Source organism: Felis catus, chromosome B2, assembly GCF_018350175.1.
Source record: "Felis catus isolate Fca126 chromosome B2, F.catus_Fca126_mat1.0, whole genome shotgun sequence".
NCBI classification, from domain to species: Eukaryota; Metazoa; Chordata; class Mammalia; order Carnivora; family Felidae; genus Felis; species Felis catus.
This window is the reverse complement of record NC_058372.1, coordinates 70,933,933-71,510,648: the sequence shown is the minus strand read 5'-3', so window position 1 is coordinate 71,510,648 and position 576,716 is coordinate 70,933,933. Positions and strand designations below refer to the sequence as shown.

At 37.8% G+C, this 576,716-nt stretch overlaps 4 protein-coding genes and 5 long non-coding RNA genes across 24 annotated transcripts in view; 4 read left to right on the top strand and 5 right to left on the bottom strand.

Moving 5' to 3' along the window:
* Positions 1-9,854: 9,854 nt before the first annotated feature.
* Positions 9,855-82,897, bottom strand: SH3BGRL2 (SH3 domain binding glutamate rich protein like 2). Its single transcript, XM_019831599.3, has 5 exons — positions 82,838-82,897; positions 70,374-71,096; positions 35,341-35,526; positions 17,933-18,013; positions 9,855-14,979 (listed from the first exon to the last, which is right to left on the bottom strand). The coding sequence occupies exons 1-5, from the start codon at positions 82,895-82,897 to the stop codon at positions 14,968-14,970; spliced, it is 1,062 nt and encodes a 353-aa protein (XP_019687158.2). The 3' UTR covers positions 9,855-14,967.
* LOC105260582 lies at positions 42,650-61,055 on the top strand. Of its 5 annotated transcripts, none has more exons than XR_006597947.1 (6): positions 42,650-42,994; positions 48,627-48,696; positions 51,682-51,960; positions 53,725-53,838; positions 58,524-58,812; positions 60,490-61,055. It is a non-coding gene; the product is annotated as an uncharacterized LOC105260582 (long non-coding RNA). The 5 variants fall into 5 exon arrangements; XR_006597948.1 differs by lacking the exon at positions 51,682-51,960 and adding an exon at positions 48,435-48,533 and having other exon boundaries at positions 53,714-53,838; XR_890325.4 differs by lacking the exon at positions 51,682-51,960.
* A 16,707-nt stretch (positions 82,898-99,604) lies between the features above and the next one.
* On the top strand, positions 99,605-248,711 carry LCA5 (lebercilin LCA5). 3 transcript variants are annotated; one of them, XM_045057764.1, is made up of 10 exons: positions 99,605-99,747; positions 102,703-102,873; positions 190,162-190,504; positions 195,447-195,976; positions 232,027-232,164; positions 241,242-241,338; positions 242,045-242,187; positions 244,303-244,435; positions 246,163-247,062; positions 248,041-248,711. In XM_045057764.1, the coding sequence occupies exons 3-9, from the start codon at positions 190,306-190,308 to the stop codon at positions 247,032-247,034; spliced, it is 2,112 nt and encodes a 703-aa protein (XP_044913699.1). In that variant the 5' UTR covers positions 99,605-99,747; positions 102,703-102,873; positions 190,162-190,305; the 3' UTR covers positions 247,035-247,062; positions 248,041-248,711. The 3 variants fall into 3 exon arrangements, with proteins under 3 accessions (XP_044913699.1, XP_044913697.1, XP_003986374.3); XM_045057762.1 differs by having other exon boundaries at positions 246,163-248,711; XM_003986325.5 differs by lacking the exons at positions 99,605-99,747; positions 102,703-102,873 and adding an exon at positions 179,043-179,173 and having other exon boundaries at positions 246,163-248,711.
* On the bottom strand, positions 247,355-471,556 carry LOC109499753. 3 transcript variants are annotated; one of them, XR_006597946.1, is made up of 5 exons: positions 469,322-471,556; positions 418,791-418,985; positions 254,149-254,248; positions 249,303-249,353; positions 247,355-248,134 (listed from the first exon to the last, which is right to left on the bottom strand). It is a non-coding gene; the product is annotated as an uncharacterized LOC109499753 (long non-coding RNA). The 3 variants fall into 3 exon arrangements; XR_006597945.1 differs by lacking the exons at positions 247,355-248,134; positions 249,303-249,353; positions 254,149-254,248 and adding exons at positions 370,839-373,584; positions 385,996-386,077 and having other exon boundaries at positions 469,322-471,555; XR_006597944.1 differs by lacking the exons at positions 247,355-248,134; positions 249,303-249,353; positions 254,149-254,248 and adding an exon at positions 370,839-373,584 and having other exon boundaries at positions 469,322-471,551.
* On the bottom strand, positions 357,018-358,102 carry LOC123385444 (non-histone chromosomal protein HMG-14-like). Its single transcript, XM_045057765.1, is given in 2 exon segments — positions 357,018-357,431; positions 357,434-358,102. Coding segments are annotated over 2 exon segments (354 nt in total). The 5' UTR covers positions 357,656-358,102; the 3' UTR covers positions 357,018-357,299.
* A 36,870-nt stretch (positions 471,557-508,426) lies between the features above and the next one.
* On the top strand, positions 508,427-539,646 carry HMGN3 (high mobility group nucleosomal binding domain 3). Of its 6 annotated transcripts, none has more exons than XM_006931859.4 (7): positions 508,427-508,595; positions 527,541-527,591; positions 534,311-534,340; positions 537,081-537,131; positions 538,513-538,626; positions 538,747-538,789; positions 539,163-539,646. In XM_006931859.4, the coding sequence occupies exons 1-7, from the start codon at positions 508,581-508,583 to the stop codon at positions 539,174-539,176; spliced, it is 318 nt and encodes a 105-aa protein (XP_006931921.1). In that variant the 5' UTR covers positions 508,427-508,580; the 3' UTR covers positions 539,177-539,646. The 6 variants fall into 6 exon arrangements, 5 of the variants coding, with proteins under 5 accessions (XP_006931921.1, XP_006931920.1, XP_003986371.1 ...); XM_006931858.4 differs by having other exon boundaries at positions 538,747-538,846; XM_003986322.5 differs by lacking the exon at positions 538,747-538,789.
* On the bottom strand, positions 536,248-554,194 carry LOC123385441. The gene is made up of 3 exons (XR_006597942.1): positions 554,087-554,194; positions 536,866-536,930; positions 536,248-536,762 (listed from the first exon to the last, which is right to left on the bottom strand). It is a non-coding gene; the product is annotated as an uncharacterized LOC123385441 (long non-coding RNA).
* LOC123385442 lies at positions 553,762-557,016 on the top strand. The gene is made up of 2 exons (XR_006597943.1): positions 553,762-554,708; positions 556,796-557,016. It is a non-coding gene; the product is annotated as an uncharacterized LOC123385442 (long non-coding RNA).
* Positions 557,017-571,695: 14,679 nt separating this feature from the next.
* Positions 571,696-576,716, bottom strand: part of LOC109499752 — a 20,681-nt gene continuing 15,660 nt past the window's right edge. For 2 of the 3 annotated variants that reach the window (XR_006597940.1, XR_002742334.2), the window contains exons 3-4: positions 575,094-575,311; positions 571,696-571,855 (exon numbers count right to left, since the gene is read on the bottom strand). This is a non-coding gene — a long non-coding RNA (uncharacterized LOC109499752). Of the gene's footprint in view, positions 572,899-575,093; positions 575,312-576,716 lie in introns of all 3 variants that reach the window. The other variant, XR_006597939.1, reaches the window with a different exon arrangement.

The window sequence follows — 576,716 nt, the reverse complement described above, 5'->3', positions numbered from 1 at the left end:
CGGTGCTTCTCCAACCGCAGTGTAGCTCGGAATCATGCAGGAGTTTGTTCAAATGGGATTTGGACTGGGGTTGGGGTGCGGCAGGCTCCGTGTGTTGCTGCTGCTCCTTGGATCACGCTTTGAGTAGCAAGAGTTCTACGTTCGTGTCCAAATCCCATAGCCCCTGATAGTCTGGTCCCTGTTTACCATCACACCTATAATTCCTGACATTGCCAGGAAACACCCATGATGCTGCAATCACTCCAAACCTTCATTCCACCTTGATCCACTGACCCTCACGGTTTCTAGCCACATTTCTCATTTCTTTTGTAGTCCAATGAAATAAGCACCAGCTGGGGATTAGTCAATATTCAAAAGATAAAAATCAAATAAAATTTCCATAATAGCAGGGAAATACATGTTTTACAAGCTCTTTAGTGTGAAATGGTTCAATAATATCACATTTGTTTCACATTTCTTAACAATTCACCTTTGGGTCTTTACCATGGTAATCTTTTTTTCTTAATGAAAATCTCACTAAAATTTTCATGAAGCCAGCTGTGAGAGAACAGAACTATATTAAGAGTCTTATGAAAAATATATTATACATCTTACTCTAGATATTGTCTTTTAATATTTTCATCAGATTATCAATTGCTTATCTTCATTCTAGCTTTATAGCTTTTTCTTTTATCATTAGTAGTGGCTAATAAAAAGGTAGATTAAAATACATTTGGCTATTTGATCAGGGTTGAACATAATTTCCTACACCACAGACACGGGGAAGTAATGTTTGTGTGAGAGAAGATCAACCTCCTCTTTCTTAGAGCCCAGAAAAGGTATTATCGTAGGAAGAAGAATCTCTCATAATGTGGTTGAGCCATTAGGTTCAGCCTCATCTCCTGCCGCTTCCAGCAGCACAGACCGACATCTTATTAATCATGGAAACTGCTGAGCTATTTCGTTTCTGTACTTTTGCATATGCTATTTGCTTTGCTTAAAACTCCCTTTCTCACTCCCATAGCTAAATCTCCCTTTCAGAACTAGGTCAAACGGCACCTGGATTAGGAAGCCTGAACTGATTACCTCAGCTGAGCTAGCTTCTCATTGAGTTACTTACAATAACCACTTGTTTGTCCTGCTGAAAACTCTGATTTATTTGTGCAACCCCCATCCCCACCCCATTAGAGAAGGGGTCCTTATATCTCCTGTACCTGGCTGGCACGCGTTCACCTAGAAGATGCTTGTGGTAGGCAGAATAATGCCCTTCTCCTCTCAAAGATGTCCATGTCCCAATCCCCTGACCTGTGAATGCGTTGCTTTATATTGGCAAAGGGGAATTTGCAAATGAAATTAATGATCATTAAATGGAGAATTTGTTTTAGATTATTATGAGTGGGCCCAATGTAATCACATGGATCCTTTTAAGAAGGAAGAAGGGTCAGAATCAAAGGAGATGTCAAGTGAAAGCAGAGGCCAAGTGATGTAGCCCTGAGCTAAGGCATGCAGGCAGCTTCTAGAAGCTGGAAAATGCAAGGAAATGGATTTTCACCTAGAGCCAACAACAGAAAGGAATGCACTCCTACCAACAGCTTGATTTTAGCCTATGATAACCCATTTTGGACTTCCGACCTCCTAAACCCCAAGGTACATTTGTCCTCTTTTAAGACACTAAGTTTGGGTAATTTGCAGTAACAGCAGCAGTAGGAAACTAATACGGTGCTCTATTAATGCTCTTTTACAGAATGCATGAATTAAAAAGTGCCTCAGGGTCTTCTTCTCTGTCCTTGCATTCTTTCCATCTGCTCTTTCTCCCTGAGAAGGCTGCAGGTAATGGCCCCTAGGAACTAACCAAGGGTCCTTTTTACACCCAGGACTTGTGCTGGCCCAGCTGGGTCAGGGGCTCCCTGCTATATCACTCCACCAAAATGCAAAGTCATGTTTAATTACTTTCTACCACCTATTGGTGCAAGATCCTGTGGTTGGTGCTATGCAAAATCTTACTTGGTCTATAGCTTACTTACTTTTAAATTCCCTAGAACCCTTGGACAATGAATACTGCTATAAGGTAAATTCAAACACAACACCTCTGGTTATCCGCTTCTGCCCTTCCCCAGGTCTCCCCATGCTCCCTGCCTGCCCTGAAGGTGCAGGAATGCCTACCTCCTTTGAGATAGCATGTTTCCTGACCCACTTAGGTAACTTTCCGAAATATTGCAGTTTCCCCTTCCCCAAGCCTTCATTTCCAATTTAACATATGTAAATATATGCTGAAAAAGGCTTTTTAAAAGGTAAATTTCCTTTTCACCATTATCCTCACAGGTCTTTTTTTTTTTTTACAGCCAAGTTAGTTAGCATATAGTACAACAATGATTTCAGGAGCAGATTCCAGTGATTCATCCCTTATGTATAACACCCAGCTCACAGGTCTTTGTAAACCACTATGGTGACTACTCTCACTATGGTAAAATTCAAGTCTACTCTGTAACTTGTACTCAGCTGTCAGGCCTCTAGGTGTCGCCACCACCCAAGTCCTGCTGAAAGGTGCCTGGCCCTGTATATACACATACTAAGCATGCAGTAGTTTTTCAAGATGATCTAGGGAAAAAAAACCCACAAAACGTGTGTGTGTGTGTGTGTGTGTGTGTGTGTGTGTGTGTGTGTGTCTGTGTGTATGTATGTATATTTCATTCTAGCTCTAGTTTTCTGTGCAGAATTCAAACTAAGAGAATAAATGATACATGTGGCTACTTTTTAATTTTATTCTTTTGCTCTATTTGCCACAGCAGCACTGGAACATGCTGGATTTTGTCTGAATCTCAGGATATTTATTAAAGGTGCACCCAGTTCCATAAACACACAAAGAAATTGTTTTCCTTGTACAACATTGTTTTAATGTTTTCCCTTCCTTTAGATTTGCATACAGTTTTGGAGACTCCTGTGACTTGATTTGACTTTCAAAGTGAGTGGAAGGCAGAAAGCACATGGAAGAGCGGATGCATTTAGAGTTCTGGAAATACTCTGAAAGTTCACTAGTCACTAATACTCGGTTCTTCCCCATTCTGAAATTTTGCAACTTATAAATGTAAATGTATGGTATTTTAAATTTGAAATAAGAATTCTGGGAAGGAGAATTTAGAAGGGTTCAGAAAGATTGAAACCCTGCCCTCCAGTACTGTTTCTTTCTGATTTTATAGTTTTTTTTCCCCATATTGCCAGAATCCAGATTTATCTGTCTTGACAGACTTTTACAGAAATTGTCCGTTCAGTTCTGTTTTCTTTTTTTTAAATTTTATTTATTTTTGAGAGAGACAGAATGTGAGCAGGGGAGAGGCAGAGAGAGGGGGAGACACAGAATCTGAAGCAGGCTCCAGGCTCTCAGCTGTCAGCACAGAGCCCAATGTGGGGCTCAAACCCATGGACCGCGACACCATTTCATGAGCTGAAGTCAGACCATTAACCGACTGAGCCACCCAGGGGCCCCCCACATTTCCTCCTTATGCCAGAATCACCTCCTCTGTTCATGTGCCCTTATTTGTGCCATGGGACTGCCACCACTTCTGCTATTCTGTTTGTGGCTCTCTCCCTACAATTCTTGTTCCTGACTTTGTAATGATTGCAGCTTACTTTTGATGCCTGCTAGAGGTCACAGTTCATAGGCTAGGTCAAGACTTAAATCGAATCACTGGAAAGAACATTCTGTCTAAAGATACTTCTTGCCTCTTGTTTCTTTAGGCTAAGATTTAGTAGGACTAAAAATTGAGAAAAATCTGCACTGAGATATATATGGATGGATGTGTATACATATAAAAAAACCACACACACACACACACACACACACACACAAAGAAAAGGAGAGGTTTCCAAATCTTGCATTTAATATTTATATAGGCATTTTCTGAAAGCTTTGAATCTAACCGAAGCTACCGGTTAGGCAAAGAACTTTGACTATAATGAACGTTATTGTAAGACAAGAGAACATGCTGTTTTTATCATCCACCCACTTGCTCTCCCCAAGAAAAATACGGAACAGCAGTTAGCTCATTTCAAGGGCTATATCTAGTTACTGCTAAACTGGCAGACTTCTGCCAGGCTTCTAAAAGCAATTCGTATTGATTTCTGACTTTAGGGCTAAAATTAATAAGGAGCCCAGGAAGGCCAGGGTTTTTTCTTGAACAGAGAAACAACCCAAAGGTTATGTTAGTGACTGAATTTGCTGTGCTAGTTAGGGATTAAAAAAAAAAAAAAAAGTATGTATATAAAAGAACATCAATCACATTGGAAAAATGGGTAGTTATAATAAAAGTGTGGTTTTGGTATGTTTTTATTGCAAGCCAGCAGTGACCCTTCCATTTGCCTATTAGAGAGATTAGAATGTTTTGTTAACTAATGCTTTTGTAAAATAATAGTTCCAAACCTCTCTGGCATATTTATTCATGAATGACAACATCGGGTTTGTGGGGTGAGTGTAATTACTTCCTAGAACTAAGACCAATGTTACTAATGATTTACAGACATTTGTAAATTCTGTACCATACAACCCAATAATTAAAAGGGTTTAGAGTCTCTCTAGTGTGGCTCCTGATCGCTGCAGAAATTAATTCTACAGGTGGGCTTGGTGGCAATACAATGACATCAACACTGTAAGCTCCTAATATGACAGAGCCACACTGGAAGCTGCTTTTATATTCCCAGCCAAGTCCAGAACGGTGTTGGTACTCTGAACGCCTATTCATTATTCTTGATTTAGTATATATGTCTCGACACACAAATCCCTCAAATACTGATGAGAAAATCAACACAGAAAACAGGCGCCAGCCAACATTCCAGCAGCAAGACTGGAGATGCAGGTAAGGAACAGTGTCCTGGACCAGCTGTCTTTTGAAGCCAATTACTTTCTCAGAAAAATTAATTTTTCTTTCACTTCCAGCTCACGTAAAAGTTAATAAAGGAAGGATATCTGGCAGGATCATCTCTCTCTCCATCTACCCACCCGCTTAATCACTAGCCACCATGAAATGAGTCTGGGAATGTACATAACCATTGGATTTAATTGGACCTGGCATGTACTATTTCCTAATAACCTTCTGCCTTGTCTCCCATTAGAAGTGAGATCTTTTAGGGTGAGTGAATAGGTCAGACCTTACAGAAAAGTTTTTCAATTTTCTGTTTGCCACGGGAGTAAATTAAAAGCAAAAAGAGAAAGAGCCAATAGCTAGCTATGTGCTTTAGGGGAGTACTGGGTTCTGGGTATTTATTGTTGAGGAATTAAAGAGAAATTCTACTTCGAGGCTAAGACCAATGTTCTAAACACAGATTGGTGCATATCCTCTGATAACTGGTTACATGAAGAGTCCTTTCTAGAACGTTTAAGCACATATTTCAGCTTATGCTTTTTTCTTTAAATAATATTTCATTTTCAGCAGCTTTATAAAACTGAGAGCCACAAAGTAAGGATGACTAGAAGTCATGGTTACATCCTGAGGTCTGCATCTTCCTGTAACATTTATATTTGTGACATGACAGCACCTTACTTAACAACTGAGTAGCCAACTTCCCACAATGAAGTTTTGGATACTTGACAGCAAGCCATCAGTATTGCTTGTAATGCAAATTTTCACTTAAACTGCCTATAAACTTCACAAAACACTGATAATCCTTTTGCTCTTACTGAACATGGCTAATTCCAGATGGGAAGGCACTAAGAGAATTCTTCTGATACGTGCCAGGTATCAGCTTATCATGCCTTACCTCCAAATTCACCCTCCACCACATGCTAGTAGTGGACAGAATTCCTTTAAGCAGGTGTCACTCACGAGTAGGACGTGAAGCTTTCTCAGTTGGAGGGTGAGGGAGGGACACCACAGGAGGAAGGCGGCTCTCCTGTGCGGTTGCTGCATAGTGGGTCACTGGTGTGGGTCTGATAGTGCTGCCTTAACTCAAGGCACGTGGCCCCAGAGTGCATGGCCCCACATTGACCCTGAGCTCTGGCCTGGCAATAACCTCCCTGCAGCCCCCTGACATGGACACGCTCCAGGTCTTGTCTGCAGTGGCATCTCCACTCCCTCTGCAAGCACACATGCCTCGCCATAACTCGAGGCAGCTTCCTGTTGCGTGGTGACTGTAGACTTGCGGAAACCAGTGAACCTCTGTGCCCTCTAGTGAGCTGCAAATATAACTTCTCCAAGGAGCTCTGAGGCCCAGCTTCTCTTCCGAGTTTGTCCTTCCTTGGGTATTCTCCCTAAGCCACAGGGTACGATATGCTTTCCTTGTATCTGATAGTCACTCCTTTATCACTGTTTGGTGATTCTTTATATTTAACTTACTGTTTAAATAACCATGTGGTGTTTATCTCCTGGTTGGTAACGGACTGATAAAACACATTTTACTTAGCAACTGGTAACTGTCAGCAGAAAGGACACAAGGAATAGAAGTTACTAGTGATACAATAAGAAAACTAGACTTTTCAGTTCATGGCCATGTTTTTAATTACCAAGTAGACTAAACACATACTAAAATAGACTAAAACACATACTAATAAGCCATGTATTTTATTTGACTGAAAGGACAGGTTTTATATAACAAATTTATTTATACAAGTTAAAAAGGACATACGCTAATTCCTCTCTCTCTTTTTATAATTCCTCTCTCTTAATAAACCTGACCCAAATCAAATGGTATACAGTAAAAAAACACTGGGGCGTCTGGATGGCTCAGTGGGTTAAGCATCCGACTTCAGCTCAGGTCACGATCTCACAGTTTATGAGTTCCAGCCCAGCATCAGACTCTGCTTGTCAGTGCAGAGCCTGCTTTGGATCCTCTGTCTCCTCTCTCTGCCCCTCCCCCACTCATGCTTTCTCTCTCTCTCAAAAATAAACATCAAAAAAATATAAAAATAAAAATAAATAAAAACACCAAGAAAAGCAACTTCCGAGATACTAAACAGTGAACATTTACAAAGAGTTACAAAGAGTACCACACTTTCATCATCACGCAAATGTAAACACTGAGTCTCATCAAACTCACACACTGGTCTTAATACAGGATTAGAGACAACGGATCTGGTTTTTATAACATCGTATTTGGGCTTAACTGGTGACTGGTGGTTATATCAGTGAGATACCCTCACTGAAACAGGAAAGTGCTATTCTCTCCTTTCTCAGATGTTTACCAGGTGAAAGATACAAGCTGACATACCAATTAAAACAACAACAAAAAAATGACTTCCTAGCACACAGAATTCTTGGGCTTTGGCTGGACAGCTTATTTGGTGACTCTTAGTTCAACACAAATCATGCAAAGGATACTCTTCCAATCAGCAAAAAATTAGAATGTAAATTAGAACTATACTGAAAATATTACCCAATGAAAGGTTATTTGCAATGAGAATGCAATAAACAGTTTTCAGCAATGGTGAAAACATTGGGGAAAAACAGACCTTCACCAACATTTGAAATCTATTTTCTGCTAAAATTACCCATTTTCAGGAAGACAGCCAATTCTTTAGGTAGATACCACTTCCACCCAAATTCCACTATCACAACTTGTCATTTTGCCTGCATATCCATCTAATTCCAGTAGTACCTCTGTCCACCCTCCCTGTAGATGTTTACGTTTTGGGGTTCTAGAGGACTGAGTCCTTATGGAATCGTCTCAGAGGTACCCTGGTCCCCAAATGAGTTAATGATAGGGAACAAGTTTCCAGTTGTCATTCAGCAACCACCCACAAGTCTGGATGCTGTAGTCATTTCACCTGCCAAATATGTAACTGTTAAAATTCTGTTTGCCCAGTCACCTCATGACGAGGCTGGGAAATCTGTCAATATTCAGTTTATCATTTATGATTGCCATAGTGTAATAATAAACGCTTACTAGGCGTGTAGCATAGTACAGTGAGGGAAGCTGCAGCTGGAGTCCCTCCTGGGGAGTAAAAATATTGCTGTCGTCATCACTTCTGCTACCCATACCAGTTGGCCACATCTGTGGCCAGGAGCAGATTGTTTAAGAGTGGTTTACTACTAAAGATAGGCAGGGAGAGAAAAAACGGTAAGTCTGGTCTAGGATAACAGAATCAATGCCAAATTACTGGTCTTTTTGCCCCAGCTATTGATCTCAGAGTCATCTTTGAATCTAGTTATAGGCTGTCCCAGAGCCCAGAATCTGTATTTCAACCTGGTGATGTGATCAGTACATGGAATGAAATGGACTGATAATGGAGAAAAATACTATCCCAATTTAACAGACTTGGGATAATAACATCAATAAGCTAAATCAAATTAACATGAAAAATGTTCATCTATAATGCATCTCAGACAAATTATGGAGTTATTCCATCCATCCTCAAAGGATAAATCCTACATAGGTATGGTAGTTCAGGAGAATGACAAATAATGAGCCCCAAGGCAACACACAAAGCAGCTACATGAAACACAGTTGGCATCTCTTGACTTGCAAATTCTCCTACTTAACAACTGTCACCATCAATTATTTCAATAACAAATAATACAGGTTTTCTCCAAAAATTATCTTGCTAAGAGTAGAAACAAGAAAATGGTTTCAAACCCTGGGCAAAGAAAGGCAGATCTTTTTCCTTAATACTCCCATTCTGTTTTAACATTTGGCAATGAGCCCAGAAAGAAACTTTCAAAAAGCAGATTATCCATATATTCTTATGAGCTCAGGTGAGTTTTACAGATACAGTTAACATTTTAGGTAAACTAGGATAAAATCCTACTGATATTCATCACTGTTTTGCAGATTATAGATGCATCTGTATGGTTCATTAAATTCCCTCTTAAGAAAAAGAAAACACACACACACAAACCACCATGCCTTTGTTCACAGATGTGAACCAATTCAATATGAGACACCAACTTTGTAAGAAAACGAACAAGAGGTTGGATACACAGAGAGATGCCCCCATATTACAACACACACAGATTACTCCTCTTCACTACGAAAGTGCTTTAAGCTAGAAGGGCAAAAAAGCAAAATGAGAAAAACATTTCTCTTGGCAGAAGGATTAGAAAATTCTATTCCAAAAGATGTTCACATTTTCTTTCGTTTTACAAATGAAGGAAGGAGATATTTTGCAGATTTTGTAAATTCTATTGTAAATTCAGGTAAAGAGGCTGGTACAGAACAGTACTGTCCAATAGAACTATGACGCAAGCCATACATGTAATTGAACATTTTATAGTGGCCACCTTAAGAAAAAGTGAAATTAATTTTAATATTTAATTTAACCCAAAATATCCAAAATATTATCATTTAAAAATGTAATAAATCTAAAAATATGATAGTTTACGTTCTTTTTTCATACTAAGTCTTCTAGTATGCCCAGGTCCTTAGTCTATTAAAAATGCTATCTACTGGTCAGCAGAAGCCTCAGAAGACAAGACTACATTGTAATTTCTTGTTCTTAATACCCACCAGTTTATACACACAAAAACAAGATATACAGACAACACATTGGGTTATATTCACAGGATACAGATCTATCTCATTCAGCTTAAGGATTATTTAATTATGAGTACAGGTTCGAAAACAATCTCCTGTGACTTAAATAAACCTTTCTAATGTCCTTTTAAGTATAACATCATTTTGGCCTAGTGTTAAGTCTCTATATGTTGGTATACCAAGGAACTGTGCATGTATAAATATGCAGTCTATATAAAGATTTCCCTTTGATAAAATCTTGTAGCAGAAAACCAAATATGACATTAATTTCCTATCAAATAACTAGAATTGATGAGCCTTAAAATAGCTTCAGAGAAAGAACCCTGCTAGAGCATAATAGTGGTTTCCAAGGTATGTCTTCTCTTGGCTAATATGTTGACAAGCTGAAAATTAGCACACAATCAGAACACACAATATATACATTTAGCTTTATTTTTTCCAAATAGAATAAAATTTCACATGCTTTTCATACTTCTGTAAATAGCTTCAGAAGATTTTTCTACTCTAAATATAGTTTCTCTTTACTTTAATAGTTAAGTAAGTGTTAACTGATAAAAGGTAAGTATAAAGAACTTTTAAAAACAACTAAAAACAGAACACAATAGGAAAAAGGGTAAGAGACATGAAGAAGAATTTCCAGATTCCTACTTAGGAATTACCATAATAAAACATGTTCAGCTTATTAGTAATCAAATATGTGCAAAATGAAACCACAATGAGATACCCTTTTACACTTTTCGGCTTGTCAAAAATTTGATTCTGATGATCCCAAACACTGGCAATAATCTCGAATACTGAAAATTCTAGGATACCAGTGAAAGTGTAAGTTGGTACCATGACCTTGGCAAACAATTTGGCTTTATCTATTAGAGTTGATAATGTGCTTTATTGTACGACACAGCAATTCTACTCAAGGTAATACATTCACTCTTGGGTATGTGCACCAGAAGTCATAAAAAAGAATGCTCCACTGCCTTTTTCTTTTTCAAAGAAAGATGTAGTTCAATATCCAGCAACAGGAGAAGGGAAAAATTTTGATATAGTCATACAATGAAGTAATACACAGCAGTGAAAATAAACAGGATACTTGTTACAAAATGATAATGCCCAATTGCAATGAACATACAAATGACAGAAGAATACAGTTTAATGCCATTTATTATTATTTAAAGGTATATACATGTAGGTAAAATGATAAAGGACAGAAAGGCTATGATCAACAGAGCTCAGGACAGGGGACCCACTCTCAAAACAGGGATGGGATAGGGCCAGAGAAGAGCACACAGTGCCTCAAAGGAGAGGCAATGAGCTGGTGGCAGGCACACATGGGTTTTTTTATTACTCTTTATGTGTGTGTGTGTGTGTGTGTGTGTGTGTGTGTGTGTGTATTCCATTGCAGGAAACAATTTTTAAACCGGAAAGCATTCTAACAAAAAAATTGCACGTAATGTTTCAGAAGACAAACTGTCATCTGGAGCGCCATAAACTGACCTTGACTCTATCATTCACCACTTGTAGTAACTGCTGCTCTTGCTTCTCTGTTTCTCTCCTCCTTCAGGATGGAGACAGATAGTGCCACCCAGATAGTGCCCATTACATTCCAGGGGCTCAGCAAATGCTGATTGAAAGAATGGCCAAACCAACCTGACCTGCATTTCTAGAAAGACCAGGGAAACTGAAATGTGGGCTACAAGTGGGCAGTGATTACTTGGCTTATTTGTTTTCACAATTTAGCACATTTCCTGCAAACTGACAGCCTGTTCTCTTTTATCTTCTCCTTCACCCTCCTTCTGTCTTGGTGTTTAAGGTTTGAAATAGCTCAGATATGAGATCAGCCTCAGACTTTGCCTTCAGAATGCTTTCTTCTGCTTTCAGAGAGGGCTGTATCAGAGGGGGCCGTGCTATTTAAGGGTTGCAGCAACACTGTACTTGGTTTTTTGCACCCAATTAAGGGAACAAATCCACCAATCCAGCTTCAGTGTATGCAGGAAACCACAGTCATCTGTTGGAACCAACCAACCAAGGGAGCAAGAGATTTAATGCCGTCCTGGGTCACTGTCGGAGATGATTCTGTGATCACCTCCCAACACAAACACACAGAGGACCACAAACATGAATGTCTCCTCGAATGGTCAGATGATCCATCTGCATTTTCCCAAGTAACCCACAGCATTCAGGTATGAGATTCACAAATGGGGGTAGAAATATAGCATCCCAACAAAACAGGAAGTCTTCAACCAAATACAGAACTAAAATTAGAAAAGGTATAAGAAATGGTAGGGAAGGGGTGCCTGGGTGGCTCAGTCGGTGGAGCGTCCAACTTTGGCTCAGGTCATGAACTCGTGGTTCATGAGTTCAAGCTCTGCATCATGTCAGGCTCTGTGCTGACAGCTCAGAGCCTGGAGCCTGCTTCTGTGTCTCCCTCTCTCTCTGCCCTTCCCCCACTCGCACTCTCTCTCTTTCTCTCTCAAAAAATGAATAAACATTAAAAAAATGGTAGGGAATAAACACTCCATTTTCAGAATACATGTTTCCTGGAATTTATTCCTTTTTAATGCTGAATAGAAAATCTGAGATTTCATCAATGCCTTTAGAGACAAACACATACACATTGAAATCTAAAAACAATAATTATGCAGATCAAAGTAGGCCCTGACACTTAAGAAAAGCTGTTAAATGAAAAGCATTTCTAGAAAAAGCAAAATGCTATGTAGCAAAATCAAATTAAAATAAAAAAACAGAAAGAGGCTTTGGTACCTTTAAATAACAGAGGACAAAAATAAGTTTAGTTCATTATTAAATTCATGTAATATAAAAACATCTAGGTGTTTGAAGGAATCTATAAAACAGAAACAAATCTAAAGTGTATCAGAGCCTGAGAGACAAAAAAAAAAAAAATCTTCCTTTTATCCTCTTTGATTTTAATAGAACACCAGAATTTGGAAGAATTTATTTTCCCAACTAAATTTTCTTTTGGTCTGCATATACCTAGCAGGATGGCACTCTGTATTTGATCTAATTTTAAAATGGCATTTTATTTTTAGCAGCACATTTCCTTTGTCCCAATAAGCCTACTACAGGAAATAAAAATTGTCTTGAAATGCCTTTGATACTACATCTATGTCTCCAATATTCCCACCTAGTTCTTTCCTAGGTTTTCAAGACTGTGAATATTCAAATCTAAAGGCAGTTAGTTAAAGAAGGGAACAAGAATCATTACATGTTTGGAATTTAGCTGGTAAAACAGTACAAGTAAAGAAACAATATTCTCTGAATACAATGTGGTCCCAGAAGGCAATATGTCATTACTCTGCAGAGCCCAAGTATTGCGGTAAATGCCATACCGTGTGCTTTTACCTCACTCATAACAAGTACAATACCAGCCAGGACTGGTCTCTCCTAGTTCTGTGCTGATTTAAAAAAAAAAAAAAAAAAAAAAAAAAAAGGTGGGGTGAGCGTTAGACGATGTGTAACTGGTAGCAATTTAGCACTACTATCCATCTAGTCCGTTCAGGAGAGCCATTCTGGTCCTACTGTGACCACAGTAATTCAAAAGTTTCAAGATGAACAAACGTGAGTAGCTGTCTTAGTCTAGCAAATATCATGTTGATCCCACAACCCCAGAATTTCCCTCAATCTTACCAAGTTGGTTCTTAGCACTCACTGAGAAGAGAAGACTAATGTAAGTTAGCTCACTGTAGCATTAAACTTTGACAATTGTTGATATCTGAAAATGAAAGTCTAGGTCTTATCAGAAGACTCATTTACTCAAACACAGTATCCAGTTGAAAAATAAGTTTCCTGGATAGTCCCTGGGATTTAGCAAACGGAATATGACCTGGAACTTATTTAATAATGCCAACTAAACAGTAATACCCATAATTTCACAACAGCTTTCCTTGGAGAGAAAATCGTGGATCGTGTATTTGTTCTCGTCAAGTAGAAATCTGTGGCATGCTTTTCTTCTGGTTGTAGTCCTGGGCTGCAAATCTCAGGCTGTGATTTCAGCTTTAGCATTCAACAAGTCCTTTAGAGTAGTCCACATTTAGTTAGTTGGAGGATGAAACAACACATGTGACAGGGCTTTCTTCTATTCTTTCAATTTCTTACATCCTGCTCAGAATCTGACCAAGTCCTGCATTGGGATGCTTAGAACAGCAGGATATTTTAGGCAGCCCTCTTAGAATTTATCCTATTTAAGACTGCTCATGTTTGGCAATTAAAAACTCTAAAGACTGTAAGCAGGGATAAGGATGGAGAAAAGCAGCCTCTGCCCTAACGGAGTAGACATGTTCAGCATCCACTCCAAAGGGAGTAGAGATTTTACATGCCAAGTACAATTCAGAGCTACTCTCTGACAGCCTCTTTCTCATATACACTGTTCTGAAAGCCCACTGGAAGCCATATATGGAATGAGAACATGTATCTACATTACTCTGAAAAATCTGGGACCGTACATTGGTCAGATATGTGAGCAAAGCTAGAGGTTCAATGAAAAGCAACACAGGAAAAAAATTAAATTGTACCACAATATTAGTATCTTTTAGTAAACCTCATCAAGGGTTCACAAAATATATCCAACCAAGATCTTCCTTTTCTCAAAAAAATATAATCCATTCACAAAATAGAATAAGCAGCTATTAGTTAGGGAAGCTGCATTTAAAAATATGCTATTTATGCATAAATAAGTTGCTAGAGCTGAAAATCCCTTCAGATAGGAGTCAGGTAATTTCCCTATAAATTTACTATCTAATTAATTTGTACACCTTCTAAAATATACCTTTTAAGCTGTCTTATATATTTAAATGAAATTTTTCTCTTGCAAGAGATAAAGAAGCCTATCTTTTACAAAATAGCAACTATTTTTATCCCTGTAACTTGGTCCCGATCACACATAGTTGCAGCAGTGATTTTTGGAAACATCTGTAGGAATTTGGAGGATTTATGGAAATAAGTGTCCATCACCAAAGGCGGCCAGAACATCTAACTTTTTCTATAGGTGCTATTACAAAGCACCAGAATCGTGACATTTGTGATTTTGCAGCAAATTTTTCAGCTCTTTGTCAACCAGCAAATCTTTCTTTCTGATCAAAAGATTTCTAATAGCCTGGCAAACTAATTTTGAGGATACAATCCAGGCAGCTTAAAGAGAGGCCAGTCTGAACAATACTGGCATCAAATACAGCCCGGGGCAGATCCAACATTTTCTCTCCAGTGGTCCCACCCACTTATTTTTCAGTCATTAAGGAAGCACACCTGTAACAGGTAAAATCTAGTACCTCCAGGTGAATGAGGCAGCTGCAGGCAATTCTGAAAATAACAAAAAACCCACCACAGTCCTGATTTGGTTTTAAGCAATCATGCAATCCCCCATTATACCCATGTCTTCCTAAAACACCTCTCCATGGCAAGCAAAGTTACTGATGATGCATGTGGCTTTAGTCACAGTGATGCATTAGGTAAGCAGGTGTGTGCTGAGTACCAGGGGGTGCTCCAAAATGCATCTCCGTCATCTTCCACTTGTCTTCTCTAAGATTCTGTCTATTTATTAAAAAAAAGAAAGAAAAAAGTCAGTTATTGCATTGGGTTGACAAGAAAATTAACCCTGGCAATGGCATTTTAAATGTCAGGAATGGCGATGTTGGAAATCATAATAATCACCCCCATGTGATTGAGGAATGCAAATCCTAGGATTCAGGATCAGCACAGATTTATGATATCCCACCGACCTCCCACATATAAAAGTGGAAAGAAGCCACATGTTTCCAGAGACTGCCGAGACTGCTCTCAGAGGCACTGTTCCACTCGTACCCAGGTGAGTGGGGCGTGCATGGGTCCTCCACTCACGGGGCCTGCAGACGGCGACCATAGCTGAAGAACAGCACCAGCATGGCCAAAATATGCTGCCGCCCCAACTCCCCAAGTGCCACCTCTGGCCCTCCCCCCCGTGACAGCTCCATGTTTCAACCACCACACAGACACCTGGCATAAGGCGGCTTCCGAGACCTGCTCTAGGGAGCTGGGGCTGCTCAGTGCCCAGGATTTAGTAGTTATGACATATTTTGAGGATCACCCCTGAATAGCAGGGATCCCAAAGCAGAAACTTCTCCAGGCCCTGCCTTGAGTCTATTTAAATAAGAAACCTGATGGTGTTCCACCTGAAAATTATTGGTGAAATGGCCTCCTTTTCTCCTAGGTACCATCTTAAGAAGTTGTGACGTTCTTTTCCTATCATCTCTCTTCTCTGTCACTGTGTAAGAGCAATCACAGATGCTAACGGTGTTTTTATACATTCCTTGGCAGGCTTTCTAGCCCTATTGTTTATGTACATATACTGCAGAGAGGGTAGGGAAGGAAAGGAGAAAAGAGGGCTTCCACCTTTTAGTACATTCTACCTGTGAATGCTCTGTCTAGGCCTTTGAGTGTGGATTGTGGACTGAGTGTGTACTACTATCAAGGAAAAAAAAAAGGGGGCACCTGGGTGGCTTAAGTGTCAGACTTAGGCTCACATCATGATTTTGCAGCTCGTGAGTTCGAGCCCCACGTCGGGCTCTGTGCTGACAGCTCAGAGCCTGGAGCCTGCTTCGGATTCTGTGTCTCCCTCTCTCTCTGCCCCTCCCCTGCTCACACTCTGTCTCTGTCTCTGTCTCTCTCTGTCAAAAATAAATAAACATTAAAAAAAATTTTTTTAAATAAGTAGGAAGGGGGAAAAGGTTGAATTACTCTTAAAGATATTTTTCTTTCTCCCCTCTGCAGATAAAGTGTGAGTTGCTATTAACCATTAAGGCCCTGAACGATTCACAAGACAGGGTGGTACAAACAATGCACCATGGACTTATACTCTACTTCCATGTGCTCCTGCTCATAGGACTGATTCGGGGGCCTGAATAGGTGGGCTGAATGGGTGGAGTTGCCCAGGGCCTTTGGAATGATCTACTGAAATCAAGTAAATGTCAATGGCATCAAGACCAAGTTTAATACTATGACCACAAGTCATGTGAAAACGCATGTTTTATAGATCATGGGCTTTCTGAGAAATTCATGAGAGAATAAATATTTTTAAAGAGTAAAAAAGTCAGCCCTCAAGTCTCCAAGGAATTTACATCTTCAGGAAAAATGAGAACAAAGATGGCAAACACACAGTATTTTTTTTAAAGGTTTTTGCATAGATAATAATGTCCACTAGATTTATGTGTCCATTAGATTACTCCCACCCCAGTTTTTTCCAGTTCTTTGAAGATAAATCTGGATTGTTTAATATCTTTGGATGAGATATGTTATAAAAATACTACAATTTTCCTAACAAGTATTCCAATGTTCCATCTTTATAAAAATAGTTTTAAGAACCTTTAAATATTACATGTGTGGGTTTTGCCACTGTTTAAAACATATGCATGGAAACCACCCACAACCATCTGTGGACTTACTAATGTAAAAACAAAGCAAGATTTCACATTGGCTCTGAACTGCAGGTGCTGGTGTATAATTTATATTATTCATGGTCTCTGCTTTCCTTCCATAGGTGTTCTAGAAAGGGTACAAATCCTGGGTAGCCTCAAAAGACCTATTACTTACAGACATCAAAGTACCCAGTAATGCACTCTCATTTCAATTCAGTGTTAAAAATAGACATTTTAGAATTCAGTCTCACTTGAAATACAGTCAAAACCTCAACTGCTTTGTATATAAAGATTGCAAGGAAAAACACACACAAAAAGTTAACATGCTGATCTCTGGGTGACGGAATAATGGGTGATTTTTATTTTCTGCTCTAGACTTGTATATTTTCCTAATCTTTCTAAATGAACCTAGGCTACTTTCATGATCAGAAAAAAACCCAGTATTTTTTAAAGGGGGTAATAATCAAAATATTATCTTATTTCATAAAGAAATGCTATTTCTTATTTTGAAAGTGAATCTCTGTGCTTCACAAAGTTGTAATAATACATATAAATAACTTCTGGTCTAAACATTAGAAAAGCTTGAGCCTTTTATGTTCCATAAAAGACACATGACATAATAAAGTATCTTTAAAAAACATGTTGATTAGGAACTGTAGCGTTTTTTTTTTCAAGTTGACCATTTGTTATTACAGACCATCTCCTTTCCAGTGTAAATGAGTTAAATGTGCAGAAAACCTTAAAAATATGGGTTTGATTCTGTTGTTTCAAAAAATGTAAATCTGCACTTTGAAACAGAAAGCACTTACTCCCTTAAATTCTTCTTGGAAAAAAGGGGTATAGATTATAAATAAAATAAATTATAAACAAAAATAAACTCTAATGTACAACAACAGTTGAAAATTGGAGGAAAAAAACAAAAAACCTGGGCTTCTTCGTGCGTGTTTACACTGGGCAGTCCCTAATGTGCATTTGAGAAAGTGAAACCTACAACTTTAGGAGAATACACGTGCATTCCCCTAACACCTTCAGTCTCAACCCCTAAGGACAATTCAAGAGAGATGAATTTTAAAACAAGAGAAGATTTTACCTACCTTTGATGCCAATCGTGATTTCAGGCCTAAGAACGAATAGACTGTGTTGCTTTCCTTTGATTCAAAAAAACTGTCATAATCCTAGAAAAAAGAGGAAGAGACAACAAACAAAAGCAAATAATTATTGGTATGTGGTGCTTTTGAAAAATTCTTTATGGAAACAAAAAAAATGTACCATTGCTTCATCCAGGCCAGGGAAGAGCTACATAAATCTACTGGATTTGCTCTGCTTGAGCATAAAACTTTCTCTGAGTATGATGATGAGGTAAGCATGTTGTTAATGCAAGGCCTGTGATAGGACTGAAATGTAAAACACTGACAACACAAGGGAAACCGGAACATGTTCCCTTTCTCTCATGTGCCAAACTAACATTTGTGTAAAATCACTCTAAGATTTTACTCTAGTGCATCAATAGGAAAGGCTGACTCCCAATTCCTTTCTTGATATTTTGTTATCTAGGGCTTTAAAAAAAATCACTGGGTAAACACAAAGCCATAAAGGTCTCCATGTGTCAATGCAAGTGCTTCTATTCTGCTTTTGAAGTCTGCCACATGCTTTCAGACTATGTCTTCAGAGAGAATAAAAAGATCAAATAAAAACTAAAGGAAAGCAGATTCTCTATAACATTTATCTTTGCCTCAGACCTGGAATCATTTTTCTCTTTCCACTTTCACAAGAGAAGCCATCAAGAAATTCTGACCAATATGTTCATCAATTGTTTCTTTTCAAAAGTTTGCATATGTGTTATTGTATGGTTTCTGAGTTAGTGTAAAGCAGTCTTAAAATCTGTAAAAGTCCCTTTGATAACTTGACCCTAAGGATAAATATTGCAAGCAGAGAATGATCAGAATCATTTTTAGCCATCTGCTATATAACAGGTGCCTTACAATCAATACTTCATTTAATCCCACCACAGACCACCAGGTTGGAGGCTGGCTCAAAGCAAAGAAATACTGTACCCAAGTTTGATAGGCAATCTGTGAAAAAGCTGAGATTTGGGCCCAATTCTCCCTGACACTGAAATCGATGCTTTTTGTCTTCTGTGATGCTTCTTGGCCAAGAGGAAGCCAGCTATGGGGCACCCTGTATACCAGAGTCATTAAGCCCTAATGAATCCACTGCTGAGCCAAGCCAATGGCATCACAAGTACTCCTGAAATCTGTCTAGCAATCTAAATGAGAGACCATGACTTACAGAATAAAGATCTGCTTCTTGCAAAGGATGCCTCAGTGGTGAACAATCTTTTAATTATTTCACTCCGTATAGAGGCTCTCTTGTTCAAATGCTTTAGCAGGTTGAGTCTCATGTGGTTTTGAAGGTAGCTTCATTTTCATTCATGATCATCTCAACCTCGGGCCTTACACTCGATGTTCCTTCTGAAGATCTTCAGGTGGTAGCTCCCTCTGCCATTTAGGATCTGGCCCAATACAGTTCACCTCTAAAGACAGGCCTTCCTTATGACATGCTAAGAAGGAGCAATCCATCTGAAGAGGGAGGCTCAGCAAAAACCTACTTCAAAAATGGCATTTTAAGTTGAAATCTGAAGGATATGTAGAGGTGACCAAGTAAAGCACTGGAACAGGGGATTCAGGACAGGGAACAGTACTGATGAAGAGCAAAGCTGGCAGGTCTGACAGGAATAAGCACAGGTCAGACTATGTAAAACCAAGAAAAAGATTTTGAATTTTATCTTAAGTATAAAAGGAAATCACGTGTGGGTTCCAAGCAAGGGAGCAGAATGATCTAGTTTCCTTTAAGAAAATAGAGAATTTAGGGGCGCCTGGGTGGCTCAGTCGGTTGAGCGTCTGACTTCAGCTCAGGTCATGATCTCACGGTTTGTGAGTTCAAGCCCCGCGTTGGGGTCTGTGCTGACAGCTCAGAGCCTGAAGCCTGCTTCGGATTCTGTGTCTCCCTCTGTCTTTGCCCCTCCCATGCTCATGCTCTGTCTCTCTCTGTCTCTCAATAATAAATAAACATAGAAAGAAAGAAAGAAAGAAAGAAAGAAAGAAAGAAAGAAAGAAAGAAAGAAAGAAAGAAAGAAAATAGAGAATTTGGGGTGCCTGGGTGGCTCAGTCGGTTAAGCATCCAACTTTGGCTCAGGTCATGATCTCACAGTTCATGAGTTTGAGCCCCACATTGGGCTCTGTGCTGACAGCTCAGAGCCTGGAACCTGCTTTGGATTCTGTGTCTCCCTCTCTCTTTGCCCCTCCCCTGCTCTCACCCTGTCTGTCTCTCTCAAAAGTAAATAAATATTAAAAAAAAATTAAGAAAACGGCGATTTTAACTGTGTGGAGAATGGCTCAGACAGGCCAGCAAGAAGGAAAACGGGGCAAAGTCAGAAGAGTACTGTGGTAATCCAGGTAAGATGGTGGCAGCCTGAACCAGACCAATGATGGTGAAGAGAGAGAGAGAGAAATGCAGACAGACTGGAGACATGTTCTATATTCTGGAGGAAGAATTTTTCGTCTGTGTGCTGCTGAAGGGAGTAGAAGGAGGAAGAATTGATCATACTCGACTCTGGAATTGGGGGACAGAGCTAGGGAGAATTAAGACTTGGAGCAGCTCTGAGTTTTGTAACTTGATGGGAAAGACCGGAGAGAAACCAGATGTAAGAGTAAGGTTGAAGTGGGGGCGCCTGGGTGGCGCAGTCGGTTAAGCGTCCGACTTCAGCCAGGTCACGATCTTGCGGTCCGTGAGTTCGAGCCCCGCGTCGGGCTCTGGGCTGATGGCTCAGAGCCTGGAGCCTGTTTCCGATTCTGTGTCTCTCTCTCTCTCGGCCCCTCCCCCGTTCATGCTCTGTCTCTCTCTGTCCCAAAAATAAATAAAAACCGTTGAAAAAAAAAAAATTAAAAAAAAAAAAAAGAGTAAGGTTGAAGTGGAGTTTCAAAATGTTAAGTTTGAGAAACTATATGAGACAGACAATCAAGTAAAGGAGACACCAACGGGGCAGTTGGAGGTTATAAGAGTTTCTAGTGGCTCTAGGATATTACAGATTTCATAGACTTTTACAGAAAATGTTACAATTTTTTGTAAGAAAAACCACGTCACAATTAATACAGGTCTAGCAGAACTTCTGCAAAATCCTATGAACCAAAAATGTTACAAACATTCTTTGCAACAATGGTATTTTCGAACAGTTGAGTACCATTTCACTGATCGGGGTTCAAGAAATTATCCTGTTTGGTGCATCCTTTCTCTGCCTTTAACATCACTATGGCAAGCAGGTTTCTTACCTGAATATTGAATTGGATCCTTCCAACAGTTTACAAATTGTCATTAAGGTAATTAACTCCTTCCAAAGACACAAATATAAGATTTGGTAATTAACTTTAAAAGCAGAAAAACTGAGGGGTGCCTGGGTAGCTCAGTCAGTTAAGCATCTATTTGTCTCAGCTCAGGTCATGATCTCTTGGTTTGTGAGTTCAAGCCCCACATTGGGCTCCATGCTGACAGTGTGGAGCCTGCCTGGGATTCCCTCTCTCTCCCTGCCCCTCTCTCTGCCCCTCCCCTGCTCACTCTGTCTCTCTCTCAAAAATAAATAAACTTAAAATTAAAAAAAAAAAAAATAAAAGCAGAATTGAAAGAAGTAATTTTTCTTTATTTAAAAAAAAATTTTTTTAACATTTATTTATTATTAAGAGACAGAGCCAGAGCATGAGCAGGGGAGGGGCAGAGAGAGGAGGAGACACAGACTCTGAAGCATAGAGCCTGACCCGGGGCTTGAACTCACAAACTGCGAGATCATGACCTGAGCTGAAGACGGATGCTTAACCGACTGAGCCACCCAGGCTCCCCGAAAGGAAGTAATTTTTAGAGTGAATGTTGGGACAGTGCCTGACACACACCAGGTTAAGCAGATGAATGAGTTGTGTTTGCTAATTAATGACTGATGTTACATGTTTTAGGTAATCTCAAATGAATAACATAATTTGAGTAAACCCTATTTCTACTCTATTATGGGTTTTTAAAAATTATGTAAATTTGTTTTCTGATATTTAAAAGTCTGATGAATCTCAAAGTATAAAAGGTTTAATAAATTATTTTTTTGTCATATTTAGGCAGAGTAGGTGATGGATAATTTAAAATCTAGTATTTTTTAATTGTTAATACCTCCTTTCAGAGACAATACATTAAACAGTATGACTGAAATAATTTAAGAGTAAAATAGTATTAGAAATTTTAAAATCATGTCCTATTAAAGCTGTAAGTTCTTATGCCCTTAGGCATTCCCCAATATAAGAGAAAGATCCACTTTCTTATCAAATCCATTTCACTTCTCAGGCTTCTATTTTTAAAGATATATTAAGACTCTGTACTGCAAAGTTAAAAGCATTGTATTTTAAAAACCCAATATAAAGTTTCTAAATAGGCTTGCTGAATTCCTTATAGTTAAAGATGCTTTCTCTGAAGTGTTTGTAAATACACATCTGCAAATTACACAATCAACCTTCTATAACTATAAAATATAAAGATCAGTTAAAATCATCTTTGGAAAAGGGTACAAACATACAAATCATATTCAAGATAAAATCGCCCAGTTTTAGAAGCTGGAACATTTTTATCACACATAAGACAAAAGAAAAACTCACGTTGTTTTTAGTGCTAACTGCCTATGAAAAGAGAAATTTCTGGACTATATAGGTATGTTATCAACATAACTGAGCACTGGTACAAACAGACCATCTATCTAAATGCTGCAATTTTAAGAAAAATACGGCAAGCTAAACAGCTGTTAAGAAGTGGGAGGCGGGGGGAGTTTCTGTTACCTATACTTCTGTTTGCATTCCAGGAAAAACCAATGTTAAGAGAATTTATGAGCTCATGATAAAATTTACAACAGGTAAAATGCACAATGGTCTCATTCTTCCACAGAGCTTACTTAAATACATTACCCGTACACCATGATTAGACTATTATGGACTAGACAAGCATTTGAGACAAAGACCTTAAAGTTCTTTGCCCTTTTAGTGTTCCCTAAGAGAACAGTGAGGAAACCCACAGCGGCCACGCTGTAAAGCTGTACTGCTTCCCACGCTTAGTCAATGACAAGTGACAGACTCATATTATTTCCACATGCCAAGGGCATATCCAAACAGGAGGCTGTGGGGAATAAAAACAATACAAGGCCTACAAGAAAACGGCAGCAATCAGTTCTAAATGAGCGAAAGCAAATCTGGTTTACCCAAAAGAAGAAAAAAAAAAATTTAATTTTTTTTTAAGACTACAAGAATTACTGCTGCTGCTGCTAAAAATGGGCAGAGGCTCATTCTTCCTAAAATTTGTTTCAAGCCTGAGGGTAGCCTCTGAGCAGAATGTCTTGATTTAGTGGGTAAGGACTATTAATGCTATGTTCTATTTTATAAAATCTTGACATAGAAGGAAAAAATAGTTGACAGTTGCAATCCTGGTACAGTATGTAAGATGTATTGTCTGAAACAGCTTCATTCAGCAATTTCTGTGCCAAACACCAAATATGGGTAAGCCCAAAGCAGAGGAATTTAAATTTCTTTTTTTTTTTTAATGTTTATTTATTTTTGAGAGAGACAGAGACAGAATGTGAGTGGGTTAGGGGCAGAGAGACAGGGAGACGCAGAAGCAGGCTCCAGGCTCTGAGCTGTCAGCACAGAGCCCAACACGGGGCTTGAACTCACGAGCTGTGAGATCATGACCTGAGCCGAAGTCCGACGCTCAACTGACTGAGCCACCCAGGCGCCCCAAGGATTTTAAATTTCTAATTCATGTTTAACATTTCTTTTATTTCCTTTTTAATTTTTTTTAACGTTTATTTATTTTTGAGAGAGACAGAGTGCAAGCAGGGAAGGTACAGAAAAAGAGGGAGACACAGAATCCAAAGCAGGCTCCAGGCTCTGAGCTGTCAGCACAGAGCCTGACAAGGGGCTCAAACCCACGAACTGAGAGATCACAGCCTGAGCAGAAGTCAGACGCCCAACCGACTGAGCCACCAGGTGCCCCCGATGTTTAACATTTCTGACCATACTAGTACAAGATAGCAGGGCAAGAGGATACATCTACCCAGGCACCAACTGAAACTGGATGGGGAAAAAACTTTGTACTAAACATAGGAAAAGGAACCAGCAATAACATTTAAAAAAATACCCAGAGGAGTTAAGTGAAAAGGCTAAAATTAATTAAGAGAATCTCTTGGCTATTGACATTTATGTCATTCTCCTTTAAGCCACAGGGATTTGGTAAAGTAGATACATACCCTCCTCTATGCTCACACAACTAAACAGCTCAAAAGAGATACTAATATCTTTAAAACAAAATAAATATTAAGTATGTTTATATATTTTATAATAGTTATTACGGTCACAGAGGACAATGTGGCTGCTATAATCTTTGCATGGGGGAGAAATGAAGAAGCTGTAAGAATGCAAATCTCTCTTCATCTTTCAAGGAAACAAATGCAGTCTAATTTTTACATCAAGGAATATAGGTACAATGTGTATTCACACAGAGTGGTGGTAACTCAGAGAACTACAAAGAAGAACCTCACAAGAGAGGCTATATCTCATGGGAATCACGGGAGGGCGCATATAAAGAAAGGACAGAGGAAAAAGTGTCTTTGCACTTTTGACCCTCTTTACTGTTGTAACACTGAGAGTATTAACATGCCCTTGGTGTCTTAATAGTTTTGTTTTCTTTTCATTAAGTCTAACTGCATACACTCAGAAAGAGAAACATTTTAACAGAGAGAAAACCGCCCATGTGGACACTATTTAAGATCTCCTATTAAACATGCAACTGGGGCAGCCTCAACCTGTCTGGATGAAGGTCTTCAATATTCACAGCACAAGCCATCGTTTTCATGAAAGACGTGTCCCAGGGATTCATCACTGTAGAATACTGCGGCAAACATCTCAGTGAGGTGAAAATGGGAGATTAAACATTTATAGACAGAAGAATAAAAACTACAGCTATATAAAAGAGATAAAACCGCAAAGAATATCTAATTAAATTGTTATGCTTCTGGGCATACAGCTGATCAGCAAGTGATAAAGAGGAATTTATATCACCCCTTTCCCCACCACCCAACCTTCTTCCTTTCCTAGTATCTGTGAGGATGTCATATAAGATTATTTACAGTAAAACATTTGAAGATTCTCCTTGATTAGATAAGTTATCTTTTAGAAAGAAGGCTTTGAATAGAGATCTTCAAATTCAGATTAAATTTCTTTTTTTTTTTTTTTACTGTTTATTTTTGAGAGAGAGAGACAGAGAGAGAGAGAGAGAGAGAAATAGCAGGGGAGGGGCAGAGAAAGAGGGGAACAGAGGATCAGAAGCAGGCTCTGCACTGACAGCACAGAGCCCCACATGAGGCTCAAACTCACGAACTGTGAGATCATGACCTTACACTTAACTGACTGAGCCACCCAGGCACCCCTCAGATTAAGTTCCTAAGAAAATTCTACCTGTGAGATAGGTGAGTTTCTAATTGAGGTGATTTTCCAAATAGATTTCATTGTAAAATTTATTTATTTATTTTTAAATTTTTTTTTAATGTTTATTTATTTTTGAGACAGAGAGAGACAGAGCATGAACGGGGGAGGGTCAGAGAGAGAGGGAGACACAGAATCTGAAACGGGCTCCAGGCTCTGAGCTGTCAGCACAGAGCCCAACGCGGGGCTCGAACTCACGGACCGCGAGATCATGACCTGAGCCGAAGTTGGACGCTTAACCGACTGAGCCACCCAGGCGCCCCTCATTGTAAAATTTAGAAGAAGGTTCAATAAGCTTCCCTTTGAGACATTTGCCTTTGACTTTTATTAATAAAATGGGAATGCAAATGCTCAGAACTGACAAGGCGGGGCTGAACAGAACAGGTTAGCTACCTGCTCTGCTGAAAACATCTGTGCAGCCATTCACCCATTCACATGACTAATTCTGGTAAGTATGTTCTGGGTTCCTAACACTATGCAGATACTAAGATAGACATGTGCTGAGGTGAGCACAAAGAAGCTTGGAGACTGGCTGAGGGGAAAGACATGAAAAAAAAATTTATGACATAAAGGTCATAATAGGAATGAGGCACAGGTTTGCTGGACCTGGGGGAGGAGCAGTGATAACCAGAGCCCTAGTTAATTAGAGAAAGCTCAATAAGAAGGCCCATTTGAATTGAGTTCTGAGAGAGAAATAGGGCAGAATTAGATAGGAAATAAAAGTCACGGGATTTAGTAACCAAGTGGGTATTGAGGCAAAGAAAAGTGAGTTTGGGGTAACTTTCAGGGCCTTCCCTTAAATATCATGTAGATGATGTAGTCATTAAGCCTACATAGATAACATTCACATTTTAAATGTTTATTTTCGAGAGAGAAAGAGAGACAGAGAGAGTGCGGGGAAGAGACAGAGAGAAGGAGACAGAGGATCTGAAGCGGGCTCTGTGCTAACAGCAGACAGCCCAATGGGGGCTTGAACTCACAAACTGCAAGATCATGACCTGAGCCAAAGTTGGACATTTAACTGACTGAGCCACCCAGGCACCCCAAAACATCCATATTTTAGAAACAGAGCACAATCTCCTGTGAATAACAATGAAAATTTTAAACTTTAGCTTCTTTTTTTTTTTTTTTTTCTTTTCCTTATTAACTCCAAGCAGAGTTCTAGTAACACAAGTCACTGCCAGTCAGGCTTCCACATAGGCCAAAATTCTCACTATGTTCCACTCCATATATCCATCCTGCCAGATAATATACTTGATTTTCACAGAGGAGACTTGGAAAACAGCTAATCCTGTGTTTCTCCAATGTGACCACTAAAGAACCCCAGGAGGTGGAGGAAGTATGAAGGGACCATCTAGAACAGGGGTAAACTATGGAGGGGCTTCTGTGCTGAGTGTGGTTTGACATTTTTAAATGGTTAGAAAGTAAAACAAAGACAACCAAACCAAGAAAGAAGATGCGGCATAGAACTGGTGGCCTGAAAAGCCTAACGTATTTACCAGGGGGCCAATCCCTGATCTAGAATATTGGAGAATATATTTTGAGGCAGCTTCTATGAAAGCGAAATTTTTTTTTAATTTTTTTTTTTAACGTTTATTTATTTTTGAGACAGAGAGAGACAGAGCATGAACGGGGGAGGGTCAGAGAGAGGGAGACACAGAATCGGAAACAGGCTCCAGGCTCTGAGCCATCAGCCCAGAGCCTGACGCGGGGCTCGAACTCAGGGACCGCGAGATCGTGACCTGGCTGAAGTCGGACGCTTAACCGACTGAGCCACCCAGGCGCCCCTGAAAGCGAAATTCTTTGAAGTCTTGTTCCATCTTAAAATTCATGGAAACCCAGCATCCTGCCCCATAATATATCAGTGTTTCTTCTCCTATTAAAAAATATGCTTTTGGGAAGTGCCCAGGTGGCTCAGTAGGTTAAACATCTGACTCTTGATTTCCGCTCAGGTCAATCTCATAGTTTGTGAGTTCGAGCCACTGACAGTGTAGAGCCTGCTTGGGATTCTCTCTCTCCCTCTCTCTCTCTCTCTGCACCTCCCCTGCTCATGCTCGCTCACACACACTCTCTCTCTCTCTCAAAATAAATAAACACTCTTTAAAAAATATGCTTTGGCAAAGTACTCAAAATCTCCAAGCGAAATGCTGCTCTGGGCAGATAGGCAATCTTTATTCTAGAACCTTGGGCACCCCTAAGAAACTTAACTTTGCTTTTACTATCAATACATGTAATAATCATCTCATTTTGACTTTTACTAGTTTTCATTTCACCAAGTGACTTTTTCTTTACTTTGAACCCAGCTTCTGGGTTCAACAATAACCCTTCATATCTTGATAATAGTATACCCCCAAATATTTTTGCTGTTTGACTGATGACTTTAAGGGAAGAGAGAAAAATGACTATAAGGAAAGGAAAAAGAGTAGAATAGCTTAAATGAGAATGTACTTTATAAAATAACATTCTTCAGAACAGCTTGCCAGTTGCAAACAATTATTTCAAGTGACTGGAAACAACTAAATAGTCCACAGTGAGGGAATGATTAAGTTAATTATAATTATCCAACCCAGAGAATAATATGTAACCTCTAAATATATGCTTACAAAGACAGGGAAACTATTTTTTTTAGAGAACAAAGCAGGGCACAAAATGGTATATATAGTATGATCAAAAATAGGATTTTAAAAATTTTAATCAATTTGTAAGAAAAGAGAAGTTGCATTGACCAAATGTTTGCAGTTGTATTCAAAAGGCAGTATTCATTGTCCCCCCTTCCTTATTCTCATTTTCCCAATTTTCTCTATTTCTATACTCATTTTAGTGCTAAGAAAAAAAAAACAACAATAACGTTGGATAACCAACTCAATATGAAAATCTCTTTAAATATCTCTTTCCAACAAACTTCTTAGGAGACTTTTGCTGAAAGTCATTTCTTATATTTATGTGTGGAGATGTGTGTGTGTGTGTGTGTGTGTGTGTGTGCATGTGTTCAAATTCAATATATTCAGATATAGACATATATGTGTGTGTTCAAATTCAATATATTCAAATTCAAATATATTATTTAAAAATATATAATCATATGTATGAATCAGGGATTTGAAAACTGACAATTAAGGGACTTGGTTCTGCATACTTCAAAAAGATGTCCAAACACACTTAAAATATGTTATCCCAAGACAATCTTCTCAGAAGTCTTACATAACATTGCATTTGGAAACAATACAACTACATACATTTAGGTGCTCTGTGGTTCTTTTAAGCTTCCACCTATGGTAAGAAGCCACTAACACATCTCCTTGTCTCCTTTCACGGGAAAGAAAAAGATGCCACAAGGAACCACTGCTGGTCATTTAGCCTTTCTGAAACTCCTTAAGAGTAATCTAACCCATCTCTAGTCTAGTTTCAGGCTCCAATTAATCAAGGTAATATGAGGAAAGGCAGTCAGAGTTGGCCCACAAATCATTACTTAACCAAACTAGTCAACAGCTTTAATGTAAACGTTATTTGATTAGCAGTAGACCCAATGCTTAGGTACAAATTTAACATCTTACAAGTATCATCTAAAAGTACCCAAAGAGTAATTCAATAGTTTTAAAATATAAACAATCTTATAAGTTGCCCCATGGAAAATGATCAAAATGGTTATTTTTCTATAAAAATATTCTTCCATTGGGGTGCCTGGGTGGCTCAATCAGTTAAGCATCCGACTCTGGATTTCGGCACAGGTCAGGATGTCACATTTCGTGCTGTAACATGGACACTGCTTGGTATTCTGTCTCCTCTCTCTGCCCCTCCACTGTGAGTGCATATGCATTTTCACATGCTCTCTCAAAATAAATAAACATTTAAAAAAAAAACCCTCAACAACAAAAAATCAAATAGCCTGATTAAAAAATGGGCAAAGAACTTGAATAGATATTTCTTCAAAAATGATATACAAGTGGGCAATAAGTGTATGAAATGCTCAACATCACTAATCATCAGAGAAATGCAAACCAAAATCACAATGAGGTATCACCTCACACCTAAAACATGACGAAACAAACAAAAGAAAATAACAAGTATTGGTGGGGATATAGAGAAGTCAGAATCCTTGTGCACTGCTGACGGGACTGTAAAATGGCACAACCACTATGGAAAACAGTATGATGGTTCTTCAAAAAATTCAAAGTAGAACTACCATATGATGCATATATATACACATATATATTGTGTATGTGTACACACATATATATTGGGACATAGATTGTGTATATCTACACACATATACATTGGGATTGTTGCATTTTATACACACACACACACACACACACACACCTGAAAGCAGAATGTCAAGGAGTTATTTCCAAACCTATGTTCAAAGCAGTACTACTCACAATAGCCAGGAGACAGAAGCAACCCAATTCATCAACAAATGAATGGACAAAAAAATATGGAATATACACACAATGGAAGACTTAAAAAGAATTGAAATCTTCTCACATGCTTCAATGCTATAGAAGAAATGTTTGTATCTTCCCCCAAAATTCACATGTTGAAATCTTCATGCCCAAAGGCCTTTAGGAGGTGATCAGGTCATGAGGGTGGAGCCTTCAAGGATAGGAGTAATGCCCTATAAAAGAGCTCCCTTGTCCCCTTTCACCATGGAAGGAAGTTGGCAGGAAGTTGGCAGTCTACAATCCAGAAGAGTGTCTTTGCCAGAACCCAACCCTTCTGTCACCCTGATCTTAGACTTGCAGCTTCCAGAACCATGAGAAATACATTTCTTATTTGCAAGATACCCAATCTGTATATATAACCCAATTTTTGTTAGAGCAGCCTTAATGGACTAAGACATACAACATGGATGAACCTTGAAGACATTATGCTAAGTGAAGTGACTAGTCACAAAAGGACAAACATTGCATGATTTCACTTCTTTTTTATTATAAAAAAATTTTTTTTAATGTTTATTTTTGAGAAAGAGACATAGCATGAGTGGAGGATGGTCAGAGAGAGCGGGAGACACAGAATCCAAAGCAGGCTCCAGTCTCTGAGCTGTCAGCACAGAGCCCAACGCAGGGCTTGAGGTCATGAATCTTGAGATCATGACCTGAGCCAAAGTCGGATGCTTAACCTACTGAGCCATCCTGGCACCCCTGTATGATTTCACTTCTGTGAGGTGTCTAATGTAGTCAAATTCACAGATAGAAAGCAGAATGATTGTTATCAAGGTCTGGGGGGGAGGGGACAAACAGGAGTTATTTAATGGGTATAGAGTTTCAGTTCTGCAAGATGAAAAAGTTCTGGATATCTGTTTTACAACAATGAATATATTTAACACTATTAACTGGACACTTAAAAGTAAGACACTAAGTATTACAATATATGTTTTTCCACAATAAACGTTATTAATAAAAAATAAAATAAAAATATATTTTAAAAATCCAAAACTTTTTTTTTTTTCCTGAATAGGAAGGAAGAAAAGAAATGAACGAGTAGTAAACATTTTCCTTCCGTGCAGATGTGTGTATTTCATTTCTGGTTCACTCCACACAGGCAAGTTCCACAGAGAGAGAACAAAATTTAAACCCTAGACATGAGGACCTGAGCTTTCCAAAATCCAAATTAGACACTAAAGCCCATCAGAAAAGTCTAGGTGCTAGGATGTTTACCTTTAGGTTACCCATTTCCAGAGAAGACTCTTGCTCATGGTACTCCCAGAAAATAGCAAGAACAACCAGTCTGTGCAATTTGGATTCCTGACCACAAACAACCGAAATGGACATTAGCAACTTAACAGGAAAAGAATTTATGGCAGTACAGTGGGAAGTTCTAAACCCACATTAAAGCTGGAGAACCAGTTTATAAGAAGAATTTCTATGTCTGGGTAGCCAAGAACACACCCAGGCCACACCCCAGGGTCGGCCCCATTAGCACACCAGCCATGGCTCTCCCTGACCCCAAGACCCCTGTCCAACTGATCCTGTGTTTCTACATTATACCCTCAATGTTCAAATTCTGGGGTAGGAAGAACTGACTGGGCATGCCCACGAGCTTCCATTCAGTGGGGAATTCTTACAACAGACGGATATTCAAATACTAAAGGGCAGAGAAAAGGAAATTACCTACACTGATTACCAAGTAGCTTAGCAAATGTTTATGTCTCATATGCCTAGCTCACCCAGTTTAATATACTACTACAAAGTAGTAAGTTTCCAGCCAATTCCAGGAAATAGGAGACTCTTCATGCTCACTGGATCCTGTCACTTGCAATGCGGCAGGTTTCCACGAGTTATCCAACCAGATCAGACCACTCATAAACTATCACTGGGTAAAGCAAGGTGCACAGGGGCGGGTAGGATGAATGTGACCATGGTTAGTTGCTCTCTAATGCTTTTGCTTTTGTCAAAGTCGAATTTACTTGACCGTGATAAGAGCAGACACTGTCTTCAAAACTCCTGCTAGAACAGACTATAAAGACAGAGCGTGGACTGGCGTTGCTGTCACTGTCACCATAGGACTAACATTGCTCAAGCAGAGAAGATGCCATTTATCCAGCACAGTTTAATCAATGTGTAAGCCTCTAGTCGGCTCCCAGACAGTCTATCTGAAAAAATTTCCATAGACTCTGTAGAGCAAAGATACACAGAGATTTAGAAAGTCGTAGAGAAGTGAAAGCAAGGTTAAGCAATTAACTTTACTTCACACTACAGTCTTTTATTCATTCATACATTCCTCTATCCAAAGGGCTCTCAAGACTTCTACTTTCACAATGATAGAGCAAAGATGTCTCTTCCTTTATCTTGAAAAATCAACAAGAGTTTTTTTAAAAACCTGAAACACAATTTTTAAAAAATAAAACAGGAGACATCTTATAGCTCTGAACCACAACATACACAGGAAGTGGGGAGAGAGACGGGGGCATCAGAGAGCAGAAGATGGGTCGAACCTCAGTGTTTGCAAAGCAGCATCAACAAGACACAAGCTTCAGGGCCCCAAAGACATCAGGAGCTGGAGGCATCAGCTAATGTGAGGGTGGGGTGAGTGGGCAAAGACAAGAAAACAGGGAGATAGTATGAAAGTCTACATAAGCAGCAGTTAGATCCCAGGGTGCCTCACTCTCCCCCAAAGGAGCTAGAAGGTACACCCTTAATAAACATGGCTTCTGGAAGCAACAAACTTAGAAACGCCAGAATGGAAGACAGTGGGGTTTCAACAGGGATATGAAGAGAAACTGTGCATGGCAGAGAGGGAGAGCCTCCAGTGTCTCACCTACAGGTCCAGAACTCCAGTAGCCAGGCTGATATCCCCAAAGCAAGAGACTGAAGGGCCATTCTCTGGAAAAGCTAATCTATCATCTGAGAAAAGACCCACAGATTTTATTATCAGTATCTGCAATGAGAATGCTAACAGGCTACCCAGTCATCCCTACAGGGAAGTGGGGGAATGGAGAAACAAGCCCACATGGGTATATAAGGACACCTGCAGCTTCTAACTAGCTTTCTAGTGCCTCACCTCTTAAATAAACAAAAGGCCAAGATCACCAGAGATCTGAGGAAAGCCTACCACACTTGAGAGAAAAGACCAAAATAAAGTGAAAACAAGGGAATTAGTAGGACAGGGACAGTACTGGTAAGAGAAGACCGCAAAGAAATCATATTTAATATCTCACTGAGCTAAGATCTGGTATTCATCTCATAAAGGTGCATTATTAAAAAGAGAAAACCAGAATGTAAGGAAGGGAAAAAAAAAAGATGACATAAAAATTCAATGAAAACATTCAGAGGTAAGCTAAAGAAATCTCCCAGAAGTAGAAACAAAGAGGACAATAAAAAAATATATATATTAGAAATTCACTGTAAGAATCCACTATTTAAATTAATGTGTATTCCAGATAAAGAGAACAAGGAGAAAAAGCAGGGGAAATTTTTTCAAAAAAAATGCTACAAAAACATTTAATAATCATGTAGTTCTTGGAGAAGGACCTACTGAGCACTCAGCGCTGTGAAAGAAAAATAGATAATAAAATTTTAGGATACACATATGATAAGAGATTAAAAATCTGCATAGAAGAAACTGGCAAAAACATACAAATGATCAAGAAAAATGTCACCAGACTTCTCAACTGCAGCACTAGAAACCAAATGATAATGATGCAAAACCACCAAAATTCTTTCCAACCTAAAATTCTGTAATGAGCCAAATTACCACTCACCTACAAGACCACAATAAAGGAATTCTCACACCTGCGAAGGCTGAGGAAAATAAAGCTGTGAGATTTTTGTTTTAAGCCTTCTAGCCCTATTTGACTCACAGTTCTGCGTTGTTCTGAACTGTACAGTTCACACACATTCTCAACTATGCCTCATTTTGGTTTGCAGGTACAAGAGTACATTTTCTAGGCCTTGTAATCATGAATGGGATACACCCTCAGTTACCACATACTTCCCCTAATAAAATATGAGATCACAATACTAAAAAATTCCATAAAAATAGTAATCTTTATTCTTATATAATGTACTTAAAAAGTATTTTATAGCCACAAATATCATGTGAAGTAAAATAGATATTATCATCCTTTGCTTCAAGATGAGAAAACTGAGGGACTCCTGGGTGGCTCAGTCAGTTGAGCATCCAACTCTTAATTTTGGCTCAGGTCATGATCTTACGGTTCGTGGGATCGAGCCCCACGTCAGCCTCTGCGCTGACAGCATGGATTCTCTCTCTCCCTCTTTCTCTGCCCCCTCACCTACTCAATCTCTCTCAAATTAAAATTTCAAAAAAAAAAAAAGATGAGAAAATTGATTCTTTAAGAGAAAAATGACTTTTCAAAGGTGTCGAAGCCAACATAAAGCACTAGAACTCAAATCTAAGTCTAGTGCCATGTTTGGGATTCTCCTCTGACATGAATGTAGGAACTCTGTGCACAATCTTTATCTCCTTCTCTCTTATGTACATGGGAATGGTTTCATCTCAAGGTATGATAAGCACTATTGTCTCTTTTCTCCACTCTTATACAACCCAGCTATTTATTTCACCGTAAGCACCTCAGCACTGTTGGCCCTTCCCCTTCTCCAGGCCATCCTTAAAGAACTGGAGTACAAGTCCCAAAGTAAATACTTACATATATACTGAGAGTATAACAAAAGGCAAACCTTAACTACTCATTAGAAAGAAATTTCTCAACTTTTTTTCTTAACCCAGTGAGAAGGAAAAGAGATAATCAGACAAAAGTGACTTCATCTTCTCATATGCTACATACAGGAAAAAAGCACCTAATAATGTATTTTTGATGTTCATAATGATCCATCTGGCTCATTATCATAAAAAAAAAAAAAGAAACTGGTTTATAATCAGTCATTAACAGTTTTTTATACCATAGAGGGATAAAGATTCAAGGATAATTATCCTGTCCACTCTGCTCCCAAAATGTATTAATCAAGAAATATGCTTCAAGGGGCACCTGGGTGGCTCAGTCAGTTAAGCGTGCGACTCTTGATTTTGGCTCAAGTCATGATCTCACGGTTCATGAGTCCGAGCCCTGCATATGGCTCTGCATTGACAGTGCAAAGCCTGCTTGGAATCCTCTCTCTCCCTCTCTCTTTGCCCCTTCCCTGCCACTCTGTCTCTCTCTTTCAAAAATAAACCTAAAAAATCTACATGCTTTAAAATTTAGAGCACAATAAACACACACACAGACACACACACACACACACACACACCCCTTCCCTTCTCACCACTTTACCACTTTCCCCAAACAGACAGGAACACTAAGACATGTATGTATTCACATTCACACACAGTCTGCAACCTTGGACTCATATACCCTTCTATTAGACTATGGGCCTGAATGGCCCAGGGTGAAGAAGGCACAGTCCTCACTGAGAAAACCCAACTTCACTCTGGTTAACTGTGTTTTCAATCAAGCAAAGAAATAGTGTGGTAACAATCCAGCTACTTACTCCACAGTATCGGTCACCATTAAATATCTGAGGTGGCAGAGGATTGCCCTGAGCAGGCTTCTTTTCTGGGGGGATGTTTTTGTACATCCATTGTCTTTGTTCTTCTGACATTGTGATATCCACCTCCTCAAATTCTATCTTGTTGGCTTCCAGAAATCTAACCACATCCTGCTGTTTCTTCTTTATCTAAAGAGAGAAGACAAACAAATGAGAAATGCTTATCTGAAACAATATGCAGATATTTCCAAATTGAACTAGACTTGATTTCTCATGGTCAGAGGTCACCAATGCAAAACCAAGAGGCAATTTTCACAGGCACCAGGCACCGTCCACTCACTGGGTATCCAGCAGAAGTCTAGACAAGTCCTGACACGATGATTTCTTCACCTAGACTTCCCAGAACACTGGGGCACAGCCCTAATCACCTGGAAGGATCAGATTATGCATGAGGTGAGGGACTTCGTTCTCAGAGGGACACAACCACTGCCCCTCCCAGTTACAGAAGCTGACATTTACAGTCATGAAAACTCCCTCTGCAGAAACCATTTGAAAACCAGGGAGAGCCCATATGAGATGTCGACATTTCACTGATTCCCGGGAGCAGCAACATTTCTATTCCCCTCAGCAGTCTCTTTCAGGTATTCCACAGCGGTAGCCACTGTCATGAAAGCATCCTTTCATCAATTCAAAAGAGAAAAATGTTCTCCACTTCTAAGGTGAGAGTAAACAACAAGCATCAGCTGACTTTGAACTCTGTATTCCTTCACTCTCTTTGTTCCTCTCACCTTCATGTTTCCTTCTTCAGTCACTAGGGGTCAGGTGTGCTCCTGAAGAGCTGCAAACACATCTGTAGGTTTTCAAAATCTTATCGGTTTTATTTCAGGGTACATATTAAATAATTCAGATGGGGCAATAATATTCAATATCTTAAACACAGCATGTAAAACAGGAGACCACACGCCTGCTTTTTCTAAATGATTCTAGGAAATGTACACAGAGACTTAACACAACCTAAGTGGTGAAGTAAATTTTATAAGGGCCAAAGAAAAGAATCATTTTGAGAGGACAAGCCGCCAGAAAGACCTCTCATCTAGAAAATAAAATGCGTGAAGAACAAACTTTCACATACTGATTGCCTCCACCAATTTCCTCCAACTTCCTCTCAAAAGCCTCAATGACATGTGCTTCTGAGATGGAAATTTGTTGTAGGTCATGAGCAAAGAGATTCTGATCACTGGGTTGAAGTCTATGAATGAGTAACAAGGTTGTACAGTTAGCATGGACAGAAATACAAAGCTAGCAAAATAGAGTATCTTTACCCTCGATGATATGAGAAAACAAGAGACCTAGTGTATGGTTATAAATCAAAATGGATACATTATCTTGTTTCTTGAACCAAGCTATTTCTCATTTCTGAAAAAGTTAACTTTTTTCCCCTGATACACAATTTTCAGAAATGTAGTTATGTTATTTCGAAACTTTGGCTTGCAGGGGCGCCTGGGTGGCGCAGTCGGTTAAGCGTCCGACTTCAGCCAGGTCACGATCTCGCGGTCCATGAGTTCGAGCCCTGCGTCGGGCTCTGGGCTGATGGCTCAGAGCCTGGAGCCTGTTTCCGATTCTGTGTCTCCCTCTCTCTCTGCCCCTCCCCCATTCATGCTCTGTCTCTCTGTCCCAAAAATAAATAAACGTTGAAAAAAAAAAAAAAAGAAACTTTGGCTTGCAAAAAAAGTATTATCCATTCTACTTAGTTTCCCCTTACAACCCTACAAGGCAGATAAACAAGGTTGATGCTGAGGTCAAAACTGGTCACCTATTTTGATGGAGGTCTTAGTACGTATTCTTGTCAAGATAATCATGTCATTCTCCTATTTAAAATCCTTCTTTAATGAGTCCCCATTACCTTGGAAGAATACATACATTTCTTAGCATAGCACAATGTCCTTCATGATCCACCTCCTTTGATTATAAGAGCAAATGTATTTGCATTTTTAAAAGTCTAGAAATTGTAAAACAAGCAAACTGTCAACGTTTAATTAGAGGAAAGGGTCAAAAATTAATTAGAGGAAAGGGTTTGGATTTAATGTCTGTAGGTATAGCTTTACATATCCAACATATTTCAAATATTCATGGGTGATCAAAAGTGAACCCGACACAGTCAAACCTTAGTTTTCCATATGATGTATGTACACATAATATCCACCCCACCTCCACGTCTACCTCGAAAGGTGAATACCCTAAAACTCACATACTCTTAATACTAGGCTATATCAAAGACACACAGTTTCTCTACATCCCAGCCCCCTGGCCCTACACACACACACACACACACACACACACACACACACACACACACAGCGTTTATTGCTTAACTATAATCCCCTACTGCTCACTGGTCATTCCTTTCATAGGATCACACTCGATAAAAAGAGCTGGGTCTTGCCCCTTTCGTTCAAGAATGTACCCTGTGTACTGTCCTGTCATTACAAATTTTTCAAGGGCACTTAGGTGGCTCAGTCAGTTAAGCCTCCAACTCTTGATTTCAGCTCATGTCATGATCTCACGGTTCCTGGGATTGAGCCCCTGAGCACACTTTCTCTCCCTCTTTCTACCCCTCCCCAGCTCACATACACACACACTCTCTGTCAAAATGAACATTGTTTTTTTTCAAAAGCATGAATTTTTATATCTGCCTAGCAACCTATCATGTAGATGTTTTCAGTCAACTACTATTCAATTATTGGTATTTAGCATATTTGTAACTTTCAGCACCAGAAATATCATGTAGTGAACATCTTTACTTAAAAATCTTTGACAGTATCTCTCAATACTATTTTAGGACAAAACCCTATGAATGAAACTCAGATCAAAGGGCAGAGACATTTTTCAGGCTCCTGGTGGACCCATGCTAACCTGCTTTTCAACAAGTCCTTGTCAATATGTTCCCATTAGCAATGTATGAAAGTGTCCATGTCTCAACACCCCTCCCTCCTTACAGCCAATATTTGAAAGATGTATCACAGAATATTAAAATCCAAACAATGGGAGGTGACAGATGTGTTAATTAAACTAACTGTGGTAATCATTTCACAATATATACAAATATCGAATCATTATGTTATATACCTTATACTTATAGAGTATTATATGTCAATTATATCTCCAAAAAATTGAGGTGGTGGAAAACAAACTGGTTGCTGTTTAAAAAAAAATTCAAGGGGCTCCTGTGCAGCTCAGTCAGTGGAGCGTCGTCGTGCTCTTGATTTCAGCTCAGGGCAGGATCGCAGGGTCACGGGATTGAGCCCCATGTCGGGCTCTGCACTGCACATGGAGCCTCCTTAGGATTCTCTCTCTCTCTCTGTCTGTCTGTCTCTCTCTTTCTGCCCCTCCCTGACTCATACATGGGCTCCTGCACTTTCTCTCTCTCTAAAGTAAAAAAAAAAAAACAAAAAAACAAAAAAAAATGCATCATTACACACTAACACTGCTCAAGAAGCAAAGGACAGTTACTAACAAAGGTCAGAATTGACAGCAGCATATGGAGTAAAATGTAAATAATTATATCTCTGTTTTAAAAGAGGAAAGCAGGGGAGGCACCACCAGGTTTGGGCTTCAAAGAGATCACTTTAATACTATGCAACTTAAAAAGAAAAAAGGAGGAGTTCTGTACATACTCTTAACACTGCTATGAAAAGATCTCCAAGACAGATTAGTAAGTGAAAACACAAGGAACAGAACTGTGCATAGACTAGGAACATTTTTTAAAAATAGAGAAAATAAAAGAACACATTTGTACTTACGTTAAAATAAGCTCTGGAAGGTTATATAAAAAACCAACAGAAATAGTTGTCTGGGAGCTAGGAAAGTAGGGACTGGGGGGGACGGAGAAAAAATGGGAGCAAAAGTCTTAGCTCTCTACGTGTGTAAACTAAACTTTTTTGCACAGTGTGAATATGTTAGTGTTCAAAAGATTAAATACAAGAAAATTATGTAGAGAAAGAGAGCTTCACATAGAAGGGAACAGGAGTATGTAGCCATAGAGATGTAGTATTTTATATAAATTGGGTTTTCCAACAGGACATGGAAGCCCCACAACTCAGAGCACATTGTTACTCGTGGGCCTTCATGTTTACTCACACTTCTTCTAAGAAAGGCCAGATGATGAAAAATCTTTTTTTTTTTTTTTTTAAAAAGAGCTAAGGCCACAGAAAACTAACCAATACTACAGCAAATCACTGAAATAAACAAAGGACAAAATTTAACCCAGGGAAGGAAGTTTTCAAGTGGATATCTGTGGCATTAGCATGAGGAAGGAAGAAGAGTCATGAGCAGATACCACGAGCTATTTTGAGATCTGCGGAGGCAAACGTGGCCTGGAACTGTGGGAGCCCAGGCGTCCGTGGCAGGGGGACAGGCCACCTCAGGTGGCAGGGACTTGGGTGAAGAGATGGGACTGCTGGGTGGGACCCCAGGTAAATAGGCTTCCCATGTGGCAACAGGAAGCTGCCAGGGATGCTGCATGTGCTGGCATAAACCCAGAGTTCAAGTAGCAATAACATATACCATCATTTCCTTGACTCCAAGGGCTTTTCCTCCCCACATTTCAAGTATCCTGAAACAAAATGTACCTTAAATCAATATCAAAAGCCATCTGAGGAGCAAATGGGAAAGAAGTTAATTGTGGGGCAACAGTAGCTGCCTTCACCCATGTCAATCTAGCTATGAGTGCAAGGTACCTATAACTCAGCGGGTGTTTGTTGCTGTTTCTTTCTTTTTTTTTTTTTTTTTTAACACACTTAGAAGCCATGGAAGATAATGCTAGGTTTTTACCCAGTAGCCAATTTCCCTTTCTTTTTTCTTTTTTAACGTTTTTATTTATTTTTTGAGAGACAGAGACAGAGCACGAGTGTGGGAGGGGCAAGGAAAGAGGGAGACACAGAATCTGAAGCAGGCTCCAGGCTCTGAGCTGTCAGCACAGAGCCCAACGCGGGGCTCGAACCCACAAACTGTGAGATTGTGACCTGAGCAGAAGTAGGTGCTTAACCAACTGAGCCACCCAGGCGCCCCAATATCCCTTTCGTTCTTAATAATAGAAGGCTGGTATTGTTTAGGAAAGCAATGTGCTCTGCTACAAAAACTTATTTTACCCAGACTCCTCTGCAGCCAGGGGTCATGACACAGAATGAGACAGAAGGCAGATGTTCTCGGGAAGGCTCTACTTGATGAATAAAACCACAAAGCCCAATTTGTCCTCTCTCCTCTTTGCAGAAATGCAGAAGTAGTGCCTGGAGGTGCAGAAACCATTGTACAAATGTGAAAACAAACGCCATATGCAAAGGATGGTCAAGCAGAAAGACAGGAGCTTGGGTCCTTGATATTTTATAGCTGCCACACCAGTCTTGCGCAGCCCACTCTAAACCTTTCTGTATTAGACAAATAAACATTTAATTGCTTAAGCCACTCGATCAAAGTTTTTCTATAGCCTGCACTCAAACACAATGCTACCTGAAGAAATTCTTAACTGCTACTTAAAATGTCTTCAGAAATACTATAGTATGATGGATTGAAAATAAAAGCTATTACTGCCTAGCAGAGCCTAGAAATAAATGCTGTAAGACATAAATTTAAGTGAAATGAATATTTGTCACTGAATAAACATGAATTTTCATTATTTTCTTCATAAAACAACCACAGGAAAAAAAAAGAAAAAAGAAAAGAAGTCGTTGGACCCAAAACAGGAAGATATCTACAAAAGCATTAGAGTTAGATTTTATTATGTTATTCACACACACACACCATTACACATCATCCAAAGCAACTAAAGGGAACAAGTGCTTCAAAATCTCTTAGGCTAGATCATGGGAAGGCAAACTATGGCCCACGGGCTAAATCTAGCTCACAAAGGTTTTGTATGGACCATGGCCCCAAATGGTATACATTTAAATGTGGCTGAAAAGAAAATAAAAATAATAGTATCACATGACATGTAAAAAATACATTAAATGCAAATTTCAGTGTCCATAGATAAAGCTGTATCGGAAGATAGCCACACCCACTCATTTCCATACTTACTGTGGCTGCTTTGGCCCTGACAATGGCAGGGTTGAGTGCTGCAACAGAGGCCTCATGGTTCCCAAAGCCTAAAGAAAAAGTCTGTCCTTTACAAAGTGTGCCAACCCTGGGCTAGACCACAGATCTCCATTTCCGGCTCAAAGTTCAATTCCTTAGTGAGGCCTTCCCTGACAACCAGATTTTACATTTTTACCAGTGGCACTCCATACACACACCCCCCCTCTCCAACTCCCTACTTCCCTTCAAGGCTTCATTTTTCACCATAGCACTTAGTATCTAATATACTAGTGGTGTTTTCAGTGTTTTCTTTCTTTTCAGTATTTCCTTCTCTACCTGCCCTAATAGAATATAAATTCCATAGGGTGAGGGATGTTGTCTGCTGTTTTGTTCATTGCTGTACCTCCAGGGCCTAGGATGGTGTCTAGCATATAGCAAACACTCACCAAACAGTTGTTAATACACAGGAACTTCACACATGGAAGGGCTGGTGTGACAGGAAGGCTTCATCCTGACTCAGCAATGTCGGTTCTCTCATCGTTTACCTTACATATCACCTCCTTGGAGAGTCCTCTCCAACCACCTTACCTGAAGTTTTATTGTCTAAATCTATTACAATTTTATTTACTTATCTGTGTACTTGATTTTATGCTCATCTCTCTCCCCACAATGTCACTTCTGTAAGCAAGAGACTGGCAACGCAAGAGGCGTTCAGTAAATATTAACTGAATGGATGATTAAAGAATTATCACCCCAGCCCTGACATCAAAGATTTCCAGGTGATGTTCAAGAGATCAAACTGAGTTGGTAATTTAATTTAGGAACAAATGTAACTGAAGTTTAGCCAAAAAGGAACGTAGATCAAATGCCAGTATTTCTCAATTAATGCTAAAGCTGTATGATTTTAAAAAGCAGTGTCTCTAGGACGCTACATGTAACTGTAAATTGCCTAAATAATTCAGAACAATCTGTAGACCCTGAATGTGAAAAAAGCTTTCCTTTAACATTGACAATGATACTGAAGAAGAAAGTTGTGTGTGACTATACGTTTAAATAAATGCTGTTGTCAGTTCATTTCAAAAATTGCAAGTGCATAATGTAGTGTTTTGTTTGGCCCAAATGTTTTAATTAAACTGCTGATATATTTGCAAATTGACGGCAATTGCGAACTAAGCAAATAGGTCAGTATTTCCCTGACTCTGCTTCCAACTGCCACGATAGGATTCTATCACCCCCACCCACTTCCCCCAGGATCTCCAGCAGCTCTGAAGCAAGCTTCGAGGCAGCCATCTTGGTCCAGCTGCTTCAATAAATGGTCTGAATGTGTTCCCCTCAAAATTTGTATGTTGAAACCTAACCTCCAAGGTGACAGTATTACAAGGTGGGGGCTATGGAAGGTGATTAGTTTACTAGGACAGGACCCTCATGAATGGGGTTAGTGTCCTTATAAAAGAGACCCGAGAACATCCCTGCCACTTTCTGCCATTGAGGACACAGCAAGGAATCCGCAGTCTGCAACTAGAAAAGGGCTTTCACCAGAACCCAACTGTGCTGGCAACCTGATCTTGGACTTCCAGCCTTCAGAACTGTAAGAAATAAATTTATGTTGCTTGTAAGCTACCCAATCAATTTTGTTACAGCAGCCCAAACAAAGACAATGAACCTTTACCCTTTCAACTCCAAATCCTGGGCCTGCTGAGGACCCCAAAGCCTGCACCCACGCCTTGGTAACCTACCCCCACAGGCGCCTGGGTGATAAACTGTCTGGGCTGGTGCTGCTGAATTGGCTGACCTGGCATGAACACTCAGTGACCCGTGAAAATCTTAGTGAAGATGTTTGTAGCTCTTTCACTGGCAACCTCCTGGCTCCAGGAATCCCTAGGGACTGGATCTGCGGCCAGGCTAAGTAAATTACATTGTACTTCAGTTAGATTTACCCCTACTCTGTGGCACTTTTAAGTAAACTTGCACTCCTTCACTCTCTCTTCTTGTCGGATTAGTTCTTTCCCAGACGGCTGACAATTTATGTAATTAAGTAGCCCTTCCAGAAGAATCCTTCCATATGCTTCTAGGCATGCCTGGTCATGTTTGAATTCTGGGGTATACACAGCTGTTGCTGCCCCTTGGGACCTTGAGAGTCACTAGCAAATAAGGAGAAATAATCAATTTGAATAAGATAGTTGTTTTTTTAATTGAGATTTAATGTGCACAATTGTGGGAAATCAAGTTTAAAGACAACTAATTGTGGGAAATCAAGTTTAAAGACAACTGAAGTACAGGCGGATGACAGCAAGGAAAACTGGGGGCAAGAGGGGAGTGTGTATTTTTGAGTTAGACTGTCTGGGTTTTAATCCTGGCCCTATCTGTTGGGTAGCCTTGGAGAAATTACAAAGCTCCTCTCAGCATTAGTTGCCAAATCTGTGAAATGGACCCAGTATCTTTTTGCATAGGTTCATTGGGAGGATCAGATACATAAAGAGCTAAGCAATCGCAGGCACTTGCTCAATTGTTCCATTCATTCAAACACACGAGCTTTTCTTTCGTGGCCCTAGATGGGGCCCTCTGCCAAAAACATGAAATGACTTCTGGGTACTTTCAAAGGTTTTAGGTATTCAATGTAACAGTTCTTTATTTCACTTACTTTCACACTTCAAATACACATTTTTCTTTTTTCTGACTTACAGCAGATGTAGGACTCATTAGGACCTTTTATGTATCTCACATGGAAAAAGTCGAAGGCAAAGGAAGAAAACCAAAAAGTAAAAATTTTCTTAGAACAACACAACTTACAATGGAGAGACTGGACTAAGGGGAAGTAGAGGGAGGGCTCTAAGACAACCCCTTTCCACTATGGAGGGAGAAAAGGACTGATGACCTTTCCCTTGTAAGAAGACCCTTGCTACTTCTAGCAATTAAGCAGAGTATCTCAAAGATACATAATTTCATGGCAAATTCTTTAACAGTTCACTGTTGGACTCACTAGGCATTCTACTGTCATAAAGAGGATGCAAATGGCAGAAAGTATTATGGCAGACACTGGACCAGTTACCCCTTTTCTGTGAAGGCCAAATTCCAGAGGGAGACACAGAATCTGAAACAGACTCCAAGCTCTGAGCTGTCAGCCCAGAGCCCGACGTGGGGCTCGAACTCATGGACCGCGAGATCATGACCTGAGCCGAAGTTGGACGCTCAACCGACTGAGCCACCCAGGCGCCCCCCAGCCACTCTTGTAGCTGGGCAGCTCTGTGACCCAGATCTAGCCCCTGAGGTGTGAGCCAAAGTCTGCTGGGTAAAGCTTCTGGTCAAGGCTTTGCTCTCCTGCTCAAGCATATGGATTCAGGTGTTAGGCCCTTTGTCCCTACCCTTCCACCTCCTTTCTGCTTGGAACCTCAGTGTGAGGGCTAGAGACAGTGCTGGCAGCTTTTCCGCCATGAGCCAGTAAGCATCAGGAAAAGGCCAAGAGAATGCTAGAAACACAAGCCCTGAACAAATCAGCCTCCAGAATTACAGAGAGAGAAAACTTCCGTTCTTTTGAGATCTCATTGGCCATGTTCTCCCTTACCTGCAGGTGAACACATTCCTAATGAGAACGCTCACCGCTAAGGTTTCATTGTTGGGGAGTAGGGCAGGGTGTAGAATAAACCCCAATAAGCCATCTGCTAACCGTCAACATTCTAACACTGTTTAACTAAACAGGAAGTTACACATAAAGTACTGTGTGTCTGGTGTCTATTGCAGTTTATCTTACTAGAAAGCAAATACCAGGTTACCAAGCCAAAGATAGCAGTGCGAGAGGCTGTCTAGCAAGAGATTGAAACCGGAGTTTTAAGGAATCACAGTGTCAGAAAGAGACGGATTATGCAACACAGGACAATTTTTGAAACAACCAGTATTATATGTTGTATTTTAAAGCAATAAAATTTTAATGATGGAAAAACTTGTGCTTTTTCACCTATGTACCATTAGCACAATCCATGCTACTCAACAGGCACTCAGTATGTTTATATTAAACACAGAAACATTACTGAGTTTGAATAAATACCTTTAACATATTTGCTTTTGAATCAGTCAACATTTTCCGTGCTGTTTTCTTAACCAATTTGCATTAGTTTCTTTTTCCTGTTTTTGTAAGTCATCTTTGCAATATAAGTATTTTTTTATTTAAAAAAAAAAACCATAATCTCATCATCCTGAAGTAATTATTTCTTATAGTACCTTCCAAGGACACAACATTTAGAAATATACTTCATAGGGGCGCCTGGGTGGCTCAGTAGCTTGAGTGTCCAACTTCGGTTCAGGTCATGATCTCACAGCTCTTGAGTTGGAGCCCCACCTGGGGCCCTGTGCTGACTGACAGCTCAGAGCCTGGAGCCTGCTTCAGATTCTGTGTCTCCCTCTCTCTCTGCCTATCCTCCACTCATGCTCTCTTTCTCTCTCAAAACTAAACATTAAAAAAAAAAGAGAAATATACTTTATATAGTTGCCATAATAACATACACATTTGGGGTAGGATGTTTCAGTTTTATTACAAATATTTTGTTTTTATAATCTCCATAGTTATTGCGTGCATACATTCTGTTAAGTACTTTAATGTCTAGAACATTATCCTACCATTGGAAATTTAAGTGTGTTCCAAGGATTTTTTTTTTTAATTAAAGAAGAAAACTTGGGGCACCTGGGTGGCTCTGTCCGTTACACATCTGACTCTTAGTTTCAGATCAGGTCACAATCTCATGGTTCATGGGTTCAAGCCCTGCATCAGCACAGAGCCTGCTGGGGATCCTCTCTCCCTCTCTCTTTCTGCCCCTCCCCTGTTTGTGCTCTCTCTCTCTCTCAAAATAAATAAATAAACTTAAAAAAATTAACAACTTTTGCATGACCGATGAATGGAATCAGAAAAATGATTACCACTGTTCTTTAATTATAATGGTGCTCGTCCTCCATCTGCATCTATGTATTTTTGGGTAGTTACCTTTTCAACAATGACAACTGTTACAGCAGACCTGCAAATTGTAGTATTGATTGTTAGCTCACATTGTTCTAAGAAAAACTGTTTCTGATGGGAGAAAAATAATTTTTATCATTAAAAATTAAAATTAATAATATTGTTTGAACTGTGCCCATGACATTTATTGCTATTTTGTGGACATTTTATGATTTACATCTTTTATTGGCATAGGAGCATATACACAGCATTTAAAATACACATATATGGGGATATGTACTCAAAGAATTTTTAAATTTTTTTTAATGTTTACTTTTGAGAGGGAGAGAGCGAGAGTGAGCGAGAACAAGTGGGGGAGGGACAGAGAAACACACAGATTCCGAAGCAGGCTCCAGGCTCTGAGCTGTCAGCACACAGCCCAACGTGGGTCTTGAACTCACGAACCCTAAGATCGTGAGCTGAGCCAAAGTCACTCAACTGACTGAGCCGCGTAGGTGCCCCTCAAAGAATTTTTAAATTATTATTGGGGTATGTGATCAAAAACCTTTACGGACTACTTCACTTAAAAAAAACTGTTGGCGGGGGAGGCGCCTGGGTGGCTCAGTCGGTTAAGCGTCTGACTCTTGAAAGTTACCAGACTGATAAAGAAATTGTAAAAATCCAACCTGAGCTTCACTGTAAATATGGCAGCACACTATACTGCTAATATATTTTCTATGGGTTAACATAAATAAGACATGGTGCTAAATCTAGACTCAGAAAAGACAGGAATATAAGCATATACAATTGAATCAGGCGAGGGAGAGAAATCTTAACATCTGGGCAATATCCTTTATAATCTGTTTTTTCTTCATACTAGTCCTTTTGCCCTTGAAGACATCACATACTTCCTTGACTTCAAATCTCACCTGTAAGACTTAGAAATATATATCTAAACTATATCTAAAACTTGCATTTCAAAATTGGCATCTTTCACAAGGGTCAATCCCCCAGTTCCAGAGCCTTTCTGGAAATGTATGCTTAAATGTCCCACCATCACCTCAAACTTGATGGCTAAAACAGAACAAAAACAATGTTGTCACAAAGTCAACCCACCAATCCACCCTTTTCCCTGAACTTTCCTGTTTCTATCAACAAAACAACACTTTGTTGATGACTCATCCTGACAGGAGAACTGCCTATACAAGTCCACAACTTAACATCCCATTACAAAAATAACCTACCTAAATGAAAACCACACACTCTGTTATTAAACGAGATGAAGGGAGCCTCTCTTGTGCTCAGTTGGGTAGCACTAAAAATGGGACAGTGTAAAGAATAAAGAAGGTGGGTGGTAAGTACGGCCAAAGCAAGCTTGGCTCTGAGGTCTGTGTGGGGCCCTGGTCCATCTGGGACTTTGCTCATGATGCTTAGAACACTGTGATAAAGATGCCAAGGGCAGTGGCCTGATCCTCATTTGGGCCACTTAGCTCTGAGTCATGAGCTAGTCCTGGACAGACAGAAATGGATGGATCGGTATCACCTTGGACAAGTTCCTTATTCTATCAAAGCCTTAGTTTCCTCATATGTGAAATGCAGATCATAATTCAGCTCAGAGGATAGCGATGAAAATTAAATGGCATAATGCTCACAGAGTTGTACACGGCCCACCGAAAGAACTCAGTACATGTTTTAGTTATTATTATAACTTTTATTCTAGGGCCACAAACCTCATTCTCTATTCTGTTCTTTAGCAAGTATATTCTGCTAGTCAACTGGGGATACCTGGACCCAGTACAACTCCACAGCCACCTGGCTTCTCTTTCTCCATTCGTTCCTTGATTCACTTGTGTTCATTCCGCAGGGATATTTTGAAGGTCTAGGAGGTGTCAGGCCTGTACCAGGCCTGCCTCTGCCTTACTTCAGCTCATTTGCAAGTGAGCTGTGAGTTACAGGAAGTCAATATCCAAACTATAAAACTTGATTCAAATGGACAATCCACTCTTTAGGATTGTACATTTTAGTAAGAATGGGTTTCCCTTTAAATATGAACATGCTTTCTCACCAGTAGAACATGCTCTTTGAGGGTTTATTTTCCACACAGGTTCATGTTCATGCACATGCTCCCATCCTTGCCTGGGCAGCAGGCTACAGCGGACTGAGAGGGATGAGCACAGAGGAGACCCTTGCACAGGGGCTTGTGGTGAGCAGAACAGAGTTCCACAAATAGATGCTATTCATTGTTGTGTGCTCACAAGAGTAACCTTTTTGATTTTCCCATCTCTGCTGCATACAGGAACTGAGAGGAGGAATGGGAAAGTTAAAATGACAAAGTGGAACAGGGAGAACAGGAGATTTCAGCCAAGGTAAGAATTGACAGATGTCCCCACACTATACTCTCAGACTTAAAGTCAGTACCAGTGTATTTGTTTTTAAACTGGTGGTCAATGTCAATTTAAACACCTTTTTATTGTGAGTCATAGTTGTCTCTCTTTTGGAATCACAGATTAAGATCAAGAAGTTTATGTGTAATTAAATCCAATCACTTCATTTAGTTCCCTAACTGAAACTTAGGAAGGGTGTCAGAGTGTATGGTCTACTGTCCTTGAGTTGAAATAATTCAGAACAGATGAGAGAGAGGTTGCCACTGCCCTGCCACTGGCAGAACAATTGTTTCCACGAACTTGGCTCTAACCACCATTAACGAAAACGTCACCCGTACGTATTTCCTGATTGGGAACAAATATTTTCAGAATAGCTTAGTCAACTCCTTTCACATTCCGGATCATGGGCTGGTGAGACATTATTTGCTTCTAATTCTTGGCATAATTTTAAAAGATAGCTGAGTAGGACAATACTAGGACTGAATGAAAATTTAAAAGATAAGTCTGTAAAATCTGCCACCTTAAGCTTAGTCGTTTCATTTTTCAAAACCATGCTTACATGTTTAATCCCACACGACTACTTGTTCATGTTAAGAAACTAAACCAGTATCTTTCCCAGCCCCCCTCCCTCTCTATGACTGCTCCATCAGGAGCACCAACAGCCAGACCTTCCTCCAGTTTCCTACGAACCACGAAGTCATCACCTCCCTTCTTTCCTTCAGCTGCTAAGTCCTTCAAATTCTCCTCCTCCTCCTATCTTTCCTATTTCTCCCCATTTCTAAAGGCCTATTCTGCTGCTGGCCAGCCAGTAAAATTCTGGGAGTCTCCCAGAAATTTACTGTCCTACCCACTCCTACCCTTCTAAAGGCAGACAAGAGTGTTCTTCTCAAGCACATATCACTGTCTTTTCAGAACTTTAGAATTCCTCATTGGCTCTTGATAAACACTGTAGAAAGACAGCTACACAGCGTCACACTCTTAGATTTCCAGGCCTCTCACCTTCAGAATCCTGGAATCTTGAAGTATACTGGATCACACATGATGCCTTCCAGCCAGAGAACCTCAGCTCACACCCTAGACCCTTTGAGAACTGAATACAGCCTGTAATCTCTTCTCTTACCATCTCTTTTCCCTAAATTAGGCAAGTTTACCTTGTTTGGCAAGACTTTTACACACATCTGAGTCCAAACACCTTGCTTACATCTTTATTTTCTACCTTCTCAGACATTTTATACTTTTTGTAGAGCTACACACATATTAACACATATTGATGTCACTTACGGTATTAGCTGTGTGTAGCACATCTCCCAAGAGAATTATCCACATAGCATATACTCAAATATCATCTGATATGTTGTCTCTGGGGCTTGTGGGAAAGAACAGATTCTAAGGGGAGGACTGGGTGCTTAAGATTTACTCACATTTCAGAAAACCAGAAAATTCAGAAGATCTTAGTGATGGTACCACTACCCACTTACCTACCCAACACAGAAACCTGGACTTCATCTTTGATTCTCCCTGATGATGCAATTAATCAAGTCATGGCCTTTCTTCTTTCAAATTTTTTCTTGAACCCATCCACGCTTCTCCATTTTCACTCCTACTAGCTCATACCAAGTCATCGTCTCTCATCTACAGCTTCCTGTGTCTTCTCGTAGCCAGATTTCCTTAGCCAAACCGCTTTTCACAAAGAAGCTAGTATTTTTATTAAAGTATAAACCTAATGGTTTCATATCTCTGTTTAAAAACCTCTCAGTAACTTCCCATTAACCTTGAGATGAAAGGAAACTTCCATGCCCAGGCCCACAAGGCCCACCTCTCTGGCCTCATGCCCCTCCTCCCTCCCCCTGCAGCAATGGCTCTCGACCCATAGGTACATCTAGATCACCTGGAGCGCTTGTCAAAACAGATTGTGGGGGTTCCTGGGTGGATCAGTTGGTTAAGCGTCCAACTTCAGCTCAGGTCATGATCTCACGGTTTGTGGGTTTGAGCCCTACACTGGGCTCTCTGTCTGTGTGACAGTTCAAAGCCTGGAGCCTGCTTCGGATTCTGCATCTCCCTCTCTTTCTCTACCCCTCCCTGTTTCATGCTGTCTTTGTCTGTCTATCAAAAATAAATACACATTAAAAAATTAGAAAAAAAAAACTTGTATTACTTAGCAAGGTGAGGCCATAATAAAACATTATCAAATGGAATGAAAGATGTGGTTGGTTTCATTTTATTGTTTTTACATTCTCTATCAAGATTACATGTTTAGTTCCTTAAAGAAAAAAGTCAGTCAAGTATAAAATATGAATTCAGAATGCCACTATTTTATAAGACTATGAAAATTACACACAATTGCTCATACACGTGCCTCCTATTAATTAAAGGATACAACATAGAAGAGCTAGTCTAGCAAAACTTGCTATAATAGTCAAAATCCTCTGTAGTAAGGAGGAAATCCTGCTGAGGACAGTATTTTCCACAGGCAAGAATCACCGGCCTTCAGCCAAAAGCCATGCTGTTATCGATGGCCGGAGATACTACTCCATACACACTGTGTTGTTGTTTTTTTTAATGTTTTTATTTATTTTTGAGAGAGAGAGAGAGAGAGAGAGAGAGAGCGTGCACGCACAAGTAGGGGAGGGGCAGAGAAAGAGGGAGACACAGAATCAGAAGCAGGCTCCGGGCTCTGAGCTGTCAGCACAGAGCCTAATGTGGGGCTCGAACTCATGAACCACGAGATCATGACCTAAAGTCAGACGCTTAACCGACTGAGCCACCCAGGTGCCCCCACACTGTGTTTTTGGATATGTTACTCTTGTTTCCACATCAGTTAATCCTCAATTGTGTAGAAAGTGATCCTAAGAGATGACCGAGAAACTACTGCCACTTAGGTTTGAAAAGCAATTTGGGGGACACCAGATCGTTTTCACAATTACATTTTATACGGCATCATATAATTAGTCCACATTTCCTTTGTAGGCACAAACTCATACCTCTATGAGAAAGTCTGGATGCTCTTACCTACATTCTGTGCACCTGTCCTATGTTGGGTTGACCATGTCATCAGCTCAATCCTCCCTCTTTGGGCTACCGAGGAAAGCTATGTGCCATTTCTGCTAAAAACTCCAACCATCTAGCTTCAGCCACACATTTGATTCAGTTTCAGTCCCACACAACTGCCACCGGGAGCTCTTACAGCTTTCTCAGATCTCCACAGGCATGCACCTTTCCCACAGATGACCCTAAGTCCTGCATCAGGTAAGATGAAGTCTTAAAGAGTACTTCCAAATTGTGGTGTTTCCACCTCAAATTTCTCTGTATCTTCAGCCATATAATTCTCCATTCCATCTTGACTCAAGAGAGTAAGGGGTGAAATTAACAAAGGAGAATAAGAGAGAAAGATAATCTTGGGGGGTGGGGGAGAAACAGAGAGGGAGCGCGCCATCCACAGAGAGCCAGAAAAAAGAAAAACCAAAGTCTCCTTAAAAGGTAAGAGAGTCTTTGTTTACTCACAGATGTTTATGAGACCTTGTGGAGACCTTGCAATGTGCTAGGCTGCCCTAGGAACTAAAGGAATATAGGTGACAAAACCAGGTCTCTAATTTGCTGCAGTGCATAGTCTAATGGGGGAGGGGGGGGTGGAGGAAGATAGGGCTTGTTAATAACTAACTTTCATACGAAACTGGCAGTCATGGAGGGGTGCCTAAAGAGCCAGGGCAGTACTATGTGGGAAATGTAGGGGGCAAGGCCATGAAGCTCAGGGATACGTATGCACAGAACAAAAGCCCAGTATCAGAAATCTAAAAAGGAGGGATATACGGGGCGCCTGGGTGGCTCAGTCGGTTCAGCGTCCAACTTCAGCTCAGGTCACGATCTCACAGTTCGTGAGTTGGAGCCCTGCGTCCGTCTCTGTGCTGACAGCTCAGAGCCTGGAGCCTGTGTTGGACTCTCTGTCTCCCTCTCTCTCTGCCCCTCCCCCACTTGTTCACGCAGGTGTGTTCTCTCTCAGATAAACATTAAAAAACAAATTTAAAAAGACTTAAAAAATAAAATAAATAATAAACAATAAAAAGAAGGACTATAAATTAAATGGCTCCTAGGATGATAGGGGGAAGGAGCCTCCAGGTGGGTATTCTATGGGAAGGTAGAGAGAAAGGAAATGGAAGGCAAAAGATGGGGGCAACAAGGAGACAGAGGTAGGAGCAAATAAGCTACTTTCTCCTGGAATTAGAGACTGTGGTTTTCTGGATAATTGAAAGCTCATCCCTTCAAACACAAATTTATTTTGACTTTATTTTAAACTATTTTTAGTTTAGAAATCTTTCTAAAAGGCACCACATGGGTTCCTGCATTGTTTAGCAGAATACATCAAAGCAAAACATGCCAAACCTGATTTAATCTGTTCTGGATGAAGAATCATCATTATAATCCATTTTTCGTACTTTGATGTGGTGCACTGACATTCTCAGGGCCCACTTATGTGTAAAAGTCTGTTATTTTACTCTATACCAACTAGAGCCTGCAACTGTGCTTCTGGGATTCTCCAGTTCTGCCTCCAGGAGGCAGCTGTCACTTCTCAGAGCTTCCCTTGGTGACTCCTCAATGGAGCTGAGAACACTGCTGTGGCCTCTGTCACTCAGTTGTCTGAGGTGAGGCTCTGAAGGGCAGACCCCTGGGCCCACAGCCCAGCCCCAGCCCCAGAGTATGTGGAAGAGGCCCCTCTGCTTCCTGCCAGGGCTCCAGCTTCATTCCACATGGGGGTTCTAGAATTCTGATACGTGCATAAGGGAAGTAATACTATAATAAAACTATCTCTAATAACATCGATTCTTCATGCCACATATTTAAGAAGCAGTGAAATACAGGTATCCCCAGTTTTTGAAAGGTCACACTATGCCACTTCACTTCTATGAAAGACCTACATTGGTACCTCTTTTCACTAACTGAAAGGAATCCAAAGACGATTTTCACCTTTATGAAAAAGGCAAATGGCGAAAACAGCATTCAGCAGTTGTTTTGCAGGAAGCCTTTACAGAAGCAGAAGGCACCCCAGCAGCGAGACCAGCACCCCCAAGCTCCTTCCCCGGAACTACATACACTCAGCAGCTCAGCATCAGGCCGCCACAGCTTTGAACCGTGAGCATCTGTGCTTTAATCTCTATTTATTTTGTGCATCTGTTAGCAAGATGTGTCGTAAGGTATCAAAAAAGCCTAAGAGAGGTTACTTTTTAGGGTTTGGGAACACTCAAAGTTTTTTCACATAACTTAATGGTAATTAATTAATTGCTTCTTCGCCGTATGCCACTTCAGCTTGTGAAAAGTTTCATAGGGATGCTCTACTTTGGGAGAGCGGGAGAAACCTATCAATCCTGTCCCTCACGGCCTTTTGTTTTCCAAAGCAGACTTCCAAGTACATGTTCCATACCAATCCCACTCCCACATGGTCCTGAACTCTTGATAAGCTTGATATTTGATGCAGAAGCTACAGAAACAATATTTCTTTTTCATTCATTCAATAAATGCTACATGCCAAGTTTTCTAATAGGAAACCATTGAGGTATAAAAAGATGAATAGAACAGCCCTGACCTCCAAGAACTTAGAACTTGTAGTTCAAAGAACCTGGGTACAAGATAATTCTAACCAAGGGTGGGAACATGTTGAGGCCCCAGGACAGCAGTTCCACAGGCTGCACCGTGGAGGGCTGCTTCTACAGCCAAACTGGAGGGAGGAGAAAGGGAGGCCAGGGGAAGACTTCACCGGGAAATGGGAGGGCTTCAAAGAAAGGAGGGGGATCTGGTCACAATGCAGGGTGAGCACAGGCAGAGCAAATGTTATGAAAAAAGGCACAGAAGGCAGAAGGTAAAAAAGCCTAGTGTATTTATATAGTAGTCAAAGGAACAGAGAGAGAAAATGCTGCAAAGGTAGGTGAGAATCACATCACAGAGGGCCCAAAACGCCAGGCCAAAAGCTAAGCCTTGAAGCTGTAAGCTGAAAGGAGCCAAGATTTTTAGAAGCTCTCTGCACCTAACACACAGACTTAATCTTGTTAAAAGATGAAGCCTATTTCTCCCCTTTAATGGAAAAGAAATTCAAAAAGTGAATTATTAATCATCTCACCCCTGTTAATTATTTCTTAAAACCAAGCTTGCTAATAAAACAGTTCTGGGAATTAAGTACAGTGCTTCCGTTTGTCTTGATCTCACACTATAGGAAATACATACAGGTGGAAAAGGAGTCGTCTAGTCTAAAACAAAGGGCAGCACAGATATACAAATCAAATTCACTCTTTTGACAAAAAAGAACAGAGAGGGTAACATCTATTCCAGTTCACAAGCTTATACAAAATATTTTAGGGGAAAAAAAACTTAATTTTCCACTTTATTTATTTAAGTGAAATTTTATTTTAGTGAATAAAAATAAATGAATTTTATTTCTTTTTATTTAAGTGAAATTTTCTAGAATCTTAAAAACAGCCACCTTCCCAACTCAAAAGAGGATGCTATTTTTCTGCCTAGCACTGATATGACTGTCTTTGTCCTCATCCAAATAAATATACCTGCCCTTGAGACTTACCTACAAGATAGATAATTTCAGCATTATATTCCATATGACTCTGTGTTGCCTCTGTTTTCCATGTTCATCTTATCTCCCCAGTCAGATTAGTTGTTATCTGGGGTGGGAAAGGACCATGCCATATACTCATTCTGCATCCTGAATATGATCAAACACTGTGCAATATAAGGTACTCATAAATATATGGGAACTGATTAACCAAATTAATTTCTAAAATATATATCCTTAAAGGCTCAATTCCGTATTATTCATATCGGTTCGTATGTGGAATACAAGAAAAAAATTAAAAATTCAAAGCTAGAAGAGCTCTTCAACAGAAGGATCTAAACCAGTTCTTAATAAGTATCAACATTAGTTATTAGAGAGATGCAAATCAAAACCACACTGAGATAACACCACACACCCACTAAAATGGTTATAATAAAAAATGCAGACAATAACAAGTGTCGGTGAGGATGCAGAGAAACTGGAACCCTCATACATTGCTAGTAGGAATACAAGATGAATAGCCACTTGGGAAAACAGCTTTGCAATTCCTCACAAGGTTAAACATAGAGTTACCATATGAACCACCAATTCTTCTCCTAGGTATATGTCCAACAGAATTAAAAACATAATTACACAAATGTTCACAGCAGCATTATTCATAATAGGCCAAAAGTGGAAACAACCCAAATGTCCATCAACGGATGAATGAATGAACAAAATGTGGCATATTCAGACAATGGAATATTATTCAGCCATAAAAGGAAATGAAGTATTGATACATAGTATGACATACATGGACTTTGAAAACATTAAGTGAAAGAAGCTAGGCATAAAAGGCAACATATTGTGAGATTCCATTTATATGAAATGTCCATAATAAGAAAATCCACAGAGACAGAAAGGAGATTAGCAGCTGCCAGGGGCTGGGGGAAGGAAGGAATGGAGTGACTGCTAATGGTCATGGGTTTCTTTCTGGGGTGAGGAAAGGTTCTGGAATTAGACAGTGGTGATAACATAGGAAATATACTAAAACCCACTGAAACGTAGACTTGAAAAGGGTGAATTTTATGGTATGTGAATTATATCTCAATTAAAAACAACAATAACAGCCTGATGAGAAACCTGAAGCCCAGAGAAGCTAAGTTTCTTGTCTAAAAACACAAAGCTGATTAAATGGCATCACTGGGGGGGGGGGGGGGGGGGGGGGGGTGGAGGTAAAAAAAGAAAAAAGAAAAAAAAAAAGAAGCCTGGCTGGCTCAGTCGGTAGAGCATGTGATTCTTGACCTCGGGGTTGTGAGTTCAAGCTCCATGTTGGACACAGAGCTTACAAAAACAAAAAAACAAAAAACAAAAACACACACAACTATATCAAACAAACAAACAAACATGCCATCACCAGAACCAGATTCAGTCTCCTAACTCCCAGTGCAGTATTCTAGGTCCATGTTGCACTGTTCTAGAAATATTAGGACAAGCAGTGGAGACTTGAACAAGTAATTTAATGGCTCATACCACATCAGAAGAGAAAGATGAATGAAATGACCTCTTCAGTTCCTCCTAGTTTTAAAGCAATGTGAGTCTTCTCTTTGTAACCATTTCCTCTCTGCTACTATAGATTAGAGCAGAGGTTCTCAACCAGGTATGATTTTGCCCCCAGGAGATATTTGGGAATACATGGAGACATTTTTCATTGTCACAACTGCAGATAGAGGATACTCCTAGCACCCAGCGGGTAGAGACCAGGCATGCTGTTCTGAGTCTGCAAGGCACAGGATGACCCCACAATAAAGAATTACCTAGACCTAAATGTCAACAGGGACACTGGTGATAAAACCTGGCATAGGGTGTGATCAACTTCATTTTTAAGCTTTTCCAGGAAGTTCTGTCCTAGAGTTTAATGACTTCAAGCAGCAGTTCTGAGATTAGAGTGACTGAGAGGTCATCACCAAGTACAGACAGGAAATAGACACTTTTTACTTCCCGGAATAATTAGGTTCCATAGAGTCAAACATTCAAATGCCACAGTAGTCAGGTAGTCAACATAAAGGAATAAAGTCAACAAGCACCAAATAACCATTTAGGACTATTATTTCCTTTTTTCCACAAAAGAAAAAAAAAAAAAAGCAAAAACAAAAACCTTTCACTGACTTCCATTCTTCATGAAACAAATAACCCTCTCAATATAATCTTGTGGTTTCCCACTTTTGATAAACATACATGCCAAAAAATACTTCCTACTACAGGCAAAAGAACAGCACAAGCTCAATAACAAATGGCTCAGAGTTGGGAGGAGAGGGAGAATGGTAGGGGGTGTGGAGAACCCCAAGGGCACGTCATGATGAAGGGGCAACTTTGATGGATCCATGCCATGATGGAGTGAGGCAATGGGTGAAGAAATCTTCAGATGTCTCAAGAAGAGTAGGAATTCTAGATTGTGTATGTGGAAGAAAGACATCACCCAGTATTTAAAATCTTTGGCTCAAAACCACTTTAAAATACTGTGTTAACTCAAAAAAGAAGGGGTTCTAGCCACTGCAACTAGACTGTGACCTCTAGCCTACACTAACCCTAATAAACAATGTCAGTTTCAGGTCTTCCTACAGATGTGTTCCATCTAACTCAGAACCTATTGTCTAACTATAACAATAATCTTTTTCCTTAATTAAATCTTAATAGCTTATTCAGAGTTGAAGACTCACAAAAGACCAGAGAATTACTATAGACTTAAATGTAAATGAAATCCATAATATTATTAACGGCTGCCTCGTCATTAAGCTCTAACAACTTTACAAGTGGGGATACTGAGATCCAGAGAAGTTAAAAGACCTGCTAAGCCACCTTGCCACTTAGGAGCCATTATCTGAACCCAGGTCTTTCTACTTCTAAAATTCACATTCTTACCACTTACCATCTTGCTTGTATCACACAAATTTCTTCTACCAACTAGGCTTATGAGGTTCCCTCAGTAAACTGCATGTACAGAATCTGATCTTAGAAAGAGGGATGGCTGACAATAAGCAAAGCACAAAGATTAGAATTATTAAACTGGGCAGATGAGGTGTATGAATGTACTCCCACTCCCGTGGGCCCCTCCTGCCTTCCCATGCATGGTGACTGCATCCCCACAGGCCCTCCTTCCCTCCCCTATAACCACCAACAGCCCTGCTTTTGGCCTCCTGCTTTCTACCCACTCTTTGCCTTGAACTCCGACCATAGGCTGCAATATACTAATAAACTCTTTCCACCTAATTATTTACAGGGAAGAAAACAAGGAATGATCAGCCCGTGGAGAAAATGTCTCCCAAGAACCGAGAATCCCAAGCAGGAAGAATGAGAGCACACACTTGCACCACCACCATTTGTCCCAGTAGATCTCGTGTTGCCCAAAAGGTCCTAAGAAATTAAATATCTCTGCCCTCGACCCCATCCCGGCCAACCTTTCCTTCTCCCACATCAGCCCATTACCTTCCCACCCATCCTGCTCCCTCCAGCTCAACACATCAAGTCAGCTCAACTCAATCACACAAAGCAAGAGAACTGCATTTGAGGTAAGTCATGCAGTTGGTTTCAGGACATTCAGTGAAATATTCAACTGTGTCTTCGGAGCACTGTCTGTTCCAATTTCTCTTTAACCTCTGACTCCTTCCTCTGGGACATGACCACTAGGAAAATGGATGGCACAAATCTAGTGTCTGGACTTTCTGGATTCTATGACAAGGCAAGTTATTTGAAATTTCTGAGCTTCAGTTTCCTATTCTACTAGAGAGAGTGAAGGGGGCGAGGGGATGAATATGAATGGCTACCATGCCAAGTTACTTTGAGGAATACAAATTAACAAACATAAAGCCTTGAGTACTTCCTGCACATGGTGTGAATGGTAGTTGTTGTTCTTGTTACTATTAAAATTATTATGGGGGTGCCTGGGTGGCTCAGTTGATTGAGAGTCTGACATCAGCTCAGGTCATGATCTCACGGCTTGTGAGTTCGGGCTCCGTGTCAAGCTCTGTGCTGAACAGCTCAGACCCTGGAGCCTGCTTCGGATTCTGGTGTTTCCCTCTCTCTCTACCCCTCCCCCGCTCATGCTCTGTCTCTCTCTCTCTCTCTCAAAAATAAACATTCAAAAAAAATTTTTAATTATGAAATATTAGCTTTCCATTCCAACCATATTCCTTATATCTTTTTTTTTAATATTTATTTATTTTTGAGAGAGACAGAGACAGCTTGAGTGGGGGAGGGGCAGAGAGAGAGGGAGACACAGAATCCGAAGCAGGTTCCAGGCTCCAAGCTGTCTGCACAGAGCCCAATGTGGGGCTTGAACCCATGGACGGTGAGATCATGACCTGAGCCGAAGTCAGACGCCCAACTGACTGAGCCACCCAGGTGCCCCTATATTCCTTATAGCTTTTATCAGTCTCTGCAGAAGCAAAGCCATTGCTTTCACGTGCCAAGGACACTATGGCTACATTTACCTGCTCAACAGCTGAGTGGGTACCCCTGGAACTGCTCCTTAGCAGTCCTGCCCTTTCCCCTTTCTTTAGCTTGAGCTTACGCACCGTTATCCTAGCCTGTTTCTGGGTGTCCAAGGCACAGGTTCTCAGTGGCCTCCAAGCAAGCGCTTTTCTTGTGGGTAATGTGGGATAAAAGTACTGGACAAAAACTCTTATGACAGGGAGGGGTTCAAATCTGGATTCACTGAACCAAAGGATCCTAGGCATGTTAATCGCCCTCAATATTCTCAGCTGAAAAATGGGTATAGTAAACACAGTTTGTAGGGCCATTATAAGGATTAAATAACCTGTAGGAAAAATCCTACCACATTCTGGGCACAGGTAAACACTAACTTGTTCACCTGACCTTCCAGTGCTCCGAGGCTCAGCAAGGTGGACAGGCATATCTGAGGGTCCACCTATCCAGTGTCTTTCTCCCTTTCTGTCTCCACCAACTGTTCCCACAAACCCCCCCCCCCCGCCACCTCTTTTACCGCCACCTACCTGCCCATCTGCCACAGAGGGAAGCTCCCCACAAACATTTCACTAGCATCAAGATTCAGTGTTCAGTTTCACAGTCATGATAATCACTGTCTTCACTTACTTTTATTAAACAGAGAGATCCTGGCCCTTCTCTACCACCCTCCCCCTAGATTTGGGGTGAGATGTTTGCAGAGAATATTATCTATCCATCAATTCAACTTGGTGTCTCATATTTCTTTTCCCTTTTACTCACAGACTCAAAACACTCTCCATTCAGTTATGCATGGAAGAGCCGAAGATAGCACTGGCAAATACGTGGCATAAGCCCTGGTCCTCCCTCCTCTGGTGCCAGATCAGACATCAACAATCAATCACACTGTTTTCCAGCTGATCCCAGACAAAGCTCCAAAACCCCTCTCCCAGCTCTCCAGGCAGCCACCATCCATCAGTCAAAGCTGTCAGTTGAGATAAGATCTACTTGCTAAGTACAGGAAGACTTAAGTCAAACCAGGACTCTATATTCATGTATTAGGTACAGCAAAGAATAGTGACCAACTGCACAGTAGTAAGCACTCTGTAGGCAATGAATAAATATGTTCTAGTGACTTATGCACAACCTGCCATGCACCTATAAAATGTTCAAAAATTACAGAAGAACTCTAATAGGGTGATTTGTTTGGGGAATGACCTCAAATTATAACTCTTTTATATTTAAATTTACTAAAAACTCTAAAATTATGGAAATGCAAACTGGTGGAGCCACTCTGGAAAACAGTATGGAGGTTCCTCAAAAAATTAAAAATAGAACTGCCCTACGACCCAGCAATTGCACTACTGGGATACAGGAGTGCTATTTCAAAGGGGCAGGCACATGCACCCCAATGTTTATAGCAGTGCTATTGACAATAGCCAAAGTACGTAAAGAGCCCAAATGTCTACTGACTAATGAATGGATAAAGAAGATGTGATATATATCAATGGAATATTACCAGCGATTAAAAAGAATGAAATCTTGCCATTTGCAACAACGTGGATGGAATTGCAATGTATTATGCTACGTGAAATTAAGCCAGTCAGAGAAAGACAAATATGATTTCACTCAAATGTGGAATTTAAGATACAAAACACATGAACATAAAGGAAGGGAAGAAAAATAATATAAAAACAGGGAGGAAGACAAACCATAAGAAACTCTTACTAAAGACAGAGAACAAATTGAGGGTTGTTGGTGGGATGTTGGGTAGGGGGATGGGCTAAATGGGCAAGGGGCATTAAGGAGGACACTTGTTGGGATGAGCACTGGGTGTTATATGTAAGTGATGAATCATTAAATTCTATTCCTGAAATCATTATTATACTATATGTTAACTAACTTGGATGTAAATTAAAAATAATAAAAAAATAAGAATCAAAAATAAGTAAATACTCTAAAATTATAGCAGCATGCATCCTTGGCTTAGTAGGTACTATGTACTATATATAATTATTTGATAATTAAAGATCCAAGGTTATAATTTAAAATTTTTTTATTTTATTATATTAATTAAAAATTTTTTTTATTAAGCCCCTGCCTTACCCATGAAACTATACTGACTCCTAATGATAGCTAATCCTTGGATGGGGCAGAAGGAGGTGCTTGGCTTGAATATTAGCTAACTAACTCCAGAATTAAGTAAATCAGCAAATATTCAATCCAAATAGTTACTTTGACTAGTAAGTAGTTTATTTACCATAAAAGGTCAGCACAACCCAAAACTTCTGTTAGCTGGGGACCCAGGCTGATGGAGTGGCCAATTCCCATTCAAGGAACTATCATAACGAATATAATTAGGAAAGAAGAGAACTAGTAAGCTTCAAATCACATAGGAATGCCATGAATGAAGACCATACTCCCACTCCTTGTGTAACTCCAAAAAGAAAACAAACTCAAAAAAAGCTCAAAAGTTACATTGGTTATGTTGCTTTAGGGGTTTTTTTTTGGTTTGTTTTGTTTTGCTTTGTTTTGTTTTTTATATAGGATTGGTCTGCTGACTTTAACTGTATTTGCATTTACCAAACACCATTGAACTGACCTGTCAAACAAGTCACTTAATTGGGTCTCTCTTCTTCTCAGCCCTCCACTCCCAAAGCCACTAGGTCCAAGATGACAAAAAGCCAATTCCAGATCTGAGTCATCGCTGGTAGGATATGGAAGCACGTCCTGAAGTACCTAAAACCCTCTGCCCTCAGTCCCAGCCAACATTCCATTTCCGGCTTCAGGAGTGCTGAAGCAATGCTGGCAGAGAGCCACAAGGGTCCCACAACAAGAGACACACACACCCTGATGTACACCGCGCCCTGCCCTTCTAGTTTCAGGGGTCAGTTCCAGGAAACCCCCTTTGGGGTTGTTCCAGGCACTGATCCAGCCCAAAAGAGTTCAGTACCTTTTAGGAATGAATAAGCTGTCAACGGTAACAAAGGGAACCAGACCCAGTTCTGGTTTCCAGGGGCTGCACCAGCCTAAAAGGAGCTGGGTTTGTTGGTAGGGGGACCCCTATCTGGCAGCAAGCATCTAGCAGAGCTTCGAGTCCTACAGCAAAGCAGTCAGGAGCCCAGAAGGTGCTTTTCCTAGGTCGGCTGATTGTTTAGAGTCTGGAAAAATTAATCAAACATGAAAGAAAGAACAACACTAACTTTTAGTTGCCATAGTTCCTGAGCAATTAGTCCGTGCTGGCAGATAAAACTCAGATAAGCCTATTTTTGAAAGAGGACAGAAGGGAAGCTGCACTGGCTCAGACCACACAGCTGGGTTACAGCCGCTCCAAGGCTCCCAGTCCCCAAGCGCCACCTCTCGCAGCCGCCCTAGCCACCTCCATGCCAGGCAACGGTCTGTACTGGTCATTGCTGGTCTAAACAATCACTCAACAGAAAGGTTCCATGACATGTTTTTAAACTACCACTAAAAAGAGGACCCAAAGAAGACAACTGTGTATGATTAGAAGTGGAAAATCTCCCTCAAATATTCATAAGCGTTTGCCAGTTCACAGGGAAAAAAGTTGTTTTCACTAAATTTCTCATTTAGAAAGCTAGGTCCTTTTTCTTTGTAGCAGTGTAACAAAGCTAATCACAGAAAAATAATGTACCTAGGAATGTAATTTAAATGAGAATAACACGTTTCTAACTCACTCTGCAGCAAGGTAGCAGCCACTAAAGCAACTCCTACTAAAAATTTGGGTCTCCTTTTAAGTTTAGAGTTTGGAGGGTGACTTTTTAAAAAAATGGACATTCAGCAATTAAAGCAATAATTTATCGGTCCCATTTCTTAAATCTGCATTTCAAAACAAAGTATTTTAAACTTTCATATATAATGATCCATAAGTCATGCTAATTTCTATTTTGGGAAAAATGAAACATTCACTAAGAATCTAGACCTTTTCTATTCTGTCACCCATTTCTAACTGTACTGGGGGGGAACATAATTCATTTCAACATTTTTATAAATTAAACATGAAAAACATCTAAAGAAGAAATATTTCTTAATTTGGTATCTCACACTGCTTCTTATGGAACTGGCTTTTCCCCCCACTACAGTTGTTTTCCTTTCCTGTTTTTTTATTTTTTATTTTTTAATTATTTATTTATTTTTGAGAGAAAGAGAGCACGAGCAGGGGAGGGGTAGAGAAAGAGGGAGACACAGAGTCTGAAGCTGGATCCAGGCTCTGGGCTGTTGGCACAGAGCCAGACATGGGGCTCGAACCCACAGACCAAGAGATCATGACCTGAGCCGAAGTCAGATGCTTAACTGACTGAGGCACACAGGTGTCCCTTTCCTTTTCTGTTTTTGACCAAAAAACTGAAAAACACACAAAAGACAAGACTCAAATGTTCTTAAATTCCCATAATATGGAAACCACCTTAAATTTCATATTATAAATATTTGTCAAAATTTCATTTCCTCAAATAAATAGAAATGTTTTCTGAAAGTATTCCAATACAAATGGATAAAAAGCCCCTAATTACATAAGAGTCCATGCCCTTGATTATACTTCTATTTCCAAGTTTAAAATATTATTGTAGAATGGGAAAATATCAAATTTGAGAAAGAGTAAAATGTACTAGAAAACCTGAGGTCAGGTCTTCATCTGGGATATTGATAAACCTCCCTTTTTAGCAAGAGACCTTACACATGACTACAATTCCATACAATTCCACATCCAGCTGCTAACATGAAGATTCAAGAAATTTGCCTTCAGTCTTTGCAATTAAAGGGAGAAAATTCCATTAATTAGTCGATTTCAACACTCATATTCCATGCTGTTATGGGTTGAATTGTGTTCCCTGAAAAATGTTGAAATCCTAACACGGGTGCCTGTGAATGTAACTTTATTTGGAAACAGGACCTTTGCAGATGATCAATAAAGATGAAGTCATTAGGGCAGGCTCTATTCAATATGAATGTGTCCTTATAAAAAGGAGAAAGTTGTACATCATGACAGACACACACACACACACACACAGAGAGAGAGAGACCATGTGAAGGCAGATACCAAAAAGATACATCTACAAGCCAAAGAATGTCAGAGATTGTCAGCAAACCATGAGAAGTTAGGAGAGAGGCATGGGGCAGTTTCCCTCACAGCCCTAACAAGGAGGCATCCCTGCCCATACCCTGATCTAGCTTCCAGAACTGGGAGACAAATTTCTGTTGTTTAAATCCTTGATTTTGATACTTTGTTAATGGCAGCCCTTAGGAAATTAACACACTTGCCTTCCCAGCCTGACCTTCCCTTAAATCACATCCTCCTCCTTGCTCCCCCAACTCGTTCCTGCTTCTCCTGGTCATTTCTCATATGCTCCCATCTCCCTAACCTCACTCCACACCCTCACTCACCAATGCTCTTTGGCACTGTTTTCTCATCAAGGATACCCCTGGCATTTTGCATGGGCAGTTCTTATGGGGGACTATCCAGCCCACTGTAGGATGTCAGGCATCCCTGGTACTCTCATTGCCCCAGGGTGCCACCGTGCCCACACGGGAGAACTGCTCTAGAAACTTCAGAACTACCTGCCAGGTGGAGTTCAACTCAGGATCCCACCATCTACTGTGTATGATCTCATCAGGGCATTTAACTTCAGCTTCTTCATCTGTAAAATGAGAATAAATAACTACCTTGCCCTGTGACTCTGAGGATTCAATGAGTTAAAGAGGCTAATGAGCCCAGGCTTACCCTCACTAGCTTCTTCTGGCTTAGAATCACTTAGGAATTACTGCCCAGTCTTAGGCTGTTCTACATGGTCATATCCTGACTTTAACTGCTTGGAACTCCTTTGCGGGGCCTCCTCACAGTAAAGCTTCACTGAATACAATCAGTGCTTCACTGCTTACTGCATGCTTAAAAGTTGTTAAGTCATACAAACCAAAGGGTATGCCTTCTACAGCTGCAAAGATCAAAACAACTCTGAGCATAGTTTCTATGTGTTCCCCACCGCCACTCTCAATCCTACTTGAAAATATAATGGCAGCCCTGGGCAAAGCGCTGTATTTTCCAACTTTGTTTCCAATTTCTTTATATCTTTTGCTCCCAGTGATGGTCCCTCTCCAACATCCATGCATATACTGTTCATTTCACCCAGCTTCTCAGAAACACTGCCCAAGCCCGCATTAATCTCCTTGTTTAAATGGTTTGCATCCCAAGGCTCTGAGACTGAAAAGTGAGCATTGACTTGTGCCCTAAGGCCAGAGTTTAAGTCTGTTCTTCTGACTTCACATACACCTAGCACCTAATAGCACCTTACACAGAGCCTGGTACTTGGTAGGTTTTCAATGATTATTTGATGAATTCAAGGGTCAATGGATGCATCAATGAATGCATTGCTGAATGAACACAAGAATGAATACATTCAGGAGTCAGGAGACCTAGTTTCCGTTTAACCCTTGGATCTGCGTTGAGTGACACAAATGACCTCAGGATAAGCCACTGAATTTCCAAGCCCAAATTTCCTTCTGTGTGATTTTAGGTGGTTGGACTTCACTAGAAAATTCCTTTAGGTTTTCTTCCAGCTCTAACAACTGAGCCCAGAAACTTTAACGAAGAGTGAAAGATTTTATTTCTTTTTTAGAGACATTTTACTCAAGACAAGCAGAGGGGTAAAGATTTTTTTTAAATCACATACCAGGGGCGCCTGGGTGGCTCAGTCGGTTAAACGGCCGACTTCAGCTCAGGTCATGATCTCGCAGCCCGTGAGTTCCAGTCCCGCATCGGGCTCTGTGCTGACAGCTCAGAGCCTGGAGCCTGTTTCAGATTTTGTGTTTCCCTCTCTCTGACCCTCCCCCATTCATGCTCTGTCTCTCTCTGTCTCAAAAATGAATACATGTTAAAAAAAAAAATTAAAAATCACATACCAGAGGTCCCTCCTTGCCAGAGAGCCCCTTGTTACCTGGGGACAAAAGACGTGGGACAACACACAGGCTGCAGATACTGAAGACGTCTCTGAGATGCCAAGCACTACAGAGTTTGTTATCAAGGGCTTCCTGCAGGAACTTAAAGTCTACCCTGTCCTCAAAAGAAGTCCACAGGGACATCTGCTGTCTGCCTTCTTCTACCAAAAGCTCCTCCCTTTCCAGCCTGAACAAGGTGGACCCCACACTCTCTCCCTGGCTCCAAATCTAACTCAATTCCTCTCCCTGCCATCTGCCTAAGGCTCCCACATGCATATTTTATGATTTCTGGCACATTTCCTCCTTATCTGACATCCTGCAATGTATCCCTCAGCCCCTATATTATTTCTATCTCTGATAATGTGTTCTGAAAGAGGCAAGTGTCCTTGGGCTGTACTTTATTACTGGTGGTTTTAGCTATCCTATCTTATCTCCCCACCCAGTCCCCACCTAAATTCCTTGAGGACAAAGACTACATCCTCTATTCTCTTCCAATTGCCCACAAGACCAAGGACAGAGAGAGGCAAGTAGCAGACCCTTAGAAAATACTTGTTGAATGAATAAAATAATGAATGAATGAATGAATGAATGAATGAATGAAATAATTGACTGATGCCAGTATTTTTAAATTAAAAAGCCATATCAATGTATTTCCTGAATAAAGTTACCAGGACCCCACCCCCACCCCCACCTTTTGGGTACACAACCAGAATAAATTAAATTTTAAAATGGCACTTTTAGAATATACTGTTTTCTTAGGACTAATTAAATGCCCTTCACAACAATATGAATGACAGCAACGTTATCACCTGCATACGAAATCTGATTTTTAGGTATTCATGGCATAATAATGTGGCATCTCTTTTATTCCCTAGAAAAAGCATGTTTTACCTGGAGCTGGGGAGGATAAAAGGGCAACCACCCCTTGGTGTTAATTATTACAAATACCACTGTTACGCGTTGACGCTGGAGAATTCAGAGAAGTCAGAACAAGATGAGGATATTTTCTAAATAGATTGTTTAAATCTATTGCTGATTGGGGCAGAGAACCTTTTTGGAAATAACAGGAACCCACTTAGCAAAGTCAACTTCTAGTTACATTCCTTCCTTGTGGTTTAATAAACTTCAGCTAGAACTAAACTGACTTGGAAGTCAAATTATTTGTTCTCCCATGCACTTGCTAGTCACAGTTGGTCACCAAATAAACAGGGCCAATGGTCAACATAACACCGCTGGAAGGAAAACATTACGGCTATGCCATCAAAGCTTAATATAGCTTAATGCCATAAGCCCTATTAGCCTCCCCAGGCCAATAGTTAACCTGAACAATTTCATTATCTCTTAGAAATCATTATTCTTGCATAGAAGCATAAACTTATCATCACCAAAAGTATAAATATTACATAATTACAAAAAAGCTGTATTAATATAGGAGATGATATTACAATTGGGAATCACTCAATGACTAAGGATCGTCTGAGACCTAAAAAAGTTAGGTCCATTGAGATAGAGAATTACTGTTTATGGGCTGTATATATAACAGATTATGTCTTCTAGCTCAAATCAAATCATGTCAGAACACATACTACTAGGCAGGGCAGTGAGGGGACCTGAGACATCCCAGTAGAGCACCAAAGGAAAAGAATAGACTCACTTTGGGGTGGGGGGAGGGGAAAATGGGTGACGGGCATTGAGGAGGGCACTTGTTGAGATGAGCACTGGGTGTTGTACATCAGCGATGAACCACGGGAATCTACCCCAAAAACTAAGAGCACGCTTTACACACTGTTAGCCAATTTGACAATACATTACATTAAAATTTTAAAAAAGGAAAACAAAAAGAATAAACTCACTTTGAGGCATTTAAAGTGCATTTAAAATAAAAGACACTGTTACAAGGGTTTATCCACATTTACCCAACTGATGAAGTCGAAGCATTTAAAGCTAGAATGTAATTCTGAGCAATTCATCACCATCCTTCATTCTAACTCAGGAAGAGATGAAGCACCTTATCCAAGCTTACACCACCAGCCAGATTCTGCATTAAAACTTAGGTCTCTTAAATCTAGCTTCATGGACAAAACACATAACAGTAAATATAAAATTAAAAAAGGGCATAGCAGGCAGGCAATAAATGTTAATGGATCTGAGGAAACAGAGATGCAAAATTCCAGAGCTATCTTGTATATTACCTGCTGGTAGGCTAAGCCAAGTAACTGCCTGAAGTTTTGACTTTGACTTGTCCAAACTAACGTAGGCTTCTTAATACTATAGATCAGCATTTCCATAATCAAAAAATGCTACTGGGACAATTACTGAGCATGCTAGTTGGTGGTGAAACCAAACAGTCTATAGCATTCTTATGAAGAAGTGCATTTGAAAAACAAAATCTATGCACAAAACAATATGGGTTTCCAAACACACGAAGTGTAGTTCAGTAGAGAAATCTGTAAAAGACAGGAATGACTAAGCAACCACAAATAACTAGAAATACCAAAACTATCAGGAGTATGGGGACCACCACATGCCTGCATGTAAAGATAAGTTGGAGTTTCCCATCTATTCCTAATGAAAAGGGGTCTTTTTTGGTACTACAGTGTTGCTTTCTTTTTAAATAAAAAGTCTCCGTCGTTTATAAGGATTTACAAACAATATTTTATTCCATCCTCCATCCCACCTGCTTCAGAAACAAATTTTGGGACAATCTGGTTGTTGCTGGGCAGACAACTGACCAAATTTTAAGCAACCAATATTGCAGTTTTGATGTTTTTGATTATATATCTCACCAAGGAACCTCGTAACAGCTTAACTCTTACTAAGGAAACCAAGTTTTAATAATCATGTAAAACATCCTGCTACATGTGTTATTACCCAGTGAGCTCTATCAAGTATATTACTGCATTTTTTCTTTGCAGTCTGACATCTAGCTATTTGTCTCTTCTTCCCAAAAACTTCTTCCTAAAAAAATTAAAAAGCCAAAATATCGACCAAACACAACTTAAAATAATTAGAGAAACCACACTTTATACATCCTGAAGATGAAATTGACCACTGCACTACAAGGGGAAAGAAACCAAGCACACACATTTACATAAAGAAAATATTCATAGCATCCTAAGGAAAAAAAAAAAAGACAAAACAAGTAAGAAAACCCTGGCACGACTGGACAAACCTAGTTTATAGTTCTCTTTGCTCAGGTTTAAACTAATGAACTGGGTGGAAAGGAAGGGAGGGTGAAGAGCAATTACTACTTAAACTTGTTTCATTCAGGAGCTAGGTTAGCAAACCAAGCAGCCTACATAAAAGCTGGTTATATAAAATATAACCAGGCCGAAGGTCCCACATCGGGAAGAACTAACACGAAGGGAAGCGGGACCCCCGAAGCTCTCAGAGTACCCGTTCCCCAAATTCCCAAATCACACAACTGGAGCTGGGGGTTTCCCGCAGACTCCATTTTCCCCGCTGCGCTGTCTCCCTCTCAGGCCGAGTTGAGTGGGCCTGTGGGCGAGCTGGGGTCCCCCACCCACCTTTGCTCCCCGCCCTTTTCATTGTTGTGCAAGTGTGATGGATCACCTGCCCGGCGCGGGCTCCCGCGTCCGGACGCGCAGCGCACCGAGACGCGCAGGGGCGTGCGCCGCGCACCTCCCGCAGGACCCGCGCTCTGCGCCCAAAAGCCCCCCAGACCCGACCCCCGCCCTCTGCCAGTCCCCACGGTGCTCACCGCCACGAAACCCGAGGAGGAGGCAATGAACACGCGGATCACCATCCTCTCGCACGCGCGGACGGACCGTCTGCCCCCGCGGGTTTGGGGCTGGCGGGGGCACGGAGGCAAAACCCGGCTAAGAGCCGCCGCCGCCGCCGCTGGGCAGATCGCTCGGGTCGGGGAAGATCGCGGGGACCTGACTCCCTCCCGCCGGTCCGCAGATAAAAGCCCAGAGCCTCCCGGCCGCTGGCCGAGGGAGGAGGGGGGAGGGAAGGAGGAGGAGGGAACAGGCTGTGGGGCGTGATGGGAGTTGTAGTTTCGGTCTCTCCCTGGAGTGCCTGGTGGGCTGAGCGCCTCGCAGCCCCTCCTTACTGCGTGACAATAGCGTACACGCGCAGGTGGCTGCAGAGGACCCCGAGGCTGGGGCGAGGCTATGACGAGGCTGTGACGAGGGGTGGTGAGGATTCTGGCGAAACGGGGAAAGAGAAAACTAGGCAAAAGGGCTTGGTTCAGAGTCCAAGCTTGGGTTCTGTGTTGTGGTTTAGTGATTTGGAGCATCCCCACGCAGAACCGCCCGACAGACTGGTTCGAGCCGCGGAGACCCACGGTCTTAGGGCGGCTAGCGCGCTGGGCAAGCCCCGACGATCTGCGGCGGCGGGTGGAGCGGGCTGGGCTTTCAGGAGGTGGCCGCGGTGGGGGCGGTGGGGTGGGGCTGGGCGCTCCTCCGTTTTCCCCGAGGCTCTGGAGATTGCGGAAAGGTGATTCTTTTAGCTAAATGAGACGTTTTCTTTTTCTGTAGGCACTGCAAATTAGAAGCCTGATGAGAGCACAACTGATATTTTATTTTTCTTAGCAAAACTGTAATTGTAGTAGAAAAATGAATACCAAGCGAAATTGGAGTCCTTCTATCAACATTGGGAATCAGGACCCCACCCTCCCCACCCCCTACTCTGCACAATGGCTTCGCCTCTTTGCACCTAATATTTACAATTGAGCCAAATCTGTGCCGTTTTCTGACCCGCTGCGCATTCCAACGCAGTCTCCCAGGAGGATGGTGTTAAATAAAAAGCTTTTATATAGTTTGCTAATAGTTTAGGAATAGTTATTTAACAAGTGTTTTCCGTTTCAGAAAAGCTCAAGCCTTGCAACCGTTTCGTGGATGTGAACCAGTTTTCCCTGCAGTTACTGTATTTACTTTATTCCTTTCAGCAGGGGATTTTAGCAGTTCTGGGAACAATGTTAATTAATAGTTCTAGAAAGAAAGAAATTAGATGATGAGATCTCTGGCTCTTTGGTAAATTTCTTGCACGAGTACTAATCATTTTGGAGCATTTGCGTTTTAGAGCAGTTTTTAATATTTCAAGTTTATAACCTTTCCTATTCTCTTAAGTTATTTCTGTAGTATTGTTTTTAATAATTTATTTATTTTTGAGAGAGAGTGCAAGCGAAGGAGGTTCGGAGAGAGAGACACAATCTGAAGCAGGCTCCAGGCTCTGAGCTGTCAGCACAGAGCCCAACACGGGGCTGGAACTCACGGACCACAAGATCATGACCTGAGCTGAAATCTGAGCTTAAAGCTCTGAGCCACCCAGGTGCCCCTACAGTATTCCTTTTTAATTTAATATATTAACAGATGATACAATCCTAATGGGACTTTATTTCTTCTTAGTATAAATAACATTCAATGTAAGTTTTGCTGTAATTAATATCTCTCTGCATATGTACTTTAATTTAGCTACCAAAAATTTGGAAATGGATACTTTTAGGTTTTTAAATAATTTCCTTAAAAGTAGATACTATGTTTCCTGTATAACTGCCACTCTTGAAAGTCAACATTTTCTTTAGTTTGGAATTATTCAGCTTTGAAGGTATAGTTAAACTCAACCAATAGGAACTCAGAGGCTATTGTCTGAAAGGTACCAAAGTGGATAAAAAATTAAATAAGTCATTTCCCCAGCAGAGCACCTATTGTCTGCAAAACAAAAAGGTACAGAAATAGCAGCAGAACAAGACCAATAGATTGTTGTGTGGATTTAAAGGAAAGGGTGGCTTTTTAGAAGAGACTTTGAAGACGAGTAGAAGAATATCTGGCAGATAGGCGGAATGCAGGGTGAGAATATGCAGAATTTATGAGATCGACAAGGAGTTGGTTGTACTTCAGAAAGGGATAGGAGAGGTCTAGTAGGGATAATGTTGAAAATGTAGGTTTGAATGAATGCAACAGACGGCTTTCACTGGGTTGTCTTCCCAGCTCCTTGCTCTTTTCTGAAACCTGTCCCTCAGCTCTGACCTAAGACATTGTAGGGGTGGCTCCCAAAGCCCTGTTCATACAGCAAGACCCAGACCGCTGGCCACAGCTAATTGGTCTAGGCCCCAAACTAGGCCAGACAATATCCCTACCCTAAGGACTTGGAATTAGCACCGGCAAAGAAAGAGAGAGCTTAAACTTTAACTTGTGACACGGAAGCTCAGAGCTTTCAGAAGCCACGTTCTAACATGGGAACCAGAGAAGCTGAAGAAGCTAGTCAGTAGGAAGAGAACAAAGCAGACTTGTGGATAGTGATGGAAATGAGTTTCAGCGAGTGCTGATAATGTTTTAGTCCAGGGGTCCTAAAATTATGAGCTGTGTGGCAAATTGTGTGTTTTATAAATAAAGTTTTATTGGAACTCATTTCTTTTCATATTGCCTATGCCACAGTGACAGAAACCATATGGCCTGCAAAGCCTAATACATTTACTATTTGGCCCTTTACAGAAGAAGTTTGCCAGTCCTTGTTTATGGCTCAACTTGTTCCTACACCCCTACTCATAATGTCTGCATAATATCCCTGTATCCATATCATATATTTCTCATCTTACTTAAGCCACCTCAAATAGGTTTCAGTTTTGGGCAATCAAAATTACCCTCACTGAGAAGTTTATACTGAACTTGTAAGCATTCAGAGGAAGGAAAGGATATGATCAGAGCTATACTTCAAGATTACTCTGGTAATAGTTCTGGTTTATTCCACACTGGTGAAAAAGTTTATATGCAGGACAAAGTGTTAGTAGTCCAGGGATCCACAACAGCTAGTGTGGAGTTGAGACCCGGAGTTAGTAAACAAAATGTAAGAATGAGTGAGAGTAGAAAGCAATCTGGGATATAAACTAGAGGCCCAAGATCAACACAAGGGTATCATACCACCGGGAGGATTAGGTGCCCATCTGACAAGTAAAGTCTGCAGATAAAGCAGGCAGCCAAAGCTTAAAGACAGAACTCAGAAAACTGAGTAGGTCATTAGGCTTTAAGGAAGCTGCCTCTGCATTGCCCAAGACTTGAACCTGTTTATAAGTCATGATAGGACATCTGGCTAGCGTGGGTTTTTTCTTCGCTTTATTGACATATAATGTTGTGTAAATTCAAGGTGTACAATGTGATGATTTGACATACATTTACATTGTGAAATTATCACCGTAATAAGGTTTGTTAACAGCCTAGAGTGTTTTAAAACAGGACTTTTTAACCTTTAGTAGTCTGGCAAAGTCTATGAACCCTTTCTCAAAAAAAATAAGTTTCTAAATACAGAAAATAAAGGGGACAGGATTAGTGTATCGCAAAAACAGTTATCAAAATAAAGGAGTGCAGTATTTTTGTTATTTTTTGAATTTATTTCAGTTTAACTAATTTGTTTTAACATACGGTGCTATATTAGTTTCAGGTGTACAATATAGTGATTCAACACTTCCATACATCACCCAGTGCTCCTCATAACAAGTGCACTCCTTAATCCCCATCACCTGTTTCACCCATCTCCCCCACCCACCTCCCCTCTGGTAAGCATCAGTTTGTTGTCAATAGTTAAGGGTCTGTTTCTTGGATTGTCTCTCTCTCTCTTTTTCTCTTTCTCTCTTTCCTCTTTTTCCCCTGGCTCATTTGTTTCATAAATTTCATATATGAGTGAAGTCATATGGTATTTGTCTTTCTCTGACATTTCACTTAGCATTATACTCTCTAGCTCCATCCATGTCATTGCAAATGGCAAGATTTCTTTCTTTTTATGGTTAAATAATATTCCATCATGTGTATATACCACATCTTCTTTATCAATTCATCTGTCGATGGACACTTGGGCCGCTTCCATACCTGGCTATTGTAAATAACACTGCTATAAACATAGGGTTGCACATGCCTTTGAATTAGTGTTTATGTATTTTTGGGGTAAATACCAAGGAGCGTGATTACTGGATCATAGAGTAGTTCTACTTTTAACTTTTTGAGGAACCTTCATAGTGTTTTCCACAGCTTGGAAACACCAGTGGCATTCCCACCAACAGTGCAAAAAGGTTCCTTTTTCTCCACATCCTTACCAACACTTGTTGTTTCTTGTGTTTTTTATTTTAACCATTCTGATAGGTGTGAGGTGAGCCACTGTGATTTTGAAGTATAATGAGAAGAAATAAAATTTTAAGATATTTGCAACAGTTGGAAAATATTAAAATACCTATGATTTTTGTTGGTAACAAAGTCACAGATGTTTGCTGCTATTACAGTGGTTTGTTGATACACTCATAATTGAAGGGATTAGTAAATTTCTGTTGGAGTCTGGTGAAAATATAAAGATGTTATTTTTTTTCTCATTCAAGTTCATGAACTCCCTAAATTCTATCCACAAGTCTCTTGGGTGGGGTGGGGGTCGTGTGTGTCTAAGAACCCCAGTTGAGGAAACCATAGTGTCTAAGTGTATTCAAATCTGTAAAAACCTATGAATTTGCCTAAAAAGCACATACAGGAAGAAACAAGAAGGAGCCATGAAGAGTCCTTTGGAGAACTCCTACATGTAAGAACTGGAAGGAGAACAAGGAATTAAAGGGAGTGGAGGAGCCATCAGAAAAACACAAAACTAACAGCAGAGTTCTAGTTTAAGGAAGTAGAGAATAGCAAGAATGTTACTCAGCCTGAAAGTCAAGAAAGAAAATAAAAATAGAGGCTTTGAGTTTGTTAGCTAGGCAGCCTGTGTTCACATTTCAGCTTTGCCACTTAATTTCTTGGACAAATTATTTTGTACCTCTCTAAGCTTCAATTTTCATGTCTCTAAAATAAGCATAAGTAATGGCTTTTATTCAATATTTTTATGAAGGTTAATTATGCTCAGGATATTCTCCAAATGATGGCCTCTGGTATCTGTTTGAAGGGTATTCCCACTCTACCTGGTTACTGATGTTTGGACCATATCTGTACTTCCCTCAGTGTGACCTATATTGCAGCTTGAAAGTAATTTATGACATATGTGACCAGGCTTGGAAATACATAATGGGGATTTTCCAGGAATTTACAGTTGGAAAATCAAAAGACTAAGGCAATTGGTAGTAGGAACATAAAGGAGAATGCTGCAAGGGGGTGGAGTGGGGATAAGGAGCTTTGAGCAAGTTAAGGAATGAGGGAACAGAATGAAGAATAAGAGGAAGTTGGTCTGTAACAGGAGAATGGAGCCCCTGTGGAATGAAAAGTAGAAACACTAATGAAGAGCTGGCCGCTGTCTTCTAGTCTCAGCTTCCATGAATCCAGGTGTACCACAGTTCCTGCCCTTGGATTGCTGTTTTATAACCTCCATCTTTTATCTTGAGCTAGTTTAAGTGGAGGGGTCTTTTCCTGACTACTGTAAATCCTAACCAGAATATCCATGTAAAGTATGGACAGTAAATCACTTGCCTGAGGGGCGCTTGGGGGAATCAATCGGTGAAGCATCTGACTTTGGCTCAGGTCATGATGTCACAGTTCAAGAGTTCAAGCCCCGCCTCAGGCTCTGTGCTGACAGCTCGGAGCCTGGAGCCTGCTTCAGGTTCTGTGTCTCCCTCTCTCTCTGCCTCTCCCCCAACTCTCTCTCTCTCTCTCTCTCAAAAATAAAAACATCAAGATAATAATAATAATAATTTGCCTGAGGAGGGTCCAAGTGCAAAAGATTCATCATACGGATTGTAGCAAACAGCACAGCACATCTCAAAACTGGATTTTTGTCTGAAGTATTCTGATATTTCCATGTCAAGTTAATTTTTAAAAAACTGAGTTAACTAAGCCAAAATCTCCCCAAGACCTGTGCAATCCTCCTGTTCTCCAGGTTTCTCCCTCCAATGTAAATAAAACCTTGAGCCCAGTGTTTGGTGCCCAATAAATCCACAAGAAGCACTAGGTGTTATTATAATAATCATTTGTTATTATTGCTGACCTTTGCGAGAGCACTGCCAGTGGAAAAATGGAAGCATTAGCCAGACTGCAGCAGCTTGAGGACCGATGAGCCAATAGAAACCAGGGTATCGTCTTTTCTAATTGGAAGTTGGGGACTGATGAGAGGGGACAAGCAAGGACAGAAACTTGAAGGGGAATCAGGGACATTCTTCAGTAAGGTTTATCTACAGATTAAAGAGCTCTTCTAAACAGTCTGGAGTCTCAACTGTCCAGATTGTATTTTTAGAATGGAATTGAATCTGATTGATAATTCTGTTCTGTCAAAGCTGTCCTGTTTTTAACAGCATTTAATCCAATACTATCCAGCTCCCCAAGGATTTAACTTGAGGCACTCCAGTCACTACACCATGCCTGTCACAAATCCCTGCCCGGCTCCAGGCAGTTGTTCCTCTGAGAACTGAGTTGGCACATTTGGCTGCTGATGGGTGAAGGATTTGTGGGAGAGGAGGTTATAAGCTAGAGGGCAGGGGTAGGTCAGAGTGGTTAAGGGACAGGTCTCTGAGCCAGACCTGAATTAATGTCACAGATGTATGACCTTCCTTAGGCAATTCACTTAGCCTGGGACACCCCACCTTCCTCGTTGTTGTTGGGGGCTTTATGGAGAAGATGCGTGTAAGGTGCTTTTATACACAGTGCCGTAAACTTAGTTAGGACTCAATGAGTATTAGCTACTACTAATCACATAAAGTAAATCAGAGAATGGCCTTCATTTGCATAAAGCACATAAACTTCATAAATATTTCTGTTTCATGTCTGTGAGTTTAACTTTCTAAATAACAAGGATCTGGTTTGTATAAGCGTCTTTGTACAGTGCCATGTTCAGTTAAAGTACTTAACAAAAACTTTTTGATGTTAATGAAGTTTAGAGAAGGCCATACTTAAGATAAAAGGAATATCAGTGAAATGAAGCAGTAATGAAGTCAAATAATGGCAGCTTGAATTCCATAAGAGAATTCATCTGATGCTTTTATGTTGCTTCATCAGGCTCATTCTATTTTTAATAAAATAAAGGCTTAGTTAACAGGAACACGCTAATAGTCCCTGAACTGGATGGAACTTTCAGCGCTCATGTTTAAGAAATGAAGGGAAATCATAAAGTAGGGAATAAGCCTTGAAACCAATATTCAGGACATATTTTTGAATCTGTACATATTCAACCTAACCCAGAGGGCTCCTTATCCTCTCTGACAAGAGAAAACACTTTCATTTCTTCCATGCCTTATTTCCCCCCAGAAACTGAAAAAAGGTATACGGGAAGAAAACTGGATGGCATAAGCCACCATCTTGGAACTATAACAAGGAGGTTTTGAGATCTGCTGGTCCGCTTGGAGGACTAAAAACCTTGTGTGCGGTTGATGTCTTTCAGCTATATTCATTCAGTATGTGCCAGATGCTATGCTAAGTGCTGGGAATTCAGCAGTAAATCAAACACAGCCCCTATCCTCACAGAGATTATGGCTAAACTGGAGGATGAAACGTGAACAATATGCTTGAAGGAAATGACTAGATTGTGGTGCTTTTTAAATTTTCTTAATCTGGAAGGACTCTCCTAATCAACTATTTTTGGAGACAGTGATATATAAAATTCTCCCCCCCCCTCCCAACTCCCAAGATTACATTCCAGGTCAGAAGATGATATCACCATAACAAAATAAAGATTAAAAGTTGATATTACTTACATAGTTGTAGGCAACACAAGTTAGGAGAACTTCCAGTACTCTACAATGTTTTGGTTATTAGTTCACTGCCTTTATAAGTGATTACCATATTGTAATAAACAAAAATTTACATTTAGGTTATTGTTGAATCTGAAATTATTTTGATTCCTCATGAATACATTGCTAATGAGTTTTCAGTTCGGTATAATTTCCTATTATGCTAGGCATAAAGGCCATTTAGAATAATTGCAACAGAGGAAGTATAAGAAAATGTTTATATATAGCTACAATTAAAGAAAGTGGAAAACTAAGGTTAAACAAACAAAGTGTTATTATTGTTGTAACAATTATTTTTATTATTTTTTCCTGTGATTTTCAAGGGCTTACTGAATGGAAATTGTGAACATTTGCTTTTAGTATATTTTAGTACCTTGAACCATAATGATTTCAACAAGAACAATGAGGTCTTTATGTTTATTTCTTGACTCTTTCCTTAAAAAAAAAAAAAAAAGGATGAGAAAAAAATATAGAACACTTTCACATTAGGTTATCACTTCTTTTCCTCAGTTCTTTGCATCCATCCCTTTCCAATTCATTCGGGGCAACTTTCATTGTGGAAATCACTCTACTTCAGTCTCCACTGCAGTAAGTGCCTTTAGGTTTAAATACAGTCTTTCCAGAGGGAAGTCATTTTTGCATTAAGTGGAATTCCATTTAACAGTGATGTCAGAGGGGCGCCTGGGTGGCTCAGTAGGTTGAGCGACCGACTTTGGCTCAGGCCATGATCTCACAGTTTGTGAGTTCAAGCCCCACATTGGGCTCTCTGCTGTAGGCACTTAGCCCACTTCAGAACCTCCATCTCCCTCTCACTCTACCCCTCCCCTGCTTGTTCTCTTTCCCTCCTTCTCTCTCTCTCTCCCTTTCAAATTTAAACATTTAAAAAAATCTAAAAAAAAAAACCAACACTGATGTCAGGGAGCGAGACTTCCCTATTAATTCAACTCACCAGACCCAGAAGCCATGCATGATCTGGCCAGATAATCACTAAGTTTATAACAAAATGAAGCACTTAATAATGGAATTCTAGTCCTTCTTTGCCCCCTAGTTGTAAACCAGACATATTTGAAAAATTCATTAAATTTTTCTTGCCCCAAGAACAGTGTAGTGGAAAAGTCTTATTTTACTTTAGCCGCAGTTTACATTTCCCCAAAACATACAGCTTTTTAAGAGAGTTTTATTTATTTATTTTAATTTGAGAAAGAGAGAGAGACAGAACAAGCAGAGGAGAGGCAGAGGGAAAGAGAGAATCCCAAGCAGGTTGCAGGACTCAATCTCATAACCGTGAGATAACTGTGAGATCATGACCTGAGCTGAAATCAGGTGTCAGACACCTAACTTGCTGAACCACCCAGGTGCTCCCTTTTTTTAAAGACAATTTTAGGGGTGCCTGGGTGGCTCAGTCGGGTAAGCATCCGACTCTTGATTTGGGCTCAGGTCATGGCCTCATGGTTCATGGGCTCGAGCCCTGCATCAGGCTCTGTGTTGACAGTGTGGAATCTGCTTGGGATTCTCTCGCGCTCTCTCTCTGCTCATCTCCCCATCTTGTGTTCTCTCTCTCAAAATAAATAAACATCAAAAAAAAAGAATTTTACTTATTTATTTATTTATTTAAATTGGGGGGGAGGGGCAGAGGGAGAGAGAGAGAATAACATACAGCTTTTTTAAAGCCCAATCCATTCAATTCAATGTATTTGTTGAACACCTGCTCTCTATGAGTAACTTATTAAACTTCCTCTCTTCAGCAATTTGCATATCTTTAAAATTTAATAGTGATTAAGAAATCATCTGTCAAGATCAGAAAAATATTAATATGTCCTCATAATTTTTGAAAGCTTATGATTTTGATAGTTGTTCAATAGGAGGGATATTAAGCAATTTTAATTCCATACTATGACCGTTTATCAAGTTCCTACTAGGCAGTAGGCACTCTTTTGGATGTGGAGAATATCAAGATTCAGAAAACTGTGTGTTGGGGGTGGGGTGAAATGTTTTTGCCCAAAGTAAAGTCCTGGGTAGAAGCACAAAGGTCAGTGAGTGAGTGAGTGGTTGTGTGAGAACAATGCAGAGAATCCCCATGGGATATGGGTCCTTTGAAAGGAATCTTTGTAGTGGATCTGAAGTTTACTTGCAGTATGTGTCTTTATTGTTTCTGTTTTAGCTAGTAGATTAATATTTTAGGTAGTTAAAAATCTCATCAGCTTCTATTTCCCTGTGGCTTGTTACAGTTTGCCTTTGTTCCTGGGTTAAGAGTAACAACTGTATACTCAGGGTCAAGGTTGAAGGTGGAAGATGCTGGAAGAAACAACTCTGCAGTACTGAGTAGCAACCTATGAGCCTGAAACAAAGACAAGCGTCCTGTGTCTGAAATGTACTTCTGTTCCCGTATCAGTGGCTATATATGCAGCTGCATGTTTGGCCAAACCTGACAAATTTTCAGGAGCCATAGTGACCTTTGATTATTTCACATAATGAGAAGAGTGCAGGGAGCTGAATCCAGGCTTATTGTAGCAGTCCTACAATGTCCTCAAAGTCCCCAACACTTCCCACTTTTCCTTTTGCCATCCTTAGCATGACGACATTCTTCCTTGGGTTTGTTGCTTCGTGGGTGCCAGGTGGCTGCTACAGCCACAAGTATAGAATCTTCATTTCATACCCTCCTCAAGTCGTTAGAAGAAGGCAAGCAGAAAATATGCTTTCCTCTTATCACAGAGGAAAAGCTTTCCCAGAAGTCCCCTAGTGGACTTCTTAAACCTCATTGGTCACAACTTGGTCGCATAGCCACCTGCAAAGGAAGCTGGGAAAATGTATAACAGTAAGGAGAATGTGAGAGCCAAGATGGGTTTAGGTCTGTTGTCGTTCAACCAGTGGGGCTAGGATGCAGGGTAGGCATATCACAACCCAGACTACTGAGATTCTGCTAGCGAGGAAGGCACTGGGTGGGGGAGGGAGGTGAATGAAGCAGTGACTACGTGACTACTACAGTCATCTGCTTAATGTGACCTTGAGTAAATTATTTAGCATCCGTGCCTCAGTTTCCACATCAGTAAAATGGAGATAAAACCTAAGTCCTTGCCTTGCAGTGGGGATTAAATGACATAATCCATGCCAAGTGCTTTTATTATTTTTTTAAGATTTTTTTCTTTTTTAACTTAAATTGTAGTTAACAAATTTGCTTCAGAAGTAGAATTCAGTGATTCACTTACATACAACACCCACTATTCATCACAGCAAGTGCCCTCCTTAGCACCCATCACCCATCTAGCCCATATCTCACCCACCTCCCTCCATCAACCCTCAGTTTGTTCTCTGTCATTAAGAGTCTCCCTTTCTTCTCTTCCCCACCTTCCCATATGCTAAATTCCACATATGAGTGAAATCGTATGACATTTGTCTTTCTCAGATGGACTCATTTCGCTTAGTATAATACATTCTAGTGCTTTTAAATAAGTGCCCAGAACATGGTAAGCACTCGTAAGTATTGGTTACTAACAAAAAGAGGCACTGTATTTTCCAAGGTGCTTGATTTTCAACCAAATTCCTCAAATTCTCTGGCACTGTGTGCAGAAGATATAGAACTAGAAAACATGACTTTCAACCCTCAGAGGAGAGTTCTTTCCACAAGCCTATGTTTGTTAAGATCTTATTGTTTTTTTAAGTAATCTCTATACCCAACGTGGAGCTCGAACTCACAACGCTGAGATCAAGAGTCACATAGTCCTCTGACTCAGCCAGCCAGGTGCCCCACAAGATATAGTTTGGGCCCTTTCTATTCTTCCCCTGCAATATCCCCTCATTCTTCTCCCTTTCTTCCATTCTCTTCCTTCCCTTTCCTCCCTTTTTCTCATGTTTACTCTTCCATCTCTTCTTCCCATACATGTTCCTTTTCTCTCTCATGATCCCCTCCCCTTCCTTTCAGACCAGGAAATAATCACTGCTTCACCCTGCTTGTGACTTCAAGGCTAAAAAGAATGCTGGCCGTCACACAGGACTCTTGTGAGTCCTATGAGACAGTTATCCTCCAAAGACTAATAGGTGATATATTCAGAGCTAAGTTAATTTATTCTGCATGTGCTGAAGCATAAGTAACTCACAGGCCGGCGGATAGTCATGCACTTAGCATGGGTGTATTCAAAGATAAACACACCTCATTGCATTGGTTTCCTTTTGTCATATCATACTCATACAGGCCAGAAGGAAATCATTTTAGGAAAAGGCAAAACCTTTTTAATTTAACCAAATTGGTTTACCCACCTTTTTTTCTAAAAGAGTAGGGCAGAAATAGGACAAATAACTTACGAGGTGAACTTGCAAGGAATATATTTGCAAAAGAATTACCCAGCAAGGAAAAGTGTTTGTTTCTCATTCCAAAAAAAAAAAAAAAAAAAAAGAAAGAAGGAAAAGAAAAAGAAAAAAAAAAAGGCAGACCCTGATTCCTGTGAGATTGATGAGTATAATACAGAGTAGAAAAGGAAAACTAGCAAATGTATGTGGTATGAGCTTTGGAGATGAGCAGGGGAAAAAGTCAGCATAAAGCTGTCTACTTGAGGCTGTTCTGAGATTTCAGAAACATTCATTTTTGAAAATGGGAGCTCCAGCTTCATTGTGCAATACAATGTTTCTTCGACTGAATGATATGACTTCTGAATGTTAGTAAAATCCTGTGTTTCTTTGCTTTTTAATTGCCTTTAAATTAGCACAAGAGGGAGATGATCCTAGAGGCGTTTGTGCCTTCTAGAGAAGAGAAAGTTAAAACCAAACTGTGCTAAAGACACTCCTTTTCCTCATTCATCACTCCCCAGCTCTCCATCTAAACAGGATGAAGCCCAGGGTGCCTGCGGCAGGATCTGTGGGAAAATAGCTGCTGTTCAGTTCCTATTTACCCTCATCTCCAGCAAAGCAAGTGGATCGAGGTGATGAATCTTCTGGGAATCTGCTGTACCTGGCCTTCCCTGCCTCCACCCAGCTGGAAAGCCTTCGCAGAGGTCAAAACTTCAAATGCCTATGAGGACTGGAAGGGTATAAACAAAGGCAAAAAGGGCCACAAGTAAGATAATACACACTAAGCTGCTTGTTTTTGGACTAAATAGCAACAACAACAGCATAGGACTGCTGAACAAAGCATGCAGTAACATAAAAAGAATGAGGAAGACATTACATCTATGGATTCTCCGGGATACATGTTAATATTGTGAGGGAGGAAAAAACAAAGCACAGATCAGTGAATATAATTTACTTTCTTTTATATGAGAAGGGAGAGGAAATTACACACCCAGACATAAAATATCAGACTAACAGAAATAAAATAATTGGTTACCGAAAGAGGCCAGGCAGTGGGGAGGAAAGGGGCAAGGTAAAAGGGATATGGATGAATATAGGTGATTTCTCTATGTTTTATATAATTTTAATTTGAGCCATATAAGTGCTCAAACATGTTTTACCTGTTTAAATATATATATATAATTTATATAATATATAATATTTTTAATATAATTTATTATCAAATTGGCTTACATACAACATATATATATATATATATATATATACATATACATATATATATATATTTTTTTTTTTTTTAAGTAGGCTTAATAGCCAGTGGGGAGCCCAGCATGGGGCTTGAATTCACAACCCTGAAATCAAGACCTGAGCTGAGATCAAGAGTCAGATGCTTAACAGACTGAACCACTCAGGAACCCCCAAAATAAAATTTAATTATAAAGAAAAAAAAAAAGCAAACCAAATTTGAAATCAAACTGAAACAAATTAATTATATATCATATGAGGAAATTCTTTCAGGTGACTTTGGAACACCTCTTGCTGTTTGTCTGTAATTGAATATACTCTAAGGACAAAAAAGAAATTCCCCTCCAAAAAATGTCTAAAATTCACCAAGTAATTTTCTGGTGTTTCTACTTTAAATCTACTTTATATATAGATTATAGACTATGGCAAATAAGTAAATATGTTAGGTTATTAATTAGTAACTGAAATTTTCTATATAAGAGAAAAGAGGTACAAATATAAAATCAAAAAAATTAAGAAAAACCGTGTAATATTAAATTTGAATTGGAGTAGCAATGTAAATTAAATAGATATATTTAAATAAATACATTTCTTAGCTTTAGCCATTCAAACAGTTTAGAAGCAAAGACACTCCAATGGCAATGAGCCCACCAAGTAGAGAAATCTTGGTTTTTAAACGCTCTTCTCCAATGAAAGATTCCAGGGCTCCTTAGAGAAATGGCTGATTCTTGGTCTGGAGCGTGGAAAGTACAAGATGAGCCCAGAACACTTTCTTGTGCCATAGTGCAGGGCAGTGCTCAAAGAATGATGGGGACATCTCAAAGGACACAGGAGCCAGCTAGCTTGAAAGAGCTCCCTCTGTCCAAGTTTGACGCAATTTGAGCACCCAAAATGACGGCAACTGATTATAAAGTTGAATAAATAAAAAGTCGCAAGTCCTCAGAACTGCTCAAAGAAGAGGGAAAAACTAATCTGCCACCATTGACAGCAACTTGCAGCAATTCCTTACTCTGAAAGGCAGCAATAAAAAAAAAGAGGCACTTACCTGACCTTTTTAGAGGAATGATAATTCATTCTAATAGGTAAAGAAAAGCTCTTGTTTACAAAGGTATGCCTATAAATAAATGAAAAAGAAATGATAATTTAGAAAATCACCATGTGGCAACCATCAATTAAATAATATATACAATTAAATAACTATCAATGATGCTTATGCCTTAAGTACAAGGATGTTGTGGAACATAATATCCATGGCTTGTCAAACAGATTTTCAAGGCATTCCCATACCTTTGCAATGGAAGGACCTGTGGACTGTCACTTTAGCCAAGTGACAGTTTTTGGTATCACTATTGTTGGACGACCTGGCATTCTGTGTCTCCTGATTGAAGTGATATGAAATACAAATCACCTATGAAGTATTTGGGTTAAAAATGTTTAGCCTAATTCCAATCCAGGCTTTAGACCCAACTTCTAGTTTACAGGAAAAATGGGGGAGGAGGGTTACATAACACCACAAGGAAAACAATCAGACAAGTCCAGAATATGGGTTATTCCACCAAACTTTGGTCTGGACTCATCTTAAAATCAATGTTATGAAATAAAACAAACATACCAAAGCTGAAGGGATTGTTTTTGTTTGCTTTGCTTAACCAAATACAATGAGTGAAACTTGATTGGATCTTGGTTCCAAAAAAAAAAAAACCCCAAAAACTATAAAAGCTTTCAGAGGTAAGGAAATTTTAATCTGGACTGGCTGTTAATCTAAGGTATAAATAGGGAACTATTGTTAATTTTCTTAAGTATGATCGTGGTTTGTGGTTATGCAAGAAAATGTCCTTATTCTTAGGAGATGCAAGGCTAAATATTTAGGGGTGAAATCTCAAGATGACCACTACTTAATTTCAAAAATTCAGATAGATGGTATAAAGATAGATACAGAGAAAGACATGGAAGAATCAAATATGGTAACATTTTGGTAACTGTTGAATCAAGGTTTTTGGTATTTTTCGTAATCAAAAGTTGGCTGAGGGTTGCCTGGCTGGCTCAGTCAGTAGAGCATACCACTCTTGATCTCAGGGTTATAAGTTTGAGCCCCACGTTGGGTATAGAGATTACTTAAAAATAAAATTGTAAAAAGAAAGTTGGCTGAAAATTAAAAAGTGAACTAAATAGAGTAAGAGAAAATATCTGGCACTTAGCAAATAGGTACTCCATGCATTTGTACTAAGCAGAGCTTCTCAAAGTGACAGGAACAGCATGAGAGAGGTGGAAAGGACCATGGAGGTCATCAGTCCACCCCCCTCATGTAACCATAGAAAGATGACGTCTGGCCTCTGAACATGGTGGTTGGAGCAGATTCAGGACTAGCCTCCTTGAGGCTATGTGGTTTTTCCCAGGAAGAGAATGTGCTCTGAAATCAGGAAGACAGGCATACAAAGCACCTGTGTTACCTCAGATACATCACTTAGCATGGCTGAGATGTATCTTCTCTCTCTATCCTCTTAACAGGATAATAAGCCATCTCATACATAGTCATTATGAGAATGAAATGGGAAAAATGTGTATGAAGAGCCTAGCACAGAACTACCACACAGCCAAGAATCCCTGTAAATGTTAGTTCTTGTTACTCCTGCCTGTAGCTCTTCACCATGCTGGAGTTTTCTGCTTCCCCCAGGTTTTCCCATGGTTGCCCCCTTCAGCAGCCAGCTCACTTGGGCTTTCAGGAGAAAGGCTGGGTGCAGGATCCTAATGCAAATGAGCTCCTGCTTCTCCTTGTGGGTATTCCACCGGCCACCTGATGGCCATCTGATGTGAGACATGCTGTGTCATTATGCTAAGGAACATCCTTCACAGCTGCTCCAGGACCTTCTGCCTCCCCAGCAGGACAAAAGAAGGTGATTTCAGCCGACATTCTTGCAAGCTAAAACCCCAAAGAAATCAGGGGTGGTTTAAAGCAGATTTTTTAAGGAGAAATACAAAATATTAATAAAAATATAAACACAGAAATCATGTGACATTTAGATTGGTACAGTTAAATGTGTGCTACAACTCATATACACAGGAGGAGCTAACAGCTCCTGAAAGACAAATAACCATAACCGTGGAGGGTTAAATAAATATCAGGTTCGGCATTAGGCACTCTACAGGCACGATCATACTCCATCGTCACAGCAACTCTTTGAAGGAGCTACTCCTCCCCTTTCACAGACAAGGATGCCAAGCCTCAGAGAGGTGAAGGGATTTGTCTAGTAAGTGACAGAGCCACATTTGCATATGGGTCTCACTCTAAAGCCTGCACTTTTATGAACCCATAAAGTGCACCAGGCTGTGAAGTTACCTGCAAAGAAGTGGTCTCACAGAGGTCACTTGGTAATAAGGGTCTATTCATTCTGACTCTAACTGCTATTTTTCCATCCATATCAGCCAGGGAGTACAGTCAAGGTGTAGCCTGCTGACTGGCTGAAACCCAAGCTCCTTTTGAGCCCCTGGCTTTCACTCCTGCAGCATGTGATCCCTGCAGTGGGGCTTCCAAACTTAAAGCAACCATGGGGCCTCATGGGCTCTGGAGCAGAGAAATGACCGTAACCAATGCAAGAGCGTCAGAGTGCTGGTGCTGAGGCCCTGTCCACTGCAGATGTTAATAAGGACTCCTCAGAGCTGCCTCTGGAAATGCCTATATCAGTCCTTCATGGAAACAGCCTATGGGCTGAGCCCTGAGAGGGGACCCAGGAGTGGCTTACTTGGAGCAGAATCCCCTCCCAAGAAATAACCTCTCAGGCCATTTTGGGCCACTTCTGTGTGTGGGGAATAAGCTTAGGAATTCCCTGAGCTTGCACCAGTGGGTTAACAAGGCGTAAAGAATTACAAAGCCATAGGATGCTCACGCCCAAGTTCGGGTAAACAAGATTAGGCAAATAAGGATACAGAAGGGAGGTAAAGGCCCCTAGGATAGAGGTGCTGGCAAAGGCCCCCAGAATAGAGGGGGGGGGCAAAGTCCCCAATACAAAGGTATATGAGGTAAGCAAGATTAGGTATTCAGGGTGAAAATGCCCCCCAATTTAGTACTATAGCAGAAAGCTCCTTTCACAGGAAGGAAGGACCAAATTAGGTAAATAGGTAAATAGGGCTATAGACTGCTGGCTTGAAGTTGTCCAGAGCTGAGCTGATTAACAAATGAAAGGTGCCTTTGTTGACCCTGAGGTTACTTGCTCTGTCTTTCTGGTCCCCAAGATCAGTTTAGGTAAACAGAGGTGGTGCCTCATGTCTGCTGTAAACAACCTTCTACCTGGCCTCCTGGTGCCAGAGTTTTGTTTTGTATTAACCCAAACCCCTAACCCCAGATATCTTCAAGACCTCCTTTCCCTCATGTCCATGAGTTAATGTTCGTATCATTGTCCCTTTGTACACGTTCATCACCATGCTTGTAAGCCTTCTGATCCTAATGAAAATGGAGCAAGGACCCTTAATCGGGACTCTTGTCCTCTCCCGGACATTAGCCATCTCTTGCATTTTAATCCTGTGTCGTGCTTTCTTGCTAGACAAGAAAGAACTCTAGACACAGAGTCTACGACATCTATGGTTCTTTTTGTTTCTACTCCCAGAGTCCCACCAAATCAGAAAGTGGCTTTCAGCCCTCCCTGTGTACTGGCTGCTGTCTCTCCTGGGTTATAGTCCCAGTGCTTCCTAAAACTACCCTTTTCCTCTCCTGGGGCCACTTGACCTCCATGACCCACAAAATGCATACTTTGTTTCCACCAAAAGACCTGATTCAGGGTTAGTCTGTTTAAATCAGAGCCTTTTCTACACAATGTGCCAAATACGTACTCATAAGCACTCCTGAATCCTTCCTGGAACTAGTCGGGTAAGTGAATAAATGTGTATCAGCTATGTACAAAGCTTTGTTCTTGAGGGAGGGATGCCTAAGCTGCAGCAGAGGGTAAGACAAGGGTGGTTGCAGTATGAGGCCCAATGCAAATGCTGTCAGAATAATAGCAAACAAAATGCTATTTGGGTTTAAAAAAAGGAGAATCTCTGGCTGTAAGGGATAAAGAAGGGTTTCAAGGAGGCCATGGCATTTTACAACATTTTTGAGCCTTGAATATTGTGTCCAGGGAAAAAGATGAACAAATTCCTATCTTCCCCACCTTATCTCTTGCCATCCTTAAATATGCATTCTAGATTCCAACCAGGCTCAATCATTTTATCATACCCATGATGTTCTTTACCATTTTTGTTTATAATCATACCCATAATGTTCTTTACCATTTTTTGCCTCCAACTCAGCTCTTTTCTACCTGAATCAACCCACCATCTCCAATTGGCTAAATCTGAATTACCTCCCAAGACTCATGCCGGGAGTAACCTTCTCCCGAATACTCTCTATTAGGCACCCCCTAACGGACTTTCATAGCAGCATGTGTCTGTCTTTATCCTTGATGGTATGGGGTGGTTATTGGCAAGGCTTCTGGAGCCAGAATGTCTGGCTGTGAATCCTGGATCCAACATCTATCAGCTAAATTATCTTTACTTGTCAAGAGGGCTGAGTTCATCCCTGCAAAGTAGTTAGAATGGTGTCTGGTTATAGAAAGCACCAAAAAGATACTACTGTTACTACTGCTATTAATGCCACCACCAACACGTAGCACAAATCAGTCTGGATTGAATTCTTATTTGTCTATTTGACACCTTGGCAAGATCTTCTTGAGCACAAGGACTATGTTGTAAACAACTGGGTATCTTTCACTCTTCATACATTCTCTAGCACATAGTAGCATTTAACATATACTTGCTGGAATTGGGAGTTGGTGGGTAGAGAGGGGAATGACTATGGGCAGGTCCACAGAATAAGACCAGAAAATAGTCTCCAGCACTTGCCATCCTTAAGTATGCATGGTCTAAGGCGTAGCCTTGTTTCAAGTGATGAAGGTAGGATGGAGGTCATCAGAGACAAGGAAGCATAGACCTGTGAATCCTGATGTTAGAGGCATCATTCAGATAGGCTTTTAGATCAGCAAGGTTGGAATTAGGGATATCCTGGGAAGACAGGAAATCCAAGGATGAGATGCTTGCATCAGATGGGATGTGTGCAAGAGTTGGAAGATGTTGCTGCAAAGGAGGAGAGTAAATATGGCATTGAGAAAAGGAGAGATTGCTTCTCCCCTGTTCTCCACTCCCATTATATCCTTTATGAAGAAAACACACTTTGTTGGTTAGCTGCCTATTTGGAATCGTTCTCTGGCTTCCATAGCTTGTAGTTTGTACATGTGAGCATGCGTATGTGTATTAGCACACAGAGAGCTTCGTGTTTTGGAGTTACTGACCTCACTACCTTCACTCCCCCATCTCTGCCTACCTCAACTATATCCTATTTCAGTCCTCCTTGCCTTGGAATTTGCTGTTCTATATAAGTATTTGCTACATGACCTTGGAAAAGTCACTTCATCTTTCTGGTTTTTTGCATTTTCTGATGTAACATGGAAAAGTAGAACTATAATTTCTATGTCAGTATTTTTTTTAGTTTATTTTGTTGAGAGAGAGAGAGAGAGAGAGAGATAGCATGAGCAGGGGAGGGGCAGAGAGAGGAAGAGAGAGAATCTCAAGCAGGCTCCACACTGTCAGTGCAGAGCCTGACGCAGGGCTCGACCCCACAAACTGCGAGATGATGAGCTGAGCCGAAATCGAGAGCTGGATGCCCAACCAACTGAGCCACCCAGGCTCCCCTCTATGGAAATGTTTTTAAAACATCAATTCAAAACTTACTAATGGCTCAAGAAACTAATTTAGTGAGTCAAACATCAAACTATCAAATAGAACAAATAACAAACAATAATATGAAATAGAATATATATTAGATAGAATGTGTGTGTGTGTGTGTGTGTGTGTGTGTGTGTGTGTGTGTGTACTGGGTCATATGTAAATATATTTCTTACTATGGATCATGGTCAGAAAAGATTGAAAACTCTTCTCTTTATATCCCTTCATTCTGGCTCTAAAATTCAAGATGTGTAAAATAGTTCCAACTTTTCTTTGAAACTTTAAGGGTGGAAATGAGCAGGAAAAAATGTATTTTTTAGGAAGAATTACTCATGCCAACAGCCAGCAACTTCAGGTTGTGCTGACAAGGCAGTTATCCCGTTTCTTCAATTCAAGAAATTATTCATGATAGTGCAATGACAGGTGCCAGGTTTCTGGAGTAACACAGTATCTAGCTCAAAATTTCACAGTGAGGGGTGGGGGGAGCTCTCTGGAGCCTTCAGAGTCAGCCTCTCCTTTGGCTGAACGTGGTTGGCACCGTGTATCTGACAAAGGATGCGAGGGAGAAGGAAGAGCCAAAAAGAAAAGGAAGAGGAAGAGAAGTTAATACAGCACTTCCTTCTCCCAAATCATAGGACAATTATGTAGTGTTTCCCTCCTGATGCATAAAATTCCACCATGACCAATCTAGTGCTGCGTGTGTGTTAATCATGATTCCTTCTAAAGATTGCGAGAGGTTTGCACACTAATAATGTGACATATGAGAGTGAGCTCTATAGTGAAGTGTGAGAGCCTGGAATTTTGTTGAAGTCCTGAGTTTGATTCATAGGGAACACAAGTTCAAGTCCCAGCTCTAAAGTTTAAGGTCTGGGTCAGCTTTCAATGAGTGTTTTTTGAGCACCTATTAATTTAGCCTCATAAGTCTGTTTTTCATTTTTCAAAGCAAAGAGGATTGATTAGAACTTTGCCAAGTGGCCTTTCATATATACCACTCAACTGAGTAGATCCCACTGTGATACATTTATAAACTTTTTATTTTTTTCTTTCAATAACCCCATGACAGATTTCTATTCCTAGTTTTTGGATGTGGTGTGGAGAGTTAAGTGACAGGTCCCAAGTCATGTGACTAGAAACTAACTATGGTCTCTGCCTCTAGAGCCTTTTATACTAGTGGTTTTTAAACACTGGTCCTCTTAGGCCTGTTTGGGGACAGTGGCCCTGGCCTTACCCAGGCTTACTGATGCATAAGAAGATGGACAGCTTCTCAGGTGATTCTGGTTAGTCCCAAAGTTTGAGGACCACAGCATTGAACAAAGAGGTAAAAGAGCTTAGGACCCCCCTCCACAGTCCCCAAAAAAGCACACCACACTTTACTCAGGAAGAGTTGATGAGATGGCTTTCCTGAGTGACCACAGTAGCACCTAAGACTTACAGGGCACTTTCTAACAGCCACGCACTGTGCTAGGTTCCTTATGGGAACTCTTACTTAATTGCAGTCACATTATGAAGTGAGTGCTATCCACACTTGAAAGTGAGAAGTCTCAGTTGAGGAACTTGCCGTGGTCACATAGCGAGTAAGTGTCAGTGCCATCACCCAGGCCATGTGGCTCTACTGTCCCCACTTGGAACAACCGCAGCAACATGTCTCTGAGGGCAATAAAGGACGCTGAAGCAGCACAAGAGAACAGGGAAGTGTGAAGACTGGGCAAAAAGCAATAAGTGAACTGAGAAGGAAGTCTAGAGATCCTGAATACAAATATTCTTCATTTTAGTGTTTTCTATCATTAACCTTAGTGAGAGAGTTAGAGGAACCAGACACATTACGTGGCTTCTGTTAGAAGGCAAAATGAGGAAAATGATACACTTCCAATTTTTAAAAAAACATTTTTTTAATGTTTATTTTTGAGAAAGAGAGAGAGAGAGAGAGAGAGAGAGAGAGAGAGAGAGAGAGAGAGAGAGAATGCGAGCAGGGGAGGAACAGAGAGTGAGTTAGACAGAGAATCTGAAGCAGGCTCCGGGCTCTGAGTTGTCAGCACAGAGCCCAACATGGGGCTCAAATTCGCAAATAGTGAGATCATGACCTGAGCCAAAGTCAGGCACTTAATCAACTGAGCCACCAAGGAGCCCTGATATATTTTCACTTTCTTATTTAAAAATGTTGCTTTGTCATCAAGGAAAGAGTCAGGACTTAGAGTGTGAAGACAGGGGCTAAAATCTGCTCTGCGTCAACCTGGAAACAACCCAGACTCGGATGGAGCTTCTGCCATTTGACAGGTAATGAGCTGGACACCTTCACCTTGACCTCCTCTTTTAGTTCTCTGGATTTCCTTATCTACAAGAGGGGCATAACAATACCTACTTCATAGAGTTGCTGAAAGTATCTAATCATATTAAATATTTGGGCTGCCTTGTGAACCATAAGACACTTCACATGTGTCCAGGGACATTATTATCAATGTGCAGTTTCTTCATCATCATTTGTTTGCCCAGTACCCACTGTTCACCCAGCATTGCCTAGACATGGGTAAAAATGCAAATGCATGGGCAACACAACCACGAAGACCAAAGATGGAACCGTCAGAGATGGAGTATCAATACCTTGTCTTGTGAATAGCTCTCGTGGATTTGGTAAGCGCCTTCTCAATATTGCGGCTGAAAACTGCAGGTTAGGGTGGTTAAATAAACTGCCCGCCCTCATATCTGTGTCTTTCTAAAGGCAGAACAAAAAGCAGAAAAGCAGTCTTTTTGGTGCCTATTTCACTGGCTCCAGATGAATGTGACTTTTTTTTTTTTTTTTGCAAAACACAAAAGATGGAGAAGTGTCCTATCTATTATTACCTCTGAACAGTGAATTATCTGACAGGTAGGAGATCCAAATTTCATCTACTGTTTCCAACATTTACAGAGAGCCTTATCTCTAAGTACAAATGTTATCAGGTGTTGAGAAAGAATAGAACCCTTTCTCTACACTATTTTCCCAATATGTCTCCAGAAACCATAGATTATAATATGGTATACTATAAACTGGAAAAAAATGTTCAAAAATTAGTTTATTCCACTCACTTAAGTGAATATCACCCTTTCATTCCCTAGGTTGCAGATTATTTTCATTTCTGATTCTGAAAAAGACAGGCTGGTTGATTTTTTATTAGCTGTGGTCTAAACAGAGTGCTATTTGTCTTTGGGGTTCACAGAGTCCCCCAGAGGGATCTCCACACCTGCCCCTCAGGTCATGAAAGTCCCAATAAGACTCAGGTAATAGGGGTGCCTGGGTGTCTCAGTTGGTTAGGCATCCGACTTTGGCTCATGTCATGATCTCACAGTTGGTGAGTTCGAGCCCTGCATCAGGCTCTGTACTGACAGCTATGAGCCTGAAGACTGCTTCAGATTCTGTGCCTCCCTCTCTCTCTCTGCACCTCCCCTACTCACACTCTTTCTCTCTCTCTCTCTCAAATAAATAAATAAACCTTAAAAAAAAATAAAAATAAAAAAAAGACTCAGGCAATAAAAGTTTCAGTAAGACTGTCTTTCCTCAGCCTGAGGTCCCCTGGACAAAGCCACTGACAGTAGGGTCAGCAGTCGGATGTCCTCGTGGGCAGCCCCCAGGCCCTTAGATGGCTGGGAAGGACACAGATGCATGAGAGTGGAACTGGCTCATGTCTACTGAATTCATGGAATCCACTCACATTCCCAGCTTGATGAGTAGGCAATTTTTGGTTCTATGGGTTTTGTGGATTGCTAGAGGAGTTCTGCAGCAAATATTGAACATTGAGCAAGTTGGGCTTCTCTGGAACCAAGCGGGTTTCTGAGCACCTCTTCCTGCTTTCAGCTGATGTGAGCTCAGGAAATGGGAATTGATTTTATCCTAGGTAGAACTTAATTAGAGAGGACGTTTGTTGCCGCAACATCCCAAGCTTCATTTCAAAGTCAAATCAAAATTATTTTTGTATTATTCAGTGGTTTGGATTACTTAGATATTCCCAGCTTGTGCTTGAGCAGCACTGAAACAGAGAGTAGGTTGCAGAACTATCCTTATTGTTGAAACCAGTTACATTTTTTTCACTCACTTATTATCAGATCCTTGATAATCTGGAAGTTCCTAGATAAAGTGGGGTTAGGGGAACAAAACAATCGTGGGGAATGCCGGCAGGAACCATAGGCTGCACCTGGGAGAATGGAACTTGTAATCGACTGCACATACCTGTTCTCTTTCATGGATGGTGAAGTTATAAGAAATCCAGAGCCCAGCCTTGCTTAACATCATGGACTTGCTGATAGCCGGTATTTTGGGGGCCATGCTCATGCCAGATTCTTTACAAACAATCCTCCCAGAAAATCAGCAAAAGCGGCAAAATGATTCATATTTTACAGATGAAGAGACCAAGGTTCTGAGTGGTTGAGTGACTAATCTGAGGTTACACAGCTAGTAACTGGCTCAGCTATTATTAAAGACTGAATTTGCCCAACACTCGAATCCATGACTGAATATTTTAAAACTAGAGACTTGAATTATATACTGTAGTTAATTTAAGGCCAATTGATTTAGCAAAGCTCTATTAGCTAAAAGAGTAGGAAAAAAAGCTGTCATTTGTTAACAAAACAGCAACAACTACCATTTGTTGGGCACCTTCTATGTGTCAGGAATATTTCCAGGCATCTCATATCTCTTATTTTATTTAAGCCACAAAATAGTCCTAGGATTGTTGCTCACCTTTATAAATACTTTACAGAGGACAGTGATACTTAGAGGGGTTACCTAGCATGCTTTCAAGGATCAGTTCAGAGGCTCTCAGGCTACATACAAGAGGATTAGGCTATGGATCCAAGCTGTGGGCAAAGCAAGGATATAAAATTATAAAATCGTAGATTCTTAGAGCTGAAAAGGATAGTAAAGGTGACTTAGTCTAACTCCTTTATCTTTTTTAAAATTTTTTGAATGTTTATTTGCTTTTCAGAGAGAGAGAGAGAGAGTGTGCACAAGTGGGAAAGGGACAGAGAAAGAGAGGGAGACACAGTATCTGAAGCAGGCTCCAGGCTCCGAGCTGTCAGCACAGAGCTTGACACAGGGCTTGAACCCATGAACCATGAGATCATGAATTGAGCCAAAGTCTGACACACAACTGACTGAGTCACCCAGACTCCCCTAGCTCCTTTATTTTCATATGGGAAAACCTAGGTTTAAAACTTTAGCAAAAAAAAAAAAATATCACACATCACGTAGTTATAAATCAAAGACTAGTAAACAGACTCAATTCAGTTACTTAATTTTTATCTGAGTGCTTACTATGTGCCTCTCATGACCAGGTCTCCTATCTCTCGGATCAAGGACTTTTTCTGTCAGACTTTGTGTAGAAGGCAAGACGGGGCCTGAAATCATGCAGCTTACCCCTAGTCCTGCAGAGGATAAGCCTAGGGCCTGAAGAGTGAAGAAAACAGGTGTGACAGGGCTTGAAGAGGGTGTTGTATCCATCCATTCACTCGTCGCCCATTCATACAATACACCTCTATTGAGTGTCTGCTCGTGTGCCAGGCACCACTCTTTTCTTGAACTGGGAAATATGACAGGTGTCTATGAAATTCCTGAACACTGTCAGGCCTCTTGTTAGAAGGCAGGACATGTCAGACCTTGTAGAGAAGGTCATGTGCCCAAGACATAAGATCTAAGTTATGGGACTGACAACAATTAATGAGAAAAATTTTCAACCTGCCCTGAAGCCAGAGGGGAGGGATCAGAGCTGAAGCATTAGTCACAGCTTGATCTTAAATGAGAAGATCAAAAAATAGCATTCTGGGAACACCTGGGTGGCTCAGTTGGTTGAGCCTCCCACTTTGGCTCAGGTCATGATCTCATGGTTCATGAGTTCAAGCCCCACATCAAGCTTGCTGCTGTCAGTTCAGAGACTGCTTCGGATCCTCTGTCCCCCCTCTATGCCCCTCCCCCACTGTCTCACACACGCTCTCTCTCTCTCTCTCTCTCTCAAAAATAAATACACATTAAAAAAATATCATTCTGAGTTACTTTCAGAATGATTTGTCTTGCATAAAATTAAGTCCAAGCCTTTTGATTAGATCCTCACTGGATGATTTCTTTTAACACAGTTAATAAGAATTATGAAAAACATCTGTTTCTGTAACAAAGGGCCATATTCATAAAGTTCACAGCTTGTGAACTGTGGGGGCATTTATGAAGATAAGAGTGCCTCTACTATGCATAAGGCAATACAGAGCTCAGCTTCTTCATTAGCTTCCAGGTCATGAGATCTTCTCTGTCTCTCTAAGCTGAAAGCATAAACTCCTGAAGCACTTTATTTGTGAGTCTCTTTCATATTTACATATAAATATTTACATATGAATGCATATTTACATATAATTTACATATGATATTTACATATAATTTAAGAAATGTATGTTGAATGAAAAAATGCATGACTGAAAAAAGTGAACTCAATGAATTAAGTGACAATCCAAGGTTATATAACTAATTAACAGCGATCTTGGACTTGAAGCCTCCATCTAATTTGTATTTCACTCTCCCAATTTGCTTCTTTGGAATCTTTCAACACTATTAAAAAAAAAAAAAAAAAGAATGGTAATATTGTGCCTTCCTTTGCTCCAGAATAAGAATGTCAGCAAAATGTCTTGTAATCTTTGAACAAGCAAATGTAAAGTCAATGTATGGGAAGGCAGACATTATCTCAGGCAGCATCTCTCAACCTGCAACAGGTGGCATAATGACATTTCTAAAATTCTCCAACCTGACACTGAAGATGTGCCTTCCACGTGCATAAATGTGATAATAATTCCATCTACTGGGATACATGAGAAATGAGATTCGAATAGCTTGCCTTCTTTGTTTGAATAAATGGATGAGAATAGTCTAGCCAATCTCTTCTAACTTTGTGTCCACAGGCATATTTGCTGCCTTAGTGGAAAATAAGACTGACTTTATTATAAAGGCAGACAGGCTGAAACATCACTGATTCAATGTTTTGGAATCCTGAAAACTAATGGAAATATAGTTAGGTGACTGCTTGGGTCAATATGGCTATTGGATCAACCGTGTGTGAACAAATTTTTAATAATCACCATAGAAAAAAGGATTGTGCCAATTCAGATGGCTCTGTTGACTTAACCATGCTGGAGGGCTGGGAAGCAATGAGGAATGAAAAGGACTCCTCTATTGGAAAAGCTGTCTGTCAGTGATGGGAGGCAGGAGTGTTGCAGGTGGAACCCTGAACCTGGAAAGGCAGGGCACATTCTTGAAGCAAAGCCAGTATCAGGTATGGCCATTCCTTCCCAACTAGTCAAACTTGTCTGGGTATGTATAAGCAATGTCCTTGGTAGGCAAATAGAGATTCTTCAAATAATGCAAACTTTCTGCCCTTTACATACATTTTCCTCCTATAGAACTTACATTTGGCAGCCAGTGCTACCTCATTACTATCAGCACACCAGACTCAAACATATATCCCAATTTACAAAGTCCTGAATTGCAAAGGAACTTATCACACAAGGGAAAATCCTATTGGTTGCCAATAAGAAGCCATCTCTCACACCAACACTGAATGTATGTTTAGTGTAAATGATCAACTTGAATCTCCACCCCTCCCTGTTCCAGCCCCGATAGGAAGCAGAGTGTTAGGACCATGGAATGCTGCACCCTCAATCTCCCCAGCAATTGTGCAGGGTGTAGAAGATTAGTGTCTTAGCACAGGGCTCTGCATTTCAGCATTCTCTGGGAGTAGTGTAACAAAACCTTGCCAGGCATCAGACAATCACCTAGGCAACTTAAAATAAATGCATATTTTCCAATTGTATCCATATCTGATGAATCAAAATTAATGCTGAGGAGAGTGGGGGTGTGGGTAGGATATCTGTAATTTCAGCAAGCACTCCAGGTGGCTCTGATATAGGTGATCTCGGCTCCTATAGCTGAGATAGGAAGCCAGATTCCTAGGTTGAATTTGGGGCTGGATGAGAGATTTTGTAGGTTGTAGACAGAATTTTCCCACTGAATACGCTCGATTATGCAAGACACTGTCAGAATCTTTATAAAACCATTGTCGTAGTGCCCCCATGTTACTATGTTAGTGCCCTTGGTTTGAATTATAATTTTTTGGAGGAGGCTCTGGATCCTATTAGGTCAGAACTTCTTAAACAGTTACCATGTGCCAAGACCTTTGGGCAACAAAACGCGTTAAACGTGTTTCCGGCCTATAGGAAGCTAACACTGAATCTAGACTGGGGAGAATAAGTCTCTCATACAGGAATAATCAGATGATAGTCTAGAGACTAGAAGAGCAAGACATATTGAAGGTATGAGTCTGGTACACCTTGATTCAGGTGATGTTGGAAACTAGCCTCTTAGGAGGCCATAGGGAGCCTTTCCAGTCTCTCCTTACTTTTCTTGTGATTGATGAATGTTTGCTGTGCCTCTGTGCTGGCACAGCTGTAGTAGGTTTAGGATCAGGCAGTAGAGGAGCACCTCCAGGCTCTGAGGGAAGAATTGAAGAAAGGCTGGAATAGCCAGGTCTGGGGGGTAAGTACTCAACAGGACTGTGGGTTTAAAGAAGGGAGGGAGAGAGGGAGGGAGGGGCGCTTGGGTGGCTCCCTCGATTGTCAGCTCAGGTCATGATCTCATGGTTCATGAGTTCGAGCCCCACGTTGGGCTCTGTGCTGACTGCTTGAAGCCTAGAGTTTTCTTCGGATTCTGTGTCTCCCTCGCTCTCTGCCCCTCCCCCGCTGGTGCTCTGTCTCTCTTTCTCTTTCAAAAATAAGTAAACATTAAAAAAAGTTTCCAAAAAAACAAGGGAGGGAAATGATGAGGAATAAGAGAAAAAGAGATAAGTAGAGCCAGGAACTCTGCCTTCTGCCATGTGCATTGGGATCCCAGCATGTGCTATTTGTCCAGCTGTGCATTCTGACCCTAATACTCCAGTACTCCGTGCTCCATCTCTGGATCGGTCCACCAGACTGCAGGCTTTCTCAGTTACGCATGCTCTCTTGCAAGGTTACGGTTCCCCTGCTGTGATTCAGAAGCTACAGGGAATCAGCCTGAGTTGGGGCGGGGCAGAGGAAGCTCCAGGCTGCAGAAAGCTTTAAGACCAGCTGAACCGAACATCATCAACAGAGATCACAATGAGGCTGGGAGCAATCAAGACCTATGTGCAAAAAGGTGTGTTGTGAAACAAGGTTATTTACATTCTTATAAAAAGAGTCCTGGGGGGAAACGGTGGATGGAGTTTTGGTAGTAAAGTCAGCAGTGAAGTCCTTTTTAAAGGTCTGAAAAATTCAAGGGGCGCCTGGGTGGCGCAGTCGGTTAAGCGTCCGACTTCAGCCAGGTCACGATCTCGCGGCATGGGAGTTCGAGCCCCGCGTCAGGCTCTGGGCTGATGGCTCAGAGCCTGGAGCCTGTTTCCGATTCTGTGTCTTCCTCTCTCTCTGCCCCTTCCCCGTTCATGCTGTGTGTCTCTCTCTGTCCCAAAAATAAATAAATGTTGAAAAAAAAATTTAAAGGTCTGAAAAATTCTAAATATACACTGTAGAGGGGGTGTTTATCTCTCTCTAGTCCAATAAAGAAGCAAAGTGTGTTTTCCTTTTAAACAACTAGGAAAAAAATATTTAGGTCTATCTCAGTACTGGAGCCCAAAGTTTAATTTTGAAAATAATGAACATCCAAAACCAAAATAGTTTTCTTAAAAAAAAATAGTGTGGTGGTAGGTGACAGCAGCATTACTCATACAATGTGTACTACTGGCAGAACTTTCCATCCAGATTTTATTGTGTGAATAAATGATAAAACTTGTAGGGGGCGCCTGGGTGGCTAAGCTGGTTAAGTGTCCGACTTCAGCTCAGATCATGATCTCACAGTCTGTGAGTTCGAGCCCCACATCGGGCTCTGTGCTGACAGCTCAGAGCCTGGAGCCTGCTTTGGATTCTGTGTCTCCCTTGCTCTCTGCCCCCCCCCCCACCCCACGCTCTCTCTCTGATAAAAATTGTTAATTTATATAAAATCAACTGAATAAGGAAATTGTCCTGAGTTTAAATGACAAAAAATACAGTATTTAGTAAAAAGAAGGAGGAATATAGATTTCTGATATCTAAAAAGCCAAAAATGTGATTTCCTTGCCATAATAAACTGTGACAATTTAACCAGAAAGCAAATGGTTTCTAAAATTCTGCAAGAGAAAGAAAGAAAGAAAGAAAGAAAGAAAGAAAGAAAGAAAGAAAGAAAGAAAGAAAGAAAGAAGGAAAAAAGAATTAAAAGAAAAATGGAGCACCTGGGTGGCTTAGTAGGTTAAAGTCCAACCCTTGATTTCGGCTCAGGTCATGATCCCAGGGTCGTGGGATCAAGCCCCATGTCACACTCCATGCTGAGAGTGGAGCCTGCTTAAGATTCTCTCTCTCTCACTCTGCCTCCTCTCCCCTGATCGCACTCTGTCTCTCTCTCTCTAAAAAAGAAAAAAAGGGGGGACAAAGAATTTTAAAGGGTCTGCCAACCAGCCAGGCACTAAGGGTCAGACTGTTTTTGTGATGCACCGGTGACAGTTCCAGTCATCGCCATTCAGCAGTGCTCAGCATGGTAGGGAAAATGCAATGTAACCAGAATTGTGAGAGCAAAAACGTCTGAACTCTTCCAGCAAGGGTATCTAATGCCCAACATGGAAAAAAGTTTTCGGGGCCCTGTGAATACAAAGGTAGCTCTAGATGTGTATATGACTAGGAAGAGTTAGGAAAAACAAAATACACACCCCACCACCTAAAACCTAAACATTTTGTGTAAGGATTGTCCCAAGGCTTCAAGCACATCCAGAAATGTAAGCAGGGCAGACTCCTCCGAAGGATGCCTTACAATCCCCAACTGGGATCAGAAGGACACCAGGTGGTGTGTGAGTTTCCTGCAGCCGCCCCTCTCCCTGACCATTTCTGACCCCTGGAAAGGCCCTTTCTAGCCTTTGGCATCAGTTTTCCAATTCGGATGATGAATCCAACAACACTTTAAAGTTTCATTACATTATTGGTTATTTTAAATTAGTAGCCTCTGGATTCTTCCACTGGGGATTCATATGATTAAGACTGTAATCTTATGTCCAGGAGAACTAACTGAGGTAAAAATTGTCCGCCACGATTCTATTTCCAGATGAAATTTGCCTCCTAGTGACCAACTCTGCCATCATGCTTGCAGACACTGTTTTCATTTTCTGATTTATTCTGCTGGAATGATTTCTCTTTTGAATGTGTTTAAACAAACTGACTATCATAACCACACATGTTCCAAGTTCTCTTCACAAAACTTGCGTTTTGACTCTCACGTGTTGAATGCTGCAACAGCCATCAATGGGTAATAACGCTTGTCCAGCTGCCTGAATTTCTGTGCCACACATTTCATATTGGCACTTAACACTTGAACTGGGGTACTCATTGAACTAATTTCCCACATTTTAAAATTGTGAATATTATAGCTTTACCACAACATCAAGAATTCAAGGTGGTTTGTGAAGTTGTGATCTCAATATTTGTCTGAAGAATTCTTCACGCAACTTCAAGGGCAGAGAGTAGGAAATTAAACTGTAATGGAAGACTGGAATAAGATTACGAAGTTATTCATTCATATGATTAATAGTTCAACAATTTATTTATTTCTCACAATTCTGTGGGTTGCCTGATTGACTGTTCTGCTGATCTGTCCTGGCATCATTCATGTGGAAATGCACCCATGCGGCAGATTGGCTGGGGGTGGGCTCAGCTGGGGGCTGTGGGCCACAGCACCTTGATCTTACCACATGTAGGCTCTCTGTAGAGCCACCTTGAGCTTTCTTACGGTGTGCTGGTCTCAAAGCAGACTTCTCAGGGGGAACATTCGAAGAGTGTGAAGAGAGGACTAGAAAACCTTTTAAACAAAAGCTGTAAGACCTGTGTTACTTTTGCCACATTTTACCGATCAAAACAAGCCACAAAGCCAGCCCAGATCCAAGAGCAGAGAAAATAGGCTCCACCTCTTCAGGAGAGAAGTGGAAGAGCCACATTGCGAAAAGCTTGTGGGATGGGAGATACTGACGCAACCCATTTTTACAAACCATTACTACACCCCATGTAACTAAAACAATGCACATTCCTTCTGCATGCAAAGGATACTGATCACCACCACCCCCTGGCTCCTCCCATTATGGCACCTGCTTCAAGTTTGGGATTCAGTCATCTCAAATGTCTCAGATTCAAATGCAGAAGGATGACTTCCCTATGCCCTTGTGTGCAGCTGCTCAGATGTGCTTTTCTCCATCTGGAAACTTGTGAACGAAAGGTAAGTTTGTGCTCTCCACACACCCAACATGCAATGATGACACATGGACAGGAAAACTGCAACAGACAAATGATTATATGTGGTGCACTGTGGGGGTCCTGAAGAGAGCAGAAAGTAAACACGGAAAAAGTGGGAAGTTCCCATCCTCAGGTAGATGGATTAGGAGTCCTCAAGTCATCCGGTGAGGGATAATTATGGAACCACCACCATTTCCTGAGCATTTACTATGCCAGGCACTGTTCTGAGCATTCTCCACATACTTTCTCATTTAACCTTCATCGCTAACTTGAGAAGAGAGGAACCTATTTGGCAACTGAGGAAAACCCAGGCTCAGACACAATAAGTGAACTAATTCATCTAAGCCCCATGGCTAACGTAGTTGGAGGTGGGAAAGTTGAAAATAGCTTTGAACTTTCTAGCTTGGATATTCACTGGGAAAGGGAAATAGAACAAATGATAGGAAGTGGGAAAGTTGAGTTAACCTTTGGACGTGTGAATTTTGAGGTACCTGCAAGATATCTATGGGGAAGAACTAAGGGCTAGAAATACACATTGGCCTTCTTTAGAGATTTTTCAGTCTTTGAATTATTCAAACCTTAAATATGAGTCTGAATTACAATGTTTCCATCATAAAACTGAATTTTTTACTTGTCTCTCTTTTACTTAAATAAAGAAGTTGGAAAGGAAAGCAATTTGGGGATGAAATTGGCAAAATCCAAGACCTGCTCAATTTCAGCTTGTCTTGGTTAAAAGTGGCTTATTTGTGGCTGGCATTTCTCATAAATCATTCTGTGGGCCATGGGTAGGTGGGGTGGCTCAGGGCTGGTTTTTCTGCAGTACAATTCTCGCCACAGTTCCCTTGAACTTGCACAAGAAAGCTCTAATTCTAGTGAGGGACGGATTTAGAATATTCATTTCTTTGCTGGGGAGAGTATACTCTTTGCATTGCGCCACATTGGAGGAATATTGGCTCTTTGGTCAATGGAGAGTCTCATTTCCTTGTAGAGGATAGTTCTTGTGTTTGAGTCTACCTTTGGTTTCTTTGTAAATCAATTGCAATTGAAAACATAGAAATGTCTCAACTGCTGAGCCATTACCTAATTGTAAGCTTAATAGAAACAATGGCCTCTCAAGGATTGAAAATCAGGGCCATTGCAGTACTTCTGATATTTCTTGATACCCGCAAGGGGGATTGTACTGGCATCCTAGAGGGCTTCATGTGGAAGGAGACGGAAGAACAGTTGCGTGGTGCTGCAGTTTGATTTGGAATCACTCTCTTAAAAAATGACAAAAATAACTGGTGTCCCTGTTGGGTCCTTTTTAATATTTAGCTGGCTGCCAGGTTCTATCACCCTTTGGTGTCTGGTAGGCAAGAACACAGACGGTCCAGTAACCACAGCAGCAACACTTTGACTTGTTTTCTGCCTGTCAGCTTTTTTCAACATCATATTCCTTTCAAAGCAGAGGTTTTCTCTTGCACTCATGCTCACTTCGTCTCTCTCGCCCTGTTTCTTCCTCCTTCTCCCCTCTCTCCTTGCATTCTCAGCAGACTAAAAAAGAACAAAGAAGTTTCATATAACTTCCTCCTGTTTTTTTCAGTTTCTAAATCATTCAACCTTAAATACGATAACGTTTCTATCATAAGCAACATTTCTTACTTGTCTTTCTTTTACTTAAATAGGAGATACGGAAGAGAAAGCAATTACATGGCTACAGATTACTAAAATAAAGCCATTCTTTAAAAAAAAGTTTATTTATTTATTTTGAGAGAGCAAGCACGAGTGGGGGAGGGGCAGAGAGGGGGCGGGGAGACAGAATCCCAAGCAGGCTCCGTGCTGACTAACATGGGGCTCTATCTCACAAACTGTGAGATCAGGACCTGAGTGGAAATCAAGAGTCAGATGATTACTGAATGAGCCACCCAGATGCCCCAAGATAAGGCCATTCTTAAACCTTTGCATTTAGGCAGGATCCCATAAGCCCAAGTAGTAAGCATGCATCCTTAAGGACTCTTGAAGTCAGATTCTGCTACTTCTTCCACCCTCACATTAAAAGTCTTGCTTGATGGGGCACCTGGGCGGCTCAGTCAGTTAAGTTCTGACTTTGGCTCAGGTCATGATCTCACAGTCTATAGGTTCGAGCCCCACACTGGGCTCTCTTCTGTCAGCACGGAGCCTGCTTCGGATCCTTTGTCCTGTCTGCATGGCCCCTGCTCACATTCTCTCTCTCAAAAATAAATAATTAAACAAAAGAAAATTTAAAAAAAAGTCTTGCTTGACACTTTCCCCAGGGCCTCACTCTTAGGTACATTTATTAAAAATCTGCTGCCTGTATTCCAATTTCCCCTCTGTAACATTGCTAAGCAGGATATCTGACAAATATTTTTGAGTTTCTGCACCTCAAAAATCAACTTTTTTGTAGGATTACTTCAGGACTCTAAACTTCCCTGAAACATCTGTAGGCAGACATGACATTTTATCTCTTTTTGTTTTTTATTTTTATTTATTTTTTTTTTAATTTTTTTTTTAACATTTATTTATTTTTGAGACAGAGAGAGACAGAGCATGAACGGGGGAGGGGCAGAGAGAGAGGGAGACACAGAATCGGAAGCAGGCTCCAGGCTCTGAGCCATCAGCCCAGAGCCCGATGCGGGGCTCGAACTCACGGACCACGAGATCGTGACCTGAGCCGAAGTCGGACGCTCAACCGACTGAGCCACCCAGGCGCCCCTCTTTTTGTTTTTTAAATGTCACCCCCTCAGGGAGTCCTTCCTGAAATTTGGTTATTTTCCTAGTCTCTGTACGTGCCTTTAATTGTGATTTATATATTTATTTGTTTGATTTGTTGTTTATTGTCTGTATCTCACAACAGACTCTAAACTCTGAGGGCAGAGACCATTTTTGAAATGTTTAATGTTGTATTCCCAGTATGTTATACAGGATTTGTTTCTTTGTAAGTATTAAACAAATAATTTTCAAATGAATGAATGAACATTTCCTATTTGATAAACTCCTTTTAGATTTGATTGCAGAACAAAACCAAACCCAGTTTTTGAATTTAAATTGTTGGTATGGTTTCTGTTTCCCCTTTTACTTTGGCTGCTAAGGAAGCTCAGGTTAATGCTCAATCAGTATAGCTTTATTTGCTAATGAGCATAGTTGATTCCTTTCTTTTGCATGGCTTTTATTTTCTACTATTATAGTTATATTATTTTTGTTTTTTATTATAAGCCACCTCAAATATTTCTGAAGGCAAGAACCATATAATAATAATAGTTAAAGTAAATATAAGATACTTTATAGTAAAATGATTTTTCAAGAACCTCCTGGAGACAATAGTGTGTACTATGAATGGTTAAGGCTATTAAATAATGATGTGCACAGTAACCAAAGAAACTTTAAATTGAAAAGGCCTTTTCACTCTTCAGTTATACGGTATTAGGTGAAAATAAGTAAGCATTACATATAAAACTGATCATATTCATCAGGAAAATAGTTAAACTTTCAAAAGGTAAAATCCACTTGAATTGCTGGAACATTACTACATTATTTATATATCATATTTATATATTTTTATATATCTATACACACAAGAATGTATATATACATGTATATGTTCTTGCAGACGCACTTAAAACTCCTTCCCTCTGTGACCTATAAGATGCCCTGCTGCCTTTTTCTAGAGAGAAAAATCCTGTCTAAAAAACATAATTCACAGATTTTACCACCTTAGGTAAATGGTGTTGGCAGTTGATCCCGGTTTGCAGTTCAGGACATGAAATCCTTCAGCTGACACTGAGATTTGTTTACAGCTGGCGGAGGTAGGGGGGAGGGAGCCTTCGGAGGGACTCTTGTGATGCTTTTAATAATCTGTGGCCAGAAGAAGAAGCAGTGGTGAGGGAGCAAATCAATGACATCAGTGTCACCTGGGAAGATGGTATGACAACTGATGATTTATTAATAGAAAGGACAAGTATGGGAAAATGTCACACTTAGAAAATAAATGATTAGTGGCAAGAGAAGCTGGGAACCCATTTCAGATGAAAGAAGGAAGTACTTTTCCCAGCAACAAGACAGTATCTACTTCTGTGCCTGAGGGGGCAGGAATGAAAACAAGGATAGGTTTGGTTTTCTCCCTGGGTAGACAGTGAAGGAATGGGTAATGTGGATAATGCAGGTTTTTTTTAATGTTTTACTTATTTTGGGGAGAGAGCACATGAGCTGGGGAGGGGCAGAGAGAGAAGACAAAGGACCCCAAGTGTGAGCCCCATGTGGGGTTCAAACTCACAAACCGTGAGATCATGATCGGAGCCAAAGTCGGACTTTCAACCGACTGAGCCACCCAGGTGCTTTGGATAATGCAGGTTTTGAACCCAGTAAGGAATGGAGGGTCCACTGGCTTCCTCAGTCCCTGTTCCTGGTTCTCTGGGGTGGGGGGATATAGCCAGGGGACAAATGGAGAGTGATTTGCCTTCTGCTTACTGTTACTTTTCCTCTATGCATAGCTAGGAATAGTATCCATCACCCAGAGTTCCATCTTGCACCTGGGAAAACATTTAGTTGCCAAGCGCCTGTTTTCTCAACCCTCATATCATTTCCTTCTAGGATTCCACATTCATGCTGGGCTAATAATAAGGTGCGTTGCTCTCCAGTTGTGTGAGGGAGGTATATAATCACACCCACATTCCTTGGGGGTTCTGAACCAACTGGAAAAAACCAAACAACCCTGGCATGTAGATAGTATTTGTTTTGTGATGTTGGTTGTGGTTTTTGGCCATTTCCCCTTCCTAGTAGCACCCAATTTCCTTGTATAGAATGTCCTCTCCTCCACTGTGGCCGGTTCCCATGGGACAATTGATAAACTGCCTGCCCTGTCCTGGTCAGTTGAATCCACCCTACAGTCGCACATTTGGGCGGCACCAGTCTTTTGTTCTCACAACAGAAGCTGCTATGAACATACTTGCACATGTCTCCTGGTGTTTGTGTGAAAAGAGCGGCTTTGCTAGGTCATAGGGTACGTATATGTTATTGCCAAAGTGTTTTCCGAAGTGGTGCTTCTGATTTGCACTCCCATAAGTAGCAGATGACAATTCTCACTGTTCTGTGACCATGATAACACTTGACACTTTCCAAAACTTACATTTTCCCCACTTGTTTTGAATAAAATATCAGTGGGGTTTAATTTGCATCTATCTGATGTTGAAGAGGTTGAACATTTTTTATTTTTTTTGTAACTCTACTGAAATGTAATTCATATACCTTACAATTCACTTATTTAAAGTGTACAATTCAAAACCTTTTTGTTTATTTACGGAGTTCTACGGCCATCACCACAAGCAACTTCAGAACATTTTCATCATCTCCCAGAGCAGTCCTATAGCCACTAGCAGTCATTTCTCACCCTTCCCCCGCCCCAACCCCAAATCCATCAGTCCTGGTAACTTTCTGTCTCTATAGATTTATCTACTCTGGACATTTCCCATAAATGAAATCATGTAACATGTGGTTCTTTGTGAGCAGATTCTTCTACTGAGAACAATGCTTTTAAGCTTCATCCATGTTTTTTTTTATTTTTTTTTTAACGTTTATTTATTTTTGAGACAGAGAGAGACAGAGCACGAATGGGGGAGGGTCAGAGAGAGGGAGATACAGAATCTGAAACAGGCTCCAGGCTCTGAGCTGTCAGCACAGAGCCCGATGCGGGGCTTGAACTCACGGACCGCGAGATCATGACCTGAGCCGAAGTCGGCCACTTAACCGACTGAGCCACCCAGGCGCCCCGAAGCTTCATCCATGTCGAGAGTGTGCCATGATCAGTACTTCATTACTTTTTATTGCCAAATAATAGTCCATTCTGTGGATATGCAACACATTATCCATTCATCAGTTGAATGTTATATAGAAATCCAACATGCATTGTTTCCACTTTTTTTTAAACTTGTTTTCTTTTTTATTTTTTTTAATTTACATCCAAATTCGTTATCATATAGTGAAACAATGATTTCAGGGGTAGATTCCTTAGTGCCGCTTACCCATTTAGCCCATCCCCCCTCCCACCACCCCTCCAGCAACCCTCAGTTTGTTCTCCATAATTATGAGTCTCTGCTGTTTTGTCCCCCTCCCTGTTTTTATATTATTTTTGTTTCCCTTCCCTTATGTTCATCTGTTTTGTATCTTAAAGTCCTCATATGAGTGAAGTTATATGATATTTGTTTTTCTCTAATTTTGCTTAGCATAATACCCTCCAGTTCTATCCACGTAGTTGCAAATGGCAAGATTTCATTCTTTTTGATTACTGAGTAATATTCCTTTATACACACACACACACACACACACACACACACACACACACACACACCACATCTTCTTTATCCATTCATCCATCGATGAACATTTGGGCTCTTTCTGCTCTTTGGCTATTGTTGATGGTGCTGCTATAAACATGGGGGTGCATGTATCCCTTCAAAACAGCACACCTGTATCCCATGGGTAAATGCCTAGTAGTGCAACTGCTGGGTTGCAGGGTAGTTCTATTTTTAGTTTTTTGAGGAACCTCCGTACTGTTTTCTAGAGTGGCTGCACTAGCTTGCATTCCCAGAGTTGTTTCCACTTATAAACATTGTGTACAAATTTTCATGTGGATATATATTTTCCTTTCTCTTGCATATATACTAGGAGTGGAATTGCTAGCTCATATGGTTAATTTTATTGTTAACCTTTTGAGGAACTGCCAGTGGCTACAGTTCCTTGGTGGCTGTGCCATTTTACATTCCCATCAGTAGTGTCGGAGGTTTCTAGTTTCTCCATATATTCACTCATATAGTATCTGTCTTTTGATTGTAGTCATCCTAGTGTATGCCAAGTGGTATCTCAGTTTGGTTTTGATTTATATTTCCCTGATAGCTGGTGATGTTGAGCATCTCTTCATATGCTTACAAACCATTTGTATATGTGTCTTCTTGGAGAAATGTCTATTCAGATCATTTGCCTATTTTAAAATTGTTTTCTCTTTTTATTATTGAATAGTAAGAATTTGTTACATATTCTATTTAAAATGTCCCTTACTATATAATAGAATTACCAAAACTCTTCTACCATTTGTTAGGGTGTCTTTTCATTTTCATTTTCTTATTTATTTTTAGTTTTAGTTTTTAGTTTTAAATTTATACCCAAGTTAGCATATACTGCAACAATGATGTCAGGAGTAGAGTCCTTAATGCCCCTTACCTTTTTAGCCTATCCCCCTCCCACAACCCCTCCAGCAACCCTCTGTTTGTTCTCTATATTTAAGTCTCTTATGTTTTGTCTCCCTCCTTGTTTTTATATTCGTTTTGCTTCCCTTCCCTTATGTTCATCTGTTTTGTATCTTAAATTCCTCTTGTGAGTGAAGTCATATGATATTTGTCTTTCTCTGAATGACTAATTTCACTTAGCATAATACCTTCCAGTTCAATCCACCTAGTTGCAAATGGCAAGATTTCATTCTTTTTGATAGCCAAGTAATACTCCATTGTGTGTGTGTGTGTGTGTGTGTGTGTGTGTGTGTGTGTGTGTGTGTATACACACCACATCTTCTTTATCCATTAATCCATCGATGGACGTTTAGGCTCTTTCCATACTTTGGCTATTGTCAATAGCACTGCTATAGAAATTGGGATCCATGTGCCCCTTCAAAACAGCACACCTGTATCCCTTGGATAAATACCTAGTAGTGCAATTGCTGGGTTGTAGGGTAGTTCTATTTTTAATTTTTTCAGGAGCCTCAATACTGTTTTCCAGAGTGGCTGTACCAGTTTGCATTCCTACCAGCAGTGAAAAAGAGATCCTCCTTCTCCACATCCTTGCCAACATCTGTTGTTGCCTGAGTTGTTAATGTTAGCCATTCTGACAGGTGTGGTTTTGATTTGTATTTCCCTAATGATGAATGATGTTGAGCATTTTTCCATGTGTAGGTTGGCCATCTGGATGTCTTCTTTGGAGAAGTGTCTATTCATGTCTCTTGCCCATTTCTTCACTGGACTGTTTGTTTTTTGGGTGTTGAGTTTGATAAGTTCTTTATAGATTTTGGATACTAACCCTTTATCTGATATATCATTTGCAAATATCTTCTCCCATTCCATCAGTTGCCTTTTAGTTTTGCTGATTGTTTCCTCTGCTGTGCAGAAGCTTTTTATTTTGATGAGGTCCCAATAGTTTATTTTTGCTTTTGTTTCCCTTGCTTCCGGAGACATGTTGAGTAAGAAGTTGCTGTGGCTGAGGTCAAAGAGGTTATTGCCTGCTTTCTCCTCTAGGATTTTGATGGCTTCACCTGTCTTATGTTTAGGTCTTTCATCCATTTTGAGTTTATTTTTGTGTCTGGTGTAAGAAAGTGGTCCACGTTCATTCTTCTGCATGTCGCTGTCCAGTTTCCCCAGCACCATTTGCTGAAGAGACTGTCTTTATTCCATTGGATATTCTTTCCTGTTTTGTCAAAGATTAGTTGGCCATACGTTTGTGGGTCCACTTCTGGGTTCTCTATTCTGTTCCACTGATCTGAGTGTCTGTTTTTGTGCCAGTACCTTACTTTCTCATGATTACAGCTTTATAATATACCTTGAAGTCCAGGATTGTGATGCCTCCAGCTTCGGTTTTCTTTTTCAGGATTGCTTTGGCTATTTGGGGTCTTCTCTGGTTCCATACAAATTTTAGAATTGTTTGTTCTAGCTCTGTGAAAAATGCTGGTGTTATTTTGATAAGGATTGCATTAAATATGTAGATTGCTTTGGGTAGTGTCGACATTTTAACAATATTTGTTCTTCCAGCCCATGAGCATGGGCCCTTTTTTTTTTTTTTTTGTGCCTTCTTCAATTTCCTCATTAGCTTTCTATAGTTTTCGGTGTATAGCTTTTTCACCTCTTTGGTTGGGTTTATTCCTAGATATTTTATGGGTTTTTGTGCAATTATAAATGAGATCAATTCCTTGATTTCTCTTTCTGTTGCTTCATTATTGGTATATAGGAATACAACCAATTTCTGTGCATTGATTTTATATCCTGCAACTTTGCTGAATTCATGGATCAGTTCTAGCAGTTTTTGGTAGAATCTTTCAGGTTTTCCATACAGAGTATTGTGTCGTCTGTGAAGAGTGAAAGTTTGACTTCCTCCTTGCTGATTTGGATGCCTTTCATTCATTTGTATTGTGTGATTGCAGAGGCTAAGACTTCCAATACTATGTTGAATAACAGTGGTGAGAGTGGACATCCCTGTCGTGTTCCTGACCTTAGGGGGAAATCTCTCAGTTTTTCCACATTGACGATGATACTAGTGGTGGGTCTTTCATATATGGCTTTTATGGTTTTGAGGTATGCTCCTTCTATCCCTACTTTCTTGAGGGTTTTTATCAAGAAAGGGTGCTATAATTTGTTAAATGCTTTGTTTGCATCTATTGAGAGGATCATGTGGTTGTTATTCTTTCTTTTATTAATGTGATAGATCACAGTGATTGATTTGCAGATATTAAACCAGCCCTGCATTCCAGGAATAAATCCCACTTGGTCATGGTGAATAATTCTTTTAATGTATTGTTGGATCCAGTTGGTTAGTGTCTTGTTGAGAATTTTTGTACCCATGCTCATTAGGAGATTGGTCTGTACTTCTTTTTAGTGGGGTCTTTATCTGGCTTTGGAATCAAGGTAGTGCTGGTCTCCTAGAATGAGTTTGGAAGTTTTTCTTCCATTTCTATTTTTTTGGGAACAGTTTCAAAAGAATAGGTGTTAACTTTTCATCAAATGTTTGGTAGAATTCCCCCTGGAAAGCCATCTGGCCCTGGACTCTTGTTTTTTGGTAGATTTTTGATTACTGATTCAATTTCTTTGCTGGTTATGGGTCTGTTCAAATTTTATATTTCTTCCTGTTTCAGTTTTGGTAGTTTATATGTTTCTATGAATTTGTCCATTTCTTCCAGATTGCCCAATTTGTTGGCATAAAATTGCTTATAATGTTCTCTTATTATTGTTTGTACTTCTGCTGTGTTGGTTGCAATCTCTCCTCTTTCATTTGTGATTTTATTTATTTGGATCCTTTCCTTTTTCTTGTGATCAAACTGACTAGAAGTTTATAGATTTTGTTAATTCTTTTAAAGAACAAGCTCCTGGGTTCATTGATCTGTTCTACTGTTTTTTTGTTTTGTTTTGTTTTGTTTTTTGTTTTTTGGTTTTTTGGTTTCGATAGCATTGATTTCTGCTCTAATCTTTATTATTTCCTGTATTCTGCTGGTTTGGGGTTTTATTTGCTGTTCTTTTTCCAGCTCTTTTAGGTGTAAGGTTAGGTTGTGTATCTGAGACCTTTTTCCTTCTTTAGGAAGGCCTGGATTGCTATATTCTTCCCTCTTATGACTGCCTTAGCTGTGTCCCAGAGGTTTTGGGCTGTGGTGTTATCATTTTCATTGGCTTTCATGTACTTTTAAATTTCCTCTTTGACTTCTTGGTCAGCCCATTCATTCATTAGTAGGGTGTTCTTTAGTCTCCAAGTATTTGTTAGCTTTCCAAATTTTTTCTTGTGGTCAATTATGAGTTTCATAGAGCTGTGGTCTGAATATATGCAAGGTATGATCTTGATCTTTTTGTACTTTTTGAGGGTTGACTTGTGTCTCTGGAGAATGTTCCATGTGCACTGGAGAAGAATGTGCATTTTGCTGCTTTAGTACAAAATGTTCTGAATATATCTGTTAAGTCCATCCAGTCTAGTGTGTCATTCAAAGCCATTGTTCCCTCATTGATTTTCTGTTTACATGATTTGTCCATTGTTGTAAGTGGGGTGTTAAAGTTCCCTACTATTATGGTATTACTATCAATGAGTTTCTTTATGTTTGTGATTAATTGATTTATATATTTGGGTGTGCCATATTTGGAGCATAAATGTTTACAATTTTTAGATCTTCTTGGTGGATAGACCACTTAGTTATGATATAGTATCCTTCTTCATCTCTTGTTACAGTCCTTATTTTAAAATCTTGATTTTCTGGGGTGTCTGCATGGCTTAGTCACTTAAATGTCTGACTTCGGCTCAGGTCATGATCTCATGGTTCACGAGTTCGAGCCCCGTGTTGGACTCTATGCTGAAATTTCAGAGCCTATAGTCTGCTTCAGATTCTGTGTCTCCCCCTCTCTGTGCCCTTCTGGTACTCATTCTCTGTCTGTCTATCTCTGTCTCAAAAATAAATAAAACATTTATTTTATTTTATTAAAAAAATTTTTTTTCAACGTTTATTTATTTTTTGGGACAGAGAGAGACAGAGCATGAACGGGGGAGGGGCAGAGAGAGAGGGAGACACAGAATCAGAAACAGGCTCCAGGCTCTGAGCCATCAGCCCAGAGCCCGATGCGGGGCTCGAACTCTCAGACCGCGAGATCGTGACCTGGCTGAAGTCGGACGCTTAACCGACTGCGCCACCCAGGCGACCCTCAAAAATAAATAAAACATTAAAAAAAAATCTAGATTGTCTGATAAGTATGGCTACTCCGGCTTTCTTTTGGTGCCCATGAGCATGTTTGATAGTTCTCCATCCACTTAATTTCAATATGAAGGTGTCTTTAGGTCTAAAATGGGTCTCTTGTAAACAGCATAGAGATGGATCTTGTTTTCTTATCCATTCTCATACACTATGTCTTTTGATTGGAGCGTTTAGTCCATTGATGTTTAGAATGAGTACTGAAAGATATGAATTTATTGCCATTGTGTTGCCTGTAGAGTTGGGAGTTTCTGGTGGTGTTCTCTGGTCCTTTCTAGTCTTTGTTGCTTTTGGTCTTTTTTGTTTTCATCTTTTTATCCTCTGAGAGAGTCCCCCTTAAATTTCTTGCAGGGCTGGTTTAGTGGTCACAAACTCCTTTAATTTTTGTTTATCTGGGAAACTTTTTATCTCTCCTATTTTGAATGACAGGCTTGTGGATAAGGAATTCTTAGCTGCATATTTTTCTGATTCAGCACATTGAATATATCCTGCCACTCCTTTCTGGCCTGCAGAGTTTCTGTGGAAAACTCTGCTGTGAACCTGATCTGTCTTCTCTTGTAGGATAAGGACTTTTTGTCCTTGCTGCTTTCATCATTCTTTCCTTGCCTGAGTATTTTGTGAATTTGACTATGATATGCCTTGTTGATGGTTGGTTTTTGTTTAATCTAATGAGAGTTCTCTATGCTCCTGGATTTTGATGTCTGTTCCCAGGTTGGGAAGTTTTTTGCTAGGATTTGCTCATATAACCCTTATACCCCTTTTTCTCTCTCTTCATCTTCTGGGACCTCTATGATTCTGATGTTATACCTTTGTAATGAGTCACTAAGTTCTCTAATTCTTATATCATACTCTTTTGCCTTAGTTTCCCTCTTTTTTTCCTGCTTCATTATTCTCCTAGTTTGTCCTCTATATCACTGATTCACTGCTCTGCTTCATCCATCTTTGCCACCGTAGCATCTATTTGAGATTGCATCTCAGTTATAGCATTTTTTATTCCATCCTGACTAGATTTCACTTCTTATATCTCTGCAGAAATGGATTCTAATCTATTTTCAACCCCAGCTAGTATTCTTATTATCATGATTCTAAATTCTGGTTCAGACATCTGTTTTGATTAAGTCCCTGGCTGTTATTTCTTCCTGTTCTTTCTTTTGGGGTGAATTCTTTTGTCATTTGAATGAGGAAAAGGAATTAATAAAGTAAAACCAATAAAAATTTAAAAATTTAAAACCACACCGAAAAATCAAATAAATGAAGCTAGATCCTAGGTGTGTTTTGGTCTGGTTGTTGAAAGAAGATTGATAGATTAGAGAAAAAAGAGAAAGATAAGAAAAGAGAAAAAAGGAAAATGTTTGAAAATTTGAAAAAAATGAATACAATAAAATAGAATAAAATGAAATAATGAAAGTGAAAGTGAATTTTAAAAAATTACAAAAAGTAAAAAATACAGTAGAAAAAATTAAAGAAAAATCTTTTTAATAAAAATGGAACATAAAAATATTTTTTTTCTTTTTGTATTCAAGAATAAGAAAAGAAAAATTAAAAAAATTGAACAGATAGACCAGCGAACAGAATGAAGTACGATTGAAATTACATCTAGGGGCGCCTGGGTGGCGCAGTCGGTTAAGCGTCCGACTTCAGCCAGGTCACGATCTTGCGGTCCGTGAGTTTGAGCCCCGCGTCAGGCTCTGGGCTGATGGCTCAGAGCCTGGAGCCTGTTTCCGATTCTGTGTCTCCCTCTCTCTCTGCCTCTCCCCTGTTCATGCTCTGTCTCTCTCTGTCCCAAAAATAAACGAAAAAAAATAAAAAAAAAAAAAGAAATTACATCTGGTTTCTCCTAGAAGTAAAACTATGAAGCACTTTATAGTCTGTAAATTAAGCAGTAGGCCGACTTGTGTTGTTCCTGAAGAGCGAGTTTGGCCCAGTTCGGCGGGACTTAGTGTAACAGCTCCATTCTCCACTAGATGGCACTGCTTAGCTTACTGGGGTGGATTGCTGTGGTGCATGTAGGCATCTATGCACATGCGTGGTAGGGGTGAAAATGGTGTCACCCAGCTACCCAGTCTCTATTATCAGAGCTCTGTGCTCTCCCAGACAGGCAATCAGGCACACCTCTCCTTTGTTCCTGGCTTCCATCCACTCCCTGCTTCTACACTATCCATGACCAAGCCATCAGGCTGCCACCTCCCTCCTGAGTTTTATCTCAGATGCAGCTGTATTACCCAATCCTTCACTTCTCAGGGACTACGGCTTTGACCTACTCAGATTTTCTGGGGGAGAATCTCGCTGAGCAATGGCTGGGTGCTGGCCTGCCCCCAGGAACGTTTAGGAGACCACACTGCTGCCGATACCCAGAGACTGCAGCTGGGTGCCAGCCCATCCCAGAAAAAGTTCACACGATCCTGTAGCAGCAGTGTTTCAGGGATTATGGTAAATCACAACACACATCTGGCACCGGGCTTCACCCTTAATGTCTTTGTTCCAATACTAGCAAATGTGGTTGTTTTCCAGGTCCTCTAGGACCTTTGCCTGTGGTAGGGCTGCCCAGCCTCTACCAAATGTCCTCCCAGCAGGGAAACCGCCACTGCCCATGTGACTCCAAGGGGTCCTCGGACCTTGCTCTCTCCTCCCGGGGATTTGCCCTTCCCACCAGAACTCCTCCAGTTATCAAGCTGCAGAGTTCCAGAATCTGTGCTCCCACTGTTTATAGAGTCTTAATGGAATTAAAAACCTCTCCTTTCTCCCTTTTTTTTCCAGTCCCTTGCAGCTGTTTCCACTCTCCCTTTTCTCTCTAGCTGCTTTCCGGGGGGGGGGGTGTTTTTCCTGTACTTGCTCCCCCCTCTCCCCCAGCTCTGTTCTCTCTCCATAAGCAAAAACAGCTCCCTGCCCTCCACGGCTTCTCTCTCCCCAGTTCACCTCTCCATGCTGTGTACCTGCCGAGTTCTGTGGTTCAGGTTGTGCAGATTGTTGTGTTAATCTTCAAATCAGTTTTCTAGGTGTGCAAGATGTTCTACTGTTGATCTGGCTGCATTTCAGGGATGAAAGATGCAAAAAAAACTTCTGTTCTGCCATCTTGGCCCCTCCCCCATCTTTTTATTTTCTTGATAGTGTCCTCTGAAGCAGAAAATTTTCAATTTCAATTATGTCCATTTTATCATTTTTTATTGTTGCTTTTGCTTTTGGTATCATATCTAAGAATCCATTGACTAGTTCAAAGTCATAAAGATTTTTGTCTGTACTTTCTTCTAGAGTTTTATGGCTTTAGCTCTCACATTTAGATTGATAAATTTTGGGTTATATTTTGTATATCGTGTAAGTTATGGGTCTAACTTCATTGTTTTGCATGTGGATATCCAGTTGTCCCAGCACCATTTCTTGAAAAGACTATTCTTTCTCCCCATTTAATTGTCTTGGCATACTTGTTGAAAATCAATTGACCCTAAATGTGAGGGTTAAAACTAATTCTATTTTAATGATCTTTATGTCTTTTGTTACACTAGTACCACATTTTCTTGATTACTGTAGCATTGTTGTAAATTTTGTAATTGGGAAGTATGAGCCAGCCAAATCTGTTATTTTTCAAAATTGTTTTGTCTATTCTGGGTTCCTTAGATTTCCATGTAAATTTTAAATTCATTGTGTTGATTTCTGCCAAGAAGCCAAGTATGATTTTAATAGGGATTGCGTTGTTTGTGTAGATCAGTTTGGAGAGTATTGCCATCTTTACAGTATTAAGTCTTCCAAACTGTGAACACTGAATGTCTTTCCATTTATTTCAGGTCTTCTTTAATTTCTTTCAACAATATGTTATAATTTTCAGAGTATAAGTTTTGTACTTCTGTTAAGTTCATTCTTTTTTTATATTTTTTATAGTTTATTTATTTTGAGAGATAGAGGGATAGAGAGAGAATCTCAAGCAAGCTCCATGCTGTCAGCATGGAGCCCAACGTGGCTCTTGAATTCATGAACCGTAAGATCCTGACCTGAGCCAAAGTCAGACACTTAACTGACTAAGCCACCCAAGCGCCCCTGTTAAATTTATTTTTAAGTGTGTGGTGCTTTTTGGTGCTATTGTAAATTGATTTTTTTTTAATTTCACTTTTGATTTGTTCATTGCTACTGTGTAGAAATACAATTGATTTATAGGTATTTATAGTTATTGTATAGGTATTGTGTCCTGCAACCTAGCTGAACTTATTTTTTGGTTTAGTGGTTTTTAACAGACACTTTAGGATTTTCTACAGAAGAAAGATGATGTCATCTGCAAGTAGAGATAATTTGACTTCTTTTCTAATCTGGATGCCTTTTGTTTATTTTTCTTTCTTAATTGCCCTGGCTAAAACAGCCAGTGCAATGTTGAATAGAAATGGCAAAAGCAACATCTTTTTCATTTTTCTGATCTTAAGGGGAAAGCATCCAGTCTTTCATCATTAAGTATGATGGCAGCTGTGGGAATGCACGCTGGTGCAGCCACTGTGAGAAACAGTATGGAGGTTCCTCAAAAAAACTAAAAATAGAACTACCCTACAACCCAGCAATTGCACTACTGGGCATTTACCCAAGGGATACAGGTGTGCTGTTTCGAAGGGACAAGTGCACCCCCATGTTTATAGCAGCACTATCAACAATAGCCAAAGTATGGAAAGAGCCCAAATGTCCATTGATGGATGAATGAATAAAGAAGATGTGGTATATATATATACAATGGAGTATTACTCAACAATCAAAAAGAATGAAATCTTGCCATTTGAAACTACGTGGATAGAACTGGAGGGTATTATGCTAAGTGAAATTAGTCAGTCAGAGAAAGACAAAAATCATATGACTTTACTCATATGAGGACTTGAAGAGACAAAACAGATGAACATAAGGGAAGGGAAACAAGATAAAAACAGGGAGGGGGACAAAACAGACTCATAATTATGGAGAGCAAACAGGGTTGCTGGAGGGGTTGGAGTGGGGGATGGGCTAAATGGGTAAGGGGCAGTAAGGAATCTACTCTTGAAATCATTGTTGCACTATATGCTAACTAATTGGATGTAAATTTAAAAAAAATAAAAAGTAAAACAAGTTAAAATTAAAAAAAAACGTATGATGGCAGCTGTGAGTTTTTCATAGATACCCTTAATCAGACTGAGGAATCTCCCTTCTATTTCTAGTTCATTGATTGCTTTTATATCATGAAGAGTGTTGAATTTTGTTAATTGCCTTTTCTGTGTCTATTGAGATGGTCATATGGTTTTTGTCCCTTATCATACTGTATGATGCATTACATTAATTGATTTTAGATGTTAAGTTTGATCATTTTAAAATATATTCACAGACCATTTGTGTTCTTCTGTTAAACACTGTTCATGTTGTTTGGCCTTTTCTACTGGATTGCTTGTCTTTTTCTTATTGATGTATAATAATTTTTATATAGCCTAAATATATTTATCAGTTATGTGAGTAATGAAATATTTTCTCCAGATTTGTGGTTTGTCTCATAAAACCCTCTTGTTGTGAGGTCTTTTGATGAACACTAGATCCTTAACCTCAATGTTATAAAATTTTTAAATCTTTATGGTTTGTACTTTTCAAGACCTAAGAAAGCTTTCTTGGGGCACCTAGATGGCTCAGTTGGTTAGGTGTCCAACTCTTGATTTTGGCTCAGGTCATGATCTCATGGTCCTGGGATTGAGCCCCACATTGGGCTCTGCACTGAGCATGGAGACTGCATGGGATTCTCTCTCTACCTCTCTCTGCTCCTCTCCCCTGCTTGTGTGTTTTCTCTGTCTCAAAATAAATAAATAAACTTAAAAAAAAAGAGGGGTGCCTGGGTGGCCCAGTTGGTTAAGCATCTGACTTTGGCTCAGGTCATGATCTCACGTTCATGATTTTGAGCCCTGCATGGGTCTCTGTGCTGACAGCTCAGAGCCTGGAGCCTGCTTTGGATTCTGTGGCTCCCTCTCTCTCTGCCCCTCTCCCACTTGTGCTCCTGCTTCTCTTGCTCTCAAAAATAAATAAACATTAAAAAAATTCTTTAATAATAAAATTTAAAAAAATCTTTCTCTTCTGGTAATTATATTCTCCTTAGTTGTCTTGCCATTCAGTTAAATCTCTATTCCACATGGAATTGACTTTTTTAAAGGAGTGAGGTAGGAACAGATATCTCATTTTTCTATGTGAATATCCAATTTTTTTTTAATAGCCAGTTGTTTTGGACACAATTAATGCAAGTCCTCCAATTCACTCAGATTCACCTTGCCCAGAGTCCTCAGCTGATTACTCTTGGTGAGCTCCTGGTGACTCTACGGCTGCTGTAGCTGTTGCCTCGTCTACCGGTGCTGCCATTTGTCTCAACTTTTCCCCCGGCGTGCCAGCTGCAGCATTGCCCCATCGTGTCTGTTGTCATGGGAGTACCAGTGGATCTGGCACCCAGGCCCAACCCAGATGGACTCATAGAGTGTCTGGCTCCTCCTGCCACTGCCTCCTCTGGATAAAATCCAACACTACAAGGCATGGGATCTTGGCATGAGTGTCCCATAGGTGAACCAAAGGGGCCGAGTGATAACAGCCTGGAATTGTGGTGGGGTTAGTGCTTTCTGAGACAAACTTTGAGCAGTGAGGAATAGAAGACAAGTGAAAACAGCAGATTAATTCTCCTCTCATCCTCCCTCTGGTAGACTATTGTGAAGCATGATGCTTCTGAACAGCCTGTCTTCAAATGTTCAGCATGACTGAGCAGTGAGCACCCAGCTGTGTCTCTTTGTGAGACTCAGAAATGTATTTGTTTCACCCTCCTTTCCAGCCTCACTGTTCTTCACTTTTTGTTGCCCTGGGATTAGATGTCCCAGTAAAGAAGTAGCCCTTAAGCTTTACCCCAGACTCTAGTTTCTTAAAAAAAAAAAAAAAAAAAAAAAAAGGGACTAAGAATATTTTCTTGGTTTTTTATTTACTCACCTACCTGCAATGCCTATTATAGCATAAATCAAGTTTCCCTAAATGTGTCTGTTTCAAAAGTGTATATTTTGTTCCATTGATCTATCTGTGTAGCTTTGCCACTACCACCCATTTTCAAAAACTATTATTATAGGGGCACCTGGGTGGCTCAGTCAGTTAAATGTCCGACTTTGGCTCAGATCATGATCTCACGGTTCATGGGTTCAAGCCCTGTGTTGGGCTCTGTGCTAACAGCTTGGAGCCTGGAGCCTGCTTCAGATTCTGTGTCTCTCTGCTCCTCATCCACTCACACTATCTCTGTCTCAAAAAAAAAATAAACATTAAAAAATATTTTTAACTATTATTATAGTTTGATCATATGTCCCCAAAGCTCATTCATCTTCAGGTGATTCGGGGTCATAATATGTTAAAAATTTAGTACTTACCTGGATTCACGTTATCATGAGCAGAAGAGTTTATATGAAGTTGAAATAATATGTTCCTTAGCTGTTTGATAGAAGTCACCTGACAACTTTATGGGGCTTGACATTTTTTTCTGGGAAAAATTTTGAATTACCACTTCAATTTCTTTCATGGTTAGAGATTATTTCTTTTTTTTCTTTTTTTAATTTTTTTTTTCAACGTTTATTTATTTTTGGGACAGAGAGAGACAGAGCATGAACGGGCGAGGGGCAGAGAGAGAGGGAGACACAGAAACGGAAACAGGCTCCAGGCTCTGAGCCATCAGCCCAGAGCCCGACGCGGGGCTCGAACTCACGGACCGCGAGATCGTGACCTGGCTGAAGTCGGACGCTTAACCGACTGCGCCACCCAGGCGCCCCAGAGATTATTTCTTAATATACTTACACTTGAATCAGTTTTGGTAAGTTATATTTTTTCAGTTTCGATAAGCTATATTTTCAAGTTATTGATATAAAGTTCACAATTTCCTTTTATTTTCTGTTCAACATCTGCAAAATTTGGTATTATTTCCTTTTTCATTTTTAATTGTGCTTACTTTGAATCCTCTCATTTTTCTTGATTAAACTTGCTAGAAGTTTGTCAATTTCATCAGCATTTTCAAAGAAACAACTTTTGATGTTCTCACTCCCATTTATTGTATATTTTCTCTTTTATTAATATCTTATAATTATTTTCTTGTTTATGTCTTTAGTTTACTTTTTGAGTGTATTCTATTTGCACTTTAAACTTATTTTTTATTTTTAATTTTTTTCACTTACTCATTTATTACCACCATTTACATGCTTCCAATCAAACCCAGGAATCTATGTATAAGAGCTGAAAAGATATAAAAACATCAAGATTCAGTTTTATGCACTTTCCTCACACATTTGCTCACACTCTTACTTCATTTATTCTCATTCTGCTCTTCTTCCAGCTAATGTATAACTTAGTGTTAAATTTTTTCAAGATCAAAAACTCTCATGATATGAATCATTTGCTTCTCTGTACTACCCTATATTCCTGTAACATACTTTTTGACCTATTGCCTTTTTTCCCCTATTTTATTTATTTATTTATTTATTTATTTATTTATTTATTTATTTATTGTTTAATTTACATCCAAGTTAGTTAGCATATAGTGCAACAATGATTTCAGGAGTAGATGCCTTAATTCCTCTTACCCTTTTAGCCTATCCACCCCCCACAACCCCACCAGCAATCCTCTGTTCTCTATATTTAAGAGTCTGTTATGTTTTGTCCCCCTCCCTGTTTTTATATTCATTTTGCTTTCCTTCCCTTATGTTCATCTGTTTTGTATCTTAAATTCCTCTTGTGAGTGAAGTCATATGATATTTGTCTTTCTCTGACTAATTTCGCTTAGCATAATACCCTCCAGTTCCATCCACGTAGTTGCAAATGGCAAGATTTCATTCTTCTTGATTGCCAACTAATTCTCCATTGTATATATATATATATATATAACACATCTTCTTTATCTATTCATCCATTGATGGACATTTGGGCTCTTTCCATACTTTGTTATTGTCGGTAGCACTGCTATAAACATTGGGGTCCATGTGCCCCTTTGATACAGCACACCTGTATCCTATCCCTCAGGCAAATACCTAGTAGTGCAATTGCTGGGTCATAGGGTAGTTCTATTTTTAGTTTTTTGAGGAACCTCCATACTGTTTTCCAGAGTGGCTGTAGCAGCTTGCATTCCCAACAATGCAAAAGAGATCCTCTTTCTCCGCATCCTCACCAACATCTGTTGTTGCCTAAGTTGTTAATGTTTGCCATTCTGACAGGTGTCAGGGGTATCTCATTGTGGTTTTGATTTGTATTTCCCTGATGATGAGTGATGTTGAGTATTTTTTCATGTGTTAGTTAGCCATCTGGATGTCTTCTTTGGAGAAATGTCTCTTCATGTCTTTTGCCCATTTCTTCACTGGATTATTTGTTTTTTGAGTGTTGAGTTTGATAAGTTCCTTATAAATTTTGGACACTAACCCTTTATCTGATATGTCATTTGCAAATATCTTCTCCCATTCCATCAGTTGCTTTTAGTTTTGCTGATTGTTTCCTCTGCCATGCAGAAGCTTTTTTATTTTGATGAGGTCCCAATAGTTTATTTTTGCTTTTGTTTCCTTGCTTCTGGAGACATATTGAGTAAGAAGTTACTGTGGCCGAGGTCAAAGAGGTTGTTGCCTGCTTTCTCATCTAGGATTTTGATGGCCTCACCTGTCTTATGTTTAGGTGTTTCATCTATCTTGAATTTATTTTTGTGTATGCTGTAAGAAAGTGGTCCAGGTTCATTTTTCTTCATGTCGCTGTCCGGTTTCCCCAGCACCATTTGCTGAAGAGACTGTCTTTATTCCATTTGATATTCTTTCCTGTTTTGTCAAAGATTAGTTGGCCATACGTTTGTGGCTCTATTTATGGGTTTTCTATTCTGTTCCATTGATCTGAGTGTCTGTTTTTGTGCCCTGTTTTTAATTTTTTTATGTACTTGTTTTTTTGTTTTTTCTTTTTTTTTTGAGAGAGAGAGAGAGAGAGAGACAGCTGTTTCAGATTCTGTGTCTCCCTCTCTCTCTGCCCCTCCCCCACTTACACTCTGTCCCTCTCAAAAATAAATAAACATTAAAAAAATCGAAAATAAGAAAATTTAAACCAAAAAATTGATGATTTAAAAAAATATCCAGCCTGACAAGCTTTGTTTTCTAAGTAGAAACGTGAGTACTTTAAAAATACTTTTGTTTGACTAGTCATATATTTGGGGTTTTTTTACTATCTTATTTCATGTTTACTATTTTTCTTTTTTTATCTTTTGTTTCCTCCTTTTCTTCTTTTTTCTTCCTTTTTCTTATTCTATTTCCCTCCCTCTATTTTTTTGGAAATGTTATAATACTCAATATCTTTTTTTTTTTTTTAATTATTACTCTTGCTGGAGCACCTAGGTAGCTGAGTTGTTTGAGTGTCTGACTTTGGCTCATGTCATGATCTCATGGTTCATGAGTTCAAGCCCTGTGTCGGGCTCTATACTGATAGCTCAGAGCCTGGACCCTGCTTCATATTCTGTGTCTCCCTCTCTCTGCCCTCCCCTGCTTGCTCTTTCTCAAAAATAAATATTAAAAATTTTTTTAAAATATAATTATTACTGTTACCATTTAACATGCCTACTTCAAGTCTAAAATAATCAATATATTTATTATTCTTCCTGATAATATAAAGATATTAGAATGATTTAGCTGCTATCACCCACTTATCAACTCATATACTATATGTTTAGTATTTTGACTTTATTCTGGTTACCTTTCACAAATTAGACATTATTGTTATTATTTACCTGTATTTATGCTAATACCTTTGCTCACCATTCCTTCTTGCCTCTCACACAATCCATTTAGGATCACTTTCTGTCTGGATTGTATCTTTTAGTATTTCTTAGATTGAGAAACTGTTGGTGCTAATTCTCTACAATTGCAGAAGTAATGCCTTTATTTCACTCATTCTTGAAAGAAAATTATAAATCTAACCTGATATGCCATGTGTGTGAACATAAAGACTTAGAACATAAAGATATCAATTTTACTCCAAATTCACCACAGTTGAATTATACCAAGTTTTTTATTGTTTTGTTTTGGTTTATGGACCTTAACAAGCTGATCCTAAAATAAAGAATTAATTAGAATCCTTCCAATGATATGGAAGATCAAAGGGCAAAGAATAGCCAAGTCATTCTTGAAGAGAAAGTACAAAATGAAGGCTCTTCCAGATATTAAGACTTACAAAGATATGATAATTAAGATACTATGGCGTTAGCAAAACAACATAGAGAGAGCAATGGAAAGAAGAGAGTCCAGAAACAGAGCCAAACACATATAGTAACTTGATATTTAATATTGGTGGCATTGCAGATCAGTGGGGAAAGATAAACCATTGAATAAATGCTGCTGCGATAATGGATAGCTCTCTGTAAAAAGTGGAACCGGGTTCCTACCTCACACCATACACCAAAATCTACATCAAGTCGAGTAAAGACCAAAATACACAAAGCAAACCTTTCAAACTTTTAGAAGAAAATACAGGAGAGGCGACTGGGTGGCTCAGTCAGTTGAACGCCAACTTCAGCTCAGGTCATGATCTCACGGTTCATGGGTTTGAGCCCTGCCTGAGGTTCTGTGCTGACAGCTGAGATTCTGAAGCCTGCTTCAGATTCTGTGTCTCCCTTTCTGTCTGCCTTCTCCCTGCTCATTCCCTGTCTCTCTCTCATTCAAAAATAGAAATAAAAAAATAAAATATAGAAGAATATTTTTGTGCTTTCAGGATCGGGAAAGATTGTGTTATCAAGAAAAAGAAATTCAAATCTTCAGGGAAAAGACTATGAATCGATTAGACCACATTAACATTTAATGTGCACCTGAAGACCCTGTTTTAATTTAAAAGTGAGTAAAGACAGGCCACTATCTAGAGAAGTTATTTGAAATGCATATTGTCAACCAAGATTTAGTATAGGGTGTGTGTCTCTCTTTCTATATATATAAAAGTCTACAAATCAATACAAAAAAATTCAAAAGCAATGGATATTAACAAGCACTTTGCAAAATAGAAAACACATGAAAAATGCTCAATCTCATTAATAACTAAGGAAATGTAAATTAAAATAAAAATGGATGCTATTTTATATCCATAAAATTGGTAAAAAATGTCATCTGACAATACCAAAAGCTGGAAAGAATTTGGAACAGTGGGGACTTCCACTTATTTGTGAAATTGTATGTAGGTATAACATACATGTTACATGTGTGCGCACAAGAACATCATATGTGTACACAAAAATATCAGATATATTAATGAGAACTGGAAACAACCTAAATGTCTGTCAATACAATGATGGAGAAATTTTAGTATAATCACATGGTAGGAAAAAAATGAATGGATACTAAATGCATTCCCAGATTAGATTTTGGAACAGAAAAAGGGTATTAATGGAAAAACTGATGATATCCAAATAAAGTCTGAATTTAGTTATTTGTAATGTACCAATGTTAATTTCTCAATTTGGACAAAAGTACCACTGCTGTGTGGGATGTTAACACTGAACAAAATTGGGAGAATGATGTATGGGTGCTATCTGTACTCTGCAATTTTTCTACAAGACTATCTTAAAAGAAAAAGTATATTTAAAAAAAAATAGAGCTACTTGTATCATTATGGATAAATCTCACAAGCACAATGTTGAGAAAATAGCAAGTTGCAGAAGACACATGTGGTATATAACCAACTATATAAATTTAGAAGCATTCAATATAATATTATGTCTTATTTAATGATACAAATATATGTAGTATTATTTTAAGCATGCATATGTGAACGATAAACACCAATTCTGAATATTAATTACTTCTTGAAGGTGAAGGACTAACATATGATAAGGAAGGTTAATGACAGAATTAAACTTTATTTGCAGGGTTTAATTTCTTAAGTTGGGTGATGTGTACATAAGCAAATTTTGTCACGAAATTCTCCCTTTAAATTACCTGGAATATCTGATAATTAAAAAAAAAACAGTTTCTTTAAAATGAAGAGAGGAGGAGAGAGAAGGTAGAAAGGAGGGAAGGCAGGAGGAAAGGAAAAAGAAGAAAGAAGAAAACAGTACTAAATATAAGGAGATTTTAAAAATACTGCTTTCTGAATGATTTGAAAGTCTCACTGAGAAGAGGTTTTAACAACCTGTTGTAGTAATCTTTAAGGATTGGAGTTTGAAGCACATTTAGGACAACAGCCATCTGAATCAGAATCTCAAGGAAGCTGGCATAAAAGTTTAATTCCTAGGCCCAAGATCCCAAGAGATTTGAGTTCAAGTAAACTTGAACTTTTATCAAACTGTTACGTGCTCTCATACCATTTAAAGTATGTCTCTATAGGTAAACTGATTTGGTTTATTTCAGGCATGCATTGATTCCAAAAATTTCTTATTTGCACATATATATATATATATATATATGAGCCTGAATGTGTGTATATGAGTTATAGGTTGCCTAAATTAATGAATGGTCTCAATTCAGAGATATCGATCAAGAGATTAGTTAGCTAGATAGTTATCCCATACAAAGTTTTTAACCATTTTTGTACTATGGACCCTTTGAGAGTCTGGTAAAGTTGTGGATCCTCTTTCAGGATAGTGTATTTAAATGAATAAAACAAATTGCATACGATTATAAAAGAAACACATTTTATTGAGATATAGTTGCAGATTATTAAAGTAAGTGAATTTGTGGCATATTAACGTCTACTTCTTTATTAAGGCATCGAATAACAAGATATACATACCATAGATGTAATAATTCATAATTTGAAAGTGGTGGCATCAAAGTCACAGATAATGTACACTATTATGGTTTTTTGCCCAAGTTCACAGTTAAAGAAAATGCTAAGTTTCAATTAGAAGTTTGTGAAAACAATAATGATCTGTAGATCAGGGTCAGGACTCGAATGAGGTGAGCAAAACATTCACACTTCTGAGCACCAAAAACATCAGCTATCAAGATATTTTAAAGCAATATTTAAAAATTCAAAATTAAGGGACGCTTGAGTGTCTCAGTCAGTTAAGCACCGGACTCGATTTTGGCTCAGGTCATGATCTCATGGTTCGCGAGATCGAGCTCAGTGTCAGGTTCTGTGCTACCATGTGGAACCTGCTTGGGATTCTCTCTCTTTCTTTTTCTCTCTCTCTCTCTGTCTCTCCTCTTCTCTCTCTCTCTCTCAAAATAAATGAATAAACATTTTAAAAAATTCAAAATTCAGACAAAAAAATCATGATAAACAAAGTACCAAGATTCCTAAATAAAGAGAGGTCAGTATAGATCCTCTGAATACTATCCACAGACCCAAAGAATTCCACACAAGAACTCCTACCCCAGGTTAAGAATTCCTGCACTGTAGGCAGGAATTCTTGCTTTTCCCACTTTTCTACTACTTATTTGACATTGTTTGGGGAGATCCATCAAAATCTTGCAAATCTCACTTTTGCATTAATAACCTTTGCATGTGACAATGAATACAAATAGGTTTTTCTGTTTATGTGCTACATAAATTCCTTAAACTAGAATTAAGTTTTAAAAGCTAAAAAGTCTATCTTAACTCTTTGGCAATGGTGACAAAGATTAAAAAAACAGAAAAAAGTAATTTTTTGTTTTTAATCTAATAAAGGCAAATCATTTAAAGTAATTCTGATTATTTCTCTTATGAGATTTCCTACTGTGAAAATAAATAAGTTAGTGATGGTGATTCTATAAGGAGCAAAAAGAAATGTTCAGGAGAATGTGCTAGCGGGTGAGGGACACTTCTCCCCAGATTATTGCCTTGTAGAAACCCCAACAGAGAGAGAACACTGGCGTTAATGTGCTTTTATTCTTTATTAAGGAACATGCACTTTTGAGAGTTATTCTTAAGCAGAACACATATTTCTATATTCAGCTGTTTCCTCTGCTAGAAGAACAACAACAGCAACATACACTATAAAATGCTATAATTCCTTATGGTATTTTTGGAGGACTTTGATTTATTTTATTTTCAATTTGTTCTTCCATTTGTTGCTTCCAGTACTGAGGCTCCACCTAGGGCCCTTTTCTATAATTACATTCATATTCATTAACTCTAATCTCTTTTATGACGGCAATATGGAAAACAGTTATGCAAATAAGAAAGAGTGGTTGAGCCTTTGTTTTATTCTAAGCATGTGTCTAACACATACAAATTGTATTTGGTCACTCCCAAGAACAGAACACTAAGGCAGTGAACCAGCACAGGCTGCTGGCCAGGCGAGGCCGTGGCTCACATCTCATCTCTGGCCTTGGAACATTGCCCTCCAGGAATGCAGCCGGCTAACCTTTGTAACAGGTGACCCCAGCCCAAGCAGAGCGGTAAAGTGGAGAAACAATAACCTCCTTGTGCATCACAGGGCTGGCCACCCAGGAAAGGTGGGAAAGGCTTAAGTCAGATAAAGGCAGAGAAAGATCAACCGATTTGGTATTGAAGTTACAAAACAACACCTAAAACTGTCTCCCCCACCTTTTATGTTTCTGTCTATTAATCAGTTTTCAGCATTTTACTCCTACTCCAATGGGCGATTTGTTTTTTGATTCCCTCTCTCCAGCAGTGAGTAATATAGAATGATTTGAGCTAGCACCCCAGAGTGTTTTGACTCACACCTGCCATCTGTCTGCTTAGTCACTGTGCAACCATCCTTCCCCTAAGTGATGATTTCTATTTGATATAAGAACTGGCAGGCAACAATGGTTGTGTTAGGAGATTGCTGGATTCCCAGTTTTCTTTATCCTTGTGATGATAGCGGCACAGTGCATTAATGTTTCAGATATTCATTTGGCTTTTTCTGGGAACTACCATATGTTCCTAAAGATACTTAGTGTGGGGAGAGTTGTAAAAAAAGGAGGGAGGAAGGGAATTATTTTTGAAAATGTTATTTTAAAATTGTAGACATGTAGACCATTACCACTCAGCAGAGGGCAAAGTAGAAATCTCCCAATTTATTCATATGCAGAACTAATACAAATAATTGCAGCCCTCAATTTCAGCAAAATTACCCTAACTTTCTGCATGTTCCCGTTGATAGTCTTACTCTGTAGAGTTTGGGTATAAATTCTCTATGGGAAGATAGAGCTATAAAGAGTGAATTCTGTTCACATAGTTACTGGAACCATACATGCAAAGCAGAAATTATGCATAAAGTGACCATTGTATGTACACATCAGACTAGGCAAACAAATCCACTTTAGAATCAGAATACAACCAGAAGCACAGTTATTTAGCTGAACACCTATTACATGGTAACCAAAAATTCCTTTTGAATTATTTCCATATATGCAAAGAATATATACTACACATATGTATAGTATAAGAAAAATAAACATGCCCACCACTCAGCTTAAGAATGAAAACTAACCCTGCCTTGCATCACCATCCCTCTCACCTTATTCCACTCCTTGCTTCCACGGTAACCATTATCTTGAATTATGGGTTATTGTCTTTGTTTTTCTTTGTTGTTAAAAAAAAATGATGTCTCCCTAAATAACATGTTTGTTCGGTTTTGCATGCGTTTGGATTTTATACAAATGGAACTGCAATCTAAGTATTCTGTCACTTTCGTTTTCATTAGCATTATGTTTCATTCATGTAGGTGCAAGAAACTATAGCCCATTTGTCTTCACTGCTATATACTAAGTATCCCATCATATGTATCTATCACAATTTACTTATACAGTCTCCTGTCAATCGTCCTTTGGGTTGGCTCCAGTTTTTTACTGGTAAAAACAGTGCTGTGTTGAATATTTTAGTACCTGTACCCTCTTGCATGTACATGAGAGTTTCTTTAGATTAGGGTAGATATTTAGGGTTGAATTGCTGGGTAAGAGGCAGATGTAGCTTCAACGTTACTAGATAATGTCAAATTCTTCTCAAAGGGGGTTTAACAAATTGACTCTCTCGTTAGCCATAAAGAAGAGTTCCTGTTGTCCCTCATCTTCTCAAACACGTTGATTGCTCAGGGTTTAAAATTTTTGCCAATATTTTGGGTGTAAAAGTATTTCAGCCTTTTCTTGATTACGAGTTAAATTGGACATCTTTATATATTTATTAATAATTGGTTTTCCCTCTTCTATAAAATGGGCATCTTTTTTTGCCCATTTTTCTATTAGTTTGAGTGTGTGTGTGTGTGTGTGTGTGTGTGTGTGTGTGTTGGAGTGTGTGTGTGTGTGTATATGTATATATACATATATATATGTATGTATAAATATGAATAATTTGTTCTAACTAATATGTGTTGGAAATACATTCCCCTGACTTATGTATTGTCTTTTCACATCTTTAAAATGGTGTCTTTCAATAAATAGTAGTTCTCATTTTAACAGACTTAAAGTTAAAAATTTTATATGTACTTAATTCACCAGGAATTTATTTTTTTGTTGTGATGTGGGTCCATATAGAAAAAGATTGTCCAGGGGTGCATGGGTGGCTCAGTTGGTTAAATATCTGACTCTTGATTTTGGCTCAGGTGATGATCTCACGGTTTGTGAGATCAAGCCCTGCATTAGGCTCTGCACTGACAGAGTGGAGCCTGCTTGAGATTCTCTCTCTCCTTCTCTCTCTGTCCCTCCCCTACTCATGCACATACACTCACACTTTCTCTCTCTCAAAAATAAATAGACAAACAAATAAATAAACTTAAAAAAAACTAAAAGATTGTCCAGGCATTATTAAGGTGTCCATTCCTTCCACACTTCTCTAAAATTGCAGCTCTGACTTCTTTCATATATGTGAGGGTCTACCTCTGAGATTCCAATTTTTGTTTTATTGATATGTTTGTCTATCTCTGCCCCAGTAACACACTACTGAAACTTTAAATAATCCTGGAAACCTGGTGGACAAATTCTCTCCATCCCCAGATGCACATTTTTTTCTTTGACAGTATATTGGCTATCCTTTTTCCCCCTTGGTTATTCTTGGTCTTTTGCTCTTTTGTATAAATTTTGCTATCAGTTTATCAGATTTCACAAAAACAGTTCAATAAACTTTTTTCAGGTTTACTCTCTTTCCTTATAATTTTTCTATAACATAGCCTGAGTTTGCACAAATTAGTGTTAAATCACTTCAAAGGAATGCAGAAAGATTAAGGAATGAGCATCATTCCTTAACTCAGTAGCATCAGTCCTAAAATACTTAATTAGCAAGATTTTATTTTGTTTAAAAAACATGGAACGTCACAGCCTATAGGAAACCAGCTGAGATCAATGAATGGAGATATGTATTCTATCTAAGCTAGCTCACTTTTGAATTAGGCCTATCTTGGGAAAATTTAAGCTTTCAATAAAATCAGTGAACAAGTGTTTATTCATAAGCAATTATAATGTCCACAGCCCTGTTCTAGATACTATAGAAAATATGTAAATGGAGTAAAATATGATTTAGATCTTCTAAGGATTTATAATTTATTGTGGAAAGAATTGATAAAAAATAAAATGCCGAACTTTAGTTCTGACCATGAGCTATTACGGAGTAAGTTCAGAGAAAGGAAGGAACAGTACAGAGTGAAGTAATCAGGATAAATGTCATACTAAGGAAGTAGGATGTTGTTAAAATAAGAAGGAAGAGAAGAGCAAGCACTATAACTGGCCAAATCATTTTCTGCATAAAACTGACCATCACTAATAAACTTTACTTAGTCATTGGCTCCCCTTCCACCTAGTTCTAGCTGTATAATCCATCATAGCCAACAGTCTATTTTTTTCAAGGAATTTCCCTGGTTTGCTTCTTGTTTTCACACACTGCCCATCACCATTCCCAATTTTGACTTGTCTTTGGATGGAAGAAATATTAATTACTCATTATTTGTTGTTAGTGAGCGAACCTGAAATTTTATTATATTTTAGAAAATGGTGACAATTTGAAGTTTGGTAGGCAAGTCGGTTCGGCTCTACGTATTGCATTTTTTTATTGTTTTCTTTGTGAGTTTTAAGATTTCTTGGTTGGAATTAAAATTTAACATTAAATAAATAATCTAGGGTCTTTTGTTGAAGCTTGAAATATGCAAGGTTGAATGGTGGCCAAATGAAGAAAGCATAGAAACTCATATTTTCAGAAAAGATTATGATGTTTTTTCCTCCATGGCTTTCAATATAATTTTCCCTCTTCTTGCAATGAATTTCCTTCCCACCTGTCTATCTGTAAAACCTTAAGTGTCCTTTAAAACTGAACTCACGTATCACTACCTGTTACAGATTTGTTTTTGCTTTTTAAATGTTCATTTATTTTTGAAAGAGAGAGACAGACAGAGCATGAGCGGGGGAGAGGCAGAGACAGACGGAGACACAGAATCCAAAGCAGACTCCAGGCTCTGAGCTGTCAGCACAGAGCCTGACTTGGGGCTCGAACTCACGATCCGCAAGATCATGACCTGAGCCAAAGTCAGATGCTCAACTGAATGAGCCACCCAGGCGCCCCTGTTATAGATTATTTTTAAAATTTCTTCCCTTATCCCCATGACCTTGGATAAGAAGTCCCACACTGACCACTGACTTTTGACTTCGCCAAGTGACTTGTTTGTCCAAAGAAAATGGCAAACGTGACACAGAGGCTTAAAAAGTGATTACACATTAAAACTTACTTTCTCTTGCTGCTTTTGGAACTCAGAAACCATGTTAAAACATGGGCTAGCTTGCTCCATGTTGAAGACATGTGGCTCAATTGCCCATTGCTTCAGCCATCGACCATATATGTGAGTGAGGCCATTCATAAACAACTAGATCCCAATGACACACCAGGTGAGTGTAGACACATGAATGAATCCAGGAGAGCCTGTTCAGAAATGAGCATCCAGATACATCCATCCAATATTACCAATCTACAGATCTGTGAGCTAATAAAGAATTATGTTTTCAAAGGACTATTTTTTGGAGTGGCTTGTTATAAGCAAAAATGAACTGATATAAAAATTTGTGTCTATAAGTGGGGTGTTGCCAAAACAAATATCTAAAATATATGACAGTAGCAGTAAGTGGAAGCTGAGGAAGCTGTGGACCAAGGCTGGTAGCAAAGACAGGAATAGTAACAAGAAAAGCATTAGCAAAGGCTGGAAAAATGTTGAGCAGACTATGAGTAAAGGCTGGAATGACAATAAGTAAACTGCTATGGCAGGCTGAAAAAATGCTGACCCATGTTATATATTAGAGAAAAAGTTTTTGAAACTGCCACCTGGAGTACCTTGGAAGATAGAAAATACATATTATAAGCCTGTGTATCTGACTAGAGATTTCCCGACAGTGCCAACTAGTTTCCGGTCGCTATATATCAGAAAGTATAATAAAAGAGCTCAAGCAGAAACCATTCCGTTTGTAAATAAGATTTAGAAGATAATTACCTTAAGGAGAAACCTTAAGAGTAGAAAAATTTACTATACTTTATTCAATTTTTAGGGTTTTTTTAAAATAAAGATTTTATTTTTAAATAATCTCTACACCCGACGTGGGGCTTGAATTCACGACTCTGAGATCAGAGTCGCACATCCCTCTGACAGAGCCAGTCAGGCACCCCTTAACTTTTAGACTTTTAAATCCAATGTTAATTTGTACTTTTCTTGAGTTTGAAAATTTTTTGTTTTTGCTAATTCTGCCATGATGGTTTATCAGAAAATGTGAATTTCTGAGGCTACAAATGAAGTAATCAAAGCAAAGCAATTTGCCCAACTGCACAGCGAGTAGTAAGGCTGGGATTTGATCTCGAGCTATCTGGATTCTAAATTAGCATTCTTTTCAGGACATCTTTTCTTCTTCCCTGTTTTCCAAATTCTTTCGAAAAGAAAAACCTTCCATTGTTCAAGTTATTTAACTTAAGATAAAATGTATACTATATTATCATTTATAAGGGTTCTCAAAAAATACACAAGTTTCACAGAAGTGAATCCTTTTAATATTCAAGATGGGTGATAGAATGATACATTATGTATGAAGGGCTAGAATATGCTTTCCACTTTTGTAATTATAATAGAAGAAATTATGGTGTGCCCGCAGTTTATGCTGTTGAAGGTGGACTCTCTTTGATATGTGACCCGTAATGCTCTCTTCGTCTGTCTCCTGCTGCTTCTGGCTTAGCGTCTTCCTCTTTTTCTGGATAAGCTTTTTCTCCCTTTTTATTTGGAAAATTCCCATTTAGATTAATGAAATGGAATTTTTCTTGGCAGGAGAACAAGGAAGAAATGGATTTTCAACAACAGGAGGATATAATATTAAACCTACTTAGGAAGGGAGGAATACATTCAGTTAGGATAATTGCTCTTTCTTTTTCCCATCCACAAAGGAAAGAGAACTCTATTCTTGGAACAACTTATATGTTATTTTCCCTAGAATCAGAGAACACAGGTAATAAATTTAAGTCCTTCATTCTCTGAATTTCCTCATAATCTTCATTCTCTTGGAATTTGGAAAAGAGAAAATTCTCTATTTAAAACATGAATGCAATAATAATTAAGCCTCCTACAATGGCCATTATGTGTGACAGAAGAAACTTTAAGAATATAAAACTGCACTGGGATGTCTGGGTGGCTCAGTTAAGTGTCCAATTTTGGCTCCGATCATGATCTCACAGCTCATGAGTTCAAGCTCCTCATCAGGCTGTGTGCTGACAGCTCAGAGCCTGGAGCCTGACTTGGATTCTGTGTCTCCCTCATTCTCTGCCCCTCCCCTGTTCACACTCTGTCTCTCTCTCTCCAAAATAAATTAACATTAAAGTTATATATATATATATAATGCACTGTATATTATAAAATATTAAATTTTTTAGTTCAACATTAGTTTGTATTTTCCTTGACTTCGCAAATTATGCCTTTTACTACTTGTTTCATGTTGTTTTATTTAAAAAAAATTCACGCTCATTAAATGTAGTCGATGTTTTGTCATTTATCAAGTATCTGAAATATTGTAGAAGAAAGAGAATTAGAATACAACCTCACAGTTTATCATATTATTTGGTATCATTACAAGGCATGTTTTCTCAATAGAGGCACTATTTATTGGCACTTGGGGCAGAAAAATAATTCCTTGTACGAGATTCTTCTGAGCATTGCATTAGCTTACCACCCCTGGTCCCGACATACTGAATGCCTGTAGGGCCCCAGAGTCATTATGATAAACAAAAATGCCTACACACATTTACAAATACTCTGGAGAGGGGGGGGAATGGTATTGTCCCTAACTGAGTGGGATTCATTGGTATAGACAAATTTGAGAAATCTAAAACTCTCTCTTTTCCCCCCTCTAAATTTCTTCCAACTAATTATGGAATCTCTAGGGGAAATCTTACTTGTACTCATGAAATAGTCCTCTCCACTCCCACGTGATAGCAGCTAATTTTCTTCTTCCTACTTCAACTTTCTGCAACGATGTCCATTCACCCTACTGTGTGCTTAAGTGACATTCTCCATATTCTAACACTCTGAATTGAAAGAAATATCTGCATTGAGGTACATTTCCCATTTAACCACAGGAGCCAGAATATTTTGTTACCAAATCTCTTTTATGCCACTGCCAAAGCATCTGTCTGCTTTTTAGCATTTTACCTCTGTGATCTAGATGTTGAAAATTGTTGCTCAGAACAGTTGTAACCCAAGTTTATGTCTTGACTCCCTCATGACCTATGTTATATAGTGAGTTTTCAGATGAATGCCATACATTTGGAAATCAGTGAGTTACTAAGCTTTTGCATCTAGAGTCTTGCAAAATTATTAATTCTTTTGATAAAAGGGTGGGAAGATTAATCTTAGAGTATTAGAACTGAATTAGAGAGGGGTGCCTGGGTAGCTCCGTCGGTTTAGCACCTGACTCTTGATTTCCACTCAGGTCATTATCTTATGGTTGTGAGATTGAGCCCTGAGTGGGGCTCTGTGCGGGGAGTGGAGTTTGTTTAAGGTTCTCTCTCTTCCTCCTCTGCCTCTCTTCTGCTTGGTCTATCTCTCTCAAAGAAAGAAAGAAAAAAAAAAGAATTGAACTGGAGATTGGGAATATGGTTTAACCTTTCATTTTAGCACTGCCCAGAGAACTGAAAGAAGTTATCCAAAGCTACACAGCCAATTAACTGCAGAATGGAGAACCTTACCCAGACTGCTTGTCTTGGTCTAGTGTTCTTTCTCCCACACCATGATATTTCTGATCAAAATCAAATTTGTGGGCACCTGGGTGGCTCAGTTGGTTAAGCATCTGACTCTTTGATTTCTGCTCAGGTCATGATCGTTGTGGATGGAGTCCCACATCGAGAATCCCCTGCTTGGGATTCTCTCTCTCCCACTCTCTCTGCCCCTCCCCTGCTTGTGCTCTCTCTCTCTCTCTCAAAATAAATAAACTTAAAAAAATTAAATTTGTGGTTCAAATAAATCATAGTTCATAAATATTTCAAAAAATTACTTAACTATTGATATAAGACCAAGTTCTAGGTACTTAAGATAGAATGGTGAGCAAAACATAACACCACCATTATCTAGCTTACAGCCTGGTTAAAATAATCACATAGCTGATGATTATGACATTTTGTAACTGTTTGTTCCTGCATTAATTCATTCAACAAATATTTCATAAGCACTTAATATTAGGTCATCACTTTTCTAGGCACCGGGAAAGTGTCAGTGGATCAGAAAAAAAATTCCTGTTCCCATGGAACTTAAAGGATTCATTTAAAACTGTATTTCTTCTTAAATAAATAAATAAATAAATAAATAAATAAAATATGAATATAAATTATTCTAAATATAAAACATTAAAGTAGATTTTGATTTTTGCCTCTAAACTCTGTGACTTTAGCAAAGTTACATAACTTTCCTGTGTCCCAGGAAACAAGGGAAATAGACTAATCCCACGCTACATAGTGTGGTAGCCACATGCCAGCCCTGAAATCCATGAATCCTTTTGGAAGCCCTGGTTCCTTTCAACAGGAAGGACATTAGAGACCAAGACGTGGGCACTGGGTTTACTTGCGGTTACTAGAACATTTTGTTTCCAGGCTTTTTCACTGGGCAGAGCTCTTCCTTTTTCCTTTCCTCCAGAGTGCCTGTCTTCTATTTATCTCAGTCATCTCTAGCTGCTTCTGTGTCTTTCAGCCTGTTTGCCTCCTTTTTGCATCTGCAATATACTCATTCTACCCATCAACCCTCATTCTTGATTTGCCCTTCTTTCACAGATCCAAATAGATACATGTTGACTTATTTCTTTTCTTCTTTCATTCTGTGCCCTGGAAGTTCAGTTTACCTTTTTGTAGGTGTGTGAGTGTATTGTTGGATTGCTACTTTTATTTTATGCTTTCCTTTTAATAGTTCTTGCATCAGATTGGTCTACCAGTTAGAATATAATATTCTCCCAGCAGTTCCCTTAGTCCTTTTTTCCTGTTACAACGTTCTGGACTAATCTTTTTATTTTCTTTAATTTGAGCTTTCTTCATTAAATCATTCATTTATATGTGTGTTTGTGGCTGTGGTTGGTATTCCAGATAATAGAGTGAAAGAGACAGATACCCCCGGCACTTGTAATTCTAATCAAAGTCTATGCCACCAAAATTGTTTTTACTTGGTGATAGCTACATTGAGAGTCATTGTATGTCTATTTTTGCATATGGTTGAACATTCTTTTCATTTTAAATGTTTTTATTTATTATTTTTGAGAGAGAAAAAAAGAGCGCTCCCAAGCGCCAGCACACAGGCACAAGCAGGGGAGGGGCAGAGAAAGAGGAGGACAGATGATCTGAAGCAGGCTCTATGCTGACAGCAGAGAGCCAGCCAGATGTGGCTCCAACACACAAACCGGCGGGAGATCATGACCTGAGCTGAAGTCAGTCACTTAAACAACTGAGCCATCCAGGTGCCCCTTGAACATTTTTTATAATACAAAGTTAAACTAAAAGACACCCAAAGTGCTGAGAGTGTACCTTATAAGTTCACCTCCGTTTGTTATCAAAATCTTTTGCTGAACAACAGCTGTCTTACCATTAGTCAGTCAGAAGGTCAATTAAGGATATTTATTTTATGGAAAACTTATGTAGAGTTTTCACTTTTTTTAAGTAAACGTACCACTATATTCAGTTAATAGATTCTGTGGTTTAAATACCTTCACATCAATTGTTTCCTCCCTTCAAAAAGGATTCTAGGCATCACATTTATATGATGTATTTATGCAACCACGGGACTGTGGTCCAGACACCAGGATGTAGTGCTATCCTTACGTGTGCAAAGCCCTATGCCATCACCTGTTTACAGTGGTTGATCCTCCTGTGTATGGATAGACTGTGCCCAAACTGCTGATTCTACAGTCTCTCCATCTCTGGAGCCGAGCTGTCTTCAGGAGCTACTGCAGCAGGCTCCACACACATCCTTCCACCTGTTGTTCTTTCCCCACGACTATGTCACCTACTTCCTTGCATGTATCACTCATTTACGCCAGACTAGTTTGGCACTCATAGCGAAAACAATGTGCTGATGTGTCTAAATTAGTTTTCTCTCTTAGGAGATTCTCACTTATGATACTAATTTGCATCATAAATATTTTCTTTCTTGATTCCAAGAAAAACAAGAGCCCAGTCAGATGAATGATCACAAGTCCTCAATCACTGAGGTTCAAAATAATAAACTGTAATATACATAGTAGTCTTTCCATTCCAGCCTGATTAATTCCAAACTCCCTACAATCAGGGTAACTTTTCTCCTTGGAAGCATTCTGGAAAAAGTTTGCATGCCAAATGAGACATAGAACTGAATAATTGTCTCATAAAATATTAAAATTTTCTTAGAAAAAAGATTCTCTGGACATCTAATGTTTGCTGGCTGAAGCAAGGTTGTGTCCCAGCAAGCTTATCTGCTACTAATTACAATGCTTCTTCCTCCAGAACACATTTACTCGAAATATAAGTATTCCAAACATAATTACTCTTGGAAGGCTATTGCATGATAATGGTTGTGACAATCTGGGAATATTCCCAATGGAATAGCTCCAGTTTGTTCATTGATCTATTAATAGTTCTGCATGGTTTTTTTTTTCATGTACAGATGTTCTTTGAAAACCTATGCTAGATGATTTTTCCTGCTCAGTAAGAATTTATATCTTCAGTATTTTAATAATTTGGGTATTTCAATATCTTCTCCTTAGTCACAAATTTTAATTTTTCTTGTCATGAACCACTAAATTAATCATAACTTTAACAGGCAAAAAAATTACAGATAGGTATTACTTTTAATAAAAATTAAAACATGACCCACAGTTACAATTCTATATTTCTTCTTATTTGTCATCAATAGCAAGTGTTCTTTCTTTTTTTTATAGATAAGTAATATTCCATTATGTGAAACACAAAATCTTTATCCATTCATCTATGGATGGACACAGGTTGCTTCCATATCTTGGCTATTGTAAATAATGCTGCAATAAACATAGGGTGCATTTATCATTTTTAATTACTATTTTCATTTCTTTGGGTAAATATCCAGTAGTGGAATTACTGGATCATATCGTAATTCTATTTTTAATTTTTTGAGGAACCTCCACACTGTTTTCCACAGTGGCTGCAAGGGCTCCTTTTTCTCCATATCCTTGACAACACTTCTTATCTCTTGTGTTTTTGATTGTAGCGATTCTGAAGGGTATAAAGCAATATCTCATTGTGGTATGTGTGTATGTTTTTTTAAGTTTATGTATTTATTTTGAGAGAGAGAGCACCAGCAGGGAGTAACAGAGAGAGAGAGAGACAGAGGGAGAGAATCCCAAGCAGTTTCCACGCTATCAGTGCAGAGCCTACTCAGGGCTCGAACTCACAAACCGTGATATCATGACCTGAGCCAAAGTCAGGAGTCAGATCCTTAACTGACTGAGCCATCCAGGCACCCTCATTGTGTTTTAAATTTGCATTTCTCTGATGGTTAGTAATATTGAACATCTGTTTATGTATGTGTTGGCCATGTATATGCCTATGTGTTGGCTATTCCTCTGCCTATTTTTTAATTGGATTATTTGAGGGTTTTTTTTGGTGCCGAGTTGTATAAGTTCTTTATATATCTTGGATATTAACCCCTTATCGGATATATGATTTGCCAATTTATTCTCTCATTCAGTAAGTTGCCTTGCTGGTTTATTGATAGTTTCTTTCACTGTGCAAAAGCTTTTTATTTTGGTATAGTCACAATAGTTTAATTTTGCTTTTGTTTCCCTTGCCAGAGGAAACATATCTAGAAAAATGTTTCTATGGCCAATGTCAAAAAAATTACTGCCTGTGTTTGTTTTTCTTTTTTTTTTTTCTTTCTTTCTTTCTTTTTTTTTTTTTTTTTTAGGAATTTCATGGTTTCAGGTATAACATTTAGGTCTTTAATCCATTTTGAGTTGTTTTTGTGGATGGTGTAAGAAAGTGGTTTAAGTTTCATACACATGCAGCTGTCGAATTTTCCCAACACCATTTGTGGAAGAGGCTGTCTTTTTCCCATTGCATTTTCTTGCCTCCTTTGTCATAGATTGACATAATTATTCATAATTATTCATAAAAGCATGGGTTTATTTCTGGACTCTCTGTTCCATTGATCTATATTGATCTATACGGTGCCAGAACTGTACTGTTTTGATTACTACAGATGTGTAGTGTACCTTGAAATCTGGGATTGTGATATCTCCAGCTTTGTTCTGAGCATGGCTTTTTTATTGTCTCCTTACAGGCATTTAATATTTTTATTCTTAAAATATGAAATAAGTGGAGAAATGAAAATGGAATCTACTTGGACATAATTATTTCATTTTGAAAAATTTTAAAGGCTTCTAATGTTAGACTTTTCCACATTTGTTAATATGCATTAATTTCTCTTTAGGCAATTGTCCATATCCTTTTATTTTTGTGCTTTGTGGAGTTTTCTTTCCCTATTTTTAATCTTAGGAAGTTTCCTCTTTGCAGAAATTTGATAAAAATTTACTTTTATGCTGCTTTTTATATTTTGAATTTTAAATTTAATTCTTAAATTCATTTGGTATATATTTAATGAAATGGTACAGTCCAAGTTATAAATAAAGATCTCTAAGCCCATGACTTTTCCCAGAATCATTTAATGAATAATTCTTTCCTTTTTTCTTTGGCTTGGGACATTAACTTTATCATATATTTTAATTTTGCGTTAGTACTACTTAAAAATTTTTGTAACATATGATATTTTAATGTCTGGACAGGCTATATCTCTCTTCATGATTATTATTTTTAATTTTTAAAAACTCACTTTATGTGTTTATTCATCTAAAAAATTTAAGATCAGGGGCAACTAGGTGGCTCAGTCGGTTAAGCATCCCACTTTGGCTGAGGTCATGATCTCACAGTTCGTGAGTTCAGGCCCTGCATCGTGCTCTGTGCTGACAGCTCAGAGCCTGGAGCCTGCTTCAGATTCTGTGTCTCCCTCTCTCTCTGTCCCTCCCCTGCTCATACTCTGTGTCTCACTCTGTCTCTCAAAAAATGAATAAATGTTAAAAAAATTTTTTTAAATAAGTAAAAAATTTAAGATCATTTTGAATACCTTAAAGAAATGGTTTTGAAATGTCAGTGAGCCTATAATTCAATTGGAGATGATTTGACACCTTTAAATTACTCAGTTTTCTTTTCCAGGGACATGGTATATTTTTAGTTTTTTCTTTACATAGGTCGCAGAAGGTGACTATTGTGACTGAAATATCTTGTCTTTTACATTATCTAGCCAGATATTGGCAGATATATAATGACAACATCTGTAATAGCCATATTTGTCTATATAATAATATCTATCTCTTTCATTGTCTACCTTGATATTGGCATGTATACAATAATAATATAATAATATAATAATTCATCAGCCTTGGGGTTTACTAAGCAATTATCTTATTTAACTTTCAAAACAATCTGAGGAAGTGGCATTATGGTGTCCATTTTTGGACAAGTAAAATAGAGTTGAGTAACTTGCCTCAAATTGCAACTTCTGGGTGACAGAGCCAAGTGTGTGTGACCTCTGACTTCATAGTCTGCACTGTTAACCATACCACTTTACAATATAAAAACCATTAAATTTTCTATTTTTCACTTATATTCCGATTGACTGAACTTCAGGATTTAGAGAAAAGTACATTTGAATTACAAATTTCAAGTCAGCATTCTTTATTCCCTGTTGCAGACTCCTCAATAAATCCTCTATTGAATTTCAAAGAATACTCCGGAAACAACAACTCTCAAATGACTGTCAGTAGAATGTCAAAAGAAGATTAGAAAGGCTCTATTAATATTTTTGCATATATTATGTCCTAAGTACAAACTTTGCAATTTAAAAATTACGTCTCCCTCCTACCCTGGAATTTCTTGCTTCTGGACATGTCTAGAAACTCCTACTTAATTTTTTTACACACTAGACAACCATTATAATGACATGATGTTAATATACCTACCATGCTCACAACAGGAAAAATAAGAGGAAGAGACAGATCATTTCCTCTCCAAAGGCCATTGAGAATTGTGTTCATGAGCTGGAGTTTCTCAACACCACTCAACTGGCCACCTAACTAAAATGACCTAACTAAAATGAAAAAATGACTGATAACATATCAAATAACATTTGTTGCTTGTGAACAACAACTATAACATTTCTTCAGGATGAAAAAAGGCTAAAAATCTGAACAGATCATATAATTTTCTCAGAAAAATGTACATTATCAAAGATAGTGTGCTGACAGTGTGGATCCTGCTTGGGATTCTCTACCTCCCTCTTTCTCTGCCTTTCTCTCTGTCTCTCTCAAAAATGAATAAATAAACTTTTTTTTCAAAGATATTTCATGGAAGAGGAAGGAAAATGGCCAAGTCTTACAAGATTAAGTCACCCAGGATCTTGGCTATTCTGATGGTATCTGTCCATCATGGCTACAAGCATCACCCATCTTGTTTGGATACATCATGTTTGCATGACCATCCAAGTGGTAAAAAACAAAGAAACACATCAAAACCAAAACACATTAAATTTTTGGTCCCTTCTCTTCACTGGGGCCACAGGCATGAATTATTTTCATTTAGATGATGAATTTCTTCTGCACAAAGTTCATTTGGACATGTGAGTATCTTGTCTAAAACTGAGGTTTTGTTGTGATTTTGAAGGGGTTCATCAGAGTTCAGACTTGCAAAATATCTCCATGTGTAAGCAAACATACAAACACCATCTTTTTTTCTTTGTATTTTTGATCAGAGTAATATCAGGACTAGCAGGTATAAATTCAGAGGCCATAGCAAAGATGGTGAAACTAGAACTTTGTCCTTGATTTGCATTAGCTATGAACCCTGTCTCTTCTTTCTTCATTTGGCTGTGTAGACCGTGTAAGTGCTTCTGAAAGGAAAATTCCAGCAATAACTGAAAAGCAGCTTCATATGAAAAACTCTCTGGGAGACAGAATCCTCTCCAGTCTACTGCAAACACAATGAAAAGGGCCTAAATCATCAAGACAATGAGGGGGTTGATTCCACACCATAGGGCACAGTATCCTATGCTTAGAGTAACTGCTGTCCAAAATACTGCTATCAGTATGAGAAGCCTCTAACTTATCTTGAATATCAAACAATCAGTATAGTATGCTTAGAAGTGAATTGTGAAATTTGTAAGATGTAAAGCCTCTGTTTTGATAGCTGGGAATATTCCCGAAGCAACTATGGATTCTCCTAAACCAGTACTTTTCAAACTGTACTGTGCATACAAATCACCTGTGATGAAGATTCTGGGGTCTGGAGTGGGACCTGAGATTCTGATTCTCAGCAATGCTGGTACTGTTTGTTCATGGACCCCACTTTGAGAAGCAAAACCTTGGCCCAAAAAAACAGAAAAAACAAAAAAACACATCTCAGCTGACTTTTAGATAGCTCACTGGGAAGTCCGCCATGGCTCCTTTAATATTTCAATAACCTCTACTTCTCCATTATACAGTAAAGAATTGGGGATGAGGTTTTGTAATTCCAAAGAACTTGTACATAGTTTAAGTCATTACAGCTTGCAACAAAACAAGCCCAGCAGAGAGGTCGTAAAAAAGGTGCTTCAAAAAGTAAAAAACCACCACATTTTGGAAACATCCAAAAATTCTCAAATGTCCTTCATCAGTGCTTCTTGAAATGTGGACATTTTTGAAGTGGCTCTTTCCCTGTAGTAGGCTGGCATGCCACCCTTTTGACATTTTAATTAACACTGAGTCCTTGACCACTGACTTTTGTAGAAAATCTTTGCTGGATGTTGCACGAAAGAATGTGCTCTTTTGAGACACTGGCAGAAAATGTATTAAAGTAAAAGGCACAGCAACAGATGCTATGGTCATGACATTGAAGTACAAGTAAAACAGGTTTGCTGAAGGCACTGATAGTTGTGCCAGCATGTAGGCTACTATGCAGATGCACCTTCTATGGTAACCATTTACTTTCTGACCATATTCCGCATTAACCACGCCATATGTGACAAGTTCTTCCTGTGGAGCTACTCAACAGCCCGCATGGCCTGGGCTCCTTGATCAAATAGGAACAACATAAGATCATGTCTGGTTTCTGGGGACATGACCAGCAAGTGCACAATCAGGAAGTAGCAGCTTCAGGCAGAGTATGTCCTACTGGGAAAGGTCTCATTTGTGATCTCTGCAGTGGTCAGATTTTTATCTGGTTGCAATAAATACAAGAGGAAAAATGAATATGCATGCTCCTCATCCTATAGAAAAATCTAGATAAACAGGATCATAGTGGGGGACAAAATCCAGGAGCAGCTCAGTAAACTCTGTGGCTTGTCAAACTTTCCACTCTAGTGTACATTCAGATTTATTCCTTTCTGAAAGTGGTGCCAGCTTCCTCTCTTTGGTTCCAACTTTTGCTTCTTCCAATTACCAGTGACGGTAAAGTCCAGCTTTCCTTCTTGGCCTCTTTGATTCTCCTTTATGCAGCTAAATATTGTTTTAAATTCTTTATTTGCATGTGTAATACTTTACAGCAAACCCATGGTCATGACATTTTTTTAATGTTTTTTTTCTACTGTAAAAATAATGGAGATAGGAAACTTAGAAAATGTAGAATTATAGATTCCCCCCCCAAAAAAACTGTTCATAATTCTTATCATTCAAAAAGAACCACTAATAACACTTTAATGTAACATTTTACATTTTCCAAATACTTAGCATTTAAAATTAGTTTGTTTTTATGAAAGCAATATCAACACTTGGAAGCCCTTTAAAATTATACAGATGTGTCTGTGTAAGACTCCTAGCCCCCTCTCTCACTTCCTATACCAAGTCTCACTCCCCAGGCATAATAATTTTCATCAGATTATCATGACCATTGGATATATTATTTTTGACCATTGAATATTTTTAAGGGAACTTTGTTTGTTCATTTGCTTGTGGTGGTTATTCTTTAACCTCAAAGAATACATTTTACTTCTATTTCTTGACTTACTGATTTTAGGCAGTATTCATCAACTTATAATAAAAGATGAGGAAATTAGGACATTCCACCTCTGTTCTTCCTGATTTTTGTTATACTTTTAAATTATTGATGCTTGTAATGTTTATATTGTTTCATTGTTTTCATTTTAAAATGTAGCTCTTCTATGCTGTGTTTATAAATTGAGTTTGGAAATGTAAACCCAGGGGAATGAGAGAGAAAGAGAGGGACAGGGGCAGTACTTCTTTAATTAGTTATGCTGATGATATCCCCATCCTGAACTGACTTTTGCAAATGTTGCCTCTGAACTTGGAATTTCTCTGGGCCTCCTGTGGAAACAAGTCCTTTTATCTGTGAAGTTTAGGGTTATAGTGTTTCACTTCTCTATGTATTCCTTTAGTCTGATCCTATTTAGTTTCTATCTTCCAGAATTTTTTCAAACTTTTGGTCAATTGCTATCTCCATTTTATGACCCCTCCCTTAATCATATGTTCTTAATCGTTAAAAAAAACTTTTTTTTAAAATTTACTTAATGGCTCTCCTATTATTTTACTGAGACTTCGAGAGGCCAGTGTCTAGACAGGTATGTGCAATTCACCACCTAGCAACAATTTCTCCTGTATATCCATTGCTTGGTTTCAGCCATCTTATTATGAGCCTTGATGTCTTGCTGATTGGATTAATTAATTTAGACCTTAATAAAAACAAAGCCATAGGATCACATCAATACTTATTCAGATGCCAGGGACCTGGAGTTCCCTTTTCATCTTTGTGTCTATCTTCTGCTATACTCCCTACATCCTCTCATTGTTTCTTCTGTTAGATCCATTCTTTTTTTTTTTTTTTTTTTTTCCTTAGCGTGAAAGAGAGAGCGAGCTCCAGTGAGGGAGAGGGATGGGGGGGGGGGGGTGGAGGGAAGAATCTTAAGCAGGCTACACACTCAGCATGGAGCCTGATGTGGAGCTCCAAGTCCACAATGCTGGGATCATGACCTGAGCCGAAATCAAGAGTCAGATGCTCAACCGGCTGAGCCACCCAGGTGCCCTTTGTTAGATCCATTCTTGCCCTAACCACCTACTTATGTGGTTCCCATAAACCCACTCTGCAAAAACCAAAGAGAAATTGAGCAGTAATTATGGCCCCCCTCCTACTCAAAATTTCATTCATTAATATTTTTTTAAGTATATTTTTAGTGCCTACTCTGTGCTGGGCCTATTCTAGGTACTAGGCATACAGCAGAGAATGAAACAGATGAACTCCCATCCTTGCAGTGCTTATATTCTGGGAGGCAGGGACATGTTATATCCTGTAGAATTACAGTCATCCACACAAACTGGCAAACACTAGAAGCATAAAACATGTAATGCTGCCAACTTAATAAACACATCATCAAAACTCCTGGCTGTCTTCTAACAAATTACTAGGTAGTTAGAATCACTCTGGTCTACAGATCAGTGGACATTTAAGAATGATAATAATAACCACATTTAAAGGAACAAATGTTATAATTCAATTCTGAAAATTTTAAAACAATACTGACATCCTATACTAGAGTAATGGTTAAATAAATTATGACATATCTGTAAAGTGGAAAGATGAGACTATCATAAATGATATTAAAGAAGACTTTAAGATAGATGACCAAATTGTTACTATTAAGCAAATAATCATGATATAAAATTATATATATAGTTTGTATGTTAATTGGGCTGTCTCAGCTTAGTGGATTAATAAAAATAGTGTCATTCCCCGCCCCTCCCCCCCCCCCCATCATTGCCTTCAACTGTGCTGTATTGAATTCCAGATTAACATCTTGGACAAATTCCATAAAATTCTGGTTACTTTCAGGTTTTGAAGTGTAGTCCAGTTTCAAAACTTCAGTCTTAGGGGCATGTGGGTGGCTCAGTCCATTAAGCGCCCAACTCTTGATTTCGGTTCAGGTCATGATTTCACAGTCATGAGATTGAGCTCCATGTCAGGCTCTTCACTGACAGGGCAGAGCCTGCTTAGGATTTTCTCTGTCTCCTCACTCTCTCCTCTCCTCTCCTGTCTCCTCCCCTGCCCCTCCTGCTTGTGCTCTTTCTCTCTCTCTCCCAAAATAAACTTAAAAAAAAAGAAACCTTCGGTCTCATTTCTGATTCAATCTCTTTTCTTTCCCTCCTGTAATAGAAGCTAGAACTCTGGACGTGACAGAAGTAGGGGAGATGATACTACTGGCTCTGGTGGGGGGATGGGGCAGTCATCCACCTTTATATGTGAATGGTCCACAGGTCAAGCTGGGGAGGCATCACTGGCCTCACTCTGGTTCAGCATGTTCCTATCTGAGACCAGTGTCTCAGAAGACAAGATGCTCTCTAAGCACATGAAGTGTACCTCCCTTGGCATAATGCTCAGCTTTACCCAATTCTTTTCTGCTGTTGTGAGGAAGAGAGGGACAAACTGGACTTCCAGGTTGAGCAGGAGTTCACTCTCTCAGCTTCCTCTCTGGGTTGTATGTTTACCACCCCGTAGCCTCCTAGGGCAACCCTGTGCTCATCTGCCTTCCTCTAAATCTTCACTCCTTTTATGGAATCATGAAACCTAGACATCCGTGCTATGGCCTTTAAGATCATGAAGAGCCAGACTGGGAACAGGAGCCCTCATCTTCTCAGATAAACTGTCTTTAAACCCTATTTGTAGTGGTTTTTCAATTCCCACCTTTAGAAATTTCTAGAGTAGAAATGGACATTACTTTTTTATGGATGCCCCCATGAACAATGGAAAAATCTCCTAAAAATCTCACATGCTTTACTCCAATGGCAGCACAAAGCTACAAAACAGCTACAACAAAGGAGCAGACACAAGTCAGGAATCTAGATGCCAGTCTCTCCTTCTTCAAGGCACCTTATGGGTGTCTATGAATTCTTTTCTGGGAGTTCGTCCCCTAACCCCTACCCACCAGGCCATTTCTTTGGTGAGGTGAAGGTGAAGAGAAGAGTTTTCTAGGGTTGTGGTTGATGGTAGAAAGGCTGGTTATATACTTTTTTAATAAGCCCCAGTAGAATGTTTTGAGTCCTAATTATTTATGGCTTTTAAGAGCATGACCTCAGCTTTAGACAGTAGCCACAACTCTAGGGTAACAGGAAAAATCCCATGCAAGATTCCATTTCGGAGAAAGTGGAGAGGGACATTTTCAAACTTAGTAATTTTTTACTTGAATATTTGTATTGTTTAATCTGTGTTAGGTAAAACAAAAATCTTAATTCATTCAACTACTATGATTTTCCTAAATATTGTGGGTTATGTCATACTGTTCGAGTCTACCTGGCTTCTGTTCCCATTTATTAACTTAGTCTTATAGACTAGACCAAGGCACATGAAATTGCTGCGCTGTTCTCCCCACCTTGCTGCCTGATCCAGATACCATGACCTTGACCCCACTTTTGTCCTGTCACTAAGAGCAGGCAATTGATCACTATCCCTTGATGAGAAGAAATGGAGTTCAGTGATGCCAAACAAGACAAATGGGACCATGCTTCCTGCTATCTCATTTCTCACCAGAGCCTGCATATCCAGGTGCCTTGGTCTTGTCTCAGGATCCAATATGGTGAATCACAAGGTTATTAATACTCAGTCACAGTCTAGACTTGCCACAGATCCCACTTTCCCTCTTGAGTGTTCAGGAAGGGCAGCTGGTGCATCAGCTTCACTAAACTCTAATGGCAGAGTGTGATCAATCACTACTTTCTGCCTATGTCAATTCACTAAAATTTCTTTTATCAGCAATAACAACAATTTTAAATTGCAATATTTTTAAAATTGTGGTAAAACACACATATATATGCAAAAATTTAATGTTTTAACTATTTTTTAAATTTAATTTTGAGAGAGAGAGTGTGTGTGTGTGTGTGCACTAGTGCACAAGTGGGGGAGAAGGGGCAGAAGGAGAGAGAGAAAGAGAGAGAGAATCTTAGGAATCTGACTTGGGGCTCAATTGCATGACCATGAGATCATGCTGAGCCAAAATCGAGTTGGATGCCCCTGTTTCAACCATCTTTAAGCATACAATTTAGTGGTATTAAGTATATTCAAAGTGTTGTATAACCATCACCATTATCCATTTCCAGAAATGTTTTCATCATCCCAAACAGAATTTCTGTATCCATTAGACAATAACTTCCATTCTGTCTTCTCTCCAGTTCCTAGATGCCTCCACTTTCTGTCTCTGGGAGTCTGTATTACCTTGATATTTTTTATAATATTAATGTTTTTCCCAAGGTTTACTCACCTCTGGGTACACTGATCATTGAATGTCCAGACTTTTTTTGGAAATATTTATTTATTTATTTTGAGAGAGAAAGCATGCATGAGGAGGTAGAGAGAAAGAGAGAGAGAGAGAGAAAGAGAGAGAGAGACAGAGAGAGAAAGAATTCCAAGCAAGCTCCACGCTGTCAGCATGGTGCCTGATGTGGGACTCCATCTCATGCACGAACCATGAGATCATGACCTGAGCTGAAATCAAGAGCTGGATGCTTAACCTCCTGAGCCACTCAAGGACCCCAGAGTGTCCAGATTTTTGAATCAGGAAAGTAAGAGAGGGTACAGCTAACTTAAGAAAAGTTTACAAGTGCATGCCTCCCCCAGAAAGTGAGGCAGGATCCTGGCTGTAACTACCGCACAACTGTAGAGAACTGAGGTTCCTAGGACTGCTAACTTCCTGATTTTTGCTCTTTGTTTGTATTGACTACATCATATTTTTAATATAAAGAAACTACGTCACTGGAAAGTCAGTGTTATTTATAAACAGAAGAAATGATGAGCACTGATAGAACTTAAACATGGTTATTACATTATAGCTAGAAACTATTGCATGCGGTTTGTGTGCAAAAAGCTAGCTCTTGTTTTTTGTAAAAAATACAATTAAGAAGTATTAGCAAGGTACTAAAGACTACCAGCAGACTGAGATTTTTTCCCCTAAGTTAAAAAGATTCAAAGCCATTTATATCAATAGATTATATCAATAGACTACTAAAGTGATTTCAGGGATCACTAGTGTCAAATGGTCAATATTATGGGCAGCACTACTTTGTGAACATTTTACCCTTTTTGTCATGTTTCCCTAGTGTTATGTAGGTCCTCCACCCTTACTTAGCCTAATAAAAATTACCTGTATGCATGTAGTGAGAAGGAACATCAAATAATATGTTTTATAATTTCTTTTCCTCTGGAATCATATTTCTAAAATTATTTTCCTATTGACTTCATTATCAAGAAAAAAAATTTCAGGTACTGAGATCAAAGATTATTTGAACTTACCAAGGCATAAAAGGTTAAAAAAAAAAAAAAAGGAAAGAAAGAAAAAGCATGTTAATTCCTCTTTAATAATTCAAGATTTCAGTGATCTGAAAGTATGGGGGGGAAAATCACCTGAGTAATAAAGCATGCATCATTTGAATGGATTAAAGTTCAAATCACTGCAAAGCGGCTTATTTTTCATCCATCACCATGGATACAAAAGGACAGCTGAAGTGCAGGCATCTGACATCACAAGCATGCCCAAACATGCCCAGGAGGAGAGCTGAGCCAGTGCCACAAAGGACAAGAAAAGCAGTGAAGGGAGGGGAGAAAGAGGCAGAAGGAAAGGGTCATTGTTAAGACGATGAAACAGAAGTTCAGTTGGGAGGATTAAATACGGGGAGGCTCAAGGCCATCTGAGAAGCTTGGAGACCAGCAGTTGTTTATACCGACCTTTTAATACCTTCTTAGCCAGAAATAGAAACAGAGGGGACTGAAAGAGAAGGTATATCAGATAATTCCCTTCTCAAACAGCAGTTTCGATAATTTCTTTTATGTTCTTCTTATGTTTAGCCTTTAATTTAACTAATGTTCTAAAGCTTTGACCTGCCTGGCTCACTTATTATTAAAAATCAATCCCCCAAGTTATTGAAGACTCCAAATAACAGCTTGAAAGACAGTGGAATCAAGTACCTACAGGACAATAGAAAGTGGTAAATATTGAGAAAAATTACTATTTTGGGGTATTAAGTTCTTTTTTGTAAGAAAGAAATAAGTTTTACTTTATTTTAATTTTTTATTAACTTAAAATTGTGTTTCCTATCAAAAGGCAGTCCATCTATTCTCTGCTGAATAGCAGGTAAGGACCTGAGCTCAGGAATACTGGATTCTGAGGTGTGCTGGTAAAAGGTTTGTTTAAACAACCAGTTCTCTGGGGAAATCCTGGATTTGTAGCACTTGCTGACTTCTGTGGTGTAAATATTTTCACCATGGCTGATTTCCAGCTACCAACATGGTGGCAACTGGCTTGCAAAATTTCTAAAGATGTAACAATTGGGTCTTATGACTGAGTGCCAGCTTGCTCTAGCATACCAGGGACTGGGTTGTGTACCAGCTCTGACGCCAGCTTGTGGTGAGATTTTGAGCACCTCACTGGGCCTTGGCTTCCTCACCAGATGAAGGGGTTGGAACTGGGTTAAAACTCTAATTGTTAACATTCTGCACCAGTTTGCCCTGTGGTTTGAGAGAGGATTCCAGGGGCTGCTTTTGGAAGGGGGTGTTTGAGAGATGCTGAACTGTTAGGGTTCTATCTCCTCACATCCACTTCAACTTTGCAGGCCCATTCTGACTCTTTCACAGAGTATTTTAGATTTCTATGTAAGGTACGTACTATTTGAAGAGAAGCTTTTATTACTAAGGGAAAAAAAAATCAGAAAGCCATTTGAATAATTGATCTCAAAGACCCCCTTCCATTTATGAAAATCGATGATACTATGAAACTTAAAATGTGAGTCAAACACCAAGATAATGATGTCTGTGGATAGTACTGGACTTTTCTCTTTCTTGGTTAAATCTTAAACTAATACTGGTTGAAAGAGTCAACAATGCCTGAGTGGAATTATATCCGTGGAATCATAAGTTTTTTTTTGTTTTTTTTTTTGTTTTTTTTTTTAATAAGGAGGATCTTAGAGATGACTTCCTCCAAGTGTTTTCAAATATGCCCGAAGGGTTCATCAGAACCCCCTCAGAAAACGCCTCTGTGTATCTGCATGAGTGTGCATGAACACATTAAACATACTGTAACCTACTTGTGGCCCCTCCCCTTCCCACTGCCATGCCCCCTTCAACAGAGAAGCGGCCCATATGCTTCCTGTTTTTGAAATGTTGGGCTTCCATACAAGATGTCTTTTGAGGACATCCTCCTGGGGGGAGGGGGAAGAAGTAAAGACAATGGATTAATGCCAGTTGCTTTGTTTAACAGACCAGAAACCAAGCTTTAAAGAAAAGGAATACCTTGTCACTATCCCACAACCAGTAACAGGCAGAGTCATGTCTAGAATTCAGGTCTCTAGGTTTCCAGGCCAATATTTCCCTTTTCAGAAGCTGGCTCCCTGGCAACGGTACTTCCCATTATATGTCTCTGTGTAAATAATCTAATCCTATGTTGTCCCAATAGGGTAGTCACAACCCACATGTGACTATTGAGTACATGAAGTGTGGCTAGTCTGAATTGAGGTGTGTTCTAATGGTAAAATACATACTGTCAAATTCTTAGTAATAAACAATAGTGTGAAATAGTTCATTGATAATTTAAAAAATAGATTACATGTTGAAATGATAATACTTTAGATATGTTAAATAAAATATATGATAAATTTCATTTTTTAAAACTTATCATAACGTGACTACTAGACAATTTAAAAATAAATATGTTGGGGCGCCTGGGTGGCGCAGTCGGTTAAGCGACCGACTTCAGCCAGGTCACGATCTCGCGGTCCGTGAGTTTGAGCCCCGCGTCAGGCTCTGGGCTGATGGCTCAGAGCCTGGAGCCTGGAGCCTGTTTCCGATTCTGTGTCTCCCTCTCTCTCTGCCCCTCCCCCGTTCATGCTCTGTCTTTCTCTGTCCCAAAAATAAATAAACGTTGAAAAAAAAATTAAAAAAAATAATAAAATAAATAAATGGATAAAAATAAATATGTGGCTTGTGTTATGTTTCTATCAGACAAATCTGATTTAACCTAGGGTCAAATTTCCACACCTATTAAAAGTAGAAAATATCTGCCCTTCTAATTTCTCAGGGTTGTTTTAAAATCCAATGTAGTAATCTTTGTGAAAGTGCTCTGCAAAATGCTACTCAAATATAAGATCATACTTTGAGGCATTTTAATCTTTCTTGGCCACCTATTGTGTTAATGTTTCCCTGGAAGGCAGTAAAAATTTTGTGGACTTTTTTCTTTGCTGTTGTTTATATGTTTTGGGGGGGGTGGAGGTGGGGGAGGAGGTAGATAATAGTGTAGGTTACAAATGTTATAATGAACACATTAATTCTGTCTTATTTATATTCTGCGTGTGTGCTGAGCCCATCTACTCATTAGCCTCAGCGTAGAGCCATATAGATTGTAGATGCTTCTTACATGCAGTGAGAATCTCAGTTTGAGTGACAGACCTCAGAATCCTCCTGAGAAAGAACTTTTCCAAAGGGAAGAGTCAAGCATGGCTAACCTGATCAAGAGCTGTCAAAGAAGGTAGTGTCTGACTATAGCACAGTGACCTGTTCAAATCTATACCAGGCCAGCTCCCTACTGTGCTTGTGCCATAATGCAGGAGATATGAAAACACTTCCACTAACTTTTATAAAACATCTGGACATAACAAATGTCACAGTTCAGAATGCTATAACAAAAGTACCATAGCATAGCCTGGGTGGGTTAAACAACAGAAATTTATTTCTCACAGTTTGGGAGACTAGAAAGTCCAAGATCAAGATGTCAGCAGATCTGGTGTCTGGTGAGGACCCAATTCCTGGTTTGCAGACGGCTGACTCATTGTATCCTCACATGTCATTTATAAGAATAAAGGATACTAATCCCATTCATAAGGGCCTCATCCTCGTGATGTAATTATCACCCAAAGACTCCCATCTCCTAATATCTCACATTGGGGGTTTGATTTCAACAAACACACTTTGGGGGGGGAGGGGGCACAAACATTTAGTCTATAACAGCAAGTAACACCTCACTAGGATCCATCTAGCAGAAAGTAACACACAGGGAAGGGGGCATTTCACTTTCACCTCTAAAGCTTGGTTCTAGAACACTAGATCAGTCACGATACTGTCAGGAAACCACACTAGATTTGTTTATTTGTATTTATTTATTTTAAATATTTATTTTTTTTGAGAGAGAGAACAGGTGTGTGTGTTCGTGGGAAGGTGCAGACAGAGAGAGGTGGACAGAGGATCCGAAACCACACTAGATTTCTTTGTTTATTTTATTTTATTTTATTTTATTTTATTTTATTTTATTTTATTTTATTTTATTTTATTTTTTATTTTGTTTATTTTATTTTATTTATTTTATTTTATTTTTTAAATTTTAATTTAATTTTTTATTTTTTTAATTTACATCCAAATTAGTTAGCATATAGTGTAACAATGAGTTCAGGAGTAGATTCCTTAGTGTCCTTACCCATTTAGCCCATCCCCCCTCCCACAACCCTTCTAGTAACCCTCAGTTTGTTCTCCATATTTATGAATCTTTTCTGTTTTGTCCCTCTCCCTGTTTTTATATTATTTTTGTTTCCCTTCCCTTATGTTCCTCTGTTTTGTCTCTTAAAGTCCTCATATGACTGAAGTCATATGATATTTGTCTTTCTCTGACTAATTTCACTTAGCATAATACCTTCCAGTTCCATCCATGTAGTTGTAAATGGCAAGATTTCATTCTTCTTGATTGCCAACTAATACTCCATTGTATATATATATATATATATATATATATATATATATATATATACCAAATCTTCTTTATCCATTCATCCATCAATGGACATTTGGGCTCTTTCCATACTTGGCTATTGTCGATAGCACTGCTATAAACATTGGGGTCCATGTGTCCCTTCAAAACAGCACACCTGTATCCTATCCCTTGGGCAAATACCTAGTAGTGCAATTGCTGGGTCATAGGGTAGTTCTAATTTTAGTTTTTTGGGGAAATTCCATACTGTTTTCCAGAGTGGCTGTAGCAGCTTGCATTCCCACCAACAATGTAAAAGAGATCCTCTTTCTCTGCATCCTCGCCAACATCTGTTGTTGCCTGAGTTGTTAATGTTAGCCATTGTGACAGGTGTCAGGGGGTATCTCATTGTGGTTTTGATTTATATTTCCCTGATGATGAGTGATGTTGAGCATTGTTTCATGTGTCAGTTGGCCATCTGGATGTCTTCTTTGGAGAAGTGTCTATTCATGTCTTTTGCCCATTTCTTTCCTGGATTATTTGTTTTTTGGGTGTTGAGTTGGACAAGTTCTTTATAGATTTTAGATACTAACACTTTATCTGATATGTCATTTGCAAATATCTTCTCCCATTCCATCAGTTGCCGTTTAGTTTTGGTGATTGTTTCCTTCACAGTGCAGAAGCCTTTTATTTTGATGAGGTCCCTATAGTTCATTTTCACTTTGTTTCCCTTGTTTCTGGAGACGTGTTGAGTAAGAAATTGCTGCAGACAAGATCAAAGAGGTTTTTGCCTGCTTTCTCCTCAAGGGTTTTGATGGCTTTCTGTCTCACATTGAGGCCTTTCATCCATTTTGAGTTTATTTTTGTGTATGGTGTAAGAAAGTGGTCCAGGTTCATTCTTCTGCATGTTGCTGTCCAGTTTTCCCAGTACCACTTGCTGAAGAGACTGTCTTTATCCCATTGGATATTCTTTCCTGTTTTGTCAAAGATTAGTTGGCCATATGTTTCTGGGTTCTCTATTCTGTTCCATTGATCTGAGTGTCTGTTCTTGTGCAAGTACCATGTCGTCTTGATGATTACAGCTTTGTAGTTCAGCTTGAAGTCTGGGATTGTGATACCTCCTGCTTTGGTTTTCTTTTTCAAGATTGGTTTGGCTATTCGGGGTCTTTTCTAGTTCCATACAAATTTTAGGAGTATTTGTTATAGCTCTGTGAAGAATGCTGGTGTTATTTTGATAGGGATTGCATTAAATATGTAGATTGCTTTGGGTAGTATCGACATTTTAACAATATTTGTTCCTCCTATCTAGGAACATGGAATCTTTTTCGATTTTTTTGTGTCTTCAATTTCTTTCATAAGCTTTCTATAGTTTTCAGTGTATAGATTTTTCACCTCTTTGGTTAGATTTATTCCTAGGTATTTTATGGTTTTTGCTGCAACTGTAAATGAGACCGATTCCTTGATTTCTCTTTCTGTTGCTTCATTGTTGGTGTATAGAAATGCAACTGATTTCTGTGTGTTGATTTTATATCCTGCAACTTTGCTGAATTCATGAATCAATTCTAGCAGTTTTTTTGTGGAATCTTTTGGGTTTCCCGTATAGAGTATCATGTCATCTGCAAAGAGTAAAAGTTTGACCTCCTCCTGGCCTATTTGGATGCCTTTTATTTCTTTGTGTTGTCTGATTGCAGAGGCTAAGACTTCCAATACTATGTTGAATAACAGTGGCAAGAATGGACATCCCTGTCTTGTTCCTGACCTTAGGGGGAAAATTGTCAGTTTTTCCCCATTGAGGATGATATTAGTGTTGGGTCGTTCATATATTGCTTTTATGATCTCAAGGTATGTTCCTTCTATCCCTACTTTCTTGAGGGTTTTTATCAAGAAAGGATGCTGTATTCTGTCAAATGCTTTATCTGCATCTATTGAGAGGATCATGTGGTTCTTGTCCTTTCTTTTATTGATGTGATGAATCACATTAATTGTGTTGTGGATATTGAACCAGCCCTGCATCCCAGGTATAAATCCCACTTGGTCGTGGCGAATAATTTTTTTAATGTATTGTTGGATCCAGTTGGCTAATATTTTTTTTTAATTTTTTTTTAACGTTTATTTATTTTTGAGACAGAGAGAGACAGAGCATGAACAGGGGAGGGTCAGAGAGAGGGAGACACAGAATCTGAAACAGGCTCCAGGCTCTGAGCTGTCAGCACAGAGCCCGACGCGGGGCTCGAACTCACGGACCGCGAGATCATGACCTGAGCCTGTCGGACGCTTAACCGACTGAGCCACCCAGGCGCCCCTCAGTTGGCTAATATTTTGTTGAGGACTTTTGCATCCATGTTCATCAGGGAAATTGGTCTACAGTTCTCCTTTTTATGGGGTCTCTGTCTGGTTTTGGAATCAAGGTAATGCTGGCTTCATAGAAAGAGTTTAGATGTTTTCCTTCCATTTTTATTTTTTGGAACAGCCTCAAAAGAATAGCTGTTAACTCTTCCCTAAATGTTTGGTAGAATTCCCTTGGAAAACCATCTGGCCCTGGACTCTTGTTTTTTGGCAGAGTTTTGATTACTAATTTGATTTTCTTACTGGTTATGGGTCTGTTCAAATTTTCTATTTCTTCCTGTTTCAGTTTTGGTAGTGTATATATTTCTAGGAATTTGTCCATTTCTTCCAGATTGCCCATTTTATTGGCAGATAATTGCTTATAATATTCTCTTATTATTGTTTTGATTTCTGCTGTGCTGGTTGTTGTCTCTCCTCTTTCATTCTTGATTTTATTTATTTGAGTCCTTCCTTTTTCTTCTTGATCAACCTGGCTGGTGGTTTATCAATTTTGTTAATTCTTTCAAAGAACCAGCTTCTGGTTTCATTGATCTGTTCTACTGTTTTTGTTTGTTTGTTTGTTTGTTTGTTTTGATAGCATTAATTTCTGCTCTAATCTTTATTATTTCCTGCCTTCTGCTGTTTTTGGGTTTTATTTGCTGTTCTTTTTCCAATTCCTTAAGGCATAAGGTTAGGTTGTATATCTGAGATCTTTCTTCCCTCTTTAGGACAGCCTGGATTCCTATATAATTTCCTCTTATGACTGCCTTTGCTGTGTCCCATAGGTGTTGGGTTGCGGTGTTATCATTTTCATTGGCTTCCATATACTTTTTAGTTTCCTCTTTGACTTCTTGGTTGGCCCATTCATTCTTTAGTAGGATGTTCTTCAGTCTCCAAGTATTTGTTACCTTTCCAAATTTTTTCTTGTGGTTGATTTCGAGTTTCATAGCGTTGTGTTCTGAAAATATGCACAGTACGATTTTGATCTTTTTGTACTTGCTTAGGGCTGATTTGTGTCCCAGTATATGGTCTATTCTGGAGAATGTTCCATGTGCACTGGAGAAGAATATGTATTGGTCTGCTTTAGGATGAAATGTTCTGAATATATCTGTTAAGTCCGTCTGGTCCAGTGTGTCATTCAAAGCCATTGTTTCCTTGTTGATTTTTTGATTAGATGATCTGTCCATTGCTGTGAGTGGGGTGTTCAAGTCTCGTATTATTATAGTGTTACTGTGAATGAGTTTCTTTATGTTTGCAATTAATTCATTTATATATTTGGGTGCTCTCACATTTGGTGCATAAATGTTTATAATTGTTAGGTCTTCTTGGTGGATAGACCCCTTGATTATGGTATAATGCCCTTCTGCATCTCTTGATACAGTCTTTATTTTAAAGTCTAGATTGTCTGATATAAGTATGGCTACTTTGGCTTTCTTTTGTCATGATAGTTGGTTCTCCATCCCCTTATTTTCAATCTGAAGGTGTTTTTAGGTCTAAAGTGGGTCTCTTGTAAACAGCCTATCAATGGATCTTGTTTTCTTATCCATTGTTACCCTATGTATTTTGATTGGAGCATTGAGTCCATTGACGATTAAAGTGAGTACTGAAAGATATGAATTTATTGCCAAAGATATGAATTTATTGCCATTATGATGCTTGTAGAGTTGGAGTTTCTGGTGGTGTTCTCCGGTGCTTTCTAATCTTTGTTGGTTTTGGTATGTATGTATGTATGTATGTATGTATTTATATTTTCATCTTTTCTCCCCTCAATAAGTCCCCCTTAAAATTTATTGCAGGGCTGGTTTAGTGGTCACAAACTCCTTTAATGGTTGTTTGTCTGGGAAAGTTTTTATCTCTCCTTCTATTTTGAATGACAGACTGGCTAGATAAAGAATTCTTGCCTGCGTATTTTTCTGATTCAGCACACTGAATATATCCTGCCAGTCCTTTCTGGCCTGCCAAGTTTCTGTGGATAGGTCTGCTGCAAACCTGATCTGTCTTCCCTTGTAGGTTAGGGACTTTTTTCCCTTGCTGCTTTGATGATTCTCTCCTTGCCTGAGTATTTTGTGAATTTGACTATGATATGCCTTGTTGATGGTTGGTTTTTGTTGAATCTAATGGGGGTCCTCTGTGCTTCCTGGATTTTGATATCTGTGTCTTTCCCCAGGTTAGGAAAGTTTTCTGCTATGATTTGCTCATATAACCCTTCTACCCCTATTTCTCTCTTCCTCTTCTGAGACCCCTATGATTCTGATGTTGTTCCTTTTCAATGAGTCACTGATTTCTCTAATTCTTAAATCGTGCTCTTTTGCCATAATCTCCCTTTTTTTCTGCTTCATGATTCTCCATAAGTTTGTCCTCTATATCCCTGATTCTCTGTTCTGTCTCATCCATTTTTGCTGCTGCTGTATCCATCTGTGATGGCAGCCCAGTTAGAGCAATTTTTATTTCATCCTGACTAGTTTTTACTTCTTTTATCTCTGCAGAAATGGATTCTAATCTATTTTTGACTCCAGCTAGTATTCTTATCGTGATTCTAAATTCTGGTTTAGACATCTTGCTTGTATCTGTGTTGGTTAAATCCCTGGCTGTCTTTTCTTTGTGCCCTTTATTTTGGGGTTAATTCCTTTGTTTTGTCATTTTGAAGGGAGAAAAGGAATTAATGAGGTGGAAAAATTAAAATTAAAAAAATTTTAAAAATATTAAAATTAAAAATTAACACACACACACACACACACATCTAATAAATGATGCCAGATCCTAGGTGTGTTTTGGTCTGGGTATTGAAAGTGGTTTATAGATTGGAGAAAAAAAGGGGGGGAAAATGAAATTGTTTGAGAATTTGAAAAAATGAATACACTGAAGTATACTAAAATGAAATGATAGAAGTAAAACAGAATTTGAAAAAAAATTTACACAAAACTAAAGAATATAGTAGAAAAAAATTAAAGAAAAATAATTTTAATAAAAATTAAAAATAAAAATGAATTTTTTCTCTTTCTGTCTTCAAGAAAAAGAAATGAAAAAGAGAAAAAAGAAAGAAAATTAAATTGTTTGAAAATTTGAAAACGTGAATACACTGAAGTTGACCAAAATAAAATGATGGAAGTAAAATAGAATTTGAAAAAATTTACACAAAAATAAAAAATGTAGTAAAAAAAATTAAATAAAAATACTTTTAATAAAAATTGAAAATAAAAATGAATTTTTTTCTCTTTCTGTATTCAAGGAAAAGAAGTGAAAAAGAGAAAAAAAAAAAAGAAAGAAAATTGAATAGATGGACCTGCTAACAGATTGAAATAGAACTGAAAGTACTTCGTTTTCTCCTAGAAGTCAGTCTATGTAGTTCTTTATAGTCCATAAATTAAGCAGGTGGTGAGACCTGTGTTCTTGAAGAGTGAGGTCAGCCCAGTTGGGTGGGGCTTAGTGTAACAGCTCCATTCTCCACTAGATGGCACTGCTAGCCTACTGGGGTGGATTGTTGTGGCACTTGTAGGTGCGTATGCGCATGTGAGGGAGTGGTGTCACCCACTTACCCAGTGTCTAGTATCAGAACTGTGTTCTCCTTGATCAGCAATCACAGACTGGTCCTCTGTCTTCAGCTTTTGTCCTCTGCCCACTTTTTCACTGTCTGTGACCAAGCCCCAGGCAGTACCTCTCTCCCGAGTTTTGTCTCAGATGCAGGTGTTTTCCCCAGCCCCTCTGAAGGACTGCAGCTTTGACCCGTTCTTCCCCTCTGTGGGAGGGTCTCACCTGGGCTGCACCCAGGAACGCTTGCTGGACCCTGCTGCTGCCAGTGCCCTGAGACTGCAGCCAGGTGCCAGCCCGCCCCAGAAAAAGTTTGCCAGATAGTGTAGCAGCAGCTTTTCAGGGATTATGGAAAATTACAACACACATCTGGCACCAGGCTTCACCCTTAACGACCTTGTTCCAGTACCAGCAAATGTGGCAGTTCTCTGGGGTCTGCTGGGACCAGGTGACCTCAACAGTCTCTACCAAATGCCCTTCCAGCAGTGGAACTGCTTTTCCCTGTGTGGCCCAAGAACCTCCCGGACCCCACACTGCTCCTGGGAATTCTCCCTTCCCACCAGAGCACCACCAGGTATCGAGCTGCAGAGTTGTAGACTCTGTGCTCTCCTTGTTTACAGTCTTAATAGAATTTAAACCCTTTCTCCTTTCTTTCTCCCTTTTTAGTTTAGTCCCTGTGTCTGTTTCCAATTTTCCACTTTCTCTCCAGCTGCTTTTCAGGAGGGGGGCTTTTCCCATATTCTCCCCCCAGTCTCCGTCCTCTCTCCACAAAAGCACCTCCCTTCCCGCCGTGGCTTCTTGCTCCCCACGTTCACCTTTCTGTGCCGCGTACCTGCTGAATTCTGTGGTTCAGGTTGTGCAGATTGTTGTGTTAATCCTGCAATCAGTTTTCTAGGTGTGCAGGATGGTTGTGTCGGTCTGGCTGTATTTCATGGACGTGAGACACACAAAAAACTTCCATGCTGTTCTGCCATCTTGGCTTCCCCCTCTTGTTTATTTTAAATGTTTATTTAGTTTTGGGAGAAAGAGAGAGAGAGAGAGAGAGCAGGAACGCGTGCACTAGCAGAGAAGGTGCAGAGAGAGGGGGACAGAGCATCCAAAGCAGGCTCTGCGCTTACAGCAGTGAGCCTGATGCAGGGCTCACAGAAAATTGGTATAAAGGTGTTGAAAGGATAAAAGACCACAAAGAGAACACTGAGGTAAACCAGATATTTGTAACTGAAGAAAGGAGTTAACCTGTGTAGTTAAGGGAAGAAAATAATTGGGGTTGGGGGTCACTGGAGTGTAGGAACTCAGAGAAAAGGCCCCACAGGGCTGGTATCTACACTCCTAGGGGAAGTTCTAAACATGTAGATCCAGAAGCAGCAAAAGACATGTTACAGTAGAGCCAACTGTTGGTGCTGCAATAACACTGATAGAAGCATGGACATCAAGAAGGACATTCTTTCTCACCAACTCCCACCTTCCAACCTTTCCCTAATGCTTCCTATTGTCAGAACTTAGCAATGAGCTAACTAGCAAGGGTTCTGGGTAATGTAGCCTGTTGAGTCCTAGCCCCAGCACTATATAATAGAATATAGAAAGAAAGGCAGGGTAGGATCTGAGAAACGGTAGGCATACTTCTGGCATTATTCCAGTTCACCTTTGTAGTGACATAGTCGTGGTGAATCAGTGACAGCCACCAGTGGGTTCTGGAAAGAAATGGGATAGACTGTTGCATGATATAGCAGTGGCCCTGCTGTTTTTCCTATCAAGGACCACCAGTGAAGGTAGATGTGTTTTTAAGTATGAGACCCTCTCCAGGAAGTCCCAGAAATTATCATGGGAAAGTCTTTTGACAGTGGAAATACTATAAATCAGAAGGGGTCAAAAGACAACAATATTTGGTTGATAGTATCTATATTTACATCCTGGAGAGCTTAAAATTGCATATATGTTTCTTAGATGAATTTTAAATTAAGTATGCGCCAGACTGGTCCACGAACCTATACTAATTTTCCTTTGGAGAAACAGCTCTCTCAGCTCTTCTGGGAGAACACGAAAATTCAGGAGACTTGATGACACCTTTTCTACCTTCTCCACTCCAAGCAACCACTTGGCCACAGTAATTAGTACATGTTCAGGTATAAGCAATCAGAATAAATATTACCAGGATTTCAATTGGACCAATTAGAAAAGAGGTGTTCTTTTCCCCATGGGGTTGCTAGGTGACTAGAGTAGAGTGTAAGTTTGGAGCTTTGGTGTTAATACCTGGCTTTCTCTAAAGCCTGTCTGATATAAAAATTTTCCTATGTAAGTACATGAAAAACATAAAGAGAAAACATAAAAAAGGTTTTAAATAAAATTTTAATGATATTCAGCATATGGATCTAACTATATCTAGAGATAGGTCTACTTCTAAATTTTTCTATTATATAAGTCAATGTATTTTTTTTTAAGTCATTTAAAAAGTTGAGGTAATGCTCACATACAATGAAAAACATCTATCTTAAATTTACATTTTGATGAGTTTTGATAGAGGAAGCATTCTTTTACCTCCACCTCTGTCAAGATATAGCATATTTACAACACTAAATTTCATTCCCTTCCAGTCAATCCCTACCCTATCCCCATAGTTGATTGTTCTGATTTTCACCAGTATAAATTAACTGTCTGTTTTTGAATTCACTATTAGTGGAAATATACAGAATATATTCTTTTGTGGTTGACTTCTTTTGCTCAACATACCTTTGAAATTCATCATGTTCATCGGTAGTTAATTCTATTGATGACCAGCATTACATTATAAGGATATGCATTTTAAAAATTCATGCTCATGTTGATGGATATTTGGGTTGTTTCCTGTTTTATTTAATATGAATAAAGCTGCTATAAACACTGTTGATTAAATATTTTTTGGATATATGCTTTTGTTTTTCCCAGGTAAATACCTTGGAGTAAAATTAGGACATGTTAGAGATACATGTTTAACTACATAAGAAATACCATCTGCATTTTTACCTGGATGTCCCATGGATACCTCAAACATAGCTCCCAAAATACTTATTACTGTCCTTTACCTCAGACTTGAATTCTGTACTCACTGTCATGGTGAAGGGTGCCAGGTGTCTTAGCCAGGAATCAGCATATTTGTCAATTAAAATTAAAAATTACCTAGCACACTAATTAAGTTATAATAACTTAATAATTATTTAATATTAATTAATAATTATCTAGCATATTTATTGTAAATTTAAAATATAGTCACCAATTTTAACAGAATTTCCTATGTATTATTTTTAGTAAAGGACAGGCAATTGTCCACTAAGAAAATTGTATTGAAATTCTCCCTTTCAAATCTAACAATGTGAATAAGAATAGAATTATGGTTTCCTTCAATGCTATTTCTACTGCTTTGGAGGTAGCATTTAATCTATAGGTCAATTTACTTAAAGATATAATTGTGGAGTAATGAAATCTGAAAACATGTATTAAAAACTAGCTTAAACCAACTTTTGATTTAGATCTTTTCATGCAAAACAACAACAAAAAACCCCACATTCAAATAAATTCCATGAAATTGAGAAACTAATAATGATTTACTTGCCAATTATGAAAGAAGAAAAATACTAGTAAATATCTCAGGGTTTTTTTTTCTCCACTAACAAAATTAACTTGTAAATTTCATCTAGCAATCAAAAAAGATTTATCATTTAAACAATAATCAAATGGTACCAGCTTTCTGTACTGCAAAGGCAAATAATAGCAATCAATTAGACTCAATTTGTTTTTATAAGATCAAATCACTGTCCCCAACTTGTTTTCCTAAGCCATTCAATTTCTTTTAAACACCTAGCATGTTTAAAAGTTAGTATTATATACTGACAACCTACTATTTACCTGTAATTTTTTTCTTTTTTATTGAAAAAAATTTTTAATCATTATTTATTTTTGAAAGAGAGAGAGAGGGAGACAGAGTGTGAGGCGGGTAGGGGCAGAGGAAGAGGGAGACAATTTGAAGCAGGCTCCAGGCTCTGAGCTGTCAGCACAGAGCCTGATGCAGGGCTTGAACTCACAAGCTGTGAGATCATAACCTGAGCCGAAGTTGGACTCTTAACTGACTGAGCCACCCAGGCACCCCTTACCTGTAATTAATGTTTAAATTTTTCTAGCAATATGCACACCAGAAGTTAAATTTAAAAGTTTTAAATTTTGTATTATCATCTATCTAGGTAAAATGTATAAAAATTGTGCCAATACTTTTTTTTTTTCTAAAGAAGTATTAAATGAACAACTGAACTTTAGCTAAGGATAATTATACTGGTGTGCTTTCCAAGATATGATTATTTATAGTATGCCCCTTTTAAAATGTAGTCATTGTAATTTCTGGATTGTCTAGAATTGGAAAGTCTACCTATTAATTTTATGAAACTTCTGACATAGAGTTCAAATTTCTTAGTTTCTCCATACAGAAAATGGATTAATTTTATTGGTAAGCACATCTAGGAAGATTTTAATTAATATTATCTGTATTGTTACATAGCATTAAGAAAGGCAACTGAGGTCTTGTAGAAAATGAGCAGTTAGCAATATAATTAATCTGGAGATACTGTAATATCAGTGTAAGCCCAAAATATTAAAAATAAAACTTCAAAGTCCCTAATGATCATTAGTATAATTCCTTTCATAAACATAATCTTTAAAAACAATAAGAAGTCTGATTCCTGTTAAATATAATTTCAAGTGGCGTAATATAAAAATGTACTTTTGTTGGCTTTTGTTTTTTCTGAAAAGCAGAATTCTATGTAGTATATAATGGAATGAGATATCAAATAGTATTATCTTAGAAAATCTAATCCTATCAAAATGATTATGTCAAAACCAGGTAACATCATATAAAAATTTCAGAAATTATCTCAAACTTTTGGATAACTTTTTAAAAAATTAGTTTAATAAGCTGGTTTTACTTATGGAGATTTAGAAATCCTTTGGGTCTTTATTCAAGGTCAAATAAATTGATAGTCACTGTTAACTCCAAACATGATAGAGTGAATAAAACTGCACATTGTAAATACTTTGAAAATGTGTGATATACAATTAGACAATTTTTTGGAGACTTCCAACCTTTCAAATGCTTCCTTGCTTTCTAGCAATTCTATTAACCTGTGGGTGAAACACATTAAAGGCATTAAATTTGAAGCCTGGAATTTAGCTGACCTAGGCTTGATTCTCGCCCCTACCGCTTACTACTTTAGTTATCTCCTGGAAGATTCTTTCATCTGTCTGAATCTGTTTCCTCAGGTATAAGAATGAATAACAATACCTGTCTCAAATCAGGAATGAAGATAGAATGAGATTATATTGCCTGGGTATTGCCCGTGCAAAATAAATGTCAGTTTCATTCTCAGCTGTCCTTGAGTGCTAACAACCTTCATTTGACTCTTTGGGGAGAGACGTTTTGTTTTTTTCACCTAAATACACGAGGCATGTTTCTTGACCCTCAGCTATTTCCTTTAAAAGTACTCCACCAAAGCGTTGCACTGCATAATATTAACTCTAACGGAGTCAGTAATAACTAGTGAGCTATTGTAACGAAGAGTATTAGCAAATTTAAACTGATGAGAAGTTATTTAAGTGCACTTTAGGTATTACTCATCTTTATTTTTTCACTGACAGACAATTGCTATCTTCTCTCCATACAGAAAATTGCACCTAATTACAGTAATGTTTAGGTGGGTTAGTCTGTAACTTGAAGTAAAATATATTGACGGGATAAAATGAAAGCTTTGAAATAGTGCAAAATTGGGAAAACGAGGTCAAGCAAGAAACAGAATTACTGTAATTCATGGTGAGAAGATTGATTAGAACGCATTTGCCTTCAGCCTTCAAGATTTAGATTCTCTACAGAATGGAGGTAAAGCCCAGTTTTCAAGAAATTACCAATGGCGAATAAAATAGCGTTCGGTGTTAGGCCATCTTGGTAATCACAAGGTTCAGAAAGGCTTTATTAAAATAACCTTCACTGAAGAGAGGATTTTTTTTTTTTTTTACTTTCCCTACCTCCTGCAATTAATGCAGTTTAATGCACTGTCAATTGTTTAAAGGGGGAAAATATGCTATACTGCAGTTCTCAACAGGTTACTGACAAGCGCCACAGACATTTATTAAAACAAACAAACAAAAAACCTGTGCAAACGTCTCAACATCATTCCACCTCTAACCCGTTCCAAAACCTAAAAAAATAACTTTCAAGCCAAACTCATGGCGTGTTAATGATTTACCTCGAGGCAGGAGCATTAGTACACTAACTACACCTACTCCTAAAAATACGCAATCTCAGGGCTAAGACCGAGAAGGAACTGACTGCTTATAATTTAAAATCAAATGCGTTCCCAAAGGAATTCGAAAAAATTTTCAATGTTTTCAATCACGCATTTGCTGATTTCTACAATTCATTACACCACCGCCCTTTCTCCTCCACCCACACCCTGCCCTCAAGACCCCAAATCCCTGCAATCTCGCTTCGCCCAGCTGCCTTAAAGGCCCGGCGCTTGGCCGGGTTTGGGCGCAAACCACTTCCGTACACTCGGCCCGCGCTACAGCTAAAGCGGTCAACCAATGGCTGCCTTCTCCTGTATTCATCGTCCCGCCTTCCGATTCCACTGAAGCCAATAGAAAAGGCCACCTGGTGTCGGAGGCCAATGGGAAATTGGGGGGCGGGCGTCATTGGCTGCAGCCGCGTCGCAGTGCAGTATGGGCCTCCGTCTCCGTTACCCTGGTGCCCAAGTCACCGGGCCCGGCGCTGCCAGGAAGCTGCTGTCCCCGCCCATATTTTGGTCCTGCGTTCAAACTTCCCGCACCCCGGCAATCCCGGCGCCCGCCCCCCAATCTTTGCAGCAGCAAGGCACCCACTCTTCGACAGCTAGACTCTGAATCTCCGGCGGGGAGTTTGCTCCGCGGAGAGAAGGCAAGGAGGCGGGACGCCGCGTCGGATCTGAGGAGGGGCGGGTTGGGGGTGGGCTTTGGCGTGGGCGTGGAGATTGGGGAGTTGGGGGTGCGAAGTGAGGCTGTGACTGGAGCGTGGAGGGCTGGCTTTTCGTGGATGGAGGCCTGCGAGTTAAAGCGGGGAGGATGAAAGGATTAGGGATGGGGAGGGTTTAGGGACGCGGGGAGAGCAGAGTCCTAGGAAAAGATGTGAAGAGCCCGTCAGCTGGGAAAGGACCAAGAGGATGGGAGGTTTACCTACACGTGGGGGGGATTGGGAAGTTAGGAGGAGACGGAGTCGGGGAAGGGTTGGTTATTTGTTGGAATCAGGAAGGGAGCTTATTGCAGGAGGATCTAGAGAAGGGGTTAGGAGTTATTAGAAAACCTTAGAGGCCTGTGGCGACTGAAGGTGGGAAAGGAGGGACAGAGCCGAGAAGGGAAAGGAGGCTTTGAGGCTTTCGGTATCTCTGGGATAAAAAATGGAGATTAAGACTATGGTTGGAGTAGAAAGGCCCATTCATTTGTCCAGGGTTTAAAATTGTTAACATGTCTTTCCGGATGAGAGGAGGAAAGATGCTTGGCAAAAAATGCGCCTACTTGGCACAGATGAGTCACTACTCAAGCAGTTTTTAACAGTGGTGAAGATCATGGGTCCTGAGTTTAAACACCTCTCATACACTTGTGACCTTGGACAAATTACTGACATCAATTAGTAACGAATTATTGGCTAGTAACAAATTACTAGGGGCATATATATTTTTTCTATTTGGGAATGGGAGTAGTAGATATTATGAGGATTATTGAGATGTTCATACCTATACTTAGGTAAATGAAAACAGTGGATGGTTCTGTTAAAGTGGGTTTCTTATTGGAATTTGGTTTGTGTGAGCAATTCGATGGGCTGAATTTATTGGAGATTTTCTTAATCTTTTCCTTCGTTGACCCTGCTCTGAAAGTCTGATGAAAGTTTTGGCCCCTCTCCCTAGGAAAATATACTTGGGCACATACATGTTATGCCCGTCCTTTACCTGCAGGTTAAGAACTTCGGTTGATATATCTTTGGGATCAAAAGTCATCCTTCAAATTGTTGTTGTTGTTATTATTATTATTATTATTTTGGCGGGAGGGGACTACATGCAGTTTGGGGAAAAGGGTACAGTTCTGGAGAGTGTTTACTTTCTTTAGTATGTTGTTATTTTAATCCATATTTTTTTCCAGTTACAGTTCCATACTTGTATATTACTATTCTGTTTCACCTTGGGCTTTTGTTGCATGTTGACTTACATGTTTATCCAAACTCACAATAGGAAATAAGTTTGTTTTGAGATTCTGAATTGACAAAGAATCATTTCAAATATCAAAAAGTAATTGGTGACTTTGGAAAAGAGATTTTTCTTCTTTTGTCAGAGTCACATCTTTTCTTTCTTTCTTTCTTTCTTTCTTTCTTTCTTTCTTTCTTTCTTTCTTTCTTTCTTTCATTCATTCAAGTTTATTTGTTTTGAGAGAGGCAGAGACAGTACAAGTGGGGGAGGGGCAGAGAGAGGAGAGAGAGAGAGAGAGAGAGAGAGAGAGAGAGAGAGAGAGAATCCCAAGCAGACTCCTCACTGCCAGTGCAGAGCCCAGCCTGATGCAGGGCTGAATCTCACCGACTGAGAGATCATGACCTGAACTGAAATCAAGAGTTGAACAGTTAACGAACTGAGCCATGCAGGCGGTCCAGAGTCACATCTTTTCTGTTAAGCAGTCATGGAACAGTGTAAGACACAGAAGTCCATTAGAAGATGCTATTCTCTTGGGGTACCTGGGTGGCTCAGTTGATTAAGCATCCCACTAATCCCAGGGTCGTGAGATCTGGCCTCTGTCTGTCTCTTCGCTGAGCGTGGAGTCTGCTTGGGTTTCTCTCTCTCCCTCTGCTCCTCCCTGGCGCGCGCGCGCGCGCGCACACACACACTTTCTCTCTCTCTCAAATTAAAAAAAAAAAAAAAAAAGGATGAAAAAAAGAAGTTGCTCTTCTGGCACCTGGTTATTCTCCTGCGTGTTATTAACCATTTTCTTTGTGGGATGCTCCTCCTCTGCTCATCATTTAATTATCGTGTTTCCTCATAAGTTAGTCTGCTTTCTCTTTACTCTGTGTTCTTTTCTTGGCTGAGTTCATCCTCAGGATTCTGGTAGTCTTGGCTTCCACCATCTATATTTTATTAATATACTCTCAATTTTTATCTCTATCCTGGAACTCTTGAATTAGCTCTAAATTTGTATAGTTAATTTTTGATATTTCCAAATAGATTTCCCACAGGCATTCTAAAGTCAGTCTGCCTGATATGAAACCATCACCTTTCCCCACCAAACTTGTCCTATTGAATGCTACCATATTTACCCAATTTTTTAAGCCCAAAACTTTGGAATTCATTTAGGTTCTTCTCTGTTCTTATAGTCCACATACAATCTGTCTCCTAGTGCAGTTTGTTTTACTTGATAAAACATTTCTTAATTCTGTACTCTACATCTCTACTTATCCACATTAGTTCAAACCACTATCATTTGTCTCCTGATTTCAAGAACAGCTGGTCTTCTGCCTTCAGTCTTATTGGCCTCCAATTCGTGGGTTGGAGATGGATCTTTGCAAATGTCAGATCTGGTTATTTTATTTTATTTTATTTTATTTTATTTTATTTTATTTATTTTATTTTATTTTTTGACTAAAAGAGATTCATTTTATTTATATTTTTTTGCCAGTGAGATTTTTACTTATTTATTTATTTTATTTTGTATTTTTTAAAATTTACATACAAATTAGCATGTAGTGCAACAATGATTTCAGGAGTAGATTCTTTAGTGCCCCTTACCCATTTAGCCCATCCCCCCTCCCACAACCCCTCCAGTAACCCTCAGTTTGTTCTCCATATTTATGAGTCTTTTCTGTTTTGTCCCCCTCCCTGTTTTTATATTATTTTTGTTTCCCTTCCCTTGTGTTCATCTGTCTCTTAAAGTCCTTATAAGTGAAGTCATATGATATTTGTCTTTCTCTGACTAATTTCACTTAGCATAATACCCTCCAGTTCCATCCATGTAGTTGCAAATGGCAAGATTTCATTCTTTTTGATTGCCGAGTAATACTCCATTGTATATATATATACACCACATCTTTATCCATTCATCTATTGATGGACATTTGGGCTCTTTCCATACTTTGGCTATTGTTGATAGTGCTGCTATAAACATGGGGGTGCATGTGTCCCTTCGAAACAGCATACTTATATCCCTTGGATAAATGCCTAGTAGTGCAGTTGCTGGGTTGTAGGGTAGTTCTAGTTTTAGTTTTTTGAAGAACCTTCATACTGTTTTCCAGAGTGGCTGCACCAGCTTACATTCCCAAGATCTGGTCATTTTAATGCTAGAAGATATTTTGTTTCCAACCAACTTCTTTGTATGATATAAAGGTCCTTGTAATGGTCTCTTTGACTTGATCTCGTCTCATTTATTACTTTGTCACTACCCTCCCTAGCCAATGCAGTCATTCTAAATCAACATTGTCTAAAAGAAATATAATGTGAACCATATACAGAATTTAACATTTTTTCAGAGCCACAGGAAAATACAAACTGTGAAATTTTAATAGTATATCTTATTTAACCCAATAAATCCAAAATACTATTTTAACATATGATTAATATTTAACAATATTCTTAAAAATTTTTTTTTAATGTTTATTCACTTTTTGATAAAGACAGAGCGTGAGTGGGGGAGGGACAGAGAGAGAGGGAGACACAGAATCCGAAGCAAGCTCCAGGCTCTGAACTGACAGCACAGAGCCCAACGCGGGGCTTGAACTCACAGACCTTGAGATCATGACCTGAGCTGAAGTCGGACACTTAACCGCCTGAGCCACCCAGGCACCCCTTAACAGTATTATTAAGGAGATATTTTATGACCTTTTTTATGGACTAAGTTTTCAAAGTTCCATGTGTATTTTATACTTATAGCATATCTTGATTCTGACTAGCTAGCTCAGTAGCCACTGTATTAGCACAATTGTGTACTATTTGCAATTTGATGATATTCCACACTTATAAATGCCTTTTACTTTTGCAAATGCTGCTTCCTCTTACTGAAATTGGGTCTTCTCTCACCTCATCTACCTGCCCAACTCCCTCCCCACGCCCCCTCTAAAAAAAACAATCCACAAATACATATACTTGTGCATAACCTCTGCTAATACCTAAAGATTCAATTTAGGCCTTACCTGGAATTGTCCCCAAACTCTCTCTGTCCTCTAATCTTAGTTGTTTGTTTGTTTCTTTACATATATGTATATACATACACATATATATATACATGTATATACATACACATATATATATATATGTGTATGTATATACATATGCACATACATATATGAGCTCGAAGCAGGGTTCCATCTCATTAACCAAGAGATTATGACCCGAGGTGAAATCCAGAGCTGGATGCTTAACTGACTGAGTCACCCAGACACCCCTTTCCTCTAATCTTAGTTATAAGTTTACTTAGCCTGCTTTACTTTTTTGGTCATTAGTACTCATACTCTTGCATTATCTTTTTCTTCTTGTATTGGAGTTTCTTAATAGTAGGCTTTCAGTTGTATCTTATTTAATTTTGTATCTCCATTCATAGGTTGGTGCCTGGCATAGTAGGTGTTCAGTAAATGCCTTATGCATGAATGAATAAATATTCTGTGATGTTTTCATTTGACTGACTAGACTTTGGGAATGCATGCTGTAGTTAAGATGCTTTAATTTGACCCACTGTTTCAAAATGCTGTTTAAAATGAAGCTGCTTATGCCTTAAATTTTAAGTGTAATATATATTGTGATCTGACCTAGAGTCTGGGAAACCATACTTAAAATCTAAACATAGTTTGATTTTAAAGCAAGAGTAGGTATTGTGTAGGGGTGTCTGGGTAGCTTCGTCGGTTAAGCGTCTGACTTCGGCTCAGGTTAGGATCTCACAGCCTGTGAGTTCCAGCCCTGTGTTGGGCTCTGCTGACAGCTCAGAGCCTGGAGCCTGCTTCAGATTCTGTGTCTCCCTCCCTCTCTGTCCCTCCCCCACTCACACGGTGTCTGTCTCTCTCAAAAGTAAATTAACATTAAAAAAAAATAGTAGGTGTTCTGTAAATAAAGGTAGGATAAAGAAATGCTTAGGGGATATCCTGGAAAATATAGGTAGAAGAGTGAAAAACTACTTGGTTTTATTATCTGTTTATACTTTATCTCTTTTATAGGAGAGAAGCAGTTGCAGTTTTAAATGCAACAATATTGTTTTTACCTTTGTCTCATCTTCAGTTATTTCCATTCCTTTTTGAGAGATCTCCTTATTTATATCTTTCTCTCTTAGTTTGTTTTCATTTTACTCATCTAGTTGTCTGTTGTATGAGCTCTTCTGCTGGCAGGAGAGATAGCCAGGCACCAATGTTTTACACAAAGAAGCCTGAATACAGGGAAATGACAGGAAATTAACAGTTCTTTGATTTTGTATAGTTTTTTTTTTTTCTTAAAACTAAGAACTTTTCTTTTTTGTTTATTTTTTAAAAATTTAATGTTTATTTATTTTGAGAGAGAGAAAGGGAGACAGAGCACAAGAGGGGGAGGGGCAGAGAGAGAGGGAGACATAGAATCCAAAGCAGGCTCTGGGCTCTGAGCTGTCAGAACAGAGCCCGATCCAGGGCTCAAACTCACAAGCTGTGAGATCATGACATGAGCAGAAGTTGGACGCTCAACCGACTGAACCACCCAGGCACCCCTAAAACTAAGAACTTTTCTTAGTCACATGAATCAGCTAATCATGATATTCCATATATAGTAGACTTTTGGCTTAGGTCTGCTTTCTGATTCGTTTGAAACTTTATATAAGGAGGCTTCTGGTACTGAATGGGCTTCTGGTCATCTTTTTCTGACCTGTTATGTGTGACCTATACTATTTGGGACTTTTTTTTTTAGAAATAAGTTAATTTTTCGATGAAAAGTGATGTGTTCGATTTGATGGTTTTCTAGCATCGCCATAGTAGCACTCCAGGCCATTTGTGCTATCCAATACAGTGGCTACTGAGCTAGCTAGTCAGAATTGAGATATGCTGTAAGTGCAAAATACACATGGAATTTTGAAAACTTAGTCCATAAAAAGGACATAAAATATCTCCTTAATAATACTATTAAATATTAATCATATGTTAAAATAGTATTTTGGATTTATTGAGTTAAATAAGATATACTATTAAAATTTCACAGTTTGTATTTTCCTGCAGCTCCTGAAAAAATGTTAAATTCTTTATATGGTTCACATTATTTCTTTTAGACAATGCTGGTTTAGAATGATTGCATTGGCTGGGGGGTAGTGACAAAGTGATAATTGTTAGGAAATAAACAATTCTTAGGAATTGAAATTGGGCAAGACTTGTAGTTTTTCTTTTTTGCTTTTATCTAGTTACCCTTGTATAGATAGGGAAAGCAGATGAATAACTGTTAGTTAATTCATTCTCCATCACAAAAATTAATTTAAATTAGCTGGAGAACTGTACGTGGAACATAAATCTTCAGTGTTCTGTTAATTTAGGTAACTTTTCTCTCTTAAGAGAAAAGTTTGGATGTGGGATGTGAGGTTAAGAAGGAATCCATGATCCTTAGATTTGCAACATAAAATCTAGTAGATGGATGTGCCATTTAATGAAATTAGAAAAATAGGAAAGAGTGGGTGTAGAAAGAGGACAAATCATGATTTTGGTTTTGGATATGTAAGTTTGAAATGATTTTCAGATACCCAGGTGGAGTTGTCAAATACATAGGTGGATATGTGAATCTGAAAGAGTAAATGAAGTCTAGATGAGATCACCTAAGGAGAGAGTGTAGATAAAGAAAAGAAGGCCAATATGTGGGGACTTGGGTTTTCCAACATTTAGAGATAAGGAAGAGGGGGCAGACTCAACAAAAGAGACTGAGAAGAGACAGCCAGAGAGTTAGTAAGAAAACCAGGAAAGCAGCTGGCTATGGGAGCCTAGAAAGAAAAGAGACTTGTGGAAGGAGGGAGATGGTTAGTTGTTTCAAATGTTGCTGTAAGGTCAAGGATGAATAGGGTGGAAAATTGGCTACTGGATTTAGCCAAGATGAATGGTGGGGATGAAAACCGGACTAGTGTGGATTCAGATTCTGGTTGGGAAAGTAGAGATAACGTTCTAGATTCTAGATTACTCTTCCAAAGAGATTCACTGGAAAATTAGAGTAGAGCAATTGCATCATAGATGCATTTGAATGTAGAGGTACACAACAGCTTTATTAGAGCCTCTGTTGATAGGAATGGTCCTATACAGAGGGTAGCAGGGGCAGAATCCTTGAGATAGAGAAGTGTGGGAAGGGAGATAGGTCAAAGGTTTAGCTCTGAAAAAGAGCAGAAATGTTTCTTTAGTTTTAGTGGTGGGAGGGCTACAGTATGAGATAGATGCTGATGGAGATGACTTCAAAGATGAGGCAGTTCTCATCTGATTGTTGATACTGAAATACCAAATGGATTACTCAACTGAGAGAAAACTGTACAGTCATACCTCATTGCACATTGATATGCTTTGCATATACTGACTTTTTTTTTTTTTTTTTTTTTTTTTACAATTTAAAGATTTGTGGCAACCCTGCATTGAGCAAGTCTATTGGCACCATTGTTTCAATAGCATTTGCTCACTTTCTGTCCGTGTCACATTTTCTTAATTCTCACAGTATTTCAGACTTTTTTGTTTTTACCATATTTGTTATGGTGATCTCTGATTAGTTATCTTTGATGTTACTACTGTAATTGTTTTGGGGTGCCATGAACGGCACCTGTGTAAGACAGTGAACTTAACTGATTACTGTGTGTATTCTGATTGCTCCACCAACCAGCCGTTACCCCATCTCTCTCTTCCTGTCCTTGGGCATTTCTATTCCCTGAGACACAGCAAGATAGAAATTAGGCCAGTTAATAACTCTATGATGGCCTGTAAGTGTTCAAGAGAAAGGAAGATTCAGACATCTCTCACTTTAAATCAAAAGCTAGAAATGATTTAAGCTTGATGAGAAGGCATGTCAAAAGCCAAGATAAGCCAAAAGGTAGGTCTCATGTATCAAACAACCAAGTTGCAAGTGCAAAGGAAAAGTTCTTTAAGGAAATCAAAAGTGCTGCTGCAGTGAACACATGAATAAGAAAGTGAAACAGCCTTATTGCTGATACGAAGAAAGTTTTGGTGGTCTGGATAAAAGATCAAACCAGTTATAACAGTCTGTAAGCCAAAACCTATTCCAGAGTAAAGCCCTAACCCTCTTCAGTTCTGTGAAGGCTGAGAGAGAGCTGAAAAAAAAAAAAAAAAAAAAAAGTTGAAGCTACAGTAAGTTGACTCATGAGGTTTAAGGAAAGAAATCATCTTAATATCAAAGCGCAAGGTTAAGGAAGTGCTTATGTAGAAGCTACAGCAAGTTATCCAGTAGATCTAAGATAATAAAGATGGTGGCTTTACTAAACAACAGATTTTCGGTGTAGACAACAGCTTTCTGTAGAAACAAGATGCCATCTAGCACTTTCATAGCTAGAAAGGAGAAGTCAGTGTCTTCAAAGCGTTAGAGGACAGGCTGACTCTTGGTATGAGCTAATGCAACTAATGACACTAAGTTGAACTAGTGATCATTTACCATTATAAAAATTCTAGAGCCCTTAAGCATTATGCTAAATCTGTGCCTCTGCTTTATAAATGGAAGAACAAAGCCTTGATGATAGTGCATCTGTTTACAGCATGGTCTACTAAATATTTTAAGCCTACCGCTGAGGCCTACTGCCCAAGAAAAAAGACTCCTTTCAAACTATTACTGCTCATTGACAACACAGCTGGTCACCCAGGAGCTCTGAGAGGGACAGACAGATTCACGTTGTTTTTATGCCTGCTAACACAGCGTCCATTCTGTCTCCCTGGATCAAGGAGTAATTCTGACACTCAAATCTTATTTTGAAAATACATATTATAAGATTGTAGCTGCTATATGTTGTGATTGCTCTGATGGATCTGGGCAAAGTACATTGAAAACCTGGAAAGGATTCACCATTCTAGATGCCATGAAGAACAGTTATTTGTGGTCTATATATTAACATTAATGGAAGTTTGAAACAAGTTGATTCCAGCTCTCATGAATGACTTTGAGGGATTCAAGACTTCATTGGAGGAAGTCAATGCAGATGTGTTGGAAATAGCAAGAGAACCAGAATTAGAAGTGGAGCCTGAAGATGTGACTGCCTTACTGCAGTGTCATGATCAAACTTGAACAGGAGTTGCTTCCTATGGATGAACAAAGAGTGATTTCTTGATATGGAATCTTCTCCTGGTAAAGATGCTGTGAAGATTGTTGAAATGACAACAAAGGATTTAAAATATTATATAAACTTAGTTGACAAAGTTGCGGCAGGGTTTGAGAGGATTAATTCCAATTTTGAATGTTCCAAGAGTAAAATGCTGTCAAACAGCATTGCATGCTACAGAAGAATTGTTCATGAAAGGAAGAGTCAATCAATCAGTGACACAAACTTTATTGTCTTATTTTAAGAAATCACTGTAACTACCCAATCCTTCAGCAACCACCACCCTGATCAGTCAGCATGCATCATTATCAAGACTTTCCACTGCAAAAAGATTACAATTCCCTGAGAGTCCCAATGATAATTAGCATTTTTTAGCAATGAAGTATTTTTAAATTAAGGTATATACCTTTTTTTAAAGACATAATGCTCTTGCAGTATGGTTTAAACGTTTATATGCATCAGGAAACCAAAAAATTCATTTGACTATTTTTCTTTCAGTCTTCACTTCATTGGAATATTCGTTTTATTGTGGTGGTCTGGAATTAAACCTGCAGTATATCTGAGGTATGCTTGTGGTCCATTTCAAGGCTTACTGTATTAACTCTGTAACCTTAGGTAAATTGTAATCTTGGATAACCCAGTTTGTTTTTATGGGTGCTAGTTTTCTTAATCTGTTCAAAGAAAAGAGTGATCCCCCAGGTTTCATTCCAGTGCTAAGTTGGTATGTAATCTTATTAAGCTAGAGTACTTATTTTTATTTGCTTATCCTTTTTTTAAAATTACTGTAGTACAGTTGACACAGCGTTACATTAGTTTTAAGCATACAGCATAGTGATTTGACAACCTATAGGTTATGCTATGCTTACTACATGTGAAGTTATTGTCACCATACAATGCCATGACGATACCTTTGACTAGATATTGTATGCTGTACCTTTCAACCCCATGACTTATTCATTCCATAACTGGAATCCTGTACCTCCCATTCCCCTTTACCCATTTTGCCCATCCCAGGCACCCCACCTCCAACCCGAGTAACCACCAGTTTTCTGTATTTATGGGTCTGTTTCTGATTTTTAAAAATTTGTTCATTTGTTTTGTTTTTCAGATTCCACATATAAGTGAAATCATATAGTATTTGTCTTTCTCTAATTGATTTATTTCATTTAGCATAATACCCTCAGGGTCCACCCGTGTTGTCAGAAATTTCAAGATCTCATTCTTTCTTATGGCTGGGTAATACTTCATTGTGTATATACTATATCCTCTTCATCCATTCGTCAGTGGATGGACACTTGGGTTGTTTCCATATCTTGGCTATTGTAAATAATGCTGCAGTTAATGTAAGGGTGCATATATCTTTTTAAATGAGTGTTTTTGTTTTCTTTTGGTAAATACCCAGTAGTGGAATATCTATTTTCAATAGATAGTGGTATTTCTATTTTTAATTTTTTCAAGACTCTCCATACTGTTTTCCTCAGTGGCTGCACCAGTTTACATTCCTGCCAACAGTGCATGAGAGTTCTCTTTCTCCACATCCTCTCCAGCACTTATAATTTTTCTTTTTGTATATAAACCATTCTGACTGGTTTGAGGTGATATCTTATTGTGGTTTTGATTTGCATTTCCCTGATGATTAGTGATATTGAGCATCTTTACTTGTGTCCATTGGCCATTTGTATGTCTTTGGAAAAAGTCTATTCAGGTTCTCTGCCTATTTTTTAATTGGATTGTTTGGTTTTGGGTGTTGAGTTGTATAAGTTCTTTATATATTTTGGATATTTACCCCTTAACAGGTGTACTAGGTTGCCTTTTTGTTTATGGTTTCCTCTTCTGTGCAAAAGTTTTTATTTTGATGTAGTCCCAGTAGTTTACTTTTGCTTTTTGTTTCCCTTTCCTGAGGAGAAATATCTAAAAAGTGTTGCTACGGTCTATATCAAAGAGATAACTGCCTATGTTTTCTTCTAGGAGTTTTATGGTTTCAGGTCTCACATTTAGGTCTTTATTGTGTTATTTATTTTTGTGTATAGTTTAAGAAAATGGTCTAGTTTCATTCTTTTGCATGTACCTGGTCAGTTTTCCCAACACCATTTATTGAAGAGGCTGTCTTTCCCATTGTATATACCCTCCTTTGTCAAATGAATTTACCACACAAGTGCGGGTTTATTTCTGGGCTCTCTATATTGTTCCATTGATTTATGTGTCTGTTTTTGTGCCAGTACTGTCTGGGATTGTGGTTCCTCCAGCTTTTTCCTTCTCAAAATTGCTTTGGCTGTTCGAGGTCTTTGTAGTTCCATTCAAATTTTAGGGTTATTCTAGTTTTGTAAAAAAAATACTGTTGGTATTTTGATAGGGATTGCATTGAATCTGTACGTTACTCTGAGTAGTATAGACATTTTAACAACATTAATTCTTCTAACCTATGAGCATGGTGTATTTTTCCATTTGCTTCTGTCATTGTCAACTTCTTTCATCAGTGTTTTACAGGGTTTTTTTTTTTTTGTTTTTTTTTTTTTAGGTTATTTATTTTGAGAGAGAGAGCAAGAGAGAGACAGAGCTAATCCCAAGCAGTCTCTGCCCTGACAGCACATAGCCTGACATGGGGCTCAAACTCATGAATTGTGAGATCCTGACCTGAGCTGAGATCAATAGTCAGATGATTAACTGACTGAGCTACCCACGCGCCCAGTGTTTTATAGTTTTGAGAGTATAGGTCTTTCACTTTCTTGGTTAAATTTATTTTTAGGTATTTTATTCTTTGTGGAACAATTGTAAATGGAATTTGTAAATAAAATTCTGCTACTTTGGTATTAGTGTATAGAAACACAACAGATTTCTGTATATTATTTTTGTATCCTGCAAATTTATTGAATTAATTTACTTTAATAGTGTTTTGGTAGAGTCTTTAGGGTTTTCTATGTATAGTTTTGTATTATCTACAAATAGTGACAGTTTTTTTCCTTTACCAATTTGGACGCCTTTTTAAAATTTTCTTGTCTGATTGACGTGGCTAGGATATCCAGTATTATTTGAGTAGAAGTGTCATGAGTAGACATCCTTGTCATGTTCCTGATCTTGGTGTAAAAGCTCTCAGTTTTTCAGCAAGTATGGTGTTTAGTTGTGGGTTTGACATATATTGCCTTTATTATACTGCAGTATGTTTTCTTTTAACCCACTTCGTTGAAAGCTTTTGTTCAATAGATGGCTTGAACAATTTTGAATTTTGTCAAATGCTTTTTCTGCATCTAATGAGATGATATGATTTTTACCCCTCATTTTGTTATGTGGTGTATCATGTTAATTGATTTGCAGATATTGAGCTATCCTTGCATTCCTGGAATAAATCCCACTTGATCATGCTGAATGATTGTTTTAATGTATTGTTGAATGTGGTTTGCTAATATTTTGTTGAAATTTTGCATGTATGTTCATCAGGTATATTGACTCGTAGTTTTCTTTTTCAGTAGTATCTTTGGTTTTGGTATCATGGTAGTGCTGACCTTATAGAATGTATCTGGAAGCTTTCCTTCCTCCTCTGTTTTTGGAATAGTTTGAGGAGAATAGGTATTCTTTCTTTTCTTTTCTTTTTTTTTAAGTCTTTATTTAAGTTCCAGTTAGTTAACTACAGTGTAATGTTAGTTTCAGGTGTGCGGTTTAGTGATTCAGCACTTTCATATAACATCCAGTGCTTATCACAAGTGCACTCCTTAGTCCCCATCACCTATTTAACCCATCCCACCACCCATCTCTCCTCTAGTAACCATCAGTCCATTCCTGGTTTGCTTCTCAGTTTTTCCCCTAAGTTTTTTTGTTTTGTTTCTTAAATTCCACATATGAATGAAATCATAAGGTTTATTTGTCTCTCTGACTGACTTATTTCACCTAGCATAATACTCTTTTGCTCCATCTATGCTATTGTAAATGGCAAGATTTCATGCCTTTTTATGGCTGGGTAATGTTCCATTGTGTATATATACCGTATCTTCTTTATCCACTTATCAGTCAGTGGATACTTGGATTGTTTCCATGGTTTGGCTATTGTAGATAATGCTGCTATAAACATCAGGATTCATGTATCACTTTAAATTAGTGTTTTTGTATTCTGTGGGTAAATACCTAGTAGTGCAATTGTTGGATCATAGGGTAGTTCTATGTTTAACTTTTTGAGGAACCTCCATACTGTTTTGCAGAGTGGCCGCACCAGTTTGCATTCCACCAACAGTGCAAGAGGGTTCCCCTTTCTCCACATCCTTGCCCACACTCGTTGTTTCTTGCGTTGTTGATTTTAGCCATTCTATCAGGTGTGAGGTGATATCTCACTGTAGTGTTGATTCGTATTTCCCTGATGATCAGTGATAATCAGCATCTTTTCTTGTGTCCGTTGGCCAACCATATGTCTTCTTTGGAAAAATGTTGAGAGTAGGTATTCTTTAAATTTTTGGTAGAATTTACGTGTGAATACATCTGATCCTAGATTTATTTTTGTTGGGAGTTTTTTGATTATCAATTCAATTTTTTTTTTTTTACTAGTAATCAGTCTGTTTAGATTTTCTATTTCTTCATGATTCAATTTTGAAAGATAGTATATTTATTTAGGAAATTAACCATTTCTTCTAAATTGCCCAATTTGTTGTCATAAATTTTTTTCATAGCATTCTATTCTAATTCTTTGTATTTCATTTGTTACATCGCTTTAATTTCTGATCTTATTTATTTGTGAGTTCTTTTTTTCTTGGTGAGTGTGGCTAAAGGTTTGTCAATTTTGTTTTTCTTGTCAAAGAACCAGCTCTTGGTTTCATTAATCTTTTCTTTTTTTTTTAGTCTTTATTTCACTCTGATCTTTATTATTTCTTTCCTTTTACAAGCTTTGGGCCTTTTCCTCTTGAAGCTTCTTTAGGTGCTGGGTTAGATTGCTTATTTGAGATTTTGCTTGTTTCTTGAGGTAAGTACAAATCATTATGAATTTCCCTCTTAGAACTGTTTTCACTGTGTCCCAAAGGATTTTGGACTGCTGTGTTTTCATTTTCATTTGTTCCTATGTATTTTATTTTCTTTTTGATTTCTTTGTTGAGTCATTGGTTGTTTAATAGTTATACTTTGTAAGAAAAATTAGTAGTTGTTTTATTAGTTGCCTTACTTCATCTTCCTTTTTCTTTTAGCCTAGTGTTTAGGGTCTTTTTGTTTTTAATTTGTTACTTTTTGTTTGCTTATGTGGACTTTTTCTGGCAGTACTATTAGCCAGGCAACATCGTTTCCACAAGGTCTAAGTACTAATTATTTATTTATTTTTTTATTTAAAAAAAAAAAATTAACGTTTATTTATTATTGAGAGAGAAAGAGCATGAGCATGGGGGGGGACAGAGAGAGGGGGAGACACAGAATCTGAAGTAGGTTCCAGGCTCTGAGCTGTCAGCACAGAGCCCGGCGTGGGGCTCGAACTCACAAGCTGCAAGATCATGACCTGAGCTGAAGTTGGACTCTCAATGGCCGAGCCACCCAGGTGCCCCACTAATTTTTAAAAGTAAATTTTCATAGGTGTCTAAGAGTCTATTCCTTGGGAAGGCTTAAGTCATTGAGTGCTATATTTTCTAAGGAATGTTTGTTTTCATGAAGGATTATAACATATTATAGGATGTCACAAGTATATGTAGGTTAGAAATACCCACCTTATGGGGCACCTCCGTGGCTCAGTTGGTTGAGCATCCGACTTCAGCTCAGGTCATGATCTCATGGTTTGTGAATTCAAGCCCCATGTCAGGCTCTGTGCTGACAGCTCAGAGCCTGGAGCCTGCTTCAGGTTCTGCCTCTCTCTGCCCGTCCCCTGCTCACACTCTGTCAATCTCTCTCTCAAAAGTAAATAAACATTAAAAAAAATTTTAAAAATAAAAAAAGAAATACCCACCTTAGTTCAGAATAGATCCTAAATCAGAAACTGGGTAAAGATAAGATATTCTCTAGTATTTTTGGGGGTTACTCTTGAATTTTGTCACTTTTAAAGTTTCTCGTATAATTAACATGCAATATTTTTAAGGAATATATGAAGGATATATATTCATATATATTATATGTACATATCTTTTATATATTCCCTAAAGGAATAAAGGACATTATGACTTTTTCTTAGTTGTCTCTCTTTGATGGAAGAGCCAGACCCTGCTCTAAAAGAACTCACAGTGTATTCTTGCTCAAATTGCTTTCCTCATTGTCTATAATGGCATCTGTACCATCACTAATTTTTGTTGACTGACTTGGTGTATGAATTGCAGTTGTATGGATTTTGGAAAAGTGATTGCTTATATCAAGTTGCCTTAAAAGGGTGGGAATAACTTAGAAATAATTGGCTTAAAATATATTTGTTACATTAACAAATTAAAGATGTAGATTTGTATTTTTCTCCTCTCTTCTTGAAGACCACATTAAAACTATATTAAAGAAGAACAACAGAATGAACCCATAACTTTGAAGGGATGGTCGGGTACTCTCTGATAAAACATCACAGCACATTTTCTGAAAGAGGAAAAGAATAATGATGGATGAAACATTAAAACAGAGAAAACTATGTCAAAATATTCAAGGGGGAACTATAGCAAAGAAAGTTCAGATATATTTAACAGGATCTTAGAGAATCTTAGCATTTAAAGTCAGAGACCAAGGGTAACTGAAAATGGGAAAAATAGTTGAAATATATAACTATATATATAGTTAAAACTATACAACTACATAACTATATATATATACATAGTTATATATATATAGTTATAACTATATATATGTAGTTATATATATAGTTATAACTATATATATATAGTTATATATATATAACATATAACTATATATATATAACATATAACTATAGTTATAACATATAACTATATAACTATATAAATATATAACCATATAATAGTTATGCTTCCTTTTCCACTGAATCCCATACAGAGTGACTCAGTATAATATTCCCTGCTCTTCGCCACTCCTTTTCTTTCCAGTCAAAAAATACAGAAGTCATTTTTTCTGGAAATAAAAATAAAGACAACTCTAAAGGAGAGTACAGTTGTCATGGTGGACATTTGTATCTGGACATTATCCCTCCTCATCTAGGGGAGCCCCATGGAAAATGACTGATTCTCTGCTGTTCATCCTAAAGCATAGTGTGCCTATCAGGAACCCCTACTCATATGTACTTGTTTTCCATTCATTCTTCTTTTTCTTCTTATTTATCAGTGGACAACCAATAATTACCTTCAAAAAAATAAAACCAGCAGTATTATGAATGAAAATTCTATGGTAAAGAGAAAAACTTTCACCATGTGAAACAGATAGTTCCTGAATCAGAAGAGATCTTAATTTAAAATAAACAAAATGGAGGCACCTGGTGACTAGGTTGGCTAAGTGCCCGACTTCAGCTCAGGTCATCATCTCACAGTTCGTGAGTTTGAGCCCCACTGGAGCCCCGTGTTGGTCTCTGAGCTAATAGCTCAGAGCCTGGAGCCTCCTTCAGCTTCTGTGCCCCTCCCCAACTCACACACTGTCTCTCTCAAAAACAAACATTAAAAAAAAATAAATAAATAAATGTCTAGTGTTCTCAGAGAAATAAAAATGTATTGCCTCAGTAAAGCAAGAACAGAATAATTATTAAAAAATCATAGTAAGAAAGATTTATTGGAAATTAAAGTGTTTATACAAATTAAAACAAAAAACAGAACAACCCTGGATAGTTAAAAGATAAGTTGAGTAAGTTTCTATTTGAAAATAGAAAAACAGAGAGCAGGTTTGTTATTTAGTCAGTTATTTAGTCAGGTTTAAAAAGAGTAAACAGGAAAGTGGGTTATCAGAAAAGTAACATAACATTTCTAGTGCTTAAAGATACTTGTTTCAATATTAAAAGGAGGGAGATAAAGGGGCAACACAATCAATGAAAAAAATGACCCACACCTAGGCACGTTGTGGAATTGCAGTATAAGAGGAGGGAAAATTCTAAAAGCTCCTAAGGAGGGGGGAAAAAAAGATAACCTATAAAGGAATGAGAATCAGATGAGCATAACTAGAGTGTAAACTCCATAATGGCAAGGATTATTGTTGTTGTTGTTTTCTTTATGGTTACATGGTAAAAGTTCAAAAGAAATACATGTTGAATAAAAGAATTGACTGTAACATCTAGCAAGAACCTCTTCAGGGTTTAGAAGACAGTGGAGCAGTGTCTTTAAAGTTCTGAGAGAAAATGACTTAACTTAGAATGCAGAACCTATGAAAAGTATCAAATTGGAGGGCAAAATAAAGACGTTCTCAGGTATATAAGGACTCAGAACATTTACCTCTTAACCTATCTATATACCCTTTCTGTTGAAGTTATTTGAGGATATGGATCAGTAAAATGAGCAAAACTAAAGACGGTGACATGAGCTACTAGAAATGGTGGGTCAACTCAGAGGTACTATAAAAGTGATGCCAGAATGACAGTGGTATAACAGATATACAAAGTAATTGTTTAAAGTAGAATAGGAAATAATTGGTCCCAAGGAAAATGTCTTTAAGAGGAAGAATGGAATGGATTCAGCCTGTAGATAGAATGACTAGGAAGCTGGGCAAATATTAGTGATATAGAAAGGTGATTTTTTCCTTTCAATAGGATAAAAGGACAATTAGGAATTCTAAGGAAAAAACCTTGCATAACCCAACAAGCCGTTGCATGTTGCAAACATTTAAAATGAGTCACAAGTTAAATCCTCATCTTTTATAGTCTCAAGTTGCTAATTCAAGAAATAGCATAAGCATGAAAGTATAAGCCATTAAAATAGTTATTCCAGGGAGAGGGACTTGAATAATGGGTCAGTGGATGTTTCCTTTTTTTAAAACTTTATGCATATATTTGAGGTGGGGTGGGGGAGAGTGGGTGTTGGTGCATAGGAGGTAAATGACAGGTAATGTTTTGTGGGTTCTACCTTTTGCAATGAAAAGTTAGGCACCTCTGATTAAGATGTGATAGGTCATAGGGAGTTGCTTCTGCTATATGCATATAAACAAATAATCCCCATCTATACCATTTAATCAGCTTTTAGTTATATTATTGGAATTAAAACAGTTTTGACAAGGAATATCAATTTACTGAATATCTTGTATGTTTGAATTGTAAATAGTTGATTTTTACCAAGTGCTTATTGTGTCATAGTTATTGAATTATCCCCATTTAACTGTTATAGCAGTTCTCTAAGGAAGTTACTATTATTATTGTCTTTAAAGATGAGATCATTGAGATTCAATGAGCCAAGCACCAGTATATGCAGCTTTAAAAACTTAAGTTAATTAAAATTCAACAAAATTAAGAAATTAGTTATTCAGTCACATTTACCACATTTCAGGGTGCCCAGTAGCCATATGTGGCCAGCTACCATACTGGACAGCACAGATTATAGAACATTTCCATTCTTGACGAAAGTTTTATTGGACAGCCTTGCCTTACAGAACCCTTCTTTTCCCCCCATTAAGTGTTTCTTTATCTTTTTCCTTTTTAAAAATATAAAGCATTATGTATGCAAATTTGTAATCTCTCTTTGATGAAGAAAGACTATACATGATTTCTCCATATTCTTGTGCTTAATACATTGTGGAGGTCACTCCAGACTGCAGAAAATACACAGAGGTAGTCCTCATTCCCTTAGTAGCTTGATAGTATTGTACTTCACTGTGTGGTTATATGTAGCTAGTTCCTCATTGATGGTCCTTTGATTGTTTTAGTTCTCTACCACTGTAATACTGCTGCAATGAACAGTAGTAGTGCCACCTTGTGCATATGTTTCTTTCATATAGTGCTAGAAGCACTATACTTGTAATAGTAATTTCATCAGTGGGATTTTTTTTAATATTAGAAACGATTATTCCAATTAAAAAAGTAATCTAATTTTATTTTAATAGAAAATAAAAATATATAAAGAGAGAAAAAAATCATCTAAAATCCATGCTGCTCAGACACTATTTGGGTGTATATATATCCCTTACTTTGCAAATATTTTTCACTTCATCAGGGAAGAGTACTCCTTGCTTTTGGGTTTTTGGTTTTGTTTTTTTTTTTTATGAATATGTGTAGTTGAGATCATATTGTGTTCACTAGTTTGAATTTCTTCTTTACCATAGTAGTATAAACATTTCCTCTGGTAACACAAATGTTTTATAAGTTTTTCTAACGACAGCATGATATTATGCTGTATTGATTTTTACAATATTCTTAATTATTCTGCTATTGTTAGAGATTTTGTTTGCTTCCTTTTTTTTTAAATTGTACTGCATATTTGATGGGGGGTGGGAGGGAGGGAAGGGTGGGTGATGCATATTGAGGAGGGCACCTTTTGGGATGAGCACTGGGTGTTGTATGGAAACCAATTTGACAATAAACTTCATATATTGAAAAAAAATAAAAAAAAATTATACTGCATAAACATTTGTGCATAACTTTTCCTCTAATTTTAGGATTATTTTCTTATTACATAGGAATGGGATTATTGGGCCAAAGGTTAAAAGCATAATTAAAGTTTTAATATATCTTGCCAACTTTTTTTCCCAAATATCCTGTGGGTCTTTTTTTTTTTTAATTATTTATTTTGAGAGAGAGTGCGAACGAGCATGAGTAGGGGAGAGGCAGAGAGGGGGAGAGAGAATCCAAAGCGGGCTCCATGCTATCAGTGCAGAGCCCAATGTGGGGCTCAGTCTCATGAACCATGAGATCATGACCTGAACTGAATTCAAGAATCGGGTGCTCAACTGAGTGAGCCACCCAGGTGCCCCACTGTGGATCTTCTCTTGATAGGCATTCCAGCAGCATTAAAAAAATATTTAAGTAATCTCTACACCCCAGCGTGGGGCTCAAACTCATGACCACTGAGGGCCCCCTGGGCACACCCTGCCCTTTTTTCTTTGAGTGCACTGCTGGCTATGGGTCTTAACATGTATTTGCCCATTTAACTTTTGACCTCATATTTTTCTCGTGGGGTCATAGGAGTTATTTATTTATATGTTAAGGATGATAACTATTTTTCTGTCATATTGCAACTTTTTCACCAGGTGTTTAAATTTGGTTAATTTTTTACATACTTTAATTTTACATTTTTATGTAGTTATTTTTGTTTGTTTGTTTCTAGTAGTAGGCTTGCCTTTACCACTCCCTGCCTCCCCAGAAAAGAAAAAAATGGTGAATAATGGTCATTATTCATCTGTCAAAAATCAGCATTTGTGTTTATTATAAATCTTAACATTCAGGGGAGTCAAATTCAGTTAGCATTTATTCAGAAACAATTATATATTTGGTACTTTGTATGTTCTCTGTCCAAGCTACAACATTCTGTCTTTTCTATAGACTGTAAATAACAATGTGAAAATAGGGATGAATTGAATTATAGCCTCTTTTAAAAATTATAAGCAGTATTTATTTGCTTTAAGTATCTTTTATTATAATAAACTATAAAACCTATTTCACAAAATATAATGAGTTTCCTTCCCTCTTTCCTTAATTGTAAGAACAAATATGTATCTTCTGGTTGCTAATGGGCTAATCTCTACTACAGATATCTGGAGAAAACAAATTGCAGACATGAATATTATCACCAGGATCTGAAGACTCTAAAGGTTGCTCTTCAGGCTTGTCATGGATTTTTTTGGAGAAAGGAAATCTGTGAAATTATGTGAATAGAGAACATTTTTCAAAAACCATGGGGGAAAGAGAAAGAAGTCCAGATAATGATCAAGAAAGTAAGACAGACAAACATTATTACTCTTATTCTTCATCTGATTTGGAAACTACTCAACAATCTTCTGGCCGGTCATCGCTAGTCAAGTCCTCTTCACCTAAGAGTAAAAAGGGAAAAAATCCTAAAAGACAGATTTCAGATAGCCAAGTACATCACCAAGGTAAGCATTCTAAAAGAGAGTCTAGAAGACTCATTTTAAGTGTTTAAGGAAAGTTGTATGAATGAAACTCTTCTATTACTATGTATATTGATATGTGCATGGAAATGGGCTGATTTATATATATATATGTGTGTGTGTGTGTGTGTGTTATATACACATAGTTTTGTATATATAGTTGTTGCTTATGGTGCTGTGTATTATCCTTTGTTATAATAAAAATCATACTATATACAGAAGAAAGAACTGTACATAAGCCTTCTCATTTTGTTTTATTCTTTCTAAATAAATTCATGTCTTGGTGTTTTTGAGGTACTATAGAGGCAAAAAAAATCACAAAGTAGTACCTTTTTAAGTCTCCACTTTTAAAAAGCAGCAGAAGACATTGCTATAAAATACTTAAGGGGCATTTTTATAGATTGAGTAAAATTACTTCATCTAGGTTACACAGCACTTACTACAAAAGTTCAAATTAATTCTAGAAATGGAATTTGGGACTTGGGACCACCACTCTGTTTTCTATTAAACTGTGTTATAATGCAAACAAGATTAATCATTAGAAATAATTTGTCTTATTAAAATGTTACTAGTCTGGAACTACATATTAATACATATTTGACAAGGCAATATTCTAGAAATCTCTTCTTTGTCTTAATGAATTTCTGGTCAAAAAACCTCTGATGTACTTAGTGACAAAATATGTAAGGACTACCGTAGAAAAATACACTACAGAATTATAAACTAAGGCAAATGAGTTAATTATAGTGTTCATTAATAAATGCAGCACAGCTATAACAGCCCCATTTAGAAAGATTATATAGTTTAGATTGCAAGGCAGGGAGGGGTAAAATTGGGAACTGAAACAGAGGCCAGGTCATGAAACACCTTGAATCCTATAATAATATATTGACTGTCTGTTTCTGTGGAGAAATAGTTAGCTATAGAATAGATTTAAGCAGGGGTGTAATTAAATTTGCCTTTATAAATTTTTACTTTGAAAAGTAACATTTGCTTTGAAAAAATCAGCAAAGAATATATGTTAATTTTGAAAGCAACCCTTTCATGGAGCCCTGATCTAACTTCCCAGGGATGTTCATACTTAGAACAGTTGAGTGCTTTTTCTTTCTCTTCCTTTCTTTCCTTTTCATTCCTCTTCTTTTATTTCCTTTCTTTTCTTTCTTTCTCCAGTACAGTGCTACAAGTTTTTTGGTCTTTTCCTCAGTGTGAGCCTCTTGTTTTGATTTTGTGGTTGAAAGCATGATCTGATATTAAACTTTTGCTATCTAATTAAGAATAAACAGACTTTAGGGTTGAATCTTAGACAATGCCCATTTACTCCTGAGAAATAATTTACATACTTCGTGAATTACTTGCAGGAATACTTTAATTTTTTACTACTTCCCCAAAGCAATTTAGGAGACTACCTAATTAAAGAGAAATTCTTAAACCTTACCTTATTTAAGAAGATAATTGAGAAAAATCTATGAAAAACAGTTCCAACATCACCCAGAAAAATCTGTTATTGTCTTTAGTCTGACTTTTACTATTTTCTGCTTTGTATTGCCTTCTGAATTAAAATCTGTGGTAATTTGTCTACCTTAGATCAATCAACAGGACCATACCAGTTACACTTAAGCACTTTAGTGTTTCCTTAAACACTGAGTTAGTGTTAAATAGAATATGCTATTTAAGTTGCAACTGCCAGTGTATACTAAACTAAGGAAAGAACATATGTAATTAAAACAGCATCTTGAACACTTGAATTTGTGGATTTGAATGTTTGATAGCATATTCTTCCTTTCTCTTTTTTAAAAAAAATTTTTTTTTCAACGTTTTTTATTTATTTTTGGGACAGAGAGAGACAGAGCATGAATGGGCGAGGGGCAGAGAGAGAGGGAGCCACAGAATCGGAAACAGGCTCCAGGCTCCGAGCCATCAGCCCAGAGCCTGATGCGGGGCTCAAACTCACGGACCGCGAGATCGTGACCTGGCTGAAGTCGGATGCTTAACCGACTGCGCCACCCAGGCGCCCCTTCCTTTCTCTTTTTAATTATCAGCATATCTAATTATTTTTAAAAATGAAATTGTTCTATCAAAAGTTATATGCATAATGATAAAATTTGATGATAGTTTAGGTTATACATGTTTGTATATTACATGTTATATATGTTTTCTGTCTCGTGTGTTACCAATAATATAAATATCGAGTTTTTTTGTAGATATGTAATTCATCTTTACTACATTTTTTTTTACTGCATGTTTTTTAAAGGAGTCATGTTTTATTTTTACCACCTGAAGGAAGAAAAAAAGCAATACTTTCTCACCCTCTTTTTCATACTGACTTAACAAGGGGCAAATGAAGAGTGATATACATGACAGTCAATCATCTTTTCTCTTCTCACTTGAATTAGCACTGTGTTTCATCTTGATAGTTTTAAAAATGAAAATAAGTAAATGGCATTTAGGAAATATTTTTGAATTAGGTTAAGTGTCCTTTTTATGATCAGTTTGTAGTCATATGAATAGAATATGCTGTAAATCAATGTTCCAATTATTAGGATGTGAAAAAGTTGGTTTTGGAAGGCCTTTCTGTTTGACTGAATAGCTGAAGTATATTAGAGGAAAATTCTGTCGATTCTTATATAGGCTTTAACTTTTCAAATAAGTTTCTATTTGTATGAAATCTTGTTTGCTGAGCAATATGATTTCATACATAAAACAGAAATTTGGAAGAATTAATACTCATCTTTATAATCATTTTTATGTATAAAGTTTCTGTCATTCTAAGAGTTGAGTACATATTCCATAATAGTATATGGATACCAAAACTGTTACTAACTCAGTATGTTGGGAAAGAAAGAAAATTGAAATGATGGATGCCCCAATTTAAAATTAGAGCAGTGCTATCCACAGGAAATGTAATGCAAGTCACAAATGTAGGCCACACATGCAATTTTATATTGTCTGATAACTATATTAAAAAAGAACAGGTAAAATTAATTTTAATAATATACTTCATTTAAACCAACATATCCAAAATTTTATTTATTTATTTATTTATTTATTTATTTATTTATTTGGAGAAAGAGTGAACGTGCATAGGAGAGGGGCACAGGGAGAGGGAGAGAGAGAATCCTAAGCAGGCTGCACGCTGTCAGCCCAGAGCCTGATGCCTAGCTGGATCTCATGAATGTTGAGATCGTGACCTGAGTCAAATCAAGTCGGACGCTTAACTGACTGAGCCACCCAGGCACCCCCAAAATATTATTGTTTCTAAATGTAGTTAATATAAAACATTATGTTTGGAACATTGTGCTTGCTTTTTTTTTTTTTTTTTTTTTTTTGAACTAAGTGTTTGAAATTCAGTATGTACTTCACAGTATACCAGATCTCAGTTTGGACTGCCCACGTTTCAAATCTCTCAGTAGCTACATGTGGCTAGTGACTACTACTATATTGGATAGTGTAGTTTCAGAGTTACAAGTAGGCTTTCCCTCATTTATTATCATTACCACTTCCTTTTGTATATTCACACATTTTTAGAACTGGAATCCCAAATCAGTACACATTCAAAACACAGTCATTAGAATCTTCTGCTTTTTGAATGAAATTTTGTAATGTAAATTGTAAATATTACTTGTTTAAATAATGGAATTAAGGTATCCATGACTAGAGAGATGGGTAGGGAAAGGTTAAATTTTCTAGTTTTTCTTTTTTTTTTTTTTCATCTGGAATGCATTTCCTTCTTAAAAACTGCAGTCACCTTGGAGATTAAAGTTCATTATTCTCAACTGTGGCAGGCTTCCAGATGCCTCTTTTAAAGGACAGGAGCTCTGTACACTGGGGCCTAAGTTTAATGAACTTTTAGTATAAATAATGACATTCCAAATTTTTGCGAAACGTTATTTAATATGTATAGTTTAAGGATTTCATATGCATATATTTTTTAGGGTGTAGTTTTTTTGTTTTTGTCTTGTTCTCAAATTGCATCAAATGTTTTTGATTGAACCTTACACAAAAGAAAGCCCCTGAGCAAGCATTTAAAATCATGTCTGTACTGCTAAAAGTGTTTTTCATTTTTAATCGCTGATAAATGGGATTAGGTTCTTATTGTGCCAGAGAATATTTGTGGAGAACTTCATATTTTATATGAATTCTTTGTTTAGTCCTCACAACAACCTAGTTATATAGGTGCTGTTATCCTAATTCTATGGGTGGGGAAAATAGACCTGGAAAGATTTAGCTGAATTGCCTAGGAAGTTCTTAAGTGGTAAATCAGAGTCCCAAACCCAAGTCTTCTTGTTGTATAATATGTTGTAATCTTCTTTCCCCAAATAAAGAAAAAGTTCTGGTTAATTTAGAGAAAACGTACATTTCATCATTCTGAATTATAATCCCAAATATCTTGGCATAAATTACTTGAATATCACAATGTTTTGTCCAGTGTTTATTAAACATCATGCTAATGGTGATGATGACCATGTTTGAATTCTGGCTTGCCATCTTATCTATAAAGTTGAAAATGGTAAAGCCTGATACTGGCATTAAAAAAAAATTTTTTTTTCAATGTTTATTTTTGAGAGAGACAGAGTGCGAATGGGGGAGGGGCAGAGAGAGGGAGATACCGCTGATACTGCCATATTTTAAAGCAGTGTAAAATAATTCCCTGTAAACTATTGAGATATCATTTTGTTAAGTCAGAATATTCTTGACCTTTCTTAAAAGATTCTGAATGTTTCTTAATAAAAACATTAGTATATAAATATATGTATATTTATATACATTAACATTATATTAAGACCTCTAAAACCTGATTCTTAAATTTTGTAAGGTCATTTTTTAAGGAACAATATAATTAAAGAATGTTATGGATCCACTTGTGTTAGAATGAATAATATTACATTGGTAGGGCTCTCACTTTACATTGTTACTGTTTCTTTTTTAGCCACTAGGAAGCCAAGCCCTAAGGATCCACCAAACAGAAAGGGAGTCCGAGTGGGATTTCGCTCCCAGAGCCTCAATAGGGAGCCACTTCGGAAAGATACTGATCTTGTTACAAAACGGGTTCTTTCTGCAAGACTGCTAAAAATCAATGAATTGCAGAATGAAGTAACTGAACTCCAGGTCAAGTTAGCTGAGCTGCTAAAAGAAAATAAGGCTTTGAAAAGGCTTCAATACAGACAGGAGAAAGCCCTGAATAAGTTTGAAGATACAGAAAATGAAATCTCACAACTTATTGCTCATCATAACAATGAGATTACAGCACTCAAAGAACGCTTAAGAAAATCTCAAGAGAAAGAACGGGCAACTGAGAAAAGGGTGAAAGATACTGAAGGAGAACTATATAGGACAAAATTTTCCTTGCAGAAACTGAAAAAGATCTCTGAAGCTAGACACCTACCTGAACGAGATGATTTGGCAAAGAAACTGGTTTCCGCAGAGTTAAAATTAGATGACACCGAGAGAAGAATTAAGGTAAAACTTATACAGCTTTAATTGTGCTGTTTTAATATCGTTTTTCATTGGGTATTTAAGAGCATACTCTGTTAAGACTGCTTATTGAAGTTCAGATTTGCTTAGAAATGAAAACTATTTCTTTAATATTTTAAAAATTATCTTTCTGAGGAAGATTAGGAAAAAATTAAGAGTGTATATTTAAGAGCAAGATACAAAAAATTTATACATTAATGGGAAGGTTAATGAATGAATGAGTGTTTAATTCCACGAATCTTAGTCATTTTGGGTAAGTACATCATTTGATTACCGGAGTGTTTCTCTAAAATTGAAAACAGTACAGTAATAGCTGTAGTGTATAAAACTGACATTTGGGGCCATTGTGTAAGAAATGCCACAAGAAAAATACTTTGTTTTTATTTCTTTGAACATTTGTAAAAGACATTTTTGGCAGCAGAGCATATCCTTATTCCCCCAAATAGAAACTAACATGAGAGGTGGGTAGAAGAATGTTGAGTTACTAGCCTGAGAATACAGTAGAACGTTTATTTTTTTATTTTCATTTTTATATTTTTAGAGGGAGAGGGAGAGGGCGTGTGAGTGGGCAAGGGGCGGAGGGAGAGGGAGCATGAGTGGGAGAAGGGAAGAAGGGGAGAGGGAGAGAGAGAACCTGAAGCAGGCTCCATGCCCAGTTCTTAGTACATGCAGGGCTGGCTCGATCTTAAGACATGCAGTCATAACTTGAGCTGAAATCAAGAGTTGGATGCTTAACTGACCGAGCCACCCGGGCACCCAGAAAGGTATTTTTCTTGGGGCACCTGGGTAGCTCAATCGTGCCAAACTCTTGATTTTGGTTCAGGTCATGATCTCACAGTTTGTGGGATTGAGACCACATTGAGCTCTGCACTGACAGAGTGGAGCCTGCTTGGGATTCTCTCTCTCCCTCTCTTTGCCCCTCCCCTGTGTGTATGCATGCATGCCTGCTTGCTCTCTATTTAAATAAATAAACTTTAAAAAAAAAGGTATTTTTCTTATAACAAGTTGGAAAAAGAGTACTATCCCATGATTGTTATACAGAGAATTTATATTAGATGCTAACTCATATGTATGTATATCATGGGCACATGATAAAATTACATAGAAGTAAATGCATATACAATATACACATGAATGTGAGTGTGTGTGTGTGTGTGTGTGTGTGTGTGTATGTATGTGTATGTGTGTATGTGTGTATGTGTGTGTCAAACAGAAGCCCTGAGTCAGGACTTATTAAAACTGATGAGTAGTTTGGAAAGCCAAGGTAGGGGAAAAGTATGGGAATAATGCCTGCTGTGACAGCTCTCTGAGGAAGGGCAAGTCAGAACTACAAGTAAATTAGCTTCTGCCATGTATTAATTGGGTGTTTTTAATACGGGGTATGTTATTGTACTTCTTTGTATAGTATACCGTGTTCAATATACCAATGCTAAGCCCAGGAGCAGTGGCTTACTAATAGAGTGTACATAAGTGGTTAGAAAAAGTATCTAACTTACTCTATAAAATCAGCAATTATTATCTTCTGCTTGAGTGCACAGAAGATACCATATTGTGTAGGCTTCACCAGTGATCAACCCAAACTGCAGAGCAAACATATGGAAACATTTTTTTTTTTTTTTTTAAGGGGCCGCTTACCTTGAGGTGGCTTGGAGGTAGGGGCTGAAAGCAATTACTGTCACAAAAAACAACAAACATTTTAATTATTTTTAAAGGGGAGTATAAAATGTGCCAAATAATAGGGTTTGAAATTGGGAACCAAGAGCACAGAATGCTAATAATGATAAAAAAAACAAAAACCACCTCTGTGTATGTTTGTATAAAACTAGAGAGAACATGGTATTGCATTGTACACACATATACATACACACACATATGCTGTGGTTCTCTCTTACAACCAGTTATGAAGGAGGCTTATAGGGTGTTGGGGGAAAGAGGAGAAAGAAGGAAGAGAGGAAAAATAAATCTGTGGATTCTGAGTAGTAGATGGAGGTTAATTATGTGGCTGCCCACTTGGGAGCATGAAAATCAGTCATCTGTAATGATATCTTTGAAATACTTGTTAACTGTATAGGGTCCTCAATTTTTTTTTCTTACTGGATTTAAAAAAGTGCTTTTAACTTTTTATTTTGAGATAATTATAGATTGATATGCAGTTGTATGAAAATTATATGTAGAGATCCTATATGCCCTTCATCCAATTTCCCCAGCAGTAACATACTGCATAACTACAATATTGCAGCCAGGAAATTGGTTTTGATAGTGATACAATTCGTCAACCTTACTCAGGTTTCATTAGTTTTGCATGAATTCATTTGTGTTTGTGTGTGTGTATATGTTTAGTTCTCTGCAGTTTTATCACTGTGTAGATTTATGTGACCACCACCAGAATCAAGATGCAGAACAGTTCTATCACAAGTATCCTGCGCTACCAACTTTTATAGGCACAGCTACCTTCTTGCCTTCCTTCCACTCTAACCTGTGACATCCACTAATCTGTTCACTATTTCTTTAAATTTGTCATTTTAAGAATGATATATAAGTGGAATCATGTAGTATTTAAGCTTTTGAGATGAATAGATTTTTTTTTTCCTAGAGCTCCATCCAAATTGTTGTGTATATCAATAGCGTGTTCCTTTTTTATTCTTGAGTAGTATTCCATAGTATGGATGTACCACTGAGTGTTATGGTGTATCCCATTGGAGGACATTGGGGTTGTTTCCAGTTTTTAACTATTAACTAATAATGCCACTATGAGCATTCCTGTACAGTTTTTTGTGTAAACATAAATTTTCATTTCTCCGGGATCTGTGCCTGAAAGTGTACTTGATGGGTTGTATGATAAATACATTTTTGGTTTTGTAAGAAACACCATTCTCTTTTTAGAGTGGCAGTGTTATTTTACATTTGTACTAGCAATGTATATGTGATCCAGTTTCTCCACATCCTTGCCACCATTTGATGTTCTCGCTCTTTTATACTGTAGCCATTCCAATAGGTATATAGTGCTGTGTCGTGGTTTTAACTTGTATTATTCCTAATGGCTGAGGGTGTATAGCTTTTCATGTGCTTATTTGCCATCTATAGATTCTATTCATGTTCATATTTTTTGCCTCTTTTTAAATTGGATTGTTGGTGCATTTACCATTGATTTTTGAATCTTTATATATTCTAGGTAATCTAGGTCCTTTGTCAGATGTGGGGCTTGCAAATATTTTCTCCCAGTCTGTAGGTTGTCTTTTCATCTTATTCACAAGGTCTTTCAGAGGGAAGGTTTTAAATCTTGATGTAATCTAGTTTATTAGATTTTTCTTTTATGGATTGTACTTTGGTGTCAAGTGTAAGAATTCCTTGCCTATTTCTATCACCCTTTGCCTGTAGCTCCAGAGATTTTTTACTGTGTTTCTATCCAAAAGTTTTATGGTTTTATGGTTTTATGTTTTCTTTTCTTTTTTTTTTAATTTTTAACTTTTTTTTAGAGTTTATTTTGAGACAGAGAGAATGAGTGGGGTAAGGGCAGAGAGAGAGGGAGAGAATCCCAAACAGTTTCCGCACTGTCAGCACAGAGCCCAGTGCGGGGCTCAGGCTTACAAACAGTGAAATCATGACCTGAGCCAAGATCAGGAGTCAGACGCTTAACTGACTGAGCCATCCAGGCACCCCTATATTTTACTTTCAAGTTCATTTTGAGTTGATTTTTGTATAAGATGTGGGGTTTAGGTTGGGATTCTTTTTTTTTTTTTTTTCTTTTTTTTGCCTGTGGTACCCAGTTACTCTAGTACCATTTGTTGAAAAGACTATCCTTCTTCCTTTTAATTTGGCACCTTTGTCAAAAACCAGTTGGGGATATTTTTGTGGGTCTATTTCTGGATTCTGTAGTCTGTTGATCTATGTATGTATATGTCCCTCTGCCAATGTCAGACTTCTTCATTATAGGCGACATAGTAGGCCTTAACATCAGGTAGTGATTCCTCTTATGTTATGCTTTTTTTTTTTTTTTTAAAGTTTGGCTATTTTAACTATTCTGGGTCCTTTGCCTTTGCATATAAACTTTAGAATAAGCTTGTTTTTGTCTACAAACACCTTCTTGGGATTTTAATGGGAAATGCATTAAACATGGATCAATTTGTGTAGAATTTATATGTGGAACCTTTCTACTCTTGAACACAGTATATTCATTTATTTCATCGTCATCATTCCCAGGATATAGATCCATACAGGTTTTTTTAGATTATACCTAAGTATTTATTTTCTTTAGAGCAATTGTAAATACTTTCACTTCTTTCTAGATGAGGAAATTATGTTTGGACTTTTATTTTCAAATTTCAAAGCTTATTTTGTTGTAATAATTATTTTCACAAGGAGTTATGAATATTTTATGCACATGAAGGAAGAGCTTGGTTTTAGCAGTTTACTTTCAAATATTAGGAGTGTTGAGTTAATTAGCTGTAAGCCCCAAAGTTTGGTTGGGAGATACAAGCTACTTCATTTATATTGTGTTTGAAGTTCTATTGGAAATGACATTTAATATGTAATTATGAACGTACTATGCTCAAATCAGTCTTATTTCAGCTGTCATACCATACTGAAAATTTTTTTCATTTTTTAAAAAATTTAAATCCAAGTTAGCTAACATATAGTGTAATAATGATTTCAGGAATAAAATTTAGTGATTCATCACTTACATATAACATTCAGTGCTCCTCTCAACAAGTGCCCTCCTTAATGCCCATCGCCCATTTAACCCATCCCTCCACCCAACACACTGCCAGCAACCCTCAGTTTATTCTCTGTATTTAGGAGTCTCTTATGATTTGCCTTCCTTTCTGTTTTTATCTTACTTTCCTTCCCTTCCCCTATGTTCATCTGTTGAGTTTCTCAAATTCCACGTATGAGTGAAATCATAAGATATCTTTCTCTGACTGACTTATTTTGCTTAGCATAATACCCTTTAATTCCATCCACATTGTTGCAAATGGCAAGGTTTTATTCTTTTTCATCACAGAGTTGTATTCCATGTATCTGTATATCACATCTTCTTTATCCATTCATCAGTCGATAGACATTTGGGCTCTTTCCATACTTTGGCTATTGCTGATAGCACTGCTATAAACATTGGGGTGCATGTGCACCTTCAAGTCAGCATTTTTGTATTCTTTGGATAAATACCTAGTACTGCAGTTGCTGGGTTGTAGGGTAGTTCTATGTTTAACTTTCTGAGGAACCTCCATACTGTTTTCCAGAGTGGCTGCACCAGTTTGCATTCCCACCAGCAGTGCAAAAGGGTTCCTCTTTCTCCATTTTCTTGCCAAGATCTGTTGTTGCCTGAGTTGTTACTTTAGTGATTCTCACAGGTATAAGGTGGTATCTCATTGTGGTTTTGATTTGTATTTCCGTGATGATGAGTGATGTTGAGCGTTTTTTCATGTGTCTCTTAGCCACCTGGATGTCTTCTTTGGTAAAGTGTCTATTCATGTCTTTTGCCCATTTCTTCACTGGATTATTTGTTTTTTGAGTGTTGAGTTGGATAAGTTCTTTATAGATTTTGGATACTAACCCTTTATCTGATATGTTATTTGTAAATATCTTCTCCCATTCTGTCGGTTGCCTTTTAGCTTTGCTGATTGTTTCTTTTGCTGTGCAGAAGCTTCTTATCTTGATGAGGTCCCAGTAGTTCATTTTTTGCTTTTGTTTCCCTTGCCTCGAGAGACATGTCAAGTAAGAAGTTGCTGCGACCAAGAAAAAAGAGGTTGTTGCATGTTTTCTCCTCTAGGATTTTGATGGCTTCCTGTCTTACGTTTAGGTCTTTCATCCATTTTGAGTTTATTTTTGTGTATGGTGTAAGAAAGTGGTCCAGCTTCATTATTCTGCATGTTGCTGTTCAGTTTTCCCACCACCATTGCTGAAAAGACCGTCTTTTTTCCATTGGATATTCTTTTCTGCTTTGTCAAAGATCAGTTGGCCATATTTGTGGGTCCGTTTCTGGGTTCTCTGTTCTGTTCCATTGATCCATGTGTCTGTTTTTGTGCCAGTACCGTACTGTCTTGATGACTGCAGCTTTGTAATGCAGCTTGAAGTCAGGAATTGTGATGCCTCCACCTTTGGATTTCTTTTTTAACATTACTTTGACTATTTGGGTTTTTTTCTGGTTCCATACAAATTTTAGAATTGTTTGTTCTAGTTCTGTGAAAAATGCTGTTGTTATTTTGATAGGGATAGAATTGAATATGTAGATTGCTTCGGGTAGTATCGACATTTTAACAATATTTGTTCTTCCAATTCATGAGCATGAAATGTTTTTCCTTTTTTTGTGTGTCTAATTCAGTTTCTTTTGGAAGCTTTCTATAGTTTTCAGTGTACAGATCTTTCACCTCTTTGATTAGGTTATTCCTAGGTATTTTATGGGTTTTAGTGCAATTGTAGATGGGATTAATTCCTTGACTTCTCTTTCTGTTGCTTCATTATTGCTGTATAGAAATGCAACTGATTTCTGTACATTCATTTTATATCCTGCTACTTGGCTGAATTCATGAGTCAGTTTTAGCAGGTTTTTGGTGGAGTCTTTTGGATTTTCCATGTAAATATCATGTTGTCTACGAAGAGTGAAAGTTTGACTTCCTCCTTGCTGATTTGGATGCCTTTTATTTTTTTGCCTGATTACTGAGGCTACGACTTCCAACACTATGTTGAATTACAGTGGTGAGAGTGGACACCTCTGTCATGTTCCTGACCTTAGGGGAAAAGCTCTCATCCTGATTGAGGATGATATTGGCTGTGGGTCTTTTGTATATGGTCTTTATGATCGTGAATTATGTTTCTTCTATCCCTACTTTCTTGAGGGTTTTTATCAAGAAAGGATGCTATAATTTGTTAAATGCTTTGTTTGCGTCTATTGAGAGGATCATGTGGTTGTTATTCTTTCTTTTATTAATGTGATGTATCACATTGATTGATTTGCAGATATTAAACCAGCCCTGCATTCCAGGAATAAATCCCACTTGGTCATAGTGAATAATTCTTTTAATGTATTGTTGGATCCAGTTGGCTAGTGTTTTGTTGAGAATTTTTGCATCCATGTTCATCAGGGAGATTGGTCTGTACTTCTTTTTAGTGGGGTCTTTGTCTGGCTTTGGAATCAAGGTAGTGCTGGTCTCCTAGAATGAGTTTGGAAGTTTTTCTTCCATTTCTATTTTTTTGGAATAGCTTCAAAAGAATAGGTGTTAACTCTTCATTAAATGTTTGGTAGAATTCCCCTGGAAAGCCGTCTGGCCTTGGACTCTTGTTTGTTGGGAGATTTTTGATTACTGATTCAATTCTTTACTGGTTATGGGTCTGTTCAAATTTTCTATTTCTTCCTGCTTCAGTTTTGGTAGTGTATGTGTTTCTAGGAATTTGCCCATTTCTTCCAAATTGCCCAGTTTGTTGGCATAAAATTGCTCATAAGATTCTCTTATTATTGTTTGTATTTCTGTGGTGTTGGTTGCAATCTCTCCTCTTTCATTTATGATTTTATTTATTTGGATCCTTTCCTTTTTCTTTTGATCAATCTGGGTAGGGGCTTATCAATTTTGTTAATTCTTTCAAAGAACCAGTTTTCATTGATCTGTTCTATTGTGGTTTTTTTTTTTTTATTTCAGTATCATTGATTTCTGCTCTAATCTTTATTATTTTCCTTCTTTTCCTGGCTTTAGGCGTTATTTGCTTTCTTTTCTAGCTTTTTTAGGTATAAGGGTAGGTTGTATATTTGGTACCTTTTTCCTTCTTTAGGAATCCCTGGATTGCTACATACTTCCCTCTTGTGACTGCCTTTGCTGCATCCCAGAGGTTTTGGACTGTCCTGTTTTCATTTTCATTGGTTTCCATGTACTTTTTCCTTTTCTCTTTAATTTCTTGGTTAACCCATTCATTATTTAGTAGGATGTTCTTTAATCTCCAAGTATTGGCAGTCTTTCCAAATTTTTTCTTGTGGTTGATTTCAAGTTTCATAGCGTTATGGTCTGAAAATATGCAAGGTATGATCTTGCTCTTTTTGTACTTGAGGGCTGATTTGTGGTCCAGTATGTGATCTATTGTGGAGAATGTTCCAGTGCACTTGAGAAAAATGTGTATTCTGCTTTAGGATGAAATGTTCTGAATACATCTGTTAAGTCCTTTTGGTCCAGTGTGTCATTCAAAGCCATTGTTTCCTTGTTGGCTTTTTGCTTATATGATCTGTCCATTGCTGTACGTGGGGTGTTGAATTTTTCTCCTGGTCCAGTATTATTATCAATGGGTTTCTTTATGTTTGTGATTTATTGATTTATGTATTTGGGTGCCTCCACGTTGGGGCATAACTATTTATAATTGTTAGATCCTCTTGGTGTATAGACCCTTTAATTATGATATAATGCCCTTCTTCATCTCTTGTTACGGTCTTTATTTTAAAATCTAGTTTGTCTGGTATAAATATGGTCACTCCAGCTTCTTTTGATGACCATTAGCATGAGGGATGTTTCTCCATCCCCTTACTTTCAATTTGTAGGTGTCTTTAGGTCTAAAATGAGTCTCTTGTAAGCAGCATATAGATGGGTCTTATTTTCTTATCCATTCTGATACCCTAGGTCTTTTGATTGGAGTATTTAGTACATTAACATTTAGAGTGAGTACTGACATACTAACTCTTTTCTAAATGGAGGAGCCTCAGCAGCCCACCTGAGGCTAATTCCTACCTTTTCATACTTCCTAAAGCCTTTGGCCCAATTTGTAATTATATTTTCCATAATCTCAGTGATCAATCCAGAATTTGAAATCTGTACTCTTGAGTTTCTTGATTTACTGTGAAAATTAGCTTTTGTTTTTGTGCCTCATACATTTATTCATATTTTATTACTTTATCCAACACAAGGTTAATCTTTTTTCTTCAAACTCAATAGGTTATAGTCAGTACCACTAATTGGATAAGGGAGACCTCTAGGAGCTCAATTGTGGTGTTTCACTTTACAGAACTAAAACCCAGGAAAGTCCTGAGTATCCCTTGAAATTGCAGTGAAATAGTAGTGCTATCTTTAAGGTCTGTGCTACTGTTTCTTAAGAATGACTGTATGGTGTTTTTTGTTTCATTTGGTGTAGTTTTTTCTTTTATGTTCCTTAGGCTGGAACTCATGGCAGGCAGGTTTGTTTATTTGTTTAGTAATCGTCTCATTCCAGGAAGGATTTCGGGCCACGATTCTTACTCCCTTTTGAGTTATATTTTCTTTTTAGAGGACAGGACAAAAAGCATTTTCCAAGTTACCTATAAATAATTTAGCTGTGGAAAAACATCCCTCTGACTATCATCCTCTCTCTACGTTGGGTGCAGGCTTATTTTGTTAGTTGATGGAACTGAGAGAATGCACAGAGTCCCCATGATTTAGGAGCATGGTAGTTTAGAAGTAGATACATGTTTAGGGAGACAAATAACCAAAGGTATGAGTGGAGACAACCACTCATGACCTCTATTTTTTCTCTTGTGTGATATGGTCTGCCCCAAAATGGACCATATACCAGGGATGAAGAACTGCTTGATATGGTTCAACTTGTTTAATTCAGTACAAAGGGGCAGACAGCTAAATCAGACTACATATTTATTTCTTCATTTATGGTTGGCTTTATACCATCATTTTGGCTTTTACTTCAGTTAATTTACTGAATAGAGTCGTGTCAGTAGTAGCCCCATTTTAATATATGAACTTAAATATTAAGTTATATGTAATATTTAATAGTTAAATAAAACTGCAGCAAAGTATAAAAAAGCTGCAAAAAATATAAAAGTGTGCTTTTATAGCAGAAAAACATTTTTAGTTATATAATGCAGTGATTCCCAGTTTGTGGTCTGAAGACCTGTTGATATGTTTAAACATTACAGACCCCCCTTCCCCAGGAGCTTTTGTTTATGTGGGTATATCAGAAATGAAAACTGAGAACATTTAACTATATTTCTTAATTTATTTAAAAATAATAATAAACAACTGACTACATGTTATAAGATTTTTTAATGAAAAATATTGTATTTTCTAAACAAAAAATGAGAGAAGAGTGGCATTGTTTTCTATATTTGCAGTTTTATTCAATGTCAGGCTTAATATAGAGGACACCTGCATACTTAAAGCTGCTTCTGCATTCAGTCTGTTGCTGTATGTTATTATGGTTGATAGATATTTAAAAAATGCAGCCTCACACAAATGTCTATAGGAGTTAGAAAATGGAAGAACATTTTAGAAGCCTTTTCAGATAGCTAGATAGGCCTCTTTGATACTATATCAAAACATAGTAAGTGGTGTTTCTTATAGGTTTGTTGCAGAGTGGAATCTGAAGCCATGGATCAGTGAACTTTTTGTACTCTGTCATATCACTTTTGTATTTGTTCATTGTATTAGGTAGATTTTCTAAATGCTGACCATTTTCTTTATATATTATCACATCTTATATAGAGAGCCTTTGGAAAATTCTAACATATATTCATGATGATGAGTGAAAACAGCAAATAATATTTCATTATAAAAGGGTTCTGAACTTGCAGACTCCTGAAAGTGTCTAAGGGACCTTTAGGTGATCCCTGCACCTCTTGTTGAGAATCACTGATTTAACATGAATAGTTCTTTATTAGCAAGTTCATTTGTGATTACCCCCAAATGCAGTTTCTTTTGATGACTGCCAACCTGCATCCACCATGGCTTACGAGGCCTGCAACTGGCCTCCAGTAGCAGCTGAAGGTAAAGGCACTAATTCTGTCCCCATTCCTCATTAGAAACACAGAGCTCTGGTTGCATTCCTCATCTAAGGGTACAGTAGCATACGGTCATAGGGAAGACCAATAAAGCAAATACCATGAATTGTAACTATCTTAAGAATCCTTAGTCATTAAATAAGAAATTATCTACAAAGTTTTATGAAAAGATCATAAATGTAATGATAATTATTCATGCTATTAAAAGGATACCAGTAAACTGTAGGGTGTACACTTAATACATTAAAAAAATTCAACCCTGTTTTAGCATTGAATTGGCACAGAGTAAACTAAATAAATTACCTTGTTAGAAAAACATTATTAACAAGGCTTTCTCTCCCTTTTTAGAAATTTTTAAAGATTTTGGGGAGTGATTTGAGTAGCCTGAGTATCATACAGCTATGAAAGGAGGTTTGAATACTCTTCTTTTTCTTTTGATAGATTTTCCTGTTAGAGACTAGCATTCAAATTCCCTTGACCCTAGAGCTGCCTTTGAGTGGGTATTTGTTTCTCCGTGATACAAACATTATAGTCCTCCAATGTAAACCATTTTCAAAAATAAGAATTGATTCATCATTATCTTCTCTTACCCTTCCTAGTTTAATCAGAACCAGAATGGAACTGTCTAGTATTGGGTCCTTTTCCTGCATCTTTCCCTGCCATACCTTACTCTTGTGTCTAGGTATCTGCTCTAAGCATTTCTGTCCTTTCACCCTTCAGAAACCGAAAGCCAGAACGCCCCTCGTTGCCTTACTTACTTGGTCTGTATGATTTCTTTAAAAATGAAACTAATTAGCACATTTGGAGGTCAAACCGAGAAATCAGTTTTGTGTTTGTCCCACTCTGACTTAGTGCAGGTCCCTTAATTGACAGGTTTCAGTTGTTTCATCTGAGGAGTGAAATGGAATGATTTGAGCGTTCTTTTGTTTCTGAAACCTGATGAGTATAAATCATGTTTTCAAATCTTTTATGGGCCAAAAGCGGTTTTAGCATGGTAAACCATATTTATTAAAAAATAATGAAGTCCTTATTATCTCTGTTGAATATTGGGAAAATGAAAGATTTTTAATGTTAAAAAAAGGAACTGCTTGTAAAATATAATAGCATTTGTTGAGATCTTACTAATTTTTTATTGTATAATTATTCAAGGAATTGGCTAGATTTTGTTATATTGTTTACAAATATTTTTACCAATTTTGGTGGGAGTGTATTTACAATGAAATTATGGGATCTGTGATTCAAGGGTAAAGTTTAATACTCTTTATCCAGAGAATAAATTTTACAGGATCCTTTCAAACTATCCATTTAGTTAGAACAATTGTTATAGCAATTTTATGTTAATATTTAAATTAAAATAATGTTTCTGTTGAAAAGTAATACAAGCATTACAAAAGTCCTAAAAATTCAAATAATACAGAGAAGTAGACAACGAAACATCACTATCCTTTCTGTTATCCTTGTAGACTCCTTTCCAAGAAATAATAACTGTTAAGAAATCATCTCAACATGTACAAGTTCAGGGCGCCTGGGTGGCTCAGTCGGTTGAGCGTCCGACTTCGGCTCAGGTCATGATCTCACAGCTCATGAGTTCGAGCCCCGCGTCAGGCTCTGTACTGACAGCTCAGAGCCTGGAGCCTGCTTCTGCTTCTGTGTCTCCCTCTCTCTCTGCCCCTAACCCAGTCGCATTCTGTCTCTGTCTCTGTTAAAAATAAATAAACATTAAAAAATAGGGGCGCCTGGGTGGCGCAGTCGGTTAAGCGTCCGATTTCAGCCAGGTCATGATCTCGCGGTCTGTGAGTTCGAACCCCGTGTCAGGCTCTGGGCTGATGGCTCAGGGCCTGGAGCCTGTTTCCGATTCTGTGTCTCCCTCTCTCTCTGCCCCTCCCCCGTTCATGCTCTGTCTCTCTCTGTCCCAAAAATAAATAAACGTTGAAAAAAAAAATTAAAAAAATAAAAATAAAAATAAAAAAAAAACATGTACAAGTTCATAAAGATCCTTTTTTTATTCACTAACTATAAATGGGAGTGTACCATGCACACTGCTTAGTATGTTGTTTTTACTGAAACATATTTTGGTGTTCTTTACATGTTACATGTTATTGTGTGCATACATACAAGATTATATATATATATACGTATATATATATGCATATATATATACGTATATATATAAACTCACAGCATGAATAAAATCTGCCTCATTCTTTTTTTAAGTTTTCCAGGTATATTGAGATATAATTGACATACAACACTGTATAAATTTAAGGTGTACAGCATAGTGGTTTCCATATATTGTGAAATGATTATCATAATAAGTTTAGTAAGCATCCATCATCTTATATACAGTCAGTAAAAAGAGAAATCAAAAAAAGAAAAATAAATGTTTTTTTTCCTGTCATGAGAACTCCTGGGATTTACTCTTGTAACAACTTTCATATATGTCATATGTCATATGTCATATAGCAGTGTTAATTATAGTCACCCTGTTGTACATTACATCTCTAGTATTTATTTATTTATCTCATACCTGGAAGCTTATGCCTTTTGACCATCTTTCTTCAATTCTCCCTCCCCCCCATTTTCCTCCTGATAACTCCAAGTGTGATTGCTTTTTCTAGGAATTTTCTTTTTGGTTAAATATGCCACATGTAGGTGAGATCATACAATAATTGTCTCTTTATGACTTATTTTACTTAGCATAATGCTTTAAAGGTCCGTCCATGCTGTCCCAAATGGAAGGATTTTCTCATTTTTTTTTTTTAATTTTTTTTTTCAACGTTTATTTTTGGGACAGAGAGAGACAGAGCATGAACGGGGGAGGGGCAGAGAGAGAGGGAGACACAGAATCGGAAACAGGCTCCAAGCTCTGAGCCATCAGCCCAGAGCCTGACGCGGGGCTTGAACTCACTGGACCGCGAGATCGTGACCTGGCTGAAGTCGGACGCTTAACCGACTGCACCACCCAGGCGCCCCAAGATTTTCTCATTTTTTATAGCTGAATAATATTCCATTGTATGTGTGTGTATACACCACATCTTTATCCATTCATCCATTGATGGACACTTAGGAAGTTTTCATGTCTTAGCTATTATAAATAATGTTGCTATGAACATGGGGGCACAGATATCTCTTAGAGTTAGTATTTTTGTTTCCTTTGGATATATTCTCAAAAGTGGAATTGCTGGACCATAGGTTCAGTGTAATTTTAGTTTTTTTAAGGATCCTTCATACTGTTTTCCGTATTGGCTATACTAGTTTACAGTCCTACCAACTGCATAAGGGTTTCCTTTTCTTCACATCCTTACAAGCATTTGTTATCTCTTGTCTTTTTGATTATGGCCACTCTTATAGGCATGAGGTAATATCTCATTGTGGTTTTGATTTGCATTTCCCTAATGACTGGTGCTGTTGAGCATTTTTCACGTATCTGTTGGCCTTTCATATATCTTCTTTGGAAAATGTCTATTCAGGTCTGCCCATTTTTAAGTGGACTCTCTTTTGCAATTGAGTTGTAGGAATTTAGGAGTTCTTTATATATTTTGGATTTTAACCCCTTATCTGATAGGTGGCTTACAAATATTTTTTCCCATTCAGTATGTTGTCTTTTTAATTTGTTGATGGTTTCTTTTACTGTGCAGAGACTTTTTAGTTTGGTGTACTCTCTTCTTGTATATTTTTTATTTTGTTGCTTGTGCTTTTGTGTTCTGTCCAAAAAATCATCACCGTGATCCATGTCTTAGAGCTTTTTTCCTTTGTTTTCTTATAGGAGTTTCATCTTTTCCGGTCTTATGCCTAAGTCTTTAATCCACCTTGAGTTAATATTTAAGAGTAGTGTAAGTTAGAGGTCTAGTTTCATTCTTTTACATGTGAATATCCAACTTCCCTAGACCATTTATTGAAAAGACTGCTTTTCTCCATTAAGTATTTTTGGCTCTCTTGTCAAATATTAGCTGACCATAAATACTTGGATTTATTTCCAGGTTCTCATTTCTGCTCCACTGATCTCTTTGTTTTTATGCCAGTACCATACTGTTTTGATTACTGTAGCTTTATAGTATAGCTTGAAATAAGGAAGTGTGATGCCTCCTGCTTTGTTACTCTTTTTCAGGAGCACTTGGCTATTCAGGTTCTTTGTGGTGCCATGCAAGTTTTAGGATTTTTTTCTATTCCTTTAAGGAATGCCATTGGGATTTGATAGCGATTGCATTGAATTTATAGATAGCTCTGGGTGGTATGGACATTTTAACAATACTATTAATTCTTCCCTTCTATGAACACAAGTTACCTTTTTCCATTTATTTGTGCCCTCTTTGATATCTTTTGACAGTGTCTTGTATTTTTCAGAGTAGAGATCTTTCTTCTCCTTGGTTAAGTTTAATCCTAAGTGTTTTATTGTTTTGGTGCTATTATAAATGGGATTGTTTTCTTTCTTTTTCACATAATTTATTGTTAGTGTACAGAAACATTACTGATATGTGTAGATTAATTTTGTATCATTCTAACAGTTTTTTGATTGAGTCTTTAGGATAATTTTTTATATATAAATTCATGTCATCTCAAATAGAGACAATTTTGCTTTTTCTCCTCAATTCTGATGCCTTAAAAATTTTTTTTAACCTGTTTGCTATAGGTAGGCCTTCTATTAAATAGGAATGGTGAGTGGGTACCTTTGTCTTGTTTCTCAAAGGAAAAGCTAAAGCTTTCAGCCTTTCACTATTGAGTATGGTATTAGCTGTGGCCAACATATATGGCCTTTATTATGTTGAGGTATGTTCCTTCTATACCTAATTTGTTAAGAGTTTTTATTATGAACATTTGTTGATAATACAATTTGAATATGAATTATGAATATTTGTTGATAAAAACATTTTTGTCAAATGCTTTTTCTGTATCTATTGAAATGATTATATGATTTTTTCTTTCATTTTATTAATGTGTGTATCACATTGTTGATTTCTATATGTTGAACTATCCTTGCTTGCATTCCAAGTATAAATCCCACTTGATCATGGCAAATGATTCTTTGAATGTGCTGCTAAATTTGATTTGCTAGTATTTTACTGAGAATTTTTACATCTGTTTTCACCAGGGATATTGTTTTTTGTTTGTTTGTTTTTCTTCTGATAGTGTCCTTTTCTGGCTTTGGTATCAGAGTGATACATGCCTTGTAAAATGAGTTTGAGAGTATTCCCTTCTCTTCAGTTGTTGAAAAAGTTTGAGAAGGATTGGCATTAATCCTTCTTTAGATGTTTGGTAAAGTTCGCCAGTGAAGCCATCGGGTTCTGGGCTTTTCTTTGTTGGGAGATTTTTGATTACTGGATCAATCTCCTTCCTAGTGATTCATCTCTTCAGACTATTTCTTCCTGACTTAGTCTTGGTAGGTTGTATGTTTCTAGCAATTTTTCCATTTCCTGTGGTTGTTGAGTTTATTGGTGTATAGTTATTCATAGTAGCCTCATGATTCTTTATATGCCTGTGTTATCAATTGTAATGTCTCCCTTTCAGTTATAGTTTTGTTGATTTGAGTCTTCTCTGTTTTTTCCTTTGTTAACTTTGGACTCAGTTTGTTCTCATTACAGTTCCTTAAGATGTAGATTTGGGTTGTTTATTTGGCATGATTTTGCTTCTTACTGTAGGCATTTATTGCTGTGAACATCACTCTTAGAACCTTTACTGGATCCCATAAGTTAAGGTATGTTATGTTTCCATTTTTGTTTGTCTAAGATACTTTTAAAATTTCCCCTTTATTTTTCTTTGATATACTGGTTATTCAAGAGTGTTAATTTCCATGTATTTGTGAATTTTCCAGTTTTCCTCTTGTTAATGATTTCTAGTTTTATACCATTGTGGCTAGAGAAAATACATGGTATGAGTTTAATCTTCTTGAATTTGCTAAGGATGTTTTGTGGACTAACATGTAGTTTATCATAGAAAATGTTCCATTTTCACTTGAGAATAATGTGTATTCTGTTGTTGTTGGATATGCATACGTTAGGCCTGTTTGGTCTATAGTTTTCAAATCTCTTCTTTCTGTATTAATTCTCTGTCTAGATGTTCTATCCATTGTCGAGAGTGGGTTATTAAAGTCTCCAACTGTTATTTGGTATTGCTGTTTATTTCTCCTTTTAGTTCTGTTGGTTTTTACTTTATGAATTTACGTGCTCTGATCCTGGGTGCATAAATATTTACAATTATTATATCCTCTTGATGCATTGATCCCATTACCATTATATAATAATCACCTTTGTCTCTTTTTACATTTGTTAGTTTAAAGTATCTTTTGTCTATAGCTGCCACTGTTTTTTTTTTCTTTTTTCTTTTTTCTTTTGGATATCATTTATTTGAATGACTTTCCATCCCTTCTTTCAGTCTTTGTGTGCCTTTAAGGCTATAGTTGGGTCTCTTGTCTCCCATCCAAGTAGTAACCAGGCCCCACCCTGCTTAGCATCTGAGATCAGATGAGATCGGGCGCTTTCAGGGTGATATGGCCATAGACTGGGTCTCTTGTAAGCAGCATATCAATGGATTAAAAAAAAATTTTTTTAACGTTTTTATTTATTTTTGAGAGACAGAGACAGAGCATGAGTGGGGGTGGGGAGGCAGAGAGAGAGGGAGACACAGAATCTGAAGCAGGCTCCAGGCTCTGAATTGTCAGCACAGAGCCTGAGGTGGGACTTGAACCCATGAACTGCAAGATCATGACCTGAGCCGAAGTCAGATGCTTAACTGACTGAGCCACCCAGGCGCCCTGGATTTTTTTTTTTTTTTTTAAAGCATTCCACCATCATTTCTGTATCTTTTGATTGGTGAACTTAATCCATTTACACTTAAAGAAATTATTGATAAGTAACAACGTACTAGTGCCATTTTGTTAATCATTTTCTGGTTCTATGGATCTCTTGTTCCTTGTTTGTGATCCTGTTGTCTTTTTTGTGTGTTTTGATGTCTCGTGTTATCAGTATGCTTTGACTTCTTTATCATATTCTTTTGTGTAATTACTACAGATTTTTTCCTTGTTTATCATATTTTATTTATAAATCAAATATCTTTAAACTATAACCCTCTATTTTAAACTAATAAGTTAACTTCAATAGCATTCCTAAGCTTTACACTTTTACTTCTCTTTCCCCTCATATTTTAGGTTAATGTTACAATTTACATATTATTTAATATTGTATAACTAATAAGATTACTGTAGTTATGGTTATTTTTACTGTATTTTTTAAAACTTTTAATCTAGAGTTGTAGTTGAATTATGCATTGAAATTACCATATGACAGGATCCAACTTTGACTCTGTATTTACCATTACCAGTGAATTTTACTCTGCCTTCTTATGTTTTTATGATATTAACTAGTGTTCTCTTATTCCCACTCAACTCCTTTCAGCATTTTCTATAGGGCAGGTGTAGTGGTGATGAATTCCCTCAGGTCTTATTTGTTAGGGGGAGTCTTTATTTCTCCATTGCCTAAGGACAGCTTTGCCAGGTAGCATTCTTGGTTGATGGGGTTTTTTCTTGGAATATTTTGAATATGTCATCCCATTCTTTTCTGGCCTGAAAAGTTTCTGTTGAGAAATCCAAAGATTATCTTATGGGCATTCCTTTGCGTGTAATTTCTTCCTTTTCTCTTGATGTTTTTAAACTGCTGTCTTTGACTTTGTACAATTTTATTATAGCATGTCTTGATGTAGTTTTATTTGGGTTCAAGCTATTTGGGGTCCTTTGGGCTTCTTGAAACAGATCCCTCCTGCTTCATTCTCTTTGAAGCTGGTATATTCTTCCATTGTGTAGAAACATAATACGTTCAACCTCTTCCCTTACTAACATATATGTTAGGAACTTGTTTTGATAGTGTAATTATACATGGCAGTGAACTTAAGTCTTTGCATGCATATGTAAGTATACTAATGGAAATTCCTGGAAGTGGAAATCTCTGGATCACTAAAGCATTTTCAAATCACTTTTGGTTATTTGTTAATATAAGGAATCTAAAAAATGCTACTGGATAATAGTTTTTCTTATGGTAATCAAGTTAAGATCTTTTATGATTAAATTGGCTTTCCTTGTGATATCATTCAAGAAGATTTTTATTTTATTTTTATTTTTTTTAAATGTCTGTATTCATTTTTTAGAGACAGAGAGAGACAGAGTACAATCAGGGGGAGGGACCAAGAGATAGAGGGAGACACAGAATCTGAAGTAGGCTCCAGCCTCCGAGCTGTCAGCAGAGAGCTGGACACGGGGCTTGAACTCACTAACCACGAGATCATGACCTGAGCTGAAGTCAGTCACTTAACGACTGAGCCACCCAGGCGCCCCAGAAGATTTTTAAAAACATGTATTTTTATGAAAGCATCTTTAATATGGAAACATTGATGAGTTGTGCCAACTTGTCAGAAATTATTGGCTCAAAATTTAAGACCAAATAAAAAGTTATTTATATTTAATTATGCTGTTGACGAATACCTACTTCCTAAGGTGTTAAGTTCCTAATGGAAGAGAATTTTATACATGCACACATACACACAAACTAGGTTCAGATTCTGGTTCTATACTGGGCTATCTTTGTGAAATCCAGTACCACTTAGATTAGTTGAACCTAAGTTTCTAGTCTGTAAAATCTTGCAGGTGGTGATAAACAGTGTTAGAGGTAAAGTTCATGATGATTCTAGCTTACTACCAACTACTTACTAAGCACCTAATGTATGGATAAAAAATAAAGTACACTCAGAGAAAAGTATGTTATTTAAAAGGAAATACATCATAGCATGGTAGTATTGGAGACTTTGAAAGGACCATGGAAATTGTTTTTTGCATTGGTTTGCAAATGAGCTCAGTGTACTTCAAGGGTTCTATTGTTTTTCAAAAAATTTTTGAAAGTACTGATTTCATCCATTGGTTTTTCAAATTTTAGCATTTCTTCAGAGGCAGCCAGATAAAGGCTGAACTATTCCGTGTGGGGTCTGGTGAGTTAGGTTGCAGAGAGTGCTTCAAAAACTCACTTGCCCTGCAATCTGATGCAGCCCCTGAAACACCTTCTTGGGGAACTGTCTAGTCCAACTTAAGCATTTAATAGTTGAGGAAGCTAGGACAGAGAGATGTTATTTTTCTTCTTCTAGATCACATAGAATCACACAGGTCACTAGAATCACAGGTCTGGAACTAGAACTACAGTCTGCTGTGTCCCATTCTTTTGCTCTTTCTAGTCTATTATCATTTTAGTAAAATCTTATCATTTTATCACATATTTAAAAGCTGAGTAATAGGATTCTCTTGTAATAGTACATTTGAGTTTTATCATAATTTTATAACATGGATAAAAATATTAAAATTTGGCTATTTTATCAGTATCTTCTGATAAGGTGATGCACATGCTGGAAAAGAAACATTGTTTTTTTTTTTTTTTTCAAAATCTGTCATATCTTGTTAATTCTCTGTATACAATTTATTGAGTGGGAACTACTTCTGAAACCTGTTTTATTTTTGGTATTAACAATGCTCAATACTGTGGAGTAAAATCTAACTGTATGTTGGAAGACAATATCTCAGAATAAGCAAAGGCTTATAAACATTTTAAAAGAAAACAACAGCGATTTCATTAGAGTAATAAGACCAAAGCCCACTGCTTGTAATGCTCAGAGGAGGTATAACTATTAGATTCCAAGTTTGCTTCTATCTTGTCCTGCTCAAAGCAGATGAAGAGATAATAAGAGATAACTAACTCATTTAAATTAGCTCAGTTTCCACATTCGAATGTATCATCCCCCAGAGAACTGAAGAACCTTATGAATATGGTTTCAGAACCTTTGTCAGTATATATTAGGGACTTAGGAAGACTAGGGATAGGTAAGAAAAGTGAGAAAAAGCAAGCACCAGTGTTTTCAAAGGCATGCAGAGGAAGATGTTAGAAGCTATTAATCAGTAAACTTAATGCCAATCTCTACCAAATTTTCGAATATGTTTTGGAACATATTTCTCACTTAGAACTACCTTACTCTTTTCCTTATTAGACTGCAAGATTGGTACATCAAAAAAAAATACTATATCTACTAATTTTTCTATGTACATAAAATATATACATTCAATTCTAAATTATATATTATAAACTATACAGTATATACTACATACTATACTATACCACTTATGTAGTACATATTATATACATCTATATTCTGTAGGTATGTACTATATCTACCAGATGGTAGTAGATACAGTATATCTTTGTATATAGTAGATACAGTAAATCTTTCTTGTGTTTTAATGGAAAAATGTGGACTAGTCAAAAATGTTAGAAAGCTTTACAATTGGATCAGTAACTGAACCTAAGGGGTGCCAGTAAATAGCTGTCAGGTTGGAGAGAACATTCTTAGGTGAGTGCTTTGGAGTGCCATTTTAAGCCCCAGCCCTTTGTCAGCATATTTATTGGTCAATTTGACTAGGCTCCTTAGGGGTAAGAACAGGTCTTATTTGATTTTGTATTTGCAACATTTGACATTCTATCTGGCTAGAATTAATGTTTCTTAAAGGAATGAGTGGATAGATGGATCAATGAAAGAAAGTGGCATTCATGACAGGTTTCAGAAATAGGAAGGACAGCTAATTTGATGGATGTCAAGTTTAAGATTGAATTGATCAAAATCTGGCCCCAAACAAGCAAGATAAAATTTAATCTGGTTAACTGTTGAGTCCTCAATTTTTTCCATCTATTTTGTGGGTATCATATGGGAGACTTGATTTGAAAGTAATTGAAGTTGTAAAAAAAGCATAGCATTTTAGTTGTTGAATCTATGGTCATATAGCTGCTTAAAAAGTTAACAGAAGGAAAAAAACCAATTAACCAATTATGCTGGTCCTCAGGCTCTAGGAAATAATAATAATTAATTTTACTGGCCAGATAACATTTTAAAACAGACACCAAATTTTAGGTAACAGACTGACATGTATAGAGCAAGCAGGAGAACCAGAAGTAAAAAAAAAAATGGGAATATAAGAAACAGTTGAAGAACCATGGAAGTGTGAGTAAGATTCAGATAAAGGGAAAATGTAATGTGTTTTCAGTAGTTAAAGAGCTGTTTTGTTGGAAGAGGAGAAATGGATATGCTCTTGGATGTTGCTGAAGGTAGTACAAACCTAACATTTTTAGGTTGAATAAGTAGGTTTCTGCTTATTCATAAGGAGGAGCTCCAAAATAAATTGGAATTGTCCAATGATAATAAAATCAGTGCCCTTTGAATTACTGGACTTTCTGCCATCAGAACTATTTGTACAGATGCTGAATGACCACTTACTAGTAATATTGTAAAGTAACTATTCTATAAGGTGGGCTATGGTCCTTGTTTACCCAAGGGTCTAAATCTTCAGCATTTAGAATAACTCAGAATAACTTAGCAGAGATTAAAACAACTGCCATTTATAAACCTGTGTGAACACATGCAATATTAATATTTTTATGTAAGTATATATTGCTTTATTAATTAAATAGTAAGTGGGGGGTGAGATTAATTATCCTTTGGATTTGCTTGCAAAAGTTAAGTTATATAAACCTAAAAAGTTACAATTCTGTGATCTTTCCTTTTGGTGAAATATTAGTTAAATATTTAAATTTTTTCTTAAAGACATTTTTAAATTGACAGTAAAGTAGGAGGAAAAATACTTGTAATCCTTCCAGTAAAAGATAACCACTATTTACATTTTTTCATCATATGCCTTTAATTTCTAAAAGCACTTTTAATGTTTTTCTTAAGAAATATTTTGAACATACAGAAAAGAGAATATTTAAAACAGGAACCTACTTAATAGCTTGTTACTTTTGCTTTAGATCATATACTTAAAAGATGTTACTTTAAGGTTTCCTTGTAGACTATTCTCTAAAACATCCCTTTCTCTGCTTTCCCTCCACAGAAGTACTTTTCTGAAGTTGATAGATGTATCTCCTTTGTATTTTATTTTCATTGAAACATATTTTTAGAAATTGTATTTTTATTTTTACATAAGTAGTACATATGCATTATTAAAAAACTTGAAAAAATAACTAAAAACATTATTTCACTCAGATATCACCAGTTTTAGCATTTTAGTATATATCCTGGATCTTTTCTGTGTGTACATTTTGTGTATATTAGATGTGAAGAAATTTGGTTCTATTACCAGCTTGCTAGGAATTTTATTTTAAATCATGGATAATACTGAATTTTATTAAATGTTCAAATGCTTTTTTTCTTCTATTGAGATGATTATTTTTTCTCATTTAATTAACATGGAAAATTACATTCATTTATTTAAATTACTCTCATCCTTTGCTTTCTTGGGATAAATGCTCTTAGTTGTGACATAATTTTTGTACATTGCTGAATTCCTTTGGCCAGTATTTGGGATTTTTGCAACAATATTCACATCGTGAATGAAGAATGGCTTTATTTTTCAGGTTGTCTTTATCTAGTTTTGGCATCATGATTATAAAAATTCTCAAAGAATGACTTGGAGAGCTTTTCCTTCTGTTCTTTTTTCAGATTATAAAAGATAGGGAATATCTGTTTCTTAAAATTTCATAGGTATCACTTCTGAAACCTTCTGGATGTAGTGCTTATTTGTGAATTTATTTTTGTCTTTCTGTTTTTTTTCCATTTCCTCACTTCATTTAATAGTTATAGATTGATTCAGATCTTGTATTTCTTTTCACTTTTAGTAATTTATATTTTTCTGAAAAATTATTCATTTTATTTCATATCTTGCATTTGTTGGCATTAGGTTTTTCATAGTGTTTATGATTTTTAAAATATATTATTTTTGTATCTATATGCTCTATTTTTATTTCTAAAGTAATGAATATGTATTTCTTCTTTCACATGATATAACCTGCCAAAAAATTTAGCATTTTTTAGAGACTTACTTTTAGGTTCAGAGTTGAACTTAAAACATGTTCAGGGTTGTTTTACCTTTCTAGTGAATTTTTTTTATCATTAATAACTCATCTCTTTCTAATAATGCTTCTTGTCATAAAGCCTTTTTGGTCTACGCCACTGGTTTTTCTTTTTGGGGTAATATTTTTGCCTAATGCATTTTTTTTCTTTCTTGGGTGTGTGTTAATGTTTTATCTGTGCTGGTACAATATTTATATATTTTTAAAAAGAATCTAATAACATAAGACCATCCCTTTCAACATTATCCATTTACATTTGTTGTGATTTAGTGTGATATTTGGATTTACATGAGTTCTTTGTTTTCTTTTATTGAAGTACAGTTGATACACAGTATTACATTAGTTTCAGGTGTATAACAATAGTGATTCCACAACCCTATGCTCACCACAAGTGTAGCTACCATTAGCCACCTAAGAATGCTATTACAATACCATTGACTAGATTCCTTATGCTGTACCTTTTCTCCCCGTGACTTAATTCATTTCATAACTGGAAGCCTATACTTCCCACTCCAATTCACCCATTTTGCCCATCTGCTACACAACTCCCCTCTAGCAACTACCAGTTTGTTTTCTGTATTTATGGGTCTATTTCTGCTTTTTATTTATTTTGTTTTTCACATTTCACATATAATTAAAATCATAGGGTATTTCTTTGATTTATTTTACCTGGCATAATACTCTCTAGGTCCATCCATGTGATCACAGATGTCAAGATCTCACCCTTTTTATGGCTGAGTAATACTCTATTGTGTATATATACCACATCTTCTTTATCCATTCATCTGTCGATGTATACTAGAGTTGCTTCCATATCTTGGCTTTTTTAAGTAATGCTGCAGTAAACAGGGGTACATATATCTTTTCAAATTAGTGTTTTAATTTGTTTTGGATAAGTAGTAGAATTATTGAATCATATGGTATTTCTATTTTTAATTTTTTGAGGTACCTCCATACTATTTTCTACAGTGGTTGCACCAATTTACATTTCCAGCAACAGGTGCATATAGGTTGCTTTTTTCTGTATCCTTGCCAACACTTGTTATTTCTTAACTTTTTGATTCTAGTCATTCTGACAGGTGTAAGATGATATCTCATTGTGGTTTTGATTTGCATTTCCTTTATGATAAAGGATGTTGAGCAGTTTTTCATGGGTCTGTTAGCTGTCTGTATATCTTCTTTGGGAAAAGTCTGTTTGGGTTCTCTACCCATTTTAACCTGATTTGTTTTTGTGGTGTTGAATTTTATAAGTTCTTTATGTATTTTAGATATTAACCCCTCATCAGATATATTATTTGCAAATATTGTCTCCCATTTAGTAGGTAGCCTTTTCATTTTGTTGGTTCCCTTCTCTGTGCAAAAGCTTTTTATTTTGTTGTAGGCACAGTAGTTTATTTTTGCCTGTGTTTCCTTTGCTTGAAGAGATATATCTAAAAAGATGTTAGTGCCTGTGTTATCTTCTAGGAGTTTTATGGTTTCAAGTCCCACATTTAGATCTTTAATCCATTGTGAGTTTATTTTAAGAAAGTGGTCTAGTTTTCCCAGCACTATTTATTGAACAGACTGTGTTTTCCTCATTGAATGTCCTTGCCTTCTTTATTGTAGGTTAAGTGGCCGTATAAGTGTGGGTTTATTTCTAAGCTCTACCCTCTTCCATTAATCCATATATCTATTTTTGTGCCAGTACCATACTGTTTCGTTTACTATATTTTGTAGCATTTCTTGAAAACTGTGATTGTGATGCTTTTAGCTTTGTTTTTTGTTCGTTTGTTTGTTTTCCCTCAAGATTGGTGGACTATTCAGGATCTTTTGTGGCTTCATACAAACTTTAGGATTATTTTAGCTCTGTGAAAAAAATGCTGTTGGCATTTTAGTAGAAGTTGCATTGAATCCTTAGATTGTTTGGGGTAGAATAGCCATTTTAACAGTATTCTTTCAATCCGTGAGCATGGAATACTTTTCCATTTGTTTGTGTCATCTTCATTTTATAAGTGTTTTATAGTTTCCAAAGCACTGGTCTTTCACTTCCCTGGTTAAATTTATTTCCAGGTATTTTACTTTATGTTTTTAGTGCATGATTGTAAAGGGATTTTTTTTTTATTGTTTGTTTTTGAGAGAGAGAGAGAGAGAGAGAGTGCGAGTGGGAGAGGGGTAGAGAGAGAGGGAGACACAGAATCTGAAACAGGCTCTAGGCTCCGAGTTGTCAGCACAGAGCCTGACGTGGGGCTCAGACTCTTGGAGTGTGAGATCATGACCTGAGCCTAAGTTGGACGCTTAACTGACTGAGACACCCAGGGGTCCCAAAGGGATGGTTTTCTTAATTTCTTTTACAGCTACTTCTTTATTAGTGTATAGAAACGTGACCAATTTCGGGGCGCCTGGGTGGCTCAGTCAGCTAAGCGGCCGACTTCAGCTCAGGTCATGATTTCGTGGTCCGTGAGTTCGAGCCCCACGTTGGGCTCTGTGCTGACAGCTCAGAGCCTGGAGCCTGTTTCAGATTCTGTGTCTCCCTCTCTCTGACCCTCCCCCATTCATGCTCTGTCTCTGTCTCAAAAATAAATAAACGTTAAAAAAAAATTTAAAAAAAAGAAAGAAACGTGACCAATTTCTGTGAATTTTGTATCCTGCAACTTTACTGAACTCATTTATAACTTCTAATGGTTTTGTGTGTGTGTGTGTGTGTGTGTGTGTGTGTAATCCGTGGGGTGGGGTTTTTTTATGTATAGTATCATCATGTCCTCTGTAAATAGTGACTTTTTTCTTACCAATCCAGATGCCTTTTATTTCATTATGTTTGATTCCTGTGGCTAGGACTTCCAGTACTATGTTGAATAAACGTGGTGAGAGTGAACATCCTTGTTTTGTTCATGTTCTTAGAGGAGAATTTCTCAGTTTTTTACGAGTATGATGTTACCTGTGAGCTTATATGGCCTTTATTATGTTGGGGTGTGTTCCCTCTAAACCCATTTTGTTGAGAGTTTTAATCATGAATTGATGCTGAATTTTGTCATTTTTTTTTTTTTTTTTTTTTTTTTTTTTTTTTTTTTTGCATTTTGAGATGATCATATGATTTTTATCCTTGGTTTTCTTGATGTGGTATATTTGCAAATATTGAACCATCTTTGCATTACTGTAATAAACGCCACTTGTTTGTGGTGATGGTCCTATTAATGTATTATTAAATTAGGTTTGCTGATATTTTGTTGAAGATTACTAAGGATTTGTTGATGTATTTGGAAGCTTTATTTCCTCTTTTATTTTTTGGATTAGTTTGATAGGTGTTAACTCTTTTTAATGTTTGGTATAATTCACCTGTGAATCCATCTGGTCCTGGACTTTTGCTTGTTGGGAGTTTTTTTATTACCAGATTAATTTTATTACTAGTAATTTGTGTATTCAGATTTTGTTTGTTCCTGATTCAGTTTTGGGAGATTGTGTGTTTGTAGCAATTTATCCATTTCTTTTAGGTGGTCCAATTTGCTGGCATATAATTTCTCGTACTGTTGTATTATAATCCTTTGTATTCTGTGGTGTCTGTTGTTACTTCTTTCACTTCTGATTTTACATATTTGGATCTTTTGTCTTATTCTGATGAAAGTTTTATCAATTCATTTTATGTTTTCTTTTTTTTTTTATTTATTTTTTTTTTTAATTTTTTTTTTCAACGTTTATTTTATTTTTGGGACAGAGAGAGACAGAGCATGAACGGGGGAGGGGCAGAGAGAGAGGGAGACACAGAATCGGAAACAGGCTCCAGGCTCTGAGCCATCAGCCCAGAGCCCGATGCGGGGCTCGAACTCACGGACCGCGAGATCGTGACCTGGCTGAAGTCGGACGCTTAACCGACTGCGCCACCCAGGCGCCCCTATTCATTTTATGTTTTCAAAGAACTAGTTCTTGATTCATGGATCTGTGTTTTTTTTAGTTTGTTCGTTTTTTTGTTTTGTTTTGTCTCTAGTCTCTATCTCATTTATTTCTATTCTGATCTTTATTATTTCTTTTCCTCTACTCTCCTGGCTTTGAGTTTTATTTGTTCTTTTTCTAGTTCCCTTAGGTGTAGGGTTAGATTGATTCTTTGAGATTTTTCTTGTTTCTTGAGATAGGCATTTATCACTATAAATTTCCCTCTTACATCTGGTTTTGTTGCATGCCAGATTTTGGAACATTGAAATTTCATTTTCATTTGTCTGCATATATTTTTTTATTTTCTCTTTGACTTTTTGGTCGACCCATTGGATGTTTTGTAGCATTTTGTTTATCCTTCATGTGTTTGTGCGTTTTCCATTCTGTTCCTTAGATTAATGTTTAGTTTCATACTGTTGTGGTCGGAAAAGGATGCGTGATAGGATTTCAGTCTTCTTAAATTTATTGAGAAATTGTTTTGTGGCTTAACATGTACTGTCCTGAAGAGTGTTCATTTATACTTGAAAAGAATGTGTACTCTGTTGTTTTGTATGGAATGTTTTATCTGTTATGTCCATCTGATCTATTGTATCATTCAGAGACATTATTAACCTTTGATTTTCTGCCTGGATGATATCCATTGATGTAAGTGGGGTAATAAAATTACCTACTATTATTGTATTACTATCAATTTCTCCCTTAATGTCTTAATATTTCCTTCATATATTTAGATATTTACAATGTTTACATCCTTTTGTTGGAGTGACCCCTTTATTATTTATGTAATGCCCTTCTTTTGGCCTTATTATAGTCTGTTTTAAATTCTATTTTGTATGATAGAAGTATTGCCACCCCACTTTTTCTTTTGCTTCTCTTTGTATCATATCTTTTTCAGTGCTTTCACTTTCAGTCCATATGTGTCTTTAGGAGTGAAGTGAGTCTCTTTTAGACAGCATATAGATGGATTCTGTTTTTTTATTCCTGCTTGCCCTCTCCCATATCATTTGAGTGGAGCATTTAGACCCTTTATATTTAAAGTAATCATCAATAGTTATGTACTTATTGCCATTTTATTAATTGTTTCTGGTTGTTTTGTTTGTTATCTTCTCTTCACTTTTTTCTTGTGATTGATATCTTTCTGTAGTGTTATGCTTGGCTTTATTTTTTGTGTATATTACAGGTTTTGGGTTTGTGTTACTACGAGGTTCATTTATAACATATTAAGTATATAGCAGTCTATATTAAGTTGATGGCCCCTTAAGTTTAAACACATTCTAAAAGAAATCTTTTTTTACCCCCTCTTCCTTTTGTTATATTTTATACCCTTTTATTCATAATTTTTAATTTTACCTCGAATATAGATTTTTCTTTTCCACTTAAAGAAGTCCCTTTAAAATTTCCTTTAAGGCCAGTTTAGTGGTGACAAACTCCTTTAATTTTTGTTTGTCTGAAAAACTACTCTCTCCTTCTATTCTGAATGATATCCTTGCTCATTGGAGTATTTTTATTTGTAATTTTTTTCCTTTTAGCACTCTGAATATATCAGCCACTCCCTTATAGCCTTTAATGTTTCTGTTGAAAAATCAGCTGATAGCCTTATGGGGTTTCCCTCGTATGTAACTTTTGCTTCTCTCTTGCTGCCTTTAAAATTCTCTCTTTAATCTTTGACATTTAATTTTTATGTGTCTTGGTGTGAACCCCCTTGGGCTACCTTGTTTGGAACAATCTGTGCTCTTGAATTTGGATGTCTATTTCCTTACCCAGGTTAGGAAAACTTAGAGCTATTATTTTTTCAAGTAAATTTTCTGCCCTTTTCACTGTTCTCCTTCTGGGAACCATATAATGCAAATGTCCGCTTGGTATTGTCCATGAGATCATGTAAGCTATACTAACTTTTTGAATGCATTTTTCTTTTTGTTCTTCAGCTTGGGTGCTTTCTGTAACCCTGTCTTTCAGATTGCTATTCCAGTCTTCTGTATCTGCTAATCTATTGATTACACTAGAAGGAATTTTCATTTCTTTATGTATTACTCAACTCTGGTTCTAATTTATATTTTTTATCTCATTGTTGAAGTTCTCACTGCGTTCTTCCATTCTTCAGTCCAGTGTGGACATTTTTATGATCATTACTTTGAATTCTTTACTAGCTAAATGGGTTTATCTGTTTCATTTAGTCCTTTATCTGAGGTTTTTGTCTTGTTCTTTCATTTATAGTATATTTCTGTGTCTCTTCATTTCCTTGACTTTGTTTCTGTGAATTAGGCAGAATAGCTACTTCTCTTAAACTTAAAGGAGTGGTCTTATATATGGTCACATCCTGTGTAGACTGTCTGTCCCTGGTACTTTAGGTTAGCTGGCTGAAGCTGTATCAGCATGGGCTGTGGTTCTTAGGACACTTGTGCTGGGCCTTCCCTAGGATGGCCAGAGCTGAAGTGGGTATAAGCCAGGTCAGTCCTGGGTCTCCCCATGTAGAGAGCACCCTGGAAGGATAGCCAAAGTTTTGTAGCTGCAAGCTTTGAGAATCCCAGGGCTCTCCTCACAGAGGGTGGCCTGGCATGATAGCTGAATCTGAAGTGGGTGCTAAGTGGGGTGTTTTGGGACTCTCCCTGTGGGCCAGCCAGGAGATCCTCCTCAGGGGCACCCTGGCAGTGCGGCTGAAGCCAAGGCTGGGCACAGGTAAGTTTCAGCAGAAACTTTACAGGCCAGAAGGGAGTGGCACGATACATTCAAAGTGCTGGGGTGCCAGGGTAGCTCAGTTGGTTAAGCATCCAACTCTTGATTTCCACTCAGATTATGATCTCAGGGTTCATGAGAATGAGCCCCACCTCAGGCTGTGCACTGACAAGGCAGAGTCTTCTTGGGATTCTCTCTCTCCCCTTCCCCTGCTTGTACACACACTCTAGATAGATAGATAGATAGATAGATAGATAGATAGATAGATAGATAGATAAAACTTTTTTTTTAAAGTGCTGAAAGGTTATCTGGCAAGGTTATCATTAAGGATTGAAGGAGAGGGAGAGAGTTTTCCAGACAAACAAAAGTTAAAGGAGTTCATTACCACTAAAATGCCCTTACAAGAAATGTTAAATTAAGTGGAAAAGAAAAGCCATAATTAGAAGAACATTATAAAAGGAAAAGATTTCATGAGTAAAAGCAAACACACAGCAAAGGGAATAGAGCAGATCACTTACGAAGCTGGTATGAAGATTGTAAGACAAAAATAGCAAAATTAATTTTAACTAAAATATTAGATAGGGATAAAATTAGATAAGGGGACACACAAAATAGAAAGATGTAAAATATGACAACATAAACATTAAACATGGAGGGAGGAATAAAAATGAAGTTCTTTTAGAATGTGTTTGAACCTAAGTGACCATCAACTTAAGACTGGTATATACTTAGCATGTTATAAAAAGAACCTTATGGTAACCACAAATCTGAAACCTATAATAGATATACAAAAAAATGAAGAAAAAGTAAGGGAAACAAAACACTAATAAAGTCAGTCATCCATCCAAAGGAAAGAGAGGAAAAGAAAAAAGAAACACAGAAGAACTACAAAAACAAGCAGAAGACAGTTAACAAAATGGCATAAGTATATATGTATTAATGATTACTTTGAATGTAAATGGCTTGAATGCTCAAAAGACATTGTGGTGGGGGTGGAGGGAGGGTTGGGAGGAATGGATAAAAAAAAACAAGACCCCTCTATATGCTGTCTACAAGAGAGTCAATTCATATCTAAAGACAGACTGAAAGTGGAGAGAGGGAAAAAGATAATTCCATGCAAATGGAAGTGAATATAAAAAAACTGGGATACCAATACTTAGACAAAATAGAATTTAAGACAGACTATATTAAGAGACAAAGAAGGGCATTACATAATAATATAGGGGTTAATCCAAGAAGAAGACACAATTGTCATTATCTATGCACCCATCGTTGGAGCATATACTTATAGACATAAATGGAGAAATTGACAGTAAAGTAATAATAGGTGGGGATTTTAACACCCCACTTATATCAGTGGATATATCATCTAGGCAGAAAATCAGTGCCTGCTGACACATTAGACCAGATGGACTTAACATTCCATCTAAAAACAGAATACACATTCAAGTACACATGAAACATTATTCAGGAAAGATCACATTATGCTACAAAACTAGTCTCAATAAATTTAAGAAGGTTGAATTCATGTCATGCGTCCGTTTCTTTTTTTTTTTATGTTTTTTTTTAATATATGAAATTTATTGTCAAATTGGTTTCCATACAACACCCAGTGCTCATCCCAAAAGGTGCCCTCCTCAATACCCATCACCCACCCTCCCCTCCCTCCCACCCCCCATCAACCCTCAGTTTGTTCTCAGTTTTTAACAGTCTCTTATGTTTTAGCTCTCTCCCACTCTAACCTCTTTTTTTTTTTTTTTCCTTCCCTTCCCCCATGGGTTTCTGTTAAGTTTCTTAGGATCCACATAAGAGTGAAACCATATGGTATCTGTCTTTCTCTGTATGGCTTATTTCACTTAGCATCACACTCTCCAGTTCCATCCACGTTGCTACAAAAGGCCATATTTCATTCTTTCTCATCATGCATCCATTTCTAGCCACAATGGTATGAAGCTAGAAATCAATCACAACAAAAGAATATGAAAAAAACACAAACATGGAAGCTAAACAACATGCTATGAAACAACCAAGAGGTCAACAAAGAAATCAAAGAGGAAGTAAATATAGAGAGACAGCTTAACAATGTTCCAAAATCTTTGGGATGTAGCAAAAGCAGGTATAAGAGGGAAATGTATAGTGATAAAGGCCTACCTTACGAAACGAGGAAAATCTTAAATAAATAGTATACCTAAAAGAACTAGGAAAAGAAGAATAAACAAAGCCCAAAGCCAGTAAAAGGAAGAAAGTAATAAAGATTGGAGCAAAAATAAATGAAATAGAGACTTAAAGAAAAAATAGAAAAGATCAGTGAACCAAGACCTGGCTCTTTGAAAAAAAGAAGTAAATTTGATAAAGCTGTAGCCAGATACATCAAGAAAAAGAGAGAGGACCTAAATAAATAAAACCAAGAATGAAAGAGAAGTAACAACTGATACCACAGAAATACAAAGGATTTTAAGAGACTAGTATGAAAAATTATATGCCAACAAATTGGACAACCTAGGAGAAATGGATAAATTCCTAGAAACACATCATCTTCTAACACTGAATCAGGAAGACATAGAATATCTGAATAGACTGATGACCAATAACAAAATTTAAAAACTCTCAACATACTGGGGCACCAGGGTGGCTCGGTTGGTTGAGAGACCGACTTCAGCTCAGGTCATGATCTCATGGTTTGTGAGTTCGAGCCCTGTGTCGGGCTCTGTGCTGATTGCTCAGAGCCTGGAGTCTGCTTCTGATTCTGTGTCTCTCTCTGCCCCTCCCCCACTCACGCTTGGTCTCTCTCACTCTCTAAAAAATAAATAAAAAAGAAAAAAAGAATTAAAAAAAAAAAAAAAACTCTCAACATACAAAAGTCCAGGGCCAGATGAATTCACAGGTGAATTCTCACCAAACATTTGAAGAAAAGTTAATACCTATTTTTCTCAAACTTCCAAAAAATAGAAGAGGAAGGAAAGCTTCCAGATACATTCTACAAGGTCAGTATTACCTTGATACCAAAATAAGACAAAGACACTACAAGAAAAGAAAACTACAGGCCAGTATCCATCATGAATCTAGATGCAAAAATCCTCAATAAAATATTAGCAAACTGCATTCAACAAAATATTTTAAAAAATTATTCACCATGATCAAGGATCATGGATTTATTCTAGGATATCAGGGCAATCCTGTATTCACAATTCAATCAACATGATACACCACTTTAAACAAAAGTGATAGATAAAAATCATATAGTCATGTCAACAGCTGCAGAAAAACGCATTTGATAAAATTCAACATCCATTCATAACAAAAACTCTCAAAGTGGGTGTAGAGGGAACATACCTCAATATAATAAAGGCCATATATGACAAATTTACAGCTAAAATCATACTCAGTGGAGAGAAACAGAGCTTTAAGATCAGTAAAAAGACAAGATGGTCTTGTTCTTGCCACTTTTATGCAATATAGTACTAGAAGACCTAGGCACAGCAATTGGACAAAAAATGAAAGTCATTCAAACTGACAAGAAACAAGTTAAACTTGTCACTGTTTGCAGATGACATGGTACCATATGTAGAAAACATGACTCGACCAGTAACTGTTAGAATAAATGAATTCAGTGAAGTTGCAGGATACAAAATTAATATGCAGAAGTCAGTTGTGTTTCTATACACTAATAATGAAGTAGCAGAAAGCAAAATTTACAAATTAACATAGGGGTGGAAAGAGAGAGGCAAACCATAAAACAGACTCTTAAGGGATGCTGGAGGGGAGGTGGGCAGGGGATGGATTAAATAGGTAATAGGGACTAAGGGGGGGCAGAAATAGATCTGTAAAGACAGAGATCAAACTGATGATTGCCAGAGGGGAGAGTGGTGATAAGATGGGCAAAATGAGTTAGTTGGAGGTACAGCCTTCCAGTGTGGAATAAATAAGTCACGGGAATAAAAAGTACTAAAAAGTACAGCATAGAGATTATAGTCAATGGTATTGTAATAGCATTGTAGAGTGAGATGTTCGCTCTAGTTGTGGTGAGCACATCATAAGGTTGTGGAATAGTGTGGAATCACTATGTTGTACACCTGAAACTAATGTAACATTGTGTGTCAACTATACTTCACTAAAAAATTAAAACTTAAAAAATGTCACCTTACAGAAATACTTTTTCATATGTACTCTCCCCTACCTCTCTAGTTTTTGAAAACAGATTTTAGATATCCAGTTGTTTTATTCATAAATATTTCAGCTTGTATCTTTCTGAAATATAATGACCTTTAAAACAATGCCATCATCCAGTACCAAGAATGACATCTAAAAAATGAACAGCTTTATAATATCTTCAAATATCTAGTTAGTACTCAAGTTCTCAATTGTTCTTTAGCTATTTAAAGACTTTAAACCATCCATGGGGTGTCTGGGTGGCTTGGTTGAGCATCTGACTTCGCCTGAGTTCATGATCTCACAGTTCGTGAGTTTGAGCCCCCCATCGGGCTCTGTGCTGACGCCTCAGAGCCTGGAGCCTGCTTCGGATTCTGTGTCTCCCTCTTTCTCTGCCCCTCCCCCGCTCATGCTCTGTCTCTATCTCTCAAAAATAAACATTAAAAAAAAATTTAAAGACTTTAAGCCATCCCTAGGGACGAGAAGATCTACATATCTAACAGTACTGATAAAATCAGGGACTTTGAAATAAAAGGCGTATGAAAAAAATACATACAATTAAAAAAAAAAAAAACAGCTGACAGACTGGAAAGAAAAAGTGTGGTGACAGAGTGGTGGGAGGTGTGTGCTTACCGCCTGATGCTTTGGCTGTGCCCATTGCCAGTAGGGGATCCTTGAGTTGTAGAGGGGGAGGTGTTTCCCAGAGGTTCATGGATGATGTCTTGTCAGAATCATGGGGCCTCCAGCAGGAAACAGCATTCCTTCAGTTCTCTTTGCCTCCTTCCCTTTCCTTTCCCTCCCCACAGTCACTGTGGTCTCTCCTCAGAGAGAGTGAGTCCCGCCAGCTGCAGCACATGTGGCCAGGCAGATGACCACCTACCACCTTTACCTTCTGCTGCCTCTGCCAGAAGGTCATATGGGCCTGCCACCACCTCTGCTACCTATCCCACCAGCCCTGGCTCCACAGCCTCCTCTGATGTATAGTTGAGCCACTTTCAGGCGCAGAGATGGATGGCTCCCTCAGGTGTCCTGATGTGCTGTGCGGAAGTCTTTTGGTTCAGTTATGGATACTTGCTTTGTGGATCTGATTAGCTGTAAATTGAAAGGTGGAGAAGAAAAGGAATGGCTCATACCACCATGATGTTGATGTCACTTAAAAGAAATTATTTTAACCTGAATCTTTTCACAGACTTTATGGAAAATGTTTGAAGACCATGGAAATGACTAGTATTTTTATCTAGAAATAATTTGCAAGGTAATTTCTGCGCCTCGAATAGTGCCGTGTAATATTATGCAGCTGTATATATTTGCCTGAACTCTGATTCCCAAATATCCGTGTTTCTCATCATATCTTTGGCTGAATTTGCAACCAACATAAATGACTATTCATGTACGCTTCAGACAAATGCTTAAGAATTTATTTACAAGTCGTTGTAAAAAGCAAAAAAAGGACTACCAGGTTAAGGACCTTATTAAATTGTTGGTAGATCTGTTTACCAGTTATTTTATGTTCATGAACACTAAGCGCAGCCTGATTTGTAGGTCTTGTATGGTACCACTAGAAACATTATTTCAGTGCTAAGTGCAGTGTTTTACTCTTCAGTTATTTTCGAGTATTATTTTTTTATATGTTTATATACACATCATAGGAACTATCCAAAAACCTTGAGCTGAGTACCAACAGTTTCCAGCGACAGTTGCTTGCTGAAAGGAAAAGGGCATATGAAGCTCAGGATGAAAATAAAGTTCTTCAAAAGGAGCTGCAACAACTGTATCACAAATTAAAAGTAAGTATTTCATTTAAATATATATATCTATATTAGTTGAAAACACAACATTTTAGGAGGAGATCCAACCTGGTGGAGAAGTAGGGGGACTCAGAGTTCCCTCATCCTTCAAACACAGCAGTGTTGAGGCCAAAAGACTTTGAATTCCAAGAGTCCAGGCTGCAGAGTGACAAAACATCCTGGGGACCCACGGGGACAACCTGGCGGGTCATAGTTGCATGATTGCAAACTGGGAGAGATAAAACGGGCCACATAGGCACGGATGGGAGAGATCCCCTTCTGTGGAGAGACAAAGGGAAGAGAAAGAGAGTCTGAGGAAGCATAGGACTATATCTGGACAAGAGAAAAACCACGGACTGGGATGGAGAAAGATCCAAACTCTAACTGTAGGACTTCCTCTGGACTGGGGGCTGGCTGCCCAGTTTGCGCAGGTGGAGAGGACAGGAGCCAGCCCCTGGCTTGGTAACTAGTTCAGAGGCACAGTCCATGGTGGGAGAAAGCTATCCCCTCCCTGTATTGCTGTGGGAAGAAGGTATATAACCGTTTCAAAGGACAAAGACTGCCTGCACCCATCAGCCAGAGACCACTTATCGGTGGGATGGAGCAGTACTTCCCCAGAACTGGGGCATGCAGAGCAGAAGCCTTTAAGACATCGGGATTTAAATCCCAGCAGAGCGCCAGGGAGGCATGAGAGTCGGCGGAGCAGGACAAACCGTGCATGTGGCACTGAGGTGGTGCAGAGCAGCACTTCCCCGGAACTGGGGTGCATGGAGCAGGACTGTTTAAAACATCGGGATTTAAATCCCAACCAAGCGCCAGGGAGGCGCGGGAGTCAGCAGAGTGGGACAAACTGCCTCGTTCACGCCTGTGGCACTGCAAGGATGGCCTGAACAGAATGGTTTGGGACACCCAGTCCATGGAGGAGAGACTGGGGTGTTGCCATTTTTCTCCCCATCACCAACAAGGGGGGCTTCAGGGAATGGACAGTAGGCCCACAGTGTAGGCTTGACCCGCCTACACCAAACCACACCCCTCTGCACCTGGTAACTTCGTATCTACTGGAGAAGGATTGATGCTGTGGAACCAGACAGCCCCTCCTCCAGACCAGCGCTTCAACCGGTTCCAAGGCACCCAGCGGTTTTGCATTTTCTGATTTAATTCTTAGACAATTCTTAGTACATATACAGATTCTTTTCTTCCTTTTCTCTTTCTTATTTCTTCCTCTAGTCTGGTTATTCTGGTTGTTGGTTTGTTTAAGCAGACATATTTAATCTATTCTCTTTATACCTGCGCCTCCTGGCAGGTATACCTCTTTATACCTCTTCCCCCCTCCCCCCCACCCACCCCCAATTAACCCATAGAGTTTCTCTGCCTGGTCAGTTTTTTCTTTTTCCCTGCACCCGTCATCTCTCTTTTTGTTTGGGATAAGTCCTCTTCCATCAACAATGCCACCACCTTTTGTTTTGCTGTAGCTGGTGTTTTTTTTGTTTTTTTTTTTGTTTTTCTGTTTTTTTGTTTGTTTGTTTGTTTTATTTTCCAGGGCTACTTGAATGAAAAAAAACAAAGCATACCTGGTGGAGGGTCCAAAACATCACTATGAGTAGGGAGATAAAGAACCAGAGTCACAACAACAGAGAGCAAGTAACACACTTCAAAATACACCTCCTGAAGGGCCAGGCCCTGGGCAATGTATGACCCCTCTTTAATATAGTAGTGCTCATGGGTGCAGGACACATAACAAGCTTTTAAAACATAAGGGACAGAAAACTAGCCAAAATGACAAAACGGAAGAATTCTCCTCAAAAGAAATTCCAGGAAGAAATGACAGCTAAAGAATTGATCAAAACAAATATAAACAATATAACTAAACAAGAATTTAGAGTAATAGTCATAAGATTAGTTTATTTTGCACCTCATTTACGGCATTTTTTAATTCATCATGACTGTTTTTTAGTTCCTTGATCTCTGCAGCAATGGATTCTCTGCTGTCTTCTAATCTTTTTTCAAGCCCAGCGATTAGAGGCAGTGACAGTGAGGATTGAAGAGGCAGAGGGGAGAATAAGTGAAATAGAAGATAAAATTGTGGAAAAAAGATGAAGCTGAGAAAAAGAGAGATAAAAAAATTCTGGACCATGAGGGGAGAATCAGAGAACTAAATGATTCAATGAAATGGAATAATAACTGTATCATAGGAATTCCAGAAGAGACAAAGAGAGAAAGGGGAAGAAGGTGTACTTGAACAAATCATAGCTGAGAACTTCCCCAATCTGGGGAAGGAAACAGACTTTGAAATCCAGGAAGTGCAGAGAACTCCCTTCAGACATGACTTGAGTTGATCTTCTGCACAACATATAATGAAACTGGCAAAATACAAAGATAAAGAGAGAATTCTGAAAGAAGCTGGGGATATGCGGGCCTTAACCTACAAGGGTAGACATATAAGGGTAGTAGCAGACCTATCTACTGAAACTTGGCAGGCCAGAAAGGAGTGGCAGGAAATTTTCAATGTGCTGAATAGGAAAAATATGCAGCCAAGAACCCTCTATCCAGCAAGCGTGTCGTTCAGAATAGGAGAGAGAAAGATTTTCCCAGACAAACAAAAACTGAAAGAATTCATCACCACTAAATCAGCCCTACAAGAGATCTTAAGAGGGACTCTGTGAGTGGAATGTTGCAAGGACCACAACGGGCCAGAGACCGCACTACAAGCATGAAACCTACAGATAACACAATGGCTCTAAATCCATATCTTTCAGTAATAACACTGAATGTAAATGGACTAAATATTGCAATCAAAAGACATAGGGTATTAGAATGGATTAAAAAGAAAACACCCATCTATTTGCTGTCTACAAGAGACCCATTTTAGACCTGAGGACACCTTCAGATTGAAAGTGAGGGGATGGAGAACCATCTATCATGCTACTGGAAATCAAAAGAAAGCTGGAGTAGCCATACTTATATCAGACACACTAGATTTTCAACTAAAGGTTGTAACAAGAGATGAAGAATGGCATTATATCATAATTGGGGGTCTAATCATCAAGAAAACTAACAATTACAAATGTTTATGCACTGAATCTGGAAGCACCCAAATATATAAAACAATCACAAACATAAGCAATCTTATTGGTAAGAGTGTGGTAATTGCAGGGGACTTTAATACTCCACTTACAACAGTGGACAGATCATCCAGACAGAATATCAATAAGAAGCATGAATGATACACTGGACCAGATGGACTTGGCAGATACATTCAGAACTTTTCATCCTAAAGCAGCAGAATATACATTCCTCTAGAGTGCACATGGAACATTCTCCAAGATAGATGGCATACTGGGTTACAAAACAGCCCTCAATAAATACAAAAGAATTGAGATCATACCATGCACATTTTCATTTTTTTTCAATATATGAAATTTATTGTCAAAATGGTTTCCATACAACACCCAGTGCTCATCCCAAAAGGTGCCCTCCTCAATACCCATCACCCACCCTCCCCTCCCTCCCACCCCCCATCAACCCTCAGTTTGTTCTCAGTTTTTAAGAGTCTCTTATGCTTTGGCTCTCTCCCACTCTAACCTCTTTTTTTTTTTCCCCCTTTCCCTCCCCCATGGGTTTCTGTTAAGTTTCTCAAGATCCACATAAGAGTGAAACCATATGGTATCTGTCTTTCTCTGTATGGCTTATTTCACTTAGCATCACACTCTCCAGTTCCATCCACGTTGCTACAAAAGGCCATGCACATTTTCAGATCACAATGCTATGAAACTTGAAATTAACCACAGGAAAAAGTTTAGAAAGCCTCCAAATGCATGGAGGTTAAAGAACATCCTACTAAAGAATGAATGGGTCAACCAGGCAATTAAAGGTGACACTAAAAAATACATGGAAACAAATGAAAATGAAAACACAACAATTCAAACCCTTTGCGATGCAGCAAAGGCAGTCCTAAGAGGAAAATACATTGCAATCCAGGCCTATCTCAAGAAACAAAAATTCCAAATACAAAATCTAACAGCACACCTAAAAGAACTAGAAGCAGAACAACAAAGAAACCCCAAGGCCAGCAGAAGAAGAGAAATAATAAAGATTAGAGCAGAAATAAACAATATAGAATCCAAAAAAACAGTAGAACAGATCAGTGAAACCAAGAGCTGGTTTTTTTGGAAATCAAACAAACAAACAGACAAAACAAAATTAATAACCCCTAACTAGACTTCTCAAAAAGAAAAGAGAGAGGACCCAAATAGATAAGATCATGAAGGAAAATGGATTTATCACAACCATCCCTCAGAAATACAAGTAATTATCAGAGAATACTATGAAAAATTATATGCCAACAAACTGGACAACCTGGAAGAAATGGACAAATTCCTAGATACCCACACACTACCAAAACTCAAACAGGAAGAAATAGAAAATTTGAACAGGCCCGTAACTAGTGAAGAAATTGGATCAGTTATCAAAAATCTCCCAACAAATAAGAGTCCTGGGCCAGATGGCTTCCCAGGGGAATTCTACCAGATATTTAAAACAGAATAAATACCTATCCTTCTCAAGCTGTTCCAAAAAACGGAAATGGAAGGAAAACTTCCAGACTCATTCTATGAAGCCAGCATTACCTTGGTTCCCAAACCAGACCCCACAAAAAAGAATTATAGGCCAATATCCCTTATGAACATGGATGCAGAAATTCTCAACAAGATACTAGCAAATCGAATTCAACAGCATATAAAAAGAATTATTCACCATGATCAAGTGAGATTCATTCTTGGGGTGTAGGGCTGGTTCAGTATTTGCAAGTCGATCAATGTGATACATCACATTAATAAAAGAAAAGATAAGAACCATATGATCCTGTCAATAGATGCAGAAAAAGCATTTGACAAAATACAGCATCCTTTCTTAATAAAAACCCTCAAGAAAGTTGGGAAAGAAGGAACGTACCTAAACATTATAAAAGCCATATATGCAAAGCCCACAGTTAATATAATCCTCAATGGGGAACAACTGAGAGCTTCTCCCTAAGATCAGGAACATGACAGGGATGTCCACTCTCACCACTCCTGTTTACCAAGTGTTGGAAGTCCTAACGAAAGCAATCAGACAACAAAAGGAAATAAAAGGCATCAAAGTTGGCAAAGAAGAAGTCAAACTTTCACTTTTTGCAGACGACATGATACTCTACGTGGAAAACCTGAAAGACTCCACAAAAAGGCTGCTAGAACTGATCCATGAATTCAGCAAAGTTGTAGGGTACAAAATCAATGTACAGAAATCAGTTGCATTTTTATACACCAATAATGAAGCAACAGAAAGAGAAATCAAGAAATTGATCCCATTTACAATTGCACCAAGAACCATAAAACACCTAGGAATAAACCTAACCAAATATATAAAAGATCTGTATGCTGAAAACTATAGAAAGCTTATGAAAGAAATTGAAGAAGACACAAAGAAATGGAAAAACATTCCATGCTCATGGATTGGAAGAATGAATATTATTAAAATGTTAATACTACCCAAAGCAATCTACACATTCAATGCAATCCCAACCAAAATCGCACCAGCATTCTTCTCAAAGCTAGAACAAACAATCCTAAAATTTGTATGGAAACACAAAAGGCCCTAAATAGCCAAAGTAATATTGAAGAAGAAGACCAAAGCAGGAGGCATCACAATCCCAGACTTTAGTCTCTACTACAAAGCTGTAATCATCAAGACAGTATGATATTGGCACAAAAACAGACACATAGACCAGTAGAATAGAGACTCCAGAATTGGACCCACAAAAGTATGGCCAACTAATCTTTGACAAAGCAGGAAAGAATATTCAATGGAAAAAAGACAGTCTCTTTAACAAATGGTGCTGGGAGAACTGGACAGCAACATGCAAAGAATGGAACTGGATCACTTTTTTACACCATACACAAGAATAATCTCAAAATGGATGAAAGACCGAAATGTGAGACAGGAAACCATCAAAACCCTAGAGGAGAAAGCCGGCAACAACATCTTTGACCTCAACTGCAGCAATTCTTGCTTGATACATCTCCAAAGGCAAGGGAATTAAAAGCAAAAATGAACTGTTGGGACCTCATCAAGATAAATAGCTTCTGCACTGCAGTGGAAACAATCAGAAAACTAAAAGGCACTGACAGAATGGGAAAAGGTATTTGCAAATGACATATCAGACAAAGGGCTAGTTTCCAAAATCTATAAAGAACTTATGAAACTCAACACCTGAAAAACAAACAGTCCAGTGAAGAAATGGGCAGAAGACATTAATAGGCACTTTTCAAAGATGACATCCAGATGGCTAACAGACATGAAAAAATGTTCAACAACTCATCATTAGGGAAATACAAATCAAAGCCACACTGAGATACTACCTCACACCGGTCAGAGTGGTTAAAATTAACAACTCAGGAAACAACACATGCTGGCGAGGTTGTGGAGAAAAGGGAACCCTCTTGCACTGTTGGGAATGCAAACTGGTGCAGCCACTCGGGAAAACAGTGTGGAGGTTCCTCAAAAAATTAAAAATAGAACTGCCCTATGGCCGAGCAATAGCACCACTAGGAATTTATCCAAAGGATACAGTTCGTAGGAGTGCTAATTCATAGGGGCTGTTTATAGCAGCACTTTCAACACTAGCCAAATTATGGAAAGAGCCTAAATGTCCATTAACTGATGAATGGATAAAGAAGATGTGGTTTATATATACAATGGAATACTACTTGGCAATGAGAAAGAATGAAACCATGCCATATGCAGCAACATGGATGGAACTGGAAGGTATTATGCTACGTGAAGTAAGTCAGAGAAAGATAGATATCATATGTTTTCACTCATATGTGGATCTTGAGAAGCTTAATAGAAGATCAAGGGGGAAGGGAAGGGGAAAAAATAGTTACAGTTAGGGAGGGAGGCAAACCATAAGAGACGCTTAAATACAGAGAACAATCTGAGGGTTGATGAGGTATAGGGGAGAGGAGAAAATGGGTGATGGGCATTGAGAAGGGCACTCCTTGGGATGAGCACCGGGTGTTATATGTAAGCGATAAACCATGGGAATCTACCTGAAAACCAAGAGCACACTTTACACACTGTATGTTAGTTAGCCAGTTTGACAATAAATTATATTTAAAAAAAAGCACAAAAAACCTTAACATTTTAAAACACTCATATTTGTGGGGGCCAGGGTGGCTCAGCCGACTTCAGCTCAGGACATGATCTCACAGTTTGTGGGTTCAGGCCTGCATTGGGCTTTCTGCTGTCAGCACAGAGCCTGCTTGGAATCCTGTTTCCCCTCTCTCTGCCCTTGCCCCTCTTGTGCATGTGCTCTCTCTCTCTCAAAAATAAGTAAAACGTTAAAAAAAAAACAACTTTAAAAAAATGTTTAAAACATTTACTCACATTTGTAAGTTGGTACTATGTAATTTACACCAGGGTGCCTGGGTAGCTCAGTCAGTTGAACGTTCAACTCTTAATTTCAGCTCAGGTCATGATCTCATGGTTCATGGGATTGAGCCCCACCTCGGGATCTGGGCTCTGTACCCTGCTAGGGATTCTCTCTCTCTCTCTCTCTCTCTCTCTCTCTCTCTCTCTCTCTCTCTCTCTCTCTCCCTGTCTGTCTCTCATGTTGCCCCTGCTCCAGGCATGCATGTACAGGCACCTGCATGTTGTCTCTCAAAATAAATGAAAAAATTTTCGAAAGGAGTTAATTTATAATATATATTGGTTGAAAACTCAACATTTTATTTTTTTAACTTTTTTTAATGTTTATTTATTATTGAGAGACAGAGAGAGACAGACTGTGAGCAGGGGAGGGGCAGAGAGAGAGGGAGACACAGAATCTGAAGCAGGCTCCAGGCTCTGAGTTGTCAACACTGAGCCTGACGTGGGGCTCGAACTCACAAACCAAGAGATCATGACCTGAGCCGAAGTCAGATGGTTGAGCCACCCAGGCGTCCCTAAAAAGTCAACATTTTAAAGCATATTTGTAAGTTGGTACATTGTGATTTACAAAATTCTAATATTCTCTTTGGTGCTTTTAAAGAAAAGTTTTGGTAATATAGTCACTATAACACATGCCAAAACTGAAAACATTGAATCCTAATAGGAATGATATAACTGAAATAAGTTATGAAATCCTAAAAGGAAATTATGGGAACTGGAGTTTTTCCCTGTTGCATGGTTGAATAATCCAATGTTCTTCCTCAGATAACCCCATGATTATTTTAAAAGTTGTTTCAAGTAATGCCCTTCATTTTCACAGTGTTGAGAGGAAGCATTCACATTATTTAATTTTGTTAAAGGTGTTCTTAATTCTATCCAGAGGTCATTGATGGCTGGAAATTTTGTGCAAAATTGAATGTTTATTCATTATCTTACATAGAATTTTCATTTTGTTAATCAAATTCTCAGACCCATAGTCCCAAAATGATAAAGAATACTGTGTTTTAAAAAGCGTCTAGTTTTGGGGGTGGCTCAGTCAGTTAAGCATCCAACTTCAGCTCAGGTTCATCTCATGGTTCATGGGCTCCAGCCCTGCATTGGGTTCTGTGCTGACAGCTCGGAGCCTGGAGCCTGCTTCTATTCTATATCTCCCTCTCTCTCTGCCCCTGCCCCACTCGTGCTCTGTCTCTCAAAAATAAATAAACACTGAAAAAAAATTTTTTAAACCTCTAATTTTTAACTAATTCAAAACCCACATTTGAAAGATGCTAACAAAATTATTTTGGTCTCTGTTACTAAGTCTGAAAGACAGTTTAAGATAGTTACTAGCTCCATCAGGTAGGAGTGGGTAGAAAATGAATTTTGCCTTATTTATGCTCATTTATTTTGATTGCCAGTACATATTGCACTTTTTAGGGAGAACCATGTCTCTGCCCTAACCTAGATGTTCTAGAGACATTCCTTTCTATAGTTTGGTAGGTAAGAAGGGAAATTGAACTAGGTATAATATATTCCAGTTTGGTGAGGAAAATACCAGTTGATGAGGTGAGAATTTTTGTTTTATTTTACACTGATACTCTACATCCTTAATTGTATTATGGGTTTCTTTTCAGGAAAAGGAGAGAGAACTGGATATAAAAAACATATATTCTAATCGTCTGCCAAAGTCTTCTCCAAAGAAAGAAAAAGAACTTAGATCAAGAAAAAATGGTATAGTGGCTATTACTGTTGAAAAACGTATTGTAGTTGTCACTTATTAATAGTAAAATCAAATAATTCTGAAGTAGAAGGCAGGCAAAGGGGAAAAAACTTCTTTGAAGTAAACTTAAATTTCCTCGTAGCTAATTTTCAGAAATCTTGTCAACTTTCTGTTTTTCCTGAGGTCATTAAATTATGTTTTACATAATTTTTAATTTTTTTCTTATAATTATTTTTGAAACTTTTATGAAAATATGTAAGAATACTTCTGAGCGGAGATTGATTATATTACAATGAACCTTTATTATGCATCACTTAGCTTTAATAGTTACATATTTTACTAATTTTACTTCATCTATTTTTTTCTACTTCTAGAGTATTTCAAAGTAAATCCTAGCAGTCATTTCACTCATAACTACTTCGGCATTATGCATTTTTTTTGCTTTTTTTTAAACAAAAGTATAAATTTTCCTTTTTTGAATTGCAGAAAGTTAAAAACAAATTTTGTAAAAGCTTAATAGGGTTTACCTGTTTAAATTATTCTCGAGTCACAGAATTGCCAGTTAACCCTAGAAACAAAAATAGTAATAGTGGGTAGGCACAGAGCTGAGCAAAACATGCATTATCTCATGTAGATGGTGAACATATAGCAGTTAAATTCCATGTCTTAGCACTGTTCAATATGATTAGAAAAATTCTTTTGTAATTTTCATGGTAGCTGCATGCCAAAGTGATTTTATAGACCAGTGTACAAAAGGAGTACAAACCAGTGACGACTTCGAGCTGGAAGAATTTCCTATAACACCACAAACAGTTATGTGTTATGAAAACAAATGGGAAGAACCTGAACGTCTTACTTTGGTGAGTTTAGAAACATGATTAGGTACTAAACTCTAGGTTTGAAGTTATTCCAAAAAACATAGTATCAAGTGTTTTAAAAGTTAGCAATGAAGCTAGTGCCATAACTGAAAATATGCAAGTAGCCTTTTCAAAAGAGGTAACACCTGTGTATTTTATTAAATCCCTTTGGATCAACTCTTAGTTCTCATTGCATCTTTCAGATGCTTCAGGAAGGTTAGTTGTACCTTCTGGATTGGAGATAGCAGTTTCTTACCTTTTATGTAATCTAATAATAAGAATCAGATATCTAATAATCAGATATCTAATAATCAGATAATCTAAAAATCCTCCTTGCCCTTATGTTTAATAGTAAATTATAGTACTTTTCAAATGATTTTTTACAATTAGTCAACATATTTTTTGGCCTTATTATATGAGAATTTTATAGATTAATTGAATGTTGAGCAAAGTCTTTGCAGTTCAATCTGACTTTATATAACTAACCATTTAAATTAGAGTGAAATTCAGGGGAGTCTGTATTGGACCTTCATCGAAAAGGACTTTTATACTGAATACCAGAAGGTTCTTTTCTCTAAGAGAGTTCTATATTTTGTGTTTACAATTTAAATCCCAAAGAAAATAATATACCAGGGATCCAGCATATTTCACATATTCCTATGTTTTTGTGCCCTGTAAGTTTCCCAGTGACCCTGAGCTCTTTTCTTGTGGTAATACCAGACAGGATGGTCTGATTTGATTCTTGGGCTGTATGTGCTAAGTGTCTTTCTTCCTATATTTTCACTGTCATTGAAACTAGATCATGTTTTCTTTTTGAAAAGGGTAAAGTGTGGAATAGAAACTCATTCTTAACTTTAAAAGGATTAAAAAATAGTCTTTATAAGATTCAGCATGAACAGTAGCAACCTGATATGGTGAAAAGAGTACAGCCTTGGAGTTAGCACTGTTTTTTAATTAAATTCTGGTTCTAACATTTTAGTTGGGACTTCCTGGAGCCTCAGTTTCCTAGTGTATAAAAGAGGGATGGGCTACCCCATCAGGGTTGTGGTAATAACTAATCACAGAGTTTATAAGGCTCTTAAGAATTCCTGCCACTTTAAAGGGTCTTAGCAAATGGGAATGTTATTAAAGTACAGACCAATAAGTTCCTGTTGGAAAGAGACCCCAAATACAGTGGCTCAAACAAGATGCAGATTTTCTTTTTTATATAATAGATTGAAGGTCAGTGTGTAGTCCAGGGTAGGTAGATAGGTTTATTCCTTGGCAGTCATCCTTTGTCTTAATGTTCTTCCGTCTTAAAGAGTGTAGTCCTCCTCTGTGTGGTTGGAATTGGCTCACCACCCTTGTGAGGAGGAGGAACAAAGTGGAGGGCAAGCAGCTTTTGTTTTTATAAATGTGATCGGAAGTTGCATCTGTACTTTCACTCACATCCCTTTGGTCCGTTTAGCTCCAAGGGAGGTTAGCAAATGTAGTCTCTACTTGAGCAGTCCTATGCCCTGCTAAAACTCTCAGGAGTTCTGTAACTAAAAAGAAGAGGAAAATTGATACTAGGGACAATTCTCTGCTATACTTTGTAATAGGTATTTTACTTTTATTCAGAAAAATTACACACACATGGTAAAGGGACCATAAGGAACAAGTAATTTTGGGTTTACATTTTATTTATTTAAATATTTATTATAAAATTTATAGTATAAACTTGAAAAATTCAGTGCAGTTGTTACTGCCTGTATTATAGCTCAGCACCTTCTCCCATGGCCTCTCCGTACATTGTTAATAGCCTTTTCTGGTTAACTGAATCAGATTTTGCTGTGAAAATGTACAAAGCAAGGGTACTCCTGAAACATATCTCTTCAGAATTGTTTGTACAGTATTGGCTTTAATTTTATTGGTTCTGATATGTCTTCTACTTTTTAGAAAAATTTGGACTAAAATAATCTTATGTGCCTTTGAAGTATCTTTCAGAGGGTGGTAACTTGTGATTTACTGCTTTATTAAATTAAAATTTAGTTTCTAACTTGGTGTCATACTTAATGGGAGATAAATCTATGATATTTAAATGGCTTTTTCTCCCTTTTAACTTGTGAACTTGCATTTAAATATATATATATGTAATAGGACCTGGAATTGCAAGAAAGAGGTGAGCATGAAGAAGCAGGGATGCTAAACCCAATTGTGAAAAGAGAAGAAAAATTTGTGAAAGATCAAGGATTCCGTGTTGTAAAACAGGAGGTTGAGAAGCCGGAGGATGGTAAGAAAACAATTTGTTTAATCAAGAGATGAATCAGCATCTTTTGGTAAAGAAAGGGTTAGCATCCCTTAATATTCTCATATTTTCCAGCTGCACAGTGAATTGGTTATACAGAGTAAGAAAAGGTTGATACAGTGTTGGGGGATGGTCTTTTAGGAATCAAACATTTCAATACAGTTTTTAAGGAAGGGAAAAAATGACTGTTAAGTTGCTATTTGGGGTTAGGTAATAAGGACAGTTACCTTCAGAAAGTTCGGATGAAGTAGAATTCCGATGAAAGGGAAAATTTTTGTGTATAAATTAACTAAAACTTGATGAAGAGATAATCAAAGACAATACACTTTATTGGCTTGACCGTCAGACTGGCCAAAACATGAAAATCAATGAATTATGAGGCCCCGAATATATTCCTGTAAGTTTTCTTTGGTTTTAGTATGTAAAACAAATCTTTAATGTATTCAACCATTAGTATGGAAGTTTAGGGAACCAACTCATACAGTTTCAGATATTGAAAATGAAGTTCAGGAATAAATTCATTTCCATCTGGATAAAATATCTTAAATGTATAGGTGAGAGGGATCCTGGACTTTAATCCTCTGCATATATTTCATTAGTCTTACAGAGAAATCCTTTTTTTTCCCCTTAAAGTTAATGGAACATAAAACTGTTGCCTAACTATTGCTTCAGTTACTGTATATATGTGTATTTTTAGTGTCTGTTTAGAGCAATGTAACAGGTAAATTAGAAAATCTATTCCTGTTGGCTAATGCACAAAGGGAGATGCTTCCACATGTTAAAATATAGAATAGAAAATTAGGTAGTATGTCCGTTGTGTCTAGGTACTGAGAAAAGGAATAAAGTAACAGAAGACTGGTCCTTTCTTTCCATCTTACTGATTTTTTTTTTTTCTGGAGTTTGTATAGAATGGTCTCTAACATCAGTGAAAATGTTCTAAAGCTTCTAAAGCTTCTAAAAGTTGTATATCCCATGCCCATACCTTAAAATACTTCCATGTGTATTGTTCCCAAATAAGGACATTTTCTTACATCATTCCAGTATAGTTTTCAACTTCAGAAAATTTAACTTTGATACAACACATTTCTCTAATCTGCCGTCCATATTACAGTTTTGTCAGTTGACACAGTATTGTCCTTAATAGCATTTTCTTCTCCATGATATGATCATGAATTGCAGTTAGTTCTCCTATCTCTTCAGCCTTCTCTAAATATTTTGTGAAATTAACATTTTTGATGAATAAAGACCCATTTTTTAAAAACTCCTCATTTGAGGTTTATCTGAAGTTTTCTCTTAGATTCAACCTAATGTATCTTCAGTAAGAATACTATATACATGATGTTGTGTCCTCATGGTATGACATCTAGAGTTTCAGTTTATTTTTAATTTTAAAATAAACTCACCCCATCCATCTATCACTCTCTATTCAGTGTACCGCAGTATATTAGGTATAAAAAATAGAGACCCTTCTTCCCTATCTCTAAACTGAAGAACAAAATTCTTTCTATAAATGTGAATTTTAAATGCAGTACACATTAAGTATATTCTTTTTGAATCCCAGACTATCAAGTATAGCAATGAAATTTACAGTGTTCATCTTCACTGTGCTGATAACTAAGTTAGATAGGCTGTTTTGTAAAAGATGAGAATTGAGTTTTCCTAAAGATATTGACTCCTATAAAATCTCATTTTTTTAATTTGATTTCATGCAGAGTGGGAAAGAGAAGAACTTGCTAAAAAGGAAAAAGACAAGGTATCTTTGCTGGAGAGAGAAGAAAAGCCCGCATTGGAAACTGGAAGATACCAAATGGAAATGTACCAAATTCAAAACCTTGGTAAATTAGAAGAAGAGGAAGAAGAAAGGCTGAAGAGAGAAATGCTACTTGCTAAACTGAATGAAATCAACAGAGAACTTCAAGATTCTCGGAATCTAAAATGCCCTCCTCTGCCATTGCCACCTGATTTGGAATCAAAACTGCACTTCCCAGAGAGAAGCCCCAAAACATCCATGTTCTGTGAATCCTCAGAGAGAGTGTTTAATGGGCATCATTTGCAAGACATCAGCCACTTTGCTACAAAAGGAGACGGTCAGAATCCAGGAAGTATTAGAAGCCCAGCCTCTCCAAATGAGCTTGCATTTGGCAGCTATGTGCCTTCATTTGCAAAAAACACATTTGCAAAAACGTCAAATCCATTTAGCCAGAAGAGTGGCCTTTTGGATCTCCAAAGAAACAGTATAGAGAAACTTGGTAAAGACAGTGTAGATTTAATTACAAGAAAAGAGAAAAAAGCTCATCTGATGGAACAGTTATTTGGTGTCAGTGGCAGCAGCAGCACCGTTTCCTCTAAAAGCAGTGACCCAAATTCTCTGGCTGCCGGCAAAGGAGACTTTGACTCTCTCAGTTTTCCCCCTGGGGATAAGAGCAGTAGGGATAGAGAACGTGATGAAAATGACGACTTTTTCCTCAGCGAAGGAAGAAGTTTTAATCTAAATAGACACCGATTGAAACATGCAAACAGTAAACCAGCAGTAAAAGTAGTTGAATCTGTAGAAGATGAAATTGAAGAGGTAGTCCTGAGATGACTGATGACAGTATATACTTTTTCCAATTGTAAATATTAAAATATTTTAATACAATATTTATTATACACATTTAGAATTTTTAATATGAAAAGCCCTTATTAAGGAATGATTTTTAATAGAGAAATACAGTATAAATGAAAAGTAGATCATATCATGCCACATAGCTAGTTTGCCAAGAATGAAGGAGACTTTTGAATGAAACCAAAAATAGAGATGTATCTTACTTGGTTTTGACTTTTTATTTACAAATAGTTTTACCTTTTAATCAGATCTATAGGAAGTTTTACTCCATTGGAGTTCATATTTATTTCCTATTTTTAATCCCTATTTGTTTACTTATTTTTGGTCATATCCTTACTGACCTAAATATAGTCTTCCTCCTGAAAGTTGAGTGGAAATTAAGGGTGAGAGGCTCTGGGTTAGGAAGCATAGCTCCCAGATGGTGGAGAGCTGGTGCTACTTAGCAGCCCTGTGCTCCGTGGGCAGGACAGGGGTCCCTTTCTAACAAACAGGGCAAAGCTGAGCTACTCTTAAGTGGGAGCAGTGACAACACAGGGGCTGCATTTAAGAGCTGCATTAAATCACTTACCTACGACTGTGCTAACATATTAAATTCAGAAGACATTTGTCTGTTTGCATGGATAATTCCCCTATCATGGCTCCCGGAGGCTTGGTATCCTCTCCTTGTTCTCCTACACTCTTTGTATCACAGTGACTGGGTTTGAGATTTCATACCCAAATACACAAAACTGAAGAGATTTCATCCTAATACAGAAACTCAATTATGTTTCCAGAGTATGTAACTTGGAAATTCTAGTATATATTTTAAGGTTTGAACTTATGTCAAAACCAACAATAGACAATGAGAGTGTAATACTGTTGGACTTGTAGGACTAATTATAAAGCAACCTTGGGTTAAAAATGTTTTAGAGGTGGGCTTCTGCCTTGCTAAGTAGGGCGGATGTTTTTCTGTTGAAATGCATTGGTCTTCTTTTGCTCTTTGTAGCTCACTTCATCTGCAGAGGAGTTGATGACCTTGGACTGCTGGGTATGATTGGTCTTTAAGAAGCAGTAATATACCACCAACCATGGAGAAAACACTGTTAAAATGAAGAGTGGTGGAAATAGTGTGTCAGGGGAAGCATAAAAAAATGTAGATTGACACTTATTCTAAAGTGAGCTTTTTTTCCTTCAAAAATTTCAAAAATTTAGTATGTATTTGCTAATGGTATGATTTCTGATGCCAAGTATATATACTGATAGATGAGGGGACCAGAGTTACTGTTTTACCTTGAGTTCTTATGAATGCTGATTATTGAATATAATTTCATAACTATTTGGCAAGACTTACCTGGATAGGTCTCTAATGAAAAGATAGGCTATCTGTCATCTTCTAAATTGTGTTACTGTCATTGATTGGGAACAATCTCCCAGAAGTGCTAAACTACATTAAAATTTTTTTTTAGTAAAGAGGTTTGATGTCTGATTAAAAAAAAGCTTGTTGCAAATCATTCTAATATATGTAAACCACATTATCATAATTCAGTTCTTGATAAAATATTATGTAATGTTAATTTTGTTCATAGCTGCTAATTTTTCTGCCAAAAGTATTCTGATTTTTAGGTTGTTTTAAGAGGCTTTTTAAAAGCCTTTTAGTAAAGTTTTATATTGAGATCATTTAATTAGTCTCTTGCTTTTTTTTCTACATAATGTTTTCTAGTCTCTTTCACCAGATATAACAAGACAGGGTTTTTAAAATTAAACCTAAAATTAAGTTACAGACTTAGAAGTATTATGGTGTTAGGCATTAGAATTGGAGATTAAAATGCTCACAACAGGTTTTTTTTTTTTATGAACAAACCTCAGAGAGTAAATCGGTTTTTTTCTAAATGTCAAGATAAATTTGTTATTTGTACTCAGAACTCTTAACTCACGATGGCTGTTTGATACCTTAAGTCACTCAAGAAATTCATGGTAGAAACAGGACCAGCAATGTTAAATTTTACTTCTTTACTCACCTTTTTCCCCCGTCCAGTATTTTTAATTAAAGTAGATGAATTTGCCCTAAATCAGGTTAGACAGTATGCTAGTCTTATCAGATAATTATAGTTTTAATTAATCCTTTCACGCTTAATAACTATCCTAATGGCATATATTGCTCATAATATAAAAAAGCGGGGAAGGAGGATTAAATTGAATCATAAACTTATTTCATGTCTGATTCGCTAGTTCTGATCCTCCTCTCCATCTCCTATCAGACATACTCACCTTCTGGTATCCCTGGTTGAGTGTCAGTCAGATACAGCATGCAGATCTGCCCTATGAAAAGGGGAAGGGAAATGTGTGTTACAGTCACAATGTGGATTTTTTAGGATTCAAAAAGGAACTGTAAATTGTTAGGAAAAGATCTGCCTTTAAAGCTTTTTCCTTTCTACACAACAAATGCCCCTTTCACATTAAAGTCTCCTTTTATATCATTTGAAAGTGCTCTCTTTTTAGTAAAGAGTGTGTAGTCATTCATTAATGGGGTGCCCTGCATGTAGCAGGTGCCAGGAGAGTAAGACAGACCCTGCCCTTGCCCTCACAGTGAATGCAGAGCACAGTGAGCCAGACTGCACAGTTCCATCCCTGCCCTCCCACCCACTCTCTGAATGTCCTTGGGTTGCTCAGCTGTTACTGCTCTTTTATAACACTTTTTAAGGTAGTTATGAGGGATGAATGAAATACTTAGGTTGATGCTTGGCAGGGTGCCTGGCACATTATAAGCACTCAGTAAACATCAGCTGTTATCTTAGGTGATTGAAGTTCTTTTAGGGTATAATTGGAAAATAGAGCATAGGTATGTACATACAACATACTGACACTACACTTTGCACAAGATAACGGGCCAAAAAAAAAAAAAACCACCCGAATTACCATGAAACATCTATACTAAATGTGTTGTACCTCTTAGCTCTGCACTTAGAACTTTCCTTGCTTCATTCATCATTAACTGTGCAGTCAGCCTCTTAGCAGAAATAAAATGAAATACAGAAAACATAGCACTTTATATTGCATAAAGTGATAATTTGCACCCCAGTTCTCCCACAATGTGTGTATCCTTGGATAAGCTACAAAACCTCTTTTCACCTCCTTTCCCCCCTCCCTCATGATATTGCATACATTAAATGAGTTGATATGTGAAAAACAACTGTAAAGGCTCAACTATTGATGTTTTAGAAAGGTAATGTAGAAACAGGGAAGAGAAGTGATACTTATTGAATGTTGGGCATTACAGTTCGTGTTTTTATGCATGTGCTTTAGCTCATTTAATCCTCACAAAGTTCTTTCTAAAGTGGATACTTACTCCCATTTTACACTCGGGCTAATAGGCTATATTCAATGGTCTCAAGAAGTCCAAAGAAAGAAGATATTTTAGAAAAGAATTTTGCATTTACTCTTTAAGTGGTAAATAATGGAAACCCAAATCAAACCAGCTTAAAAAAATATTATTTTTGGCTTAAATATGGAAAGCTCATTGATCTGGAGGTTCAAGTAACACTGCTTTGTCCACCTCTTAGCCTGGCACCCAGCATCTGGCACCCACCTCAAAAAGAAAATCTTTCCTATGCCTCCAGCAAAAATCTGGTGGGCTAGTTTATATGCCCACCTAGAGGGCTGGTGGCTTTGTGTAGGGGAAGGATGACACCCTTCTACCTCTCTTCATGAAACGATCACAACTTCTACAGAAAGGGGGAGGCATTTTTCCCCGATGAAATTTTGGACATAAGCAATTTGCGGGGCGCCTGGGTGGCGCAGTCGGTTAAGCGTCCGACTTCAGCCAGGTCACGATCTCGCGGTCCGTGAGTTCGAGCCCCGCGTCAGGCTCTGGGCTGATGGCTCAGAGCCTGGAGCCTGTTTCCGATTCTGTGTCTCCCTCTCTCTCTGCCCCTCCCCCGTTCATGCTCTGTCTCTCTCTGTCCCAAAAATAAATAAAAACGTTGAAAAAAAAATTCAAAAAAAAATTAAAAAAAAAAAAAAGCAATTTGCTTTACAGTTATGGTGGATTTGGTTCCAGACCACCACAATAAAGTGAGTTGAATTATTTTTTTGGTTTCCTACTGCATATAAAAGCTATGTTTATATTACAGTCTATTAAGTGTACAATGGCAGTATGCCTAAAAGTAAATGCATACCTTAATTAAAAAGTATTGCTAAAAAAAAAAATACCATCATCTGAGCTTCCAGCAAGTTGTAAATTTTTTTGCTGGTGGAGGGTCCTGCCTCAATGGTAATGGCTGCTGAGTGATCAGAACGGTGGTTGCTGAAACTGGGGGTGGTGGTGGCATTTCCTGAAGATAAGACAACAATGAAGTTTGCCACATCAATTGGCTCTTTTCAGGAATGATTTCTCTGTAGCATGTGATGCTGTTTGACAGCATTTTACACACGAACTTTCAAAATTACAATCTTTTGAAACCCTACGGCTGCTTTATCAAGTAAGTTTATGTGATATGCTAAACCCTTTATTTCAGCAATCTCCACATCTTCAGTAGATTCCATCTCAAGAACCCCTGTCTTTGCTCCTAAGCAGCGGCTCCTCATCCCTTTGGGTTTGATCATGCGATTGCAGCAATTCTGACACATCTTCAGGCTCCATTTCTAGTCATAATTCTTTTGCTGTGTCTACATCTGCACTTAGTTTCTCCACTGAAGTCTAGAATCCCACAAAGTCATCCGTGAGGGGTAGAATCAACTTCCAAACTTCTGTTAATGTTGATATTTTGACCTCTTCCCATGAATCACATTCTTGATGGCATCTAGAATGGTGAATCCTTTCCAGAAACTTTTCAATGTACTCTTCCCAGATCCATCAGAGGAATCATAACCTATGGCAACTAATGGTCTTAAAAAAATGTGTTTCTTAAATAAGATTTGAGTGTCAAAATTACTCCTTGATCCATGGAGAGAGAATGGATGCTGTGTCAGCAGGCATGAAAACAACATGCATATCACACGAATATCACTGTCATCAGAGCTCGTGGGTGTCTAGATATATTGTCAATGAGCAGTAATATTTTGAAAGGAGGCTTTTTCTGAGCAGTAGGTCTCAACACTGGGCTTAAAATACTCAGCAAACCATGTTGTAAACATATGTGCTATCATCCAAGCTTTATTGCATTTATAGAGCCAGGCAGAGTAGATTCATCATAATTCTTAAAGACCCTAGGATTTTCAGGATGGTAAAAACACTGCCTTGACCCCTGAGAAGAGAGTCAGTCTGTCCTGTGAAGCTTTGAAGACAGGCACTGACTTCCCCTTTCTAGCTCTGACAGTCCTAGATGGATCTTCCAATATAAGGCTATTTCACTTACATTGAAAAATCTTGTTTAGAGTAGCCTCCTTCATTAATGATCTTAGCTAGTTCTCCCGGAGAACTTGCTGCAGCTTCTACATCAGCACTTGCTGCTTGATCTTGCATTTTATGTTTTGAAGACAGCTTCTTTCCTTAAACCTCATGAACCAGTATCTGCTAGCTTCATACTTTTCTTCAGGAGCTTCCTCAACTCTCTCAGCCTTCATAGAACTGAAAAGAGTTAGGGCCTTGCTCTGGATTAGGCTTTGGTTTAAGGGAATATTGTGGCTGGTTTGATCTATCTAGACCACAAAACTTTCTCCTTATCAGCAATAGTCCATTTCACTTTCTTATCATTAATGTGTTCGCTGGAGTAGCACTTTTAATTTCCTTCGAGAACTTTTCCTTTGCATTCACAACTTGGCTGTTTGGCACAAAAGGCCTAGCTTTTGGTCTGTCAACCAAAAGCTTCCAACATGCCTTCCTCACTAAGAATAATCATTTCTAGCTTTTGATTTAAAGTGAGAGAAATGTGATTATTCCTTTCACTTGAATACTTAAGAGACTTGTAGGATTATTAATTGGCCTAACTTCAATATTGTTGTGTCTTAAGGAATAAAATGCCCAAGGGGAGGGAGAAAGATGGGAAATGTCCAGTGGAATAGTCAGAACACACACAACAGTTATCGATTAAGTTTGCCATGTTATATGGGAGCGGTTGGCATTCCAAAACAATTACAACAGTAACATCAAAGATCACTGATTAGATATTTTTATATGGTGACAGATGATAGCTACACTTCCTATGAACATAGCATAACATACAGACTTGTTGAATCACTATGTTGCACACCTGAAATTAATGTAACATTGTGTGTCAGCTGTATTTTAATTAAAAAATCACTAATTAGAGATAACCATACAAATAAAATGAAAATTAAAAATATTACAAGAATCATTAAAATGTGACAGAGGAATGAAATGAGCAAATGCTGTTGGAAAAATGACACCAACTTGTTCAATGCAGGGTTGCAACAAACCTTCAAATTATAAAAAATGCAGTATTTGTGAACCGCAATAAAGTGAAGCACAATAAAATGAGGTGTGCCTGTATTTTCCAATTAACAATATCTAATGAATGGCTCTTATGGAAAAAAAAAATCAAAAGGCTCTTAATGGAAGAAGCATTAGTTACTCAAAACTCCGTATCTCTAGCAACAAGCCATTTTAGCAATATGATTACAACCATGGGGTTGCACTATGAAGTTAATTCTGTTGTTGAAGGGTGAACTGTCCCATTATTGTAAGATGAGTATGTAAGACATTAACACTTTAGAGTTCACAGAGGAGTTCCAGAAATGTACTTTTTTGGTACCAAATGCTACATTTGTGAAATACATCTATATATAAATGAACATACTCTATTTCAATCTAGAACAAAACAAAACTTAGAAATGGGTAGCCAGGATAGGGTAGAAAGAGTTGGGTTGGAGTTTGCCACTTACTAATTAAAACTTTGGTAAAATAATTTAACTTTTCTTAAGGTTTCCTCGGATGTGAAATGGGGCTGATCATAGTTTACAGTTATTGTGAGGATTAAATGAGATGATGTTTTCTTGAGAGAAGAGACTAAGTAAAACAGGCATGTCAGTAGAGGGAGAACATTACCTATTAAGCATTTTCTTTTGTTTCTGTATCAATACCCCAAACTTTTCTGTATCAATACCCCAACAGAAGCTTGTCAATATGGTATCTTAAAAACTAAATGTGATATTTTACCCTATAATCTGCCATCTTTGAAGTCACCTTGTCATTACGGACCCACGCGGAGGTTGCGGTCGCCCACAGAAGGACTTTGCTGCTCCCAGGAACAGGCAGCCTGTGGGAGAAGCAGCTTTACACACATAGTTTTGCTTCTCCAGTTGTTTCCATGGAGGAGTAACAGAAATAGGAGCCCCTGCTCTGGTCTGAAGGCAGAGTATTAGAATTCAGGAAGAAGCCTCTCTGCTAGTATAGCTAAGGGGGGTGTCCTGAATAGCATGGCCAAGGGCAGCTGTTTTTCTTCTCTCTTTAACTGACCTGAATATCAAATTTCAGAATTTTTGTCCCAGTTAATATGGATCCTGGTAAGGCCTACTTTTCACACTATCTGTAACAGGACATGATAGACTTCAGGGTTTTGTTTCACACTGATAAAAAGAACCTGAGAGTTACCATATATACACAGTTGGGATACTGAAAACCTCTGGGTACACTAGAAACATGGGTTTATTGCAGTTTTGTTTTTCTTCCACAAGGACTTCCCTCCGGTTCTTAAATTTACCTCCAACAGTTTGTTTCTAATGTCAGTGACATCCTAATTTACTCTCCTAAGCACTTACAGAAGAACTCCTTCAATAATCAGCACAAATCTCTATGTTCTGTATCCCAAATATTTTTCAGCAGAGAAAGAGAATCAGTAGAACCAAAGAACATATGCCAGGAGAATCTGTTACCACTCAAACATTACTACTGGGGTCCAGAATCAGTGGGGCCCGTAACTCTGAGGTCTAGTTTTAAAGAAACAAGTTTGCTTTATTCTTTAGGCACTAGTTCTCAAAGTGTGTCTCCTGCCCACCCCCCAAGCCTCACCAGTGTCCCCTGGGAACTTGTTAGAAATGCCAATTCTTGGGGCACCTGGGTGGCTCAGTCGGTTAAGCCTCCAACTTGGGCTCAGGTCATGATCTCGTGGTTCGTGAATTCAGCTCCGCATTGGCTCTGTGCTGACAGCTCAGAGCCTGGAGCCTGCCTCAGATTCTGTCTCCCTCTCTCTTTGCCCCTCCCCTGCTCTCTGTCTCTCTCAAATAAACATTAAAAGAAGAAATGTCAATCCTTAGGTTCCACCCTAGCCCTCCTAAATCAATGACTCTGGGTGTAAGGCATTCTGTATTTGAACAAGTCCTCCAGGGATTCTGATGCAACTCAAGGTTGAGAACCAGTGCTCTGAGCTAACACTAGTAGGTGAGGGGTTGAGGGGCATTTCTACTTAGATTGGCTACCTGCAGGGTTTTGCAAATTGAAATTTAGCACAGCTTGGGATCATAGTGTGAACGTACAGTATATGAACTCACCTTTGTCCCTCACACTGCACTTTTCTTTTTTTAAGTTTATTTTATTTTGAGAGAGACAGAGAGCATAAGCGGGGAGGGGCAGAGAGAGAGAGAATCCCAAGCAGGCTCCGTACGGCCAACACAGAGCCCAATGTGGGGCTTGAACCCACGAAACCATGAGGTCATGACCTAAGTGAAATCAAGACTCAAATGCCTAACTGACCAAGCCACCCAGGCGCCCCCTCACACTGCACTTTTTGGACCAGAAACAAACCATTGTCTTTTTTATGGCTATAACAGTTATGGTCTATAACAGTCAGTCCTCTGTTATGTATCAGAAGAGCTGAACTAGTCAGGGAAGAGGAATGCCATTGGAACCACCAGCACCAAAAAGATGGAGTGGTTCATATGTCATTCCTCTATCATAGCCTATCGTCCCTAAGCTTCCAGAAAAACCCTCAAAATGTTGTCCTACCGCATTTCCTGAAGAACTATTCAATATGGTTTAAATTTGACATTCTTTGTAGGGCATGCACTTTGGTATAGCAACAAGTTTATTAAATTTAAAAGTTTAGCTTTTTCAAAATTTGAGAAAAAAGTGTGTGTGTGTGTGTGTGTGTGTGTGTACTTAATGTTCCAGGCAAGTAATTTCTTTGCTTGAGGTTTAAGAAACATTAAAATTATCTAAATGAAATTGGCCTATAAACAGGGAATATATTAAAAATTAGAAGTATTCAAATTTCTCATGTGTCCACTTTTTGCATCTTTGAAGACACATAAATAAGAATTCTGATGTACATCCAGAGGTAGTACCTACCTCTACCGACACAAGTAGGCCATGTTTTATGAATTTGGATTTTGTTTGCTATATAAAGTCTCCATCTGCCTTTCTCTGACTTCCTTGATTTATATGGCTGTTACCAAAAACCCCCACCTCATCAAGGACATACCTGTTGCTGTATAATCTGTTATAAACAGATATAGATATAAACAGTTAAAGATGGTGCCCAGTACTGGGCCATGCAAAATAGTGATGGTGGTGATGATGAGGTAGGGGGAGTGGTGGGTGAAGGAAGTGGTGGTTATGAAATTAGCTACATTTCCAAATGTGTACTCAGGAGAAACATTGTTTTTCAAGGGCTTAGTTCCCATAAAATGCATTACCACTAGGAAATGTACAATTGGATGGGCCATTAAAAATGTAGTGGGCTTGTACAACTTAAATATATTCTTAAAGCTGTGATTATCCCAATGTAATTTTGGCCTTGGACTAGCAATCTCTTAATCAATATAATATTGGTTCTAACACTCACAGCAATCGTAACTTTACCAATTTCCTTGTGGAATTATAATTTTACCAATTTCATTTCTACTCTATTGATAAGCAAGTAAAAAGTTATCTTTCAGTTATGAAATTCTCCCCTTACATTCCTTCGCCTGTTCTCATTTTCAGCTGTGACTTAATTTCTAGTTCTGTTTTTAAGTGTTTTTTTGATTAACTGCAAAGTTTGATAGAGCCAGCAGCATAATTAAATCAGTGTATATTGTCATTTGGGTCTTTCCTGAGCTTGCTGAAAGGTTGCTAGGATACTCTCTTAAAGATACAGTTCTCTTGATTAATTGCAAAACCTGGATTGCCCAAGTAACATTTTTATTAATTCATAAAAATACAGGTCAGGATTGCATTTAAATTTATAGCAAGATGAGTGGTATATATCTCTGGATGCTTTTAGCTTTACAGAAATGTGTCTAGATACACTTATAAAGAATGTGTTTTGAATTACAATTTAGTGGTTAAGAATTAGTCACTTTTAGTTAAGGGAGAGTATTCCTTTGTGTTGTACAATGTATACGGGTTTGGGACTGAAAGAACTCTGAACTTTAAATTGCCACTAGGAAATAATCCATGGTGTAATACTGTAGACATCCTACTGTAGTTATTAGGATTATAATTATTGACATATTCAATTCCAGAATTTCATATAAAGTACAATTATTGTTTCTGGTTGATTTAATAAAATAAATCAAGAAACTGATAAACAACTTCATCTATAATAGTTTGATGTGATATGGCCAGTTGTTTCAAAGGTTAAGGATGAGCAAATGGCTTTAAATGGTTGGCATTCTTCCAACAATTGTTTTATAGCTAATAAATCTGAAAATAACTATGACTGAACCTACTCAACTGTCAATCATCCAGTTCATCTATTCATTCACTTAAAAGCCTCCAAACACTTTATGGGGCTTATATTATATACAATGCACTTTAGTAGAAGTCAAAAGTGGATTTTTAGATGACATGAGGCTTTTATTTCAGAACAGCAATTTTTATACTAATATGGAAGATAGATTACACCATTCAAGAATTTCACATAAGAAATAAGAGAACATAAATAACTAGAAAATAATTAACAAACTGGGAATAAGTACATACCCATCATCATTACTTTAAATGTAAATGGTCTAAATGCTCCATTCAATAGATAGTATGCAGGAATGGTTAAAAAATAGACTCAACTATGCTGCTTATAAGAGATTCACTTTAAACCTAAAGACACACACAGATTAAAAAGTGAAAGAATGGAGAAAGATTTTCCACACAAATGGAAGGAAAAACAAAAGCCAGGATAGCAATACTTAGACAAAATAGAATTTAAACAAAGACTGTAATAAGAGACAAAGAAGGACATTACATAATGATAAAGGAATCAATCCAACAAGAGGAAGTAACAATTGTAAATATCTACATACCCAACATTGGAGTACCTAAATACATAAAGCAAATATTAACAGACATAAGGGAAGAAAGTGACGGCAATACAATAGGAGGGGACTTTAACACTTACATCAATGGGTAGATTATCTAGACAGAAAATAAATAAGTAAACAGTGTTTTTGAAAGACACATTAGACGAGATGGACATAAAAGAGATAGAATACTCCATCAAAAACCACAGAATACACATTCTTTTCAAGTACACATGGAACAATCTCCAGGATAGACTACATGTTGGGCCACAAAACAAGCCAATAACTTCAAGAAGACTGAAATCATATGCATCTTTTCCAACCACAATGGTATGAAATTAGAAATCAGTTACAAGAAAAAAGAAAAAAACAGAAAAAAAAACACAAACAAGTGGAGGCTAGACAGCATGTTAGTGAACAGGCAATGAATAAACAAAGAAATCAAAGAGGAAATAGAAAAATACATAGAAACAAATGAAAACACAATGTTCCAAAAACCTTTGGCATGTAGTAAAAGCAGGTATAAGATGGAATTTATTTATTTATTTATTTATTTATTTATTTATTTATTTATTCTTCCATCCATCCATCCATTCAATTTATTTTTAATATGGAAATTTATAGCAATAAAGGCCTACCCCAAGGAACAAGAAAAATCTCAATCTCAATCTAACCTTGTCCCTAAAGAAATTAGAAAAAAAAAGAACAAAGCCCAAAGCCAGTAGGGGAAAAAATGATAATAAAATCAGAGCAGAAATAAATGAAATAAGACTTAAAAAATAGAAAAAAAATCAAGGAAAGCAAGAGCTGGTTCTTTGAAAAGATAAAATTGATAAACCTTTAGCCAGACTCATCAAGAAAAATAAGAAAGGACCCAAGTAAATAAAATTAGAAATGAAAGAGAAGTAACGCTGATACCCCAGAAACACAAAGGATTGTAAGAGACTACTACAAAAAAATTATATGCCAGCAAATTGGCCAACGTGAAAGAAAAGGATACATTCCCAGAAGCATACAATCTAACAACACTGAATCAAGAAGAAATAGAAAATCTGAACAGATCAATTGCAAGTAACAACATTGAATCACTAATCAAAAAACTCATAAGAAACAGAAGCCCAGGACCAGATGGATTCACAGGTCAATTATACCAAACACTTAAAGAAGATTAATACCTATTCTCCTCAAACTAATCCAAAAAGTAAGAGGAAAGAAAGCTCCCAAATATATCAACAAATCCTCAATTATCTTCAACAAAATATTAGCAAGCCTAATTTAATAATACGTTAAAAGGATCAGTCACCACAAACAAGTAGAATTTATTCCAGGGATGCAAAAATGTCTCAATATTCACAAATCAATGTGATACACTTCATCAACAAAACAAAGCATAAAAATCATATGATTATTTCAATAGGTGCAGAAAAAAAGCATTGACAAAATTCAACATCTGTTCATGATAAAAACTTTCGACAAAGTGGGTGTAAAGGGAACATACCTCAACATTAAAAGACCATATATGACAAACCCACAGCTAACATCATACTCAATTGGGAAAAACTAAGATCCTTTCCTCTGAGATCAGGAACAAGATTAGGATTCCACTCACCACTATTATTCAAGATAACACTGGAAGTCCTTGCCACAGCAATCAGACACGAAGAAGAAATAAAAGGCACCTATGTTGCTAAGGAAGAAGTTAAATTCTCACTATTTCAGATGACATTATTTCATACAGAGAAAACCCTAAAGACTTCACCAAAAAAAACCATTAGAAGTTATAAATGAATTCAGTAAAGTTGAAGGATACAAAATTAATACCTGGAAATCAGTAGTGTTTCTATACACTAATAACAAAGTAGCAAAAAGAGAAATTAAGAAAAAAATTCCATTTACAATTGCACTAAAAAGAATAAAATACTTAGGAATAAACTTGACAAAGGAGGTAAAAGATTTGTACTCTGAAACCTATAAAACACTGATGAAAAAAACTGAAGATGACACAAATGGAAAGATATTCCATGCTGATATACTGAAAGAATTAATATTGTTAAAATGTCCATACTACCCAAAGCAATCTAAAGATTCAGTGCAATCCCTATCAAAATACCAATGATCTTTTTCACAGAACCAGAATAGTCCTGAAATTTGTGTGGAATCACAACAGACTCCAAACAGCCAAAGTAATCAAGAAGAACAAAGCTGGAAGTTCCACAATTCTAGATTTCAAGACAATACAAAGCTGTAGTAATCAAAACAGTATGATACTAGCACAAAAATAGACACATAGATCAATAGAACAGAATAGAAAGCCCAGAAATAAATCCACATGTATATAGTCAATTAATCTATGACAAAGAAACAAGAATATACAATGAGGAAAAGACTGTCTCTTCAATAAATAGTGCTGGGAATATTGGACAGCTACATGCAAAAGAATGAAAGTGGACCACTTTTCTACACCATACACAAATAGATTAAAGACCTAAATGGGAGACCTGAAACCATAAAACTCCTAAAAGAAAACACAGGCAGTAATTTCTTTGACATTGTCCATAGAAATATTTTTTTTAGATAAATCTCCTCAGGCAAGGGAAACTAAAGCAAAAATAAACTATTGGAACTGCACCAAAATGAAGTTTTTGCACAGCAAAGAAAACTATTAACAAAATGAAAAGGCAACCTACTGAAAGGAAAAAAGATACTTGCAGATGATATATTTGATAAGGAGTTAATACTCAAAATATATAAATAACTTACACAACTCAACACCAAAAAATGATCTGATTAATTTGTTTTCCAAAGAAGGCATACAGATAGCCAACAGGCACATGAAAAGATGCTCATCATTAATCATCAGAGAAATGCAAATCAAAACCACAATGAGATATCATCTTACACCTGTTAGAATGGTAAAATCAAAAAGACAAGAAATAACAGGTGTTGGCAAAAATTTTGAGAGAAGGGGCCCCATGTGCACTGTTGGTGGGAATGTAAATTGGTGCAGCCACTGTGAAAAACAGTATGGAGGTTTCTCAAAATTTTTAAAATAGAAATACCATATGATCCAGTAATTCCACTCTTGGGTATTTACCTAAATAAAACAAAAACACCAATTAGGGAAGATATATGTACCCCTATGTTTACTGCAGCATCATTTGCAATAGCCAAGATATGGAAACAACCTAAGTGTCCATCAATTGATAAATGGATAAAGGAGATGTGAATAAATAAATAAATAAATAAACAAACAAATAAATATTACTCAACTATAAGATTTAATAAGAATGAAATCCTGCCGTTTGCAACAACATGAACAGACCCAGATGGTTTTATGCTAAGTGAAATAAGAGAAAGACAAATACTGTATGATTGCATTTATATGTGGAATCTAAAAACAAGGGAATAAACAAACAAAAAGCAGAAACAGACTCATAGAAACAGACAACTAGTAGTTGCCAGAGGAAAAGGGGATAGGGGAATTGGCAAAATGGGTGAAAGGGAGTGGGAGACATAGGCTTCCAGTTATGAAATGAATAAATCACAGGGATGGAAGGTACAGCAGAGGGAATTTAGTCAATGGTATTGTAATATTTTTGTATGGTGACAAATGGTGAGCATAGAGTAACTTGTAAACTTGTTCAATCATCATGTACACCTGAAATGTAACTGTGTGTCAACTATATTTCAACTAAAAAAAAAAAGAAAGAATTGAAGAGTAATGGTATAAAATGGTAATGTAGATTCCTCCTGACTTTGTTCCTTCTCATAAAAGAACAAGCAACAACTACTCATGGACAAGACACCAATGAAACAATCTAGAAACACAGGAATGAGGCTGAGGCACCCCTCCTCCCATCATACACACCACAGAAATTGAGACAGACTGCATTAGAAGGGTCAGAAGAACAGCTACACTTCCCCACTGTGGGAAGAGAGAGCCCAAGAAGTACATCCAGAACCTTCAGCATTGTGGATCATTTTGTGGGAGCCCTTACTCTGGTTTCATCCCATGGAGATCACAGGGCAATCTGCTGGGCTCAACTACTAAGAATCAAATTGTGATGAACAAGTGAGGAGGGGCTTCTAATAACCAGCACTCATATCTTGGTAGACAGAGTCCCCATTAGCACGGCTGAAATAGTAATCCCAAAGAGCAGTTCTGCTCATCTGCAAACCAAGTCAGGGGAGGGGGCAGTCTGACCAGGGAACTCAGTAGGGTGCAGGTCTCCCTAATTTGGGTCCCCAAACAAGGATTTTTGCTGTAGCCTGGCCTTCCCCCGCTCAGCAGAGGTACTGAGTCATAGCCCCATCTGCTGTAAACTGGGGCTCCCGGCTCCCAGCTCTCCCTAGCAGAAAACCTGTTCAAGAAAATTTAGGAGTTGGTGGAGTGGGCCTTCCTAGGCCTCCCTAGCGAAGAGCCTGTGTTATAGCCCCACTTGCTGCAGAGCATGGCCCACAACCCCATCCGACAGGAAGGGTTGGCAGGGACACTGTGTAACCCAGCAACTCTGGAGCTAAGAGGTGGATGAACAGAGCTAATGGTCCCCAGAGTAAAGCCAGTGGTCCTGTTCTGCCAGGGAACTTGGGGCACAGGATGGCTTAAGATCACAAACAAAGAGCATTAGTGGCCTTATACCTGCTTCACTTGCTGCACCTGGACAGGGAAATAATTCATAGCCTCACCTGTTAGCAACAGGTGGGTAACGCCTCAGTCCACCTGACCAGGGAAACTTACCAGATCACATGGGAAGCTGTGTAGCCCATCCAACAGCCCGGCTTACAACACTTGAACAGAAAGCACAGCCTGTGACTTTCTTTGTCTACAAAGCAAAACCAGTAGGGGCTTCACCAGACCAGGTATTCGATGTACACTCTTGCTTTCTTTGGGTCTCCAAACAATGAGTTGTGCAGACCTGGGTCCTGTCCTGCTGCCCTGTCTACTGCTGAGTATAATACTCGGTCATGACTGTCTACTAAACCTGAGTAGAGAGTGTAGGCAATAGCAGAGCTCATCCTACAACCTCAGTTGGGAAGGGAATCAAGCCAGCAGTCCCAGCAGCTATTCTGAGTATCACACCCCTGACCTCAGAGTGTAAACAGTTACCTTGCCCCAAATTAGACCCTAATAGCAGGTCCCATCTGCCCCAGGACATTACCAACAGACATGTCCAGAAACCCAGACCAAGCTGGCTGGTAAGGAGCTGTCTCTGCTATAGTGAACCTGTAAAGTCTGGAAGTAAAGACCACTTACCCGAATGTACAGATACCAACATATGAATCAAGGATCATGACAAATCAGGTAAATATAACCCCACGAAAGGAAACTCATAAAGCTCTAATAATTGATCCTAATGAAGTGGAGGTCTATGGACTGTGACAAATTCAGAATAATCCTCTTAAAGAAGTTTAGTGAACTACAAGAACACAGAGAAAGCTAAAGAAGATTAGGAAAACAATGCATAAATAATATGAGAAGTCCAACAAAGAAATAAAAAATATACAAAAAAACCCAATTCCTAGGGCTGTAAAATATAATAACTGAAGAATTCAATACAGAGCTTCAAAGGCAGACTTGGCCATGCAGAAGAAGGAATGAGTGATCTGGAAGATAAGACTTTTGAAATTATCCAGTCAGGGGAATCAAAAGGAAAAAAAATGAAAAAAAATGAAGAATGCCTCTGGGAATTAAAGGACACAATAAAAAGAAACAATATCCACATAATGGGAATTCAGAAGGAGAAGAGAAAGGGACAGAAAATACATTTAAAGCAATAATGGTTGTAAACTCAAAGAATTAAAAATAGAACTCTCATATGATTCAGTAATTCCACTTCTGGGAATATATTAGGAGGAAACAACACTAACTTGAAATGATATCTGCTTTCTCATGTTTATAGCAGCATTATTTACAATCACCAAGATATGGAAACAATCTAAGTGTTCACTTACAAATAAAGTAATTGTGGTATATACATACAAGAATGGAATATTATTCTGCCATAAAAAATGAGAAAATCTTTCCAATTGTGAAAACATTAATGGACTTTAAGGTCATTTTGTTAAGTGAAATAAGTCAGACAAAAAAAGAGATAAATACTGTATGAACTAATTTATGTCTGGAATCTAAAAAGATAAAAAAAAAACTTGTAGAAAAAATGATCAGATTTATGGTTACCAGAGGCAGGTGGTGGGGTGGGTGGAGGAATTGGAGAAAGTTGGTGAAAAGGTATAAACTTCCAGTTATAAGATAAATAAGAACTCGGGATGTAAATGTACATAATGGCTATACTTAACACTGCTGTATGATATGTAGGAAAATTAAGAGAGAAAATCCTAAGAGTTCTTATTATAAGAAAAATATTTTCTTTTTTTTTCTGCTTCTTTCTAGTGTATCTTTAGGATATAATGGGTGGTAACTAAACCTATTGCAGTAATTATCTTACAATATGTATAAGCCAAACCGTTATGCTGTACACCTTAAACTTATACAGTATGTATGTTAATTATATCTCAATAAAGCTAGAAAAATGAGAGAATCAATGAAAATACACTATAGATTAATTGTAGAGTTATTTATGAGAGATAATTGGTAAGTACTTGGTTATCAATTAGATATGGAGGACAGAAGAGGGGGGACACAGGAGGCTGAGGAGGTGACAATGACAGACTGAAAGGAGATTCTGAAGACAGATTTGGGAGGTAGAGGGTGAGATGAAAAGCTCCTTCGGAAGCCTATTGAGTTTGTTGTGGGACGTCCAAAAGGACAGGTTGAACCAACAAAGGGAAGATCTACACCAGAGATACCGATTTGGGACTCAGTCACATATGTATGGAATTTGTAGCCATAGGTCTGCGCAGGGTTACCCAGTGTGAAAAAAAAAAAAAAAGGTGTAAATGGAAGTAAATCAATAATAGCAGAGATGATCATGTCACTTTTCCTAAAGATCATTGCTCACTTTGAGTTTAATAAATATCTGAAATATACAATCGATGAAGTTGCTGGGTCTTTATCCCTTTCCTACCTTCAAATCTTTCAGAGTAAGAAGTGTACCTTTAAAAAAAATAGGAGAGGCTATCAGTTGTTAAACATTTTTAAGAAGAAGAAATAAGTTCATTGAGAAAATAGACAATACAGATAAGCAAAATAACACAAAGTTACCCTATAGTTCTACCACTCATTTGAAATGCCAATTTTAGTGTGTGTGTGTGTGTGTGTGTGTGTGTGTGTGTGTATGTGTATGTGTCAATTTTTGGACTTTGCATCTTGTTCCAATCTGCCTTTTCCCAGATCTTACTGTCACATCTTTTTTTTTAAAAAAATTAAATGTGGGGTGCCTGAGTGGCTGAGCTGGTTAAGCATCCAACTTCGGCTCAGGTCACGATCTTATGGATGTGAGTTCAAGCCTCACAACAAGCCTCACTCTCTCTGTGTTGGGAGTGCAGAGCCTGCTTGGGATTCTTTCTCTCTTCCTCTCTCTCTGCTCCTCCCAAACTTGTTTTCTCTCCTCTCTCTCTGTCTCAAAATAAATAAATAAACTTTAAAAATGTAAACATTTTGAACATTCCATGGTTCAAACACCAAATGATATTAAAAAGGTATATAGTGAATTCTTTTTCCTTTCCTTGTCCCTAAACAGTTATACATGCACACACGTGAGAATCCTTCCAGAATTATGCCAATGCAAGCAATATGAATTCTTATTCTTCCTCTTTAGTAAATGAAAGGTATATACTATTGTGTAACTTGATTTATGTTACACTCAATATATACCTTGGAAATTATGACATTATTTCTACATGTGAACTTGACTACCTATAATACCCAGTTATTTAATCAAACACCAATCAAGAGAACATCACATGAAGATGGAGGTAGATATTGAAGTGAAGGCCACAGCTAAGGAATGGGAATAATTGCTGGAAACCACTAGAAGCTGCGGGAAAAGCATGAAACAGATCATTCACAGGGCTCCAGAGGAAATGCGGCACTGCCAACACCTTGATTCCAGACTTCCCTCTCTTAGAACAGTGGAAGAATACATTTCTGTTGTTTTAATTTTTGTTATTATTATTATTTTTTTTTTAATTTTTTTTTTCAACGTTTATTTATTTTTTTTGGGACAGAGAGAGACAGAGCATGAACGGGGGAGGGGCAGAGAGAGAGGGAGACACAGAATTGGAAACAGGCTCCAGGCTCTGAGCCATCAGCCCAGAGCCTGACGCGGGGCTCGAACTCACGGACCGCGAGATCGTGACCTGGCTGAAGTCGGACGCTCAACCGACTGCGCCACCCAGGCGCCCCTATTATTATTTTTTTGAGAGAGACGGACACAGAAAGAGAGTGCGGGCAGGGCAGAGGCAGAGAGAGAGGGAGACACAGAATCCGAAGCAGGCTCCAGGCTTCGACCTGTCAGCACAGAGCCTGACATGGGGCACACACTCACGAGCTAGGAGATCATGACCTGAGCCAAAGTCAGACACTTAACTGACTGAGCCACTCAGGCACCCCAGATCTCTGTTATTTTAAAGCCAGTTTGTGGTGATTTGTTGTAGCAGCCCTGAAAAATTAATACGATGATCTTTTCATATCATTATACAGAAAGTATCCTCACTTAAAAAAATTGCTTCATGCTATTCCATTGTTATGGATATCCAAAATTAATATACCGGTCTTCTATTGATGGACACTTGGGTTGCTTCCATTCTTGGCTATTGTAAACAATGCTCTGTTGAATGGCTTTGTACATCAATTTTACATATATCTGCAGGACAGATTCCCAGAAGTAGAATTGATGGGCCAGAAGGTATACCATTTGTTATTTTGACAGTCACTACAATATTATCTTCCGTTGTTTTAACCAATTTATCCACTCATAAGCAATACTAGTGCCCTTCTGATAGATATCTCAATACAGTTTTTATTTGTGATTTCCCTTATTAAGTGTTGGGATTGTGTTTAAAAGCCGTTTACATTTCTGAACTGCCTGTTCATATTCTTTTCCCATTTTTTGTTAGGTTATTAATCTTTATTTCTAGGATTTATTTCTACATTGGAGATATCAGCCCTTTGTCTGTTGTATGACTTGGAAACATTTCCCGATTTGTCGCTTTTGATTTTGCTTTAGGTTATTAATCTTTATTTCTAGGATTTATTTCTACATTGGAGATATCAGACCTTTATCTGTTGTATGACTTGGAAACATTTCCCAATTTGTCACCGTTGATTTTGCTTATTGTGTTTTTCTTTTCACCATGCACAATTTATTTTTATGCAAAATTTATCATTTTTTGAATCATTATAGGGTTATAAAATAATTATTTTAATCTAATAATTCTTTTAATTTTCTGTAGAATTTATATTTGTGTATACTATGAGATACAGTTTCAACCTAATTTTTTCCCAATGGCTATCCAATTGTCTTGACACTATTTGTTAAAAATCCACTTTTACACTTTGATTTGAAATTCCACCCTTATCGCATATGAAATTATTTTATGTATTTGGACCTATTGCTGGAATTTCTATTATTTTCCTTTGGTTATCTATTTATGGGCTAATATTAATTACACTGTTTAATGTTTTTTAAGTTTATTTATTTTGAGAGAGAGAGCTCACACACAAGAGTGTGCAGGGAGGGGCAGAGAGAGAGGGAGAGATAGAATCCCAGGCAGGCTCCATGTTGTCAGCACAGAGCCTAATGTGGGGCTCGATCCCACAAACCATGTGTGAGGTCATGACCTGAGCTGAAATCAGGAGTTGGAAGCTTAACTGACTCAGCAACCCAGGGCTCCCCTACACTGTTTCAATTTTTGAAACTATAAAATAAATATATCTAGTGATATATCTAAGTAGTACTAAACCTTTTACTTCACATCTCATGTTTTTCAGAGTTTTTCTTGATACATATTTTTTTTTTGCCTTACAAACTTTAGAATCATTTTGTCTAGTTTTTAAAAAATGTTTTTGTGTTTTATTTTTATTTTTATTTTTTTGTGTGTGTGTTTTTGTTTTAAAAGATACTTCTATAATTGGCTGACATCTCAAAATATGTGTTTCCCTTTGTTCAGTTCTTCTGTATCCTTCAGTGATATTTTAGTGTTGTTATTGTTTTGTATATTCTTACACATTTCTTGTTAAGTTCATCCCCAGTTGTTTAAGTTTTTGTTGCTATTGTAAATGGTAACTTTACTTTCATCATATATATTTTTTTCTGATTACTATTTGTATATGTGAAGCTATTTTTTTTTCAGTTTTCCATTGGATAGTTTTAGCTGTTGGTTTCCATTTCTCTTGTCTCTACTTTCTTTCTCTTGGTTGATTCCATTTTCTCTTTCCTCTAGTACAGTATTCTATGTAATAGTAGTGATAGTGATCATAATTGTGTTATATATAATTTTTGGTGGGGATGCTTCTATTTTTTCCCTTTTAAGCATGATGACTTAGGGCTGAGACAGATTTATCATGTTAAGCAAATAATAATCTTTTCCAATTTTATTTAGTATTTATAACCAAGAATGGCTGTTGGGGCACCTGGGTAGCTCTGTGGGTTGAGTGACCCAACTCTTGATTTCAGCTCAGGCCATGATCTCCTGATCATGAGACTGAGCCCTAAATTGGGCTCCACGCTGAGTGTGGAACCTGCTTGGGATTCTCTCTCTCTCTCCCACTTCCCCTCCCCCACTCACGCTTTCTCTCTCTCAAAAAGAAAAATAGCTGTTCAACTGTTTTCCAAATGTTTTGGTGGCAATAGGATTATATAACTGTCTTTTTAGGTCTAATAACATGGTAAGTTATATTTGAAGAATGTGCTTCTATTTCTCCTTGCAGGTTTTGTAATTTTTGCTTTATAAAATTTATAGAAGTATTATTTGGTGCATGAAAGATTCATAATTATATACTCACTGTGAATTGTGGCCATTAGATTTAACAAAGTCCTTATTTTTGTGCATAGTGTACTGCTTTTGGTCTGAGTTCCACCTTTTTTCCTTGATATTAACATCTTGATCCTATTTTGGGGAGGTATTTGACTAGTATTTACTATAAAACTTTCTGGATCTTTTCTGTTTTAGATATATTTCTTGTATAAAGCATAGAATTAGGTTTTATTTTGTGATCTAGTCTGGAAATATTTCTCTCAATATGTACATTTATCTATTTCATTGATATTCAGACTAGCTTGATCTTTGTTCCGTTGTATTGTTGATACTCAGATAAGCTTGATCTTTGTTTCATTATATTTTTTTATGTGTCCTGTTTTAACAGCTTTTAAAATGTCTTTCACTAAGTGGTTAGTTTTCTTTGCATGTACATATGCCTATGTGTATTTTTTCTGATATTAAGAAAGGTTTAAGATTTTGTTTTTTCTAGTACCTAATACTCGTAGCCCTCTACTACTTTGGACAGTACCTATTAATTCTCTATCCAGCAGTGTTAAAAAATTAGCACGTTTCTTTCCCCTGACCCATCTTCTCCAACAATAGATTTTAGTTGATAATATTACTTCTTACTCTTTATATTATTAAATATCATTATATTTCTCCTTCTTGGATTGTCTTGGATTGTCAGTTTTAAATGTATCTTTTAACTCTAAACTATTACAGATGAAGCAATTAATATACTTATTATAGCTCCTATTTCATTCTCCTTTTTCTTCCCAAGTTTTATTGGGTTTATAATTCTCATAATATCAGGACATAAAACATTTTTACTCTGTGCTGATATCCTATTATGCATTTGCTTTAGTCTTCATTCTGCAGTTAAAGGTATTCAGCACTCATAGGCACCCTTTTGTGGTGATGTTCTGAATCATCTCTCAGTCACCTGAAGTTTATTCCAGCACAGTGGGACTCTCATTGTCATCTGATTGGTGAACTGGGTTCCAGAGACCATCCCAAGGTGAGCTTTCCAGGACCACGCTTGATTTACCTTGTATTCCTCTAAGAAGGAAAGGTGAGCCTGAGATCAGAGCTCATGCACAAGGAGTTTATTTGAGAAGTGACACCAGGAAGCTGGAGAGACCAGAGAGTGAAACAGGAAAAGGAGGGAAATCCAACTTATAGATAGGTTATTGGACTGATGATCCTTAATGAGAGACTGATCTTTGATCCCACAAGGATATTCTGAGGACTATACTAACGGTGTCATAGCATTGTCTCCTTAAGGGACAAAAGGAAGAAGTATTACTCCATTGACTCCCATTCCCATTGGTTGAGGGCCTTAACTTCCCCAAACTTCCTGGTTGAGAACCCACGAGTGCAGAATATGCCTCACCCTTGAGATACATTGCTACATGCACAAATAGTTGAAACCTATGTGGAAATATTAGCCATAGATATAGATGGAATCAGAGGTGAGACCAAGAAGGATTTGGGGTACACAAGAGGCATCTGATATAATTCATTTGAACTTTCTGAAACTGATTTTATCTCTTTGACAAGGAGGTCAGGATTATTTAATATTTCTTATCTATTTTTGAATTAATTTTATTGTCACTTTGCATTGTTAATTTCCAGTTTTATTTTTACAGCCAAAGAACATGGCAGATAGAATTGTCACTTTTTTATTTTATTGAAATTCTTTTTGAGGCTTAGTAGATGATCACATTTTGCAGATTTTTTCCCCATGAATATATGAAAAGAATGCCTATCTTCTCTGTAGAGCACAAATTTCAGTATATCTCTTCATTCAAACTCTTATTATTTGTTCAAATTCTCTATCTCCTATTCTAGTCTTTGCCTTTTGTTCAGGTAAAGACTGAAAGAGAGTGTTTAAGTCTCCCTTTTGGAATGCGGTTTTGTCAATTTCTTCCTATATATTGCTTTAATGTATTTTCATTAAAGTTAATGGCCTCTATTTTGGAGGTTTGGAGTGTGTAATTACACATAGCTCTCTCCTTTCCAGCTTATAAACTATTGAGAAAGATACTCAGAAATCAGATTGGGATGAAATATTAGCTTCATTGCATGCTAAACTGCATTGGAGGATTAAAGTTGGATTTCTAGCAAAAACTGACTTTCTATGACTTTATTTGTCATACATGAGGCAGGTAAGATGGAAAAAGGCAGTAGCCCCAGACTTTCTGAATAGTGGGGGGACAACATTGAGGCTGGAAAAGCATCTCAGGGAGTGTATCATGAAGTCATGTCTGCATAGCAAGCACACTATTTTACTGTTCATTCTAGTGGCTTGGGTGGGGAGGACTGAATTTCTCTGAAGTCACACATTAATGTACCATTCTATGCTCTAAGGAGGTTTCCACATGGAACTCACTTTAAGTAGGTGGTTCTAAGCATGCCAAAGAGAGGAGCCCATGAATGCACAATGATCCTTTTCTGATTTCACTGATCCAATAAGTCATCCCTGTGGAAGGCACATAAGAGAGCTCAAGGGGAAGCACTTCTGGAGGTGTGGGACTTAATTAGTTCTGAAAGCCTGGGAGTTTCTATTTCAAGGGAGGCAGGCACTCAGAGAGGGGAAAATAGTGTCTCTCCCCGTTGACATTACTGTGTAATTTTTTGCATGATTAAAAATCTCCTTTTATCTCTAGGTAACTTCTTTTACCTTGAATTTTATTTTGGTGTTGATATCAAGCCCTCCTACTTCTCTTTGCTTTGAATTTCTCATTACGTCTTTGTCTATCCCTTGGTTTATTTTATACTTTCCATATAATTTTGTTTTTCATAGAATGCTTATAAAGAGCATATAGCTGGATTTTTTTTTAAAGCCAATACAGTGCTTTAGCATTTTACACTTAAGAGTTGTCACTTCTGGCTTTTGTTTTACATTTGTCATCTAATAATAGGATTTCTTGATTTTTTTTCTTTATTGGGTTTTTTTGTCTTTCTCTCTATTGATTTGAAAGCTATTAATCATAATACTTTTATGTTACCTTAAAATTAAATATGTAAAGGTGAGCCTGCGTGGCTCAGTCAGTTAAGTGTCTGACTTCAGCTCAGGTCATGATCTTGTGGTTCATGAGTTTGAGCCCCGCATCAGGCTCTGTGCTGACAGCTTCAGATTCTGTGTCTCCCTCTCTGCCCTTCCTCCGCTCACACTGTCTCTCCTTCTCAAAAATAAATAAACATTAAAAAAATGTTTTTTAATTAAATATGTATGTATGGATGTATTCATTCTTTCATTTATTTTCTATATTTTTCTATTTGTGTCAAGAATAACCCCCCTCAGTGTAGAATATAAAAATTAGCATACTTTTTCATTTCCTCCTTTCCCACTTAGTTTTTTGTCGAAACATTGTAAGATTTTAAATTTATATTGTTATTATTTTACTTTATCTTCCCTTTCAAGACTTTTGCCTAATATGAATATTAAGTTTAATAACCATATTAACAATTACTTAGACATTAACAATTTTATTGGTTTTTACTGCTTGCTGACTTTTCTTTTATATCCTGCTTTTGCTTTACAAATTTTTATTTATTTATTTATTTTGGTGTCTCAAATATTTCCTCAGTAAATTACAAAGTACTATGTTACTTTAAGAATAGTTACCAAGACTGTATTTTTGCCCTCAAATTGAAGTAAACTAGCATTCCTCAAATAATGACTGTCTTTCTGATTGAGTTTGGAAAATACAAGAGTAAACAAAATTAAGCATGCTTCTTTATTGCAGGCTTCTCAGAATCTGTAGTGCACAATTATATATTATGAATCTTTAAAAGGAGCATGCATCATTTCCTATACTTGATACCACTCCAGTTCTCTTGGTATTCAATGTTATAGAGAAGCACTATCATTCTAATTCAAATGTCCTCCCCTTAGCAATGTCTTTGTTTGCCTAGATTTTATTTCTTCATTACTGAAATGAAATGTCAACAGGACATGTTTACTGTAGGTCTTTTTTTAATCTTTCCTGGTACCCTGTATCTGAGTGTAGTGCGTAAAACAAACTATTCCAGAATATTCTGACCAGAAAGGGTTTAATACCGGAAACAAGGTGCTTATGAAATCAGAACTGGAGGAGCAAGTTCTAGGGGCTTCTGCGTCTGACTCCCAGAACACTCCTGACCAGCCCACCCAGGGCACCACTTCCTCTGCAGTAATCAGAAGGCCACCTGACTTTAAGGATGCCTAAATCCAGCTCCAATTCAGAGAACTAAAAGCCAAGTTCAGAAAGCTACCACCATTGCAGTTGATGGAACTGGAGCCTGGAATCTTGTTCCTTCAGCCCCTGCAAGCAGCTGGAGACTGTGTTCTCCAGTCTTGGTTGCCAGCAGAAAAAAATGCCCCAAATTGAAGGCAGAAAGCTTTCACCCTATTGCATCTAGAACCCTTGGTATGAACAAGTATGGGGATGTGATTTTTATCTTTCTAGTCTTTGGAGCTCAGGAAAATCATGGTTTCCTGATTGGTAGAATCTTGGACTGCTGGCTGGACTAGTCTAATGGAGACCGAATACCTCCAGTGATTGACCCTGTAATAGGTAAGGCTTCAGAAATAGTCCTAGGGATTTATTTTCTTTATCAGAAGACCAATGGGGCGCCTGGGTGGCTTAGTCGGTTGAGCATCCGACTTTGGCTCAGGCCCTGATCTTGCACTCTGTGAGTTTGAGCCCCGCGTCGGGTTCTGTGCACACAGCTAGGAGCCTGGAGCCTGCTTCCAATTCTGAGTCTCCCTCTCTCTCTGCCCCTCCCCTGCTCATGCTCTGTCTCTCTCACTCTCAAAAATGAATAAATGTTAAAAAAAAAATTTAAAGAAGACCAATAAGTAATTCTGATGGCCATGAATATTCTGGACCAACGCTCACTTAGGTAAACAATTCCAATGACTCCTGCCAGGTCATCTTTCCTTGTCTATCTCATAGCACTTTGCACCTGTTCCCAAAACTGTCCCTGTTGTTCTGGTCACCAAGACAGTGCTTAAATCCAGGAAAACAGAAATAAAATTTGCAAGAATAATTGTCCCATTGTTTAAAAGAAACATACTGAATGCTCTAGAGTTGAATAACTACCATGTTCTGGTAGGGAGTTTTAATACATACAGGTCAAGTTCCTTTACTTACCTGATGATACAGTCCTCAAGCCCTGTCTCTCAGTTCTCCTGACCTGACACAAAGCAGAATCCTCTTATCTTGACCAGTTTTCTTGAATAGCCAAAGAACCATGGGTGTTTTCTTAAATATCCTATATGAGACACTCTAAAAGATACACATTTAGGGGCACCTGGGTGGCTCAGTCAGTTAAGCACCTGGTTCTTGATTTTAGGTCAGATCTTGTGGTTCTTGAGATCAAGCCCCACATTGGGCTCTTCACTGACAGTGCGGAGCCTGCTTGGGATTTTCTCTCTGCTCCTCCCCTGTTCACGTGTACACTCACTCACTCTCTCTCTCTCAGAATAAATAAATATTTAAAAACAAATAAATAAAAGACACACATTTACTCACAGCTTTCATCACCCCTAAGAGCCATGAGAAAATTCGATACTTTCTAGCCAAAAATTCTTACCAAGATGGTGAACATTTTAAGATACTGTCGCCAGAAAGATCTTGGAGAAGAGAGACCAAAGGGACGTACTTCTGATTTCCTATTGGTGTTATTTTATCAGATTGCCTTGTTGACACATGGCATAGGACCAAAAGGAAAGTGGAGAAGTGACCTAAGCAAAGAGCATTGGCTTACAGGGAGGGAGTCAAGGGTTCTTAGCTAGCAGAGTATACTCAAGTCCAATCATTTAATTTCTCCCTAGCAGCAAGATGGGGATGATGATACTTGTCCTGCCTACCTTGTGGGGTTGCTGTCCATGTCAACGTGTCTACATCCAAGTATTGACAACAGTAAAGAGCAACATAATAATAATTAACAGGACAAATGGAGCTCGTTTGTGAAAGTGAGAAGACTCAGTGGTTATGGGGTCCCTAGGAACTCACCAGCACACTCCCCACAGGATTTGACCTCAGACAGTTTAGTGCATAACACAGAAACCACCATTTCTGTTCAGTGGCCAAGGCACTGAACTGAAACGCTTCTGACCTTCAGTTGTACACAGGCTGTATCTGCGTTGCCCAGGCTAGAAACTTTCTCACTCACCCACCCAGAAGCTCCTATGTGCAGCAAACTCTTCAAGAGCCATTTCCCCTGAAGAGGGGCCTTGGTTCCAGAAGAGAATTCTGAAACACAGAACACTTCCCACTGCATGCTGAGACAGGGCAGTCAGACACAGGAGTGCTACAATTCCTGCCCAGCCAGTCATGGGGCCATGTTGTGCTGCTGATCAAACCTTAGGAAGTATGTCTTTGGAACCTACTTTAAAATAGCTTCTTAGCTAACCAGAATGAATCAGAGAGGGAGGGATTTTTTGTGTTAGCCTCCTGCCCCGGAGATGAAAGGAATCTATACTTTTCTGGATCTTTCTTTTCCAAGAACCATTCACAAGGGAAATAGAACTTTTAACTCTAGCCTGTGAAGCTCAAAATGCTTCCTAGGAGTTGATAGAATGGTGTAAGTGAGCCGACTGCTTCCAGAAGCTCTACACACCTGCTGTTCTGATGATGCACCTTTAGATTTGGTGGTAGTTTGTGGAACCTGCTAAGAATGATGTTATTTGCCATAATTCTCAGATTCCTTCAAACTAACGTGTCACATCTAATTAATATGGTGCAGTATTATTACCGTGCTCTACTCACCACAGCTGTCTCTGCTGAAATGTGACAGTTCACCTGGATTGTCCCAAAAGGTGGGGAAGAGCTTAGCTGTGGATGATGTACCATCTTAGCAGATTTGTATACCCATTAATATTTAAGCTGATGTCTCTTCAAGTGTTTTAATATTCCAATAAACAGTAGGGAAAAAAAGGATATTTGAAAATTAATTTTCCTACATAATCCTAATCATGTCCCATGAAGTTTTTTTTCTTGCTCTATTATATACTAATCACCCTACTGAACTCACAAGGTTAGTGTGACGGTCAGGTGAAGTATTATATTTGAACATTCAGAGTAAGCTGTCATGCATGCTCCAGGCATATGTGCTCAGTACTAACCTAAACTATGATCTTTATTGCCTGAGAAAACAGGACCTGACTCTGAAGGAAGAGTCTTAAAAACATACACAGTGCCCTATATGCAATAGCTTTGGTAACAGAATAAAATATTTTAAACTCATCCTGATCTATCTCATTATGACAATAGCTTTGGTGCATTACCTTCTATCTGGAATTAACATTCATCTGTACTTATTGACTTTGTGTCTCTAAGGCAGATATTAATCTTTAAGACTCACCCTTCTCCTAATAAAAAAAAATACAATAATAATGCCTACTATTTTTTGTAACATTATCAAGCACTTTGTGAATAATTCTCTGTATATCATGCAAAATGGATAGAGGGAAAAAATATAAGAATAAACCACAAAATTAGATTGACAAAAATCTACAAGTGTTTCATGTCATCATTTTTTTTTTTTAAATTTTCATGTGTTTCAGCCAAACTACACTACCTTCGTCTTCCAAACCAGCTGATGTGACTGTCGCGCCAACATGCAAGTTTTCAGAGTTGGCCCTGGGCAAAGAGCGGACAAGGCATTCCTGCACTCAATTCTACACATTTTTCCATTTTTCCTTTGGTGTAGCACATACACATCTTTTCCCAAGATACCTACCTGGATCCCCTTCTGAATTTCCCATCTCTCAGAATCCAGGGTGTCCACCCTTCAGTTCAGAAACCATTGCCTTTCAAGCAACTTTCCACAAAGATGGTGACAATAGTTCACAGAGAGCAGAAACAATTAGGGCTGAAGGATGATCTGTTTGCTCTACCAGTGGAAAATTTATGTGGGAAGCTACGAACGGTACTTACGATAAGGGCTGGCCTGTACTCTTTTTACAATCTTGAATCCATTTTGTGAATTACAATTAAGTAACACCTTTCGCTGAAAGAATGCTAAATTAAACCTCGATATTGAATGTACCTCCGATGGATTTCCTTTAGAGGGCACTATTGATTCTCTGAAACCATGGAAACCTTTCTTCATGTTTCCTTGGTAAAGTTGGCCAATTTTGAAATCATATTGGGTTTCAAATCTACTCATCTAGGCTATTAGTACCATTCCCATTACCAAATCTATACTTTAAATATATGGTCAATGTGTAGAATAGTTCAGAAACTAGACTAGAATGCTGGTTGTTAGGCCAAGTCATCAATACATGTGTAAGTTCTACATTTGGAAACCTCAACTGGTTTATTTGCTTTTGAAAATTCATTAAGTGGGAGCTTCCATTTGTAAGTTGATGCAAAATTTAAATTAAACAATTCAGTCTTTTGTTTAGAAAGACAAATTAGCATCTCTTTGGAAATTTATGTCTCATTCTAGTAATAGATAATTATTAACATATTTTTGGAAGAAACCATGTATTTTCATTCGACATCCATTAAGGTCTGGAGATATTCTACTAAAATTTCTTCTTCATATTTCTTATGTTTCATAGACTCTGCCAATTCAAAGAATTTTGATAAAGTCCCTAGGAGACAACTTTTCTTTTTTCATTCTCTAAAGTTAACAGAAATATAAAATTATAAGCTGGCTCACTGCAGTCTTTACCTAATTTCAAAATAATGGAAAACATGAAATATTTCAAAGCTCAGGAACATAATCTTTCCGATACAAATACATTCATGCCACCATCTACCAGGGTTTGCTTAGCTTTCATATCATAAGATACTATTTCAACACACGTGCCTTGTGTAATAATTTCTTACTAATTCAACAATATTCTAGGATAGTAGTGGCTAGTAGTCTCACAGGTATTTTATTAATTAACAAATGAAAAAGTCACATATGTAGTAAACATAAGAGAAAAAGCTGATGGATATTCATCATTCGATAAATTAAGTATAAATTATCAAACCAGAATTTAAGACTCTTCACAGAATGGTCCCAGTCTATCTTCCTAACCTTTGTTTCCTCTATCAGTAACCTAGCGTCCCAGCAAGTGACATCACCCACCATTATCTGGACATTTGTGCTTCCCCATATTCTTCCTTTAACTCATCCAGAGTCTTTCACTTGGAATACATTTTCCTCCCCAGCTTGTCCTCTCAAAACCAACAAAAGTCCAATCCATCCTTTAAGTGGCATTTTTGAATAACTCAACTGAGTCTCCTTCAGAAGTGATCTATCATTCTGTGAATTTCCATACTAGTTAGGTATCATATCCATGTGGAATTGATCAATTGTGTTTTGTATTTAAGTGGCTCAGGTGTTTATTTCATCACTCTTTCTAAATTACAAATTTTTTAGTTTGTTTTGGTATCTGTATCAAGTCTAGTGCCCAGCATGTGGTAACAGCTCACTACGTATTTATTCAAATTAATTGAGTTAAACTGAGACATTATTGCCATTTGTTTAATGAGGGAGCATGGAAAGCAGAACTTGGACAGTATGGGAACAGAGGGGTGAGGATAAATGCCAGAGACATTAAAGGTGAAGTGAAAGGCCTTACCAACTGATTGAATGTAGAAAGCACTCTGTCATTCTTATGTTCTCTTATTTTATTTTAAATTATTACACTTGTCTGATATAATACAATATGTATTCCCTCACTAGAATGAAGGTCATCTGTATGGGCAAAACCTTTGTTGAGGTTATCATTATATCTACAGCACATGGAAGAATTCAAGATATATTTTAGATACTCAATATTTGATGGGTGAATAAGCTAACAAGGATACAAAGGTAACAGCAAATTGTCCTGCTAGAAGGATAGCAGCAACATCAACAGATTAGAGAAAAGAGAAGTAATAAGTTTGGAGAGGATATGATGATTTCAATTTATTTAGAGATGCACATATGGATATCCAAGCAGAGATGCTGAGGAAGCAACTGAAAATTGGTATTGTAATTTGAGGAGAAAGTCAGACTCAGATATGTACATTTGGGGCTTAAGACATAGCTGTAATTATTGAAGCCCATGGGATTACATGATGTTGTGAGGGGAGAATGTAGGAAGGTCTACTTTGATTATTTCATTGGGAAGCACCAATGCAGAGTGGCAGAGCTAAAAGTCCAAATGTGAGTGAGAACTGGTCATACAAATAAGAAAACCAGAGATATGCTATGTCCTTTTCTTGACTAACCTCTGTGCTATATTTGACATCATTGAATTTTTCTTCCCACTTAGCTTTGCCATTCTTTATGGTTCCATTCTTCCTGTCCCACACTAAGTGCTGTAGATTTTTATCTTTTGAATTTATTCTACCTTCTTTTCACCCATCATCATAGTTGTAGCTCAGAAACATCATCATCTTTACCCAAATTCTTTTTTTTTTTTCAATTTGAGAGAGAGAGAGAGAGAGACGGGGGGAAGAGGGGCAGAGACAGAGAGAGAGAATCTCAAGCAGACCCCATGCTCAGTGCAGAGCCAGATGCAGGGCTCAGTCCCATGACCCTGGAATCATGACCTGAGCTGAAATCAAGAGCTGGATGCTCAACAGACTAAGCCACCAAGGCACCCCAATCCAAATTCTTTAGTACCCTTCCTTACCAGTCCACCAGCTTCTGGGCACATGACTGCCTATTTCATCCCCTAAAATTTCACAGAAATGATATAAAATAGAAGCCTGTCATGCTAAATAGTTCCATTTTTCTTTGGCTATCCTTGATCCTAATTACATTGTCCAGACCCTTGACTGACCTGGCTTCTGCATTCTTGAACAACTCAACTCTTGCCCCTCCCCTCCATTCTCTACCATCCCCCCAACCATATCAAACCATTTATAGTTCCCTGATTGCACCATGATATTTCCTGTGCCTTGGGCATTTTCCAATTCGACGAACTCCTTACTGTTTCCTAAAAACAGTCCAAGAATTGTCTCTTTTTTAGCTTCATGGACTCTTAGATTTAGATGCTTACTCTTCTCATGTGCCTTTAGTATGGCTTTCATCTGTTGTTTCACTGGCTGTCTTTCCACTAGCCTTTATTAGCCTCCTTGAGGGCAAGGACTGAATTCTTTCAATGTTTGCATTCTCAGCATTTATCCCAGTGTGTGGCACGTGGCAGGTGAGTGATAAAATTTTGAAAAAATTCAAGGATGAGGATGTAGTGATCAGAAAAGTTGGAGCCTGATCAATGACATTTGGATTCATTTACAGAGAAATGACTCAGAGAGAAGATTTGGTAGTGTGGTTAAGACAGAAGCAAGATGACCAAATTGAGCCAATGAAGATAGACTGTGCTTTCCATAACTGTGGTAGGGAAGCTAAGGTAGCTTGGTGGAGTAGCAGGTTTGGGGAAGCTTTAATTTTAAATTTTAACTTAATTCATATTTAATTTTTGTTTTTTGAGTGAAGAAAAATGAGCATTAGCAAATGGCCAAATAAGAAGGGAGCTGTTGTTAATTTTTTAAAAAAGGATAAATTAACAGGGAAAAGTCCCATAGGAAGGAGGAAGAGAAGGACTGAAAGGCACATGGTCAAGTAGACTTTGTGAAGATCTAAAGTATCTAGTGCCCCTTCTTGTGGTAACTACCCTTGATTTCAAGTATCTCTTTCCAAGTCTAAGACTACCAGATGATTAACTCCAGGGAGCTCTATTCCCATCATATTTTATATGAAAGATGTAGAACACAGTTCCAGAATAGAAATTCATATGAATTGTGCCTCCTGAAATTGTGGAATTGGACAATGCTTCCTGGGTACCCCAAATTATATATGTATTCTATATTTCTACAAATAGAGTATGGATTCAAGCTTAAAATAACATGACCTTCTCACTTGACCTTAGTTACGCATTTAGGAAAGGCATTTCATCCGATTTAGACCAGTGAGATATGAGAGGGATTTTTTTTCAGACTTTTCAAAAGAAGCTTCTCTGCTCTTCTGAGAGAGGTTTTAGAACCAATTCTTGTTCTCTGCTTGAGTGTACAAAATGAATCATGTGGCCCTGGAACTGGTGCAGCCATCTTGTGATCCTGAGGAGCCCTAACCTTAAGGTGAAGTTGATATCAGCAAAGACAGAGAAGAGAGCACTGAATAAAGTTTCTCATGGCACTCCTGAGCTGCTGAAGTCTGCCATCCTTCTGGACTTTGCTACAAGAACCTGTAATTCTTCTTTATTGTTTTAAGCCAGGACAGATACAAAGGAAGCTGGGATAGCCCCAGAAAAAGAATTACAGACCCTTCTTCCTCTGAAACCAGAGGGTGAAGATACAGAGAAATAATAGAGAAATGTGAAGTTTCTTTTGTGACATCTATTTGTGTGTTTTCTATGAGCCAGAAAATATATTTAAGACTGTATACTCTTTTTTTTATAAGAATTTATTTAATTTATTTTTTAATTTACATCCAGGTTAGTTAGCATATAGTGCAACAATGATTTCAGGAGCAGATTTCTTAATGCCTTAAGACATTTTCTAGTCCTTACCCTCAAAGATGGTTTTCAGAGATAGGTAAAGATAGAGAAGGCTTACTTATCAATATGGGAAGGAAATAAATGGAAAAAAAACCCTGAATATATTCCTGGACAGAATCAAGATTCAAAATGAGTTTGACAGACCTGGATATAGAGTAAAACAAATGAAATATGGCTTAGGATATGGTAAGGATTAATAGAAAGGCCGGAAGCTAAATCAGAGATTGTTATAGCTGTAGAGATCCTGTTTTGGATTCAAAGAATAAATTGAATTAATTCAAATTGGAGAAGATGGCCTTTAATAGTTTCTCACATAGAAATTCTCTGAAAAAGTTTTAGTTGACTTCATGTCAATATGAACTGTGGCCTTTGCTGGACAGACATAAAAGCAGCAAACAAGACCATTGGATACTGGCTGGCCTGATCACACTTGGAACATGGGTCTACTCTTGATGACCCACCTTAAGAGGGATGCCAACAACTCAAGACAGGAAGGAGTCAGGAAAGGAAGGAAGGAAGGAAGATCGAAGAAACTATGGATGTTATAATGAAGAAAACATTGAGGAATCAGGGTAGCAGTCTTTAACTAGCCAAAGAACGAATTATCTAGTGAATTAATGAGTGACTGAATTAAATGATTTCAAAGGCCCTTCAACTCTAGGACTTAATGATTTATGATCTTTCAAACCATGTCTAGTTTGTGCAGAGAGAACCACAACTTAACGTGGTCTAAATAACCTTTCAGTATTTTCTGTGTATATTTACACATATTACTGATTCATGTATTCATATTCTACATATTTTTCTTAATCACATAAGGACTATTTTATGTGTACTGATTATAATTGATTTTTTTCACTTAACATATAGGAAACATTTTTTGAATGTCATTTAATGACCTGACTTTTATAGATTATGCAGTGTTTATGTTCCATAATCATGCAATCAGCCCCCTATTTTTAGGCACTTGCATTGTCTCCAATTATTTAATAATTATAGGTGACCATGTAATAAACCTTCATACTTTCTCTTCAGCAAAAAAGACTCAGCTTTAAGTAGAAGTTTCCATGACTCCATCAAACAAATCAAAAATCAAGTCAAATAAAAGAAAATAACTTACTCTTGACATTTAAAAAGCATCTAATTTTCCTTATAATTTTACTTTGCCTGGAAACATTTTGAGGCAGGAATTCTGGCTTTTAAATATTCTAGGCAGCAGGGAACACACCATTCATTTGATATTTTTTTTTTCCCATTTATAAAATTGTCCCCTTCATGTTAAAATTGCCTCAGGATACAAGTACAAAATATAAAACATTTAATTAAAATATATAAAGCAGAACACTAGTATGGTAGCATAATCAATGTCAATGACAATATGAAAATATAATAGTCACTTTTGGAGATGTAGGAATAAATCGTAGGTTAGTTTTAAAATATAGGATATGAAGTATTTCAAATTACAGTTCAACATAATAAGTTAGAGAATCGCACATGACCACATTAGATACAAACTGCATTATTTTAAAATAATGCTGTTTACTTTCCCTGTTTATTTCACATCACAATTCTGAGATAAGTGCGCTAGAAGCAAAACACTTAATTTGAGAGTTTTTGGCCCCAAAATCAAAAAGCAGATGTAGGTAGGTATAGGCACATTTGAAAAGGCTTCCCTTTGCAAATAATGATTGTTTTTATGAATTCAAGCCCTTTTATTTTTGTGCTATATGATTTAGTTAGACAAGTGTTTGTGGAAAATATTTTATTTGCAAATAAAGCCCTTACCACAGAACTCGCTTTGTAGGCATAAGCCCAAAGTTGGGCCCAATCTGCTTTTTCCAAAGAATTTAAAAAATTTTTAAGATAGGCAATCCTTATAGAAACCTCTAAACATGATTAGGTTGAGCTATGACTCAAAATGGCAAAAATGTCCATACTAAAACTTCTTCTCGTTATCTGAGAGGTTTCTTTTACTTTTCCTGCAGGAAATAGGTTAGCAAAGAAAGGAATCTCAAATAAAACAAAAACCACCTGAGAGAGCTTTAATGGGAACTGTTCTAAGGCTTTGAGGCAGCCTTACCTAAATCACATAGTCACTTTCTTTGGGGATAATTTAATATTTGTTAGAAATTGCATTTTTTGCAACTATATGGCCCAGAATAAGTCTTCAGTATGCCCTCTCCCTGGTGGAGAGGGGCAGTCCCTATGTCACCATGGAAATCAGACTTTTAGTTTTGGCCTCTGAGATGACTTGTATTTGTTGTAATCTTCCCAGCAAGAAGCTGTCCTTGCAAAGAACATTCTCCGGTGAACTGGCACCATGAGATTTGCCCAGGGATTTCTGTAGAGTTTGTCAAGCTGAGAATGAAGACATGCCACAGACTCTGTTCTCATTTTTTAGAGCCCAGTCACTATGATGGCCTGACTTGACAGTGGCTAAGAAGAGGGTATTGGAGACATAGATTGTTTTTGCTTATAAGCTTATAAGATTTGGGGAAAGAAAGAAGAGACAGAAATGAGAGGGAGAACTTTAAAAAAGACAAAACTGTGCCACCTCAGTGTGCAGTAATGAATTAAACTTACTCTTGGGGTGCCTGGTTAAGTTGGTTAAGCATCTGACTCTTATTTTGGCTCAGGTCATGAACTCATGGTCATGAGATCAAACCCTGTGTCAGGCTCCATGCCCAGCAAGATATTCTCTCTCTCTCTCTCTTTCTTTCTCTATCTCAAAATAATAATAATAATAATAATAATAATAATAATAACAACTTTACCCAAAGAGAGGTCAGGCTTTTACCCTTGGTCCTTAGGGGGTGATCTCTAAATTTTTGAAATGTAATCCCTGATAAGAGTATCTGAGAAACTTGGATCACACCAATAGCCTCGCAGTGTGATTTAGGGTAGGGACTTTGGGTCATGTGTCATCAGCTAGATATCCAGAGAGGCTGGATACTAAGGTCAGCAATGTGGATGACCAATCAGGTTTATGTAACTGAGGCCCAATCAAAACTCTGCACATCAAGGCTTAGATGAGTTATCCCAATTGATACTTTGTGTCTATTTTCTCACATTGTCACTGAAAGAGTTAATGCTGTTCACACTCCCCTCAGAGAGAACAGTAAGAAGCTCTGTTTCGAACTCTCCTGGACTGTGCCTCATGCATGTCTTCCTCTGGCTTATTTTAATCTGTTCTGGTGCACTGTAATAAACCATAAACCTGAGTATAATGGTTATGCTTTCAGTGAGTTCTGTGGGTCCTTTTAGTAAATTACTGAAATGGAGGGTAATCAGGTGAAGGCCCCAAATCTGCACTTTGTGTCAGAAGTGAGGGTGGTCTTGTGGACTGCTCCTTAACATTGCACTCAGCAGCAACCTAGCTCCCTCCATTCTTCCTCATAATAACCCACCTATAAGCTATGTCACTCCTCCTCCATATCTCCTCTTGGGCACCCACCCCACTAGTCTATGACCCAGCATGTTCAATACTATGTAAGAATATAAGCTTGTCCCACCAAAACATTTCTCCTTAACCTTCCACTATCCTCTGCTTTGTTTAATCTGTTCTGGTGCACAGTCTCTTCCAGCCTGGCTGCTCCCACTCTGCTTCCCTCTTACAAGAATTACTACCTTTACTCAGGCTGTCTACCTTGCCTTGATTGTCTCCTTCCCCTTATCTCATCCAAATCCTACTTGTATAAACATTTAAAAAGAGAGAGATAATTTCAATAGATGCATTAAAAGCATTTGACAAAAGTACAACATCCATTCATGATTTTTTAAAAACCCCTCCAAAAAGTAGGTTTAGAGAGACCATGCCTCAACATAATAAAGGAAAGGACTTCTATGAAAAACCCACAGCTAACATCATACTCAATGGGGGAAAACTGAAAGCTTTAAAGGAATAGGACAAAGATGTCAACTCTCACCACTTTTATTCAACACAGTACTGGAGGTCCTAGCCACAGCAATCAGACAACAAAAAGAAATACAAGACATCCAAATAGTTAAGGAAGAAATAAAACTTACATTATTTGCAGATCACATGATACTATATATAGAAAACTCTAAAGACTTCACCAAAAAAATTACTAGAACTGATAAATGAATTCACTCAAGTTGCAGAATACAAAATCAATGAACAGAAATCTGTTGTACTTCTATACTAATAATGAAGCAACAGAAGAAATTTTTTTTAAATTCCATTTGTAATTACACCAGAAATAATAAAATACCTAGGAATAAACTTAGCCAAAGAGGTGAAAGACTTGTATTCTGCAAACTATAAAACACTGAAGATGACACAAACAAATGAAAAGATATTCCATGCTCATGGATTGGAAGAAAAAATCCAAAGCAACCTATAGATTTAATGCAATCCTTATCAAAATGCCAACAGCATTTTTTCACACAACTAGAACAAACAATTCTAAAATTTACACGAAACCATAAAAGACCCCAAATAGCCAAAGCAATTTTGAAAAAGAAAAACAAAATTAGAAGTATCAAGTTCTAGACTTCAAGTTGTATTACAAAGCTGTAGGAATCAAAACAGAATGATACTGGCACAATAATAGATACATAGATCAATGGAACACAATAGAAAACCCAGAAGTAAATGCAGAATTTTATGGTCAATTAATCTTTGACAAAAAAGGAAAGTCTATGCAATATGAAAAAGACAGTTTCTTCAACAAATGGTGTTGGGAAAACTGGACAGCAACATGCAGAAGAATGAAACTGGACCACTTTCTTATACTATACACAAAAATAAACTCAAAATGGATTAAAAACCTAAATCTGAAACAGGAAATCATTGAAATTATAGAGGAGAACACAGGTCGTAACCTCTTTGACATTGGCCATAGCAACTTCTTACTAGATACATCTCATGAAGCAAGGGAAACAAAAGCAAAAATAAACTATTGGGACTACATCAAAATAAAAAAAAAATCTGCACAGTGACGGAAATAATCAACAAAACTAAAAGGCAACCTATGGAGTGACAGAAGATATTTGCAAATGACTATCTGATAAAGGGTTAGTTTCCAAAATATGTAAAGAACTTATACAACTCAGCATCAAAAAACTAAACAATCCAATTTAAAAATTAGCAGAAGACATGTACAGACATTTCTCCAAAGAAGACATCAGGATGGCCAACAGACACATGAAAAGATGGTCAACATCACTCATCATCAGGGAAATGCAAATCAAAACCACAATGAGATATCTCCTCAAACATCAGAATGGTTAACATAAAATACATAGGAAACAAGCACTAGTGAGGATGTGGGGAAAAAGGAATCCTCATACACTGCTAGTGGGAATGCAAACTTGTGCAGCCACTATGGAAGAGAGTATGGAGTTTCCTCAAAAATTTAAAAATAGAACTACCCTATGGTCTAGGAATTGCACTACTGGGCATTTACCCAAAGAATACAAAAACACTAATTCAAAGTAATACATGCACCCCTGTGTTTATTGCAGCATTATTTACAGTAGCCAAATTATGGAAACAGTCCAAGTGTCCATCAACTGATGAATGGATAAAGAAGATGTGTTACACACACACACACACACACACACACACACACACACACACAGAATATTATTCAGCCATAAAAAAGAATGACATCTTGCCATTTGCAAGGACATGGGTGGAGCTAAAGAGTATAATGCTAAAAGAAATAAAAGATATAATGATTAAAAGAAATCAGTTAGAGAAAGACAAATACCATATGATGTACCTCATATGTGGAATTTAAGAAACAAAACAAACGAGCAAAGGTAAAAAAAAAAAAGAGAGAGAGAGAGAAAGACAGAGAAAGAGACAAACCAAGAAACAGACTCTTAACTATAGGTAACAAAAAGATGGTTATCAGAGGGAAGGTGGTTGGGGGGGGATGGGTGAAATGGGTAAGGGGATTAAAGAGTACACTTACCATGATGAGCACTGAGTAATGTACAGAATTGTTGAATCACTCTATTGTACAAACGAAACTAATATAACCCTAAGTTAAATATAGTGGAATTAAAATTAAAAACTTAATAAAAATAATTTTAAAAAGAGATGGAAAAACTATAATGTCTTGGAAATTTTATTTGAAATAAATTCAACAACATCGCTTCTTGGTCTTTTGGCTAAGATCAAGTGTGAAATAAATTCAACACCAATTATTAACTGATAGGATCCAGGGAGAGATAATAGTCTATAGTGTAAGGTAATGGAATAGACACAACACTAGGTATCACCAGGATCCAAACCACAAAAGTGTTTTGTCTAATTTTCAGAATGAGCAAAATTTGCTGATATTTTATTCTACTGGGGATCCTCACTATGGAAATGACAAATGTTATAATTAGTCTTATTCTCACAAACAGCATTTTCTTTATACCTAGATAGATACCTAGGTATAAAGATAGCTAGGCAGTTGTGGAATATTTTTGACTTCATCTGTTCTAGGTTAATGATATCCCTGGATTTGAGGTCTCTGATTACACAAGTACAAGTTGATTGAAACGTAACTTGTCTCATTCTCAATTTCCTGAATGTTTTCTTTGTTTTTTTTCCCCCTCTTTCTTTTCTTCTCTTTTCTTTTCTTTGTAAAGACTTAAAGAATAAAATAAAAATACAACCTTAGCCAGTTATGACTCCATAATGGTCAAACACAAAAATATACAAACTAACTAGAAGCATCACAGCTTTTGAATTGTTGATGGGATCACTGTATTTCTTTGGTTACCTGCCATAAAACTCACAGTTCTAGCCCTAGGGCTCAGGTGGGGCTGGTGGCGTCAGATTGCTCATTTGCAGTCAAGAAGATACACCATCACACCAAGCTACACACTACTGCAAACCATCCCATAATACTTTTATAATTCATATAGAAATACATAATATAATTTATATAATATTATAATGGTAGACTTACAAAATGGATAGTGACTTAAAGGCCCTTTTGAAGAAATTTCATGTCAGGCTTGCTTCAAGTGTTCCAATTCTTAATACATCATCTTATATCATATTTGTACTTGTTTGTTCACAAATAAAGGATCTTTACAATATTTTTTTAAGTCCTATTTTCACCTCTATGGTAGAATGGAAGTTCTTAAAATATCACTTCCTGACCTTAGTTGGATGTTTACAGATCTTCCTTGCTGCCCTTTCATCTCAGTATAGACAACAGATACCTTAAAAAATATAGTTTAAATCTGACTGGTAGCCCACCCCTGTATTTAGGAAAACCCCAGTTCTTTAGCACTGGGGAAGATGCTTTAACATAGCATATAGCTTTTCTATCTCTTTTCACTTCAGAGCGGCTCCAAAGTTCACATGTCCTTAGGCAACTGTCAGGTTTATCAGATAATGTATGAACAGCTGTCAGGTTTTTGCTAAGCTTACCACTGCCTCAAATACAGTTCAACTCCTACTCTCTCTCAAGGGGCTCTTTCTATCATATTTCTTTTTTCCTCCATCAGCATCAGCTTCCCTCTTCATTTCTCTGCACCAGCGCAGCCTCTTCCACACCCTTGACATGTTTTTCCCCACCCAGAATGATGCCTTTTTCTTGACCCATCTCCAAAACCTAGCAGTTCTTCAAAGCAAGCCCCAGTGACTTCCTCCATATTAGGAGGGCCCCTCTGCTAAAACTCATAATTTTAATTTCTCACCTCTTTGGCCTCCAAATTAACTTATATGCTTATGGAGTGTTTAGTCGGAAGGATCTTTGGGGGCCTTTCAGTTCAACCTCTCTCCAAATGTAATAATCCATACCAGCCCATGCCTGAATTGGGAAGGGAAGCATGCTGCCCTCCCTCCACCCCTACCCACACCCCTACTTCCAGTCTGACTTCAGACAGGTATCTTGTTAGAAGTTCTCCCTTACAGTGAGACACAGTGTGCTACCCTGAAACCTTAATTTTTCCTCTACAGCAGAATCAAATACAATGAAGTCACGTTTATCCAGGGGCTTGTTTTTAAAGTAATCAGACAAGATGAGTTCAGTATTACCTTTGGAAATCCCAGTTCAAGAAATTAGAAACTGTAATCCAGGAATTATAGTAAATATGGTTTTATGTACATAGTCCCTTCTTTTAGAACATCCATCATGGCCATTTTTTCCTCCATTTTTGGAGAAGATTTCTATTTCCTCTGCTGATCTGCAAATGTATTTGCTGACTTGCAGTTAAAGGCCATTTATGTATAAAACACATTTTTTTTTAAACTCTACAATCATGTTAACATAGATACTCACAAGATAAGAGGCATCAGGGAGTGAAGTCCAGTTGAGATAATGTAGGTATATGTTCTCTCCGGGATACATCTACTCCCTCTCATAAATGATAGGGTTCACATATTTAATAGTAACTCACAGCTCTCTCCAATTATTTGTGTTACTTTTGTCATTTTGATGGATGATTTCCACTGCCTCCCACTGTTCCTCAGTGGTTTTGTTCTTTTGCCAGTCAACTCTGATGTTGGTGTCGCAAACTCTCTGGGTTTTCTGAGGCAGAGCATAGTCTGAAACAGGTATGTTGAGTAGAGGTGAGAATGGGACAGCCAAGCAGAGAGTGTCCAGGAGGCAGACAGACAACTCAAGTAACAGAGCTGAAGTTTGGGCAAGAAATCAGAACACTGAAGATTTTGGAGTCACTCTCAGGAAGGTGACAGTCTTGGACTCACAATTAGATTACATGCATTCTAGGGGCACAGACTGCTCCATATGAAGCCTCATATCATGAAAGCAACTCAGCAAGCACTAAACAAATACTCATTGAATTACAATTGGATCCAGGTTCTAGGGAGCACAGAACAAAAAAGCAATTAACTAGGAAAAAATAGGGAGAGTGATTTGAGCATGTTACATTTTTATGAACGACAGAATTGCCTTCCTCTCCACCTTACCTCTAAACAGGCCTGCATGAGGGGTGCCTGGGTGGCTCAGTTGGTTGAGTGTCAGACTCTTGGTTTTGGCTCAAGTCATGATCTTGCCATTTGTGAGTTTGAGCCTCACATTGGGCTATGCAGTGTCAGTGTGGAGCCTGCTTCTCATTCTCTCTCTGTCCCTCCCCCATTTGTGCTCTCTCTCTCAAAATAAATAAGCTTAAAAAAATAATAAAATAAACAGGCACACATGACCATACATCCACATACTGATCATACAACCCTTGAAAACTAGGCTATGCAGAATTTTTCAAGTGCAGGGGGGGATAATTGGTAAGTGAGGGATAAATGTAGTGGGCTTCAGGCTCCCCACTTCACCTCCAGCAGGGCAGCTCTTTTTTAAATATATTATTTATATTGAGCCCCCTAAAGACTTTCTTTGACAAAAGGATTTGGAAGAAGAAAGATGGAGAACAAGAAGAACAAAGAGGAGGAGGGGAAAAGGTCATGATCCCTGCTCTAGCCCACAGTAGAAGACCAATATGAAAAAGATATCTGGGCAAAGGAGGTCGCAAGGCTGGGACCACCCAAGCCATCATTCTCCAGGTTAATAGCTAAATGACACTCAATCTGCCCCTTGCTTCCATTCCTTTTTTTTTTTTTTTTTTTTTTTACTATTTATTGTTGAACTGATAACATGAGCCATGGGCAATACTGCAGAAGAGAAAGCAATAGGAGAGTTCTATCAAGCCTAGTTTTTGTACTTGAGAATAATGAAATGTGATTTTTCTCTTTCCAGGGCCTGTCTAATGGCAGAGAAGTCTTGATAGTCTTTAGAATGCACCTAATCTATGGCTCCTGTTCAGTGAAAATTCCAAAAGCTCCTTTGCAGGGGAGAATATATACGTGGGAGTTGGGGTGGGTGGTAAGAAGCAAAAACGGAAGTTGCAACGCAGACGAATGGGGACAGGGGCTGGGTCATGCCAAAAGATGGCCAGGGGACCACCCAGCAGGAGTAGGTAGCAGATAAAGCTGGGCAACAGATGGGGAGCTCCTGAAAGCCCAACTAAACAATTCTGACTTCATTCTCTGGGCAATGAGCAACATTGTGTTTTTCTTTTTAAAAGAGTCATCAGAACAGAGCATTTAGAAGATTAACCTTGATGGAGGTAGGTAGATGAACAGATTTAGCTCATGAGGTGTTTCTGGTTTTCCTATCTCTACAATAGGGATAATACCAACATAGGGATGTAGGAAGAAAAAATGTAAAGTGATTGTTGCCATCACTGCTCTAAAGGCTGTGTGGCTGAAAGGTGTATGTATAATCCCTGGTCTTAGACTGCCTGGGTTCAAATCCAACCCTACTTGTAAACTCTGTGACCTCAGGCAAGTAAATGTAAAATAAGGATGATAAGAAGAGTACCTATCTCAAAGGGCTGTTGTGAGGGTTAAGGTTAATAAACATGACGTGCTTAGAAAGTACAATGCCATTGTCCAAACAAGAGATATCATTAGGATATTGCCAGAGGGAATGGAAAGGAGCAATTAACTGTGAGCTAGATTATTTAGCTAGAATATGATGACAACTCTTTGTGTGTGACAGATAAAGGAGGGTAAAGATAGCAGTGACAAATCTCTTCTTAATGACCTAGAAAAAGTGGTGCCATTAACAGGAATAGAGACAGCAGGAGGATCAGCAGATCTAGAGGACAACTCAGGGTTTTGTTCTGGGGTGCACTGAGTGTGCTGACAAGATATCCATATGAAGCTACCTAGCAGGTAGTCAGTATTGCGAGACTAGAACTGAAGATCAAGGCAAGGGCTGGATATGTGGGACTGAGGTGTTTATGTGAAGTTATGACACTGACTGAGATTACTAAGAAGAGAGTAAAGGAAAAAGATGACAGAAGATAGAAATTTAGGAAGCCCAGAAAAATCCCTTTGGTGGCTAGTTTTAATGTATAAAATGTTGTCTTCCCAGTACATTACAAGAATGGGGAGGAAGCTATGTCTTATGGTATGTAAGAACTTTTCATGTTAACAAAATATTGGCTCATTTTAAATAATTCATAAGTACAAGAAAGTGCAAGAGGAGCGATAATCATCTTAAATCCCACTACTAACATTTAGGTGCATTTCCTTCCAAAAACAACTGTACATTCTATCTCAATGGGAATTATGCTATTAAAGAAGTTTGGTATTCTATTTTTTTATGTAGAAATTATATAATCCCCTCATGAGAATTTTCTCAGGCCTTTAAATATTTTTTTAAAGTATTATAATGAATGGCTACCTTACATTTATACACACATTCCTTAAAACTGAGAAGTCAAACCTGTGGTCAAGGAGCATAATCATTTCTATTTGAAGTTTAGAGGGAAGAGTAATAGCTGAAACTTCCTATAACTCCTCCCATCTCACCAGACTAGGCTACAGCTCCCTCATGCTAAGAAAATATAACCACTATAGGAAACACTAAGACTGGAATTAACAAGAACAGCTGTCAACAAAACCAAGTGTATTTGTCATTCACACTGGGTCATTGCCAGTCAGAATTTTCTTTCTAGAAACAAATATAATCCCAGTGGTGTTTGAAAGCCACATTGAGTACTCTGAGAAATGCGCAGTGTCGCTTTTTGGCCAGAAGGACTCTCCCATTTTCCACATTTGTAGTGAAGACTTCATTTGAATAGGTGTTCTCAGGCTGGTCAGGTACCCAAGATAACTTCACACACAATTTATAACAGTACAGGACAGAAAAAATTAGTGTTGATTTTATGTGAATTTCACAAGCTAAACAGACTATTTGAGAAGAAAAAATTGGTAAACCGTTCCCCTAAGCTCGTAAATTTGAGTTATCTGCCAAGGTGTAATATATCAACTTTCCCCATTAAGTCTCTTTATCAAAACAATCTTCCTTTGTTTATTCACCAGAAAGCAGAAGGTGAAATTAAAACTTCGTAGGCTTTATAATAAAACATAAAGGCCAAACTGTGGAAAGATATGTAAATTCTCTTTGAATCTTGCCTCACCTGCTCACTGTCAAGATAAATCTCTTAGCACACAGAATGTGTATTACAAATTATTTGTTTTTAGTAGGTGCTATGAAATTATTCAGATATTACACAAGGCAGGCTTGTCAAAAGAAGGGAAGAAAAAACTGTATTTAAAAGAAATACAGAATCCAAGGAAAATATCTTCTTTTTCCTTCATGCATGTTGTCCAGAATTCATGTAGCTTATTTGGTGCAGAAGAAAGTCAGACTGTTTCAAAGAATGGGTATAGCACTGGTTGTGGCTAAAGCATGAATTTAATTCACAATCAAAGAATTTTTTTTTTTTTAGAGAGAGAGAGAGAAGTGTATTCTCTATTGAAACTCCAATAAAAATAGAATATTTTATTTTAAAATTTTAAAGATTATTTATATTTGAGAGAGAGACAGACAGACAATGCATGAGTGGGGGAGGGGCAGAGAGAGGGAGACAGAATCTGAAGCAGGATCCAGGCTCTGAGCTATCAGCACAGAGCCCAACTCGGGGCTCTAACTCAGGAGCTGTGAGATCATGACCTGAGCCAAAGTCAGACACTCAACCAACTGAGCCACCCAGGCGCCCCCCAAATAGAAGATTTTAGAAAGACATGAAACAAACAAAAAACTTTACTTCAGAGAAGGAGACTAACATTTCCTCATCTTCTTCCTTTTTTGCCACGGGAGGAGCATGTTTAGGTTAGCTGTTGGGTCAAGGAAGATGAGAAACTTTGGAGCACACCTGGGCACAACCCTAAACAATCCACAGGTGGAAAGTGAGAAATTAATGCTTATTCTCGTATGCAATTGAGATTTTATGGTTGTTTGTTATGCAATGTTATTGTGGTAATAGCTGACTGATACAACACATATTTATATACTATTGTTTTAAGCTCTTTACATTCATTCAGTTATTTAATCTGCAAAACAACCCTATGAGTTAAATACAAGTATTATCACCATTTTATAGTTCAGGAAGCTGAGAAAGCAAGTGGAGGAATCCATGACACCTGGTCCCAATGTCTGAGTTCTTAAATGCTACCTCTTGTTACAAACTGCTTATGCTTCCATTCACCCCTTTGAAAATTTTCACTCACCTAAAGTTAACTTTCCCCCCTAACCTAGCAGGTGCTAACCTTAACCTATTTCTTAGATCCTTTACATCAGTGGTCTTCAAATTTACTGTACATGTACCTTCTAAAAGAAATTTAAACTATTAAATTGAATCATATGCAACTGCTAGTTTTTAGTGAAAAATGGTAAAATATCAGCAGTCTCATCTGATTTAACCTCTACCTTCAAGCATTTTTAAAGTAACATCAAAATTTTTTCATTCTAGTTTAAATTGTTACAAGGAGTAATTTTGCAAGAAATTTTACAAGTAATTTTACAAATTGTTACAAGAAGTAATTACAAGAAGTAATTTTAATAACACTGAAAATGTTGATTTTTAAAATAAAAATGTATCATGGGAGTGACTGGGTATCTCTGTCAGTTGGGGGTCTGACTCTTGATTTCAGCTCAGGTGGTGATCTCACGGTTTGTGAGATCAAACCTGCATCAGATATTCTCTCTCCCTCTCTCTCTCTGCCCCCCCCCCCAAATAAATAAACATTAAAAATTTAAAAAGCATCACAGTGTTAGCGTATCCAATAGAATTGAAGTAGCAGAGTGATTTTTTTTATTGAGGTAAGATTCACATAACATTTAAACCATTTTAAACTGTACAGTTCTATGAACAACTATATACCAACAAACTGGACAACCTAGAAGAAATGGAAAAATTCTTAGAAACATACAGCCTTTCTGAATCAGGAAGAAATAGAAAATTTGAATAGATTGATTACTAGAGTAAGGAAACTGAATCAGTAATTTAAAAATCTACCAACAAAGGAAAGCCCAGGAACACATTTCTTCACTGGTGATTTTTATCAACATTTACTTTATTTATTTATTTATTTATTTATTTATTTATTTAGAAGGAGAGAGTGTGCGTGCAAGTGGGGGAGGGGCAGAGGGAGAGGAAGATAATTTTAAGCATGCTCCATACCTAGCATGGAGCCCAATGCTGGACTCAGTCCATGACAGTGAGATCATGACCTGAGCTGCTATCAACAGTCCAACACTTAACTGACTGAGCCCCTTACCGACATTTAAAGAATTAACATCAATCCTTCTCAAACTCTTCCAAAAAATTGAAGATGAGGGAACACTCCCAAACTCATCTTACAAGGCCAGCATAATCCTGATACCAAAGCCAGATGGACACTACCAAAAAAGAAAACTACAGGCCAATATTTTAATTAATATGGATGCACAAAATCTCAACAAAACACTAGCAAACTGATTTCAGCAGCATATGAAAATGATCATTCACCATGATCAAATGGGATTTATCCTTGGGTGGCAGGGATGGTTCCATACACACAAATCAATCAATGTGATTATAATAGAATGAAAGAAAAAGGATCATATGATCATGTCAATGATGCAGAAAAAGCATTTGACAAAATTCAACAATTATTTATGATAAAAACACTTAAATTGGGCATAGGGGAAACATATCTCAACATAATAATGGTCATACATGACAAGACCACAGCTAATATCATACTCAATGGTAAAAGGTTGACAGCTTTTTCTTCTAAGATCAGGCTTAAGAAAAGGGTATCCACTCTCACCACTCTTATTCAACATATTCCTGGAAGTCCTAGCTAGAACATTCAGGTAAGAAAAAGAAATAAAAGACATCAAAATTGGGAAGGAAAAAGTAAAATTATTTTTATTTGCAGATGACATGATTTTATATATAGAAAGTCCTGAAGACCCAACTAAGGAACTGTTAGAATGAATAAGCAAGTTCATGAATGTTGTAAGATACAAAGTTAACATATAAAATTAACAGCATACATTAACAATGAATTTTCTGAAAAAGAAATTGGTCCCATTTGCAATAGCATCCAAAATAATAAAATAATTAGGAATAAATTTAACCAGGGATATGAAAGATCTCTACTTTGACAACTATAAGACGTTGAAGGAAGAAATGAAAGAAGACACAAATAAATGGAAAGATAGACCATGTTTACAGACTGGAAGAATTAATATGGTTAAAATGTCCATACTACCCAAAGTCATCTATTGATTTACTATAATACTTATCAAGATTTCAATGGCACTTTTTACAGAAGTAGAGAAAACAATCTTAAAATTTATATGGAACCACAAAAGACTTTGAATAGCAAAAGTACTCCTGAGAAAAAAAGAACAAAGCAGGAGACATCATACTTCTGATTTCCAGCTACACTAGAAAGCTACAGTAATCAAAACAGTATGGAATTGGCATCAAAACAGATAAATGGATCAAAGGAGAAGAACTGAGCCCAGGAAAAACCCACATATAAACAGTCAACTAATATTTGACAAGGGAGCCAAGAATATTCAATGGAGAAAAGGCAACCCTTTCAAAAAATAGTGCTGGGAAAATTGGATATTGGTATGTGAAAGAATGAAACTTGATCCCTCACAAAAATAAACTCACAAAAATGAACTAAAAAAAATGTTTCAATACTTAAGTGAAAGACCTGAAATCATGAAACTCCTAGAAGAAAACATAGGAAAAAGGCTTCTTGACATGGATCTTGGTAATGATTTGTTGGAAATCACACCTAAAGCATGAGCAATAGAATAAAAAAGAAACAAGTAGGACTACCTCAAACTAAAAAGAAACCATTAACAAGTTGAAAAGACAATCCACAGAATGAGAAAAAATATTTTCAAAGTATCTGATAAAGAGTTAATATCTAAAATATATAAAGAACTCACAACTCAATAGCAAAAAAGCAAATAACCCCATTAAAAATGGGCAAAGGACCAGAAAAGACATTTTTCCAAGGAAGATATATGAAGAGCCAACAGGTGCATACAAGATGCTCAACATCACTAGTCATAGGTAAGTGCAGATAAAAACTACAATGAGATATTACCTCATGCCTGATAGAATGACCATTATCAAAAAGGTAAGAGATAATAAATGCTGGTGTGGATGTGGAGGAAAGAGAACACTTGTGCATTGTTGGTAGGATTGTAAATTAGTATATCCACTATAGAAAACAGTATGTAAACTCTTCAAAAAATTAAAACTACAATATGGCCCAGCAATTCTGCCTCTGGCAATATATCAAGGGAAACAAAAACACTAATTTAAAAAGATATCTACACCCCCATATTCAAAGCAGAATTATTTACAATAGCCAACACAGAGAAACAACTTGAGGGTCTGTTGCTAGATGAATGGATAGAGAAGTTGAGGCAGAGAGACAGACAGACAGACAGACACATACACACACTGAAGTATTATTCAGCCATAAAAAAAGAGGAAATTCTACCATTTGTGACAATATGGATGGGCCTTGAAGGCATTATGCTAGGTTAAATAAGTCAGATAAATACTGTATGATTTCATTTATATGTGGAATCTTAAAACAATAAGAACAACAATTGCATAGAAAGAGACCAGATTTGTGGTTACCAGAGGCAGGGGTAGGGGGAATTGGAGAAAGGTGGACAAAAGGTACAAACTTCCAGTTGTATCATAGGAGTGATCATGGGAGTAAGTAAGTACTAAGGATGGAATGTTCAACAAGACAACTAGAGCTAACACTATGTATGATATATAAGAAAGGTGATAAGAGAATAGATCCCAGTAGTTCTCATCATAAGGATATTTTTTCTTTCTTTTCATTGTATCTATATGAGATGATGGATGTTAGTTATTGTGGTAATCATTTCACACTGCATGTAAACCAAACAATCATGGTCTACACCCTAAACATATAGTGATGTATATCAATTATTTCTCAATAAAACTGGGGGAAAAAGTGTATAGTTCATCGTCTTGTAGTTCCGTCACGGTGTTAGTTATCACCTATCACCTCCATCTAATTCCAGGACATTTTCATCACACCCAAAAGAAACCTGCTGACAGTCTTGTTTGTTGTGAGTTACTATTCTCTTACTGCTTTCAAAATTTTCAAAATTTTCTCTGCTATTGAGTTTTGTCTATTTGATTGTAATTTTTCTTTAAGTTAAGTCTTTTCATAAAGTTAACTTTTCATGAAGTTAAGTCTCCTTTATGTTCAATCTATTTGGAGTTCTTTGGGCTTCGTGGATCTGGATATTCATTTCCCTTTCCAGATTAGGAAGATTTCTGTATTTCTGCTTAAAATTCTATTGTTGATTACTGAATAATTTGTCTCTGAATATATATACAACTGGCCCTTGAACAACACAGGTTTGAACTGTGTGGGTCCAATTTTATTTGGAGTTTTTTCAATAAATACAGTACAGTTCTCTCACTGTACTTTATCTTTCTCATGGTTTTAACACTTTCTTTCTCTAGCTTACTTTATTGTAAGAATACAATCTATAATACATATGATGTACAAAGTTTTGTTAATCAACTTTATGTTATAGGTAAGGCTTCCAGTCAATAGCAGGCTACTTTGTTTTGGGGGGAAGTGAAAGGCTAAATATAGATTTTTGACTTCCCAAGTGGTATGTGACCCTAACCCCCCATTGTTCAAGGGCCAACTGTGCATTAAATAATTAACTATATGCTCTGGCTGTTAAAAATTTCTCCTGCGTTAAATTATAATTATAATTATTATAACTCATCATTGATTTTTCTAAATATAGAGGGGGTTCAGGATGGCAGCATAGGAAGATCCTGAACTCATTACCTACCAGGGACATAAAAATTTTCACCCACATCTGGAATAATTTTCTCTAAAAAAGACCGAAAAAGTGGATGAACAGAGCCTCCACAACAAAGGATAAAAGAGTAGCATCAAAACAGTCAGGAAAGGCACAAACAAGTACAAAACAAAAAACAAAACAAAATAAACCCCAAACCTGCTCCAGGTACAGAAGATCCACAGTTGGGAGGGCTCTAAAAAATATCAACAATTTTCCCTGGGAAGTGAGGGGTCTGTGCCCTTTATCAGCCACCCCAACCCCTAGATCCTGCATGGGAGAGATGAGACCACAAATGCCTGGCTTTAAAAACCAATGAGATTATGTCAAGGAAAATCATAGAATGGAGAAACTGTTTTAAAGGGCTTGCACATAGATTCATTTTCTCTGGAACCCAGCACAAAAACTCCAGTTCAAAAAGTACCTAGAGCACGGGTGAAGGATAACCACTTACTAACCTTAAAGCATCCGTTGGAGAGGCAGGAATTTGTTGGGATTCTTTCTAGAGAAAGATACGGCTCATCAAACTTTTGTGATCTCATTCTAACTTGCTAAAGCTAGTGCTGGTAGGCACCATTTCAGAACTCTCTAACTTGCTAGTAACAGAAGGTGCACCTCTCTGAGGTCTCTGCCTATTCTAGTGCTGCAGCTGCACACCACAGTTGTGGTACCACCATAACATGCAGGCATGTGCAGCTCACACAGGTGATGGCCCTTGAGTGCCTGCTCTGAAGGCCAAGAAGGAAAGCACTTCTGAGCTCTATGAGACATCCTCTACAAAAGGCTACTTCTTCAACCCTGGGACAAATAGCGATTTGCCTAATACACAGAAACAAATACAGAGTCAGGCAAAATGAGAAGACAGAGGAATGTATTTCAAATGAAAGAACAAGATAAAGACTTTAATGAAACAGAGGTAATCAATCTACCTAATAAAAAGGTCAAAGTGATAGTCATAAAGATGCTCACTGAACTAAGAAGAATAAATAAACACAGCAAGTGCTTTAACAAAAAGTTGGAAAATATAAGAAAGTACCAAATATAAGTTACAGAGCTGAAGAATATCATAACTGAACTGGAAAAAACAAAACAAAACAAAACAACACTACAAGGGTTCAATACCAGACTAGATGAAGCAGAAGAATGAGTCAGTGAGCTGGAAGACAAAACAATGGAATTCAGCCAGAGAAGCAAAAGAAAAAAAAAAAAGTTAAAAATTAAAGACACTTAAAGGACCTTTCAAGCAACATCAAGTGAAATAACATTTACATTATAGGGGTCTCAGGAGAAAAGAGCCACAAAACTTATTTGAAGTAATAATGACTGAAAATTTCCCTAATCTGGTGAAAGAAACAGACATCAGATTCAGGAATCCCAGAGAGTTCCAAATAAAATAGACCTAAAATACCCACACCAGGACATATTATAATTAACATGGTAAAAGTTAAAAAGAGAATCTTAAAAGCAGCAAGAGAAAAATAACTATTATGTACAAGGGAAAACCCACAAGTCTATCAGCAGATTTCTTGTCAGACACTTAGGAGACCAGAAGGGAGTGGCATGACACATTCAAAAATCTGAAAAGAAAAAACAAACAAACAAACAAACAAGAATTCTCTACCTGGCAAGGCTATCACTGAGAATGGAAAAGAAGAGTTTTCCAGATAAGCAAAAACTAAAGGGGTTCATCACCACCAAACCAGTCTTACGAGAAATATTAAAGGGACTTAAGCTAAAAGTAAATGGAATTAATTAATAATAAGACTACATACACGGGGCACCTGAGTGGCTTGGTCGTTAAGCATCCGACTTCAGCCTAAGTCATGATCTCATGGTTCATGAGTTTGAGCCCCACGTCAGGCTCTTTGCTGATAGCTTGGAGCCTGGAGCCTGCTTCGGATTCTGTGTATCCCTCTCTCTCTCTCTGTCCCTCCCCCACTCATACTGAGTTTCTCTCTCAAAAATAAATAAACATTAAAAAAAAGACTACATACAAGAAGAGGGGGAAAATGGAGTAACAGGAGGATCCTGAGCTCACCTCATCCCACAAACACATTGAGACAACAACATTTATTAAAATAACTCTAAAAACATCCTGAAGACTGGCAGAACAGATCTTCCATAGCTAGTCATAGAGAGAATGACATATCCAGAAGACCACAAAGAGGAAGGACATCACAAGCATAGAAGGGTGAGGAGATCAGACTCCACACTGAACATCCCTGGCCTTGGGGACTCACATTGGGAAAATGACTCCCCATAATGTCTGGCTTTGAAAATCAATGGTGCTTTGGAAATCCATCAATTCTGGGAGAGTGAGAGACTAGTTAAGAAACTTAGTCCTGACCCTTAAAAGGCTTAGCCAGCATGCTAAATAACAGCCCAGAACACAGCACAGACATAGCAGTTTGAAAAGTGCTTGGGTGTACATGAAGGATATTTATTGATTAATCTTAGGAAACGTGCTGGGGCGGGGAAGGGATCTTCAGATTTTTTTCAGTAACAAAAGTGCTGGCAGGTATCACTTTTCTTGCCCTCCTACAGTCTAAAGTGTTGGATGCTTGTAGAAGCCAGTTCTAAACTCTCCATTTGCTTCACTAGCACTGTGTACCCTACACTGGCATTCCCTTAAAGAACAATTCCACCTGACTTACCACCTCTGCAAGCATCACTTCAAAGCAACTCCTGTCCCACCACAACTGGCAGGCAGTCCCAGTCAGGACTGATGCCACTCCAAAGTGACTCCTGTCTTGCAGGGTGGAGGAGAGAATCCTACACACCAGCACACCCACAAGTCCTGTAGTCAGGCCTCTTATCTGGCTATGCAGGGAGCAAAACTTGCCCTTTTAGTGCACCTGCACATGTGGCAAAAGCTAATTGTAGACAGGTAGGTTGAGTGCTAACCCTACTTACCAGTGAGCTCACAAAAGCTACAGCTGGGACTCTCAATAATATGTGACTCAAACCCTGCTCAGTGCACCCAAGGCAGGCAAAGTAAATCACTGCAGCCAGCTGAGCTGAAAGCTAACCCCACACACCGGTATGCCCACAGCAATCATGGCTCAGCTATAACAGAAGGGTGCACACAGCTCACAGTGGGAACACCCCTGGAGCACCTGGTTCTGGTGACCAGGGGAGATTATGCCATAGGGCACCATAGGACCTCTTCTACACAACGCCACTGCTTTCAAGACCAGGAGATATAGCTGACATAATTAGTACATAGAAACAAAGAACATTAGACAAAATGAGGAGACAGAGGAATATGTTCCAAATCAAAGAATAAGACAAAATCACAGAAAAAGAGCTAAACGAAATGCAGATGAGCAATATGCCTAATAAAGGGTTCAAAGTAATGATCATAAAAATACTTTCTGGGCTTGAGAAAATGGTGGATAAACTCAGTGAGAACATCAACAGAGATATAGAAACTATAAAAAAGAACCAGTCAGAGCTAAAGAACATAACAATTGAAATGAAAACTACACTAGAGAGAATCAATAGCAGATTAGAGATTGCAGAATGAATCAGTGATCTAGAAGACAGAATGATAGAAAGCAACCAGGCTGAAGAGCAGAAAGGAAAAGAATAATAAATGGGAATAGGTTAAAGAAACTCTGTGACATTATCAATTGCAACAACATTTGCATTATAGGGATCACAGAAGGAGAAGAGAGGGGGCAGAAAATTTATTTGGAGAATGAATAGCTAAAAGCTTTCCTAATCTGGGGAAGGAAACATATCAAGATCTAGGTCACATAGAGATTTTCAAACAAGATGAACCCAAAGAGATCTACACCAAGAAACATTACCAATTAAAATGGCAAAAATCTTAAAAACAGTAAGAGAAAGAAAAGTTACATGCAAGGAAAATCCCATAAGGCTGTCAACTAAGTTTTTATCAGAAACTTTGAAGGCCAGAAGGGAGAGGCATAATATAATCAAAGTGCTGAAAGAAAAAAAACCTACACCCAAGAATACTCTATCCAGCAAATTTATTATTAAAGATTGAAGAAGATGGAGTATTACTCAGCAATCAAAAAGAATGAAACCTTGCCATTTGCAACTACGTGGATGGAACTAGAGGATATTATGCTAAAAGAAATTAGTCAGTCAGAGAAAGACAAATATCATATGAATTCACTCATATGAGGACTTTAAGATGCAAAACAAATGAACACAAGTAAAGGAAAGCAAAAATAATATAAAAACAGGGAGGAAAGAAAAACATAAGAGACAAATATGGAGAACAAACAGAGGGTTACTGGAGGAGTTGTGGGAGGGGGGATGGGCTAAATGGGTAAGGGACATTAAGGAATCTACTCCTGAAATCATTGTTGCACTATATACTAACTAACTTGGATGTAAATTTAAAAAAATAAGTTAAATTAAAAAAAAAAAGATTGAACAAGAGATAAAGAATTACCCAAACTACAGTTAAAGGAGTTCATCATCACTACACCTACTTTATAAGAAATGTTGAGAATTCTGTAAGTAGAAAGACTATAACTAGAAGAGAATTATAAAAAGAAAATATTTCACAGGTAAAAGCAAACATATAGTAACAGCAGTAATCACTTATAAAGCCAGTATGGAATTTAAATGCAAAGGTAGTAAAATCAATTATATCTACAAAAATTAGTCAAGAAATACACAAAATAAAAAGATGTAAAGTATGATATCGTATACATAAAATGTGGAAGAGAGTAAAAATGTAGTGTGTTTTTAAAATGTGTTTGAAATTAAGGCACCCATCAACTTAATGTAGACTACCTTAAACATAGGATATTATATATGAATACAATGGTAATCACAAAATCAAAAGTCTATAATAGATACACAAAAAATAAAGAGAAGGGAATCCAAACATAACACTAAAGAAAGCCATGAAAGTATAAGGGAAGAGAGCAAGAGAAGAAAAAGGAATGAGGAAGAACTACAAAAACAATCCAAAAAGAATTTTTTAAATGGCAATAAGCCCATACCTATCAATAATTATTTTAATTTTAAATTTTCTAAATGCTCCAATCAAAAGACATAGAGTGACTGAATAGATAAAAAAAACCAAAAGCCATCTATATGCTGCCTACAAGAGACTCACTTTAGATCTAAATACACCTATACACTGAAAGTGAAAACATGGAAAAAATTATTCCACACAAAAGGAAGCAAGCAATAAAAAAAGATGGGGTAACAATACTTAGACAAAATAGACATTACAACAAAGACTGTAATAAGAGGCAAAAAAGGGCACTGCATAATGATAAAAGGATCAATCCAACAGAGGATACAGTAACTGTAAATATCTATACACTCAACACATGAACATCTAAATACATAAAAAATATTAACAGACATAAAGGAAGAAATTGACAGTAATAAAATAATAGTAGGAAACTTTGACACCCCACTTACATCAATGGATATATCATGCCGACAGAAAATCAGCAAAGAAACGGTTGTTTGAGTAACACATTAGACCAGAAGGACCTAAAAGTTATATAAGAATATTCCATCTGAAAACAACAGAACATACATTCAACTACATATGAAACATCTTCAAGAGAGATCACATGTTATGTCACAAGACAAGTCTAAATAAATTTAAAAAGACTGAAATCAATTTTCTTTTCCAATCACAATGGAATGAAACTAGAAGTCAATTACACGGAAAAAAAAAAAAACTAGAAAAACTACAAATACATGGAGATAAACAACACGTAACTACGCAGCCATTAAGTCATAGGAGAAATCACAGGAGAAATCAAAATATCCCTAGAGACAAAGGAAAATAGAAATGCAATATACCAAATTCTATGAGATACAGCAAAAGTTGTTCTAAAAGGGAAGTTCTTAGCAATACAGGCCTACGTCAAGAAACAAGAGAAATCTCAAATAAATAATTTAACTTTACATCTAAAGGAACTAAAAAGAAGAAGAAATGAAGCCCAAAGTTAGAAGAAGGAATAAAGTAATAAAAATCAGAGTGGAAATAAAATGGAAACTAAAAAGACAATAGAAAAGATCAATGAAACTAAGAGCTGGTTTTTCAAGAAGATACAGAAAACAGATTATTGGTATCAGAGGGGAAGGGGTTGGGGTTCAATGAAATAGGTGAAGGGGTCAGTTGTATGACAATGAACTGGTAATGACCAATTTGTAGTGTATACAGATATCAAATTATAATGGTGTACACTTGAAACTTTCTTTTTTTAATTTTTTTTTTCAACGTTTATTTATTTTTGGGACAGAGAGAGACAGAGCATGAACGGGGGAGGGGCAGAGAGAGAGGGAGACACAGAATCGGAAACAGGCTCCAGGCTCTGAGCCATCAGCCCAGAGCCTGACGCGGGGCTCGAACTCACGGACCGCAAGATCGTGACCTGGCTGAAGTCGGACGCTTAACCGACTGCACCACCCAGGCGCCCCCACCTGAAACTTTTAAAATGTTATATACCTATTTTACCTCCACAAAATGTAAATACCTAAGTACATTAAACACTTGGTAATTGTAATCATATTTCTGTAAACACATCAGAGATATATGTGGTTTTCCTTTCTGCTCAGTGCCTTTGGATGAATCACTTACTGCTCAGATGAGACAGCATTCAGATTGATAAAATCTTGGTCACATAAATAAGTAAACAATAGAAAGAATCTAATTATAGCAATGTTACTGAATTTTTAAAATTCCATCTGAGTTGGATGCCAAAAACACATAATAATACAACATTATTTTATTTAAATTTTAAATATATTGGGTATCTTCTACTTACTCTTATATATCTATGCCACCTCTTTCACTCTACTTTCTGTGTGTAGGCTAACCAAAAAGACTACATCAACATGCATTCTTGAGGGGCAGCCTGCCCAGCAAGGCAGAGCCTCCAAAGTCTTGCTTGCAAAAGTGGAGGGGATGACTCTGAGTTCTGACAGCCAGCAGGACTTAACATCTGGAATGTTAAAAGTCAATAGCTCTGCTCGCAGAGAGTGGGGCAGGCAAGAGAACGCTGGGAGGGATAGCTGTTGAGCCCCAGAAGACAGAGCTCAGCCTGGCTGGGGAACAAAGGCAGTGGCAAGCGCCATCTCCCTCTCCCATCCCCCAGCCGAAATTCCAAAGGGAACCAGTTCCTGTCACTGAACTTGCTTGCACCATGCAAACACCCAGTGCTGTGCTCTGTGGATCTATCCCTCCCATGGGTTGGCCTCCCTCCTGGTGTTGCAGGGCCCTTCCCCCAGGGGACCACCGAGGGCAAAGCAAGCTAAGCCTGCCCCTCTTGCCTCTGTGCACCTCGCAGAACCACCCCAGATAATACACCATATCCCATCGAAGAAGCACCACAAGTCTGGCAGTGTGCAAGTAGCCCAGACAGGGGCCACACCACTCCACAGTGAGTCCTACACCTGGGAGAGAGGAAGATAAGGTATACACCAGTCTGACTGTGGCCCCAACGGTGGGCTGGGGGCAGACATCGGGTCCGACTGTGGCCCTGCTCACCAACACAAGTTACTCCGGACAGCACAGGGGAGGTGCCCTGCAGTTTGGAGCTACTGCAGGGACTACCCAAAATGACAAAATGGAAGAATTCTCCTCGAAAGAAACTCCAAGAAGTAGCGACAGCTAACAAATTGATCAAAAACAATTTAAGCAATATAACATAACAAGAATTTAGAATAATAGTCATAAAATTAATAGCTGGGCTTGAAAAAAGCATAGAGAACAGCAGAGAATCTATTGCTACAGAGATCAAAATACTAAGAAATAGGCAGGAGGAGCTAAAAAATGCTACAAATGAGGTGCAAAATAAAATGAAGGCGGCCATAGCATGTATTGAAGAGATAGAGGAGAGAATAGGTGAATTAGAAGATAAAATTATGGAAAAAGAGAAAGCTGAGAAAAAGAGAGATAAAAATCCAGTAGTATGAGGGGACAATTAGAGAACTAAGTGATGCAATCAAATGGAACAATATCCGTATCATAGGAATTCCAGAAGAAGAAGAAGAGAGAGAAAGGGGCTGAAGGTGTACTTGAACAAATCATAGTTGAGAACTTCCCTGATCTTGGGAAGGAAAAAGGTATTGAAATCCAAGAGGCACAGAGAACTCCCTTCAGATGTAACTTGAATTGATCTTCTGCACGACATATCATAGTGAAACTGGCAAAATACAAGGATAAAGAGAAAATTCTGAAAGCAGCTAGAGATAAATGTGCTCTAACATATAAAGGGAAACCTATAAGACTCGTGACCGATCTCTCTACTGAAACTTGGCAGGCCAGAAAGGAATGGCAGGAGATCTTCAATTTGATAAACAGAAAAAATATGCAGCTGAGAATCCTTTATCCAGCAAGTCTGCCATTTAGAATAGAAGGAGAGATAAAGGTCTTCCCAAACAAACAAAAACTGAAGGAATTCATAACCACTAAACCAGCCCTACAAGAGATCCTAAGGGGGATCCTGTGAGACAAAGTACCAGAGACATCGCTACAAGCATGAAACCTACAGACATCACAATGACTCTAAACCCATATCTTTCTAGAATAACACTGAATGTAAATGGACTAAATGCGCCAACCAAAAGACATAGAGTATCAGAATGGATAAAAAAACAAGACTCATCTATTTGCTGTCTACAAGAGACTCATTTTAGACCTGAGGACACCTTCAAATTGAGAGTGGGGGGATGGAGAACTATCATGCCACTGGAAGTCAAAAGAAAGCTGGAGTAGCCATACTTATATCAGACAAACTAGACTTTAAATTAAAGGGATGTAGAAGAGATGAAGAAGGGCATTATTAATAATTACAGGGTCTATCCATCAGGAAGAGCTAACAATTATAAATGTCTATGCACCAAATATGGGAGCCCCCAAATATATAAAACAATCACAAACATAAGCAACCTTATTGATAAGAATGTGGTAATTTCAGGGGACTTTAATACCACACTTACAACAATGGATAGATCATCTAGACACAGGATCAATAAAGAAACAAGGGCCCTGAATGGTACATTGGATCAGATGGACTTGACAGATATATTTAGAACTCTGCATCCCTAAGCAACAGAATATACTTTCTTCTCGAGTGCACATGGAACATTCTCCAAGATAGATCACATACTGGGTCACAAAACAGCCCTTCATAAGTATACAAGAATTGAGATCATACCATGAACACTTTCAGACCACAGTGCTATGAAACTTGAAATCAACCACAGGAAAAAGTCTGGAAAACCCCCAAAAGCATGGAGGTTAAAGAACACCCTACTAACGAATGAGTGGGTCAACCAGGCAATTAGAGAAGAAATTAAAAAATATATGGAAACAAATGAAAATGAAAATACAACAATCCAAATGCTTTGGGATGCAGTGAAGGCAGTCCTGAGAGGAAAATACATGGCAATCCAGGCAAGAAAAATCCCAAATACAAAATCTAATAGCACACCTAAAGGAAATAGAAGCAGAACAGCAAAGACACCCTAAACCCAGCAGAAGAAGAGAAATAATAAAGATCAGAGCAGAAATAAACAATATACAATCTAAAAAAACTGTAGAGCAGATCAATGAAACCAAAAGTTGTTTTTTTGAAAACAAACAAAATTGATAAACCTCTAGCCAGGTTTATCAAAAAGAAAAGGGAGGTGACCCAAATAGATAAAATCATGAATGAAAATGGGATTATTACAACCAGTCCCTCAGAAATACAAGCAATTATCAGGGAATAGTATGAAAAATTATATGCCAACAAACTGGACAACCTGGAAGAAACGGACAAATTCCTAAACACCCACACACTTCCAAAACTCAAACAGGAAGAAATGGAAAACTTGAACAGACCCATAACCAGTGAATAAATTGAATCAGTTATCAAAAATCTCCCAACAAATAAGAGTCCAGGACCAGATGGCTTCCCTGGGGAATTCTACCAGACGTTTAAAGCAGAGATAATACCTATCCTTCTCAAACTGTTCAAAAAATAGAAAAGGAAGGAAAACTTTCAGACTCATTCTATGAAGCCAGCATTACTTTGATTCCTAAACCAGACAGAGACCCATCAAAAAAAGAGAACTACAGGCCAATATCCCTGATGAATATGGATGCACAAATTCTCAATAAGATACTAGCAAATCGAATTCAACAGCATATAAAAAGAATTATTCACCATGATCAAGTGGGATTCATTCCTGGGATGCAGGGCTGGTTCAACATTCGCAAATCAATGTGATACATCACATTAATAAAATAAAAGAACCATATGATCCTGTCAATCGATGCAGAAAAAGAGTTTGACAAAATTGAGCATCCTTTCTTCATAAAAACCCTCGAGAAATTCGGGATAGAAGGAACATACTTAAACATCATGAAAGCTATTTATGAAAATACCACAGCTAATAGCATCCTCAATGGGAAAAAACTGAGAGCTTTCCCCCTGAGATCAGGAACACAACAGGGATGTCCACTCTCACCACGGTTGTTTAACATAGTGCTGGAAGTTCTAGCATCAGCAATCAGACAACAAAAGGAAATCAAAAGCATCAAAATTGGCAAAGATGAAGTCAAGCTTTCACTTTTTGCAGATGACATATTATACATGGAAAACTCTATAGACTCTGCCAAAAGTCTGCTAGAACTGATACATGAATTGAGCAAAGTCGCAGGGTACAAAATTAACATACAGAAATTAGTTGCATTCTTATACACTAATAATGAAGCAACAGAAAGACAAATAAAGAAATTGATCCCATTCACAATTGCACCAAGAATCATAGAATACCTAGGAATAAACCTAACCAAATATATAAAAGATCTGTATGCTGAAAATTATAGAAAGCTTATGAAGGAAATTGAAAAAGATATAAAGAAATGGAAAAACATTCTGTGCTCATGGATTGGAAGAATAAATATTGTTAAAATGTCAATACTACCCAAAGCTACCTACACATCCAATGCAATCCCAGTCAAATTGCACCAGCATTCTTCTTGAAGCTAGAACAAACAATCCTAAAATTTGTATGTAACCACAAAAGACACCAATAGCCAAAGTAATTTTGAGGAAGACCAAAGCAGGAGGCATCACAATCCCAGACTTTAGCCTCTACTACAAAGCTGTAATCATCAAGACAGCATGGTATTGGCACAAAAATAGACACATACACCAATGGAATAGAATAGAGACTCCAGAATTGGACCCACAAAAGTATGGCCAACTAATCTTTGACAAAGCAGGAAAGAATATCCAATGGAAAAAAGACAGTCTCTTTAACAAATGGTGCTGGGAGAACTAGACAGCAACATGCAAAGAATGAAACTAGACCACTTTCTTACACCATTCACAAAAATAAACTCAGAATGGATGAAGGACCTGACTGTGAGACAGGAAACCATCAAAACCCTAGAAGAGAAAGCAGGAAAAAACCTGTCTGACCTCAGCTGCAGCATTTCTTACTTGACACAACTCCAAAGACAAGGGAATTAAAAGCAAAAATGAACTTTGGGACCTCATGAAGATAAAAACCTTCTGCACAGCAAAGGAAACAATCAACAAAACTAAAAGGCAACTGACGGAATGGGAAAGATATTTGCAAATGACATATCGGAAAAAGGACTAGTATCCAAAATCTATAAAGAACTCACCAAACTCCACACCCAAAAAACAAATAATCCAGTGAAGAAATGGTCAGAAGACATGAATAGACACTTCTCTAAAGAAGACATCCGGATGGCCAACAGGCACAGGAAAGATGCTCAACATCGCTTCTCATCAGGGAAATACAAATCAAAACCACACTGAGATACCACCTCATGCCAGTCAGAGTGGCCAAAAAGAACAAATCAGTAGATTATAGATGATGGAGAGGAAGTGGAGAAATGGGAACCCTCTTCCACTGTTGGTGGGAATGCAAACTGGTGTAGCCACTCTGGAAAACAGTGTGGAGGTTCCTCAAAAAATTAAAAATAGATCTACCCTATGACCCAGCAATAGCACTGCTAGGAATTTACCCAAGGGATACAGGAGTGCTGATACATAGGGGCACTTGCACCCCAATGTTTAGCAGCACTTTCAACAATAGCCAAATTATGGAAAGAGCCTAAATGTCCATCAACTGATGAATGGATAAAGAAGTTGTGCTTTATATATACAATGGAATACTACTTGGCAATGAGAAAGAATGAAATCATGCCATTTGCAGCAACATGGATGGAACTGGAGGGTATTATGCTGAGTGAAATAAGTCAGGCAGAGAAAGACAGGTATTATATGTTTTCATTCATATGTGGATCCTGAGAAACTTAACAGAAGTCCATGGGGGAGGGGAAGGAAGAAAAAAAAGTTAGGGAGCCAAACCATAAGATATTCTTAAAACCAGAATAAACGGAGGGTTGATGGGGGGTGGGAGATGGGTATTGAGGAGGGTACCTGTTGGGATGAGCACTGGGTGTTGTATGGAAACCAATTTGACAAAGAATTTCATATTAAAAAAATAAAATAATAAAATAAAAAGAAAGATAATCGAGATTCTGCAGTTTCAAGTATGGTAGGGAAGTGTTTGGCTCTAATTTGACATGAGTGTCCTCAAGTTAGCAATGAAAGATACCTTAATTGGTTTATTTACCTTCTAATAATGACATTAATGTTAATTTTAGAAAATTTATTAATTATACATAAGCAAAATGAGTAAAATAAGAATCATCTATAATCCCATCATCTAGGGATAATAATTGTTAACATTTGGTGTATATTGTTCTGGTGGTTTTTTGGGTATGTACTATATAAATCAGTAAGCCTTTGGGTTGAGAGTGCTAGAAACCCTCCCCCCCAAAAATGGACTCTTGCTTCCAGTTGAATTTGACCAATCAAGATCCCTTTGTAAAAGATGATAGGAAGAAAAGGATATTTATTCTCCCAGCACCTTCCCTGAAAAGTTATCTCCCTTTCAGTGTGACCTTTTCTACATTGACTATCACCTTCTGGGTTTGGCAAACTCTCCCTCTTTTTTATCCCTTCAGGCCCAAAGATGGTAACAACCTTCCTGTTACTGTCCACAGGGTATTGCACTATTTGGGGTTTCCCTAAATCCTGATCACATATATAAATAGTCCATTTATTGAGTCTTCCTTGAACTATTTTCCTAATGCATGTATGTTTCTTTTTTTTAATGAAAAAACAAATTTATTCAGAGATATTTTCATGGAAAAATTTACATTCTTCATCTCAATCTAGTAAATAGGACAGCTCTGACTCCACTTGTCTTTGTATTTTAACAAAGCAAGGCTCTGATTTCTCTATTGATATTTGGTGGCTACTTTTTTTTTCTTTCTTTTTAATATGAAATTTATTGTCAAATTGGTTTCCATACAACACCCAGTGCTCATCCCAACAGGTGCCCCCCTCAATGCATATGTTTCTTGCTACGTGATTATGGGTGGTTGCCATGACTCATTCAGTCCATCAGTGAATAATACAATTATTTTTTCCTTAAGCCTACTGAAAGATAAGAATTATATACCACCTAACTTTCAAAAGGACTTGTTAGACCTATACTCTATCATGTAGTAGCCACTGGTCACATTTGGCTAAATTTAAGTTAATTGAAATTTAATAAAACTTAAAATGCAATTCCTCAATCACATAAATCATTTTGCAAGTGCTCAGTATTCAAATGTGGTTAATTGGTTCAGCATTGGACAGTGTAGATATAGAACATTTCCATCATTTCAGAAAGCAATGTATTAGACAGTTGTTGAATGGTGACTATGAAATTAAAAATCTATACTGGGATGGCATTTAGTTTTTAAAAATATTCCTTTATGCACTGAAAATTATTTCTCTTGTGTTTACTGAGTTATAAAATCATTCAATTCAAAAGCTGTTTTCAAAAATAATTTTTTCCCAAAACAATAATGCATATCAATGTAGATCAAGAAAAACTGGGCATAGAATCTGATGTCAGCATGGATGAAACTTTGGGAGTCTTTTGAAGGAGTTTGCATGTGGAAGTGATATAAACTTTTATGGCCTGAACAGATTGATAGATTTGTCTGCAAATAGGGCCAATAACAGTTGCTCTCATCCTTGCATGCGTGTGCCACTTCTCTTAGCAAGAAAGCAGGGACTATCTTCCATATCTTGAATCTACAATGAACTTGTGATTTGTTTTTGATAAACTGATTGCTACAGAAGTGGTGGTCTGGGATTTCTGCGCCCAGGCCTTCAAAGGTTGTATAGCTTCTGTTTTCAATCACAGGGGTTTTGAAACCAAAGGCCATCTTAAGAGAGGCCATGTGGAGGAAAAAAATGGCCCTGGAACATAAGAGTCTATGAAGGAAAGAGGGAGGGAGGGAGAGAGAGGCCCAGCCAGTCCCCAGACATTTAAGTCAAGCAGCTAAGAAACCAGACCCGTGAATGAAGCTATCATGGATTCTGAAGCCAGTAAGACATGTTGCAGAACTGAGCTTTCCCTTATGAGTACTATTTGAATTTCTGAACAATAGAATTAAATGATTGTTTTAAGTCTATAAGTATTGGAGTGGTTTCTTTTGCAGGACTGTTTTATTTTTATTTAATTAATTAATTTTTTTTTTTTTTTTTTTTTAGAGAGAGAGTGAGCAGGGGAGACGGGCAGAGGGAGAGAGAGAGAATCTTAAGCAGGCTCCATGGAGCCTGACATGGGGCTCAATCCCACAACTCAGGGATTATGACCTGAGCCAAAACCAAGAGTTGGTCACCCAACCAACTGAGCTACCCAGGTGCCCCTGTGCAGGAGTGTTTAGTCTCCATTTTTTGCATGTATTTGATATGTGCCTAATTATCATTTCCCATGTGTTATGGACTAAATGCTTGTGTCCCCCCAAAATTCATATATTGAAGCCCTAACCCCTCAACATGGCTATACTTGGGACAGGGCCTCTGAGGAAGGAATTAAGGTTAAATGAGGGATATGAGTAGGTCCTAATTCAACAGGATTAGTGTTCTTATAAGAAGAGACACCTGAGAACTCTCCATGTGAGCACAAAAGAAAGGCCCCTGGAAGATGAAGCAAGAAGGTGGTCATGTGCAAACCTGGAAAAGATTCCTCACCAGGAACCAACCCAACCAGAGCTCTTATCTTGAATTTCCCAGGCTCCAGACTATGAAAAATAAACTTTAAGCCACCCAATCTCTGGTACTTTGTTATGGGCAGCCCAAGCAGACTGAGACATCACATTTGCCACTGACTTTGCTGCACTAGACGTCTTGTATCTCCAGGCCATGGCACAGATTATGGAACAACTTGCTGGAAAATTGGGTGGTTAGCCAGGGGAAGTAGCATCAGCTACTTCTCCTAACTATCACCTAAGACAACAAGGAGTTAGCTGGCCCTAAACCTCTTTGTCCCAGAACACTTTAACAGGAGACATATTCTGTATGCTGTCTTTGATAGGCAAGAGTTAGTTGAGTCTAAAAAGGGTAAAAGAATGGATTATTGTCAGCCATCTTTCAGATTTAACCCCACATTAAAATGATAGCTCCCTTCACTGCACATGTCTTTCAAGAGATGGAAGTATAAAATGGAGAGCTACCTAAGCCATTCTAGGTGGCTTTAATGCAACTATGATAATAATATTTGGGTAAAATATGAAAATACCAGGACAAATGCTAAACTATATAGTACACTGAAACTATAATCCAGTATTTTGCCAGGTAAACTAAGAAACTTTCAGTTTCTGGTGAATCTACCTTGAAGCTCTATCAAGACTTAACCGATTGACAGTTTTAGTTACACCTGTTACACTCTTTTTTTTTTTTTTTTTTTTTTTTTATAGAGGCTTCTTGTTTATGGAAGTTGATTTGGGAAAAACCTGGTAAAAACAACCTCATAAAACTGGAAATTCCAAAAATCTTTTCCTCACCCCATGAACAAAGCTGTATTTTATGCCAATGTTAACATTCTAGGTTGACTTGAAGGGCCTTAAAAAGGTGTGACAGATGGCTCCAAAGACAGACATTTGGAAATTATTACATATGGATTGCTTAGTAATTTCATTCATGGTTGAAAGTTATGAAGTTTATGATTACACATTTGACAGTATTAAAATATCAACATCTGAGTGGAAGAAATTAATTCTAACTAAATAAAGATGAGTTTTTCAAGTTCAGGGTATTACATCCTAGATTGCATTTTGAGAATACTTTGTCACATACCCATACCAAAGTAAAATATTCTACTTTGAAAAGTGAAGTTTATTGGGAATTAACAACAAAGGAAAGAGAAGGTACTGAGTCCCTAGTAGCTACAGAGTTTATGAAAAGTGAATTAATCATTGCTATTAAGTGCATTACCCACAGTTTACATAAATAAATAGAATGACTGATGAGTGACAGCGAGCAGGAGATTTGTGTCCATGTGAAAAAAAAAACCCACAGATTTCTGCTCTACAATAACCTTTGAAGAGAGTTGATGATGCAAGTAAACAGGCACATTTTAAGTTTTTTCCTTGAAACCAGGCAAAATATGCAACTGGAGACACAGGCCAGGATGCAGATCAATAACATAAATCACCAAGCTCATTCTCACTTTTGAGAATTATAAGCATGCAGAGAGAACACACTTCTTAGCTGACGAGAATGGCCCAGCACACTTTTCACAGTAAAATATTCTAATTCCATGAAAATTGATTAAAATTTTTAATGAAAAAATCACTTCTTCAGTGTGTCACTTGGATGAAATAGGGCATCTAGGCCTTTAATATTTCTTACTGATGATCTTTTTCTTTCTCTCTGGTAATGCTTTATGCACTAACTGATCTTTTTGATTTGATGAGAGGTTTTTCTACACTGAGAGAATACAATGTGATTGGATTCAAGAAGAGAAGATGTTAAGTCTTCTTTGACAAAGCGGGGAAAAGACAGCATGAGAGGTAGGAGAGGAGCCCCTGAAAGGTGGGTGCCCATAGGCAGATGGGGTTTAAGAAAGAGTTGGTATGGAGGGTGAGGATCGGGATCCTTGAAAGCCATCCACTCCAGTCTCCCAGGACTGGTCTCCACGAATTCTGATGTACACCTATCCCAGTTCAAGAGTGCTGCTTTTGTATTATATTTGGTATCAAGCCTTTTAATTGGTTATCCATAATGGGTTAATATGTACTATATTGCCACAGCCTGTCGTGTTCATTTACCCAGGAAGCCAAGAGTATTTTGTGTGGTTCCTATTTTTGTGACTTAAATTGGATAAGAATTCAAATCTACACATTTGACTCAGTCTCTCTGTGCTTTCCTACATGTTTAAATGCTTTAAGATTTATTGAATCCAGGTGTTTTATTTCTCAGTAATTACCAGAACTCACCTGATTCAATTATGCTGATCTATTATTTTTCAAGAAATACTTTTTAAAAATTCCCTTTCCCAATTAATATAGTGAATTTGTGGCTTTCCTGATCTAAAAATATTTTAAGAAATTTTATGATCTTATGAAAGACCATTTGAAAGGGTTTCCTGAGGTTTTTTTTCTTTCTTTTACTAAAACAAAGCTTAATAACAAAGAACGGTATTTATAGATTGATATTTGGGGCAAATTATAACATGCATTTCTAGCAATGATTTCCACACTTGCTCATGAATACAAAGCAATCTGCTTTGTTTTTCTGGGACTCAAAGTGGATAACACAGTGATGTAACTCCTTATTAAAAGCATTATTGCAGCTCCATATTAAAAACATTTTTGCTTAAATAATTAGCATTTTTGCTTATCCATAAAAAAACCACATAAGACGGAAAAAAATGTTTCTCCCAGATGGTCCTTTTTGCATTAATATTACTAACCCAGCCATCAAAAACAAACAATAAGGTGTTGAAATATGTAATTTGGGCCAAAATATCAGAGCCTTGAACTTTCACAGGCTTTTCAATTTTAAGAGGATAGCTGAGTGCACACATGAAGTCAGCCTGGCTGTGACTCTTAACTCTCTTGTGTTTCCCTGTTGTATACAGTCATTGTGTAAACAGTTTGCTTCTTTTGGAAATGGAAGAATGATTACAACCATTCCTGAATTTGGAAAGACGTAAATATTTATTTACCTGCACTAAAAGGGTGGGAAAAACCCAACCTGTTTTAATTTTTATAATGGAAATCAGTTATTTTTGTTTGCCTGATATCTATTTATCTTTTGTGTAGTAGAATGTTTTCTTGGGAAACTACCCCTTTTCTATTCTTATCCACATGAGACTGTAAGCTCACAGGCCTGGGCCTATGATCCAGGTTGGCCAACCAATGAATTAAATTCTTCCAGCTGCTGTGATTGGTTCAGGGAAGGTCTATGCTCCAAAATGTTCCAGTGAAACTAAATCTGGGGAGTTTTATAGAACTATGGGTAAAAGAAAAAAAATTATCTTGACCAGGAACTGCTGGGGTTACTATACGGAGATAATATCTAAAAGGAAAGTAGAGCTGAAATATGGCAGGGGGTGGGAGGAAGAGAGTACTGGAGTGAGACAGAGAGAGAGCAGACCTGGTGTTGGGTATTTTAATTACATGAGCCAATAATTTTATTCTTCGCTTAAGTCAGTATGAGTTGGATTTTTCTGTCACTTGCACTGAATGAGTCATAAGACAAAAATCTATCCAGATGTGATCATGTTCAAAATGGGACAGTTTACCAAATGTGAGGCCCTCCTATGTGCCAGGTACTCTGCTGGTCCTTGGGGACATGCACAGACCAATAAGATAGGGCTTCTCTATAAAAGGATGCTGCTCCAAACACTTGAACTTATTTCCACCCTTCTAGTGACACTTATGGAATCTATTTTTTTTCTAAAGCAAAATATACTTTTATAAAGATTTTTGCACATAAGGGGAAAAGACAGGAGGAGAGAATCCTGATTGTGTATTGTTACTATAAGGCAAACATTATTTCTTAACTCCTCAAAAAATAGCTAGCACTTCAATAAAATTTTCTTTCTGGACAGACAAAAAAAGAGGGGCCATTATTATTTAAATCACAGCCGTAGGCAGCAATCCTTGAAGAGAAAGGAACATCCAGGGCCAAAGACTATTCACAGAACTACTCAGCTGAAGCTGTAGTTACATATTCATTCTGATGGAATATTAGATAATCAAAAATATTAGATTGCACTGCTAGGTGCACATAGATTGTATATACACACACACACATACATACATACATATAATATATGAAGGAGTAAATATTTTGGATTATTGCTGGCTTGTACATGAAGAGGTTTATCTGCTTAAGATTTCTCTTGACTGTTTCAATAAGATACACATACATACACACACCCCACACCAATGAAAAAGCATGGTTATCCTCAAGCTCTATTTAATAGAAATTTTATATTTTAAAGCCCCTCAAAACCACTGCAAAGGATGACTCAAATATTTTTAATAAAACAGATTATTTTCTCTTTTTCCGGAAGAAAGGGAGCAGCAGAGATTGCCAGTAATGAGTAGTACTCAATGGGTCCAATGAGTTCACGCACACAGAAGTATGGGTAGTGCAGTGTGGTGAGGAAATACTGTCATTTAGAGAATTATAATGAGCAGAGCTTCTCATTGTTCCAAGTCAGAGGTCATCAAGATCTATGTCCATCTATGAGAGGTGGTCTTATGACTGATTTTCTTCATCCCCACCACCCCTCAACCCTTCCAGTAGGTATCCTCCACTCCCTCACTCCCTGACAGAAAGTCAAGTTGACAGGGAAGTCCATTGTATTCACTATTATTGCCTCTTTTCTATGCAGAGTTCCTTGGGTTCCTTGAGCAATGGGTGATACCACTTCCTCCACAGACTCAGCCATGGGTGTCCCACTATAGATTATGTCCTGAACTTCAAGTCCTTTAGGAATCAGCTGTTTTTAATCATGCCTTGAGCCATTTCCACCCAGGACACACCTACAGGGGCAGGGGAGGTTACTGGTACAGAGGTTCTTATACTGGTCATGCATGGTGTCCCGAATTAGTGTTCCACTAGGCTGATTAAGGCCATGGCATTGAATCACTGTCACCAGTGTAAGCTCTCATCCCTTATAGTCAACTGTATCTTGGGATTTAATTATCCTTGCTGGCCATCTGGCCTCCCTCAGGGCTTTTGAGGCCCAGCAGGCCATTTGACAACTTTGAATCTGAAAGTAAAGGAATCTGAGCTGGACACTGACAGATTTGGGGAGTGCTATGAGACCCCGTCTATCCACAGAACCAGAGCTTAACCGCACAAAACTCCAGTTATCTCCTCCTCTTAGCACATGGGAGTCTACTTCCTTTACATTTATATCACACAGGGGCTATTCTGGGATTTTGTTGCCCCTATCCCCCCAAAGAAGCCAGCTCCAAAGGTGAACTGACATTTTCATCACTAGAAAAATTCCAACAATTTTTAAGTAACCTGTTTCCAGTTTAGAAGAAAATAGCACAATATATGTATTGTACATTTTTAAAGAATCAGATAGAATCAAATACATTTAATATTGAAACTATGATGAATGCAGGTTTTAGACAATTAAGAAATAAATCTCAACAGTTCCTGAAATCCATAATATAAATATGAGAGGCCCAATTAACAAAGCATTAAAATTAACAGAAGCCAGAATACAAGATCATTTGTTCCATTTATGATGTATTCACATGCACATTGCAGGATCTTAAGAATTTTACAGTAGCCATAACCTTTGCCTCTGGGAACCTCTAATATTAAATTGAAAGAATGCCGTTGTCATGACCACCACAGTGTAAACCTGACACTCCTCACCATTAACATTTTCTCAGATAATGTTTGCATCCCTTGCCTCTTTCATTGTGGGTATTGGGGGAAGGGGAGTATTAATGCAGAAAAGAACAAGTTGAGGAATACAAAAGCATGGAATTGAAATTTGTGAACCACATTCAGGAAACAATGACTTTGGTTGGAGCAGTGGTTTCCATAGGCTGTGACTAGGTGTCTGACTCTTTAAACTTCCCACTGACACACAAGAAGTGGGCATCAAGTGCATAGGCCATGATCTTCTTAGATACTACTCTTTGTGTTTTAGGTTTCTCGCTGGCCATCCTCATAATTTGGCATCTTCTTTTTTAGTGATAGGTATATTAGCATCACCTACTAGGGAGCTATCAACTTTGGGTCTCGTTTTTAAGGTGACCTTGAATATATTTCCTTTTATCTGTAAGGACTTCTATAATAAGTTAGGACATATGGGCTTTGTAAACAGACCAGTGGGTTCAAATCCCTGCCCTGTCACTTACTTGCTCTATGACCTTGGGTAACGTAACTAACCCCTCTATGCCTTAGTTTTCTCATCAGTAACAGTTAATAGAATTTCCCTCATAAGCTTACTTTGAGGATTAAATGCACTAATACAGGTATTGGTAAGCTTCTTCTATAAAGAGCCAGATAATCAACAGTTTAGGGTTTGCAGGACATATGGTCTCTGCTGTAAACACTCAAATATGCCATTGTAGAGTGAAAAATAGCCCTAGACAGTACATAAATGATTTGGTGTGGTTATTGTCTAATAAAACTTGATTTATGAAAATAGGCAGTGGGATGATTGGCTTGCAGGACATAGTTTGCTAATCTCTGGAATACTTGTGCACCAATACTTGGTTTGGTCCATTATAAGAACGGTAAATATTACTTTTTGAAATTGTCATCCTCCTCCTCATTATATGTATACCCTCATTCCACAAAGGACCTTATTATGGCTAATTTTACAGTATAGCTCTCAGAGTGTTATGTAGGCTCTGCTGTCACATATATGCATTTCCTAACTTAGAGTCTCTAACCTTCCATTAAAGTCATTCTAAATGCAGAGGGCAGTCAATTCCCATGTCATTGTTCTTAAGCTGGCAATAACTCTAAAAGTAGAGCGTGTCTTTCAAGTGTCATATTTAATCTAAAAAATTCATGTGAATTTTGCATTTTACTCCATAGTATGTGTTTCCTTTAAAACAAAAAATGGTGGTTTAAATCATTTGTCATTGAGTAAGATGTTTACCAAGTACCAGATACTTGTAAATGTAAATGACATGTACATTTATACCAGTTTGAGAAACGTGGCCTGTGATGACAGGAACTTAAAATGTGAGGTAGGGACGCCTGGGTGGCTCAGTGGGTTGAGCGTCCGACTCTTGACTCTGATGTCGGCTTGAGCCGAGCAAGGAGGCCGCTTGAGATTCTCTCTCTCTCCCTCTCTCAGCCCCTTCCCTCTGCCCCTGCTTGAAAGTAAACAAACAAACATTTAGGAAATAAGATAAAATGTGAGGTAGTTATCTCCTTAGAGATTAATAGCCTTGGAGTTCTATGTGGCTGTTAAATCTTTCTCAAACACAGAGATGGATTAAAGTTAGGAGACAGGGACACGAAAGAATTCATGGAAATTTTAGAGAACTCCATTTATTTCCGCCCACCTGGTAGGTGACTAAGTGCATGTCTCGGCTCCTGCAGCCACAGAAATCTGCACATGCCCACCAGGCTGTGACTGACAGAAACTGCTTGTGGTTGATTTAAGAAATAAAGTCATGAGAAGTGAAATAAACAGAGTAATTTTTGTGTAAGAGATCACTGTTAAGTTGAAGTATATAAAATGTTTAGTATTTGTCTGCTTTTGAAATATAAAAGTAGCAGTTTCTATGGTTCAACCTAATATTTCCCCAAAGCTTATTAACCAACAATGTGCATAGCACTGTTTTTTTAAAGTGAAATATTATAACTGTAAATCATAAGAAAAACACTTTCAGTTTCTTTAAAAAAAAGTACACGCAGGATGAAGAATGTGGAAACAGAAAGTAAAAGTTAGTGGATAATGCTAAAAACAATCAGAACGTTTTACTTTTTGTAGCCTATGGGGTTGCATTGTGATCATGGTTGATAGAATCCTTTCAGACAATTCTGAGAAGCAATCCTGTGGGTGCTTGTTGATCCAGCAGGTGTTAAGAAATAAAACATCAGGACCAGAAGAATAAACCTTGAGCGTTGCACAAAAGTACTTGGAAAGAAGACGTCCCCTGTGCTCTTTATGGCCATAAGCAAAGTGCATTTATTTAGCCACTCTATCAGTAGGAGATGGAAAGAAAGCAGATGTTGTTTTACTCCTCCTCTGCTATCATCAATTGCCAGATGATTCTCTGCAGCTATATGATGAATTTCTCTTAGCATCACCATTTCCCTTGGTAGGCAGCTTAATGTCCATGGCAGAGTTTTCAGACTCCTTTATTTAAGACAAGATGTACTCTTCACTAACACTCACTTAAAGCCCAGTCTTTATCTCAAATCTTAAGTCATATGCATGGGTGGAACCACCCAGAGACAGAGAGAGTGACCAAACTCAACAACATCAATGATCTATGAAGAACACAAGCATGATTTAGGCTTTGAACTCTGAAAGTTATGTTGCAAGTCAAGACTTTTGTCATGAGTCATCCCTACCTGCTTCTTTACATTTTAAATTCCCAGATCTGGATCTGGATTGTGAGGAAAAGAGAAACGGAAGCTCAGACGTATGTGTTTGGGTAACTGAGGAAAGCAGAATGTTCCCAAGCACACATGAGTGTTTCTGCACTTAGTGTGGTATACCTTATATAGCCTTGAATTTCAGATTTGCTGCCTTCATTCTGTCTTAAATTTTATAACTTGAAGTTTCAACTGAGTAGGCAGAGAAAAACAAAACAACCAAACCAAGTTCAGAAGGACATATGAACATTAAAGTTTTTCTAAGGGAAACCTAACTGTCAAGCTTACAAGTAGTTTGGCTTCACATGTCATCAGAAATTTGATCCAAATGGAAAACATTTTCTAACTTAAAATATTAAGCATACACAGAAATTGAGAGAATAGTAAACTACCTAGATTCGACAATTTTCAAAAATCTTCCATCCCTGCTTTACCTTTTTATATTTTTATATTTTATATTTAAAATACATTAAAATATAAAATATAAAATTATAAAAATATTAAAATATTTATATTTTTATATTTTTAATATTTCATGTATTTTTGAGAGAGACAGACACAGAGCTCGAGTGAGGGAGGGGAAGACAGAGAGGAAGACACAGAATCCGAAGCAGGCTCCAGGCTCCAAGTTCTCAGCACAGAGCCTGATGTGGGCCTCAAACCCATGGACGGTGAGATCATGACCTGAGCCGAAGATGGACGCCCAATCAACTGAGCCACCCAGGTGCCCCTTGTTGAAGTATTTTAAAGCAAATCACAGTCCCATGTCATTCTACTTCATATATACTTCAGTATGCATCTCCTAAGAATTAAAGATAGTTTCATAACTAAAGCGCTACTTGGGCAAAATTTTAAATGACAATTTATCTCTAAAAAATAAAACTTGTATTTACTGTTTAAATTTATTTTTTTACTATTTCTTTTTGAGAAGCAGGGGGAGGGCAGAGAAAGAGGGAGACACAGAATCCAAATCAGACTCCAGGCTCTGAGCTGTCAGCACAGAGCCCAACGCGGGGCTCAAACTCACCAACTGTGAGATCATGACCTGAGTTGAAGTAGGACACTTAACCCACTGAGCCACCCAGGCACCCCTGTAAGTTTAAAATTTGCTGCATTGCAAATATGAATATGATTATTCATTCAGTATGAATATGAAGTGCTAAAACTAAAAAGAAGATAAAGGTAAAATAAAATAAGGTATATGGAAGGTCCTATCCTAACCATAAATTCAACCCCTGCTTCACAGGGGCCAGCAGGAGGGAAACTCTAGCAGTCACCAGATTCAGGGTAGATAATGGGGAAATATCACTATTGCTCTGGAGAACCTAGTTTTTCCTCTTTCTAAGGTTTGTGAGGAAATTCTCCTGGTTATCTTCATGAAGAAGGCAGTATGAGATTTATCGGACAATATACTTTGCAAAATCCCCACAATAAACACAAAAGAGGTTCTGTGCTGCCCCTTATTAGAGTGCCCTTGTTGCAGCTAAGGCACAATGCTCAAGTCCAGGTGAGTAAAAGCCATCCAACAAGGCCCCAGAGCCGTGCGCCCGGTCCATCTGGTGGCCCCCACCCCAAGGTACAGCATAAAAACCATTCATTTCAAATAAGCTTTTGATCTCCTTCAGATTCCCATCGTCTCAGTTCCTTATTAATAATACAGCCCTAATTTTAAAAACTCAAATCCAGCTGTTACTACTTTTAAGTGCTGTTATCCACAGCAAGTCAATGTGACACCAAATGTGTCTTCCACGTTCATTCATTATGTGTGAATTTGGCCCATCCACCGGATATTTTTTCCTCCTGTTATTCAAGGGGGTTGCAAATGCCAAAAGCAATCAATCTATGAAGCAAATCGATGTGAACAGCTTTCAGGGAGAAGAGCTAACCCTGCAGCGATCTGCGATCAGTGATCTGTAATTCTTTTTGAAATAGCAGCTGAGCCCGTCTATGGATCTAATAGCTAAGGTACCGATGCACTAAAGGATCTGTCGCCCTTCAGCTTTAAAAAAAAAAATTCTCTTACTTGAGGCTAGCTTCAGGGTTTCCAAGCTGCAGGAACAGCTTGAGGCTCGGGCGGCGGTCCTGCTTGGTCAGCCGTAGGGACCCGGCAGCTCCCAGACTCCTCGGCTCCCTCTCACTTGCATGCTGCCACATTGATCCCAGTAAGCACTCTGGCTCCTCAACATCCTACTATCTACCATCAATAGCTCCTTGGAGGGGGCAAAATGCAGTTTCTTTGTGTCTTTAGTATATAGCTCATCATGCTTTTCAAGATTTCCTCCTGGCTTCCGCTAACAGCCTTTGCTTGCTTCCTACAGTTCTGTTCAACCGCAGCTAAATCAACCTGTTTGATGTCGCCATGTCTCAGGAATCCAACCAGAAAACATGTGGAAATCATACATGTAGGTGAGGCAACATCAAGGAACAATAAGAGAAAAACCATCTCAATAAACAGGAAGGAACTTTGAATGCACAAAATATTTTCTTGTCAAACTAAAAAAAAACAAACAAAAATATTTTGGGATATTTAAACATAACCACAATGGTAAAATATGTCCCGCTCCCACATTGCTTATTTTCCTGGGTATAACATTCCTATTTTAAAATTGTAGGAACAGATCCAAGAAACAAATGTCTTTGAAAATTCCATTTTACAGAAGCATCACTGTATACATTTAAGCTTTTTCTTCCTACTGAAAATTATTGCAAACAGCATGAAAAATGTCAACGCAGGAAACAGAATAAAAGTAATGGATGGTCTTTAAAAAACAGAGGGATAAAAATGTTCCTGAAATACTATGCTCAAGTGACTAATGTTAATAGTTAAGTGAAATTATTCCCTATAGGCAAGAAAATAAGTAAGATGCCTATGGAGTAACATATAAAATAACAGGAGCAGGGAAAATAAAGTTAGAAAAGTCAGTAATATTTCTAGATGATTTTAGGAAGTTGGCAGAGAAAATATCTAACAGTAGGATAAATTTTGTTAACATTGCCCAGGAATGGAAGATTTCTGTTTCTTTTTCCAATATACTGAAAATAATTGTTAGGTGTTTTGTTGTTCTTGGCCTAAAATATTCAGGTTATTATCTCTTTCCTGTGTCACTTTGCAGAAATCTTAATTCCTATTCTCTTACTCTCTTTCCGACATATACTCATCTGAACTTCTTTTTAGATTTCTACTGGTGATTAACAGTATTTTAAGTTTCCTAAATTCCGTCCTTTATTTGGAGTCCTTATCATTAAAAAATCTAAATGCTGAATCCTACTTTCCTACATTTGCTTTCCTAAATTCAAAACAGCAAGCATCTCACACATGCCTCACCATTACTCCATTTAATTGAAGGCTCCTTGTTAGTATCGTGTTCAGTACCCAGGGAGTCCCAGTACCATACAATCAAGGAAGTCACAATTAAATTACAAAAAAATTTGAGGCTAACATGCAGATACTTGCCTGGAGGCGGTGACCTTCAAGCTCCCTGTTAAAGAACAGGAGAGATTTAGGTGTAGAGGACAGAGGAGACTATTCCAAATAGAAAGTTTGATAGGTAGACCACTCAGCTGCAGAGGGGACACTAGAGGGATGCCTGGCAGAAAGAGAAGGAGAAGCAAATTTTCTTTGCTTAGGATCGATGACCATAAATGCCATCCTGCTGACAAAGTCCAGTGCAAGCTCTAGGAGGTGTTGTATTCGACACACCTTCTTTAGTTCCACCTGGGGAAAGCAGTGTCACTTCCTCACCTAACGCACCCAAAACCACACAGAAGAAACAGGCCCCAGAGACCAGGGTGCATGAGGAGCCACTCCAGGAAGGTCTAGGCATGATTAAAACGTTTGGTAATAAAATGCTCCACACCACTTTAGACACTACGTTGCCCTGACTACCTAGCTCTTCCAATACAGAGAGCCCTTCTGGAACTCATCAGCATTTCCATCCACCATGGCAGAGTCTTTTTTATCCTAATTAAGGGCTTCCAATTCTTAATTACCTAAATCTCTCTGGGGAAGTCTCAATATACAAATCACAGATTGATTTGTTTGTGGTGGGACAAAATGACTGTGCATTCCCTTTAGTTTAAAGTTTTCTTCTAAATACCTATAAGAATCTATGATTGGGGTCATACTTTATATCAAATAGTAGCATATTACAGGAGGAGAAATTCTCAATGACCCAATCCATGCTCATATGTACATGGTACCAAGTTTTACAATCAGGTTCCAAGATTGGAATAGAGAGGAATAAGGATTAGAGAAGAGCCTTTAATTTACTACTTGGTACTCTAATTTGGAGTAATAAATGAGTGTGAATATTCACTCTACCTTAAAAATTAAGCCCCAAATCCCACATATATTGGGGGGGGAGGTGTTCTCAAGCTGTAATTGACATATAACATCATGTAAATTCGAAGTGTATAATGTACCCTAGGGTAGCAACTGTCAAACATACAAAACAGTATATATTGTTAACTCTAGTCACCATGTACAGACATTAGCTCTCCAGACTTACTCATCTTACAACTCAAAGTTGTACCTTTGACCAACATCTCTCTATTCCCTCCTGCCACTCAGCCCTGGCAACCACCATTCTATTCTCTGTTTCTATGAGTTCCATGTTTTTAGATTCCACATTTAAGTGAGATCACATTTAAGTGAGTCAGTATTTCTTTCTCTGACTTATTTCACTTAGCATAATGCCCTTAAGGTCCATCCACGTTGTCACCAATGGCAGTGTTTTCATCTTTATGAATATTACATTTTATTCATATGTATATGATATATATATATATATATATATATATATATATACACATACACACCACATTTTCTTTTTTAAAATTTTTTAGTAATCTTTATTTTTGAGAGAGAGACAGAGTGCGAGTGGGGGAGGAACAGAGAGGGAGGTATATATCACATTTTCTTTATCCATCCATCTGTTGGTAGACACTTAGGTTGTTTCCACATCTTAGCTATGTGAATAATGCTGCTGTGCACAAAAGGGTACAGGTATCTCTTCTAAGTAATTTCATTTCCTTCAGTATATACCCAGAAGTGGGATTACTAGATCATATTATAGTTTTATTTTTAATTTTTTGAGGAACCTCCATATTGTTTTCTATAATGGCTGCACCAGTTTACATTCCCACCAACAGTGCACCATGGTTTCCTTTTCTCCACATCCTCCCCAGAATTTATTATCTCTTATCTTTTTTACAATAGTCATTCTAACAGGTGTGAGTTGATATTTCATTATGGTTTTGGTTTGTATTTCCCTAATGATTAGTGATGTTGAGTACCTTTTTCTATACTTGTTGGCCATTTGTATGTCTTCTTTGGAAAAATGTCTATTCAAGTTTTCTGCCAATTTTTAAATTGGATTGAGTTTTTGTTTGTTTTTTTGTTGTTGTTGTTGCTATTGGTTAGAAGTTCCTCAATATTGTTGATAATAACCAACTCAGGTATATGGTTTTGTAAATATTTTCTTCCATTCCACAGATTGCCTTTTCATTCAGTTAATTGTTTATTTTGTTGTGCAGAAGCCTGTAGTTTGATGTAATCTCACTTTTTGATTGCTGCTTTTGTTGCCTGTGCTTTTGTCATATCCAAAAAATCATAGTCAAGACTGTTGTCGAGGAGATTTTTCTTTAGCTTTTGTTCTAGGAGTTTTATGGTTTCAAGTCTTACATTTAAATCCTTAATCCATTTTGAGTTAATTTTTAGTAGTTGTGTAAGATAGGGTTCCAATTTCATTCTTTGCATGTGGATATTCAGTTTTCCCAATACCATTTATCGAAGAGACTGTCTTTTCCCTATTGAGTATTCTTGGCTTCCTTATCAAATATTATTTGACCATATATATATGGATTTATTTCTGGGATCTCTGTTCTGTTCCATTGGTATATGTATCTGTATGCTATCACCATACTGTTTCAATTACTATAGCTTTGTAACATAGCCTAAAATTAGGAAGTGTGATCCCTCCAACTTTGTTCTTTCTCAAGATTTCTTTGGCTACTCAGGATTATTTATGATTCCATACAAATTTTAGGATTTTTTCTCTTTCTGTGAAAAATGCCATTGGAATTTTGATAGGAGTTTCATTGAATCTATAGACCACTTTGGGTAAAATGGACATTTTATTTTTTTATTTTATTTATTTTATTTTTAATATATGAAATTTATTGTCAGATTGGTTTCCATACAACATCCAGTGCTCATCCCAAAAGATGCCCTCTTTAATACCCATCAGCCACCCTCCCCTCCCTCCCACCCCCCATCAACCCTCAGTTTTTTCTCAGTTTTTAAGAGTCTCTTATGCTTTGGCTCTCTCCCACTCTAACCTCTTTTTTTTTTTTCTTTCCCTCCCCCATGGACTTTTGTTAAGTTTCTCAGGATCCACATAAGAGTGAAAACATACAGTATCTGTCTTTCTCTGTATGGCTTATTTCACTTAGCATCACATTCTCCAGTTCCATCCACGTTGCTGCAAAGGGCCATATTTCATTCTTTCTCATTGCCACGTAGTACTCTATTGTGTACATAAACCACAATTTCTTTATCCATTCATCAGTTGATGGATATTTAGGCTCTTTCCATAATTTGGCTATTGTTGAGAGTGCTGCTATAAACATTGGGGTACAAGTGCCCCTATGCATCAGTACTCCTGTATCCCTTGGGTAAATTCCTAGCAGTGCTACTGCTGGGTCAGAGGGTAGATCTATTTTTAATTTTTTGAGGAACCTCCACACTGTTTTCCAGAGTGGCTGTACCAGTTTGCATTCCCACCAACAGTGCAAGAGGGTTCCTGTTTCTCCACATCCTCTCCAGTACCTATAGTCTCCTGATTTGTTCATTTTGGCCACTCTAACTGGCGTGGGGTGTGGTTTTGATTTGTATTTCCCTGATGAGGAGCGACGTTGAGCATCTTTTCATGTGCCTGTTGGCCATCTGGATGTCTTCTTTAGAGAAGTGTCTATTCATGTTTCCTGCCCATTTCTTCACTGGATTGTTTTTCGGGTGTGGCATTTGGTGAGTTCTTTATAGATTTTGGATACTAGCCCTTTGTCTGATATGTCATTTGCAAATATCTTTTCCCATTCCGTTGGTTGCCTTTTAGTTTTGTTGATTGTTTCCTTTGCTGTGCAGAAGCTTTTTATCTTCACGAGGTCCCAATAGTTCATTTTTGCTTTTAATTCCCTTGCCTTTGGGGATGTGTCAAGTAAGAAATTGCTGAGGCTGAGGTCAGAGAGGTCTTTTCCTGCTTTCTCCTCTAGTGTTTTGATGGTTTCCTGTCTCACATTCAGGTCCTTTACCATAAAATGGACATTTTAATATGAACTTTTCTGATCCATGAACATGGGTTATCTATGGGATATAAACTTATGTCAATCTCTTTAATAGACGTCTTATAGTTTTATGTATAGATCTTTCATTTCCTTGGTTAAATTTATTGCTAAGTATTTTATTTTTTTGCATGCTATTGTAAATGGGCTCATCCACTCATTTTTTTTTCAAGATAGTTAATTGTTAGTACAGAAATGCAACTGATTTTTGTATGTTGATTTTGTATCCTAAAACTTTACCCAATTCATTTATTAGGTCTAATCGTTTTTTGAGAGTCCTTAAGATTTTTTATATACAAAATCGTGTCATCAGCAGAGATAATTTTAATGTTTTCTTTCTGATCTGGTTGCCTTTTATTTCTTTTTCTTGCCTAATTGCTCTGGCTAGTACTTACAGTATTATGTTGAATAAGAGTGATGAGAGTGGGCACCTTTGTCTTGTTCTTGACTTTAGAGGGAAGCCTTTTAACCTTTTAAACTGAATATGTCAGTTGTGAGATCATATATGGCCTTTATTATGTTGAGCTATGTTCCTTATATACCCAAGTTTGTTGAGAATTTTCATCATGAAAGGATGTTGAATATTGTCAAATGCTTTTTCTGCATCTGTTGAGATGATTATATGATTTTTGTCCATAATTTTGTTAATCTGGGGTATCACATTTACTGACTTCCATATGTTGAATCATCCTTGCAATCTCAGGGATAAATCTCACTTGATCATGATGTATGACCCTTTCAGTGTGCTGCTGAATTTGGTTTCCTAATATATTTTTTTAAGTTTTGCATCTATATTCGTCAAGGATATTGGCTTATAGTTTTCTTTTCTCTTAGTACCCTTATCTGGCTTTGGTATCAAGGTAATTCTGTCCTCGTAAAATAAATTTGGGAGGGCTTTCTTCCCTTCAATTTTTGGAAGAGTTTGAGAATAACTGGCATACATTCTTTTTTAAATGTTCAGTCGGATTCAACTGAAGGCATCTGTCCTGAGCTTTTCCTTGTTGGGAGGTTTTTGATTACTGAGTCAATCTCCTTATTTATTATTGGTATATTCAAACTTTCTGTTTCTTCATGATTCAGACTTGGTAGATTTATGTTTCTAGAAATTTATTATTTCTTCTACATTGTCCAATTGGCAGGCATATAATTTTTTTTTAATGTTTATTTATTCAGAGAAAGGGTATACACAAACAAGGGAAAAGCAGAGAGAGGGGAGGAGAGAGAGAATCCCAAGCAGGCTTCAGGCTGTCAGTGTAGAGCCTGATGCAGGGCTCAGTCCCACAAACTATGCGCTGAGCTGAAATCAAGAGTTGGACACTTAACCAACTGAGCCACCCAGACACCCCTTTAGTAGTCTATTATTATCCTCTATATTTCTGTGATATCAGTTGCAATGCTTCCTCCATTTATAATTGTATTTGAATCCTCTTTTTCTGTTGGAAAGTCTAGTTAACGATTTATCAATTTTGTTTATATTAAAGAAAATCAGGGGCGCCTGGGTGGCTCAATTGGTTAAGCGTCCGACTTCAGCTCAGGTCATGATCTCGCGGTCCGTGAGTTCAAGCCCCGCGTCGGGCTCTGTGCTGACAGCTCAGAGCCTGGAGCCTGTTTCAGATTCTGTCTCCCTCTCTCTCTGATCCTCCTCCATTCATGCTCTGTCTCTCCCTGTCTCAAGGATAAATAAACGTTAAAAAAAAATTAAAGAAAAAAAAAGAAAATCAACTCAGTTTGTTGACCTTTTCTTTAAAAAAAATGTTTTAATGTTTATTTTTGAGAGAGAGATAGAGTGAGAGAGAGAGAAAGAAAGAGCATGAGTGGGGGAGGGGAAGAGAGAGAGGGAGACACAGGATCTGAAGCAGGCTCTAGGCTCCGAGCTGTCAGCACAGAGCCCGATGTGGGGCTTGAACTCACAAACTGCGAGATCATGACCTGAGCCAAATTTGGATGCTTAACCAACTGAGCCTTCCAGGTGCCCCTAATCTTTCTATCATTATTCTATTCTCTATCTTATTTCTTCTCTGGTCTTTATTATCTTCTTCCTTCTGCTAACTTCGTTGTGTATTTGAGATATTTGTTGTTTTTTTTCTTAACGTAGTTATTTATCACTATAAACTTCCCTCAGCATTGCTCTTGCTATATAAGTTTTGGTATACTGTGTTCCCATTTTTGTTTTTTTTAATGTGTTGATTTCCCTTTTAATTTAATCTTTGACCCATTGGTTGTTCAGGAGTGAGTTTAATTTCCACATATTTATGATTTTTTCGTCTTTTCCCCTGTTACTAATTTCTAGCTTCATACCACTGTGGTTGAAATTATACCAAATATCTTTTCCAATTTTTAAAAATTTGCTAAGACTTGTTATGTGTCCAATTATGTGATCTATCCTGGAGAATATTCTGTGTGTTCTTGAAAAGAATATATATTCTGCTGCTATTTTATGGGATAGTCTATATATGTCTTTTAGGTCCATTTGTTTTATAGTGTTGTTCAATTTAGTTGTTTCCTTATCGATTTTCTGTCTAGATGATCTATCCACTGTTGAAAGTGGAGTATTAAAGTCCCTACTATTACTGTATTGTTGTCTATTACTCCTTTCAGATCTATTAGTATTTGTTCAATGTATTTATGTGCTCTGATGTTCAGTGTATATATATTTACAATTGTTTTCTCTTTTTGATGAATTGACCCCTTTATCATTACAAAATGACCTAGGACTCTTGTTACGGGTGTTAACAAAGCCTTTTTTACCTAATAAAAGCAGGCTACCCTGCTCCTTTTTGGTTTCCCTTTGCATGGAATAGATTTTTCATCTGTTTGCTTTGAGCTTATGTGTGTCCTTGAAGCTGAAGTGAGTCTGTTATAAGCAGCATATAGATGAATCTTTTTTTGTTAAACCATTCATCGACTCTATGCCATTTGATTGGAGAACTTTACCCATGTACATTTTAAATAATTATGGGTAGATAAGAACTCACTATTGCCATCTTGTTAATTGTTTTCTGGCTGGTTTGTAGTTCTTTTGTTCCTTTCTTCTGTGATTGCTGTGTTCCTTTATGAAATAACGCTTTTTCTATAGTGGTATACTTTGATTCCCTTTTTATTTTGTGTTTATTTACTCTAGGTTTTTATTCTGTGATCACCCTTCAGCTTACTTGAGACGTCTTAAACTGATAACAGTTTAACTTTGAGCACATACAAAAACTCTTTTATTTCCTTCCCCACATTTTGTGTTCTTGATGTCACACTTCACATCTTTTTATATTATGTATCCATTAATAATTGTAATTATATCTGTTCCTAATACTTTTGTGCTTAAGCCTTTATACTAAAGTGGTTAAGACATCACCATATAACATTAGATAACATTAGAGTAACTGAATCTATATACTTGCCTTTGCCAGTGCTTTTAAAAATTTTTATGTTTTCACATTACTATTGGTGACCTTTTGTGTCAACTCGAAGAACTTCTTTCAGCATTTCTTAGGCAGATTTAGTGATGATGAATTCCTTCAACCCTTGTTTGGAAAGTCTTTCTGTCACCCTTATTTCTGAAGGACAAATCTGATGGGTAACATATTCTTGGTTGGAAATTTCTTCCTTTCAACACTTTGAATATATCATTCCATTCTCTTCTGGCCTGCAAAGTCTCAGCTGAGAAATCTGCTTATGGGCGTCCCCATATATAAGATAATTTTGTTTTCTCCTGCTGCTTTTAAAATTATTTCTTTTCTTTGATTTTAAATGGTTTTGTTATAATGTATCTTGGAAAAGATTTTGATTTGAAACTTTGAGGTGACTTAATAGCTTCGTGAACTTGGATGTCCAAATCTCTCCTCAAGTTTATGTTCTTAGCCATTAATTCTTTTTTAAAAAAATATTTATTTATTTGAGAGAGAGAGAGTGGGGGGTGCACAGAATCTGAAGCAGGCTCCAGGAACTGAGCTGTTAGCACAGAGCCCGACATGGGACTCAAACTCACAGAGTGTGAGATCATGACCAGAACTGGCCAGAAGCTTAACCGACTGAGTCACCCATGTGCCCCTTAGCCATTAATTCTTTAAATAAGCTTTTCATCTCTTTCTCCAACTCTTTTTCTGGACTCCAATGATATGTAGATTGTTTTTTCTTAATAGTGTCTATAAGACCTGTAGGCTTTCGTCATTTCTTTTCATTCTTTCCTCTTCTTTGATTAGATAATTTCAAATGACTTGTCTTTGAGCTCAGTGGTTCTTCTGCTTAATCTAGTAGTCTGCTGCTGAGGCTTTCAATCAAATAATTTAGTTCAGTGACTGTATTCTTCAGCTCCAAAGTTTGTTTGGTTCTGTTCTCTCTCTTTGTTGAAATTCCCATTTTGTTCTTATATTGTTTTCTTAACATCATTAAGTTGTTTATGTTTTCTCTTGTAACTTTCTGAATATCTTTAGAACAATTATTTTGAATCCTTTGTTGGGAAATTCCTGTATCTCCATTTCTTTGGGGCCAGTTATTGGAGGTTTACTGTATTCCTTTGGTGGAGTCATTTTTACCTGATTCTTCATGATCCCAGTAGTCTTGTATAGGTGTCTGTGTATTTGAAAAAGCAGTCACTCCTTCTAGGCTTTCTGGACTAAGTTTGGTAAGGAATGACTTTTACCGATAGGTTGGGGCATGTTGGAGCATTCTGTGACCCCGGGTCTACTGATGCAGGCCACCAAGAGCTGGGGTGTGTTGTAGCACCAGATTGGGGAGGATATATTGACCAGCCTTTTGTGGTCCACAACAATTAGATGGTCTTTATTGAGCACTTTAGTGGTGGGGGGCTGTCAGGATCCTCAGCAGTGCCTCCAGGTATAGCGGCTAGGAATGAGGGCAAGCAGGAGTAGTACCTGGAGCTGGAGCTATGCATATGTTTGGTAGTAGGGGCCATCTACAGGTGCCTGTGTAGTGGTAGGGGCTAAGAGCAAACACATGTAGTGATGAGGGCCAGAGCAACTAGCAAGGGTCAGGGCCAACTATAAGCACACTGGTGGCTGTGGTGGTACTGGCTGTTGGTAGGTACTACTGTGACTTCAGTCTTCCCTGGGTGAGCCCATCACAGCGGAAGCCAGTGACAGTTGCCAGGCTGGTGGCAAGCAAATGCATAGCTGGAGGGATCAGCCCTGGGTATGCACACTGTTGTGAAAGTCAGCTGTGGAGGTGTAGTATAATGTCCTACACTCACATAGCCACAGAGGCCTGGGCTTCCAGTGTGGTTCCCAGTCTCTGATGAGAATGGGAATGGGGAGGGAGCAGGGTGGACTCAGGTGGCTGGTGTCAGCCAACACAAATACCTGTGGGGTAAAAGCTCGTGATATCTGCAGGGGGTCTATGGCAGCTTTGTGGACTGTTGAGTTTCTTCGGTGACAAAAGATGCTGAGGTCATTTGCAGAGCACATCACTGTGAAACTCAGTTGTTCCCTCGGTATGGTCAATACTGGTAGATCCTGCTTTTCTTCATTCCTAGCTGTCTCTGTTTCAGCTTTGCTAATCTCTGGTTGGAGTGAAACTGAAGTGGGACCTTCATGTAGTATCTTGAAAATCTGGGGAAACTGGTTGCTCATCATGTTCTTCCTTTCCACAAAAGAGGAAATCTTTCTCGTTAGGAAGTTCCTCTTGGTGCTCATCAAGGCTGGCTTGGTGGCTGAGATGATGCAGGCAAAATGAAGCTATTCGTCCTTCTCTTCGTGTGCTGTTATTTTCAAGGTTTTTGCTCTACTATGTTGCCAAAGTTTCTTAAGTTGAATCCAGAGCTCTCCCAAAGCTGGATTTTGAGATATAGCTTTTTAATTGGTCTTTTTTGGGAAGATGGAGTCTGGGGTATCCTATCTGCCATGTTGGTGACAGCATTCTGGAACTTGGTCATTTCTTCTTCTCAGGGAGAACAGAGTCCTTCCATGTAGAATCTGACACCCAGAAGCCTACATATTTTTTCAGTTGTTGCAGAGTATGGTGAGTATCCTGGAAAATCTGTTTTTCTAAGGGGCACTTTCTAAGTTCTCATGAGAACAAAAAGATCTTCCGTAAGCCCAGAACTACAGCTCCAACTGCTTCACCAACAATAATTCTCTCCATTCTGGCATAGCTTGAGGTCTATTGGACTATTTGTCTTACAGTGAAAACTTTATCAGTCTTTTTGCCATTTTTCCAGCTAGCCAATATCAAGGACATTTGCCTTCTGAGTTAAAATGAGTAGCAAGACACAAGACTATTTTCAATTCTGGGCACTATTCCAAAAACATAGAAATTGGGAATGATTCTCTTGAGGAGAGATTTCTAAGTATTGCAGGTATCATTTGGACATCAGCTGTATATCCTGATACTTATTTCTAGTTAAAATAGTAAGACATTATATACCAACTCCTCTTAAACTTGGCCTACCAAGGGCCTCACTTCTAGATACTATCATTTTGGGTAGCAGTTCCTTTTAAAAAATTGACTGTAAGACACTCAGTAATGATAACCAACATCAGTTATCTGCATGATAACTTTAGTCATAGTATCACATATTTTAGTACTAGATGTGTTGGAGCTGCATACAGTTATTATGATTTAGTCATCCTAATAATCCTTTATTCATTTTTTCCAGCTCTCATTTAATGGTCACTAATGAAAACATAATAAACACAGAGCTCCTAGCAATAAATATGTCCTGGGGAACTCAGTTCCTTGGCTTTTGCCTTGGCTTACCATCTAAAAATGCTGTGACTCAGATAGTCTTCCACTAATACTGGTTTTCAGCTCTGTTTCTATTGTGTGATCAAGACATTGGATGTGTCCAGATCCAAGGGCCTTTCTCTCTCCAGTCTAATCAGTATGAAAAACATCCAACGTAGTAAATGCCACTTTAATTATAAGCTTGTTCCAACTGGATTAGAATCAAAATAAGCATGCTTAAGACAAAAACTGTATCTGAAAGGCAAAATTAGTAATTGAACTTCTGAGATAAAAATGGACTTCTATTTAATGATTAGTGATTTTCTTTTCTAATTCTTATTTTAATACTCTCGCTTCCACCATAAACCTATACTACCCTCCAATCCCATATGTTATGTATTAAGTAATTCAGTTCCCTTTTTAATTGTCTTTTATTTACCTTTCTCACATCACTTTGGGTTTACTGACTCCCCACTTCAGGGCATCCCAAGTTTTAGATGCAGATGCTAAGCACTGCAGAGAAGCCCTAACTGTAGAGGTTAGTACGTAGAAACTAGTACGTGGTGACTTTACAGTTAGACTTAGTTTCAAATTCTGACTCTAACACTTAGTAATAGTATAGCTTGCACACAGTATTTACGTTTCTAAGCTTCCATTTCCTAAGTCACAAAACAGGAAGAAATCACATTTATTTCACAGGCTGGTTTTAAGAATAAATAAACTAATATAGGGCATGCCCTTGGCAAAAGACTGCCAAATTCTATAAGGTCACCTGACAAATGATACTTATTGATGGGAGTAAAAGCATGCTCATCAGATCTATCTGTACATCTGGAATCAGCATGACTTGAGTTCAAATTCAGATCTGGCTCCTGAGAGTTACAAGACCTTGGTCAAATTGATTAATTTCTCTTTGCTCTGCTGTCTCTTTTGCAAAAGGGGAATAAAAACACCTGTCTCATAGGAATAATTTCTAGGATCTATGTTGATTAATACAAGCTTCTTACTAAAAGATCAGTATCAGGCTATACAGTATCAGGCTTTGTACATATAGAATAAAGTGACCATCATACATCTTCCTCTGAAATACCCTGATAATGAAACATGACTATCATCTTGTAAAGGTTTCCAGGGGCAGTTACTCTTGTATCCCATGGCCATAACTATCACCTTCTTTTCAAATCATTCAGTAACAGATTTTTTTACTTTACGTGAGGTTCTCTGTGATTAGAATAGGTAGAGTTTTCTCGCTTTGTATTCACTCTACAGATGCAGATTATAATAGGAAGGAAACCAGTATAGCTGAGCTTAGGTTGAGGCTGATAACAGATTCCAGAAACCACAGTGGCCTATTGTTGATAATGTTGAAGAACTAGATGCTTCAGATGTTCTAAAAACAGGATTCCTTTTTCTATGTAGATATAAAAATACTACTTAGGAACCAACTACATTTTAACAGTCTATATAAAAAAGAACAAGTAAGTTATTTATTTTACCATTAGCAAAGGGCCTTGTCGTAGGTTGTATGACTGTCCCCATTTGCTGCTGCTCTCAGTGAGGTGACTATACGTTTGCATTTCCATTAATATCAGGTTTCACTTAGCTTGATCTGGCCAATGAAATGTGAGCAGTACGCCCCTTCCAAACAGAAGCTTTAAGAGCCACTGCTAATTCTTTGCTCTTGAGAATTCCTTCAAAGAATCCTAATGGTTCCTTTATGTGGGTCAGAAGTACGTGATGGTCACTGGACTTGACTGGTCTCTTCTAAGCAATGCTGCAAAGATCAGTACAGTATATCTAGCACTTCACTTTAGAACGGAGAAACACTCTGTTTTCAGTCAACACAAACTTGTACACAAGTGTATGTGTACACACACATATGCCTCATATACATTTATTTTTTCTAGACCATTAAGTAAATTTCCCTGCCTTTTGTTATCTTATGTGAGATAATTTAACTTCTTAATGCAGTTGGAAAATGTGGTGCAAATGATACTGTAGTAAATGAAAGAACTTCATCAACTTCTAATTAGAAATTGAATCACTATGTGAATAGCATAATAAAATAGCCTGCTTTTAGTAATCTACAACAGAAATTGGTTCACAGAAGACTTTACTGAAAGGATAAGATTTAAAAGCTCTAATTAAATTTATTTTAAGATCTATCTCCTTAACTGCCAGACCAGCACTGTCCGATAGAACTTTTCATAATGAGAGAAGAATCCTCTATTTCTACTGCCCAATATGGTATCCACTAGCCACATGTGGCAGTTGAGCATTGGAAATATGCTAGTACAACTGAGGAACTGAACTTTAATTAAACTTATACTTAAATTTAAGTAATCACTTATAGTTAATAGCTACTGAATTGGGCATTCCACCCTAGACCTTACATTGGAATATTATCTTTTCCTAATAATTGAAAAACTCTTTCATGTTACTATATTTGGCACTAAGAAACATATGTATGTGTATATATGCGTGCATGTGTATATATATGTACATATCTGTATCTTTCTAGTTATCTCTCTATGCAAGTATACCCTTTTATATTCAGGCACTCATATCACCGTAGATGCAAGAAAATGTTGCCTGATCTGTTTCAGACTCAAATGGGTACTCTCAATTCAGAGCTAATCAGCTTCATGGAGCAAATATTATAATAAGGCTTTTCCCGATAGTCCTAATATGCAAGCAGATAGTCCCACATCCTAGAATCGTAAGTCAAAGACATTCTTATTTGGTTCATCCATTGACCTAGAAAGAAATACTCCCAAATTATCCTGACAACTTCCAATATTGTACTTCTAAATCTCTATACTTTAGGTTTTTATCTTTATACTGGAAATTAGATTCCCAATTTCCTCAAACAAGCAGATTTGGTTTGCCCCAGTCACTGAATTGAAACTGAACTATAGTTCCATCTCACTATACAATTAAATAAGAAGCTTGTGCCCCATTTTCAAAAGATTCACCTCACTGCAAAGGTATAATACTCTGGGGTCTACTGTAATGGTTAAGACCATGGGGTTTGGAATAGTAATTCTTGATATAATTATTTGTGAAGACTGGAGGCTCATGTATTATTAGGGACACTTGGACACTGATTCTTTTCACTTTCTATGGCTTTGCCTTACTTGGTGAACTCTCTTAGGGGCTAGAGGTAAGGAAATCCTCTTCAAGACAGGCTGTGCTGGTCACTACCTGGAGAGGTTCTTTATCCTTGGCTAATTAACTAAGACATTTAATCTATTCTTAATGAGGGTGTGGTGTGTTCTTTCCCTTTTAATTATAGAGCACCAGAAAGACCTGGCTCTACTTCTTAATCACAATATGAGAATTAATTCATCTATAGGACTTAGCATAGCAAATAACTAATATCATTCTCCCAATAATTGGTGATTGATGTTGTTTTGCTTTTATTGAATTTTAAAATTAAATGTAATTTTACTCAAAGAACAACGACAAAACTTCTAAGGAGCATAATATCTTTTGGAATAAAGTAAAAGATTATTAGATAGAAAGAGATAAAGCTACACCAAGCATATTGATACCAAAAGTATTACCAAATGTAAAGTTTTATAGTTTTCTATTAAAAAACAAAATATGATGTGGGACATCTGGGTGTTTGAATTGGTTGAGCATCCCACTCTTGACTTTGGCTCAGATTATGACCTCACATTTTGTGATTTTGAGCCCCGTGTTGGGCTCTCTGCTGACAGTGCTGAGTCAGCTTGGGATTCTCTCTCCCTCTCTCTGCTCCTCCCCCACTCAAGCTCGCTTGTGTGTGCTCTCTCTCTCTCTCTCAAAATAAATAAAAACGTAAAAAGAAATATGAAATGACTAAGTTAATCAGGATCCCTTCTACAGACAAGCCAGGCATTACCAACCTTGACTTTTATCCATCTGAGGATAGGAAATTAATGAAAGAATATAAAGAAGGAAAGTTGAGGCACTGAGGTTTCCATATGTTTGTGGTTGTTCATGTGGCAGAACATAAAATTTCTCCCAGATTATGTCTCGAGTTCCCTCAGCTCAATTAGGGTATATTCATAAACCTCTAAGGTACTTGCCCCCATGAGCAGTGGGTCCCACAGGAAGCTCCCTGTGTGGTCTCAGAGATCCTCTCTGAAGACCAGAGGCAGAGAGTGCTAGTCATCAAGTCTTCTCACAATAGAGAAGTCATGCCACCAGTAGGATTAGCCTCAAATATACCAGATAACACATTTGAGTCAGATTTTCTTAACTTGGAAACTAAGACAGTATTAAAAGTGTATTAACTCTTTTGGGGCGCCTGGGTGGCGCAGTCGGTTAAGCGTCCAACTTCAGCTCAGGTCACGATCTCGCGGTCCGTGAGTTCGAGCCCCGCGTCAGGCTCTGGGCTGATGGCTCAGAGCCTGGAGCCTGTTTCCGATTCTGTGTCTCCCTCTCTCTCTGCCCCTCCCCCGTTCATGCTCTGTCTCTCTCTGTCCCAAAAATAAATAAACGTTGAAAAAAAATTTAAAAAAAAATGTATTAACTCTTTCAAACACTATCCTGAAAAAGATATCCAAAGTGGCTGACCAGCATCAGCACCTGACTTAAACAATGAAGAATTCAAATTTATAGCAAGACAATACTAAAACATGGGAGTAGATATTTTGCAATATTTAATGTAAACTATCAATCTTATATTACTCATTTTTAATATAGCATACAAATCCAGATTATTTATTTCTTGGGGCACCTGGCTGGCTCAGTGGGTAGAGCATGCAACTCGGTCTGAGTGTCATGAGTTTGAACTCTATGTTGGGCATAAACTTTACTTTAAAAAAAGATTATTTCTCAAGATACAAATGGAGCAGAAATCAGAACATGGATTTATCAGGAATAGGTTACATATTTGTTGTATCTTTATTCCCCAGGGAAAAAATGTGAAACTGTGCAGCTAAAGCGTCAACTTGATTGCTTAATGATGGTTAACATTTAAGAATTTGCTCTGGGGGAAATAAAGTGGAAATTTAAATAGTGTTGCAACTTGCCATTACTGCAGGGTTTCTCTATTTCCAAATGAGGACACAAGCGGAAAATGATGGGGGGGCACCTGCTCGTACATATTATATTCAGTCAAATCCTCTTCCCTTATTGCTTCCGTAGATACATGCTGCTTTAACTGCATAGATGGCTTTGTTATTAAGCTGTTAGTCTAAATTTTTCCTATTTAGCAAATATTTCTGTAGTTCTTGGAAGCAAAATGTCTACATGTGCATTTAGATACAAAGATATTTTTACCAATCAGGATAGCAATTTATTCCAAGCTGCAGAGTCACCCCCTCTAAGGAAATATTGACTCCTCTCATTATTGATAATGTACACACTTCCTCTCTTGCCAGATGACATTCTGGTCTAGCCCTTTACTTCTGAACCCCAGCAAAGGGTCTACAATCCTGTGAGATGAGTCTAATTATGTTTTAGGGCATATTCGAGTGCCAGCAATAAACAAAATAAGAGCCCACCCATAATAGCAACAGCAATCGTCAGAACAGCCATTTAAATTAACACCTTTAATCAAGCAACCTAAACATCATAATGCAAAAGTAGAATAGAATTTAAATTTCAATCAACATTCTACCCCATAAAAAACAGGGAGGTGGGAGTGAAATTGACAAAAATACTTTTACTTTACCCATGTAAACATCAGACTGTTTTTCTCCCTAGGCTTGCTTTTCTTTCTTTGGCATGACAGTTCTGATTCTTCAGCCTCCCCATGAAGAAGAGAAAAATTCCCTTGAAGCTGAACTAAATTCATCAGCAAATGAAATTACATTCATTTGATAAAATGCTAAATGGAAAAAGGCAGGTTTATTTTAAGCCGTCAACAGGCTGTTGTAGTTAATCATGCACAGTGCAGAAGACAGGAGTTTGGTTGCTAAGAAAATGGTTGGCATGTTTCCACGAGATCCATGTGATGTGAAATGCATCTGCTCGCTTTAACAGTGAAATAGAAAAAAATAAAATAAACACTTCAGGGTATATTTGGTGAGTCACTATGGAACACAAGGCCAAAATAACTTCTGTGTTGTCAGTTTATTTTATACAACCTTATTATGATGTTAGCCTTTTCTTATAATTCAAAAAAATTCAATTTAATAGTGATATTTTGTTAGAAAATTGATAAATATTTATTGTAGAGAAATTAGAAAATATGAAATCTGCTACATCACATGTAAATACAAATATCAATATCTAATGCCTGGTGCATGCATCGTAGGGGCTCAATATTTATTTGGTGAATATATATTTTATTTACATATATGGGATCATAATGTATACACTTTTACAACCTGTTTTTTGTTCATTAATTTATCATATTTTTATGTTATTAAATATTCTTTAACATTATTTTAATAGTTTCATTATTATAGGACACATAGTTGTTGCCTTGTAAAACTTTTGTAATATTCAGGAACCAAAAACAAGCACCTCCCCAGATGAGAATAATATTATGGTGCTGATGAAATCTGAATATGTTCAAGATTTTCTGCTTGGATGTCACACATTTCTCTGATTATTGTGACAGTAGGGTCTCAGCTATTTGGATCATGTGTAATTCTACCATTTTTACCACCATATACAGACCTTTGCTACTTAGACACTACTTACTGTAAGCATGCAGGCATAATAATTTGAGAGAGAACAGCCAAAGATAGCAATATTCTTGGCATCGTCCTGCACATCATAATGGTCCTCAGAGTGAGGTAACCATGGACATCTATGTCCACAGCATCTTCAAAATAGCTATAGGGACGCCTGGATGGCTCAGTCGGTTGGGCGTCCGACTTCGGCTCAGGTCATGATCTCACAGTTCATGGGTTTGAGCCCTGCATCAGGCTCTGTGCGGACAGCTCAGAGCCTGGAGCCTGTTTCATATTCTGTGTCTCCCTCTCTCTCTCTGACCCACCCCTGTTCATGCTCTCTGTCTCAAAAATCAATAAACGTTAAAAAAAAATTTTTTAAAAAAAGATAGCTACAGTGGACAAAGAGGACAGGCCAAAAGAACAGTACTCATGTACAATGTAGAAAAATATATTAGTTAAGAAAACTATTGGTGACTTGGTACACAAGGCTGAGAAGTTCAAAACAGAAAAATGAGAAGCAGAGAAACATAATTGACATCTGAGAACTCACTTAAATCCACCGCCTTCACTAAGGACAAAATGGAAAACAGGAAAATTAAAGGCAAAAACAATAATAGAGGACAAACAGAAAAGGTTCTTGAAGACTCAGTAAAATGATCAGCTGGCTAAACAAGAACTAGACTGCTGAGAAAAAAGAATTCGAGTATCAGCAGGAATATTGGAGAATTCCAATATTGTGCAAGTTCATCATCAAAAGGAACAGGGCTCCTCTGTCAAAATGTGCCTCATCTGAACCCACTATCAAAAAGTGTGACTGTGCTGACCAGAAAGAAAGCACGTTCTACAGATTTGTTGCAAAACTTAAATATGTGACAAGTCAGTTCAGTGGCAGTTTAAAACACTAGTTAAATACAATACAGAGCTACAACAAATAATCCTAAAATTTGTATGGAACCACAAAAGACCTTGAATAGGCAAAACAATCTTGAGAAAGCACAAAGCTGGAGATATCATCTTCCCTGATTTTAAATATACTGCAAAGCTATAGTAATCAAAACAGTAATCAAAATGGTACTGGCACATAAATAGACAAAATAAATCAATAGAAGAGGATAGAGAGACCTATGGTCAATCTATGACAAAGGAGGCAAGAATATACAATGGGAAAAAGAGTCTCTTCAGTAAAAAATGTCAGAAAAACTTGACATTATGTGCAAAAGAAGGAAACTGACATTTTCTTTCTTTTTTTTAATATGAAACTTATTGTCAAATTGGTTTCCATACAACACCCAGTGCTCATCCCAACAGGTGCCCTCCTCAATGCCCATCACCCACTTTCCCCTCCCTCCCACCACCCATCAACCTTCAGTTTATTCTCAGTTTTTAAGAGTCTCTTATGGTTTGCCTCCCTCCCTCTTTTTTTTTTCCTTCCCCTCCCCCATGGTCTTCTGTTAAGTTTCTCAGGATCCACATAAGAGTGAAAACATATGGTATCTGTCTTTCTCTGTATGACTTATTTCACTTAGCATAACACTCTCCAGTTCCATCCATGTTGCTACGAAAGGCCACATTTCATTCTTTCTCATTGCCAAGTAGTATTCCATTGTATATATAAAGCACAACTTCTTTATCCATTCATCAGTTGATGGACATTTAGGCTCTTTCCATAGTTTGGCTATTGTTGAAAGTGCTGCTATAAACTGACATTTTCTTATACCACATAGAAAATAAATTCAAATGCACTAAAGGCTTAATACAAGACCAGAAAACATAAAACTATTAGAAGGAAACATAGGCAATAGCTTTTTGACATTGGTTTTAGCAATATTTTTTTGGATATGTCTCCTCATGCAGGGACAACAAAAGTGAAAATAAACAAATGAGATTATATTAAAGTAAAAAGCTTTTGCAAAACAAAAGAAATCATCACAAAAAGAAAAGGCAACCTACCAAATGAGAGAAGATATTTGCAAATGATATATCTGATAAGAGGTTAACATCCAAAATATATAAATAACTCATACAATTCAACACAAAAAACAAGCCAATTATTCAGGCAGAGGACCTGAATAGCCGATTCTCCATAGAAGACCCGCAGATGGCCAATAGGCACATGAAAAGATGTTCCACATCACCAACCATGAGGGAAATACAAGTCAAAACCACAATGAGATATCACCTCATACCAGTCAGGACGGCTATTATCAAAAAAGAGAGAAAATAACAAGTGTTGGCAGGATGTGAAGAAAAGGGGACCCTCATGTACTGTTGGTGGAAATGTATATTGGCGCAGCCACTGTGGAAAACAGTACGAGGTTCATCCAAAAATTAAAAATACAACTATCATATGATTCAGTAATTCTACTTCTGGGTATTTATCTGAAAAAAATGAAAACATTAATTCAAAAAGATATATGCACAACTATGTTTATTGCAGTATTATTCATAGTAGACAAGATATGGAAACAAACTCAATGCCCACTGATAGATAAATGGTATGTATGGAATATTACTAAGTCATAAAAAATTGAAATATTTTGTGACAGCATGAATGGACCTAGAGAGTATTATGCTAGGTGAAATAAGTCAGAGAAAGACAAATACCACATGACTTCACTTATATGTGAAATCTAAAAAGCAAAACAAAACAAAACAACACAGACTCATAAATACAGAGAACTGATGGTTGCCCAAAGGGAGCTGGTAGGGAGGAGGTACGAAATAGGTGAAGGGGATTAAGCAGCAGCCTTCCAGTTACAAACAAGATAAAGGGATGTGATGTATAGCACAGGGACTATAGTCAGTAATATTGTAAAAAACTTGTGAGGTTTTTTAAAATTTATTTTTAATGAACCCCGTTTTTTGAGTATATTTGACACACAAAGTTACATTAGTTTCAGGTGTACAACTTAGTGATTGGACCAGTTTATACATTATGCTATGTTCACCACAAGTGTGGCTACCATCTGTCTCATGGAACAACTTTGTATGACAGGTGGTGCCTAACCTTACTGTGATGCCACCTTGTAATGCATGTAAATATCGAATCACACTATGTACACCTGAAACTAATACAATATTGTATGTCAATTATTCAATAAAATTTTTTAATAAACCTTAAGTAACATATTGTATTTAAACTGTGAATTAAGCAGTAGAGATAAAAAGATTTAGACGTATAACATAGCGCAAACAAAATAGAAGTTTGCTTAACTGTCTAAGGCAGAGTTCCTGGTTGGTGGATGGTTCTCCATACAGTGACTCAGGGACCTACGCTCATTTTGTCTTTCTTCCACCAGTGTTTCTTACTCCTCCTCCTCTGCCTCCAATCAATGGAGGAAAAATTAGAGGATAGAGGGAGCACACCTGTTTCTTTAAAGCCTTGTCTCAAAAGGATATTCATCACTAAAATTCAGTCATGTGATCTAACTTTAGGGAGACTGGCACAGGCAGTTCAGCTGTGTGCCCAAAATGAGAAAATGTACCTGTGGGAAGAAGAGGGACTAGCTAAGCATAGCTTGCAGTTGTTTAAATTTGGTCACATTTTGAACACTTGAGTGAGTTCTCATTGCACTCTAGTTGTGCTGGAAATGAGCGAAAAATAAAATTCATGTCTCAATGAATAAAGATTCACTTCAAATTGGTGACATAAAAACAAGTAGGGAGCCCCTGGGTGGCTCAGTCAATTAAGCACCCAACTCTTGATTTCGGCTCAGGTCATGATCTCACAGTTCCTGGGATAGAGCCCTGCGTCTAGCTCTGTGCCAACAGCATGGAGTCAGTTTGAGATTCCCTCTCTCTGCCCTGCTCCCCTACTGGTGCTCTCTCTCTCTCAAAATAAATAAATAAGTGTTTTAAAAAAATAGAATATCTGGGTCAAATGACATACAAAATTCTGAAGTTTTTCATTAAATAGCATTAAATAGCATTAAATTGACCTTGAGAAATCATGCCTCCATGCCTCCATGCCTCCATATCTACAGCATTGCTAACACTGTACACGGTATTAACATCTTAAAGCTTTCGTATATAGAAGTATTCAAACAATAGAGAAAAGATGAGCCAGCTATATATATATATAGCTATATATATATAAATCATCAGAGGTAATCACCGCTAATCTTTTGTTGACTGTTTTTTCATATAACTCTATACAGATATAGTCCACAAAAAAAGATTACACTTGTTTTAAAAATTGTAAATATTCCTCTTCTCTTGTTCTGTTTCTTTTTGTGTTGTTTTGTTTGTTTCTTTAGCTCCTCCCTCTCTTTTCCCTTCTTTCTTTCTTCCCTCCCTGCATTCCAGGGTCTCATGCTTTCCTGTTGATGGCCCTAATTGCATTACTTTACTCAGGCCTGACTTGAGAAGGAACTACAGCATGGTAATTGAAAACACAGACCCTAGAGCCACACTGATTTGGTCTGAATTTCACTTTGTCCATGTATTTGCTGTTATGACCTATCTTTGTCTCAGTTTCCTTACCTGTAAAATGGGATAATAATAGTACCTACCTCATTAAGTACTATTAATTCCTGTGAGGATTAAAGGAGTTAACCCATGCAGTGTCTTGGAACAGCATGTGGTATGTAGTACAATGATTTGCTATTTTTAATCTATCATATGTTATGAATATTTTCTCCTGCCTATTTGTCTTCTGGTTTTATTTATGGTACTGTTTTCCATACAGACTTTGAAATGTTTTTATGCAGTAAAACATGTCTAACCTTTCCTTTATAGCTTCTGTATTTCCAGATGTGTCTTATGAGGTCTATCTCCTTAATTTCTTTCATGTCATCCATGTCACATATATGTTTTTCTAATTTATGTTTTCTTTCGATTGAGAGTAAAGTTTTTGGTGATTGTTTGGCTAAAGTAAAAGTTATCATTCTTTTTCATCAAATTTTCTACATTGGTTTTGCTTAGAAAACGCTTTGCCATCCATTTACAGTTTATTAATCAAGAATTGATACAGGTAGAGAGAGAATTTTTTTCTAGTTGTTTGCTAGCTATCCAACACCATTTATTCTTTTCTATGGTCTGATTAAAGAGATCCATTGAGGATTGGTATGTGCCACACTGAAGCTTGACTGGACTGAAGCCACGCCCCTTCTTGTTATAAAGCCACTTAAGAGAAAGAGGTCTGTGTGTACAGTCAACTCTTAATTACCATTTCATACATATGCAACTTAGGAGATCAATAAAAAACAAGCAAAAAAAACAAGCCAAAAAACAAAAACGAAACACTGAAAAACAAATCTCAGCCTGGGCTCCACACACTGCTTTCCTTTGGGCTTCGCTCAGAAATGACAGCTAACATTACCTTAGTCAGCTTGGAAGAACTTTTTTTTTTTTTTTTTTTTTTTTTTAAAGGCATATAAACAGGGGCGCCTGGGTGGCTCAGTCAGTTAAGTGTGAGACTTCGGCTCAGGTCATGATCTCTCTGCTCATGGGTTCGAGCTCCGCATTGGGCTCTGTGCTGACAGCTCAGAGCTTGGAGCCTGCTTCAGATTCTATGTCTCCCTCTCTCTGACCCTCCCCTGCTCTCTCTCACTTTGTCTCTCTCAAAATTAAGTAAACATTACAAAAAATAAAAATAAAAGTATATAAACATCTTACAAAGCTAATTACAAGTGACTCTTGAAATTTCCACTATCTAGTTATCTATGCATCATGCTCTTGAACGATTACAAGTAATGGAAAGCTAAATAGTATATTTGAAAAAAAAATGAAATCCACATGTTTTTTCTCTGAATTGGGGACTCTGATATGATTTTATAGAATAGGAATCAGAAGACAAAGGGAATTAAAGGAAGTTTGGCAGAGGTAAGTCATCCAGGGTAGGCAAAAGATTTTTGACTTAGCGATTTAGGATTAGTCAATCAACAGCTCACAAAACTTTTTCCCACAAAAATTTTTCTTGCCATGGAGGGCTTGAGCCTTAGCATTCTATGAGTGAGGAGCTTAAAGAACCTCAGATGCCACCATGTCTTTTTTTAATTCAAAAAATCTTGTTAACAGAGCTAAAGACCTAGCACTTTAATACTTAATTCTTAAAAAATATGGCACAGTGATGGTGTGTGCCAATGCTCCTCAGACTCTATGGTAAAAACCCACTTTTTTTTTCTAATCTGCAAAGGAACATTTTTGAAAATATAAAAATGAATTACTAGAAAAATTAAATGAAAATGAAAAGTATATACAAAAATAGAAGCCAAATTTTTTATTAGATTTAACAGATATAAAATTACTATGCCAAATTGCTATAGAAGTTTCTAAATGCTAACTTTAATTTCTGTGCTTACTTCATTGCAGACTAGTAATGGTTTTTGGATTTGTATGTGTCCATGTATCTGCCCCATCCCACTTCTGGCCCCTAAATGAATACATTTTTCAAAGCCAAAGACTCCTACATCCGCAAAGGGTAAAGAGAGGACCAATACACAAAATTGAGCTGTTATCTATGAAACTGCAGCAAATGTTAGGACCTCTTCATTTCTGTGATTTGGTTAAAGTTCCCAAAGCATGTCCTCTGGCCTAATATTTAGTTCTAAACTGCTAAGTCATGATCCATTTGGAATCTCTGATTTTGTAAGTAATGTTCAAATCCTAAAGGTTGCATAGCATATTCTGCTTTCCAAATGTAATTTTTTCAGTGCTTGTTTTCCATACTTAAGGATCTGTTGGTTTTGTTTTGTTCTGTTTTAATCAATGCCTATGAATTTAGTGCTACATGGAATGGGGCTCCTGATAGCACAGAACGTCACATTCTGGTTTTACTCCAAATAAGGATCTCCAGAATCGATGTTTCCTTATACTGGGAACTCTTGGCCTTTCTTTCAGGCACTGGCTCTGCCTTTCTCTTCAACATTGAAAGGACCCGTTGCATCCAAATAGGAGCAGTCATGGGATTTTATGGATTTCCTTTCCTCTACTTCTACAACTCCTCTTACACGTCTAGCACTTCTAGCATCCTGTGTTTTGCTTGTGATATACACCATTCAGTGCGGCTAGACTGGAAGAGTGTACTAATAACCTCAATTTGTTGGACCATAAGGAAATCCATTCCATGATGGTCCTTTCTCTCTGAAAAATGTGAATTTAATCTCCCAGAGTGAAAAAAAAATTGATTTTTATGCAGTTTACTTAGCAGCATGATATCTCCATTTTACTGTTTATACCAGGTAGAAATTTTCTTTAGCAGTACTGCTTCATGCAAAAGAATATTGGTCTTTAGAATACCTTTAAACCTTTCTAGATATGAGAACAAAAATTAAACCATTTATTCACCTTCCACAGTACAATTCTTTCAGTGACTTTTGATCAGCGTGTGTTTAGAAAAAGTCAGTTTGTGGTGAATAGAGGGAGTACAAGAAATAAGCAAAATTTTAGTGTCAATTTCCCAGTGAAATGTCATTGCATAATGTTAATTTTATCACAATCTATCTTAGCCCATTGACCTTACTGACAGCTGTATCTTAGCATTAACACAGTAGCTGACCTCTTTTTTGTTGTTGTTGTTAATTGCCATCTTCTTTCACCCCTTAAATTTGCTATATTATCATTTTAAGAAAGAAAAATCTGCTAATGTAAAGATTCACATTCACCAAACAGACACAACTCTGAAATATTTATACACCAATTAAAACATATACTATTAATGGTTATATATATTAATTAGCAATTATAAATGAGGATAATTTATAAACAGGGATAATTTCTAGCTCCATTCTAGATATGTTTTTCATTCCCTGGAAAGATGAAGTCCATTAATAGTCTTAAAAGTCTCTGAATCTGCTTCAGAGAGAGGAAAGGCCTATCACAGTTTCAAAAAAAAAAAAAAAACAAAACAAAAACAAAAGGGGGACTGAATATCCAGAAACCAGGCACTTGCTTCAGGGACAGGGAGAGAAGGTGAGAAGACCACAATGGGTTAGTCACAGATCCCAGAGCTACTAATGACTAAAATTTGGAAAGGCTTAAGGCAAATCAGATTTCATGTCCAATCATTCAGGCATCCTCCTCTTGTCCAGGACTTGACTTACTATTTCCATTCTGGATCCTATCTCTTCCTCCTTTGGGACCTTATTCCACTTGTCCTGGACTATGGCTACATAAAAATTAAGCCTAAGGAGCTTCATTCACCACATTCTTTTATCTTGTTCATACAAAGTTGAGAATACTTCTAAATCATTTCTAACTAATCTGCACATCTCTGATACCTGGCATTACACAAATGAAAACCAACTTCTGACATTCATTAGGCTAATTAGCAAAACCTCCGGTGTTAGAGGTAAAAAAGAGCTAAGGCATCTGTAACTGTCTCTGAAGTTTGCTACCAGTAACCACCATAGGAGTATGTATTTCCAATTGCCATAACTGCCTGCCCTAGGATCTGGGTGAAAACAAACTAAAACACATATTTGCACACATCATGTCTGCTGAAGGATTTTAAAGTAAATCACCGACCACATAACATTGTTCCTTTAAAAAAGTCAAGCTACTGGAAACAGGACTATATTTAGCATGTCCTCTTGGTCTCCTATTCATTCTTCTTTTAAAATTTATTTTAAAGAGAGAGCTGAGTGGGGGAGGCAGAGGGAGAGAGGGAGAGGGAGTGGGAGAGGGAGAGAGAGAATGAATATCTTAGGGCTAGATCCCATGACCCTGGGATTATAACCTGAGCTAAAATCAAGAGTCAGACACTCAACCCATTGAGCCACCCAGGCACCCCATTTTCTATTCATTCTTACCCCATAGCTATCCAGCTCCCATCCTCAACATTATATTAAAACTGTTCCTGCCAAGGTTGTTTACCACCAAGATGCTAAATCCAATGTGGTGTGCTAGGTCCAAGCCCAGTTCCTGAAATGTAGTTTTAAAGTATCGATATTCAGTTCTATAATTTTAGGAGTTAAACATGTCTCAATCCTATTTTCCCCCTTGCCATATACTCTGAATGTTTTAAATACACTTCTGAAAAAATGTGATTCAGGAGTGAGATAGGAGAGTCAGGAAAAGTAATTAAGTGGAATAGGACATGTTTGTTATTCAGTAAATGAATTCCCACCTCCATGAAATGGTAAATTAAAATTTAAAAAGTTTATTTCATTAAGTCCCCCAGCTCTCCTGAAAATGCTCAGCCTGAGAGCTGAAATGTGTACAAATATCTGAATGATATTTTTGATAACTAAACGCCTTTGGAAAAAAGCACAGCTAGTAAAGATTCTCTCATGGACAAGTTAGGTCCCACATTTTTCTAGCAAAATTAGTAGTCTACTAATTGCTGACAAGACTCCTTTTTGTATTAAATATACACTATTTCCCTGTACATATCAGTTTTAACTTCTCTTCAAAGACTCCAGACTAAATAAAGGAATTAGAAGTAGATTAAATGTTCACCGGGGCATTTTTAGACATGCAATGGTTATATTAAAATATATCCTGTTCTGAAGCTGCTTGAATCTTAATTCAATACAAACAGGAAATGCATGTTTTCCACTCAGTGTATTTAAGTGTTTTCCCTCCCACAGAATGGAATGTTGGGTGTGCCTTTATTTTCATTCAAGTGGGTAATATATATGTGCATAAAATGTGGGAGATGCCACTAGTAATAACTGAAAATTTAGCTTGAGAAAAGATTCAACTGCAGAAAAAATAAGAACAGATTCAAAATGGGTTTGAGGCAGGGCCAAATCATGAGTAGAAAAACACGTTAAAAAAATCCTTCTCTGATTTTTTTCAGACTCTAAGAATTTGGATACCTCCTCTGATTATCTTTTAAACAGCCCCATCATTCCCAGCTAGCCATATGAGTAAAAGTCATCCTTTAGAAGGGAGAAACATTTAGATTCTAATTCAACTAACGGTTAGGGTGCACCTGATAAGTTCCAGATATAATGGTTGGTGCTTTCTCAAAGAGTAACACACTACTGTGTACTGTTACGTAGTTTACTTGTGTTCAAAATATAATCTCAGGGAGGGAAGAGAGAAAATGTGTAAGTACAGATAAATTTTTTTCTTTTAATCGTATATGTATTTTATAATTATGTATAGTTATGTATGTAAACTATATATGTATATCCATAAATATTTATGTATATATTCATTTAACAATTCCAGTGATTCACCCATCATTTTAATGAACAAGTAAATGCTCCTACAGAGATTATGTCTGTAATAGGCTTAGTATAGATGAGTCCTTCTACCTTGGCTACTCAGTTCCCAAATACCTCTCATAGTTGATCATCTCACGATGGACAAGGTGATCCTGGTTTTAAAGAAAAACATTTTGGGGGAGCCTGGGTGGCTCAGTCGGTTAAGTGTCCCACTTGGGCTCAGGTCAGGATCTTGCAGTTTGTGAGTTCAAGCCCCGCATTGGGCTCTGTGCTGACAGCTCAGAGCCTGGAGCCTGTTTCAGGTTCTGTGTCTCCCTCTCTCTGCCCCTTCCCCACTCATGCTCTGTCTCTCTCTGTCTCTCAAAAATGAATCAAGGTTAAAAAAAATTTTTTTTAAAGAAAAACATTTTGTCATGTAAAATAATGCCTCAACACCAGCCAAATTCCCCTCATATTCTTTACTAAAGAATTGGTAATTACTCAAGAATTAGTGAAGATGGCAGAATGGGAGGATGCTGAGCCTACCTTGTCCAACAGACACATGGAGAGAACAGTTACAACTATAAAAAGAACTTTTAGAACGACCTGAAGACTGGCAGAATGGACTTTCCACAGCTAATCACAGAGAGGCTACATCGAAAGGGGAAGGAAGGGCAGAGATACAGTTGGGAACCAAATCCCCAGCATGATTAGCCACAAATGGGAGAAATATTACAAGCATAAAAAAGTGAGAGGGTCACATCCCACAGTGGGCAGCCCTGGCACTGAGGATCTGCACTGGGAAGATGAGTCCACATAATATCTGGCTTTGAAAACCAACAGGATTTAACTCTTAGAGCTTTAAAGTCAGATGCTTAACTCTGGGAGAGCTAGAGAGTTCTAGGAAATGGAGTCTCTACCCTTAAAGATCCAGCATACTAAATAACTCACTGGAGACCCATTAGAGAAGCAATAGTTGGAAAAGCACCTGGGGTGTACATGGAAGATTTACTGACTAATCCTAGAATTCACCAGAGCACAGGGATTGGCAGGAGATTTCTCCTGGAACAAAAATGCTTGCAGGTGCCACTTCTCTTCCCCTCCTACAGCCTAGATAGCCAGTAGCTTGTAAGAGGGAATGTTAACACTATCCATTTATTTTGCTCTAACACGCCTGCCCCATCCAAGCAGGCTGCCTCAGCAGGCATGCTTCCAAGGCAAGTCCTGCCCCACGACACCTGGTAGGCAGACCTAGTCATTCCAAAGTGACTCCTGCCCTGAGGAAGGGAGGAGATAAGGTCACACACCATTGCACCCACATTTCCTGCAGCAGAGCCCCTTAGCTGGCTGCACAAGGAGCCTGCCCCGCCCTTTGATGCACCTGCAACTATGGCAGAGGGGTAACTGCAATTAGCTAGGGTGACAGCCAGCCCACCCACAACTGAGCCTATGGACACTATAGACAGACCTCTCAACAGTGCAGGGAGCAAATCCTGCTTGTACACTCATAGCAGGCCAAGTGGGTGATTGCAACCAGCTGGGCTGAAGGCAATCATAGCTCAGCCACAACAGGAGGGCAAGCAGTCCCCACAGGGAAAACCCCTAGAGCAGCTGGTTCTGGTGACCAGGTGGGGGGCGGGGAGGGGGATTATACACAGCACCTCTTTTAACAATGCCATTACTTTCAAGACCAGAAGATGTAGCTGACATACCTAATACATAGGAATAAATGCAGAGCATTAGAAAAATGAGGAGAAGGAGGAATATGTCCCAAGTGAAAGAACAAGACAAAACCACAGAAAAATAGCTAAATGAAACATAGATAAGCAATATGCCTGATAAAGAGTTCAAAGTAATGGTCATAAAGATATTCACTGGACTTGAGAAAAGAGTGGATAAACTCCATGAAAACTTCAACAAAAAGATAGAAAACATAAAAACCAGAGTGGAGAATTCAATAACTGAAGTACAAACTACTCTAGAGGAAATCAGCAGTAGATAAAATTGCAGAAGAATCAGTAACTAGAAGACAGAAAGTAACAAAGTTGAATAGTAAAAAAAAAAAAAAAGAATTTAAAAAGATGAAAATAAGCTAAGGGAACTCTGACATCACCAAGCATAATAACATTCATATTATAGGGGATTCTAGTAGAAAAGAAGAAGGCAGAAAACTTTGAAGACATCATAGCTGAAAACTTCCCTAATCTGGAGAAAGACATAGACATCCAGATCCAGGAAGCACAAAGAACTCCTAACAAGATGAACCTAAGAGGTCCACATCAAGACACACAATAATTAAAATGGCAAAAAGTAATGATAGAGAATTTTAAAAACAGCAAGGGAAAATAACACAGTTACATATGAGGGAAACATATAGATATCAGCTGATTTTTCATCACAAACTTTGCAGGTCCGAAGGGAGTGACATGATACAACCAAAGTGATGAATGGGAAAGACCTAAACCAGTAATATTTTACCCAGCAAGGTTGTCATCCAGTAATGTTTCCATTAAAAGGAGATAAAAAGAGTTTCCCAGACAAACAAAAGTTAAAGGAATTCATTATCACTAAACCAGCCCTACAAGAAATGTTAAAGGGAATTCTTTAACTGGAAAGAAAAGCCAGTCAGTCACCCTATGTCTTTTGATTGGACCTGTTAGTCTATTTACATTTAGAGTAATTATTGACAGATATTTACTAATTAGTATTTTTGTTTGTTTTCTGGTTGCTTTTATAATTCTTCTATGCTCCTTCTTCTTAAAGGGCCATCAACTTAATACAGACTACTATATACTTAGGATGTTTTAAATGAACCTTATAGTAACCACAAACCAAAACCTATAATAGATACACGAAAATAAAGCCAAAAATAGCAGTAAAGAAAGTCACTCACACGGAAAGAGTAAAAGAAGAAAAGAACAGAGAAATGAGTGGATAAAAAAGACCCATCTATATGCTGCCTACTAGAGACTGACTTCAGACCTAAAGACACATACAGACCGAAAGTGATGGTAAAACATATACCATGCCAATTGACATGAAAAAAAAAAAATAAATCCAGGCTGGCATTACTTATACTGGGCAAAATAGACTTTACTTTTTTTCTTTTGTAATTGAGTTTTTATTGGTTGTTCTGAGGATCAATATAGATATTTCAATTTGTACACAATTCTTAACCTATATACCAAAAATCTAAAAAATCATGTAATTGTGATTCTTTTCTAAAAGTTATTCCAGTGAACTTCTAGTTTAAAATTTGGATACAAATTTTTCTTAACAGTATATCAAGTACCAGTACCTTCAAATGTTGATATGCTGTAACATTGTTTAGTCCTATTAATTCACAATTTAATACCATATACCGTACATACTCAAATTTTCAATCTTGCGCAGCACATTCACAAATTTACTAGGAAAACTTGACTACTATTACCAAGATGTTACAGAGTGCACAAAATTCTGACGTGAAGAGCCAAGATCAAGGAATAGTTTTCTTTAGGCAACAATTCTACCAAAAATAACATGGGAATAAAAGTAATTTAAAATGTTCAAGACATATTAAATGCATGACTGACTCCAAATCACCATTTGCTTGGTATTATATGATACAAAATCTACCTCATCTATGGAATGTTTATCTGACACCCAAGATAGTCAAAGCCTCCCATATTCAATACCCCACTATTTTCTGGTTGTACCTAAAAATAAACAACAAGCAAATGATTTCACCTCTTAATAAAAGCTTTTACACTTAAAAAATGGGATGAGGTGGGATTCTCTCCTTCTTAAAAATGTTTCTAGAGCTACTAAAAAACTTGCATTTACAAAATAGTTGATAAAAATATTCCTGTGGATTGTACAAGAAGGAAGACAGTGACCACTGATAAGACATGTTATTTGATATTAATCAAACGTGGCTTCTTTCTTTCCTGCTTCACCAGAGGCTGGACTCTCCTCATTTTTAGTTTCTCCGTTTTCTGCAAGTAAGTCTTCTTTTGTTTCCTGGTTAGCCACTCCAGCCTATTTTCCTCCAGCCTATTTGCTCCCCTTTTCCCTTTTGTTTGCACTTTTTTGTTTGAGGAGTTATCCTTTCCTGTTACCTTTTTTGGCTTCATTTCCACTTTTGCAGGAGCAGATTTAACTAACAACCTTGCTGACCTCCCCTTAGGCTCCTCCTTCACCACTTCCTTGGCAGAACTGACCTTACTTTTGGGCTTCATGGAAGTGGGGCACGTTTGTACCAGGTGCCTATGTGCCATGGTGAAACAAGAGCCTTCATGAAGCTGGGCTGCTTCACTGTTGCCACTACTGCTGCTGCCCAAGCTCCAAAACAGACTTTAAAACAAAGACTGTAGCAAGAGGCAAAGAAGGGCATCACACAATGATAAAGGGATCAATCCAACAAGAGAATATAACAATTGTAAATATCTATGAACCCAACATAGGCACACTTTAATACATAAAACAAATATTAACAGACATAAGGGACAAAGTGACAGTAATACGATAATAGTATGGGACATTAACACACTACTTACATCAATGGATAGATCATCCAGACAGAAAATCAATAAGGAAACCGTTATTTGAACCACATATTAGACCAGATGGGCATAACAGATATATACAGAATATTCCATCCCAAAATATCAGTATACACATTTTTTTTTTTCAAGTACACATGGAGCATTTTTCAGGATAAATCACATGTTAGGCCACAAAACAAGTCTCAATAAATTCAAGAAAACTAAAATCTTATCAAGCATCTTTTCTGACAACAGTATAAACCTAGAAATCAATTACAAGAAAAAAAAACATGAAAAAATGCACACACACGAAGGCCAAACAAACGCTACTAAACAACCAATGAGTCAACAAAGAAATCAAGAGAAAAATTTTAAAAATACATGGAAATAAATGAAAATGAAAACATAATGGTCCAAAATCTTTGGGATGCAACCAAAGCATCCCTTCTAAGAAGGGAAGTTTATAGCAATGCAGATCTTCCTCAAGAAATATCTCAAACAACCTAAGCTTACACCTAAAGGAGCTAGAAAAAAGAGGGACAAAGCCCAAAGCCAGTAGAATGAAATAAGATGAGTGAAGAAATAAATAAAATAGAGACTAAAAAAAAAAAAAGGAAAAGATCAATAAAATTAAAAGCTGGTTCTTTGAAAAGATAAACAAAATTGATAAATCTTTAGCCAGACCCATCAAGAAAAAGAGAACTCAAAATCAGAAATGAAGCGGGGCGCCTGGGTGGCGCAGTTGGTTAAGCGTCTGACTTCAGCCAGGTCACGATCTCGCGGTCCGTGAGTTCGAGCCCCGCGTCGGGCTCTGGGCTGATGGCTCGGAGCCTGGAGCCTGTTTCCGATTCTGTGTCTCCCTCTCTCTCTGCCCCTCCCCCGTTCATGCTCTGTCTCTCTCTGTCCCAAAAATAAATAAATGTTGAAAAAAAAATTAAAAAAAAAAAAAAGAAATGAAGGAGGAGAAATAACAACTAATACCACAGAAATACAAAGAATTATAGGAGAATATTATGAAAAATTATATGCCAACTAATTGGAAAGCTAGGAGAAATTAATAAATTCCTAGAAACATACAACCTTCCAAAACCGAATAAGAAATGGAAAATTTGAACAGACCAATTACTAGTAGTGACACTGAATTCATAATAAAAAAAAACCCCAACAACCAAAAGTCCAGAATCAGAAGGAATCACAGGTGAATTCTACCAAACTTTTTTATTAAGTTTATTTATTTATCTTGAGAGAGAGAGAGAGCATGTGAGCAGGGGAGGGGGCGGGGCAAATACAGAGTGTGTGAGCAAGGGAGGGTGGGGGGGGAGAGAGAGAGAGAGAGAGAGAGAGAGAGAGAGAGAGAGAGAATCCCAAGCAGGCCCTGTGCTAACATTACAGAGCCCAACACAGTTCTCACACATGAACTGTGAGATCATGACCTGAACCTAAATCAAGAGTCAGATGCTTAACTGACAGCCACCCAGGCGCCCCTCTACCAAACCTTTAAATAGGAGTTAATGTCTATTCTTCTCAAGCTATTCTAAAACATCAAGGAAAAAGGAAAACTTTTAAATTCACTACAAGGTCAGCATTACTTTGATACCAAAACCAGAAAAAGGCACTACAAAAAAGAAAACTACAGGCCAGTATCCCTGAGGAATATAGATGCAAAGACACTCTATAAAATATTAGCAAACCAAATTCAACAATACATTAAAATAATCATTCAACACAATCAAGTGGGATTTATTCCGGTATACAAGGGTGGTTCAATATTTGCAATCAACCAAGGCAATAAATCACATTAACAAGAGGAAGAATAAAAACCATAAGATCACCCCAACAGATGCTGAAAAGGCATTTGACAAAATACAACATCTGTTCATGATACAAATTCTCAACAAAATGGTTTAGAGGGAACATAACTCAACAAAATAAAGGTCATATATGAAAAACCCACACCTAATATCCTCAGTGGTGAAAAACAGAAAACTTTTCCTTTAAGATCAGAAAAAAAAGACAAAGATGTCCACTCTCATCACTTTTAGTCAACATAGTATTGAAGTCCTACCCACAGCAATCAGGGAGGAAAAAGAAATAAAAGGCATTTGAATTGGTAAGGAAGAAGGAAAACTGTCACTATTTGCTGATGACATATTATATTTAGAAAACCCTAAAGACTCAACCAAAAAACTATTATAAGTGATAAATGAGATCAGTAAAGTTACAGAGTAAAAAATTAATATACACCAATATTTGCATTTCTATCACCAATAATGAAGTAGTAGAGAGATAAATTAAGAAAATAATCCCATTTATAATTACACTGAAAAGCATAAAATACCTAGGAATAAATTTAACCAAAGAGATGAAAGACCTATACTCTGAAAATTATAAGACCCTGATAAAAGAAACTGAAAATGACACAAATGGAAAGATATTCTGTGCTTACAGATTGGAAATATTAATACCGTTAAAATGTCCATACTACCCAAAGCAATCTACAGATTCAATGCATTCCCTACCAAAATACCAACATTTTTCACAGAACTAGAATAGTCCTAAGGGTTATATGGAACCACAAAGCACCCCAAAGAGCCAAAGCAAACTTGAAAAAGAACAAAGCTGGAGGTATCACAGTCCCAGATTTCAAACTATACTACAAAGCTATAGTAATCAAAACAGTACGATACTGGCACAAAATAGACACATAGATCAACAGAATAGAATAGAGAGTCCAGAAACAAATCCATGTTTACATGATCGATTAATCTCTAACAGAGGAGTCAAGAATATACAGTGGGGAAAAGACACTCTCTTCAATAAATAATGCTGGGAAAACTGGACAGCTACATACAAAAGAATGAAACTGGACCACTTTATTATACCATACACAAAAGTAAATTAAAAATGCAGTAAAGACCTAAATGTGAGACCTGAAACCATAAAACTCCTAAAACATAGTCAGTAGTCTCTTGAACAAGCCTTAGCAGCATATTGATGGATATATCTCTTTAGACAAGGGGAAAAAAAGCAAAAATAAACTATTGGGACTACACTAAAATACAAAACTTTTGCACAGCAAAGGAAACCATTACAAAAGGCAACCTAGTGAGTGGGAGAAGATATTTGCAAATGGTATATACAATTAGGGGTTCATATTCAAAATATATAAAGAATTATACAACTCAACACTAATCATAATCATCATCATCTGACTAAAAATGGACAACGGACCTGAATAGATCTTTTGTTCAAAGACTACATACTGATGGCCAACAGACACATGAGAAGATGCTCAACATCACTTATCCATCAGGAAAATGCAAGTCAAAACCACAATGAGATATAACCTGACACCAGTTAGAATGGCTAGATTCAAAAAGACAAAAAAATTCAAAAAGACAACCTCAAATGTTGGTGAGGAAGTAGAGAAAAGTGAACATTTGTGCACTGTTGGTGGGAATGCAAACTAGTGCAGCCACGGTGGAAAATATATAGAGATTCTTCAAAAAATTAAATATGGAAATACCACATGATCTAATAATTCCGCTACTGACTATTTCCCCAAGGAACCCAAAAACACTAAATCAAAAAGGCATGCTCCCCTATGTTTATTGTAGCACTATTTGCAATAGCCAAAATATGGAAACCCAAGTGTCCATGGGATAAATGGAGAAAGAGGATGTGTGTGCAATGGATGTATACAATGGAATATTACTCAGCCATAAGAAAGAATGATCCTACCAATTTGATAAGGATGGACTTAGATGGTATAATGCTAAGAGAGATAAGTCAGACAGAAAGACAAATATATGATTTCACTTATATGAAGAAGGACAAAACAAATGAAGACACAAACCAAAAATAGACTTCTAAATATAGAGAACTGGTGGTTGCCAGAGGGGAGGTGGATGGAGGGATGGGCAAAATAAATAAAGGGAACTATGAAGTACAAACTTGCAGTTATAAAATAAATAAGTCATGTAGATGAAGAGTACAGCATGTGGAACATAGTCAATAACATTGTAATAACATTGTATGGTGACAGACAGTGATTACACTTACAGCAAACACTGAGGGGGAAGAAAAGAGTAATTCATTCTGGTGCTGGAATTAGGACTTCCCAGTAGGCTGGGTTCTAACTAAGAGGGCATTTTGAATTCAGAACCTAATCCTGATACAAAATGTTTCTCCACTGAATATCTTTTAGTTGTATTCTCCCAAGAAACTTGAATTAACAAGTATTTATTAACAGTGTTCCCCCATCTCCACCCCAGTAATAGCCTTGTCTATTCTTTGGAGAACTGTGCCACCCTGACTCCAATCCAGGTAGAGAGAGGGCTTATCAGGTCAGGGTCTCCTTCGTCCCTGACCACGAGAAAAGTCATGTGACTCAGGATGACCTATTAACCTGGTCATAGTGATTGGTTCGGAGATACGTACATGAGACCCAAACAAGGCCCCTCAGTGTCATCCCCCAGAATTCTTCTGCTAGAATTAACAGGATGGCCTAATGACAATAATGGACAACAGCTCTTGAGTCTATGTGTCAGGTCCTAATGTTAAGAGTTTGACATCAATATACATTACAACTTTATCTAAAACAGCAGCCCTATCACTCCATCTCCTCATTCTCTAACCATGCTTTATGTTTCTTCATAGCATTACATGCTATGAATTACATATATTTTTTAAATTTCCCGACACTTTGTATTGAAAAAAACAGTCTTTCCCTCCTACATGTCTACTTTAGTTTTACGCAGAACACTTCACTTCTGACAATTCTGATCACATGTATAGGGGTTTTTCCCCACCAAGCAGTTCTTTGTGGCACCAGCTAGGGATGTTATATTTTAACTCAATGCTGACACGGTCTACTTGGAGTAAGCATCAGATCCCATAAGTTAAGTGCTCAGTGCCACAAGACCATCCCCACTTCAGATGCCAGTGGCAACTAATAGGTCCCCAAGTTACCCACACTTCTGGTTGACTTGGCTGCAAACTGGAGGTGCCCATCTCCTCCCCTTGGATTTGATTATTTGCTAGAGCAGCTCACAGAACCCAGGGAAACACTTACATTTATCAATGTATTATAAAAGAATATGATGAAGGATGCAGAGGAACATCCAGATGGAAGAGATGCATAGGGCAAGGTATGTGGGAAGAGTAACACCACTTTCCCAGCACTTCCACCTGTTCACCTACCTAAAAGCTCTACAAACATCCTTTTGGGTTTTTATGGCTTCATTACATTGGCATGATTGATTAAATCTTTTGCCATTGGAGGTTGAACCCAACCTCCAGTCCCCCTCCTAGGTCCCCAGAGGTCGGAGGAGGATAGAAAGGAGACTAAAATTACTAATCTCCTAATCATGTGGTTGGCTCCAAAGGCAACCAGCCCCCATCCTTAGGTGCCTTCCAAAAGTTACCTCATTAAAATATCAAAACATACCTTTGTCATGCTAATAACTTAGGCCATTGGGGGCAGGGGGGGGGGAAAGGGTTAGGGGCTCTGTGCCAGAAACAGATGAAGACCCAATATATATTTATTATTAACCATAACATCACACTGCCAAACTAAACTTTCAGCTGTGAGGACAGAACTCTGTCAGTAGCCTGTACCTAGATTGCTGGAAGGCCATGAGTTTTCAGCTAAAATTTGAATGAATGATAGTGCTGTCTAGTTTCATCACAAGATCCTTATGGGAAAATGTTGGCCGATTTGAAAGAGAATTTCATTTGGCTGCCTCCATTTTGGCCTTGAACTTTCTGGTTGGGTTCTTCTTTCCTGTTTTCCTCTTGGCTCTGGAGGAAGATCCCTAGAACAAAGCATCTCCTGATGGGAACTGAAACTACCCCCTCATGCAATAAGGACTGCAAGACAATGATCGATTTGACCTTCATGGATCACCTGCAAGTACCCCACCCACCTTTGCCCCATGTTTTCCTTATATAAACCTGGAAGTATTTTCAGCATTTTGGAGACAGTCTTTGAGATGTGAGTCTGCTGTCTTCCTGGTGTTGGCCTCACTAAAATAAATTTCTTGTTTCATCACCACTCCTCTCTCTGCCTTTGGATTTTGTCAGTGATGAGTGGCCAAACCTGGTCTGTGTGGGATCCCCAGAGCCAGGTGCTCTTGCACCTGGCTACAGGTTAAGTCAGTTGCACAAGACAACAATCAAGGAACAGCAAGACGTGCAGCAAGTAACAGAATAGGGATGTGAATCCAGCTGTATGTGACTCACTTTGAGCCACCAAGTTATACCAGTTATACAGAAGGAGGGGCTGCCCTGAAACATTTATCAGTAAACAACAGGAGACAAAGAAGAGGGAGGACTTTGCCCAATTCACATCTGCGTCAGGGTTTGGCCTGTCACCGGTATCTGCTAAAGCTAAAGGGTTTGAAGTTAAATCTGTTAAATCTACCACTCCTCACTCAAATGACCTCAAGTCCACCGAATTTCTCACAATCTCTGTTTCTTCATTTGCTGTGTCCTAAGTGTTACAAGATTTAAATGAAATAATGGCAAAGAATTTAGAACAATTGCTGACTCCTGGTGAATTTGAAATAAACAGTAGCAGTGATCCCGAGGAGAGAAATTAGTCATAACACAAGGAAACAGCTAGACTCCCCTCTGCCTCCAGACTGCTTTAGGCTGGCTTTGAGCAAATGGTCAGCCATTTGCTGATACCTCGAGCCAGGATGCAACAGGAAGTCACTCAAATAAGAGGGTTGAAAGCTATTTGCAGAAGGGAGGAGGCGAAGGGACAAAAGCAGGGAAGGAATGTGTTTTGTTTTGCAGAACCAGCAGTTCCCACCTAGAAGACATCCAGCTAAGTGTTTCACCTGACAGCCCCTTAGGTGAACCAGTTTGAGCTGGTTTGAAGCTGAGGACCCTGTGGAAGCCCCATCCCGCACCCCTCCCCCCTTGCCCCAGTTACCTTTTTAGCTCCTTTCCTTTCCTTTTCTTTCCTTTCCCTTTTTTTTTGAAAGGGATTCTCTCTTTTAACCATTGTTTTAGAGATGCACATTTAATGTGGCATTAAATTTAAACATCTGTATGAGAAATTTAATAATCGCATGTATTTTTTTCTTTGAATATATTTTTTTAACACATTTATCATAGGTTCTTTATAGTCTTTGTCTGCTGAAGTCTACATCTGGGTCATCTAGGAGTTAGTTTCTACATTTAGCTCATTTCCATGCTCAGATCTTCTCCTATGGGTGGGGTTTCCCATCATTTTTTGAACATACAGTGTATGCACTAGCACGTTGATATACCAGGCAAATGCAGTTGTGCAGAAGTGCTCAATAGAAAATGTACAAGTCCCTTCATGTATACGCCAGATCCCTGCCCCTGCCCCCCTAATATACTGAGTAACAGCTTCCTGTACTAACCCCACAGGAAGACAGTGCTTTGAGAGCTATCTGCCCATCTCCTTACTTACAACAATAAAAGTTCTTTGCTTTCAACACTTCCTTGTGTTCAACTAAATACACCCCAAGTGGTGAATCTCTTGAGTTCAGTTACAACACCACGGTGCACTTCTATTCTATTTCAAAATACTTCTTGTTCCTTGCCAATGTTCCTAGATGTACAGTGAGATCTCAAATGTTAATGCCTGAAACGGCTTTGCTAGCCATGAAGAATTCAATCACAACTGCCCAGAGGAAGGATGCACAGCTTTGTGGTGGATTATTGGGCCTGTGCACCTTCCTTTTTGTGGGAGCACAACCCCTCAAACATAAGAGGGTTTAAAACATATTTTCCAAATTGTCTGGCAATACATTTGAAGCTTGAGATATGCTGAAATAATTTTCTAGGCCCAAGATGAAGGCCTAAGACGCCCTGTATCCAGTCAGCCAATCTGCAAACGCCTAGCCACCTCTGGACCTTCTCACCCCAAACAAGGTTGACTGCGTGGCCTCAGCCAACCTGATAGTTACTATTTTTCTCTTCTTTGTTCTTTATTCTTTATCCTATAAAAGCCCCTGGTCCTTCTGCCCCCATTTTGCAGTTCTCTGAAAGGAGACGGTCTACTTCATGAAGTGTTAAATAAAGTTTCTTTGTTTTACCTGAATTGTATTCTTTTTTGTGTTAACATATCTGGGGTTATTTGCCCAGGGCTATCATTATGAGCTGAGAGAAGCATAGATCTCTGACAATTAGTTGGGTAGGTGTTTATTTCTGTCTTTATATATTTTGGTCAATACAGATGACCATTGGCATGGCTATTTTCTCTAGTTATGTATCTGCTCTAATATTTTTAAATGTTTATTTTTGAGCAAGAGAGACAGAGTGTGAGCAGGGGAGGGGGCAGAGAGAGAAGGAAATACAGAATCCCAAGCAGAATCCAGGCTCTGAGCTGTCAGCACAGAGACCCACGGGGGGCTTGAACCCATGCACCGTGAGATCATGACCTGAGCTGAAGTCGGACACTCAACTGGCTGAGCCACCCAGGAGCCTCTGCTCTAATTTTTAACCAAAGACTTCTTAATTTTAAGAAATATTACCTAATACTATCCTTCCCCTAAAGCAATTGCCCATTGACAGAGGAGATATATTACGAAAAACAGTTATAGTGACTTAGCTAATGAATTGGAGTTGTATGAATCACATTAACATCTAGCACATACGTTTGGAAGCTGGTAGCACATTTATGTGTGTAACATCTAAACTATTCCGTGAACAGCCTTCTAGGAAGCTGAGAAGCCCTTGCAGTTACATCTTGGAACCTCAGAGACTGACATCCTGTAGCTTGGGAACCAATGCCTGAAGATATTTAGCTGAGAATTTGGAAAAGAAAGTATCACGAAGTTCATTTGAACTTCATCTCTCTGAGCGGTCTATAATTCTACTGACGACTTGCTCAACTACAAAAACCATTTTTTTTAGGTTTACTGTAAATAGAATTTTATTTTGAAACAGGAAAAACATGGATTTCTAGTCGCTTTGGAATCTGATTTTTAACTACGGTACAACGATCTAAGTCTTGGCAGGATGCTGGACATAATTTGAAATCATGAAGGCATAAATCCAGGGAACAATGTGTATAATGCTTGAGTTATGTTCAAACTGATTGGGGGGATAGCTAGGGGGATTTCTTTATTAAAACTATTGAGCAGAAAAGTGCCCTTAACCATAACAAAAAAGGCAATTCACAATCACTGTTCTAGTTTTTGTCCACTTTCCATTCTTATTATAGTGCACAGTTTGCAGCAAAACCTGCTTTTGCATCTCCTGAATTTTTTATATTTTTACAGAAAAGAAATGCCACCATATAACAAATTGCTCTAAATTTAAATGAATTAGTCTCATTTCTGGCCTCCCTGTATCCGCTAGTATTAAAGGGAGTTTCAGATTTATATAGAATGAAGAGCAAATTCTCTTCTATTGTTAAATAATCAGGCAGTTGACATTGTCACTATTTTAAACATTCTAGGGGTAAAATTTAACTGTATGTTACATTATAAAAGTAAAAATTTGCCTTTTTAAGGCAAATAGTATTTTAAAAGTGGAATCAGGGGTGCCTGGTTGGGTCAGTTGGTTAAGCGTCCAACTTCAGCTCAGGTCATGATCTCATAGTCCGGTTCCTGGGTTTGAGCTCCGTGTCGGGCTCTGTGCTGACAGCTCAGACAGAGCCTGGAGCCTGCTTCGGTTTCTGTGTCTCCCTCTCTCACTGCTTCTCTCTCTCTTTCTCTCCTCCCTCCTCTCTTTCTCTCTCTCTCTCTCTCTCTCCCTCTCAAAATAAATAAATAAACATTCAGAAAAAAGTGGAATCAAATGAAATTTATATATTTTAATCACTTCAGATAATTTAGCTGCTGGGCTATCCAAAGATGAATTTCTTAATATAAGCAATATAGCTATTTAAAATAAAACCATGAATTTGGAACTTATCAACCTAAGGATCCTAAAATATAGGCACACACAAAAATGATCATTTTTCATGGGTTTGGATGAAAATGTTATTTTTTACTTATAGACTCTTGTTTTAAGTTAAAATGAAAAGTTAAGGTGTACAGAAAAAATTTCACAAATAAGCAAGTAAATCAATGTGTGAAAACACTTCATAAATTCATAAACACTTCATAAATTGTGAATACTAGACCCGGGGCACCTGGGTGGCGCAATTGGTTAAGCATCCGATTCTTTGTTTTGGCTCAGGTCATGATCTCACAGTTTTGTGAGTGTGAGCCCCACGTCAGGCTCTGCATTGGCAGCACAGAGCCTGCTTGGAATCCTTTCTCTCTCCCTCTCTCTGCCCCTTCCCCACTCAAGCTGTTTCTGTCTCTTTCAAAATAAATAAACAAACTAAAAAAAAAAGCTTAAAAAATGGGGCACCTGGGTGGCTCAGTTGGTTAAGCAACTGACTTCATCTCAGGTTATGATCGCACAGTTCATGGGTTTGAGTCCTGTGTTGGGCTCTGTGCTGACAGCTCAAAGCCTGGAACCCGATTCAAATTCTGAGTGTCTCTCTCTCTCTCGCTCTCTGCCCCTCCCCCGCGCGTGAGTGTGCGCACACGTGCATGTTCTGTCTCTCAAAAATGAATATTTTTAAAAAAACTAAAAGAAGAATACTAGACCCACACCCATCAATAGTTTAATTGAAAACCTATTTCACAAAGAGTTGTCATTTACTTATTTCTTCATTTACCTGTCCAACAGGTTATTTGTTGAGTAACAGGGATTCTGCAGTGTGCTTAGGATTAAAATCTGCCCTGTACAGGCTGTAACCTTGCAGATGGATTTTGGCCCATCATAACTTTCCCCATAGCAATAAAATGTGTGTAATTATCCTAGAAGAATACGAAAGAACTATATTCTTTAGATTGAGTCACAATTTTTAAGGAAGAGCCAAAGAACCTGATTTATCCTTTTTCTTGCAATGAGTGATTGCTTGATCCAAGTGGACACTATTTTACAGGTTATTCCGCCTGAGAAGAAATTTACCAAGGATTCAATGACAATTTGTGTGGACAATGTGGTCTGTGACCAAGTTCAGAATGCCACCATGGCAAACATCACCAATGCTGATGCAAAACCCCTATTTTGGCACCAAGAAACTTTCTTGGGTCTTCTCTGACACAGAAGAAATTGCAAAAAACATGCCATGTGCTCTGATGACACCGACGCCTGGGGGACAGAAACAGGCCGTGAAGAAATTAGGAATGCAAAGTCCTCTGTGCAGTTCCCAAGAGCTACAGGTTCAGAAACACAAGTGTCTCACAAAGTCCAAGACAAGGCTGGTGCAGCTCAGAAGGAAATGGCTGCATCTTGGGCTCTGAACAAAGCCTCAGTGGTCAGTACCTGATTCCCTAGCACTTTTGTATGAGAAATAGCCAGGCACCAACCACCAAAGATGCTGAAAAGAATTCTATGATTGTCTTTCTCTATTCACAGATTTGTGGCGAGGCATTAAATTAGTTTTCTATGACTGTTGTTTCAAATTACCATAAGCTTAGTGGCTTAACACAACGCAAATTTGTTCTCTTATAGTTCTAGAAGTCAGAAGTCACAAAATGGGTCTTATGGGCTAAAATCAAGGTATTGGCATGGCCACATTCTATCTAGAAACTTTAGAGGAGAATCCATTTCCTTGCCTTTTCCAGCTCCTAGAACCTGCTTGCACTCCTGGGCTTGTGACCCTCTTCCTATCTTCCAAGCCAGGAATTGCATCACCCAGACCTCTGCTTCCACTGTCACGTATCTTTGTCTGACTCTCCTGCCTCCCTCTATTCCTTTTAAGGGCCTTCATGTTTACACTACACCCACCCTGATATTCCAGGATAATTCTCCATAAAAAAATCCTTAACTTTATTACACCTGCCAAGTCCCTTCTGCTGTGTTAGGTATATACTCAAAGGTTCTGGGGATTCAGATCTTTGGGGAGCCATTATTCTGTCTACCACACACATCATGGAACAAAATATTGAACTGGAAAGGCCAAAGAAATTAACTTTCAACAATGAAGGAAGAATAGGGAAGGGTGACTGGAATCTCCCCCTTCCCTCCTCTTTGCCCCACATTGACTTTGGCATGCCTAGAACACATAGCAGTTGAAAAGAATTGTTAGCCTGGAAATACCAAGAGACATACAGCTTGGTAATTTATGTAAGAAAATCTCTTTGTTCAATAATATTCAACAGTTCTTTTTTTTAATCATTCAGAAGAAGGTTAAATTCTTCCTCTCTGTGGCTTCTACAGTGTCATTATGCACCGTGCAAGCTAGGGCAAAGTCCAATGTGTAGAACTTTCTCTCATTCTTCTGCTCACTCTTGCAGAAACTCTATTTGAAGAAAATTCCCCAATACCTGTTTGGTTTCTGAACCCAAACTCTATTGCAAAATTATTCTCACCTCAGAATACACATTTCCTTGCCTGTGTCTGCCAGCACAGATGACGAAGATTCCCAACCCTTCTACCACTTTAAATCTACCACTTTAGAAATGAGAAACGGGGCTGGCTTATTGTAACAGTTTTGAGCCTTCTTTATGAGTGCATAATTCCTTTGCGGGTTGTCTTTTGAACCAGGTAAATACTGTTCTGTAAGAACCTATTTTCAAACATCAGATTTGAAATCCTTCTGTTTTGCTTTTTAAATGAAATTTTCTGTACTGAGCCATAGCAGCCGAGGCAGAACAGCAATTTGAACTAGCTCTTCTAACTATTTGAATAGCTTCAGGACTAATGTGTTTTTTCTAATGTCTTTAGGAAAACAGTGTCTCACACCCTGCTTGTGGTATGCTGTTGTGCACTGTGAAGGGCCGGATTAAGATGCCTGTTTCTTACAGTGCACAGTGATACCTATCTTCACACTGGAATACATCACTTGTAGGGCAGAAAATGGCCGATGAAGCTGGGAAGATGCAACCAAACTTGTGAAACAAAGAGAAAAACAATTCCCTGCCTACCTTTTGTCCATTTGCTTCCCACCACTCCCAACCCCCATCACATAAATGAGCCTGATAGAGACAGCTGTCCCCTTGGATCTCTGTTTCCTCATCTGTAACATTAGGAAGCACCCTCCAACTCTTAAAAACCCATGAATTTATGTGCATGGTCCTCCTTCTCTTTGGTCTAGGAAGCCAGCTATTCATTTATATCATTTCTTCTTTGAGGCTCCGAGTTCACCCTGAAAAGCCCAGAAGTTAGGCCATCCTTTCCCAGAGCGAGTTTTGGCCTCTGTCCTTGGATTGACAAGACTTGTTAGTCCTAGCTTCAAGAGTAAGCCCTTTACCCCATCTCTGAGCTTGGTTCTACGTTCCGACTTCCCACATCCAGGCTCCTAGCCAAGCTTACTGAACACGAACACAAAACTTAAGTTTTCTAACGTAGAATTCAAGTTGCATTCCCTTACCAAAATTTAAAGTTTGATTTTATCTGCATTCTCAGAAATATAACCCCATCCTGGTTGAAAAATCGCTTATCTGACTTAGAATAACATTTTAAAAATTAATGGAAACCAATGAAACAGAAAATGTGGTGTGCTGTCAAACATGGCTTCTTAGAAACCTTGGAACCTGGAACTTGCTTCTACCAGCTCTGCTCTGCTTTTCCTTAGCAATTTCCTAGCCCAGAGAGGCATGTGCACACATACCTGCCCCTGTGTCTGGTGCAACAAAATGGAGTGGTGTTTTATGGGGCAGTATTTCAATGAATGACTGAAACCTTGATGTCTGGTTCCCCGGGGTGCAATTCCCACATTAGACAATGTGTCTGAGTGGAAGGAACAAGGCTGGGTTGAGGCCTCTGCGTGATGCTCAGTGTCCTGTTATTCTGCTACTGCTAAAAAGGAAAGCACCCACTCAGGACATGCAGCCTTCTGGGCTACAGAATCTGCAGGGTCTTTGCAAAACCACAGTTGCAGAAAGAGACAGTGCTTGAAGAGCTGACTGCATTCTTTGATTTTAATAGAGGTCTTGGCCCAATGCCAGGAATCAAATGGGACAGAAATGTCATCCAATTTATTTGACAGCCTCTGTTTTACAAAAGGTTTGTAAAATATTTTTTTAAGCATAAATCTTTTTAAAGGCATTGATGGTAACCATGCCTGCATGGCTAAAAATCCCAGGGCAAAAGTGAGTTGCTGACCAGCTGTTAACAGCCGAGGAAAGACCAGAGTATAATAAATAGGTGTAACAGATCAACACCCAAATGCTATCATAAAACTTAAAGGATGGCTTGTTAAAACTACTTAACCTCAACTTGAACCTGTCTTTAATTCCTAATGTAACTATATCAAATATTTATAATCATATTTTTGCTCTAATTATTTTTCCCCCATTCTCCCACTTTTCCCAGTAGGAATCGGTTCAGTTCTATGACCAAAATTTAAAATTTGAGGTACTATATGTAATTAGTGCATAAAAAGAATACCTTTAAGATCCAGAAAAATGCAATGACATGGCACTTTTAGGAACTCATTACATATGATTTCAAAATAAAATTCAGGCCCTCCAGGAAAACTAGTACCATTATAAAACTATGCCATTATAACCAATAAGTGCCTTTTTTTAAGCATCATTACTATTATATGATTTTTACCCAAGTTGAAGGGCAAAGTTAATATTAGGGTAGAAAACTGGAAGCGAAGACAAACATCTGCATTCTGGCCACCAGAAAGAAAACTAGATTCAAAACAATGATTTCTAGGAAAATGAAATTCAAGGTCCTCAGGAAAAATTATTTAATGATGGTTTTGTGTGGAAGTCATTATTGCATCTTTGAATAAAAATACGGGTCTTCTTTAAGGTCTATTAGAAGTAATTAAGGCAGTGAGTTATTAGAGGAAAAAACTAAAACTATTGCTAAGAAAGTAACACAGAACAATCCTATGTGAGGTGATGGGATTCATTTCCCAGTTAGGAGTCGTGCTTCACACTCGTGAACCTCCACGTTCAACTGTTGTTTTATGTCACTCAATTTCTTATTTGGTCATTTTTACGGGGCTAGAATGAATGATGCTATCTGATTATTTAGCACCAATGAGAGCCATTCATTTGTAGAGGAATAGTTTTCTAAGTGCAAACCACTAGAAGACACTTTGTGTGCATACGTGCATTGAGGGTATGCATCTAGGTAATTTAAAAGAATTCTCTCAGTTGGAAGGTGGGTGTGGAAATAGTAAGGAGAATAATATAAGCACTTAAATAATTCTCAAGGATTTAAATCATTGAAGAGAGAGACCATGAGGTCCCTTAACTGTGGTGATAGAATTCAGTGTACTTGCAAAAGTCAGTAAAATACTGTGTAGCTGTGACCTAGCACCCAGAGCGCCACAATAGTCCATTAAGTTCTTCAAAAAATGATGTTTTATGCTCCTTTACTTTAAAAAGATTTTTTTTCTCAATTACATTATCATTGTGGTATAAAAACTTTGCATTTCCATTTTACAAGGTTCAGTAAGAGCTACCTCGTGTCAGACATATTTTTGTGGCTTCCAAATAACTTGTGAAATACCAGTCACGTTTCTTACATGGTCTCAGCCATAGGTGATCAGAATCGCAGTTTATGAGGTCAGACCTCAGAATGCATAGTACTATGTGGTTGTAATCATTCTTTAACCCAAATTGTGTTCTCTTGTCCACACTACAGCTTCTTCCAAATTCTTTCAGTCTTCTACCTCCTCACAAGGTCAGGGATGACATTGGAAATACATGCTGCAAACAAACCACACAAGGGCAGACTCATCAGTGGTTCTAAAAGTAGTGTCGGGAGAAACAGCTGAGATTCTAATGGAATAAAAAGCCCTGCCTCTCAGCCTCGTGCTGGAACCTCTTCTTCAGGCTAGATCAATGTGGTAGGAGAGCTCGCTGCCTATCTAGGTCATGTCGCCTTCAATTAAGATGTAATTACTATCCTGGCAGTCTACCCCTTACCAAGGATAAACAGGTGGGTGCAGTTGGCAGTAACTGATCTCTTTTTCTGATTCAGAAAGAACCTGGCACACTCCCCACAATGGCTGGCAAGTCCCAGAAGCCCCAACATCAGATAATTGCTTGATTGTGACTGGATTAGTCCTGGGGGCTAGAAGTGACAGGTAGGAAAAGGGATATAGAAATTGGAATATTTTCCTGTTATATTTGGCATTTTAGCAGAAATAAAACTGGAATCACATTAGAATTTTAATGAAGAGATTTTTCAGCTGAGTCTTAATTAGAATATCAGGTTCTACTCTCTCATCACCTTTCTTTTGCTATACAGCTCTTACCTAGAAATTGGTGCGTATTCACTGTGTGGTGAGGACAATACATGCTCACAAAAGAGAGTCTGCGAGTTAAACCTGCTGGGTCAGGAAAACAAGCAATTATCTGAAAAATTCTGACCCCTAATCTTTTGTGTTCTGCACTGCTCAGATAACTCAGGTGGAGATGGGGGCTTCCAAATTGTCTCAAAATTGCTTCAATTTCCTTCTTTGCTAGGGGAGATTTTGTTGTATTGTGCTTTTTCAGCTGAAAGGTGTTTCAGGCAAGAAGGAGGCTAGACAGACATCGTCCTGGTATCATAGAGGGGGCATGGGTTTTCTGAGAGATTAGCATAATTGCATGTGTTTCTCTTTACTGGTCATTGCTGTCAACACTCCAGAATGCTAATCTGAGGACTCTGGGCTAGTACAGCTTGAGCCTCATGCAAAACTGTTACGGAGGAAGAGAGCCCGCTGAGAAGAGCGTAGAACCTGTGGTCAGCTCGACCTGGGCTCCTATCTTGGCTCTTCCACCTGTTTCCCTATACATGTAATCCTTCTAGCTCTAGTTCCTGGTCTGAGAGAGGCCAAGCTTGGTAGGATTGTTGTGGTGATCAGACAAGATGGCCTATATTTACACAGCTAACAGTGCCTGGGAAATACAAGCAGTTAATATCTCATTTCCCTTCTTGACCACATAGGAAGGATGGCTGTACATTCTGGTTTCCTGTTTTGTCAGTATAATTATTAACAGCGCCCCAAGTGTCCCAGTTAGGATGATAAATTACATAGTAACTCTATACCCAAGTAAAGGAGGTTTGGTCACATCCCTCTGTCTTTGTCAGGGAACTTTAGTGGCAAAGAATGAAACCCGCTCTAGCCAGCTTAAGCAAGGAGGGGAATTGACAGGTATGGTACAGAGGTAGTTCACCGAATGGCCGGACTTTATCAGGGGCCAGAACTCCGATATTGAGTCTCTGCTTTTCTCTTTCCAGAGGTGCATGTTCCCTTGATTGCTTCTCCTTACACATCTGGTTTTGTCTTTTCTCTTTGGCGCACTGGCTTTCCTTGCTTTAGCACGCATATGGCTACCATTATCTTCAGTTTTATATCATCTTCAGCTCACACTGACTAAAGTCAGATCTTGAACCCTGACTTCCATATTCCTGAATAAAAGGATCCCTGGCTTTTTTTCATATACACAAATACATTCCAAGTGCATTGCTTTGGGTCTAGTATCTGCCTATAGCCAAGTCAGCTGTGACTGCAGAGGAAAGAGTGTGTCACATGGTCAGCCCCCCTGTTTAACAGGTCTCTGTGAACATTCTCTCTGCAAAGGGAGCCCGGGAAGATTCTCTAGCAAAGAGTGTGGGATGGAGAATAAATGGTTGATGGAGGAAAAGTTGACCTCTCCAGTAACTCCATCCCTTACATATATTATTCTGACATCCCACCAAGGCACATACCTACTCTTGCTCAACAGAAATTATTTCTGTGCTTCCAGAATTCAATCAAACTTATGCTTCTGGGGTCTCATTACTTCAGGTATTTTCTTTGGCCTGGTGAATTTAAAATAATAAATTCGTCTGTCCTCAAGTGCTCATATTTGGCAGGGAATGTTAATGTTCCCTTACCACTACCAGTCAGCATGTTTTCGTTTTCCCAGAGACAAGGTACCTTCAACTAGTGCACCTCAGACTTTTCCAACAGAGTAGTAGCCTATAAGGACTCATAGAAAGAATTCATACGCTTGGACTTCTGGGATTATAATGTAAAGCAAACATGAAGTTTCTCACATTTTAGCTTTTAAACTCAGTTCAAATTTGCATTTTATAAAATATCGATGTTTGTTCTGGTAAAACTTTTCCCTCATAATTTGGCACGAAACCACTGTTCTTGAACAACATACCATGATTCTCCTGTAACTATCTCCAAGCACACTGCCACATGCTATGTATAACCTAGTTGGACAAATGTGGATTTAGCTCAGTAAAAGGGAAATATACTAGTAGAAATCTAGGCATTAAGATAATTGAGTAGAAGATAGATTTTGGACTAGAAGACCTTTGCTTTGGTCTCTCAGATCACATAACATTTGAACATCGGTGTGTAGGGTTGAGTCTGAATGATATTCGTCCTTTGTTCCACTTTCTAGATGTACATACAGCTTCTAATCCTAGCTCTACCTGGGTTCTTTTCCCAACTCTCCAAATAGCTGTGGGATCTTGAGCAAATTACTAGACTTCTCTTTGTCTCAGTTTCCTTATTTCTATGTCAGAGAGGTTAATAAAGGACTACTATAAGAAGAGAGTGAGAAACCATATGTCAGCTACCGGGTATGGTGTCTGGCAAATATTCTGTTCTTTCTTTCCTGTCTTCCTTATGCACATAGTTTGCACTCTCTCTCTCATTTCCCACTAACTCACACCCTTCATTACTCTTGTAAGTATACTTGTTTCTTTTGTAAAAATACCTTATTCTGGAGACTTGGGAGGGAAAAAACAAGGCAGTGCTAAAAAATCAGGCTGGATTCCTGCACAGCTGAGGGTGGCCACTTGTTTCTTCTGTCCAAATGTAAAGGAAATGTTTCTTGTACTGTCACTCACATCCACCCTTTCTTTCCTCTTCTTCTTTCACATACCATATGGAACCCAGAAATGAAAGGTTACCAAAGAAAGCTGGCACAAGCAGTTTCAGAATTTAAGGCTTTAAAGGAAAAGTATCAGAAAGGACCATCCAGTTCTGGAAAGGCTACAGATAACATAGAGAAAGCACCAGCGACTACCTTTGGGGATCTCTCTGGGCTTACCTCCTGTTTTGTGCCTAGTTTCTACCTTTCTACCAAGCCCATGCTCCAGTATCTCTCCCCTTGATCCCCCTATGCCAGCTCTGGCTCTTAGAAGCCCAGGCTGGTTTCCACTTGTCCAGAAGGCAGGTTGAGGGCAGAAGTGGATTTCACCTTCCTGTTAAATTCTTCCTGAATGAGTTCTCAGAGAACAATATAACATGGACTCAAAACTTGGGGCCCAGGAAAGGAAGAAGCCCATTCCATAATTGGATAGATTTACCCAAGTGCTATTACCTAAGTAAGGATAGAGCAAGATGGTATAAGACTACTGGCAGACCACAAAGAGAAGGGCAGAGTACAGGACTATAGCACAGTTCTGTTGTTTCAAGGACGTGGAAAATAAACCAACCTGGTAGTTCCTTCAAGGCCCTTCGCCTCAAGGCTATGTTATATTGTAAACTCCAGCACTCACTCACCTTCCTTCTCTAACCCTATACAACTATACAAGGTGGAATCCCAAGGCGGGAGAATGGCAAGGAGAACCACTACCTGTAAAGGGCCTGATAAAAGGATTGTCTCAGTTTAGGGAGAACCAGGTATTTGCAAGCCTTTGTCATAAAATCCTGAGTAAACCACAGCTCAGTGGCTTACAGTAAGAAGCATTTATTCTCACACTCATGGATCTGGAGATCAGCTGGGGTCTGCTGATGTTGGCTGCAGGCTGGGTTCAGGCCTGTTCTACATGTGTTGAGTCTAGAGCCAAGGCTAAAGATGCTACTGGAAGGATCTCATAGTTGATCACAGGGGCTCAAGAGCCAAGCAGAATTGAAGCAAGTACATAAAGACTCTACTTGAGCCACATCCAACATTTTGCTGACCAAAGCAAGTCACATGGCCAAGCCTAGAGTCAATGGGACTAAGGGATTATACTCTACCCCAAGAAGAGGGAGTCAAAGGACTATCTGATCACCAATAATCTATTCTATTACATCAGATTTAGCCAAGTGAGTTTCCCACTACCAATTTGTTGAATCCTAGCAGCTTAGAATTGGGAGTTAATTGTCATTTAGCACAAACTCCCTTCCCCAATACAGGGATACCCTCCACAGCATTTCTGAGAGGTGGTGGTGGAGCCCCGGTTTAACATGTCACTCAACCTAGACCTTTTTTTTTTTTTTATCTTTGAGAAAGCATTTTATAAAGTTCTCATGTCGGAAAACTCTTAAATTACACACAAATCTGCTTACTTTGTCATATATCTTGGATTTGGATCTTGGAGTCAACACATAAAGCATGTAGTCTCTTGTCCAGATAGGTCTTTGATAAGCATATGCTTAATGGGGCTGTGGCCTCCATAGAGGGCCTCAGAGCAAGTTCTAGAGCAGGCTTCCTCCATCAAATCCTGGCTCCACCACTTCTAGCTATTTATACTGTGTCTCACTTTCATTTATGTATAAAATGGGATAATAATATCCATACTACACTATTAGGCTTGATCAAGGTAATGCCTATAGCACACTGTAGTAAGTGCTGGATAAATACTGGCTATTATAGGCTTGAAGAAAATAATTGTTAACTCACATTGTCTTCAGATTAAATATCCTGTATTCTTTCTACTGTATTGTAATCAACGGTCTAGTTTAACACTATTTGTCAGCTGTGATCTCAACAGGGACAAGGGAGATCATCCATATTCCCCCTGACTTTCAGGACAGGTGGCTTGTTAGTGCAGCCCAGAATGGAATCAAGCGTTCTACAGGTCCAGTACGTTGTTAACTCCCCTGAGGATGCACTCTCCCACCCTGGCTTAGTTGTGTCCAAACGTACTGTTATCTAGTAGTCTTCCTGATACTATATTTCTTCAGGAGACTTTTCTTAAAATTTAATACACAGTTGTATCATATCCTTATTAAAGCTTGCTGCTTACTAGGATTATTTTATGCTTTTAAGATATTTTGGAATCCTGAGTTTGTTGCACTTGTCCCAGTTTTTTTTTTTTCTTAACCTCTATAATTTTTTACACCAAATTGTTAACTACAGGTACTATGTGTAGGCAGCAGATCTCTAGAACGTGTTCATCTTGTATAACTGTAACTTTATACCCACTGAATGACAGCTCACCACTTCCCTTCTTCTCCCCATCTTTTGGAAAGCACCACTCTTTTCTGCTTCTATTAGTTTGACTATCTTATATATCTTGTATAAGTGGAATCAGGTAGTATTTGTCCTTCTGTGACCGACTTATTTCACTTAATGTAATTTCTTTTCAGGTCTATCCATGTTGTTGCAAATGATAGGATTTCCTTCTTTTTAAAGGCTGAATACTATTCCATTATATGTACCTACCACACTTTCTTTACCCATTTATCTTTCAGGGGACCCTCGGGTTGTTTCCATATTTTGGCTACTGTGAATAATGTTTCAATGAACATGAGAGGGCAGATCTATCTTAAAGTTCCTGATTTAAATTCTTTTGGATATACATCCAGTGGTATTACTGGATTATATGGTAACTCTATTTTTAATTTTTTGAAATTTTACCTCCATAATTTTGATCCGTTTATCTTTATGATTTCATCCAAATCACTAATAGCTATGTTGAACAGGGCTCTGGATTCTTTAACTCAATTGTCAACAACATATTAAGCATACACTAAATTTCAGGCTACTTGCAAGGTAGCAGGAATACAGTGAGTAAGAGAAACAGCCATGGTCCCTACCCTCATGGGGCTTAAAGTTTAGTGGAGAAAATAGACATAGATTATACAGTCATATACATAAATTATTATAAGAGATGATAAATATTGGGAGGAAAAATAGAAGGTGTGAATCCCCACCTGACCTGGTGTAAGGATTCAAGAGAGTTCCTTGAGCAGGTGCTATTTGAGTTGGAAAGCCACAAGGTGAAGAGGGGAGGGCACTGCAGGCAAAGGGCTAGTGGTAGAGCCTGCATGGTCAAGAGATAAGAGAAGGCATGGGAGTGGCATGAGGCAAGGGTCAGTTTAGAAGTTGAGTCTTTATTGAGGGAGCAGTGGAAAGCTTTGAAAGTTTCAAAGCAGGGAAAAAGCACAGTAAGATTTTCTTATATTTTTAAGTTTATTTATTTATTTTGAAAGAGAGAGAGAGAATCCCAAGAGAGAATCCCAACATGGCGCTGGAACTCATGAACCATGAGATCATGACCTGAGCTGAAATCAAGAGTTGGACACTTAACCGACTGAGCCACGCAGATGACCCAGAGCTTTATTCTTAAAAGATCACTCCATGGAGTGAGGTTTAGAGAAGGCAAGAGGGTTTATGGGGAGACCATTCAGGAGGCTACTGTAGTAACTCAGGTGAGAGATGAAAGCTGTTTGGACTAGGGTGTCCGTAGTAGAGATGGAGAGAAATGTATAGATTTAAGAATCCAATCCAATTATAATCCTATTTTTCCTATTTAGCAATAAAATAAGTAGGCCTTATTGATAATTTGTATATGAGGAATAAGGAGAAGAGGTATAAAGGACGGCCCTTACCTTTTGATTTTTGTAACTATGTGAATAGTAGTTCTCTTGATTATGACAGGGAGTACTGGAGGTACAGCAGGTTTGGGAAGTAAATATGTTTGATTTCAGACATGTAGGGTTTGGGTACCACTGAAACAACCAAATAAAGACGTTGAGACTAGAAACAGCAAACACGTGTCATGTTACATGTCAGGTGCTGTTCAAAGCACTTTATACATATGAACTGATTTAGTAACCCTATGTGGTGGGTAGTGTTATTATCTCATTTTATAGAAGAGGCAACAGAGGCACAGAGAGGTTAAGTAGTCTTCCCAGAGCCATGCAGTCAGGAGAGAGTATAATACATAAGTTTGGGCCTGAGGTAGAAGGTCTAGACTGAAATTATAGATTTGAGAATCACTGGCAAGCCATAGGTATGGAGGAAATTGCTCCAGGAAGATTGCATAGAGTAAAGGGGGCTGAACGTTGAGATAGAAAAACTATCCACGATCTGTAAATAAGGCCACTATGATGGCTGCACATTCTTTTGAAGTATCCTGAGTCACTGTTTACAGATCCACCCATGGATTATTTAATTTTCTAGGAAAATATACCATAGCTTAACTTTGCATCTTTTCATTGTTGATTAAGGGCTTACTCTGTGAAGTTCCATTTACTTGTATGTTTGTGGCTGGTAGATAATGCAAATTTGTGAAAGAGTCCCATTTTAACTTCCGAGAATTTGCCTATGATAGAAGTGGGTCTTGAATATCTTCAACAATTTTGGGGACATTTTAGCAGCCACAAATCCACCCACTATACCTGAGCCCGTATTTCTCCTCCTTTTCATTTATTCTTTCTTTAAAAAGTATTACTGGAGAAGTACTTAGCACAAGGCATTGTATAAAGCTCAGAACATGGGAAAGAGAAATTGAAATATGAAATGATAGCTTTCAGGTGCTTATGGTCTATGGGGGAAAAACAGACAAATCAGCAGGAAGCCATAATATGAAAAATGTCATACAAGAAGAATGCTATGAATTGTAAGACTTGCAATAGCCCTAAAATGATGAAGGAGACTTTGTCAGGTAGAAATGAGAAGGATGGAATAACATGAACAAAAGCAACACAGAGCAAAAGAAGATATAATGTTAATGTTTGGGTGGCATTCACGTACCCTTTGCTTTGGCAGTCTGCGCTGTGCCAGTGTAGATTTGGGGGGAATCACTTAACCAGAAACCCAAGCTGGCTCTCAGCACTTACTGCCTGCCTTCCCAAAGGCCCACAAATGGTTCATGGCCACAGAATCCCCTGACGTGTGAGTCCTCATCTTGAATGCAGAGGGACATTATATTCATTCCAATTGTTACATATGCCCTTTTCATTGCTTTGGGCATGACATCCATATGGGATTTTTGAGTCAAGAACCAAAGTTTGCCTTTAACTATAGAAAAGAATCTATAAAAACAGGGAAGTAAAAAATAGTTACATGGATTTCTGGATTTATTTTCCTGAGGAGGCAGCTTTGAAACTCATGCAAAGAATTGACAAAACAACTATCCAAACGTAGATCTTCAGAAACAATGTTCCTAAGCAAGTCCTGTGTATTTACTAGAGGCAGTCCTTTCCTGTGCCCTGGAAGGCGGCACTCAGCATGAGAAGGCTGTTACTACATAGTGGGCACTGTGCAAGCTTCCTTCACTTGATCATTCTTAATCCTCACAAAAACCCCGAGGATTGTTCTTTCCATTTTACAGAAAAGCAAGGGGACTTTCAAAAAGAGTAAGCAGAGTGCCAAAGGTCATGGAACTGGGGTTTAACCCCCATCTTCTAACTTCAAGTGCACAAATGTAAAAGCAATTAGACATCAGGTACCATTTCCGGTTTGGGCTTCCTGGCTCGATTGGCAGATTACTATGAACCCATGTCCTTCTTGTACACTTGGGATTACCAGCCACATTCTGTTGGTGCCAAGAGGAGGCCCCAGACCACTAGGTCTTTGCATTTTACTGGTCCAGGGGCTTTACTCTCAGAACTTCCTGTTAACTCCTCAGAAAATCTTATCTAAGATCTTCATTATAACAAGACATCTAAGTAGACTATGCCATTAATTAAAAACTGAACACTTAGGTCGGGGCTAGAAATAGGATCTCAATCTATAGGAGCCAGAGAGCTTCCACAAAGAATAAATAGTACCTTCCTTGCCTCCAGAAGAAACCTAGTGTTTTACATCTATGCAGTTCATTTTGTGTCTGCAAATATTTATCAAATTTATATTATGTGCCAAGCACTACTCTGTGACAGAGGTCACCTAGAATGGTAAAACATAAAAGGTGTAGTCCCTGACCAAAGAAAATTATGTTTTCAGTGACAAGGGAGATCATTGACTCCCTTGTGCAAGGTGCCATTAAATGAGGGTCTGAGGACTCTTTGTGGGAATTTAAACTGGGATAGCCTATTTGGATGACAATTTTGCAGTATCTACCAATATTTTATATATGTACATTCTTTGATACAGGAATTTCACATCAATAAGTTTATCCACAGAAGTGCTCACATACATATGCAAAGATATATTTAAATGTAGCAGGATTTTTTTTAACAATAGAATGTCAGAAAATAAATGGCCATCTTAAGTATTGCATTGAAAACAAATTACATTTTTATGTACTGATATGAACAGTCCATATGTTCATATCTTCATATGCAATTCCCAAAACAATGCAGAATAAGATTTAATTTATGAAAAATATTACCTTCAATTACATGTGTGTGCCTGCATACACATGCACACATGTATATAAATGCCAAGCAAAAGTTCTGGGTGGACACACAACAAATTTCTGATAGGACTTCCTTCTGGAAGCAGGAATGGGACAGAGAGTGGGGGTAAAGATGTTCTTCCATTTTTTGCTATACATAGTTCTATGTAATTTAAATTGCTTTTTATCACCTTGGATATTCATTTAAAATAGCTTGAGGGAAAAAAATAAAATAAATAAAATAGCTTGAGGGGACGCCTGGGTGGCTCAGTCAGTTAAGCATCTGACTCTTGGTTTCAGCTCAGGTCATGATCTCATGGTTCGTGGGTTTGAGCCCTGCATCAGGCTCTGTGCTGGCAGTGCTGAGCCTGCTTGGGATTCTCTCTCTCTTCCCCTGCCCTGCTACCTGCCCCCTTTCTCTCTCTCTCTCTCTCTCTCTCTCTCTCTCTCACACACACACACACACACAAAATAAAGAAATAAACTTAAAAATAAAATAATAAAATAAAATAAAATAGTTTCAAAGTTGTGACACTGGAAAAGCACAGTGTGCTATAGGAATTCAGAAAGGTAATAAATGGATTCCTTCTGTCCTAGGGAAATCACAGAGGATGAAGAGATACATTTAGATGTTAGGCCTCGAAGGATCAGAGGTGTTTTAAAACAAGAAAGTATTCCAGATGAGGAAATGGAGTGAAAAGGAAGCATGCTGTGCCTTCTACAAGGAGCATTTTGACAACTAGCAGAGGGCCTGGGCGCTCAGGGGTTCAAAGGACTGAACTGAAGCATTAGCAACTCTGAGAAACTTTCCATGATCCTCCTCCTTTAATTTGGATCCTTTCTGTGTTTGCCCATTGCTTGTATTGTCCTAGGTGTTTGATGAGTATTTTAGACAAAGTAAATTAAATTACCACTAATTGTCATTAATTATTTAACGCACACTATTCACGTGCACACCTTCGCGGCAGCACTTATTAAGTTCCACTGTGATTGTCTCCCTTATTCGATGATCAGTCTTTGGGAAATAAATATCTTTTCTCTTTTTATCTACTAGGGCTAGTACTCAAAACAAAATAGACAATTCAAAAATTTTGTTGAATAGATGAATATGCCAATAAACAATCAAGCATGAGATAAAAAAAATAGTACATATAGAAATGAAAAGGCGAGGGGAGGCTGGTGCTCAACTATAGACAGCTGTGAATGCCAGACCAAGGCACTTTGGCTTATTCCGATGGCAGGGGGGAAACCACTACAATTTTTGTGCGAGTAATGGTATCATCAGAGTTGGCTGAAGGATGGAAGGGAAGAACAACTGTTAAGCTCTTCAAATAGTCAAGATATATAAAACTACCCAAATCAGATCAGACTTGGTTCAGTTGGAAGAAAAAGTATCACAGTGAGAACAAATAGAGGGAACACAACTTAACATATTTTTATCACCATCTGTATATCATGGAGAACAGTTCAGCATTTTCTTTAGGGGAGACAGAGAGACCAGGAGAGTACCATAGAAAGGGAAGCAGCAAGAATCAACAGACGACTCTGTAGCTAATGGCAAAGATCACCCTGTTCCCTATTTTCCAGGACAGCTTCTTAATTTCATCCATGCACAAAATACAGCTGATCTGTATGATCTGTCTGCTCACATTTGCTCCTTAGCAAGGAGCCTGGTTCAAGAAAACTTTGAAACAGCAAAAGACCTTTGCTCATTTGTTTCAAGATAAGAAAGCAAGAAATAGGGGCAGCCTTTGTTATTCTAACAAACGATGTTGTAGGTACAATGAGAAATGGAGAATGTAAAAAGGTAAGGAGAATTCTGAGTTACTGAAGCATAAAGTTCCTAGGGCCTCTTGTAGCTTTCTTTACTACATGTTGCAGAAAGGAAATAAAATTGATGTCAGATGAAATATTTACTGTTTTGACTGAAGAAACATGAAGAATTGGAAGCTCTTTATACTAATAAACTCCAGGGACCATTTTCTGCTGTCAAATTCTAGTGGCAGCATTTGGCAAAGCAATGCATGAAACTCTGGTGGCAAACTCTTCAGTCACACGCAGAGACATCATGGAGGTAGCCAAGGGAGGAAGGAGTGACTTGGTGGACCTCTTACAGAGCAACAATTTTCTTCTCAAAATGAGAAAACAAACTTAAAAAAAGTTGTAACGCATACGACTTTAGAAGCAGCTTAATTTGTGTCTGATTTCCTCAGAGTCCAGATATAAAACACGAAAGTTTTCTCCTTTTACCTCTGAAAAGACACATTACTTGGGTTCCGTTTAGCTCAAAGTGGAAAACTGGGTAAGTGGAATTATAAAATAATGAGGCAGACTTTTCAAGCGAACGTTAGAATCTATATGCAACTGGTATTTAGCTGGGCAGCCAGAGGAGCTCCTCGTTTGGTACAGTCTACCCCTCCAAAGCAATTCCAACGAGGAGGCCACTGTCCAGGCCAGGAAGGGAATTTCTCCAGGAACTGACTCTAGAGTGAGCTTATCAAAAATGCCAGGAAAGCATGTCTGTAGCTTTGCAATCCACCCTGTTTTCTCCTATGAGATGGCCATTGCTATATTAGCCCCCTGTGAGTTTCAATACGGGATTTCCCTCTGTAAAGCTCTCGTCCTGCTTCCGCAGGCAAAAAGGGCAGGGAAGGGAAGGAAAAGAGTGCTCAAGGAGTGTATATACATTTTCTTTGTTCACTGATGGACATTTAAAATCTTTCCATGTCTTGACTATTATAAATAATGCTATAATGAACATGGAGGTGTTCAAGGTGCTAAAATGTAAAACCTTGGGACAAAAATAGCAAGCAAAATGACATGTCTAAAAGGAGCCTACTGGGGTCCTTTACCTGTGATTCCTTACAGTATGATAAACTTAGAAATAGCAGTCAGCCAGGCAGTCTCCGTGGAGCAGGCTTCTGAGTTTTGTATCTGCAGAAAACAGTTAACATAGCAGGTTTGAAACTTCTATCCTTAGAAAAGCATGCTAGCAATGTTGGCTCTTGGCTGGCATCTGAGAATTTGAATTTGGGCAGTGTTTCCTTAACTGATAAAGGTGGTTTAATGGGGCTAAATTGTTTGTACTAACAATGTCATTTCTACTGAACAATGACTTACTTTCTGGGAGTCCAGAAGTTTGGTATGTGCTAGGCAAAGGGTGTCTATATGACGAAGGCACAATAAAAACATTGAGCATTAAGTCTGTAATGAGTTTCTCTAGTAGCCATTTCATGTATTTTTATATCTTTTTGCTGGATTAATTATATCCTGTGTGTCTCTACTGGGACAGAACTCTTGGAAAGGCAACTACAACCTGGCTTCCTCCAGATTTTTCCCCACATGCCTTCTTCCTTTTGCTGATTTTGTTTTGTATCCTTGTGCTGTAACAAATAATAGCTATGAGACAATGATATATGGAGTCCAGTCTGTAATTTTAGCCAATCACCAAACCTAGGAGTGATCTGTGGGCACCCCTGCTCCATCTTTACTGTACCCTATACCTATGATCAAGTTACCTATATAAGTTCTTAATTAGTGCCATTTTCAGGAGCTCATTCAGTGGGACTTGATGGAAACAGAGCGTCAGGGTGATTTCTAAATAGACAAAAGATAACAAAGGGGATAATGCAGTTTATCCAGATCCCATTGACTCTTTTGGAGTTTCATATATGAGGTTTTCATTATTTTTGTGTTCTATTTAGTATTCGTTATTATTATTACAGTTACTGTTTGGTGTGTGCTTTTTATAGTGTCATACTCAAAACAATTCATATAAGAAACTCGTTACAAAAAAAATCCAATCTGATTAAAAACTGGGCAGGAGATATGAATAGACATTTTTCTAAAGAAGACATACAAATGGCCAACAGATACATGAAAAGATTCTCATCATCAAAAATCATCAAAAAAATGCAAGTCAAAACCACAATGAGATATCATCTCACATCGATTAGAATAGCTATTATCAAAAAGACAAGAAATAAGTGTCGGTAAACACTTCCATGTTCATTGTAGCATTATTTACAATAGCCAAGGCATGGAAAAAATTTAAATGTCCATCAATGAATAAAGAAAATGTATGAAATATCATTCAACCATGAAAAAGAATAATATCTTGCCATTTGCAACAATGTGGATGGACCTTTTGGGCATTATACTAAATAAAATACATCAGATAAAGACAAATACCATATAATCTCACTTATATATGGAATCTAAAACCAAAAACAAAATCAAACTCATAGATACAGAGAACAAATTGGTGGTTGCATGTCTGTAGCTTTATAGCTTTACAACAACTGGTGGTTGCCAGAGGTGAGGGGTGGGTGAAATGGGTGAGGGGAGTCAAAAGGTACAAATATCCAGTTATAAAATGCATAAGTCATGGAGATGCAATGTGCAACATGGTGGATGTAGTTAATAATACTGTATTGCATATTTGAAAGTGGCTAACAGACTAATCTTAAAGGTTCTCATCATAAAAAAAGAAAAATTTTATAATTATGTATGGTGACTAATGTTAACAAGGTATTATGGTGACCTTTTTGCAATCCTAATCCTCAGTGTCTCAGAATGTGATTGTATTTGGAGATAGGCTCTTTAAATAGCTACAGATATGTCATGTTTTACTGCATTTCAGATACTGCATTTTTCACAAATTGGAGGTTTGTCACAACCCTGCATCAGGTGTATTGGTGCCATTTTTTCAACATTTGTTCACTTTGTGTCTTTGTGTCACATTTTGGTAATTTTTGTCATATTTCAAATTTTTCATTATTATTGTGTTTGTTATGATGATCTATGATCAATGATCTTTGATGTTACTAATTGTAATTGTTTTGGGGCAACACAAATTATGCCCATATAAGACAGTAAACTTAATCGATATATGTTGTGTGACTGCTTCACTGACCACGGTTCTCCCAACTATCTCTCTATGCTTGGGAGTTGGGTTCTCCCAACTATCTCTCTATGCCCAGGCTTCCTATTCCTATTCAACTGCATTGAAATTAGGCCAATTAATAACCCTACAGTGGCCTCTAAGTGTCCAAGTGAAAGAAAGAGTCACACATCTCTCACTTTAAGTCAAATGCTAGAAATGATTAAGCTTAGTGAGGAAGACATGTTGAAAGTTGAGATAGGATGAAAGCTAGACCTCTTGGTCCAAATGGGTAGCCAAGTTGTGAATGCAAAGGAAAAGTTCTTGAAGGAAATTAAACGTGTTTCTTCAATGAACACACGCACATAGTGAAGTATAATAGTCCTATCGCTTATATGGAAAAGGTTTTAGCGGTCTGGATAGAAGATCAAACCGGCCACAACATTCCCTTAACCCAAAGCCCAATTCAGATCAAGACCCTAACTCTCTTCAGTTTTATGAAGGCTAAGAGAGGTGAGGAAGCTGCAGAAGAAAAGTACTACACTAGCAGAGGTTAGTTCATGAGGTTTAAGGAAAGAAGCTATGTCTGTAACATAAAAGTATAAGGCAAAGCAGCAAGTGCTGGTGTAGCTGCACCAAGTTATCCAGAAGTTCTAGCTAATGAAGGGGGCTGCACTAAACAACAGATTTTTAATGGAGATGAAAAAGTCCTCTATTGGAAAAAAGATGCCATCTAGGACTTTCATAGCTAGAGAGGAGAAGTTAGTGTCTGGCTTCAAAGGACAGGTGACTCTTTTGTTATGGGCTAAGGCAGCTGGTGACTTGAAGTTGAAATCAATACTCATTTACCACTCTGAAAAGCCTACAATCCTTAAGAATTATGTTAAATCTACCCTGCCTGTGCTCTACAAATGGAACAACAAAGCCTGGATGACAGCACATGTTTATAGCATGATTTACTGAATATTTGAAGCTTCCAAATGAGACCTACTCCTCAGAAAAAAAAGCCATCTTTTAAATTCTGACTACTCATTGACAATGTACCTGATCACCCAAGAACTCTGATAGAGATGTGCAATAAGATTAATGTTGTTTTCATGCCTGCTAACACATTCTTAAGCCCATGAATCAAGAAATAATTTCAACTTTCATGTCTTACTTAAGAAATACATATTTAAGGCTAGAGTTGCCATAGATAGTGATTCCTCTGATGGAACTGGCCACAGTAAATTGAAAACCCTCTGGAAAGGATTCACCATTCCCGATGCCATTAAGAGAATTTGTGATTCATGGGAAGAGGTCAAAATATCAACATTAACAGAAGTTTGGAAGATGTTGATTCCAACCCTCATTGATGACTTTGAGGGGCTCAAGACTTTAGTGGAGGAAATAACTACAGGTGGAAATGACAAATGGTGGAAATGGCAAAAACAACAAAAACAACGACTAGAATTAGAAGTGGAGCTTGAAGATGTGACTGAATTTCTGTAATTTCAGGATAAAACTTGAATGGACAAGAGATTGCTTCTCATGGATGATTAAAGAAAGTGGTTTCTTGAGATGGAATCTCCTCCTGAAGATGCTGTGAAGATCGTTGAAATGATAAAGGATTTATAATATTACATAAATTTAATTGATAAATCAGCAGTGTTTGAGAGAACTGCCTCCAATTTTGAAAGAAGTTGTACTGGGGGTAAAATGCTATCAAACAGCATCAAATGCTACTAAGAAAGAGCATCAATTAACTCTTCATGAAAAGAAGAGTTCATTGATGTGGCAAACTTCACTGTTGTCTTATTTTAAGAAATTGCCATAGCCACCCCACCTTCAGCAACCACCACCTTGATCAGTTGGCAGCAATTAACATTGAGGCAAATCCCTCCACCAGCAAAGAGTTATGACTTGCTGAAAGCTCAGATGATGGTTAGCATTTTTTAGCAATAAAGTAATTTTTAAAGTATGTGCATTTTTCAGACATAATGCCATTGCATACTTAATAGACTACAGCATAGTGTAACCATAACTTTATATGCACTAAGAAACCAAACAATTTATCTGACTTGCTTTGTTGTGGTCGTCACTTTATTCCAGTGGTCTGGAACCAAACCCACAATAACTCTAAGGTATGCCTCTAATAATTAAGATTAAGTGAGATCATCAGGGTAAGTAGGCCCTAATCCAATATGACTGGTGTCCTCATAAAAGGAGGAGATGAGGACACAGACAGAGGGACAAGTATATGAAGACAAAGCAAGAAGGCAAATATCTGCAAGGCTAGAGAGGCCTCAGAAACCAAACCTGTTAACATCTTTGATCCTGAACTGTACTCTCCAGAATTGTGAGAAAATAAATTTCTTTTGTTCAGTTCACACAGTCTTTTGTATTTTGTTATGGCAGCCCTAGCAAAATAACAAAGAGTAAAAAAGAGAATAATATGGTGGTACCTAGAACAGGATATATGAGTCACAACATTTTTTGTTATATTTATGGTAGAGTTTTAAGTACATTTCTATACTGAGAGAAAAGAGATGGTAAAGCAGGCCTAGAAACCCAGTCCAAGAGTTTTCTTACATCATCTCACTAATTTCTAGTTTATAACATGGCAAGATTCACTATATTCACTTGGCTGTGTCAATGCAGTAAGCATGTGTTCATCATGAGACTGGTATTTTTCTAATGTTGATAAACCAGACCAATAAATAGACTGACCTACCCTTGAATTGGTAGGCAGGACCTGGTTGTCTATGGGTGAAGAAAAATTTAAATAACCCCACTTCAATAAGTTGTGTTAACTAAATAAACATTTCACCATTTTTAGAACTTTTATTCAGATATTCAATTCATTTGCTGTTGAGTAGCAAAATTATTTTTGTTTTAATGCTTAATCAACAATATTTTAACTTGCACTTTTTTAAATTAAGTAGATAGATTCTATCTGTGCAGTAGCATATAGCTAATTTCCATAAATGGGACACAACAGATTCTGGTCCAAGATGGCAATGTAGGAAGAAGACCGTGAACTCACCTTCTCCTCAGACACACCAAATCTTTACCTATTTATGGAGGAATTTCTCTGAAAAAGAACCGAGGGCTGATTGAAGAGCTTCTGCACAACAGTAGATAGATCACATAGAGAACCAGAGAGATGGAGACACGGAAACAAAGAGAACCCCCACCCATGATGCTGCAAAGCGCAGTAGGGAGTGATAGTACTGAGGGATCATGAGCAGATTCATCTGCCCTGGGTCACAGAAAAAACAAAGCCAGTTTAAAAGGGCAGCTAGAATATAAAGAAATCAGCCCTAAGGCCCTGGGAAACAGCAGGGAGGCACCAGAACTCTCTCTGGGTTGGAGAGGCTGGCGAGCACGATAGTTGATGCTCATCCTCCACCTTGATAGTACAGCTGGGAGCAGGATCTGGGCACCATAGTCAGCCTACCAGCTCAATGAGCCCAAGATCCCTAGCCCACACCAGCCCCAGCTGTCCCACGAATGTGGCACTAGCACGGCACATACCAGTCCTGGTCAGTGTTCAACCATCTCACCAAGTGAGCTCACCAAGTGAGCTCCAACCATCTCACCAAGGTGACACAGGCACAAAGCATCCTGAAACATGCCAGGCCCGTAACACACAGCTCCAGACAACTTGCCAGGGCATTTCCAGTGCAGAGCACCGTGGAAACCCCAGCCTGCCTCAACTCCATCTGTTATGCCAGGGTGCACCCTGGATGGAACACCCAGGAAACCCCACCTGTGCTGCCTCAGTTCCAGTTGCCCCACCAGTGTCACTGGTGAGGAGTGCCCAGGACCACCTGGACTGTGCCCTGCCTCAATTCCTGCCACACCACCATGATGCCCTCTGCATAAAGAACCCTGAGACTTTCCCAGCCTGTGCCTGCTTCAGCTTTAGCCATATTGCCAGGGAATCCTCTGTGCAGAGAACACCAAAACCACCCCCCCACACACAAACACCCACTTTAGCTCTGGCCGTCCTACCAGAGCAGGCCCAGCATGAAGTGCCTGGGGACTCCCCAGTTCACACCAGCCATGGCTCCAGCCAGCCAACCAAAATCACCAGCACACACAGTCTATATAGGGGATATCCATACATAAGAACATCCCTTCAAATATAGAAGTAGTTGTTTGCCTAATTCGTAGAAACAAATCCAAAAATTTAGTCAAAATGAGGAAACAGATGTATATGCCTCAAATAAAAGAATTATTCAGGGGACTCACAAAATAAAAAGATGGAAAATAAGACAATATGTACATAAAAATGAAAGTAAAAATGAAGTTCTTTTAGGACATGTTCCAACTTAAGTGGCCACCAACTTAACATAGACTGCTATATATTTTGGATATTATATATGAACCTTATAGTAACCACAAACCAAAACCTATCATAGATACACAAAAAATGAGAAAGAAAGCCAAGCATAACAGTAAAGAAAGCCATCATTCACAAGGAAAGAGCAAAAGAAGAAGGAAAACGGAACTACAGAAACAACCAGAAAAGAAACAAAATGACAATGAGTACATACCTTAAATGTAAATGGACTGAAAGTTTCAATAAAAAAAAAGAGTGACTGAATGAATAGATAACAAACCCATCTATATGCTGCCTAAAAGAGAGTCACTTCAAACTTAAAGACACATAAAGACTGAAAGTGAAACAATGAAAAAAAGAGTTCCATACCTAGAATAAAACAAAATAGCTGGGGTGCGTCGGTGGCTGAGTTGGTTAAGCGTCCAACTCTTGATTCCAGCACAGGTCATGATCTCCCAGTTGGGAGATTGAGCCCCATGTGGGGCTCTGCACTGACAGCATGGAGCCTGCTAGGGATTCTCTCTCCCCCTTTCTCTCTTCCCCTCCCCGACTCATAGACACACATACACACACACACACACACACACACACACACACTCACTCTCTCTCTCTCTCTCTCTCTCAAAATAAAGACATTTTTTTTAAAAAAGCCAAGATAGCAATACTTACATCAGACAAAATAGAGTTTAAAACAAAAATAGTAACAAGAGAAAAAGAAAGGCACTAATGATAAAAAGGTCAATCCACCAAATGCATATAACAATTATAAATATTTATACACCCAACACTGATGCATGTAAATATAAAAAGAAAGTACTAATAGACATAATGAGAGAAATTGACAGTAATATAATAATAGTAGGGGATTTAGCACTCTACTTACATCAACATATAGATTGTCAAGGCAGAATGAAACCAGGTCTTTAAATGAAACATTATACTGAACGGATTAACAGATATATATATAAAACATTCTACTCCAAACCAACAGAATGCACATTCTTTTCTTTGTGTTTTAATATTTATTTTTTATTTTTTTAATGTTTATTTATTTTTGAGAGAGAGATACAGAGCATGAGCAGGGGAGGGACAGGGAGAGAGAGAGGAAGACACAGAATCCAAAACAGGCTCCAGGCTCTGAGCTGTCAGCACAGAGCCCAAGGTGGGGCTCAAACCCATGAACTGCGAGATCATGACCTCAGCCAAAGCCAGACGCTTAACTGAATGAGCCAGCCAGGCACCCCAATATTTTTTTTTAAGTTTATTTATTTATTTATTTATTTATTTATTTATTTATTTATTTATTTATTTATTTATTTTAAGAGTGACCAAGCAAACGAGTGTAAGCGAGGGGCAGAGTGAGAGGGAGAGAGAATCCCAAGCAGGCTCTGCACTGTCAGCATGGAGTCTGACATGGGGCTCAAACCCACAAACCATGAGATCATGACTTGAGCCAAAATCAAGAGTAGGACACTTAACTGAATGAATCACTCAGGCACCCAGAATACACATTCTTTTCACTACACATGGAACATTATTCAGGATAGACCACATGTTAGGCCACAAAACAGGTCTTAATAAATTAAAAAATACTGAAGTCATATCAAGCATCTTCATACAATAGTATGAAACTAGGAATCCATCACAAGAAAAAAATAGGGGGAAAAAAACAAACACAGGGAGGTTAAACAACATGCTACTAAAGAGCCAAAGAGTCAAGAAACCAAAAAGAAATAAAAAAATACATGCAGACAAGTGAAAATGAAAACACAATGGTCCCAAATCTCTGGGATGCAGCAAAAGCAGTTCTGAGAGAAAAATCTATAGTGATACAGGCCTACCCTCATGAAACAAGGAAAATCTCAGACAAACAGCCTATGTTTAAACCTAATGTAACTCAAAAGAGAAGAACGAAGTTTAAAGCTAGTAGAAGGAAGGAAATAATAAAAATTAGAGTGAAAATATATGAAACACAAACAAATGGAAAGATATTCCATGCACATGGGTTGAAAGAATTAATATTGTTAAAGTGTATATAGTACCCAAAGCAAGCTACAGATTCAATACAATCCCTATCAAAATACCAACAGTATTTTTCACTAGAACAAATAATCCTAAAATGTGTATGGAACCACAAAAGATGCCAAATAGCTAAAACAATCTTGAGAAATAAAAACAAAGCTGGAGATATCCCAATCCTACATTTCAAGATACACAGTTAAACCTTGGTTTTTGAGCATAATTCGTTCAGGAAACATGCTTGTAATCCAAAGTACTTGTATATCAAAGCAAATTTCTCCATAAGAAATAATGAAAACTCAGATGATTCATTCCACAACCCAAAAATATTCACATAAAAATGATTATAATACTGTAATAATAAATAATGAAGAAAATACAAAATACAAGGAAAATTAATTAACCTACACCTTTGAAAATCTTCATGGCTGGTGTGAGGGAGACAAGAGAGAGGAGAGTTATCATGTGGGACGACTTTCATTATCACTAATGGATGTTGACTACAGTACAGTATTAATAAACTTTTGTCATATACTGTATTTAATGTGACTGGCAATAAGGCAGAAGAGGAAAAGGTCTCTATCTGCAGGCAGCCTAGACTAAAGCAAAGCATTTCTAAGCTTACTCTTGTGTGGAAAAGCAAAGGACTGTCCATAGGTGCTTCGAAGTGACAAAAAATACATTAGTGTCAGTTGTGGGCAACTTCCAAAGCTCTAAAAAATCAATCACTGATTTCTGCCAAACACCACAGCCTGAGATAGAGCATCTGAGCATGGGAGATATCACCCACAATCCCGCAGTGAGAGAGTGAGAGACAGAGAGAAAGAGAGAGAGAGAGAGAGAGAGAAGAGCCATTGGCACAGTTGTGATCATATGAGATTTGGTATCGCGTAATACTTGCATTGCAAGACATCGCTCACTTGTTTATCAAGTTAAAACTGATTAGAAATGTTTGCTCACCTCGTGGAATACTCGCAGAACAAGTTACTCACAATCCAAGGTTTTACTGTACTACCAAGCTATAGTAACCAAAACAGTATGGCACTGATACAAAAATAGACACATTGATCAATGGAACAGTAAAGTCCAGAAATAAACTCAGAATTATATGGTCAATAAATTTATAACAAAGGACACAAGAATATATAATGAGGAAAAGGCAGTATCTTAAATAAATGGTGCTAGAAAAACAGGGCAGATACATACAAAAGAATGAAACCGGACTACTTTCTTATACTATATACAAAGATAAGCTCAAAATATATTAAAAACTTAACACACATAAAACTCCTAAAAACACAGATAGTAATCTCTCTGACATTGGCCTTCCCAAGATTTTCTAGATATGTCTCCTCAGGCAAGGGAAACAAGCAAAAATAAATTATAAGGACTAGACCAAAATAAAAAGGTTTTGCATAGTGAAGGAAACTATCAACAAAACAGAAAGGCAACACTACTGAATGGGAGAAAATATTTGCAAATGACATATCCAATAAGGGGTTAGTATCCAAAACATATCAAGAAATTAAACAGCTCAACATCAAAAAACCCCAAGCAATTGATTAAAAAATGGGCAAAGGACATGAATAGATAATTTTCCAAAGACATACAGATGGCTAGCAGATACATGAAAAGATTCTGAACATCACTAATCAGCAGAGAAATATAAATCAAAACTATCATGAGATATCTCCTTACACCTGTCAGATTGACTAGTATGAAAAAGATAAGAAATAACAAGTGTCGGTTAAAATGTGGAGAAAAAGAAACCCTCATACACTGTTGGTGGGAAAGTAAATTAGTATAGCCACTATAGAAATCAGTGTGGAGATTCCTCAAAAAATTAAAAATAGACATACCATACAATCTAGTGATTCCATTGCTGGTAGTTACCCAAAGAAAATGAAAAAACTAATTTGAAGAGTAATGTAGCTCTGTGTTTATTACAGCATTATTAACAATAGCCAAGATATGGAAGCAACCTAAGTGTCCACTGATAAATGAAAAAGATACGGTGTATATATACAATGGAATATTCCTCAGCCACAAAGAAGAATGAGATCTTGCCATTCATAACAACATAGATCTATATATGTATATATACACCACATTTTCTTCATTTATACCAGGGGACTACATGAAATAAGTCCGACAAAGATAAATACCATGTGATTTCACTTATATGTGGAATGTGAAAAACAAAACAAATAAGCAAAGAAGAAAAGCAAAAACAGATCCATAAATACAGAATACAAAGTGATGGTTGCTAGAGGGGAGAGTGATGATGGCATGGGCATAATGAGTGAAGGGGAGTGGGAGGAACAGGCTTCCAATTTTGGAATGAATCAGTCATGGGGAGAAAAGGTACAGCATAGGGAATACAGTCAATCATATTGTAATAGTGTGGTATGTGACAGATGGTAACTACACATGTGGTCAGCATAACATAACATATAGAATTGTTGAATCACATTGTACACCTGAAACTAATGTAACATTGTGTGTCAACTATACTTCTATAGTTGTCCTACAACTATATAATTTAATTAAAATATTAATTAAAATTAAAAAATAAATTGGCCACAAGAGAATCCAACCTTAGTAAACAGTTCAGATCCACAAGCCAAAGTCATCACTTTCAAAATAAGAATTCAATATGTATAGAACATTAGGACTTTGCAAAAATCAATGGTTTTTACTGTGGCATCTAGGAAATATAAGCTTCAAATTATGTTACTTTGCTTTATATCGGCTTTGTTCTAAAATTATGTAAAGCATGACACAGTTTGAATGCCTTCAGCATAAGAACCCATACTTCCAGGCACCTATGCACATTTTATTCACATGAAGAATTTAAGTAGTTTTCCGATTTTTATGTTAATATATATGTAATAGCCTCATAGTCCACATGAAAATAATTTATGTTAATTTGATGCAAAATAAAATACTTAACATATGCTAAGAGTTGAGAACTATGATACTTCTAGAATCAAAGCATAACCAAATTTATTCAGCGTAAACTTAAGTTATACAACATCAAAGTCAATTCAATTAGGTAAACTCTCCACATTATGTCTAACAAATAATATAAAATGGAAAACTTTAAGCTGCTGTATTTATTAGACTCTTCATTGTGGCAGGGGGAAAGGGCTGGGAGAGGAAGGAAAAATAAATAGGAAATTGCTAAATATTTTTATTAATATTTATTGCTCAGATATATTTTATATGCCACAGAATATTTTAAATTTTATTAAACCAGCTATAGAAATGGAGAATAAATACTTTGTGCTTTACTAGGAAGTTTTTCTGATATAGCAATCCCCAAATGGGGATTCTAATGGACAATTGAACATACTCAAGAACAGTTTTTACAATACTATCAGGAGTTTCAGATTCATATCTTCAATAGTTTCTGTTTTCACTGTATTGTGCTTTGAAATGGGTTTGACTGGAAGTCAGAAAGTAGGAAGACTATCTTTCAGAAAGGTCTCTCTGCACAAACATAAATACAGTCCAAGGGAAAGGCAGAGAAAATTTGCTATTGCTATAGTTTATAATTTTATCCGCCCCCCCCCCCATTTTTCTCTCATGCACACATACAAGTCATTTATGCTAGTGTGCTGGTATCTGGGTGTCTGCTTCAAGACCATCCTCAACATCTTCCCCTAATGTTTTCCTCCTTGCTCCACTATGATCAAGAAAACCATTCCCTCTTAATCTTTTGCTTTATCTTTCCAAGTTTCAACTTTTGTGTTGCTTTTTATTGCCAGTATTAACTCAATATTCTGGCACTTTGTGTTTCAAAGCTCTCTTAGATCTGAGCTTAACTCCAACCTGAAGTTGCCCGAGGCAAAAAGAGTACAGCCTCCACACCTGATCAGCTTGGAGGAAAAGAGTAAATACTGTCCTACAAGAGAAAAGTCCCATGTTCTAGTCTTAGTCATCTCTTGTTTACAAGACCTCAGGCAAGTCACTCAACTACCAGAGACCTTGGTCTTGACAAAAATTTCTGCCAAGCTAACATGGTGGTTTCAGGATTAAAACACCTACTTACAATAACTGCTATTTCTAATATCTTTTAATGCATGACGAATTTTTGACACTTTTCTAAAAAACTCCAACTTCCCTTGCTTATGATATTTTCTCTAATAGATTTGGTATTCTTTGATCACAAAAGCTAGGACTAATTTTCTTTGAATGGTTAATATCTACTACTTGGCAAATCCTATATTTTCCAATAATATTACTGAATGAGAAAATAAATTAAATGAAAATAGTGTGTGTGATAACAATGTTCCAACGTTAAACAAGCTATACAAATGGAAGATGTTGGTTTTCTTAACTCACCCATTTAATAAAGCACTGTGCTAGACAAAGATAGTGGAAAAAGTCTCTTGTACAAAGTACAGTTATTAACACTTAAGAGCTCTTACTGAGTACTCACCAAAGAGTTACTAAAACTGGATAGTCAATCATGAAGAGAGAGTAAAACATCAGTAGTTAGAAACAACTTCACTTTTTTGTTGTTGTTGCATTTCTAATTATTAGGCCTCTCATAAAATCATTCTAAATTTAATATTTAAAGAATATTTAATTTAACTGATTATTTAATGAATCATATCAAGTACCCTCTGACCACATTGATATAAAATTAGAAATAAATTACCGTAAGAAAACTGGAAAAACCACAAAAATATGGATACTAAACAATATGACACTGAACAGACAATGGATCAAAGAAATCAAATGTGAAATAAAAAATACCTAAGGATAAATGAAAACAGAAATGGGATATACCACAATCTATGGGATGCAGCAAAAGTGCTTCTAAGAAGGAAGCTTATAGTAATACAGGCCTACTTCAAGAAAAGACAATCTTAAATAAACTAACTCTAGACCTAAAAGAACTAGAAAAAGAAGAATAAATAAAACCCAAAGTTAACAGAAAAAAATGAAATAATAGGATCAGGACAGAAATAAATGAAATGGAGTCTAAAAAAATAATAGAAAAGATCAATGAAACTAAGAGCTGGTTCTTTAAACAGATAAACAAAGTAAACCTTTAGCTAGACTAACCAAGAAAAAAAGAGAGCTCAAATAAAGAAAATCAGAAATGAAAGAGATTAAAATTGATACCACAAAAATGCAAAAGAATCATAAGAGAATACCATGAACAACTATCACCAACAATTGAACAACCTACAAGAAATGGATAATTTCCTAGAAACATACAATCTTCCAAGACTGAATCAGGTAGCAATAGAAAACTTGAATAGACTGATTACTTGTAAGTATGATTGAAACAGTAATAAAAAACCTCCTAACAAACAAAAGTCTAGGACCAGATGGCTTCACTGGTGAATGCTTCCAAATATTCAAAGAAAATTTAGTCCTTCTCAACTCTTCCAAAAATTGAAGGGAGGGAATGCTTCCAAACATATTTTAGGAGGTCAACATTACCCTGATTCTCAAACTAGACAAGAATGAACACACACACACACACACACACACACACACACACACACTCACACACATACTCTACAGACCACTTGATAAACATAGATGCAAAAATCCTCAGCAAAATATTAGTAAAGCAAATTTAAAAATTTATTATAAGGACTATACATCATGATGAAGTGGATTTATTCCAGGGTTCAACATGATACACCACATAAATGAAATGAATAAAAATCATATGATCATTCCAATATATACAGAAAAAGCATTTGATAAAATATAACACCCACTTACGACAAAAATTCTCAACAATGTGGGTACAGAGGGGCTACCTCAACATAATAAAGGCCCTATCTGGCAAACCCACAGCTAATATCATACACAATAGGAAAAAGCTAAAAGCTTTTCTGCTAATATCAGGAACAAGACAGGGATGTCCACTCTCACCACTTTTATTCAACATAGTATTGGAAGTCCTAACCATAGCAATTAGGGAAAGAAATAAAAGTCACACACATTGGTAAGGAAGAAGTAAAACTGTCAGTGTGTGTGTGTGTGTGTGTGTGTGTGTGTGTGTGTGTATGTGTGTGTGTGTGTGTATGTATAAATATATACATATATATATATTTCTAGCAGTAGAATATATATTTATATTTATATTTCTAAAATCTCCACTAAAAGACAATTAGAATAAATAAATCCAGGAAAGTCAATACAAAATTAATACACAGAAATCTGTGGTGTTTCTATACACTAATAATGAACTATCACAAAGAGAAATTAAGAAAACAATCTTATTTACAATTGCACCAACAAGAATAAAATACCTAGGAATAAACTTAACCAAGGATGTGAAAGATCTGTACAATGAAAACTGTAAGACATTAATAAAAGAAATTGAAGATGACACATATAAATGAAGACATTTTGTGCTCATGGATTGGAAGAGTTAATACTGCTAAAATGTTCATACTACCCAAAGCAATCTACAGATTCAGTGCAATTCCTACCACCAGAGGGAGGGAACCACAGTCAGGAAGAGGGGAAAGAAACAGACTACACACTGGGGTGTCCACACAGGAAAGATGGATCCCCATAACGTTTGGCTTTGAAAACCAGAGGGGTCAAATTTCGTAAGTTCTTACAATCAGTGGGACTTAAAGCTTGGAACTTCAAACATCAGCAGGCTCACTTGGGAGAGACTGGAGGGTGACAGAAAGTTGAATCTCCCCCTTTAAAGAGATTGCACAACAAACAGCCCCTGGAGACATAACACAGAAGCAGCGGGTTGAAAAATGCCTGGGGCTTATGGGAAGGAGAGTTATTTACTAATCTCAGAATTTCCTGAAGGAATTCTCCAGAAACAAAGGAGCTAGCAGGCACCATTTCCCTCCCCTGCTTCCTAGAATAAATACATGGCCAACTGTAGAAACCAGCACAGCATCAGCATTCACTAACTTGCTTACACTATGCTCCCCCGCCCCCATTGGGTCTGTCTCAGTCCCAGTGCTGTAGATGCCCTCCCCCCAGAAGATCTACACAAACCTTGTCAACACTATGTCTCCCAACTTTGAGTTTTACAGGACCTTGGTCCAGTGGTGGCTGGCCACCTCCCACAGAGGACCTGTGCACCTTGGTAAAATTGTGTGCCCCACCCATGTTTGCTTTGCAAAGCAGCCTGGCCGCCCGTCTTGGCAGCACCTGCATGTCCCCCCTTCCTGTGGAATAGGACTCACACCACCTTGTTAAAAGTGAATACTCTGCCCACTACTTTCAAGAGCAAGAGAGGTAGCTGGTTTTCCTAACACAGAGAAACAGACACAGAGAGTTAGACAAAATGAGGAGACAGACGAATATATCCCAAATGAAAGAATAGGCAAGAGACCGAAGTGAAACAGATATAAGTAATATGTCTGATAGAGAATTTAAAGTAATAATCATAAAGATACTCATTGGACTTGAGAAAAGAGTAGAGGACAGGAGTGAGACCCTTAACAAAGAGATAAAGAACCAGAGATGAAGACCACAATAACTGAAGTTAAAAATATACTAGATGGAATAAATAGCACGATGGAAGAAGCAGAAGAATTAGTGACCTGGAGGACAGAGTAATGGAAAGTAATCAAGTTGAGCAGGTGAAAGAAAAAAAATATGCAAAACGAGAACAGACTTAAGGAACTTAGTGACTCCATCAAGCATAGTAACATTCGCATTACAGGGAACCCAGAGGAAGAACGGAGAGAAAAGGGGGAAGAAATTTTATTTAAGGAAATAATAGCTGAAAATTTCGTAAATTTAAGGAAGAAAACAGAAATTCAGATCTAAGAGGCACAGAGATTCCCCCATCAAAATCAACCAAAGGAAGTCCTTAACAAGATGCATAAAAATTCAAATGGCTACAAGTAGGGATAAAGAAAAAAAATTTTAAAGCAGCAAGAGAAAAGAACACAGTTACATATAGGGGAAACCTCATAAGGCTATCAGCAAATTTTTCAGCAGAAACTTTGCAAGCCAGAAGGGAGTGGCATGATATATTCAAAGTGATGAAAGGGAAAAATCTGCAGCCAAGATTACACTATCCAGTAAGGCTATCATCCAGAAGAGAAAGAGAGATAAAGAATTTCACAGACATGGGGCGTCTGGGTGACTCAGGTTGAGTATCCGACTTCGGCTCAGGTCATGATCTCACGGCTTGTGAGTTTGAGCCCCACGTCAGGCTCTGTGCTGATAGCATAGAGCCTGGAGCCTGCTTCAAATTCTGTGCCTCCCTTTCTCTCTGCTCCTCCCCCACTCATGCTCTGTCTCTCTCTCTCTTTCCTTCAAAAATAAATTTAAAAACATTGAAAAAAAATTAAAAAAAAATTTCCCAGACAAACAAAAGTTATAGGAGTTTGTGACCACTAAACCAGCCTTACAAGAAATGTTAAAAGGAACTATTTAGATAAAGAAAAAGGGAAATAAAGAAAAAGGAATCCGAGTATATCACTAAAGAAAGCCAACTTATGGAGAGAGAAGAGAGCAAGGGAAGAAAGGAACAGAAGATCCACAAATAAACACAAATAACAAAATGGCAATAAATATATGTCCTTCAATAATTACTTTGAATGTAAATGGACTAAATGCTCCAATGAAAAGACAGAGTGCTGGAGTGGACAAAAATAAAAGACTTTTCTATATGCTGCCCAAAGTGAGCATATAGACTCACTTTGTTTTGTTTTTATACATTTTCAAACTTTAAGATCATTGATTTCTTTTTTTAATATAACTTACTGTCAAGTTAGCTAACATACGAAAGGTGCTCTTGGCTTCGGGAGTAGATTCCCATGATTCATCACTTATATACAACACCCAGTGCTCATCCCAACAAGTGCCCTCCTCAATGCCCATCACCCTCTCCCCTCTCCCTCCAACATCAACTCTCAGTTTGTTCTCTGTATCTCAGTCTTTTATGGTCTGCCTCCCTCTCTGTTTGAAACTGTTTTTCTCCCTTCTCTTCCCCCATGGTCTTCTGTTAAGTTTCTCAAGTTCCATATATGAGTGAAAACATATGATATCTGTCTTTCTCTGACTGCCTTATTTCACTTAGCATAATACCTTCCAGTTCCATCCACATTGTTACAAATGGCAGGATTTCATTCTTTCTCATTGCCAAGTAGTATTCCATTGTATATATAAACCACATCTTCTTTATTCATCAGTGGATGGACATATGGGCTCTTTCTATAATTTGGCTATTGTTGATAGCACTGCTATAACAATTGGGGGTACATGTGCCTCTATGAATCAGCATTCCTGTATCCTTTGGATAAACTCCTACAAGTACTATTTCTGGATTGTAGGGTAATTCTATTTTTAATTTCTTGAGGAACCTCCACACTGTTTTCCAGAGCGGCTGCACCAGTTTGCATTCCTACCAACAGTGCAAAAGGGTTCCCATTTCTCCACATCCTCATTAGCATCTGTTGTTTCTTGAGTTGTTAATTTTAGCCACTCTGACCAGTAGGAGGTGGTATCTCAATGTGGTTTTGATTTGTATTTCCCTGATGATGAGTGATACTGAGCATCTTTTCATATGTCTGTTGGCATCTAGATGGCTTCTTTGGAAAAGTTCTATTCATGTCTTCTGCTCATTTATTCACTGGATTATTTGTTTTTGGGGTGCTGAGTTTTGTTCAGTTCTTTATAGATTCTGGATACTAACCCTTTATCTGATATGTCATTTGCAAATATATTCTCCCATTCCATCGGTTGCTTTTAGTTTTGTTGATTGTATCCTTTGCAATGCAGAAGTTTTTTTTATCTTGATGAGGTCCCAACAGTTCATTTTCACTTTTATTTCCCTTGCCTTTGGAGATGTGTTCAGAAAGAAGTTGCTGCAGCTGATATCAAAGAGGTTTTTACCTGTTTGCTCCTCTAGGGTTTCAATGGTTTCCTTTCTCACATTTAGGTCTTTCATCCATTTTCAGTTTATTTTTGTGTATGGTGTAAGAAAGTGGTCCAGGTTCATTCTTCTGCATGTCCCTGTCCAGTTCTCTCAGCACCATTTGCTAAAGAGACTAAAGAGACTTGCTTTGGACCTAAAGACACATGCAGTTTGAAAGTGAGGAGTTGGAAGGGCTTCTACATGGCTCAGTTGGTAAAGCATCTGATCCTTGGTTTCAGCTCCGGTCATGGTCTCACAGTTCGTGAGTTTGAGCCTCACATTGGGCTCCACACTGATGGTGTCCTTTCCGTCTCTCTCTCTGCCCCTCTCCTGATCACTCTGCCTCTCTCAAAATAAATAAATAAATGTTTAAAAAAAAGTGAGGAGTTGGGGGGAAAAAAGAAAGTGGATGGAAAAACATGTATTATGCAAATGCAGAGGTAGCAATACTTCTATCAGACAAAATCAACTTTAAAACAAAGACTAATGAGAGACAAAGAAGGACACTATATAATCATTAAGGGGACAATCCAACAAGAAGACGTAACAATTGTGAATACTTATGCACCCAACATGAAGCACCTAAAAACATAAAGTGGTAACAAATATACAGGAACTAATTGATAGTAATACAATAACAGTAGGGGGCTTTAATACCCCACTTACATCAATGGAGAGATAACCTAATCAGAAAATCAACAAGGAAATAGCAGCTTTGAATAACACACTAGACCAGGTGGATCCAATAGGTATATTCAGATCATTCAATCTTAAAACAGCAGAATACACATTCTTTGGAACATATTCTAGATGATATCACATAATAGGTCACAAAACAAGTCTCAACAAATTAAAAAAAAATTAAAATTATACCATGGATCTTTTCTGACCCCAACACAATAAAACTAGAAATCAATATACAAGAAAAAACCTGGAAAGAATATAAATACATGGAGACTAAAACATGCTACTCAACAATGAATGGGTCATCCAAGAAATCATAGAGGAAATAAAAAAAATACATGGAGTCAAATGAAGATGAAAACACAATGATCCAAAATCTTTGGGATGCAAAGTGGTTGTAAGAGAGTTTATAGCAATACAGGTGTACCTCATGAAGAAAAATCCCAAATAAAACAACCTAATTGTACACCTAAAGGAGATAGGGAAAAAAAAGAACAAAACCCCAAATCCAGTAGAAGGAAATAATAAGATTAAAGCAGAAAAAAATGAAATAGAGACTTAAAAAATAATATAAAAGATCAATGATACCCAGAGTTTGGTTCTTTGAGAAAACAAAAGACAAAATCAGAAATGAAAGAGAAACAACAACTGATACCAAAGAAACACAAAAAAATTTAAGAGATTATAATAAATTATGCCAACAAACTGGACAAACTAGAATAGATAACTTCCTAGAAATGTATAGCCTACTAAAACTCAAGCAGGAAAAATTAGAAGATCTGAACAGACTGATTCCCAGCAATGAGAATTGAAAGGAAATCATTAATAAAAAAACTCTCAACAAATAAAAGTCCAGACCAGATGGCTTCATGGGTGAATTCTACCAAACATTTAAAGAGTTAATATGTATTCATCTCAAACTTTTGCAAAAATAGAAGAGGAACGAAGCTTCCAAATTCATTCTATGAAGCCAGCATTATCCTGATTCCAAAAACAGGTAAAGATATAACAACAAAAGTGACCTACAAGCCAATATCTCTGATGAACATAGATGCAAATTCCTCAACAAAATATTAGCAAACTGAATCCAACAATTCATTGAAAAATCATTCACCACATTAAAGTGGGATTTATTTCTGGGATGTAAGAATGGTTCCATATTCACAAATAAATCAACATGGCACATTACATCAATAACAGAAAAGATAAAAATCATATGATCATTTCAATAAATGAAGAAGCAGCATTTGAAAAAGTACAACATCCATTCATGATAAAAGCCCTCAACAAAATAGGTTTAGAGGGAACATGCTTCAACATAATGAAGGCCTTATATGAAAAACCCACAGCTGACATTATATTCAATGGGGAAAAACTTAACTTTTCCCCTAAAGTCAGGAACAAGACAAGGATGTTCACTCTACCCACTTTAAGCCAACATAATACTGGAAGTTCTAGCCACAACAATCAGACAACAAAAAGAAATAAAAGGCATCCAAATTGGTAAGGAAGAAGTAAAACTTACACGATTTGCAGATGACATGATACTATATATAGAAAATCCTAACCATTCCACCAAAAAACTACTAGAACTGATCAATGAATTCAGTAAAATCACAGAATATAAAAATCAATGTAGAGGAATTCATTGCATATCTATACACTAATAATGAAGCAACAGAAAGAGAAAGAAAACAATCCTATTTACAATTGCACCCAAAATAATAAAGTACCTAGGAATAAACTTAACCAAAAAGGTGAAAGACCTATACTCTGAAAGCTATAAAACACTGATGAAAAAAAAACTGAATATGACACAAACACATGGAAAGATATTCCATGCTTATGGCTTGGAAGAATTAGTAGTGTTAAAATATCTATGCTACCCAAAGCAATCTACACATTTACTGCAATCCCTATCAAAATACCAGCACCATTTTTCACAGAATTGGAACAAACAATCCTAAAACTTATATGGACCACAAAAGACCCAGAATAACCAAACAATCTTGAAAAAGAAAAACAAAACTGGAGCTATCACAATTCCAACTTCAAGTTATATTATAAGGCTGTAGTAATCAAAACATTATGGTACTGGCACAAAATTACACATAGATCACTAGAACAGAATTGAAAGCCAAGAAATAAAGTCACAGTTATAGGGTCAATTGATCTTCAAGAAAGGAGGCAAGCACACAATGGGGAAAAGTTCTCTTCAACAAATGGTGTTGCAAACACTGGACAGCTATATGCAAAAAAATGAAATTGAACCACTTTCTTACACTGTACACAAAAATAAACTCAGAATGGATTAAAGACCTAAATGTGAGACCTGAAATCATAAAACTCCTAGAAGAGAGCAGAGGCAGTAATTTCTTTGACATTGGTCATAATAACATCTTTCTAGATCTGCCTCCTGAGGCAAGGGAGACAAATGCAAAAATAAACCATTGGGACTACATCAACATAAAAAGTTTTTTGCGCAATGAAGGAAACAACCAAAAAAACTAAAAGGCAACCTATGGGAGAAGATATTTTCAAATGACATATCAGATAAAAGGTTAGTATCCAGAATGTGTAAAGAACTTATACAACTTAGTACCAAAAAAACAAATAATCCATTTTAAAAAATGGGCAGAAGACATGAACATTTTTCCAAAGAAGACATCCAGAGGGCCAATAGACACATCTAAAGAGGATTAACATCACTCATCATTAGGGAAATGAAAATCAAAACCACAATGAGAGATCACCTCACACTTGTCAGAATGACTAAAATAAAAGCTCAAGAAACAACAAAATTTTGGTGAGGATGTGGAGAAAAAGGAAACCACGTGCACCGTTGGAGGGAATGCACACTGGTGCAGCCACTGTGGAAGACGGTATGGAGGTTTCTCAAAAAATTAAAAATAGAACTAACTACCCTATGATCCAGTAATCGTACTACTGGGTATCTACCCCAACAATATGGACACACTGACTGAAAGGGATACATACACCCCTATATTTATTGTGGCTTTATTTACAATAATCAAATTATGTTAGCAGCCCAACTGTCCATTGTTGGATGAATGGATAAAGAAGATATGGTGTAGATCTGCAATGGAATATTATTCAGCCATAAAAAAAGAATGAAATCTTGCCATTTGCAACAACATGGATGGATCTAGAGACTATAATGCTAAGTGAAATAAACCACTAGAGAAAGATAAATACCACATGACTTTACTCCTATGTGGAATTTAACAAACCTAATGAACAAAGGAGGGAAAAAAAGAGAGAAACCAAAAATAGACTCAACTACAGAGAACAAACAGATGGTTAACAGAAGGTAGATGGTGGGTGATGAGTGAAATAGATGAAGGGGTTTAAGAGAACACTTATTTTGATGAGCACTGAATAATATACTGAATTGTTGAATTACTATATTGTACACCTGAAACTAATTTAACAGTGTATGTTAACTACACTGGAATTAAAAATTAAAAAAAAAAAAAGAACAAGGATAAAGATATCACATTCCCTGATTTCAAACTATACTAAAAGCTATAATAGGGGCACCTGGGTGGCTCGGTGGTTAAGCGTCCGACTTCGGCTCAGGTCACGATCTCACGGTCCGTGGGTTCAAGCCCCGTGTCGGGCTCTGTGCTGACAGCTCAGAGCCTGGAGCCTGTTTCAGATTCTGTGTCTCCCTCTCTCTCTGGCCCTCCCCTGTTCATGCTCTGTCTCAAAAATAAATAAACGCTAAAAGAAAAAAAGCTATAATAAAACAGTATGGTATTAGGACATAGACAAATAGATCATTAGAACAGAATTGAGAGCCCAGAAATAAGCCCACACATGTTGTCAATTAATTTATGACAAAGGAGAGGGAAAATCTTTTGGATAAGCAGTGTTGGGAAACCCGGTGGACACTTGCAAAAGAATGAAATTAGACCACTATCGTATACACACAAATTAACTCAAAACAGATTAAAGACTTGAGTGTAAGACCTGAAAACTTACATTTCTAGAAGAAAACATAGGAGTAAGTTCCTCAACATTTATGTTAGTAATTTTTTTTCTTTAATCTGACCCTAGAGGCAAATGAAATTAAAGCAAAAACAAACATATGGGACCATATCAAACTAAGAAGTTTCTGCACAACAAAGGAAACCATCATCAAAATGAACAGGCAACCTAATGAATGGATAAGATATCACAGATCATATATCCAATAAGGGGTTACTATCCAAGACATATAAAGAACTTATACAACAACAACAACAAAAACAACTCAATTAAAAAAAGGGCAAAGGATGTGAATAGACATTTTCCAAAGACATTCAGGTGGCCAACAAGCATATGAAAAGATATTCAACATCACTCATTAGGGAAATGCAAATCAAAACCACAATGACATCACTTCACACTTATTAGAATGGCTATACCAAAAAGGTAAGAAATAACAAGTGTTGGAGAGGATGTGGAGGAAAGAGAACCCTTGTACAATGTTGGTGGAATTATAAACTGTTAGAGCCACCATGGAAAACAGTAATGGAAGTTCATCAAAAAAAGAATAGAACTAACATATGATACAGCTATTCCACTATGGAGTATTTATCTGACAAATATGAAAACACTAAGTCAAAACAATATACAAACCCCTATCTTCAGTGCAGCATCATTTACAATAGCTGATATATCCAAAAAAACACATAAATATCCATTAATGGATGAATGGATAAAGATGATCTGGTATATATACACAATGGAGTACTACTCAGCCATAAAGAATGAAATCTTGCCATTTCCAACAACACGGGATGGACCCTGAAGGCATTATGCTAAATGAAATAAAAGAGAAAGACAAATTCTGTATGATTTCACTCATACGTGGAATCTAAAAACAAATGACTAAAACAGCACAAAAACAGACTCATGGATAGAGTGAACAGATTGGTAGTTATCAGAGGGAAGCAGACTGGATGGGAGAAAGGCATCAACTATAGGGAAATGGATGGTAACTAGACTTTTGGGAACGATCACTTTGTAATGTATACAGATGTTGAATTAAAATGCTGTATATCTGAAACATTAAAAATTGTACTTAATACTGGGTCTGGTTCTGAAGGGCATACCAGATTTATTTAAATATCACTGCTACCCTCAAGGAGCTTAAGTTTAGTAAAAGAGCTAAGATGTGAGTCCAAATATTCAATCATAATTGAGGAATATAAGGAAGGAGTTAATTTATGCACTGTCAAATATTTTGAGAGAAATTGCTGTTATTGTAAATGGAGCATAATGACAGCCTCACAAGGTGTTAAATTGCCTATAGAGCCTTGAAGTAATTAACAAAATATCTTTAGTGGAAAATCAGTCATTTCCTAGTTATTACTCAAGCCTTCCCCACTTAGATTCCATGCATAATTTCAGAAGCTTTTGTGTAGTAACAATGATTCATCTTGTATTTTATGTAGTCTTTTCTGGAATTGTTTGTATCTCTAAACACAGTCCACACAAGCTCAGATTTTCAATGCAATATTAATGTTGCGTGTGCATAGAAATGTTCTCATTTACCTGTCTTTGCTGTTCTTATTCTAGTACTTTAAAAGCATTTTCAGCTGAGTCGTTTGTTTCTCTCAAAGTGTGAGATGGGCTTATAGCTCACATACAGTGGAGGCATAATAGCTAAACAGTTTTTATTTTAGCCCGGAGGATCATAGATCTGCCCCCTGGGATTTATGCCATCATTTCAAACCCCAAGCTAAGAAAAATGTATTGTCAGCCTTGCTTTACCATTCTTTCAAATGAAAGTTTAATCAACTTGACATTTACAGTAAGGAGCGTCTGGGTGACAGCATTTATGGAACATACAGAAATCTCTGTCTTAAAGTAAATATGAAAATGTGGTAGAAAGGAGGATAGTGGAGTGTCAAATCAAGATTCCAAGTCGAAAAACAGTTTTCTAGTGCTGAGGTACAGCTGAAGATGCTGAAGATGCAGTCTAGGGTTTTAGAGGCTACACTTTCTCCTTCAACGTTTATAGGTTTTATGAGGACAGAAAGAATTCTTTAGTCAAATAAGTTTGCAAAACACCTGGGTCAGACAAAGGAAAAAAGACTCAGAATTTCTCAAGACGTTTAATATGTGAATATACTTAATCGTACACTTAAAAATTGTTAGAATGGTAAATTTCATGTGTTTTTTACCACCACTTAAAAAATCATGTGATTTTTCAAAATAGTACTTTATTAAATCAGCTAAATGTAAAGAGAAAAAATGAATTTGACTATTAAAAATTATTACTCTCTTTAGGAAATAAAGAGAAATTTCTTACTGGTAAAGAAATCTAGTTCACTAGAATGGAAATCCAAAGGTTTCAAAATAGCTACTTAATTAAGGTAGCAACAGTACTATTTAGGGTTGCGATGAAACTTTGAAAAATTGTATGAATTTTAAAATAAAAGGCATTTAACATTTCCAAATTAGGTGATTTCCCTAAATATACATATATAATTACTACAGAATCAAAATATGATCAATAATAACTTGCATATTTCTAAATTAACTTATTACCATGAATGAGAAATTTACTCCTAAATTTTAACTTTTGGTACTGTAAACTTATTATCAATACTATTGTAATTTCCTGTGGACTTCAGGCTAGACTTACAGAAACAATCACCATCTTGAAGGAAGAGGATGTGCCTTGCAATGGGGGAAATATGCTTCTGTACTTCTTTCTTCCCTTGTTCTGTCCTTGAGTACTGTTTGGCTTTTTTTGTTCTGTATGTGTAGTATTTATTCAAAGCACAATTCTTTGGGGAAGTCAAAGGAATGTGTGAAGGAAATACAGATCCCACACAATAGTTAATAATTGTGCTTAGCTGAATTTGAGAAATAAGATATGTATAGCAACACAAAACATCTTCTCACATCTAGAGCATTTACTGCCCCACTCCTCTTTTAGGCAACACTAAGCAGGTGCTCCCAGAAAATAAATATGGAGTTTAAAATTAATAAAGGATGACAAAAACAATATTACTGCTACACGGCCAAACCCATCTTGTATGATAGGACTATATTCACTGTGTACAAATGGAGCAATAAATGTCCTCAGCGAGGTGATAACTGAAGAGGCAGTTGTAGGAATTCCAGGTGAGAAGTAGAGGCATACTTGACTTTTGTCTTCATTATAGCCCTGGAACAGAGTTCCTAGAAGCTATGTATGTGATTGAAGAGGGAAGCCTGGGAAACTGTTACGGGGCAGTAATTCAGGAACAAGTCGGGGGGGGGGGGATCAGGAGGGGATTCCAAGGTAAAATGACTAAAGATGAGGCTAGGACAATAGAAAGGCCCAATTTAAGGGAATAGAAATCATCCCCAGAGAGAACACAAATGTCTTTCTTCATGACCAGAATGAAAAGGTCTCTCATGAGCTCCAAGGTAATTCAAAGTTTCCACAGCGTTGAAAAGGACAGGTGATCAATGTCTAGCTTTCACCCAATTCACATTCACCTATGCTAGCCTGGAAGACCTGGAGACTGAAGGCTGATGGAGAGGCATAGGGAAACAGATGTCCTCTGAGTTCCCACCTATTAGGTCAACCTTAAATCTCCAGAAGAGCTAGTTCTAGAAAGAGGTCCCTAATGGGTGGGAATTGTACTTGTGAAGAAGGCAAGAGGGAGCATGGATGTAAGCCTTATGCCCCACCCCATTTTTTAAAAAACATGTAAGATACCATACAGAGACTTTATCAGGATAATGCAAAGAGGGAGTCCATGCAGAAGGCAGAAGAGGAGACCAGCCCCATTTGCAGGCTAGGATACAATAAGAGTAATTACTAGGAGAGTTTTTGGAGAATTCCTAAAGCCTTCAACACTCCACTGTTAATGGCTTTGGTTCCCCACTCTGTTTCAGAAGTATTTAGAACCAAAACCCTAAAATAAAAAGGGTGTGTGATCTTTTAATTCTGGGTCAAAGAAGAGCCAGAAAGCTAAGGAGACTGCATCCTAATTACTTATACAGTCTTGAGAGTGAGAGCAGCTACAAGGAAGAGTCAACCACATCCTTGAGATGTGGGATTCATCAGAGGCCATGGAGGGCCTGCTTGGGATGAAGCAGTGAGCCCAGGAGTTTTAGCCAAAAGAGATTCTGTATTGGGTCTTTCAAAATGACAGATTCAAACATGTTTATTATTTTTTCAGTTGAACAACTATAATGAGACTACAATTGAGTCATGTCTACTACATATCCAGATGTTTTAGTATAAATTTGTAAGCTGAACTCTAAAATGAAAAAGAAAATAATCTTTTCAAGCTCCAATGTAAGGCAAAAACAATAGGAAATCCTAAGTCTGGTTACTAAATCATTTGGACATTTTTTCCTATAATGGTAAATCATCTGAATTAAGAGTTGTACCTAGAGAAATTCTAAAAGACACTCATTTGATTCTAGAAAACACCATTAAATGTGTCATCTTGATTCAGAAGTTCACAGAACCCAGCCTGCATTCTTTTCTCTCATGTACCTCTATTTCCATATCAGTAGTGACACAAAGTTAAATGTCATCATTGTTCTCTATTTATACAAGTTAAACATTATTCTGCTCCATGGCTTCCTGCTGAGGCATCTTTTTATATTAGTTCCCATGTTATATTATTTGAATGGTCTGACTCCATGGACAGTCCCAGAACACATCATGCTTCTTTTTGCTGCAAGTTCAGGCCATTGTATACACCAATTCCCAAATACCTGAAAATGGTTCTCAAACCTTTCCATGCACAAAGTCACCTAGGGATCTTGTTAAAATGCTAACTCGGTTTTGCATTTTAAAACTAGTTAGCCCAATGGTTCAAGAGCAGAAGATCCACAGGATCCTATTTTAGTAAACACTGCTTTATTTTTCCCTTCGTGCCTCCCTAATAGATCCTACCCATACTGATTTCTTTCTCAGACTCTAGGGTGGTATGTTGACCTCTGATTTAGCCCTGAATAGTTTAACCTTTTTTGCACTGTTTATTTCATGTGGTTGTATCTCGGTTTCGAACTCTACTGAACACTCCTGGGGGGAACCCCATGGTATAATAATATACAATAATAATATTGCATGGAATGTCCATGGAACAAAGAGCCTCTCAAGGCAGAAGGATGGAGGTTTTTTACAGCTGTAAAGATGTCTGGAGAAAGAGGCCATGGCAGAAAGCCAAGGCATTCAACAAAGGAAGCATCAACATGGGGGCAATGTAGCAGCCTCCCCCCTCCATGCCACTACCGGTATGGAAACATGGAAGCAATGCAGAAGCAGTGTGGGGCCACACAGAGCCCAGGCCCCTGGTATTTCTGTGCTTTTTATTTGCTATGTTACTTGGGTGCGTCCTTTCTCTAGACTTTAGAGTGCCCAGCTTAAAAAGGAAATTTTATTATGTGCTGTCTAAAATCTCTTCTGATGCTATAGAGTCTGGGAATCTACTCCCATCTAGAAAAAGTACCAGAAAGATAAGTGTTACACTAAGGAAGTACTTTCTGGCTGTGAAAGTTGTTAGTTCCTTTGTTCTCAGCTCTCTTTTCCTAATTTCAAATTATTTGCTCATTAAATGTTTTTCCTACATATCTTCTCCACTGTTTTTAATTTCTTATGAGAGGCAATGCCATTTGATGTTATATGTAGTTATTCTGAGACTTTTTAGCACACTGATATTCTTTCCTGCCACTTCATGTGAGAAGTGTCTTCTCTGAAGATTTTTGCATCTGAGAATCTTCCTGAGACATTCTGTTTTATTATCCTGTCTTCTTTTTGCCAATATCTATAAAATCATGTTCCATTTCATCTCACAATCTCTTTTCCATTGCTCTGTAAAATGTGCATTTCATAATATAACCACATTATATAAGTCCCCAGGCTCCTTCCAGCCCTAAAAGAATGTGTATAGTTTTATAAATAAGGTTTTTGTAAGTTGATTCCTATTATTCATCTAGTTGATAGGTATCATTTAGGTATCTTTACTTTCACAGTACAAATGATAATGGAGAAGAAGATTACTTGTTAAATTTTCCTTGTAATTACTCCAACAAGTATTTAAGAATTGCTTCTCTATCTTTTCTAACAACATATTTTAAATATTTAATTCTGTTTGACGTTAAATGTTATCCAGACAAAACAACAAAAGTTAAAGACAAATTTAAAAGAAAATATGTTCATTATAATTTCCTCAGCTTACCACAAAGGCTTTCATTCATGCATGTTGTTGACATGAGTATTTTAACAACATTATATTCACATCGTGTCACCTTATAACCTTTACTTGTTAATATACCAAATATTATCTCAATCGTAAGGTTTAATAGTTGCATGTTTCATTGAGTTAGTGTGACATGCTTCTCTTCCTTTTGCACTCTTAGGTTTGTTATCCTATTAGTTTTTGATACTGCTATGATTATCTTCATGCAAACAGCTTTTCACTACTTTAAGATGGTATCTTCAGAAATAGGATAGCTAAGTCAAAAGACAGGAACAGTGTGAAGGTTTCTGATAAAAATTATCATACTGCGTTCCAAAATGAGTTGTATAAATTTACATTCCCACCCTCACTATAAATGCGTGAGTTAAACACAACATTATTCTAAGCAGCTATTCATCTTTGAAAAGATTGTGGCCAAATATAAGTAACATAAAAAATGATTAAAAGGTTAAAATGTAAGTGTACAACTCAGTGGAATTAAGTACATTCATAATATTGTGTAGCCATCACCACTATCCACTTCCAGAATTTTTTTTAATCATCCCACACAGAAACTCTACCCATTAAACAATTTGTCATGCTTCGCTCCTCCTAGTCCCTGGTAACTTCCATTTCTACTTTCTGTGTCTATGAGACCTAGTCTAAGCACTTTATTTAAGTGGGATCATGCAATATTTGTTTTTTTGTGTTTGGCTTATTTCACTTAGCAAAACATTTAAGGTTAATCCATATTGCAGCATGTATCAGAATTGCATACCTTTTAAGGGTGAAATAATATTCCATTGTATTTTACATACCACACCATGTTTATCCCTTCATCTGTCAAACACGTGCGTTGCTTCCACCTTTTGGCTATTGTGAATAATGCTGCTATGAACATTGCTGTACAAATATCTGAGTTCTTACTTTCAGTTCTTTTGAATATATATTGAGAAGTAGAATTGAAGGATCATATGGTAATTTTATGCTTAACTTTTATATTTAAGCTGTTCTCTTAATGGTTAAAAAAGTTCTGTTTTATTTGCTATAAATTTTAATTTTTACAAGATTTGAGTATCTACTCCACCTATATTGCTTTACATTGCATCTTCTATGAATTCTAATTTGTGTCCTCTGCCCATTTATTGATTTTCTTCCTCTGTGTTTTCCTGAAGCTGAGTGAGCCCTATGGTGGGCACCTGCTCCTTTTGCCTATAGAGAGTCCTTTCCCTTTCATACTGGATTTTCCTTTGGGAACTACCCCTCTTCTGCTGCAGGCTACACTGGTGGGACATCCAGCATGTCCCCATTCCCTGGCTAATTAGATGCTCCTTGCAATTTGAATTTTAAGAAAGAAACAAAAATAGAAAGCGATGAAAGCTACATCATGATGCTCACAGCTTCTGAAAAGACTGCTCAACCATTAGAGTGCCTGTTTACCCATATTTACATACTTCCCCTGGTCTCATTCATAATGACGCCTGATTTATTTTTCCATTTTAGTTGTGTAAGCTACAAATAATTCCACTTTTTAAAGTAAAACCATTAGCCAGAGTTCATTTCTATTATTTGTTTATAATCAGACTAAATAGATTATAGTCCTCAAATTTTATGTAAATTTTTCCTAGTTCATTTATTCCTTTTAAATTTTAGTTTTATTATTTTATATTTAGTTATATTATTTTTACAGTTTAGAAAACTTCAATTTTGCAGAATTCTGTGGAATTAAGTTTTTAAATCTTTCTCCCAATGCTTTCAAAGCTAAAATACTAGCTCCCCACTACCAGTCAAAAATATAATCGAAATAGAAAGTGAAGAGATTAATCTAAATTGCTCTAATGTATGCCCATTTTCTATTATTTTTAAATGTTATTTTTTTCACACCTCCTAGTAGTAAATGACTTCAGATTATTTTTCATTATATATAATTCCAACTACCCAGGCTCTGAATGTGTTTGGCTTTAGGGTGAAATAGCTACTTTCTTCTTTCAAAGGAATCCATTCCAAAGCTCTTAAAGATAGTGATATTCTTTAAATTTTCTATTTTAGGAAGGAAGGAAGTAGTGGAAGCATGTTCATAGCTATGCTTTCTCCTCCTAGTCTTATTTTTCTTGCTAGTGTAGAAAAGATGACAATTGTATAGGAGGCAGAAGAGTGGCTCTGGATTGTAATCTGGGAGACAGAAGCAAACGTGAGTGCTCGAAGAGTGCCCTAATCAGGAGCAAGGGCCATATGGGAGAATATAGAATAGGAGAGCATCAACTAAGGGTAACTGATATAAAAATATTGGAAGCTCATGCCAGGCCTCATGCTAAGGGTCTAACCTGAGAGTCTAAAACAGATATAATAACAGTAATATAAAATTTTATTATCACATTAAGTCTTACACAGAAGGTAAATATCTACAGCAGGTAAGCAGAGTTGCTGTTGAAATCAAACCTGTCTGATCTCTTCTTATCCTGCAACTATCCCTACAAGACCCATGGGACTCTAGGATTCTATAGGACATGATTTGAAAACGACTAGTTTAAAGGAAAAGAAGCATCATACATCATGACAATTTGTGCCCAGGAGAAAATGGCTGACAGTAGCTTAAATAACACCTCTCTCTCTGAAGGAGTTTTCATTGGAATAGGGATCAAAGGCACTAAGCCTCAATAGAAGAATTTCATAAATCAGAGTGAGTGGAAGAACTGGCAGGGGAGGGAGGTGGTGGCAGGCATGGAACCAATTCAACTGCTTTAAAATCATGAATGTGTCCTGTCATCTACTTCCTGAAGTCCTGGCCACAGACAACTTATTATGAGTCATCATTATTACAAAATACCTGATACTTTAGAAGCCCTCAGTGCACTCTTCACACAAATTAATCCTAATCCTACCAAATAGGCTACCTCGTATATATACCTAATAACAAATATACATTTGAAATGATTCCGAACAAAGACTGGGAGAGTAAACTTTGAATAGAATTATGGCAAATTAGAAGAGCTTAAGATTTTCTCCAAGTCAATCAAACCAGGCTAACATATTTAAAAGGAAAATGGCAAGTGGTGATTATTTAGTGTTTGAGAGCCTGACAGAGGGTTTTGTTTGTACTCTCAACCAAAGAACTGAATGTTCCATAATGTTACTGAAGAATGAAGTGTCATCTGGTGGAATTAATGGCTGATAAGTTTAGAGCAAGTTGAAGAAACTATTACTTTGTACCACATTTAGCCAACTTGTGAAACCCACTGCCATAGGAGGTTATGGAGTTAAGCACTGTTGCTAGATTTAAAGCAGAATGAATAACTTTATGATTAATAAATGCCAGTTCCAGCCTTTATGCCAAGATAAAGGGAGTGATCAGAGTACATATTTGAGAACACAGGCCTACTGCAGCAGGGGTCAGAAGCAGGGACCTTTCCCTTATAAACATTGATACGTGATGAGCTATACAGAACTCAGGAAGCATTTACCCCTCTGTTAGAGCTAGGTTTTGTCTCAGCCTCCCGAAAGCAGAGGTCTACGTGCTCACCAAGGAGAAGGGCTGCTATAGACTTAAGCATGTAAGATGGTCAGTGCAACGCCTATGCTTCTGCAGCCCATGAGCTACAACCAACGAGCAAACACAAGTCAAGACTTTTTCTCTTGCCACCCTTACTTACCTTCTCCACCAGCCTCAAAATGAAGTTCTATCCTGCAGACCAAAACAAATGTTGGGTCTCTCCCTTCTTTACCAGCTGAGTACCTGTTTTCTGCTAGTCCATTCTGTGCCCTTCTTATCTTCAACAAATGAAGATTCTCTATTTCTGAGCATCTGCTTATGGTTCCTGTGCATCCTCCCATCCTGAAGATCTGGGCTGGATCAGGAAGAAATATGAAGAATCCTTGAAAGCTTTCCTTTTACACAGGTGTTCAAAAATCAAAAGTCAAAAAAAAAATCCAAGTAGGTAACATATGTACAGAACCCCAAGGACAAGAATATTTGACTTTCTGAAGTAGAATCAACAATTTTTATTTTTACTATATTAGAAGTACACTGCAAAAGCTAAACAGAGATTGTATTTTGGATTATATATTAATTAAAAAAAAGGATTAAAAAATTTCTAAATCTAATTCTTCTCGTTTGGAATTATAAAACTAACATTTTCTTCTACAAAAGATGTATTAGGTCTTACATTTCCCTTTGAAATGGACAGTCCAGAATTTGGCCTTAAATCCCTTAATTGGGAACAATATTTAGTTTTATTCCATTGCATAATGGAGAACAGATGTACCCAAATGTAGTTACTTCTAAACATAGTTTGGTTTTATATTTAGAGTAACTACTCTCAAGACATTTAAAGAAATCTAATTTTCCAACACCATCACATCTAGCTTTCAGTATATTGTACAGTTATGACTTTTTTTTAATAACTCTTCATTCTTTCTATCAGTATTAATTGTGAGAGATTAAGTGAACAAAATTAATTTTCAAGGTTTGAAGGAGAGAATCATGTTTAAAATTGCATCTTCAATTCTGTAACTGGGGAATTCTTACAATGTCCAATTCTGAAAAACAATTTTAAAGTACACTGGATATTGCTTGCCAAAGAAATGATTTTCCTAAAATTAAGATAATGAAAACATTTATTTTAAAATTTATAAGCTCTTGGCACACCTGGGTGGCTCAGTCAGTTGAGTGTCTGGCTTCGGCTCAGGTCATGATTTTGCAGGTCAGTGAGTTGAGCCCCACGAGGGGCTCTGTGCTGACAGCTCAGAGCCCAGAGACTCCTTCAGATTCTGTGTCTCCCTCTCTTTCTGCCCCTCCCCCACTTACACTCTATTCTGTCTCTCAAAAATGAATAAACATTAAAATTTTTTTTAATTTATAAGCTCTTTTACATTTGTATTAATAGATAACTTCTCAGGGTAGCATTACTTACTTGATTTGATTTCAAAATAGGACTCCGCTGAAATTTCTATTGCTTCTCAGCTCATTAAAATTTCCATCATACATTGTCTTTATATGATTTGTTCATAATGTCTTAAATTACATTCTTTTGACAGATATATTTAGTATATGAAACATTAGAGTAGTCTTTTTATTTAAATTCCAGTTAGTTAACATACAGTGTAATTAGTTTCAGATGTACAACATAGTGATTCAACACTTTGATACAATACCCAGTGCTCATCACAACAAGTGCACTCCTTAATCCCCATCACCTATTTCACCCATCCCTCCACCTCCCCCTGGTAACTATCAATTCGTTTTTTATAGTTAAGAGTTTGTTTCTTGGTTTCTTTCTCTTTTTCACTTTTCCCATTTTTATTTCTGAAATGCTACATGAGTGATATCATATGTGTGACACACACATACACATACAACCACATCTTTATCCATTCAACAGTTGATGGACACTTGGGCTGTTTCCATAATTTGTCTATTTATATAAGGCTATAAACATTACGATGAATGTATCCCTTTAAATTAGTATTTTTGTATTCTTTGGGTAAATACCTAGCAGTGCAATTGCTGGATTGTAGGGCTGTTCCATTTTTAACTTTGAAGAAACTTCAGAGTTTCCTCATCACAGCGTCTGCACCAGTTTGCATTCCCACCAACAGTGCAAGAGACTTCTTTCTCCACATCCTCACCAATACCTGTTGTTTCTTGTGTTGAGTTGAGCCATTCTGACCAGTGTGAGGTGGTATCTCATTATAGTTTTGATACGTATTTCCCTGACGATGAGTGATGTTGACCATCTTTTCATGTGTCTGTTAGCCATCTGGATGTCTTCTTTGGAAAAATGTCCATTCATGTCTTCTGCCTATTATTTATTTAAAATCCAGGAAAACATCCATTTTTTTATTTTTTGAAAGTTTTATTTTTATTTTATTTTTATCTGTTTTTTCATTTTTTTATTTTATTTTTAAATTTGCATCCAAGTTAGCTAGCATATAATGCTGTAGTGATTTCAGGAGTAGCTTCCACTGATTCATCCCCTCCATATAACACCCAGTGCTCATCCCAACAGGTTTCTTCCCTAATGCCCCTTACCCATTTAGCCCATCTCCCCACCTGCAACCCCTCCAGCAGCCCTCAGTTTGTTCTCTGTATTAAGAGTCTCTTATGTTTTATCCCCCTCCCTGTTTTTATATTATTTTTTGCTTCCCTTCCCTTATGTTCATCCGTTTTGTATGTTAAATTCCTCATATGAATGAAGTCATATGATATTTGTCTTTCTCTGACTGGCTACTTTTGCTTAGCATAATACCCTCTAATTCCATCCACATAGTTGCAAATGGCAAAATTTCATGCTTTTTGATTGCCAAGTGATACTCCATTGTATGTATGTATGTATGTATGTATGTATGTATGTATGTATATGTATGTATACACATCTTCTTTATCCATTGACCTGTCGATGGACCTTTGGTCTCTACATACTTTGGCTATTGTTGATAGCACTGCTATAAACATTGAGGTGCCCCTTCAAAACAGCACTCTTATATCCCTTGGATAAATTCCTAGTAGTGCAATTGCTGGGTCGTAGGGTAGCTCTATTTTTAATTTTTTGAGGAACCTTCACACTGTTTTCCAGAGTGGCTGTACCAGTTTGAATTCCCACCAGCAGTGCAAAAGAGATCCTCTTTCTCTCCATCCTCGCCAACATCTGTTGTTGCCTGAGTTGTTAATGTTAGCCATTCTGACAGGTGTGCTTTTGATTTGTATTTCCCTGATGATGAGTGATGTTGAGCATTTTTCCAAGTGTAGGTTGGCCATCTGGATATCTTCTTTGGAGAAGTGTCTATTCATGTCTTTTGCCCATTTCTTCCCTGGATTATTTGTTTTTGGGTGTGGAGTTTGATAAGTTCTTTATAGATTTGAATACTAACCCTTTATCTGATATGTTGTTTGTAAATATCTTCTCCCATTCCATTGGTTGCCTTTTAGCTTTGTTGATTGTTTCCTTCTCTGTGCAGAAACTTTTTATCTTGATGACATCCCAATAGTTCATTTTTGCTTTTGTTTCCCTTGTCTCTGGAGATGTGTTGAGTAAGAAGTTGCTGCAGCCAAGGTCAAAGAGGTTGTTGCCTGCTTTGTCCTCTGGGATTTTGATGGCTTCCTGTCCTATGTTTAGGTCTTTGAGTTTATTTTTGAGTATAGTGTAAAAAAGTGGTCCAGGTTCATTTTTCTGTATGTTGCTGTCCAGTTTTCTTTGCTGAAGAGACCGTCTTTATTCCATTGGATATTCTTTCCTGCTTTGTCAAAGATTAGTTGGTCATATTCTATTTTTAATTGGATTATTCATTATTTGGGTGTTGAGTTTGATAAGTTCTTTATATATTTTAGATACCAACCCTTTATCAGATAGGTAACTTGCAAATATATTTTCCCATTCCATAGGTTGCCTTTTAGTTTTGTTTGTTTCCTTTGCTGTGCAGATGCTTTTTATTTTGATGAAGTCCCAATAGTTTATTTTTGCTTTTGTTTCCCTTGCTTCAGGAGACAAATCTAGAAAGAAGTTGTTACAGATGATATCAAAGAAGTTACTGCCTGTATTCTCCTCTAGGATTTTTGTGGTTTCAAGTCTCACATTCAGATCTTTAATCCATTTTTTATTTTTGTAAACATATAAGAGCCATCTTTAATTCAGCAAAGAACTCCTCTCTCCTACTTTTCTTTAATTATATTTCCCTCCAAGTCTCCAACTCATTTTCTACTTTTGCTTGAGGTGTAAGACACAAAACATTTCTTACCTCCAGAAAAACAGCACAACTATTTAAAAAAATGAGAACTGACTCTCACCCTCTGTGTCAGGCTCGTAAAATAAGATAGGACTGCCAAAAACTGGACAGAGTGCCAGAATAAAGAGAATGGCAATTACATAGATCCAGCCAATTGCTACCTTACAGTGCTAAGACCCAGTGTTGCTAGAATATCTGGATATTTCTGAAAAGGGCAGAAGCCTAGATTTTCTCCCAAGTTTTAAATGTAGTTGACTAATTAAAATTTTAAAAATATAATGTATACTGCTACACACTTACAAGAAGTGCTATCACTCAAAAGATAAACAGTAGCAAGTGATGGGGATGCAGACAAACTGGAACCCTCATAATAATGCTGGTCGATAGTACAGATCCCTGGAAAGCAATATAGCGGTTTCTTTAAAAGTTAAATATAGGGGCGCCTGGGTGGCTCAGTCGGTTAAGCGGCCGACTTCAGCTCAGGTCAAGATCTTGCAGTCTGTGAGTTTGAGCCCCGCGTCGGGCTCTGGGCTGATGGCTCAGAGCCTGGAGCCTGCTTCCGATTCTGTGTCTCCCTCTCTCTCTGCCCCTCCCTCGTTCAAGCTCTGTCTCTCTCTGTCTCAAAAATAAATTAAAAAAAACGTTAAAAAAATTTAAAAAAAAGTTAAATATAAAGTTAACATATGACCTAGTTATCCTACTCCTAGGAATTTCTTCAAGAGATAACTATAGTCTACACAAAGGCATTTTGTAAGAGTTTACATCAGCATTATTCATAATAGCTCCAAACTGAGAACCAAATGTCCATCAACTGGGGATTTAATAAACAAAATGTAGCATATCCATATAATGGAATATTATTCAACTGTAAAAAGGAATTACCTACTAATGTACAGTATAGCATGAATGAAGTGTGAATCACTATGCTAAGTAAAAGCCAGATGCAAAAGACTACATTTTTATGTCTTCATTTATATGAAATGTCCAGAATAGGAAAATCTACATATACAGAAAGCAGATCAGTAATTGCCTAGGGCTGCAGGGAGTAGGGGAGTTGGAGAAAAATGAGGAATGACTGATAATGGGTAAGGGATTTCTTTCAGGAATTATAAAGACATTCTAAAATTGATTGTGCTGATCACTGAACAACTCTGTGTATATAATGGCAACCACTGAATTATCTGCTTTAAGTGGGTGAATAGTATGGTATTATGAATCATAGCAATAAAGTGTTTTTTTTTTTTAAGCCAGAAAATGGGAAGCCAAGTTTTAGGATGGGAAATCAGAGAATGCAGCAAAGAGTGGGGAAAAAACAGAAGTGAGACAAGGAAGCTGGGCATTATATATTGTGGCCTGGTGAGCAGAGGGCAAAGTCTAGCACTGGTGGAATAAATGGCTGATGGGTTCATCCTTAAGTCCACCCAGAGATGAATGCTTGATTGATATTAGAAGTTAATACTTGGTAGCATCATTAGGGAGAAGGTTCAGCATCAATACTGGTGACCACCGTGACTAACCAGCACCTCCCCTGGCTTTCTGAATGCCTTCTGATCTCATAGAGAGGGAGGAAACCCCAACGATAATGAAAATTAAATGTCCCATCACTTATGTGAGTGGGATCTCAGATTAGATTAAATTTGATTTAGAGGAACACTGCAATAAAGCAAGATGAAAAGACATGCTGATGATCTCATTGATATTCATACTCTTCCTTACCCTTTGTGTATAGCATGGAGGTTGGCAGAGCCACATCCCCAAGGACAAGCCCTGATCAATCGGAGTCAGAGCAAACCCATCCCCTTTGCCACAGTACAGACCTACTTCGCATGAAATGTTCTGCTTTTTGCTATAATAGTATACAGTTTTTGAAAAGTCATACCATTTTCAGACAATTATTCCTTTTTCCCGCATGAGGTTTTTCCTTTTTATCCCCAAACACTAAAAATAGAATAGAATAAAAAAATAAATATAATATTTTTGCGACTACGGTTCAGGCAAAGACATGCTCATCAATTTACTCAACACAAACATTTTCTAGGGAGACAATATCATATGGGTCTAATTTGAATTGCATGCAATGTTTAGATAAACCCAAAACAATCGACTTTGCTTATGTATGCCAAATGAGAGGGATAAAGGGTTTGCAGTTTCAACAACTCTTAGTCTATTGTGAACATGCACTACTTCCATGGGTTTCAAAGCATTCTTTTGCTTAGCTTTTATTTTATCCTAAAAGTGTTTTTCTAGGATATAACTTTGAAGTGCAGTTGGAGTGCAAGATCAACTGAGTTCCAAAAGACTGGACAATTGAAGAAAATGGTAAGGAATACGCAAACCCTTATTATACCCTGTTTTATGTATAAATTTGTATTTACTTTCAAATTATTGGATTTTTAAAAATTAAATTATTTATATTGTTCAGTTGTTATTGGGAATTGGGAGTGAAATGCATCACGACTTTTAAGATTAATGGAAATAGGGGCACCTGGGTGGCTCAGTCAGTTAAGTGTCTGACTTTGGTTCAGGTCATGATCTTGCAGTTAGTGAGTTCAAGCCCCATGTTGGGTCTGTGCTAAGAGGTCAGAGACTGGAGCCTGCTTTGAGTTCTGTGGCTCCCTCTCTGCTCCTCCCCCACTAGTGCTCTGTCTCTCAAAAATAAACATTTAAAATTTTTTTAAAAATAGGGGCACCTGTGTGGCTCAGTCAGTTAAACATCCGACTTTGGCTCAGGTCATGATCTCATGTTTTGTGGGTTTGTGAGTTTGAGCCCCGTGTCGGGCTCTGTGCTGACACAGTTCAGAGCCTGGAGCCTGCTTCAGATTCTGTGTCTCATTCTGTCTCTGCCCCTCCCCCACTTGTGCTCTGTCTCCCTCTGCCTCTCAAAAATAAATAAATGTTAAAAAAATTTTTAAGTAAAGTAAAATTAATGGAAATAGGTTTTCCACTTAATGACTTTCACCCAGCATCAGGGGTTTCAGGAAGGAATTTGTCCTTAAACAAGGACAGGTTTAAGTCTTTCCAGTAATAAAGTCAATGTCAGCATGACATTTCTTTAGCTATAAAATTTGGTTCAGTGTTTTCATTGGGTCTCATTAGGAACAGTTCAGGAAACTCATTTGATGGTTTGAGAAAGGACTAGTTTTTTGTACCTGAATGTGGATAATGAAGTGTGTAGCTGTGCAAGTAGCTGGCAGCCATTTTGTGACCATGGCACATACATAACAAAGCATACATAACAACAGAAGCAGCTACAAATACAAGATTTGAAGACTTCTGAAATGTAGCCAAAAGTTTTTAGAGGGGAATTTAAAGCCTAAATGCTTATATTAGGGGGATAAAAGCAAAACTCCAACTCAATTGCATAAGCGTTTACTTAAGACATTAGAAAAAGAGCAAAATAAACCCAGAAAATATAGGAGGAATAAAATAATTAAGAATGGAAAAGTGTGAAGTAAAAATGAGAGTGGCTTTTTTGGAAAAAAAGAAAAATGAGTGAAACTGATGAACCTCAGTGAAGACTGATTAAGGCAACAAGAGACAACACAGAATATTAGCAATGGAAAAGGGCATAACGAACGGAAAGGCAGCAGAGATTGAAATAAGAAAATAAAAGTAGCTCTCATATTATTACATTTGAAAAATTGGGTGAAACAAAATATTTCTAAAAGTTACCAAAGTTGACTCAACATTGGTCCAGAAATAAAAATCAGAATGATTATTAGTTCAAAATTCTCCTTGAAAGAAACTGGCAAGACCAGGTGATCTTACTGAGTAACTCCAAACCTAAAGTTCAAATTAATAAAATGAAGGGGAAGACTTTCCAATTTAGTTTATATATCTAATTTCTTTTGTTATCAAAAAATAAAGGAAGAAAAAACAAGTCCATCTTTTATTAAGGTAAGAGCAAAAATTTTCTTAAAAAGTGCAAACTTAATTTAGCAATGCATAAAAAGGTAATCTATCATCACTGTGTTGGATATATTCTAGGGATACAAGTTGATTAGAAAATCTATTAAGTAATGTATGAAATTAACATATGAGAGAAAATTTATATAATTTCAATAAATATAGAATAAGTAGTTGATAACATTTAATAGTCGTTTTTGATACAAATTTTCAGTGGGTAAAGCATAAAAGGGAATTACTTTAACCTGAACACAAGTGTGCATAGAAAAGTTACAGCAAACATTATTGTCAATGGTGGACCACTATCGTTATTCCTAATGTAACTATTTTTATTCAACAATGGACTAAATATCATAGTTTGTGCAATGGAAATAAAAAGCTATAAAGATTGGAAATAAAGTCAGTTACTATTCAGAGATAAGATTGTCAAAATTATAATTATAGATTTTAGCAAAGTTACCAGTTACAAGATTGATAACCAAAAGTCAGTGGTATTTTTGCATATCAGCAACAAACTGCTAGAAAATGAATACTTAGGAATATACTATTCATAATAGCAAAAAATTTTAGAGTACCCAGGTAAGGATTTTAACGGAAAGTATGCAAAAAAACGTTATTTTTGTTTTGGTTTGTTTTTTATCATTTGCAGTTCATTCCTTAAAACAAAACAAATCAAACAGAAACTTAAGCTATGATTTAAGTGGGGTTTTTAAAGGGAGTTAATGTGCCATCTTAAGTAGACTTTCAACCAATTTTTTTTTTTTAGCGCCAATTTACATCTGACACCCAGAATTACTATGGTCATAAATCCTTTGCAGATTCTGCAATGCAAATCAGTGTGCTTCTAAAACTTCCCCACTGGTGGTTTATCATTCGGCTGTCTTGGATTTGCTACGTAAACATCAGTTACCACACACCCAACAACCACCCAGATTTCACCATCTTCTCCTTTCTTGTTCTTTGTCCTGCAGAGTTTACTCTCCCACAACCTTTACTGTTGTTTGAGAGAGCTTCTGAAGGAGCATAGACGTGAGTGTGTATGTATTCAATTCACTATGTCTTTTTTGCTTGATTTTGTATCAGTGGGCCATTCTAAATTTATATAAGCATATCCAAGGAATTCACTTGGAAATCAGACTAATCAAGTATATACTTGGCAATTGAGGAAAGAAAATGATATTTTGCAACAAGACAGGCTGTTCTTAGAAACTAACCAGTGGGCAGCAATTACATTAATTGGTTTGACCAACATGCCCAATTCATTTAAACCTGGATTGAGGGTTATTTCCAGTGACTGAGTTGGGGTCAAGTCTAAATAGCTATGGAGGGGTTCCAAAGTGTTGCTCTTTGGAGTAGGGGTAGGGTAAGAGAATCCAAGGCTTTAGCAATTTTAACAACTCCCTTAAAAGCAGAAGGTTGACTAGCACATGACAATGCTTTTTTAAGGTGTGTGAATAAGGCACGTCAGCAGTGATTTGCCCTTTTCCTTTCTCCTCGACACTGAAGAGATATAATGCAATGACATGCCTTTTAGATCTCCCCCCTTTGCAACTCATGTTTAATATGCACTTTGCTACTGCTCTTCTTTTCTAGGTTTTTCATATTACACACGTACCTCAAGGGTGATTCTCACAATTGACAGTTTTAGAAATACTTTTTAATGATGATTTTAAAAGATAAGTTATAAGAACTTTACTAATTTAGGCTGTGGATTCTTATCTATAGCTGAACAAAATTACACTGCAATTTCCTTCAAAACTTATAATTCAGCACAGAATCAAATCTTTCCTTTCATCTTCAGATCGTCTGCCTAGTTTCCAAATCCCTGGAGATCAATCTAATTCTCCAGGATTTTGTTCCCTTTAACTCCTTCCTTCTCAGAATCTCCAATCATGAACCTTTTTCACAGAATCTGTCAGTGAGAGTCCTGTAGCATATCTTTGGCAACATTTTAAATGTTAAACAATTGATCTCATGACCATTATCCAGGTCTAGGAGGTTAGGATTTTGATTCCAAATTTATGATAAAGTAAAATATAAATATATTAGCATATATTATTGTTCCCAGTTCTCGATACCAGAGTATGGAAATATTTTCTTTTAATTTTTTTAAATGTTTATTTATTTTTGACAGAGAGACAGAGCATGAGCGGGGGAGGGACAGAGAGGGAAGGAGACACAGAATCCAAAGCAGGCTCCAGGCTCTGGGCTGTCAGCACAGAGCTCAACGCGGGGCTCGAACCCACAGACCGTGAGATCATGACCTGAGCCAAAGTCAGACACTCAACCGACTGAGCCATCCAGGCACCCCAGGAAATATTTTTTAAAAAGAATAAAATAAATGGGAAAGGGGGAGAGAAGAATGATGTGAATTACATGAAAGAATGTAAAGTGACTCTTCTAGAGGAAAATGTAGACAGACTTTTTTTTTTTTTTTTTTTTTTTTTTTTAGGAAGGTCCTTTCCAAATAGATGTAAAAAAAAAAAAAATCCTAAACTGCATAAACCAGGCTTAACAGAAAAGACTGACAAACAGTAAATAAAAATAAAAGGCAGGCATTATTATTTCAGGGAGCTGGGAAGTGGAAAGTTTCTTCCATAGAAATAATTATTTTAATTATGCCTAATAAAAGAGCTTTTTACTTAGTGTTCATTAAAAAAATGTCACACTGCTGCATTTATACCTTTAAAAATCATCTGCTTGGCATTTTTTTTTTTTTTTTTTTTACTGAATTTGCACTTGTTTCAAACATTATACCTTCCCTGAAGCCTTTTCCAACTTCCAAAACAAGATTAATTACTCTCCCCTTAAGGTCTCATAGGGCTTTGAACTGAATTTTCTTTTAGGTCTTAAAGTTGACAGTTTTGGTATTGTTCTTCCCTTCGTATGCTGCCGTGAGCTCTTCTAGGAAAAATACTATGACTTACTCTTTTAACTTCAGTGCCAAGGTACGTAATATAAATAAAAGACTGTTTTCTTTATCCTTTTTTTATTATTGGCTTTTAATGTGAACATTTAACTGGACATTTCACTAGTATAGTTTATAAGGTCTATTCACTCTCATTTATAAGTACATTTATCATTTCTTTCATTTAATTAAGATACAATCTCTTACTAAAGTTCTAATTATATTGCACCAAGAGCCATAAAATAAAATGGCAATAGTATCTATTTTCATTTGCTGATCTTCCTCATAAACAGAATTCTTTATTAGTATATTACTGTAACAAAGCTCAGTGGTCCCAGTGGAATGAAAAAGTCACCTGTACCTTACTACAAGTTGCTTGCATGTAGGACTTAGCCAATGACGACAGCCTGTTTCAAGACACAGTTGACTTCCTTACACCTCAAAAATTGTCTAAATGGGAGAAGTAAGAACAGTAATGAGTTTTTAAAATTGCCTTTCATTCAAGAGAGAAGAAAGTAAATGACAGTGACATTTAAGTCCATTAACAAAGTGTCTGGTTCCGGTTCCAAAGCCTGTCATTAAATATATGCTTTGTCTGTGACATTTTACTCTTTCCTAGATTAAAAAAATAAGGGTGAAGGACTAGATGACAGCCAACATTCTTTCTAATATTTCAGCACTACCACCCTGTAAAAAGGCCTCTTCTATTTGTATAACCAAAGCACTTGGGATGGGGTTCAATCTCTACCTACCCCACATAAAACTCAAGACTCACCAAAATAGTGTTACAGGGAAGCTATAGCATGCATGTGTAATCACACTCCATGCCCACAGGGTTGGAAATGCAGTTTTATCTCATGATATAAAGCAGCTTTGAGCTGGTGATAGGTTAACATTAAAAGGATTAAGCCTTGCTTTGACATGGGCTGACATTCAAAAATTAGATTTAATGTTAACAGCTGGAATGCTCAAGAAAATAAAGAGTAAGTAAGGGAGAGACAAATGGAGTTAAATTAGAGCAAGTGGGTGTTAAAGGCATGATGGAATTATTTTCAACTCCGTTTAGAAATGTTTCATTGAATAGCTAAAAAAGATAGAGTTGGCATAAATTCTCAACTATGATTACAAAATATAGAAAAAATGCCTTTAGGTGGAAATTTTCATCTTTCGAGGTAAGTATTGTGCCACTGGAAACTTTTTTTTTCTTTTTTTTTTAAAGAGAAATGACTAATCCTGGAGTTTTTTGGTTTTTTTTTTTTTTTTTTAAGCACTTTCCAGCTTCACAGCACTTGAAAAACATGCTAATACTTAAAAATCAAGAAGACCGGTTAAGTCTCAGGAGGCAGATTTATTTTCCCCTCATCATATTTGCCAGAAAATTAACTTACAGGTCTCAGCAGCAGAGGTTAAGATTGATTAAAAAGCTTTTTGATGGCTCACAGGGGGTGAACCTTGAGGTATATTTGGAGAGCTGTAGGTAGTTGATAAGAACCAGGATGTAAGAATCTCCAAAGTATCCACAAATTCCTTTCTACCTACATCTCTGCACTCTGTGGACCCCCTGCATCAGAGTCACAATGAGGAGGGAAGTTCGGGGTAGGGCTTATTAAAAATGCAAATTTCTGGCCTTCACCCCAGACCTATTGAAACAGCAATTCTGGGGTGATGCATAGGAACAAGCACCCCAAGTGGTTCTCATGCTTAACAAAGTGAGAAGCCCTGGACTGTTTCTTAACCATTCTCAATACTCTCTAGACTAGATCACTCATTTTTACTGAGAAAACACTTGCTAAACACTATCTTACACTTGGTTGGATGCTGGGTATTACCAGAGTTTGAGGTCTTCACTCTAGAAGGTCTAGTAAGTGAGACATAAAAACAAATGTGCTCATGTTCATTCTACTTGAAATGTCTCCAGTTCCCCCTCACTGTGTAGCCCTGCTAAATTCCTTCCTTTTCATTCTCAAGACCCAATTGCCATCTCTCTATCTCCTAACCCCCTAAAGTAGAATTGATTATATTCTCCTTTGGGCCATTAGTTGGACTATTAAATTTACAGGCTGTAGAAGTGCTATTACAGCATTACTGAAACTGTCCTGTAAGACTGCTCACGTGATGTCAAAGAGAATTTCTTATTTTATCCCCACTTCCTCACAGAGTGCCTGGTACAGAGTGAATTCTCAGTAATTTTTGTGTGCTCATAGGGTTCACAACGTTTGGGGAGGTGGTTGAACTTTGAAAAGAACATGAATTATAAAGAAATATGAAATTAAAACACAATAGTCTTTGAGAGTTACAGAGACCTACATTGCTTATAGCAGACACTTCACTGGATGTATTGGCAAATTCATTCCTTTTGTGATAAAGGGGGAACCTGGAAAGCTCAAGAACTGTAGAAGAAGCTTGATTGTTTTTTCTTCAAAAAGGCAGTTAAGTTAAGGCTAATTAACTCAATCCTTTTAATAATGTTTAAACTTTCAGCCATTACCCTCTTAAAGTCTCTGGTAAGTACAAAGATTGTGAATTTCTGTAATAATCCTTTGATGCACATGAGCTATGTGCAAACATAAGCATACATTTTCTAGAACTGAAAGACTCTAATGTATTTAATTCCAGGCTCTAAACCCCCTAATTTTACATAGTCTTCTACCTACAGGCTTTATAATCTATAGTTTATATTTTACACTAGTAATCATCACTAAAAATTCTGCTAAATCATATTTCAGTGATCCTAAGATACACATTTCTCCTATTTTCACATGGCAGAAATCAGGATTTTAAAACTGATGTCTTACTTAAAAAAATATATAGTAGCTTTATTCTTATCAGTAGTAACCCTAAGCAACTAACAAAGGATCTCAAACACTATCTAAAGCTTGCCAAATACATAGCAAAATATATCTTTAGCACATAAAGCATTTGCTTGTAAAAGAAAAAAATTAAATTTTGTATTTAAATCTTTCAATGATAACCTAGGAAACACAACAATTTCTTAAGTGATTCTATGAAACAGACCACAAAGTTTAAGGTATAGCTTTATCTTTTCCCATCTTACCTGAAACTATGACTTTGTAAAATTCAGAAACTAAAGAATTACTGGAATTTTTTTCCAAATTACCTACCTGGACAGCTTCTCTTTGGGTAAGGAAATGTGGCCCATGTTAGAAGTACTTGAAAGAGACAGGAGTCCCTAGAACTAAGTAGAGAGGTGAACTTTTGTAGTTAAACTAGTTAAAATTAACACATTTATGGATGAAAGTAGTCCTGTGTAGAAGATACAGCCTAAAAAATGGTTTAACTCATCCTGGCTGGAGAACTCTGGCAATAGAGAGGTTAAGTCTAAAGTTACTAGAGAGTAATCATGGAGAAAGACCAGAGCAACAAGGGCCAAAAACAAAGGTTTCCATAACTAGAGACTGTCTTAGGAGGGGAGAATACAAGGATTCCAGAAAAGGGAATCCCCAAAAGCAAAAATTCAGTGAGTTTCTCTCTCGTAGAATAGCCACTCTGAGTCTGGCAGACCCACATATTTTAATTCTGAAAATGTTATCCCTTTTGTGGGGCAGGGGTAATTCACAAGGCGTTACCATATCCCACGAAGCTCACTGTGCTCTGATTTTATTCTCACCAAGAGTATTCATATCATTAGCACATTTTTTAAAAACATTAAAAAGCATTCTATCAATTTAATAATGGGTTTTCAGGGGGTGGCCTGTGTGGCTCAGTCGGTTAAGTGTCCGACTTTGGCTCAGGCCATGATCTCGCAGTTTGTGGGTTCAAGCCCTGCATCCTCGGCTCTGTGCAGACAGCTGGGAGCCTGGAGCCTGCTTTGGATTCTGTGTCTCCTCTCTGTTCCTCGCCTGCTCACACTCTGCTCTGTCTCTCTTTCTCAAAAATAAAGATTTAAAAAAATTTAATAATGGGTTTTCAGGCAAATATCAAGTACATAATCAATGTCCGCACAATGCATCTGACTTAAGGAACATCAAAATGTGAAATAGACAACTAGAATGAGACCGATATGGTGAGCAGAGATTCCCACCTGCTTTCTTTTTTTTTTTTTTTTTAATTTTTTTCAATGTTTTTTTATTTATATTTGGGAGAGAGACAGAGCATGAACGGGGGAGGGGCAGAGAGAGAGGGAGACACAGAATCGGAAACAGGCGCCAGGCTCCGAGCCATCAGCCCAGAGCCTGACGCGGGGCTCAAACTCACGGAGTGCGAGATTGTGACCTGGCTGAAGTCGGACGCTTAACCGACTGCGCCACCCAGGCGCCCCACCACCTGCTTTCTTCAACATCCAGTTTTCCCTTTCTGCTTAGTAGCAAACATACTAATTCAGGACAGCAATGCATGCATGCACTTAAAGATTAAACTTTTGAGACTTTCTTGCACCAGTTATAATCATAAATTTTAGTAAATGTGATATAAGTGAAATCCAGTGAGGATTTATTTCTCTTCCTCCTTTGCTTTCCTTCCTTCCCTGGAATATGGAAATAATGGCTGGAGTTTTAACATATTGGGCTTTCAATTTTGAATATGGGAGCCACATACTGAAAATGATGGTACAGAGTGATAAAAGGGTAGGTCCCTGATGAAATCTGTAGGCCATACCAGCACTGGACTGTGTATTCACACATTTCTTAATTATGAGAGAAACATATTTATCTTGTTAAAGATACTGTATTTGGTAGTTATCTGCTATATTCAGCCAAACTTATCCTCACTGGTGTATGTGATGATTCTACTTCCCTGGTAGCTGATATTAGGAAGTGGTATCTAGGAAAGCAGACATATGTATTACAGTCACTAGAAAGGAGTATCTCTCGTAACAGAAGAAGTAATTGTTCTGAGGTTTGTGCATCAGTTTCTTTTGGGTCTAGTTATTGTGTAGCAGTTCCTGAGAGGCTCCTCAATTCTTGGGTACCCTGGAAAAAATGGTTTGGGGAGTTCTGCAAAACTGAGGGTAACGTACAAGGTCTTGCCTAATTGGTTAACTGGGCTCTCTTTCCCTTTTATCTTTGTATTATCAAATTCTCTAAACCTATACAGCTGCTTGTATTATATTTGAATGTAGAATTCCATATACTATGTTCAATATGGAAAATTCTGTATTTTAAGAATAAGGCAGGTAAATTTTCTTTTTATTAAGCCAAAAACCTACAGAATTCTGAGAGAAGAAGCCATCCACTGCTTAAAACAGTACCTGGCACATGATTGCACATCCATTTATGCTGTGTAGCAAACCATATTAAAACTCAGTGATTTTCAAAAACAAGTATTTATTTCTCCCTTATGCATTGCTGGGTTGGCTGGGTTTCAACTGATTTAGGCTGGGCTTAGCTCTAAGCTGCAGGTTTGATCTAGGCCTGCTCCATGTGTCTCTTCTTCTTGGCTCTGACACTACTTCTGAACTATTTTTACTCACAACACTTCTGATGCCAGATGTGTGGGTTTTTCCCCCACAACAGCCAGTTCTTCAACTCTCCAACTGGTGTCCTATAATTCAGTTCAATTCTGATACCAACTACCCAGAGTTAGCACAGACCCCATAGGTTAAGGATTCAGTGCCACAAGATTATCCCTAATCAAACACCAGTCAAAAGCCTCAGATTGCCACTTGTACTTCTGACCACCTGGCAGAATTTGAGGGGTTCCCACAACTGCTTCCTCAGGTTTGCTAGTTTGCTAGAATGGCTCACAAAATTCAGGGAAACTCTTTACCATTTTTGCTTTATTATTAAGGATATAACTCTCAAGAACAGCCAAATGGAAAAAGAGGCATAGGATATGCAAGCTATGGGAGGGGTAGCATGGACCATCCATGCTCTCTTCAAGGAGGAACACCCTCCCAGCACCTCTATGTATTCATCAACTTAAACTCTCAGAACCCCACCATTTGGAGGACTTTATGAAGGTTTTGTTAGGTAGGCAAAACTGATTAAGTTATTAGCCAGTGGCTGTTTACTTAATCTCTATCTCCTCTTCCCTCCCTGGAAGAAGTGGGGGTAAGGTTGAAAATTCCAACCCTCTAATCATGCTTGGGTCTTCTTGGTGACCAGCCCCCATCCCGAGGCCAAAAGTAACCTTTTTAGAGTAAACTCAGGTATGGTAGAAAGGAGACTGTAATGAACAATAAAAGGTACTTCTGTTAACCCTATCACTCAGGAAATTCCAAGGATTTTAGAAGCTCTGTTGCAGGACCTGGGGACAAAGACCAAATATATATTTATCACACTTGCCTAAAGCACATTTTTCTCATGAAAAAGTCAGGAGTAGAAGCTCATATCAAACCTTTGTTTACATCACATCTACTAATATCCCATTCATTAAAGCAAGTCATATGGCCAAAGCCAAAGTCAACAGGCAGGAAGTATAGTACTCTGCCTACCTGAACCCATGTCAAGAGTGTGGATGTGCAATACTAGGTTCAGAGAGATGAAGAATTGAGCACAATTATTCAATCCACCATAGGTCTCAATAAAAACCTGATAGAAATAAAACAATATGGTAGAAATTAAAGTTAAAATGTGTGGTAGCAGTCCAACTGAATCAGACACTGAAAATGCCAGATAAATACCAGGAGATGAGCACAAAAATTCTGAAAACTGTAAATACAGAGGTAATCGGGGGTAGAACCATGTTTGGATATTTACTGTTTATTAACCAGGACTCAGCAGGAATGATGAGGTGAGCAAATGAAGACAAAAGGAGACATTCTAAAGTCAACACGGTACTACAAAGAAGTATACTGCCATTGCGAGACAGTAATTAAGTAAGGATTTGTTGGTTCCAAATGAACCTGGGCTAGCTACCATCTTAATCCTCTCCTTATCAAAACTTTGTCATTACTTATTAAGAAATATTTTTCTCTATGGAAATATACCTCTAATTTTATAATGATATAGTCAAAAATTTGACTCACTTTATGGAAATTCATTTTGACAGAATGCATCTACTTTGCTTTGAAATAGTATAGTAATGAACCAGACAGAAAATGGACTCTCCCCAAGTGGCTAAGTAACATCTAGAGAGTGATTTAGGCACTAGGAGGAATAGAAATCTGAGAATCATCACCACTTGCAAAGAGAAAATAAAGCATTGTGACGGAGAACACAGGCACTGGAGACATTTATCTTGAATTCACATCCCAGCCCAATCATCCTTATGAAAAGGCAGTGAATACCTATTTCATAGGCTGTTAATGAGAATTTGACCAATCACATAGAAAATGATTAGAAATAATAAGCACTTAACAAACATTGCCTATCCTCTCAGCCTTTGGTGGACCAGAAGGAGAAGGTAACTTAAAAATTAATGTTGCATGTAGGTTGGAATGCTTCTCTAGTGGAGAGATGAGCTTTGACAGAGTTATATATACATGAGATATGTATACCTCACATACATATGATAGCTCACACACACATACATATATATACACACCTGTTGATATACATATAATACAACCATACACACATGTATCTATACACATATACCTACAAATATTTTTAGAATATATACTTCTAAATTCTTCTGGCTTTCTCTTTGGGGAAGGAACATTCCAAAGGTAAATAACTTGGCAAGCTTTATAAAAAGTAACTGAGAAAATAATTATTTGTGTCTCTTGATTGGTTACTGATAGTGATGCAATGATATACAATAAGAAAAATACAGAACATCAGCATAACTTTTTTAACTGGTATTTTTATAAAATAGTCTATATGTTACTTCTTCTAAGAAGCCTTCCCAGATTTTTTAAAATAAACTTCATTTTCCTTCCTAATTTTTTTTATAAAATTTGGTTGTAATCTCATTCAAGCCCTGTTAGAATTAATATTTTAGAAATATATATCCCCCATTAGATAAGTTCTGGGACATAAGGTATCTATATAACAATTGTTATAAGTGACATTTAAATTTTCTTATATAGCTTACAAACAGCCCCTATGTACATTTCTCATTGTTTTTCTCTCACAAAAGACCTATAATAGTTTTGCTTTCTCATCAATACCACATAGAATACTTAGCATATAATAGACTTTCAAAAATATTTTGGTTTTAAGTAAAATTAAAACTGGATTTTTAGGTTAAATTAAAAGGTTGACAATTCCCTGAATTTTTATTTCCTGTAAAGCAATTAAGAGAGGAAAAAGATTTTGAATGCTTTCATATTTTCAAAATATCTCAAAGATAAAAAATTAAGTATTCATTAGATAATTAAAATTCCATAGAATGACAACATCTAAACAAAGCAGTCAATAGTGTATACATGCATGTATGTCGTTTGAACGTCTCTTCTTTTCCCTGCTTCTTTTGATTGAGTCGTGGTCTGTACTGTAAATCTCCTCATCTAGTGGGTACATTATGAGAGAAAGAATTAAACCAGCCTTCAAGCAAGTGATTCTGTTGGTAATCCATGACCAAGTCAGTTCTCCCCATTCAATCATTTTTCCTTTAGAAAACACAGCTTCCTATAACCCTTTGGGGTGCATTTAAATTCTGACATTCCTGTATTGGAAAATGAACTGAAGTCATCAACTCTCATTTCACTTCACACATACCCTTCAATCACTATTAACTATGGCTGAATTGTAACTCATAAGATAACGATCTCACATGACAAAAGCTTTCTCCCCCATTATCCACTTGAAATCATCTGATTTATCTGCAAGACTTTTCTATTTTCATGAGCAATTTAAAAATCATTAACAACTCAGGAAAGAGTTCACCTCTTATTTAGTTCTTGAAGTCCATTGTAAGCAGATTCTATGCTGTGTCAACAAACAATTTCTTATTTTCACTGGACTCAAACTGGAAAAGCTCTCTGGAACGTAAAGACTATTCCAAATGAAATGGAATAGGAGGGAGGTAGATATCCAGAACTAGATTTTTTTTGCCTTATTAAAAATAAAATTTGAGAAGAGATGAGAAGCTACATATTAGGAGGAGAGGTAAGACCTCTCGAAAAAAGAAAACAGAATAGAGTTGAGTACCAGAAAAGGAAGCAATGAATTAAGAAATGATTAACAGAATTTGCATGTAGAGTATAAGCAAGAAGAAGAAAACAAATTCCATTTGCAATTCAGACTTTTTTTTCTGTGAGCTTTGAGGATATAGTAAATAAAAGTGAAATTTTGCCAGCAGTAGTGGCTGTGTTCCCATAGGCCTCTGATGGGCCAGATCCTGGGTTAAGGAATGAGGAAAATAATGAACAGGACACAGTCTTGCTCATAGCCTAATGGTGTATGCTATGTAATACTAGAGAAATTTGAATAAGAATGATCAAATTAAAGAAATAGGAATATTTTTTAAAGTGCTAGGGGAGCATAAAAGTGAGAATAATTAATTCAAATTAAGGAGGATTAGGAAAATCATCATGTAAGAGTTAAAGTTTCATTTGGCCCTTGAAATTAGGCCAATTCATTTGATAGGAAAAGGAAGGAAAGCATGTGCATGTTCAGGAAGCAGCAAGTGGTCCCACATGACTGAATGTGGGGCCAGGAGAAGAGGTGGGAGATGATACCAAAAAGTAGGTTGAGACTCTATTGAGCCAGCAGTTTTTGTACAGTGACACAGTCATATCTGTGCTCTAGAAAGGCCATGTCTGGTAGCATTATGAAGATAGTATGGGAAGAGAAAGACACTAATAAAGAGCTTGAAGCCATTGTAATAGTCTAGAATCTAACAGTGACATTGGGATACAAAGAGACAATGAGTACAAAAGATACTAGGACATATTTCAATTGGGCTTAATTCTTGAAATATAGAAGGTAAAGAGGAAGGAGAAAGTGAAGCTAGGAAGTTATTTTATACTTTTATAGAGCTTTGATGGACAATGATGGACAATATAGAGCTAGATACATTAGTTGGGAATTTAAAAACAGGAAGAAAAGAAGGCCTTGAGAAGAGGGGTACAGTATACTATCCAAAGCAATCTATAGATTCAATGTAATCCTTATCAAGATACCAATGACCTTTTTCACAGAACTAAAATACTAAGATTTGTGTGGAACCACAAAAGACCCTGTCGAGCCAAAGCAATTTTAAGAAGAACAAAACTAGAGCTATCACAAGTCCAGATTTCAAACTATATTACAAAGCTGTAGTAATCAAAACAGCATGGTACTGGCACAAAAGGACACATGGATCAATAGAATAGAGCCCAGGAATAAACCCATGCTTATATGGTCAATTAATCTAGACAAAGGAGGCAGGAATATTCAATGGGGAAAAGACAGTCATTTCAACAAATGGTGTTGGATAAAACTGGACAGCTACATGCAAAAGAATGAAACTGGACCACTTTCTTACACCATCTACAAAAATAAACTCAAAATGGATTAAAGACCTAAGTGAAACCCTAAACTATAAAACTCCTAAAAGAAAACAAAGGCAGTAATCTCATGAACATTGGGCTTGGCAGTAGTTTTCTAGCTCTGTCTCCTAAGGCAAAGAAAATAGAAGCAAAAATAAACGATTGGGACTGCATCAACTAAGAAGCTTTTGCACAGCATAGGAAACCAACAAAACGAGATGGTAACTGACTGAGGGGGAAAAGATACTTGCAGATGATATATGCAATAAGGGGTTAACATCAAAAATATATAAATAACTCCTACAACTCAACACTGAAAAAACCCACATAATCTGGTTTAAAAATGGGCAGGAGATCTGAATAGGTATTTTTCCAAAGAAGACTTAGAGATGGCCAACAGTCACATGAAAAGATGCTCACCGTTACTAATCATCAGGGAAATACAAATTAAAACCACAATGAGCTATCACCTCACACCAGTCAGAATGACTAGCATCAAAAGACAAGAAATAACACATTAATAAAGATGTAGAGAGAAGGGAACACTTGTGTACTGTTGGTGGGAATGTAAATTTGTGCAGCCATTATAGAAAACAGTATGGAGGTCCCTCAAGAACTTAAATTAAATACCACACAACCCAATTATTTCACTCCTGGGTGTTCACCCAGAGAAAACAAAAACACTAATTGGAAAAGATAAGCACACCTATGTTTATTGCAGCCTTGTTGACAATAGGCAGACATAGAAGCAACCTAGGTGTCCGTCAATAAGTGAATGGATAAGGAAGATGTGGTATACATCAACTTAATTTAGACTGTTATAAACTTAGGATGTTATATATGAACCTCATGGTAATGGTAAAACCAAACCCTTAATACACAAAAAACTAAAGAGAAAACGCCAAACATAACACTACAGAAACTCAGTCACAAAGAGAGCAAGAAACAACCCCCAAAACAAGCAGAAACAATGAAAATGGCAAAAAAGTACATACCTATCAATAATTACTTTAAATGTGAATGGTCTAAATGCTCCAATCAAAAGACACTGGGGTAAGAAGAATGGATTTAAAAAAAAAATACCAAGACCTATTTATATGTTGCCTACAAAAGACTCACTTCAGACCTAAAGACCCATACAGACTGAAATGAAGGGATGAAAAAACATTTACCATGCAAATAGAAGCAGAAGGAAAAAAAAAAAAAAGAAGCCAGGTGGCAATACTTAGATCAGATGAAATAGACTTTAAAACAAAGAAAAATGTACACACCCAATATCAGAGCACCTAAATACATAAAGCAAATATTACAGACATAAAGAAAAAAATTATGGTAATACAATAACAGTAGGGGACTTTAACACCTCACTTACATCAATGAATAGATCATCCAGGGAAAAAAAAGTCAATAAGGAAACTATTTTTGAATAACACATTAGACCAGATGGACATTACACAGAACATTCCATCAAAAACAGAATACATATTCTTTCCAATTGCACATGAAACACTCCAGAATAGATCACATGTTAGGCCACAAAACAAGTCTCAATAAATTTATAAAGACTGGAATTATACTGTGCATCTTTTCTGACCACAAGAGTGTGAAACTAGAGCTCGGTGACAAGGTGAAAACCTAACATGTAGAGGCTAAACAACATGATACTTAACAATGAGAAATAGGTAGGTTAGTAGGTCAATGAGAAATAAAATGAGAAAAGAAAAAACATGGAAACAAATGAAAATGAAAACACAACAGTCTAAAATCTTTTTAGAACTAAAGCAGTTCTAAAGAAGGAAATAAACAATGCTACAGGTCTACCTTAAGAACCAAAAAACGTTCAAATAAACAATCTAACCTCACACCTAAAGGAACTAGTGAAGAAAGTTCAATAGTGACTAAAGGAAATAATAAAGATCAAAGCAGAAATAAAGGACATAGAGACTGAAAAAGAGAATGAAGCCAAGATTTGGTTCTTTGAAGCCATAAACAAAATTGATAAACTTTTAGCCAGACTCATCAAGAAAAGAAAAAAAAGACCTAAATAAATAAAATCAGAAACAAAAGAAGTAACAACTGACACCACAGAAATACAAAAGATTATAAGAGAATAGTAAGAAAAATTATATGCCAACAAATTGGACAAACTAGAAGAAAGAGGTAAATTACCAGAAACATATAATCTTCCAAAACTAAATCAAGAAAAAATAGAAAATCTAAGACAAACTACTAGTAATGAAATTGAAATTTATAATAACAGAAAAAAACTGTGAAAAAAATTAAAGTCTAGAACCAGATGGATTCACAGGTGAATCCATTTAAAGAAGAGTTACAATTTACTCACCTCAAGTTCTGGGGTGAGGGAGGGAAAGAAGATGAAGGAAAGCTTCCAATATATCCTATGAGGTCCGCATTACCCAGGTACCAAAAATAGACAAAGACACCACAAAAAAAGAAAACTATAGGCTAATATCCCTGATGAACATAGATGCAAAAATCCTCAACAACTATTAGCAAACCACACTCAATGCATTAAAAGCATCATTAACCACAATCACATGGAATTTATTCTGAGTATGCAAAGATAGTTCAGTATTTGCAAATCAATGTGATACATGACAAAGTGAAGGATGAAAATCATAGAATCATCTCAACAGATGCAGAAAAAGCATTTGACAAAATTCAACATCCATTCATGATAAAACCTCTCAAAGTGGTTTTAGAAGGGACATACCTCAACATAAAAAAGACCTATAGAAAAACCACAGCTAACACCATACTCAATGGTGAAAAACAGAGCTTTTCCTCTAGATCAGGAACAAGACAAAGAAGTCTACTCTCACCACTTTTATTCAACTAGTACTGGAAGTCCTAGCCATAGCAACCAGACAACATAAAGAAATAAAAAGCATTCAAATTAATAAAGAAGTTAAACTGTCACTATGTGCACATGATATACATAGAAAACCCCAAAGACTCCACCAAAAAACCGATTAGATGTAATAAATGAATTCAGTAAAGTTGCAGGATACAAAATTAATACCCAGAAATTGGTAGTGTGTCTATACACTAATAATTAAGTAGAAGAAAAATTAGGGGGAAAAAAATCAATTTACAATTGCACCATAAAGAATACCTAGGAATAAATTTAACCAAGGAGGTGAAAGATCTATACTCTGCAAACTATAAAACACTGATGAAAGAAATTGAAGGTGACAGAAACAAATGGAAAGATATTCCATGCTCATGGATTGGAAGAATTAACATTGTTAAGGAGGTCCATACTACACAAAACAATCTAAAAATTCAGTGCAATCCTTATCAAAATACCAAAGCATTTTTCAAAGAACTAGAACAAATGATCCTAAAATTTGTATGGAACCACAAAAGACCCCAAATAGCCAAAGCAATCTTAAGAAGAACAAAGCTGTAAGTATCACATTTCCAGATTTCAAGATATCCTAAAAAGCTGTATAATCAAAACAGTATAATACTGGCACAAAAATAGACACATAGATCATTAGAACAGAAGAGTGGGCCCAGGAATACACTCATGCCTATATAACCAATGAATCAACAAAGGAGGCAAGAATATACAATGGAGAAAAGATGGTCTCTTCAACAAGTGTCGAAGAAAACAAGTGTTGGGAAACTGGATGGCTACATGCAGAAAAATGAAACTGAACCACTTACCATCCACAAAATTAAACGCAAAATGGATTAGAGACCTAAATGTGAAACCTGAATTCATAAAAATCCTAGAAGAGAACACAGGCAGTAATTTCTCTGACATCAGTCATTGAAGCATTTTTCTAGATAGGTCTCCTAATGCAAGGGATACAAAAGCAAGATTCAGTTATTGGAACTACAGCAAAATAAAAAGCTTTTGCACAATGTAGGAAACCAACAAAATGGAAAGGCAATCTACTGAGGGGGAGAAGATATTTGTAAATAATATATTTGATAAGGGGGTAATATCCAAAACATATCAAGAACTCCTATAACTCAGCCCACAAAAACAAACGATCCAATTTAAAAAATGGGCAGAAGACCTGAGTAGAGGTTTTTCAAAGAAGATCTATGGATGGCCAACAGCCACATGAAAAGATGCTCAGCATCACTAATCATCAGGGAAATACAAATGAAACTATAATAAGATATCACTTTGTGCCTATCACAATGGCTAAAATAAAAAAAAGACAAGAAATAACGAGTGTTGGTAAGGCTGTGGAGAAAAATGAACTTCATGCACTGTTTGTTGGTGGGAATGTAAACTGGTGCAGCCACTGTGGAAAAACAGTATGGAGATTCCTCAAAAAATTAAGAATAGTTATACCACATGTTTGAGTAATTCCACTATTGGGTATTTGCTCAAAACAAAAACTCTCCTTTAAATATATATATGCACTTCTATGTTTATTACAGCATTATTTACAACAACCAAGATATGGAAGTGACTTAAGTGTCTATCAATAGACAAATGGATAAAAAAAGGAATATATATATTACATTATACAGCCACAAAAAAGAATGAGATCATGCCATTCAAGACAACATAGATGAACCCAGAGGGCATTATGCTAAGTGAAATAAGTCAGATAAAGACAAATATCACATGATTTCACTTGTTTGTAGAACCTAACAAACAAAACAAATGAATAAACAGAAAATACACAATCAGACCATAAAAGCAGAGAACAAACTGAGGGTTGTCAGAGGGGAGGAGGGAGGGGAGATGGGCAAAATGGGTGAAGGAGAGTGGGAAATACAAGTGTCCAGTTATGGAATAACTCACAGATATAAAAGGCACAGCATAGAAAATACAGTCAATGATATTACAATATCATTGTATAGTGACATGGTAGGTACACTTGTGGTGAGTGTAGCATAAATTAGAGAAGTTGAATCACTTTGTTGTACACCAGTAACTAGTATAACATTGTGTGACAACTATACTCAAAAAAAGTAAAATAAATGTGGTATATATATGTAATGGAACATTACTCAGCCATAAAAAGGGGGGGCATTTGTAACAACATGGATGGACCCAGAGGGTATTGTGTTAAGTGAAATAAGTCAGACAGAAAAAGACAAATACTATATGGTTTCACTTATACGTGGAATCTAACAAACAAAATAAACAAAAACCCAGAAAATGGATTCATAAATACAGAGAACCGGTCATTGGCAGAGGGAAAGGGGCTAGGAGGCTGGGCAGAATAGGTGAAGGAGATTAAGAGGTACAAACTTCCAGTTATAAAATAAATAAATCAAGAGGATGAAAGGTATAGCACAAGGAATATGGCCAACAATATAATAACTTTGTATGGTAACACAGTAACCTACCATGGTGACATTTTGTAATGTTTATGTCCTGTGAAAGGGAGGTAAATACACAACCCCTCCAAAGTCACCATAAGACCAAAGAGAAATGCTGACAAGTCCAGCTTGACAAGAAATCGTTTATTAAGGGTACTCAGAGACTGAAGCTGGTCTTGGGAAGACATGAGCTGAATCGACCTCCACAAAACTACCTCCCCTTAGACCTTCTTTTATAGCCTCAGAGGCTGAGGAGTATGTGCTTGTAGACCACCTGGGAGGAAATGCTTGAGAATCATCGTCCTATCTCCATAGGGGATCAAAGACATTATTCCCCAAGGGTGTGGTTAAAGAATGGGGATTGGGGAACACCTGGGTGTCTCAGTCAGTTAAGCATCTGACTCTTGATTTCAGCTTGGGTCAAGATCTCCTGGTTTATGGGATGGAGCCCCTTGTCAGGCTCTGCACTGACAGCACAGAAAATGCTTGGGAGTCTCTCTTCCTCTCTCTCTGCCCCTCCCCTACTTGCACTTGCTTGCAAGAAGGGAGGAAAGGAAAGGAGGCGGAGGGAGGAAAGGAAAGGAGGCGGAGGGAGGAAAGGAAAGGAGGCGGAGGGAGGAAAGGAGGGGAGGCGGAGGGAGGAAAGGAAGGGAGGAAAGGAAGGGAGGAAAGGAAGGGAGGAAAGGAAGGGAGGAAAGGAAGGGAGGAAAGGAAGGGAGGAAAGGAAGGGAGGAAAGGAAGGGAGGAAAGGAAGGGAGGAAAGGAAGGGAGGAAAGGAAGGGAGGAAAGGAAGGGAGGCGGAGACGAGGGAGGCGGAGACGAGGGAGGCGGAGACGAGGGAGGCGGAGACGAGGGAGGCGGAGACGAGGGAGGCGGAGACGAGGGAGGCGGAGACGAGGGAGGCGGAGACGAGGGAGGCGGAGACGAGGGAGGCGGAGACGAGGGAGGCGGAGACGAGGGAGGCGGAGACGAGGGAGGCGGAGACGAGGGAGGCGGAGACGAGGGAGGCGGAGACGAGGGAGGCGGAGACGAGGGAGGCGGAGACGAGGGAGAGAATGCTGGGGGGGGGGGCGGGAGTTACTGAAGAAGGTTTCAGGTCATAGAGTGATCATCACAGTGGATTTGTCCAGGATGGTGTTACTTTGTTTCACACAGTGTATAACTGTTGAGTAAGTATGTTGTGCACCTGAAAGATAATATTGTGTGTCAACTACACTTCAATTTTAGAAAAGAGGGTACAGTAGATAGGGTTGACTTGCATTTAGTTGAAAATGTCACATCATTGACACGACGACAACAGGTAAAATCATAGGAGTGGTCCTGACATTAGAAAGAACATTTTTTTTTTAATTTCATGGAAACCATTTATATTAATTAACAGGTTGTTGCAATAAACTTAATATATAATTTAAATCAGTTAAATTAAATCATTCACTTCAGAGATACTGAGATGTAAGATATGATGGATACATGTATCCTGCTTTATGGTATAGGAACCTTCTAGTATTCAATAGCGACTGAGAAGCTCCCCATCTTCATAATGTGAATGCCTACTTTCCCTCATTACTGAATTTTAGGGAATCTGACCTTCATGGAAAAAACAAAACAAAACCCCACACATCTCATTTAATCTCATTTTCTCTGCCACACTGAGTCCTTCTAGGAAGCAGTAGTTCCCACCCAGGTCAGGCCTCCACCATGTGAGCAAGCCCCCTTAGGGTTCTACCAACCTGAAACTCAACATGCTTCAGGGTCACTCACTTACATGGGCCCTTTCTATAGTCCTAGGAGGGGATGCTGGAGACTTTTTTTTTTTTTTTTTTTTTACACAAAAGGAACCCAACGTTTTATAAATTCGGGTCCAACAACACTTGTATTGGCTTTCACCCACACTGTCGCTCTGAGAGTGGCTTCTCCATGTTGGGAAAGGAAGCAGCAGCCTCCTACCTCTCTATCCAGGTTTTCGTTGTGCCACAGCATGGCAGCCATGGGCTTCTCAGGTACAACTCTAAGGACAGTGATAGAACTTAATCGTGAACAAATGCAGGAAGCACACCCTGGCCCCATCTAAGATGCTTAGGTCATTCCATACAAGCTATGATACGATGTTGTTTCCCTAATCACCCCAGGCTCTGGTATGGAGCCAGACAGCAGTTCCACTTTTTTCTTCCCAAAGGTTTCCCTTCAGAGTCCTTTGCTGTTCCTATGGCCAACTGGCCTTAGCCTAGACCACCTCAGTGATCAGACACATTGCAGCAACTTTGAAACTCAAAATATCCGTCTCTTTCCTATTCCTCCAGAAATGGCCTCTATGCAGATTTGACCAATTCCCCCCCCTCCCCCCAGAAACCTTCAATCAGAATAGTTTTGATGTGCAGACAGCCAGAAGCCATCTGCCTTCAGAGCTCAGGTTCCAAGTATTAGAAGCCTAAGGGGGAAATTGTCTCCATATACCTTTCCTTCATAAACATCAATGACTATTTATACCAATAAAATGAAATGGACCATTAAAAGGTCTTTTTCTCCCAGGACAGAGAAAGGCAGCTTCCAAAACATCTTCCTAGATATAAGTACATATGTGCTATAGCCTTTAAGTAGACTGATCTCATTCTCTCTCTCTCTCTCTCTCTCTCTCTCTCTCTCTCTCTCTCTCTCACACACACACACACACACACACACACACACACACACACACTTTTAGCACCTGAAAATTCTGTCTCATTGAATTCTTTTCAAAATGATTATATGGACATAAGTTTAATTAGAAGCTTCACCCAGTACACGGCATGCCTGGGTGGCTCAGTCAGTTAAGCGTCAGACCCTTGACTTCAACTGAGGTCATGATCCTGTGGTTCCTGAGATCGAGCCCTGGGTTGGGCTCTACACTAACAAGTTCCGAGTCACTTGGGATTCATATTCTCTCTCTCTCTCTCTCTCTCTCTCTCTCTCTCTCTCTCTCTCTCTCTCTCTCTCTCCCCCCACCCCCAAAATAAACAAATAAACTTAAAAAAATCTTCATCCAATACAAATTAGGGTTACCCGCTACCAACAGCAAGCCTATACAATTCTGGGACTTGTAAGATTCCTTTGAACTTCCAAGATACTGCCTTGATTTTCAAACACAGTAGAAATCTGGCTTTAAGTACCCTGGACACAACCCTTTTGTTGCTGCTATGGATGAAATTAAATCTTAAGAACCTGAACTGAATATGACCACCTTCATTTAAACCTCAGAAGAAATGTAACTAAGGCTTATTCAGGATTTACCTTTATATCAGAAAGGATAAATGTCTTGTATTAACTTGTCTTCTAATACAGTTAACTTAAGTGATGTAAGAGGCCATATTTCATTGCGAAGTGATTTTTTCACTCTTGATTTTTTCTAGAAAAAATCCAAAATCTTACGATATTTGACTTTTTAAAAAATATTTCCAGAAGCAACTATCTTCTCTTTCTAAACCTGTAAAAAGCCATGTGGGAATTGACATTATGAACTATTTTTAAAATTGGGGGATAAGTAAACTCAAGATATTGAAAAGAAACTAAAGATCTCAAGAAATTTTAAAAATGAGTAGTTAGGGGGATACTAATTCTAGAAATTATTAGGCATGTTTAACGTTAAAATAAATCAGTGTGGAACTAACAAAAGGTATCACTAGTACCTATGAGCTATTGTTTCCAATGATAATATTATAGGGACTCCCCAAACCTACCCTCAGCATAGTAACTTGAGGCTTCTGAACCTCTCTGATCAGAACTCTCAGTCAAAAAAAAAAAAAAAAAGAATTCTCAGTTTAGAGGATTGCACGTGTGCTTTTATACAGGAGTCTATGTTGAATGGCCAGTCCTGACCCAGTTCTTCAGCCAACTGCCTACAAGCTGTTCCTTCTGCTAGTCCATACAGCCCCTAGTGCGAAATTATTTTGCAATTCTCCTAGGGAAATTCATTTTTTTTAAAGACTCCCTTTTGTCTCTATACCAGTTCCTCAGTCTGTTGTCTCATGATTGATCTGTTTGCCTCTGCTTTATGTGTTTCAGAAACCCCTTGCAGCTCTGGCCTACAGGTCAGGTCCTCCTGGAGTTTCTATGTATTTTGAAATAAATATTCTCATTTCAGTGGGATTTGGTGTGGATATTTTAGGGTGAGTTTACCCCAAATCTCATCTTAATGAGAGTATGTATGTATTCCATTTCAATGGGATTTGGAGTGAACTCACATTCATGTGAGCTCATTCAGTCTAATTTGTTGAAGAACTCTTATATGTTATTTAGTAAAATCACCATCCCCCACACCCCCAGTGAGTTCTTTCTTTGCTATTCTGTTTTCCTCTGAATAACTTTTGACATTTTATATCTAATTCTTTAATTAGCTTTATTTTGTCCCAAATACCTATTGTCCCAGTATTATTTATAAAATTATTTGCATTTTTTGAAGGAAACTCATATGCATTTTTATCTTAAACACATGTCTAAAATACAGTAATTGAAAAGGAATTTGCAGATAAATGTGTTTGTTTGAAAAAGGAATTTTATATATAGATCACTACATATTATACATTATATATATATATCCATGCACATAGATAGAAATTTATGGAAGGATATAAATCAAACTGTTAATTGGAGTGTGGAAATGTGAGGAAATCAGAGATAAGGAAGGAATTTCCCCAGGGAAAAGCTCCGCTCCAAGATCCTGTGAATGAAGAGTAAAAAAACAGCTTATAGGCAGTCAGCAGAAGAAAGGGCTAGGACCAGCTGACTCCAGCATTTGCTCAAAGATAAAACCACAAGTACACACATTCACAAATCGAATGTTACTGCAAAACAATAGCTAACATGTATTAAACTCATTGTATGTGTCAGACATTGTTTTAAGAGCTTTATATGTACAGATTCATTTAATCCTCATAACTCTGGGAGATGGATACTACTCTTATCACAATTTTAGAGATAGGGAAACTGAGGCACAGAACAGTTTGGGCAATTTTCCAAAATCACACAGCTGTACTTGGTAGAGCCAGGATTTGATCCCAGCCGATCTGGTATTAGAGCCTACCCTTAGCCTGTGCTCCACTGCAGAGCCTAAAAGACCATCTCCCCAAAGTACAGCCTCTCTCCCACCCTTCTTAAAATTGTGATCTTAAAAGTCAAAGAAATGGATTTTCTTACATTAACAGTGAGTCTTATTTTCCTTTTTAATATTAGGATTATGGCTTTCTTATACACCTTTTCCATTATATTTCTTTATCACATCATGCTTTTTTCATTCTTTCCATCACACCATCTATTCTCATGAGTCCCTTGTCATTTCCCTGAAGACAGCCCTCCTGGGGATCTATCTGCCCATTCCTGCTCCCTTCCTTACCGATTGCTCTTTAGCATGGCTGTTTTCTTCACTGGTTGTCTGAACTGAAGCTTCGGTTTTCCAAATCCCATGTTGTTTTCCTCGTGCTTGGTTTGCCTCTACTTCTAGAGGGAGTAGCTCCTCAAGGCAATTACATTTTTAACCTCCAAACTTCTCTCGTGTAGAGAGAAGTAGAGAAGAGAAGAAGTAGCTCTTTTTCCGATAGTCTTTTATATACTTTTCTTTGCACTATTCCCCATGAAAACATCAGAATTTTTCTTTCAAGTTCTGTGTCCTTCAATTTTTTCTGCTGCTTCTACGATCAGTTTGCATGTTCACTTTTTTGTTCTTATCTGTCCTCTTTCATTTAGTTTCTTTTCCTTAAATATCTAACGATCTTTTTTCGTTCATTCACATCTAGGAATGAGAAACTCAATTGATTATTTTTAGCTCCTGTGGGTTCTTCCTCCCCAGTGGCAGGGTTGACTGCAGGGCTTCTGTAACTGGGTGCAGCCTATCCACTGGGAGCCTTCACATTAGGGCATCTGGGCATGGAGCAGGCAGGCAAGCTGTAGCTCCCTGTTGCTAAAATAAGAAAAGCTTTTCTTTGGTCGCAGCAGTCTTTAGTGTTTCTCCCTCTTGAATACGGCTGCCTATCCCTTTAGTTTGGCTGCATTTCTTGTTCAGACATCTATACCTTCCCCAGGAACAAACTCCTACTTAGGATGTTACTTTCTAAAATCTCCAAAATACATTCCCAAGACTCAGGTTAGTACTGCTTTTCTAATTTAATTGTTAGTGCTACTGTTCTAGTTATTATCCTCTTTACTGCACTAGTACTCTGTCTAGTTCTTGGTATTTGTTCACTACTTTTGGAGGATCAATGGATCTTGTCTTCTCAGGGTTTTTCATCACACACGTATTGTGTGTTTCTTCAACTCTGGTCCATCCAAGCTCACTGATATCTTTCTTCTGTGTGTACATTGCAATTTCCAGTCTGCTGATGGTGACTTGTCTTGCTTGCCAGTATTGATACCACTATGCCTACACAAATTCTCCAAATTTAAGGGATTGGGGTAGGTATTTACAGATTAGTCCCCTAATTTATTTGTTCCACTAGAGGCCATTTAAGCTAGTCATTTGCTGGAATAGCATTAGTCTCTTGATTCAAGCCACAGTATTATTAGCCTACCCTAAAAATGTTACACTGACTTTTTAAATACACCTTTAGTTCTATTTTAATTAACATAGGAATTTCTTGTAAAAATTCAACCAGTACTAATACAAAACCATCCTTGACTTCCCACTACCATCCTAGAGATGATCACTTTCAATATTTGCTTGTAAAACTTTCTATGGATTTATAAAGCTATATAAGAACACATAGAAATAGTTTTAAAATATAAATGTTATCATAATGTTAATTTTGTTTTGCAATTGTTTTATTTAATGATAGGTCTGAGAGCTTTATCCATGATCAATAAATATGTATCTATCTCATTCCTTTTAATTAGTTTGGACTAATTTAGTCCAAACTTTTAATTATAGTTTGGACTAGAGTTTAACCTCAAGTATTAGTTTTGCTATCACAGTGCTGCAGCAGACATCCTTGCACCCTTCTACTTGAACATGGGAGTATATAACTGGTCAAGAATGGACGTTGCTGGTTGTAAGGATATACACATTGGGTGAAATGGGTCAACTTTTTACATTTTAATTGAATAACCCATTAAAAAAATAAATTGAGAACATTAAATAGTTTAACCACTTGTAATCTCTACTTCATCTAAGAAGTGGTGCTACATTATAAATATTAAATTTGTTCTGAGAATCCAAGCATTTCATTATTTTCTATATATTTAGAAAAAATGATTTGACATACTAAGAAGAAAGAAAGAGGGGTGCCTGGGTGCCTCAGTTGGATAAATGTCTGACTCTTGATTTCGGCTCAGGTCACAATCTTCTGGTTGTGAGACCAAGCCTAGCATCAGGCTCCACTCTGGGCATGGAGCCTGCTTAAGATTCTCTCCCCCTCTGCCTCTGCCCCTTCCCCACTTGTGCATGCTCACTCTCTCACTCTCAAATTACATGTAGAAAAAATTCTATATAGATATATGTATATGTGTGTGTGTATATATATACAAACATATGTGTGTGTGTGTGTGTGTGTGTGTGTGTGTGTGTGTGTGTGTAGAAAATCTCTACAAAGGATTTTTAGATCTACAGAAAAGTCTTAAGATATAAAAGCCTTTCAGATGGATACATGAATGTGATAGCTTTTTTAGAAGGTATAAAAATATATAAAATACTATAGGTGTTTTGAGGAACTATATGTAATATTGTATAAAGAAACCAGAACAATGGTTCCGGTTTGGAGGGAAAGAGGAGAATAAAGGAAAAATAGATGAGAGCTGCAATCTAGGTTTAATTTCTCAAGGCGGTAAGTTGATGGATTTTCCTTTATTCTTTTTGTGGTCAAACTAAATACAGGTAGGTCAAGCATTAGATTTGTTCTACTTAATTTCAGTGTGGAGAGATTGGAGATCCTATTTGCAGGGAAAAGAACATGTTTACCAAAATATGGAAGTCAATAACTCTTGGTGCTAAGAAAACTGTATTAACCTAGAAAATGAGAAAAAGCTTGACAAGAAACTGTTATAGGCAGGGCTTCTGGGTGGCTCAGTAGGTTAAGTGTCTGACTTCGGCTCAGGTCATGATCTCATGGTTGATGAGTTCGAGTCCCACATCGGGCTCTGCATGCTGACAGAGTGGAGCCTGCTTGGGATTCTCTCCCTCCCCTCCTTCTCTCTGCCCCTCCCCTGCTTGTGCTTTCTGACACTCTCAGAATAAATAAGCTTAAAAAAATTGTATTAAATAAAAAGAAAGTGTTATAGGCATCTTCATGAATTACAAGTTGGTAGAGAGTCCCTATTTATGAGGCTATTGTACTTCCTAGAAACTTTAGTATCTGAACCTTTATATTTATACATTGTTATTGTATTTGTAGTTGTATATTATATGTATAATTAATAAGCCAATGTCAAATCCCATGATGCCCAGCTGTTATATTCCTTTTTTAAAATTTTTTTTAATGTTTATTTATTTTTGAGGCACAGAGCTCTAGCTGGGAAAGGGCAGAGAGAGGGAAATAGGATCGAAAGTGGGCTCTGCGCTGACAGCAAAGAGCCCAATGTGGGCCTCAAACCCACGAACCATGAGATCATGACCTTAGCCAAAGTCAGATACTTAGCCAACTGAGCCACCCAGGCACCCCCCTCCCCCCCTTTTTTTGTCTCTCTCCCAATTGCCATATTCTAAGAACAAAGATGTCCTTAAAATGAGGCTGAATATCTTAGCTTTCCTTTGTAGTGCTTTGGGTCCTCTTAGCCTCTTCAGTCAACAATTGCTATTTCTTCAACATTACAGCCTTTGACCTATTGAACACCAGATACCTGCAGGCTGCGCCCCCCCCCCCCACCTCCCTTTTAACCTTTAGCAGAGACTCATACTGGCAGAAGAGGGTCTTTTTCTTAACAGAAAAAGCTCCGCTTCCTGCCTAGTGGAACTTAATCTACCGGTTAGTTCTTAAAAGAGGAACTGACTAGAACAGTATTAACACAAATTCCCCAGAGCTCAAAGACCTCCCCAAAGAAGAGGCTGACATGATTTCTAGATTGCTCTTTGACATAAGTTTCTCAGACGTAGGATATTTTAGAGAATTTTACACAATACACTAGAAAACCACATCCCCCTCACATATGACCTCAGAGATTCACATTGTAACATATTATGTATATTTTCTATTATGTCTACCAGAAATGAAAAATCTCAGTGGAAATTTGGGAACTTTCTGGTCTTACACAAACAGAAAACAAACTTGGCTGCATTCTGGTATTGAATTGAGTAATAAAGAAATTGCCTCTTATGAGCTGCAGAAGAGAGATGATAGTTTTTATGTGGGTGACTTTTAAGAACTAGCAAATCACTAAGAAGACTGGGCACCCAAATTCCCAATCTTAAGAATATATTAGGAGTATAATTTTAAGATTAAAATATAAGTCCACAAATATATAGCTAAGAATACAAACTCCTAAGATGAGACAAGAAAAAAAAATACTGATATTTGACTTAGTTAGTTCTTCTTTCTGACAGGAGATTAAAGCTGCCTGTGAGATTTCTTTGACGCTGACTCACTTAATTCATTTAGACATTGCCAGCCAAGCAGGCTACAACAAAGCAGGTCTATTTTAACAAGCTCACTCCTGGCTGTTCTAATAAAGAAAAATAATTGAATTGCTGATTTTGATTTTTTAAAAATGTATTCAGCATTTGAGTTTTTGGCTTCGCACACCAAAAAAAAAAACCATACAAATATTTATTGCATCATCTTCCCCACAGAATTCATTCTAGGTACCCCTTAGACTAGTGTAGCAATGAAATATCTTCCTTGAGTTCAGTTTATTGTAATTTAACTTTTAAATTAAAACCTTAGAATCTTATTTGGAGCCAGCACCAGTTCTAAGCACACAGATCTGCATGAATAAGTGACTACGTTGATGTTAAGCGTGTCTATAGTCAGTGGATTTTCTCAAGAGGCAGCTGTGGCAGCAAAGAGGGAGTCTGTCAAAGTGGGCAGCATAGAGAGAGCCACAGCGGCAGGCTGGCAGCCACAGACATGGTTTTATTCAACCCGAACATGGTTTTTTAAAAAGCTGAACCAACATTTAGAAAACAGAAGATTCCACATAAAAATTCAGACTTGCAATTCCCTTGAAAATGTATAAGAACTAGCAACAGGGAGCCTCATTCCAAATCAGCGGGAGCTGAGTCACAGCAGCCTCTTCCATTGCTCAGTCTATGCATATGGACTTCACGAAGCCAGCCTCATTTGTATTCCCTGCCTAACCTCCACCACTTGAGCGGGAGACCACTAAAGCCGACAGTAAAGCAGAAAACAGAATTAAAAGACATATACTCACATCCCAAAGCTGGCACAAAGATAGTCTTTGTATTTGTAGATAAGCTAGCTCACATCCTATCTACTGGTAGGACTGGCTGTGTACATCCACTAAATGGCAGCTTCCATGGCTGGCCTATTGCATAGCAAGCTTGCTCAAGTGACAAATTACACTTTACTATAGAGTGGATGGTTCCTGTATCTTGTCTAGAGTGGGAGGGGAGAAGGTTATCATTAAAGTCATACCGAGGACTTAGAACTTTAGCTATGACCTAATTTGAACCTCACAATTGGGGTCAAGAGGTAGATATTTTACAGATTAGGAAGTCAAGTTAGGCAAAATAAAGCAACATACTTGATGATAAACAATTACTAAGTGGTAGGACCACTGTTCAAAGCCAGATCTTGTGATCAAAAACAAAATTTAAAAACCTGTTTTATCAGTTTTACCATAATTTTTAGACCTATTCCCCCTCTCTACAAAATGAGAAAGTATTAATCATTGGATTCTCAGTGGTATGCCTAATGTGGTAACCTAATGATATTTATAAAATGTTTGTGTTTCTATGGCATAATATTGGCTCATAATGCAACTATTTCAAGCTTTAAAAATGTAGAACTTTAAACAGAACCATTTTACCAATCTCCCAATGAGCAGTTATCTTTCCCTAGATCAGTTTGGCAGCAGCTGTAACAGAAACCCAATTAATAGTGACTCAAACACAGTAGAAATGTATTTCTCTTCACATATAGTCCAGGAGTAAGTCTACAGGTGGCATTGTGGGTCCAAGTGATCAGGTGCTAGGCTTTTTACTTGTTTCGCTGTCCTAGAGTGATGTTCTCATCACCCTTAGTATAAGACGGCTTGCCACCACGTTTGTAACTGTAGCACAGGTTGTAAGCACACATTATTTTTACTCAAAGCTCATTAACAAGAACTTAAACCATGCAGCCACACCTAGATGGAAGGGAGTCTAGGGAACATAGTCACTAGCTAGGGGCCATGTATCCAGCTCAAATAGGTTTATGGTAGAGGAAACCATTACTGTGAGACAACTATATACCTTGAGTACATCCTTTAAAACGTACAGAAGGTACTACATCAAACCACACTTCTCCCTTCAGAGGTGAAAACACCTCTGTTTCTTACAACCCGACTCTCCCCGTCTTTCCATTTTTAGATCATTGTTAAAGTCCTGAGCCAATTGAAAAGTCCTCCTTAAGTTAGATCTTACATCCACATTTAACTGCACATTTCTTGCCATTCTTTTTCAGTATTTCTCTCTCCCAATTTCATGAGTTTTCCTGCATTGTTCTCACTTGAGAATTACTATTTCCCTATGTTTCAACAAGTGTCAGTCTTCCTTTGGATTAATTCAAAATACAAATTTCTGATTACCTCCTGTGTGGAGGTAGAATGCTCATCTTAGGTGATGGGTGTGCAAATATATATTCAATGGTGTACTATTTTGACTAGAAAAAGACAAGACTGTTTATGTTTACATTTCTTAGCATCAGGTGTATGGAAGCATTTAACAAGTAGCAATCAGTGATAGCAACGCTCCTCACATTTTAACAGAATCATTGGGCATCCCATTAGGCAAGCAAAATTGCAACAGTTATCAACAATACTCATTTTGAGAATTTATCTGTAGAATCAATGCAGTCCTAATCAAAATCTCAGCAGGCTTTTTGGAGATATTGACAAGCTGATTCTAAAATTCAGATGGAAATGCAAAGGGCCAATAATAGCCAGAACAACCTGAAATAGAACAAAGGGGGAGGACAACCACTACCTGATTTCAAGTTTTATCATCAAGCTCCAGTAATCAAGGCACTGTGGGGTCAAAAATAGACAAATAGTCACTGGAACTGAATCCAGAATCCAGAAATAGACCCACACATACATGGGCAACTGATTTCAACCAAGGTGTCAAGGCAATTGAGTGGACAAAAAAATAGCCTTTTCAACAGGTGATGCTAAAACCATTGAACATGCATATGAAAGAAAATAAACTTTATCAATAGCTCACATATACAAAGATCAACTCAAATTAGATCATAGACCTAAATGATCAAAACCATAATTCAAAGAACACATTGATAAATAGACTTGGTCAAACTTTAAAACTACTCTTCTTTAAAAGACATGATTAAAAGAATGAAGAGACAAGCCAACAGAAAATATTTGCACCTATTTATCTGGTAAAGCACTTGTATCTGGAATATAAGTGAATCCTCAATTTGTTAATAAAAAACAACCTAATTTAAAATGGGAATGAGTATGCAAAAGATTTAAACAGACACATCACCAAAATGTAAATAAGACAGTATACAAGCACGTGAAAAAATGCTCAACACCATTGGTCATTAGGGAAATGCAAATTAAAACCACAATGTGATATCATTACAAATTGATAAAAATGGTTAGAATTTAAAAGGCTGACCATGCCAAGTGTTAGCAAGGATGTGGGGCAACTGCTGCTAAGAAGGTAAGATAAGGTGGTACAACCATTTTGGAAATGGTTGGGCAATTTCTTAAAAAGTTAAGCATACACCTTCCACATAATCCAGCCATTCCACTCATGAGGATTTTTCCAAAAGAAATAAAAGCATATGTTCATACAAAAACTTGTACATAAGTGTGCATAGAATATTTATAATAACCACAAACCACAAACAACTCAAACATCCATGGACAGATGAGTGGCTAAACAAATTGTAGTAGATCCATAAAATGGAAGACTATTCAGCAATTTAAAAAAGTGCTATTGATAGATGCAAAGACTTTGATCAATTTCAAAGTAATTATGCTGAGTAAAAGAAATCAAACAAGAAGAACACATATTATAAATCCATTTGTATAAAACTCTAGAAAATGCAAACTAATTCATAGTGACAGATCAGGTCAGTGGTTGCCTGGAGCAAAGTTACAAGGAGGAGTTTATTACAAAGGGACAGCAGGAAGGTTTGCTGTTGTTGTTTTGTACTTTTTGTATACAATACAGTAATTTAACACTTCTGTACATTACCCTGTGCTCATCACAAGCGCACTCCTTAATCCCCATCACCTATTTAACCCATGCCTCCACCCACCTCCCCTCTGGTAACCATTAGTTTGTTTTCTATAGTTAAGAGTCTCTTTCTTAGTTTACCCCTCTGTTCATTTGTTTTGTTTCTTAAATTTCATGGGAAGAAGGTTTTCTGAATGGTGGGAATGTTCTATATATGACAGTATCACACTATGTGTCAAAACTCACAGAATTGGATTGCCTCTATGATAGTTTAGGTTAAAATAAATGATCAATAAATGAATTGCTAGGACTTTTGTGTGTACAATGAAACAAAATAAATTTTTAATAGAAAATAATCTAAAATACTCCTGAATTTTCTCCACTTTTTCCCTTGATGCTGGCCTGTAACACAATACCAAAGTATAATTCAGGAAAGTTATATTTCAAGAGTTTAAAAGAGAGAGAGATCCAAGGGTAATGATCTTGTTCTGAAGAAAACTTCTAATACCTAGAAGAGTGAGTGGATTGCTTAACCTAGGCAAATTCCTCAATATTAGTTCTTACAACAATACTGGTGATAAGCATTAAACATCTGAGAGTTAAGTTCAAGAACCTGGAATGCAGACAGTACATATTCCCTATGCAAAATGAGAAGGCTAACCTGGACATATCCAATCTCCATTTCCTTAGAAATAATGGTCCACACCAAAAGACAAATGAACAAGCAAGTTCTAGCTCAATAGAACAGTTTTGAAACTCCTAGCAAATTCTCCTTATGATGAAATACCAATAAACAAAACAGATAAAAGTGATAGATAGGTACTTATTCAGTTAAGTTTAAATTTTCACATTTTAGTAGAAAAATGCATATTATTGCTTACATTTAAGTCACCATCTGGGCTCTAGAATTAAGAACTGGTTCAATTATTTAGAAAACATTCACTGAAAACAGCTTATGTCAAGCACTATGATAGATGATAGAGATACATCAGTGAGCAAGAGAGATTCACAATTTCATTCAGTTAACTTCTGGCATAGTTTAGAATCTCTTCCAGAAAGCCTAGCCGCAGTGATTTTAGCCTTGACAGGGTCAAAATAAAAATAGCCAACCACCAATCTTCATCCTTCTCTCTCTCTCTCTCTCCCTCCCTCCTTCTCTCTCTCTCTCTCACTTTCTCTCTCTCTCTCCCTCCCTCTAGATATAGCTATAGATATTTAGATACAGATACACACACACACACACACACACACACACACACACACACACACACACCCCTATGGCTGGCTTATGTCCCAATAAAATTGAAACTTTACTTAATACACCTAAACTACTCAACATCATCATTTAGCCTAGATGTTGGGCTAGATGGCCTAGAGTTGGGCTAAGTCATGTAACACAAAGCCTATTTTATTTTATTTTTTTTTTATAATTTTTTTTTTAATTTTTTTTCAACTTTTTTATTTATTTTTGGGACAGAGAGAGAGACAACATGAACGGGGGAGGGGCAGAGAGAGAGGGAGACACAGAATCGGAAACAGGCTCCAGGCTCTGAGCCATCAGCCCAGAGCCCGACGCGGGGCTCGAACTCAAGGACCGCGAGATCGTGACCTGGCTGAAGTCAGACGCTTAACCGACTGCGCCACCCAGGCGCCCCACAAAGCCTATTTTATAATAAAAGGTTGAATATCTCATGTAGTTTATTGAATACTATACTGAAAGGAAAAAACAGAATGGTTCTATCAGTTGTTTACCCTCCTGATCACAGGGCTGACTAGAAGCTGTGGCTCACTGCCCCTGCCCAGCATTAGGAGAGATTATAGACTGCATATTCCTAGCCCAGGGCCCAGGTAAAGATCAAAATTCAAAATATGGTTTCTAATGAATGTGTATTACTTTCACATCATTGTAAAACCAAAAAATTGTAAGTTGAACCACTGTAAGTCATGGACTATCTGCATATTTATATGTATTTTAGGGTTGCCAGATAAAATATAGAACTTCTACTCTAACTTGAGTTTCAGCTAAATTGTGAATAAAATTTTAATATAAGTATGTCTCAATATTGCATGGGACATACTTACACTGAAATTTTAATTTATTGTCTAGCTGAAATCCAAATTTAACTGAATATCTTGGTGGTTGTTTTGGGCTAAATCCGGCAATCCATTTATATTTATATTCTATATTTTATAGAATATATTTTATGTATTTTATACATACACACATATACACGTGTATATATATAAAATATGTGTATACACGTGTATATATATATACACACACATATATACACATGTATATATATTAAATATATATATAAATATATATATTTAATATATATTAATATATATTTTAATATATTATATATTTTTATTTTTATATATTTTAATATATATTAATATATATAATATATATTTATATATATATATATATATATTGAGGTTACCAGATATCTTTATCTACAGAAACAGCCATATATATATGATGTATGTCATGTCTGTTTTTAGGCAACTTCTTGCAGAAACTTCCAAGATGAACTATGTGCAAATTATCACCCTAGGTAATTAAACATAATGATCAGTGATTTAAAGTTATTTGGTATAAATCAATTAAGTAATATAGACCAATTACCAAAACTAATTATTTTTATTTATTTATTTTTAATTATTTTTTTTTTATTTTTAAAAATTTAAATCCAAGTTAGTTAACTTATAGGATAATAATAATTTCAGGAATAGAATTTAGTGATTCATCACTTACATATAACACCCAGTGTCCATCCCAATAAGTGCCCTCCTTAATGTCCCTCACCCCCTTTAGCCCAACCCCCCCACCAAGCAGCCTGCCAGAAACCCTCAGTTTGTTCTCCGTATTTGAGTCCCTTATGGTTTGTCTCCCTGTTTTTATATTTATGCTTCCCTTCACTTATGTTAATCTGTTTTGTATCTTAAATTCCACATGTGAATGAAGTCATGATATTTATCTTTTTCTGACTTATTTCACTTAGCATAATATCCTCTAGTTCTATCAACATTGCAAATGGCAAGATTTCATTCTTTTTGATCACTGGATAATATTCCATTGTATCTATATACGTCATCTTCTTTATCCATTCATCAGTCAATGGATATTGGGCTCTTTCCATACTTTGGCTATTGCCAACAGTGCTGCTATAAACATTCAAACTGGCACATGCACCCCAATCAGCATTCCCATATCCTTTGGATAAAAACCGAGTAGTGCAATCGCTAGGTCATAGGATAGCTCTATTTTTAATTTTTTGAGCAATCTCCATACGGTCTTCCAGAGTGGCTGCACCAGTTTGCATTACCACCAGCAGTGCAAAAAGAGATCCTCCTTCTCCACAACCTCACCAATATCTCTTGTTGCCTGAGTTGTTAATTTTAGCAACTCTCACAGGTGTGAGAACTGCATGAAATTGTGAATCTCTCTTGCTCACCAGTGTATGTCTATCATAGTGCTTGACATAAGCTGTTTTCAGTGAATGTTTTCTAAATAATTGAATGAACCAGTTCTTAATTCTAGGGCCCAAAGGTGGTATCTCACTGTGGTTTTGATTTGTATTTCCCTGATAATGAGTGATGTTGAGCATCTTTTTGTGTGTCTGTTAGCCATCGGGAGGTCTTCTTCAGAAAAGTGTCTATTCAGGTCTTCTGCCCATTTCTTCACTGGATTATTTGTTTTTTGGGGTGTTGAGTTTGATAAGTTCTTCATAGATTTTGAATACAAACCCTTTACTGGATGTGTCATTTGCAAATATCTTCTCCCATTCTGTATGTTGCCTCTTAGTTTTTTTTTATATTTTTTTTTTTGAGAAAGAGAGAGAGTGTGAGCACAAAGAGGGGCAGAGAGGGAGACACAGAATCCAAAGCAATTTGCCTCTTAGTTTTACTGATCGTTTCCTTCTCCGTGCACAAACTTTTTATCTTGAGGAGGTCCCAATAGTTCATTTTTGCTCTTGTTTCCCTTGCCTCTGGAGACGTGTTGAGTAAGAAGTTGCTGCAGCCAAGGTCAAAGAGGTTGTTGCCTGCTTTCTCCTCTAGGATTTTGAGGGCTTCCTGTCTTAATCTTTAGGTCTTTCATCCATTTTATGTTTATCTTTGTGTTATGGTATAGGAAAGCGGTCCAAGTTCATTCTTGTGCATGTTGCTGTCCAGTTTTCCCAACACCATTGGCTGAAGAGACTGTCTTTGTTCCATTGGCTATTCTTTCCTGCTTTAGCCGTACATTTGTGGGTCCATATCTGCGTTCTCTATTCTGTCTCATTGATCTATGTGTCTGTTCTTGTGCTAGTACCATACTGTCTTGATGATTACAGCTTTGTAACACAGCTTGGAGTCCAGAATTGTGATGCCTCTGGCTTTGGTTTTCTTTTTCAGGATTGCTTTGGCTATTTGGGGTCTTTTCTGGTTTCATACAAATTTTAGGATTGTCTGTTCTAGCTCTGTGAAGAATGTTGGTGTTATTTTGGTAGGTATAAGATTAGGTTGTGTATTTGAGACCTTTCCTCCTTCTTTAGGAAGGCCTAGAATGCGATATACTTCCCTCTTATGACTGCCTTTGCTGCATCCCAGAGGTCTTGAGCTGTTGTGTTTTCATTTTCATTGGCTTCCATGTACTTTTTTATTTCCTCTTTAATTTCTTGGTTAACCCATTCATTCTTTAGTAGGATGCTCTGTTAATCTCGAAGTACATGATCTTTCCAAATTTTTCCTCTTGGTTGATTTCAAGTTTCATGGCATTGTGGTCTGAAAATATGCAAGGTATGATCTTATCTTTGTACTTATTGAGGGCTGATATGTGACCCAATATGTTATCTATTCTGGAGAATGTTGCATGTACACTCAAGAAGAATGTGTATTCTGTTGTTTTAGGATGAAATATTCTGAATCTGTTAAGTCCATCTGGTCCAGTGTGTCATTCAAAGCCATTGTTTTCTTGATTTTCTACTTAGATGATCTGTCTATTGTTGTAAGTGGGATATTGAAGTCCCTTATTAGTATGGTATTATTATCAATGAGTTTCTTTATGCTTATGATAAATTTATTTAGATTTGGGTGTTTCACATTGAGGGCATAAATATTTACAATGGTTAGATCTTGGTGGATAGACCGCTTAATTATGATATCATACCCTTCTTCATCTCTTATTACAGACTTTATTTTAAAACCTAGTTTGCATGGCTACTATAGCTTTCTTTTGATAGATGATAGATGTTTCTCCATCCCCTTACTTTGAATCTACAAGTGTCTTTGGGTCTAAAATGAGTCTCCTGTAAGCAGCAAATAGATGAGTCTTGTTTTCTTATCCATTCTGATGCCCTATGTCTTTTGATTGGAGGATTAGCCCACTGACATTTAGAGTGAGTACTGAATTTAGCACCATTGTGTTGCCTGTTGAGTTGGTGTTTCTGGTGATGTTCTCTGGTCCTTTCTAGTCTTCATTGCTTTTGGTCTTTTTTGCTGTTTTGTCTTTTCTCCACTCAAAGGGTCCCCCTTAAGACTTCTTGCAGGGCTGGTATACTGGTCGTGAACTCCTTTAGTTTTTGTTTGTCTGGGAAATTATCTCTCATTTTATTTTGAGACACAACCTTGCTGGATATAGAATTCTTGACTATATATTTTTCTGATTCAGCAGGTTGACCATATCTGACCACTCCTTTCTGACCTGCCAAGTTTTTATGGATAGGTCTGCTGTGAACCTGATCTGTCTTTCCTTATAGGTCAAGGACTTTTCCCCCATTGCTGCTTTCACAATTCTTTCCTTGTCTGTGTATTTTGTGAATTTTATTAGGGTATGCCTTGGTGATACCTGGTTTTTGTTGAATCTAATGGGAGTTCTCTGTGTTTCTTGGATTTTGAGGTCTGTGTTCTTTCCCAGATTAGGAAAGTTTTCTGCTAGAATTTGCTCACATAAACCTTCTGTCCCTTTCTCTCTTCATCTTCTGGGACTCCTATGATTCGGATGTGTTTCCTTTTATGTAAATTAAACCATTACAATTGGAAATAGTGAGCTATCAGACCAGTTTTCTCTGAGGCTACTGATAGTTCAAGAGAACAAAACATTAGCATGTATCAGAGGGGTTCATACAAAAAATGAGAAAAGTCACTAAGCTACCAGGTAAATAAGAAAAACATCTCCCTGTTTTACCCTACTAAAATTAACATCTTTTATACTAAGAAGAGATTCTAGGAAATGATTCCATTACCCACCTGTCTATTCTCAACTCCAGGCTACAGACCTATTTTGACCTGCTATCCTGACCATTGCAGAGCTGGGTGTTAACATGGCTTTGGGCTCTGAGGACATCCAGGGAAAGACCCAGAGTGAGGCTTTCCTTTAGGGCTGGGCAAGAGCTGGACATCTGCATCAGACTGCCCAGGACAAGGATTAGAAAGAAGTTTTGGAAAAAACTTGTCCCCCAGGGATCTTCTTACCATGGAAAAAATATCACTATATGACCTACATTAAGGGGTCAGAATTCCCCACTAAATAAGCCAAGCAAGTGCTGAGTGACTGTGCTGGTCCTCCCATTCTGGAGGCTGAAGGTAAGAGGAGAGATTGGGATCCTGGTGTCTTCTTTTGGTAGCCATCCTAGAGACTGGCAACCTGACAACCCTTGCACTATCAGCCAATGTGGGACTGCCACCGTCCATTACTTGCTGTACTGCCACAAGTTGGGTAACCAGCCCAGAACAAGGTAATGATCTAAAAACCCAGCTAAAGGGCCCAGAAGCCAGAGAAAGAATGATCAGTCAGGACAAATGCAACTTTCCTGGTAGAAAAAAACTGCTCTAAGAGAAAGATAGAAGAAAAGGTGTTCAGGAAGATTCAAATGAAGCACACCACATACACCTGCACCCACATTATCTGGAGCTAAAACAAGTCCTAATTTACCTATGAAAAAATTCAGCACATGAATAGAAGATGATTATAGGGTCCAAAAAGAATGACCTAGAAGACTACAGAAGAAATAGTTCCACACACAGGCATGTGAAATCATGAAAGGGCAGGTAAGACAATCTGAAGATAGATTTTGTAGATATAACATCTCATAGGAATTCCTGATATATAGATTATTGGATTGGTGACAAAAAATTTCTTGAGCCAAAGAAAGATTAGAATCTGCAGACTGAAGGAAATTGCTGACCATTAGGCACTGGTGAGAAAAGGACATGTACCTGGGTATACTCAGGTGAATTCCTGGCCCCCCACTCCCAAAATGATAATAATTGGCAAGCATAAAAAGCAACTTATCTACATGAAATATGATAGTACAGAAAAAAAAACCAAATTGTTATTGTAAGAATTAATGCACCAGAACTAACGGTAAAGTAGAAATATGTACACTAACAAGGGAAGAAATAGCATGAGGAGGAAGTGATTAAACCAGCAAAAATAAGGAAAAAGACAATATTTTTTTAAAAGTGGACAAAAAGGATAAAATGAAATAGATCTATTATTACATTAAATATCAGTGGACCAATGTCTTCCATTAAAGTCAGAGATTGCCATATTGGTTAATACAAAACCCAACTTAAAGCGGTAAAGAAAGGTTAAAGATAAAGGGATACACAAAAATATCAAACTAATGCAAATGAAAAGTTAAGAGTGATATTTAGATCTGATAAGGTTGATTTGCTATATGGTAAAATTTGCATTTTTGAGATTAATAATTTTAATAAATTGGAGAATGAAGGAACAAGACTAGCTAGAGGAGAAACTTCTGAACCACCCCAACTTCAGGAGGTGAGTTTTGGTGTTTATCAAATTAAAATGGAGAACATTTGTTTTAAAACTTTGTTAGTTCAAGGAAATAAGCAAAATCAAATAGTATTTAATTTGGTGTGATCCTTGGGAACTTTAACATCACCTGAAAACTTGTTAGTAATTAGATTTTAGGGCCCCACCCTGGACTCCTAAAAACTCTGGCCTGCAGATAATTCTGATGACATTGAAGTTAAACACCCATCAAGATCATTAGGCTACTTTCTATAAAATTATTTTCTAACAAAAATGATTATTTAATGATATAACACCTCGTAATAGCCATACCAAAACTTCAGTCAGCCTCACAATACGGCAGCTAAAAAATATTAAGCAAAAATTCTTGGAAATGTAAAGAGAATTGATAAAACTACAACTAGATAGACTTTAATAGAGGTCTTCCAAAATTGGATACACCTAGAAGACAAGTCAGTAATTTTATAGGATATATGTAGAACTTGAAATCCTTTTTAGAGAATATATCTTTTCTCCCATAGGTTCATAAATATTTTTTTAAAAAATCAATCATGTTATTTGGCCAAAGAGAAAAGCTTCACAAATTAAAGTTTCAAAAAATATATACAGAAAAAGACTTTCAAGTTATCTTCCTTGACCACACCCCAATAAAATTATAGAAGTTTTGGTTTTCAGAAAGTTAATCCATGAATCAAAAATAAAAAGTGAAATTACAAACTGTTGAGAAAGCAATTAGTGAACAGCAAAATCTAGACCCTGAATTCGTTAAGTATCTTTATTATTAAAGAGAAAAGCAGGAAGACAAAGAAAACTTGTACTCATTTATCAGAAATTAGGAAATGGATAAGAAACAAAGAATTAAAGTAAAAGCTGAAGTAAACCAGAAAAAACAAACTGAAATAAGGCAGATAAAGGATAAATAATCCAAAAGTCGAAAAAAATTTAAGACCAATAAAACAGATAAACTGTGACCTTGATTAAAGGAGAGAGTGCACATGTTAGCACACATGGGAGTGCACTTGGAAAAACATGCAGGATTAAAAATGAGAAGGAGACAAACCACAGATCCAGGCATGATTAAAAGAATTATAAGAGATTACTGCTTGCAAGTCAATGGCTACAAATTTGAAAACACAGAGGAAGTGAATGATTTCCTAACAAAATATAAATTACTTAAATTGCCAATCACTGCAGAAGATGTCGGGCTGGTGATTAAGAATCTATCATGGATAAAGGCCCAAAGACCAGATGGGTTTAATTTTTAAATAACAGATGATTCCAATGTTTAAACATTTCCAGGCCATGGAAAAGGGGAGGGAAAAAAATCCCAATTTTATGAAGTCAGATTAATTTTAATTTCAAAGCCTAATATTTTTAAAAATGCTAGACCCATCTCACTTAAAATTGAAGATACAAAAATTTTGACTAAAGTATTAGCAAATAAAATGCAGCTTGCTTCTGTCTTAGATCCAGGTTCCCTGGATAGACTCTGAGGTACAAATATGCATGCCAAAGATTTTTGGGGCTAGTGCTCTCAGGAACACCTTTAGGAAAGTGAGTGGTGGCAGGTGGGGTAGGGACAGAAGGTGAACCCCAGTTCAGTTGCAACAGTGGCTTCAGCCTCACCCACGGAGCGCTCTGAACCAGCCATGGAGGGCAGACAGCCCCCAAAGGAGAAACTCTGCTGAGAGCTGTCAGCAACCCAACACTCCAGACAGCTGGGTGAGGGAAGGAATGCCTCCTGCTGAGAAACTCTGCTGAGAGCTGTCAGCAACCCAACACTCCAGACAGCTGGGTGAGGGAAGGAATGCCTCCTGCTGATAGCCACAAGGGAGCAGGACACCACGGCCGCTCACGAGAGTCAAGTAACTAGAGTTTCAAAGGATACTATATGAACAAGTAGAGTGTATTCCTTTTTTTTTTCCTTTTTAAAAGTGTATTCATTTGAGAGAACAAGTCAGGGGAGGGGCAGAGAGAGAGGGAGAAAGAGAGGATCCCAAGCAGGCTCCACACTGTCAGCACAGAGCCCAACTTGGGGCAGGAAATCACTAACCATGAAATCATGACCTGAACCAAAGTCAAGAGTCAAATGTTTAACCAACTGAGCCACCCAGGCACCCCATTAGAGTGCATTCTTGATTATAAGTGTGGTTTGATTTCAAGAAACCTGTCATCATTATTCTTTGCATCAACAAACTTTTAAAAATTGCAAGAAGATCACACAATTATTAGATGCTGAAAACACATTTGAGAATTTTGTTAATTCATCAGCCATTTATGATGCGTCTAGTTTTACATATTGCAGATTTGCGAACATATCATATTCAGATTTATGTGCGTGTAATCTTTTCTTTTTCTTTCTTGGCTTTCCCACTACATCTCCACCCACATCAACCCCAGTACAGTAAGCAGAAAATAACTATAATATGCTGGCTCTGAGTGGATATAGATTTAAACTTGTCCTAGATTTGTTTCAGGGACGAGCATCCTTGCTCTATCAGGTTTGCTTTTACATAGGCATGTGCTGGAGAATTTTTATCTAATTAAAAACGTCTATCTCCAAAGCCACTCTCTAGCTGTGCATTGAGCACACCACCAATGGTATTCCCTGAAGTTAATTGACTCTGCCAGGATATAAATAAAAATAAGTAAAAGCTAGAAAAATCTTCAATGTGTGACCATATGTCCAAACAGAAAGCACATATCTTCGTGGAACTATAGGTGTAAAAGTAAATCATCACCTAGTTGTCAGAGAATTAAATCAGATCCATTTAGAAATTCTCAATCTAACTTTATCAATGGCAAATATTCCCCCAACAAATACCCCTAACCATAAAAGATTTACAAAAAAGGGCTCACATAGGACAAAAATGTGCAGACTCTAGGTCTCTTGCAGATACACAACACACATCAAAAATTAATCTGGATCCTTACCTTTGCAGATTTCATCTGGGGGCTTTATAGGTGGAGAATCTCAATCACTGGAAGAGCAGGTAAGACTTAAAAAGCACATCTAGGTTCAAAGATTGTTAGAACCATAGCTTGTCACCTATAGAATTCACTAACTCTGGAGGCTTAACCACTCTAGGCACAGCTCAGAGGCATACTCTCTGAAAGAGCAAGAATGGCTCAGGCTCTGTGTTTGGCTCCCTGATACCTGTTTGCACACGCCCCAGCCCAGGTGTGGATCCTTAGGATCACCAGCTGAAATTAGGAAGCACAATTGCTTTCCCCTGCTTGTCATGCACAAACCAGGACAATCTCAAACCAAAAGAATTTTTAGAGGCTGCTCATTCCCAGAATAAGTTTTCTAGATTTGATTCTAAATGTTTTCTGGTCTGTCCAGGGTCAAGATGATTTTCTCCTTGTAGGCAGAGCTTCATGGAAATCCTAATGATAATAGAAGTTTTCTTGATAAGTATTTTATCAGGGCCCAATTGAATTTCAAGTTTAATATATGCGAGCTAAGTCATCTTAAAATATTGATCTCAAAATAGAAGTGAGATGCCCATTGTGATCTCAGTACTTCGTCTGGTGACGAACACTCCTTTTCCTCTGGATAGGAGCTGAATGAGTGCCACTAAGATTTTCTTCTACAGTTTTCCTTTTTCAGTGTTGCCAATTCTAACTAATCCCCCTTCAAATCAGTTCATTCTTTTTTACATATGTAGAGCTAAATTCATATCTGCTGGGAAATTTTTAGTATGTTGCTGGTAACTTGATCCTTTTCTTAGTATTGATACAACATAAAAACAGAAAAAAACAAACCTAAAACTGAGTCTAGATTATATAATGTTTCAGATAATATTTTCTTTAAAGAAATTTTAAAAATCAAGAAGAAAAACAGGTCATCCTTTTTTTATTTTTTGTTTGCTTGTTTTTACATAAAAGAAAGACCTAGCAAAAGTAGATAGGAACCACTTATTTCAAGCAGTTGAGGTCTTCATCCTACTGGATACAGAACTGGACTGGACCAGTCCTCTGGACCCTTTCCCAGCTCTATATACATGGCTCATGTGACAAAAGATACTTGTTCACATATCATTCTTCCACTGACAGTGAGAACATTTGTGAAACAATGTAAATAATTCTGAAGTGCAACAGATTTCCAATTCTTTATAAGAAACAGATTTTTTTTTTGGACTAGAGATAATTAATTTCATATTTTCCATCCATTTCAGTGCTACTTTCCCAAGCCTTTATTTCTTTTCATTTTAATTCTCCACAAATTCCTTGCTGGAAATCTACAAATTACATTTAACTACACAGAGGTAGTTAGATGGTGCATGCATAAATTTCATGTTTTAATTATTCTTTCATCCTTTTGTTAAATCAGAGTAATATGTATCTATTCAACTGGTCTAAAAACCAAGGTCAATTTAGTTAAGCTGTAATGTTAAAACAACCCAAATCACGTTGTATTGAATCCATCTTGCTAACAACATGATTACTTTTTGTCTTTATTTTTTTCCTTAAAACAAACACAAACGAAAAAAAACAAAACAACAAAAACAAAAAACCCACCTCGCAATGCCAATCAGAATAATGTTGTGGCATTGAATTAAGGTAGAAGAATCTAGATGGAGGTTTAGCAATAGTGATTGGCCAGCTTCTCAAATGCAATTTTGTGCTGAAGAAAATAATTGCCACATGGTCTGGCTTCCACCTGTAATCCTGCCCTAGGAGTGATTCTGTAGCTATACCTGCACAACCATAGTGAATACAGGAGTAAGATTATATTACCAGTCCTGATCACCCAAAAGTCAACCAATGGTTGAGTTTTATTTCTTTGCCCGAATCGACTACTCTCCTTTCCACCCGTGCAGATGTTTGCCCATGTTCTTTTCATTCAACACTCATTCCTTTCACCTACCCTGGACATGTAAAGGATTTCTTTTTGACAGCGCTGGAATTTGTATAGGAGGAACCTATGGACAGTACTCTGCTTAGAACTGCGAATGGGGAGAAGCAAACATTCTGTTTTTCTTAGTTGTATGTTAACTGAAAATGAGTTTGTGGGAGTGCTTAAGATTATGGTGGAAGGTGTTGAAAAAAGAGAGACCTTACCCAGGTGATAGATGAGCCACAAGTCAAGACTCCTACAGAGGAGGGGCGCCTGGGTGGCGCAGTCAGTTAGGCGTCCGACTTCAGCCACGTCACGATCTCGCGGTCTGTGAGTTCGAGCCCGGCGTCAGGCTCTGGGCTGATGGCTCAGAGCCTGGAGCCTGCTTCCGATTCTGTGTCTCCCTCTCTCTCTGCCCCTCCCCCGTTCATGCTCTCTCTCTCTCTCTGTCCCAAAAATAAATAAAAGTTGAAAAAAAAATTAAAAAAAAAAAAGACTCCTACAGAGGAATCATGTCACATTTTGAAGTGAGACCACCAGGATAGAACATAACTAGAGTCCAGAGTCACAGCCAGGTAAAGGGAAATGGAATGCATGGAGTATGGTTGATGGCAACCACAGGGTTCCATTAAATACCTTTAAATAAGGCACATCCTTTTGCCAGATATTGATTGTCCATTAATGCTACAGCTGAGTACCACCAGGGGCGATTCCATAATTAAGTCGTCCTAAGCCTCAGGAGTGAGAAATATATGTACTTTGAGTTCCTCTGTAACATTTTCCTAAGGATCTGCCAGGAAACTAATGTGTTACAGGGTCCTTCCTCAATTTCTAGTTATGATATACAAACCTTTGTACGGTTTCCAAGGGGTCTACCTCAAGTAAGTCATGTCAGTTAATTGGCAACACAATAGAAAGCTTCCAATGGAAGAGAGAAATGAAGAGAAAATATGCCCTTTCTGTGTCCCTTTTTTAATATGGTTTTCCTTCAGGGTGAAAACTCCATTATAAAGATGTTGAGATTTTGCTGCTTTCCTTTGGCTTTGCTGGAAGATTTCTCTTGCAATGTGTTCACACAGCTGTAGCCTGGAAAGTATGTCATGTATTCTTACCTGCCTTTCCCTATCTTTTAAGAGGCAGGGATATAGGGGAACATGTTCTGAGACTGAAAATCAGAACTAATTACCAGTCCTACTTCTATTATTTTTTAAATGTGTAACTTCAAACAAGTCACTTTACAACTCTAAGCTCCATTTATAAAGTGGAAGAGTTACTAATACTCTCGTTTTTTTCAACTTGGAGGGGTGGGGTACTGAAATCCTTATTAGCAAGTATATTTTTATTCAATAACCCTAACAAACAAAACAGATCAAAGTGGAATTAATTTGAAGTGGGGAAACGGTGGGTGGTATGTGGATCCCTATCTACTTCTGCTGCGTTAGCCCCTGAGTCACTTCGCTGAGACTGAGAACCCATCTGAAAAGCACAAATCTAGATGAGCCTTTCCAGATCTCTCCACTCAGATGCAGAACATCTGGCTCAATTTCAATTAGTGTGTATAATGTCAGAGAAAGGAAAGTCAGGAAGTAAAAGCCTTGAAAAATATAAAAAAGAAAAACATGTTTTTTTCCTAACAGCAGAAAATAGACTTCACATCTCTGTAGGAGTGTTTGTTAATTAGGCTTGATTTCCCGTTACATTTCCAGGTCATCTTTTGGGTTTGGATCTGTGAGGCTAGCTTTAGAGTAGAGACCCTCCTTCAATGTTGAATACAAGGATGCCTTCTCCCTATAGACTTGGGCTTGCCCCCTTTCCCACGCCCTGATCAGTGAAGGAGAGACTCATGCAAATAAACCAAGCCTCACCCCCACCTGCCAATTCATCTTGTAGCACCAGAAACTGTCATCCAGAATCCAGCGGCCTAGCTAACTCTGCAGTGCCCCTGTGTCTCCATAGGTCCTCTCTATGGCCAGCCAAAGAAAGGGACAGCAACAATGTAAGAAAGCTCTGGTACAAAGAAAATAACTTAAAAGATAATAATTATTCTCATTTCTTGAGCATTAACTATCTGGAAGTTATTATGCTAAGAGCTTTCTTACTATACACGTAATAAAACATATGCAAGGCACCCTGTAAGGCAGGTTTCCTTATCCCCTCCTCACAGGTGAAGAAACTGAGACTCAAGAGGTTTTTTTAATGCTAATTTATTTTTGAGAGAGAGAGACACACACACAGAGTGTGAGTGGAGGAGGGGCAGAGAGAGAGGGAAACGGAATCTGAAGCAGGCTCCAGGTTCTAAGCTGTCAGCACAGAGCCCAACCCAGAGTTTGAACCCACAAACCATGAGATCATGACCTGAGCTGAAGTCAGACACTTAACCGACTCAGCCACCCAGGCGCCCTGTGACTCAAGAGTTTTTAAAGTGACAAATATAATATCTAGCACACCACAATGAGCCCTAAGCAACTGTAGTCTCCTTTCCCTACACTGGAGCTATGCTTGGGACGCCAACCTGCTTAGCTAAAACCCAGAGATCCCGACAGACCTTTGCAGCCTTGGATGACTGGTCTCCTGGTCTCTTCCATGGTGTGGCTAACAAGTTGGTCACAGGGAGACCATCAACCAAATATAGGCCATTTATTCATAAAATGATCTAACATTTAAAGTACCACTAGCTGTTTAGAAAATATTTTACAGCACTATGATGGAAGGTAATTTAAATTATGGAAGCAATCATTTAATCACTGCAATTAGCCAAATGATTACCTATTTAGCTAATTATCTTTTAATTATGTAATTAAAAAATTAAACATTATATTATTCTAGCCAATGCCAAATTCTTTTTTATAATTTCCCAATGAAAAGTGTAATTTACTATATGGTACAATGTAATTTCCTACAGAAATTAAGTTTCATTTTATTTTAATTACAAGGTAAATCTTCTCATAACTACCATGACCTGTACATAACAACCAATGAGAGAACTTGGCCTTTCAGGAAACTGTAGTTCATAAAGGCTAAAACAAAAGCAGCTGGGTTTTTTCAGACATGTTAAGAACGTGCTGACTTTCTGGGGCTTCTGGTTGGCTCAGTTGGTTAAGCGTTGGACTCTTGATATCTGCTCAGATTGTGATCTCTCAGTTGTGAGATCGAGCCCCGTGATGGGCTCTGTGCTGTATGTGGGACCTACTTGGGATTCTCTCTCTCTTCCCCTCCCCCACTTGCCCATGGAGCACTCTCTCTCACTTCTCTCTCTCTCTCTCTCAATAAATAAATAAACATCATTACAAAAAGAAAGTGCTTACTTTCCATACAAAAAGATGATAGCATCAACCTACCAGTGGTTATCAACTAGCTGCACATTCAAATTCTCTGTGGAGCTAAAATGACAAAAACACCTCATGCCCAGGGGTCACCCCCAGGGACTCTGATTTAATTGGCCTAAGGTGAGGCCCACCAGATTATTTAAATCTCTGAAGGTGATCCTGATGTGCAGCCAGGGTTGGGAACCACCGAGAAAGTAATTTTAGTTTGTGCTCCCTGTAGTGGTGTTCATTTGTTTGTTTGGGGGGCAGGGAGGGTGGATATTGGTAAACAGTCAAGCACCATTTTGTTGGGCAGGTAGGAGCAGTTAGGCAGCGTTTCAAGGATGAATGTAAAAGAGCCAAACAACCCAATCTGACTGAAGGTTTATAACCTAGAGAATTAGGAGTTTGCAATTATAGAAAGGTGAGAACACAGGCTACAGCCCAAGATTCTAGATAGCCACACTCAGTTGCTACATAATCCAGTATCATTTTTCAGGCACTTGTAAATAGTCAGATAATTTATCTGCTGTAGGGACTATGCACCTTGAATCCAAAAGTAAAACTTACATGAGTTAGTAGACTCCTTAAAAAATTCTTGGCCAAAGTAAACCTATGAGTATATTCAATAGCCATAGTAGAAAACTGTGATTCCACTCAATTCATTTCAGTATACAAATACCTACTTCACACCTTCCAGGCCCTGGAAATGATGATTCCATGATCACAAAGTTGAATGACAGGTAGTTTCTGCCCCAGGGGGCTCACAATCTGGTGGTATCCTATACTTTCTGACATTGTCTGGAGAAAAGATGGAGGAGCCTTGGCTACAATGGGTTCTGAGTGAAACAACAAGCAAAGTTAGGAGGCTGTCTTCAGACACCAAAGATGTTTCTATGGGGGAAGCTCAACGATCACATCGTTCCACATGCTAAATAGTTAAGTTAACCAACCCCAGCAGCCCCCAAAGCATGTGTGTATGAAACCTGAGCACAGAGCTCAAAAGGAGACATACATGAGTTTGTTCGTTTTTAAAATAGCTTTTTGAGGCATAACTGACAATCAACTAACTGCACATATTTGAAATGTGCAATTTGAGAAGTCTGACTCCTGTGAAACCATCACCACATTTAACATAATAAACATCTCCACCATCCCCAAAAGTTTCCTCTTGCAATTTTGTAATCCCTGCCTCTACCCCTCTCTCTGTTCTGAAGCAACCACTTAATTTTCTATCACTATTTATATGATTAGTTTGTATTTTTTTAGAATCTTATGTAAATGGACTGATATAGTACATACTACTCTTTTCTTGTCTGCGTTATCACCCAGCATGATTCTTTTGAGATTCACCCAATGTTGATGGGCTGCTGAAAAGTTCATTTCTTTTTATTGCTGAATAGTAGTTCATTGTATGTGTAGACCACGATTTATTTATTTATTCACCTGTTGATGGGTACTTTGAATATTACAAATAAAGTGACTATGCATGTTCACATCTTTGTAAGGACACATGCTTTCTTTTACCTTGAATAAATAAGAGGAAAATATCTAGTTCTGTGGTAGATGGAGATTTAATTTTTTAAGAAACTGACAAACTATTGTCTGTAGTAGTTATACCATTTTACACTCCCAGCTGCTCATGAGAGTTCCAGTTTCTCTGCACCCTTGCTAACAGTGGACATGGTCAATTTTTTTTTTTTAATTTTGGACATTTTAATAGGTGTGCAGTGGTATCTCATTGTAGTTTTAATGTGCATTTCCCCAAGGACCAATGATGTTGAGTGTCTTTTCGTGTGCTTAGTAGCTATCACCAATATTCTTTGGTGAAACGTCTATTCAAGTCTTTCAACATTTTTTATGAGGTTGTCGTTTTCTTATTGTTGAATTTTGAGAGTTCCACATGTATATACTGGACACACATCCTTTATCAGGAATATAATTTTCAAATATTTTTTCCCAGCTTGTGGATTATCTCTTTATTTTCTTAATGGTGTCTTTTGAAAAGCAAACATTTTTAATTTTGATGAAGTCTAATTTACCAACATTTAACATATGATAATTTTGGTGTCATACCACAGTTTTGATCACTGAAACTTTAGAATAAGTCTTGTAATCAGGTAGTATTAGTCCTCCATCTTTGTTCTTTTTAAAAATTGTTTTGGCAATTTCTAGATCCTTTACCTTGATTTGAGACCTTCTTTTTTAACATACATGTTTAGTTTTATAAATTTTCCATTTACATATTGCTTTAAAGGTACTCCACAAATTTTGATATGTTGTGTTTTCATTTTCAATCAGTTCAAAACACATTCTCATGTTCTTTTTGATTTCTTCCAGCTATGGATTATTGATGCCAGACAAGTATCTGCAGATTTTTCATACATCTTTCTGTTATTGACTTCTAATTTAATTCCATTGTAATCAGAGAACATACTTTATGGGGCCTGCATGCTTTTAAATTTATTGAGACATTTTATTACACAGAATATAATACTTTAGTAAAAGTTCTGTGTGCAACTTGAAAAATATATATTTTGCTTTTGTTGGATGCAGTGATCTATAAATTTCCCTGCATATGTTTTATTGTCCATTTATTATTAAGTTTTGAGATCAGTTATAAAAACCAATTAAGATTGCCATCTCTTTTAGAAAAATGTGATAAAATGATTTACAAGAAATATATATTTGGTCATTCAGATGATATTTGGTCAGCCCTAAAGGAGATGGCTGCTTACCAGGAGGACTGACCATGTGATTAGTAGGTCGGGATTTTTAGTCCCACTCCCTGATTTCTGGGGAGGAGAGAGGTGTTGGAGGGTGAATTAGCCTATGGATGATGATTTAGTCAATCATGGCTATGTAATGAGGCCTCCATAAAAACCCAAGAGGACAGGTTTTTTTCAATTTTTTTTTGAGGCAGCTTTCATTCATTGAGAACCAGAATGCTTCAATGTGCCACCAAGCTGGACCCCAAACTCCACGAGGACAGAAGCTCTTTTGCTAGGGACCTCACCTTAGCTATCTCTTTATCTGGTTGTTGATTCATATCTTTCAGTCTGTCCTTTAATAAACTGGTAAATGTAAGTTAAGTGTTTCCTTGATCTGAGTGAACCTCTCTAGCAAATTATTCAAGCCTAAGGAGGAGGTCACTGAGGCAACAGCCTGGGATTTGCAGCTGGCATCTGAAGCATGAGGGGAGCATCTCATAGGACTGAATTCTTAACCTGTGGAATCTGATGCTATCTACAGGGAGATAGTATCAGAATTGAGTTGAATTCTTAGATACCCTGCTGGTGTCTGAGAATTGCTTGGTGTTGAGGGGCCAGCCCCACCACTACATTAGAATGGGGTCCAGGAACCTAAAAGGAAAGAAAAAAGAATTTTACATTGTGGACTTAAGACTCAAGCAGTCTAAGTGCAGAACAATGCATATTCTTATCCACCATCCTAAGCATCCCCCATATTTAATTATGAAGAAAACATTAGAAATATCTGAAGTGAAAAAAAGTTATGTAATAGTCTAATATTATTTCACATTTAATTTTTTAAAAATTTCTTCTTGCACAAGGAGTAGAAGAATACATTACAAATTATCTCTAGGTGATAAAATTGTGGGTGATTCTAATTTTCTTTGTAATGTTTTCTCTCTCTTTTCTTTTTTTTTTAACAAAGAGCATATATTTTACAATAAGAGAAAATTTCAAAGTATTTTAAAGAAAAAGTCCTATGTCACATGAATATAGGTTCATCAATTATGTACCAAGTTTACCAGCAGAGGCTAAATTCATGTCTAACCTTATTCCTCATATAATTCAAAAAAGATTACAAATATTGGAAGATGGTCAACTTCATCCCAAAACACAAATTCATAACCAGAAAAGGCAGGATTTATGCAAATTATTCTTGGCTCTCAGGTGTGGTGATCTTTAAAGCTGGACTCAGAATCTACCATAGCTAGGAAGCACATTAAAAGACACACACTTAAGAGTCTTCCTTGAAGCTTTTTAAATGTATAATAGTAATAATAATAATAATAATAATAATAATAAACTTTGTAAGTCAATGGAGCATCACACTTATCCCTGCTCTTTTAGCAGCATTCTGCTATACCTTGGGAAGGGACCCCACCACTGATTATGCCCTTGACTCAAATGAGCACAGAGACACTTTTCAATTAAGACCTTGAGTTACATTAAATGACCAACCCTGACACAAAATAATTGAAATAAACAAAATAAGCTGAAATTATTTTAATTGACTGGCTATTTCATTCATTTATTCACCCTCCTAACAAATTTTTATCGGCTCCTAGTAGTCATTGAGTTAGAAACTAACTCAAGAAATGGTCTTGGCCAATTGCAAGAAAATGTGATACTTGACTAGATTTTTGCCTGTTAAAACTCTTTCCTTCTTTTTTTTTTTTTGTCATTATATTCTAGATACCCTCACTTTAAAGAAATCATTAAGCAAATGCAATACTTAACAAATACAGATGTTAGAATCTGTAACATCTATTCATGCTAAAGAATCACCAGGTCCCACCTTGCTTGCTCCCCAGGCTTCCAAAATTTCACTGGCCACAAGTTACTCTACAGGGATGCTTGCTATACTAGCTGCTAGCTACATCTTTGAATCCAGTTTGGTACCCTACAATATGGGTGCTCTGTTCATGCTCAAATAGGGATTATAGGGAAAGTTCTCAGAGAGCTTTTACTTCTGCTTTGATTCTAAAGAAAATCCCAGTTCTACCATCATATGACTTCTCTGAGGCTTAATTTTGTCATCTGAAAATGAAGCAATAGAAGCAGAGGTTCTCCAGGTCGCTTCCAGCTCTAACATTCTCTGACTAGACCACACTAGGATAAGGTCACAGGTATGAAAAGCCAGCATTGTCATCCCTGCTTCTCCATTTATCCCTTTGCAATCTCTTCTACTTCACCTTGTTGTGTTTCCTCTATGCTTCAACTAACAGTGCCCAACACCAAGGCTTCTCTCTCCCTCGATATTGGTAATTTTACTAAGGATTTTAGATTGTGGAGCAAAATGCTATTCTCAAACCATTAGAGAGATTATATTTTCTGATAGCTTGGAACCCCTCAGACTTAGCACACTTACTTAAAACTGGCTGAAATTGACTACACACACTTTCATAGTCCTGTCCTTGCAATAGTTGTGTTTTCCTACAAAAATATTAGCCCATGTATAATCATTCCCTTCCTCTGATGAAGAAGGTTTGTCTTATTTTTAACAAATGAGTGCTTTCACAGCCGGTTATACCTTTTCTATTTCCAACTTCATTTATTTTTTTCCTCTGAATTTCCTTTTTTTTAAAGTTTATTTATTTTGAGAAAGAGACACAGAGAGAGAGAGCATGCAAGTGGATGAGGGGCAGAGAGAGAAGGAGAGAGAGAATCCCAAGCAGGCTCCTCACTGCCATTGCAGAGCCTGACCCTGGGCTCAATCTCCCCAACCGTGAGATCATAACCTGAGCTGAAATCAAGAGTCAGACACAACTGACTGAGGCAGCCAGGTGCCCATCTCTGAATTTCTTAATAAGAAAACATTTCTTAAACACTTCTTTGGGTTTGGGAATCCTCTTGTTTAGTCCTTTCCTTTCTTTTCTTCTAGATTCAATGCTATTTTTCCCAAATAAAGATACTACTGTAGGGATATATAAGAATCAATTATTATACAAATTATCTTATATATTATTATTTGATATTAAATATACATCTGTTTTCAAACATCACAAACTGACCTGGGGACTCTTTTTTACACACAAATATCACTATCAACATGGCAAGGCAGAACTTATGATTGGAAACATAAAGATGGAAGGATATTGCTTGCCCCACCCCCTGCAAAAAAACCACTACACATCAAAATCACACAATTAGTCTGAGTTTACAGGGGGTATCATAGTGTTCCTAAAAGATCAGAATGATCAGTGGGAAATGGATAGATATGTTTATGTTGGCACCAGAGATTACAGTTCTGACAAATGGATTGAAGTTAAAGTCATGTTTTTTAAAGTATAAGTAATATTTCCATTAACTGTTATATGGAAACTATTTTATAGGCCCTTCAAGCATAAGGTGTCAGGATTTGAATTTGATGACTTTCCACTTTGAGGTTCTTTTATTCTGCTCCAGAATGATTTGAAGCTGGTAATGAAATCTGTTAGTGTTTGGTGAATTGTTTAATAGCTTGATTTTAGAGTGTAACATAAATAGGCTTTCTGATCTAAGAGTCCAAGCCTCAAGGAAATAAGAATGTATTTAAATGAATTCTTAAACCAAATAACAAATAGGTAGTCTATGTGATTTAATCTTAATATTTTTGTCAACATAAACACACAGCTTGATATTTAAAGAAAATATGGCTTTGTTCACATGTTGCTTGAGAAATTGAAAATGGGTTAAGGTTTAGCTTCAGATCTGAATTTGCCTAAGGTACATTATTCAGCAACTCAGAGACCTGATTAAAGAGCCTAGAGCTGTTCACAGCTGGGCTGGAAAGACCAGTTCTTGATAGTTTCTTATTTCAAAAACTGTGCTATAAAAACTCAGCTTCTTAGATATACATTCTCTAAATAATATAGAGCCTTAAAGAGGTTCCTCAGGTAACCTACTCCATTTTGATGTCCTGTTCCATGAAAGTAAATCTCCTAGACATTAAGATAATAGACTGATCTTACTAATTAGGTAAACAAAATAAATCTTAAAATAGAACCTAAATGCACAAAAAGTGCATAAATATTAAAACATCAAGAGTCAACACTCCCATCACTTCCTCCATGAAGCTCAAGTAATCACCAAAAGCCTACAGGGAATTTCCAACATTTAATTCTTCTGACCTCCAAAAACAGCAGTTTCACAGTCTAACCTGATATGAAGTGGGAATACAAGCAGCAGGTGAATAATTTAAACTAGTTGCTCAGAGTACATTTTTCCAGTTGGAAGAAAATTATCATAGGATTGGACATAGTTTCTAGATGCAACATGATCTTTTCAGATTATGACTGAAAGGGGGAAAAATAGAGATTGAAAGAAATGGTAGTTAGAGGATCACCTGGGGAAGAAGAAGAATCAGGTAAGTGAGGAGAGCCAAGCCCCGACAGCAGGTCACTCTGATGTAGGCAATGATCTTGTGATGCAGCTTGCAAGAGAAGGTGGGACAGACCCTAAATGTAGTATTCAGACAGCTGAAGGCCAAAGGCTTTTCAAAATCTGGAAGAACCAGGAGCACCTGGGCGGCTCAGTCGGTTGGGTGTCCAACTTTGGCTCAGGTCATGATGTCGTGGTTCGTGGATTCAAGCCCCGAGTTGGGCTCTGTGCTGACAGCTCAGAGCCTGGAGCCTGCTTCCAATTCTGTGTCTCCCTCTCTCTCTCTCTGTCCCGCCCCTACTTGTGCTCTGTCTCTTTATCTCAAAAATGAATAAACATTAAAAAAAATTTTTTTTAATCTGGAAGAACCGTAAGCAAGAGAAATAAAAGGTCTTCCTGAGGCTATAAAATCAAAGCAAAGTGATGACCATTGAAGTTAGTAGGAATGCTATTTAACTTACATGTCACTTTTATCATTATTTTGATTTTAAGCTAACATAACTTTATTAAAAGGTTTTTATTAGAATTAAATGAAATCACGTAAAGAACCTTGCATTGATCACTGCTGAGAAGTATCAGTTCACTTCACACTCTCTCCTGGCTTCTCAGATCTTGTTAAGTGAGGGAAACGTCTTAAAACATAGCCTAGAATGATTACTCAAATAGCCACTAGCAGGTCTGTGTCAAAGAGTGCCATTCAAATGTAAAGACTGTGACACTTTTCTTACAATACCATGAAAATATTTATGTTGCTCTCCCTTCTTTCTCAACCAGCATAAATTCTCAACAGCAGTAACTTGGCTTCCACCCAACACTGATCTAAACTGGACTGATGAATGTCACCAATAACCTCCTCGGTTCCAAAGTCAATGTAAACTTTGAAATGCTCTGCAGCATTGGCTTCTTCTTGGTGCTCTCTCTTCCCTCCTTCTTCTGTTGCTTCTCCTTCCTGGTTGATTTCTACCTCCTTCCATCTTCCTTTTCTCTGGTTCACTCCTAAATGTCAATGCTCCCCAGAGCACTCAGCTCATTTTCATGAGTTTCTCCGTAGCTTTCTCTGAACCCACGACTTCCACGCTAGCTATACATATTCCTGTCACCTGTTCCACCACTTAGGTTGTCTGCTCCAGCCTCTGTCTTGTAAATCCAACTGCCAAATGGGTAGATCCACTTGAGGGTCCCAAAGACACCTCAAATTATACATGGCTCCTAACTCCCCAGTCCTCTGTCCCCATGGCACTTTACTGATGACTTACCTTTGCATTTATCACACTATGCTGGGGTTTAAAGAACATATTATTATCTTATTGAAGACCAGGACTATTTACTATTCAAATTAGAATTCCTACATCAAAGCACTGGCACAGAGTAGGCATATACTCACTACGAATAAGCAAGTACAAGTCTTGTTACTTTGCTGCCTTTAACCTGACACAGAACATCTCCACTCTGCCTGTAGTGTTTTCTTCTTTCCTTGACTCCTTAGTAGGTCTGGGTTATGTTTTGGTTACTGGGTTGCTTTGTTTTCAACTTTCTGATTGTTGCTGGGTGATTTCCTTGGGACTCTCTCCTGGTTGCTATGCTTCACACACTCTGAGATTTCCATTTGTAGCTAAATGGTAACATTTTTTATCAGCCTCTGGAATGGATCAGGGTCTCAGAGAAGCTCAATTGCAACATCACACATATTCATGGGCTGTAACAGGCAGAGAACAGGTTTGGAAGGGGTCTCCTTATCTCTGCTCAGAGGCATCCTTTGTGTCTTATTTCACCCTCTGCTTCCTCAAAAAGGATTTCACTTTCTCACTGTTCAACACTCCAGTCTGAATGTATAGTCCATTGGTAATGAATCTATAAACTTAAAAAAATGGAGAGATCTGTTAACTTCAAAATAAAAATAAGAGAGTTGAAGGTTTTACTAGCTTTTGTGAGATAAGGTCTTTCTGTTGTTTGTGTTTTGAACTTTAAAACAGATATTCTAAAACTGACCTTTTGCTTATTTTTAACAGAAGCTTTCTACCGAAATCAGAATTTGGGACAGACATCTGCCTTCTACAAACATGTTATAGGAAACTTCCTTTATCTGGAAATACTGGGAACTGAGATATTCTGATTAATTGAATACCCTACTTAATACAAAAACATTTATCAATCCTGTCCTAGACATCAAGGGAAATCAGAAAAATGTTAAAATACAGTTGGGTGTGAAAAGCCCAAGACACATGTAATAATTTGTGAATAACTTAATAGTCACAAACCAGATAAATCCTTAAATGGGCTCTTGAAATAGGCAAAAATACTACTATATCCCACTAATCAATTTATTCTCCCACTCTCCAAAATGGGTATTCAAGATTTCTTCACTCTTTTCAAAACTGTGATTCACTGCTGTGGCTGCCACTGCCTCAATCCCTAACTTCACCTACACACCCTCACCTTCACCCCTTCCACCTACCCTGTCTCAGAGTGTAATCTTAACTCAGGCTTCATAGGAGAGAAGAAAACATAGAAACCCTCAGAAACTTCCTCATCCTCCTGATGCCAAATATATCAACCCACACCCATCCCTTTCACTCTATTCTGATATAATAAAGGAGATACCCTTTCCCCTCCAATCCCTCCAGGGTGTGATGAGTCCTGCCCCTCCCTTTCCAGAATTCTTAAATAGCGATATTCTTTCTTACATTTTTGTTTTTAGTTTCACCTTTTACTCACTGCCTCCATGAGAATTTCCCAACAGTTAGTAAACATCTTCAAGACTTCTTTGCAAAAATGAATTCTCTCAACTATCATTCCCCCACAGGGACTGTGCTATCTTTCTCTCCCCCTCCATATTTTGTAGAAGAGTTATCTACACCTGCAATCGCCACTTCCTCAACTCTCACCCACTCATCAACCCAATCTGGCTTCTGCCCCATCATTCCATCAAAAGAGCTCTAGCTATGGGAGCCTGCGTGGCTCAGTTGGTTAAGTGTCCAACTTCAGCTCAGGTCATGATCTTGCTGTTCATGAGTTCAAGACCTGTGTTGGGCTCTGTGCTGACAGCTCAGAGCTTGGGGCTTGCTTCAAGTTCTCTCTCTATCTCTCTGCCATATGCACTCTCTCTCAAAACTAGATATTAAGAAAAATATTTTTTAATAAAAGAATTTTAAAAATTAAAAAAAAGAGCGCTAGCCAATGTGAGTGATGTGCTCCATGTAGCCAAATTAATAGGTGTCTTCAGATGGCTTTAATTGTCATTGATGATAATAATTCACAGATCTATTTGCTCACATACTCTGTGACCAGACTCTCCACATCTGAGTCATCTCTCTACTACTTAATACTTCTGTGCCTCAGAGAATTTATTGAACCTCTCTAAACTATGATTTCCTCATATGAAAAATATAAATAAAAATAAATAACCTCAAAGACCTGTAGATAACAAATCCGTTAATTCTCTCACACACATATAAATTAATTACAATAGAGCCTAGAAATCTTTATTATATTCCCTGCTCAAATTTTTCTTCTGAATCCCAAACTCACATATTGAACTGCACACTGGACATATTTCCACTTGAATGTCTCAAAGGCACTGTATTCATTCTCTGTGGTTGCTGTCACAAAGAATCACAAACTTTATGGTTTTAAAACAACCTAAATTTATTAGTTCGCAGTTCTGAAGGTTAGAAATTTGACATGGGTCTCAATGGGCAAAAATCCAGGTATCGGTGGGTCTGGTTTCCTTTCTGAAGGCTCAAGAGGGGAACGTTGTTTCTTTGCCTTTTCCAGCTTCCACCTGCATTCCTTGGCTCATGGTCCCTTCCCCCCTTTCCAAGACTAGCAACACTGCATCTCTTTCTTTGACTCTCTTCTGCCTCCCTCTTCACTTTTCTTTACATTTAGATGTAATTCACATACCATAAAATTCACTATTTTAAAGCATAAAATTCAGTGGTTGTTTGTATATTTACAAAGTTGTGTGTCACTGCTAATTCTAGAAATTTTCCATCTCTCCAAAAAGACATCTTTTACCCCTTACCAGTCATTCTTCATTCCTCCTTCTCTCAGCTCCTGGCAACCACTAATTTACTTTGTGTCTCTAGACAGGTTTGCCTATTAACGGAAATATAAATGGAAACATGCAAACATGTCTGGTTTTCTTTCACTTAGTTTATCCATGTGGTAGCATGGATCAGTAGCTCATCCTCTTTATGGCTGAAAAATATTCCATTGTATGGATATACCACATGTTGTTTATCCACTGATAACAGCTGATGAATATTTGGGACATTTTCACCTTTTGGCTACTATGAATAATGCTGTTATGAACATTCGTGTACAAGTTTTTGTATCAACATGTGTTTTCAGTTCTCTCGGGTATAGATCCAGGGGTAAAATCATACTGCAACACTATATTTAACCTTTTAGGGATCTGCAAACAGTTTTCCAAAGTGGCTGAGCCATTTTACATTCCCCCCAGCAGTGGAAAAGGATCCCAATTCCTCCAAATCCTAACACTTGTTATTCTCTCTTTTTTTAAATTAATTAATTAATTTATTTTGAGACAGAGAGCACATGGGGGGCAAAGAGAGGGGAGAGAGTCCCATGTAGGCTCTGCACTGTTGGCACAGAGCCCCTCGTGGGACTCAATCTCACGAACTGTGAGATCATGACCTGAGCCGAAACCAAGAGTCAGACGCTTAACTGACCAAGCCACCCAGACGCCCTTTTTAAAATTTCTATAGCCGTCCTAGTGGCTATGAAGTAGTATCTCATTGTGGTTTTGATTTGCATTTTCCCAATGACTAACAATGTTGAGTATCTTTTCATATGTTTTTTGGCCATTTATATAACTACTTTGGAGAAATGTCCACTCAAATCTTTTGCCCCTTTTTCATTCTTTTTATCATTGAGTTGTAAAAATTTTTTTTATATTCTGGATACTAGATCCATGTCAGATTTATGATTAAAAAAATTTTTTTTTCTCCTATACTGTGGGTTATCTTTTTATTTTTTTGATGGTGTGTTTTGGTACAAAAAAAAGTTTCTAATTTTTTTAAAAGATTTTATTTTGGGGACACCTGGGTGGCTTAGTCAACTGAGCGTCCGACTTTGGCTCAGGTCATGATCTCACAGTTCGTGGGTTCAAGCCCCACACTGAGGAGAGCCTGCTTTGGATCCTCTCTCCTCCTCTCTTTGCTCCTCCCCTGCTTGCATTCACTCAAAAATAAAGCAAGCATTTAAAAAAAAATTTTAAGTAATCTTTTCACTCAGCTTTGGGCTCAAACATACAACCCTGAGATCAAGAGCTGCATGCTCTACTGATTTGAGCCAGCCAGGTACCCCAAAAAGTTTCTAATTCTGATGAAGTCCTATGTAGCTATTTTATCTTTGGTTGCTTGTGCTTTGGTGTCATCTAAGAAGACATTGCCTAGTCAAAAGTCTTAAATATTTAAAGCTCTGTTTTCTTTTAAGAGTTTTGTAGTTTCAGATTTTACATTTAGGTCTTTGATTCATTTTGAATTAATTTTTGCATATGATGTGAAAAAGGGGTCCAAATTCATTCTTTTGTATGTGGATCTCCAGTTGTCCCAGCACTATTTGTTGAAAAGACTACTTTTCCCCCATTTGAATGGTTTTGGCACCCTTGTCCAAAATCAATTGACCATAGATGTATGAGTCAATTTTTGGGCTCTGAATCTATGCCACTGATCTATATATTTATATTCTATGCCACTGATCTATATACTTATATTTATATATTTATTTATATAAATATATATTTATATTTATGCCAGTACCACACTGTTTTGATTACCGTTTTTTTGAAGTTGGGTGTGAAATAAAGAAGTGTGAGTCCTTTAACTTTGTTCTTCTTTTTTAAGATTATTTTGACTATTTGGAGTTCCTTGTAATTCAATATGAATTTTAGGATCAGCTTGTCCATTTCTGTTAATAAATCAATCAATAAATAAATAGCAGTTGAAATTTTGATCTGTAGGATCAAATGAGATAGTACTTCACAGCCATTAGGATGGCTATAGAAATAAAAAAGGGGGCACCTGGTTTCCTCAGTTAAGCATCTGACTCTTGGTTTCAGCTCAGGTCATGATCTCACAGTTTGTGAGATTGAGTCCTGCATGGGTATCTGTGCTGACAGTGCAAATTTTGTATCTGTAGATTAATTTGGGTGTAGATTAATTGCCATCTTAACAATATTAAGTCTTCCAATCCATGAGCACTGGATGTCTTTCTATTTACTTAGGCATTCTTTAATTTCTTTCAGAAATATCATAATTTTAAGTGTACGAATTATGTGCCTATTTGGCTTAGTTTATTCCAAAGTATTTTATTCTTGTTTATGCTATTACAAGTGAAAGAATTTTCTTAATTTCATTTTTGGATTACTCATTCTATTGTATAAAACACAACTCACTTTTGTATATTGATCTTGTATCCTGCAAACTTGCTGAACCTTGTTATTATTAACCATAATAGCTTTTCTGCAAACAGAGATGGTTTTACTCCTTCCACTCCAATCTGGATTCTTCCCTTCCCCCCATTGAATAGAAGTTATAAAAGCAGACATTCTTTACTTGTTCCTGATCTTAGGGGGAAAGCTTTGGGCCTTTTGCCATTAAGTATGATATCAGCTGTGGGTTATTCATAGATGTTTATTAGTTTGAGGATATTCCATTCTGCCTCTAGTTATTGAATATTTTTATCATGAAAGAGTACTAGACTCGGTCAAATGCTTTTTCTGCTTCTATTGAAATGGTCATGTGAAGGTTTTTTTCTTTTATTCTACAATATGGTGTATTTCATTGATTCATTTTTTATGTTGAAACAACCTTGGATTCCTGGAACAAATCCCACTTGGTCATGTTGTATAATTCTTTTTATATGTTGCTGGATTTGGTTTAGAGTATTTTGTTGAAGATTCACAAGGATATTGGTCTGTAGTTTTCTTTTCACATGATGATGTCCTTATCTGGCTTTTGTATCAGGGTAATGGTGGCCTTATAGAATGGGTTAGGAAGGGTTCCTTTCTCTCCAGTTTTTGAAAGAGTTTGTGAAGGATTGGTGCTAATTTTTCTATAAATATTTGGTAGAATTAGGGGCACCTGGGTGGCTCAGTCATTTAAGCATCCGACTTCAGCTCAGGTCATGATCTCACGGTTTGTGAGTTCGAGCCCCACATGAGGCTCTGTGTTGACAGCTCAGAGCTTGGAACCTGCTTCAGATTCTGTGTCTCCCTCTCTCTCTTCCCCTCCCCCCAACTCAAAGATAAATAAACATGAAAAAAAAATTTTTTTTTAATATTTGGTAGAATTCACCAGTGGAGCCAAATGGTCCTGGGTTTTTCTCTGATGTAAGGTTCTTTGATTACTGATTTAATCTCCTTGCTTCTTATAGAGCAATACACGTTTTCTATTTCTTCTTGAGGCAGTGTTGGTAATTTGTATCTTCATAAGAATTTTTCCATTTTATCTAGGTAATCTAATTTGTTTGCATATCATTATTCATAGTATTTCATTTTAAGCTTTTTAAATTTCTATATGGTTGGTTAAAATGTTCCCTCTTTCATTCCTAATTTTAGTAATTAAATCTTCTCTTTTTTTTTTTATCATGGTCAGTCTAGTTAAATGTCAGTTTTGCTGATCTCTTCAAAAATTAGCTTTTAGTTTCTTTCATTTCCTGTGTTATTTTTCTATTCTCTATTTTGTGTATTTCAGCTCTAATCTTTATTCCACCCTTCTGCTTTCTTTGGGTTTTATTTGCTCTTCTTTTTCTAATATCTTAAGGTCGAAGTTTAGATTATTGATCTGAAACATTCCTTCTTTTCCTCAGAGCTTAAAGCTATAAATTTCCCTTTGTTAACTGTTTTTTTTTCCTATTTCCCATAAGTTTTGGTATGTTGTGCTTTCACTTTCATTCATCTCCAAATACTTTCTAAATTTCATTGTGGTTTCTTCTTGGAATCACTGGTTCTGCAGACGTTTTGTTTAATTCTCACATATGCATGTACTTTCAAAATTTCCTTTTGTTTTTTATTTCTAATTTCCTTCAATTGTAGTTGAAAGAACATATTTTGTATAATTTCAATCCTTTTAAATTTATTGAAATGTGTTTAACATAATTGCCTAACATAATGGTATATCCTGGTAAACATTCCATGAGCACTTGAGAAGAATACGTATTCTGCTGTTGTTGGATGGAGTGTTCTATAGATGTGTTAAGTCTAGTTGGTTTACAGTGTTATTCAAATTTATTTCCTTGTTGATCTTCTGTCTAGTTCCTTATTTATTATGGCAAATGAGATATCAAAGTTTTCAAGTATTACTATTGCATTGACCATTTCTTTGTTCAATTTTGTCAGCTTTTGCTTCATATATATTGGGTCTCTATTAGGTATATATGTGTCCATATTTGTTGTATCTTTCTAGTATATTGACTTTTCATCACTATAGTATGTCCACCTTTGTCTCTAGCATTATAAAAATAATTTTTATTTTTGCTTATTTTGTCTGATATTACTACAACCACTACAACTCTCTTTTGGTTACTATTTACAAGTATCTCATTTCTATCTTTTCACTGTTTTTTAACGTTTATTTATTTATTTTTGAGAGAGAGAGCATGAGCAGGGAAGGGGCAGAGAGAGAGACAGAGAATACCAAGCAGGCTCCATGCTAATAGCACAGAGCCCAACATGGGCTCGAACAACACGGGGCTCAAACTCATGAACCATGAGATCATGACCTGAGCTGAAAGCAAGAGTCAGACACTTAACTGACTGAGCCACCCAGGTGCCCCTCTATCCTTTCACTTTTAACATATTTTTGTCTATTAAAGTAAGTCTCTTAGGAGCATACTGTTGGATCATTTTTGTTGTTTTGTTTTTAAATCCATATGCCGATCTCTGCCTTTCCCCCCCCAATTTCTGTCTTTTACATAAAGAATTAATCCATTTACATTTAATGTAATTATTGATAAAACAGAATTTGCTATCTATGGGTGTGTATTAGGTCTATAGATAATAAATTTTATTCTATTTTATTTTGCAGTTTCTTTTATATATGTTTTATGTCTTTTGTGTTCTTCAGTTCCTCAATTACTGCCTTCTTTTGTGTTAAATACTTTGTAGTGTACTATTTTAATTCCCTCATAGACTTTATCTTTTACTATATATCTTAGTTATTTTCTTAGTGGTTTCCTTGGGGATTACCATTAATATCTTAAGTTCAGCTCATTAACAACCTTAATTCCATCTGTAACTTTAATTCCTTTTTGCCATATAACATAATTTATTCACAGGTTCTAGAGATTAGGATGTGGAAAGTTTGAGAGGACCATTATTCTGCCTACTACAGGCACCTAAAAGTCACTATGTCCAAACCTTTTTATTAAATGTTGCCCACAAATACACAATCACACACACACACACACACACACACACACACACACACACAAACACACACACTAATAGATTCTACAAAATAAACAAGCAAATGACAAACTCCTGGTACTCTTCCAGTGCTTCCTGTATCTCAGTGTCTGGCTGAATCATTTGTTATTGTGCAAACTAGACCTAGGAATTACCTTTCACACTTTCCTTTCTCCCATTCTCCAAATGTCACTCATCATCAAATCATAGTGCCTTACCTCCCCCAAATTTTCTGCATTTCTGCATTTCTACTTCCATTACCCTAATCTAAATCATCTTTACTAATATTTTCCTTATTATTATGCCCTAAGAAGCCTTTTTAGGCATTTTTTCTAATTGCCCCATCCACAAAATGTAAGCACCACAAATATATTGCACAGCTGTAATTTATATATAAAAACAGTAAGTATATTGAATACAGGAGTTTTTTGTTTACTACAGGATTAAGAATGGCTGAGTAAAATTTTTAAGTTAAAAGATAATTTGGAAAGCTATCAACATTTAGCTGAACATTAAAACTATATTTGCTGAGTAACTCTTTTTTAACAAATAAGAAAATTTTATTAGCTATTCATTACAAACCAGGTAGTCTGATACATGCTTTTGAAACATGTCATTTAATCTTTTTTACAATATTTAATTTTTACCAACATCGTATATGTACATTGTTTTAAATGTTAAATGCACCTTCCTATGGAAAATAGCAATCCTCTACTTTTGTCCTTTCCCTTTCCCAATTTACACGAGGTAAATTTTAATATAATATATGCTTATGTAAATCATAAAGTATCAACTATGTGCATATATGCAAATGAGAGATTTATATAAATACATACTATTAATAGACACAGAATCAAGTTCTTTTTTAATCATTAAATTGTATTTTCCAGCAAAAGTATAACTTTAAGAACTGAATTAATTTCTTAAAAATTATTTTAGTTAACTTTTGACTCTTGCTTGATATTGGAAAATAAAATTTAGCTTCATTGGCTGCTAGATATCTATTCAGATATTGTTAAATTTTTTTCTTTTCAGCATTTGACAAGATGAATGATGAGTTGATTAACTTCTGTCAAGTTAAATAACAAAATATAAACTGTTTTTACTTAATTCTCAAAGCCCAACTCACACACAAGATCATTAAGATCAAACACAAACAACATCTACAAGGTAGCCAAAAGCAGCCTTTACCCAAGCTCAGACAATCTCTTGCAATAATTAACTCAAGATCAAAAAATCCTACAAGAGAAAGTCCCCAGTTACAGCCACATATTCCTGTAGTTATACAGCACTGATCTTGCATACATTTTGTGTATCATCCATAAATCCAATGCCAATGTTGCTCATGTGATACCTCAAAACAACACTAAAATGCAATGAAAGACATTAAATACTGAGGAATAAGATTTTATCAATTAGAGTTGAGTTTTGGAGGGTCACAAACTATAATAATAATACTGAAGATTTTTTCCCCAATGAACCAATTTTTGCTCTGTTGGGAGTGGTATCGCCCCTATGAAGAGTTCATGGTCTAAACAATTAGTATTTATCACTTGCATTCCTAAAATAATCTCCTGATAGTTCTCAATACCTCCTTCTTGCCTCTCTGATCTGTTCTTTGCAAAGCTGTCAGACTGATTTTCCAAAACAAAATTTGATCACCTCACCTCCTTCAATGCTTTCAGCAGCTCTCCAAATAGAGCAAAAAGGCATAACATTGCCTACAAATTATGCATGATCTGGTCCTAGTTCACATAATCTCCTATAAAAACCTCCAACTCTCTCTGCACTCCAGCAACACTGCCCTTTATTTCATTGAACCATCCTTTCACCACAGGGACTTTGCACATGCTGTTCTGCCTGGAAGACCCTTCTCTGCCTTCTTTGCTTATTTAAACGCTATTTCTTCAGATTTTGCTTAATCATTCCTTCCTCAAGGGATCTTTTTCTGTTATCCCCAATGTTATCAAATCTGCCTTTAATAAAATGTAACATCACCATACCCTCCCTTCAATGACACTCATCACAATTGTAATTTTATATTATTTGTTCTGTAAGTTCTATAGTCCCTAAGTTGTATGTGTCTTTTTTCCACCAGTATCTCCCCAGTATCTAGAATAAATCTGGCACAAAGTAAGTGCTCAATAATTTACTGAATGAATCCATAATTGATGAATTGTGTTTTAAAGAACTCAACAGATTAACTAGTTTGAACAAGTAAAAAAAAAAAAAACATTGAAATCCATACCACAATCATAAGCAAAGGCTTCATGAAGCAAAAGTAAAACTATAATAACAAGTATAAACTATAAAAACAAACAATATGAGTCTAGACCTTGAGTCTTCTATTATATTGTATTCCAGAAATCTTATTTTAGAGTCCAATTAAGCAAAACGTGTTTGACTGAGACTTGCCATATTGTCACCTTAGAATGCTATCAAATGTAGTAAATGCTAAAACTGTTCCAAATATAATAAGTCTTTGAAACTTCAGATCACATCCTGAGAACCTGCAGTGCCTTAGGGACATTGTTGCAAACCACAATTATCACAGCACAACTCAGCAGTCACAGACAACACGAGCTTGCTTTCAGCGATCTGTCAAAAATGCTGCACCAGTATTCTGCCTCCCAGCCTTCTGCTGTGTCTGAGCTGACGACAATGCCCTGGCATACAAGCAGGCATGCAGAAGTAGCTCTTACAAGCCTTAGGGTGTGAAGGCAGCCACTAACCTCTATCCACAAAAAACGGCCTTCTTGCCACTTATGGCACAGCATTTAATACTGTTAATGCTGAGGACAGCATTAATGTAGTGAAAGAATGACAGGTTTTAGTCAGAAATTTGGACTGAGTCCTATCCCCATCATTAATCAGTTGCAAGAGCTTAGAAAATGCACTTGACCCCATTTTACCTCTGTAGAACGTTAAACCGGATAAGTAGTTGAAACATTTTCACTACTAAATTCTCCTGCTAACAATTTTTAACCATGGACCTTGTATTTCAAAATATTACGTCTAGAAAAAGTCACTTAGTGAGCAATAATTGTTTCATTTTCTGTTTTGCTAAAAATTCTGACAAATCTCTAAGGGGGATTAGGAATGGCGGCCACACAGACAGAGGAAGCTATGGGAGGCAGAGGGCAGTGTAGGTGACTAGGCTAGAAGGAGATGTCACTTTCATCAAGTAATTAAGCAACTATTTGATGTCCTGTTTTTACAGAACAAAGACCCATAAAACTGAGCACATTAGGGGGAAAAAAGCCCAGCAAGAGTATGATTTTGTCAAGGCATTTTGAAATATTGAAAATAGCTCACGACATCCCATTACCTTTGTAATTATTCAAAGATCTCAGACTGGACACACTGCACAAGATGATTCCCCAAGTCCCTAGAAAAAGTGCACTCCAAAATGAATTTCTATTTAATGAATTTCATGAATTCATTAAATGAATTAAATGACTTCTGTAATCAAGTTAGGGAAATTTTTTAGGAGGAGGGCAGTCATCCCTTATCCATGTAAAATTATATGTAAGAGGTCAAAAAAATTATGTAATTGAAGGGAAAATATATTTTTCTTGCAAATATTCACTTCATAAATATTTTCTATCACTGTTTTTAATTTTTTTAATGTTTATTTATTTTTGAGAGAGAGAGAGAGAGAGAGGAGGGGGGGGAGAGATACAGAGACACAGAGAGAGAGAGAGAGAGACCAGGGGAAGGACAGAGAGAGAGAGGGAGACGCAGAATCTGAAGCAGGCTCCAGGCTCTGAGCTGTCAGCACAGAACCTGATGCGGGACTCAAAATTCATAGACCCCGAGATGATGACCTGAGCTGAAGTCGGAAGCTTAACCCACTAAGCCACCCAGGTGCCCCTTCTACTGTTTTAAATTCATTTACATTATGCATTCTCAGTGGGGCACTGTTGCACCAAACAGGACAAAAATTATTCCTTGGGGAGTGTTAAAAAAAAAACAACAACTGGGGCGCCTGGGTGGCTCAGTCGGTTAAGCGTCCGACTTCAGCTCCGGTCACGATCTCGCGGTCCACGAGTTGGAGCCCCGCATCGGGCTCTGGGCTGACGGCTGACGGCTGACGGCTCAGAGCCTGGAGCCTGGCTGACGGCTCAGAGCCTGGAGCCTGCTTCCGATTCTGTGTGTCTCCCTCTCTCTCTGCCCCTCCCCCGTTCATGCTCTGTCTCTCTCTGTCTCAAAAATAAATAAACATTAAAAAAAAATTAAAAACAACAACTTAATATTATAGTGGTATGTGGCTCTCCAAAGTGCAACTGTACCTTATAAAATATTATTCCTTCGTATTTCATTCCTTTCGTTGGGTTTTGAGTCCTTAGGGGTATCACACGAGCAGCATTGACATTGAATTCACAGAGGGTACCAAATGTATTCCAGGTCAGTTCTACAAAACTATGGCTAATAGAAGGCTGCGAATTGAGGACTTTCTCTTGCTTAATTGATCTTGATCTCAAAGTTGCATTGCAAGAGGTGGCCTGCATATGGCTCTGGGATGCTATTGGCCTGGTGGCTATTTATGTTTGTTCCTCATGCTTTTGGGTACCAGTTGAAGTTTGAAAATTAAATAAAAATAGTTCATATTTTACCGCTTAACTTGATAAAAACTATTTGATATTTTATTACTTATGTCAAGTGCTAAAAAGAAAAAATTCAACAATATCTGCTTGATAAATTAGCAGCTAAATGAAAGGTTATATTTTCATATCAAGCAAAAGACTAAAGTTTACTTAAAAAGAAATTATTTTATTTTTTTCAATAGCTTTAGTTTTGCTTAAAAATAACACTTTTGAGGGATTTCTTTAAAAATTAAGCTACATTGCTATCATTATTATATATTTATATATATTGCTAGGATGGAATTTAGTTTCTTTTGGCTTTTTCTTTTTTTTCTTCATTTAATAGCTCTCTTTTTTTTAAATATGATTTTCTCAGTTCATGTAATTTTTTTTCTATTTAAGGATGGAAGGGATTGTCACACTGTCTACATCATAACTGGAACAGAATGTCATTTGTTTTAATTTTGCCATTTTGATAAAGGGAAAAATCAATAGCATACAGGGATTTTATATGTTTGATTTAAGCCTTGAAGAAAGAAGGAGCATGTCAACATCTGAAATGAAGATTACTTCTCCAGTCTAAAGACACTGACACACAGGTCATTTACTCTGAAGGGGGTCTCAGTACAGGGAGGTAGCCAAAATGAAAGTTTTAGAAATGGGCTACAATTCTGTGAGCAGTGCTAATTCTCAGACTGTGGGACAAGAGCTGTTCACGTTCTTCCTGTGTAAAGTCAGTTGCTCCTCACCTTGTAACTAAAATCTCTCATGGTTTCCATTTTGGGTCAAAAGCAAAAATGAAGCCTCATTAGAGTTTTTCCTCTTTGGCCTAGCAAGAGATGTGAGTCAAAATAGTATAAAATGCCAGACTAGACCAAAGATCTACAGAGGGGTTCTACTAAGTAGAAGAGATGTGTGGGATTTAAGGGATTTCTCCCTTGGACAGAAAGGGAGTCTATTCTATGTGAAGAAAAAAGGTGTGCACAGATATTTGGGTTACCAGAGATGCTGGTGTACTAGTTTTCTATTGCTGCTGTAACAAATTATCACAAACAGTGGCTTAAGACAACAAACAATTATTATCTTACAGTTTTATAGGTCAGCATGTCTCCCTGGGTTAAGATTAAGGTGTTGGCTGGCCTCCTTTTTGGAGGCTCTAGGGAATAATCTGTTCTCCTGCCTTTCCAGCTTCTAAAGGCCACCTGCATTCCTTGGCTCATGGTCCCCTTTCTTCAAACCCAGAAGTGGTGGGTTGGGTCTTCTTCACATAGAACTTCTCTGACCCTCCTTCTTGTCGCATCTACCTTCTGACCATAGCCAAGAAAAGTTCTCTGCTTTTAAGTTTTTATATTGGGCCCACCTAGATAATCAATAATAATCTCCCCATCTTAAGGTCCATACTGCAAAGTCATTTTTTCCATGAAAAGTAACATATTCACAGGAATATTCTGGGAATAAGGGTGTGGATATCTCTGGGGGGCAATTATTCTGCTTGTCATAGCTAGTTAAACCTCAATATCTATTTTCCTGTCCTTCAAAAGTAGAACCTCCATGTTATTTACTGAAAGTAGGGAACATCACTGCTCAGAAAGAGGACCATGTTTTCCAGCTTCCTTTAATATGTTTAACGTGACTAAATTCTACCGTAGGATATAAGTGGAAGTGCTATATGCAGCTTTTGGAAGCTGCCTTAAAGAAAAAGAGCAATTCTCTCTTTCTCTTTTATCCTTCCTGCTCACTAAAATGTATACATAAGGAAGAAAGCTGGATCAGCCATCTTGGAAGAGGACATAGAAGCTGCATAATGAGGATGACAGAGTAATGAGTTAAGAGACTGAATCCTAATTTGTCATGGAGTTACCACATCAACCCTGTGATTTTAATGTGAAAAAAGTTAGCTTCTATCTTCCTAGCCTCTGTTATTAGGGGATTTTGATGCCCAAACATACTCTTATCAAATACAGCGTGCAATGACATTGACCGTTCAAAGTATACAAAACAAGATCAACAGGTAAGGAAGGAGAAAGGGGGTCTTGGGATTTCTCCAGGCTTTGGCCAGCTACAGAAAAAAAAAAAAAGTCATGTGTATAGCCATAGAATACAAAATAAGAACAAACAAAACAGAGCAAAACAAAGCCCTCAAGAAGAAGGTGTAACCAAAGAGACACAATGGAGGTACAAGGTTCAAATACAGCAGCCTTTGCCACTGCAAGAGCCTGTTCATTATTTTTCTCTGCAAACTTTGAAAGAGTCAAATTTTAATTTTAAAAGTTAAAACCTTATCAGTTTTCCGTAGGGGGAAAAAGGACCCCAAATCTCAGTGGCTTAAAATAACAAAAGCTTATTTCTATTCACTGTGCATGTTCCATGCAGGTCAGCAGGGAGCACTGCTCATTTCAATAATTCAAGGATCCGGGCTGAGGGAAGCTCATCTTCATGTGTGCCTCTTTGTTCATGGCAGCAGGAAAAAGAGAGTATGGGGAATCATACACTGACTCTTAAAAATGGTGCTCAGCATAGCACACTATTTACAATAGCTAGAAGGTGGAAGCAACCCAAATGTCCATTGGCAGATGGATTCATAAATAAAATGTAGTATAGTCACACAATGCAATATTATTCAACCTTAAAAAGGAAGAAAATCCAGGGTGGCTCAATAGGTTGAGTGTCTGACTTTGGCTCGGGTCATGATCTCACAGGTTGTGAGTTTGAGCCCCACATGGGGCTTTGTGCTGACAGCTGGGAGCCTGGAGCCTGCTTCAGATTCTGTGTCTCCTCTCTCTCTGCCCCTCCCCCACTCAGGCTCGCTCTCTCGCTTTCGCTCTCTCTCTCTCTCTCCAATGGAATACTACTTGGCAATGAGAAAGAATGAAATCATGCCATTTGCAGCAACATGGATGGAACTGGAAGGTATTATCCTGAGTGAAATAAGTCAGTCAGAGAAAGACAGATATATGTTTTCACTCATATGTGGATCTTGAAAAACTGAACAGAAGACCATGGGGGAAGGGAAGGGGAAAAAATTAGTTACAAACAGAGAGGTAGGGAGGCAAACCATGAGACTCTTAAATACAGAGAACAAACTGAGGGTTGATGGGGGTGTGGGGGAGAGGGAAAATGGGTGTTGGGCACTAAGGAGGGCACTTGCTGGGATGAGCACTGGGTGTCACATGTAAGCAATGAACGACAGGAATCTACCCCAAAAACCAAGAGCATACTTTACACACTGTATGTTATCAAATTGACAATGAATTATATTTAAAGAAAAAAAAATTTAATTAAAAAAAAAGCCAGAAAATCCTGTCACATACTATAACATGGATGAACCTTGAAGACATTATACTAAGTAAAATAGGCAGTCCAGACAAATACTGCACAGTTGATTTCATTTATATCAGGTACCTAGAGTAGTCAAATTTCTAGAGACAGAAAGTACAACCAGGGGCTGGGGCAGGTGGGGGAGAAAGAGAAGTTGTTGTTCAATGAGTACAGGGTTTCAGTTCTGCAAGATGAAAAAACTATGGAGATCTGTTTCATAAGCATGTTCGTGTGAACATGCTTAACACTACAGAATAGTATACTTAAAAGTGGTTATGATAGTAAATTTTGTTATGTGGTCTTTACCACACACACAAAAAAATGGTGCTCAGAAAAGACAAATGACACTTATGTTCACATTTAATTAGCCAAAGTAAGTTATATAGCTGTGCCTAACTTTAAAAGTGGCAGGGGGTGAGGGGCACCTGGGTGGCTCAGTCAGTCAAGCATCCCACTTCAGCTCAGGTCATGATCTCATAGTTCATGAGTTCAAGCCCTGTGTCAGGCCCTGTGCTGACAGCTCAGAGCCTGGAGCCTGCTTCGGATTCTGTGTCTCCCCTCCCTCTGCCCCTCCCCTGTTCATGCTCTGTCTCTCTCTGTCTCAAAAATAAACAAACATTTTTTTAAATAAATGAAATGAAATGAAATGAAATGAAATGAAATGAAATGAAATGAAATGGAATAGAATAGAATAGAATAGCATAGAATAAATAAAATAAAATAAAATAAAATAAAATAAAATAAAATAAAATAAGGTGGGAGGGGGAGAATGATAATCCCATTAGAAGTAAAGCTGACACAGGTGATGAACAGTACTGTTATCACAGCCTCCTCTTCCGGAAGTGAAATCTTTCTTTCACTCTCCTTCCTGCAAACAAAATGCACTTATTAAATCCCTTTGCAGTGAAGAGAACTCGAAAGTCCCAGTGATGACATTAAGCTCAAAGCCCAGTGTCTCTGGGTGATGTGTGGTAGTCTTTATATCAGAGAATAATGGCCTCTGCAACAGGTCCATGTGCACGTCCTCTCAATCCAGGGACCTGCCCCTCCCTGTAGTGGTGGAACAGGGATGATGTCAATCCCTGGGATGATGTCAATAAATACTCATATGAAAATAGGAAGAATGGGAAGCACATGGCAGCACATGCCTATTACAATTCTGATATTAGACTCAGCAGAAGTTGGCCTCCTACCCCAAAGGTGAGGAATTTTTTCCCTGAATAGGTTTCATGTAGGTTTCCTAGGAGGGGCTCCCCTGTCTATTCAACTCCATGGTACTTGGATCTGCCCTTTGGGAAGCTCCTCTTTTTCCATTACCCTTCTGGGCACCTTGTCTGAAGTAGGCATTGAAGAATATATCTGCCTTAGAGATTGAGCAGTTTTCTCAGCATACTTCTCATCCATCAAAGGTATGGAACCTAAGGGTCATTTTAAGTCTCATACAGTTACAGTGGCATTTAATCCAGGTTGGTGCCTCTTTATCAGTAAAACCATCTTCCAAACTTAAACTTGTTTGACTTCTTACCTGCTCTCATGTTTCCTTTCTAGACATATGCCTTTGCCATATTTCTGTGTTCTCTTGCCCCAATGCCTGTCTCCCTCTCCCTCCTCCTCTCCCTCTCTGTCTTCCTGTCTGTCTGTATATATCCCTCTTTCTCTCTTTCCCTCCCTCCCTCCTGCCTTCTCTTCCTAATTGTAGGCTTTTTGAGCCTAGTAGTGACAATACCTTTCCCCCTGAACCATTTCATGTTATTTTGAGCCATTTGGTCCAATTGAAAGGAATTTCAAGCCAGCACACCCTAATCCATGTTCAGTGAATTGATCCTTGCTACAAAGCTGAGTTTTAATAGTCCCTTGTGGCTCAAAGTATCAATTTTATCCTTTAATGTTTGGGTTGAGAAGCAGTTGCATTTGAATCCCTGAATTTGTAGACTTTCTTTTTTATCCTTACAAACGGACCAATTTTTCTCCAAACTTATCTCTCTCTTGTATTTTGCCAAATGCAGTTGCTGGCAACCAGTTAAATGGGAATAATAATGTCTTCAATCTCTTCCCTAAAATTAGGTAAATTAGGTAATACCTTCGAATTTACTGAAGGCAACACTTTTACCAAATGTTTCACCACTAGAAAACCCATTCTTCCAGTCTTCAGCAATGGTTTCTTTCATACTCTCTGACCAGCTATGAAGTCAATGCCACATATTTTAGGCTTTATTTTATTATTAAAACAGCACCCCAAGCTCTTAGGTTCTAAGTTCTATGTCACTTTGTAATAAGATAGATAAACCTGTGGTAACAAATCCCCCCCAAATATCAACAGCTTAAATAAAAGGTTTATTTTCACCTGTGTCCCATATCCACTTGAGGAGACTTCAGAGGGCTCTGCTCACAGTGGTCACTCAGGGACACACATAGACAGTCTGCATCTCAACATCTGCTTCTATAACCACAGATTCAAATGGAAGAGAGGGTGCCCCTTAAAGCTGGAAATATTTCATAAACAACACTAAGAGAAGTTCTATAGCTCTGATTTCAGATGCAGGGAACAGAACCCATTTTACCTAACTTAAGGAGGAAGAAACACATTCAAGGAATCAATGGCTCATGGACGGTAGGGAGGGCTAAAGAAATAGACTTGACATTGAACTTTCAGGAAACTCCCCCAAAGTCACACCCCAGAACCAGGTCATCAAAGGAGCTGTGTGCTCTTTCTGCCCTCAGGACTCCACCAGTGTCAAGACTCCATGATAATAACAATGCTTTCTCAGTCAGGAAGCCACTGTTGTTCCCCGTTCCAGACCACACCACACCTGCTACAGTCTACGTGTACAGAGTGGATGCAGAGAGTCCTGTCTATCAAAACCCACAAAGCCAGTGCCTGGGATCTCTGCTGATATTGTTGCAGGAAAACAGAAAGCAGCAGACACAGCAGACGTAGCCTAGTGTGGCCTCCTCCTAATCTCTACTTGCCAAATTTCACGCTAGTGCATCTAATTGGCCAAATCCAAATCACACCCAAAACCCGAGCTGCAGCGAGCTCTGGGATATGCTTTTTAGATTCTAGCATCTACAGTACAAGGAGGCCTACTACCACAAAGATGGAGTTGAACAACAAGCCAAAATATCCTGGCCTTAGGCCATAGTCTAGGGCAGCACATTCTACAGCATCAGTTTATAATGTTTATCTCTGCCTATTTTAAAGTAATTTTAAGAGGTTTACACTAAACATTCATAATCAGGCCCTCAGGGATTCAGGGAAAGTTAAAATTTGTGTTCTCTTTTATAATCTATGGGGGGTTATAATACACTTTCTTGAAACAAAATATGGTAAGTACTATGCTGCAGGCATACAAGCGTTCGCATAGTTACTGTCTCCGGTTTTCACACCAATTCTGTGAGGTAGTCTACCAGTTAGGGATTATATTCAGCTGCATGTCACAGGCACCCACCTACAGTGGCTGGATCAAGCATGCTGTTTATTTTCCATGCATTAAAAAGTAGTAGAGTCGTAGCCAGTACAGGGCCCAGGATGTCTTCTCTTTCATCCTTGACTTGTCAGGCTCTCATTCTCTTGGACACAAGATAGATGTTCTACTTCTAGACATTATTATCAACTTCCAGGATGGAGGAGGGGGAAGAACAAAGGCAGAAGGCAGCTGTGGGGCTGGGTCTGCCCCTGTCCCTGTTATAGGTGGTGTTTACAGCACTACCTTGTGACTTTGGCACACATCTCATTCACCAAAACAGTGTCATGTAGCAACCTCTCTGCTGGGGAACCAGAGAGGTAAAGTTTTTACTTCGCTTTGGCCAGGCCCATTGCCAAAATCAGAATTCCGTCAGTAAGACAGAAGACTGGTGTGAATACTCGGCCAGTAACTAGCAGTGTCTGCCTTGGATAAACATTATTATCATTTTACGACAACAACAACAAAACAGAGTTCAAAGAGGTTAAATAATTTGATTGCAGCTCGATGACTTGGGATTTTGAGTTCAAGCCTTATGACTCCAAATTCAGGTTTTTGGATGAGCATTTATGCAAAAAAAATAGTTAAAACTTCAGAAAATTTTTGACATATAATATATATAAAGAGATAAATTGGATTAATCAGAAAAAAAAATTTTTTTGTTAAACTTTCCAAAGAGCAGAAGTGGGAGTAGGAATGAAAAAGAGGGGAAGGATGAGATTTTATGTGGGAATAACACAATTCCATGTTTTAAAAACAACAACAAAACAGCAACAACTCTGTGCTTAAAAGCAGCCTTAAAGACTATGGCACATTGCAGGCTAGTTTTCCACTGCTGTATAAAAATGTATTGCCTTGAGAATTATGAAAGTTATTAACCACGCTAACCTGAAAAATCATCTCCAATTGCCTTATGGTGTTTTTCAGAATGATTTTCATTTCTCTAAGCCTCGATTTTTTTTATTTGTTTTCACTGAGAAAAGGAAATGGTCTGATCTGCCCTGAAAGGCAGGACCACTGTGAACAGTGACAGGTATGGGGCTGTTGGATGTTTCTTACAAGATTCCAAGGATTCTGAGGTTTGAAGGAAATGCAGAAGACATTGGACATGGGTAGCCAAGCTCCCCAGCTTAGAAGGCAGGGTGTGGTCCTGACTGAGAGTGTACTGGCAATGGCAGTAGTCTACAAGAATGTGTAACTCCGTCTCAGAAATCTGCAATAACCCCTAAACTAGTCTCTGGCACTTTGCAGCTTGTGGCTTTTCCCCAAAGGGGAAGAGATGTGTCTTTTCCTTGCTGCGTCCTCACCATGAAGCTTCAGGAGTCCCTTCCCTTAACTTTAACCTCCTTGAACATGGTTGGATCTTGGCACTGGACATGTTCTCAATCTGACAGAAAGGGATGGCTGAACAAATGTAGCCCAATCCCTGGTTCTAGTTACTGAGCATGGCTAATTCATCCCCAAATAGTCATTTGGGAGCTACAAAGAGCAAATTAATTACACTCTGATGAGTTTAAGCGGCAGCAACAAGAAGAAGAAGAGGTAGATAACACAGAGATTGAACCTGAAAAGGACTGGGGGTGGGAAAACTGTATAGAAGAACTGTGTAGAAGAACACACATAGGGTAAAGAATGTGCACATAGATTAAATTTGATTGAAGGCTGGGAAAAACAACAAGTTGGTTCCTGTTGGAAGATTACAGAATGCCCTGGCCCCCTTGCTGTTAATGCAATTACAAGGTATGCTTGTACAACCACTGAAATAATACAACATTGAAAGGGTGTGGTTTGTGGAGCTTTGGGCAGGTTAGGTTCCCTTTGAGGATGTGGGGTCAGGGAATTTAATCTTATCAGAGGCTCAGGGAGCTGCCTAGAGTGCTGCCTGGGAAGATAGGAAGAGGCGTTATTCTAGGGACCTCAGGGTCTACAGTTTTCAATGATCCTTCAGGCTCCTTGCAAGTCGAGAAGAGGAGGGAGAAGAATGTGGACTAAGCATGTAGTGCCAGGCTAAGCTGGAACTGAGGAGAAAGCACAGGGGAGGCCCATGGTAGGGAAATTTCACCCACAGAATTATGCTCCTTCTCTGGAAGTGTGTTAAGGAGGCAGCAGTCTTTTATATCATTTGAATCTAAGTACCAGCGGTCAACAAAAATTTGTTGAGACATAAGGTCGAGTCTAAAATTCTCAAATTCTAGTATAAAAATCATAGGACAAACTTGTTTGAAGTGCATATTCCCAGGTCCAGGCATGAAAAATTCTGATTCAGTAAGCTCGGGTTAGGGCCTGGGTACCTGCATTATCATCAGGCAGCTCCTATGATTTGGGATTCATGGCTCTTAGAGTATCCTGGTTACTTTGTAAAATTAAACATGGTGTCTTTAAAAGTTAGCATCCAATCAAACTAGAGATGTGACTGATAAAAATACAAACAAAATAGAGTATTCCTTTGCTACCTCTTGTCAATTGTTCTTGACGTTGTTTTGTTATACTCCTGAATTCATTCACTTCGGGAATTCTTTGGCCGATTACCGAATAATTTATTCCAGAATTAGAGTTATCAGAAGCAACAGTCTACAGATTCTAGATATTAATTCTCCAGAAATTTGCCATTAATTACAGCAAAACCCTGCCTGTGCCTGCCTGAAAGAGGGAAGAAGTGACAGGCCAAGAGGGAGGTGATCCTTTCCCTTCAAAATTTCCTTTCAAGATTTGAAGATTAAACACCCTTCTTCCAGAGGAGGAAATTTCTGGAACCCCAAAGATCCACAAGATTCATTAGGGCTGTGAAGTAGCTTTAAAGTTTTTTCACCAACACCCATCTTAAAATACATTTCAAGTTACAACCTAGAACACACACACTTACACACACACACACACACAAACACGCACATGCACACAACTATATGTGTACATGTGTGGTGTGTATGTTTATGTGGGAATGTGTGAAAAATGGAAACATTTTATAAAACACTACTTAACTTTACCATGTGAAACACTCTGATATTTTCCATGCTCTGCCCTTTCTTTTCTTTTCCTTTCTCCTTCTTTCTCTTTCTTAATGATACTCATGATACCATCAATGACTTTGTCCTGCTGTTTGAAAAATGCTGAGGCAGGTTTAGGATTCCAACTGTTTCAAGTAGGAAAGAAGTAGAGAGGAATTGGAATTGGAAAAGAAGTTTGTTCACTAATTTTTCCTTCTTTCTTCCTCAGGCAGTAACTCCCTGCATTTATCCATCATCTGTCTTCACTAAAATAGTCTCATCTTATAGAGAAGACTTTACTGGCTTAGAGGCTGATGTTTCAAAGCAAGAGAAACACTCAGCAGAATATACTGCCAAACAAATGAGTCTTTACTTCTTACCACGTTGACCTTGCCTCCTCACGTGGCATGCTCCTTTCTGCTCAAGTGTCTTATCTCCTAATCTGGAATTCTAGCTACCCACTAAATCATTCTCTTTGCCTACTCTTCTTTCCTCCAGAGGTCTGTGCTTATTTTCTCAGACGTTGGAAGATACTGAAGATACAGGGAGAACCCTCTATTCCCCAGTGTTCTGCTCAAGCAGGTGTAATCCACTTCAAAGGAAAGAGAATTCATGCTGTTATTCATTTCAAAACTAACCTGTTATTTTTGTCACTTATAAATGCACTAAGAGGCTCAAATGACCCAAGGTTCCCACAATCAACTTTCTTTATCCAACTAGCTAGTTTCGTTTTCATTGCAGTTATTTTATTATGTGCAGTAAAAACATTCAGTTTTGTTTGTTGTTGTTGATAGTTTAGCCTTGAAAAATATAAACTAAAGAAGCCAACTTTGCACTTACCATCACAGAGGGAAAAATTCACTCTAGACTATCTTTGTTGTGAAGCCTTTCCATCTCCGTAAAGAAAAAAATTTTCAACCCAGATTACAAGTGCTACCGAGCATCCTTCCACACATTAAAAGTGTCTTCACTGGCTTTTTTCTTAACCACCAAGCATTTTGCAAATTAACTCTCTTCCAAGACAGCTCCATTATAAATATTATTTTTATGGTAAAATTATTAACCTCAAAGTTTATCCAATTCTCAAGCAATGAACTGGTTTTATTCAGATTATTTTTAGTATATTGTGATCCACTGAATGCCTGAAAGTGAAAAATCTATCAAAGACAACTGGGATCATGTCAAAATGACCAATTTGGGCAATATGAGTATAAAAAATAGTAATAATAGCAATAGATTGAAGTGTATCAAATACATAAAAATCCATGAGTTCCTAAAGATATTACAAAAAGAAAGTCATTGACCACTTCTAGAGTTTGCTAGGATGCTAATTTGTTATTCTGAAAATTAATAAGGAAAAAATCCAAGCATTAAAATTATTTAATGACATTGTTTAATGCATATTTTCAGCATCTGCATGACCAAAGTGAATTTGGCCATGTTTGTGGTGTAAGACTTCAATACATTTTCCTATGATGTGAACTTTTGCCTTTCAATATGATTATGAAACTAAGCTTGCCTAAATTTTACCTTTTCTGTAACTTCAAAAGAATGAAATTATTCAATATGGTCTTTTGTATTTGACTTCTTTCATGTGGCATTTTGTTTCTGGCATTCATTCATGAAGGAATATTTTATTCCTTTTAATTGCTGAGTAATACTCTATTGTGTATGGTTACCATAATTTGCTCACCCATTCACTAGTGCTTTTCCTGTATCTGCTGAAATGATCATATTGGTTTTTTTCCTTTATTCTATTATTATGGTGAATTACCCTGATTGGTTTTCAGATGTTGAACCAACTTTGAATTCCTAGGATAAACCTCACTGGTCATGATGTCTTATCATTTTAAATGCTATTGGGTTTGATTTAGTAAAATTTTGTTCAAGATTTTTGTGTCTATGTTTATAAAGGATATCAGTCTCTAGCTCTCTTTTCTTCTGAGGTCTTATACCAGTTTTGGTATCAGGGTAAAACTGATCACATAAAATAAATTCGGAAGTGTTTCTGCAAAGCCTGTTTAATGCTTTGCAGAACTTTGAGAAACATTAAAATATGTATATTTTAAATATGCTTATTTAAATGTTTCAAATGTAAAATAATCTGTTCTGACCTTGTTCATTCTTTTTCTGATTTCCATAACAAATATATTCTATTCATCTTTGAGCCTAGTTTGAAGTTGGCTGAATTAAAATGAACATTTAAAAAAAATTTTTTTTAAGGTGTGCCTGGGTGGCTCAGTTGGTGAAGACTCAGACTTCTGCTCAGGTCATGATCTCATCATTCATGAGTTCAGTTCATGAGTTCAAGTGCCCAATAGGGCTCTGTGTTGATAGCTCAGAGCCTGAAGCCTACTTCAGATTCTGTCTCTGCCCCTCCCCAGCTCACGCTCTGTCTTTCTGTCTCTCTCTCTCAAATATAAGTAAACATTAAACAAATTTTTTTTGAAGTTGACTGAATTAGTGATTTGTAATCACAGATTTTAAGATATTAAAACTAAGTAATTTTAGAGATTATTGTCACTAGATATCTAGAACGGGAAGCTGAGACCCTTAGAAATTGCCACACTCTTCCAGAACAGGGTATCTTCCCTCTCTTACAGGTCTCCATCACGTAACATTCATTACGAGCCTTTATGGGTAGGAAACCTATAAAGTGCCTGCTGTGCCTATACTTACACTATAAAGTTAATGTGTCCATCCTTACTCTTTTTCCTGTCTCTAAAGGCCCACGCTGTTCCTAGTGACACAATCCAAAAAGGGAGCAGGAAAACAATGAAACTCCAGGACCCTGTAGCTTGGAGGTTACTAGTTGAACTGGGCATGCCCAGTCACCAGGCAGATTTTTTCGATGAAGTGGAAACTACAACAGCGCTTACCGTGTGCGCGGAGGTGGGCGTGCCCTCGTGGAATTTAGAATGTTGCCGCAGCCAATGGGGCCTCGCGGCCGGCTGCCGGGGCTCCTCATTGGGTGAGCGAGGAGACGAGCGAGTAGAGGGCCCCTGGAGGGAGCCGCGGAGGTGCAGGTCGGAGAGGCCGGGTACGCCGTGCCCTGCGCGTGAGCAGCTGCAGGGGCAGCGGCAGCATCCAGCGGCGGTGTCTGCAGTTCCACCCCGTAGCTTTACTTTTTAGCTGCACGAACGTAGTCATTATGCCGAAGAGAAAGGTAAGTCTCACCAAAAAGATTTCAAAGGCCTTCAAATTGTGCTTACAGCGGATCTTGTCATTGCAATGGATTGCGCGGAATGCACTTGGTAGTAACTCCGGGTTTGCGAATCTTTTTGCTTCTCCACGCTTGTTTTCAGATGCCTGTTGCAGACATTCCTCCTTCCCTCCCTTCCTCCCTCGGTCCCCAAGGATTTCTGAATGTTACTTTCTCTCCAGCGACGCCGATTCCCTTCTTTTTTGAACTCCTGGTAACTGGAATGGTTTCCACCTTCTAACAAGAAGAAGCAAAAGCGCTTTCCATTCCCCTTTCCAGGAGGGGAGTTTCCTCTTTGAAACTGCCGGGTTGTGGAAAAGCAGTGATTGGGGGAAAACAAGTCCATGCATAGAGAGATCGAAAAAAATAAATAAGTCGGGCAGATGTTGGGGTTATTCCCAGGTGGGCCTAGCCCACGGCTGGGCGCGCCGCGTTGGCTCTGAGGCCAAGAGAGAGGGAAAGCCATGTTTAAAATAGCACTCACCCCCCTGCTCGCCTCCGCTGCAGACCCGTATGTACCAACTCCAGTGTCAATCAGGGCTGGGGACGGCGCAGGCGGGGCCGGGCTGCCGGGACCTGCCCGCAGTTCGCGGCGGGAGCGGCGGAGTTAGCCACGCACCGGACGGGACGGCGCCAGTGGCGCCCACTCTGGCTGCCAAGGGCAGGGGCCACCGGGTCCACTCTGGCGACCCAAGCCCACACTCAGTCGGGCAAGGCGGGGTGCGCGAGCTCCCAAGTCCCTCGGTGCTCACCGGGAACTGGGATCATTTTCGTCTGGGCTTCGGTTCCTTTTGGACTATTACGTCCCCTTCCGCGCGGGTCGCGGACACCAAGTATCGCACACCGCGACGCACGTTTCCGTAGGTGCCGGGCTCGGACCCCGTCGTTGTCCCGGGGAGGGAAGGGAAGGCTTGCCTCCACCCTGAGAAAACCGGTGTGTGGCGGCTGTTCTGAGAAAATGCTTTGCACCCTCCCACCGCCTGCCAGCAGTGTGAGCCAGTGAGTGTATTAAATTTGAGGCAAAATTACAAATAATATCCTGCATCATCAATTAAAAACTGTGGACTGATTGGTGTAAATGAATGCGTTACTTTAAAATATTGAAGTTTTAAAAATACAAGGTTTTGCTTTCTTACCTACCATTACTAAGAATTTGGTGGAAACTTGTCGCCACTTTTTAACAAATATAACGAAAGTGGTTTTTTTTTCTTAGAGTTTATCGTGCACATACTATGTGCTTCATATTGTGGGAAGAATTTGGCTTGCGTGATTTCATTTACTCCTCAGTACACCCCATTGAACTAGGGCTTAGAGACATGAGTTACCCAACATTTCACCAACCAATTGCTAGTAACCAAGGTTTAATTAGATACTGTAGGTTCAGAGTCCTTACTTTCAAACATTATTCACTCATTCTTTTCATTTAGTGGTGGTAGGTGAAGAGGAATTTAGGAAATGCAGAGATTCCCAGCCCTAGAAAATGGATGGCATTTACTAATATTTGAGATTCATTATTTAAAGTTAATGTTTATGAAAGTATTGTTTTTCTAGCCCTGTTTTACTAGAACTAAGATATTTAAAATGATGCCACTATTTTCAGCATTTTATCTGAGGTTCAGTGACAGGGTTGGGAATTCTAGTAGAGTCACATCCTTACAGAGTGAATGGTGCCTTCTCCTTTCCTGAGAATTATTAACAAATTTAAATGAACAGTAACTTAGATATGCACAAAACCCATTATTATAATGGACCCTGATGTGCTGGAGTCCTTGTTGTTAAAGGGCCAGAATTGGTGAAATCATTCTTACCTTCCCTTGCTGTCCACCTTTCTAAAGAAACAGTAGGGAAGAAAAGAATTACAGTAGAGGAACTGTCTTTTGGTTATTGTTTTATTTCCCTGGAAGGCAGGGAGCACCCCTGTGAAGAAGCTAGCCAGCCATCCTGGGACTAGAGACAAACCTGTGTACAAGTACCTGAATGTCATCCCTCAGGACATCAGAGTATTCTTCAGAGATGGAAAAACTGTCCTTGATTAGTAAGAAGGCTCTTCATTTATACCTGGAGCCCAAAGTTGATACCTGAAAAGAAGCAGCCACAAATTAAACATAGCTAACGTGGCCATCCCATCTATCAGTCAGACCTTAGAGCTGCCTCATAGAATCCTGGAGTTTGTTGGAGCTTACATTGGAAAGCACTATCTTTAGGTAAAGCCTGCCTGGATGCAAAGAGAAGAACTGAAAACAATCTGTGCCTAGCTTCTTGAGATATGTAAAGCTGGGGCAACTGCTAAAGCATTTACATACTACTCCACATTATTTTTCTTGACTAAAGGGACTGCCTGTTCTACATTATAATACATTTGAGGAAAGTGCCCCACAATACCTTTTTTTTTTCTCCATCTTGGCCCTTTTTTTTCAACTTTTCCCGGAAATCAAGAAAAGTTACTTAATGAACACCTGTTTAGGCTGTTCTGTAGTGTAGGATCTGGAATCCTACCACTGCTTTAATGTCGTAGGGATACATAGTTTGCTCTCATGGAACTTATATTTAATTCATTGAAGATGATAAGAGTGACAGGCACTAAACACTTGAATAATGTTAAGACTGTATATATGTGCCAGAATATATAGTAGAGGTATAGATTCTAAATGCTGTAGAATTGATAGGGAAAAAAGGTTGAATTTGGGCTGGTCTTGCAAGGGTGGGTGGGACTCAAATATATACAGAGAAAAACAGTCATTTTCTGTTATCAGGCATTTCAATGCCTCTTCTAATTATTTCTTAACCAGCTACACAACTTAAAAGCCATAATATCCACATTAATATAAAATGTTCTTTTATTTCTTAATCATATCTTTGTTTTATCTCTTTGTGTGATAGTTATAGCTATGTTAAACCAAATAGGTGTTTTTTTTTTTTAATAACTGCTGTAGAATTTTTTGAAGCACTCAACAATAAGGAATTCTTTCGTTAGCATTAAATCTCCTTCTGAGTTTGTAAAATAAGAATGAAATTCAGTTTCCTGTATTTATTACCTAATAGGTGATGGGTCATTCACCATCTATTAATAGTGAGTGACATAGCAAGGAAAATGATAATATGCATGAATGCAGTGGTTGTGAGATAATGAGTGACTGAGTTCTAGAGTGTTCTGGTCAGACATCCATGAATGCCTACACTGGTCACGTTGTTATATGATGATATGATGTCCTACAAAGAGGCATCAGCCAGTGAGGCCTAGAGTCATAGCCTGGCATGATTAGCAACAGCAAACACATTTTCACATCCTTCTTTTTATTTTTCCAGTATCTCATCACTAGAACTATTGGAAATACCTAGTGTATCACATCAGAAGTTCTCTAATGAGGCAGTTGTCCATGAATTTGGGGTATAAACATTCGTGTTTCTTTATACACTTAAAGGCTTAAGGAAGAAAAGGCTGTCTGCCTCTAGCTTTGAAATTTGAAATTAGGGTTTTTTTCTCTTAAAGTAGAAAGGCCCAATAGTGCTGGGCTTGGCACGGAGGATGATTAACAATATTCAAGGTTTCTGATTAATGTTTCAAAAGAATATCACATGTCAAAACACCAGAGACAGACTCTGGAAGTGAAAATACAGATGAATGTGACTACATGAAAATGAATATTTCTGTATGACAAAAAGAAAAACCTATTGTTAATAAAATCTAAAAACTTACGAAAAACTGGGAAAAAATATTTGTACCACAGATCACCGAAAACAGTTTGCTAGTTTAAAAATATAAAAGAGTCTCACATGTTCTTATGGGAAAGATGTATATTTAGAAACTAGCAGACCCAAATAGATGAAATGTTTAGATTTGCTAGAAATCAAAGAAATGTATATTATTAAGAATAAGGAGATGTGATTTTTTAAAAAACCAGTCTGGTAAAAAAGATTGGAAGTATCACTGCTAAGTGCTGAATTGTACTGACACTCTAGCAGCAGTCAGGCTATATGGATGGGAATATAATTTACTTTAAAAAAAAAAAAAAAGCTTGGGGCGCCTAGGTGGCTCAGTTGGTTGAGCGTCTGACTTCAGCTCAGGTCATGATCTCACAGCTCGTGAATTCAAGCCCCGCATCGGGGTCTGTGCTGACTGCTCAGAGCCTGGAGCCAGCTTCAGATTCTGTGTGTGTCTCTCTCTCTGCCCCTAACCCACTCGCATTCTGTCTCTGTCTCTCTCAAAAATAAATAAATATTAAAAAAAAAAGCTTTATTGGAGGTATGATCTACTTCCCATAATGTCCATTCATCTATGCAAATCAATAATTTTACATACATTTATAGAGTTGTATGACATTACCATAATCCAGTTTTGAGCCATTTCCATCACTGGAGAAAGGTTTCTCAAGTTTTTTACAGCCAGTCCCTGCTCCCACCCCAGTCCTAGGCAACCACGAATCTACTGAGATTTGCCTTTTCTGGAAATTTTACATAAAAGGAATCAAACAATATGTAGTCTTTTGTGTCTGGTTTCTTTCAGCATAATGTTTCCGAGGTCCATATGAGTTCTAGCGTGAATCAGTATTTCGTTCTTTTCTGTTGCCCAGTGATCATCCATTGTTCATCCTTTCACAAATGGATGGACATTTGGATTGTTCCAGGTTTTAGTTATTATGAATAACGCTGCTGTGAATATTTATATGTAAGTCTTTCATGGGCACATTTTCATCTGTCCTGGGAACTTTCCTAACTGTAGAACTGGTGGGTGGTTTGAAAGTCTATTTTGTAACGTTTAGGTAACTTCCAAACTGTCTTCCAAAGTGATTGTACATACCATCAATGGATGAGGGTTCCAGTGTTTCAACATCACTGATATTGTCAATTTTAGTTTAGTTTTTTTCTTTGTAAGGTTTGCATTTATTTTTGAGAGAGTAAAAGTGGGGGAGGGTCAGAGAGAGGGGGGGACAGAGGATCCAAAGCAGGCTTCATGCTGATAGCAGTGAGCCTGATGCGGGCAAACTCCTGAACCGTGAGATCATGACCTGAGCCAAAGCCAGACACTCAACCAACTGAGCCACCCAGGTGCTCCTGATATTGTCACTTTTTATGCTTATAGCCATTCTAATAAATTTAATTTGTATCTCCATAATAACTAATGACGATGAGCATCTTTTTGTGTGCTTACTAGCATAATGTATGTCTTAGGTGAAATGTCTATTCAGATGTTTTTGCCCGGTTTTTAATTGGGTTGTTTCTTATTGAGTTGTTAGAGTTCTTTAAATATTCTAACACAGGGCCTTTATCAGCTATGTGATTTGTAGATATTTTCTTCCAATCTGTGGCTTTTTAAAATTTGGAAAAACAGATGTTTTTTTTAATTTTGATAAATCCATTTAGTGTCATGTTTAATAAATCTTTGCCTAATCCAGAGTCACAATTATTTTCTCATAAAGCTTTATAGTTTTAGCTCTTATATTTGGTTCTATGATCCACTTTGAGTTAATATTGTACCTAGCGTGAGATAAGGGTTTAAACTCTCTCTCTCTCTCTCTTTTTTTATTTTTTGGCATGTTGATAGCCAGTTTTCCCAGCACCAGTTGTTGAAAAGACTATTCGTTTGCCACTAAATTGCTTAGGTACTCTGGTGGAAAATCGGTTCGTCTTAAATGTAAAGGTTTCTTTCTGGGCTGTCAGTGATATTCCATTGTCTATATGCCTGTCCTTAGATCAGTACTGCATTATCTTGCTTACTATGGTTTTAGAGTAAGATTTGAAATCTGGTAGTGTCAGTCCTCCAGCTTTCTTCTTCTTTTTCAGAATTGTTGTGTCTGTTGTATTCTTTGCATTTCCATATAAATTTTAGAATCAGCTTATAAACTTCTACAAAAATACCTCCCTTGACTTTAATAGGGATTGAATTGAATCTGTAAATCAATCTGGGGTGAATAGCCTTTTTAACATACTGAGGTTTCCAGTATGAATATGAAAGGGTCTAACTACGGGTAGTGTGCCATCCAGATGCTTACTGAGTTTAATTGAGTTAATATTGAGATGGTACCTATGTTTGAGTAAAGGCTCCAAAATGGCAGGGTTGTACATTTTATTCATTCATTCACTCATTCCATGTTAAATAAACATTTATTGAGTATCACCTTTATGCAGAGTATTATCATGTTGGGAGAATAAGTGAATTGGATTTTTTTCCAACCCTTTTTGAAGTGAATGAGTAAATGCCCCTATTTTTAAGGATCCTTTAGTCTGATAGGGTAGGTAGTATACACATGTAAATATTTATAATTTATGGCAAGAAATGATAATGAGCCACAAGAAAAGATAAAAGCATTGAAAGGTTTGGCCAGACCACATGTCCAGAGAAAAAATACTGACAAGAAATTGTTTGGTTAAAAGGGTTGAAGGTGATAGGTTTGTTTGTTTTTTTTTAAATCTCAAGAGGATCAGTGCTAGTTGGTTATTAAAGGTGATCTGTCATTGGTTTTTCTGTGAAGTCTTGCTTTCTTTGAAATATGAGGAAGTTAAATTCAAGGACTGTTAACAGTTGAGATTAGATTGTATGCAGTAACTACCCTCCCTCATTAGTGCCTTTCTTTTAACTACTGTCTTGTATTTTTATTTTTATTTTTTTACTCTCTTCTATTTTAAAGGTAGTTGTCTGACAAGCACCATGTTTCTAAATTGGGACACATTGTTTGATTACCTAATTTAGATTTAACTTTGTAATCTTCCTAATTTGACTTGACTGTGAAATATTTGATGGCTCTGATGTTTCTCATATCCCATGCACCTAGCACAAGTAGTATAACTATTTGTTGAACAAGTGCATGAGTGAATCATTTCCAAGGGAAGAAAGTAGTAAGTTTAATTATTTCATATGTTTGTTGAGGAGGTAGTCCAGTAGGGTTCTGACATGTACCGTTTACTGGCTGTATGATTTAGGGCACATTACTTCACTTCCCCCTAAACTTCTAAGTTCCTAATTCTCTAAGACTCAGTTTTCTTGTCTATCAAACTGGGATACAAATATTCTTTACCTCATTGGGTTGTTGGAGAAATTAAATGAGATTGTGAATGCAGAGTACTTCGCATAGCACTTGCCATGTGTAGAACACATGGGGTGTTCGTTATTGTGATAATGATATTTTCAATTATTCAGAGAACTACAGTGAAATAATAATAAATAAGCACCATGCTTCCATTTGGTAGGAGGATAAAATGGCACACAGTGTGGATAGGGAACAGGTAGATCGCACAGTTTAATTAACTGCAGTTACAGAAATAGATGTTCAACAACTGAATAACAAATGTAGTGTTTTTGAAGGAATATAAGCTTTAATCTGGTGCATTTTTACAGGGTTGTGTTTTCTCAAAGAAAAAATATGTTTAAAAATATCTCCATATAACATTAAAATTCCCTTGGCAAATCAGTTATCAAGTGATCCTCTTTTCCTATACTTTCCACCTAAAACACTGCTTTTGTTTATACCCAAGTTAAATATATTCCACTTTCCTGCAGGGTACAATTTGGAAATGGTGACTGAAATAAACACCATTTAAGCTGTCTGCTTTCACAGTACCTAGTATGTTGAAATATGATGTTAGTCTCCTGAGTAATTTAAAAATCAGTGTTGAAGATAACAAACCAAATCAAAATGTTGAATTCCTTTTTCCCTGGCTGCTTATTTTTTGTACGTTTCACTGTCTTCTTAGAAGAGTTCAGTCAAATCAAGTATTGGTTCCTGGTCATGGTATTTATTGAGTCCAGTGTTATTATATCTTGTGGACACATTCAGAAATGGCCATTTAGAGATGCCTAAGGCAAATGCATATTTGATCACACTTAAAGTAAATGATACACTATTCAGAAGTCGGGAAATAGAAAAAACAGTTTTAAATTTCAAAATGAGTTGCAAATTTAATATTTCAAGGGAAACGCAGCAGTAACAACATATAAATACATTTATTACTATTAAAATTTAAATAGCTACCATTTATTAAACTCCTGGATGTACCAGACCTTAGCTATTATATGCTTTACATTCATTAGTTTAAACCCAAGTATGTGAAGCTACTAGAAACAAACATATATGGGAAGTATTATGGTGTAATTTCATATTAGTTCATGTTATTCTCACAACAGTTATGTGAGGCTATTCTCATCTCACAGATACGGTAACGACAGCCACGATAACTAACATTTAGATGGCTTTCTGGAACTCAGGCACTGTTCTGAGCACTCTGCATTAATGAACCGAACCCTCCCAACCACCCAGTAAGGTATGTACTCTTCAGACTGTGGTCTCACAGAAGGCCCCCATGATAAGAAATGGCCCAGCTGGGATGCAGTCCTGGCAGTCTGGCTCCAAAGCCTGTGCTTTTAACCGCCGAGCCCTACGGCCTTTCTCATACACAGAAGAGAATACTGGGATTTAGTAAGATTAAGGAATTCCCCCCAGGTCACACAGCTAGGAGGTAATAGATCCAGGAATTCTAAGCCAACCCTCTTTACCCAAGAATTTTGCTCTTAACCATTACACCACAGTACGTCCCATAAATGTTTGTATCTAGGAACCTCATGTAGTTTTACTTAAACTAAGATGCCCAATGAATGAAACAAGGAAAAATCAAGAGTTATATAAATACGTAAATGTTTCTTTGATTAAAATGTTGTCTTTATTAACAGACATAGGCTGATGGCCATTTTTTCTAGGTGCCAGTACAAGTTACCCAAGAAGTATTTATTATTTATGATCATGCCTTAAGGTTGGCCTCAGGGTCAGGCCTCTGCTTCTGAGAGAGGCACATACATTATCGTGAAGGTTTCTGGTATGCCAGTAACTAATAGACTGTAGAGCCATATACAAGATATATATGTATACATGCACAATTTCCTCACCCAAGTATTAATATCTTTGAGTGTTGAAAGTCTAAGACTCAGTGTTTCTTCAAATTACAATAAACTGCTGGATTTACTATTTCCAAGATATATTGTCTTCATTAATTTGTTCTATATAGGCTAATAGAGATACTCCCCTGTGATCAGAAATACATAAGTACACTTGCATATTATACAATATATTGAGAGGTTGCAACGTAAATATTACATTACCATTACTTAAGCATTGGGTTTAAAAAATGAGCCGATGCTTTTGTTTTGGGAACTCTTTGAATAGAATAGATTTCTAATTTGGAAAATCTATTGAACCTAGGACTGAGTGGATTTTTATTTCAGAGTTCTGGTTTACCAATTATTTAATGTTTAATTACATTTATTTTTTTAATTTAATGTTTGTTTATTTTTGAGAGAGAGACAGAGAGACAGAGTCCAAGCAGGGAAGGGGAAGAGGGAAAGGAAGATAGAAAGAGAGAGAGAGAGAGAAAGAGAGAGAGAGAGAGAGAGAGAGAGAGAGAGAGAGAGAGAGAGAATCCCAAGCAGGCTCCATGCTGACGAACTATGAGATCATGACCTGAGCTAAAGTTAGAGGCTCAACCAACCAAGCCACCCAGGCTCCCCACAAAATTTGTTTTTAAAAGGTATACTATAAAGTGATATTAGTTTAAAATTATAATTTGATTATGTGACCCCATGCAAAGATAAATACAAAGTCTACCCTGGGTTCCTTATTTATTTTTCTTTTTTTTCTCTTTCTCTCTCTTTTTTTTTCTTTGTGGATATAAGCTGTGTTTTTTTTTACAATACTGGGCAGAATTCTATTTTGTAAGAAATCATGAGTATTAAGTGTGGTGTATGTGGGCGATAAACATACCAAAGATTTGAGGTGGTCAAAATGTGAAGCTTTGAAGGCTCCTTCTGAAGTTCTACATTCCATATAATAATTTTTTTAAAACTCTCTTCTTTCTACTTCTCATGGCTTTCCTTTACCTCTTAGTTATAATTTTTAATTTTATTATCCCCCTTTTTTGTGGCCACAGGTCAGTCATATCAGAGCTAGCTGATTAGTTTTGCAAAAATACAAGGACATCGTAACTGTGCTAACCATTTGCTAGAAATTAATTCATACCAGGGCAAATAGGAAAATAAAGTAACCATCTGGAAAGATCCCTGGTATAAAAGTTGGAAGACTTGGGTGTAGTGTGGACTCCACCACTCTTTAGAAGGGGAAAGTCACTTGACTCTTTGAACTTCTACTTTTCATCTGTAAAATGGGACTATTAAGGTCACGCCTCTGTATTCCCATGCTATTGAGAGGACCAAATACAACAACAATGTAAAAGTACATTGAAAATGTAAAGTGCGGGGCACCTGGGTGGCTCATTCGATTGAGCCACCGACTTCAGCTCAGGTCATGATCTCACAGTCCGTGAGTTTGAGCCCCACATCAGGCTCTGTGCAGACAGCTCAGAGCCTGGAGCCTGCTTCAGATTCTGTGTCTCCCTCTCTTTCTGCCCCTCCCCTGCTCATGCTCTGTCTCTCTCTGTCTCAAAATAAATAAAGACATTAAAAGAAAAAAGAAAAATGTAAAGTTCTACAAAAATTGATTGTTTTAATAGATAAAAATACTTTTATCTGTGTATGTAACCATTTAGAAACCCAGAATAGTACATTTATGTGCATCTCAACATACAGTATTTTTAATGGGACATTGTTTATTGTTATTCCAAGAGGCTCACCAGTGAGGGGGAAATAGGAAACACTCCACTATATATTATGTGTTTGTTGGCTACATCTATAGATTAAAATATTTCCCAATCTGGAAACCCTTTGCTCTTCTAGCATCCTAGATCTGCACCTAATTTTTAAATTCGGAAAACTAACAAATCAGTCTGAGTGTTGTAGTAGTTAAGGGAATGAACTCTGAGGACATCTGGGTTGTTCATCAGTTAAGCGTCCTATTCTTGATCTCAGCTCAGGTCTCCATCTCAGGATCATGAGTTCAAGGCCCACATTGGGCTCCATGCTGGGCATAGAGCCTACTTAGAGAGAGAGAGAGAGAGAGAGAGAGAGAGAGAGAGAGAAAGAGAGAGAGGGAGAGAGAGAGAGAGAGAGAGAGAGAGAGAGAGAGAGAATGAACTCCGAACCAGCCTACTTCGGTTTAAATCCCAGGTCTTCACTTACAGGCAAGTTTACCAGCTGGGTAATCTGGAGCAAGTTACTTAACCTCTCTAGTCTCAATTCCTCATTTATAAAATGGACATGATGCTAGTTTACCAACTTCACAGGATTGTGGTGAGGTTTAAAACATTTAGATCATTGCCTTGCACATAAGTGCAGTATACATTGTTTGTTATTATTATTCCTCTTGGCCCCTTGTCTCTTTCACTTGTACTCATGAAGAAACTTGGGCACAGGGAAGTGAGATGTGAGCCACACTAGAATTCAGGCTTCTGACTTCAACCAGGTGCTTTCCCATTGATGCAGTACAACTCACATGAAAAACGTAACTCGGATAGAAGAGGAGATGTGTGAAATATTTAAGACTATTTCATTAAAGATATACTTCCATTATTGCACTATATATATATATATATATATATGCTAATAAAATTTCACTGAACATCCTAGAACATGGCTTATTCTTTATTTTTGGTTATCTTTTGTACCTGAATACAATGTGAGATATTTTCCCTAAAAGTATCCCTCAGGAAAGAGATAGTTGCTATTTATTTCAGTTCATCCAAAGTGTTCTAAAGCAGAGTTTTTAACTCAATTATTTTTATCTCTAACAACAAAATAAAATTTGGGGAAGACATACTGGCCTGACATGACATTAATAACTGCAATTTGGATTTATGTAAGTTGATGAAATTAACAGACATAAGCAAGGAAGGAGGTAGCAGAGAAATGTAATATTAGTTTGATTATTAATCCTCTTAAAATGATCTCTCAGTTGTAAGTATTGGGTTTTTAAAGATTATTTTACAAAGCAATGAAGTATTGGAGGATCCCAAACATAGGCCTACGGGATGAATGAAAAACAATCATGCTAATGTTAAATAATGATCCTGTGGCTTTGAATCAATATTTTAGTATCTGTTTCGTGTGTCATAGGAATATTTGAATTTAAGAGAACTACCTGTTATTTTAAAAAACCTCCAGAATTTCATGGGCATTGCCCCATTTGAGGAGAGGGGGCGGGGAATTCACACTGTGTTAAAAAGTTGAGTTCTGTGTTCATTTTAGCCGAAGAGTGATAAGAGTTAGTTATGGGCACATTTCTCTGTGTGGATTACTTTGATTTTTTGTCCCAGAATTTCCTCTGCTAACCAGCTCACTATTAGACTGCTTCTTTCCTGTAGCCTTGGGTTTATAACAGAAAACATAAAATTAATTTTTAAAGAAATTTTGATAAAGAGATTTAAAAAAAAAATACTGGCCAGGGTGCCTGGGTGGCTCAGTAGGTTAAGCGTCAGTAGGTTAAGCTCAGATCATGATCTACGATTCATGAGTTTGAGCCCTACATCTGTCTCTCTGCTGTCCCCGTAGAGCCTGCTTCTGATCCTTTGTCCCCCTTTCTCTGCCCATCCCCCGCTCGCACTCTGTCTCTCTCTCTCTCTCTGTCTCTCTCTCTCTCTCAAAAAATAAACTTTAGGGGCGCCTGGGTGGCGCAGTCGGTTAAGCGACCGACTTCAGCCAGGTCATGATCTCGCGGTCCGTGAGTTCGAGCCCCACGTCAGGCTCTGGGCTGATGGCTCGGAGCCTGGAGCCTGTTTCCGATTCTGTGTCTCCCTCTCTCTCTGCCCCTCCCCCGTTCATGCTCTGTCTCTCTCTGTCCCAAAAAATGTAAATAAACGTTGAAAAAAAAAATTTTTTTTAAAAATAAAATAAATAAACTTTAAAAAAGAAATACTGGCCAGCAAGTTAGAGAAGAATCACCTCAAAGTAATACCTTTCCTGGGTTATAAGAAGTAATTACTGGTTTATTTGCACTGTTATATCTGCTCCCTAATTTCCTGCATTGGCATGGACAACCCAGGAGTTGAGACTGGATTTGTTCTGTGGCTGCTGGAAAATGATTGCTTGAATTGCATAGATACTGTAGGCTCTCAGGTAGTGCACTTACAAAGCAATAGCCCTTGTCTCTCAGTCTTAGAAGAAAATCTCTGAGAGCCGACACTTACCAATCATTAAGACTTTTTGGAACTTTGACATAAGGCCCAGCATTTGTTGCTGAGACTCCCGAGCCCTCCCCTTTCTTCTCCTGTGTAGCTTAGAAGAAACATGGCACAAGCCGGGTACTAGCCTCACCACGTCCAGCCGTCTGCCACACCCTCCATATCTCTCTGCTGTGAGAAGTCCACAGGCTCATGCTGTTTGAACTGTTCCCAAGCAACTGTTGAAGGGTATAAGGAATTTCCCATCTTCTCTGATATCTTCCTGAGTCTGGAGAGAGAAAATTTGGCTTCTGACCACTGCCACCACTGGTGCCCTTCAGTCCAGTGATAACTGCTATTTATTGGAAGAGAAACTCGGCAGTTGGGGAGTTTTTGCCTGTTGATTCCTTATGGGTTGTCTGTGGGATAAAAATTCCAAGTTTCTTTTCTTGGTTTCCTAAAAGGACTGCTGGTCCTGTTTAGTCTTCCGGAAAATGCAGTTGTGTCTCCTCAATGCATTTTTGTGTCCTCAGGGGCGGGGCTGAGGTATGTCCGTGTAAAGAAAGAATGGGGATGGAACAGTTGGTCAGCTGCTGAAGGAATCTGTGCTCCCCGTCAGCTCTCCTACGCTAGCCCAAGGAGAGCTCTGCATCCTTGTGGTAGTGCCCTTGGCTTCCCATCTTGCCCCACTCCAGAGCCTTCATATCAGATGAAACAATTATGAATGATATGTCTTCTTAAAAAAAATTTTTTTTTGATGTTTGTTTATTTTTGAGAGAGACAGAGCATGAGCGGGGGAGGGGCAGAAGGAGAGGGAGACCCAGAATCCAAAGCAGGCTCCAGACTCTGAGCTGTCAGCACAGAGCCTGACATGGGGCTCAAACTCACGGACCACAAGATCATGACCTGAGCTGAAGTTGGACACTTCACGGACTGAGCCCAGGAGCCCTGGAATATGTCTTGAACAGAAAAGGAAGAGGCAGTATATAAGCCAGGTTTATAAGCCATTTAAGAAATGCAGAAAATGCTATGAGTAAACCTAGTCATGGAATTTGTGTGAGGGCCCTGTTAAACTAGACTTAATGGAACAAGTTTGCCTCTAGTCTTTTTTTCTCTCATTATTGGTAATATTTTTATTTGAGAAAAAAATTTAAATACAGAAAAATCCAGAAAATAATATAACATACTCATTTACCCACCTCTCAAATTCACACATTTTAATGTTATCATTTTGCTTCAGGTTTCTTTTTAATAAAATGTTGCAGGTAAAGTTCAGTTTTCCTTAGAACCCCCCCTCCCTTGGTCTCCTTCCATTGTCAGCCTCCCTAGAAGTAACCATTATCATGAATTTGTTGTGTATCCTTCCATTCCATGATTTTATACTTTTATGGTATATATGTCATATATAAATCCTTCATATTGACTGGTGCATTTTTTAAAATTTGTAAAAGTGTAGTCATATGCATATATTATTCTGTTTTTTCCTGTCACTTGACATTATAATGGATAAGTATAATTTGTTTAGGTATATTGTGATTACTAATGTATTTGGACTTTTTCTAATGACTTATTTTGTGGGGTGTTATTTTTGTCATTTGTTTTTTTCCTTCCTTATTGATATAATAATTGCTTAATTTCACTCCTCTTGATTTGGAAGTTTATAGATCCTGTTTCTTACGTTAAAAATTAATGGCTATCTTTAAATTTTATTTTAGCAAAGTCTAAATGATTCTGTGACTGTATCATCCTCCAGAATAAAACCAGGACCCTAGCATGCTTTACCTTCTCATCTGTTCATCCTCCTGTCATTTTTTGTGGTTATTATGGCCTAGAACTGTGCCATCCAGTATGGTAGTCACTAGCTTTGTGAGGAAATTAAGCACTCTTCTTTTTTTTTAATGTTTATTTATTTTTGAGACAGAGACAGAGCATGAACGAGGGAGGGTCAGAGAGAGAGGGAGACACAGAATCCGAAGCAGGCTCCAGGCTCCGAGCTGTCAACACAGAGCCCGACGCGGGGCTCAAACTCACGGACTGTGAGATCATGACGTGAGCTGAAGTCGGTCGCTTAACCGACTGAGTAATTCTTTGTAGATAATCCATCTTTTAACTCTGATAACATGTTTTTTAAATGTTTGTTTATTTATTTTGAGAGAAAGAGCGCATGCATGCAGGGAAGAGGTAGAGAGAGCAGGGGAGAGAGAGAATCCCAAGCAGGCTCCATGCTGTCAGCACAGAGCCCAACACAGGGCTCAATCTCATGGAACACCAGATCATGACCTGAGCCAAAACCAAGAGTCAGATGCTTAACCAACAGCCACCCAGGCACCCCTTACTCCGATAACTAAGATTTTTCTCACTTTACTACAGTTTTACTACAACATGTTTCATGGTATCCTTTTGTTTTGTTTCCACTTTGTTCCTTGGCATAAGCTTTCAACCTGGAGACTTATGACTAGTACCTCTGTTCCTGGCCTCTGAAATGTCTGTTAAGTATATTTGGAGCTTCTCAATTAACCACCATATCTGCTATCCTCTCTTGCGTATTGTTTATTCCTTTATTGCTCTTTGTTGCATTCTGGGCTAATTCCTCAGCACTCTCCGACAATTTACTATTTCTTCTATCCCTGGTCTAGAGTTTGTTTTGAGAGGTGTTTTTTTTTTTTAATTTTTTTTTTTATTTCAATGAGTCTACTTTTATTTTCAGAATTTTGAATTCAAAGATGTTCAACTACCTGTTGGTTTTTGCCAAAGTTCAGGCCTTCTAATGCCGATTCTCTGTCCCCATCTGGTCACCAGGTGTTCAGTGATCCACCATCCTGCTGCCTTGCCCTCAAATCAGCACTCACTGGTACTCCAAACTTCCTAGAATCTCTGCTGGGCCTTGCATCTGGCCACTGTGTATGTCTGCCCCCCCCCCCCCCCCACCTTGCTGGCTCTCAGTTCAGTACCTTTGCCTCTTGGGTGCTGAAGGGGCTTCAGATATGTGAATGAGACCTTTTTGTTTGACCATGGTTCTTTGCTCTCTTGACCATGGGTTCTGGGTTCAAACTGGATTAGCATAAGTTTGCTCTGTCCTGGGAAATGATTTGAGAACCCCTCTGTCTTGGAATTCTTCAGATCTAACTCACCTCATCCTTCCCATCAGCCTCCCAGAAGGTTGAAGTACATCTGAGATCATCGCCATATACCCCCAGTCCCCATTTCCCCCTTTTCTTTGTCTTTATTCCTCACAGCCCCTTGGGACAAAAACTTTGGCCTTCTGCTTCAATCCCTTCATACCATGTCCTGCTTCCTGTCTCCGGCCTCATGGCTAAGTGTTAATGGTAGACCGGGCGTGTGATAAGACAGCCTGAAATGATAAGTCCTTCTGAAATAGTGTATCTGTTACTCTGTGCAACAAAAACAGATAGCAAGGTTACAGGGAGTTTTATGTGCTCACCTTTAAGGGTCTGTTGAATATAATTTGATATTTAATCATTTGGAAGACTCATTAAGATACATATTTCGTTGCATAACATCTGCATAACAACTCAGCGACTCTGAAATGCTCTAACATCTTGCTTGATCATAAGCCCGACGCTTGGAGTTCAGCATCATCATCCTCTGTCATTCATGGATGAACAGACTGAGCCACTGATCAGGTCACTGGCCGAGATCACTACAGCTCCTAGGTAGAGAGCCAACACTCAGGCCCGGGTCCTGACCCAGGATAAAGATGAGTTGGCTTGTTTTGACCAAATTGGTTACGGGCTTGTTAATAGAAAGCCCTTATGGCGAGATTGCCAGAGAAACCAGCTTAGCCTTGAGCTGTAGCTCTTCACATTTCTAGTCTTATGTTCATTCACCTGAAGCCATTAACATCTTCAGTTATACCTGCTTTTTTTTATGTGGAATCTTTCCGGGTTTCTTTTTTTCAGTAATTTGTACCTGACACAGACATTTGGTCAGTGTTTAGAAAGTGATCTCTCAATCATATTGCTGTCACTAATCTACTGCATAGAAGAATCTTGAAAATTTTGTCACTAACATCCATTTTTAACTTTTTTTAATGTCAGTTAACATCAGAATAGTTGTGTGCTGCTTCTTTAAATGCCCACCAGCTGCAGGTGAATTGAAATCTACCAAGTGGCCTAACGGGTATGAATGAGAGCCCAGTGCTTCTTGACAACGGGGTGGCTGGTTTGTGTCCAGAAAGTCGAGTTTGCAGCATGGAGTTGAGCAAAGGGAAATAGCCCATGTAGGGACTATCTTCATATGCTGACACTTTCTAAGATTTTGCTATCTCCAATTTGACTGGCTAATAGGGCAAAATGAGAAGCAGTGTTTCCCTTCATGACAGAGAAGTTTCCAGGGAAGAGGGGAAAACAGTTGGCTGTTTGGGAAACAAGCCAATGTGGGAGGTTCTGGAGAGAAGTGAACTGACAGACCCTGGGTTGAAGGTTTACTGTGTCCTCTGCCTTGAAGAAAAGCTTTTGACTTTCTAAAAGTCTTTGTATACTTCTAGCCTAAGTTTTACATGTTCTTTTATAATCTAAATTTTTTTAAGTTAGCATTATTTCATGTGGACTTTCTGTGTATTCACATAGCCTAACTTTTTTTAATCCCATTGCATTAATAGTTACATAGTTTACTTAAATATTTCTCTGTCATTTGCTGATCATGTGAGTTGTTTCGAGTTAGTCCATATTAGAAAGAGTACAAAGAAAATGATGTTTTTACAAGCTTTCTTTGTGTCCTGGTTCCAAAATAGGAATTACTGGATCTTTATATGATTAGTCGGTGTGTCTTTCTCATATTGGCATGGTGTTTTTTGAAAATATCATGTTAATTAGCTGTGTCACCAGCCCCACCAAACAGTGGGTTTTATGATCTTTAAAACGTTTTCCTCATTTTATCAGCTGAGGCACTACTACATAGCTGTTTCATTTTGCTAAAGCCAAACATCATGGCAAATGTCGGTTTGCTGTTTTCTCTTGGAAACTCTTATTCATATCTTCTGCCCGTTTGTGTCCTAGAGATTGGGTATTCACCTACTACCTTTGTATGGTTTTAAAATATGTGAAATAGTTTGACATTGTAACTAGTTTAGTCATTTTCACCTTGTTTACTGTCTTTAGCCAGTAAAAATACATTGAGATCTGCAGGGTGTGTCACATGAATGTAAGCATATTTTTCCCAGAGTTGTATGCCCCCTAGAAAGTAGTCAGGTTTGAGCTGTCACCAGAGCGGGCAGGTGCTGCCCCAGGGGGGCGTGGATCAAAATTAGGAAACAAATTAGCTGGAGTGGCAGGGCGTTTGGCTGTCCTGCCAAGCCTGTGAATTTGGTCGAGATGTTGAAAGAATAATAATCCGTGACACATTTGTCAAGTCGTATCAAGAAGTGGGCTAGACATCAAAACTAGGCAAGTATGGGACAGAAATATGCTTTTGTGCTCAGGCTGGGCTTTCTTAGCATCCTGCTCTCATCTTAGAGAAACAAAGTCACTGGAGCATGTGGTGGCTTCGTGGCACCGCTGCCACTGGCTCTTGGGTCCCTGTCCTTTAACTAGTGGTGAAATCCTCAACAATCCAATGAAAATTGCTGAGGGTGAACGCATATTAAAAATACATCAGTTTTTATGTGCATATCAGTTCTTGCACCACTCCTGTTTTAAAATTAGAGCAGTTACGCAGATTAAATGCTCTGTGGGGTGTGTGTGTGTGTGTGTGTATATGTATATATATAAAATGTATCCTCTTACAGACTTACTTTTTTCCCACAAAATATCTGTTGACTTACGTGGTCTGGAGAATTGAAAGAGCTATTTTTTCAAATCTGCCTCTAATGTGTGCTTTCCAGTTTAAATACAGTTCACTGAAATATTTTCTTTCCAGTCTCCGGAGAATACAGAGGGCAAGGATGGATCCAAAGTAACTAAACAGGAGGTAAGTGTATCTTTGACTTCCTGTATTTAATTATTTTAACTGGAATTTTTTTTTAACATTGTGAGGATTGTATGTATCTGAATGAATGCAATTCTGAATAAGGCTGTTGAGACTACATAAACCAGAGATAAAAGTGTCACTGTGTAGCATTGCTTGGCGCAGGTAAATTTCAGTTGAGATCACTGATGAGACATTTTCCACTTACTATGTTGTTTATGTTTCTACCTGTCCGTCCTGTTGTCTGTTAAAGTAGATACTGAGAATTCCTTCTGGGCAAAGAGCGAGATAATAGGTAAATTCATCAAGGAGAACAAAGTCTGCCTTTCACAGCAAGGAAATGAAAGATGGTTGATTTAATAAATTCTCTGCTCCAGTGAGTGAATTACACATTTCTTTTTTAGTTCTGAATATTTGCCTAAAAGGAGTCATCTCTAGAGTCAAAAACTGTGGAAGGACACACGAAATGTCGAAATACTGAACTTTTTTCTTTTTTTTTATCAGGAATATTCTTAGGGCTTTGGATAATGAATTGGGCAACAATTCGAAGAAACTCTGTATTAAAATACAGAAACCTCCAAAAAACTAAGAAATTGAGAGAGATGGTTGCATTTACCCACTGTGGTAATATCATGAACTTCTAAAAGGAGATGGATGAAAAAGTAGCAAATTAGAGACTAACTCTGATGACAGCCATTCACTTTTGCACAGAGCTTTACAGTGTGTGGAACAACTGCAGTTCTTACCCTTGACCTTGTAAACTAAAAGAGGTCACGTGAAAGACAGAAACAGTATTTAGTTACAGATTCTTTGATTGAGGGATTCATATTGTGGTTTAATAATTCAGAGGAGTTTGTCATGCATAGCAGAACCGCTCCACAAATGTGTACACGGAAATTTGTTCTGCCAAATGGAAAACCTTTAACAGAATCTATAACTAAATCAATGTAAAAGCCAAACGAACAAAACTGCCTGTCACCAAGGCCCCACCATGCATTGACCCAGCATTTAGTGTCACAGAGTTTGGGAGGTGAAGTTTCTAATCTCAGGTCAAGTTACTAAACACATGGCTCGGACGAACCAAAAAATGGTATGTGCTTGGATTTTCTTAAAAATGGCAAAACTATAAATTGTAGGGCAGTTGGCTAAGTATAACAGATCTTAATGTTTTTAGATTTGGACACAAAATGCGTTTGGATTTTTCCTTTAGGAACTGCTATTTAAATGGATCTGTCAGTCAGAAAACCTAGAAACCATTACACATGATAGATCTTGGATAGTGCTCACTGTCTTTTCCAGCCTTCTACACGGAGCAGCCAAGCTGGTTAGAATATATGTAAAAGATTCTTGCTTATACAGCTGTCTTATACATATTCTATTAGACCCAGAATTTTAGTTATTTATGTTATTTATATATTTTATTATTTTTAATATTTTATTTTATATTATTGCACGTACTACATCGTGGCCAACAAAAATCATTCCTAGAAAACACTCTTTCCCGGTCATGTAAGCTATGACCAGATTAAAACTCATGATTTGTCTTCAGGACATCAACGCACTTGTTTGAAAAGTGAAAAGGTCAGCCAGCTGGTGGTTTAGGGTAAGAACTCTCAAACAGTATATTGATTGATTCCCCCACCACCACCAAAATTGACTGAATTTTCTAGTTATGTCATTGTGTATGCACAGCCTTGACTATAGTGAATAGATATCAGTCACAAAGCGGGATCCTGTATTGAAAATCCTCTTCCACTGCCATGATGTGTGAAGGGCATGGTGCAGAGTATAGTTTTTGGATAATAAATGACCAATGACCAAAACAGTACTTTAGAAGCATTTCCCTTGGCAGTTTGCAAAGCCCTTTCACATTTGTTATTTTATCTGATCCATTTAATAACCCTGAAATGAGGGCAGAGCACATTCATTCCTCAACAGCAATGTATTGTGTACCTTTAATGTTCCAAGCACTGTTCCGGGCTCTGCAGAATCCACAGTGAACCAAAGAAGGAAAATCTCTTCCTTCATGCAGCTTCCATTTTAGTGGGGGGGAGAAAGAGAGTAAAATAAAATCATTGGATATTTGCTATGAAGAAAAATAAAGCCAGGAAAGGGAATAATGAATATCAGAGAATTGCTATTTTTGGTAATAGGTAGGCAGATGTTATTATGTCCAGCTTTACTAGAGGGAACAAGGTCCTGAGAGAAATACATTATTTTCCACAGGTGTCAAACTTGTATATTGCAGAACCAGGAAAATTATCTGAGCCCTGATTCAAAATCCTCTGTCCTCTAGGGCACCTGGGTGGCTCAGTAGGTTGAGCGTCCGACTTCGGCTCAGGTCATGATCTCATGGTCGTGAGTTCAAGCCCCGCATCAGGCTCTGTGCTGACAGCTCAGAACCTGGAGCCTGCTTCAGATTCTGTGTCTCCCTCTCTCTCGGCCCCTCTGCCACTTGTGCTCTGTCTCTGTCTCTCTCTCTCAAAAACTAAATAAACACAAAAAACAAAATCCTCTGTCCTCATGCCACTTTTGTGGTAATCATAAAAACATGGTTATCCAGTACCTTTTCTCTGTCCTCTGCATTCCTTAGCCAATGCTCTGATATCCATGTTTCCCCACTTCCCATTTTTGCAAAGAAGTTAATTTCTTTTCTTTTTTCTTTTTTTAATTTTTATTCATTTTTGAAAGAGAGAGGCAGGGCACAAGCAGGGGTGGGCGGAGAGAGAGGGGGACACAGAATCTGAAGCAGGCTCCAGGCTCTGAGCTGTCAGCCCAGAGCCCGACACGGGGCTGAAACTCATAAACCGTGAGATCATGACCTGAGCTGAAGTCAGAGCTCAACCAACTGCGCCACCCAGGTGTCCCAGCAAAGAAGTTAATTTCCGTTTGCCTCCTCATTTATCTTTGGAAATTAAAAGCAACTTGACTTTTGGTGTTTGTTTGCAAGTACACATGGTCCCTGACTTGTGATGGTTTGACTTACAATTTTTGGCTTTACTGTGGTGCAAAAGCAATACTCATTCAGTAGAAACCATGCTTCCTGGTTTGCTCTTTTCCCAGACTAGCTGTATGTGGCATGGTGTGCCCTTGTGACGCTGGGCACTGGCAGTGAGCCGCAGCTCCTAGTCAGCCCTGTGATCATGAGGGTGAACAACCGATACACTAACAACCCTTCTGTACCCACACAGCCGTTCTGTTTTCCACTTTCAGTCCCGTATCCAATAAATTACGTGAGACATTCAACACTTTATTATAAAATAGCCTTTATGTTAGATGACTGTGCCCAACTGTAGGCTAATATATATGTTCTGGGCACATTTAAGGGAGGCTCAGCTCTGATATTCAGTAGGTTAGCTATATTAAATGCATTTTCAACTTAAGACATTTTCGACTTACTGGATTTATCAGGATGTAACTCCATTGGAAGTTGAGGAAAATCTGTACATGGTCAAACTTAGAAGCATTAAGAAATCTTATAAAAATTAACATACGTCCAGACTCCATGGAAATGGCACATATGTTTCAAGCAATATTCAGCAAAGTCCAGTGATTCTACTTGAATCCAGCTACACCAGTGAACTTTGCCATAGCGAAATAAGACTTCCATGTTCTTTTGCAACCAGGACGTTAAAGTAAAAGGCTCTGTGTCTTTTGGAGTAGCCTTCACCAGAATTTGCTCCAACCCAGGAGCAAATGATGAATTAATCAAATGCTTTTTGAAGAATTTCATTGTACCCAGCACCTATACACCACATTGACAAACCCTCCCATTCTTTGTCTCTGTAACTCTGGGTGACATACCATTCTGAAAGTCTTCTTTCCTCCTCTGATAACCACTTTTGGCCACTTCTCCTGAAGATTCACGATCAACAAATCGGGAGAAATTCTTATTAGCTCTTTTTTTCATAGTAGCCCTGCCCAACAGTCTGAGTCTCAAGGGAATACTTAAAATTCTAGTGCTCTAAGGAGGAAAAAAATAGCAGTCTAGTCTATTTTATATCCAATAAATATAGCCCAATCATTTATAGATTTTTAAGGCTGTGAAAGCTGATGGAACTTTCCAGGAAGGTGTACATGCTTGCATGCATAACCATGCTGCTGACTGTGAGTGAAAGGTTCGTCTCAGCCTCCACTGTTTGCAGTGAAAAAGAAAATCTCTTATGATGGTTGCTGGAAAGGAAAATTTGAGAAAAATCCTTTTTTTATAGCATAGAAAGAAGAGCTGGTAAATTTTAGACAGGAAGTCGTAAAATGATTTTACAGTAAAAGATGTGCTTTTTAGAGATGGTTGGTTTAGACAGCCTGGAGAGGCAGGCCTTGTTTTTGCATTAATTTCCTAGGCTTTTTATTTTGAAACTCTTGTACTGGGCCTGAATTATAAAAAGATAGGGACTCCTTTGGATCAGAACAGCTTTCAGGCCCTGCAGAGCAGTGCTTGCTTAGGTTGGAATGTTTCTGGAAATCCCAGAGGGCTCTCTGACATCCGCCTCTTCAGTTTGCCCAGGTGTTCCCATGGAGAAGAAAGGAGCAACAGCACCAGAGTTGGAAAATCTGTCACATGATTTGGCTTTACTTCAATGAGATTTTCCTCAGGACAACTGCTTGGTGGATAGGAAGGCAGTGATGAGTAATAGTTAATATATTGGCTTCTTTTCAGGCACTAAACTAGACAGTATCCGAGTAGTGGCCTTAGCACACCTCACCTCAAGTTCACACTAGTACACATTTCTGGTGCTTACCCATGAAAAGTGCAGTAGGGGTACAGATGTGAGATAGATGAGGTGAACAGTGAGGTAAGGCCAAGGCGGTACACATAAGTCAACACCAAGCGGAGAGGGGTTCAAATAAGGTCCTTTCACCCCTTCTGAGCATAGAGGCTGCCATTTTTTCCCTTAGAGGGTATATTTTCTAAGCACTCTTCTGCTGGCTATGCTTCGCTTGGGAGATGGTGGTGTAGTTCTTCAGGCCATGCAGAAGCATCAAAGATGAACTCTGTTTGGTAACTAGTGGATGCTCCTTTGCTCTTCCGTGTTCAAAAGAGCATCTGAAGAAGCACAAGTTACGCGCTTGCTGCCTGGTTTGATTGTTACTGTTGTCTTTTCTTTGCTGATACCCAGGTCATTGCAATTAACCGTACTGAGAAAGGCAGCACGGGATTTGGGTTCTGGTTCCCTGCGACTCATGGGTGTGTTTTCATGAATGCACCCATCAGTGCGCTTACGATAATCCTAGCAGACACCGTGGTATTTCCTGTGGGGCGTGTGATACAGGCATGCCTCCCATACTACATGTTGCACTGTACATCCCCTTACCTGGTGCAGTGAATATATCATGGCCACCACTTCACCGACACAGTCTCCTAGTCTCTGCACATTCTGTTAGCTGGCCTTAAGTCCAGCTCTGATTTTTCTTCAGGACCCCAGGGTTAAAATTATTCATGGAGGCTCTGGCCCTTCATTTCCTTCTGTAGTTTAAAGAGAGATGAGTTTAGCTTCCTCTGGCTATTTTCAGCCAGAAAGTTCTGAGGTGTGAAGACGGCATGAAATATTTCTTCCAGTTTGGCCTGACCAGCTGACCTATGCTGACCTCAGCACGGCTTCGAGAATTCCATAATTCCTTGCAATTGTGGCACGGGTTCCTCCTGACCATCTTTGCTGACCCCCTTAAAGAAATTATTTGAAACATTTAAGCTATTGTAAGGGGGCAAAGTCTGTATAAGGCAGCCTGAATTAGGGAAAAGATTGGAGTTCATTTTTTCAGCAAGTATTTTTGAGACTCTACATGCTAGGTGGTACGCATACTATTCTACCAGAGACAGAGCAGTGAGTAAAACAGACAGAGTATGGAGTATTTATTTCTGGAACACTTTTCAAGAAAGGCAGTTATACTTTCAGAATGTGAAATCCCCTGGGGAGCCATCTTTTGCTGATGGTAAGTAGAATATCAGTTCTGTATGCTTATTTCTGAAACTCCTAGAACCGTTGTTGCTATTTTAAATTTTCTTTGCGGCCTCATTTGCTTAATTTGCATCCTTGAAGAGAAAAAGATTTCCTTAAAAATACTAATCTCAACCCAGTTTTTCTAAATTTTCTCAACTTCCAAGTTAAAAGGAAAGATTAGTGAACCTTTTACTCTATCTCAATCTTTCATTAAACATATGCATTTAGCAGATAAATAAATGTGCTTATTTGGTTACAGATAAGAGGAAGCATTTCTTGTGAACTGCCTAAGATTTATAGTCATTCTCTTTTCTAACATAGTAACAAGTCAGGGAACTCCTATTTTGGTTTCTACACAATTATGTAACTCTTCTTTTGTATTAATTTATAAGTTTTAGTTCTATTTGTAAGGAACAAGAGTCAGACCGGAACTAGTTCTTAAATAGCTCCTCAGTTCTCGTATTGTCATTTTTATCACACAAGTAGATTACGGGTCAGAACCTAAATTAATCTTCCTTTCTTTTTCTTACCCGCAACACCCTTAATTAGGAGAGGCCATTTCTTTGAATAGTGTGTCTGCACCTCTTTAGAAAACTTCCTGTTGAGTACTATGGTTCCCAGGGCACTTGAAGTATGTTTCAGTTATGCTTGCTCACCTGGAGAGGGTAATGGGAGTCATACATTACGCTCTTTCAACAAAGTAAGATACCAAGAATAAATTTTTAAAAATCAGCTGGGTTGTGTCTAATAAAACTGTGTATTTTTCCATTTCCTTTGTAGCCCACCAGACGGTCTGCCAGATTGTCAGCGGTGAGTACTTTAGAACCCCCTTGTTGTTAGTTCTTATGAGTAAATATTCCCTCTGTTCAGGACAAAGCAGCAGAAGGAAGATTAAGGTGTTATTTCCCTTGAGTTTTTTTGTTTCCTTTTTGGAAATCAACGTGGGTCACAATCTGTGGCAAATGTGACTGGTGTTGCCAAGCAATTCAGTTGATCAGATATGTCAGTGAAAAGTAGCTGCCAGCCCCATTACCAGGCGTACAAAGCCCAGGAAGGTGTTTGATATTTCTAGATCTCTGAAACAAAAGAAGCACATTAGCAAAGTCCTACCCTTCTGATTCTGCGTATGATGTGCTAAAGTGGAGATGAATTACGATCCTCTCTCCACGGCCTATACTTTATTCAGAAACATGCTAAAAGTTATTGGAATCCATGCGCTTTAGCCCCATTTCAGAACTAGAGAATCTTTGGAAAAGTAATGATTCCACTTTGCCACTCAGAGTCTCCCTCTGTGGGCCAGGCCTGGGGAAGAGACCAGGGTTAAGATCATTAAAGCTGGGATGGGCAGCTGTGACCAAGCCTTGGCCATGAATGCGCTCCAGGCCTTCTCACCCACCAGGCTGTGCTCCCTGCTGGCTCTTGTGGTCCTCCTTGCCGCCCTACAGAGGTACCAGCCATTACTCTGCCACGAGAGGTCAGCCTGGCTCTCTGGTGGAGGATGTTGGTTAAAATAGCCGCAGCCCTTGCTGAGACCTGAGATGTAGGAGGAAGGGCACTGGCTTCTTGGCTGGCAGGAGCTGCTAGCTGCTTTAGCCTTCGGGGGAGCATGGATTTCATGTCAGCCAACACCTGTGCCTGGCACAGTATAGGGAATCAATGCAGAAAGGGCTATGAGGGCACTCACAAGTTCCGAAGTATAGCCTATAGCCAATTTGGGGTTGGGTGAGACAGTTTCACGCAAGTCCCAACCTAAGGAAGCAACATCAGAGCCACTGGAAAGATGAAGAGCCGGGAGATGCAGTTGTGTGTGTGCACAATTAATCCGGATTCTGCCGAAGTCCCTCAAGATGGTGTGCTCTATCCAATATTAACTCTCACCATTGTTCAGTACTTATGTTTTAACTTCCGTTAGGCTTAGCTGTGGATTGTACTACAAGCCGTTGTATTCTGTGGATCTCTGTCCCATTAAGGGAGTAGACCTTGTAAGTCAAATAAAAATCAAAATTTAAAACAAGGCTTTTCCTGAGCACCATGAACCAGCAGTATAAGCACCTTCCACTGAGATCATTGCCTGTGGTGCTGACACAGAGCCTCCTCGGTGGCCAGTGGGATTACAGCCTGCAAAATCTCATCTTTTCCTGTTCCATCAAAACACTTAAATGCTGAATGGAGGAGAGGTCTATCTTTACAGAAAATACAAAAGGAAATCATTTGCTGTGAATTGTGACAACAAATACATGTTAATGCAATATGTCAAAGCCTCACATTACAAAACTTTTTAAATTCTGAAAACTTAGTAGCTGTGCAAGCTGCTGTTTAGGGAACAGACTACAGATTCAGGTGGTAAGAAGCTTAATAAAAATATCCCTTACTTTTCAGACCCAGTTGTCCTTTTTTATTTGAAAAGTCCTAACAGCCAATCTTCTGGAATTGAACTGTCTACAATTTTACTTTATGCGTTTGATGAACAGGGCCAGATTCAATATGAACCTGAACCACCTACAGGCACCGGGGACGAACGTGTATTTTCTCCAGAGGGGGATATCCTGGGCAGTGGTTTCTGTTTGAAAGCCATTCTCCCTAGTGTTGGGAGAGATGTACACTTATTTTTTTCTAGCTTGATGAGAGAAATATTTGCCCTAAAATAGCTATAGAAAAGCAGAGGCTTTAATGGGTTATCTTCCCCCATGTCCTCATGTGCCCCCACCCGCCCCCGTCTCCGTGCCCTGGAAAGCAGGTGAGGGCTGAAGCTCTATATGTTATGGAGGGAACCATGGCCACAGGGCAAGCAGTGCTCATGGCAGCAGGGAAGAGAACCGCATGAAGCAAGAGAAAAATAGTTGCTTAGTGGACTCTTTGGCTAAGTTTAAGAGAAATCTTAAACTTTGGGAGCTAACAGTGGACATTTTATTATAATCGTGTTCTTGATAAAAAGCTCTAGAGGCAAATAAGCCTAGTGTCTGGGTGGGCGAGAGATTCTTCTCACCTTGAGCTGGCATTGGAGAGGATGCGAATAGGAAGAAGCTGAAGCTTGGCTACAGAACTTGAAATTGACATCAGAGGTGGAAGGATGTGGAAATGATTTTGAAATACTTCACAGGCAGCGGTCTTCATTACCGGATGGGCTTTGCCTGCAATTGTGCTGTGATTTCTAGACTGTTGGGAAGGCCAGTGTGACTGAATTCATTGAGTCATTTGGCCGAGGGCCTGAGTCATTCCTCTTGCTGCTGTGCTGTGATCAAAGGAAGTACAGAGACATCAGAGCTAGAAGCTTAAACCTGTTCCTGGAGAGCTACTCTGGACTGGGGAATAAAGAGTCGGCTTTTAAATCTCACCTGCTGTTCACTTGAGAACCCAGGATGAAAATAGTCACGAAATGCACGGATCTTTATGCTGCTACCTGATGCCGAAAATAGAAAGAGGTTTTTTTTTTTTTTTTTAAATGAACAAAATCGTAGTCAAAATGAACTGGTGTCTTCTGCAGTCTCGTTGCATTCCTTTTGGTCTCGAGGGTTGTCTTTTTCAGTATTTGTGTAATTTATCTTTGCAGAAACCCGCTCCACCCAAACCTGAACCTAAACCAAGAAAAACGTCTGCTAAGGTAAGAGGTGCTCCTTTGACTGACTTTGGCCTTTTAAACAATGAATAAATTATAATTTTGTATCGAAAAATCCCCCAAGGAAAAATCACATGTAATGATTCGGGCTAAATGTACTGACTAGGAAACTGTCACCATTGTTACAAAAGGCATAAAGCATGGTTTTACGCTTTCCCAGGAAAGTGTTTCCCATTTGGTCAGTAAAGGCGAAGGAAGTCAGAGCATGGTGCTCGGAGAAGCCGCCTGTCCAGGAGGGTTTGTTAGCAGTGCGCCAGGGCGGCTCGGGAGGTGGGAGGCTGGGCCCTGGTATTGCAGCTGCCAGTAGCTCAAGGGCTTGGGAGACGGGATCTGACTTCATATAACTGGTCTTAGTGGCTTAGTCTGATGACTGACATGTAATAATTAACACTAGCCAATAATTAATATCAGCAAACATTTATATGGCTCTTATACTATGCCAGACCCTGTTCTACTTGCTTTTCTTATGAAACCCTCGCATCAACCCTATGAGGTAGGTACACATACCCCATTTTGCAGACAAGGAAACAAGCAGAGAGGTATGAAGAAACTTGTCCCAAATTGCTTTTCTGTACTCTGCCCTTCAGAGCAGTGTTGTGAATTGTTTGAAACGATGTGTATTTGTACCATGGGTAGGTGATTCTGAAGCAGAACTTGCCCCTGTGGCTTAGTCTTCAAATCAGGAACTTTTCTGGGCGCCTGGGTGGCCCAGTCAATTGGGCATCTGACCCTTGATTTCGGCTCGGATCATGATCTCACAGTTCGTGGGCTCGAGCCCCACATCAGACTCTGCGCTCCCTGACAGTGCGGAGCCTGCTTGGAATTCTCTCTCTCCCTCTCTCTCTTCCCCTCCCCTGTTCGTGCACATGCTCTCGCTCTCTCTCTCAAAATACATATATATATATATATATACTTGTTTTTAACAACCAGGAACTTTTCTTCACCTGGTACTTCATTTTCATGCATTTTCTCAGCCTTCTAGTCACTCAAGCCCCACATCCCCACATGAGGTGTTTCTCTTGCTGGCTTCTTTCCTGGTTTCTGCCTCCTCCATCACTTCCCACTGCTGGTGCCCTCCACAGCAGAACCACTTCTCTGTAGTGAGAGAGGAGGCCCACTGAACAAATACATGAGGAGAATCACCACCTTTCTCCCAGAGGAGAAAGTCAGTGGATATTCTAAGCAGCCCATTACATTTTCACAGAGACTCAGTGTAACTCACTCGAGGCACTGCCAAATTGGGTTCCCCTCCCCCTGGAAAGTCACCATGTTGGCCCTGGTTTTGCTTTACCTTGTGTTTGGGCGAGGTTGGCTGATTTTTACTGACATCACACCCTGTCTAACATGCCTTGTTTCCCTCTATTAGAAAGAACCTGGAACAAAGATTAACAAAGGTGCTAAAGGGAAGAAGGAGGAAAAGCAAGAAGCTGGAAAGGAAGGTACTGCACCATCTGAAAAAGGTGAAACTAAAGCTGAAGAGGTACTTTCCATAAATACCCCCCACTGATTGAATCAGTGTCTTAAAAGAAATTGCTCAATCCTTCAGCCGGTGATAGCACGTTCATAATGACTCTTTTTATTGCCCGTAATGTTATTACAGATCCACATCTCTCGCTCAACTGTTAATGTCTCAACCTCCAGAGGTACCCCACCCAGCACACTGTCAGTAAAGGGGCAGATTGAAACAGTGAGAGTTAAGGGTACAGTAGAAAATTCTGCATGTTTGCAGTGACTAGAATCAGATAGTAGTGTGGTGTTTTTTTCTATTATGAACAGTGGGAGCTTACAGGTAAAGCTTCTGTGGTCGTTTGAAAACCAGAAAGCAATAAATGCAGCCAAGTGTTTGCCTACTATATTCCTGCCTTGTCTGTTTCACACCCAGAGTTGAAATAGGTTTTGCAATCGAGCTGCTAAAAACCAGATGTTCAGAGTGTGTGTGTTGGTCGGGTGGACTTTCTTTTGGCTGATAGTAGCTTTAATAGTAACTGTATCTCCCCCCCCCTTTCTTTTTCACAGGCACAGAAAACTGAATCTGTAGATAACAAGGGAGAATGAATTGTCATGAAAAATTGGGGTTGATTTTATGTACCTCTCGGGGCAACTTTTAAAAGCTATTTTTACCAAGTATTTTGTAAATGCTAATTTTTTAGGATTCTACTAGTTGGCATACAAAAATATATAAGGATGGACATTTTATCTTCTCATAGTCATGCTTTTTTGGAAATTTCCATCATCTTCAAGTAAAATAAATACGAGTTTATTATTGAAAGCTATGTGTAAGATTGATTGAGCATTCCATGCACTTGCTTTAAAAATTGGGTCCTGTGGATACTGTGGTGTTTCTACTGTGCGTATTTAAATTTTTCACGCAGTTTTTCTAGAGCAATAATCAGTGGTGCTTTTGTACCTAGGTTTTATGTGGTTTTAATGAAACATGGATAGTTGTGGCCACCTGCTGACTATTTGTGGTTTAAAATAAAAGGTTTTCTTGCCTGCAAAATACCTGCCTCTTAGTAGTGTCTTTACTATAAACTTGGGCAGTGTTTCATTTTGTTGTTGCAGAAGAGGTGAAGAATATTTCCAGTGCGTGCCATAATAGCATTCCTAATAAGTCAAGTAGGATTATGTCTTAATTCTTGGGCCTGCAAAAATGTTATTATTTTAATGAAGCCATCGATGAGTGCTAGTGTGGAAGAATTACATCTAAAACACTTTATATCAGAAGTGGTCAGCAATGATCACCATATAATAAGCTTTTAATAAAACATTACTTTTTTAAAGTTCTTTGTACACAGCATAGAGTTCTGTTAAACCAGAGAAAAACCATAAACTAGTGCTGATCCTTGAAAACCTCTCCCTTTCAAAATATACTAAATCACATTTTACTAAAATACTTTCCCATTTGTTGAGGACTTCACAGCCTTGAAAGCTCTCTACCCGGCATGACCACATTTTAGCCTTGCATCAAGCTAAGAATGGAGGTAGCATAAGTAATATTAGAGGTCCTTTCTAGGCTAAGAAATGGGGATTTGGATGTTTATGCCTTACTTCAAGAAAGAGAAAAACCAGGATTTGAACCTGGTCTTTCGAATTTTAAACATAGCCTGCCTCGGTCTGTTCAGGCTGCTGTAACAAAATCCGACAGTTTGGGTGTCTCATAAACAAGAGAAACTTATTTCTCACTGTTTTGGACACTGGAAGTCTAATATCAGGGTATCAGCATGGTTTGGTGAGGGCCCTCTTCTAGGTTGTAGAATTCTAACGCAGGGCTTGAACCCACGAACCTTGAGATCATGATCTGAGCCAAAGTCAGACACTCAAACCTACTGAGCCACCCAGGCACCCCCCCCCCCCCACAGAAAACTACTTTATAAATATAATTATTTGGTTTTTCTTTGCATTCCTGAGAAGTTTGGAGACTGCATGAGCACCCAAGAAAGCTGAATTCTGGGGATTCCTCTTAGATGAGGACTTGAATCTTTTAAGATGGAAAGTAGCACCTGAATTGCTCAGAGGCTCTTGTAAGGAGGCTGTAATTCCTCAGGGCCTTAGCATATACTGTGGGGGCTCAGAATTTGTGTCAGTGTCCCCAATCTGTCCTTAATCAACTGCATTTACTATCCATATTATACCCAGAAGAATCTTATTCATAGCTTTTTTTTTTTTTGCTTCTGATTATAAAATGTACCTTAATTTGTGTTGGACATGCTGAACACCACTTTTACCCAAAGAAAAATAGCTGGTATCCAGTGAATACGAAAATATTTTCAATGTGCAGTTAGTACACAGTTGACCTATGTTCCTGGCCTGCTTCCAATTCACAAATACAGTGTAAACTCCACAGGTCTACTTTTTAAACAATAACAAAAGTGCCACAGGTGATTTTTTTTAAATAAACATAACAGTAGTACAGAAAAAAAAAAAGCCAACATCCTCCTTTCCCGCACTCCTATGTCCTAGAGGTAACACTGCACACCATTTTCTCTATGACTGTGTATGTATGTGTGTATCTGTGAATGTACATTCACACACATGTAGATGCACATATAATTGTTAAAGGAGAATGTTGTATACATTCTATTTTGAACTTATTCAGCCAATAAATTATAGTTATAGGTAAAGATTATTTCTAATACTGCAGTGCTGCCAGTGGTACTGCAGTAAACCTTCCTGTTCACAAAGCTTTTGCCTACGTAGATTTTTTTACTTAACTGATTTTCTAGAAGTGGAATGTCTGAGTCAAAGGGAATGTACATTTGACATTTTGACTATGGCCAAAAGAGTTGTACTCATCCACTTCCATCAACAGCATATAAATGGACATCTTTCCTTACCTTTGCCAGCACTCTTATTTTGGCCAGTCTAGTAATGAAAACTAATGCCTCACTGTTCTAATTTTAGTGGGGTTTTTTTTAAGTTTATTTATTTTGAGAGGAGGGGGGAGGAACAGAGAGAGAGAGAATCCCAGAGACTTTGTGCTGTTAGCATGGAACCCAACACAGAGCTCAATCTCACGAACGATGACCTGAGCTGAGATCAAGAGTTGGAGACTTAACTGACTGAGACACCCAGGTGCCCCAAATTTTTATTTTATTACTAGTAAAATAGAGTTTTTCATATATTTGATGGTCATTTGAGTTTCTTCTGTGAATGATGATGTTTTTCTACTTTTCTGTTGGGGATCACTGTGTTTTAGTCATTCACACAAAAAAATGATTATTTACAATGATCATTGATGCTATTACTTTTATGCAAACACAAATATCAGGGATTCTGTAGGTCATTGGTACGTGTGTATTAAAGTTTATGGGTATTATCGTTACCACATTAGCAAAATGAAGGAATACTGTAGAGCAGATAACTACCAAAATCACGTAAGAGCCCTAGTTTGGTTCCCCAAAATTTGATCTGATGGTTATCCTGTGAGTCTGGATACACCGCCTGCAAACAGATGGAAGTTTTGGTCCTACCCATGACTGCCACATTGCTTACCTCCAGTGAATTTATACATGTTAAAAAGTAGCCACCTTCTCCAAAACACCTATCTGCTAATCTGACGGAAAATCCTAACCCTACAAATCTACAATGACTTTTGAGTCATTGGCATTCCCTGTGGTTAAGCAGTGTACTGCTTGTATAATCATACGTTTTAGTTCTGATATTCTCCCTGGAGATGGCCCCATGGATTGTAGTATTAGAGTGCAATGTTCCTGAAATTCCAATTTTTTAAATTCTAAGAAAAGATAATCTGAAAGTCAAAATCCATTGGTCTAACAATAAGTGAAATCTCCCATAAAATCTTGAATGTACATTTACATAATTCAGGAATTTGAAACAAGGTTATGAAACAAAGACTGTTTTTTTCCTGTCCCCAAACTTTAGGGGACTTCATTCTTAGCCTGAGGTACAAGTGCTGTCCCCTTTGCCAATCCTAGCAGGCATAGGGAACTCATCTCAACTTTTAGCTGTCACATATGCTAACAAACATGTCTTCTGAATGCTTTGCACTTAATCATGAATCCCAAACTTGTATACTGTTTTCTATTATTTTATTCAGAACATTGACTTTAAATCTCTCAGAATAACTTTAATGATTAAGATAATAAGTAGTGGTTCGCCTGGGTGGCTCACTTGGTTAAGCATCCGACTTCCATTTAGGTCATGAGCTCATGGTTCATGGATTCGAGCCCTGCATCAGGCTCTGTGCTGACATCTCAGAGCCTGGAGCCTGCTTCAGATTCCGTGACTCCCTCTCTCTCTCTGCCCCTCCCCCACTAGTGCTCTGTCTCTTTCTTCAAAAATAAATGATAAAAAAATTTTTTAACAGAAAAAAGATAATAGTTTTAATTTATTAATAATTATTAATATAAATTATGTGAATATATATTAATATATAAATAATATAAACTAATTTATTAATAATAAACAATTTATTCAATGCCCTGTGACAAATATCTTACATAAATTGATTTGGGAGAAAACTTGTGTGAATTCTGTATTATTTTAATGTTTCCATCTCCTAGTAAAAATGAACCCAATTTTCCAACGCCAAATAGAGTTCAGACTTATTTAAAACTGCTAAGGGAACTTTGTGATTATGTATTTCTCCTTCATGAGAGAAGAGTGTCTTTGAAATTACGGTTTAAAACGATATTTATATATAAATGTCATGACGTTGAATTAAGCAATGGTTTATTAGGTATGACACCAGAAGTACAAGTAAGCAAGTAAAAAAGTGGACAGTTTCACAAAAATTTCAAGAGAGAGAACAGCCACAGAATGGGAGAAACTATTTCCAAATCATATATCTGATAAGAGTCTAATATCTAGAATATGTAAGGAACTCTTCTTACTATTCAAAAACAAACACTTTTTAAATATAATTTTAAAATGGGCAAAGGATTTTTAAATAGATGTGTCTCCAAAAACATACATCGATAGCCAATATGCAAATGAAAGGATGCTCTACAGTTAGTAATTAGGAAAATGCAAGTCAAAATCATTATAAGATACCATTTTACATGCACTAGGATGACTTAAAAAATAGCAAGTGTTGGAAAGGAAGTGGAGAAATTGGAGCCCCTTTTCATTGCTGGCCGGAACCTAAGATAATGTAGCCTCTACAAACAACAGTTTGTCATAACCAAACGTTAAGGAGGGTTACCATACGATATAGCAATTCCACTCTTGGTATGCACCCTAAGGAACTGAACACATATTCCCACAAAAACTAGTACATGAATGTTTATAGCAGTGTTATTTCTAATAGCCAAACGCTGGAAATAATCCTGATGTCCATTAACTGATGAATGGATAAGCAAAATATAGTATCTCCACACAATGGAAAATTACTCAGTCATGAAAAGTGATGAAGTACTGATGCTACATGCTACTACCTAGATGAACCTTGAAAACACCATGCTAAGTGAAAGAAGGCAGTCACCAAAACCACTGATATGATTTCAAGTATATGAAATGTCCAAAATGGGCAAATTTCATAGTGGTTGGAAGTAGATATGTGATTGCCAGGAACTGGAGGGAGAGGAGAGTGGGGAATGGTTGATAATGGGTACAGAGTTTCTTTTTTGGAGTGATGAAAATTTTCTGGAAGAGGAATAATGGTTGCACAACCTTGTAAATATACTAAGAGCCACAGATGCATACACTTAAAAAATGACATTTGCAAGGCTACTGTGCGAGCACAGGACTTAGAATCAGGAGGTCTGGTTTTAAATCTCAGTGCTAACTCACTAAGTGTGTGAACCCACATAGGTCATTTAATTTCTGCCTCTCAATTTCTCCTCCTTAAAATAGAATGAATACCTGTTTGACAAAGCTGTTAGGATAGAATGAGATAGTCACAGAGAAATCACTTAGTGCAGTGCCTAAAATACAGTAGGTTTTCCATAGATGCCAGTTGAATTGAAAATGGATGAATACAAATGAGCCGTGTAGGCTTTGATGAGTGTATATCATGTATGATCGTTGTAGGCTGTCAGCCTCTAGTCAATCTCCTTTGAACAGTACAAAAGGAAGAATTGTGTTCCACTTAGAAGGCAATATAGTGTAATGGTTAAGCTTATGAATTCTGAAACCAGACTGCCTGGGTTCAGATCCTCTTTGTTAAATGCTGTCTGTGTGACCATGGACAGATTTACTCAGTCTCTCTATCTATACTCTGTATAACTTAGAGTTCCCATCTGTAAATGGAAAGAAAAATAGTTCCTACTGTATAGGATGTTATAAATGTTAATGGTACAAAGTAATGTTCAGGAAGTATTATATTTAGTCAAAACGTGGAGCAGATGAGAGGTTAGGTCCTTGAAAGGAACATTGTCTCATTCTCCTTTGTAACACACAGTAGAGGCCAAACTAATATTTGTTAAACTGAATGTGGCTTTCCAGAGACAGAGAACTAAGTTCAGGGTTGTTACCATTGCTATTTCCATCTCCAAATTAAGCTAATTGGATGGGGTAAATCAAACATACAAACTACAACTCTGGCCAGTCTTCCTTGAAATTAACATAAAAATTAAACCATTTTAGTTTGTATTTAATGTCTTTTAAAACACCAATGCCATAACTTTAAGAACATTTTTTCTGTTAGTTGTGGTATTATTCTTACAATAATACTTGTTTAACCTGTGTACTCACATACTTATCTTAATTTAGAACCAACTTTACTTTTCTAGAAAAATACACCATGATCTATAATTCCTTTATTTCTAGATCACAAAGCACTTCACAGTTAAACAGGGAACATTCTCTTAGAGATAAATACACCTGGACCTAAGGTAATGGGCCTCATTGAGTTCCTTGAAGCCAAATCATCAACTCTGAAGATGGGAAGAATCCCTGGGATCATGCAGTTCCTCTCTGATACAATTTAGATTCCCATTTACAACAGGACCAGCAAAGAGTCATAAAGGAGTTATCCCTCAAACAACTCTCAAAGTTAGGAAGTACTTTCTTATTATTGAGCCAAGAGCAATCTCCTCGTAGCTCTCCCCATTGATCCCGGTTCCACCAGGACCAGGGACATCTCGAAGTAACTGATTCTTCCCCCCAGCAGTCCTTCAAACGTCTGAAAACACCTATTATGGTGCCTCATAAACACTTCGGTTTCTCTCATTCGTATGGATTATGGTATTGGACCTAGATCTTTTTAAAAATGTATAATGCATTTAAATTAGTCTCATAAATTCAGATGGTTGAGAAATGGAAACAAAATTTCAACACATTAGGTTGAACAGTATGAAATAGCTATCTTCTCTTATGGACCTTCAAAAATGGTTATTTCACATGGTTCAACCTACACTTTTCCTCAGTTTTTCCCCCTTTAGGAAACTTGATTAGTGAGTTCATCCTGTTCTCTAATTTAAGTATGTTTACAAGGCAAAGAGCACTTCAAGACTGCACCAAAGTCTGTCTTCCAGATTTATCCATTCATCAAAAATACACTGAACGTGTATTTTGCATTGAATGAGCATTTTGCATGGCATTAGGGATTCAGTAGTGAGAAGGTCAGTGTCCCTACTTCTTAAGCTTAGAGTTTAGTGGGAAAACCAACATTAATTACTTAGTAACACAAATAAATACATATTTACAAGAGCGATTACAGAATTCTAATCTCTTCCATGGTAAACCCTTCATGTAGTTCCTGTAATGGACTCCATTTTGAGAAAGATACTAGCCACAAACAAACCCACAGGAAACTAAGATAACTTACTGAATAGCATTTTTAAAGTATTATTCACATGGTTGCTATAAAGCACCTGTGAAAAATGACAATTTGGGCTTGGCATAATAAATGTTTCGTTGTTCTTCCAGGAGATAATTGCTCCTGTATTTCTCATGCCTTTTCCAGGGATATCTTTTTGACTTAGAAGACTCCAATCCCACAAGTGACTCCTGAAAGTTAACTTGACAGGTGAAACAGATTTTTGAGGGAACAGAGGATGAGAGGAAAGTGGCCTAGGAGCTGGAAATCACAAAACTGGATTGACCTTTGTGGGCATCTGATTTAGCTTTGCTCTCAGAGCCAAGTCTCTTTTGAATTCTAGAAAAAACTTTTTTTTCCTGCACAATTTTTTAGGTCTTTTAATAGTAGGCTCCAAATCAGGACAAGGTGATTTAAAAGTATATATGTACTGTTTTTGTTGGAATTCAATTTAAGAAATGGGTAATGAGTGATACACTTAAAAACTGGTTTACTTAGCACATACAAAAAGTCCCAGGAGCTGCACTGAACTAGCAACTGTTATGCAGCTATGATGTTCTGAGCACTTTGCTACAGAAGTAATAACAAACCCAAAAAGAGATGCGAGTTTTGGCTTCAGTCTTATGAGATAAGACACGCCTTGGCTCTATGCATTTCTGGATTCTTTTTACAAGAAGTTGAATACTGATTCATCAAAACTGAGATAGAGTAAAATCCTCCATAAGTCAGCAACTGTGAAATGTCTACAATGTGCCCCATGGTGGATAGCAACAAAAGGAAACTTTACTGACCTTTTCTGTCAAAATGAGTTGCTTTTCCCTTGCATTCTCATAGCACTTTTCTTGACCTATATTTTGTACTTATTTTATTTCATCTGGTACCATAAAACAATGCTTCCTTGTCTGTTTCTCTAAGTAGAAACAGAGGCAAGGAGCCTTTCATCCTTGTATTCTCCATAGCACCTACCTAGTGCTCAGTACATAGTAGTTACTTAATGAATGTTTATTGAAATGTTTAGGTACACTAAATTAAAAGTCAAACTTTTCTCTCCACTTTCAAAGTCCTGCTAACCTCAAAGGAAGGCAAAACTACAACACTTCATAAGAGAGGAAAAAAGACCCTAGCATACAATATTAAGTGTTAAATGTGTACAGTTCAGAACTATCTTGAGCATCTGTGGGAAGATTCAATGGTGGGGAAAGCATGGAGGCTCCTGATTTGTTAAGGAGGCATGGATGAGTCAGAGAGGAGCAAGAGGACCTGTCAGACAAGGAAACAGCCTTTATAAAGGCTGGAGGCAAGTATGTAGTATCAGATATATCTAGAGTAGGTTCATCTCCCAAAACTATGTTTTGGGTACCTGAGAAAATTGATTCACCACTGCCTGCTTCCATTATGTAAAATGATTGGGTTGGATTTGATTAATGGCTTGTAAAACCATTTTCAAAACAGTAAGGTACTAATAATTCTCTCTTGATAATGATGGGAAAACTGCAGGGGGGTGTATGACTCACCCTCTTGACCATCACCTCATCCCCAGGGGCAGCTCCTAACGTTCATTGGCTGAACCCATGGAACCCAAGTGTGTTGAGCCAAGGGATCTCGGAAGGCCTGGGTGACAGGATGACTCTTCCCAACTACCAAACTTGCTCAGTTTGTGCAGAAAGACAGGGATACATGATGACCAGAGTAGAACATTGATGGTAGGAAGCAGAGAACACTGAGACTATGGACATAAATCACTCAGCACTGTGCGTAGCACACAGTTGCAATTCAGGAAATGTGATATAATGTATGTGGGAATGTGATATTGTGGGCTAGGAATGTGAGCTCTTCTACATGGTCATGGAAGCATTGAATGGCAGTCACCAGTGTTTGGATTTGATCCAGCAAGAAACATGGAGCCCCCCTGGCTTCTTGCCCTGAGAAGACACAGGATGAGCATGGTGTCCAAGGAAGAGGATTCTGGCAATTAATTCAATTTTTAACCCATATTTTCCCTTTAATTAGAATATAGTCTGGATATTGCATTTCACAGGATTATTACTAGTTTTTTCTAAGGTGTAAAATAGTATTATAGTTATTCTTAGGAAATCTATGCTGAAGTCTTTTAGGGATGAAGCGTTGTGATAGCTGCAACATTTTCAAATAATACAGATACGTACACACGCATACATATATAAATATCCATCTACATGGATATAGCAAATATGGCAAAGTATTAATTGTTGGATCTAGTGGTTTATGTAAGAACTCCTTATATTATTCTGTTCTGTATACTTGCATATTTTCATAAAAAAGAGTTGGAAAATAAGTGGGGGGAAATGTTTTCCTTTGATCTTCTTATAGGAGGAAGAGAACAATTAATAGTGATAATCACTAATGATACTCCTACACATTAGGAGAATACTTACTCTGTGACAGTCTGTGAAGTAAAAAAATTGGTCTAACCCAAAGCTCCTGAGAAGTAAACCTTTAAACTCTTACAATTTCCCAAGTGATAGGAGTGTTTTTGTTATTCCTGGTAGGCACCTTGGGCCATGAGTATCAATCCAAACTGGGGTGGAGGAGGATGAGGTAGAAAGAAGACTGGAGACTGATGGGCAGTCAGCCAATGGGCAATCAGTCAATTAGTCATGCCTATGTAATAAAGCCCCAGTTAAAACTCTGGATGCCAAAGCTATGGTGAACATCCCAGCATGGCAGTATTGCATGTATATTGTCACACATCGATACCAGCAGTGTAACACATTCTGAGGAAAACAGAAGCTTTGCCTTTGAAACTCTGCTAGACTCCACTCTATGTGTCTCTTCCTATAGGCTGTTCTAATTTGTATTCTTCCCCTTAATAAATCATATCCATGACTGTAACTCACTTCCGGTGAGTTCTGTGAATCCTTCCAGTTTTATCACATTATCAACCCCAGGAGTGGTTTTGAGAACTCCTTGAACTTGCAGTTGGTCTTAGAAGTGACCACAGTCTTGGAGATTGTGCCATTAGGCTTTGCAGTTTGGTGAACACAGGCTCAGATATTCTCCTTAGTATTTTTGTATGAATGTTAAATACTCATAACCTAAGCATAAATGAATTGCAGTAGGACCTACTATGTGGCCTATTTCACAGATAAGGAAACTTAGGAACAAATAACTAATTTGCCCAAGTTTATATAGTGAATAAATGGTGGAACTAGAATTTAAACTGTGGCAGGCTGCTCCAGAGCTAGTGCATCTTGTTGATAAGGAAACAAGTCTCTATCAGGAATACAAGTGAAAAGAATTCCAGAGTACGTAGGTCCAAGGAGCAATGTAGGTTGAGTTCCGTGTCTTCCATTCTCTAGCTGCAGAAATGTATAATAATAATGCACCTTCAGAATGAATACCCTGAGGCACAGCAAGACACTGCCCTGAAAGACAGATTCAGTGATGTTTAATACTACTCACTTTGTTTTGTAAGGCCATTAAGTGGACTAATTAATTTTATAAAGAAGTCCAAGAATTCTAACAGAATGGGCTTTCTCATAAACTTTCCCCTTATCCAAGTAACAAGACCTCCACATTCTCTGACCATTCTAGTTAATAGGAGGCCTGCTGTAAAATTTCAGTGGCATGGAAAAATTGCTTTAAAAGCGAGAGCAGTCCCACACCTCTTTCCACTAATTGATAGTTGACAGTAATCCAAGTCTAAATGACATGTGCTTCAGAATTCAAAAATAGGAATGGTAAAAACTTTAACACCCTAAAAAAAATAAGATGAGGAAAGAAGACCTATCTCACAAATGGAGCTCCTATAGACTCTTCTTTGCAAAATTCAAAATGTTCCAATGGGAAAGGTCTAATTTTCAACAAGCCACAAATTTCAAGACTTTGCAAGCACTTTGGTAATTTCGTACATCAACTAGCTGAATATGTGTTCAATTTTAATCAAATTGTCACAAAAGCTTGCAGACAAATGGTACTATATAGGTGCAAGCAAAAAGTGTGAATGACTGTCTGCAGTAGTCACCAAAGTCGGGCATTTGCTCTTTGAATACGTGCACTGATGTGTGAACAATGCCCTTACACAGGTTGTGCGATGCTATTCTTCTCTTGCCACCCCCAAAAAAGCCTGGAGGTAAGCAATTCACTAGTGGGGGAAAAAATTAAGCAATGCCAAGAGTACATAAAAACAAGAGAGATCCAAGAGATTAAACCGCTGGTGCCGCTTTATTCTGCTAACTTGAGCCTAATGGCCAAACGACTCTCTTAAGAGGTTTTAGTTTGTGCCTCTCTATGGAATTCCTTAAGTGACTTATATTTCATCTAAAACATAAAACCCACAAGTCCAAACACTATGTCTTGACATTATGCTTTGCTCTGATCTCTGCTATCATCATTTTCTGATTTTTTTCAATCATTAAAAACAAATCGATTCTAAAACGTAATTACACACTGTTCCAAAACCTCATGTAGGAAAAACAGAAACAAAACAAAGAAAGAAGAAAAAAAACACACACTACAAAAGGAAAACAGGAAACAGTGTTTCTATAAACTGAGAATAGTGCAAGGGCCTGAAATCATTATTACACTGTATGTTAACTAACTTGGATTTAAATTTTAAAAAATAAATTTTAAAAAAACTTAAAAAAAACCCACAATACTAAAAGTGCCTGTCTCATAGGAGTGTTGTGAGGATTAAATGAATTAATATTTTTAAAGTGCTTAGGACAGCACCTTGCACGTAGTAAGCTGTATAACTTTGTTTAATACAGTTTTTTAACACAAACAGAAGAAGCGTCTGGGTCACAAGTGGAACGAAGTGAGTGAACATGAGAAACCCGCCTTTGTCCTCTTTCTAAGTAATTTAGCACCGTGAGGCAGTTGTGGAGCAGATAGAATTGAGGTACAGTGGGAGAAATGTGTTTCAAGCAAGTCTCAGCTAAGTGTGTTACCCCTCGGTTTATTTTCATTATATGAGTTTTTTGATTCTGCATACTTTGAAGTTTGCCTCAAGGGAAAAAGTTGAATTGGGACTCTTTGTGACTAGAATCTTTGGCCTAGAAGGTTGGCACCTTCGACTGTTTCTCATGCCAAGCCTTTGAGATTCTGTTCCTGTTCCAAAAGCTGACAGGAGCTTCCTTGCAAGTTGTTCTAAAAGAAATGAATGAGACTAAACTCCAACAGATTTCTGCCTTTATGGACCCTTAACTAGCCTAATTAGCTTGGTGAATTAGCAGTACGAAGGCCAGAATGCAGAGTGCAGCAGGCCCCAGCACTGGGAGTGGACACATACGAGGCCCACAGATCACGAAGCAGGACCAGTCCTGCGGCCCGTGGGGGACACTCAAGAAAGGCTGCCCTGAAAACACTGCAGAAAAGCTGCTGCCATCTTTTGGCTGATTGCACAGGAACATGGATTTTGAACCATGAGCTATGCAAATCTATACCCACAAAAAGGCTTTGTAATGCCAAACCTGGTGAGCATAAGATATTACATCGTTTATACTTTTGGACTTGAAAAAAATGAAGGAAAATGTTAATTAAGGTGGTTCTGAGTAGCTCTTTTCCATCCCCAATGGGAGGGAGGAAATGACTGCCAATGGAAAGTGGCATTAAGCAGGGACAGAAGGGACCCAGGGCTGCTTAGTACAGTTGCACTAGACCCAGTCAGAGCCACCCCCTTTGCATAACAAATATTTGTCTCCTCTATTATACTGTACTAATGCTTATAGGTAATATACCCATAGGTGTAATTTTAAAAACTCAATATACTGCTCTAACTGCAAAATGCAGAAGAATTTAAAAGGAAAGTAATTTATAACAAACTATTTCTATATGTAAATGTTTGATCATGATTTAACAAGAAGACATAATGGAGTAGATAGATGCACAAAATAAGTTTAGATTGAAGAAAACACAAATTCAGTGAATTATCAACATACCTCCTTTATACTGGAAACTTTGAAATCGGAGTTAAATATGTTTATATATGCATGGAATCACTGCAACACAAGAGCTGCAGTCGTATCAGAGACTCAAATACTACAAGGGCGCTGCAGTTGGTGATGTGGTGTTCTGAAATGGTGCACGACACTTGTTAAAGCTCAAAACTAAGCAGTGTTTAAAACTGTGCAAAAGGTATTCAGAATACTCAGTATGTATATGTTAAAACGGAGTTAGGTTCTAGGCTTAGAAACTTATGATTTCTTTTTTAATCTACCTGAATATCTGGGGGGCCTGAGTGGCTCAGTTGGTTAAGCACCAGACTTCAGCTCAGGTCATTATCTCACAGTTCATGGGTTTGAGCCCCGCGTCGGGCTCTGTGCTGACAGCTCAGAGCCTGAAGCCTGCTTCAGATTCTATGTCTCCCTCTCTCTCTATCCCTGCCCCACTCGCACTCTGTCTCTCTCTCTCTCTCTCTCCCAAAAATAAATAAACATTAAAAAAATATATACATGAATATCCAGTGGGGACATGAGAACATCATGAGAGATGTAAGAATGCTACACTCTGTGGGATTGTTCACACACTGCAGGATGTCCAGCATCTCTGGTCTCTGCCCAGGAAATGCCAGCAATTTCCTCCAGACACCTCTCACCCACCTCCCCACTTCTGATCATTGTGACAACTAATAATGACTCCACAAAAGACCAGAATACCATCTGAGGGCAGAGGGGTAGGCTCCATTAAGGAACACCACTCTAGAACTTTAGTATCCTCTTGGTGAAGTCAGAATGGGAATGAATCTGGGCATGAGGTCAGGTCCCAAGTGATGGAGCCTCTGCTGTTGTTTGGGGACCTGATGGCATCAAGGTCACAAATACACCTCCTTTCCTGTGTTTTTCCATTCTACCTTTTTAGTTTTAGTGTACTTTATTTTTTTTTTAAGTTTATTTATTTATTTTGAGAGAGAGAGAGAGAGAAAGAGAACCTGCACACAAGCAGGGGAGAGGCAGAGAGAGAGGGGGAGAGAATTCCAAGTGGGCTCTGCTCAGTGTAGAGCCCGATGTGGGGCCCAAACCCACGGACAATGAGATCATGACCTGAGCCAAAGTTGGAAGCTTAACCAACTGAGCCTGAATACCCCTGTACATTATTTTTTTACTCAAATGTTTTGAAAGTCAAGTAGTACATAACAGTTACCTGCTATATACTTCCCCATCAAGCTCTTTCCCCAAAGGTATATACTTTCAGATATTTCCTCTGGTATTATGTATCCATAATTCTAAATATGTTTTTCTCTCCCTTAGGGATTGATGTCTTAAATAATAATCTTTTAAAATTTATATATAATTACATTATGATTATATATAATTTTATATTTTATATATAATTATGTAATTAAATAGAACTTTATATTATATATAATTAATTATAGATTAAATTATATTATCAAGTATAATATATAATAATACATATTATTAAAGTAATTTATAATCATAAATGTTATCTATTGGCTTTCAAATAGGGTATATAAATGTTTATGCCATATGTACAGCATATATTAAAATTAAGCTACTTTCACTTGGTGTTTTAGAATTTACAAGCACACACAACACTTGCACACACATCATCTCATGTGATCCTCACAGAAGTTTTGAGAGGGTTATTGTTAGTGTCATTCTCATTTAAAAGATAGGAAACTGGAACACAGCTCAGTGACAGATCCAAGATCTTGACTTACAACATAGCAAAGACAAGACTAGAGCCCAGAATGTTTGCTCTTAATAGATTTGTTTTCTACCTTGCTTCAACAGCTTGTCTATAGACCTATTCGGCTTGGATTCCCTTCCAGCACTTCAAGGCCCTGTTCCAATGCCACTTTCTTCCTGAAACTTTGCTGACCCTCCCCAGGCTGTGAGTCCCCAGCACTTTGGCCCATACCTCCATAATAGCACTCATCACAATGAATCATGACTTGTCCTTTTCACACTGCCTGAAGTTGGATCATGAGCTCATCAAAGCCCTAGGCAGTTTCTGCTTCCTCTTTTTGTCCTCAGAGCCCAGCAGGTTATAGGGCACATGGAAGGTGCTAGTTATCCAGGAATGTGAAGAGGCATCTGTGTGTCAGGACTTGTGTTATGTGCTGGGGGTACACAGATGACCAGAACAGAACACATTCCCTGGCTTCCAACCCTCCAGTTGGTAAATACGTGAATGCTTGAGTGCTACTTTCTGAAATGGATAGAGAAGCAATGATTTCAAGAGGATAGCCACACAGACTGCAGTCCACTCAGATTTGGCTTGCTTTGCACCTTAAAACTTAAAAGATTAGCCAAAACAAACTGCAAGAGATACTCATGGAGGATGAACTAGATTCATAAGGTAATGAAGATCTTGAGAGAGGAATGGAATTAACAAAAGAGGTCAGTAAAGGTATATTCTTACAAGAACAAAGATGAAAAATGATTTTGGTGAACAGAAGTGAGCTATAAGTAAGGCCAATAGAAGTTTACATTAATCAAGATGGGAATTTATAAATGCGTGGATTGATATTTTATCTGAAAATTTTTTAATAGCTTTAACAATAGAGAAGATCTCTTTGGCTTTCAAGATGATCGGGAAGAAAGGAGAAGAGGAACAATTTTTTTTAATATGAAATTTATTGTCAAATTGGTTTCCATACAACACCCAGTGCTCATCCCAAAAGGTGCCCTCCTCAATACCCATCACCCCCCCTCCCCACCCTCCCACTCCCCATCAACCCTCAGTTTGTTCTCAGTTTTTAAGAGTGTCTTATGCTTTGGCTCTCTCCCTCTCTAGCCTCTTTTTTTTTCTTCCCCTCCCCCATGGGTTTCTGTTAAGTTTCTCAGGATCCACATAAGAGTGAAAACATATGGTATCTGTCTTTCTCTGTATGACTTATTTCACTTAGCATAACACTCTCCAGTTCCATCCATGTTGCTACAAAAGGCCTGAAAAATAAATAATCCAGTGAAGAAATGGGCAGAACACATGAATAGACACTTCTCTAAAGAAGACATCCAGATGGCCAACAGGCACATGAAAAGATGTTCAACGTCGCTCCTCATCAGGGAAATACAAATCAAAACCACACTCAGATATCACCTCACACCAGTCAGAGTGGCCAAAATGAACAAATCAGGAGACTATAGATGCTGGAGAGGATGTGGAGAAACGGGAACCCTCTTGCACTGTTGGTGGGAATGCAAACTGGTGCAGCCGCTCTGGAAAACAGTGTGAAGGTTCCTCAAAAAATTAAAAATAGATCTACCCTATGACCCAGCAATAGCACTGCTAGTAATTTACCCAAGGGATACAGGAGAACTGATGCGTAGGGGCACTTGTACCCCCATGTTTATGGAAGAGGAACAATTTAAAGAGATAAGCCATGGGGCACCTGGGTGGCTTAGTCAGTTAAGCATCTGACTTCAGCTCAGGTCTCTGAGTTCCAGCCCTGAGTCGGGCTCTGTGCTGACAGCTCAGAGCCTGGGAGCCTGCTTTGGATTCTGTGTCTACATTTATCTCTGCCCCTCCCCTGCTCTCTCTCTCTCTCTCTCTCTCTCTCTGTCTCCCTCTCACTCTCTTAAAAATAAATATTAAAAAAATAAAAGAGAGAAGCCTTTAGAGGCAATATGATAAGAGAAAAGGAGTAAGGCTTAGCAATAAGCTAGTAATGGATATGAAATTGAAAGGAGTTTATAAAGTTATCAAATCAAGTGGTATTGAGAAATTATGAAGGAAAAGAGAGGAGGCTTTGTAGGGGGTGAGTAATTTTTTCATTGTCCAGTTGAGCAAGAAGTGAATGCAATGAACACCTAGTAGGAATTACAATATATAACATACAGACTTTATCCATAAATGCTATCAAAAGGTATTTGAATTGCCAGTTATGCATTTCTTTTCTTTTTCCGAGCCTAAAAGGAAAATATCCTCCTTTACCTTTGGTAAATAAACACAGTTGTAAATAAATGTATTGGGGGAGTACGGTGTTAGCCAAATATTTTAGTTCAAAGAAAGCATTGACTATTTGTAAAGAATAATGTAATAGGGGCACCTGGGTGGCTGAGTTGGTTAAGTGTCCGGCTCTTGATTTCGGATCAGATCATGATGTCATGGTTCGTGAGATCAACCCACATCAAACTCTGCGGGGACAGCATGGAGTGTGCTTGGGATTCTCTCTTTCCCTTTCTCTGCCCCACGCTCTCTCTCTTTCTCTCTCTCTCTCAAAAATAAATAAACTAAAAGAAGAAGAATATGCATAATAGTAGATGCATACATGTGCTAGGCCTTGACACAAACTTGCCCTAATCTTCTGCAAAGAAGTTTTAGTGAGAAAACTAAAGTAACTTGCCTTTGGTCACATAGAACAGCTCAAAAGATCTGCTGTGCCAAGGCACAGTGCTAAGCATTTCATATATAGTGTGACCCTTAATCTTTATAATAAATCTAAGGAGAAACTATTGTTCTCATTTCATGGATGAAAAAACAGGAACTCAAGAATAATTCTTGCCCGAAGTTGGTAATAATAGTTGTAGGAAGAATCTCCTGAAAGTCCACCTGGTTCCTCTCTTCCACCTGGCATCCAGCAATTCCTCTTTGAAGATATGATGGATTATCAATTGTGCAAGGGTGTCAATGTAAACATGAATTATAATTTCCAGAAATATCTAGTTAAATAAACTCTCTTTTGTCAAAAAATCATTATCATCATTATCATCATCCTCATCATTGATGACAAACATCTGCCATTCTCAAAAAGAAGGCACTCAATTTTCATTAATGATGTTGAGTTGGGAAAATTCCTCATACACAGCAAGTTAATGGCCACTTTAGATTCAAAACAGGGGCTCAATAAAAGGAACAGCAAAGGAAGATAATTCTTGTGGCTCCAATGCAAAGCATGCATTAAAAAGGTAATTTATAGGGAAGGCAGACTGAATGAATTTCGGGTTGAAATAATGAATGTTAAATTAGGCTTTTTAAATCTTAAAGAAAGCTTCAGAGTGACCAAGTGTAATTTTGTTTCACACTTTCTCCTTTTATATTAGCATTTGTTTTAGAACAGCCAGTAATTTATCTTTAGCTAGCTTCTGAAACTAAATAAATTGATTTAAAAAGAGAGAGTTTTAATAAAATACCTCTGTTCCTGATGCATTTATTTGTGTCTCCATCCACAACATCTTTGTTGAGAGTCCAAGAACTAAAGAGTCACTTGGGGCTATGCCCTTTCAGGACCAGGTGAAATGGCAATTATCAGTGTAATGGGGTCAGCAGAGGGCCAAATAGCTTTCCCTGAATTAGCATGTGAGGGGAGTGTGGGCAAATTAACTGTGTATGACTAAACTCCACTTTAGTTGCTGCTGGTGACACATTGCTGGAGCCAGATTCATCTCTAAAAATGGAACTCTTCAGGGATCCTGAAAGAGTTCATTTCACATTCTTGGTCATTAGTCTGCATAATAATAAAGCTCACAAGTATTGAGTACTTACATACACTGGGTTTTGTGCTTTACATTATTTCATTCTCACAATAACCCTAGGAGATATTGATTCCGACAGGATTCAGTACAAAAAACGAAAGGAACCCTTCTAAGTGTTTTAAGCAAGGTAGGATATAAGACAGGGAATTGGGTGTTTACGAAACTATTAGATGGGCCAGAGGAGCAGGTTCTAGATGGGGCCTCCAGAACTGATTCCCAGAGAAATAACAGAACCGGTCTACGAGGAGAGCAGTTACCTTCCAGGTTACTGAAGTTAGTAAATTTACAAACCATGTGCCAGAACAGGAATCCAAATTCAAAAAGCTGCTACCACTGCCACAACTTTTGACACCCAGGCAGCTGGAAAAAGAATCCCGGAGCACTGCTCAGATGAAACCTCACGCCTCCAGGATTTTTAGTGCCAGCAGTAAGATGGCCAAGTGAGATGAGAGGATGGCCTTCTCGTGTCTGCCTTCCAAATTTCAAACAAATCCATCTCAATGACGGGAACTAAATCACAGCCAAACTCCTAGCTGCAAAACAGTTTGAGAAATGCAGGATTTTAGCTTTTCAACCTCTGCAAGAGAGGAAGGACCGAGAAGGGAGGTGGAATATATGATAAGCAAGGTAATCCACATTATTATTCCAGGGGGGTACTCTATTACCATCCTCATGCCCCCTGTTAATAAATAAGGGAACTGAGGAACAGAGAATTAAGTAAATGGCCTAAGGTAACACCAAGGCAGTCTGCTCCAGAACCCGTGCTCCTAACCATGGGCCTTTACCGCCTCCTTATAGTCAAGTTATGGTCCTTGTGCACAGAGGCTAAATGAAAATTCTGGCAGCATTGCTCACCAAGTGGAAACTTTTTTTAACGATAAAAAATTTCCCACAAGGTAAATCAGGAAAGAGCCAAAGCTATAGTAAGGGTACTATTGGATTCTTCCTACTTTAATAATACTAAACAAAATCCATTTAATCAGATAGATCCAGCAAAACTCTTGAATTTTACTTTTTTTTAGGACCTGACTATTGATTTAGGTACTATTAGATGCTATGGAAATGGTGTTTCAGCTTGGAGAACCAAGAATAAACAAGGACCCAACTGCAGATTAATCCCCTTTCAACACTAAATTCAACCCAAAATCTCAGAATTTACTACTACAATGTGATGAGTAACCTCTTCCAGAGACAATGGAATCAGACCTCCAGAGAGCAAAAGAAAATATCTTTTATCCCCAGCCCAGAACTGGTGTGACTGAGACATTTCCAAATGTTTACCAAGCCCATTTTAATTTCCTCGTGGGCTTCATTGCAGTTAGACTGGGGCATGTAAGTTCTGGACAATGGAGGTTGGGAAGTAAAGATGTACATTACTTATAGGCCTGGCCACCCTTTCCACCCATCACTGGACCCTGATGACCAGTCCATGTGTTGATGATGGTGGGATCACAAGATAGAAGGAGCCGGAGCTCCTCACCACACTAGACCATGATGTGAGGAAGCAATACATTTTTATGGTATTAGGCCACTGAGGTCTGGAGCTGTTTGTTACAGCAGTTAGACCGACTAATCCAGCTGACCTAGACCTTCTGCTAAAGATCTTCTTGACAAAGACAAGACCAGGTCAAGAAGACCTAGCCCATGGGCAGAGGCACACCATGTTGGATTTGTAGGCGAGTACCCAAAAGGGTGTTACTCTCTGGATAGCCTCAATTTCATGGCGTTTTACCTGCCTTCTCCTCATCAACATCAGACTCTTTTTTCAAAAATTCATTCAAATATTTCCATACCCTTTGCTTTGCTTCTGCTTCTCAGACCAGAGTAGCAAAGCTGGACACAGTGTTGGAGAGGAAAATAAAAGAGCTAAAATGGAATCAGGCAAAAAGGACTCTACCTGAAATTGCCGGACCTTTAAAATCTTTTGATAGTGTCACCCCTGGAAAAAGTAGTCCCTTCCATCTGCTGAAATCAGATCATTGATGAGCCCTCTTCCGCCTGGGGTGGGAGCAAGCAGCATGGGAGGACAGTAAGGACACAGAGGATTTGAGCTCCCTTTTCTGGGGAACATTGGTGATCACAGGATAGGACTGCACTGATGAGGGTCCCCTTCTGTACACCAAAAACATATGAATAGGCTAACCCAGAATTCACACACCCTAAAAAGAAAACCCTAAAGCTCCTTAAAAGCACCATTTATATACAATAGCAAATACGTTCATTGTAGATCACTTTTAGCTGTTCATTAAACCAAATTCCCTGGGGACATTTTATGTCAATGCTTTGGAAATTAGTCCTTGTTACTTTATGTAATTGAAAACAATAAAACTAAGTGCCTGTTATACTCTTCTGTAATTTGAAACAGGGACTCCCAACCTCAGGTCCTATCTCCAGGCCCCTCAATGGCCTCAGAGGTAATGATGGGAATCTGCATTATTTCCATTATATCAGAAAATCTTACAGAAATTGAACATTCAACTTAAAGCTGTATGACCTAAATAAAACGTTGTTTCTATTTTTTGACTGAGATATATCAGTTTAGTACAACAATTGATCATCTCAGAAGATAATTGATAGTTGATCACCTTATGCTACCTGGCCGTGCTGAATAGCAGTCATTTAATGTCTTTGATTAATCACCCAATAAGATCTTCATAAACAGCAACCTTTAAGAAATGGGCTCCATGTAAGAAAAATTATTAGCAGTTTAAGAATCTAGCCAAAAAGTGGAAACAACTCAAATGTCCATCAATGGATGAGTGGATAAGTAAAATATGGCGTAGCAATACAATGGAATATTATTCAACAATAAAAAGAATGAAATACTGCTACGTACTACAACATGTATGAACCTCACAAAACATGCTTAGTGAAAGAAACCCATCACAAAAGACCATTTATTATATGACTCCATTTGTATGAAATGTCCATCAGATGCAAATCTATAGAGACAGAAAGTAGATTAGTGGTTACTTAAGGCTGAGATGAAGGACAATGGAAAGTGACTATTAATAGATATTAATAGATTGAGGGGGCGGTGATGACAGTTAGATTATGGTGATTGCACAGCTCTGTATATATTCTAAGACCCTTTGTAGACTTAAATGGGTGAATTTTATGCTATATAAATTATATCTCAATAAAGCTATTAAATTTTTTCAGAATCATGAATTGAACTCCATAATTTTCCATTTGACCAAAATTTGCCTGGATTAATGGAATCTTATAGTCTCAGAGTATAATTGGGCTCTGGAGAAACAACACAAAAACAAACAATAACTGTCTACAGCATCTTCTCTCAACCCTCTCTCCCCACTTCAATTGGGTCTTTCTCCTGTACCCTGTTCCTTACTCACGGCTGGAAGTCATGAGAAGAGAAGCTGTTTCTCCCACTGCATTGTCCCAAGAAATGACCCGGGGCTTTACACATTTTCACTTCTATGCAGAGAATACAGCCTGTGGCCCTTCAACCACAGCAAAGTCAATCCTTCTCTTTGGCAGTTTTCCCTTTTCCCTCTATAGCTGGTTTTACCTGGCACTAGATCTGCACACATGACTTTTCCTTTTCTCTCTTTGAGGCATTTAACAAATTCCTACCAAAGTCACCAAGAGGCACAACAGCATTCTCCTAATTATAAGTTGGAAGCCAATTGTAAAAATTTCAGAAAATATACCACTGGCCAGTAATAACCTTTGTTAATGTTTTGGCATATTTCCTTTTATGGTTTTATATATATTTTTCCTCTTTTTTTTTTTTTGAGTTGAGATCATACTAGAAATTTATTTTTGTAGATTATAGGAATCATGTAACTAGTCTCCTTGTCAGTAGCTGCTAAAAAGCCTAGAGGCAAAAGCACAAAATCTTACAACATTCATGCTCCAGATAAAACTCTCCGAGCTTAATTTTATGATTTTCCATTTAGTTTTTTTCTGTCCTAATTTCCTTGTTCTTTTATTTCTACATTTAATCTTTTATTATATGTATCTCTATAAACAATGCTAAAGGCTTTCCAAAATAAATACTTTTGTCCCTCACAATCATTCTTAAGTGTACAGTTCAGTAATGTATTCACACCATAATCTTGCAAAACTGAAACTCTGTACCCATTGAATAACAACTCCCATTTCTCCCTTCCTCTAGACCTGGTCATCATCATTCTACTTTCTGTTTCTATGAATTTGACTACTTTAGATACCTCACATAAGTGGAATCATACTGTATTTGTCTTTTTGTGACTGGTATATTTCACTTAGCATAATGACCTCAAAGTTCATCCATATCGAAGCATATTGGAGAATTTACTTCCTTTTTAAAACTGAATAATATTCCATTGTATGTAAATATTTTTTGTCTATTCATCCATTAATAGACATTCGGCTTTTATTTCCAATATTCTTGGCTATTGGGGATAGAGCTGCTATGAACATAGATGTACAAATATCTCTTTGAGACTCCACTTTTAATTTTTTTGGATATACAGCCAGAGTAGGATTGCTGGGTCATATGGAAGTTCTATTTTGAATTTTGAGGAACCACCATACTGTTTTCCAACATGATCGCACCATTATGCAATCTCACAAGAGTACACAGGGATTCAAGTGCCTCACCAATGCTTGTTATTTTGTTTTTGTTTTTGTTTTTGTTTTTGTTTTTGTTTTGATAGTAGTCATCCTAATGAGTGTGAGGTGATATCTCATCGTCCTTTTGATTTGCATGTCTCTAATGATTAGTGATATTGAACACCTTATATGCTGTTGGTGATTTGTATATCATTTTTTTTAAATAACTATTCACATCCTTTGCCCATTTTTGATCAGATTGTTTTTTGTTGTTGAGGTGTAGGAGTTCTTTGTACATTCTGGATATTAACCCTTTATGAGAGATATGATTTGTAAATAATTTCTCCTATTCCATAGGTTGCCTTTTCACTCTAGGGATGTGTCCTTTGTGGCACATAAGTTTTTAAGTTTAATGTAGTCCCATTTGTCTATTTTTGCTTTTGTTGCCTGTGTTTTTGGTGTCATACCCAAGGTATCATTGCCAAATCCAAAGTCATGAAGTTTCCCGTATGTTTTTTTCTAGAAGTTATATGTTTGGGGGTCTTATGTTTAAGTCTTCAATCTATTTTGCATTAATTTTCATATATGGGATAAGATAAGGGTTTAACTTCATTCCTCTGAATGTGGTTATCCAGTTTTCCCACCAGCATTTGTTGAAGAGACTGTCCTTTTCCCATTGAATGATCTTGGCATCCTTGTCAAAGACCATTTGACCATATACATGAGGGTTTATTTCTGAGCTCTTTACCCTATTCCTCTTATCTGTATATCTGTCTTTTTGCCAGTACCACACTATTTTGATTACTGTAGCTTTGTAATATGTTTTGAAATCACAAATTGTGAGGTCTCCACTTTTTTTTTTTTTAATGTTTTGCTTTTTGGAGTATCTTCAGATTCCACATAAACTTTAGAATGATTTTTTTCTATTTCTAAAATAGTGCCATTGGGATTCTGATAGAAATTGCATTGAATATATTCATTGCTTTGGGTAGTTGACATCTTAATAATAAATTCATGAACACAGGATATCTTTCCATTTATTTTTTTCTTTTTTAAATTTCTTTCAGCAGTGTTTTGCAGTTTTTAGTGTAAACACCTTTTTTCACCTCCTTGATTAGGTCTGTTCTAAGTAGTTTATTCTTTTTAATGCTATTATAAATGGGATCATTTTCTTAATTCCTTTTCAGATATTTAATTATTAGTGTATAGAAATAAAACTGATTTTTGTGTGTTGATTTTGTGTCCTAAAACTGTACTGAATTTGTTTATTATTCCTAACAATTTTTTGTAGAATCTTCAGGGTTTTCTACATATAAAATAAAATCATGTGCAAACAGATAATTTTATTCTTTTCTGATTTAGATGCAATAAACAATTTTTTAATGGTATAAATGTGTTCCTGTGTTATTGAGATATGACTGACATGTAACATTGTATCCACTTTAGGTGTACAATATAATGATTCCATGTATGTGTATATTGAAAGATTATTCCTACAATGAGTTTAGTTAACAGCCATCACCTCAAATAGTTACATTTTTTTTTCTTGTGATGAGAACTTTGAAGATTTGCTCTGTTAGCAACTTTCAAATATACAAGACAAGTACTGTTAACTATAGTCATCATGCTACACATTACATAGTCAGAACTTATTTATCTTATAACTGGATGTTTGTACCTTTTGACCACCCTTACCCATTCCCCCACTCCCCCACCTCTGGCAATTACCAATCTGTTCTCTGTAGTTCAGGGTTTTGTTGTGTTTTTGGTTTTGTTTCTTTGTTTGTTTGGTTTTTTTGAGATTCCACATATAAGTGTGATCATACAGTATTTGGCTTTCTCTATCTAACTTATTTCACTTAGCATAATGCCCTCAAAGTCCACCCACATTGTTGCAAATGGCAGGATTCCCTTTTTTATGGCTGAATAATGTTTCATTATGTATTTATACCACATTTTCGTTTTTCTTAATAATTTTTTAATGTTTATTTATTTATTTTGAGAGAGAGAGAGAGCGCTTATGGGAGGGGCAGAGAGAGAGAGAGGGAAAGAGGGAATCTGCACTGATAGTGCAGAGCCTGATGTGGGACTTGATCCCACGAACTATGAGATCATGACCTGAGCCGAAATTAAGAGTCAGATGTGTAACTGACTTAGCCGCCCAGGCACTCCTATACCATATTTTCTTTATCCATCCATCTATCAGTGAACACTTACTTTGTTTCCATATCTTGGCTTTTGTAAATAATGCTGCAATGAGCATGTGGATGCAGATATCTTTTCAAGATAATGATTTCATTTCCTTCAGTCATATATCCAGAAGTTGCATTATTGAATCCTATGGTAGTTCTATTTTTAATATTTTGAAGAACCTTTATGCTGTTTTGTATAGTAGCTACACCAATTTACATTTCCACCAAAAGTGCACAAAGGTTCCCTTTTCTCTACATTCTCACCAATACTTATTATCTCTTGTCTTTTTGATAATAACCTTTCCAATGGGTGTGAGGTGACATCTCATTGTGGTTTTGATTTGCATTTTCCTGATAATTAGTGATGTTCAGTACCTTTTCATATATCTATTTGCCATTTGTATGGAAATTGTCTTACTGGAAACATGTCCAATTTCCTTATTTGGAAAAATATCTACTCAGTTCTCCTGCCCAGAATAAATTTTATATACCACCTTTCACTATCAAAAGTATTCTCAACATCATTAAAAATGTTTGTAACCATGATTTTTTTAATTTTTTTTTAACGTTTATTTATTTTTTTTGAGACACAGAGAAACAGGACATGAACAGAGGAGGAGCAGAGAGAGAGGGAGACACAGAATCCGAAACAGGCTCCAGGCTCCGAGCCATCAGCCCAGAGCCTGATGCGGGGCTCGAACTCACGGACCGCGAGATCGTGACGTGAGCTGAAGTCGGACGCTCAACCGACTGCGCCACCCAGGCGCCCCGTAAACGTGATTTTTAATTGCTACATGAGTCCACCATCAAGGTGTGCCATAATTTACATAACCATTCTTCATTGTTCTATTGTTGGACGTTTAGGTTGTTTTGAACTTGTGTTATAAGGAGCAATATTCGAAAGCATGTCTTTATGTATAGTTCTTTGGTCACATTTAAGATTTTTTTCTTTATGATAGATTCCTAGAAGCAGTACCACTGAGTTAAAGCTTGTGAATATTAAGACTTTTGACACATTTTTTTTCTAATTTGGGAAAGCATAACTTAAAAAGATAATTGAACATACAACATTTGGGTACATCATATCTATCTTTTGAGAATTTACATTATATCTTTATATTTTTATTTTTTTTATTTATTTTTTTTTTAATTTTTTTTTCAACGTTTTTTATTTTATTTTTGGGACAGAGAGAGAGACAGAGCATGAACGGGGGAGGGGCAGAGAGAGAGGGAGACACAGAATCGGAAACAGGCTCCAGGCTCTGAGCCATCAGCCCAGAGCCCGACGCGGGGCTCGAACTCACGGACCGCGAGATCGTGACCTGGCTGAAGTCGGACGCTTAACCGACTGCGCCACCCAGGCGCCCCTCTTTATATTTTTAGATGGCATGAAATACATCATATAGGTAGCTTCAAATACACAAATATGTGAATTTTATTTTTCATAACATTGAACTCTTTTGTTCCTTCCCAAATCCTTCCCTTCCTTGCTAGGCTGCTGGGCAGCCAGTACTGAAGAGTGAGTTTTGTGGGGCCAGGATGGGAAGGGGTAGCCTACTTTAGGATGTACAAAGTAGGAAGCAACTATGGGGCTAGTTTAGACAAAGTTTTGGGGGGACAGATGGCAAGGCTGAGGGTCATTTTTCTGAAGACATATAAAGCAAGCCTGAGAGGCCTGACCTAGATTGGACAGTGTGAACCTAGTGCAGACCTGTGGGCCAAATGAGGCGTGTATCATAGCTGGAGGGCAATTGGAAAGGTGGGAGATTCGGGGCTGTCACAATGATTGGGAGGGTACTACTGGCATTTAATGGGCAGGGGAGAAAAATGCTAGAGATATTGCTTGGCTTGAGACTATTTCCTAAATTAATTTTCTAGCCCTTAATGTCAGTATCTCTCCCACTGACATACACTGGACTACTTTTGTGTTGATGCTTCCAGACTCCAAGGGCTACCCTGTATTTGTTCCGTTAACCATTAAGGACCATAGAAATGTAGAAACTCACATTCAGTGATTTAATTAAGTGGATAACTTCAAAGTCCCTAAATGTGAACCATTTGAATGTTGGGTACCTTTTTAAAATGTACTCTCTAGGGTTGCCTGGGTGGCTCAGTTGGTTAAGTGTCAGACTTTGGCTCAGGTCATGATCTCACAGTTTGTGAGTTCAAGCCCTGTGTTGACAGCTTGGAGCCTGGAGCCTGCTTTGGATTCTGTGTCTCCCTCTCCCTCTACCCCTTGCCTGCTCATACTCTGTCTCCCTGTCTCTCTCTCTCTCTCTCAAAAATAAACATTTAAATAAATAAATAAATAAATAAATAAATAAATAAATAAATAAAATGTACCCTCTAGTGATGATGGGTTTGGAATAAAAGGACAAATTTTATATTTATTCAAAAACCTATTATAAACCACAAACTTTATGTATTAGTCTCTTATGGCTACTGTAACAAATCACTATAAACTGAGTAGCTTAAAACAAAAATTCATTCTCTCACACTTCTAGAAGTCAGACATCTGAAATCAAGATGCCACCGTTTAGAGAGGCTGTATTCCCTCAAAGGCTCTAGGGGATAATACATTCTTTGCCTCCTCCAGCTTTTGATGTCTGTAGGTATTCCTTGACTTGTATCGACTTTCCTCCAATCTCTGCCTTCAATAGCCTTCTCCTCTTCTATCTTATGTCCCTCTGTTTCACTCTTATAAGGACATTTGTCTTTGGATTTAGGGCCCAGCTGGCCAAGCCAAGATGATTCCTCATGTCAAGATGCTTAACTTAATTAAATATCTAAGACCTTTTATAAAATAAGGTAACACTCACAGACTCCAGGGATTATGACATGAGTATCTTTATTGGGGGACCACCATTTAGCCCACTACTACACTTTACTTCCAGAATCTTAAATTTTATAGCAATTGTATGATGGAGCATTGTATTTCTCATTTACAAGTGAAGACATTGAAATTTAGAAAAAATGAGTATTTGACCAAAGGGTCCTGGCATTTGAAGAGCTAAGATTCATGCCGCAGCTCCCTCATGTTTGGATCCAGTGCTGATAGGATCTGCCTCATGCCTGGTCAGTTACATGGCTCTGTCTTCACTAATGGAAAAGTCAGTCTCAGACAACAGAGTTCACAGATGGCTACGTACACACCACTAGTCTTGACCTAAAGAAATAAAACTTTTTTGCTAAAAGAACATTTAGTCTAATACAAGAAAAATATAGTCAAGCCATTAGAGGTGCTCTTTCCACAATCAATTCTGAGTATGTATCAATGCAACCTAAATTTAGATATTGCAATGTTCCAAAAGTGCCTTTTTCCATTTTCTTATCCCCTGAAAAAAAAAGATACATTTTTCTAGCTCAGTCCAACTTATTCTCTCAACATTTGTTGAATACCTACTATAATTTATGATATAACCTCCCTTTAAATCTTTCTTGGGCATTTTTATTTTAGAGTAAGAATACATTTGAACTCACACACATATACAAAAAGGTATAAAGATAATTCTAGCATTCTCTATATCCTGGGTTATTTTTTAACGTAATTTATTGAACATTAACTTTTTGTTCCTTTTGCTTAAATTTAAGATATATTAAATAGCTTTAAGATTTTACATAACTGTGAGTGGTTATTTCTAAAAAAATTTTTTTAAATGAAGATTTTTTTTCACAATTCAAATTTAGGAGTGTTTTGAAACAGGGCCATGGAGTACACATTCAGTCAGGCCCATCAAAGCAATTGTAAAATAAAGAGAATATCATACTGCTTTTCAAAAACAGGTCATTTTTCTACCAAGAGTGAGTTTTTCAACAGATACATATTAAGATATCTCATTATATACATAGTCAAAAAAGTTGATAGTTTAGAATCATAACACTTTTCAGGGAAAGGATAGATTTCCTGATAACCTTGTATGTTTAAGGAAATAATGTATTTAATGAACTTACACACAAATAACATCTGTTATTACTAATTGGGTAAATAATGTGGAAATACAAAAAATTGAAATGACATTAATTTGGCTACACTGGAGAGCATCCACAAAAGAGACCCCTTAGATGCTTTAAAATGTAAATAGTACCCATCAGGGGACGTAGCCTCACTTCACATAATAGGTTTTCAGATAAACAAGTAGGGGAAATTTGCACTAATTCTATAGGGGCATAATTAAAAATAATTAGAAAAAAACACATATTTTATGAAATAACTTCAAGAAAACATACAGAGATGGATTTTGCATTTTCAGAAAATGGTGAGCATGTTGCACAGTCCTGGGATCTGAAGTCCCCAATGATACAAGCTTCCTTCCCTGTGTACCTGCCAATTTTCTTTAAAAAAAAAAAAAAAAGAAGAAGAAGAAGAAGAAAAAGAAGGAAAGGAAATACACATACACACACACACACACACACACACACACACACACACACAGGACTCTCCAGGGAAGAAAAGGCATGTGTTTAATGACTCAGTCCTTGGCAACCATCAATAAGTATGCTAGTTACAGGCAACCAAAGAGTGTAATATGTATACTGCAAATCCAGGAAAATACTAGAGTGGATAGATAGATAGATAGATAGATAGATAGATGACAGATAGATGAACAGATTCCTTACTGTGAAATAAAAAAGTAAACAGAATGACAATCACTCTTGGCCTTTGCTACAATAACAAACAATGGCCAAATCTCAGTGCACCCACAAATATTTATTTTTCTTTCACATTACATGAAGGCTAAAGATTCACAGGGCTTGTGCTGAGTTTGTCTGGGTTCTACATGTCTTCTCGTTCTGGAACCCAGGTAATACTCATAGTAGAGAGCAGAAGCTAAGAGACAGAGCCAAATTACACAAGGACATCGTTCTGCTGGGACACAGCATACTCATCTGCCCACATTCCATTGGCCAAGCAAATCCAAAGTCAGTAGGGTGAGGAAATATGTTGTATTAAGAGGAAATATGGTGGGGAGCCTGGGTGGCTCAGTCAGTTAAGTGTCTGGCTCAGGTCATGATCTCATCGCTCGTGAGTTCTAGGCTCCTGTCTGTCTCTGTGCTGACAGCTCAGAGCCTGGAGCCTGCTTCAGATTCTGTGTCTCCCTCTCTCTCTGCCCCTCCCTCACTCATGTTCTCTACCCCCCTTCTCTCTCTCTCAAAAATAAATAAACTTAAAAAAATTTTTTTAAAGGAAATATGGAAAAGTGGAGAGGAATAAACAATTGTGAACAAATAGTCTATCACACCTAAGATATAGAAAATAGCAAAATAATATGACCAAATATATTTATTTTAAAGAAATATTATTATTAAACATTTAGGCAATTCAAACAGGAAAGTGCTCTAGTCAGTGGTGGACCCAAGTTTTATGGGGTCCTAAACCTATGCATTTTTGATAGTCTTTAGAAAACTATGATCAAATACTACTAATACAAAATTAGGGGACTTGAAGCTTAAGCTTAATTAACATCAAGGTAAATTCAATTTTGTCTTCAATTTATATAATGTAAAAAAACTTAATGTCATTCATCGGTAAAATTGTAACCAAGATACATATCCTCTACTTCAAAACTTGTATTAGCATAGTTCTTTTTTTAAGCTGAATTTTGTTTTATTTTATTTTTTGTTTTTATTTATTTTTGAGAGAGAAAAAAGAGCATGAGTGGGGGAGGGGAAGAGAGAGACAGAGACATAGAATCTGAAGCAGGCTTCAGGCTCTGAGCTGTCAGCACAGAAAACTGAAAAATTTTAAACAATTTTATTAAGTTTTTATTTATTCATTTATTTATCTCTATATCCAACATGAGGCTTGAATTTACGACCCCGGCATCAAGAATCAATGCTGTTCTGACTAAGCCAGCGAGGCGCCCCCAGCACAGTTCTTTAAAAATAAAATACCATAATTTTTAATAGGCAAATGATGTTTATTCATTTGGTCCTAAGAACACAATACAATAATCTTCTGTCCTCCTGACGCTACACAGGGCACAGACTAAAAGGAAGGTGGGAGTTCTCTAAAGGTCCTCATCTAAAGAAACCCATCTATTCACAGTTTTATTTATTCAAAGAATCCAAATTGGTTGCCATTGTTAAGTATATTATGACCATCTCATACTGCTGTTTTAATGCGTATGTTTCATTTTGGAAAAAAATTTCGGCCCCTACCCCAAGAGACAACTGATGTGTAGATGCAAGATTGTTACTGAGAATTAACACATATTTTTACAGTTAACACAAAAAGCACATTATTTCTTATACATTTTCCACATCCTAGATATGGTTGAGGATAATAAGGGAAATCATAGATGGTATGGTTTTCAAGCCAGTGAGCTAAATAAAACTAAGCAATAAGAAGGAGGTAGTGTTAGAATATGTTGGAATGTATGGTAGTAGGCCCATATCCAGTCAGCGCGGGTTAAGATCAGGAAGGTGGAGGCCAGAAAGATAAAGATTATCCTACTCTTTCTTCACTTGGTGTGCTAGGCAGGATAATGACCCCCTAAAAAACCTATTTCCTGTCCCCCCAAATCTGTGAATGTTACCTTACATAACAAGGGTACTTTGCAGCTATGATTAAGGTTACAGACCTTGAGATGGGGAAATTATCCTGAAATAGCCAGGTGGGCCCCATCTAATCACACGAATCCTTAAAAGCAGAGACCTTTTCCAAAGGTGGTCAGAGAAAAAGGTATGGTGACAAAAGAGTCAGTGAAACTTGTGATGAGAGAGACTCCACCTGCTATGCTAACCTCCAAAAGCAGACACAGCTCTGCTGACACATCTATGTTAATCTAGTGAGATCCTTACTGGACTTTTGACCTCCAGAACTGTAAAAATAAATTTGTGATGCTTTAATCCACTCAGCGTATGGCGATTTGTTACTGCAACAGTAAAAATCTAATATATTTGGCAAAGGCGGGAAGCGAGCCACTTGATGACATATGCAGATGGTATCCTGATTCACCAGTGGGAATGCTCTAGGAAGATTCATTCCCTGAAGCTCAGCACCAGGTCCTGGTCTTTGACCCTCCCCCCAAGTTTCTAGGGCTCTCCCAGGTACCCACTGCCACTCTGCATGGCCCACCAGGGGAAATCCTAGTTTATCTCTTCCAGTTTCTTCAGTTTGTTTGTGAAGTGACATTTCAAGATTACTCTTAGTTTGATTTTTCTGCATGAGGTATAGTGGGAAAACACGCTTCAGCAACTGCATGGGTCACATTCTCCAATGTGATCAAGCTGTTTGCAGTGGATCAGGGAAATGATTTTGGAAGTACATTCATTTTCCACTGGTTCAGTGTTTGACAGTTTGGTTTGTTCACATTGCTGAAAAAGAGAGCATATAATGTTAAGTTCTGTGGTCTTTGAAATATGGATATATTTGAACTGTAAAACTGCATTCTGATTAAACCCACTTAAACATTGTTGTAAAAAACACAGGTCTGTATTTTTGTTCTCAGCTGGACATTCTGCTGTGCAAAACAATATCTGCCTAGCTCCAAAGGGGATACTCAGGAAGAAACCATAAGAAGATCCTCTAATTAAAAACAAAAGCAAAAAGTGAGTCATTTGGGAAAGTTAGAAAAAGATATAGAATATACGCAAAGGCAAGGGATGGACCGATTCCAAAACATCGTTTAAAATAGTTTGAATAGAAATGGTCATTGACTAGAGGTGAAACACAGTCACACACAAGCTATTATGAATGATTTTCCTCGCACATAAAATAGGTTAGAAAATGAAATCAAGCAGCAGTAAAGTCATGATAGGTTAGTGGACTACATCTACTGAGGAGGAACAGAAGTCCTCAGGTAAGAAGAAACTATGAAAGAATAAAGCCATTTGCCAAATAATGGACCAGAATGATGAGCTTGTGTTAACTGATATTATAAAGTTATTATATAATATTTTAGGATACTTTAATGCATATTCTTTTTCAACATCAAAGGATTTAATGTTGAGAAGAATGTTTACCATCCTCACAGAGCTTAGTTTCTGGATTTCAACTGTGCATCACTGAGAAAACAGAATGTAATATTAATCGAGCATTACATTGCCCAGAATATTGACTATTTATAATAGACAGTTATTAAGAAGAACCAGTAGTATACTGACACTATTTAAATAGTAGAGATTGGCAAAAAAGAAGGTTATTTGTGTTCGTAAACTAGAGATATTTATTCATGCCAACTTTCTTTCCAATATAATCCAAGTAGAAGCACCAGGAGTATATTATGTATTTCCCCTTGAGAGATGGCTAAGTATAATAAGGAACACTGGACTTGGTGCCAGGACACCTGGGTTCCAGTCCCCATTCCTCTGCTTCTGGCACTGACAATGCTGGGAGTCTCCCAGAGCCTATCCTTCACCTGAAAAACAGAGATAATGTTACCTATTTTTTGTCTGATTCACAAAAGAAGGTAACATGATATACCACAATATGAAAGTGCTTTGTAAATTTTAAAGGGTCATACATTAGGGTCCTCACATGATGCTTAAAAAAACATATATAGTATATAAGTCATTGAAATACCATTTAGCACAAATATACATTGTAACAACTTCTGGTAGAATTTCATCAAAACTTAATCTAATGATAGTTTTATAAGCTGGTTCTTGTTCTTGTCATGAACTTTGGTTGTGTGCTTGCACTGACGTCCTTTGCACATGAGTATTCTATAAATAAATGTTGCACTCTCCATAGTTTCGCCTAGAGCTAGCCTTTCACCTTTGTTTCCAAGTTCTCTTACAATTACTGTTCACAGCCAAATTGTGTCTCCATTAAGGTGCCAGAACAAATGTTAAATTCACTGATTTATTGACCAGCAAATATTAATCACTTATTATGTACATAGCACTATTCAAGGCGTTATTCAGTAAACTCAATGAAATGAACAGTTTGATTTTTCTCCCCCTCTGCAAAACTGACTAGCTCTTTGTCTGAATTAATCAAATCAACCAGTAGGTTTTTGGCTTCCTGTAGACACAGCTTAAATGTCACTTTCTATCTTGAAGCTGCTATTTTGAGAATTGGTGATGTGTAGGTGGAAAACACTTTACTATTTAGAAATAGAGTACTATACAGTAAGGCTTATTAGACAGTTATTTTCACTTTGTAGTTTTTGTTTCATTTCACTTTTTATTACAGAAAATTTTAAACATGTACATAAGCATATGGGGTAATATAAGGAATTCCTATATACCTAACCTAACTTCAACAATTAACAATTCATGATCAATATTGCTTCACCTGGACCCCTACCCAACAGTCCATTATCCCATATTATTTTGGTGTGAATATCAGAGTTTATATAATTTAATTCTCAAGTGTTTCAATATGTATCTCTAAACATAAAGATATTGAGAAAATAACCACGGTAGCATAATCACACTCAAAATAAAATTAGCAGTAATTCCTTAATATCATCAAATATTCAGTGTGTGCTCAATATTCCAACTGTTTTGTAATGTCATTTTTTTGCAGTTTGTTTCAATAAGTTTTCAAATAAATCCACCCATTGTGATTGGCTGTGTCTCTTAATTCAATTTATACTTCAGCTTTCTCTATTTTCCTCCTTGCAATTTATTTGTTAAATAAATTGAGTCATTTGTCCTGTGGTTTTTTTCTACAGATTAGATTTTACTGAGTGCATCCTATAATATAGTTCAATGTTTTTCAGGCTTATGTGTTTCCTGAATATAAGTATAGAACTGTGCTGTTCTCTATTTCCATGTGTAGCTTCTTTTTTAAAATGCACATTTTTCAGGGGCACCTGGGTGGCTCAGTCGGTTGAGCTACCGACTTCAGCTCAGGTCATGACCTCATGGTTCGTGAGTTCCAGCCCCACATCAGTCTCTGTGCTGACAGCTCAGAGCCTGGAGCCTGCTTCAGATTCTGCGCCTCCCTCTCTCTCTGCGCCTCCTCTCTCTCTCTCTTTCTCTCAAAAATAAATAAACATTAAAAAAAAAATAAACATTTTGCATAATAGTTTGATTTACAGAAAAATGTGAAGATTGAACAGAGTTAACACCCAGTTTCCCCTATTATTAATATCTTCTTTGTTGTTGTTTTTATTCCAGTATAGTTAACATACATTGTTATATTAGTTTTAAGTGTACAACATAGTGATTCAACAATTCCATAGGTTACTCAGTGCTCATCATGGTAAGTGCACTCTTTAATCCCCATCACCTATTTCACCCATCCCTCCTATCATTAATATCTTTTTTTTTAGTTTTTTTTTTAAGTTTATTTATTTTGAGAGAGAGAGAGAGAGAGAGAGCAAGCGGGGTAGGGGGCAAAGAGAGAGGGGAGAGAGCGAATACCAAGCAGGCTCTGCAGGGTCAGCGCAGAGTCTGATGTGGGGCTTGAACCCACAAACCATGAGATCATGACCTGAACAGAAATCAAGAGTTGGACGCTTAACCGACTGAGCCGCCCAGGCACCCCTCATTAATATCTTAAATTAAGATGATTCATTTGTTACAATTAATAAGCAAATATGGATACACCATTAATACACCACTAATATCCATACTTTATTTAGATGCTCTTAGTTCTTACCTGATGTTCTTTTTCTATTCCAGGATCTCATCCAGGATACTAGATTGCATTTAGTTGTCATTATCTCCTCAGGCTCCTCTTGGCTATGACAATTTCTCAGAGTTTCCTTGTTTTTGATGACCTTTATAGTTTTGAGGAGTACTGGTGAGTTATTTTGCAGAATGTCCCCCATTTGGATTTGTTTGATGTCTTTCTCACGACTGATCTGAGATTAAGGGCTTTAGGGAGGAAGACCACAGAGGTAAAGTGTCATTTTCACCCTATCACATCAAAGGTACATACTATACAGATAATTTATCATTGTTGATATTAACCTTGATCACCCAATTGAGGTAGTATTTGTCAGGCTTTTCCACTATACAACTACTCTTTTTCTCCTCTTTCCATGCAGTCTCTTCTTTCCCCGCAGTATCCTTTGGAAGGATAGCTCTATGTGAAGCCCCTGTTCGTGAAGTAGGAAATTATGTTCCATCTCCTATAGGTGGAATAGCACATACATTATTCCAAATTCTTCTGCATGGGCAATTTTTTCTACTCCTTTATTATTTATTTATTTATTTATATATACTGGTATGATTCATGGATATTTATTTTATACTTTGGATACAATCCTATACTATTTTATTTTGTTGCTCAAATTGCTCCACATTTGGCCATTAGGAGCTCTTTCAGTTGGCTCCTGTGTCCCTTTGTCATACCCCATCATTGTGAGTGTGTGTAAGTTGTTTTTTAAGTAATTTCCTATTTTCTGTCATGTAAGATACCCCAGGTTCATCTTGCATGTTCCCTGCTCTCATCCTAGAACAAGGATTTCTCTAAAGATCCCTGGTTTCTTTTATTACAGAATGGTATTAGAAACCAAGATCTGGGCACTAAGTTTAATAAAATATTTTTAATCATTCTTTTACTGACATTTTGTCTATTTCAAAAAAAATTTAATTATTTTGTTATAGTTTGTGGTAAAATTTTTATTTTTTAAAGTTCCAATTTTCAAAAGTCGGTGGGTGTTGGTAGCATAGTGGTGAGCATAGCTGCCTTCCAATTTTCAAAAATCACTTTTAGGGTTTTTTGTTTTTAAATTTTTATTATATATAGAGAGAGAATGAGCAGGGGAGAAGGGTAGAGGGAGAGAGAGAGAGAGAGAGAGAGAGAGAGAGAATATCAAGCAGGCTTCATGCTCAGTGTGAAGCCCAATGCGGGACTTGATCCCACAACCCTGGGATCATGACCTGAGCTGAAATCAAGGGTCAGATGCTTAACCAACTAAGCCACCTAGGTGATCCAAAAGTCACTTTTAGTCTAAAATTTCTGCCTATATTGAACAGTAAGTCTTTTTTTCAAGCAAGTAATTTACACATATATTTTGGTTTTTATATCTTACTATTAAATCTAGGGTATGAAAATTTGAATTTTTCTATATTTTGCCAATTCAGTTAGTTCAAGTATCTATTTGGTTAAGTGATGTTAAGTGTCTGTGATCTTTGACTCTTTTTTTTTAATGAATTGACTAAATATTTTGATATGTATAATTATAAGGTAGCTAGAGAAAGTGGATAAAATGACAAATGTCATAAAGAAAGATTATGTTAATTCTGTGGAAATCATACAACAAAAATTCATTAA

What these genes read in the sequence shown, in the direction of transcription:
- SH3BGRL2 (XM_019831599.3), bottom strand. Translation starts at nt 82,897, where the DNA reads ATGAAGCTGGAGCTCCCATTTTCAAAAATGAATGTTTCTGAAATCTCA. An exon ending in AAATCTCAGAACAGCCTCAA is followed by an intron (nt 71,097 to 82,837) that starts GTAGACAGCTTT and finishes CGCAATCTCCAG; the next exon opens with AGCCTCGGGGAAAACGGAGG. An exon ending in CCTCCTCGGGTTTCGTGGCG is followed by an intron (nt 35,527 to 70,373) that starts GTGAGCACCGTG and finishes TTCTCTCTTTAG; the next exon opens with ATAAAGAAGAAACAGCAGGA.
- LCA5 (XM_045057764.1), top strand. Translation starts at nt 190,306, where the DNA reads ATGGGGGAAAGAGAAAGAAGTCCAGATAATGATCAAGAAAGTAAGACA. An exon ending in ACTTAGATCAAGAAAAAATG is followed by an intron (nt 241,339 to 242,044) that starts GTATAGTGGCTA and finishes TTTTCATGGTAG; the next exon opens with CTGCATGCCAAAGTGATTTT. An exon ending in AACCTGAACGTCTTACTTTG is followed by an intron (nt 242,188 to 244,302) that starts GTGAGTTTAGAA and finishes TATATGTAATAG; the next exon opens with GACCTGGAATTGCAAGAAAG.
- HMGN3 (XM_006931856.3), top strand. An exon ending in CCAAAGTAACTAAACAGGAG is followed by an intron (nt 527,592 to 534,310) that starts GTAAGTGTATCT and finishes TTTCCTTTGTAG; the next exon opens with CCCACCAGACGGTCTGCCAG. An exon ending in CAAGAAAAACGTCTGCTAAG is followed by an intron (nt 537,132 to 538,512) that starts GTAAGAGGTGCT and finishes TCCCTCTATTAG; the next exon opens with AAAGAACCTGGAACAAAGAT.